Raw genomic sequence first — 547,027 nt, 5'->3', positions numbered from 1 at the left:
AGAAGTGCCCTCGGCTAATCACTTGATCTACAGTGAGCTTTACTTCCATCTGATCAAAAGGCAAATTTAAAATATCCTTGTGATTGGACTTAAGGTGTATTACTGCAAAAGATGGGTCAGAAACCAGACAGATAATTAATTTTTTCCTGTCAAAATTCCAAAGATAAAGGCAAAACTCACATCACAACTCATTATTGAGGATTATTATTAATAGGTAATACTAGTATCTCTGTGAAATACTGGAAGAACAAACTGAACAGTAGCAGAAATTACAGTATCTTCTTCTAAAACTAGAAGGACAATTTCAAAATCCTTACCTAAATACTACTACAAAAAAGAGTGTAACAAAATACCAACAACCAGAACTGTCAATATTATATACTTTTAACTCACCAGTATAAAGGACTTGCAGTTTTCTTTCTAATAAATTTGTAGTTTCTTCAGTTAGGAAATGTAGGTATTTCCAGAATTGTCAATACAGCCTCAAAACACCTGGATCAAGAATGAGACCTATGTGATCCTGCTGCATGCAGGACACACTGGAAGGCACTGAGATTTAATCTATGGCACATCCCAGCTGCAGCAGTTTTAAGCTCACACAGAATAACTTGATTAGAGATGTGCTGAACTGAACTTTAGTTGCAGATGCCCATTTAGGAATTCTATATGCTCCTACTCCCAAAGGACTGGAATAAATACAAACATTCAGTCAGAAGAAAGGAAAAGAAGGGAAAACAAAAGAGCCTCTATGTTTCTTCAAATATATAATATCCCAACAGGTGTACATATACATCCATATATATAGCGTTCTTAGAAAAACTGCATGTGCTATAAATCAGGAGAGCCTGCTTTATGCTGCTTTTGCATAAGAATTTTCACACTTAATCTCTATCAGTACATGAAGCACTTCAACCTTTTCTTTATCCTTCTGATCTTCCTTGGTTTTTCTGCTTGCAAATATTAATAAAGAAAAGTTATTAGTATCACTCTGCAGTTGCCACCTGCTTTGCTCCCCATCCCTTAATACTGCAACAGAATCAATATGCCACTGAACTTCAGTACAAGGCATTGTCTCATTCCCTCATCCGTACTGGATTAAGATTTTTTTAAAACATATGTTAGCTATTTGGTAGGGCTCATTTATCCTACCTTCCCTAGCTACACTACCTTCTCAACTGCCAGAGGAACTTCTTTCTGCCTATCCAGGACAGCCAGATAATGGAGTCCTAAAGTTGCTTTTAGTCTCTAGGCTATAAAGAGAGAGTTTGCGCCTCTTTCCAAACACCCTCTTTGACATGTAGGTGTGCTGCTTTCTACTACTACTACTGCCAACATTATTATTATCCCAGTCCTACTCTCACTAGGAATGAGAGAGATAAGGCAAAAAAAGAAGCCTGGAAAAAGTCTGTTAAAATTATGCAAACAAGTTATACTTGCTAAGCCTATCTTGCTTGCTGACCCCAAGCAGAAAAGATTTCTAGCGGGAAAACGTGATCTAATGACTATAAATCTTTGTGTTTTCCTAAAAATTTTACTCAGGCAAAGTAACAAGCTAAGAATACAATGTCAGTTCCTAGTGAATACATGGTTATTAATCTAATTTGAAAAGAGTAAGGAGCTATTTTCCAGATTTTGGGTTCCAGTTTATTTCCAGGTTAGATCTATGCAAAACCCCCCAGTTTTGTTCGAACTACCACAACCATATCAACCAACTTAATTCCAAGATAATTCAACTCATTAAAATTCAATCAGTTCTGTAGTAGATAAGCAATTCCAATTGGCTGTATGAGCTGGATTAAACTGCTGTCTTTCTCTTCCATTCAATTTTCAGAATTACCCAAACACCTGCTCCTGTCAGGGCCCTTTGCTTCCATGCGCAGATGACTACAGCAGCAAGGATGACTGAAATTACAAACATCACACTTATATAATTAGCAATAGATGCAAGTCATGCATATCATTATATGATTTTACCTTACCATGGTTCAGGCTACAATTTTCTTCAATTCGCTGCCCATCTTATCAAGACTCAGAGGAACTCCTTTAAAGCAATCTACAGAATTTTCCATTTTCTATACCAACAGGATGAATGCTGTAGGGGGCAGAGTTAACTCAGGCCAATACAAAGAAAATTAGGATATAAGTGGAAACATGTAGGTAGGGCTTCTACAGATTTACTTTTTTAAAAAGACAGCTTCTATTTCTTCCAAAAATCTTATCTAGATAAGTTTTAAAGGACCTCCTCCCTATGCTCCAGCTTTCTAAACACATTTCTTTTAATGAAGGGGTTCCAGCAATTCAACATATCTAGAAGAACCTCAGACCTTTTATCAGCAAATGGCATATACCTAAAACTATAAAAACTCCTATAACAAAACTTTATTTTGGCTGCATAGCAATCCTTGCATGTATGCACCTGTAATAGATTTAAAGCCTCCTTACAAAATACTAATTTCTAATGCAGAGCTGGGCTGCATACAAGCACTGACCCACTTTTTAGAATGTACTACACCTGACCAGAACAGCAGGCAGCAATTGCCTTGCAGGCTTCAGCTGCTGTCCAGTCAGAGGGCTGTGAGTGACACCAGCTCCAGCAGCAGTGCTGGACCTGGCAGCCGGCTGGGAAGGGAACTGTCACCTGCTTACCCAGCTCAGCTCAACTTGCTTTCTCATCTAGGAATTGACAAAAACACTCAAACGGGCAGTTTTTAACCTCCCAATAACACTGGCCTGTTCCAGATTAAATTAATCGTCTTTCAAACAATTTTTAGAATTACCAAAACACCATCTCCTTCCTAGCCCCCCTAAATCTATCAGCCTACAAAGAAAAACCCCATTGCAGCAGGCTGTTTCCTCTATGCTGATATGCTGGCCATGTCTCCAAGCCTATCTGCTGCTTCATCCTGGAAGTAGCTGCTGATCCTTAAAACATGGATTTTCAATAGAGGAGGACCAGAGAGGGAAAAAAAATAAGAAAGAGAAAAGAGATCTTTTTTTCCCTAGAGTACAACGTCCTGCAGTGTCAAGCACAAGGTCAGAATATTAAAAGTCACTAGATGTGCAGTAGGAAAAAAGTAAGAAAAAGCTAAACTGCTACATGGAGATTTGTAAATTATTTGTGCATTGTTGCTTTGTCAAATCCTATGCAGCACAATATGAAACCTTTATACCTTTATCTTCAATTTTTGGGCAAGAATTGCAGTCACAAGTATGAAATGGGAGGGTCAAATCTAAAGTTAAAGGGAAATTTTGGAGTTGGAGATGCTTCAGATTTCAGATTATGAACACATGTGACTCCTAACTCAGAAATAACATGGAAACATCATCTAATACTCATAATGTTCCCTGCTTTTGCCCTCCCTTTCTGAATTCAACTATTAACCAAAATTTTCTGTGTCTCTTGCATGGAATTTTAACCTTTAATTTTTTTCTTCTTTTCATGATCTCTGATTCAAAATAAACAAAAATCAGCAACAAACAAAAAAAATCCAAAAACCCAAACAAACCCAACAAAACCTCCACAAACACAAATAAACAAACACATAACAAACCCTAACACAGAACAACCACGTATTAGGAACATCATTAGTCTTGAGATATCTCTTGTCTGTCAGATTTGGCTGAAATAAGGCATGTTCCAGAGCACAGACTGGGATGGACAGAAAAATAGTATAATTACATAAACTTTGTTTCCTTCAGAAACCAAATAAAAAATACCTGCGACATCAATTAATCTATCTTCCATTTGAAATAAAATGTTATTCTGTAAGTATCATCAAAATACCACTTCACCTAGAAGTCCAGGCCTAGAATGTTTCTCCTATGGCCTCCTTTCCACCTCCATGTGACATTAGAGGGTGCTAAACTGGCCCCTTGGATCTGTCATGGGCTGCATGGATACCAGCAGGGACTGGGACGCTCTCACTTTCTCTAGGGCTTGTGAGATATTATATGATATCTTCCATCTCAAACCAAATTCTGCCTTTGCTATTTCCACTCTCCTTCATCCCTTCCCCCACACCCATCCATACACAGCCAAAGAACATTTTCAGTTCTGAGCCTCAATAATCTTGGCCAGACAAGATTTCATCTTGAACCTTAAAATAATATTAATTAGTGGCACATACTAATTGGGCCAAATTCTGTCCTCTATTCCACCTCTATGTCCCCACCGGAGTCATGAAACAAAAATAGTTGTATAATGAACCTGTAACCAAGGGGCAAAACTTGGCCTACATTTCTTTAAAATAAATCTGCAGCAAGTAATAGGTGTCCACTTCCTGTGAGAATGGGACCCTTTACATTTGTATGAAGGGTCCTGGCTCTTTTTTTGTCTATTTCCTGGGGAGGTTCACATCTACCTCAGCTTGAGTTTTTCCTGCTGAATTTATCTGGTTGGTGCAGCTAAGTTCAATAAGCAGACTTCTGACAAGATCAGAGCTCTCGAGGGGTCTTGCTCTGCAGTGAGTTGTTAAAATTGTTCCAGAGAAGTGGCAGTCAGCAGACAAAAAACACTGTAAGGGACATGTTTTTAACAGTTGTTCAGGGGTAGAGGAATGCTTTTTCATTTCTATTTTCAACACATACATAAATGTTGGTTGATAAAAAGGGAAAAATTGTCTACATCTGCAGAATTTGAGATGTAGAGAGGAACAAGAGAAAAAATTGAACAACATTTCATGAATCATAGACTCATTAAGGTTCGAAAAGATCTCTAAGATAATTCAATCAAACCTTTGACACTTTGTTCACCAATTAACTATATCCCCGAGTGTCACATCCACATACCTATTGAATACTTCCAGGTATGGTGATTTTGCCACTTCCCTGAGCAGTATGTTCCAATGCCTGTATGCTACTACAGAAACAAACAAACAAAAAGAATGCAGAGAAAGTCAATTCAATTCGGGGATGGGGGGAAGTAAGACAAAGAGAAAGAAACATTAGTGAATATTGTTTTGAGGATGGATTGGTAGGGCAATGTAACGAAAGAACAGTCTCTAAATCAGCACTCTGTAACCTCCCATAAATATATTCTCACAAAGATTAATATGCTGCAAAGAAAGAAGTGTCAAAATAGCACAAAAACTTTTTTTTTTTTATAGCAGAGTACCTCTGTAGTGTATTTTTGTACTTAGTAAAATTTTCAGCACAAAAAGTATTAAAAAAGAAATTATCCAAAGCAATCTTACGTATAAGACATTTTTTACTTAAAAATATTTTTCTACCATACAAAAGAGTATACTTTCAAATAATCCGAAACTTTTTAAACACAGAAAATTAATTTTCAATATATGCTGCCTAATTTTTGAAGATATTACTCTGAACTTAGGAAAATTACCTAAATTACAACTGCCTTTTGGAAATTAGCTCAGGACTTTCTAAATAATGTCAAACTGCAAACTATTAGAAGCTTTAACACAACATGTTTTCTAAGTGCAGTAAAACTTTGAGGAAAAAATGATTCATCTATATTTGTGCCATCCTGTCTACTGTAGATACAGTTGATTTAAAACATTTTTCACTGAAGTGTTTATAAGCATTTGGATGGTGGGTTCTAGTGAAATACAGGTGAAAGGGTCATTATTTGCTGAAATATTTTTCACTGAGAGAAAGCAGAAAGTTATGTCACAAAAGACATTTCTTCCCCATAAGAATTATGTTGTGTTACATCAGATATGAGATTTCCTTGTGTGACCAGAAAGATATTTATTGGTGTGACACCCCCTAAAAGACCCATGAGGCAATATGACACATATTCTTTAACTACAAAATTATCTTTGTATCATGGTCCAACTGATCTAACAACATTTGGGGTGAGTGTGTTTAAATCAGACCAGCTACACAGAGAAGAGCAGAGTTGGAGGACAATGTTCTCACATGGTTGATGCAGGAGAGAAGAAGAATAGACCGTGACAGCCTGGATTTAGAGTGGTTTGAGTTACAGACAATCGTGTCCTTGCAAATAAGTGTATTTTGTATAAAGCTTGACTGACCCAGAAGATTACCTACACGATGAACATTTCAGGACAAGTTTTCTAAAGGTTATTGTTAATCGGCGCCGAGCATACATTATGGCTCAGGTATAATTTAAAAACTTACAGACACTGTCTCATTCACGTTTGCTGTGACAGAGATCTTGTGATTCTTTGTACAAGGTTTTGCATAGATATAAGTGATACTCTCTGCCTTTTGAGCTTTCTATCTGAATAAACAAGTCAGAGATCAGAGAAAGAAAGGAAGCAGTTATTCCATTTTAGCAGATAAAATTTGAGATACAAAGAAGACATGCCAAAAGTTATTAAGTAGCCTGTAAAAGACCTAAAGATTGAGATAAGATCTGTGGAATTCATTCCACTCTTTAGCCAGATAAACCACCATGGTTTTGTGCTAGTGATTACACACTACAGAGGAAATTTCAGCCCAGTGGTTATGCAGTAAAGGATTTCACTATGTTTCTCTGCTAGGGCTTTAGTAACCTAAGTATCAGCAAGGGTGCTGAAAATACCACAGATGTGCTGTCAAAGAGGTACAGCCTCAACAGGACTTGGTAAATTCATTATGTGATGTTGACAACTGCATTACAAACTCCTGATTACTTTACAGCCCTGATGCTATTTCACAAAGTAACAGAGTGAAGGAGAATTAAGGTACAAAAAACCAAAAATGCAGAACATGTCAACTGTTGTTTGAAGGAGGTGGAAATTAATAACTATCAGTGCCAAATGCTAACAGGAAAAAACCCACATGTAATAAGATGGTGATAAAAAGAAAGCAATATGTACTAGTTTGTGGATTGTAACAATACAAGGCAAAAATAAAATTTTTCAGGAAAGTGCATCTACCTTGACAACAAAAATGAAGCAGATTCCTAGCACAAAAAGATTTACAGCTAGAGGGCTAGAAGAGTTTCCTACCAAGATAAACTAGTTCAAAGGAGGCAACAAATGCAAATATTAACAGTCAAAGTTAGGTTTTTCATTGGTGTAGTTCTCATCTGGCTTAGTTTTGTTTCTTGATTATATGGGGTACATGAGTCAAAGATGACAATACTCTGTCTCTAAAAACTATTCACCTCAATAAGCAGTAGTTGGTTTGAAGATTGAAACAAATATGTGTATAGTGTGTCACATTTCAGAAAAATGAGGAAGGATGAATGATGTAGTCTTTTTCTCTGCCCTAAAACTATTTTTCTTCCTCATATATATATTTCTGCTACATTTTACATATTCAAAAGGGGACATGCTGGAGCTGGCCAGAAAATCTGTTGGTTCATAGGTAATTTTACCCATCTGAATATGCAGTGATTGTGCAGTTGTATTAATGTGACCAAAGTGACCAACACTTTGCTGAATCATTGATGACTGTGATTCAGAAAGGACCGAAGCTGTCTGAGATCCTTGGGATATAGGATAGTCTTCCCTTATATGAACTCTGGGATCAGATTAGCATAAATAGACATGATATGTTTGCCTTTAGAGCCACAGCTTCAAAGAAACAGTCTTAGCTCATCCTCACTTGGCTGTACCCTCGCTTGGAGTGAGGTTATACTGGAAGACAAAAGCTCAGTGAGGGAGCATGAATATTATCTCTGCAAGCAGTGCTTCCTCCATTGTATCATATGGTTAGGCCCTTGCATGCAGAGCCAGGCAGAATTGCCATAGCTCCAACCTATCACAGTCACAATGTAAGATATATGAGATGTGCTCCTGCTGAACTTTGCTGACTTCTGGTACAAAATGTGTTTCATTCTAATAAAATCCACAGGAAATGTATTCTAAGGTAAGAGTTCATTTTCCTCATAAACACTCTCAATGGCTTAAACCAAATCTTCTTGAAATGAAATATTAAAACCCCTGGGAAGTTGGAAAACTGGCAAAGGAGGGACTGCAGACATCACAGTTTGTTCACTCTACTCTAGAAAGGAAAAAATCCAGATTTTTCTAGGGGACTGAAAATTGAAAATAATTAGAACTTTTTCAAAGTCGAATTTTGATAATCTATAAAGCCTGGAAATTACTGCAAATGTTCAATCAATTGAATGTTGAAGTATGTATTACCCTTTCCTGAAAATTGTTGTGTTGCATATATCCCTTTTTATACTGCACAAGAAGGATTCAGATAATCCCTAGATGCGTCACTAAGATTTTTTTTCATGCAGAAAACATTTGCAATTGTGACAGTCCTGAGGAAAAGGTAGAAAAGATTGATGCAGTGCAAGATATCTTAGTATTTAGTAGGTATACTGGGTTATTGCTGTTTGTTTTCCAGTTAATTTGCAGTACTTGACTTCCCTTCTATAAAGTATTTAAATACTCTTATGTAATGAAAGTTAGAAGCTGAAAAACCTGAAGCAGTTACATAAATGCTTAAACCCATCAACCAAATTTATCAGGTGTTCTAGAATTTACAGATTCAAATTCTTGAAACGTTATAAGAAATCAAAGTAAGGCCACTTTCGGGATCTTCTTTTAAGAGCTTTAATATGCTCCATGCTTTGGTAGAGAAGTAGAATTTACAAGGGGTTGATTTTGTACCAGGAATGTGCTTCCTCCTTTCTTGTAAAAATCCATCCACAACTGACCATTTTGCACTTCTAATTCACACAGTTTGCTCATTATGTACTTCTTAGAGCTCACATGAAATTCTAAGGAACTATATAGGTTAAAAATACATAAATGTCACATACCAAACAGAGTTTTTTCACAGGCTTCTTCTGTCTATTTCTTCTGGCGGGTTGGGAATGAGAACTAGAAAAGATTCTCTCTTCTTGAACCTGTGTCTTAACATCAAGGCATAAAAGACAGAAGAGTCCATTCAAAAAGGAAAGAATGTTTAGAAATTGAATATTATTTCTGATAATGGGAATTACAAAGTGGGAGTTAATTAGGACTGTCTTTCTAGAAGTGAAGGCAGTCACGAGGTTTTCACCAGAAGAGACAAGAATTTACTTTTAGAGAAGACTCAGGTTTGTCTTTCTGTAATTCCGTACATACTGTTTTGAGGCTATCCCATAAATGCTACATCCATCAAAGTGTTGATCAAACATAAGTTCCTTCTGTTGGTTCCATGGCAACTTCAAGTGCTTTCCCTGTAACTCTAACTTTAGGCAAATGTGGTACTCACTGGCTAGCACCATGTCAAAATCAATAAACTAATCTCAGTATTATATAGAATGTTAGAATATCTTGAGTTGGAAGGGACCATGAGGCTCATCAAGTCCAAATACCCGCTCCTTGCAGGACTACCTAAAAGTAAACAGTATGGCTAAATGTCATCCAGCTGCACCTTGAACTCTGGCAGGCTTCGTGCTGTCACCGCTTCCCTGGGAAGCCTGGTGATTCACCCTCTCACAGGGAGGGTGAGACATTTTCCTAATGCCCAGTCAGAATTTACCCTGATGCAGCTTCATTCTATCTCTTTGTGTCCTAATGCTGGTCACCAGAGAGAGGAGATCAGCACTTCCTCCTTTGCTGCCTGCCTTGAGGGTGTGTCCTGACTGAAGGGAGCCTCAAGTCATTAACAAGTCTGTTAATGACAAGGGGGGCCCAGTCTGAGCATGGCAAACAAAGAGCATGGCCTAGCTTGAAGAGAATTGAGCAACATTATAGAACCTCCTAGCTGGATTCCGAGAAAAATGGACTGAGGATTGAACAGAGAGGCTGGGGAAAACAGTTTAGCATTTAGCTAACAGTTTAGCATTAGTGCCTGCGATGTAATGGTCTCCTTAAGCAGAGTTTCTTTATTCAAACTGTAATTAAACTTTTTCAGTCCACTTGAGTAATTCACGATTCAAGATGAGAATATCACTACTTAAACTTGATTTTGAAATATCCTTCAACACTCTTCTAATATACTTTAGCATTATCATTTCTAAAGGGAGATCTAAATTCTGTAAAAATTCTATATTTAATTTTCTCTACTAGTAATGTACAGAAGGAAACTAATATTTATGAATGTTAAGGCAATCCATTTTGAACAATTCTTTACAGAATATTTTTTTTAAATTAGGTTATTAATAGTAATAAATATGTCTTCCAAATCTAATAAAGTAGTAAACCTATATAATTTCTTCTTGTAATACAAGCTGTTAAGCAGTTCAAAATGGAGACAAGAAAAGCATAATAAAAAAGGTAAAAATTACTCTTTGAACCCTAAACACTAACCACCTGACATACTGCTTATAAGCAAAGAGACAGTCATTGTGAGCTGATAGTCCTCCAGTGTTCTTCCAAAACAAATCTTTTAAAGAACTGAAATAACTGGCTGGGAAAGACATCTGATTTAGCTCATCTGAAAGAGCAGTGGGATGTGCCTACAGATACTTTCACAAACAAAAGAAGAAACACTGGTGTAGGTAGGGCTTAGCAGAGAGGACGCTTACATTCAGGGTAAAAAACCCCAGTACCAGTTAACAAGGGAGGAAGATGTGGAGCATCCTCCATTACCTTCAGGCCAGATTATGCAGAAAAGCCAAGACTTAATGCATAACTTTTCAACCTGAACTGCAGAATGCAGTCTCCTTACCTTGTGAACAGCTGCTCTACCCAGCCTTCTTATTTAGAACTATCATTCACTATGTACTGTTGAAATTCAAATATAGAAATTAAATTTAAAAAAGGAAAGGCTTGTCCTTAATCCCCAGAGCACACTACAGGGGCCACGGTATCTCATACAAGCATATCCCATAGCCTTATCATGTCTTTATTACTCAGCAAAAGGAGGTTATCATCATAGCTGGTTGACCCATGGTAATTTGGAAGACCATCTAATGCCATTCAAAATATTCAGTTAAAAAAGAACAACCACACAAAGAATCCAATGCAAAATATTTTCTGCAAAGAAGTGAGAATTTCGCATGTTTGGGGGAGGGGATTAACCTAGGTTTGTAGAAGAAACCCTGAAAATGTGACCCAGTTGCACCTCACGGTTTTAGAGAAACAGAAAGCAGATACAAAAGATCAATATTGCAAACAATTTTGGCATTTGGGGATATATCATGTTTCATCCTCTTTAAATTACTGAATTTGTCAATAACGTTATACAAGGGGGTTTTTTTCTGGATACCTTACAGACTTCAGTTGCTTGCTTTTGTACTAATCGGGCCATTGACAGCAGCTCCTGAGGTGATTTGTGGTTTCCCAGACTGTCGGTTTTAGGAGCAAAGAACAATACTGTTACTTTTGTAATTCACAGATTGGCTTATCATTAGGGCTTGGAAATCAGATACAATATTTGTGGCTGCAGTACATATCTATAGATTCTGTAGTTTTGTATCATGGGGTAAGAACAGCTAATAGCTTGTTACAGAGCCTGCTTTAAAAGCTGAAACATTTGCCAGTCTTCTGCTTGGCATTATTGGACATTTAGTATCAGAGAGGAAAAACAACCCACTGAAAAACAAACAGAAAAAGCATGAAAATAGAAAAGAAATCAGACAGGAAAGCTTGGAAGTTAGGATATTGATACAAACTGCTGTCTGGAACAGCAATAACTTCATTATTAGAGTCACCATCCCTCAAAGAGTTTAAAAAAAGACTGGATGTGGCACTTGGTGCCATGATCTAGTTGAGGTGTTAGAACATGGGTTGGACTCGATGATCTTAAAGGTCTCTTCCAATCTAGAATTTCTGTGATTCTGTGATTATTTTCCATGTTTCCATATCATACACTTTATTCTGTGCAATAGGGCAGGGAAGGGAAGGGAAGGGAAGGGAAGGGAAGGGAAGGGAAGGGAAGGGAAGGGAAGGGAAGGGAAGGGAAGGGAAGGGAAGGGAAGGGAAGGGAAGGGAAGGGAAGGGAAGCGGAAAGAGAGGAAAGAAGGAAAGGGAAGAAAGCAAGTATTTATTGGACTCTTCTGTATTTCTAGACAAGTACAAAGAACAGAGTGGATTAATCAATAGCCTAGAGGATAGGAGCAGTCACTGCACTGTATGCTTGTCTAAAAATAGGCCTATACACTGTAGTTCTGTCTACCTTTCTACCTACTCCCAGTGAGAAACAGTAATATGGATGGGCTCACCACTATGGACTATGAATTCTCCTTGAACTCCTGGCTTGACTCCTGTACTTTGGAGCAACTCTCTACCTTGTGTCCACTTGGCCTCCCACAGAGGAGAAGGACAAAGAAAAAAAAGAAAAAAAAAAAGGATATAAAGAAAAGCAGCAGCAGCACTATTTTTAGGCTGCAGGGCTTTTCTTCCTGCAAAAGGAAAGCAAATGGCCTTTTATTCCCATTGCTGCCTGTGGCACTTTTCCTCTCTGTGAATCCCATTAATTTTTACCGCAGTGGCCTTACTGCATATACCTAAGTTCCTGTCTCATTTTTGGTGCCTTTGGATGACCTGAAGACTCACAAGAGGAAGTAGGACATAGCTTCACAGGACAAAAGAAGGCAAAAGCTAAGTGAGAATTTTCTACAAAAACAGTAGATTGTTGACAATCTTGCAAAGTAAGGCAACACTTTCCCCTTCCTCTCGTTATTCATTGTCATTCAGTTTACAATCAGAAAAGGGAAAGGTTTTTCTGCAGAAGTTGAGCTTCTGTCCACTTCTTAAATAGTCAGAACTTGTAATGTTCTAAGTGATCATTGCTGTACTAAAGTAAATGAAATCTCTATAAACACATTTAAAATTAAATTTGTAAGCAAAATGAAATAAAGACGGTGGAGATGTGTCCTTGCAGTTTTCTTCAGAGACTTTCTGTTGGAAATATTATTATTTTTATGCTTAATACATTCCACAAAAATTACTTTAAACAAGTGCTTTATAACTAGTATTGGTGATCAATGACTAATGAAAACACTACACTATATTTCAAGAAATGCCTAGGTAGTTTTAAAATGCAGTCAGGCAATTGCATGTCAGTTGGAATCACTAAGTTCTAAGCAATCTATTTTTCTGGGTCTACTCTTGTTTCATGACATAAAAATAAAAATTACATTTTCTGCAACTCAGAGCAGTTGAGATTTCAACTCCAAATTTTGTTAACCTTCTTTCACTGAGACGGCACAGGACTATAAATTATGCTGGGTGGAAAAAAATGGGAGAAAATTGTGCAATCCTACTTTGCATCAAACACCAGACTTTTTTTTCATATTTGATTAATAGTATTCTCTCCCAGTTCACAAGGGAAAGAATTCCTGTACAGAATGAAGCATGATCCTATTTTTATGGAGATCAGTACAAACAGGTATTTACTGCCTTTCTGTATTATCTTCAAAGTCTCTGAAGATGTGATTTTTGAATGTCAAATATTTTTTCATCAACAAGTATCATATGCAATAAAAATCAAAATAAATATTTGTTGTTAAACTGAAGGTAGTTGAACATTTTATGAACTATTTTGCATTCTGCTAACCACATTTTGTAATTTTCTGAAAGAATATGCCTATGTTTTCTTTGAATCACTGGGCAGCATCCTGATTTAATCCATACAATTCCAAAGACAGATACAAAAAAAATTAAAAATCTGTCTCTCCCATGATTAATCAACAGGGAATATCCAAAGTTAAATGTCCCCTTTTTTTTCCTTCCTGACATTTTCCAAAGAATATTGGGAACCATCAGAACTGCAGTTGTTTTCAGGGAACTATCAAAACTGCAATTGTTCCATCACCTCTTATGATGGGCAAATAATAATTCTAACTCACAATGATATTTCTAAGTCCACAAAAAAAAATTTAAAATATTTCTCCCACTTAACACAAGTTGTGCTGAAGAAGTGATTGAACCAGGGATTGCTGACATGTCCACAGCCTCCACATTATCATTGTCCCATATGTTTCTGGTCATGTGTCACTGAAAAGTTTATGTCCCTTATGTTCCCCCCTCCATCACCACCACAGCATGCATTTTGTAATGGTGGTTAATATTGCATGGACAACAGTTTTAGTTCCACAGTCAAAAAAAAAACCCCAAACAACTCAACTCATAACTGAAGCGATTGTCTGAAAGTAAATTGCAAAGGTGGTTCTAGGTTTTCCAGTTCTGTAAGGGACTGGGAAAAGCTCAATATCCAACTAGCTGAAACAATATTAATAAGCTATATTCAAGTGCAACATTGAGTAATACTAGCCTCATAAACATGGTTGAATTAAAAGGCCGATTAATGTGCTCTTGATATTTCTTTCATGCATAATATACCACATCTCCATAGGGTTTTATGCATTTTTACTGATGGATGAAAAAAAGGTAGCAAAATATTCATTAAAGAGGTATATTAGTTAATTTAGGATGCTGACAGCACTGAGGTTATTCAACAGTTTATTTACTGGCTTGCATGTTGCCACCAGTTTGTAATAAACATGATTTCATTGCTGGCTCATGAGACTTATGAGAAATTAACAACAAAAAAGGAGAAGAAAATGGAATTCTTATGACATGATATAATTACTTGCACATATTATTAATGCTCCTCTTTAGTGAACTGTTACTTTATAAATTCTTGCATATTAGAACTTATGTACAGAGTATTTTCCATGTACCTCTGGAGCTAGATACTAGATATTTTATCCTTTCCCATGAATGATTATTATGAAACTTTATAAAAACTTGCTCAAAAAGCATGTTGGTTTCACTAAGTCCATAGAAGAGCTACATTAGAAAGGTCATGGATAATTTTATGGTATTTTCAGTAATTTCTCCCTGACTGGCTTTGCATACCTGAGAGCAGAGTATCTACATAACAAGCTGAAAAGCAACCATCATAGATGCTTCAGAAAAACTCAGATTCTCAGTTTTATTGTCTGTGGGTTTATATGACACTCAGAAACACCACAAATACTGAAGCTCATTCTTAGATTCACAGGGTAAAAAGTAAACTCTAAAGTTATATCACATTGTTACTTGGACAGACTTTACACAAAATGCTGAACTGAGCCGATTAACTATGAATTTTGTGATAGCCTGCTTTCTTAATGTACTTAGCCTGCTAGATGTAATCAAAACATAAATATCTTTCACAGTAAAATTAACCCCTTGTTTCTCTTGACCAAGATGAAAAAGCATGTTTCAAAAGTTGCAAAACCAGATTTTCTGAAAATGAAACCAACAACAATGAGGTGAAGAGAGTTTTTGTCAGAGAAACAACTTTTTCTCTTCTTTTTGTGATGCTTTTGTATGCAAATGCTTCCATATTTTTGCTACAGAAGAGCAAATTTGTTTACAATTGAATAAAAATTGCAGGGCACTGATTCTTTTTCTGACAATGCTGTTCTGATTATTATTTTGAGCAACAAAAACGAATGCAAAACAAATAAACAAAGCACCCCCAGAACATCAAGGCAACATGCCAGTTTCCTCACTACTTCTGTCCTGTATGGTCAATTACAGCAGTGCTCCTGTTTGGAGGCTCATCCTTGTTTATAAAATATCTCAGTACATATTGTAATGCTACATTCATTTTCCCAAAGCCTTATGGTGTTTTCATCACTAGTCAAGCCTTAGGGCATTATCACAAGCTAGAAATGAGGCTGTAAGAACTGTAGTTGTACAAGTACTAAATGAATGCCCTAAATTGCATTCTTTACTAAGAACAGCCCAACTTTTCTAGCTGCTGGCTGCAAAACCAGACCACACAATGGAAGACACAGGCTACTACCATGCGAAAAACAGTGCCTTTTGTCAGGAAAAGCATACAGAAGTATCAGCAACAGACTGACACCTACATTTCAGCAATAGTGTGAAATACATTTTCAAAAGCATTTCAGAATTTTATCCAGGGAAGGTAGAGTATATGATTGTTATCTGCTAGTGCTGGGTTTTCTCCTTGGTGATGAGTGGTAGCCACAACTTTGGCACTTACTCATCACATCAGTTAGGACAGAAGGCTCTCTTTCAGTACCTGAAACCTACATTTAAACAATAGAAACTAATGAGCACCAGTGTTCTGGTCCTTCCGTTCATCTCCCCTTGCTGCTTTTTCATCTCTGTTTAGTAACTTAGTAACATTTCCAAAGTTCACAGAGATACAAATTCTTTATCATACTGGATTGTCATAATGGGGTACATTCAGAAAAAATTCCAAGCTTCTGTTTATACTAATGCCAGCAGCCACATTAATCTAGAAATTCCATACAGGGCAAAAAGCTAGAAAATAGAATCTGATTGGAGATTAAATGGCAAGTTTCTTGCTGTTTCTATGGACTATGATAATTTGTTAAATTCTGCAATGGGCTGGATTTTGCATTCATGCAAGACAATCTCTACATCTTCCCTCTACACAAGGGAAATAAGGAGCTTAGTAATTGTCAAGTCTATTAATTGCTTATTCTGGACTGAAGATACCATCGGTGCATAAGTGTAGAAACCATTCGAGATTATTCTCTGTCTTCCTGCAATCTATTTTGTCAAAGAAAGTCAGGGAAACCAACAGGCTTCATAGCTGAGAGAGGCATTTGGGCACTGTCAAAAAGCTGTGCAAGCTTTCTGGGTAGTTCTTTGTTCTTGTGTAGCCAAACAAATTTTTACCACATATGTTGTAATACAAACTTAGAGACTGACACTATTATCAATAAAATAAATAAAAACATTATACTTCTTTAAAAATTCACTCAGGAAATATGTAAAACAACACAAATAAGTAAAAATATTTCTTATTGGTACTCCTTGATCCTAGGGTCAGGAGAAATAGCTTGAAAGAATTTATATTAATCACAGCAACCAATGTGAGTTCCGACAGACTGATGCTGTTTAAAGTTAATAATAAAATTCCTCTCAGAAATAAAGGTCAAAACATATTGCATCAGTTTTTATTCATAGTATAATGGTAGTACTTTGAAATGAATGCAAAAATATATGCACCATTATTTAGGCTGTAAATACTATGCTGCTATCATAAATAAATCTCTTAAAGAGCATTCTTAATAAATTTTTCCTTGCCTAAAAAAGATTAAATATTCTTTATCATGATTAAAAATGCTCCATAAGTAATAGATTTTTATTGTTTACCCAGTATCTTCTAAGCATACATAGAATAAGTAAAAGTAACCTGACTCAACAAAATCTGGTTGACTCTGAGAAAAGATATATTTTATCAATGTATTTCTGTCTCTTTTATATGGCTGACAATCTGAATTTGCTTTGTATACCCTTCTGAGATGACCACCTGCAGTACTGTACAGAACTGGACTTAAAAAATCTTTTGCTCCTTAATGTTCTATTGGCCTTAATTGCATTTACAGTCAGTGTGTTTCATTTCTTATCAGTAGCAAGTCCCTTCCTAGCAATAACTTCTGAGTATGTGTTAATCTGGAATTTGATAACACAAATGGAATGTCAACTGGAGCAAACCCAAATATTCCAATTTATTTCAAAGACCAAAATCGTCAGGAGGAGGCAGTTTAATCTGAGAAGTCACCTCAGCTGTAGTATCTAATCCTCAAAAGAGATCTATTCAATATTGCAGCTGCAAATTTGAGCATGGCCAGAAGGCCAAAAAGAAGAAAAGAAGTATATTTCTACAACTCTTGCCCAAAAAAAGTAATTGAAAGAGCTTCTTCTCTTCTTCTCATTGCTCTTAGAGAGGACAAGGAAAATCAAAGTGTAAAAGGGTGCTGCAGAGGGTGTAGAAGCTGACAGAAATTTGAAGGCAGTTTTGGAAAACAGAGACAGCAAGTAGAAAGCTGAGTATTAAGATTCTCTCATTACTACATTAGACATGCTCAAAATATATTGTGCATATTGGCTTATTGTTTTTTGGTTATGTTCAGGTACAGAATCAGAGTAATATCTGACACTGTATTGTGAGACCGCTTCCCCTCTTGAAGTCTGAGGCTCTCTTGTTTTTCAGGGTGTTGTCTACAATTTCTTTTATTTCCATCCTGTAGCAGCTCTGTTGTATTTTACTTTTACCAAAGTTTGAAGAGAAAACTAAAAGGAAATTACAAAAGGTAACATATGTATGAACTTGCTTTTGTTACACACTGGAAGGCAGTTCTGAAAATCACATATTGGTGTACTATTTTCATTGATAATTGTTTCTTTGTATTTATATTTTAATTAAAAAAATAAGAATGTGCAAAATTTGTATGTATGTGTTTGTAAATGGTACATAAAATCTTAATGAGAAAGAAGAGAAAAAATATAAATATACAACAATAGTGGAATTTAGGTAAGGCAGTTTCATCCTATACTAATGGGTTTTTTCCCAAATTTAGGAGTTGTACAAACATTCATCAGCAAACTATCAGCCTTCTGTGTTATTACAGTAAACATAAAGTTGCTATCATATGGCCTGTATCAAATGATGAAATGTGCATGTGGTGTAACTGGCACCCTTTTGAATAGTAGAACATAATTGCTATTCTTTTGGGTTTTGTATTGATTTTGTGTGGTTGGTGTTCTTTTTAACAGACTGGCTTAAAATACTTCATAATACTGAAATAAAATTTCATCTCCCACACATTGAGTATGTGAACATAAATGGAATATTCTTTGATACTCTTTTTGAATGGAGTTTAGATGTAAAAAAAATTAGTCATTTGTACTGTGCACTTTAGGATCTGATTTTCAACAGTCGTACGCCTACATGAGAATTTGTCACTATTTTTGTTAGTCTTCACTATTAAACAATATTTTCATGGTAGAGAATGAATTTCAATTTATATTTTGTCTAGTCCCATGAGAAGAACAATTAAATGGTAATAAGATAAATCATTCTCCATGGCATCAAAGAACTGAATAAATAAATACCTGGAGGAAACAGAAAGTTGGGTTTGCCAAAATAGTGACTGAAAAACACCATTGTTGCTACTTCCAGATGAGGGGAAGGAAGAGGCTTCATTTTAGACTCAGACCAGGAGTCAAAGGAGGAAGGCTTAGGATCAAATCAGCTGTTAGATACAAATAGATTTCAGTGGCCTTTTGCTTCCCTCAACTGTTCTTTTACCTAAAAAGTGTCAAGACCCTGATGTCAAGAAAAGGATTAGGGGATTTTACAGATAATCAGAATTTGAATCAACAACTGAAAGAAGTTAGCAGACTTCAAACTGCAGAAATTATGTCATTTAGTAGTGAGGTGGTGAGGGTGTATATCATGGAAGATGATGAACTCTTCATCACCTTCAGTTCAGATTGATGTCCTTCTAAAAGATTCAATCAGATGAGGATTTTTCAAGTCAGATGTAGCAATGACTCTCAGCAATTCAATATTAATATTATCTAAGAGTTCAAATGGACATTTAAATATTTCTCTGACTTTGAATTCTATTAATATTATTAATATATATAGCAGAAAAATCTAACTCGTGTAACAGGACATTTATGAATAAAATATGAAATCAACTTCTGCTCTAAAGATTTTTGTTTTATACTTGACCCTAAAAAGAAAACAAAACATAACAATATATAATTATATTGCACAATTGTAATTAATGTTGTAAAATTGGTATATTTAGGCTAAAAATCTCTATACAAATAAGAATTGCAGCAAACATGACCTAGTGGTTATAAAAGAAAGTGTCTGATAAGCTTGTTGAATCACCTGGTTTAGAATATATGTAGAAAACAGCAGAGGTAATTGGAAATTAATTTATCAAATTACATCAGTTCAAGCTATCTTCTCACTTGAAAATGCTGAGGGACAGGTGAACTGTTTAGACAATGCAAGTCACAAAAACCACCTGCTGAGGTGTAAGGATCCTTAAAAAACACTTTGGGATCACGCTTCAGGAAAAAGCAGCACATACATTACCTTCTCCATCTGGAGGATGTGGTCAAAATGGGTCTATTAAAAAAAAAAAAGCTTCCACCTCCAAGTGCTTTCACTGTGGTCACAGCTGGAAGCTGGGCTGTGGTTTTGCAGGCCAAGCTTTTACACTTTTTGCTGATAACTATTAGAAGTATGTGGTGTGCTGACAGATTCTTTTCAGGCACTGACCTAGATTTAGCCTGGTTCAGTTCAGAGGCCTTTCTGTAGGGAGAAAACCCTGTCCTTCCTTATATTCTAATTTATGCAACTTGTGTAGACTATGTGACTCCACAGCCTGTAGTACACAAAGGCAATTCGAAGCATCAAGGGAATACACTAAATATGGGCCATAACCCTGTTTTATCCTCCCTTTGTCTGACAGTAACAAAGATTATTCTACAGCACTGTAAAATCATGATTCCTGTGAGCTGTTCCCAGAGGACAGGCATCCATCAAAGTTTCAATCTCATTATGGATTGAAGAGCTTTTATCTCGTTTGACAGGTTCAAGTTCAGGAGGATGACTTTGATCTTCTCAGAGCACCTCTAAATTCACAGAAATTGGTGTCTTTGCAGTGGGCACATATTCATGTATATGAGCAGAGCAGCTTACAGGAATTTTCTACTGTATTCACCATAGGCTTAGATTTCATTTTTCCACTGCTTATAAAATTCCTTTTCACATCAAGAGAAGCTGGGCATTTACCACTTCTCTCATCTTAAGAATTTTCTTTCCAAAGTTCACCTATCCTTAAATATCAAGATTACATTCTAATGAGTACCTTTCTACCTAAGTCTTTGCATCCTCACAAAAAACCACAAGTCTGTGTTCTCTTACTAAAGCAGCTGTGCTCAACCTCAGCTGACCTCAAAGACTGGAAGATGGCACTGGTTACACAGGGAGTTTGTGCCATTCTGTACGTTCTGCTGTTTTCAAAGCTATTAATACCAGTAATAAAATCCATATTTTATAATGTTAATGTTTAAACTCTCCAGAGTTCATTTCTTGTATTCTGCTTGTCACACTACAAATTTGTCTATTTTCTTTAATTCTTTTTGAATCCTGTTCTTTCTAGTTGTAAGTAATGTAAACCTCATATACATCTTCAACCAACTTAATTAATATGCAATACATTCTGATTTCTCAGATTGTCACCAATGGCAAAAATAAACAGTGAAAATGAGGGCTGAGGAATTATTGATGTGTAATTTGTAAATATGTTACTGCAATGTTAAATCTAGTTGTCTTTGGTTTTCTTTTGTGGTCAGTAGTAAGCAAAATGACAGTTCAAAGTACCTAAATGTGGCTTCTCCTTTGTTTCTTTTACTGAAAATTGTCTATGCAGGGAGCCTAAAAACGAGATTTGTCTAAGCAAATGAAGACTTGAAGAGCTGTGCTGGTCACTCAAATCTTCCTTTCAAGGTCATTGGGAAAAATAGGGAGTAAATCTTCTTTAAACTGCACATCTGTAATAGGTCTAATGAATCACTTTCTGCTTCTCCCGTTGACCTTAAAAAGAAGCCTCAAATTACTTTCTTAAGTGCATATGCCTTCAGCTTATGTTGTAAATGCCAGAAGTTGGTGCAATGAATTCCACACTAACCTTCTAATTTAGATTATTAAATTTAGGTAGCAGCTTCATGCATAGCTCCAGGCCATCCAGTAATTAAACTTTCTTTTCAAGTATTGAAAAGTGTACTATTGTGTTACCTCCCAGTTAATGTTTAGTTTTCAGACAGCAAAAAGAGTTTAGCAGGTACTTTTGACCCCCAAACTCTCCCCACCTTCTCTTTCCAGGCCTGTAGCTCCCACTCCATATCCACTTCAGAGAGACATCCAAATTCATGTTGTAAATCTTTAATTGGGAATGTTGTGTGGGCAGAGCCACCTCCTCTTGTGAGGCTCCTATGACCCCAGACCTCAGCAGGAGCACTTGTTCCCTCTAAACAGTTGGCTCTGGGGTACTGGACAAATTTTTGGATGCAACAGGAAAATTCTAGTTCATAAAAGTGTGTAACTATTGTGATTATGCATTGCTTTGCCTGGAAACAAGGGAGATCCTTGGAGACATTGCCTGAGATGGCTGCCAGAGAGTTTTTCACAGTAATTTGTAAAATTGGATGACCCTTAGACACTTGTGGTGTTGAACAAAATAGGACCAGAAGCAGAGAGGTGTCTGACCTGGACATTAGGAGAGAATGTGTCATCCTTTCCTTGTCGAATTCTGTCTCAGCTCAGAATCTCTAAATTTTGGCTTGAATGTCCTTCCAGTGCATAGCTGGGACATCAGCAAACTGAACAAAATGAAATCAAAGTTTGAATAAATGTAAGCTACCTATTTTTCTTATAAACTTATAATAATATACTTCTAACATTTTCAAAGAGTTTTTACAAATAAGAGGTCACTGTTTACCAATGCAACTTATGGTGGCACCTGTTTGGCAGTAATTATTATCAAACTCTTCACTGATTTTTTTTTCCTTTTTTCTACTATTTATAATGCTCTACAAATCATGAGAATATTTTCTCATTAAGAGAACTGCCTCTTCAAAAACAAGACTGTACTCAAAATATATATATATGTCTCTTAAATCGTCAGTGTTTCTAAAATAATGTGAGCTTTTCCGGATTAGGATTTTATATAAGAAAATGACACACAATTAAGATAATGGCAATTGCGAACAAACTCTTCATCTGTCTGAAGGAAATGTTTCCTGAAGCAGTTGACAGCACACTTAGAAGCTTTCACTGTGTCTGTGAAAGTGGAAAATGAAAGTGCGCCTTCTACTACTGCTACTTCACTGCCACCATACCAGAGCTCTCCAAGCAGGGGGAGCGCAATCTGCTTGGACACCACGGCACCTTTTGGGGTTGTCCCTTCTGGTGGCACTGGCAATGAAAACCCTGCGGAGCAGTGGCAGCAAAGCACTTCCTGAGGAGCAGGAAGGGCTGCAAAACTGAAGGCACTTTGCATACCAAGCTCCCACTCAGTCGTAACCCATACCTCATGGAGGTGGGTAAGTCAAACTGTTTGCTTCTTTCACTGAATAAGAAATAGTCTGCCAGAACGATATGAAACTGGAGTCATTGTAAGGGAGGGAAATTCTAAAACTGTTTGTGAATTGCAGCTGTTGCTTTGGGCCACATCTTTTAAAAGCTAGTAGTGTTGCTTCTGCAGGAATATAAGCAGATCAGAAAATGCCTGACTTCAAGACATAGAAAGAGGGTAATGGTGATGTACACACCAAGTACTGTAGAGATACCATGTGCCTTAAGTAGCTGAAGGACTTGAGGTGCCGGTCTTATTTTGGGGAAGGAAAGCAGAGATGCACAATAGAAATACAGGGAATTATCAGTGACTACAGACTATGGAGTAGAAATTTGGAGGAAAATGGTTAAAGAGAGAGAAGATGAAATGCTGGGATGGTGGATTAACCGGTGGAGTCTGCACTGGGGCTAGAGGATATGTATGCATATTTGTGGACATCCCTGAATATATTTTTTCTTAAGTTTTCTACAGAATATAATTTTCTTTTGCTAGGTTTGTCAACAGTTGTTAGAACCATTCAACAACATGAATATACCCTACTGTGTGTGATAAATGAGTTGTACTTACATTCAGTTTTATTTATCACACAAGTTGAACATCACATCCTTTTTAATTGCTACCCCTACTGAAAGATGCTGGCCTGATTTACAGAGCAGTACAGCAAATGTAAGATTACACAGACTTGATAATGAGCTGTAAGCACCTATGAAAATGATGCCAAGTTTATACTTGGGGATTGCACAACCCAGGGCTAATGAAGCATCCACGCTGCTGAACATCTTGTGTATAAAATGCTGAACATCTTGTGTATAAAACATTCATAATGGCAAGTACATACTGTAGTGTGGAGGCCGGTACTTTGAGAGTTTGTTGGGTTTTTTGTCACCTACTTGTCTTTGAGCTTTGCAATATCAATGAGCACAGAGAGATGGCAAAGGCAATGACTTTGATTTTTGCTGACTGTAAGCATGGAACTTGTATTTTATACAGTCTTTAGTTTATCAATGTATTTAATAACAAAATATTGGCACAATTTGCTAAAACAAAAATCTTGATGATAGGTAAAAAACTCTAAATATGGATAAAATAAACCTAAATTTTAAACAAAATATGTCTGAAAAGAAAGCTAGCTCTTTCTAGTTTTTAAGGTTTTTATTTTGATTTTGAATGCTGAAAAAATGTTCATATATTTTTTACAAATTTCATAACTTCAGGTGTCATAATGAAGTCTGTTCTGCTTACTTCTGAAGCCAGGATGTGGGTTATATTGTGAACCTTGCTAATCTGCCGTTTCATCCTGCTTAAACTCCTGTAGGGCTTGCACAGCTTCAGCACAACTTTCCCTTTACGTTTTCGAAACTAACATCTTAGAAGAGGTAGAGAAAATACCACTTTGACCAGCATTCAGCCTTACTGTAAAATGTCTGGATTCTGAATTTGTGAAGTTTAGATTATACTCTGGCTGAATTTGTCCCATTGTTCTCGTAGAAACAAAGGGGATTTTGGTAGCAAACCTGTTAGAAGGTATTCAGCACTTACAGTTCTGGATTAGTGTTTGAAAGTCTTATTCTTCATGAAAGGCTTGTCGATATATATTGAAGAACTAAAATTTTAGAGTAAAAATTCCCAAAGATTCTGTAATATTATAGTATTTGAGAGTTGAGAATATTTGTTGAAAAATCTATTGCAATGCTGCTTGCAAGTTCCTTGAGAAGTGTATCAAGGGATTTAAACATGTGGTTGCAGTCCATGCACGCCCAGGAGAACTTAGTGCTTAGAAATGATTAGAGGCTATCCTTGTAAAGTAATGATCTCCCTGAAACTGGCCATGAATGTATTAACAGCTGTACCTCCTCCTCACTAAATTCAAACCCTTACAAAGCACTGATTGATTGAATTGTTAGAAAATAATTAAACCATAATTGCTCAATGAAAAATAACTGTCAGAATGGTGAAGAAAATAATAAACTTAACAGAATATTAATACTTTGTTTTTTAAATATAACATGGCAATGTAATTCACAGGACTACAGCATCTTTTCTGTCACCAATAGGAATTTGAAGATTTCAATTACAGTTTTGTTCGATACTATTAACAAAAAAATGAGATGTACAATTAAAAACAAAGTTTAAAATCACAGAGCATTGGAGTTTGGATAAAACCAATTTCTATCATTCATATCAACATCTTTACATGTTGCTGTATTATATGTAAATCAGGCTGTATTTACATCCTCAAAAGAGAAAAAAATTAGACAGGATTTTGAGACTAATTAATTCCAGCAAAGGACCTGATAATATAAAGGGTTGAGGATATTTCACAGAAGCCTGAGAAGAGGCACTTTATCTGCACCCAATGTCTAAAATATAGAATATGGTATTATCTAAATTGTGATTCTTTTGCAGCATCTGAGCAGCCTGCACTAGTGAGAGGTGTCCCTGCCCATGGTGGGGGGTTTGGAATTAGATGATCTTTAAGATCACTTCCATAACAAGCCATTCTGTGTTTTTATGATTCTGTGATCTGTAGAAAAATATGCCTAGAATCTTACTGTTTTAAAAAATTATCAACACTTGTGTTCCTCTTTTGAGGAAAGTTTGGTCATCTGATTAACCTCAAAGTGCTGGCAGAATCCAACACTTGCCCTTCATCAAAAATGACCCAATTGCATTGGGTACTTTTAAACTGAAGATTACCCGAACAGAAAAGATCCAGCTGAAATGTTTTAATTGCATCAATTACCTTAAGTAATTCATTAAAATGTCATAACACTGAGTGAGATATGATGCTCTCCAGAGTTCATGTATATATGATACTTGGTTACTTTAATGTTAATTTTGTACCACCCATAATCATTTTACTCAAACAAGATGCTTCTCTGTGTATGTAAGGAGAAAAATGAAAAAGTTGTTGTTTCAGACCGTGTAAAATGTGAAAAACTTGCACATGTAACTGAAATTATATTTTTTATCTTTTATTTGCATTCTTTATGGAAATAAAAATCTCCTAAATAAATCTCTGTGAAGACATGGACTATGTGATAATCTAATCTCTCAATCTCCTTTATATTTACCAGTGTTCATACAGAATGTGTTTTATTTGGTTATTCAGTGCTCCAATGAATATCTCAGACAGAACTAGAGCTAGTTTGTGTTTTAGTTTAAGCTTTAGAGGACAAAAGGAAAAGAGGCATCTTCATTTCCTGGTCTCACAAAAAAAGTAAGACATAAACTATGTAAAGTAAGACATAAAGATATGGTAAATAAATTGCTACCCAGTAGTAGGTTTTGAAGTGCTTTGCAAACTTGGATACAAAAGTCAGTAGGCACCACAGACACTGAGGGATTGTAAGCATTTGACATTTTCAATCAAAATATGACATGATTATACAATTCATAACTATATTTCTGAGAAGTATTTTTGAAGACGATATAATTACCCTAGCAGATGAAAGAATAAGAATATACAAAGACTCGAAGGTAAAGTTGATAACATTAAGCACAACATTACTTCTTTTCAATAGTCAAAATAATTAACGGTTGGAGCTCCTTCAGAATTCATGGTTTAGGGTTCACATTGATATATATTATGTAGAAATTAATATGTATTATGTAGAAATGAATATGCTGAATGTGGAGCCATTGAAATACAGAAGAGAGAGGACAAGCAATTGTGAAGGCATGCAAAGTGATGCTGAATCAGAAGGCTGAGAGAGAGTTCAGAATATTTACCCCATGAGTTCTCCAAAGAACTTAGAAAATATGGGTAGGAAAAGAAACACTTAAGGAATTTCTACATCATCTTCAGAGCAGAATATAATTCTGTGTATGGGAGATAAAGGGAAGGACCAAGAAAAAGCTAAAGAAAAATGTGGAAAAATTCCAAGATCACAGCTGTGGTATTTCATTGCAAATCAATGATTAATTCCTAATAATACAAATTGAAGACACAAAGATATGATTGAGACTTCCAGTTTCCTAGAATTGCACTCTTTGCACTCAGCAAAAATAAAGGGTAATTATTTATTTGGCATACTTTCAGAAAAAACAACATCAAATTTAGATACTTTGCACCAAGGATTTAACTTGTGCTGTCCAGTCTTTAAAGATGCCTGTCAAAGCATAATATCATCATATAGAAAGAAGCCCACAGCTAACCCTGCAGGAGTCAAACTCGACCAGGTAAGAAAATTAATTTGAGCAGTCTTTGATTTTCCCTTGCTCCACAAGCCCTAGTACAACTATATTGACTTATTTTAAGAAATTAAGACTTAATTATATTATTTCTATAGTTACTAAGCTGTTTTTCCACAGTTATATATATAGACATATAAATACTAATATGTGAGCATGTACAAACCAATAATATTTAATTAATCATAAGACCAAGTACATTACTTTTGTGCTTCAAGGTTTTTGCTTTTATTTTTACTATAAAAGTAAATCCTAAAATTATTTTCATTTGAAAATTCTTGGCATAACTTGAAACAGTGATGGTCTGTTTCACATCAGTATTCCTTATTTTTTAAAAAGCAGAAGTCTGCAAATGAAAGTAAGTGGAATTCCCACCTCTTTCACTTTTCTAACTCTCCTCCAAAGTCAGACAATAGACTGACCCATCTTTATGTGTGAGTCATACTTTAAGCGGTTCTCTGGCTCCCCAGTGGATCTTTCCATACTTTTAGAGAAGATGGGCAATGCAAGAGAGGGATTTATTTCACCACAGAATGATGAGGAACACAATGACTGCACAAATTTATGATCTTCTGTGAAAAGAGATAGCACTGTTGGGAACTGTCACCAGATATGTGATAAAATGTGCAATCTAGATAAGTTTGGGTTTTAAAAAATTAAATACTGCACAAATATGAACATACATAATGTAAATCCCTGTATTTGTAATATATGGTTATAAATATATATATTTATATATTTATATTTGTAATATATGGTTATAAATATTTGTGAAATAAGTAAAAAACCCAGCACACCTAAATTTGCTTTAACAATTCATCCACATTAATGAAATCCTAGAAATTTTATATAACCAATTAACTGCAAAGAGAGCAGAATTTTTATCTTAGATGGTGCAAAAAAATATAACTGATGAAAAACCTTGGAGTAGAACTAAAGCGAGTGTCAGATGATGCTATACATGCAGCTTTTATCTCTAAAAGCAGAAGAGACTCCTGCTTTGCAATAACAGAGGGATGGAACTAGAAGAAATCTGAGTATCTAGTCAAAAATAGGTGAATTTTTGCTATATATGATCTTTAATTCATACAGATAGTACATATTTGATGATGAAAAAAGACAGTCACTAGTGTAAACAATGTTAGAATAGAATTTCATTTAGTTTTATAGGTAAGTCAATACATCAATATTACCAGTGTGATTCTAGGCAAATACAAGCAAGTCTAAGCCTGTCAGAATACATGGATCTATGTTATCTGTTGAAAATGATATTTTTATTACTCAGGAGAAGATTTGGAAAGTTGTTTTATTTAAGAATAACAGTCGATCCCAAGTTTTCGAAACAGCAAGCATTGGTTTATTTGCTATCCTTAGTCATCCTAATCTGTCAAAATAGTTAACATAAAGGACAAAAAAATCACTGAGCATTTTAGGTTTTTATCATTCAAATGATGACATGTTATTGTCGGGGCAAATTATTTTTTATTACATTTCTGCTACTACAGTTAATGAGTTCCATCAGCCTAATCATGCTCCAATACCACGCCTTCAGTCAGACACAGAGCACCATGTGGCTACTCTGCATCCAACTCACCTTTTGGACTTAAAGGGTGCTCATTATGCTTTGCTCTATAAAACAAAATGCTGCTTTGATTGGATTCCAAACTGTCTGCTGGAAAACTGGGAAAGCTATGGCTGGGGATCTGGAGTATTTAGTTAGATATACGTGACATAAACAAAAAAAAAAAGTAAGAATTCTGACTTAACTAGAAGGATACCACCTATGAATGGAGAATGTCTAATATGAATTTAATTCTCAGACCTGACTACCAAGGGAGATAAAGGGAAATAAATGAACTCACAGCTCAAAAGCCAACATCAACAAAATGCTAGGTTTTAACTTGGAGGTAATCAGGCTACCGGAAACATGTGGAAGATTCAATGATCAGTTCATTTTACTGGTTACTATATCTAATACATGGAAAAAGTACCTTGAGTAAGATAATTTTGACCTCTCTGTGAGAAGTCTCTTGGGTATTAAATAACTTGCCCATTCAGTAGTACTGCTACTAGTACCCTGAATGTACTGATAACCATCAGCAGGGCTTAGAGAAGTCGATCTGAGCATTGCAAAGATAGCATTGTAGTTTTGCTCAGAAAAGAAGATTGAGTAAAGCTTGAAAAAAGATTACCTACCACTAACAAACATTAGCTAACTTTTCATTTCAATCATCTAGAATGGGCCCTTTGATATTAGAAAACTCTTAGAAGATAATGAAGATTAATAAAACTTACAGCTCACTGTTACAGTCTCCTGCCAATTCAACATAGTCCTGTCAGAATTCTTCTGGTATAATACTGATCTCATACAAAGAATTTTTGACCTGTCAAAGCAAGAAAATAATTCTTTTGATTTTTCAGAAGAAATCTGAAAATCACCAATGCTATTGAAATGACATGTATTATAAAAAACTGAATTATCAATAGAATTGAATTAAATTTCATTTTAATATTATTTATACTAGTTATTGTGCTTTTTCACTATCAAGAAGTAAACAATATATTTGGTAAAAACTCTAAGCTCAGATTAATGAAGATGAGAAATAAGAATGACCAGATAAAATATGTACTTGGAAAGAACAGTTTTTCCTCTCCTATGTTATTCTGCATAAAAGCAGGCATTGAAGATTTCAGATGAAGTACAGTCACATGGATACTTTCTCTTCAAAGCAAAAATAAATTAAAATTGCAAAATTATGTTACAGTTACATAAAAGAGGTTTCACAGCAGCTCTGAAAAGTTGTCTGTTAATGTTCCCACTAGGTATTACTCAGCAGCACACAAAATTGTGCCTTGGTATTCAAAAAGGCAATGAGTAAGTAATACCCTTTGTAATAAATAGTTTACCGAAGGATAGTGGTACAACTGTTTCTTCTGGTCATAAAAACAGTGCAATTGTTTCTTCTGGCCATAAAATTTGTATAGAAGTCCATATATTTTCACAACGATTGATTGGGGTGCCCTCTGTACGTAATGTAAATCTAGAAGAAAGATTATCATCTCTGAAAGAGAATATACCAAAAAAAGCAATTTGAATTTAGCTGGTGTTGTCATCTATGTGTAGAACTCTAAGTGTTCAGTATTTTGACATGTGCAAAATTAAATGGTAAAAGGAGCTAAATAAATTCTTAAGCAATAGAAAAATTAAATGAAATTATTGTGATTTCAGTCATAAATGGTAAATAATATTTTAGCTGATTTCCAATAATTACTCCTGGCCTATATAGAACCTTCTTTCATTAATTACATTCTCAGATTCTGTATAGGCTGAAGGACTTATTTGTACACAAAATTTCTGCGTTATTAAATTTGGAAAGTTGATTTTAAAAGCCAGAAGCATATTCAAAATATTTTAAAAATTAAAGTCAACTTCCATGCAGTGTTTGTTTATACTATAAACAAAATAAGATGTTGCTTTAGAATGTCTCATAACTAAAAAAACACAGACAGAAAGTAGGTATTTGGTTGACATTAACAGGAAGACACTTTTGGATATTCTGTTTCTTAAAACAATGAAAGCCAGGAGAAACTGCATCAGAGTCAAGGCATTCACAGTTGTGCAAAAGTGTTTGAAAAGAGAATATAGATCGTTTCCTCTTTGGCATCTTACCAGACACAGTTTTTATCCCAGCACTGCATGGATTCTTTTATTCAAGACAGTGGCTCAATGCATGTTATAGACTCAGAGAACCTCCTCTCTGCTTACAATATATATTCACAAGATGCAGAAGAAAAGAAAATAACAGCAGTGTAAGAACAGGAATAACTGTGGCCATTGGCAAAGTTCAGACAGCTGCTCTTTAAGAATTTTTGTGCTTCCTTGTATCAATTACAACTCTTTGCTCTCTTCTTCCTTCAATTACCTATATCCCATTTTCACATTTTTTCTTGTGTACTTGTTCCAATTCATTGGCATTGTGAAGTCACTCAGCACACACTGGGCCTGTTTACATTCGCATCTGAGTTTGGCTCAAGAGTGTGCTTTTGAAATATGCCCTCTTCATGCTCTATGTATCATGGGTTGATTCACATCACAGAGCAGCTGTATTATGTACAAGAGACTTCCTGTGGGAAATTGAACTGAAAGATGCCCTCCAATGCACCCCAGCGCTGGTCATTGCATCGCCTGCATCAACTGCTTCTCCCTACACACTCACTCTTGCTGGATTGCACTTCTTCCTAATACCTGCAGTTGTATGCAACCAGCAACAAGCCAAATGCTATCTATTGCTTGCCACAAGAATTCATTTCCTTCAATTTTTATGTGTTTTTGGATACAAAGCTGAATTATTTTTTAATAAAAGGATGTGATGAAGAATGCAGCCTCTTGACCCAGGAGTATATTGTGAGATAGCAAGAGATCTGTCATCCAGTTTAGTGTGATTAATGCATATGAGGAGCAAAACATGCAACATGTGCGTTGTATCAGTCATAGGGTGGGCAGGGTGAATCCTGTTATTACCTGGAGATACATCCGTATGTCTGTCCTGTCCTTATACATAGCTTAGTTCACCTTCCTTGCACATTTTAATAATAGTTCTCAAAATGAACTAGTAGTAATAGAATTGGGGTGATGATCTCCTGTATGACCAAACAAAGCACAGTATCTAGGCTTATTCCCAATACTAATTTTGAAGAAGGTTGGAAGATGGGGATCTTTCACAATTGTGATTGACATGTTAAAATAAAGAGAATGCAGCGACCATATGTTTTGTGATTCTGACTGAAGAGATTGTCATCAAGTCTTATATCTGTCTAGCCAGTTAATGACTAATCCAAACCTCTTCTGTTGTACTGTTAATTTCCTGTGCTGAACAGTGTTTCTCTAAGATTACAATGAGCTTGGGATTTCAGCATTATTTCTGAGGGTGGTATGTTTACACTGAGTCATCCATCCATCCTAATGCCCTCACCTTCTTGGAAGTTCCTTTTAGTAGGAACTTTATTTTCTTTTAATTTGCTTGAAGAGTCAGATAAGGCTTTGGACTAGTTTCAAGGATGTTAGCAAATGCTGCAGGGTCAGTTGGAGTGATTAGAAGTTAGTTCTGGGGAGCAGCAGAGCTATCCAAGTGGTGGAGATCTCCAGGGTGAATCAGAGGACTCTGATTTGAGCTCATCTGCAACTTGAAAGTTTGATGCTTGAAATGAAAGACTCATGTCTACCCTTGTTCTTTCAGCGGCCTCAGCTTGGGTTTCAGGCACTCCCTGAAGAGATCATACTGAGAGTAGGCCCTTGCACTGGGACACCATCAGCATCAATGTGCAGCTGTGCCTGAGCTCACACATCACCTATAGCTTGAATTCCACACACAAAGTAAAACTTTGAGAGGAAAAAAAAAAGAGAGGAAGAAAGCCATCAGAGTATATATCAGGTACATCTGGTTAGTACTGAGACCAAATGAGGCCAATAGCTACTTACAGCTAACTACCAGCATTTTCACTTTGCCCACGTCAAACCCAAAATACTTTTATTAATTATCATTTAAAAAAATAACACTGGAGCTATCTCTATCTTACTGCTCCTAAACATGCTGCTTTCCCTCTATCCCAGTTCTCCTGTGGATTAAATTCTCATCTTCCTGAAGCCATCTGCAACTTTTTTTGCAGATTGACTCACCTGCCTCCTTTAAAACCTGATTCAATCCCATGAGCACACCTTGCTGTGACCTTTTACAGCTAGCTTCCACTTTGCTCCCAGCTTGATTAATTTTGCCTGGTTTTCCCCCTGTGCTCTTATTTGCACATCTCTCTTATACAATTTATTTGGCCTTGTCCTCTCTTTACCTTTGTCTCTCTCTTCAGCTGTCTTCCTTCTGCGTTCTATTTACACTCTTTCAAAAGGAATAGGGCTTTCCTTCCTGTGCTTCAAATATTCTTCTTTTTTCTTTCTAATACAGCCCTTTTCCTGTCCTCTTTTGCAAAGCCTTACTATAATAGATTTTTCTCACAGTGACCTTTTGTTTTCAAAAGTGTTAGTCTGAAAAATTGCTTTGCAGTGAAACCTCAAGGATGTATGCAATGGTAAAATGAAAAGAATCAAACCTGAGTGCTTGACCCCTGGTTGTATGCAATGTTCAGTTGTTCCTTCTCCCCCAGGCTTTGCCTGGATGGTTCATACCAGTTTTCTCCAAAGCATCCTCACTTCATCTGGGGATGATTCACATCAGGGATTACACTGCAAAAGAGTGATCATAAGACTGCAACACTGTCAGCTCTCCCCACCCTGTACAATTTTTCACTACCCTGTCCTTTACAACCAAAGAACCCTTGGGCCTGTCATAAACAACCTCAGTGCCAGGTGATAAAAACATTTTGGTGGAATGTAGAACATTCTTCACAATATTTCCAGCACTTTGAGCATAAAAGTAATTGTGTTTTAGGGCTATAGGTTACCATGTAAGCCATGTGGTAAACAGCTTCCCTGCTGTAGAAGGAACCAGCCAGAAGCAATGTAGGCATAGGCACATGCACACAAATTAGCTTCAGGGACAAGGATATTATTCTGATTTTTTTTTTTTTATTTCACTGTATGGATATGTTTTATTATTGTTTTTATTATTTGTTCTCATATGGAATGAGCTCAGCTTATATGACTCAGTGCTTTAGAGACATAATCTAATCCATCATGATGATACCATCTCACACTTATGGCTCCTCAAAGCTACAATTGATCTCAAGAGAGACATTTCATTCAACACTTCTTCTGCCAAGTTAGTCCATGCTACGTTCATGCTTAAACATATATGCGTAGCCTATGGATGAAAGACGTGCTGAATTTTCCAGGACCCCATTTTCCATTGAGGCTTTCTTCTGCATCTGAAAGCAGTAATGACTGGATGCTGCTGCTTCATACTTGTGCCCACAATACAACTCTCTGCTTTTTTTAGGTCGTAGTCTTGCTCTGAGATCCACTGAGTATTGCTGGACTGCCCCATTTATTACAAACTGGATGCCAGGTTGTATTCTGATATTTTACTCTTTGACCAGATGGCAAATGAATCTTCAGAGGTTATGTCAAGTATTAATGGAAAAAGAGAGACCAAGAGGAATTATGTTGCTGGCATCCTACTGAACAGTCCTGGTTTATATGGTCATAACTCCATGAAGGCAAAAAATGTTATCACATTTCCACCAAAATCAGTGAAAGCCTATCCATTAGTAGAAAATATGTGGTGAACATAGTTTGAATGGAAAAGTGTATTTTTTTAGAGCAGTTCATATACATGGGAAAAATAGACAAGTGTTTTTGCACAAACTTTTTTCAGGTAAGAAAACAGAAACAAAGCACTTCAAATAGCTTATGAAAATTGGTCTCAGTTTAATTATCATCATCAGTCTGAAAAAAAGAAGAGGTAGGAGTTAGTAGTCGTAAGATAAGGTGATATGTTAGCAAAGGAGGAGGAGAGAAGTTCAGTAGCTCCTGTGAGAATACAGAAAAAGAAGTAATTATCTCCTATGCAGCAATGAGGTAGGAGGGATGTTTGGCACAAGGGAAATTCTAAAGTCTTGAACTCATTATATAATTTTTTTGTGGATTCAAGTTATGCGCTTCAATTCTTAGGCTTGTCTTTTAACAATACTCAGAAAGTTTTCCTTGAAGGCCAAGATGTAGTGATTGTTTTGTCAATGTTCTGCCAATGGTAACAGCTCTTCCAGCAGCTGTATTTGCACATCTTGCTTGAATATGTGCAAGAATATCCTACTGGATAAGGGATAGATGAAGTTTTTGCATATTCAAAGGGTGAAAAATAATATGTAAAGAAATAAAGAAATATGAAGGAAGGTGAAGAAAGAGGGGATCCTGCTTCTGGAGAACAGTAGCAAAGGGAAGGAAACCTTAGCTCCGTCTCTATGTCTTCTCACAAGGGACAAAATAATAAAAAGGAAGTTGAAAGGGAAAAGATGAGATAGCCAAACTCTAGCTCTATAAATGAATCTTGACTAATAATAAAGATACTCTAATGGTAAGTCTGGGACTTTGAAAAGTGAAGAGCTACATTTAAGAAAATAAATTCTCCCAGGCACTCATTAATTACTTTCTTCTAACAAGAAGTAGAGGAATGTGAAGCAGCATACGGCTTCAAAAATACACCACATTGTTACACGAGGCAATGAAAAAAATGAGCAAGTTCATTAATTTATTAAGACTGGAAGTTTTGTCAAAGTTTACTTAAAAGTTGTCTATTTAAGTATATATGTAGACTAATAGAAATATGCTGCAAAAAATATTTTTCTTCCTTAGTAGTCAATAAGAGAACATTGAAAAGTCTGCTTTAAGCACTCTATTGCTTTCTGGAGGTCACTACTTGTTTACTTGCTTTTCTAATCCTTTATTCTAAGGGAGGTCAGAGTGAGTACCTTATCATATCAGTAGTACAGGAATGGAAAAACCTCATGGACAGTGAATTTAAGTGGACCACAGAAAAAAAAAAAAAAAAAAAAAAAAAAGATAGGCATTTAGTGGACTTGGTTTTCAGCAGCATCAAAGATTTAAGCTTTCTGGGAACATAGATAAGCAGGTCTGTCCCTGCTGTTCTCTCCTCACCAGAACTGAGGATTGATGCATTTATTGTGGGTTTCCCTTCAAGTATTGTTTGTGATGTAATTCTGTGCTTTTGAGGAGAGAAATATAGAGAAACATTGTCTGCTCAGAGAGAATGTTCCAGAGGGCTTTGGAATTCTATTGAACTGAATGCAGTGTTGGATGTAAATAAGAGGACAAGTGGCTCTTCATATTTACTACAGGGCAAAAGCATTCTGGATATCAGAGTATGGGAAAACACAATTGCTTTTATAAGTACAAACTTGTTCCCTGCTGTTCTTATTCACTGTGAAATTGTCAATAAGCAATTTTTACTCTTTCATCAAGCATGATATGAATTTAGAGTAAAAAAATTAAGAGAGAGAGTGCAGTGTTAGACTAATCAAAATAACGTCCTTATTATGATGAGCTTAATAAGCCAAAAACATATCTTAATTAATTAGCTTTAAATCAGATGCTAGAAAAAGTATCTCAGTTCTAAGTGGGACCTCAGATTAACTAATTAGTTAATGTTTGCAATGTGTGGTGAATATGTGGAAAGGGAGGGAGCTTTTTCTGTAGTGCAGGGTCTGTGCTTAGGCTGGGGGATTGTGGTCTCAACTGAGGCCCTGCCTGAAGTCTAGGTTTGCATATAGGAGAGAATATAACTTGGTGGCTACAGTCAGCTGTTGAGAAAACAGCACAGTTCTGAGCTGAGCTGTGCTACTGATGTACTGTGGCTGGCAGCAAGTCTGTTTTGTTCCTCTATTATAGCAGAACAGTTAAAACAGACTACTTTGGTGGGGCAGTAAGGTTCAGTCAGCTGATGTGTATGATGCTCTTGAAAGGCCATGGAGTGATACTGAGCATGAATTTCATCTCTTTATATCAATTGTGATCTAATGCAGTCCAAAGGACTGTGCTGGTAAGGTGTGGGAGCCATGAGTTCTCTGTGGCTTTCACAATGCTGTGGGCATGCATGAAAACAGGCCTTTTGTTTTGGTGGCATATAAATTGCTTTGATTTGCATATTTACAACTGAGGTGAAGTGACCACAGTACACAAGGAAGGATGGGAGACATTAAAAGCAGAAGATGTTGAGGGGCAGCTCTCAGTGGAAGGCAAGCAGCACAAATAGATTGAAAAATGAGGGAATGCATAAGGTGGGTTGTGACACAGGGAAGGGCAAATTGGGGAACACGTACTTAGTAATAATAGAACAATTAATCTTTGATTCCTTCCCTGGCAAATGACAATACACCACTAGAAATTGTTTTCTCTCTGAGAACTGAAATAGACTGGGAGGGGGAAAATTCATACATGTTTTTATACTGTTATGGAGTAATTTGAGCACTTGTGAAGGACAGCAGAAAGAATTTATTTGCTCAATGATGAAAAGCATTATAACAAAGTAGATATGTTCATGTGCCACTAAGTTGGCTCTTTCTCACATCCAGAAGAAGATGACACTCACTGTATTTTGCACAAAAATTTTTAGATGCTTGTTCTAAAAGTTGTTTTTCCCTTTGATGATCTGCCTCTCCTTTTACCCCTCTCTCCTCTACAACCTGCACCCCTGACCAAGTGCTGACTGTTGCAGAACTGATATACCTGTGTCAGGATTCTCAGTGACTCGCAGAGTTTGTGCTCCTGCCCAGTTGAGGACATGTCTTCCTTATTAGATTTATATATGAAGTCAGAAACTGCCTGGTTTTGGGCCCCTTCAAAAATTACCAAGTAAAGCATAAAATACTAGTGCCAAAACAGTGTTCCATGATGTCCAACTGACAGCAGCTTGACAAGGAATTCAAGTCACAGGTCTTTTCCATATCCATTTACCCACTTCTCACTTCTGCATGGTACACAGCAGCATGCATTTCTCATAATCAATCTTATTTCCTACTGTAAGTTTAATTTTAAATACAGTTGAAGTTCATTAAAATGATGAAAAATTTCACTTTCCATCTATGAAATACTGTTCTACAATGTTGACTATTTTAAATTTCTAAAATATATTTAATTTGTTAGCAATTTCTCCACTCTAAGGAGCTCCTTATATATTCGAGTACAAAAAGGAAACTTCATTATATTTTGGATTATTTCCCTTTCATTCTTAATATTTATCTTTGCCTCAATAAGGGCTGGTGCTAGAGGCCTTCCCTGGTTTGGACACAATAATTCCTATCTCTATACTTCAGTATATCATCATTTAGAATTCAACTGTGCCTACAAATAGCATCTAACATGCATTATTATGGATTTGTCAGCAATTAATTTAATCTTTTATTATATTGACAATTTATCTACCTTTTCTTCTCAACTGATCTTTAGACCTGACTAATCTAATTACTCTTTTGTTCTTCAAAGCTGAGAACAACTTGACTCATCTGCAGAAACCAGGACCACTGAAATGTTAATGCACAATGAAGTTGGCTAACAGGGAAAATAAATTCAGGGTACTTCAGTAACCTTTCCTTGAAATTCTACCTTCTTAAAATTCTGTTTTATATTTTAGCATATTAGAGCGTATATTTACGGCATATTCTTCCATTTGAATATATTCTGGCATATATTCAACTGGAAGAATACGCCATACTCACAGAAAGTAATAATTTAGAATTCATATCATGCTGTTTCCCACCAGAAACACCAGCCAGTCAGAGTTATGAGAAAGTACAGAGGTGTTAGGAAACCTTACTCTTCTATGATATGCAAAAAAAAAAACCCTGTGAAAACTGCAATGGTTTGATGTGAGTGTTTGACTGTCTTCCTGAGCACATAGAGATGAGGCTGAGGCTGAGTATTTCTTTGGCCTACCCATTCTCCTAATTATGGTAAAAGTAATTTCAATATGTACCCTGCACAGGGAAGAGCTCAAATTATCCTAAAGGCCACACATTCCCAGATCCCAGCTTCCATGTGGATCTTGGAGAAGTTCAAATACTCTTATAAGGACAAAACCCATCCCCACAATTCCCAACACAGATGCAGGACAGGGACCAAAGTTATACCTTCATCCTTATTACAATGACTCTTTCTCTCTTTTTCTAGTCTTCACCCTTTTCTCTCACAGTAAGTTCGTTGATCCCTACTCATTTACTCCCAGTATCTTAATTTACTTTTACCTTAGCCTTTGTACCCCTGCCAATACTCTTTTTTTATCAGTTCACCATGAAAACATTCCTGTACCTACTTTTCTAAGAAGGGCCTACTTCCCTATCTTCCCTTAAAAGAGTGTGGGAAGAGTGTGGGTCCTTTTTTGTTGTGTGGGCTCCAGTATCATTTGGAAGATGCAAAGAATTTGGCAAACCCAAAATAAAACATACAGCATATGAAACAATATAAACACTGTTTGTAACAAAGAGCAATTTTACTAATTAATGAAATACATCAATTTTTAAATTGGCAATTTTAAATTGGTCCCTTTAAGTAAATCCAGCTTTCCTTTGAATGATATTAAAAAATCTGATAAAGTGCTGTTAGTATGCAGTGTGCTGTCAGGGGACATGACAGTGATAAGTTTTGAAGAGAAAGCGCAGACAAAGAGGTTTGATGAAGTAGAGCACATTTCCTTTGTTTCTGCTTAATTTGATGCAGCAGGATATATAAATACAACTCATGGTACCTTGGTTCAAAGAAAAGAAACATAGCAATCTCTCCTCACACAGAACGAAACCCAGTTGAGCCATTACTTCCAAACAGATCTGGAAGTTTTGATAGCTACTTACTTTTTATCTGAGGTGTGCTTGTCAATCCCACATTTAGATCAACTTCATTGCATTTTAGCCTAATGTGATAAGGAAGGAATGTTTTTTAGGAGAACCAGAAGCCAGGTTCAAGACAGTTTCTGCTTTTATCAAACCTGGGCAGTCAGTAGCTAATCTCTTGCACCTTTGGTCTGCAGTACAACCACACAATTTTCAAATTCCTTGTCAGGACAGACCCAATGTCAGAACAGCAGTAAGTCAGTACACATGTTCTGTGCTCTCAAAGGGAGGGCAAAGAAGACTTGTACAGACTGGAACTTGTAGAACTGTGGTTTTTTTTCCCTCTGACACAGAAATGTGATGTTATCTCCCATCTCCCAGGAGATGAATTTGATTTAAGGAGTGAAGAATTCATTCTCAATAGCTATTGTGTTGAAGGACAGATTGTCAACAAACCTTGAGATGGTGTCAGAGCAAAAGATCTCTATTTCACTCCAGGTGATGTAATTCAAAACAAACTGTAAGAATCAAAGGAAAGTTAAAAAAAAGAGTAACAACCAAAGAAATTTAATAATGTCTTGAAAATTCCACTGCAGCTTGAGTAATTTATCATATTAGCTATCCTTTTTATCAGCATTATTACTTGATTCATTGGTTTATTGATTAAAAGAAATCAATGTAGCTAGTGAAACAATACACTTAGCTGACTTTTCAAATGTCATAGACAAGAAAAAAGAAGCACTATCTAAACCACATAGATCGCATACCATCTTTAATCTGAATTTTTTTCACATATGCTATTAATTTGTGAAAATGTGAATAAGTTGCAAAATAAAAAATACCAAAAAAAAGCTAAATTTATCTCTGATTATGTGGCTTTCAGGCTGGGGACTAAATTTATGCTTTTTATTGTTTGTTTCCATTTGTTCTTTTTCTTATTGTAAATATTTTAGAGACTTTGTGATCTAATGGCATGCCTGATATCTTCCAAAAAGTACTTTTAAGTTCACAGCAGGGAGCTTACAGTTATCATTATCCTCTTCATTAACCACCTATTTTTAGGGAAATGCTGTATTCAAAAACTACCAGGTTTGAGCTGCAGCTGTTTATCCAGGGTAGAGAGAAAACACATCAGTGATACAAATTTCCCCTGTAAGCTCCATGCTCTAATGCTCTGTGCAGGAATGAGATGTCATGTTAAGTTCCATACCTAAGAAATATTTCATCCTTTGCTGAGTCTGCCAAAAACCAGTAAATTAATGCTAGAGGTGAACATAACCTACCCTCTAGAAACTTGTAGCAGACAGGCAAACAATTTCATACAGTCCAATATTGCTCTAGCAAATAATGCAACCATGCTGATTGAATATTCCCTATAAACCCCACCTCTGAGGAAATTCTGTCCTAGAAGAATGACTTTTTAACGTCAGAAGCAAGTGCAAAAAATGCTCCATAGTACCTTTTTCATGTATGGGAACAATGTACAGATGAGGTAGAAATTAAATCTAACCCAATCCTTCAAAATTTTTAAGTCCTTTAGCTGATCCCATCTGAAAAACCCTGAAGCTCTACTCCACCTACCGGGGTGCAACCTATTGAGAATCCATCATCCATCCAAGTTGCATGTTGGCTGCAACTTTCCATTGGAACAGCCATGGTAACAGCTAAGCTTGTGAAGATTCTTTGAGAAATCTCTGCAGGTATGTGGACTGTGGGAACTCTGGCGAGGACAATGTTTGGCAGTACACAGAGGGTCTCTGCAGTTACTCAGCCCAGCCTCACTCATAGCTTTGAGAAGAGAACTGTTAAAAGATTAGACATCACTTTTTCTTCCTATCTATAGGTCCTCAGATACCCTGAAAAGGGGCAAAAAAAGATGTGTGTGAAAGTGGTGACCATTTTCTACCCATAAAAGGAAGCACTCTCCCAAGCAGCCTTTGGCTATAGAGAAGCGCTGATAGCAGATGAGCAAAATAGCAGAAGGAATTTAAAAGTTGATGCACAGAAGAAGGATTGTGGCCTCCTTGATGTTAATTTTTTCATGCTTAGAAGGTGGAGCCTGAATAAGGAAGGTCTTTGACTATATCTGCTGACAAATGTACACTTTTTTATATCACTGCCTATGTATTATACACCTATTTCTGTACTGTAAATTGCAGCACTGGGCTTTGAGGCAATGTGAAATGAGGTCTCTTTACTAGGCTAAGTTTTGCTATAGCTGCTTCTGATAGGAAAATGTAAGAGTGACAGAAATTTGCTTCAGTGGGGAAGATATAAAATATAAAGTGATATTAGTATAGCAAAACTATAAGTTGTGCCAGATACAGAGCTTCATTTGCTAAGCAGCCTGATTCAACCTGGTACAAATTCAGAGCTGCTTATCAGCAACTCAGTGCTTGAAATCCCAACCACTGTCACAGGACAGTTTGACATTACTTTAGCTCACAAACCTCAGTTCCATTGGACCCTTCCATACTGCTAATGAACTAAAATAAGGAAAGGCACCATGCCTTAAAGCCTCAAAGGGAATCAAAATGCAAAACCCATGACAAATTATTAATATAATTCATAATCCTGCAGAGACAAAATATATTTCACATAGAAGTTAAAAAACCTAAAGTGGACCTAGAAATACTTTCCTGTTTAAAGGACAATTGTGAGGAGTATTTTTCTCATTGAACTTAATTTTTCTACCAGAAATTCATTTTGAACCATTTGGTTTGGGAGGAAAACTTGAATGCAAACAGCTGAAAGAATCCAGTGAATCGGCATCCTGGTGGCTGAGGGGCTTAAGTACATAACAATGTGACATATGGGAAAAAGCGAAGGGAGCTGCATGTGTTCAGTCTGAGGGAGGTTTAAGAGGTATAAAATCATAGTTTTCAATTACCAGGTAAATGGCTATGGAGAAAATACATGGGAAAAGGTCAGTGTATTTTTGAAAGTGCACAGCAAAAGGAGTAGAGGAAACACTCGCAAGTTGCAGAAAGGGAAATTCCAAAGAGAAGGAAAAAAATTCCCCTAAAGGAGTGTGCTTAAACACTGAACCCAGCTGCCCAAATAAGTTGTAGAATCCCTGCCAACAGACTCAAAACTTCTGTGTACAAGTCCCAGAGCTGTTCTGACTGTGCAGGATTATCATACCCTCCAAAGTCCCTTCCAACAAAGTGTCTAAATAATATTTAGAATAACTTCATAGTTTCTGAATGTCAGAGTAAGTATAAGTGAAATAGCTGCATTAATGAAAGGCAAGGTCAAAAGCTACTACAAATGCATGGAGCTATGTAATCACAAGCTCTCTGTCATTTCAGCATGAAAAATTAATTAATTTACTATGAAAACTGGGTCAGAGACAAATTGCTTCATGGAGAAGGCTCAGTTTATTTTTTACCACATCAAAATCCAAAGCTCAGTTTATCTAAAAATAGTTTTGGGAAAAAAAATTGTGGTTTTGCACTAACACTCAATGTTCTAGAAAACAAAACGTTCTCTGACATGTATTTATACATAAGAACACCTACTGAGCTGATAAAATATTGATTCAGTCTAAAACTGACAGTGTTCTGCTTCAAAGATGTGAAGACTACTGGGCAAGTCTAAACAACCTGAAGGATGAAGAATTGATCAGCCAGTAAGAAGAGATGGTGAATAGGCTAACAATCTGAAGCTAAAAATTTTGTAGTTTCTGTAATTCAGTCACTGTTTATTAGAACAAAGCCAAACATTTCCAGTAGTTATGTTCATTTGCATTTATTCACACTTTTATATACTTAGATTCAACACAGATTTAAAAAGAAAAAATAGTCCATGTAATATTGAATGAATGCACTGCACTGATGCCACCCTACTATGAAATTAAAAATGTTCTTTTATTCTGAAAATAAATTCAGACCCCTTCTGTTCATAGGTTAATATTTTTATTGAAGAGCTATTTAAATTGGGTCATACTAATTTTTAAAAAATATCACTTTCTACACTGAGGTACTGAAATTAAAATAACAACTCCAAAGAAAAATCAATTATCACTTAATGACCCCAATATTCGTCATTTGACTGACCAAGATTTAAATTAAAAAAAATATGCATGAGCAATAACATCAATAGGCATAAAACACAATTCAGTTTTTGCCTGTTAAACCACAGCATTTAACTACAGACTGGGCTCACTAAAGAAACACTGTAGACAATCATGATGTACAGGTAGGTGTGTGCGTGTGTATATATAACATATACATGTCATTATATCTATGTTATAAACATGTTCAGTGTGTTTGTCTTCTACTGTTGCTGTAGTGCAGCATCATCTAAGATAACATGAGCATAATCAAGTAAGCAACTACTGTCACACAGAACTTTTTATAATATCTTGTTCTTTGAGTTAGCAAAATTATGTGTTAGTCTGTTACATTATGGTTTTCACTGGCTTTTGTAGCAGTAAAATCCAGTCCTATCAGTTTTTAAAAGTGAGCTGAGTAACATGGTCTATTTTCTCTGAATTATCTGTGCCCATCTCTCTAGGAACTACAGAGATACAAGATTGTACTCTGCCACTCTGTCAATTTTCCCCATCTCCTTTTTAAGATCTTTTCACAGAGAGCCTCACATTTTTCTCCAAGCAATATGTATCTACTGTGACACTGCTCTTTTTCCTGACAAATCTTTTCTGCAAAATTCATTAGCATTTCAAATCATCTTTCTACATCTTTGAGTTCCTTTTCCCTTTGTAATAACCCTGTTTCATGCTAAGGAGAAAAACACATTAATTATTTATTCTTCAGTTTAATGCAACGATGAATAAAGAATAGCCAAATGGCTTCAACTTACACTTTGCAGTACAGGAAACACTGAAAGAGGATTAATTTCAGTCACTATTATTCTCCAGTGTGAGTTCTCCATAGCAGCTGCATTAAACATTTCATGTAGCTCTTTTGCAGGTATTTTTTTCCACAGAATGTTTTTCTGGGATCAAAAAGAAAACAGATGCAGTTTTAGCAGGATTAAAAATGGGTTTCTCTTATGCAAGACTTATCCTTTCTGAGGATTAAGACCCTCTCTTACTAACTTAAAAATACGTAACAGAAAAGGACCCCTCAGAGATAGTCACAGAAACACTCCAAGAAGCTGTCAGTGATTGTTGGTAAAATGACTTTCAAAATCATCCACCTTTCAGTGATTGTAGATAAAATTACTTTCAAAATCACCAGGTGAAATCAAACTCAAAAGGAACTGTATTGTAAGAAAAAAGGTTTACTTAAAATATTAACAGCAAGTAGGTGGGAAATCCTTGGTGAATAGTTTTCACTTCATAATACAGGAACACATTTGTAATGGTAAAGAATATTTTATGAGAAGTAGATCCTAAACCATATTTTAAATAGTTCTTCATCATATGGCTAGCTTTGACCTTAAAGTATTTCATATTTTTAATATTTAAAAGATTATTTAACTTGAAAATAGTAATATTTTTTACACAAGGAATAAGAGATTCCTCTCTAACCAGCACAAAAGCACTCAAACCCCATAGTCAGCCTAAAAGGGGAAGTTGGGAAAAGCAGAAAAAAGTGCACCAACCAAAAATGTAGAACAAAAATTCTGTTTCATGCTGTAAGATGAACACACTTTTCATTGTAATGAATTAAGTAATGCAAAGTCTTTATGTCATATGTCCAAAGAACAGTTTTGGTCTTAAGAGAAATTTTAAGACAGTTTTGGTTGTAAGAATTATATTCCTTGGCCTTCCTGTTTCCATGATCAATTTCATACCTTCAAAAGTTGTATTGTGCTATCTAAGGACAAAAGAATTTAAGCTAGGAGTTTTTAAGGACAAAACTCCTAGCTTAAATCTATTTAGCCTGGAAATTTTTAATTCTGTGCATTAGAATTTGTAGATTATCCATTTGGTAGGTAAAAGCTGAAACACTTAAATATTAATGAGTTTGTCACCAATCCACATAATTAAAGAACTAAACAGCATTTCAATTCTGGCTTTCTGAGGACAAGAAATTGAACCAAGTTCAATATTATGATGCAAAACCTAGCACCTTTTTGGAGCAGCTCATTTATTATAGTAAGTATATCATCATTGTTATTCACACTCCAGCGTGATCTCCACATGGCAGGGTATATATCATTCAAGTTGATATTTACAAAAGAAACACCACGTACTGTGGAGAAGAACTGGGGAAGAAGCCTTTCAGTGACTTTTTTCCTGTGAGAAACTTGCTATTCTTGTCCCACTGTAAAAAATGGCAAAACTGACGGTACATTTCAGCCATTGTTTCTTGCAGCCGTTTGCCAAACAAAAATGGTAACATAGCAACTATTTGTAATCATGTTTCTGAAAATATTTAGACAGATGGTATGGTGACAAGATGTTGGTAACTGCAGGTTTGAAAGAAAGAATACTTTCAAAAATCATCTTAGTCCACCCATTTACAACAGCAGCTTAGCATAAACAGTATTGCTCACATGTATGAAAATTTCAGAAAATATTTCACTTAAAAAATCTTCAGAAATTTCCCAGGCATACTTGAAAGCAGACATTGTTAGGCAGTTAAATTTGCTGATACAGGAAATAATGATAGTAAAATAGTCAAACAGTAGCCAGGAGATACCCACCTTCTTCTAAAAATTGATTAACAATGCAGCAGTGTATAATCATTTCACTGTAAAACCTAACATTTATGTAGCATTTAGTAGTATTGAATTTCACATAATTTTTATCCCTTCAATAAATATTAAAGAGATAACAGCCAATCTCTATCAAAATCTGTAATAAAATTTCCCAAGTTCTTCAAGGAAGGCAGGACTTCAATAATGTGTCTCTGGGAAAGGGTCACTGCTGAAAGCGTTTGCCATAGGGCCAAAACCACTAGAAAAATATGAGAGATTAAAAAAGGTAGAGTCTTAGGGAACAGAAGAGATGACCTGGAAAAGGCTAGGACAACTGAGATGAATCCAAATTTTACTTTAGAACAATTGCAATGCTTCTCTGACTGGAAGAAAATATCTAACATGAGCATACAGACAGATAGAATTTTTATTCAGAATGTCACCTAAAATTTCATAAGTTTATGCAACTATAAAGTTTATTTTATTTGTGGTATTATTCAAATTAGAAAGTGCATTCCTGACACACTAGTAACAGAGAATAATGCTCCTAGGATGAATGCCAACAGAGGGATCTTGCCTGTACATTTTCAAGCAGAAACTCTATCAGACAGATAGAATCATATCAAATAAATCTGCAGGTCAACGAGTACAAATGAAATGGATACTCTTGATGACAGAAGTTCTGTTCAGAGTGGCATGGCTCCATTTGAAAGTAACAATTTCTTGCTCCATGCTGTGGATATATCTGTGCTGTCATCCATCAGTTTAAGAGATAAGAAAATTACATTTCTGTATCTAGTAATTTTTCCACTTGTTTTTGATGCTGCTAGAAAGTGGTTTATACCTGCTGTGCAGGTGACAGTGCTTTGGAGACAGCAGCACTAGGGAATGTAAAGATAGAACAATAGGAATTTCTAGCTATTTTTCTTTGGACTGCCAAGGAAATCAGAAGGCATCTTTAAGATTGCCCATGTGGGTTTGGTCAGCCACACAATATAGGCACTATTATGAACAACTGAATGTAGGACTCATGAGCACAAATAAACACATCCTCAAGTAGGAAACAATCAAGGAAAAAGATTAATTGAAAACTTATTTACAAATATACTTTGAAATTTAGAAGAGTATAAGTAAAAAAAAAACATTAATCATATTCAAAATTAATCCTAAAGATTTACTTTTGTTTTTTGAAGATCTGACCCTTTTTTCCCCTTCTGTATTTGTTTATGCATTCCTAGCGAATTTATTCCAGTTCTGAGTTCCCTAAAGTCTTCTCAGCAAGCCTACAACATCTTCAGCTAACATACTTCAATTACATAGAGCTCATCACTTTGCTGGGAATAGATATGCAGCATACTAAATAAGGGAAGATAAAGACTTCTCAGCTCACTGTCTGCTCAGTTGAAAAACACTGTTTTGGTCAAAACTTTACACCAGGGAAGATCCACCAGGTATAGCAGGGGAGCCAGTTCAGTCCACAAAATGGTTTGGTACAGAGTGCTGACTTAATAACATCTAAAAGTGGAAAGAACAGTGCCAGCAGGGATGGAAAAGTAAACAGGTGCCACTGCAGGAGAGAGTGATATGCAATATTATCAGTATTCTTACAGCCTCCATTTCAGGAGATCATAAGTGGACTTATGAAATTCCATTGAAAGGAAGAAAATCAGCAAGTCAGAATGTAGCAAGACCTGCTATTCTCTGTTAAGTCTGAATATTAAGATATAGCTATTGTATCACTATTAGCAAAGTCAGACAAGTGTCAAGGTCAGACAGATGAAAGTGCCATGATATTTACTGGAATAAAGCTTGGAAATCAAGTTCTCTGTTCATAAGCCTAGGCAATCTGTACTCTAATATTCCTGGCTCAGAAAAGCTTGATTTTGCATCTAGTTTTCATAGTTTGTGCGTATAATTTAATCTATGTTATTTTCCCCAATAGTGATTTGTTTTTCTTCTTAAATTCTATATGAAATGTGTTTTCTTGTTAGCAAATTGGAAACCACAAAAGTAATTGTCTCAGCTGATTACATTTTAGCATGACATATCTGGATTTATTTCAAAGATGTGGTTTGTTTTTTTTCCCCAGTTAATTAAACCAATAGATAGCCTGCAATGTTTTCCAGCTAAATTATTGCTTCCCAAAATACATCATATATACTTATTTTTCCAACACATTTGTAGTTTAGGAACTATCAGCTCTTGCAGTGGTAGTAAATAATTTAGCTAATTTAGGTCTGTATGCATGGAGTAATTGATTTTTATTTATAGTTTGCATGAGTTTGCCTTGAGTAAATCAGCAAGGAATATTCTGATCCAAACACTTTCCTGAGAGTGCTTTGCTCTCCTTTAAGGACACCTCAGTTTCCATACCATCCAGTTTAGAAACCTCCCCAGGGAAAACAACTAAAACAAACAATAACTTTTCTATGAGTATAAAGTAATCTTTTTTTTCTTGTCAATTCAAAGTCCTCTTTAATAAAGTTCCTTCTGAGACCTTAAGGTAAATTTTCAACAATAAAATGATGTATTAAAGTTGAAACTAGACTGCTAGAAGTTCTTTAAAATAAAAAACATAAAAACCAAGCATTGAGAAGAGGGGAGAAAGAGGGACAGGAAGTAAAGGTCAGAAGCCAATACTCAAAAGACATCCAAAAATATGGACACCCTAACCTTCAGTAAAGTATTTCTTCAATATGTTAGCAATGCAGAAATGAAAACACAATGTGAACTGAGGTAACACAATCCACCGATTTCCTCCTTCACTATTTAGCTGAATGTTGTTCCAAAAGTTCTGAAAAAGGAAAACCACATAAACAGCCTTCCCTTGAAAAAGGATGTGAAACATAAGGCAGTGCAGGAACTGAACATATGTCAACAGCAATGTGATGCTATGAAAAAGAAATTATTGTGTACAATTATTACCAGTTAACGCTTATAATGAAATTGCTTCAGTCTGCTCAATTCTGGCAGAGCCCCACCTGAGTTGTGAGGCTGCTAACCATTGTCATACATACAAGAGGTGGAACAACTGAAAAGACTGCAGAGAAGAAAACATCATCCCCAAATGATCTACAAACTATAGTGGAAAGAAAATGGAATCTGTTCTATGGAGAGAAAAAAGAGAAAATATTAAAAAATTATCAAAGACCTAGTATTTTCGAAAATAAGAGCACAAAAATTCTGCAAGTGTTCTCTGAATATGATTTACAATAATGTTTGAAGTACAGCAAATATTTATAACAGACATTAGAAAACATCTTGTAATAGGAGAACCAAGGTCTAAACAATTGCCTGAAGGAAGCACTATCATTTTGGAAATGGTTGTATAATAATTCAGGGATTATGGCAGGTTGGTGAGGATTGGTCAGATAATATATTGATAGCCTTCCAGTCTTATTTATATTATTCAATGAATAAACATGTGCACATATGTAGAACTACATATTGCTTATTCACATTTCCAAGAAAGACCTTTCTTATTTGAAGAACAAAAGAACAACATGAATACAGTGATAATGCTGCAAAACCCCAGACTCAGTTCCTGGCTTTTGTCAGATTAGTGCACTTTATAAGTTTTAAAATCATGGCATGAGATAGCAATTTCACAGTTGTTTTTCAAAACATACTCATGAAATTCAAATAATCTACTTTATTGTTAATATTCCTTACACGGTACATTTGACAACTGCAATACTAAGATAACTAATCCTGTTCACATATCTTGGGCAGGTCTAACATTTTGCTAGTTTTACTGAGTGATATTATGTCACCAACATTTAAGTACTCTTCCTGATGATTCCAAATAGAAGTTCTACTGAAAGTAAGATGACACAGTATGATCTACTGATAATAAACTGTGTGTGCATACATATTAAGAAGGAAGATAAGTGCATAAAATTATTAAATTCATAGGTTTTGTCATGCTGCTTTATTTCAGAGCAGGTAAAACAGGAGAATAATATATTTTGATTGGTGATAAAATAGATTGTAGAGCTATGTAAAAAGGAGTATAGATTATAAGGGGAACGCTTCAATCACATAAATATTACTTTTAAAAGAGATGCTTGATCCTATTCACCCTCTAACATCCTTGGAAGACACTAATTATCATGTTGATATCACAACTTACACTGGACAAATCAGGGCCTTCACTTTTGTGAAGTGCATTGTCCACAATATCTGATCCTCTTAGGTTTTTATGCTGATTTTGCAAACTTTGTAAAACTATTACTTTGATCCTGAAGTCGTAAGGGAGCACATGGCTGCTTAGATTTTGAACCAAGATTGTCCACATTTTGCTTCATTTCCTCACAGTACCTACTACATTTCCCAAGTTTTATTAGGTTCAGATTAGTAGTTAGAACCAGCTTGAGTGTGAAGTGGAGCAAGGCTGTCAAGAAAACAACAGAATAAGCTGAATGTGTTGCTTTCCCTTGGGACCAAACATGGTATGTGTGGTGATGATCCCTATCTTTCCCCTGTTTGGGGTTTGCTGACACCCCCATGAGTCCTGCATGCCCACCTTTCATTCCTGTAGATATCAGGAGTGGAAAAGAAGCTTGTGGGCACTGCCCACTTTGTATTCAGATAAGAGTGTTCAAAAGCACACTTGGGAAGAGTAATATCCAAGACTATCAAACAGTGGATAAAATGCCAAAAGAAGCTAACAGTGGAAGACATTAAAAAGTTGGTTTTTCGCTATGACTGCACATGTTTACAATTCATTGGGATGATTTTCTGTAGTTTTGTATCTTTGCACTAATGAAGAATTGACTGGAAGCCTATTTTAGTCCTAAAACTACAAAGTTGTCCAGTCAACGTATATATAATTTTTAGTAAGAACTGACATAACTATAGAATAGAATCTACACAGGGTATAAAACTTCAAAAATGAGAATATTCAAAAGAGGGAGAAAGGCAGAAAGCAACCAGTGTTTACAAGCAAATAATTGAGAGATTCAAGCTACTGTTAAAATGCAATTTTTTAACAGTAAAGAGCCACTAAGATATTGTTTCTGAAATCCCAGAAAAATCTAAAAGCTTAAGTGAATTTAAAAATCAACCTTTTTTTTCCATTAGTATTCAGCATTCAGTTGGTTCTAATGTGGATGATAACTTACTCCATGCAATCACTCTCCTCCTTTATGGAACAGTGTCAGAGTTCCCTAAACTTCCTTTTTTAAAAAAATGTCCTTTTATTTCAGGCAAAGGACACCAAAAAATATACAGTAATTGTATGTACCTTTAGACAGGAAAATTCCATGAACTGAGAAATTCAGCTTGGAAGTACATCTAGTCAAAACTCTTCCAAAAACATATTACCAACTTTCATAAATTATTGTTTTGAAGAACAGACAGTAGACATTTCTTTAAAGTTGACTTGCAGTGCTAATATTTATTGGCAATCACTGCCCTTCTCATAGTCAAGATAGTGATTTTTCAGTTCCCTGTCTGCTTTTTCACTATTAACCAAGCATTACTCAGCACAGACAGGTAATGTTTTTAGGAGCTGATTTATCCCTGCAACTCCAGAGGCTTTGTTATCAAGAACCTTCAAGGACAGTCAAAACTAATTGAGCACAGGTGGAACTACAAAATGAGTAATGTACCAATAGGGATGGCAGCCCTGAAAAGTGCAACCTGACTGGTAATTAAATACAAGTGTGTGTCAGCTTTTTGTTTAGGGTTGAGAAGTAATAGTCACACCACTTGTTTATCTAATTCATTCTGATATCACTCTGCTTTGCAGCACTGAAAAAGCAAGCACATGAGGTCACCTAATTGAGAAAGCAAGTTTCTTAAAGTGTTAACATGCATCCTGCAAATATCTTGTCTTTTAGAAGAATACATCTGTACAGAATTGTGTCTGAGAAGAATTAAGGAGTATATACTAAAAGAAACATATTTTCCTAATACAATTACATGATCTAATAGAAATTCATCTCAATTCCATAATTTATTCTCAATAACTGTGTGCAGACAGCATCAGTAAAATAGTGTGCATGTGAGAAAAGACTATTTATTGCTGTGACATTTAAATATCTAGATGCTTTAAGCACTATAATGAGTGTTAGCAGAGACATATCAAAGATAAAATAGACACCTATTTTTTCAGTTTCTATTACACTAATCAGCAAAGCTATTAATTTCCCAAAGTGCTTAAATGCATAAGGCAGAACTGAATTAAGTAAATTGCCATGATTAATTGTGTAGATACTTCTCAAGCCTGCATTTTGGCTGACCTTCATGATTTAATTGGCAGTGCTGTAAAATATCTAGTGTCACATACAGAACTGGTTGAATAGCTGACTGCAGGTGTTGGAAGAAATTTTCAGATGTACAACCTTAGGACAGAAATCAAACACGTGCCTTTCTATTTACCTACATATAAGACCACATCTCTGACAGTTGAATCCTATATTTCAGCTCCCAAACATGGATTTTGGAGCCTTCAGTTAGGCATCAAGATATAACAAGTTGTGCTAACATTTTCTTTCTAATTTTTTTTTTCTTCTGGAATGTATTTTTCTTCATGTGAGCAGATCTCTAGCTAACAAAGAAATTGCAACAATTTCACTTACCAAATTGCTCTCAAGGATGTCGGTCTTAATGTGCTCTATATCAAATGCTGGTACTTCTCATTGTAATGCCACCATCCCTTTAGAAAAGCTTATCTGGCTCTTCAGAGAAAATATGACTTCTTGTGATTGAATTTAATCCAAAGGTGTGTATCTGTTTCATTACTTCAGTTGAGAAGAGAATGTTAACATATCAAACCCCTCTAGACATAAAACAATCTAAATAAGTAGATCAGTGAAAACTATCTCAAATTTGATTTGTCCCTTGTACCTTTCATTTTTAGTAACAGCCATCTCAAAATCCATAGAAAGATGTCAAGTAAGAAATACTGGATTTAGTATCTGTAGCTTTTGCAATGATAAATATTTAACCAAAACTTATGAAGTGAATTTGACATATTAAAACACTAACTGATTCTAGAACAATCTCTTTGATGTTATTCTCCTCTAAGGCAAAAAATTTAGAAAACTGCTAAAGTTCCTGTATCACCCTGAGGTTATTGTGAGGTCAAAAATCTCTGAAGTGAACATTTCTTTATCTCTTGAAGAACAGCTACTGGAACAAAAGCACCATTCTTAAAATGACCTTCTGTTAAGGAGATCATTTTAATATATGATATATTCAAAAAGATTTCTCTACTTGCTTGTAAGGTAACATCCTTTAGGAAGGATGAATTAAAGTCTTTTATTTTTCAGAAGTCATTATTTATGGAGAAAATCATAATTCACTAGACCAGCAATGGACAGATGGCTACTTCATCAGGACACATCCAATTGAGACGTTGGTGCATCTGTCATTTGCTTACTCCTGAAATCACAGGGGAAGGTGTTCTGTCACAAAATAAACCCTGCAGAGATGGGAAGAAGGCAATGGCAACACATTGCTATGTGAATAAGATTTCCACACAACTTCCTACTTACTAAAGTGCAGCAGCCCATAATACTACATTTCATGAATTCTCAAGGGCTCAGGTACAATGCTTATATTCTTCTTCATGAAATTGGTGAGGCTAGAGACTAGTAGGTGCCAGTGATCACTGCTCTGTATGCTGATACAAATAAATCTTCAGGGAAACCTTATTGCAGCCTTTCAATAAATAAAATGGGCTTATAGAAAGATGGGGACTAACTTTTTAGCAGGGCAGAGATAGGATCAGGGGTAAAAACTAAAACTAAAAGAGGGTTGGTTTAGATAAGATATAAGCAAGAAGATTTTACAATGAGAGTATTGAAACACTAACAGATTGCCCAGAGTGGTCATAGATGCCCCATTCCTAGAAACATCCAAGGTCATGTTGTGTGCTCAGCCTGCTCCCATTGAGGAAGTTCTGCTCATTGCAGGGGAGTCAGACTACACAACCTTTAAAGGCCCTCCAATCCAAACCATTCTATGATTCCATGATTTATTTTGAATTTCAAAATAAAAAGATTTTAGAATACAGAACAATTCTCTCTGTATACTTGTGAGATGATGAGAGCCTACAGATTTTTGTGGTAATGAAACGCCACTGCCTCATGACCAGTTCTTCTAACCTGAATTCCAATGGAAATCTACCACTTAAAGAAAAATACAGCCACCATTTCTTTTCTTATTGTCTTACGTATGGGGAAAAGAGTGTCTGCATCATGACTTACACAATTTAGGGTCCCTTTCTCATAGTCATGTTCACAGTAACTAAATATAACAAAAAATAAATTGTGAATTAAAGATGTATTCCATTAGCTGCCTCAAAGGTGACATGGTTTAGAATGAGATTCAGTTTGGATGTAAGTGAAGTTTGTTATAATGGATTTTATGAAGATAACTTCACAAGGTACCAAGAATTAAATCTCTACAGAAATCACAAGTATGCTCATGCATAAACTAGAAATGCATGAGACTGCGATCATGAAACCTTGCTCTGATGTTTGATTCACATTGAATCTGGTTTACCTAAGACCATCTGAAATAGGCAGAAAAGTCTTGCAAGTGATATTTGGTAAGGTAAAAAAAAACCAAACAATTTCCCTGGTTCTCTCATAAAAAGTAGCATTCTATAAAATGGTTCTTGTGAAAATAGACTGAGAAAACTCTATTTGTTGAGTCAAAAAAAAGATGTAGAGATTTAATTCTCTCTTCATCTACTTAAAAGCACACTGTAGAAAAGACAGCTATCATCTTCTCACTGGTACGCACTAAAATATGTATCTTCTCCTTTCTGACACTTAAAGAACAGGAATAATACAGGAAAAGTATGTGACTTTATTTCTGATGTTTTAGCAGACTGGAAGCAGGCACAAATTTTTTTATAAGGATCATCTTTAGAAAAAACCAATATATTTGTAAGGCCTAATTAATACCTGTTCCTTTTACCAGATTACTGGAGCACGGGGAGTTCCTTCATTGTGACCATCACACAGAGCAAAGCGCTCTCAGTTCTGCCCTTTATATTTTATTTGGTCTGCACTGGATACAAAATGTAAATAGTTCTGAACCATATCAATGGTTCAAACCAATATGGTTCTGAACCATATCAATTAAAATGCATTTGTATATCATTGTCAAAACCTTACAACAGACTTACTACCATTTTACACATTATTACAACCTAACTTCTTAATCAATATCTGTAAACAATTGACATCTTTCACAACCAAAAAACCCTGCTCTAAATTAACAGGTTTTTATCTTTACTAACCAAAAAATAAGGTCAATAAAAACTTTCTGAGTAGCAAGAACATTTCTATATGAGAAGAGAAATGGAAAACAGCTTATATCAAAGTTCCAAAATTTAGTATTTAATCCATGAACTTCTGCAAAGCTTTTCAACATGATCAATGGTAGATGATTTGAGGGAGCATCTGGTACCATAACCTAGTACTACAAAAACATGAAAATCATACAGAACTCCTAAAAAGTGCATTTAATAATCCTCATCATACTAAGAAATTCCTAGCTAGGTATTTGCCTTATTTATATAATTCCCATCAACAGGCAACAGTTTCTCAGGACTGCATCCTTATGATGCGATTGGACTGTCATGCAATTTTCACCTTAAGTTTCTACATCACCACTTCATGCCTATACTCTGCATGGTGAAGACCAGGATGACCTGAGATGGTCTCTCACATTTTCAATGCAATCTGATTCTGTCTCGCAACTCTGTCCTGTCAGTCTAGTCCAAGTTAAGTTTCAATCATATGTGGCCTTTTTTCTCAAGTACTTAAAAATTGCTTTGTCTGGACCATTTATTGTCTGCCTGCTTAACTCCACCTCACAGTCATTTCTGTTGCAGCAGACAATTCCTCTGTTTTCTTGCAAATATCTAATGGCACTTCAAAATAGCTACTGTATTTCCTACAGTAAATATCACCTCAATTTAAGCATTTCCAGATCCTCCTACACGAACTTTTAGAAATAAATATAAATATCGATTTTAAGCAAGTGAATCAAAAGCAAAATACATGCTAATTTGGCCAGTCCACCAATGCACACTGCAAACATTATTTCTTGCACCATATCTCATAACTACCTCATGGCTCTAAGGAAGATAAGTTATGAATTTTTTGTGCATCTCAGCACTTCAGTTGAGTTGATACATATGTAATGTATTTAACTGAGGGGAGAAGTACTGCAATGGCTAAGGAATAAAATGGAGGACTTGATCTTCAAAGAAAAATAAAACTGTGAAAAAAGATTGTTATCTGGTTTTTTGCATAATGTACCTTTAGTTAGGAATATTGGTAAAAATAGACCAGCAGTTAGGGGAAAAAAAAACCCCAGGAATTATCAACACAGACAGTTAATCTGCACTGAATGTAAATTATTTAGAATATTCAAGGTGCCTGAATGTTTCTAATGAAATCAATTGGAATAATAAAAACCCTGTCAAAATATGTTAAGTTTCTTCAAGAATCTACTTTAAAAAGAAATGTAAATCTAATGAACAGCTTTCCTTGTACAATCAATTACTTATTCAAAGAGAAAGTAAAGTTTGCAGCAGTTTTATGCAGTAACACATTATTTTCTTCGCATAAAACCAAGTGATGGGGACCTTGCTCTCCAAACAGAGCACAGTTCAAGCTTAGCTACAGGAGTAAAACTCTTTCTCCACAGCACACATACACACACATGTTCATTCAAAGGAATGGGTTTTGTCTCCATGAAAACCTGAACACTGAAGTTGCATGTGTCTAGACAGGATTTTTTTCATTGATGTTTTTGTTTTTCACATATTCCCTGTTTCTCATTCGCAGAACCCCATGCTGTTCGCCCAAGCAGTGATAAGGAGGACAGCTAGTAACTGCACAATTCATTGCAAATGAAGCAGCAACACAACTAACGACTGGAACTTAACGCTCACTAAAGCCTTTAAGTTAGCCCTGAAATAAACAGGTGAACACCACTGGGCAATTCAAAAGAAGAGCTGTTCCCAACATATTATCTGGTTTAGAAATCTCTAAGAGTCTTGAAGCCATACAAATTAACCGCATTTTGTTGAATAGGATAGCATTCTTCATCACTGCTTGTTTATGTGCTCTGCCTTTATTTTTTAATATCATATTCTATTAGCTAGTTACCAAATATGTACAGAAAGAAAAAAAAAAAAAAGATGAATCAAATTCATGCTACTGTTTGGATTTTACTTAGAGGAATTCTGTATTTATTCTGTGGGTTGATTAGCTTTATCTTCTTGGTTAAGAGCTTTGCTAAGAATAGGAGTGAGAAGTAGTAAGAAATGATTCAGGAAAAAGAACAACCAAACCCCTAAAGCATTAAAATTATCTGTTTCAGCTCAGATAAAAGGCTGAAAAAACCACCAGTGTCCCACGATTCAGAAATCCAGTTCTGCCTTGTCCTTGTCCCTTCCTCTGTCATCTGCTAATCCTTTCTGAGTTTATCCAAGACTAAGGACTTTTTGTTAAAATTTCCTTGATGGTGGTTCAGCTCTCCCTTTACCGCTGCACTCATGCTGCTCCTTCTTTCATACTTGCTCGAGCATTTCAGCTTCACTATGAAATATGGTCATTAAAACTGGAATAGAAAAATACTCTATGGGCTATGTTGAACTGCTACAGTAATTTACCATGAATATTGTATTAGATGTATTTTCTGCTAGTCTGCTGTTAGCTTGCATAAAAATGTGTGTTTGAACATTGACAATTATCTAAAGAACTTTTAAGTAATGCAGGTCACCCATGTGTTAATCTCAGAAAAGTAACATCTGGAGGACTGGACTCTGACTGTGAACTCCTCACTAGATGCAGGTTTTAGAAGTTCTGATAGCAGCTGCTTCTTTTAGCTCTCATTACACACTGGTTTTGCTTTTCTGTGGCTATGCATTATCCAGGCTTTCTTGTCATAAGAACTGCACGCGAATAGAGGACGAACTCTTGCAGAGCTTCCTGAATTTGGGTGAGGTGGGTGACTCCTAATAAATCCACTGCTTTGGTCTGAAAGCAATTTCTTCAGTGCAAATATGGATTAATTTGTTTTTTCTCAGGTGAGGGTTCTGGCACACACAGATGCACAGAAATATATTCTGCAGTATGCATTTTAAAGCCATCCTTTCATAGCTGATTCTCCTCATAATTATCAGTGCTCTACAAGTCTCTTCCCACTGCATAATTTAAAGGAAATATTAATGAATACTTTAAGTGATTCAGGAGAGAGAGGCCTTCCAAACACTGAGATATCCCATATCTGGTTTTATTGACAAACATCTTCATGAGACAACTGAGATATCTAGATTCTAAACTAGCTGCAAATTTTAGTAAAAAAAATTAAATATTAATATTCAGTTTTGTTTCCACATCAGTAGGAAAAAAAAAAACCAAATTAGGAAAATAAGTAATTTCCTTTTGGAAAGCACATTCTAAGGAAAAATATGATGTACAAACATATGATACACACTTTCCAGAGTGCCTATAAATCCCTGAGAAATACTGTCATCACTTTATATCTGGAGAAACTGACAAGGAAAATTAGCCTGTATATGATTTATCTTTTCACACTCCTAGATTTCCTCATTCAGGGGTTCTCATCCTGATAGCCAAGCTTCAACTCAAAATATTGCCAGGTGAATCCAGGTCTGCCTAGTCCCTGACCCCTTCCCTGAAATCTACCAATCCTTCCTGAGTCTATGTAAGCCTCGGGATTTCTGTCCCAATTTCCTCAGCTATGCTTCTGACCTCCTCCAGCCACCTCTTCCTGTCAGCTGTAGCCACATTGGTACTGAAACAAGAATAACAAGCCCACTGAGAGGAATCTGATTGTGTCCAGGATATTTTGATATCTCTGCTTGGGAGCAGGGGAACAGTGCAGAGCTCTGACACCAGTCCTGCACAGAGCTAGCACAGATCCATGCAGCTCATTGGCTTGCAGTGTCTTAGAGAAGGGGTCTAGTCAGCAGAAACCACTTTCCTAAATCACATCTCTTGTGAGCTTTCATGTTTATGCAAGGACAGTAAATGTGCAAGAAGCTGTGCAAAGTAGACAGTAGGTCTTCCAGTAAAATATCTCCTGTATATTAAAAAAAAGTATTTCTTTCCAGTTTTGGTCACTGGGGAAACAAAACACAGTATCACTATATCAAGTCACTAGAATTTGATGAATCTTACATCAAAATAGCATTATGAGAGTGTGAGCATCCAGTAGACTTCTAACAGAATTCAATTTACAAATTTACAAATAATAATTTGCCTCTAAGAAGGATGTACCTTTACATATAAACTCTTTAAGAATCTAACAGTAAAACCATACAGAGAGAGAGGTTCTTCTTTTGTTGCTTGCATAGGATAAAATGCATTTTATGAAGAAATACCTGACCTGTCATGCAAATGGAAATTTTCATCAGTGCAGCTGTAGAAATCTATGTAAATTTTAAAAACTAAGTTGTGCAATTCAGATAAAATCAATACCTTTCAGAATACATGTTTCCAAGCTATTATGTCATAGCTAATTAAAACTCCAAACTGCTAACAGCTACACTCATGAGGTACCATGTATATGACTGTACACTGAGCTTATAAAACAGTCATATACATGTTTTCTTTTTCTACTTGAAAGCATAAAATAGAAAACACCATATATTGTACATAACTCTGCATGATTGATGTCATCTAATCCACTACTATAATACTCCAAAAGATGAAAAGGCAGTAGCAACTATGTCAACCTTTCCACCTACCAGCCTGTTTCAGATGAGTGCTATCTATCTTTTCAAGGTATTGGGAAACTAAATGAAAGTGAGCATGGAACCAATATCTGATGGGTGACTTATCTGGCATTAATGCTTTATACTTGCTGGGGGAAAAGCAAGCCAGTGTATGCTTAGCTCCAGGCCTCCAGGGAAACGTTAAGATGGACTGAATGGGATAATCTCATCCTCACTGCGGGAGAGGGTGGAGCTACTGGAAGGAGATAATGGACTCAGTAGAGAAGGGTGCAAGAGTAAGAGGGGTGATTTTGTGTCAGCAGTGGGAGACCATACTACTGCTTTATTCAGAAGGCAATTGGGCTCACTGAGCTGTTCACTTTAGGAAGGGAGCACAGAGGGCTTATTGACACATTTATCAGGCACTCCTGTGACAGAGCTTCAACTTTTATGGAATTTTTATGAGATTAGTGTTTCTAAAAACATTTCAGTAATTATCTATTTAATTTTTTACCAAATTCACCCTCAAGTCTCACTCCCTTCAGTTAGCATAGCTGGAAGCAGATGAGGACCTCTAAGCCATACTCTGCTAAATACTGAAACATAAATTAAAATATCTTCTTGCTTCCCACTATCACAAGGTGTAAATCTCACTAGCATTACTGGGGCTTTTATGAACAGAGAATAGAAGAAGTGTATTTACAGACAGAAGTTCTGTCATTATTTTATCCCTTTGCAATGCACAAAGAAGAACAGAATGATAAGTGTCACTACAATTTGGATGGACTAGTAAAGAAAAATTATTTTTGTCACAGAACTGGGTAAGAGTACTGGATAAATTGATCAAAAGGCTTGCTAGAGCTTTGTATGATATAAAAAGAAAGCACATTCTTTTTAAAATAGTCATAATTGTAGTCTATAGTATCTTCTCATTGTCAATGCTGCAGATTCTTCATTTGAAGCCCGAGTATATATTGTGAAAATTAAGGAAAATCAGCTTTCTAGAAAAAAATACCCCAGGGATAAGTTGTAGTTTATGTGAAACTAGTGATTATGCAATGAAGTTTCTTTCTCATTCTCAGCCAAACTGCCGAGTAATTTTGCACTGCAAGATTGAAGAGAGTAAGAAAACAGAAGACTGAAACAAGAGGAGAATAGCAAGGAGCTCTGCTATACTGCAGGACCTCACTGGTCATTCCATACTCAGTCTGTTCTGACAGAAAATTCCAATCCATCCTTTTGTTAGTCCTGGTGATGTATAGAGATTTACCAGATAAACTGGCCCTTGGAGATATGAGCCATTTATTTTAATATGAGAGATGAAGGACTAATTTATAAGATACTGGGTTTTTTCACTTATTTCCAGATTCTCCAAAATCTATCACTTTTTTTTTTTCATATTTACTCTGTATTTGAAAACAGTATTGATAACAGATATTTAATACTTGTTACATATTGGATAAATAATGCCATTAATTCCTTGTTTCTCAACTGAATGAACATTTCTAAAGCTAAAACATCAGCCTTTTTAAATTTAAACAATCTGCAAATATTCCTCTATGTGGCAACAACATTCACAGCTAATAAAGTGTATTCTGTTTCCCCAGATGTGAGAGAGGATAATTACCATAACCCAGCATTCAATTAAGCTTAACCATAGCAAACCTTGTTCATCCATTCCTACAAACACCATGACAAAACATGGCTGATGAATAAAATACAGAGCATTTTCACATTGTCTAACACAACCTGAGGTAGTACCTATACTCTGTTCTCTTTGCCTCTGCTTAGTGCACAATATGATGGAGTGATACATGGTACCTTCTCTAATAAATTATGTCCACTTAAAAGAAAGGATCAAATGTTAGAAGAAAAGATCAAATGCTAAAAGAAAGTAGAAATGGCCTTGGGGCTTGAGGGAACTGCCAAGTTCATAGGGTCTGCTTTCACAAGCAATTACATCATGCAGTGTTTTTCACGAGGTGATGACACACCACTTAGAAGTACTGAGTGCTTTCTACCACTACACTAATCATTATTGGGAAGCTGTCCCCAACTCTCATGAAGTGCACTCATGACTATTTAATGTTTAGTTTTTCTAGAACTAAGAATGTGCTCTAATTTCAATATCTCATTTTCCTCCCTGGAATCACACTTTGAAGAAATCCTCCTATTTCCTTTAACATTATCATAAACATTTTAAAGTAGTCAGATAAGTTTTTGTAAGAAAATGTCAATGTTATCCTATCATGGGAATGAATTGTCTGTGAACTTAAAGCTCTGGATATTAGTCTAACTCCCACATAAATTAGGATTTTGTCCATTCATGTTAACTACACTACTATTCTCCTCTGCAGGGTACTTCTTTCCTCAGACAAATTATATGTGCAGCGATTATATTGGTCTATGTCTAGAATCAACATTTGTCTGCTCAAGTTTTTTTTTCAGTCAGTAAGATACAAATTCACAGTCTTTTAAAGATAAACTTGTTAATTTTTCAAAACCATGTATTTATACTAGCCTACAGCCACTCTGATTTGCTCTTTGCTGCTGTTCCAGTCCCAGACAGCCCTGCCACGATCTAGAGCCGTTACAACTGTTACTGTAACATAATTTTCTATTATGCAGATCACATTCCACTAAAGACTAAACTATATCAAATTAAAATAGATAAGTCTCAAATAGGCCAAAGGCAAAGAAGAGGTCCTTGATTTCTGACAATGTGTAGTTAAACAAAAGCTTTTCTTCCCCCCATCTTTGATCCAAGCAGAAGTCATACTACAGATTTGGCTTATCAGGTACCTAAGTGAACCTTTCTTTTGACCCAATACCTACTTATATAAATCCTACACCTGAAGACAAATTCACCCTTTAAGTGTAAAAGTATGGCTGGGATATTTACGTTACAGATCTGGACCTACATACTTCAGGTAAGATTATAGAACAATCTAAAACTTGAGTAATGAGTAGTACCTAACTAGCCATATTTTTTTTGTCCAGAGTGAATTTAATCCTAATGCAAAGAGTCATCTCATCTCCAGCGCTTGCAGAGAGAACGGGTACAATTTTGTGACAACATGCAACAGCTACAGAAAATGCTCCAATTTCGGTTTGGCACCTCTTGACAAATAACTTGAGCCTTAATGGTAAATTGTGATAGTTAAAATATTATTAGTGACTTATAATGAAACTAATTAGTCCAGTTACTTTCAAATCTAAACCAGCTTTGTTTTCAAGTGGTTTTCAACACAGATTCAAGTTGCTGCTCTAGACCCAAGGAAATATTGTGCAAATAGGATTTCTTTTGCTAGGGTAACATTCTTTTGCTAGGGTAACATTCAAATGCTGTTTGACTGAAGATATAACTTTTCTGAGTTGACAAGGCAGTAGCACATTCACCATTGATACTGTGTACTGTTCAGTTATAAACAGAATTTATAATTCTAGGTTAAATAATATCCAAGAAGCAATGAAACATACCTGAAACAGTATTTGTATTAAAAGCACAGAGCTTTTGGTTTTATTATTTTCATCAATACTTTCCAAGAAGTAGTGTAAGAAGTAGCTACTCAACTTTGTTTCTATGTGGAAAGGTCCCGAAGGCAAAATTCATCATTTTAAGAAGTAGATCTGCTTTGGCAATGATTTGCAATGCCAGAAAGGCACAGGGAAAGAATCACAGAGTAGAACATGTCCAGAAAGGCTTTTGTCTATGCTTTTAAAGTGAGAGACATTCCTACCATTTACCTGAGATTTCGCAATGGAAAGATTTTCCTAATAAAAGGAGCACCAAAGTATATTTGCCTGTCGAGAATAGAGCTTCTTTATATCCTGTACTAAAAGTTGTTACCTTTCATATAAATGCCTTCCATTTTAGTGTCTTAGTTGTGCTCAAACACCAAGAGAATCAAGCACCCAGCAGAAATTTCTGGGCAATTCTGCTGGCCAGGGCAGTGAAAACTATATACCCTCTCATAATTAAATTGACAAAATCTTTCATGCTAACAGCTACCTATATATCTAAGGATATATTAATGCTTTCCCCCTTGAAGGTACCTGTAAAGTTGGTCTTTAAAATATTTGTAAAAACTTCCAAAGACATCTTGAAAATTTCCTTGTAAGTCCATAAGCACCAGAATGTCTGTACAAATACTTCTCTCTCAGATTGTTAAGCAGATCAGAAAGCTGTCAAAACAAAGTATGGAGAAAACATTCCATGCTCAGAAACAGTTATAGGTGCCAAAATGAGAACAAAATACAGCTAAGATATTTAATTTTCTGCTTCAACGATATCAGGAGGCTGAGGAGCTATGGTCACCTAACAGTAGCTGGAGTTTAATGGATCCTCCACTTGATACTGCAACAGAGGAACCATTGGATGTCCTTTCCTGCCATTACATTCATCTACCATCATCTGTATTCTCTTTATTTGTTTTAACTAAAAGGCTAATAGAAAGGCTTTCTTGGGAGAGAAACCAGAGTGTTATGGGTAAACTATTATCATTAAAGCATTTTTTCTGTCTTCAGAACAAATTGCCATAATAGACTAACTTTTTAAACTTCAGTTGGAAGTTTCAGAATTCTAATGAAATTACAGCTGTAGGCAAATAAATATCTCCTAGGTGACCTAGATAGCATTTTCCATTGTGTTTTCTGTGTCAGTTTAATGTGCAAGGAGTAGAGTTTCTAACGTATTAGAGTTTACTTGTTCCAGGTTGGCTCCTTATTCCTTACATTGATTATGCTATGAGCCTATCCCCTTGTAACAAACTTGCAACACAAGCAAAAACCTGAATGCTAGGATCTAAACTTTCAAAAAATTGTAAGATGTTCAGCACTGGAGTCGTGGAATACCCAGATTAAGACCCTTATGGACAGAAGTCTTTTGGATTTTTGCTAAAGTTACAGATTTCAATGTCACTGAAGAATGAGGATGAACATATCTTGAGCCAAGTATACAAAAATGTTGACATCTCATGTCTATGACCCAAAAGAAAGCGATAAAATAGATTAAGATTTTTAAAGGGTATCTATATTAATATTGAATAATGGAACAAATGATTCATATTTATACTAGGCGTAATTCAGGGGCATTGTGTCAGCTCTGAATTTGACAAATAACCGCCCTTAGAAAACCAAAATTTAAGTATTGGAGCTGTTGCAACATATGCTGACTGTGAAGTGATCACCGGCGGTAAGACTTTTCTCTAAACCAAGCAAAAATGTTTAAAAACAAGGCATATCAAAAACAGGGCCTTTATAATGGAAAAAGTGAGAAAGCATCATAACAAAATAGAATGAGAACAAGAAAAAATTAAAGTGCTAGTGAAAAACTTGCTAATCTAAGGAATGGATGAATTATTTTCTTGACCTCTATAGCAGAAAAGTGGAAGATGGAGACAGATATAACTGCTTTGCAGGCACAACATCATCCTTGAATGTCATGGAGGAAGCAGTGTGGTCATGAATAAAGAGTTTTCACATTTTGCTTTTTTTCTTAGTTTGAAATAAAAGTACATTTTCTCTAAAAGCTCCTGAACAACTAGAGGGAAATTAAGTGTGATTTTCAAACAGATTTTTTTCATAATTGCAGAGGTTTTTCAAGGTTACCTAATTTACTTAATTTCTTCCTTATTTAATGAATATAAACAATAAGGTATACTGGGATCCTGAAGCCAAGTATTCTTGTTGATATTGATTTTAATGCAGGTATTCAGATTAAAAGTGACACAGTGAAAGAAACAGCCTTGTTGTGTGTATTTTTCCCATCGTGTACACTTCAATACAATTAGATAAATGCAGCAGCAATTTCTTTATTAAAATGATTTTTTTTTACTTTAAAGACAAATACATCATCCTTTTGGTGTGAAAAAATTATTTGATACCTTGCCAACTAACCTCACAAATCTCTGAATAAAAATATAATTCCTTCTGGATATTCAAGTAAGCCTGTTACTGTTTCTAAGGCAGTATTATTTTAACAATTAAATTCTTCAGGCATACATCAGCATAAATCTGTAAAGATTTGGCAATTTTTCTCTCCTTGTTTTTCATACTATGATACATTTTTAAATTTATGCTATTTTTCACTGCATATATTATGGCAGCATTGCCCAATGACACTTCAGTCCTCTATAAACACAATGGCAGCATATCAATCTCTAAGACAATGGAATTTTTTCTTAATCAAGGAAAGAAGAAGCTCCCACTTCTAGCACCAAAGAAGACAGCATATTCTCCTGTCAACAGAACCCTGTCAGTATTTGAAAAACAGCCTTAGCTGTTTTGTCACACCTCTTGGTCTTGGCTAAAATGTGAGAGGCACATTCTCTGCTTGGTTCTTCATCACAGATTACCCTAATTTTACCTAGATAGAAAGAAAAGTTCTAATGCTATTGTTTCTTTCTCTTCAATGTTAAAGTCAGAGAAATCTCCAAGAACTAAAAATAATCCAGGTAAATATGAAGTCCTGTCTAAATTTAAAATTTGTGTCCTGTGCTGCTACAAAATCATTCTCAGTAAGGCAGCAGCCATGCAAGAGTTACTGTTTTTTTACTGACCAACATCAGCAGGCACATAAGTGCAGATTCATGTGTTGATATAAGCCTATTCATTCTTATTCAGCTGCAGAATACAGGGAAACAAAAACCCTGATTTCAAATTCCAGTTCCTGAAGCAGTGTTGCATAGGAACTACAGATGTTATAATTAAACACACGGGTTAGGCAGATTTTCCTTCAGTTGACTTGCATGAGTTAATTATGCAGAATGTACCACCACTGAAGTCTAAAAAATATCAGGTGGAACATCTTTATCCCCTGGCTCCTGGTTTGATGCCTCCTTCTATAAGTTAAAGATCACTTTTTTTTTCCACATAAACAAGCAGCCAATTTTAGGTAAGCATGCCTTTCCTGTGTGACAATAGAAAGCACTGCCTGTCACAATGCAAGAGCTGACATCAGGTAGGAGAATCCTTCTGCTACTGCTGGTGTGCAGGTTCTGGGCCTGGAGGCTAGGTGATTTCCATGTGCAATCTTAATTTTTGGAACTGGGAATTTGAGCTATAAAGCTAACACAAAGTTCATATTTTCTGCCAAATCTTCTTTTCTGATGTGGCATGGAAACATTCTTCTTACAGATTTGTAAAAGTTATATCCTTTTTATTTGTGTAATAGAAGTCATAAATCCCAGAGCCAGTAATGCCATTATGGTAGTGGCTTTAGACTGTTCTGCCCAAGGAGCATGGACTTCTAGGACTTGATTTTGCCCTTTCCTGTTTAAACAGTCATAATACTATGCAAGAAAGCACTGATCAGGAAACCAAATCATTTTCCTCCAAGACTGGAACAATAATAGAGCATTGCTTATCACCACTGAAGTCTTAGACCTACAGACTAGCAGTAAATGTCAGAAAATGGTAACAACATTTTACTACACCTCAAAATATCCTCGTACATTTGAAGCCTGCAACCAACAGGCTTCACTGCTGACAGAACACAGCTGGTGTTTAAAGCTGTGCAGAGATTACAGTATCTGCAGTAAATACATCAGAGGTTTTAAGATACTAATTGGATCCGCTGTAATTTGGAAATTCCTATGTGACTGGGAATATGCAATGAATCATGCTCAGCTTTCTCTGCTGTTAGCACCCAGCAGGAATATTTATGACAGTAGCTGGAAGTAAAATCATGAAGGGCATGCCATGGTCCTATCCCTGGATGATATATGTGTATACATATTGGGAAATGTAATACAATAGTGTATTTATTACTTCCTATGGCTTTGCATAGGCTCTTGTCTCTTAAAAAGATAATAAAAATTGATGTGTGTATTTAAATAGGGCCTCCCACAAGTTTTAAGTCACATAAAAATGGGGCAATTAGGCAACTAGATTTACATAATGCTCAGAACATGTGCTAAGGTGCTTTCAGCACAGATTTTCAATTAAATTTTTAAGAGTTCAATTTCCTTTCATTCTTTTAATTATTTGAATATTCAATGTATTTTTATTTGTGTTTAGTAGCCTTACCTACTAAAAAGTGCTGTCTTGATCATAATTTTTAATCTAAATCCTGCTGCCAGTAATTCTAGCTTGCATAAATTAGGCTTGTTTTCTTGCACTGATCCCAGAGAATTTAAACATCATTATTCCACTTATAGACAAGCCTACTCTTTTCTATAGGCCCATTTTTCCCTAAACCAAGAAGCTTTGTTCTTGTAACACAGTTGGGTTTGGAACCCAGCCTATAGGAACACAAGGATTTTTCTTGCCCTTGAGAGTTCACTTCAGGCCAGGTTGTTGAACCAGCAGAACAGAAAGGATGTTTATCCTGTAGGGTTTTTTGCAATGAATCTGCTCAGTCAGTCAGATTAAAGAAGCGTGAGGGACAGAACAGTGTACTGAGCAAGCAATAGAGTAAATGTGGCCTATAGCCAGAATCTGACCCTCCTACTCACACATACTTGTCCATCTAGGAATGCAGTTGCTGCAGATTCTTTGAAAAATTCAAGATCTACAGGTATTACTACATTTTCTTAACTATCGTCTGAAGATTTCTTGCTCTTCCTCTAGAGAAGAGAGTTCAGTTGAACTCTGTCACCGGTATACACACCTAAAGATGGGTCTAGCTGTACAACATCTAAGAAATATATGCCATGTTTGGGGGATGATTACTAGACAGAAAGACTGGCACCAGCAGTTAGTGGCTGAGAAGTGGAAATTGTATTTTCCAAGGAGGCGGAATGAATATTGGGGTTGGAATAGTAAATTTGGGCTCAAAAATCAGGAAAGCAAGAAGCTAAGACACAAAATCTGAACAAATTCTGTGAAGTGCAGCCATAGTACATTAATTATATTAAACCAAGATTTCCAATTCTGACCTGAAGCAATCAGTTAGATACCCTGCCAAAGCTCGTCCCATACCACTTCCCACTCTACATGAAAGACAACACCCAGCTGCTGCTCTTAATACTTCATTAGCTAAAGTAGCAGCTGTCAGCCTGAAAAGGTTTCAGCCCTGCTGATTGTAGTTGTTAACATGATTCTTTTTCAAATGACTCAGCCCAGTTTGCATGTTTGTTTGTTTAGACTGGAAATTACACATCTGAAAGCTGGCATTAAAACAACAAGATTAAGATTGAAAACCGCAGCTCTCTGGGAGATGAATGCCAGAATTGCGCAGAAGTTTCCTGATGAGCAATTCACCAGAATGGCAGTCCAACTGGGCACCTTGCAAGAGCAAAACTACGGGTTGTTGGTGCAGATTCAGGTGCCTGTTGCCTAAACATTAGAAGGTCCCCCAATCAGTAGACAGGGATTTTGTGAACACCTTGCTAGAGTCTGATTTAGGTGCTCCTGTCCATGCTAAGTGTCTGATTGTTCAAACAGGTGGTTTTAAAGGGTGATTAAAGTTAAGGGTAAGGATATGTGCATTTCCCAGTTCACTACCAAGGGCAGATGTGCTATTTAGCAAACTCATGTATGCATACTAGAATTTTTTCTCTGCTTTCCCTCCCTATGGGGCTCACTTGGAAACACAGCTAAAATTAGGAGTTAGAGATTTACCTTCTGATCTGCAACAAGAGATGCATACATTTACTAACTGACTAAGACATCAACAAGCACCTTGTGCATATGGAATATTCCCTTTCATCTTTATTTTAAGTGCAGTTGTGTAACAGTTCCCTTAGTAGGACAAGGTGATATAAGGGTCCATGCCACAAGCTTTACAAGCCACCAATTGTTCCAACAGAATTGTGGAAAAACCTTCAGAGAAAACAGGATCATGACTGCAAATATCAAGTAACCTTTTCTTTCCCCCCTACAGTATCTCAAAGTAGATACTACAATCCCTCCTTAGTACAAATTCAGGAACACCACACCAACTACTGCTGTTGGTTCGGTACCTTTAACTTCATACCTTGCTACTTTTTAGGTTTTGTGCATGATTAATCTACAAATCCTAATGACCTATAGTTCAATTTCTACCAAAGTAAAGGCGAAAAATCACACTGATTTTTCATGAAAGATGATTCCTTCAAGTTCTGCTGGAGAACAATTTAATTGAATTAGATTGTTTCTGTAGTTGCTATCTTAAGATCTATACAAGGAGACAACCTCTTAACTTTACATTATAAAGAAATGTGTAACTCCCATTAGAAATAGTTCAACTTTTCTAAGAATTCAAAATCCTTTGCATAAACAATTTAAAAAATATTTAATACTGTCTCTCAAATTGAACTATAGATGAAGGTATCAGTCATATATTTTTGTATGTAAGAGAGAGAGAGAGAGAGAGAGAGAGAGAGAGAGAGAGAGAGAGAGAAAGAAGCAGCTCAATAACTTTTCAAGTAAAATTTGGAGCATTTATTTTGTATTATTTACCCAGATTCTTTAGTAAAAGTATGCTACTGTTGAAAAACAATGGCTGGAGAAAGAAGGCTGGCAAGCTCCTGGATGGAGTTGACAAATGTGTTTTAGGCTGATGGATGAGCAGGGGGAACTCTCAGGACTGCTATTCCAATTCAATTCATTAAACTTAATGGAAGAAACCCCAGCCAAGGTATGAGCTTCCAGTTCATCATGCATACAAAAGCCCAGGTATGCTCCCCTTTGCTCTTGTGCTAGGAGCTTTCTTCAGAAATAAGTAAGCAGAAGACATAGCTAAGCTCATAGGCTTGATTAGATTATTTTTTACATAGCAACAATTTTTAATATAGTGCATATTTAATTTCAATTAAAAAAAAATTCAGGCATCTTTTTTTTCATCAGACAGAAATAAAGAGAAAACAAATTGCAGATAATTATTTGTTAACAAAAGTAATTCTCTGAAAATCTTATTTGTGACATAACAGTTAATAGTAGCTTTTTACTTGTGAGTATCCAATAATAAAGTAATAGCACAAGAAGTGCTGCAGTAATTATTCATTATGTTTAATGAGGTAATGATTCTGTCAACCCCACACATGCTGAGGGATAATTTACTGTGTGTGCTGTCCTAATAATATGAACAAATTCTTTTACAGATAAAGGTATGACTCAAAGTGACTGAAATTCTTGAATGATTCCCTAAATAAACAGAAAAAGTCAGTATAAATAGTAGAAGCCATGACAGGATTTTCATCTTACAAATAATGACTTTGGCTGTTCAGACCCAAAAATGTGTTATTCATATCAGAATTCACTTACTGATAGGAACACACATATTCTTGCCGAGTTATAAACAACAAACCATTTTTACTTGCTTGTATCATCACTACATGATTACTTTGAAACTGCTGTCTTTTATATATTGGGGTTTTTTCCTCTGTATGACAATCTTGCTTAAGCACACTTCAATTAGCAATTTTTGATCTTGACTAGTCCCTGTTGAAAGTAGGGCAAATGCAGCCTTCTCTGGCTTCCTGTGTCTATAGTTTGGGGCAGGGAAGCAGAGACCTGTCTGAAAGACAGAAGAGTACCCATTATGATATTAGAAAAATATTTTTTGTTTACCATCACCATTTTGTTAATGACTGTAGGGAGTTTACAGATATTCTCAAGATTGACATCCATCCTCATAATCATACTAGTGCAAATCTATCTTCTTCTATCACGACATGCACTAACATTTCAATTTTGCCTATTGCACAGAAATAATTTATGGAAAATTTAATTTATAGAAAATTTAACAAGAGTACACAATTCCCCTGCTAAATAACTAAACTAAAGAAAACCTAAATACTGGTTGCATCTTAAACTAAAAGTATAGATTAATACTTTTTAGAGTCCTCATTGCTGAGAATAAACTTTATTACTAAGGGAAAGCTGACAGATTATGGTTCAGACCTTACAGCAAAAATTGTTCCTTATCTGCTCTGAGGTTTTCACAGGAAAGCATGTTCTAGATGAAGGATTTATCAGTTTTTCTTCAGCTGGTTATCAGTTAAGTATGAAATTGAATTGTATGTTTTGAGATGATGCCAAAAGTAAGGTAAATTTCAAGATTTGTAATACCTCTTGAGATCATATATTTTTATATATATATATATATATATGCGTGTGTGTGTGTGATCGTATTGGTTGCATTGGTCAATGCAATGCATAAACTTTACATGCTTTAGGAAAATTAATTAAGACTGCATATTTGCCTTTCTGGAGTCATAGCACTCTTGCCATGATTATATATCTGGCTGTCATCAAGTCACACTTGCAGAGATGTCCTTTGCTTTGTGGAGAGATAAATTGCATGATCTAATAGGTCATTTTCTATTCCTAACTTCTATGGCTCAATGAATAATAAATAATGTTGCTGTGTTTATGTAATGTCTTCTTCCAGCAATAAAATATTTCCCACAAGACACAAACATCCCAGAGATTGTGATATAATCCCTCAAATGACCAGAAATGATCAGTATATCAAACACAGTATAATTTTTTCTGTACTGTGGGCCATATTTAACATTGCAGCTTCTCAATAAATCAATTTGGTTTACCCCACAAATTACAAAAAAAAACAAACAAAAAAACCTGAGAGTTGAGAGTGAAAAATCCTACAGAGAGAATCTTTTATACTAAGACTCTTTGTTTTCTATTTTCCTTCACCAAACACATTACAGATAAGCATCTCTGTTAGAGACCAAAGAAAATAATTTGGTCCCAGTACATTTACAGTGTAAAGGGCAGAATATATATTCATAGCTGCCCAAAAGCACACCTAACATTTTATCTCATGTTCCACAGTTCCAGTCTGAATTTGGATAGGTGCCTAGAGAAACTAAATGTTTTCCCCAGTGATGATAAGCTGAAGCAGAATATCAAAATTACATATTTGAGAACAGCAGAGTACCCAATTAGATGGCTACATTGGTCAGATACGTGTTTATGAGGATGCTGGGGTTTTGTTTTCACATGCCTTACTTAGATCTGTCCTCTCAGATAAATCAGAAACATGGAGTGCTTTTCTATTTACACTAGAATAAAAAAGAACAAAAATACTTGCAGTTTATACTGTTTGGCAGTTAAATGAAGTATCTGAATTGTGCTGGAAAAATAAATGTATTGTCTCATTTTTTAAAAATGCAGCAGACAAGGTAATATGGTTCTCATTATTATCACAGTCACCAAAGCCTTTTTAATGATGCCTGGATGAAGTCCAGAGAAAAATCTATACTGTATCTTCTATCTCACTGTATTAGAATAAAATGTATGGGCAGTCCCCTTATCAGCCATGTAATCAAAAGAAAGTATTGTACCAGAAGCTCTTTATAGTTTCAGGTGCATTAAAAAAAGTGCATTAGTTTCCAGCTCTCCAAAAGGTCAAGGTTCCCAGAAAAAGAGCTTCTTCATTATTTGTGAAATATGTAATAGCAAAACTTAAGCTACAGAAAGCAATGTGCTAATATTGCCAGCAAAATGTCAACATTCCTTCATAATAAAGCAATTTAAACCAAAATATTTATTTGCTTTTGCAAATTAATTCCAACCTTGGGTTGCAATACAGGGTGGTCTGCATATTCCCATAAATATGTGATAGTTTAAAACCAAGCTATATAATTATCTGTTTGGATTTGAAAATGTTTTCACAGTTTAAACAGAAAATTTCAACATTGTCCTTCCCTAAGCAAAATTTAAATTGAAGAAACTTCATTTAATGATTAACCAAATGTCAGAAAATGAAACAGGAACACTAAGAAAATCCATGAAATTGCATTATAAGTAATGAAAAGGAGATAAAAATTGAATGCATAATTTTTTTAAATTTCTCCAATTATTACCCCACCTCTACTAATTTCCTAGCCCCAGCAGAATAAAATGTTCTTTCCAATGGCATAACTCCTGATGGACTTTATTCCCGTCTGAACATTCTTATTTCTACTGTCCTCAACATCTGTTCATACTAAAGGTTTATAAGATAATGAGATGAAGGTTTCTCTGCTCCATATCCCCCTGATAAAGTTGCTCAGAATACTAGAAGTATTTTCTCCTGTTGAATAATGACATAAAATCATGGCCATGTATAGTAACACCAAACCAGAGTTGAAATGCTCATTCTCAGCTCTGCTATGGACTTTAATTTGAGAGCAGATCAGTTTAGATCAGCACATCCCACTTTTAGAATTCAGTAATAATAACATGGCCTCATTTTCATTTCATTTGCATGTTTTATGTAGACTCTATACTCTTACACATTCACACTCTAACAATACAAAATTAGGGAATTTTTCATACATGTCCCATGTTAGTTTAATGGAGATTCAAATCTATATGTATGTTCTGTGTAGGACTATAATAAAAAAATTATTGAATTCAGTCTGCCTTAAGACTCAACTTAGGCCTGAACTTTGTTAGCCATAAAGAAGTCTAGAACAATTCAGCTTTATGACTTGTGTAGCCTACCCATGCCAGATTCAATAGACTCACTGCATTGCCTAAAAATTCATCAAGGAATTAGTTGATCATAAGTTCTTTTGTTCCCTGGGTATAGTTATTTATCTTCTATTTGAAACACCATCATAATCCTAATATAACTATTAATGAAATGAAGAAGTCTAAGAAGTCTATTTTAGTAGAAATATTAATTATCTTTATGTAAAGAGGATAAATTTGTGTGTTGGCAATGGCAAAAATGTACAGCTATATTTTCTATTCATATTGATTCTAAATTTCATTTGTTGTTTTAAACTGAAAAACAATCTTATTGAGAAAATGAATAGTGTACATCAGTATTGAAAATTGGTAGACCACTAACAATATACACTGATAACTCCAGTAAATCAAGCCACACAGCTCCATTCTTATGTCCTTATTTTCAAGATGAGGGATTTTCCCTCAAATTTTTGTACCAATTAATAAGCTGAAGTTAATCTTTTAGCATCTTTTCCAGTATTTTATTCTGAGCTGTAAAGATGACAATGTCCTTCAATATTACAAAAATACTTATTTTATATTAGCTCCAGTCTTCATAAGCCAAAAACAACAGGCTGAACAAAGTTTGATAAAAAATCAAGGGACATGCATTACGGAAAAGAATTACAGTGAGAAAGTGGAGAAAAGGACAGATTTCACTGCAAAGAGAATTTGAGGAAGCGTGTAAAAATACCTACAACTAAAAGATTGGTCAAATATAAAAATTTTGAATTAATTCTTTGACTTGACTGTTACATCTAAAAACTGAAATGTTCTTATTTTCTCTTTAAATTTTATCTGGCCATTTATTTGACTAAATGACCAGTAATGCATGAGGTAACTGGCAATATAACTGTGTGGAAATATTAGCAGCAAAGGGGAGCACTATTGCATAACAGCGGTCATAACAAACCCACATTGGGCAGCTAGGATCATATCTGGAACAGCACTTCAGACCAAAAAAAGGAAAAACCCAAAATGGACTCTTTTTAGAGGGACTCCTTATCAGAGCTGCTGACTATAAAATCCTCAGCATCATTCACACAGTGGTTGCACCTCCTGCCACTTCCAGCCAAGCAGAATATGCTGACATAGTAACTTGGCAAAAGCAAGTATTTGCTCCTACAGATGTGGAAAGGTTCACATTCAAATTCAAAACACACTATCATGAGGAAAATAGCTTTTATCTGGCTTCCTTTGAAGGCAAGACATTAGCAATTAATTCAGTCTTGCCTTAGACTACAGTATGGATTTCTTTATTTCCTTTCCAATACTTCCACTGAGTCTGTGATAAGGCGGGGGACGAATAAATTCTTGGAATCATTAAGTTCAGAAAAAAAGCCCAACAAGGAATATCACATCTGGTCTGGTTTCAAGTAAGACTTATCTGCTGACAGGAAGAGAAATTCAGAAGAAAGAAAAGAGAAGGAAAGAGAGATACTATTTCATACAACATCTGTTAATGTACGTATTTAGGGTGTATTCCAATCCCTGGTACCATGCAACAAAGCAAACCTTTTTTAGGGAAAATTTAACACTGTAGCACTGTGGTAGCATTTTGTTAGAGAATTCTTTGCAAGAGAATTCTTTGCTGGAAATGTTAGGTTTTATCCCCAGAGATATGATTGTTTCTTGGCTTTAGAGAAGACAACATCAAAGTAACATCTTTAATCTTGAGGCAGAAGTTAATGAGATGTTTTTTAATCTCATTTCCCTGAAGGAATCTCATTCTAGTCACAGGCCAGCTCTTTCTTGAATTCTGTCTTTCAAAGAGGCAATTTTTTACACCTGCAGTTCCATCTTTGCTGCAAAGAGAGACATAGAATCTTAGATGGTCTGAGTTGTAAGAGACCTTAAAGATGATCTAGTTCCAAATCCCCAGACATGGCAGGGACACCTTCCATTCTATCAAGCTGTTCAAAGCCCCATCCAACCGAGTCTGTTGTAATATGCCATCAGAAAAAAAGCAGAGCTCACTCACACTTAGGGGCCTCACTTCAGGGCCAGAATACAACTCAGGAACCCCTGAAAAGCAGAGCACAAAGAGCCAAAGGCTCCTAATCCTTATCCAATGGTTACTGGAAAAATTTCCAATGGTAAATGTATCTATTGTTCATCAACAGAGAGAAGCTACAAGGGAGCACGGTCACTCCAAAGCACCCCACAGACAATCTGTCTCTGTGGGAGTTCAGATCAGGAAGACACCCATAAGCTCTCTTAAAATATTAACTACTCTGTAGATATCAAACAGAGAGGACTGTGTTGTGACTTTCAGAATTTTCAGTACTTCATCCTTCACCAAGAAACAAATCTTTTTAAGTGCATGCCTCAGCCACGGAAGTACTGACAAAGTAAAGATGGTAGAAATGAGAATCACCTGTGCAATTCTGGCACTTGAGCCTTATCATCTGCACTGTTTACCTGAAGAATCCAAGTGCTTATTTAAAAGATTAAAGATACCAGGATTCTAATCTAAGTTATGGGTCTGGTTTCCCATCACTTCCTGGCTTTCTGGATACTTCTCTTTGCGGAATGAGTCACTTTGCACAACCCTAGACACTTTCTATTTCTCTCAAATATGAGAAAAGTATTTCACGGTCAGGGCTGCAGTGGTTCTCAGGATTTATGAGTGAGAATATCTGCCTACAGAACACTGAAAGGAAGAAATAATTCATCAATGCCACTAACTTCTATGTCTTGGTTTGTATCCAAATTTTTCATCTAAGTTTGTAAGAGTTCAGCCTAGGACTTGAGCAGGAACACAACTGATGTGTTAAAACAGAAAAAGAAATATTGGCTGCTGTAATTGTGTATATGAAAAATCTATACTAACCACGGGTAAGTATTTTGCAATATAAAATTCACAATACATCTTTGGTTTAAGAAAAAAAAACAAACCTTGTATTCAGACTGGAGAAATCCTCATGCTAAACATATAGAAGTCTTAAAACTTTTGTAGTTAAAATCCTCTGCATCTCATGGAAGAAGTGTTTTTCCTAGTGTCCCAGAAATATTAACAATGTGCAGTCACAGATTACTGATTTTTTCATGTTTATTGTCATCATTTGCCTCCCCTGATGATGTTAAGAGACCTGAAATATCATCCTGCTTGTTATTTCAATTTGTGAATTAGGATAGAAACATGTTACAGCAAAGTCAGAAAGAGTTATTTGTTTTTCTATTTCTTTTTGTATAAATCTCTTCCTGTCTGAGGTTGAAGTTTATCTCCATTTCTTACATTTCCTGAAATAAACAAAATGTAATTAATGGAATATGAGCACCTATTATGAAAGCAGTGTAAGGTACACCATATTTTAGAGGAGTAGCAGACAATAGCTACCATAAATTAAGCTAGGTAAGGAACACTGTTTTGTTTGCTTATAATGTACACAAAGATATTCAGCTAGAGATTTGTCATGAAAAATATTAAAAAACCCAAAATAGATTGCCTTTAGTTTTTAAAAGGTCAGCTATGACAACTATTGTCCACTAGGGAAAAGAACTCAAACAAAGAGATGTTCTGAAGATCTGCTTTGCAGAATTTTTTTTAACCTACTGAAATTAGCATAACACTGTGATAGAAAAGCTGAATCCTGCTGCTGAGATAAAATCAAATTTTCTACCTGCCTCAAGGGAAGAGATCTGTTCTTTGAAATGAACCTAACAATGGTAAGAGCTGCCCATTATTCCAAACATAATAAAATGATTATGCAAGTACTTTACTAAGGATTTCAGTCACTCACGGTCCTTGAACATCCCACAAAAATTATTAGCAGACTTAGAGTAGTTAACTCTGTGGATTTCCACCATATTGACTAGACCAGACTAAGTTCTGTGGAGAATGAGAATAGATTCTATACATCATAGCTGATTTAGAAAATCATGAAACACTGGAATTGCAGATAGATGATTTGAACTGCAAGTGTCCTACTAGATATTAGTTCTATAAAATGTCTGTTGGTACCTCCAAGACCCATAAGCTCTTTACAAAGCTGGCTCTCAGGCTTGTTGAAATAATGCCAAAAGATAAACTATTAAAATCAAACTTTTCTTTAAAGTGGCCTGGTTTCACAAGGTCCAGAAGAAAACTTCCTAGTAAAAACTAAAAATCAAGAAAAAAAGAAAACTGTTTATTACAATTCACCATTCATCTCCATGGCCTGATGTGGACAAAGTTTCTTTCAGATTGCTCTTTTTCAGGCACTGAAACTTCATGAGAATAAATGTGCAACTTAAAAATTTAAAAAAGGTATTTTCTATGAGAAACAAGGCACCCAAGAGACTATCTCACAAGCTGAAAACTGATCACTCTGATCCAGCTACCAAGGAGATGCTCAATGTGTATAGTAGTTATAACTCTCCAGTGTTAAATTCATCTAAGATTAATTTCAAAGGCTAATGCATTCTTATTTGCCAAGACCTAGTTGGGTATTTAGTTCTGGAACAGTTATTGGTGAATAAGGAATTAAAGCTGTTGCAAAAATAGTACAGTTATATGAGAAGACTGTTTCATCATCATCATTTTTCGTACTAATTCACTTTGAGAGCTGAGTTCTTATAGTAAATGCCCATAATAATCATAGAAGTTTTTTAAACCGTTATCAGACATTTTCTATATTTAAAAGCAACTCTCTGACTCAGTCACTGATGTTTTCTCAGAATTTTAAATCTAACTGGAAATAGGTTTATTGATTTACCATGACAAGAAACTAAATATTAAGAAAACCTGAACAACCCACATTCCAAATAAATTTTCTTTTATTATTTATTTAGTCCATATATGTAACCTGCTTTTATCAGTAAAGACAAAGGGGAATTTCACTACCTGCAGTTATCTGCAGAACACTGAATTACATTTTATTTGGTGCACAAAGAATCATGTGGTCATGGGTAGAGAAGGAAGAAGGCAAGGCAAAAGAGTTCTTTTCAGATCAGGGACTTATGGTATTTCTGAGGAGCAGGCCGAGCATGGGGATGGTGCTATGGCTCAAGGGTGAAATGCGAAGAGTAAAATGCTGCCTCTTTTTGAAAGTGGAGCCTTCCTAAAGAAACATTCTCTCTAACCTGGGAAAGACCTGACTGAATCAATCAGTTGCCTCAAGAAGCTGGGCTCCTGGAGAATGAGTACAGAGCCTGCCCTGACAAGGACAGAAGTTGATGACACCAGACCCGGAATGCTCTGATGTATCTGAAAGTGAATTTCATGCAAAATGCATAAAATGCGGCACATCTACTCTTTCCTGGACAAATCATGACTTACTTAAGACTAAAGTAGGAGCATTTCAAAAGCAGGGACTATGGAGAGGACAGAAGAATATTTGCAATTAAATTCTCCATTTGCATATAGGCATTAAAAATCATATTTCCACAAACTAAGAGCATTAATCTTGCTGGACAAATGAAATTCTATTTTATATATCCAAGAGATATAGTTACACAAAGAACCAAATGAAACTACACACATACGTTTGGTGTCACTCTTCTGGAGGTGGTGAAATTACTTTCACCCAAATTCTTAAAGTGTTAAAGATGGTTTATCAACAAAACATGTTTATCAACAAAAGAGGCATTTTGCATATATATCCAAAGTCAGCAGACAACAACGGTGGTAACTACTCCATATGTCTTTCAGATTGTAATTGAACTGTCTAGAGTAATGAATGAAGCATGGAATAATGTGCATTCAGTTTGCCTTTGTTTATTCACATTGTCAGCCTGACTTTGGTTCACTTTTACAGGCAGATTTCTCTATTAATGTCCATATAGTTTCTTTCAAGTTCAACTTCTCAGTGCCTAGCTCTCCTTCAGGCACAAGACTCATTACAGCACTAGACTAATAATTGAAGTGTTTTTCTTTCTGTTATTTTTCTATGTAAATAAAGAAATGAAACAACTTTAGAATGCCATGAATTACATTAATCATAATATGCACAACTTCTCTCCTCACAGTAGCTTAATCTCCTCATTAAGTTCAAATATGAAACATTAGCCAACAAAATTTTGCTTTGAGCAACAATTTTAACAAGTTTTTAAATACATGAGAAAAAGAGGGAGAACTGGCTTTTCTTTTCCATTCCAAAATCTATCATGCAAAATGTCCTTCCATGCAATAAATGTTGTCTATGGTGTGATTTATTCCAAATAAGTACATAGAAAATTCAGCCTTAATATTTATTAACAATATTTTGCAATTAACACAGACATACAAATGTATGTTTAGTAAGGGTATTTCTGGAATCCTAATTTGCCCTACATAAAGAGAAATTCCAGCAAAACTGAAATATATGTCCATTTCATCCTTTGAACATGAACCAAATCTCAACAAAGTCAAGAGGAAGCATCTGTGGGTTTTCAGCAATTCTGCTGAAGTTTAATTGAGCTTGTAGAGATCCATTTGGGCCTTACAGGGATGGAAAGCTCTCACTCTAAATGCATATGTTCCTAGAGCAATAAAAGTTTTCTGCACATTCATAGTTCTAGTCTTCCAGACAAATATTATATTGTCTGGCAGGTTTTATGTATAAACATAAAACAGCAGAGACAGTTTTATCGGATGAACAACCTTACTGAGAAGACTAAGAATGGGCCAGGACTTTTCCCCTCTCAGTAAATATCTCCACAGCTGAACACATAAGAGTTCTATTCTTGCAAGCACTCATTTAAGGATTCTGCTTTGTAACAATTTTAAAAGCATGTACCTAAAGGGCAAAAACCTAAACAACCAACCAAAAAAAAACCCTCCAAACCACAAACAACAGCAACAACAAAACCCCAAGGTGTATCCTTTCCTTACAAAGCTTAGGCTATTGCATAATTACTGGTTTTGACAAACTTAAGTTGATAAAACTGAATGGGAAAATGTTTGCATATGTCTATGTATTTGTATATCTATATTCATATCTATAAATTGCTTCTAGCTTACACTTTATGAATGGCTGAGATCTAAATTCCCAGTCTCCATTATTTCTTATTTAATATGGCATCTGAATGATTAGGTCATCTTTTTTCTCTACAGAACCAATCACATGCTTCTTCCAAACAGCATGGATTGTAAAGTCAGGGAATGCAGCGTCTCTTTTGAATTTCTGAAGGAATCTGTCATTTACCTAGATGTAGGCAGTCCTGTATCACTCTGCATGTCCTGTATTACCAGCCTCATTGATTAGGACAGGAATGCTTGGTGTCTATCAAATTCCATGTGAGATTCAGATTATCCATATTCTTCTGCATTATATGATGGAGGGCAGTTCTAGCAATGTTCTAACCTCTCACCCTCCCTAAACTGTTCTCTCCATTCATGGAGAAGTCCAGAACAAAGCAGTTCAACCCTAACACAGATGTGTCAGATCAAAATTCCACAAGAAAGATCTTCCAGAGTGAATGGGCTGATTCCTAGGTGGCCTTGTAAATCAATACTTTGCTCTATTGCTACAGGTCAAGGAGTCAGTTTAACAGTAAGAAGGCTGGGTTTCAAATTCACAGAAAATTGCCATGTATTTATCTGCCAGAACAGGTCAGGGTGCATTCTAAAATCATCCAAAAGCAGTATGAGATAAGCCCCCTTTATCCTAGAACAAAAAAGACCTTTTATTTGACAAGTCACTAAGCCTCGTGTTATGTCATCTGCTTGTGACCTATCTTAGACCATGCACTGAGTTCCACAATTTCTAGGAAGAGTGCCTGTGGTTCATGATGATTGAAGAGCACACCTTGGATGTTGCCAACTCCAGGGAAAATACAGAATTAAAATAGGAACTTTTTAAAAAGAAAAGGTAATAAAAACAAGAACCACTTCCCACCTGAAGTAAATATCAATAAGTATAAAACTTCCCTGAATAAGAAATAATAGGACAAAACATGTAGAAGAGTACACCATTACCTGCATAACACACAAAAGAAGTATTTAAAATTATCCAGAAGACTGAAAGGAGTTGGAAGATTTAGAGCTGCACCCTGAACTTTTATAACATGCATACTTCACAGGAAAGAAATTAAATATGAATATGTGCCTGTAGGCACTACAAGGCCTAGAAATCGGTATGAATGCTTGTACACATATACTACTAATGAGATAAATGCAAACATGATTATCGTTTCAACAAAGAAATGTCATACCTGATAAGGATGCTGAAAAAATAACTGGACTGGAAAATGTTCATCTACTTTTGAGACACCTGTGATTGACAGGTGATGCTGAAATCTGGATGAAAAATTCCATGAATGTTTCATGCTAATGATCTGTTATGTGACACTATTAACACTAATTACAAGTAAGCAGCAAGATTTGCAACTCCACATGGCCCTAAGTACATTATGCTGCTAGAAATAACACCTGTGTGTAGTACAGTGACCTGATTCCTGGCATTGCAGGAACAGACATACCACTCAATAAAATCAGAAAAAGGAAGTACAAAATGAAGGAGGGCAATAAGCCCAAAAGGAAATCTGAATGTGCCAGTGGGAATGTGCTCAAAATTGTGCAACTTGAGTTGTTAAAAAATTAGCAACCAACAGATATACAACCTTATTCTCAACTAAATACAAAGTGTCCTTGGTCCTACAACTGGGCTCTGACAAAAATATTTGAGCAGTAGGTTCTTCTATAGCTGCCAACATATTAGATCCCTACCACATATTCCAAAAAAGTGGTGGGTGAATCTGTACAGTCCCGCCCTAGAATTCTTCAGTAACATGGTCTGGATAACAGTGTCTGGCAAGGTAAGAGAGTAAGTGTAAATAGAAAAGCAGCATGAATGGTTGCAACACAGGAACAAAGTCAAAATTGGCTTTTGTGTCAGACAAGATCTACATTGTGTTCTCCACAGGGGTATGGCAGAATCATTGCCACTACATGCTATGAGCAGCCTGCGCTCAGGTAATGGACAGGCAATACAAAGCAGAAGTGGCAGAAATACACAGGCCAGGGGTACACAAGTGCACCTGGGCTGTGCTCTCACCAAGGTGTGTGCCAAGGGGTTGTGGGAAGTGGCTAAGGTTCACAGGAAGTTGGAGTACCAACATCTCCAACAGGAGTCTTGTGTAAATAGGGGAAACTGCACAACAATGGGGTTGACACGGGGCAGGGTTAGAGCTTTCCAGGATTCAGTATAGAAAGGTGGTTTGAAAACTATACCTGTACTTTAATATATTAAAATACCTATTATTGTGGTTTATCTATTGCATTCTAATACTGATCCTGAAGATGCAGTTCACTGATTTTTCATTAACTAGATGTCTAATAAAAAAAACTGCCTCAGTCCTTATCTAAAATATGTGTGTTGAGCAGCTTTTCACTGCAATGTGAGGTGCTATTGCTATGGTTCTGACTCCATAGCACTTCCAAACAATTCTAAATGATTGCAGAGACTCAGGCCAAGTCTTTTAGAGCAGCAGCAGAATCATGTTCCAGACTTGCTGTTATCTTATTATGAGTCCTGAATTGCAAAGAGCATAAGAGAGTTTAAATAACTGTTTTCATTTCAGAGAACTGGGGAAAGCAACTAAATCTTTATAAGCTGCCAAATTCAGTAAAAGTAAAAAGGTTGGAAAAAACTACAGCTCTTAACATACTTGAACCTGATATACCATCTTTGGCTATGAATGGCAAAGCAGAGTGCTATTAGATTTCATGACTTTCTTTTAAGTATGGAATATGAAATAAATTTGAGATTGTTTAGTCTCCTATAAAACATCCTAATGCAATATCTAGAGGAAAAGTCATCATTATTTTTTGCTGTTGGCTCAAAAACAAAAGACCAGAAGACACAACAAATTCAGGACATCAAGTGAACTGATTAATTGAGCCAGTCATTCTGCTCATTATTACAGAACAAGAATAAGTAATATACACTAGTCCTTCCCTTAATGTTCATATCTGCAACAGCACACAATTGGTATTTTTATAATTAGATAAGTATGTTTTCTAAGAGCTGGTGAAAGTGTCAGAATGCAAGAAATATGTTGACGAGCTGCTGTCAGCTCCAAGACTCAGCAGAACTCTAATTATATACTGTAATATTAATAGGTGCGCTAAAGACAGGTATGGAACTGCTCATAACCTTCTGTAGACACATGAAAATAATTTTAATTGACAGCTTGAAATCTGTTATGAATTGACAATGGAACTTAAAGAAAAGTTTTGTAATTAACTTTATGTGCAACCGAGCTTCTTCTGAGCTGTTTCTTCAGACCAAGATGAATATTTAAAACAAAATGCATACTGGAGCAAAAACATTAGAGACAAATAATGCCTCATTAAAAAAAATGCTCTGGGAATTTTGATAGTGACTAAATTAAAAGGTGCACAGCATTTTATCTATGGCTAATGCATTGCTTGGTACAACCCTACAAAGTAGTTGAATGTAATAAAAGGGTTTCTTGGAACAGAGCACATACGTTCCTTATCCTGAAGGATAGTGGACATAAAAAGAACAATAAGGGATAAAAATATGTTTAATTATGTAAGTTAGGTTAAATGTTTGTAAAACATTTGCATAATGACTAACTTAAATGTAAGGCTTCCTGCAAAACTATTTAAGTCATTGGGAAGATTCCTCTCAACTTCCATGAGCTCTGACTCAAGAACTTGTAGAGATTACAGCATGTTTTCTACAACCTTGCTACTACAAAACACGCAAGAACAGGCAACCATAACCCACAAACCTTTTTACTCACTACCATAACATGAAGCAGTGATTTTTCTGCTGCACCAACCTTTGGCTTATACCATCTGTTCCATCATGCCTCCAAATCTGGAACCAACACAGGGAGAAAGGCCTGCTTAGACACAAAAAACAGCAAGAAAAGAAGAAATATATGACAGAGTTGTGCAAGAATTAAAAAAATGAGTATATAGCCTTAATTCAAAATAGACCTGGACAGCAAGGGATTTTCCAGAAGACCTGATTGCACCTAATGATAATGACAACTTCAGCATGAGGAAAAACTCACAAAACTCAGTCTGTTGATCCTTGTAAGACCTTTGTAATGACAATCACTAACATTTATGTTCCACTGTACCCAACTTTTACACAACCACATTAAAAAAGAACAATGTCATTTAGTTGGTTTGCTGTTGCTGGGGTTAAATAACAAAGTATCACTTCAGAGTACTAAAAAACCCTCTATTTTCTAACCAAATGATACTGAAAATACCCTAATAGAAAAAAAGTTCTCTCATTATCACAGTGTTATGTGCAAAAACACCCACTAAGCATTCTTTTGAGCAGGATTTGGAGATGAGCAATTCTAACAGGCAGAATTGGAGCTGAAAGACAGGAAATGGCAAGGAATATCTCTTCTTGTTCATATTCTTCTGTTATAGCTCTTATACTGACTTCTAGTGACCTGTCTAGAACTATTTGCCCAAGAGATGGTATCAGTAGGACAGAACAACATGATCAGATAAACAGTAGTGACAAACTGTTGGCATTGCTGTCAAAATCATTGTTAAAATTTGTTTTCTCACACTCATCATTGCAGGTATGAATCAAAAGGACTATAGTTTTCCCAGAAGTTTATAATATGGAATACCACACAGAAGGGTAAAGGTGTGTACTAAGTATTCTTGCATAATTTAGCTAAGGAGTGTTTGCTGTAAGGAGTAAGATGAAAAGAGAATTATTAGGAAGGATGGTGAATTCCACCTCAAGCTTTGGTACATGCAACAACATGATTTTGTACATCACATCATCAACCTTTTTTCCCCTGAGCGTTAGGAAATCACCACTCGATCTGTCGAAGATCACAAGGCCTTATCTAAAATTAAACTGAAACTGTGCACATCTTGGGAGGAGAAACATTGTTACACTAATATGTGTTCTCACTCTGACATCCCCACAGAAGGAAGGTCAGAGTACTTTCATAAGATGCTTTCAGAGCAGCATGTAGGTTCTTTTAAATTAATTTAGAGGTTGTGTATTTTGGACACATTTCTCCCCATTTTGCTTTCCTTTTGGGAGATTATTGTTCTTTTGAGTCCATTCTTAGAACACTGATGTCAGAGGCACAAGTGTTATTCTCAAGGTGAAGAATCCCAGTTCTCTCTCTTGTTCCTATCCTAAGGGAATAAATGAGGTCAGAGTCTCACTGGAAACTCTGAGGGGAACTCAGAGTTTGAAGAATATTCCTTCTGCTTAGCAGACATTATAGAAAATTATCCAGAGAATAAATGAGATACGATTCCTTTTGACAATTTCTTTTCTTACTCTCTCATGGTAAGCAAGCAACTAGTTTTTACAAATAAATTCATTACTTGCAATTTGTTGTCCTGATCCTACAAATATTTCAGATGTCCAAAATTAATTTTCACCTGATGTAATCTGCACAGTTAGTGAGACTATCCAAAGGGATTAAAAAACTACCTTTAATATTTCATCTGCAAGTCTTGGTTTCGTATTTGAATATTACCGCGCCTGAGTGGGTCGCAGCTGGTGAGAGAGAGACGGTGAATCTTGTATCTTGATCAGAAGGCTTGATTTATTAAGATAATATATATAATACATTATGACTATACTAAATAGAATATAGAGAGAGGTTTGCAGAGCTGCTAGCTAAGCTAAGAATAGATAGAAAAGAATCCCAAACAAAGTTGTGTCCAGGGACTCAGTCCCCTAGCTTGCACTGGTGATTGGCCCTTAATTATAAACATAGAAAATGAGCCAATCAAGGTGAATCCTATTGCATTCCACAGCAGCTGATAACAATTGTTTACCTTCCCTTCTGAGGCCTCTGCCTTCCAGAAGACACAGAAATCTGAAAGAAAGGATTTCTGTGGAAAAATGTCTGCGACATTTGAAAGCAGCAGAAACTGAAGAAAATATGGTACTAAAGGTTTGCAGCACTTACTGCCTGTCTCTCATCAACAGCATGGCAAATCAAAATTTGAAGGCTAAGTGCCTTCAAATTCTATTGATAGAGAAGGGAATTCCAAATTAAACCTGTGAATACTCAGTTAAAAATTAGGGAGGACGTTGGAAGACGATAACCTATAGGTAAGAATCTACAAAATACAGTTTTCAAAAAACACTTTCAAATACTGAAAAACACAAACTGACCATCAGAGGGGCAAATTATTAAATTTGCATAACAGACATCTGTGAATCCATTTTCATCTCATTCATACTGCAGGCTGACTAGCTCAGTGGCAGAGGTGGACAAATTCTGCTTATACACCTTCCTTACAAATCTTAATTTTCCTCTGTTTCCTAATTTGAAAAAAATACTGAAGTATTCATCCTTTTTGCTGATTTTGCTTCTTGATTGCAAGGTATGTTGTTGAAAAAAAAAATTTGATCATCCATGGTGAAGTGAGCCAAATAATCAGGGCAAGAAATTTGTTAAGTAGGTTTTGGAATGCTATAAATTTCCACAAGAAATATGCATCTTCAACTCTGCTTTGTTTAATGTTATGGTTCATAACAGAATGTATCATTAGAATTATTACTTCAAAGCACAGTGCTTCTAATGAACCTTTTTATTCTTTTAGAGGATGAAGTTGTTTTCTCAACAACAAAGGAAATGTGGCTGACAGATGTGTGTGCTAATTACAACAGATTTGTTTAAACCAGACATCCACCATCAACTGCAGAGACTTCACCTGACTGAGCAAGCAATATGCAAGCATGCAGAATTAATCACAGCAAACAGAAGAAGAATAATGGCGGACAGTAGATGCTGCAATATCAGTCCCATCAGCAGGGCTCCTTAGATGACATTAATGCTTTTAGCAAAACAAGAGGCAAAGTTTATAGGAGGCATCTGTGTATGACATCTGGAACAGATATGCCCTTCAAATCTTACAATAAATTCAGGATCTAATCACATTAAAAAAAAAAAAAAAAAAAAAAGGAGACAAAGTACAGATGCACAAAAACTACAGAAAGAAGTCAGTCCTGGAGAAGGGAGTTTGCTGTTAATTTAGCAATGTTATAGGGACAATAATAAAACTTCATAATGTATCACCTGGCAAAATGAGGTGACAGCAACATGCATATTCCAAAGACAGTATGATTAACAGATACAGTCAGCAAAGAAGAATAAAAGGAAAGGTCAGAACAAAATAAGCGAGATCCAGCTGAAACTCTCCTTGTAGTAGAAAAATTTTACAAAATCTCTCTATGGCTAGGGGCTTTGATATAAAATCTCGATTAACAACTCCTGCTGTATATTTTTCATCATGAATACACTTACTGGTTTCCTCTATCCAGCAACCTATCCTAATAAAATACCAAAAATATAAGTCTATTTTAAAAATCCACTACTGTTATATTTGGGATAAATTTTTAATCTATTTCAGAGTATCTGAGGACTGAGAAACTGAAAAGTGGAAAGCATGATATTTATATCTTGTCACTTTATAAAGTTACTTTCAAAAAAGAAAAAAAAGAAGTGGTTTTTTTTTTAATAAAAAGGCAATCCTATGGAAGCATGGCCAAGGAAAAAAGTATATTTAATTATTTGCTCTGATTATGTTCTGATGTTAGTTAAAGCAGTACAGCTGTTCTTTGTTCCTGCTGATCAGGCTGTCTCTAACTGCAATCAATTGCTCAATCTAATTTTGCTCTTTATATATCCAGGTCACACAGTTCAGTGTATAGAGACTTACACAGAATCATATCTGCTGCACAGTTTTCATACAAAGCAATGCTAGAGGATTAGTTAAATATTTCACCCTTAGAAAGAATGTAAATATCAACAGGTCTGTACTTCCACCTCTCTTTTAGCAGTAACAGAAACTTTCAAGTAAAAGAAATTACTGAGATGGGATGAAAAATTCTGATTACCACCTACAAAAACTCCCTCTTCATATTCTAATGGCATGGCAGTGTCACTATGTTGTTTTGGATTTTTCCTGCAATAATGAAACTCAGTGAATGTAACCTTCAAACTTGTCTGTGGAAGTCCCACAGGGATAAAGCAGATCTGTATATCTGAGATTCACTGGGCTGCCCTATGCAGAAGGATACCTCTGTGCATATGCAATATAGAGACTGTGAATACTACGCCACACAGCTGGACCAAAGTACTATTGATTGACACCTGGCAGCAGAATAATGTGCTCTGGAAACTCTTTGTGCAAGCCACTGCCTTTTGCTAGTGAGGAATATCTTCAAAAAGTGGGTTCACTTCTAGTTATTTGTTTGCAAAATAGTACAATTTATCCATCCAAAAGTGAAAAATATTGTTTAGGAATTTCTCACACATATTGTACACTACAGGATGTAGTGTATAATAGTACAGACTAATTTTTCTTAAATACTTCCTGTGACCCTTCTGTAAAATTAGTTTATAGAAACCTACAAGCCCATAAATAAACTTACCTATCTGAAACACTGGGCAAGTTTCAGATAATGTATGTGACAAAAGAGTTAACTGCTGAGCTTAAACAGCTGAATAGCAAACCTGAGAAGTGACATAAGCAGGATACCCTAAGCAGACAAAGAAACCCCAATTCCTTATTTTTGGTAAGTGAAGGGAAACATCTGGACCTCAGAAGGTGAAATGTTAGCAACCAGACTGCACCAGGTTGCCTAAGAATACGTCAAAGGAAGCAAATGTGATTGGAGAGGACTAAAGGATGTCTGTGTAATATTGGATAGCCATGTTTAATAGTTTATTTCATCCAGGTATAAATGTCTCAAAAATTCCTAGAAATCCTTCCCATATGGCAGTGGCAGGGGGCATCTCATGATCTTGAAATAAATCTGTTGTAATTCTACCCTTGTGTCCTTTGGTCAAAAAAAACCAACCCAAATAGTTTTTGCAACACTGTATCAAACTTTTTTTAATGCCTGCATTCTGCATCCTCTATCCTTCAGGTTGCTGTGACTATCACAGCTTAAAGTATAAGCCGTAATCACCATTTGCAAGTAGATGGCACATTATCGCAGCATATTTATAAACAAAATGCACTTGAAACATATGTCTCAGTCACACAGTAAGACGTCTGAGATAATTCCTTACTGCAAATTAAATATAGCTTAGTTTTTTGTAAGTTACAGTGCTAGCAGTACTAGTAGATGTGCTTAGCACACTTAGTACACTAAGTGCTATTGCACATCTGTTACTGAGAAATTTACAAATGACACAATTCAAGCAATGAGCTGAAGCAAACAGACTCTATGTCCTTTTACACTTTAAAGGAAAATCAAGATTAATTTCAGTAAAACAGAACATCCAGGAATGCATAACCAAAGAGCTTACTTCCCACCTCACTGCTTACCATTTCATCCAAAAGGTAGAAGATTTGAATACAGATATTGCTGCTGCATCTCCATAATGTGCATTCTGTTTCAGTTTCACTAACCTTTTATTACTGGACACAGATGTGTACAAGAGCAATTACAAAATTTATTTACCAATTATTTGAAGCAGAGGAAAGTAAAAGGAAAGTGATAATAAATTAAAAATAACAAGAACAATCTTATTTATAGAAGAGAATCACAGAGTTAAGGCTGGAAAAGGCCTTTAAGATTCTTGAGTACAACCATTGTCCTAACACTGCCTAGTCCACCACACAATATAAAACAAAATCACTATTAATGTCAAAAATTCCAGTACATGTGCTGGTGTCAAGGAACACTTTGGTACAAGAGTGAATGTTTTCACCTTTACAGCTTTCCTGGGTACACCTTTCAGTCTGGTATCTTTTAAACTTCGATTTAAACTGATTCTTGTAAGTTTAGGTTTCTCTGACAGTCCCTTAGCTAATCAGATAAGGACAAGAGTCTCTCCATCATAGCTAAAGATGACAATTATTGCTCTCTTTTTCTTCCTCTATCCTTCCAAAAGAGATTTTCATAAACTACCCAGAATAAGCACGATTAGTCTGCCATTTGGCAGCCATAATGAACACAGTCTCAGTGGTCCAGTTTGGACTATTTCCTATTTCAACTTTTTGCTTTAATAAGGGCTTTCAATGCATTATTAATGAAGCTGTAGGGAATAACTTCCTTGTTGGGCACCAATTATGCCTCTGAAAGACCTTTACTGTCACCATATTTTTTGATAATTCCAAAATTGAAGTATCTGTGCCACAGACCACAGAGAGCGTCATTGGATAAGTAACATTTCAGATTTTTATTTAAGTATTATTCTGGATCTAGGATATGCTATACTAAAGGCATAAATTCCAGATCTAAAGTTATATAGATGATCCATCATAGAGATGACATCCATGATCCTGTGAAAACACTGTATGATAAATATCCCAGAAACATCTAATTAAGATGAAAAGTACTAAGACAATTCTGTAACTTGATGTAGAACACTTCAGTCACTGTATGGCAAGCTCATTTCTCAGTTTGTGGTTTCCTGCATTCCACATAATTTTTTATGACCTAGAAGTTCAATATTTAATTATGTTTTTGTGGTTCAGCTCCAGACACCAACCAATCCCCAGAAAGCCACTCACTCATGTCCCCACTATGGGACTAGGGAGACAATTAGAAGGGTAAAAGCTAGAGACCTCATGGGTTGAGATAAAGACAATTCAATAGAGACAGCAAAAACCACACACACATGCAAAGAAAAACAAGGAATTAATTCACCACTTTCCATGGGCAGGCAGGTGTTCAGCCATGTCCAGGCGAGCAGGCCCCCATCACACATGAAGGTGACTTGGGAAGACAGACACCATCACTGCAAATGCCACCCCCTTCCTCCTTCTTCCCCAACTTTACATACTGAGCATGATGTCATATGCCATACGTATATATGTCATATAAACAGTACAAATTTGCAACTGTGCTTTCTTCCTCCTCAGCTTATATTCTTTCTTCCTCCTTTTAAGGTTATATACATCCTAAAATCAAGTAGGATCAATTACATTCCACCATTAAATCTACCTAGCGAAATGTACATTTATTTTATGTTCAATCTAACTTCTAGCTATTCCCTTTGACATGGCGTTGGACACCTCCTTTGCACCTGTTATTCTATCTCTGCACAAGTTCTTGCCCAGCCTAACTTCAGCAAATTTCTTTCTTTTGATAAACTAAGCAGACAAAGCCACAAATTCTCCGCTGTGAAACAATTTCAATGATCCTAAGACCACATAAGATTTATTACTGTATTCCATACTATTTTTAAAGAAATTCATATTCAAATTTGGAAAAGAGAAGCAGATGATGTTTTCTATCACCAAAGCCATGCACAGAAGTAAGATAATTTCCCTCTTATTTTTTCTACTTTTGTGTATTAGGTCTTTTTGACACTAGAGCATATGGGGGGGTCTCAGACTTGCTTGTTCCTTTGGAATTCATAGATCCTTTCAGAATCACAGTTTCACAGTGTTTCATACTTAGACAGATACCAGAGCATTTCACACTGTAAAATTGTCTTTTTGAGAGGGGTCTGGTCAAAAAGCTTCAGAGTGGTGTTTGTAACAAGAAAAGGAGTATAACAGAAGACGTCATATAGATCATTGCTTCACCTCTGTGTCATAATCAAAAAAGTTTTCTATGCCGTCCGTTATCCTGTCATTACTGGGTTATGTGCTTTCTTTGCTCCTATTAAAGACAGCTCCACTGAAAGCTCTGCTGACAAAGAAGGGATTCTTACCTTTTCTATTGCACCATGTGGTCAAGAACACATGCAGTTCCAGATGGTGCTAACAGAAAATATGATTGGGCTACAGCTTTCTAAATCCCTCTGCCCACTCCAATAAACATGTAACTGCTGTAACAGTTGGTACACAATAAATAGTCTCCTTCTTCTGCAAATAAGCAACTGGGGAAACTTGAGTAAGAGATTCAGAGAGTTACTTTATGATCACACATGCTGCTTGATCAAAGATTGAGCACGACCCTGCTGCACACCCATGACCCAATTAGTCACACCATGCAACCCTAACACTTTGCACCCTAAATATTTCTGTGCTATTGTAAGTCAGATCCAACACCACATAAACAAGATGTCATGATCCTCACTCAGCCATATGTACAGAATTATTGAGAAAGTGAAGACCATTTTTTCTATTTTGCCAGAACAGATTTCTTTTAACCTAACTCACTTTTAGTGAGTATGTATGTGTTCAAGAAAGGGGTAGTTTAGCAGTTTCCCTTGGGCTCTTGTTTTATTGCCTAACTGTCCTTAAAAGTTAAAGATACAAATGAACATCCTGTAATGAGCAGTTATTCTGCAGATGATAGAAGGCAGCATTGGAAGGCAGAAATTTGCTATTTTCACTTGTAAATTTAACTGTAAAATTCTTTCAGTAAATCAGTTTTATTATAAAGGAAAATGACACACACTACTGGTATATTGCCTACAGCACTGATGATTAAAAAGGCTCTTCTGTCTGCTTCTACTTTATTCTGTAAAACAGAGAAGTGTAACCTCTTCATATATCAGTTTAGTCTGTCTTTCGAAGGGTGACACTAATGCTTACCACTTCTGCTCTTTCAGATCTCTTCAGACATTTGTAAGAACCTGAAGCATTGCTGCATCCTCATGGGATTTTGGCTGCCATGCAATGAAACTCCATCATTTCTGAAGTCCCCCTGGCTAGGAAAAAAACATTCCTGCATGCCACTGAATGTAGCATCCAAAAGTGGCACTAAAAATCCAGCCAAAGCAGAAAACAAGACCTACCAAGTGCTTAGGCAAGGTACTTGAGAATGTGTTTAGTTCTAGAGAATATCTCCATAATGTGAATATGTGCCTAATGAATCAAGACCATGGCTAAAATAAATATTTGCAAGAATAGAAGGGAAAAGATACAAGAAAAAAATTACACATATTGTCATTTCTGCTTTTTTTTTTTTTTTTCAATTGACATATTTAAAGCATCCTTAGTACTTGGTTGAAGTATGTGTTTGTTTGACCCCTGTCATCCCTTCCAGTATTTAATAGGTTCTGTTTCCATCCCTCAGCAAAATCTCCTGACCTCATCTGAAATGGTAGACAAGCCACAGCCCCTTCATTTATGAGATAACGAGTGTTTGGAGCATTGAGGTTGGACAAGGTCTGTTCTAGCGCAGTTGGAAATAGAGCCCAGATTTATTCTATCAGTTTTCCTACCTACTCCCAGGATGAACATCTTAAATTCTGTGTTTGGGAATGAATAAAACAGAGCTATTACATTGAATTCAAAAAGGCAATAAAATAAGGAACAAATGAATGCACACAGTAGTCCAGATTCCTGATAGACTTCCAAATGTATGGTTTAACAGATTTAGACTAAAAGTTTGGACAGTCTCCTTTTTACCCTATATAATTGTTGTTACCAAAAAAAAAGGGGGTAGAATCCAAAAATCATGATTTACATTAGAAAGAATACATGCAATGCAGGAGACACAGTACTGTGTTTATCATTAACCATCTTTAAGCAGGCAGAAATGGAGCATTGTGCTTCATGGAATGACTGTACAAAACATGTTTGAAATCTGAAAATCCCAAATAGGGGTTTTATAATTGGGCTCATACACTTGCAATTTAAGAATCTAAAATCTAAAGTCAAGGAAATAAACCAAGTTTAAAAATAATCACAGTTAAGCAATCAATATATAACAAATCCCAAACTTTCTTAAATAAAAATACTGCACTGGGAGCTGTAAGCACAATTACAGTTGGAAATATCTAATACATGCAGAATCTCATTATTGCGGATTAATAAGTCTTGAAGAACTTTTTAGTGAGCAATGAGAGTGAAGGTGAAAAATTTGGCTGTCATAGCCAACCCCAGCATGAGCTAAGCCACAAAAAAGATGTTTAATGTGAACACAGTCTGTCTCTGGCAAGGTGTTTCAGTAAAGATGTAAGGTATTAATGGTATACACTGTAAGGTATGGTCTTAAGCACATTTGAGCAAAATTCTGTTCACCCTTATTCAAAGCAGATGAAATCTAAATAAAACTGGAACAGAAGAAATTCATTATTTAAAACCAAAGGAATTGTAACTCCACACTATAAGTAAAAGCAGAAAGGGCTTGGGAATTTGGTTAGCTGTTGTATTATCTGTGTATACGTATACACAGACAACAAACATCAATAAGGAAACTTTTAGGAATAAGTGTACAAGAAAAAATTCAGTTGAATATTAGTTAAGACCTAGACCACAAAGCAGCATGGTGCTAACAATCACAGGAAGGAGATCAGAACACATCTGCTACCCAGGATGTTCTGTGGAAATCAGAAAGGAACTTGGAAAGGGAAGAGATAAGTGACCAGTTTCAAGGCAAAACATTTTATGAAAGAGATTACATAATGAGATAATCTATTGCAGAAGGTTGCATTGATAGCTCAGATCCTTTGCAGTCTTACATTTTAAGAAAGGATGGTCTTGTGACTACTGCACTAGCCAGCAAGCTGTTTTATCCCAAACTTTTGTCTAACTTTGCTCAACAAAAAGGACCTTATTTTTAAAACATCTGAACTCTTAAAATTGAACACTTTCTTATTGAAAGAGGAGCAAGAGGTGCTCTAAAATTTTTTGGGTTACATAAGTACAGCTGAAAAGGTTAGCAATTTTTGGTCTCTGCTTGAAGTTCTTGCCCATACTGCAGAAACAATACCATTGTTTCAGAGATGTGAAGCATCACCTTGTGTTAGATATCACTGTGACCAGTTCCAATTGAAAATGCTGTCCTTTAGCAGTACTAAATCTTTATGTGACCAAAAGAATTTAAAATCAATTATTGCTCAGGAGGAAAGAAAATCCAAAGCAAAATGCACCCAAATGAGAGTTTAGGTACCCTGACATGACCTTATAATCAGTGGAATGACAAGACCTTCCCAGACATCAAAACAAGCCTTGACCTGTGGAAACTAACTTGTAATTTAATCAAAGCAATGCACCCAAGCACACGCTTAGGAGAGCCACTTGCTCTTTTTTCTTTGAGCCTCCATGTCAAAACAGACAAAAAATTAGGATTGCTGTCCTAATTTCTCCATTGAGAGTTAAATCAGCAAATATTTCATAGAGGTTAAAACTAAAATGTACCACAAAGAGAGTATTTGTTTGCTTGTTTCCCATCTTATTCATGTGAACATGAATAGCAGGCCTCAGTGTGCACTTTATGAGGCTGTGTATGGTAGCAGCCCTTTATGCAGAGAATTCAAATATGCTCCCTAACTTCCCAAGGCTTAAAGAAATTAAGTTTTATTTTGAGTGATTACGTCTGCTTCTGGTTCAGGTGATATCAGTATGCAATTTTTTTCTGACTTCCAAGGGGGTTGGCTAAGGAAGGAAAATAAAATCAATGACAACAACAAAAAAAATCATGCTGGGATTTGCTCAGTCATATAAAGTGGGTGTAACTGATTTCATATTGGACCCTTCCACCTAAGTGAGGAGGTGTTAAAGCAGTACTTTTAATGGTATAAATCTGTAATACTAAAGGTGCTTGTATTCTTAAACAGACTCCAGTACTTAGAGTGGAATTTTGTAGTAGCTCTGGAGGAAGCAAAAATAAACCACATATTTTCTGGGTTTACAACCTGTTGTCTATACTTGCTTTGGAATTTTTATCTACTACAATGTTAGCTAATAAAGAATATAACAACAATAAAAATGTAATAATTTTCTGAAAAAAAGGTCTGAACCATAGATATATAGACCAAGTAAAATATATACTCTATTGAGTGCTATGCACTGGCTTAATACACACCTGGAGAAAACACTTATGAGATTTGATTAGCTAAAGGATTATCCTTTTTTTTCCCTCACAAAAGCAATTAAATAGCTAGAAAAGTGAAAAGAAAATCTAGCATTATTAAAAATATTTAGTAAGTTCAAATCAGTTCTTACAGCAATATAAGAAAATATGAATTTGCAACTTTTTCAATCTTGGTTTTTTAAGCTCTTGGTTTTAGTGTTTTAGTCTGTTGGATTTTCCACAGAACTCTTATTCTGTGAGCTCTTTGTTTTAATTTTTTTTGTCCTATCACTGTAATGTTGACAGAGATCTATGATTCCAGGAGAAAGGTGGACCATACTCTCATTTTACAGGGGAAAACAGGATCACAGGTCTCACATCACACAGCAGGCCAGTGGGAGAACCAGAAATAGAATCCACATTCTGTAAGCCATAGATTGGTACTTCTGTGCACTCTTAACATACAATACAGTAGGGAAATGCTCACAAGCACAACTACAAGGAAAATAATTTGAGACCCTGACACTGAAAAGGGAGGGAAAAAACCCATGCAGCAAGAATTAAACAGGTAATACAGCAGGAGTCTTCAGACAAAGCTGACAGCAAATTAGACACAAGCAGGTTAGGATATATGAGACTCTGATCTCATACTGAAACCAGTCTCAATAAGAAGTCCCTTGTTTTCTGTTATTACGGATCTCTTGCAACTGCAGATAGAAAAATGAGAGGCAGTAGGGAATGGAAAGAACGTGACACTGTTTAATAGAAGAAATTCAGTAACATGCAGCTGAAATGATTGCTAATCTGAAGCTTAGATACGAAAAAAAAAAACAAGAATGTTTACATTAAATGAATAATTAAACACTAACATAATGACTATTTATAAAAACTATTGAAAAGATTATATGAAAAAGGAAAATTATCAGCATGGCACAAAGAAAAATGTATCTAGGAGTAAAAGGATTAAATAAGATAAAGAATATTTAAGCATTTGTGGCAGAAACAGATTTCTAATTTCTAACAGATTTCAGCCCTCTGAGGCAGTGTAAGTCTCCCAAAGGAAGGAGTAGAGTTTCACTGCATGACTTTTTTAGCTAGAATATCAAATTAATTTTTAAATGGTCTTTCAAGATAAACTAGCATATCTACTCTATTTTTGCTACCTCCTTAGGGTAATGACTGCTACAGTAGCATTTATATCTTTTTGCAGAACACATCCTGCAGATACAGCAAAATCATTTTTTCTCTTCATTGAGTAAGGGTATTAAATTACTTACAGATCCAAAGTGCAGAATCTCTTACAGTGAAAGACCGGAAAATAATAGTGAATGGGAAGCAGAACAAAACCACTCATACTGGGATATTCTGCCTTAGGCACAGCTCCTTGGTATGGCTGTTCCTAGACACTGAGGTGCTATAGAGCTACAGCAGCATTTCTCTCACTAGCTTTCAGCAATGGAGAGCTGCAAATATAAGAGATCTTTCTTTGCATTTTCCCTGTGGCTTCACTAAAAGCACTCCGATTGTTGGGTGGGCTTTTAGCACAAAAGCACCAAGGGCACACCAGCTGAATGCTCAGCTCTACATTTCTGGTTCTAATCTGTGAGTAGAGGGTAGAGGACCTCAAAAAGTAAACAACAAATGCAAGACAGGTGACCCTAATTTTAGTGTCCATTTCAGACACTCAGATTTTAAGAGTAATTTATGCTCCATTTTCTTCCTAATCATTGAATAAATATGCACGTGTGGCTTTCTAACTCACCAGTCTTTCATTGGACCAGCTATGTAGCTTACTTGTTTTCACTGGTTGTAATAAAATAACTCTGCTTCAAGCACTGGCTTAGGGTAACTTAAAGCTCTGGAGATATAGTTCTGCAGCTGAGACTCTTTGTGGAAAAAAACCACTCCACAGTTTTAAGAAGTAATACAGTGGATATTGACATGATACTAACTTTTCCAGTGTGAGACCTTAGCTTGAGTTAGTGGGTTAGCCACAAGATTTAGTTATTTTTCTACTTAGTGAGTCTGAAGGCTCATAAAGCAACTTCACAAAGTAAGACAAACTCCCATCCCCTTACAGCATTAAAAGTTACTGTGGGCTGTCTTTTCTAGTCTTACCCAAGCTCACTTCGGAGAATATTACCTCAGTTAAATGGAATGATTTAAGATTCCATTTACTTCATTTCTTCAAATCCTAACTAGACTTTCACTGCTTTGATAGTTGCATTTTTGTATCTCCTGTGTGGCATGAGCCACATATCCTGTCATTCAGCTTTGCCTATCTAGGCATAGACAGCCCCACATCAATATAAAACTCCTTTGGAAAACTTTCCAGTGGATTTCATTCTTATTAAATTAATGGAAAAATATATCCCCTCATACTCATGTATGTGAAAGACTAATAACAACTGCACCCCTGGATTACAGTTAATTTTAATAAAATTATCCATTTAAATTTTTCCCTTAATTGCCCTACATTTATACATCTATTGAAAAAAACTAAAAATGTGGGTGTTAAAATGGTAGGTGCTGCTTCCTGTCTCTTGTCCCCAACAAACCTCTCCTGTGGAAAGGCAAGCTGAGTTAACATTCAGAAAATGCAGTGAAATCTCCACTCAACACTCACTGCAACTGGCTCAGCAATAGAGACAAGGCTCTTTTGCAAGGTTTTATTCCAGCAGAGTACCAGAGTAGCTGAAGGGTAAACTCAGTGGGAAATTGGAAGACCCACATGGAGCAGGCAACTCAATAAGGGGAAGGGGCGGGGGGCAGAGCTAAGGGCTGGGCAGAGGGGACTGGCATCTCTGGGAGCTGCACTCAGCGATTTGATGAACGGCTTGACATTCTTGCCGGGGATCCACCTGAGGCCAGATTTTGTGGGCATGCCAGCATAGCCTCTGCCCCATGTTACTAATGGAAATGGACCCATTATTTGCTTAGAATATTTGCTTAGATTCTGGGTCTTTGATCAGCACAGGGGTTTTCTCAGTGAGTTGAGCTCTGCTAGTGTTGGAGAAGTGTCTGATAAGGGGGGAGTTTGGCTCTGTTAATGAATTATTAAGAAAGCTGATAACACAGAAAGCTTTACATAATCTTTCTACATTTGATAGTGTTTCAACTCCCCCACACTGCTGCTCAAGGACTGTCTTGAGTGTGCGGTGAGCCGTCTCTACAATGGATTGACTATTGGTGAGTGGGGAATGCCAGTGGTGTTTCACAAGTCCATAGGGGAGGTCTTAGCAAGAAATAAAAGGGGAGGTGTAGTATCCCATGAACTCTCTTCCCTTGGTTAAACCCCCAGCCCTCAGCCCTGGAAACATCAGTAACTACTCAGCATAGAGTTAGTCCTCCTACAGGGAAAAACAGACTCCCAAATGGACTTTTTGTGTCACAACTTCCGATGGTTTCTCCTTCCCCTGTCACTGGCTTGGAATCCCTGGTGGCCACTCCCCTTTCCCTGGAAGCCAGTCCCGTCTGCCCAGCCCTTAGCTCTGCCCCCACCCCTTCCCCTTATTAAGTTGCCTGCTCCAAGTGGATCTGCCAATTTCCTTCAGCTACTCTGTTATTACTCCTCTGTAGTAAAACCTTGCAAAAGAGCCTTTCTCGCCTCTATTATGGAGCCAGTTGTGGTGAGCGTTGAGTGGAGATTTAATTGTATTGCCTGAATGTTAATTCAGCTTGCTTTTTAACAGGAGAGGTTTGGTGGGGACAAGAGATAGGAAGCAGCACCTACCATTCTAACACCCACATTTTTAATGAGTGAGGTTAGTTTTGGCATGTTTTGGTTCTTTGCGCTGCACCTCATTTTGTCCCAGGCCATCTTCTTGTAGTCACTAAACATCCCAATTTTCTGGATTTTTTGAGTTGTTTTCAATTGCATTTCATTTGATCATATCACCTTTCCACAGTGCTTGTAAGTCTTTCTTTTGCGTTTCCCAAGATTTCAATGGGGATCAATTGGGCAAGCTTTGGTCCATGTCCCCACACTTCATGGTATCCCATGGCTTTTGATGGCTTTCACTTTGAAAAGGATTTCTTTTTTTTTTTCCAGTATCCATGCCATGTCACTCATGTCTTCCCCTCCAAGTTGGGTCTTCCTCCTTGATTTTTTCCCCTGATTTTGCAAAATTTGTTGTGGAGCTTTCCTATTCTGAGGAGGCTGCAGTCTGATTTTAAGTCTCCTCCTGTGGGACACCTGATAAAACCTCGGCCCACCTGCCACTGCCCCCCACCCCCACCACCACCTCCCGGGGTAGGAGGAGAGAAATAAAATGGATCTGGTGCTAAACAACAAAAAAGACTTGTGTCATCTGTTTCCCCTGCTGTCGGGTTGTGGCCTCCCTGGATACGATCTCATCACTATAGCCACACGCTGGTACAAGAAACTATCATTATAATAATTATCTTATGCATTCCATTACTCATAAATTTTATTATTCAGGAGTCATGAGATAGCAGATTCACTTACAGAAGGCTAATTAACTAAAATGCTCCTTTTACAAAACCATTTCTGACTTGTGGGTAGCTACCCAGAATGGAAATATTTACTGTAAAATTTCATTTAATTACATGATACAGTTAAGGCATATGTGGATGGCAGCTTGCCATGGAACACTATTATTCCATTACTTGTTTAGCTAACACACTTAAAGAGAATTAGGAGTGTAACTCAAGATACACACATGGCTTCCCATCACTAACTGATGGTGTTCCAAATCGTAGATTCCTCTGTCATCCTAAGCACTTCTAGGCATAGCCTACTATATTTCTGTTGCATCTTGCATTAAATCTATTAAGCAGGACTAAATGAGTTTGATTTTACTTCCAGGTATTCATAGAAAAATTTAATGATTATCCAAACCTTTTTCCATAGTATCTTTCCTTTACGTGTAGCAAAACCACATATGTTTCTGTTGCTATTAATATTACCTATTCTGATCTCCAGCTGTTTTCTGTTCTGATTGCTGTCAGGAGATAAACTTAGACAGAATGGCTAAGAGGATTAGTCATGAGATATGGAAGCTTTTAACAGGAGGCACTGGGTTCTCCCTTTCCAATGACCTACAGAAAATAAGTTTTTCTCAGTTCAAATGCGAGAGGACAAGCATTCTCACAGGGAAAAAAAAAACATCAGCAAGTACAATTCTTTTTTATTAGCCTCCTTACTTGTAGGTTTCAGAGAGCATAAGTTTTAGTGGGACAAATGCAATAAGTTGACTTCCTCAAGTACTAATTTTGTCATTAATTGTTTAAGAATGCAGAATGAAGACTCTCATTTAAAACAGATCTGAAAATCTCTCTTGGGTTTGGGTTTTTATGCCCTCTCTTTTTTTAAGTTAATTATTCAAATCAAGGTAATAATGAGACATTTGTACAATATTTTTTATATATAAGCAATCTACTTGATCATACTTCAATTCTACTACAATCTACTTCTTTGAATCCTGAAATAAAGAAGCAAGTTCTTTGATGGGCTCATGATTTATACTGAAGTGTCTCTGACAACTGAGAAAGGGAAAAACAGTTATTAAGGCAATTGTTTCTATTCTGCTCTGAAAAAGCTCTGAGCCAGTCACTGTTTATTATGCTGCTGAAAATGCACAATCCATCCCTGCTTACACTAACACTTGTCAAAACTGCTAGGGGTTAATATGTTATTTTTGTAGATAAGATATTTCTCTTCCATTTTCCAGTTTTTGCAGCAGCTATTCAGTAGCTAGAAGATAGAAGAAGTAACTTTAAAGAATACTTCTAAAAGATAAGCCAGATTATTCCTAGCTTACTTAAGGTGAGGATTCTTGTACTTCGGAATATCTTTTCTTCCTACAGACTAGCCTCCTACATCCAACAGAATCAAGGAGGTGGGAAAACAGCAAGAATGAGCCATCAAATTACAGGCTCTGGTCCTGAATCACTGCTAAAACTCATGGGATGCTGTTTGTTTCCCACTGCAATTTTAAATATTTTCCTTTTTTACAAGAAACAATAGAAAAAAACATGATTTTTTAAATCAAGTGTCTGCCTTTTGTTAATTTTTGAATGTCAGCTGAAGCCAAGAATACTCTAACTGCTCTAACACAGAAGAGAGGTCACATTTGTGACCTGCAACCAGATGGATAGAACAAGTGGCAAGGCTACTCCATATGACTCCACAGGATGATAGCTGCAGTCTCTCATCTCACTTCCAAAACAGATTAAGCAATCTGCTTGAAAGCCTTTAAAATGCATCTTCAAAGTGATACGGTTTCAGGTGAATGCAGTTAGAGTAGTTGGCACCACCAATTTTACTCTGCAAGTAACCACAGGAGGAAATGGGACCAAGGGGTCATTGGACCCAAAAAAAGATGATACCCTAACACATCAAAGCTACCGTAATGGTTACATCATGCTTGCCTGATGGTCTTTTCCATTTTCTTGCTGTTGTGAAATCTACTACTAGTGTTTGGGGTTTGGCTGGTGGTTAATTTGGGGTTTTTTCTTCATATATGTTGGATATCTCTTTCTTTTACGGTTACTGTCTTACAATTGTGTCATTAAGGTCAATGTTCACATAGTAGGAGCCTGCCTGCATATAGAATAATTTGACAGAACAGCAGCATTTCCTCCTCCCCCTCCCTTGATGGAAATTCTCTTACTGCTACAATATTCTTTAATATTGGTATTCCTTAATAAGAGCATTCTTTCTGTTCTGGATGACATACTGATACACAGCAGGTTTCACATTATTCACTTTTTCCTCAGTATAATAACTTATCTTAATGGATAACTGGTTTTCAGCTACTTCAAGTATGTCCAAGACTCTTGAATATGTTTTGTAGGGATGCTCCCAATAAGCTTGCCATGTAGAAGTCTGCTGCTGAACAGAAGACATTTTCCAAGGACTGAGCGAAGGGCAGCATTGAAAGAGTAATTCTCAGAGGAAAACAATGACTGTATATAACTTTTTCTAAAAAATAGATTAGAGTAGCAAGACGTGCAAAGAATACTCTGTGCCGAAGTAGTCTTGCACTCTTCATGGATCTCAGATGACAGCAGACAAATCTGTGCCTTCAGTCATCATTGAACAAGTACTCTGAATCTGTTTTGGATATAAAATCCCCAGAGAAGATTGCTGTTTCTGTTCACTGACTGAAGACATTGTGCTGGAAGCAAACAAACAGCCTGCAATTCATAGCCAGCTGCAAAACCAGCTGGTAAAATTCCACATAGTTATATTCTTTTGAAGGTGAAGGCTCTGTTGTTCCAGGATTTTTTTTTTCTGCTCTGCATTCTGTACCCTCTTGAGGCAAATGAATAGTGCTGGTCTCGGATTAAAAAAAAAAACAAAAACGAAGGTTACCTGAAGCATTTGCAACTAACTATCCAACTGAAAATTGAAATAGGCAGAGATAGTTTAAATTCTTTACAGCTTTCAAACTATTCTGTATACCCTTCTTTCAGAATTCTCAAATATCAGCATACTTGAAAATTGATTGCTGACATGGTCTATAAATCTCCTGCAGTGAGCAAAGAATATTTGTGCAATGGAAACTGACAGTAAGAATAAAGGTCTGGTGAGGTCCTGTGCAGAGATCCTCCCAAGAAACAGGAAGAAAACAACTGTTCCAAGGCCCTGAAGGGAAACTGAGCTTGTACAGCAATCTACAGGGCTGTTTCATGACAAGGACCAAGATCGCCATGTAAACTGCCGGGTTTTACTTTCTATTTCTAAATCTGAAATCCCCAGTACTATTAATCCTTTCTTTGAAGCTAGAAGGGTACAAATTTAAACATGTTAACATGAGAACTCCAGGCTGCTAAGACATAATATATAGCCTGAAACTGTTTTGGTTTTGATAGAGTGCATATAAAAAATTTTAGCTAAAGCTTATTGTTACATCATAACTACTACAAGGTGTCTACCACCAGAATAAAAAGCCTTTACAATTACTGAAATTTTAAATGCTTGGAAGTTTTCTGCAAGAAAATAACTTCCATGTTCACAGAACAAGTTACTTCATTTAAAGTGGTTGGTATCCACAGGAACCCTGTGTTCAACATAAAAAGCAAATTTTAAAACCTTCTCTCAAATCTGAGCTCTATGCTAGGTAACAGCACCAAAGCATAGAGCTGTAGACATGGTGTTCACTGTCTCAGCAGTATGATGAAGCCAAACATTCAACAGCCATACGAGGAGCAGCTGAGGGCATTTGGCCTGTTCAGCCTGGAGGAGATTGCAGGGAGACCTCATCATAATCTCAGACTTCCTTGGGAAGGGAAGAGGAGCAGCAGGCCCTGAGCTTTTCTCTCTGGTGACCAGTGACAGGACCTGAGGGAATGACACAGAGCTGAGTCAAGGGTGCTTGGATATCAGAAGATTCTTCACCCATAGTGTGGGGTTGGGCACTGGAATAGGCTCCCCAGGCAAGTGGTCATGGCACCAAACCCAGCAGACTTCAAGAAATGTTTGGACTACACTCTCAGGCACAAGGTTTGACTCTTGGGGAATGACTCCTCCTGCACAGGGCCAGGAGTTGGACTTGGATAACCCTTACGGGTCCCTTCCAATTCAGGGTATTCTGTGATTCTGTGATTGTTCTCTAACTTTCAGAGAACCCAAGACTAATTATAAAATTTGGGGGTTTTTTTGTAATTTCGGCTGAAAAGCAGAAATATTTTCATTTCTCAATTTGAAACGGCATGCATACAACACCTCTAATATCTTGTAAAGATAAAAATTTCTGCTACAGATTTCAGTAGTATTACGTTTCAATTGTATTACCTATTGCAAAGTAACCACTACTAGTAGAATATTTAAAATTAAATAAAGCTGAGAAAAACAGCTGTTGATTAAATACTTAGTGAGATGAACAATTGAATCTACCATTAAAGTAGCCCTTTATGTTTATAGAAGTACAAAAGAACGTGTCCTTAAAACCTATTACATTTTTATGCATGTTGAAAGTAAGCTCTGTCATGTGTGCAGAAAAACTTCTCTACAAACTTAGAAGCATATGTGGAAATGCGCAATGTCCAATGGAAATGTGCAATTGGTCCATCATGTTTTTAATTAATGGCCAATCACAGTCAGCTGGCTCAGACTCTGTCCAAGACAGAAGCTTTTGTTATCATTCTTTCCTATTCTATTCTTAGCTAGCCTTCTGAGGAAATCCTTTCTTCTATTCTTTTAGTATAGTTTATGTAATATATATCATAAAATAATAAATCAAGCCTTCTGAAACATGGAGTCAGATCCTCGTCTCTTCCCTCAACCTGAGACCCCTGTGAACACCATCACAGTGCAGTTAGTGAAGAATCCATGTGAGAGTATCCTTCCCTTTGACGGGATCAGAAATATCTATAACCCTTTGTCATCAGCTTTAAATGGGTTTAAAATCTGCAGGCTTAAATAAGTGTAAACAAAGATTCCCTTCATAGCCTCAATAAGCTGAATCAAACTGTAACACATTGTAGGAAGTAAAAGAAACTGTTCAAGTGAAAAACAGGTCAATCAGGGGTCCTACAGGAACCAGCCTGAAGCAGGATTCTCAGACTGGATATGGCTGCCTTTAGGTTTCACTGACCCAGTTCTAGCCTGTACTTCCTGTCTTGACAGCATATCCACTACATTTGAATCACTGATGGGGTATCAGGGACAGATAAAGGTGATACAGAGACTCTAGCATCAGAAAGCATGAAAAGGCACTTTATTTTTAGAAATCTATGGTTCTTATAGAAACAATGGTGGACTCAAGACTTGATTGGCCTTTAGGAATCTTCTCTCACTTATTGGTTGAGAAGTGACAACTCCTTGTAAACATCTTTGACAAACAGAGATTGCCTGCCAGGTGTCGAGATTGAGATAATAATTGTTTTAATTCTTTCTCTGAGCTTTCTCACAGCTTCCCAGGAAAATCCTGGAAGAGCTATGTTTCTCTCTGTTCAGAGGATACGTGATTACTAAACTTTGTATCCCAACAATCCTCACTTTTGTTCCACATCCAGCCCTGTCTCTCCATCCTCCCATTCACAAAATTGCAGTAACAAAAGGCTGCTCATTTTACCCATTTTGTTTTTGTCCCCTGTGCCTTTCAGCCTCAGCAGGTAGTAGCTCCTTCAAGACAGGAACCCCCCCACCCCCAACCCCATTCTATGCTCTGCCAAACACTCAGGTACTGGAGGGATTTGAGTCAAGAATGAAGGAGCCCTATCACAGCTTTTTTTCTTAAAGGAAGATATGGTGTGTATTCTTGTCTCACGTTCTGGCACCACAGCTGCTGCTGTTCTTTCATTTATATTAGGGCTTTATCTCAAAGGGATGACTAATACTGGACACATACAGAACAGATCACCCCTCAATACTACAATAAAAAACACAGTTATGATTCTATATTAAATGACAACTCTGCATTGTCAAATTACAGCACAGATAAAAGATAATTTGACAACTCTGTGTTGTCAAATTACGGCACAGATAAAAGAAAGGAAAATTGCCGAAGCATGTCTAGGAAGTGTTTCCTTCCCTACTGATGCCTTTCCTCAGGCCACCATAAATACTGGCTTGTCCCAAGTTCATGTGAAATACTGACTTATTTTAAAATGGAAGTAACATCACCAACATCATGCAAATACACAGACACCAGCTTTCACTCAGAAATCCCAGAATGCTCAGTGCTTGCTTGAGATGGGCTGTGATAATAAAATATTTTGCCAAAGGGCCGAAGAGGAGAACTCAAATGAAAATTTACTGTAATGAGACATGTTCTCTTATAACTTGTTCTCTTATGGAAGAATACTTCCTTGCAGAGTGGTGTGCTCCACTTGTTGCCTTCCAGAAAACTGCCATTAAACTTTAGCTGACTAGTCTTCTGTAATCTAGGAAAAGAATCCTGCCCACAACACTTTGCATGTTTTCTACTCTCTGCCAATGCTCAGCTTTTCTTTCCTTGCCTACCAGAATGGAGGGCAAAGTCTCTCCAATTACATCCAAGCTTTTCTGGGAGCAAGTTCCAATCTGTCTCCTGTGCTTCCTTCACAGGTTTTTGCATATTATTATGACTCTGTACACACACAGACACATCTGTAGTTCAGATAAAGTGGACTAATACTCAACAAATCTTCAAGGACTACCTACAAACTAGATAAATAGTACTGCCAGCCTTGTTAATTGCTGGGAAGAAAGGGGACAGAGGTTTTGAATTCACAATAATTCAGAGCCAAAGGCAAAACTACCCTTTCTCTCAGTGTCCTCTTTCCTCCAGGTTGCATTAACTACAACTAATAAAGAAGGTTTGAACATAGGAGGTTTAAGACCTACCCTAGACTTGAGTAACACAAAAAATTCCACCTCATCTCAGAAGAATTATGATATTCTGAATTTGGCTGTATTCTGTACATCTTTGCTTTTCAAATTTTGTTTAAGTGAAAATAGCTACTTCAAAATATTTTCATGGGCATTTGACACAATTAGAAATCTTTATTTCTAACTTTTTTTTTTTTTGCAATTTTAGCGGCACCTGTCAGCACAGTAAATATTATAGGCTATTTTACCAATGCCTTGAATTACTTTATCATTCAGAAGATACTGCAACATTGAAAATCCAATACTCTTACATTTAGTAGCAGCAGGAAAATTCCAAGACTAGAATGGGATAGAATGGCAGAAGAGGATTCTGGTTCTAAATACAAGCTAAATAATACAGCAGTATCTATTCACTGACTCAAAACTTGCAGGTGCTTCTTCTGTGCCTGCTTCTAAGCTAAGCTCCTCCAAAGGCCCATTATTTAAATAACACACATGGCTTTGTAAGAATGAAAATCAGTGTGTGGCAACTTAGAAGAAGAAGCTGGCTAAGATTTCAGACTCTTTACAGCACATCCTGTTTGTACACATTAAGTCCAGAATCAGCACCTGATTTCACTTTACCAATCACAACAAAAGCTCCACTTTAACCAAGGTCTAGCACATTTTATGAGAAAGTTTATCAGTTTGCCACTGGGCCAAATCCATTCTTTCATGAGCTGGAGGACTACAAGTTTATCCACCACTTCCTAGGACACATACAGTGTAAAATCTAATCCTGCAAAAACCTCATAAGGTCCATGACACCCTCAAAAGTTGTACTTCATCACAATTATTTTATCACCTAAGAATAAATTGAGACAAGTTTTTTATTCAGGAGAGGCTGCCCAGTTAAAAGTAACATCAACAAAACCTCAAAAACAATGCCAACTATGAAATGAGTTTGAACACGTCATCTTTGTACAAAGATCCTTTCAAATTTTAGTTCATCCACAAATCATGGAAGCAACACAGATGCATAGATTGCAGAACTGATAAAAATGCCTTAAATGTTTAAACCAGGAAAAAAGACAGTAATGAAAAATAAGAACACACATTTAAATATGCTTACTTTGTTTTTCACCAGACAATAGAAAAAATGCAAGAACTACTTTTATTTCTAGAAGAAGTTGTCTGTAGTACCGCCACTCTATTTCCCAGACATGAGATTGTTACATAAAGATATTTTTAAATTAAAAGCAAATATCTGTAATTTGAGTCTGTTTAACTCATTTCAATTGGGAGCTCTGTTAAGTGGCCCCTCTATAGTAAGGGGACAATTGTACAGCATGTTTCTATGCTCCTGTTTCTTCATGATTACTACCACTGCTTTTCTACAAAACCTAAATTTGACTTCAGAAAATATAGTCCTATCCCATTGTAAAGAAATTCCTAATAAATTCACTTTGAGTCCATTTGGCTCATGCAGAAAGGAAGGCGTGTGCCATCAACAACCTACTTCAGCAAGGTTTTTTTGTCCATTAAATAGTTTTGACTTTGCCTCAAAGATAATGTTGATTTCTGATATTTTTCACTCCAACATATTCATGTGGTATTCATGGAAATACTAATAAACTGCTTAATAAAGAGCCATCTGAGGATTTGATTGAAATAAGTCACAAAATATGAGTTTACTTTCATAAAAGGTGTTGAACTGAATAACTTTTTATTATTTCTGAGGTCTTCTGTGTTCCAATTCTGTATTATGGCAATTGTCTCTTTTCATTCTCATTGCTTTATTAAGCACTGATATATACATGTGAGATACCGACAGACATTAGAAAAAATAAGCAATATATTAAATAATGTATGCCAATGTTCTGTGATGTAGGAAACAAAAAAATGCATTTTCAGACTCAAAGCCAGCCTGAATGAGAGGAGGTATAAAATGTTTTAAGAAACACCTGGACTCACTGCAGGAAAAGTCTGTTTTAAGGACGTGTAGAAGCAATTCTGGAAAATTAAGAAAACCCTAATCTGTACAAGGAAACGAATGCATTCTGCATCCCAAAGCCCCATGATTAACTAGTATTTTGACATGAATCCTCAGACACTTTTAAGAAAGCTCTGATAATAATTCAATCTAGAGATGTATTCTGAAATACAGAAACAATTTGATATCTAAAGGTGATAATAATATACAAACCACATCAAAAGCTTTCAGTTACCAGAGTAGGCTAGCAGAAGTGGGCAAAATGGTCCACAGGAGCTCATACACATACCTACCTTTGTCTTCTTGAAGTATATACCTAAGATACATTCAAGACAACTGGTCTGCAGGAGCCTATATTTTTGTTAAAATGCAATGGAAAGAGTTATGTATCTCGAAAGACAGATTATGTTAGTAAACTGGAATATTAGAGCTAAGCAGTAAATATTTTCCCTCTAGAAAATGTTTCCACCTAAGTTTAGTTAGGCACTAAAACTGGTGAGAAAAGAGCCTCCTTGTATATGGAAGCTGTATGGAGAAAGCAGGTCAATCACTTGGTGGAGTTGTCATTCTGTGCTCTCATTGAACAGAACTCCATTCTGAAGTTGGACTTGTTTGCAGAAAAGCCCCAGAAAGCACAGCTGAGAGAAAGGCAGCAGGGTGAGAAGAAAAACCAGAAATCCCATCTGGATTATAGCTCAGAATTCAGCTCTGTCAATCAGGACTGCAAGGGATCTGCCAGGTGGAAATGAAGAGTAAATCCACAAGGGAAAACATCAAGAGAAATCTGATTTTGATTAAAATCTCTTCACATAAATCAATTCCAGAGTTTCAGTGCAGAGCTCTGAAATAGAACGTTGAATTTCCTAGCTCAAACTATATTTTGGGGTTTTTTTCCACATTCTTTTCTTCTACATTCTATATAAAATGGTTATATATTGGATTTAAAATAGTTTTGCAAGGAACCACAGTGGTGTGTGTAAGCCCTGCTCAGCAATAACAAGCACATCTCTATATTATCAATCCTGTTTTCAGCATAAATCCAAAACATATCCCCATATTAGCCACTGTGAAGAAAATTAAGTCTACCCAGCCAGAACTAGCATAGAGTTTAAAAAATGAAGAAAAGGAAAAGTGAGAATGTTTTGACCTCATGTGCAAATAATAAATTCTGAAATGACTGAGGAAGCAAACAGTGTTTCAGTGTGTTTGAAGTCCACTCATCATACAAAAGCAAATGCTAGAAGACAACTACATAGTTGAAGCATTTTGGATAGTATGAATCCAGAAGCAAAACTGGAGACTTAAAATAAATTAATTTAGCTGTAACATTAATGATATAAACAAAATAATAAGCTGTTTCAGGATGATGTGAGCTGCACAAACTAACTCATCACAAGATGAAACAGAGCCACTGTAAATAAAGAAATTGCAAGAGCAGATAGTCCTGCACCTCCTCCATCACTGCTATCTTAGCAAAGACCAACCTTGTCAAAATATCAAGCACTGCTCTTGGGGACACTGATACAGGTGTGCAATATTCAAAAGAAGAATTTAATCACATTTGCAAGTTGTTTCCCTCACTCTACCACACACACACAAAGTAACTATATGATAGTAGCATCAATTTGCCCCAATGACAGCAACTTGAAACTTTCTCCTTGTGTTTTTCACCACATAAGACAAGTAGTTCACTTTCATTACCGCCAACAGTTTCTGTAATGGTTGATGAAACACTGGAATGGTCAAAAATGGCAGTAAATGCATTTACATTGTACTCAGCAGGAAATCAAAAAGTTATTAGAAAAGTCAGTGGACTTTGTAACTATGTAACCGTTATAAACTTTGATGTATAACCAACAATATAGGCAAAACAGCATTTTTCTACTTCTTTTTTTAGAGGATAAATAATCGCAACAGTAAGAAATAATTAAGAACCATGATGCAGAACTACTTTTTAAAAATTGATTTCATGTTTACAAAATAATTCTAATAGGTCTGAATGGAATTTTGTAATAGAAATCATGAAAGGAGCAGTTTTTCAATTAAATACAGATCCCACTAAAATCAGAACTTCCAAGCACAAGTCTGAAATGGAAGATATGCCATTGGGCAGCACTAGAGCAGAGTTAGCCTAAACTACACCCTGAATATGAAAACCTCAACACCAACTCTTTTAGTCTGCACATCTACTTCTACCTCACAGCAATATTTGCTTATGAAGTAATTGCTGGAAACTCAACTTCTATCTCCTACAAGATAAAGGACAAAATCTTCCCAAGTTGCCCAGTTATCTCACTAGTTCCTGAACATAAACCAGGAGTTCTGGCCCAAAACAACATCAAACACCCTAAATTCACCAGAATATGAATGTACTTCTTTTTTCTACTGACGGGAAAAGAATCTTCTAAAGTAACAACCACCTCTGCATTAAGGCCAGAAGCTTGTGAAGCTACTGAATTGTTTCAGCATACAGGTAATAATGATTTTTCTCTCATTTCTCTGTCAATTTGCTTTGAAAATGCAAGTTACTCACCAGAAATCATATAGTTGTTGTAATAGATTCAGTATGAAAACAGTGATACTTAGTAACACAGCATGGGGATAGGTCCAGCAAAAGCACTTACAAAAGCTGGATGGAGAAGTTGTGTGGTTGACTCTGTCATGCCTTCATGCAACATTCTGGGGTGTTAATGAGCGGTAACAACAGATTTCAGCTCTTTTAATGCTCATCTATGCCATTAGAAAGCAATCTGCCCCCAAAGGAGATTTCTGGGCATACAAAGTCATGATATCATTTGAGGAAAACCTAAATCAGATTTCCTGTTTTTGAAACTGTCAAGAGTGCTTATATTATTGCAGAGCACCTTTAGAGATCACTGACATATATTACTTACTATTTTAAAAGAATTATTTCAATTACCAAATACCATTTAAAAACCTGCACATTATATCTTCAGCAGCTTCACAATAGGTAAGTGAAAAAGTAAATGAGTGGTCTGAACTGAGAAAAATCTATATTAGGACATGCATCTTTCTTTGGTGTTTCGAAAAGATTTCATCTGTGACTGCAAATTCATTTGGATTCCCAAGCAGCTGACCTTTCTTTATTATGCAATCTCACTAAATTGATTTCACATGCACTACCTTTTTAAATGAGTTAGCTGACCATTTTGCTCAAAGTAGTGAAGCTCTAGCTATCACATCGTTTCTTCTTTGCCAAAGTCCTTTCAAAGATAAAATAGTAACAAAGAGAAGACAATGTGTTCAATATTGTTTCTTTCAATTTCCAGATATCCCTGGGGCAATGAGAAAACACTTAACAATGCAAGCTCTGCATGTAACTGTGGTGGTGATTAAACACTGCACAATACCTCACTCACAAATTTGGATAAGGCATTACAGTATATGTAAGAAGGAAATAAAGTCAGCTGAGATACAGGTTCTCAAATAATTGTTCTGAGTTTGTCTAGTGATCTTGAGCACCCATTTTGTTTGTAGAATAAAGGATATAATCAGATATGCCAAGCATGATTGTAAAGCTTGAAAAAAACTAGTGGAACAAGATTAAAACCTCACAAAGGAAAATAGTCCCCAAAATTATCTTAGGTAGTCTGTAACAAAACCCAGGGAAATTTCTCTCTACTTCTTCTGCAAAAGATAGTGCATTGTTCAGATTGCAACTGTAGAAATTCGGGCTTCCTGTATAGAGGATCACAGATCTAATCCCACAGCTGATGCCTAGCAGTGCCCCAACACAGCAGCAAGGTAGAAGACTACTGTATGAAATCTGAATCTCAAAGCATGCTGATCAGTTCACTAAGTCTGACTGAGACATGATCAAAGCAGTCATTTGGGAAAAGTCAATAAGGTTGAATTTGTGCAAACAAGTCCTATTGTAAGTCTTGCCCAAAATGGAGGGAGGAAATGAAGACACAGGAGAAGTAAATGACATCTACACACCTTTGAATAGTTAATGCTAAGAAGCACAATCATATCTGAGTACAAGAAAAATCAAACAAGTTATAAAACCAATTAAATATGCCCTGACATCTTGAATTTATCTGTGGCACACTGCAGCCTTTTGGGTATTGTTTAGTGTCTGCACCAGCTAAGGCATAAAGAGCTGCAGCTGACAATAGTACAATACCAATGTCTCAGCAGTCGTAGAATGAGGTGATAGCTCCTTTCAGAACAATATTTTTACCCTGAGAACATGTCCAAGAACTCCACATTACACACAGCTATACTTCCACAATGTATGCCATTTGTCTATCACAGTAACCTGCAGCATCATCACTTCCATTTGGTCTCCTAAAAAATTCCATCTATGGAGCTGCCCTGCTCTTGCACAGCTGTTTGGCTGCTGTCTCATGCTGAGAAATGCTCTCCAAACACACTAATGCTGCATTGGCACATTAAATAATTCAGGCTCCTCCTATCTATAGATACAACAGTGTTGTGCCTAGCTCATTGCACATAAACTACATAATTTGCCATCTGTAATCGCTCAGCTACTTTGCATTGAATGTAGTCTAAGCGGGAAATTAACAGCAGGGACAGGTGCTTGTTTCACTCTCATAAACCCTGCCCAGTGCAGCACTTGCTCCTATATTAAGATACCTGCTTGAAACACTACAGCTGCACTGCACCTCTTATTCCTCCTCCTCCTCTGATTATGGATGAACTCCCCCCACCACCTCATTTAGCCATATATTTCGTGTTCAGACTAACTGTGGGTGTTTCTTTAAATTTAAAATAAACAATATTACATTCTTCAGACTCAGGGTGGCTGCAACACAGTTCACCTTCCCTTTAATGTGCCCGGTATCATACGTGCTTGCTCTGCTGTTAGAGCTCCTGGAGAGCCACTCCCAAACCTCAGCGATGCACAAAGCATTCCTCTGAGACAGAGCCCTTTGTTTCACATATCCTGCTCCCTCCTGCTGCTTCACTGGCAATCTGCTACCAAATCTCAGATGCAATTTCTTCTAGATATTTGTGCCTAAAAGCTATTTGTTTTCTTTTCCCTCATTTTGGAGGATAGAAATTTGCAGGATGTTTTACAGAAGGAAAGAGCCTGAAAGATCATGTTTTTTCCAAGTGAAAAATAACCATGCAAAAATTAGAACTTTTTTCTAGTACCATAAAAAGAAAAAAAATCCCAGAAACAATACCAAAGCCAAGAAATATGAATGCAAGCTGTCAGTTTTACTGCTCTGTGACCTGTGCAATGTTAAGCAAAGAATGGCTCTGGTTTTCAAAAGATGTTTGGTTTCTTATGATAATAATTATACTAGTTATAGTAGTATTTACTATAATTACAGGTAAATTACAGGTCAATATTAAGGTTTCACAGCTATAAATAGTTGACATGGTTTAGATTAGCATGCCACAGAAATGCTAAAGTTAACCAGTTTTTAGAACTCAGTTTTACTAATATAGACAGAGGAGTTAATTTCTTCTTGAAAGAATATGTGGAACTCCAGTTCAGCATTCAGGCCTAACACTATAAATATAAAATACCTTTTTGAAGCATCCTGTGATGCATCATAACTCGTGGGGAGTTTTCTATTTCTGTTACAGATAAGAAAGCTCAGATTCCATTAGAAATAATATATTCATTTTACTTGTTGGCTTTCACTGGCAACAAATAAAACTACCGTACAATACATACACTGGGCAAAATATAAATAAACCATTTTAAATAAAGGTTTTGCTCAAGAACTGATGAAAGTTTGCAGAGATATGCAACATTAGCAATCCTATTGACATGCCTATCAGAGTATAGGAATAGGCAGATTTTTTCAGTTCTCATAAAAATATATTAGAATTGAGAGCTTAATAAGGCAGGGTCTATATGTTTGGGTATTAGTTTGAGTATTTCTATACTATCTGTTAACAGAGATACAGAAGCATGGATCTGAGCAAGGAGGCAGGTCTCCTGTCTAAAGTTGCTTATCTAGCTTGGATAATGCAAGCACTCCACTGGGCCAACAGTGTGACCTCAGCGGTGATAAACACAAGTACATTTTTTGTGAATCTAAGGTCCATCTTTCCTGTTCTGATTTAGCCGTCAGATCTCCACCTCCTGACATCTACATTGCTAGGAAAAGGATTCAAACTTAAGAGGTGCAGGATATCTGAGGCCTACATGTCTAATCTGCCTTCTAGTAAACTAATCCAATATGGCTCATTTTTTTCATTTGATATCTGATTAATATCCTTCTCTGTCATCCCACACAAAGCTTTTTGAGGCTTGTCATAGCTAATAGACTACCTTGAATTCAACACTTCTACATGAAGACCCTTCTCAACGCAGAACTAAAATTGTCATGAGCAAGAGAGGCAGCAGAAGAACTCAGGCATTACCTCAGTCTTCCTGTACCAAATGCTCAGCAACTCTACTTAAAATACATTCTGAAGAGGGGATAAATATTTATGAACAAAGTACTAAAAACACATGTTTAGTTTGGGGCACACCTTAGTATCACAGATGCACATGCTTAAAAGCCAGCATAGCACACACTGAAAAGCTTCACCTATAGAGGTTCTCTACAGAGAAAAGAAATAAATCCATCACTCAGTGAGCCAGGGAAGGAGGGCCCAAGTTATGCTATAAACTCTTGAGAAACAAGCAGAATCAAATGATTCTTTAAATGGTGATCTCATTCAATATCCTTACTTTCCAGATTTTTTTAAATGGTGAAAAATCAATGTCCTAATTGATTTTTTAACCACTTTTCATTTTCATCTGTAGGCAAATGGCATTAATAATGAACTGCTCTTGAGAAAGGCTTTGATTTATTAGTGGGCTATATTGTTGTACAATTAGAGGCTTCACTCTTTCCCATACTTCCTAATCTAATATATTCTGGACAGTTTAAGATGTCTAATTTTCTAGAGATGCAATTAACCCTTTTTTCTCTTTTAATTAGGGGAATGCACATTTCATACTTGTATCATGCCAATCATGTAAATTTTATATTGCTATCCAATTGCATTTAGGAAAATAGATCCAGCTCAGAGCTGAATCTAAAAGTACTAAGAAAACTATCAATGACCTCTTCTTTCTGATCTCTCTAATTTTTTCTTCCACGTGTTCCCTGAATTAGATTTACCTTTGCAGTAGAAACATGGGATTAAAACAAGGTTGTGGCTCGATGAAGCTGGCAGAGAGTGTTTCATTCCTTTACTCCCTGAGCAGAAGCAAAGTTATTGCAGAAGGGAAGTATCCATAACTCCTCTGCCTCAAATAGGTTCATGCTGCTTCTGTCCCCAGTGGAACTTAGGCAATCTCAAAGTAGCCTAAATTATGCTGCTGATCCTGAAAAGTGATCTCAGCAGCAAGATACCTTTTTTACTGTGCCATAAAAGCAGGGTGGGGAGAAATACGTTCAAAAGCATGAGACAGCCTGGGGATTCTCTATGCTGAAGAGATGTCTTCCTGAACTGCTATTTTTAAGTATTCTATTAGGAAAATTGGCACAAATTTGGAGGCTTAATGACTCAGTTGAAATTGCTTATTGATAAGCAATGTGCACCTCTTAGCTCTCTGAGAATTATAGTATACTTGTCATAGAGGATTCTTTAAATTTCACTTTATTAACACCCCATTAGAATCTTATGAAGCTCTTAAAGTGTAAGAAACCAAAGAGCTCTTTCTCATTTCATTTGAAACCATAACTGCATGACTATGAGCAAAAGGAGAGAAAAGCAAAACAGGAAAAGCACTAAGCCTTATGCCCAGCATCTCAGGCAGTACAAGTAAGAACAATGGTTATGTGATTAAATTCTTCAAAGGCTGTTTGGTACCAGACATGGGCAGACACTGCTGATATTGTCACAAATTAATATGATGTGGTGTTATTTTCACGAAACCTGTAATGACAATGTTAACATACACACCTGTAATGACAATGTTAACATACACACCAATACTCCATGTCCTCTTCTCAATAAAAGAAGAAATAAAATAAACTTTAAAAGAATGTATGAAAGATCAACGAAAAAAAGAGGACAGCCTTACCATGTTCTATGTTGAGGTCATCAATGGATTTGCTCTTTGAGTATGTTCCTATTCTTAGGAAGCAAGCTAAATCTTTGGCAATGCATTTGCATTTTATTTATTTACTGAGTCTTTTCAGCAGCTGAGCATAGTGCCACTTCTTACTCTTTAGAAGCCTTATTTTTATACAAATGCAGGTCTCCTGGGAATCAGAGGTGCTTTTAAACTATTTATTTTTGATGGCTGTTTACATACCCATTACATACCCAAAATTTTATGGATTTTATAAAGCGCTGCTTCAACTAAGGACTAACTTACTGATGTCAGTATTTATAAAGAAATCTACATTTTCCCCCTAAAATAGGGTGCTGAATCTAGTCTACTCGTTTATCAAATGAGATTTTTTTGTTGTTGTTGCTTTTCCCTCGCAGGTAACTTTTTAATCCATGGGCTAAAGTTTCAACAGAAGGACAAAGTTTTCAGAAGGCAGCTCTGAGAAACTCTAAAAAAGTTTTTAATTGATTGAAGAAAAAGTAACTGATGAGAAAGCACGTTTCTGAATGAAAGATACACATAAATTAGCTTTTTTTTTCAATTCCTTGGCAGCAGAGAGCTGCTCTTGGTGCCTGTATAATAAGACTTGGCTTTTGGGCACATAATCAAATGTTGATAGAGTCTTTTTACATGTTCTTCACTAGGTAATTAGTGAACAAATGCACACACAAAAGGCAATAGGGAGCATTAGTAAAACCTGGCATTACTATAGATGATGGAGGAGAAGATCATAGAGGATATGGCTGAGACAGAAATAATAAATACTTGTTATAAGCCTGAGGCAGCAAAATTTCTTTACTGTAGCACAAGGAATGTATCAGTGCTCAATTCATTACAGTGCCTATCTCTATGGTTTGACTGGAAGCAATGGCAATAACCCAAGCCTGGTTTGAACCTGTGACAATTTTTATTAATGGACCTGTTACATCATGGATTAAGTTGGAGAAAAATTACATGCATGGCCAGTATTTTTCATTAGCATGGACTACTAGTACTGCTTTTCTCAGTTTCAAAATAAAGATTCTAGTGTTTTCAAATAACTCATTTATTTTCTTATGAGTTTCTTGGCCACCCAAATTCAAACACTTTAAAAAGATTAGATGTTAAGAGACTGTCTAACCCTCTGAGCATCAAGCTTATTTACAGAGGATCAAGTTAGACACCTAAATGTTGAACATACAAAGCAGAGGAAATTACTTCTCCTCTCACTTTCTCCTTAGACAAAATACCTTTTTAATAATTTTCCAGTTATTTTTGTTTTCTGTCCTCTCCACTTTGGTCTGCTGCTTCTGTATTTTTCTCCCATTCTTCTTTCTGTTAATCCTTAGACCACCAATTTATGCTTGGAATAACCACCGTAAAAACATGCAACATCCCACTTACATTCCTCCTACTGTACGCCTTAAAGCATAAATATTTCAAATTACTTCAGTTCTAAAGTCCACATACAATAGAAGACTTCTTGGGAACCTGGAAATGGAATTTAGTTTATAACATTACAGGGAGAACAGTTGCTCCAATGGTTAATTAGACCCCCAGTTCACATAAGGGAATCTGAATGAGATGTGGCCAATAGCAATGATTATCCAAGCTAAAGTAAGGAAAAATGTTAATGCTGGGCACAAGTTATACTCATTCCTCACATGCTAAGCACAAGGTGATGTGTAACACCAGGCATACAGAGAAAAAAAGTCAGAAAATAGAAGACAGAAATAGGTGAAGTGGCAAAAGAAGAAAAATGAGAGAGGAAGGAGAGTTGAAAAGCAGATAAAGCTGACAGATTACTTTCAGCATCAAAATAATGGATCATGACAGGTAAATTTATTTCCATCTAGTGGAGCATGTGCTCTCCAAGTACCTGATACTCAGATTATATTCTTCCAGTAATCTGGCACTGTGCTCCAGCTGTAACACCAGAGCACCTATTGTATCCTTAGACTGCTGAAAGCCACACCTTCTGTCCATCACAAATACAGATTCATTCTCAGATCAAGTGCAAAGTATGCACTACTCAAGTAACTCCTTTTTCCTTTCTGCAATTTTATTGCCACTAGACTTTAGAAAAAATCTATCTGCAGTCAGGAAATCACACCCTTTTATCCAGACCCATGGAGCGTGCCTCTTGCAAATGATAAAAAGAGCCCCTTGTATATCAACACAAAAGTACAGTATAGATAATAAAAAGAAAAAACTCCTCTGCACTGTCTTGCACTTAATTAAGTGAAAAACCTGAAGGGTCAATAGATAAATAAAAATCTATTCCCATTCAGTTCTTGACCAGGCACTACCAAACACCAACATAATTTATTTTTTACCTGAACAATGAAAAAAAATTTAAGAGAAAAATTACATAAAACCAGTCCCACTTCTGAAATAAATCATGGATAATGAAACATGCCTCCATGTTAAAGGAGGCATTGGGAAAAATTAATTATGTTTCCTTAACATTCAGGTCCTCCTTCTGTAACAAATATGAGCATGCACTTACATCAAAAAAAAGTCTGACTAGTAAATTCTTGAAGAACAAATTTTCTTCAACTTTACAGCCAGCTGAATTTACCAATATATTTATTGGTATAAATATGTTGGTAAATTCAGATGGCTAAAAAGCTGAAGAAAATTTTGTTGGACAGCATTTACTTGCACTGCCTATCTATCTTCACCTGCCCCTGTCCTCATTGTTCTTCCCATTCTTTTTTCATTTTAGGTAAAGGAAAAGTGGCCCTTCAATGAATGCTTTGTTGGGTTTTTTTTTACATCAGTCATAATTTTGTAGAAGAAAAAAGAGGCAAGCTTCTGTATACTCAGTTAACCACAACTCTCTATATGATAATTCATGTTTAGTTTAAACATATATTATTTCCTTTTTCCACCACGCCAAGAGCAAATGTTTGAAGCAATCACATTGAAGTCCACATTTTCATATCAATCATGTCTAAGCTTACCAAACACTTGGCTTCTAAACTTTTATTTTGTTGTTTGGTTTTGTACTTTGCACAAAAATATACCAAAAATACTTTAATATTCAATGGTACTTGACAATGCACAATGGTACAGAATGGTACACATCCAATACTAAGTGGTACCAGATATTTTGCCATTTTAATGTTCTCTTCAGGTTCTGAGAGCACTGTATGCATGAAACACTAAAATGTATTAGGTAATAATTCTATTTAAAGTAGCTCTATGTTTGCTTTTGCTTTTAAAGAAACTTGCATGTCAAAAATTTGTTATTGTCTGGCATGGCTTTCTATATTTTAGTATTAAATAACAGGTGAGGTCATGTATCAAAATCTACTTACATATTCCAATATTGTTGACAATCCTTCTATTCATCCAAAGACTGTAGATATTCTTTGGCGTTACAGTTTTTCTTCATATGGTATGGTCATCCTTGTGCTATTTTAGACAAAGAAGATTTGGTTAAAATGAAGTTGGTAGCAACTTATTTAAAATACACTGATGTTCAGCTTTCCCAAAGCAATTTATGCCAAATGTATTAGTCTTTTATATTTTGTAATTAAGACTTGTCAATGTTTTTAACATGCACTTTCCCTTCCCTACACAGTTCACAGGAAGCCAAAACAATTTTGAACTAAAGTTTTTGTCCTTAGGCACAATTTGCATATCCAGTCACAAAACTTCCCCTCCAGATGAGACAGGCTTCAACACACCATCCATGTTTTCAGCTTATCAGATACCAGACTTCTAACAATGGCTCTGATGTGTATTAGCAGTGAAAGAAGGCTCAGCCCTCAGGCTGCTCGTGTCCTGTCCCATGGCAGACAGAGAGAGCACTTCTGCAGAAGCATTTGTGGCCCTCTACCTCACTCACTGGTCCTTCCATCCCAAACAATAAGAGTCAGTCACTGGAAAGCAAAGGTGAAGCCCAGAAGAGCAGCTTGAAGAGCTGCTTCAGTACCTGCTGCTTCCCCCCTCAGTGGGATATTTAAGAGGTCCTGGGGCTCAGGGCTCTCAGAAAGGCCACTGTGTTCCTTCCTCCAAGCTGCATCCAGCTTTACATGAAACATCATGGTTTGGGGCCCCAAGGCTCTGCCATCACAGGATCTTATATCCACTGTGCGGCCCACAGACTGCAGCTAAGTCCAAGGCTCGGTAAGAGGGTTTCAAATTATCTGCTTCCTGTTGGAAAGGACTGTGAGAGTAAGACCAAATAGAAGTCAGGAAGGGGATGGTGATGAAAAATATCTGCAATAATAATAACAAAATTTCTGTGACTATAGCCCTCTGTCTTGCAACTTCCTGTGCTAGGTCATTAGCCTAAAGGAGAAGTCCAGATCACCTCAAAATTGGATCTTTTTTTTGCAGGTGTGTTATGTGCAGCTGAAGGAAGACAACCTCACCTGCAAGGTCCACAAAACCCCCCCAGTTACAACCTATGCCATTTCTCTGTGGGAACAGGAAAATTAATCCATGCTTCTAGTTGTGACTCCATGCCTGTAGCTCCAGGCAATGGAGGATAAAGATGCACCTCTGAGATCTGCAGACTTCAAATGATGGTACTCACTCACCCCAGAAGGTTGTTGACAGGTTATGTTCATTAGTTTTCATATGAGTCACACTGTTACTAAATTGATAGAGCTACAGAAAAGCCTACCAGTGAACAAAAATAAATAAGAACATTTCTTCTCCCTAACTCACCATCTGCCACAAGCTTATGATACCTTCAAATTACTTCAGGTAGCTAAGGCATATTTTCTATGGACTAGACTCATCATTTTCTCCTCAGAAAGTGCAAGCAATTGAAATACCATTTATGTAGTCCTGAGGAACCATCCTGTATTTGGGTCCACCTAACCTCTTCTGTGATATTTTCTAAATGCACTTAAAAAAAAAATCATTAATTCCACAGCCCCATAGATTTGCTAAAAATATACTTAGATATGGCTAGTACTGGTAGGTATTTTCTGAGCTGGTTCTGAGACTACGTAACAACACAAGGTTAGACCAAACCTGTCACAGCATATGTCACAGTTGAGATGGCCACAATGCACAGAGTAAGCTCATACAATTTCAGAAGGCTTCAACCCATGCAGAGTAATAGCACAGCACTTCAGAAAGCTGCATGTGTTCTTATTGTTCATGAGCCCAGCCTTTTATACCCCTCATGTTCCTGCATTGCACCTGTGTGCCTCTGTTCCCTTTGTGGTTGGTCAGTGCCCCTGGGCACTCCATGGCTCATTGCCTCCAATGCTGCTCACAGCTGTGCCCACTGGGGATGAGGCGCAGCCCCTTCCCCAGTTACCACAAACTGTGCGCCTACACAAACCTAGGCCTAACTCCAGCAGAGACCAAGGGCAGGGAACTCAGGAGCAGCAGAACAAGGCAAACCAAAATGTTACATCTCAACAGTGTTTCTACACCCTCCAGACACTTCCAGCGCAGGGATTACATGTATATTTGTAGTAACCATTAATAAATGCAATTGGCTAACCGTCCTATAGCGGATTCCTCCACACAGACCTTTAGACCCAAAATAACATCTAGCTCAACAGCTCAGATACCCACTGCACAAAAGGTCACCTTTCATGCTTGAAAACATGTTTCTTTCCATGTCCTTAGCTTTTGTACACAAGTGAAACATAATTACATAATGTTGACATGCTGGGCATAATTTTACCATAGTTTTATTTAGAAATTTCCAATATGTAGGTCTTCCATGTGTTTTTCCTGATGCTCTTCTTCAAATCTTGCTATTGCATTGTTTCTGAGATGGGGGAAAGAGGGAAATGCCTTACAGGATTAGAGATCCAGGCATACCATAGATGTACACAATGTCAGAGGCACATTACTAAAAATTCCTAGTGTTTGATTTCCTCTTTTGATTGATAAGATCGTTAATCTGACATTGTCTTGGAAACCTCTATCATAATTCCTAGATTTCATTCAGAGCAAAGGTTAGCTCAGAGCCTATTGCTCTGTATGTGAAATTAGAAATTTTTGAATCAATTAATGTTTCCACTGGTTTTTATCTGATGGGCCTACAGACTAGTTCAAGCATGTGAAAACAAATAGAGGTGACCATGGCTCTGAAACCTAGATACCCAAGTTAAAATAAACACAATTTGCAGCAATAGCAATTAAAATGGTGGTACTGTATTTTATTCTGATGTTGCAAATGCAGTTAACACTCCCTCATCGACATGCTTTGCACAGGCTAACTGTTCTTCCTGACACCAAAGGGATCTACACTGTCCTGACAGAGGTTTACCTAAAGCTATTTTATTTGCAATTACAGGGAAAATAATGTGTCTTGTATATATTTAATGTAAAACAAGAGACTTTATGCAAAAGTAAGTTCTGGACTTGCACTTGGAGTGCGTGGATTTTTAACTGCACAAACCAATTTTAGGTAAATCATAAAAAGAAAAGAAAAATGTTTGCAGATTTTCATTTAATTTAAATGCAAATAAAACGTGTCTGACCTACATTCCCCAAGTTTGTCAAGCTGGAGCATGTGTGAAAAACATTACAAGAGGTAAGTCTCAGCAACAAGTCTGGTGTTTGAGAAATGAGCTGTTGATGAGTTGACCAGTGAAAAACTAAATGAAACAAATTACAAACTGAAAAAGAAATGTGAATTCCCAGCTGCCTGTAAGCTGGAATTCATTGATTAGATCTGTCCTGACATAAACAAACAGGTTGAATCCCTTTTTTGTAATATTAATCAAGATTTTATATTGGTTTTATTTAAATATTCAGTAGGATGTAAGTAGATTTTCTCAGAATTACATGAGTTACCATGAATCGGACACTTAGTACTTTCATGTTTCAGCTTTTATTCCTTCTTCGTTTGCAAGAAATTCATAATATATTTGGCCCACACCTATCTACTTTATTAAACCTTTTTTCTTATAGTCTTTTCAGCTGTGATGTTCCTCATTCTTTGAGTTTCAACATGGGCAGTCCATTTTGCAGCAGCTTCCCATTTTAGAAGTGTCAGTTACAGAAAATAAGAAAGTTAAACATTTTAAGCCAAATGTTTTCTTCTGATTCTATTATATAAACAGTGAATTTGGGCCCAAAAAGTACCAGGACTGCCATTGCATTATGGATTCCCATACTAGATGAATGGTGGAAGATTTCAGTCCTGTTTTTTCTGATTCCTATGTCTGGGCTTTTCTCAGCAGAACCTATCATAGTCTGTCCTGCCTTTACAGTAATAGCACCCACACTGGTAAATTGAATTGCTGGTCAATTGAATGTGAGATCCACAGCCTGGGATGCTAGCTGGTAGTAGCTTTGGCATGAACTTTAAGACTTGAACTGTTGCCAGTTTCTGAGTTATATCTGAGGTAGTGCAAGGGTTCCAAAGTAAACAGGATTGGGAGTTTGGCTTTTTTGTTGGCCTTCAAGAGCAGGAAGAAAAATTATGTGAACAAATAGCTCCTGATTTCCTGCAGGCTGTTACAGTTCACTGCATGTTGGCCAAATCCAAAACCAGGTATAGGACTACAAATAGTAAGAGTTACAGGATTCAAAACACAACAGATCAAGTATCTTGCATTAGTTCTAGTTACTGAAAGGCCTGAAGTATCAGGACAGTGACTGTTATCAAAAGAGTTAAGGCTAGTTCCCAAAAAGTTCTCAGCAGGAAATGTTGGGATTTGGATCCTGCAACAGAAGGCTGAGGAATGGTACTGACATGTGCATATGCTGGCAGCAATAATTCATAGCTAGCCTTCATTCCATAGGATGCCCTGAAGAAACAGAGGGTTCAGCTTCAGGATGTTTCTCATGTTCCTAAGGATGTTCCTAAGAACAGCTCAAATGAATGTGATAATCTGGACAGCCATGTAACTTGTTACTGTTTCTGAGCTGCCATTCAAGTTAAGTTTAGATTGCATTTGAGATTATTAGAAAGATGATAAAGATTCTGTTTATTATTAGGTAAACAAAGACAAAAAAAAGATGAGGGCTGATACCAACTGGGCAACTTTTCATGGATATTTCTGGAGAAAATACAGTGTACTAGGCTAAGGTGGATGGTAGGTTAACAGCTAGAATTTGAGTAACCAGCAGTGAAAGGAAAAACTGTTGTTGCATTTTGAAATACTTCTGAAACAAGATGCAGACTGCAGGAGTACAGTGATGGGCATCACAATTTGTTAGGAGTGGGTTCATTTAGGCCACAGTTTTAATGGATGAATATATTCATAGACTCACTGATAGGACCATTATTTACTTATTCTATAACCTACTGCCTCATTGCAGCACGTGGGTGTTTTTCAGATTCCACCAGAAGAGCAATCCTTTTGGTCCTACTGTTGTAAATGCCCACCCTACAACACAACTAAACCTATATGCTGATCTGCAACAAAACAGAAAATTGTTGGCCAATTTTTTGCCAATCCTTACCTTACTGATGGGGATTTTGCATGACCTGTCAATCAACCTAAAGCTTCATTACCTCCTACTTCCATCCATAACTAAACTCTTTATACAAGACCCAGCTGTAAACATGATTTTCAGATTTGGTTTGTGCCTTTGCTCTGGAGGATCTGGTAGGTTCTCCAGCCTAACCCTTACTCTACGTTATTCCATTTTGTCCTGTCTTAGACAAAGTCTTACCTCAGAACAGAAAGTTTTATCCCATGAAATCACAGTACCATTTCTCACTGTTTTCCTATCTATCTTGCAAGATTTAATGAGTAGCCTTCACCTTATCCTCAGAATAAATCAGGAAGGAATTGTTCTGCTTGCTTCAGCATCATTATGTCTTGCAGTATTCAGCCATAATCATAAATTCTTCAGTGCCCACTGTTCTAACCCCCAAACCTCAGCCTTGGACATAACCTACCATATACCTGTACCTGCAGATACAGAATTACCACTGCTGGAGAACCAACATTCTTTCAAAGAACATTACCCTTCAACTACTTGTTCAGCTCATGCTATAAGAATCATGTGCTCCTTGGGTTGTCTTACAGATAGAATTCAGGTTAAAACAGTGCTGTCATCAGACTGAAATGCTATCATCCTGAATACTACAGCATTTAACTAGGATATATTTATACTCTATACAGGGGAGTTCAAGGCAGAATCACGTAGGAATACTAGATCTGGGTGAAGTTAGATTTTCACTCTTAGAGACTGCAATTTCAGGCCATAAAAGGGTTATTTGTACATTATTGAGGTACCTAAATCTAAGGTACATGACAGTGCCTCTGAGCATGAGTGTGAAGCCATTATCTTGCTTCCAGACTTAAGTGCTGTCAGATCTTTTGGGCAGAAATGGGTCTCCTGAACACAGCAACAAAATAAGACTGCAATAACACTCAGATTTTATAGTAGCTTAGCAGCAGGAATGAAATTCTTCTCAGGCTTCCTGGCAAATCTTCTCCAAAGCATTTCATCTATCACGGTACATGGATTTCTGCAGTGGAAGCAACCAATATCCAGTAGTGAAACTGCTCTGGTTTTTAAAACTAATTGAAGTACAGCTTAGAAAACACAGTGGCTATGGCATTGCAAGTGAGGTCTTGGGATTAGAAGAATCCCAAAGATCAAAGGAGGGAGATTTCAGCTTCTGTCCCTTCTTTAAAGAATATTCATGCATTTCATCCTGCAGCTTTTTCATATGTAAGCCGTTGGGAAAAATGCCAGGACTCATATCTTCCCCTCATCAAGAAAAGTGTGAAGTTAGAGGACATGCACAAAATGCTCCCTCCTACTCTTAAAAGAAGCCAGTGCACATCTTTCTTTACTGATAGCACTGGTAGTGGTATTTCTCACAAATATTAGTAGATTTTCAATGAAATGCATGGAGAATTGATCAAACAGGGTGATGTTTGTAAGTTATCCTGTCAAATTCTAGCAAGACTGAGGAAGAGGACAGGTATGATTTGGGATCCAAAGTGAATTACAAGCCTCACTGAGGCTGGTGGTTGCTGTTAGCACTTTTTGGCTCTGCTGGAGCAATCCAGTTCCATTCTCTAGTAAGAATAACAAATTTTATTTTGACATCTTCATTATCGCTTCGGTAGAACATGTTTTGATTAAACATAATTTTTGAAGACAGTCTTCTAGCTTCATAACCAGTATGGCTTATATTAACTCTTGGGAACTACAACCCAAGTACAACTGGTTGCATAACCAGTGCAGGGAAGAACTTCCTGTGTCAGTCATGGCTGTACTGATTGCCTTTGCAAGGGTTTGGGGCCACTGGCTGCAGCTTGTACAGCTTGAAGGAGAAAGCCAGAAGCAGCAATTGCAAGGGTGACTAATCGAGAGCACAGACACAAGTTGTAGAGGGTAGGATACAAGAGACGTGTCAATTCTAAAATAAAGCAGTTTCACACTGTGAATAGAGAAACATGACTTTCTGCAAGTGAACAAGATTAGGCCGGAGACTACACCAGACATTGGAGTCTGCTTTTTAATTCTAGCAGAACAGCTGAACTCAATAGGTTTGAATTGTATGCTAAAATCAGGATTTATGATCTCTGCTTTTTAAGTAAGTCAAATTAATCAAAACACTGAAAAAACTGAGGGGAAAAAAACCCCCAAAATTAATGATTGACTGCATGTCTATTTCTTGTCCATCAACAGGAGCTCTGAAACTTGTGGCCTAGATACAATAAACATTGTACTCAGGCTTAGGATTGTGCACATTAGTCATATTGAAGACGCTGTTTGAGTAATTTCTGTACTGTTTAAGAGACCAATATGTCTCTTGGGTTTTGTAACACCAAAGTCAGGGAAAGCCATTTATTTTCGTACTTTTGTTTCTCCTCACACAAAGAAAAGGAAAACACATAAGACAAATTAGAATTTAACTGAGGAAAACAGGCTTCACAGTCCTAGCCACAAAATATTTGAAATTGTTATGGCACGTTCCATGTTGCTAATGCATACATTTAAAAGCAAAAGATACTACTGTGCTCCTGATGTCAGGTTAAAAGAATCTGGTACAAACTTTGAGTGAACACAAATGTATTTCTCTCAGTAAGGGTTTTCCAGAAGATTAATACAGAGACCTTGATTCTGCAAATATCTACTTTTTTCATTTATGAGAATAAGCAGTTGAAGTTAATCCACTGAAATGAGATGCAATATTTGCTTAGAACTTTGCCTTGTTTGATAGGAGACTTGATATAATAATCATAAAGAGTTTTTAATCAAAGGAATGTGAAGATACACTTCAGTTGTAAAGAGATCATGTATATCCTATCAGCGACTGAGGTTATGTGAGTAATGAATATGAAAAAGTTTTATCAGCAACAGACAGTAAGAATTTGATCATTATATCTTAATTTATTGCAAAGGAGCAAGCAACTTATTAGATCTGTTTATATATACTATTCTTCCATTAGCAGAATAAGTGACTTAAATTGGCTTTCTTTTAATTCAGAATTGAAAGGATGAAGAATAATTCTGTTATTCTGTTATGAAGAATAATTCTAGCTTTTAGAATATTGTATCTGACAAAAAAAATTCGTATCTGCATATCATGAAAGGCTAATAAAAGCCATACTGTTAATGAATCTAGAAGATTGTTTTCAAAAATTGTGCTTAGTCAAAACATGTTCCATCTAAACGATAACAAAGATATTAAAATTGAACGTATAAGGAATAAAACCACAATAAAGGGCAATGGAAAACCAGAATGTTCTCAGCAACAGGATTTTTCCTGTTAATTTAGGCATGAGACTTAAAAAAGATCCATATCCTACTAGAGATTTCTAGTCCATTTCCACTATTAAGTTGAAATAAAATGAATAATGTAGACTCTGCCTTGGGCAAATGGAATTTGTGTGTTTGACACAGAACAATACCCACTGAGATCATGGTAAAAAAAACCAAATTTTCTCTTCCCAGTTTTTGGGAGTCATGTGTATCCAGAGGATAGAGAACAAAACAGGGACATTGCAAAACTGAATTCTGTTCCAACCTCTCACACAAATCTCCTATATGACTTTGGAGACCCCACACCTTGTGCCTTTCATTCCCTTAAAAACATTATGCCCGTTGTATGAGGTCAGATAGCAGTCCTTGAGAGACAAAGGCTTTTACTGTGTGTTTGTACAGCAAAAGCCCGACAGTGTCAGGGCTTAAATTAAAGTCTCTAGGTACAGTGAATAAATATGAGCACGTTCAGCAAAAATAAGATAAACAACAAAAGAGATTGCATATGACAGTACAATAAAACAAAGAAAATGGACTGCTTGGATTTGACACATCTCAGTGTTAAAAGCAACACTGGGTAGAGAAATGTAGTATATTTCTGATTCTTGCTATTGACACCAAAATCAAGCTAGAGGGCAAGTTTAGGATTTTTGTAAGACAAGTTATGCCTTACAAAACATAATTGGATCTGTTGCAGCAATTACTCTTAAGTGGAGACTCACAACTTTCCCTTTGATAATTAGGTTGCAAGGTTTGAAAGAGATTTGAATATCAATGCACCTAATTGTCCTTTCACGCTAGTGAATGTTCCTGGTAAGGCTGATAGAGTTATGAGTGAAAGCTGAAAACTCAGTGCAGGTGAAATATGGCACCTCCAGCAGTTAGTTATGAGCAGCTCATCTTAGACTTGCCTGGTTTATTACAATGTCCTTTCAAAAATGATGGAGAAATCACTCCTCACAGAGCACAAAAAAATATACATTAGCTTTTTGAAGACAGCTGCATTGCATCAGAGGAGTAAACTTAGTCTTGCCTATGTCATTGCTAGTTGATGTCTCAGATTTCCTATGCTCTTGTTAGCAAACACTTGAAGATAAGAATCTGACCTTGGGTTTTTTGCTTGGAGAAAAGTCTGTGGAATGAACAGCCTGTGATCTGAAGAGTTTGTGGCAAGTTGTATTGCTGAAGATAAATAGTGAGCGCATCATGCTGCAAAAGAAAAATTTTCCAGAGTACTTAAGGTTTCTTGCTCATTTATAATCTCATTACACTTCAGAAGATGTAGCAAAGACATGAATAACTGAAGTCAGGTTATTACTTCAAGGTGAGGTAAGTCTCCTAGCCCACAAGAATTCACAGGAAGTGTTACTCACCACTGCTCAGAGTTCTAGGTGCTTGCTGGGGCTCTCATAAGTGAAAAACCTAAATTACTAGAGTGTGGGTGTAGATTTTTAACCACAGCACCTACAGTGCAGCTTCTCCCAAACGGACCCCTAAAAGCTTCATTATCACTTCTCTTTTGTGCTGATTTGCAATAAGGTGTTTGCAATATTTATCCTACAAAGACAGATTTCTCCAAACAATGAGCTATGCCAATAAAGGCAGTGTGTATAAATGTGCCTTAAAACAGGAAACAGCAAGGAGAAATTTGCTTACTGATGATGCTCAAGGTCATGCCATCTATTTCCTTTACTGGAAGCATGTAGATGTTGCCTAGGACCAATAGACACGTGATACTTGTGAGATTTCACAATTAAAATGTCAGTTAGTTAAGAAGCACTTTCTCCTTACTACGTTCCTCAGATGTGTATATCAAGAAAAGATTAAAATATTTCATAGGCATCCCATATTTTTTAGCTGTCCCAATTACTAAGTGTGTAGAATAACAGAACTGGTAAATGGTCAAGAGTACAAGAGTACAAGAGTACAACTCTTGTGAGGAGTGGCTGAGGGAGCTAGGTCTGTTTAATCTAGAGAAAAGGAGAATCAGGGGAGATCTTACTGCTCACTACAGCTACCTCAGATTATGGCAAGGTGGATGTTGATCTCTTCTCTCAGTTAACAAGTGTCAGGGTGAGAGGAAATGGCCTCAAGTTGTGTCAGGGCAGTGTGAGATTGGAAAAATTTTTAGATTAGGAAAAATTTCTTCACTGGAAGAGTTATCAAGCATTGCAACAGGCTGCCCAGGAAGTGATTGAGTCACCATCCCTGAAGGTATTTAAAAGGCGTATAGATATGGTGCTTAAAGATGTGCTTTAGTGATATTTAAACTTCAATATAAGTATCTTTTAAATGATAATGAAATAATTTTAATTCCATCAGTAAGTAACCCAGAAAAATAGTCAACTATAAATACTAAATTTAGGGGGTCTTTTTTCTCTTATCTGGTTGATGGCCCAGTTGAGAATTCTGTGAGGTCCAGCACTCAGTAGAGGCAAGTTGCTTTACAAAGACATGCAGCTGCTGGTGAACACCAAGTGGAACATGAGCCAGCAATATGCCCTTGTGGCAAAGGAGGCTTATCCTGGGCTACTTTAGAAGGAGCACTGCCAGCAGGATGATGGAGGTGATCCTTCACTCTGCACCATGAGGCCACAGCTGCAGTGCTTTGTCCGAGTCTGTGCATCCTAGTATGCAGAAGTATGGAGGTACTGGAAGAAAATCAAGCAGAGGGCAATGAAGATGGTAAAGAGACTGGAAAATCTCTCCTATGAGGAAAGGCTGGGAAAGGAAAGTTCAGGAAGGAACTTATGAGTGTGCACAAATATCTGAAGGGAGGATATAGAGAATATGGATCCAGGCTCTTAGTAGCATCCAGTGACAGACCAAGAGTCAATGGGCACAAACTGGATCACAGGAGTCTTTGTCTGAACATCAGGAAACACTTCTTTGCTCTGCAGCTGGCTGAGCACTGGCACAGGTTGCCCGGAGAGGTGGTAGAATCTCCATCCTTGGAGATATTAAAAAGCTGTCTGGACATGGCCTGGACAGACTTCCCTTGGTGTCTTTGCAAGGGGATTGGACAATCCAGAGGTTCCTTCCGACTCAGCCCTTCTGTGATTTTGTGATCTGATTATGAGTGCTCTGAATCATTAATGCTGGTGCTTGGTAATTCTTGGAACTCTGGCAAAATTCTAGATAATAGAAGAAAATTTATGCTATGACAATATTAAAAACACCTATTAGAAAATATCAGTCTTGGCCAAGATATAGAATGGCTGGAAAAAGAGTTGAAAAGTGAGGAATTAAATATGATAGTGAAAAACAGCTAAGCATTATGGGTGTGAGCAGTGAATATTTTCATTAACTTAATTGTTTAATGGCATTGTATTTTGGGATGCAAATACACACACTCCACTCTAAAACAATTTGATGTCATAAATTGCTTTGTGACATTTTAATAATAATTAGAAAACCCAAACAACTCTGACAGAATTTAAATTACAGTTATAGAACCTTTATGTTTAAGCCAGGATACATCAGTAGCATTTATAATTAATTTATTCAGGTTTTCATCCTCAATCTGAACAAAAAAAAAATAAAATATAAACAACTAATAAGATATACAGAGATACGTGAGATTGGAGAGCTGGACACTAATAAATAGGACATATTACTGACAAATGTCACACTGGGTTACTGGTAAATGGTCCATAAGGGAGGGAAAAAAAGTAAACAATCAAATCAACAACCCACATTCAGCAAGAAAGTATGGGATATTTTGCTTACAATAGAGGAGACTGAATATCATCTCCTAAGAAGACTCTATCCTGCACTGCATGTTTCCCAGTATGTTGGTTTCACACTGTGAAACTGTCCCAGACCAATAAGGAAACAATCCCTGTAAGAGCCTGGAGCTCCAGGTTTAAACATTACTACTTTTTGTATTGATGTTAATGCCACTGGGATCATGTATCTAGCTCTAATAGCTAGAAGAGTAGAAGAGGAATCACAGAAGATTTAGAGAAAATAAATCACAAGGATAACTAAGACGTGGAAAATGTTTCTTACAATGGAGAACTTTCAACTGCTAGCAAAAAAGGGATGAACTCTCTGCTTTACACGGGGTGAAAATGTCATCATGTCTCTGAGATAACTGTATCTTTCAATCCAGTAAAGTCTAGTTGAATGCTGGAACTTGCTTAAGTACAGCATCAACTACATTTAATTAGGTTTTATGTTTCTCTAATTCTCCAGCCCATTCTCTCAAGAAAAAAACTGCTTCTTAAGACCTCCCAGTGGCTGATGACTCACACAGCAAAAGAACTTTGTGCAGCAGAAACATAATATATGCAGATAGCTTTTTCAGTTATCTCAGAGAGCCCCTTTGGCTCATCTTAGTAATTCAATGCACATATTTCAGACTGTATGCTTTGAATTACAACTTTCTTTTCCCCTTCAGAATGAAAATATTCCTAATTATACAGTGAAAGTCCTGACATTTAGTGTCTCTAAATTGCTCATAGCTTTAAACTTCATCAACCTTTCATGAATTTATCTCAAACTGCTACTTACCTGTATTTTTTTTGTTTCTGTTTCAACTGTTGTAGCAATGCTCAGGTCATGACTTAAGGAAGAAAACAGTCATGAGGATTTGCTGAATGCTAATAAGATGATCCCTTAGACAGTACATTTCTTTAGTATAACAAATGTGGAAGAAGATGCAGATAATAAAGAATGGTATTGCAGCAGACCCATGCAAGTTTATGTCATTTGCAATGTTCTTTGAAGCATCAGGCATTCAAACTGTAGATGACACAAGCACAGTAAGAAGCTCTTTTGAGCAACAGCCCCGTTAACAATGCTACAGTAATCCAGCATTATATCTTTGAGGTTAACAAAAGAAAGAACCACAGAGATTAAACAATTAGCCAAAATCTGTGTAAGATAAAGATTTATGAAGCAAATATCATGCTGATTTAAAGTTGTTCAGCTAAATCCACCTAATATCAAGGGTCTCGGTAAGAATTAGATTCCTGATTTAGCCCTTGGCTATATATCTGAGTAAAGCCAGAAAGAAAGGTAAAAAGTCAACAACCTATCTCAAAAACTCAGTGTAAATTTGGTCATCATTTAAGAAAGTCAAGTAAGATATTTTAAAGCAAATGATTTAGCCTAGAAATCCTGCAACTATAACCAAAAGGGATGATCCAAATGTTTGATTCCATAGTCAGTAAACAAAAAGCTCTTATTCCCAACTGCAACCTCTCTTGATTAATGTTCTTTAACAAAACCAGACACTGTTGTGACAGTTCCTCCAAATTCTTGCCATTTTGTCATCTCATTTGCTTCCTTCAGCATCCATCATGCGTGGCTGGGTCTGACAGACAGGCTGGTGATAAATCCACAAACTTAATATGTCATCAGGGAAGTGGTTGAGTCACCGTCTCTGGAGGCATTTAAAAGATATATAGATGTGGCACATAGGGACATGGTCTAGTGGTGGACTTGGCAGTGTTAGGTTTATAGTTTCACTTAATGACCTTAAAGGTCTTTTTCAGCATAAATGATTCTATCATCTTTAAAAAGTTGTACTTAGCTACCTCAATGCAAAGTGAAGTAGATGACAATGTTCTTCTTGAATAGTACTTTTTTAATTTGCCTATAGATATGAGAATGTAGGCTTATGTAAATTTTCAAGTTACTATAGAAAATATATCAGTATGTACTCTTACTTAAAATATGTCTGTTTGCTATCATCTTGTAAACAGAAATATGTCATTTGCATGTGTCTCGAGTTGTGAATGCATCCAATTCCTTCCTACCACTACTGTGTATCACAGACAACTTGTAAGCTCATAATGACCAACAAATTAATGTCAGTCCTCCATGTCAATTGCATTTGTAGGTTAAGTATGAGTTTAATTTCTTTTCTGTACAGATACTAAAACACTGATTGGAAAAAGTCTCTTGGAAGGGACATGTACTTGCAGTCTTCATAAGATGACAGCTATTGATCTCAGAATACTGGATTTTGTCATCCTTCCTCACCTAAAGCCTCATGTGTGTCTGGCCATGAAGTCCATTCATTCAGGCTATATCCCATGGACTGATTTCCTGACCTGGCCTCATCCTGAGCCTGTCCCTGATCCTGATTACCTTCTCCAGACCTGGGCCTTGCCCTCATCCATGAGCTGATGGCCCAGCCAGGTTGTGCTGCCTGCCCCCAGCCTGGCCTGCTCTCTGACTGGAGCAGTGGGACAGGCTCTGACTGGCCGTGCCCTGCCCTGCCCTGGCAGCCCAGGAAGCCCCTGCAGTTCCCAGTTCCCTGGGATGCCAGGGAGCAGCCAGCGTGTGCCTGGAAATGGCAAAACTATCTTCCCTCAAAACCCCCTCTGTGAATCAGATCTGTGGTGGAAGTAAAAGCTAAAGTCAAAGTCTGGTTTTTGTTTTGTTCGGTTTTTAGTTTTTTGTGGGACATGCAGCTGCATGTTGTCGTCCTCACTTTTTTTTTAATGTCCTTAGCTGTTTATATAGAGTCACATACAGGAAGATATTAATGGAGTATTCACTCACTGGGAAATCTTATCAGCATTAGAAAAAGTCTGTATCTTGGAAACTCGGTATTTATAACTCTTATCTGGAAACCTTGGAAAAAAGTGCTGTATCATTTTACTCTAAATTATGGTACTGCTCTAGCATGATTTACTTTAACCCTTCTATGCGATATAGGGTTTTGGAAAACCAAACAAGAAATAGAAGATTTTGCATTTTGAAATCTTTTTATGATTTGGTGATATTTAATGCTTCCATTGTGAAGGTAGAAATGGTTTTTTAAATATTGGTTGGCTGTACGGTGAACACAAGTCCCTCAGTCTGGGGAAGATAATTTAAGTCTACAATCTGAAATATCTGATATCTCTAAAAATTAAATATTTTCTCTGCATATACTGCCTTATTAAATTCCAATAACATTTTTGTAGTATAAGTCTGAGTAACTTTGTTGACTTCAGTCCGGAGACCTGGAAAGTTCTAGCACTTACATATTTTCATGTTTTCTACTGTCATCAACATGGCAGCCTTCCCAATATTTGTATGGATGACAAAATTATATCCCCCGTTACTTCCCCCAAAAAGATATTGATCAGCTTAATAGATTTTGGCACTATGCCCAGAAATGTCTTTAATACTTAATTTTTCTACTCTCTAAAGATTTTTTTGTCTTAGATTTACACAGTTTTTATAACAAGCCTCTTTGATTAAAAGCACTATTAAGTGTGGTTAAGAATGAATGGAAACAAATTTAAGCAATTCATCATTTTCAATTCCACAAGCCAATATTGGTAAGTATAGAATAGCTCTGACTGTCCCTTACTGGGTAATTTTTCACAGCATAATACCTGCCCAACCTGGAAAACAGCCATAGGATATGTTGCAAAATTCCATTCCCTGGGATTTTTGTAGCTATCATGCTTTATGAGTCTGCAGAGAGTGTTGACTGTTCTCTGTGGAGTTTACTTCTTGCAGACTGTGAATAGCAAGTTTACCCTGTCTCTCTCTAAATGACCTTGTTATACTTGCAGTCTTTTCACTAATACAGACTAGATTTTCTTTTTGCAGATAGGTATTTCTGAACACAAACACCAAATGGAAGCACAGATTTTAGGAATGAGTGTTTGCGTACTCAGGTGTGTGGTCTGCAAATTCAGAGAGGGCAAATTGCTATTCTTTCCTCCTTGCTGTCTTGTGTAATGTAGCCAAGCCACAAACACCTGTTCTATTCTGTGCCTGTGGGTATTCTCTGATGTGAGGATTCAAACCTGAAGGGTTTTTAAGAGACGGACAGACTGACAGACAGATAATTACGCCTGTGGTGGGTTGATCCTCACTGACCCTAAGCCCCCACTCAGTCACTTGCTCACTTCCCCCAGAGGACTGGGGGAGACAATCAAAAAAGACAGAAGTGAGATTAAAAACCCCAAAGGTCGGCATAAGGACAATGTAATAAGTGAAGGAAATGGAAAAAAACCCAAGAAAACAAACACAAAAAATACTAATACAGAAAACTACCCAAGTGATACAAAAGCAATCACTCACCACCAGCACAGCAATGCCCAGATAGTCACTGAAAAACAGTTATTTTGGAACAATTACTCTATTTTGCTGCTTAGCATGATACTATATGGTCTAGGTCAGCTGTCCTGAGGCTGTGTCCCTTCCCAACCTCTTGTTCACCTTTAGCCTTCTCCACTGGAATCACAAAGAGAAACAGAGAAGACTTTGGCACTGTATAAAAAACATTCAGCAGTAGCTGAAACACTGTTTTAGTCAACCATTTAAAATACAGTACCAAATAGGCTGCTGTGAAAAAAAAAATTATCTCCTTCCCAGAAACACCCAGAATAGTGCTTTTCAAGAAATTTGCATGCATAGTTTTTCTCCTGAACAACCCAAAGAACAGAATTTGTTTTAGTCTACTGTGTGTAGCTTTTTTGGCTTAATACACTGAGGATATTTCTTTGGCATAACCAGGTGTGTTTTGGTGATATTCTGCTTAAGCACAGTCTTAGTATTTCTGTTTGTGAGAGTAATCAGTCAGAAAAATAAAAGAAGAATCTATAATATTAGAAAATAGGAATAAAATGGACAGAGTGGTTATTAAAAGTCTTTGCTGAAAAATATGATGTGCAACTCCCTGTCCTGTCAATCTTTTTTTTCACTGAAGAACTGCAGCATAGTAGAATCACACTTATCTGTAGACGGGATTTAGCTAAGAGCATCTGCTTCTTCCAAGAGAGTAGATGGGCAGGCTATCTTCTATTCTTGTCAATTAAACAGAGACAGTGAATGGTTCATTGGCCCAGAATCCTAACAGCTTGGGCCACATTCACACTGACTAGCATCTGACCAACATTCACCTCTGGCTTCTATGAGGAGTTCAATTTTCAGTTCTCAGAGGCCATGCTGCCACACCTCAGAGTGGTGTTTCTGTAGGATGAGACAAAATATGTCTCTTCCTGCCTCTCTGAGGTAGGAGCATCTGACAAAGCTTGCTTGGCAGTGCTGAAGGATAGTGAAGGGACATAGGAAGCAAACCTAAAGCAGAGTTGTTCACATAATGTATTGAAAATGACCTCTAGCACATGCTTTTCCCTGGACTGTTCCTAGGCTTTGTCTCAGAGTGCTAGTTGGCACAAATCAAAGTTATGTCAGGAGCTAAGCAGCGGGAAGGATAAATGAGACCTTACTCAATCTCATGTCTTACTCCAGATTGGTTTTGTGCCAGAGACAAAGCCATGGGGTCTGAAAAAGACCTTTTACACCCCAGCACACAAATGTGCTTTTCTCTTGCCATCTGACATACAGCTTTCCCAGACCCCTACAGCTGCACGGCTAATGAACCACTGGCAAGCAACTCTTTCATTGTTAGGGATGAAGAGTTACATTGCTATTGCCAACTGGCAACTCTTATTTTAGGAATGTACCTGATGTTAATTATGGTTTTCAGATTAAGTAGCTTTCTCACTGTAGCATAAGTGAAATAGTTGTAGTTTGGGCTGAGACAAAAGCCAAGATGCTTGTCAATCAAGAGGAATACTGTGTCGTGGATTTGGGAAACCACACGAACATCACTGCAGAGAACTGCCAAGTTGCAGCACAGGATTGTCAGAACATCTGGCATTTATATTCTTTGATTTTGTCAGTGATGAAGCAATCATAAAGGTGCTTTTGACTCCCTTTGTTTTGTGACTTTCTTTTCTTTCCTTTCCCACCTACTAGCAAAAGCCTGTCTACAAACCATACAACTGCAAAGAAATTCAAATATGCTTTCAGCATTTGGTGCTCTTTGAGAGGCTGAAGGAAAAATGACACTTGATTCAGAAACACAACATTTAAATATTACAAACACATTTAAATATTACAGAACTACAACTTCACACCAAGATACCATGTCTCCAAAACTAAAGAGAAATACTTAGCATGCTAAAGTTCTCTGCTGAAGGAATTTTTCACCAGTTCACATAAGGGGCCTCTCCCAAGCAATATGGAGCTTGGGTCAAGGAAAATGAGATGCTGTGTAAGATAACATCTAGGCCATGTGGTGGTTATAATGAGCAATTGATTGCTAATGCTTGTACTGTTTATGGGTTGTGAAATGCCTTGGGACATGTTTTAATGATATGTTACAGGGTACTGAAATGCCTGTTGTGCTTATTTTAGACTCCTGGTGTGAAAGGACTGCCAATCTGCAAGGGTTACAGTATGCTAAATTGATTTTATAGATTGTGTTGATAAAGGTCAATTCATTTAGCAAATAAAATATCATTTAATTTTGTCTTCAACCTTGCTTATTAGAGGCACTGTGTGCCATTTAATTGGTTCATGTAAATTGTGTGAACTTTTGTGTGTGTCTGCACATTTTAATAAAAACTTTCTGCAGATCAGGGGGTTTCTTGCATTTAAAACACTGAGAATGTGTGCCTGAACATGGTAACTTGGGAAAATCTTGATGACAAGTAAATGTACTTCATCCACTAAACAAGCTTCAACTTGTAACTCAAAAATGAATGTGAAGGCATCTTTGGTAGAAACAGTGAGGATTTCCTGGTAGAGCAGTACTGAATTCAGTAGAAAGGGAAATTTTGTGTTTTGCCAAGTGTCTTTGGCTTAATTATTCTGCATCTCTACCCCAACACTGTATTTCCAGCACTGCCCACCCCAAGGTGGTCACTCCCCATGATAAAAGAAATTGTGAAAAACACAATCCAAGCACTAAATGTACTGCTACTTCATAAATGTAGCAGCAGTCTTAATGCATTGTAGGCCAGCTGGGAATTGTTGCTGAAGATCAGATGCTGGGAGCACTTCAATCACATCTTCAAATTGCAGAAATAGGAGGCTTTGTTGGACTGCAGGCTAATGTTTCTTGTCTTTCATGATTGTTCATTTGGCACTGTTACCCAAACCTATGAAAGCCCAGCTTAGTGAGATTGCATTATGAAGACTGATTGCTTTGTTACTGAAGCCAAAATTATGGTGCTTGGCCTATTTTCTTCATCTGTTCACCAGAGACAAAGTATCCCTTTCTAAGCAATTATCTGCATAGGAACACATCCTTAGCTTTCTATAGTGAGTGTTACCGGGACATCAGAAATCAGCAGGTCCTTGCTGGTACTCTGTAGGAAAAAATAGGGCTTTAATGCTGAATAAGGCGTTCTAAAATGGCGTCCAGCTTCCACTAAGAAGAAGGACAGAGTGGTCAGAAGACACAGAACCAAGAATCTGTAGGGATAATAAGGGCTGAGGTTGTCTGTCCTTGAGGCAGTCACTTTCATCTTCTTGACAGTCTTATTGCAAGCTGAATATGTACAGAAGTAAGAGACTGGCATGTACTTGAGCCTTGAGGAAAAAGCCTCAGTACAGAGCCTGAAACATCATTGCTACATTACTGGCGCAATTTATGTGAAAACCAGGCTGTTCCTGTGAGAAGTGACTTTGAGGAGAAAAATCACCTCATACAATTTTACAGATAAATTCTGTAGAGGGGTAACTATAGTGGCTCCCGGGTCTTTGGTCTCCTTAGCTTGAACGGGTGAAGAAATGCATGCAGTGAAAAATTATTGTTTTTAAAGAGAAGAACACTAATGCCTTTGATATGTAAATATTCCTTGCTTTCTTTGTGTTAAAGAATTTGAATTCCCTTCTGATTTGGTGAATGTTGTTTAATCCACAGTTCCATGAAATACAGTTGGAATTAATCCACTTTACTGAAAAACAGGGCGTGTCTCCATCCTGCACCCCAGTCTAATGTCACATGCCAGCTCTGTACAGGAAGAGCATCAGATCCCTAAATTTGCATTTGTGAGATTAACTTGTTGGTTTACAACCAAGGAAAGGTAAAATTTCCGTGGGGTTGCACCACTACAAAACTACTGTGAGGAAGAGCAGAAGGAGTACAGATATTGCTCTCTGTCTCACACTGTTGCAAGTACCTCAACTCAGAGTTCATCCTCAGTTGCTCTGCCTCCGTATTTAGCTTTGCAACTGTTTAATATCTCACAGACAGAAAGGGGATGACTAATTCAAAACCCTTCTTTTATTAATGACCTCAGTATTTAATCAGCAGGTGTTTACTTCATCCACCTTTCAGCTATTTAAAGATATTCCTCTTGCTTATCTTTGAAGTTCCTTGTTTATTCCTCATTGTGTGTGACAAGTTTAGATATACTATGCTAATTTAGGGGTGTTTTTCCAAGTCTATGGCATGAGAACAGATCTGAAAGCTACTTTTCATTGTATTTTTATATTCTCATAGCTGAGAGATAATCAGCCAGATTCTTCCAGAAGCTCTGGAGCCTGTAGTACTGTCAGCAGAAAGAAGATGAGCAAGGTTACATCCCAGAGCATTCAGAGTCTGCAAATGGGCTACAACATGACAGTCTGTAAGGAGCTGCTGCAGGAGGCAGCCTGACAATCCCTCCACTGCGCTCTCCTGATGTGAATTGCCTCGTTACAGGCTTGAAGCATGGCCACGATATCACCAAACAGCACTGCACATATACCAAGACATCCTAATAAAGCTTACGTTAAAGTGTCCCTAGGGGCAGGAGAGCCTTCAGCTGATGGCTTAACTGCATTTATTTGGTGAGGAGTAGTGAATTATGGCTGCTATGAAGCATGAATATTTTATGGGTAGTGATATTTGTTAAAAACAAGGGTTTGGAAGATTTCAGGTAGCAAGGAGAGAGTTAATGCCAGGCTTTACAGTGCTGAAACACAAATCAGGTATTTCTTGACGTAAATGATAGAACAACACTAACTTTCCCCAGAGGAATGAATCTTACTGACACTATGACTCTTCTGGGGTATTCATTATGCTCTGGGATGAAATATATCTGTTTTGTTTTTTAAAATCTGGTTATCTGCAAACCAGGTATTTTGCTTGGTGTAACAAATTACCCATTATGCAGATCACAGACAGATTTTAATAGTGCTGACATCTGGAGTACGTTAATTAGACATATATCAACAGTACCCTTGCATCAGAATCACAACACTTGTTTAATTCTATCTTTCATGGCAGTGGAATATGCTTCAACATAGAAATATTTTAAAATTTTTTAAGAATGCATTCAAGCATTAACCTTCAGGGTGTCAGTCATTATCTGTGATTAACGACCAACTTGTAATAAACAGCTCAAAGTAAAGACAAAATTAATGTTGCAGCCAAACATCAGCAGATAAAATTTGTCTGAGCTGCTGTGTTTCTAAATCAACTGCCACCTAAAATGTCACATAATCCATGTGATATTATGAAGTAGACGTTTTGTTCAAAAGAGGATCAAGTGATAAGTATGCTCTGTTGTTAAACTGGAACTGGCCTTCTGAGGATTTCTTTCATATGCTGACATGTAGCTGGTCTGCTGGTGAAGCTATGCTGAAGTTTTTCTCTGTAGAAGACAGCTCAGACACTGGACATTCCTCAAAGACAAAAAGAAGCTCAAGATGCAAAGTTATCATTGCCTATATGACAGCTTACATGGGATAAGCATGTTGATACAGAGTATTACCAGGGGGCTTTTTCATAAGTAAATAGGGAGCAGGAAAACAGATTTCACAGTTATAGTTTCCCCAAGAATTAGACTAGGGAAAAAGTAGTGGATGCAAATGAAGAACATGCATAATTTCTAGAACCCCGCATTTGCCATCATTTCACTTTCCTCTTTCTCTAAACTTCAGCTAACATATTTGAATTCATTTTTTGTGGGAAACAAAATTCTTTTAGGTACAAAAGAAAATAGTTTGGGTGATGTGATTGATACTAAGATTTTGGAAGACTGTCTTCAAAATCTAAAAAATATAAGTTTGTTCTCAAAGCTCCTTATTTTTATGAATGCTACCATCAAGGAATAAACACAATAAAACACAGCAGACTCATATGATGGGAAACTTACTAAGCTGGGCTACTGCCTAAAATGAATTACAGCAGCACCTTGTTACAAGCTATTGCCCAAGCTACACAGAGCTTCTGTGAGTTGCTGATAGCAAAGAGAATGAGGAAAAGTGTTGCATCAAGCAAGTCTGGCATCAGAATAAGCTATCTTTTTCTCTCCAGTTTGAACCCTCTTGGAGACATTTGGGTTACAGTTTCAGGACAAAGATAGTACATGTTTTCCTCATATAAAATAGTCCATACCAGTAACATAATTTCATGGACTGCAAATTAAGTAAGGAATATTGTCAACAAAGCCTACACTGTAGAATGACACAGTGTGTGAAAGATATTGCTGTGGCTGTGTTACCTGAAACAGGAATGTCTATACCAGTGAAATGCTTCCTCACGGGTACTTAAACTCTGCATGCTACTGTCACACAAAGTTAATTTGTATGGCTTGAACCACCAATCAATAATTTTTCCATTAACTTTGCAGCAATGAAAGGTACTGGAGTGAAACTATTGATATATTTGATAGCTAATTCCAAAATAATAGTTTTGGAAAGGATTTTGGTTGACGTTATATATCACCTATGAGGAAGGTTTGGGTTGTCTATATTTTAAGTTGCCTATAGAAGCAAAAGAGGCCCCTTAACCTTTAGTGCACAGAATCTTTCTTCATTGTGATTTTCATCTGTCTGGGTGTTCTCTTTATCTTCTATGATTTTTCTTTACTGGTAAAGGTGTAGATTTTTATTATTTCACCTGAGTGAAGATATCTATTATCAACAAGTAATCAGAGCAAAGCAGATTCTGGTAAAGGGATCAGATGAATGCCTCTCAGAAGAGATCTAAGATCTGATCCTAAATTCCTTGACCAAATTTTCCATTGGTTTCAAAGAAATTTTGAGGAATATAAGAAAAATGGATGAACAGCCCTAAAAAGACATATTATCTCCATTTTGTCAGAGCTCCTGGTAGGCTACTCACGAATGACTTTTCTTTCTAACTAATTTTGTCCCCACCAAACAGAACAAGAGGTCTCATTTTATAAGACATACATGTTCTTCATCCCAGGTAGAAGCAGCCTGTAAAACACAAACCCGCAAATCTTGCCTCCTTCCCATGGTCAGATACAGATGAAAAGCAAGATTCATCTTTGGCTTCTCTTCCAGAGGACGAAGGATAAGCTCTCCACTAATCCAAAAAAAGAATACTGACACATGCCTCTGTTTACCACAACCTGTACCATGTGGTCATCCCTATCTGTTTTCCTTTTCTTATGAGAATATAACATGAGAGAATCAGAACCACCCTCAGCAAGATTAAGTCCATCTTTAAAAACCTCTGGTAAAAGACACTACCAATGGTGGCTGTCCCCACAGCTTTTCCCGGCTTCAAGAACTGGGATAGTCCTTTTAATTCCTACCCAAAGATCACAGCAGAACTGTTAGCTAATTCCTGAAGGTTAAAAATTCAAGACTATCCCAGACTTTGGTAAAATCAAGTCATATTTCAGAATTAAGGTGAAGAATGAATCCAGCTGCAGAGGTGAACCTCTAATTTTAAAACTGCACCAACTGTAAAGGTCTTTTACCAAAATCAATTTCTGTAATGTGAAAGAAAAAGAAAAGTTGTTGAATTAATAACCTTTTTCCCCTGGATTTTATCTGAATCTGAATTTCCACTTAATATATGCAATTATAAAGGTCCAGTCCCACATCTCAGGACAAAAATTCATAATACATAAAGAATAAAAGTAATGGAGGGGAATGGAAAGCCACTTAATTCGTCTAAGATCAAGATCAGTTTTACTGCACAGTAGAATTCAAAATGAACCTGATGTGCTGAGTCTCCTGTGAATTTCCTGCTTCCGTACAGAACAGCTTTACGAAGAACAAAAATGATTTCTATACTTCTGTAAGCTTCTCAACGTGCCTGGCTTTTTCCAGTGAGCTGAGAAGTTGGGGTAAATTGAGTGCTTATGCTATTAATAAAAGAAATGCAACACCTTCTCCATGATAGAGCTCAATCCTGTGTTTTTAATATGTATTAGCACTCTGCCTTCAATTCAGAACTTGAAATTACTTCTGAAAATCAAAGTTCCCAGCAGTTTGAAATCTACAAACCAAGCTCTTTCTCAGTATACAGATACAAGACTCATGTGGTAAGCAACAGCAGAAAATAAGTAAAGATAGTCATGAGCAAAAGAGAACATGTAAGGTAATCTCTGCATGTGTCTTCCTCAAGAAGGCATAAAAATCTTGGAAAAGAAAGTGAATGCATTGGAAATTGTTGAAAAAGAAAGAGCTTCCCACAAATGAGAAAACAAATCTCTGAAATGTGCTGCTAGTCAAAGTGCATTGCAGAAATCCATATGCAAGATACCCATTTCTCTAAGCTGCAGTGGGTTTCTCAGCCAGAAAATGGTTTATTCATAAAGAATGGCAGGAGAAGGGACAGGGCAGGGGTAAACGGCAGTAGTTAGGAATAGAAGCACCTATTCATGGCTTAAAATAAGGACAAAAGATACACAACACAACACAAAAAAGAGTGTTCTGGGCTTTGACTCATTGCCTGTTTTCAAATTTCAGGAAAAAGCATCTGAAAGCACCTTATTGAGATACGGGAGGAAGTCTACCCCTCTCTACCTGCAAACTAAAATCCTTGCTATCTGTTCTGCACAGACCACTTTTTTAGTCATTTAAGAGTAGTGTTCCTAAGGTACATTGCACGTTCCTTTAAATGTGAGGTCCTAGATAACAGAAACTGCTTCAAAGAGGCACTGAAGTGTACAGTCTGGCCTGACCTTCACCTGCCTCAAGCACAAAACAGATAAGAACATACAGATGGTAGTCAGACACACATCTTGATGTTTTTCTCTCTCCATCCCTGCCTCGAATACCAGTACATTAAACATCAAGTATCTAATGTAACTATATTATGCACAGGGAAAGAATCTCAGTAAAAGCATCCACACAGCTTTAATCCTATATGTCATACATGGGACTTGTATACACTGGCATGTGAACATACACACATGCACACACAGAGCAATTAACTATGTAATTACTAGCTGGTTCCCATCTATAACTTGCTGTTCGTCCATGCATTTGCTTTAACTATGAGCTGAAACTTTAGACCAATGTGCCATCTAGTGACAATGCACATGATCCTGAAAACTAAACTCAGATTCTACCATTTTATCTGAAATAGAAATCATTGCCTTCTGCCACAGGACCCCAATTCTCCTTGAAAGAGATTTGTGTTTTCTGGATTTTACTTGGTGCTGTAGGAGAATCTGTGGACTCTGTAGTCATGAATTTCCATACAAATTTGATTGTTTTGAAACAATGCTTAGCCTGAAATGGAAAACTCTGTAACTCCTATTTACAGCATTTCAAGTTCTGTTAAACACCCACATTCTTCAAAAATCCTGCTTTATATTCATCCATGAATCACATGGGTATTCATGAGGGTATGCCAGATGTGCAGGATGAAAGTTGTGTTCTTGCAGCCCAAAAAGCCAACCATATCCTGGGCTGCATTCAAAGCAGTGTGGCCAGCAGGTCAAGGCAGAAGATTCTGCCACTCTGCTCTGGGAATATCCAGCCTGGAGTGCTACACCCATCTCTGGGGTTTTCAGCACAGGGAGGACATGGAACTGATGAAGCAAGTCCAGAGGAGCACCAGCAAAATAATTAGAGAGATGGAGCACCTCTTCTATGATGAAAGGCTGAGAGAATTTTTGTTTTCCAGCCTAGAGAAAAGAAAGCCCCAGGGAGACCTTATAGCAGCCTTCCAGTACCTAAAGGGGTCTGAAAAGAGAATAGAAGAGAGATTTTTGCATTGGCATGTAATGGCAGGAAAAGAGCAAAATGGTCTTAAGATGAAGGAGGGTAAATTTAGCTTAGGTTTTAGGAAGAAAGTCTTCAGTATGAGGGAGGTGAGGCACTGGAACAGGCTGTCCAAAGAAGTTGTGGGTGTCCCATCCCTGGAAGTGTTCAAGGCTAGGCTGGATGGGGCTTTGAGCAACCAAGCTTAGTGGACACTGTCCCTTGTGTCCCATAGCAGGAGCATTGGAACGAGATGATCTTAAAGGTCCCACCCAGTCTTAACCATTCTATGATTCTGCCATTTTATGATTTTATATAAGAGTCCTTTCCTTTTCTTCTCCTTTTCTTGTCTGCAGCTTGAACAGCTTGATTAGTTTATAATGGTGTTCATTTATATTTGAAAATGTCCAATTGCCAGGAAATCGGTGCAGGGAAAGCAGATGATGAAAGAGAGATTAACATTTTATTCTGAAAAATGCTCTTAATTTAAATATTAGCAAGAGGTGATCATTCAGCAGAGTAATACCATCATCTGCACTGCAACCATATCTGAAGGCCAGTAAAAAGATATCAGGAAGCTGACAGAAGCCCATGAGTTTAATTTAGATTCTTTTAAAATTTGCATGCAGCTTTGTTTTAAATAAAATGTTGATCAACATAGTTGATATGGGTTCTGTTTATGTTAAACTTAAATACATGTCAACATATATATGTGTATATATCCATGTATGTGTGTGTTTGTGTTTAAAAATAGACACCTGTCAAATTATGTCTAAATAAAGATGAATGAATTGCATGAATTCTTGACTGCAGGTTTCTAGTGGTGAATGCAAGAGAGGCAGAATATGGCAGTGCCAGGTAGATATCAGTACAAGACAGCTTGTGTAGGTCAGAACTGGGATGATACCACACTGAACAGTCTACCAAGAGAGGAACTGACTAAAAGTCACTCAAACATGGATAAAGGTCAAGAAAAGAAATCAGGTGTTCTCAATCATAAGAAGATAATCACTATTCAAACTTTTTTTAAATAAAGTTCTTCACTCAGCTACTACTAAAGCACAATATGATCAGAAGAGCTGACCCAAGCTGGAAAGTACCTGAGAAGCTCAAAAAAGAAACAATTAATAAAAGAAACAACAGAAAAATAATTACCAGTCTGCTCTGGTAATAGAAATGTCCACTATCACAGCAATGAAGTTGTCATTCTAGATGCTGTTCTGACTACAGAATAAAGTCATTCATTTCAGTTGTAGAAATCAGGATCTATAGCAAAGAGGTACTAAAAAGTGATTGCTGTAATTGTTTCTACTGCCACAAAGGCTTTGAAGTGACCGGTGACTTTGTTTACCTCTAATTTTGGCATCCAAAGATTTGACTTTACAGGATGTGCTTAGCTTTGTCATTTTTTAAAATTTCACCACAGATTTACATAGCATGTTGGTTTTGGGTTTGTTTGGTTTGTTGTTTTTTTAGTTATACAAGGCAATGTACTGATCAGCTCTATTTAATATGCCAGTTTTCTAAAACAACTCAAATTTTGAATACACTAAAAAATCACATCTTTTAAAACACATTTTCCTTTTATTCACCTGTCCAGTACAATCACCAAGAGAATTTGCAAATCCATAAGAAATTCTAAAACAAAAATAAACTGTAGCTTTTGAAAATGAACCTGATGAACTGATGCATATCTAAGACAAACATCATGGGCCAGACTAGCTGTGTTTGTGTGCTGCATTTTGCTACCATTTCTCAGTTGATACCATCAAACTTAAAAAATCCAAGGAACGGATCACTGTTTGGGGTGACAAGTGATTCCAGTTCCAAGCCTGCAGTTAAAGCAGTAGCTCAGAAGCAAAACTGCTCTCTCACAGGCTTTCTTGAGTATAACAGCCATAAAAGAAGTAATATCGTTACATCTTCTGAGCTGAAGTTTCTAGATGGAGGATGTTTAGCAGTGAAGACACAGAACAATATTTATAGTCTACAGGGGCCCAGTTTTTCCTTCCAAGCAGGACTTGGAGCACTGTATTGACTCAATCTGTAGCCTGAATACTTCAGACTATGAACTTCAGTCAAAGAATGCAGAGCTTTACAAGACAGGCCCACAGAAATTCACTTATTCCAGAGCCAAGGCAGAAAAATAGGCAGAAAGGGTCATGGTAGCACACTCTTTAACAAATATGTGGCATACTATGATTTCTTGCAGGGCTGTGAAAGTCCAGGTCATCATGAAATCCTCTCTCCCTACTCTGGGGCAGTCTAGGGCAGCCAGCCAGAGCTCATGGTCTCAGACAGGTGTTTTCCTGGGAATCAGACACAATGATGGACCAACCCCCTCCTCTCATCTACTTCACCTCATCTCAAGGTGTAATAGGATGGGACTGAGCGATAACAGCAAGTTATTAAACCTGACATGAGCAGCATGCAGGTGGAAATACCTCATCATAGATGGTATCTCTCCTGGAAAGGAATTAGACCTGTGAAAATGGACAGCTGCAGAGGAATTTCAGACATCACTGCAGCAAATAGCAGATATAACAGGGAAAGAGCTGTACAACCTGCCATGTATCTTTATGCAAACAGGCAAATAGAGAAGGTCAGATTTGCATCTATTACTTCTGTTTCCCTTTGGGAAACATCTTTTTCAATAGCATAGGTTCAGGTAGGAACATTATGTTACTGTAATTGTAACATTTGCATTCCCAGTAAAGCTGTCACTTGATTTGTAGTCCTTAAGTTTACAATGCTGCACAAGCTGAAGTAATGCACTCCAAGAAGTGTCCCAAGACACCAAGGGCATCCTGGGTCAGACTACAGGAGGTTAGTCAGATCCCAATGAAATTCTCTCCTGGGATTTCTCTTACCCAAACCTATGAAACTACCAGTGCTGTACAGAAGGATGAGCAGACACCCCCCTGAGTTCAGCTGGAGTCCAATGAAAACATTTGGAGTCATTTTCATGTCTGATGGACTTGGGGTAGCTCCCTACTAGCAGTGAAAGATAATAACAATGGCTAGAGTGAGCCAGGGCAAGTGCATGAGAAAGGATGAGGAAACATGATACATGGAGGGCCCTAGATCCACTAAATCAGCCAGGATTTGAGAATCCCTGAAGAAGACAATACTGGAGTTTTAGTGCAAGTTGCTACATGAACAGCAGCTTCAATGGCTTTCAAATCCAAGAGCCATTTTTAAGAATTTTTATGTCTATTTGAGTCAAGCAAAACAATTTTGAAGTTTTAAAAAGCACAGAACTATCCAGCTGCCAATTACAAAACCAGGCTGAGTCACTTACTGTATCAGGTTTGGTATTTATAAATAATTCTGCATGGATATAGGACAAAGCACAGTTCAGCCATCTGCCACACAGCTGGATGGCTTGTGTTACACTCCGAGATTGGAAAGCTGACAGGTGGAAGAAAGAAAGAGCAAAACAGGGAGATGGGGAGAAGAGAAGAAACATCAGTGTGAGGGCATAAAATCTCCACAGTCTTTCCTAGTTTATGTTTTCTTTTCTATTTTCATCAGCAATGTGAGATTTCAGCACCTCCCAGATGTTCACTCAGCAGCAGAGCTAGTGCATCTGATGTGTGTAAGATTGGTGTGCTGGCTTGTTTTGAGCTCTTTGGTGAGAAACAATAGCCTGTACTGAAGAGTTGCACACAGTGGAGGGAACAGAGACCTGACAGCTACCACCACATTCTGCTGGCTCCCTCATTTCACCTACAATGAGTGTTTAAGTTCTGGACATGCTTGTGTTGCAAGATAAGTGTAGAAATCCTTCCATCAATGTGCATGTATTAATGGATCTTGTCTATCTGTGTAGTCTTTCCCAAGAAAATAGCATCAAAGTTTGCTACCTGGTGATGTGTGGAGGGTGAGTAGAAGAGTAACTTGTTTGGAATTGAGACAGAGAACTTTCTAGAAGAAATAGCTGATGAACATTTGTAATAGATGGCATAGGAACAGAAAACCTGGGCATCTGTACTTATTTTCTAAGGCTTCTCCTCTTGCTGGGCTGGGAATGATGGAGAAGCAAGAGAAGCAAAGTGTCTGTGCCAGGAATCCCAACAACCACTGCCAGAGTCCATCTATGGCAAATAGCCAGGACAGCCTCACAAATGTTTAGAAAAGCCTCAGTATGGATAGGGCTGACACAGGTAACATTTTGACTTGAGAGAGCATAGTGCAGGCACTCATTCCAGACTAATTGAGTTGATTTTCACCAGTTCTCATTACCTGTATGCCTGGTAATGGAGTGAGTGTCAGTGAAGGGTAAACAGCTAAATGCAGCAGTGTGAACCCTTGGTTTAAGTACTGGAAGGTAAATCAATATAATACAAATCTTCCTAATCACTTCACTCTTCAGCTTTGAGCCACAGCATAGTCTCCAGAGATGCACAGGAGTTAAATGGAAAACAAAAAAATGAAGTAATGAAATTGCAAAATTCCAAGTTCTTTGGATCTGAAACATCTGAAATGATGATTTCATATCATATCTGAAATAATGGTTTTAGAGATGATTTCACATGTTTTCTCTTAACCATATATGCCATATTTCAAACGTCTGTGGAATAAAAATCTAAAGCTTTAGATCACCAAAGTGTGCTCAGCAGAAATGTGATGAATGCATTTATTTTCCAGATGTCAGTCATATGTGAAATGAGTTTGATATGTTCAATTCTTTTCACAGCTAGCAGAAGTCTTAGTTCCTTCCTTAGTACCAAAAATACATATGTATATATGGTTTGCAATCCTATCTCACATTCCAAATTATCATCAAAGCTCACTGCCAAAGGTGCAGGGAAGTGCTTTCAAGAAGTTTCTTGCAAAATATTACTTAGCTGTTGCAAGAGTTTCACTACGAATTCCTCCTATAACTGAAAAGAGTCCATAAAGATAAAGCAAATAGCTATGTACAGCATAAAAAAGAAACAGGATGAAAGATGAGAGAGGTTTGAGAGAGGGTCCCCATTCCTTAAGACATCAATCCTTATTTGCATAAACTGAAGAAACTGGCAGAAATCCAGTGTATACAGGAAGTAGGATTAAATACAAAACAAAGTAATGTGTTGTCAATTCACTTTGCATGCACAAAATTTGCAGCCAGACACCAGTTATTTTTTAAGCCAGCCATTTACACAGCCTCCCTCAGCATTAATTGCCTGTGTCTGAACTGCTGTATCTGGTTGTGCAGTTGAGACGGAGAGCTGAAATTTAGCAAGAGCTATTGCATATTGCACTGCAAATCAGGAGGTGGTTTTAATGTCACTTGAGAAAAGCCATGCTGCAGTTTGAACTTTAATTTGATTTCATTAACTCTACACCATGACTAATGCTGAAATACTAAAGGCTGTTTCTCATGGCCTCAAGCTTTACTCCCTAATGACCAACAGGCACTTTAGACTCTGTGCCATTCCTCAGATGTGCATGGGAAATGTAAATGTTACAAAGGCAGATCGAATCCTTCAGTTGTGAGATGGAAAATGTCTAAAGAGTTATAATGAAAAAACCCCACAGCTTTCTTACAAACCACTTTAATCACATTCTTTTCTCCAAGTTCAGGAAAATGTTATGAGATGGATGAGACAATGAGAAAGGTACCCTGTAGTGGATGGCAGCACAGCACTCAAAACCAGATACGGAACTTCATTGTGTCACACTGTTCTGAAATGTAAACGTGAATAGCAGAAATCAAAGGCCACTACTATCACAGTTATAACATTAAGTGTCAAACAGCAGAAAGATGCAACTGTCTTAGTTTCATTTCTCTGAGGGCAAGGGACTCCCTTCAAGGTGAAGAAAAGCCAGACTAGGAGACTGACCCAGTATTCTCTTCTTCTTGTATAAAATGGTATCTCTCAGACCATTAGACCAGATAGTCCTGCTGACTGGCCACCACATATCTAGGACCATTCTAGATGAGTTGAATGGTGAAAGAAAAAGGACCAGGACCAGGACCAGGACCTACACTTCAAAAGAAAATGGTGGAGGCAGAGACAAAAAACCAGTAGTAAATGCTGTTGCTTATTTCAGTGTTGGTGCTTTCTTTTCAGATGTTGTTGCTTTACATGGTTTCCCTTTTAATTTCATGGACAATAAGTATCCTGCCTGCAGCAGACTTCTTGCAAGATTTTCCAGTTCAAATTCCCTCCTCCTCCACCTCTCTGAAGTGCACAAAGGCACGGCAACCTGCAGCACCAGGAGTTTTGTTATGTGACCTTGCCTGGTGCCGGCCAGCCTTCCTCCTGCCTGTGGCAAAACCTGACCTTTGCTGCAGCTATTCCTCCCTGAGTGAGCCAGACTTGCTTTAGCTCTCACTGGCTGGTTGTTTACAGGAGCAGGCAGTCCACAGCTGCACTGAAACCAAGAGGAGTTTGTTGCTCAGCCCTTGTAAGCATCTGGTGATAGCAATATCAATAACATCATTATTTAAGCAGCTGATGCAAAATCTCTTGCTGTGTTTCACTCCTGAGATTACCTAGCACAAATCACTTATCTATAGCAGTTTATTAAAGCCATCTCAAGCTAATTTAAATTAATTCTGCTTGGTCATTCCTTGTCTAATAGCTACTGTTCATCACTGCTCAGGTAACTCAAACTCCTGGAAACAGTCAAATATGATAGCTTACAATTTTTGAAAGCTCAGTTACAGGTCATTAATTTGCCTTTTGATGTAAATAATTGCACATGTTACTGAGAGCTTGAAAAATCTGGAAACCATGATAAGTACCAAATGCCATTTTGCAGCAAAGGGTTAGCTTCCCAATAAGAGCATTTAACTGCTCTGCTCAGCACAGCTGACATGGATTAATTCTTATTGATGGTCCCCTGGAAAACACAGAGAATTAGGGAATAAGTACAGGCACAAAAATATCAAGTTGAAATACTGCTTTTGCTTCTTGTGTGTTTGTCCATGGGATGGTGTTTCTCTGAGTGTACAAATGTAATGGATGCTGTGAGAGAGGAAATGGTTTGGACAGCAGAAGTACTTATCCTGAGGAGCTTTGTTATGGGATTTCTTAAAAGTAACTGTCTGGAGAAGCTGCCAACAACCAGAGAGGCAGGGGGAAAAAGGGATATTAAATTGCAAGAAAACACAGAACCTGAGCTGCTGGCAAATGCATCACATAGAGACAAGCCACAAACAGATGAAATGTGTCAAATAAGTGAGGCTCGCAGTGGTCAAATCCATAACAAGATTTGCTCACACAGCAGATGACAAAAGGAAAAACCCTGAATGTTCTTAATTGTTCTCAGACTTGCAACAAAACAGTAAAAAATCAGACTTTTTTTGTCATGTCAAGTGATAGAAGATACAGAAGGGGGTGTCTAATGAACATGACACTCAAATGGCCTTTCCTGACCTTCTTCAGGAGAAGGTGGCATGTCTCACACTCTGTGGCTCCTGTTCTGTTTCTGTGTGAATGGAATCAAGACCAGTGGGTTGTTCAACCTCTTGGGATGTCTCTGTCATTTGTTTATTTAGTGTAGGAGCAAAAAAATAATTCAATTCATTCATTTTTACTTTGAATGTACAGGCCAGCTTGGCAAGTGCACTCTGGGCTGTCATCATTGGACTGAAATTTGAGAGGCAGTGAACTTAGAGGATTCATTGTACAGGAGACAGGAATTCTTTGCTTGTTGAACAATTCCAAGATGCTTATTTTTGACAAGAGGAGCTACTTTTCTGACTCCCCAGAAAAACTCAGGGATCACCACGGAGTTGTCAGACACATCCAGAATTTGAGGACTGCAGAATTAAGTTAAATCCATCTCTATTCTGTGGATAAGAACTGATTTATCTTGGACTATGCTATTAGAAAGAGCTCTTAAAAAACCCAGATGGAAATACATGATCCTGCTTTGCCCTTCAGAAAGGTGTTTGATAGTAAAAGAAAAATAAATTACTAATCTGTGTTAGTCTAAGATATAGTTTAAAACAACATAAAGAAAAACAGCTAAGAAAAGTTCTCATGAACCTTTTAAGACAGATTTTGCTTTTAGTCATGAGTTCCTTCCATTACAAAACAAAAGAATTACTAATTATGGTTGACTTAGGTAAAAATAGAGTACTCTGAGAAAGATACGGATTCAGATAATAGTGAAAATCTAGTCAAACTCTTTTAAATTCATTGTAATAAGGACAGAAAAATTTGCTGGCCTACCTTGCAATGCAGCACTTCACGGTGCACTCACCCTTCATTTGTTGTGCTTTGGCATAAGAGAGCAGCTACTTGATATTCCTTCCCATCTTCCTCTTGAAAGTATCTCCTCTACAGAGAAACTGTGTCCACACCTGAACTAGCTCCTGGTGCTGTGCTCCATGCACCCAGCACATTGCTGTCCTCCTCTACTGCCTTGACAGGTAATGTTGCATCCTCAGTGTGTGCTCACCTCTTTTTTTTAAGAGTGTTTGGAACTAAAGCAGCAGAGTGCAGAGCCTGGGAAGACATGTGTCTGCCCACAGCAGGGGTTTTGGAACTTGGTAATTCTCTGATAAGCACATGGATCTCCCCAAAGGGATGGACACTGTAATGAGACTGCAAGAGCACTGAAAGGACCATAAAGGTGTCTTTGAACAGGTCTCAATATGCTGAAAATCCTTTCAGTACAGTGATATTCAGTGCTGGAATGAGATGGTTAACTAGGCTTGACTCACAATTTTTGAATAATCCTGTGAGGGATAGAGACCAATCAATCTAATCCAGTTTTGTGTAGGCAGTGGAAGTCTTTTATTTGCTCAGTTGTAATGTTAATATTAGAGATTTGATAGCTAGATACTCAGCTTTATTTTGACTTGAATTCTCTGCAAAGCACAGGATCTTTTTATAATCCCATTTTCTGATGGAAATAATAGAGGATTCTCCTTATTTCCTCTGTGTTAAATCTTGCGTGCCAGGCCAAGGGCAGCCAAAAACATCAGGAGGTGATGAGAAACTATCAATCATGCAAGCAGTTCCAGAAACATGTCCCTGTTGAGGTGGTCCCACTGGCTTTTAGTGGAACACTGCAGTGGTGGTAGCTCCTCAAATCTCTTCACATCTGTTGCTATCTTCATAAACTCAGCTGGAGAATGAGGAGGACAGTCCAGAGAATTACAATAGGAGCTTTAGTCCCTGAAAGTGCTGGGGCATGTTTGACACGGCACTAATGCAGCCTTTCAATCTAACTTTCAATCTGCATTTGTAATAGCTTGCACAGAGGTCTTTCCACGCGGAACAGTCTCTCCACTGTTCATTCATACTTCACACAATTTTCTTCTGAATATCTGTCAGCAGGTCAAAAGAAAAGGTAATCACAAAAAATAAGCAATGGCCAAAGTTATTCTCTTTGTTATACACGTGTAAGTCACGTGCTGACATGGAAGGGATAAAAATATTCCAGTTATTCAGATTCTCAAAAAGTCAAAGACAGATTCAGATACAGAAATGACAACCTAGTAAATGAATGATTCAAGCCAGAATGATTCAAGTTATAGTTCTGACATACAAATGTCACTTAAAAAAGGAAATAAAAATATATTTGAGAAACTTTGAAATGCAGAAGGATTTTAAACTGGAGAAATAAAGTTATTGTTGCCTGGACTACATATAAAGGGCAATCTTAATGAAGGGAATATTCAAAGTACCTTTCCATTAATTTTTCTCAAATTACTTCCCAAAATTAAATTCTGGCTGGTTGTTAGCACACTACCAGCTCAGTTAATAAGCCTTCCTGCCCAAAGTTCAGAGTCTGGCTTTTATTAAACAGTAAATGTGTGTTGTGAGGGAGGCCAAGGGGATGGGCATTGGGTTAAAAATCAAATCTCAACTTCCCAGTTCTCTTCTCCTTTTGACCGCAAGCAACTGCATTTGGCTTCTCCATTTTTCAGTTTTGTTTGTACATCAGGGCAAAGAACTGTGTTTGAGCCCTTCCCTTGCTCTTCTTGATTTTGTGGATGTATTCAAGTTTTAGCACACCCGACTGGTCCTGGCATCTCAGTGTAGCAATGGCCCTTTCCTCTCTTTCACATTTTTGAAGCAGTTTGAGGGATTTCATAAAGCCCCTGAGGCATTTTCCTTTGTTGCTTCAAGCAATCCCATCTACGTTTCACTTATCCTAAGAGGCAGGGAAAGCATTTACTCATGCCTTCAAAGGTGTTTAAAATGTAACAAACAAGATCAGCAGACTCTTCTTACCTTATGTATTAGACATAGAGGAAGCCTTGCTTTCCAGAACTCTCACTGGCATTTCCCTCTCCTTCTGTGTCTCCTGGGAGGGCTGGAAGGGCTGTCCCTGTCCCTGTCCCTGTCCCAGCAGTGACACAGTCCCCAGCAGCTCTGGCTGCCCAGAGCCTGATGAGCTGCAGCGCTGGCTCCCACCGGCCTCACAGCTCCCAAGTTAGGAAATTACCAAGTTTGCAAAGCCCAACCAAAACCAGGACAGCACCCCCTGAGAGATGGAAATGTTGTGGTTAATGGCTTGAACATTGCTATGAAGGGCTTTTGGCCCTTTATGGCAGAACTGTATAAGGAAACTGTCACCACCAAAGGCCGCTCCTCCCCAAACAGGCCTGAGGGGGACTTGGGGCTGTGAGTTAAGCCCCCTGAGGGTACTTGAGAACAGAACAAGGTGACACTGCCATGCAATTACCTCAGCTCTAGGGAGGAGTAAACAAGGCTGAGGGAAAAGAAAGTGTCCACAAGAAAGCCAAACCCAGCAGCTGTGCTGAAATCCATCCCTGGCCCAGTTCAGGGTGGGAGAGGCCATAGCCCACAGACCCATCTGCTGAGGGCAGCTTGGCACACACTGCCCCACAGCCACGGGGGCAGGAGGACAGCTTTGCTGAGTGGGCAACCTCTGCTCAGAGGGAGCGACCACCCATGTTCCCTCACACAAAGTGGCGTAGTTGTAAGCCTGTCCCCACCCTGGGAAGGTCACACTCACGTGAGAGGCAGCTGAGGGGTGCCATCATCCAGCCAGGAGCCCCGGAGCGCTCCCAGACTCATTGCTGAGGCCTGGCCCCAGAGCGCTGCGCATGATCCAAGTGATGGAACTGATCCAGAGTCTCTTACAAGAGACTCTGTCAAACTTGCACCTCATTCTATCCCCTAGGGAAGGTATCTGGGCATTCATTCCCACCAGGCCTGAATGTAGATTAACCCACTGAACTCTATATTTTGGGGGACCCTCACCAAGAAGGTGAGGAGACCAAAAGAAGAGGATCAATGGGACACCACTGGGAGCCATGGAGTGGAGATATTTTCTACAAAATCTGTCTCTGTCACTCTCTTTCTCTCCCTCCCCTTTCTCTCTCTCTCCCCTTGGCTCCTCTGCCCCCCCCCCCCCCCCACCCTTTACACCCACATTTACTGTTAAATAAAATTCATACTACTCACTTTGGCACATGGTCTTATTTGTACCTTAATTCAGGCAACGGCATCTCCCTAAAATTTTTAATACTCAGAGCTTAACATGGCCTCTTACCCAAGTCCTCCTGGGTAAGGAGAGGGTCTCCTCTGGACAGCCTGATTTTCCATCGAGATAATCAACTTCTGAGAAATCTCTGACACGTTGAATTTCTTTGCAGCATGACTGATTAGTTGTTGAAACCCAGACTAGGAAAGTTGTTGCTAAATGTGCAGGTTTGCCTGAAAATTTGATAGAGGTTGGTCCAGTCAAAGCTTTACTTTCCTCCATTCTTTCTGTGAAACCCAAATACTAAAAAAAAAAAAAAAAAAAGTCTTATGGGACTTTTATTCCGCTTCATTTTATGTATTTGAGGAATTTCTGGTCCTGATGGAAATGCACATTGACAAGCTTTTGAGTTCAGGGCATTATTTGTTGCAGCTTGGTTCAGCAGAAGTATCAGCTTTCCTTAGAAGTTCTGCTGCTACAAACATCAGCACTGCTTTGTCTTTATTATCCACCTGTCAGGCCAGTGCACTGGTTTCTATCGGAGAGAAAATCAGTTAGATAAATCTAGTATATCCCATGGTGAAATTATCTCACAGGATGCCAGACTCAGAATCGGCCAGGGAGAACTTGATTAACTTGAAATAAGTTATTTCTCTCTACCACCTCTGGTTTCTCCTTTGCTAAAAAAACTTGAACAGAATGTGGGATTAGCTTTGTTAGCTCTGTTCTTCCAGATCCCTGAGAAAATGAAAGCTTGTAATCCTTTAAACACTAACTTCTTATAGTTTAGTGGCAGCTGTGACAAAGAAATTAGAAAACTTTTCAAAAAAAGGCAGATCTAATGGGCCATGTGGCCTATCTCAAAACTAACACTTAAATTCTTGGTAAAATGGCAGCTTAGCTAGAAAATTTTAGAGGCTTTAGATTTTTTTTTTCTTCCAGATGTATCCATGTGCTCAGAAAGGCTCATCACCATATTTTTCCTTTTTTCTGATATGTAGATAACACATATGAAGAAAACATGTACACTCAGTAGCTGAGCCTCTAGACCACAGTGTTTCTGTAGAAGCCTCTGGAAACACCTGGGCTATGCAGCTGTGTCCTTCAGTGAAACTGCTTTGTGACTATTTCTCAAATACTGCTGTTACTTTTTGGACAATTGAACAAAACCCACTTGAGTAGATGCCTTTCACACTGGGCTTCTGCAAACATTCAGAAATGGAATACATACATTAAAGCTAAAATAAATGGCTACATCAGTGCTTCTGCAGTGCTGTAGCAGCAAATCTAAGACCCCAGGTACCAGTGGCTGAACGTGCCTATTGATACAATCTCTGTTAGTCCTTTAAATCTTGAGAATAAAAAAAATCAGACATTTTTAAATATATGCACATAAACCAAGATAATTTGCATGGAGAATTAGAACACTTCAGGTGCAGGCAGACCATATTAATTCAAATAAAACTGATACACATCATTGCATCTGGCATTGTAAAGAAACAGGGATTAACCTGAAAAAAGGAATTCTCAGGAGACATGGAAATTCTGAGATATGCACAGTACTGAGGGTTATGTGCGTGACATCTCCATGGTAAATAGAAAGAAGGGACTATCCCAAAATACCAAGTTAGCCTCCTGCTGCAACCAGCTGCTGGGGAGGCTGCCAAGATCAGATAATGCAGCTCACTGGGAGAGGTACCCACATCTCAGCAGCTCCAAAGATGCCAGCAAGGTGCATGACAAAACTGACCTGGCTGGAAAGGTACAGATCTCTGGCTCTGTCACGGCAACTCAAAAGTTGGGATAACTTTGATTTTAAATATGGGCACTGTCAGATCAAGTGGCACATGATTAGTACCACCAGGGTGTGTGTTGCCACCTACTGAGATTTAGGTGATGACAAAGCTTGTCTCAGCATTTTGTAGGGAGGAAACGAGATTTTTCTGAGTCCCTTTTCCCATCTGTAAGATCAGGATGAAATATTTCCTCGTATAAATTTCATAACAGAATGAGTGTTTGTGCAGGGCTTGAAAGATTTGAGAAGAAAAGCACCACTGGAAGGTAAAATTTTGTTACTGTTTCTTTGGCTTCAATACTGCAGTGAAAGCCAGCAAGCAATATTGATGTTTGTAAAATTATCTGTGCTAGTCCTCAGCACTGCCGTCTGAGAGGCTCCAGAAAGTGCTAAGACCAGTTCACAGATATGCAGTGATTCTCCAAAACTCATTTAGCATCAAGCTTTTCACTGTGTCTCCCTGGAGAAAATCCTTAATTAGAAATTCCATTCAGATATGCTTTTTAATCATACCTATTATTCTGTGGATATTTTTTTCCTACTATCCTATGTCTGCCATTTTTTCCCTCATTGCATTTTAAGCAGTAAGACAAGTTCCAGTGTGTTTTCTTATCTGGAGAAATTTAAATATCAATTAAAAGAAATCATTGATGTCAGTCAGGATTAATTTTCCCTACAAATTTTAAAATAATTGCTTTTACAATGTCAGGCTAAAGCTTATAACCAACTCATTTAAAAATACTTGTGCTGGGGACAGCTTTTCTGAATTTTACAAAACTGCATACAAGTGAAAACCAAAATGTAGTGATCTGGGTTTGCACTCAAACAAGCAAGTACAAAACTGTGTCTGCATGAACTTTTCCACTGACTTCATGGAGAACAGTTCTGCTTAGCTTGTAATTCACTGCTGGAGCATTAAGGGACAAGTGCATAATTCAATTGACAGTTTTCTTCCAGTAACATAAAATCCATGTATTTCCAAAGCAAATCACTTCACCATTAAAAGGGAAATGATGGATTTCTTTATTCATGTCACTTTTAACTCTGAAAATGCTTTTTACTCTCCAACAAGGAAAGGCTAAGAGAATTGGGATTGTTCACCCTGGAGAAGAGTAGACTTCAGGGTAACCTAATTGCAGCCTTTCAGTACCTAAAGTGAGACTGCAAGAAAGAGGAAGAGAGACTTTTTACAAGGACATATAGTGATAGGACAAGGGGAAGTGGCTTCAACCTGAAGAAAGTAGTTTTAGATTGAACAGGAAAAATATCTTTACTGCAATGGTGGGGATGTTCTGTAACAACTTCCACAGAGAGACTGCAAATGCCACTCTCTGGAAGTGTTCAAGGTCAGGCTGGATGGGGCTTTGAGCAACCTGGTCTGGTAGCAGATCCCCCTACCCATTGAAACCAGATCTTTAAGGTCCCTCCCAACCCAAGCCATTCTGTTATTCTATGATTATGTGGTAAAATACTTAAATTGGCCAAAGTTAGGAATATAGATACTCAAACAGCTTGAAAGCTTAAAAACACACTCTCAAAACTAGAAGCAATAAATGTTACTGGCACCAAACAGCAAACCCTGCTCATGCAGCTTGAAATGTGGCTCCAAAGTTCTGGGTGCCTGGGGCTCATGTCAGGGCTGAGATAAGCCACTAAGCTGTGTTTTCAATTTTGTATTTGAACTTCTGCTGTCCCTGGAGTAATAACTTCAGTGAAGCCTCAGATGTGAGTTTCAATATAACCCAGCATTTTTAAACCTGCAAAGGTGTTGAAGAGGATCTAAATTTGAGGAGCTTGTACACTTAGGAAATCAACTCAAGAAATTAGTAAAGCCACACTTATACCTCAGATTTGTGATGGGAAGAAAGCAACTTATTAGGTGTTCAGAACACTGCATAAATTGCATTTTAAAAAGTGGATTTTTCTAAACAACCATCTGCTCAGCTGCCCATCCTACTGACAGCAGCAATCATATGAGGAGCCTGGTTTGTGTATATTCCTTCCATGTATGAAAAAAAGAGAAAAAGTGAAAAAGTAACATGGTTGTGCAGCAAATTTTTTGTTAGTACTTGAGTTCCTGAGTGTGCAGGTAATGTGATTACAATATTATACACCTGCATCTTTAGTCAGTTATTGAAAATCTGTGAAGACCAAAAATGATTTCAGCAAAACATAAAACAAACTGCACTGGGGGATATGAACTTGGAGGAAAGTGCTGTCTATTGGTTCAGTCAGTTTATTTGAGAAACTCCAGCTATTCTGCAGAGGGAAAAAATACATAATTATTGATGCAAGCAGTAACTCCCACGTACTTCCAGCTGCCATCCCCTGCCAAGGAGCAGGGGGGCTGTAGTCTCACTTGCACCTGAGGCAAACCTTGGAGCAGGAAAGATATTTCCCTGCACAGCTTCTTATCAGCTCTGGAAGTACCCTCCTTGCAGGCAAATTTTTATGTGCTTCCTGCGTCTTACAGTTCTCTGTTGTGCTAAAGCTGCCTTGAACCAACTGCATGCTTCTGTCACACCTACTACCATGGCTGGAGACACTGTGTTCCTGCCCCACTCCCCTTCACTTCTGTTCATCTCTGGCTTTTGATTTCTTTCAAAAGCTTTTTTTAAAGGTTTGCCTAATTTTCTGCACTTCACTGAGTCTCCTAATCCAGTAACATCTGCTGAGAATATCGTATTGTGCCTGATCACTTATGAATCACTTATGCTATATTGGGAAATACCATTAATGACATTTTCTTCAAAAACTTTATTAAGGCATTTAATTTATAAATACTTTTAAAACCTCCTGAATTATCTGCAGTCATTTCCCTCATCTCTCAACAAAATCAGTCATGGATAATCCAAACTACAACTCACATCCACATCTGGTTTCTTTCCTCAATGAATTTTTCTCAACTTAAAATCACATTACCCCAGAAGTGATGCCAAAAATGAAATGTGAAATCGCCTGGTAACTTTTCTAAGTTTATAACTTATAAAAGGGTTACTATACAACTTACAAGGGTTGTATAAGTACTTACAAGGGTTACTATATAACCCTTGTTCTTTTTGCTTGGCTTCATAGAGGTCCACGACTCCATACAGAACTTAGATATCTCATGTTGCCCATTATTGTTTAAAATATTACTCAATTAATTTTAATAATAAAATTTACTCTTAAGATCACAGTTTGGTTCAAAGACAATTAATACTGCTTCTAAGCTGCTATTTTTTAATTTAAAAATATTTAAAAAAATATATATAAATCTTTAGATTTCTGATAGTTAGCTATTCCATAGTAGCAGAAAGCCTCATCAACACATCTATTAATCTTTTGAAATAGGTCTAAAAATGTTAATCCTAAGGAACTGATAGACAAGAGCAGCAAACTTAGTAAGGACATATTAATTGGTAAGTGGAAATGTAGGAACTACCCTTGAAATGAACAAATCTCTCTATCCCCTCACTCCACCCCCTAAGGCCTTAGTGTTTGAATAATTTTGGCAAGTATTACTTGAAAATGTTGTCCTATATTGCCATAAGGATATTAAATAACTACAAACACCTGTTTTAATACCAACTCCCCAGGGAAGCCATTTTCTAACACCCTCTTATTTTAAGAGCTCTCCCCAGACATGAGGTAACAACGGTTTCAAAAAATAACTGCTCGTGAAACTGTCAGCAAGACAAGGCGAGCACTGAGTTTAGTTTTCACTGTTAACTGTGATCTCACTGGAAGAGGTAAAGATCTTTGACAGTAGGCTTCCAGTTCTCTTATCCTGCTTTAAAGTATTTCCAGGGATGCATTATCCCACTTGTTTGCTAAATGCATTTTTCCTCCCCAAATATGTGACTAGTGAGAAAAGAATCTGCAAAGGAAATGCCTTGTTCCCCAGCCAGTGCTCTGTTGGCTGTTACTGGCAGGAACAGCACTGGCTAAGGCTTACCAAGTTGAAAACAAAAATTGTTTTTACAAGATTACTGAGCTAGTGCAGCTGGAAATGCTCTTCAGCACTAGGCAGCTGTCCTTCGACAGTATTGCCAAGAGACATTGTCGGATGTATTTAATATTTGGCAATCATGGCTGAACTACCAGGATTGCAACCCTGTCAGCATTTACAGATCTAGCTCTATTTGAAGTCAGAGGTGACATTCTTACACTTGAAAAATTCTGATTATTCACCAAGACAAAGCTAAGGAACTTGTATGGTGAGTGGCCAAGTTTCTTCCTTGTAATTCTCTTCAGATACAAAAGACTTGGTGATATAAAATCTCCTTGGCAGGTAGCGAGTGGCCTCCTTTCACCATGTCATCGATGGTTCACACATTCCTGCATGAAGGAACACTGTTGCTTTTCATGGCTGCATGCCAAAGCAGTAATTGTAGATCTTTCCTATGCTTAAAATCTTCCCAGGTCAAATTACAAAGGGCTTCCAACAGGCATTGCCTGAAGTCAGTTTTTGGTAAGAGGCAGAGTTCTCTCCTGAGATTGCAGTACCAGGTGCTTTGGTACAATGTATATGCTGCAGTGAAACACCACCTTGCTGTTATCAGGTCAGGCACACGAAATATGCCCTTAGGTTTATTTCTGTATGCCACAGCTGGATGTGAGTGTCATTACAAGAAGTTTTTGGGTATAGAGTTGGAGCAGTACATGCAGCCAAGGGAGGAGCCACCAGTGCTGTTCAGAAAAGGCTTGAGTTCTGCTTTTCCTGTGTCCTGGTGTGTCAGCACCACTTGGTGGTGTCTGAAGGGAGCACATGACTGAGGCCATCTGACTGGATTTCCTAAACACTTCTGAATAACAGCCCTGTATAACCTTGGCTCCAAGTAGACTAGTCCTATAAAAATCTGTATGGGAAGAGTTACACTTCTGCTTAAAGATCAGAGGGTCTGCACATGAGAATACAGCCCAGAAGTGCATTCCTCTATCCTCTGCAAAGACAGAGGGATGCTGGCAACAAGTGAGGAAACTATAGCAGGTAATGAAGCTGGGAGATATGAAGTAGTCCTGTGCAAGTAAAAAAGCCCTTGTAACTTTCTCATGATTTTTACTGTACCAAACTGGCATCTCTGAAGAGCAGCAGAAATCTCCTGCCCCTACAGAGCTGAGGGCTAGTCAGTGTTACTGTGTGCCACTAGTGGTGTATTAATGCCAGCAGGCTGGGATATAAAGGAAAAATACAGAGACAGAAGCAAGATCAGAGTGGCTGATGCTGAGTCACAGCAAAGCTCAGCAGCACCAAAATGCTTAACCTGGGAAGAAATGCTTGGAGCTTTTACTAAATTCAAGGTTTTGTTCCTGCATGAAGACAGCTAAAAAAAGGCAATTTAGTGTCTCGCAGGAAAAGCAGGCATAGTCAAACCTGGGACAGAAGAAAAAAAGCCACCAGCATGGAGCCAAATCAGCATATTCAGCAAAGTTTTCCAATATGTGAAGCAGAGGGAAAAAACATTCTGATAACCATCTACTGCTGCAGCTGGCAGGCGCATTAAAACTCACTTTCATTCTACAAAGGGAAACAGAGCCACTGTTTGGTGACTAGCATACTGGATTATTTTCACCTCTAGCTTTGCACACAAAATCAATTGAAGTGTGGAAAAGAACCTGAGTACAGGAAAGCAAGCCAATACTGTCAACACAGAATAAATGATGCAGTGGTGGCAATAACAGAACTTTTTCTGGAGAGAGGATATTTATGAAAAAAATGTAATTTCCTATTTCAGTAAAGGCGAGTTAGTCTGCAGAAAGATTGTGTGAACTTCCCAGCTCTCAATTACATATTCACACATTTGTAAAGTTCCAGAAACACTTTATTTAAAAATGGAGTTGTAAATGCATATAACAAAATAACATACATAATAAATGTAACAAAAATAAATAAGGAGAACATGTCCATACAAAATAATAACATAGTAATGCAAAATGCTTATTACACAACATAAAAGTAAAAACGCCTGAAATAACACAAACAGAATCTCGTATGAAGAGCCTGCACCTTTAATCCTTCCTAGCCATTTCCTACTTTCCACTTGAAACTGCAGAAAAATTATGTTCCCAAGCATTAAACAAAAGAAGGAATTATGGTGATGGTTTGGTACACTCAATTTTCAATACTTAGCTCTAGTTTCCATCTATTTTTGCCCTTCTGCACCTTCAAAAAGTTTTCCTGTAGCCTCTGTAAACTAGTGTCATTCAGGCTCCCACAGTTAGCTGGAGTAGAGCATATTGAGTCATACATGAAGACTGTTTGCTTTTAATTTTTTTTAAAGAAAATATGAAATCCATTATACAACAGATTAGTGGTTTTGTTTTTACATCTCTACAAAAAAAGTTTTTGCATCTTTATTAACTGGTCCAACTTTTACTGATTTCTGAAAGCCTGTACAATTCAAAAGCGTACAGAAAGTAGGTTTTTAAAAACAAATCTCATATAGGATTATTGCTGAAATATTAAAGACCATTTCATAAAAGCTGCAAAACTGTATCTTTAACCTTAATATATAGAGACTGATGCAAACATAAGAAAATTCCAGTCTATTAGTTACATTTAACAGAAAAAACATTCCTCCAAATTACAGTGTTCTGGAAATACAAAGTAATTTACTTTAATTTTTTTCATTATTTCCAAATGTTAAGTTACTGGGACAACTGATAAGGAAAATAGGCTTATATAGGAAACTTTAAATAGACTTGCTTTTCAGTGGTATAAGCAAAATGTCCATGTTAGCAGTCGTCGTCCAGAATCCTTTTAAATATGTAAGACAGGGACAGCTTTACTAGCAAGACTACAGGAAAATATACAGAAGCAAATAAAATCATTTGCTTGGGAGTGCATCTATCGATCAAGCAAATCATGACAACTCTACTTCCAAGTTCCCTAAAGAAAATTTTACATCTCATGATCATTCCAAATAAAGAGTAATTTCTTCTGTAAGCTTAATTTGCATTTGGATTGTGAGAGCCCATTTGCCTCAATATGCTTTAATATGTCCCACACTACTATACGTTCAAATTTATTTCCTAGTTAGTTTCAACAAAGATTTGGACAGAAATGAGATATGAAATACTTCTACTTTCATTAACATCAAAAAGACTTTTGAAGAAGATCAAAAAGTGCCAAATAGTTTATTCAGAAAGTGGATTAAAACACTGTAATGATAATACAAGGACAGTATTATCAGTTTTCTATTTACACCAAAACACTGCTTGCTGTTCAACGATATCGATATGTTCACCTACCACTCCCAGCAAATCTTAGTGCAAACATAATATGTGAACTTATTTGTAAACCCCAAGACAATTTACGCAGCAACAAGGTTACATAAACCACAGAACTGTTTGAGATTTTCCAGTACATGAGAATGAATGCTTTCTGAAATCTGTCTTACTTTTGCAGTAATGTGTCATTGTAGTCCAAGATAATGTTTCCTATATAAATCATTTAATTCAGAATCAAACATAACTGTTCAACAGTTCTGTACAAGCTTTAGAGGAGGAAGTCTGTTCATCAGAGCAGCTTGGCAAAGAGATTGGGGTTTTCAGTAAATGTTAGACTGCTTGCATGGCTTTTAAAAAGAAATAAATCTATTAAGGGAAAACTGCTGATATAATAATTCTTTTGCAAAGCACACAACCACAAAGGGCAAACCTGCCACAATCTGCTTTCCTACACTGGTATCTATGCATATCTTTATGATTTGAAAAGTATTTGTGTGACAATCAAAGCATCACAATAAAAGAAAACTGGTTTAATAAAACAACTGCTGTTTGACCAAGCCTTTTTTTTTAATTATAAAAACAAACATTATAAGTTTTCCTTGATTTCTAAACATTCCACATGAAAGGCTTTTGTATCAAACACTGAGATGTCACTCACGCAGGGTGGCATCTTCTTCTTCCCCATCTGGGTTAAACCTATTGAAATGTATGCTGAAATCTGCCTCGGATTCAGCATTTTCCAATTCGGCTGCCGCAGGGCCGGTGGCGGGACGAGCAGCCCGGGCCTCGGGCTGGCAGTTGGGCTGCGCTGCCGGCCGGGGGCCTTGGCAAACAGGGCTGGACTTGGCCTTCGGCTGAGCTGCCAGGATGGGGCTGGCGAATCCCAAGTTGCTCAGAGCATCCAGGGTACCATCAGGGTCAATCATGGCATTAATTGCTAAGCAGTCATGAAGAGATGAGAAGGACAGGGAAGAAGCCATAAAAAATACAATTTTCTGTTACTATAAAAATATGGAAATCCTTATCTCACACTTTTATTTTTATGATGACAGATGTGAGTTTTTATGTGTGCTGCCCATGACAAAGAAATGGTGTATCCAACACAGATGTCAACTGATACATGTATTCAAAATCAGTTACATGTATTAAAACTTTAGATGAAATGAAACTGCACAAACTAAACATGAACTGATGTGTGGACAAGAAACAGAGATGATAAACCATCTATGATTAGGTTATAGAGACAGAAGGATGGTTTTAATTTAAGTGGCTTTTTCCCCTGATGTTACCATTATATTATGCTTTGTTCCACCCCACTCCCAGAAAATAGCCATAGTTGCTGATTCCATGATTGAATGAAATTTGTATAAAAGAGCAGTCATTTATCCACACAGTGAGGGCAAACTGAAGTACCCAGTTTAGTTTCATTTTATTATACTATTAACATATGTGTGACATTTAACAGAACTTCTCTTTTTTATTTCCAGATATGTACTAACATTTATCACTGATTTGTCTCTAAAGGTGGTTAATGACTACTCTTGAAAAATTCTTTTTAAAAACATGATTTTATCTCAGATTAAATCTGAATACTAAAAATAACAAATATAGGAAATTTACAGCTAACAAAATGATGATAAGCATGGACCACTAATCCTATATAAAAAGATATGATCACTCTTCTGCTTTAAAAAAACCCAGCCATGTTTGTTTATCAAATGTATCAGCAATTATAGTATAACTGATAGCAGTTATAGTACAACTGTACGTAACTGATATTGTATTAAATATATTTTAATAAATCACAGTAACTTTGTTTCATGTTATATATATACAGATATGGATGTCTATTAAAAATTGAAGCAAGCAACCACAGAAGAGAAAAGTGAAAAAAGATTTGTACCTTGCAGCTGCTTCTCAACTCGTTTCAGCTCCTGTAAGATTGATGATATTTCCTAGAAAAGAAACATCCATGTTTCATTATCATAGAAGAGACTGGAAGAGACCCTTAAGCTTTTAAGTCTAGCTGTTAACCCAGAACTGCCACTGTAGCACTTATTCCACTAAGCCATCATCCAGTGCCAGATCCAGGTGCCTCCTAAACACCTCCAGGGATGGTGACTCTACCACCCCCCTGGGCAATCTGTTCCTGACTTGACCTCTTTAACAGTGAAAAATATTTTTCTAATATCCTATCCTATCTATCCTATCTTCTCTCTCCTTGAGGCCATGATGGAAGAATAAAGGAAATTTTCAGAATGGAAAAATAGATTTAAACTACCTCTCAGGAGTGAACAGTCCCACTCCCAAACATGTCCAATTGCATTATGCTATTTGGGTTGTCCCTCCTGGCATCAAGAACATCTGTGCTGGTGGGTGGCAGTGCTGGAGGCTGGAGAGCCAGGTCCCAGTGGGAAAGCCAGAGCCCTCTGCACTGACTGCCTGCTCCCATCCCCAGGGCCTCATTCTGACCCTTGCTCATCTGCCTGTGCCCTCTGCTCAAGCACAGATGCCACAGCTCTGTAGAGATCAGGCAAAGTAACAGCAGACCTTGAAAGGGAAGTTCCAGGATAAACTCAGTACTAAATGGAACAGAGTCATTTATGAGGGTGTAGAGAAGTGAGTCAGACAGTGAGATGACTGCATCAGGGTTCTGTCCCCATGAGACCTTGTACAGCACCCCAGTGCTGGGGCCACAGCTCTCTGCCTTACAGATTTTTCTCCACTGTGCTGCACTGCTTGCTAACACAGTCACAGCCACAGCAATGCACTCAGAAACGCAGCAACCATTAAATGTACCACATCTAATGCTGTAGGATCACAGAGTAACCTGAGCTGGAAAGGACCCACAAGGATCATTGAGTCCAGCTCCTGGCCCTGCACAGGACAGCCCAAGAATCACTCCAAGAATCAAGCCAAGAGCCTGAGAGCATTTTCCAAGGGTTCTTGAACTCTGGCACTCTTGGTGCTATGACCACTTTCTGAGTAATCTCCCTGGCTATAGAATTAGCATATTTATATTAGTATAAATATGTAAATCCTACAATTGAAGAATCCTACATGGAAGAATAGTTAACCAAGTTGCGAGAAGAGCTGTCAGTGGTATTCTAAAGCTGTGAATTTTCAAAGGCACTGATTTCAGAAAACCATTAATCCATTTCAGAAAGCTGTTCTGTACTAAGTGTGATTTTCACAGGAGGCAAAGAGATTGATTATCTTTACAAAGTCATTATCTTTAAGCAGATTTCACATCTGAGCTGGACATAAATGTTCCAAGGACAAAACAAACATCACTTGCAACTGTCCTTTCTTAACTTTTAATGTTCTATGGTAAAAGAAGGCACTGCATTTGAACAACAAATTGCTCTGAAAACTAAGCAGAAACTTGAAAATCAGTGCCTATACAAAAAAACCCTGAACAACCCTTAAACTTTCAAGTAGCGTGAGATGCTTTAATAGATTGAAAAAAATTCAGTAAAATGGTGAACTTAGGAATAAATGTACAACTAACCTTTTTCTTTTTTTAAGAATACCTTGACCCTCCACAGGGCATTTAGAATATAAAACACTAAATTTGGATCTTATTTGGAGTTACATTATTATTATAATATAACTCCTTATATGATTATATTTCAAAAATTAGAAAATTCCATGAGGAACCTGATTAAAGTTTTGAAAAACCTAACAAAACCTATCAGCAAATCTACTAAATTATATTACTGAGTTACTAATTGTTGCTCATGATAAATACACCATTCTTCAGAAATTACAGGCCAAGTCCTTTCCAGGAAAAATCAGTCTGGAGGAGTTTACTAACTGATGATGAGCTAACAAAAAAGTTCTAGCCTGTTCAATGCCAGAGGAAATGTATTCACATTTGTGCAGTTTTCTCTCCCACAAAAACCCCTGCCTCTGTAAACAGATATTTTTAACAGCAGACTCTGCAGATGGATAATGAAGCTGGGCTCTGCCTGCTGTCTCATGCAAGGATGTTTCTCAAACCCTATGCTCGTGTTTAGAAGCAGAAGAGAAGGGTACTGAGACACAACGTGTGGTCTGTCCCCTCACAGTCTGGTCTTGAAATGGCCTGAATTAGCCTATAAACCAAGCTGATTGCTGTAATTAGGCTATTACATAAAACAGCTGGAGTGCTGGTGGGCAACCTGTGGTTACCACTTCCAGACAAAGCCTACAGGATTGTTTTTCACTGAAAAATCCTTTTATTGCAATGTGTCGATGGATTATTTTTATCACATGCATTAAAACACAACAATTTCTCTAAATATTAATAACCAGTATTACTACTGTTAAGTATTACATATTAAGCATTAATGATTAATAGGTAAACTAGGTTTAAGACTGTAAACCAAGTTCATTCAAAAGCAATCTAACATTAAAACTAATGGTTGTTACCTTTTATTAAGCAAACATAGTGATGGTCTGTGGATAGTTTGAATCCCTTTAACTGCATTCTTAATCTGAAAATTTCCCCTGAAAAATTACTTGTTTCTTAATGAGACAGTAAGAAAGTAATTACTTACTAAGACAGTAAGTCTTAGTAATTACTGAAGATTAGGTTTATTCTTGAAACATACTTAGTGTCTAAATAAGGTTTTTTAAAGATTTTTGCCCTTATGTCACTGAAAACACCAAATTCCTCTACTGATTACTTAGCCATGAGATGAGGAACATAATCAGTCCCAGAAAAGGTAACTATTCATACCATGCTTGATGTTTTCACAATAGGAACTTCACTTTCAGCTCGTAACTTGTTTTCAATTTCTTCCCAATTTCTGTCCTTGTCCTTAAATAATATTCTAGAAGAAAGAAATCCAATAGTATGTTTAAAATAGAAAAGAAAACCCACAAAATAATCTGAAAGATTAAATAACATGATAGGAGAAAACAGCATAAGGAGTACTAAATGAAAAGAAAATATCAAAACCTGAAACCTGACAGAATCTAACCATACAGTTTAAATTTTCAGGGAAGCATACTAATTTCATGATTTTCAGCAAAATCATTATTATTGAAACTAAAATGGCAGTTCTGTAGCTAAATATTTGCTTATGGTTCGTATACAGATACAGCTAGTTCTTTCCTCCAGCACTGACATTTTTTTTGAAAGCCAACTATTCTACTGTAGTGAGAAAATCCCCCATTAATACTGCATTTTACAATAACAGCAAAATATAAGATAAAGGAATTCAATTTTTACCTTTGTATTTTACATGAATAAAAATTAAAATGCTTTAGGAAATTTAAAAAATGCATTTTCTCGAAAATATTTTCATTGAAAAGTCTCAATATGTATGTACATTTTATATATATACATATGTGTGTGTGTGTCTGTGTGTGTGTGTTCTAGCAGTATGAGTATCACTTGTATGAATATCACTACATGTTTAAAGTCCCTCGTTATTGTAAAAACCCAAAGCCCAGTGGGAGATTCCCATCTTTTATGTTTTGCTTCCCTGCTTGATAAAATTTTTGTTTATATTGTCATATAATAAACAGAAATTAAACTTTCTCCATTGGTGCAATTGGAAAAGGAAAAAAAAGCAATGTGCAGATATTTAAGGTCTGTGAAGTAACACCATGATGACACAGAATCCACTTCTTCTCTAATAGGTATTTAAAAGTTAAAAAGTTCAAAAATAGCTGCAGTAAAAAAACTGCTAAACAAACCAACCACACAATTCCAAATAATGGTCAAAGAGCAGTATATTTAAAAGAAGCTATTATTGTAGCTAGGTCTCTGAGGAAATAATTTTTAAGTTGGAAGTTCATGATACAGTGAATGTCATAAAGACTAAGAATTTGAAAGAAAGCTGTGAGCCTTAGTACTGCATTTCTGATCACCTTCCTTCAGTTCTGCATACCCTATGGGGAATTTCATTCTCCATTATTATCCTGTCAGGATTATCTAATTTTGCAAAATATGTACCCTGCCTTATTTTATCAGTATACAGATGTTGGTGACAGACAACTCATCCAGAAGCTGTTTTAACCCTTCTATCTTTGAGGTCTTCACTCACTGCTGCTTTGGAATGTATTTATGTCAGAGGTTTCACTGTGAGGAAGTGCTACTTCGATGACAAAATGTCATGGGATGGAGGCAAGTGACAACTTCTGCCAGACTTGGGTTTATTCACGTACAAAGCATACAAGGAGTAAACATTAATACACACTTTTTCTTGGAGAAGGACTAAATAAATAAACTAAAAGTAATCAGAAGTGCAGTGAAGAAAGCAGGAAACATGTTAAGGGCATAACCAGGGTCATCATCTTTTGAAAAAGTTCATCATCAGAGGTCTGGCAAATTTTTCATGTTTTGGCAGGGAGTGAAAAAGCTTGCAAAGCCATAAAACCTGGATACCAAAGATTTAAGATACAATGGAAAATTTAGTACATGCTTTTCATTGAGGAGTTCAAATACACATTTAAAAAAAAGGAAAAAAATAAAGCAGAGACAATGAAGTCCTTTACAGGATCATAATTTTTAAAAAAGCAACCTCTGGAAATATTTATTCAGTATACAGACAATCTTATGCAGCTATACTTTCTCTAATATAATAGCATTTATATCACCTGGAAATCAGCAAGAATATAGAAAATAAGGCTTTATTTAGCAGTAAACAGCACTAGCAAAAAAAAAAAAAAAAACAACTATTGTGATATTGTGTGATATTTTTATTTACCTTCTTGCCATGTTCTGTTAAAATAATTCTATCCTGATGTATGTGATTAGTGCCTTTGCTTCTCTATGTGGTGTTTTTAGAGCTAATGTTCTTCTCTTCTAAAATTTGAAAGGTTCTCATTTCATTGGTCACTTTATTAAAAAAGAATGGAACAAAATGAAAGTGTTAATTAGAAATTTTGAAACTTTTATTATGTAAACTATAAAGTGGACAGCCAATTTGTTTTTAATATAAACTTAGGACGCTGATTTCCTTTTTTACTTTATCTTTTTGAACACTTCATTTAGCTATTTTAAACTTCCTGGGGGATCATCATCTCTGTCTTCTTTGCCATTCCCCTTTCTAACCATATTTTTCAAGTTAAAATAATATATTTATAAATGCCAATTGCTGCCTTCTCTTGCTTTTCCCTGCTTTCTGAGGCAAACCTTACTTGATTGTGCTCAATCCCCATTTTTCTTTCAGCGCACTTTGCAAGATGCCCAGCAAAAAGGCTTATTAATGGAAGTTTACTGCATTTTTATAGAAAAAAAAAATCCCCTTTCTTTAAGTATGCATAAAATATTTGTAGGTATGCTTGTATTTATATCATACATGAGCACATTATTATTGCATTTATTAGTAGCTGACTTGCTTTTTAAGATCAGAAAATTGATCAGAAATGTGTAAGATCTCAATTTAACGTTAACTGTTAATCACCAGTAAAAACAACACACAAAATTCCTTAGAATAGGATAATTAAAATGAGTTACAGGCTTTTAAATAATTCATTCTTCAATTGGTGATACTTTTCCTACTAGAAATAGCAGGACTAGAAATGGAAGTTAACCTACAGTTTTAACTAATTTATATAGATTATTATTTTTCTTTTTGATTTCTATAGCCAAATCTTTTCTGGTAATCCCATGAGAATAGAATCTTCAGATATATTAGTATTTTGCTACTTTCACGGGTTACATCACCCTATTCTGACATACATTTTTGTTGTTTAATCTGTCACTCATCTAATATTCCAATATCAGACACTTCCTAAAGAAACCAATCAATTACAGACCTAATACTGTCTCACATTCAGAAAATTATGCATTAAGCCAAAGACTTCTTATTTTTAAGTTATTAATGGCACAACGACATGAAGAAGATAAGAAATATACAACCCTGAACTTTGTATTATGAGTTTTCTTTTATTCTTGTCAACCAAAGTGGTCACAACTGGTTTTACACTCACATATTCAAGTTAAATGGAACAAGTAGAGCAACATATTACTATTATTGGCAAGTCTACACTTCTTCTTAACTACTATGACATCTTATGAAGGAATCTATTTAAGCAGGAATTTTCAATTGAAAATGAGAGGTGGCTACATCTGTTGTTTTACAAATCAATAGGGATCATGTTGTCTCCAGAGCAAGCTGTTTTTCAGAAGGATTTACTGAAACAGCTCTCCTCTGTCCAATTAGATTTCTCTTCCTAAAATGCAAAACCCCTACAACAACGTGGCAAACCTATAGGGCCCAATGTTAGAGTTCAGCAACATTTTAACCTTATCTTTTAAGGAAGGGAGTTTTACAAGACTTGCACAGAGGTTGGATAGATTTTGTACAGTATTGCCTACGTTGGAAGAGCTCCTCTGCTGGATGCTGTTCTGTCCATGTAAACTTTCCTGACATTTCTCTTCACATAAAGTGAAATAAACAAAAGGAATAATGGAAAAAGTATTCATTCCAAATCCTTCTGAATGCTAAAAATGCCATAGGTAACAGTGCTTTTTTAAAAGACAAGCTTCTACTATGTACATTTCCTCTGTGATTATTATATATATATTTTTTTACTGCTGGGAATGTTGATGGGAACAGACATTTTCAGCAATAACAGCAATTTTTAACAACCCACCTGATTTTGCCAGCTGTTTTGTCTATGGATTGTCTTATCTTGCGAGAAAACTGGAAGACTGAGGACAACAGCAAACTGTCCCCCATAACCTGCAATAAGTTTTTAATAAAAAAGGATATTATTAGTTCAATAGTAACAACTCCACATATTTTGGTATCCTTAACTATAAAAAAATCTTGCTTATGTTTTAGATAGCATCATATACAATGATATTTGAACATTTTGCCGATAAAATAATACATAATTTTTTTCAAATATTAATGCCACCTGCTAGAGGTAGGAAAGGCAGGATAATGTCTAGAATATTAAGTGGGGAGATAATTGCAAAAGCTTAAAATTGACACATTCTTAGAGAGAATCCTGTGGTGTGCTCACTTCATCTCTGCTCCAAGTCCTTCTGCGGGTAATTGTTGGGGGATCGAGGGCCTCTGTCAGCTGAGGTCTGGCATCACTAGGCCGACCATTCCCTTCCGGGGGTTTCGCATGCACTATTGGAGGGATTTTTCTAAAATTGAGACTTTCATCAAATACTCGGTCCACCAACTGCGGGATAAAAGAAAAACGAAGTTCATGAAATCTACTGGACACATCAAAAAATCAGATTACTGGGGTTTTTTCTCCCGAAACAGTTTCTAAGATGTCTATCAAATAATAATCATTCTGCTGTCTTCTATAGTATAAAATGATGCATCTCTTATGTAAAAACATCTTGTAGAAATGAACAAGATTTGGTTTTTTTTTTAAATGCTAGACATAGATGGCACATTTAGACTACCCCACTGAAATTTTGCTTATGGGCAGGTAACATAATAGCTAAACTGGTACTGAATAATTAATTTCTTTGATTAATGGAACATATCTGTGGAATTGAGAAGAGTACTCCGAGATTTAGGGTTTTTTGCCAAATAAGTCATAGCGTTACAGAAAGACTTACACTACCTAAAGGAGATACTGCCACCTGCAGTATGTACACAATGCATTGTATATTTTGAAGAAGAAAATAATTATTTCATGATAAAAAAAATTTGGAGTGATCTAATTGGATCTGAGAAAAAGAGCATTTTACTTCTTTAAAGTTTAACCACAATCTATGAGAATTAAACCCAAAATCTATGTGAGTGCATTTATAATTTTTCTGAGTACCCAGCTCACAGATTTCTTATTGCTGTTTATATCTTTTTTTCCACAGAAAGAGACAATATTAAACTAACCACAGTAAACTAGTGTATTAACCAAAATTTATGCACACAAAAATGAATAAAACACATTTTGAAAGGAATACTATGAAGAAAAAAATGCATTAAACATTTACAACACATTATTATGGTGAACTGTAGCATGGTAGAAAGTGATGACTTAAATTCAGATTAACACATTTACCAGCATTAGACCTGTGATGATTACTAGAAAACGTTAGTCAATATATTCATAGAACAGCACACCAGAGGTAGGCAAAGAAAATAAGAATTATTAGAAGCATAAAGCAAACTTATTTAAAGGCAGTTTTTGACAATGTTATTAAGAAAGAAAGTCTAAAGTTAACTGATGGTACCTAAGTATTTCAATGTTCAGAAGATGAAAGTTTTATGTCACCTGTGAAAAGAGGGACTTTTTTGTTTTTAATAGCTAAACAAAGAATTAAATGTATACATTAATATATAGTTGTGCATACACACTAGTGTCTTTAAATGCACTTAGATACTGTCCAACAGTATCTAAGGCTACAGACAAGCAAAAAACAAATAACTACCTTGTCCTATGTTTCGTGGAAAAAAAGAGACAGACAGATAGTATGCATCCTTTTGACAGGCTATGTTCACAAAGTAACTCCTGGGTTGTTTGTTGAAATGTAAAGGAACTTCAAATGAAAAAAAAGAAGTTGAGGTCATGCATACGGGTTGAGTGGAGGAACTAAAAAGGCTATGCAAAATGCTAAAAGCAAAAGAAATAAAGAAAAGGAAGAACCTTATGCATTTCTCCATGAAGATCTCCTACCTCTTCTCTAGTGTCTATGGCAGAGCCAGGGGTGGTGGCAGCAGTGCTTACTGTGGTACTGGGGGCAGTGCCTGATGAAGTCACTGAATCTATCTCTCCTGCTACATCGTTGATTTCCCGTGCGATGAGAGCCAGATCTTGACTGATCCTAGTAATAAAGAGAGTGTTACATTCACCCCTACAAACACTTTTGGGCCAGTAGAGCCCCATCTGCAGCCTTTGAGGTTGTAAGTTCAAGTTCCTGATGACAATGCTACGAAAAGCTGCATGCCTTTTAAACAGAAAGCTTACTTGTAGAGCCATAAAAGCAAATTTTGACTGAAGCTTTTAACAGCATGCCTTTCTAGAGGAAGAAGGTGAAAGGTGATCTCAAAAGACAGAGTATCCTTGTTTTCTTCCTAGGATTCAGACAGATACATGCAATGTGCAGTATATGCAACACAGAGGATGCATAAGAAATATGCTGAAAATACTGCACAGATGAGCTGTGTAACATGGCAGTAAATCTGAAATGCTCAGAAATCATTTAATTTGTACCTTAGTTTGCCTACTTGAAAAAAAAGTTTTCAGGACTTCTGAACTTCTAGCAGTTCCTCACCTCACTCAGATCAAGCTGCTTATGGGTCTGAAATTCCAGACCAATGCCCTAAATCCCCAAATGTAATCAAGAAATATTTTCAGTGGCAAAAATACAACATACCTTTAAAACCTGAGTATGATAGCATTACAAAAATACAGCTGAATTCTCAGCCAAAGAGTTCTTTTCTTTGCTTCTGATTCAGCGCATCAAAAAACCAGCTTTGCTCTGGCTTGCTCTGCTTGCGCTACTCATCCCCAGAACACCCAAAAGGAGGGAACAAGACAAAAAACCCCACAAAGCAAAAGCTAAAAGCCATTATGGCATCCTGAATCTCCAGCTTGGATCACAGATTTGAGAAGAGCAGACTGCTAAGTGATCCCCTTTCACACTTCTGCCTGACAGCACCGAAGGCACAGAGGGTGACAGTGCCACTTCTCCGCCACCGAGGACTCGGTGACACAAACAGCGCCCGCTGCTCAAGTGGAAGGAGGTGCACAGCCACGTGACAGTGACACACCCTGGGCTCCACACAGGTTGATTGCTCAAGGTGAGCTTCCTTCTGCTCTTAATTTTCACTTTGTCTTCAAGTCAAAAACAATGGACACCACTGCCCTACAGATAGCTTAAGATTATGTGAACAGCATTTCAATTAGAAAGGCAAACATAACTAGAGAAATTTCCAGCCAAATTCCAACACTGGATTTTGTGGCTAATCATCAGCAATCCACAATAAAGTATATTATATAATAAAATAGATTATACACATATAATTGGAAGAAGGCTGTAGACAAATATATGGCAATTTACACATGCCATTCAAAGTCAAAAATTCTTAGTAGTACACACCCTAAAAGAGCTACTTCTTTAGTGTCATACAATCATCTAACTTTTTCCTTAAATAGAAAAGTTGCTACTATTCACATTTGATTTTCTGGGACAAATTCTGGTATTTAATGAGTAGTTGTGAAGAAAATAAAACCAGGAGACTTCAATTATCAGCAAATTTTTCAGAAGAGAAGCATCATTAAACACCATAATCAAAAGTAGCATCTATTACTGAAGACTTAACTCTTCAAAGAAATCAGCAATGTTTCAGTATGACACAACCACTTCATTTGAGTTCTTAGCAAGAAATCAAAATTGCATAAAGTGTCAGATCTCTATATAAAAATTAACTCAAATGAATCCCAGAAGTATCAGGACAAACAACTCTAACATTGATGGCAAAAAACAGATAATTATCACAGTCAAATATCAGTCATGTGAACAAAATCTGTAATCATTTTCCATGTGAAAGAAAGCTATAGTCCAGTACTCAATTACATTCCTGTATAGAAACAATATAGAGCAGTAAACGAGAAGCACTGTGAAAAAGAAGACTAGAAACCAGCTGTGAGCTGAGCCTGACTTATGAAGTTTTCAAGTAATTCTACGTTAACTTTCAGAAGCATAAATTTTTGCCTGAGTACAAGGAATATGTTTTGTGTAATCAGGGACAAGAGACTGAGGCTCTAGGTGCACACCATTTACTCTACTACAACTGTAGGCTGCCTTGCAGATCTCTGCTGCTTCCTGCATCAGACCTAGCAGGCATACAAGGCAAATCAATTCACAGAGGCAGAACTAATAAACCTCAAATTCCCTAAATCCCTCAACCCACTCCAGGAAATACTGCTTTAGATTCACTTGGTGAGCAGACTCAGGCAGCTACACAGCTACAAAGGGAACAGACTCAGTTTCCAGCACATAGGATAAGGTGAGAACACATGGCTCGTGATGGAGAGAGCATGACCACCTTTCCAAGCCTGGAACTCTAGTTCTTATTTACCTGTAGTGAAAGAATACCCAGTGTTAGAAAAAAATACAAGGAAATAGGAATACTTCTAAGATATCTGTAATAGTGCTGAACTGCTGGATTACTAAAAACATTTTTATGCTTAGTCTGCTATGTTACACTTCCTATACTGAGTCAGTGGATTTTGTAACAGTACTTTAACATCCTTCAATAAAATATTTGTGAAGCTCCCATTATTCGAGGGTGTAAATTCCCTCCATGTCAAAGTGCTTTAAATCAAGTTTAGTTATTCCAGGGAGTTTCTCTAAATACCTCTTTCTGATTTTCAGTTTTATTAACATCTGTAAATCCTGAAGTCTGTGAAAAGTGCATACTGTGGCAGTCATGGAGTCATTAAAACACAGTATGATGGTAACATATGCAATTAAATGTTTGCTATACAGTTTCTACACTACTTTCTGCTACACATGTATTTTATGAAAGGCTTATCCTTACAATCTAATCAGTTATTCAACAACAACAACAAAAAAATCAACTAATTTTAATGAGAGCATATAGCCATCTTAATTATTTTAAAACTCTGAGTAGAGTTGAAGGGACCTTGAACATAGGGGCTGGACTGATGGCTGGGAGGGAAAAAAAAAAAGAGGGTAGGCAATAATAGAGCCTATGGTTAGCAAGGGAATAGGAGCAGAGACAAAAAGTTTTTTATAGAGGACAGAAGCTAAAATTAAAGCCAAGGGAGCAAAAATGTGAATCACTACAAAGATATGGAGACACAGAAAGGATGAACTAGTGACCTACAGCAAATGCACTCAGCAGAGGCTAAAACTGGTATTGGAAGCAGTGATAACAGATGAGAGTAACCTGGAATTTCTCAGATGCTAAATGCTACTTTTCTTTACCTTAAATAAGCTCATTTAATGCAGGTTGTGTAAAATCTCAACATAAACCTAAAAATTTAGAAGTACTGATTTGAGCCTCTCAGGAATTCAACTGAAAATAAAGCTGAAGACATAGGATAAGAACACAGCCTTTAAAACAAATTTTAAAGCCAATACATAAATGTAGGAAAGAGTAAGAATCCCAAGGGAAGAGCAAAACCTGCAAACCTAACCATCAAATGAATTTAGACTGAATCATCGATTATGTCCAGGTTCAATCTCTCTTAGATGGGCAAAACATATCAAAAAGTTTCAGTGAAGTAGAGCTTCAGCAGTACTAGTTATCAGGAGGAACTAATATGCTATGGCTATCAATTATTTTTCCCATATACACACAGTCCTTCCTATAGCCATCTCTAACTTTAGATGTCTGAAAAGAAAGAGATTTTCTAGGAAGATTATTTTGAAAATGTTTATTTCATTATTTGTCCAGATACTATGAGACTCCCTTAGGCATATTCCGTGTGTCTCTCAGGTCACTACATCTTCCCTTTGCACAGATCACAACAGAAAAACAAATGTTGAAAAATATTACCAAAATCAGGAAACAAAAAATAATTAATCACACTAAGCAAAAACCTTCCACAGTATTAAGAAAATACTCTACACTATTAAAACTAATCTTAAAAGGAAAACATATTTCTTGTTTAGGCTTCCAAATTAAGTTCTGTGAAAATCTTTGGAACCTGAACACTGACATCTAAGTGTCAAATAAAATTTACATGCTTGTGCAAGCTCTCTGAAGTTTTCACTGCTGGGTGTTGCATGATATGGCAATAATTGGTTACCAGAATGTGCAACTAACTTTGCCTTGGTTCACCTGAAGCAGAGTAGTGCCAGCAATGACAGAGGTATTGAGATACTAATCTCATGGACTTGCAACAAAAGAAAAATTCCTTTTTGGTGAATACACATGACTTAAATCAGAAAGTACCTAACATGAAATAATGTCCTGATAAATCAAAAATGAAAATGAGAACATGGTCTCTCACATTCCAAAGCTTACTTTTTTCTCTCTCTGTCACCTGTGATTGATCTGAAATTTATCTCAATATGTAAAGGTAGTACAAAATCACATACACTTCAGCCTTGGGAAACACACCAAGTACCTCTGCAAGTCCCAATACTGCAACTGAAAGTTCATCTTCTGGGATTTGGCCATCATAAATCAGAAGTTACTATCAATTTCCACTAAAAAGAGATGCGCTGGTGATGTGAGTGTTCTGCCTGCCAGACACTTCTCTCGTAAGAAGAATTTTAAGTAACCCATTCAGTGAGTGAAGGAAAGCAGTAAGGAGTGACAGAGCAAATCCATCAGCTCCCTTTGTCCTCTATGTGCACCTGGGTACAAACTCTGCTATTCTGGGAGCACTCCTTTCAAACCAACCTTGCAATCTCTTCCCGGTGGGCAGTCCAGTCACGAATGTAGTCTTCCTGCTCCTTTATCCTGTGCTTGAAGGTGTTGCTGCTTTGAGCTGCTGTCCCAGCGCTCTGCAGGCGCGCGGTTTTCAGGGCTGGAGAGGTACGCAGACGGGCATGTTTAGGGGAATTACGGTTTGATCCGAACTCATCTTCTGAGGTGGAAGCATAATCTGTAGGAAAGCGCCTCCATCTTGCACTTACTAAATTAGTTTAATTATTAAAAAAGAATTATTATGGCATCTTTAATAAGAGAAAACAGCATTATTTCAGTAACATCACAAAAAATACACAGCTATTTATTATCCATCCCCAGGTACCTCACAAAAGGTTTATTTACTACATCTTTAAAAGAAAGCTACAGAATTTGTGTTAAATAAAAAATATTGATTAATAAAAACATAAAACTAATGCTCTTTGTATAGTGATGAGTAAAGTAAGATGTAAAAGCCAGTGATTGTGTATGAGCTCAAACTGTATTACAAAACAAGGGCCCAATTCATTAACATTTAAGTATATAGTCAGATTGCACTTTTTCTGCAGATTTTTTCCCAAATTTCATTCAAGGTTTATGAATACACAATAAAGAAAATGAAGTGATATGAAGGAGGGATGGAGCTGGCACCAAGCCTGGAATGCATGCTTACATAAGGAAAGCATAAAATTCCTAGATGATGTGTAGGTCTTTTCCAACCTTAATGATTCTATGCTTATGTTTTTAGTACAGAAAAAGAATATATAAAATTAATATATGCAAATCTGCAGAACATCCATAAGAGAAGCAGCCTCAGAGAAAGAAGTAAATATTCTGACATGCAGCACACAAAGCATTATACAGCCCTGTTGGTGAGGACAGCCTGAAGTACAGGAGAACTGGAACTAAGTAGGAGACTCTTGTCCCCTTATGAATTACTGAAATCTAGAAAATGGATCTCAGGTGTGCTGTCCTCAGACCTTTCCAGCAGGAAGAGACACCACCAAGTGTAAAGAAATCCTCATCACCACAGCCTGCTAAATTGTTGCAGGGGATTTAATACCCCAAATTCATTGACATTCATGAGGCTCTGTAAGTACTGCAGAAAATGAAGTACGTGTGTGACCACCTATTGGTGATTGAAAAATATAGAACCAAATGATGTAAATTGGTTTTTACTATTAAAAAATTCAAGAACTAATCATGATTTCTCCTGATACATTAAAAAATGAACATTACAAATGAAGTATACACTAATATGAATTTAAGTAACAAATAATGGAAGTAATTTTTGCATAATGCAAAGATTATGGTATGTAGAATATGACATTGGTGTATAAGCTTACATCCCTTCCCTCATACAAATAATGAAGTGTCAACTGCTGAAAACAAACATGTGCTGGTGCAATTTTTTCAGGTTTAAATATGGGTTTCAAATGATGTCTAGTTCTACTTTTTAAAAATTTTATAACTTTATTGTAGAAAGTAACAATGTCTCTCCAATCACTTTCTGATCTCTTTTTTGGAGGCTTCAAAGTTGTTTGATCTTAGGGAAATAGAACATGAGCAGAAAAAGTACATTTTCCCACCAACAGCATGCAAGCAATGTGTGACCAAAGTCCAAAGAGATTTATGAGTTGGGCCCACATTTTTTCATCCATTTTTGTTTAAATTCTTTTTCCCAGTTCAAATTATAGTCTTTAAAATAATTATAAAATTTATGTTAAAATCTCTCAAGTGAGATACTTCAGCAACTCAGCACTGTACAATGAGCATATGTAATAATATATTTATAAACTAAAAATTGAATGAGAAGTGAAATATCAGAAACAGATTTGATTTCTAGTACTCTACCACTGTAAGTTTCAACATCGGGGTCTGGGTCTGGGAGAAGCTTGGATTTCTCTGTGTACAAAATAGTGTTTTATCACGTTAATTCAATTTAAAACATTCAGATTAGAAGCATTTGCTTAAATAAAATATATTTATGAAATTAGTCTTAGGTCCTCTTTTCCACCCACACTTTTTTAGGAAAAGATTATACTTTCATTCAAAAATACTCAATTTTGTAAAGGTTTAAACATTTCAGGGATACCAACTGAAATGAAATAATTAACAATCATTTGTAACATTACATAGTATCATAAAACCCCTATGTTTAAGACCATTAAATTTTAAGGCCTTGAAATGTTGGGGTGTTACATATGATCAATGTGTTTCTCTTTAATAAGAGGACAAAGTTACTGTAGGCCTAGTGGTAAAAATCTCAAAGCTGTGAAATTCATGACAAGCATATCCAAGCATGTTTCCCAGTGAGGTAGCTATACATTTGCATATATATGCTTTTAATACTATCTTTAAATTATGCAGGCCCAAAATGTCACTGTAGTTTATGTACATTTCTGAAAGCTGTTGTGCAGTTGCTTATCTCAGACACCAAAGACTGTGAATATCAGTACCATTAACTAGAAAACCCCCCAAAACCCTGGCTAAAATAATCAGCACTAAAACCTAATTTAATGACTACGCTGTGAGAAGTATAATGTCCTGACAATCATTAAGCTGGCAAGTTTGGTGATTTGGACAACACAGTCTCACTTCAAAGATCTGAGAATAAATTTTATTGAATATATTCCTTATACTACTTAGAAGGTATTCTACTCTTATTGAGGCATTGACTTCTCAAGGTGCATCCATTTCCAAGCTCCTACTACTAAAATCTACTTCGTAAGGGCTGTTTTTTCTCAATTATCAATTTCTTGTCCCCCACAGTTACCTCAACAGCTTTGATCAACCTATCTGGCAGCTATGTGCTATGACAGCTAGGTCAGCAAGGCAGCAGAGCTGCCAAACACAGCTGGCTGCTCAAGGTCTCTCTGTTCTGACTCAATGCCCAATTTTTCAGCAGCTTCGCACGGCTGATCCTGCCGTTTGTATTCCTGATACACAGCTCCTCCTGTAACATCATCTTCAATTTCCCTCTGTTGTTGTGAAAATAGGTCTTCGGGCTCCTTTGTTTTTATTGATCACACTCTACTGTTTGATGAGGCAGTGCCTTCACCAGACCTTTCACTACTTGTGCTATAAAGTTACTAATTCTGCTTCATGTGTCTTCACAGTGTTCTCAGTTATCAAGCCTCCTACCCCAGAAACGCTCTGGTAATGACTTCAATGCTAACAGTTCTCACCCTAGATGTTGCATTTATCTGCTTGCCCTTTCAGATAAAAGTAACCAATACTTCACTGCATTAAGGATTAGAAATGATTCTACAAATTACAGACTTTCTGCTAGCTCTGACAATTTTAACCCTGTCATGTTGCAATTCATCCACATGAAGTACAAGACAATAAAAAAAAACCAGAAACTACACCTTATTCTTGCTTTCATTTTACAGGTATATGTGTCTGGAACACTGATTTGGAAAGTGCAGAAATAACTTGCTCTTTGTGGGCTGGATTTAAGAGGCTGCCAGTGTTTACTGATCTACAATGTGGTAGTGTTAACTGACCTCTGATGAGACAACCCATGGAACATATTTAACATTTTGAGAGAGGCTAGTCCTCTGGTAACCCAGTACTGGTAATAATCATTCATTTTCCAGTCTCTCTATGTCCAGGGAGAGAAGAAAATTCATTCCTGTTACACCTTGATTAAATGTGCCTGAAGTAAACCATATCCAAACAGCTGAGGTGCTTTAGTCAAGCACTTCATCAGTACTTTCCAAAAGTGCTAACATTAATTGTTGACTTTTCTAGAAACAAAATTAAATTGAGGAATTAAAAGTGGCCTATATGTAGTTGGAGATGCATTTTTACATATACTCCTATATACACTAGAAGGTTATACCACTTTCAAAGCAATTCAAATTTTCCTAAAGAATAACCAAAATAAATCAGTAAAAAAATTATATGATAATGTTACTGATACAGACAAAATTCAGAACTCTAAATCCAAAATAGTAGTAATAATATTTTTTACTTATATATTAACAAGACTCAATCGCTTTATTTGGCAATGATTTTGTTTTGAAAGTATCTGACTGCTTCATTAATTGCTTTCAGATTCTGCCCTTGTATTGATGGACTTCTCCACTGATATATATTAACTGATACAGTTGTATAAGACAGAAGCTATTACTACTGTAGATTTTTCTAACAACCGTCTTTTAAAATTACCTAGATTATTATGCTGGGGTACCCTTGAGAAGATGGCATCTTTTCTCTCTTGAAAACAGTATTTTATGTAAGCTACAGTAAACTTTTACTGTGGGACATGGAAAAATGAACATTTAACAAAGACAATAAAATGATAGATTAATAGAGTGAGAAGAGAAAGACACACTCACTTCCCTTAACAGAAGCAGCAAGCCACTTCAATGCAGCAACCTGGGAAATCTAGGAAGCCTGCAATACTTCACATGGACACAAAACTCAAAGTTCATACAGAGTTTTGTGAAAAACAAAAGTAGTTAATTGAAAAAAAAATCTGGGCTTTACCTTTTCAGAAATCAGCATTATTATAATGTAAACTAGAATTCATTATTTAAATAAATATATGGAAGCCTTAACTGACACTTCCCTACTCTAGCATTGCCACCTTTCAGGCTGCATTGACAATTTAAAATTTTGATTAAAATTGAAAACATGCTGCTTTTCCAATTATATCTGACAAGGAAAGACTGAATTTTTATTTGAAGGGTCATCTCTTTTGGGTACCTTTGTAGACACCTGTCAGAGAATCACACCGAGTCAACTCTACAATTCAGCAGTGTATCTCAGCAGAAATTTCTATTAAGCCAATAAATGACACAGCAAAACTAAATACCTGGGGAATATATAATGCTAAGAATCCTGACATGGTCCACTTATGATATGCAAGCAACAGAAGGACAGCAGGAGTGTGGGAAATTAAGTATCACAGTGGTTTATATCAAGTCTGAATGGGATGTAGCAAAATTTCAGAGCACTACATCACTGGAAGCTACACAATTTTATTCTGAGACTGTGGATTAACTGCAAGTATGGTAAAGCTGCTAGCATGACAATTCTAAAAGCAAGCAGACATTTATTTTAAATACTCATTTCACAAGAAAGTTCACTTTTTTATAATTACCACATTTTATTTTGATAGCATTAATACTGCTGTTGAAAAAACCTACCAGCTTTAACACACCCTGCACTAAGAATGCTATGTTAACTTCTAACAGAATAGTAGGTTAAAATTCATAGACTGTGCAGATTTTTCCTTCCAAATGTAAGACAAGGTAGAATAGTCACCACACAAAAGAAGATCAACATGATCTGGAGATCATGATGAACTCATAAATCGCCGTGATTTGGAACACAAAATGGGAAATAATCCAAGATAAGGCAAACCCTTTAAAAGACATTCCTTTATGATATTTAGTTAGGTAGTACATAGCTTTTCAATTAATTACTTCAACGTTATTATTCTTATCAAAAAATATCTGATTGCCTATTTACAAGCCTACCTTATAAATAAATATCTCCTATGTACTAAATAGTGTTGCTGACCTTCTGAACTTCTACTACCACGATTTGAGCAAAGAGATCTTTTGTCTGTTTTTGCACTAAAATGAATTATTGTTGATGCATTTGACTGTCCCAATTCAGTTCTTAGCGGTTTCAAGATGAAAACATATCCAAAGAGTTGAAGGATTACAGTTTCTTGGCTTTATGATTTTAAATGAGAAACCTCTACAATGCCATGGAAGCCTCTTACTCCAAAGAAAAAGACTGCATCAACTAAAACTCAAGAGTTTCATAAGAGTGGTTTCTTAAACAATTTTTTTAAAAAATCCACACATTAAAAGCATCCAGTATTGTACAAAATTATTTCAAATAATCTCACATACCTGAGGGAGAATTATGAGCTGAAGCCAAGGATTTGGATTTTGAATCCGAAAGTCGAGAAATGCTATTGGCTCGAGTTCTAGCAGAAACTTTAGCGCTGTCTCCTCCTGAGATCAGCCTTGACCCACTCCTGATGATTGCTTCTGGGGTACGCGGGGAGCCAGTGCTCCTGGTTATTGTTGCTTCAGAGTCGCTGCGTGCTGATAAAGAGCCGAGTCGATTCCTGCGAGGCTGGGCCAGTAAGTCTATCCTGGAAATGTTTCTCCTTCCTGACGGAGGTTTTGACGTAGAACTCGTAGTGGACACTTCGGAAGCGACCGAAGCCTTATCGGCGTCGGCAAGCTCGCTATCTGAGACTTCACCAAGGCGGGCTCTGCGCAACAGAGAAGTCCTTGTGGGACGAGGTCTTGGAAGAGTGGTAGATTTACTGGACTGCCCAAGTCCGACAGGAGAGGTTTTTGATTTAGCTGACTTTCCTTCCATCTTGGAATGTACAAGTTCATCTGCTGAGGCAAAAGGAACTCTTCCATGTGATTTGCCAGAGTAGTTTTCCTGGTCAGATGATAGGATATCAGAAATGGCAGAATGAGGTACACTGGATGTTTGGTCATCATCTGTTAAATCTACTGATGGTTGCCTCATTCTTCCACTGGATTGCACAGTTTTGCGAGCGTCAGCTCTAGACCCACCATCTGAAGATCGACTCTTAGTTTTCTTTTCAATCTTTTCTCTAGCACTTGTAGAAGATTTTAAAACATCCTTTGAAGGAGAACCAGTGGAACACCTATCTTTATATAAGTTTGTAAAGCTCTTCCGCTTCTGCGTGGATTTTCTTTCAGTGTCACCAGTAACTAGACTGATTGTGCTGGCTGTATCGACATCTGACTCTGGTGATATGGAGTTATCTCTGTTATAACTAGGAGTGTCAGGACCTTCATCAGTTTTATTTTCTTCACGCAATTTAGCTTCAAGGAAAGCCATTACAGCTTCTGTGTCTTTTAAGATTAGTGTTGTATCTATACTGGAATCAGTGTCCATCGAATCACTTCTGTCACGTAACCTGTTTGCAGATACTAAGGGGGCAGCAGAACCACTCTGCTTATTAATGTGAGGAATAAGTTCTATAGGTATATTTGTGCTAGGCTTATCTATAGTAAAGCTACCTTGCCTCACTAAGGGTTTTGAAGATTCCTTTTTATCTCCTGCAAGAACTTTAGGACTTTGTCCTCTAATGATTTCCTCATTTTTTCTTCTTTTTCCCTCAATCTGTGCCAATTTAATTTCTGCTTTATCTGTAACATGTCCAGGAGCATTTTCTTGATTATCCAAAGTTTTGGGTGACATAACAATCTCCTCCCTACCTTTCTCAATCTGGTTTGCAGCAGATTTTGTAGAGGATAATTTTGAAGGTGTCCAGTGTCCTTGCTCCTTTCTTTCTTGTTGTTGAATTTTTGCTAAGGCTTGTTTCACCACAGAAGTTTCTCTGCCAGTTTCAACTCTCTCTTTACTAGAAGAGCTGGGAAAAGAAAACACTTTGTCTCCAGTAGCTTTGGGTGAAAGACCATTCATTGTTCTGCTTGACTTAGCATCTGAGGCACGAGCTGGAGTTTCTTTCTCTTGAAGTTCAGTGTCTTGCTTTTCACCTATTTCTGACCTCTGATGAGATACAGTTTTTGGTTTTAAATTTTCATTTACTTTCTCTTCTATAGGAAGCTGTGGAAGTGTCCTCCTCTTTCGCTCACCTTGGCTGGTCAGAGAAGCAGCTGAACCAGCACTTCTTACAGAAATACCAGACTCACTGATGTCTGTGTCTAAAAATGAAAGAGAAAAAAATATTTGAGAAGACATTCAACTGCAAGGCAAATAGAAAGACTAAATGTTTAAGACTGCGTAAGGCTAATACAACATAAAACAGAACTGAAAAAGTCATCAGTCCATCCTGCTGTTCTGTGACAAGATCAATTATATTTGGACATGTAGAAAAACATTTAATGAACTCTTTTAGCCAACTGAATCATACAAAGTTTTTATGATCTCACAGTAGGTTAAAATTGGTCAGAAATCACTGTTATATCAATCAGCACACCATTACAACAGGAAGTGGAAAGCAAGTCTTACATTCCTAAACACCTTTAGGACCAGATTTCAAAACTACCAAAACCAGTAAGATTCTTCTTCCTCCCTACTTGCCTGTTCCACAGCTTGAGGTCTGTCTCATGGACAGACTACAGCCTCTCCCTGTGAGGCCTTGCCTCATTCAGGCAAGAATCTGCAGTGCTGGGAGACACTACTAAGCAATATTGAAAAGCCCCACTCATGAACAAACAAATTACTATGGCTGAGAAAGCAAAAATAATGTTTTTATCCCAAACAAGACACTGTAGTGTAAAAATGTATGGAAATGCATCAACAATGCTTTGTATACAAAGCATCAAAAGAATGCAGTATTAGTGCTAAAGCACTCACACTGAATTCTCAGTGTACACAGAATGAATGCTCCATCATCAGAAAAGCATGGGCATCCCATGGAGACTATTGCAAGGAATAACTGTTTTAGAAACCAAGATTTATTTTTCCACAGTGATGATGACTGTGCCCTCTTTGCCCATTTAACAAACACAGCAGTTGTGCTGTCAGAAACAACCTTTAATACTCAAAGGTGATATAAATTGCTCCATAAATTGCCCTGACTTTGAATATTTGAATAGAAAAAATTCTTCTTGCAGTTCATTTGTCTGCTGTTGCAATATAATGTGACACATTTAGTAACACACATCTGTCAAATCCCTTTCTTGCCAGGAGAGATCTATAAGCAACTGCTCTGCACACCCTGTTGACTTTCCTATCACAGCCTGCCACCAACATTGGTTGCTCCAGGAGTAAGAACTGGAGTATAGGGTTTCTCTCTCTGCAAGAATCCTCTAAGCAATTCAACCATCATGCTGTATGTACCTACTTTCTATCCATGCTCTTCAATCTATCTTTTCTCTTTGCAGTGTCACACCTTTGATGAAGAATGCAAAATGACTCACAGTTGGTTTTTTTTCTATAATCTATGTTAAGATACTAATTTGAGAAATGGTAAGTACCTCTGAAATCTAAGCAAGATTTTCTAATTCCAGGACTGTTTTTTTTCTTGAAAATTATGAAACAAATTGAAAGTTTAATGAAAATCTTTATGATTGCCATTTGTGAAGACTGACTTCTCTCAGACATGACTACTAGATCAAATATTTTATACATATATAAGCATGTGATTTGCTTCCTGGTGAATTTCAAACTGCCTTTAGAAAAAAAAAGGCATGGAGTTGTTTAGCAACTGCATGTTGTAAGTATATGTTATGTGAAGTTTAAATACAAAGATTTTTAAAGAAGATACAGGCATCTAAGTCAACAAGACATCCTTTCTGAACTGACTTTTAGATGTACATACTAAATTTTATTCTTATTACACCTTTGGTGCTTTGAATGCTTTATTTCCCCTTTAGTATTTTAGAGCTCTTGCAGAACAGGTATGTTACTTCCCTTTAACTCTTATCTTAGTTCTCATAATGGTAAAAAAAGCCTTTACCTCTCCAAAGAAGAAAGATCCGAGGTAGTGCCTCATCTGAAAGCGACCATTTAAAACTACAGAAAACAAAAGACCACCAAAGCTCCCAATTAACCACCCAAAGAATCAGTCTCAATAGCAATGATTTTAAGTGTCCTGTATGTACACAGCCAATCCTTTCAAATAGTGCAAAATTTGCTCTTGATTTCCATTATTCTGTGTGAATCAGATAATTTAATTTTACCCCTTTCCATCTCCTCTGACTTTCAGTATCCTAGGCCAAGTTCAATGCTTATGAGTGGAGGAAAAACTACAACAGAGCAGCAGTCACTGATAAGAATTTTTTCACGCATTGGTACAGATATATGCATTATGCAACATCAAAAGCAAAACTTCTTTGTAAAACTTCTCTCAAAGATTATCACAACCTCTAAAGTGAAATTTGCAGGAAGAAAAAAGCAGAAGAGTAATTCATTGTCAAGATTGTAGATATTAAAGAATAAACCATTTCAAAATCACAAATGTGAATAATTAAACTATGGAGAGACATGCCCTGAACATCTGGCACTCACAAGAAAGGGAGATAAGGTTGCTCATTGCTAAAGAGAAAGTTTCTGGGTTTTTCAAGAAATATCAAAGGTCTTCTGTATTTCCAAGATAAGGAAAGGATGCTATGCTTCAGCTGAAGTGTCTCAGGTTGGATTGTTTAATAATCATTACCATGAAGTCCAATTTAGACTAAGAAAGATGCAAGGAAAGAAACATACTATGCAGACCAACCCAAACTGTATTTAAATGAAAGTTTCTCTAATATTGAACAGTTTATAAACTCTCCTGTTTTAGTACCATTCAGTGTAATACTGGCACTCAACTGCCATGCAGACACCACTACTGCTGAGCTTGTTTTTATGCTGCTTCTACTCAATGAAACAGAAGAATCTCACATGAAATTGAGGCATTAGGACTAAAAAAGTGATTAAGTACAGTACTCAATCATTCTTTTCTCCCTTTCACAGGTTTTTCAGCATAAATTATGACAATAAGAACAGTTTTTAATACCATTTTCTAATGGAGCAGGCACAGAGGACTCCAATCTCAAGTCATCTTGGTCATGACGTGTGTGATTAGCAGCCAAACTGGCCCACTGTGACACCCAACGTTTACTTCCAGGGTTAGCAGAGCCTTCCTAAGAAAGAAAAAAACAGCAGAAAAAAAATTATAACTGTTTGATAAAAAAGCATGTTCATCTTTCCAGGCTTTTGCTGAATAGATAGGCCACACACTATTTTCCTGGAGGAAGTTGAAAAAAATAGTTTACCTCAATAAATTTTAAAATGGCAAACAATAAACAAAATCTACATAGCTGCTGAATCAGTACCATATAAACAACAGTTCCTAGTGCAGTGAACTTTTAAACACCAGAACCTATATAAAATGTATCAGAACATGTGCCAGTTCTAAGATCAGGTTATTTCAATCCTCAGCTCAGAAGTGCAGAAAAAGTACATAGGATGTGGGGGTGTGTTAAAAAATTAAAAATGTGCTTCAGGAAGACAAGAAAGTGACATTTTACCAGTTTAGAAGACCCTCTTGTCCAGATGGAATATTGTATTTACTTCATTACAGAAAGACTACCTTAAGGACTGAAAGAGAAATAACTTATGATGGAAAGGAAAGGAAGCTCAGATTATTTGGCCTAAACAAAAAAAGAAGCAAAGATTAGTTCCAAACCATCCTACTGCATAACAATGAAGTCAATGTCATCAGTATTTTACAATTTCTTTGCACCTAAACCAGAAAGGAAATTAATTTGGTTTCTTGATGTTAGGCCTTTTGAAATCTTGAAAATTTTTAAAATGTAAGAAAAGCAAGAATTTAATCATCTACTTGTGTTACTAAAGCATCCTTTTTTCAAAATCTGATTTTTAATTATAGTACAATGTTACTGTCCTATCAAATATCTTAGCAGTCTCTCTTGCTTACATCTCCAAAAAACATCACCAGCCCTTGAAATCTTTGCATTTCTACTCAAAACACTGATTTCTGCCTAATGCCTTGACAACTCTTGGATTCTAGTCTTTGACCAGGAAACAACACTATACATTCTATAAAATTTATTTAGCAGAACTAGAATGGTGAACAATGTCACCTACTATATGACAACTTCTTTCAAATTAAAAGTTACTCAGACATTTGAAAAGCTTGAATTTACAATCTTGAAATTCTCCTGCTAATGCAAGTGAGTGCAACATCATGATTCTCTTCCAGAATATCGTGGATGTGGTAAATCAGAGATGCAGCAGGTAATTTTTTTTAACGATTATACAAATTTCCATATTTTGAATTAATTTTATAAAATCAAAATGCTATAAAATTCAAGTATAACAATAGCAAAGGAAGAAAATTCAGTGTTTTTGTTATTTATGGGCATTTCTGAAGACAATGCGGGGTGCCAGTAAGAATATTACAACAAACACACTGCATTAATGCAACTACCAAAACCTCATTTTTCTTTCCTATCACTAATCTCTCTTTTCCTATCTGTACTAGTGAACTTCTATCTAATAAAACAACTAATTATAGCCAAATCCAAAGATGATAGATGTCCCAATCTGTACCACCTGACCAATTTCTGAGATACAGATATGTGTCAGAAATCTGAATTCTGCTTCAAAATGGAGAAACATACTAAGATGTTGCAGATTAACTGCCGCAAAACAACATGATAAATTATTTTCTCTTGTAATTACACTGCCAAAAACTGGTTTCTACATAGCAGTGAATGTAAATGTGTGCTTTGCCAGTTCTCTGTGTATAGAAGCATAAACAATAACAAAAAGACGCCCTTTCTTTTCATAGTAGTTTATGCACATCCAGAAGGTGTAAGGTTTATAAAACATATCTAAAAAGTCATGTTCAGATATCCTAATGTTCTTCCTACAACCCATATCAACTGGCATCTTATAGGCTCTCAAGTATACAATCCTCCAAATCTTCTCTTGAATACCAAAAGCAATTTCCTAGTATTTCAGAAAAACTGGGTTTATCTACGAGATACCAGCCTTTTACCTTTGTGTTAAATCTGCTTTCTCTTATGGTTATCTCACATACAAAGTGAGTAAAAATCTTTCAATAGGAGTAAGAAATCTTTCAAAAATGTAACAATGGATTTCTGTGGGCTTATTGTTCAGCCTGAAGATTTAGGGCTTAAGGCTCCACATATGAAAAAAATCCACAGCACACACACATTACACCTAAAAGCATGCCCAGCTCCGGGCATTTCAGAGCAGATTAACTTTTTTTTTAATAAATTTCAATAATGTGAATAAAATTAATTAAAAATTAGATGTCTTTTCAGACACATAACTCGAGACAGTTCAAGTTGTAAGAATAATATTATTTATTCTTTTCATAAATTGCTGCCTTGACAGCAGTTCTTCTCACTGTACCTGCTTCAGAACCATATGCCTCTGGGGTGATGATCTTTTTACACATTTTCATATCTGACTTATTTACAGCCAATGTCTTCAAGTTATTCCTGGAACAACACTGACACCTATCTTTAACAGTTCTTTTACTCTTCTATTACAGTTACTGCATTTATACATGAAAACCCAGCCATTGCATCCATCTCAGCTGTTACTTTGCCAGACTAATTGAACAGCACTGATCTGTTCTTGTAAGGTGAATCTCCATTCCTGTTACAATCTGAGTAACTCTGTACCTTCTCTAGACTCTATCCACCCTTCTCAACCAACAATGTTAACAGTTCTAGTGCTATTATTACAGGGGAAGCTTCACCATGGTGATAACACTGCCCTTTTCTGCTGGTAAAGCATTTCCTGGGTATTCAAGGGTTCTGTTTGCCTTTTCACAGCCCTGTGATATTGGTGATACATCAGCCTACATTTCAGTATAGCATCTAAGTTCAAAAAAAAGTAAGTATCAAACTCCAAACTAAATGGATTGCTCTACAAGACAGAAAGTTGGAGTAATTTGAGAGGACAAACAAAAAGAAATACAGCCTCTAAATTCTCCACTTCTAAGAAGCAATATAGCAAATATTTACATGAATGAAATTCAATATTCAGAATGTCAGTAGTATTATTTTTCTGATCTTCAGTGGGAAAGACATAAGTAGGCACTCAGAACAGCAACAGAACGTTGTAGTCAATGGCATTGATGACTCTACAGATGAAGAACCAGGTTTCTAAGATTTTGTCTTACAAAAATAAACTCAAAAAACCAAATCCCCAAACAAACCCCAAACCAACCAAAAAACTGAAGCACATCAAACACAATGCTGATAAACCATTATTCAAGAACCATGTTTAGCACAGACAACTGACCACTGAAAATTAAATGGAAGTTGGAGGGATAGGTCATAGCCCAAATGCCTGCAGTATTTTTATTAACCAAACTCACAGGTAAGAGCAGATAATAAGAACAACAACAACAATAATAATATTCTCTTTGTTCTCCATTTACTTCATTTTTTTTCTTTAATCACACTTACCTTGGTTGGCAAGTGGCAGCTTATAATGTAGAAAATAAAAACATTTAAATATTTTAAATAGATGGATTTAATATTTTCATTGCCTATATGTAATCACTGAAAAGGCAAGAATCAGTGTATTCAGGTTCACTTCAACTGTGTCAAGACACTCACTCTGCATTTTACTTTATTTATGAAATACACTACTCCAAAATATTTAAAGACTGTTGTATCAAAGAAAAAGTTGAAAACTTCTTGAACAAGTACAGCATTTCCAAGCATTTTATTAATGATGCTTCAAAACCCCTGTAAAGCTAAGATATTTAAGTTCAGAATAAGCTTTCAACCCCTGAAGTGACTCTAGATGATGCTGTCCTGCCTTGGTAGCAGTGCTGGACTGTATGGTCTCCAGAGGTGTCCTCCAACCCTAACTATTCTGTGAGTCTGTAAACTATTTCTATAAAATCCTCACAATTTCCCAGGCCACCTTTTCCATTTTATTTGAATAGAAATGTCTTAGATTTTTATTTTTTGCTTTTTCTATGTCAATCATGTTCTGAATTCACCTCATTCTTCTAATCATGTACAGGAATAACTGTGATGGGCAGCTGGAGTAAGTTCCACCCACAATGTGAGTGGATGCAGAACTGGAACACTGAGCTACCCTGATGTTACCTGACTATTTAGCCAAGATCTTCAATAAGGTTTATAAACTTATGATCTGCAGCTCAGTAATGCAGTAAGTCTTCCAAAACCTACAAGCAGAAAAGTTTGTATATGAGAACATAACCCACAAACTTCACAAATCAAACACATTTGCCTCTCCCCTTCCTACTGAGTAAACAGAGTGCAAGTTTTGCTAATAACACTTTAAATGTAACAATCTTCTCTCAGTAGTTATCCTCATTATTGTTTTCCCATTATTTCCCTATAAGACACTTCTAATTTTCTGAACTAGCTCCTCTTGTACTTCTACATATCTATCAACCAACATCTACTTTTAACTTTCCCTAGTAAGCTTTCTTCCATCTTCATCTGTCCTCAACTCTTCTTACTAATCCTTGCTCTATCCACATTTCTGTTGTCAGTTTGCTCCTTGACTTACCGAATAATTTTCATTTCTTTACCCTATAACCATGCCTTGTAATATTTAAAATTATGCTAATAACCTATTCTCTCCCACTATATAAAGACCTTTTAATGCAGCAAAGCAGTCACAGTAATAAAGCAGCATAATTCTTGTAATTTCCACCTAAATCAAAGTGAGTTTTAGTATATCACTGCCAGAAGGTTTCTTAGATCTGCTGTATGATTGCAGAAGTAGTCTCAGTCTTCTAAAAACAAAACCTTTTATTCGGAAAGTTGACACCTGAAAAGACCAATTATGTTAATAAACAAATCATACATTCTTCTTCTGCTTATTTAATTATAAAAGTGAAAAAATATCAATACTCTTTAAAACTGACAAGGCACAAAAGATCTGAGTGATGCAAAAGGCATGAATATAGGAGAGAGAAAGAATATGGTTATAGATTTGTGCAAAGAAGCAAGGTGAAAAACCTTCCACAGGATATGCCTCAGGATATGCCTATGCTGTGTAGCAATACTTCGCTTGAAGTGCCTTAGAGAAACCAGATAAAGGTACTAGTCTAGGCACAGTGACTGTGGCTTCACAGTAGCTAAAATACAACCATGAGAAAACACACCTCTAAAAGAAACAGATACTAAAATCAATATATTTGCATGGCAGGCACACTTAAAGCTCTTAATATCTTCCAAAAAATTGCTTATCTATAAAGTGTGCTAAATTACAGGACCATACATCAGAAACAGTTTGCCAAGGAATTAGACATAAGTGTTATGTGCTTCTTTACAGTTGCCAGTTGATTCCACTTCACTGTGATCCTTTTCTGTTCCAGACACATTTCAAGCTAGTTATCTATCACAATGATAGCAGAATGCCTCCCAAGTTTTCAATATGAAATATGACCAATATATTGTGTGCATATTTTAAGTCACATATAACTACAGGCATTTTCCTCTGTTTATTCTTTCACCAACTGATTAAGTTATACTGTGTCTGAATCATGTAAATGACTTGTCATGAGTGGCATCTCATTGGAGAACTTAAATCATGAATGTAAAAACCTGAAGTCCTCTGGCTTCAGAGAAAAAAATCTGAAAAGTATTATCCACCATTTTTTTCCTAGATCACTTTGTATCATGCATTAAGTGCACACATCTTATTTCTGAATTTTAATATTGTTACTTGCTTTGGGCTATAAAACATAACCAGCTTTTGCTCAGTTCTGCTGAAGAACTTACATGAAGAATATACTGTGCAAAATTATGTTGAGGCAAAGAAACTTCTGCTACATTTCCAATACACTTGTGTCAGTGCATGTAGAAAGGTAGCCAAGTTTTAAAACACCTCCACACTGAATTATGCCTGCCCTGACAGAGAAGCTTTGATGATGCAATAAAGGCATAGGAGAAATAGATTACTTATAGATCTGAGTTCATCTTTTCCAGGCAAGATTTTGTTTCCTGTTTAACACTTACTGGTCGGTTCTTAGTGCTCTCTTTTAGTGGAAGAAAAAAGAAGACCGTCAAAAATTAAATTCTACCTCTGTGTCAAGAAATCCAGTTGTACTCAGTGGTCTTTTTTCTTCCAGCACTACTGTAGCAGAATTTATAGCCCAATCTTTTACTAAATCTTTCTGGTTCTCGTTGATAACAGGCCTATTATAATCCTGGCTGCCATCCACTCCAAATACCTGAAAATGAAACAAACCATTACATTCATTAACCCAATACCATCCTGATACAATGTTCAATGTTAATGGATGGATGGTGGCATGCTGGATAGTGAGTATAAATAGGTTTTATTGTATTATGCTTATCTGTCACCTTAGTGCAATTTACAAATTAAACAGAAGAAGAATCTACAACAATTATTAAAAAAATGCAGAAGTCTATGTGAACATTGTGAAAATTCAAAGAACTGCTAGCTAGTTGGAATGGTCAGATATGAAAAAATGACACTTTGATGAAAGGAACAAAAGATAAAAGTGAAATCATAGCAGAACCCATTTTACCAATTAAGGAAAAAATCCAATAACTAGAACCACCAAATTTTCAGATTTTTGCTATTACCTAATGAGAATAAGAAATATAAATTCTTGCATTTGCTATTAATATGCATATTGAATTATTTCTCTAATACAAACAAAATTTCAGTTTTTCAGCTGTTGGAGATTTGGCAGATATTAAAACTCCACCAGGTCTCATGAATCATGTAGACTCATCTTATCCAAGACGTGACTTGGCATAGTTCTTTTATTGCTCTATTTCCTAATGATGCTTTTATTAATCTCTCTGCTCAAGCCAGGATAATTTTCCCATGACATTTTAAAAACAATGCTCAAAAAAAATACTAGAAAAACATTATTACTAAGGCAGTTAATAATAAGAACTTTAGCAGGAGAACCACCATACTGTTTGGCAAATTTTTCATGAGACACAGGGAATGTGAATTGCTTACAGAATTGATGTATAATCAAATACATTTTAGAAAATATCTTAATCTTGGAAACATGTAATTAATAAAATTTTCAAATTTCTGTGTAAGAAATAAAATCACTACTTTACTACTAGGGACTTAGATATTATTAACAAATTACAGAATAAAATGAACCTCCCACACACATTTAAGCTGGTTGCCAAAAATTAACAGTTAACATCAAAAATTGTTCTGTCATCTTCAAGATGTTATCTCCTGCAACAAACACTACTAGTGCAGAATAGGAAAAGGTGTAGAGAATTCTTTTTTCTCCAAAAGTGTACTGTAATTCAGTTTTGCAAAGCAAAGCCAGAGGACTGGTTTATTACAATTCTGAACAAGGTTAGTGTTTTCAAAATGGATTCACCACTAGATGGCCACAAACCATAATGTTGTCAGCTTCTGAGAAGCAGACAAAGGAAAAAATAATAGTTAGCACCCTGACATTCAACTCCTTATGCTAACTACAGGAAGACCTTGCTACAGCATTATTACACTAAGACCTGAGGAAATTTTCTCAAATGCTCTGGATATGTTTTTTGCTCTCATGAGAAAAGCCTTAAAATTCAGGCAGTGCTCCCCAAATTTTCAATTTATATCTAGAGTCTCTGGATTAGAAGTTGCTTAACAGCCTTTACAAAACAATTGTTTTATTTTTATAAAAATAGAATGGTAAAACCTAAAGTTTTGCTTTCATGATATACTTTTGATTTGTACAGTTGTGGCAATTTTTGAAGATAGAAACCAGTTACCGTCCACTGACACCTTTCTTTGAATATATCACTATTCTGCAGAGACTTTTTTCTTTGTGTATCATCCTTTCATTGATTACAGAATTTTATATGTTCTTTTAAATGAAACTAAATTCTGGTTTTATCACATAAGCACCAGAAGGAAAATATGAATTCCACACATCCATATCTAATTTAGACTTCAGTAGCAAACTGCTGCTATAAATTGCTTCCTTTTATCTTACAGCACATTCATTTACCATGTCAAATTTCTTTACTGTATCAGAAATAACACTTTCAGTCTTACCTTTTCTAGTACTGAACTCATGTTTAAGCAAATTTTGTTATTCTTCTATTACTGAAATTACTGCAAAACCATATTTGAATATTGCCTATTTTTTTCTGTGAAAGGTGATATGAATATCACTAAGACCCAAGTATTAGCACTCCTAATGTTCTTTCTCTCTATATAATGGGGATATCAGAAGAGATAAGCAAAATATTTGGGCACTATATTATTAGAAAGAAAAGCAAAACATCTTCTTCAATAAAAGTATATTTTCATACTACAATGTCATTCTACATTTGCTTTGTGGATGCACCTGGCCTAAGTTCCACTGCTATACAACTGCAAAGCCCCTCTTCTCACAAGAAAGAGGAGATGCATGTAAGTGTGATGTAGCCCAAAGACTAAATTTCAGACCTGTGATATATAAAAAACCCTTAAAAAACTGCTGCTAACACATAATTAAGAATTTAAATACTAAAATTATTCACAAGATAAAATAACTCAAGTATTTGACAAAATGTAGATTATTACTTACAGACCTGTCACACACCTGCAGAAAAGCAATACTGTCAGAATTTCAGGTTTGACCAATCCAAATATTCCATTTATCAAATAATGAGAATATAGCCTCAACAGAAACAGCCATGGAACGACCTGAATGCTTCTGCTATAAATCATCTCTCCACCATCTAGAAAATGCAATTTTGTACTTTCTGGGCTGATACAATATGGTATGTGTGCAAACAGTGAGCTGTTGTGACTGAAGCATGAATGGATAGAGACTTTATCTTTCTGCAAAAACTAGATTACTATTTTCAAGGCTTCCAATTCTTTAGATATTTCTTCTCTTTAAATACTTTCATGATTACAAATCATTTAAGGAAGGTCTAGGAGATAACTTAATCAAACCAAGAAAATGCTGATGACACATATTCCTGCATCTCTCATCTATTTAGACAGAAAGACTGAAGTTTCTTTCTGTAAAGCTTGTATTTGTCAGAAGCAACTATGAAATACATTTTGATTAACTGTGCTATGGAGAAGAAAAAGATGAAGCCAGGTTTTGCAATCAATATACAAACAATACAGATTTGGACATATCAGGCTGCTTGAAAAATGAAAAGCAAGCCTTTATTTTTGATTAAGGAAGTAAAATAATTCTGTATATTCCATGTATGTGACTAATCATCACAAATCTCACATATCCACCACACAGGTGTAAATGCAAAATAAGTTTCCTCAATAATTTATCTTTTTTCAATAGTATTGTAAACAACAGGGACTTTCACAGAAATCATTCTGGAAAGCTAAAAGTTTTTTGCCCTGCTCTGTCCTATTATTTATTTTTCTGAAATTATATTTTCGCAGGAAGATTACATTGTTCCATCCTGGTTGCTTCAAGTTTCATGAAGTTACAGAACAAAACCCAGGATGAAAATTTTCACAGAAATCCTGGAAGTTGACTGACAGAGAAAAATCTCGACACCCCAGCAATCTGCACCATTTCATGGTGTTCTTGCAGGGTCCATGCCACATGGCTATAATGTAGAACAGACACAAACATAGTGTATAAACTGTGGTGGTGGTGTTTGAAAATAACTACTTTATTGTTATGAAGCATGAAACAATTTGCATTGAATCAGGACATTCTAAATGGCATGGGAACGATGATGTGCTGTAGAGTGTCCAAACCCATCTATGAAATAATTCCTGATGTAATTCTGTTTAACCTGCATTTCAGCTGGCTCCTTAAGCAAATGGATTAACAGGTGATACAGGAAAGACACTGTCTAACTAGGTAGCTCAGCAGGGGCCACCAATATGTCAAAGACTCAAGCATTTCACCTGTGGGGAGAGTCTGGGGAAGCTGGATTTGATCCCTTTGGAGAGGGGAAGGCTTTGGGGTTGCCTAACAGCAGCCTCCCAGTACAATGGGGAATGCACCAAGATGACAGCCCGGCTGTCCACAGTGCTACACTGCAGGGGGACAAGGCACAACTCATGTCAGATGAGACAGGGTATGAAGAAACATTTTTCCACTCTGAGGACAGTCAAGCAAGCTTGCCTAGTCTCTGCCCATGTAGGGCATGAAGACCCAAATGGATAAAGTCCTGGGCACCCTGGCTTAGCATCTCAGGTCTCTTAGAGGAAAGTTTTGAGAAAGCCCCAAGTATTTCAGCAGAGGAGGGATAAGGTGAATTCCTGGTACATACTTTTCCATTTCAAAGCAGTGAAGTAACTGCTTCAAAGATCCCTTATGATAATCCATTTACATTCTGCAGTTCACCCAGTAACAAAGGGTTGAAACAGCAGGCTAAAACTATAACAAGTCTCAAAGTGCTATCTTGTTACTTGTTAGAATGCAAACTTGCCCTGAAAAAATACAGAAGGAAAATATGCACTAACTAATGGCAAAAAAAATTGTAAGTTAATGAGGGTATTCACAAATATAATCACTTGATAGGAGCAACAGTTTTTCCAATATTCTGAGACTATAACCTCATCTGTATTAACCAGTAATTGTTAAAATTCTTTATCCAACCAAATCCAATAATTAACAAAATCTATCTAACACAATAAAAGCAAGATGCAAATCTTGCACAAGGTACTGGCACATTTTTGGAGACAGCGTGAGTTACAGGACCAAGTCTGAGACCGTGCCTTGGTCTCTTTGGCAAGGGCTCATTTTGCAGAAAGCAGAGTACTCTCTTTTGGCAGGTCATATACACTTCCCTGTGACAAAAGCTCATGACTCAGAGTTCACCTGCTCATCACCATAGCTGTAACACAGCTCTAACATAAGCTAGCTTTAGTGACCAGGAATTGGTCTTGTTAACTTTCCCTGCTCCTGTCCCAAAGCAGGGAATTAATATTTTTTTACAGCACAGATACTAGAGGTGAACGCAATGACTTTAGAATTAACTATAAGATGATTCTTTAAAACCATAGAAGTCAATATTCTTCCTCAATATATGCAATACTTTCAAGAAATTAAAATAAAAACTGGTCACAAATAGCAGCAGGAACCATTTTTTCTGAATAAGAAGGAAGACAATGGTTTGCTAACCCCCTCCCCCACACCCACAAAACTCACCTGATGTTCTTCCTATGTGCTTTTTATAAACCTGAAAGCTCTTGACTAAGAAAAAAACTTTTTCCAGTTGTATCTCATTTAGATGTTTTGCCAGGTTCATAATATCTGGACTTCTTACTTGCTTTACCTTTAAACTGCTTCATGTTGTAAGAAAATCACACTGCAGTTCTACAATACTATAATTATTCAGTACATAATGAGCACAGAGCTTGTTGCTCATCCAAATCATTACTGAAGATACTGATATAAACAGAAAAAAGTGTAATTTGAGACTTCTAATAGATATGTTCACTCAGTTTGACAGCAAATTATGTATATTAGAACGGGAAAATCTGAAGAATCCTATCTAGTTTTAAAATTTTTAGTTTACAAAATTTCCCCAGTAGTCTTACTGCTGAAGTCTTAATGAAAAGGATATATAGTAATTATCAATACCATCAATTAACAGCAAACCAACAAAGAAATATTAAGAATTCTAGCTGCAATTCCTATTCATTAAGGATGATATTAGAAAAGTAAAATAATTTCAATAACTCCTTTGCCATTCTTTTAGATCCTAACAACAGTCAGGGACATAATTTAGAAACATATTTTAAAAATATCATAATTTGAATGCTATTAATTTCAGTGTAGGCAATCTGTATAAAAGGAACAGAATGAAACCCAATGACAAGAAAGACACAAGGGAATTCAAAGATGAACAGTTAAAAAAAATAAAAACAAAGCAGAGCAATGGTAAGGAATAAGGGTCTACACTATACAGGGCATTAAAGAAGGATCATGCCAAAATTAACAAGGAACGAATGATTTAATCTGAAATAAGGTATTTGTCATTGTAAAGTGATGGGAATGTAAATTATGATAGCAATTGTGTTTCATAGCTTTTTAGGAGAAAGGAAGATGAGCATATTTATTTGTGACAGAGGACAAAAGTAGGTTTCAGAAACTGAGCTGTAAACTGATAAAGTCAGACCAGCAAAAACCAAATATATTTAAAAAAAGGAATAAGTATGATTTTGAAAATACAAGCAGGATTTCAGATTTGAGCACAGTTTGGACGTACTAAGAAAGAAGAAATTGTAAATAAACCACACTCAGAGTATGACTGATTGATGGCAAAAGAGGACTCCATAGAGCAAGGAAATGGAAGAGGATTCAGATCATCTCGGTAACACTGCATTTGGTGCTCAGTCTGAGCTCCTGACAATTCTTCCACAGAAGGTGGTTCAGGCATTCATAACACACAGCAAATTGGTCCTTAAAAGTCAGAGAAAAGACAAAAGGCAAACATTTTTTCTCATCTTTCACAAAGTGAGAAAAGAGTACAATGCCTCAGCTCTTTTTGTGTTTAGCTACTACATGAACTGTGTTTAACCAAGCTGCTTCTGAGGAGTTTCATTTTAATAGTTTTTGCTTGTTCTTGGCAGTTATCCTGGCCTTTCCAGGCAAACAGACTGTGTTCTGTGCAGGGAATGTCTCATGAATAGCATGGATTTTCACAGAAGCTCTTTACGTGATTTTAACTCTATATGCAAGTTATAGAATCAGATGCAAGATGCTCTGGTATAAAAAAAGCCACATAAGCAAATGAACAGGATCAACATGCCAAGTCTAAGACCTTCGTCTTAGCAGACACCAGTTACATATTTACATGCATACATATTTTGTCCCTGTTTGCTACTGTGAAGAATTCATTTTCTTTAGGATTCCAAATTGAAAATGAAACAAGTTTAGTGTGTTTTCTTTCCTTATAAAAAGAAAAGGTCACAAACATCCTCTGAACTCTTGACAAAATTTATAAGCTCAGATGATTGGACAGGCTTCAAGTGGTCTGCTGCTTTTTCAGCACTGTACTCATAAAATAGCCATTCTGCAAACAAGCCACTCTGTAGGGCTCAAAGCATTTCTCTCAAAGAAACAGCTGAAGCAATGGTAAAAGCAATTAAACCCAGAGAGTGTGAAAAGACAGGAGACCTGAAAGTGATTTTCTGAAAATAGATACATCTACCTCAGTTCCTTAAAGAGTCATTGAAACATACTAAGATTTTTTTTCTCTTAACTTCCTCTCTACCCACTGATTCTTTCCAGGTAGTTTTTCCACTTACGATACTGAAAAAATTGCTGAGAGCAGTTCTGCAACATGTATGTTAATTCCATAACCAGAGGAATTATAACAATAACAGTCTGCAAGCTGACTGAAAAATTGTTAACATTTGCAAGAGAGAAGACAAGATCTGGTATACAACATTTATGAACACTTAAAGACACAACAATAAATCATTCAAAAGTAAATACTACTTTAAATTCATGTTAGCCAATATTACAATGTGGTATGACAGATATGCCCTGGGTGTAAAAAGAATAAGGAAATTCCATTATATAACAATCATCTTTCAGAACAGATTCCCATTCATATCCATAATCAAAAAAAAAAAAAAAAGGAAAAAAAAAAAGAAATCAAACCAAACAAATAACTATCACCATGAGCAGAAAGATCCAGAAAATAAAATTGGAAAATGTGCTGTCTACAGTGAACACCTATACAGTTTTCCCTCCATAATTACTATTCCAAAATTTTAAAGAGGAAAGAAGAATCTCTCTCAAGATTGTGTCAATAGAGTAAGATTTTATGTACACTCATTGCACAGTATTCAATCAAATAAAATTCAAGGTGATAGACTGCATATTAAAAACAAGATCATTACTGCTAGGGCCCGTCCACATACATAAATAAAGACTTTAAAACATCTAGAATATGGATCTTGCACTGAAAACAAAATCATTACATGGTCACAGTAAGTCTTTCTGAAGGTGGCAGGATGGATTGAGGTTTGATCTTGATACATTTTTTCAAGTCATCTGTTTGGAAATCAGTATGAATCAGTTGAATTTGTGATCTAAATTTATATTGTGATGAAAAAATCAATTATCTTTAGGGAAATGTAAATTAAAATAACATAAATCAAGTAAAAAAATTGAAGACCAAAATTTTGAGGACCAAAGCCAAAAAATTTGGGGACCAAAGCCAAATGTTTCCATATGCATATGAACTGCTGTAACATCCCAGATTTCCTGGTTATCTGACAGGACTTGGAACCCTCATATAGCCTCAATTCTATTCCATCCCTTCCCACACATGTATAGAAGAGTTTACATCTGCTATAGTAAGTTTTATAAAATATTTCAATTTTTAAATACCCTTAAATGAAACTGGCTGAAGAAGAAAGACAACAAAACACCCTACACAAAACAAACAGAAAAAGAGCCCTGAAGAAAACCCCCAAAGAACTCGCAAAACCCCCCATTGAGTTGCTTTTTATTTACTGCAATAGCTTCAAAGTATTTAATATTCCAAACACATGCAGAATTATTTGCACATTCATTTATTAATATTTATTACTGGCAGTACTTTGCTTTATTGAAAAAAGAAAGTCATTAGCATGATAATTTGGTCTCTTTATATCTACAAAAAAGGAAGATGAACTGCAGAAGCATCATTTTAAATTCTTTCATCCACTGGCAGACTTACCTTTTCTGTGGCCTATGAAGATTTTTTAATGTGATATGACTTCTGAGAACAACTTTCTTCTAATAGATTGATTTATTTTTAAAAAAAAACATTAAATGGATAGAAAATTTACAACTCAGAGATAAAAAGAAAGCAATTGCTAAGTGTTAACAGAAGAAAGCACTGAATCCATCTAAAGAGCATAAAGGCTGGATGTAGAGGAAAAACAAATCCTACAACTGTGCCCCATTTACTCATGTATTTTATATGGAAAACTTAATACTGAAAACATGTTCTAAATTAAATCAAGATCCTGAATTTCTTTCATTTTGTACTTAGCTGTTAGCTGCAACAATAAGACCATTATTCTGCTAGAAAAAAGACGTGTCCTTCTGATGCTATTTGAGTGGAGGATATTTTATGACACATATGTCCAAGGTGGGCTTTGTGGCATACAAGAGCAGCTTGCTTTCTTACCACATTCATGAAATTGCTCTCAGTGGCAATTCAAAAAAGAGCTCTACAAGTATAAAAAGAGATCTATCATCTATTTTCTCCTGCTATTCATATATTTTCTATACCTTAGCCTACTAACCAATTCATACTGCTCTATGAATTTAAGTGACATTTGAACACCTGCATGCAGAAATATCGTTGACTAATGAAAGGACTTTCAGGAAGCAAAGTTTAGTGTTATTTTTCAAGTACTCTCTATTCATAAAGAATATTAAGACACAACTAAATTTCGACTTGCATCTTCTTTTAACATTTACAATTGAAAACTATGTGCATATGTACTGTACTTTTTAACCTTAAAATAAATATTTTTAAAAAATCTTCGAAAGTTGTATAAGACACAAGCAATAATATATTTGAAAGCTTGCATTTTAGGTAAGTAGAAGACATTCACCCCAAGACAGTCATGACTGCAGATATGTGATTACCCCTCTCTGTTAGGGAAAAGAATTGAAATTAAAAAGCTTTTGTCTGTTACTTATGACATATTTTCCTCTTTCTTTCTGATAATGCATTTTTCTCACGTTCTGTTCTCAAAAGTCAGGCTTTAAAATGGTTGAGAAACAAAGGTTCTGTCATTTGCTATTCTGCTCCTTTTCTGCTATAGTGACAATACTTTTTTCTTAGAGGCTGAAAAGCATCAGAGGAAGAACTGGATCCTTAGCAATCTAAATGAAATAAAGATGCTGAATAAGCAGGACAGCATAGTTTCTGGCTTTTAAAAATAATTTTACACAAGCATCTATTCTCCTTGAGACTATTTCCTTCAATCTTTAGCAACAGGCTACACTAAGCAAAAATAGTACTTTTGAAGGAAGTAATACAGCTCAACATTAAGATTTGTACTCCCCTTTTCTTAGAATTACACAGAGAGATGGGTGTTTTCAATTTTTTTTTTCTCAGAATTTTAACTTTGCCTTCCTGCACGTTTCTCTTGGATTCTTAATGTAAAGAAGCATTAATAATCTCACCTTGATTTTTTACATGTTAATACTATTCTTGCAATTGTGGTTTGCTCTTATGTTTCTTTCCAGAGAAAAATAAGGCTAAGGCCAAGAATGAGTCACATTTGGGAGTAATCTTTGGATATTTTGGTCATTCTCATCCTTTTCTCCAATAAAAGGGAGAAAATATCCAAATACAGAATTACTTTATTCCATTGAAAATTTTTTAGGTAAACCACACACAGATTTTAGCACCATTCTAATGTAAATTGCTACTCAGAAGAATGCATTATTTGTGCAAATGTTTTAGAAAGTGATCCTATTTATAGTGCATTTTCATCCCAATCCCAGCAAAGTAAACTCCTGAATTTCAATTAAAGTTTGGACCCAAGAGACACCCTTAAATGACTCAGTTGAGCAGGCATAGTAACTACTCAGAAAAAGGACTGACTTGCCAACAATGAAAGAGTGGTTAAACTGAAATAATTGATAAGATGTATACCAATAATTCTCTTAAATCCTCAATAAAGAAGCACAGGAGTCAACAGGCTTACAAAGTCCTTGTCTTATACCTCACTTATCCCCCTTTGCCAAGTAAGATTATCCAAAGCATTAGCAATTTAAAATAGGAAGGAAGCAAAGCTGGGCTCAGCTGGAGGACAAAATTTTTGGCTTCCATTTGGTTTAGATTTTCTTCATTGGCTGTTTTTCTGCACTTCATAAAAATAGTATCATACTACTTCGTATTACTAAATCAAATAATAATTGCATAGCAGGGCTCTTTGAACTGGGTGTAAAATATAGTGTTCATAAGATTTCAACACAGATACTAAGTGAAATGATACAGAAGACCTTGAAGAGAAAATATCTCTGCTTTACTTCATAGTAAATCTTTAATACGTAGTGGCGACACCTTTAAAGTTAGCAGTAAAGGAAATTTATGATACCCAAAAGCTTTTATATAACACTAAGATTATTAAGCAATACTTTACTATCATTCTTAAGGCTTCCATTCACTTCCTCTTCCTGAATCTCTCCTGTAACAGGAGAGATTTGATTTAAACAAAAAACTGACTTTAGATAATCTGAACGTCTACTGAAGGCCACAAAAAAGTTGAAATTTTATTAACTCTCTCAGAATCACAGGGTGTGATTCTTGGAATGTCCTGTGTAGGGCTGAGAGTTTGACTCAATGATCCTAATGTGTCCCTTCCAACTCAGCATGTTCTCTGATTATAAATATTAGACAGTATTAACATTTTTATCAAGTACATAAATTGTCTATTTTCAAATGTTATTACTTGGCGTGCTTTCCAAAACAGCCCTGTTGAACTACTAGATTTAGCTAAAACTTGACTTACAGATTTTCTGATATCATTTAGTTGAAGATTTATAATTTAAGAATAAATGTAGAAATTTGTAGGTCTTTAATATTTACTTACTTCATTTGGAATGCTTTTAGTTCCCAGTTGTCTTTTGAACATTGATTTAAAGAAGTAAAAAATTTCCTTTCCAGAATCCAAAGAGGTGAAACTATTATCTTTACTATTTTATTGACGGTGACACCCTTTACTTTAATCTCTGTCTCCAAATGCTCCATAAACACCTTTTTTAAAAGAAAATCATCTATAATGCAATGTTTCATTTCCCCACTACTTTAGATTTTTTTTACAAAATCAAACAAGTGAAGCTAGCTTGTCTTGCACAGTTTTCAACACTAACCAAGAAGAATTCTAAATGTATGAATGTATTTGTTTAGCTCTGAAGAGTTCTAGACATGCAAATGAATCCAAAGATAATTCTAAACAATGAATTTACTGTAAATTAGGAAAACCCTAGCCTAGAATTGGATGCAGGAATTCTACAATGATATATTATCTAGGAAAACACAACAAAAGCAGAAAAAGTCCATTTCAAGTCATGTTAAGCAAAATTATTAAACATAGCCTTTTGCTACCCATATATTTCCTGTTGAATCCAAAGAATAGTTATTTAATACAGTTTTTAAACTGCAAATACAATTTGTATTGTTATTGATATTTCTATGGTTACCAACAATCAAACTAGGAAATTTACACTGCTATCATATAAACACTTTCGGAAAATCAAAGCATTTCCATACTTACTCTTTACAGGTGACACTGAAATTAAGTTACTGTTACTGAATATACTTTTTTAATAAGTATAGAAAACATTTGCAATCTATATCTATATGATAATTTGGATGGAACCAATTCATGTGATGAAAACTAGAAACAAGAGGTTTTCAAGAACAAGTGAGTATTTCCACAAGAACACAAACCATCCTGATGTAGTACCAGCTACATGATTTTTTGGTGCCTGGTATTTTTTATGGTTAAATGATTTTTGGTGCCTGGTACTGAAATCTTTTGGAAACACATTAAAACTACCAAGCTTGAAGACAACAGCAGTATGCAAGAAGGAATAATGTTTAGCCAAATGCCTGCTGCTGCTCTTACAACATTTTATATTTCAACATTATAGACAGGTTTAAAAACTTGTGTTATTGCAGCAGTTATAATAAGCAGAACTGAAGGGATAGAGAGCTGCCCACACATCCAATAACACTTTTAAGATCAGAATGCTTTTCAGGTTTCTCACCTTGTCAATCATTTTGCGGGCTTCCACTTCTTCAGGATTGGGATTTTCCAACTCAATAGTGTAAGTACCTTTGTCACTCTGGTCATCCTCATTGTCCTTTTCAGTAGCAGCAGAAATATGTTGGCTCTTCAACTTTTTGTCCATCTCCTGGTTCTGAGTAGGCCTATGGCCAAGGCTTCCTGAACTCCTTAACAATGCAGCTTGTAAGGCAGGCAACGCAGCAGAGGGTTCTTCTGATTTCTGGTTTAGAAGTTTGGCATGAACACCATGTACTGCTCTGTGGTGTGATGTGCTGGCTTGCACAGGTGAAGGGACTTTCTCTCCTGATGCAGGTTTCACTCTTTCAGCTCGTGCGTGAGATGTCGGAGATGGAGATTCTGGGCACAGAGCTCCTACATTCTGAGAAAAAGAGTAAGAACGTCTCTTGCGAGGATGGTCTTCATCAAAAAACTCAATCATAAAGGCAGTCTGACTCAAACCAGCTTGCTCTTGCTGCTTTTCTGTGGAATGGACTTTCTGGTGTGACTTTTTCAGCTCTGTATGATGATGCCTTAAGTGCTCTTCAAGTGCTGCTCGTTTACTGTAGTGCCGGTGTGCACCAATATTTTCTGAATCACTTTGTGTGCCATCATCATGCTTATTCCCTACAAGCAAAGCAAAACAATATATAGCACAGTGAAACAAAGAAAGACCACAACATTACATCTACAAAAAAAGTCAAGCAGCAAACTAGGAAGGAAATTATTTCAAAGTGGATTTCTGTTTAAACTCCAACAGCTTATATAGACCTGGCTCTGCAAATTTGGTACAGTTCCTGGAAATGCAATCAACTTGCTACAAGTCAAACAAGGAAACATTTTCAAAGCTGATCAGTAACAGCAGTGCATTTGAAGTATCCTTTCTCCAATATTCTCATCTGTGAATACTTACCAGTGACATAGAAAAGCCAGTATTTTACCAGCTGTACTACAGCATGTTTTTGAATTGTATCAGTATTGTTAGAGAGCCAGTTGATTACAAATGACTACTGACACATTCCAGGCAGGGTTAAGAGGAAAAAGAAAACCTTAATAAAGTCCTCCCGACAGTGGAAAGAGAGCCACTGTTCATATTGCTGGATTCCTCTCACATTTACAACAGTTTATCATGAGAAATGTCTACTTAAACTTGGATTGAATTCTTTATTACTTTTTCCAAGAAGAGCAATGAGTTTTTCCATAATTCACTCCACTCAGCATCTGATGTGTGCAAGTAAAATGGTTGTTATTACTCATTCATTCCATGAACTACTCTGAGATCTATGAATAAGGATTACATATTTCATAAATCATACATACACCTAAAGATGTACTTTGCAATGATACCTGAAAATGTATGAAGGCTGGATACTTACACATAGTAAGTGTATTTAACACAAAGCAACCTCATGTACAATGAAAGCGTCAATGCTCCTAAGTTTTAGCTCAGTAGCTGGGAAGGAACACTTTCATCCTCTCTGAACTCTTTTAGATCCAATTCTGCTTTTACATATATATATATATAAAATGTCCAATTTCTGTATTTTTGATTCTCAAGAGGTCAGCTTCTTTAAGGTTTTCTCATTTAAATAGTTAGAATATGCAGCTACTATTCAGTTAAACAGTAATTACATATTGGCTGATCTTACTTATCAGACTAACACCACTGAAGACACAGCTGAAATCCCAACTTACATTCCTGTTTTCTACTTGTTAGAATAATGCCTACAAAAATTCTGTGATTATTCATACGTTTCCAAATAATAATAAAGCAGTACCAACATCACAGTGAAAGTCATATAGTCTAATTTAGCAGTGGGACTTCAGTACAGAATACTATAAGAAAAAGCTGAGGAGAAAAAAAAAGCTTTGAGTTTTCTAAAAAAAATCAAACTTTCAAAGCACCTAGGTATATTTACTATCTAAAAATAAAACTAATGACTGAGAATACAAACAGGCCATAGAAGACTACAAAATTCAGATATTTATTATGGCCATATGCATCCCATAACTTACACCTCTTTCAGATGAAAATTAATCAGACTTTGTGGCGTTTCTGTCAGGAAAAGGCTTATAAACAAAGCCCCTTCTATTTATCAAAGTGTCACAGCTAGTATTTATAAGAATATTCATGAATATAATACATTTACATGAAGGCCAAAGAATGTGATTTACACTGGAAGAAATAATATACTATTATTTTTATGTCAGCATGTTAATCTAATTCTGCTTTCAGAATTTTATTTTTAGCTTAATTTGAAAGGGACAACCTTAAAAAGCAGACTTTTGATCAATAAGGCAAAAAATGCTGTACCCAGTCCCAGCTGGTTTACAAACTAGACATGATAATGTTGCAGAGCCAAGGAAAATGAGAATTGTAGTGTTATGCAGCTGAAATTAAAAATGGAAAAAAAGAGAGACTTGAAAAAGTTCACCAGAAGTTTTCCTTACGCAAGTTTGAATGGTACTGGACTCTTCATCTGAACATCAAGACTATCTGCTTCTCTATTCCATTAAGTGACACTCAAGAGAAGGTGCACTTGTCATGTGTAACATTTTATTTAATTTCATTTGAAATGTCACTGTCTGCAATAAATTAACATGTATGATCACCTGGAACTCCATTCAACAGCAGCACTCATATGAATACAACAGTCCACAAGGTGAGTATAAAAATTGAAGCGCTTGCTTTATGTCTGATTCCTGACTCCAACTGGACTCTACCAAACATGATCCATATAAGCAGAATGAGTATATGATGTATTCTTTGCTATAAATGATTCAAATAATCACAGAAGAGATGCTATTGAAAAAGTTGCTAGAAGCATAAACTGAACTTCAGAGCTTTGATTCTAAAAAGCAATCCAGGTTTTTAAAGTACTTCTTGAGAAAAAGTGAGATATATAAAGTTTAACTAAATGTTGGATTTTTTCCTTTTCTTTTTCAAGATCAGTGTTTAAGTACCTGATGTTTTCAGCCACACTAGAACACCTCCAATTAGCATAGATTGTAAAATGATTCAGCATTTGGTTTCTTATGCCCTTTGCAAGACTTAATTCATCAATACAGCTTCCCAGCCCGGATCTGAACTCCGCATAGGCTCAGGGATCCTCTGACTGCATACTGGCGAGGAATTGCTGCTTTCAGAGCTAAGCACAGCTGCAACCATTCACTTTACCTTTCAGCCTCTTCAGGTACACTGGAACATCACTCTTGATACTTTTGGAGTCCTCCTCCGTGGGCTCCCATATCATTCTCGGAGGATTGTTCTGCGCAAGCCAATCGGCCACTTTGCTCTCGGCTGCCATCATCACCGTCTGCAGCCCCGGCAGGTCCTGCCCGCTGCAGGAGGAAGGCTTCTTCGACTTGTGACGCTGCTCCGACGCGAACTTTGTCACATGATCCTTGATCTTTACTTTTCCTGGAGTGTTGTCATCAAATTCAATGGTAAAGGAGGCGTGCCCTGAAGCTGCTGCATGGGAGCTTTGGGTATCTTTTGTGGGAATTTCGTGAATAGTGCTCTCTGCTACCTGTGAAGCTTGCTGGCATTCTTTAGTAGGGATTTCAAAATAACTGGGCTCCCTGCAGAAAGGATAAAGTTCTTCATTTGCAGATGCAGATTGCTCCTCAGATTGCTTGGCATCTGTGCTGCATCCTATTAGAAAAAATAAAAAAAAAACAGATTTCACAATACTTGGGAACTTCAGGCTCTTCAAAAAGTTTCTGAAATCCTGTAGAGGCCACTTGAGTAATTTCTGGAATAAACAGTAAGATTGTGGAGTAGATTGAGCACCATAGTTCTGGAAAATAGTTCCAGAATTACATATAGGAAGTATTAATGAAAAGGTGGTTTGAACTTCAGCTGTGAGAAATATAAAGTGGGAAAAAGCTCACTTAAAATTTGTCAAAGTGCATGCAAAATATTTTTAGAAGATGTAAAGGTCAGATGAGTTATTTGAACATAGAAAACAGGTAAATCACAATGGCAAATTTGTTGAGATGATCATTATCACAGTTCCCATCTACCGTAAAAAACATCAAATCAGGGTGCTCCCAAAACAAATTTTAATGATCTGCCATCTCCTGCAGTAGACAGAAAGCCTAATTTTGTTTGGCCAAATTCTTCAGAAAAACAATTCACACATTAATGCAAGACAAACATTAATTCTGGCTTGAAAAGTTAAACACTGCTAAGCACTGGAAAGTGTTTTGGAATTCAAAGACTTTATGTTTCTACAAAAGATAAAACCAAAGAATCAAGCTAAATCCTATTGTCATGTCCTCTTATTTTACTTGTTGCCATAGCATATAGATGAACAGAAAAAGGAACAATAGCTGGAAGCATGCAGAATGTTAGGAAGCCATGCTCTCACTGGCTAAAAAAACCAGAAATATAGGGTAGTAATTCCAAGTTCCACTGTATAACCTAAATGAAGGCTAAAGCTTCCTGTGGTTGCAGCAGATACCAATGTGCCTTTAAGAAAACAAACCTTCTGATTGCATTTTATCAACCGCTAAGTCAGCCAAAACACCTGGTGCAGAATGCGCTAAAAGAAACAGAAGCTTGAGACCATAGGAGCAACAGCAACTTAGATTCCAGCAAAAGAATTCTGAGTAGTTCTGAAGCAACTTATCATAGACCACATTAAGATGTTTAAGATACCATTTTAGTTGCAAAGTAAAGAATTAAGACTGCAACTAATTGATTTTAGATACTGAGAAAAGCAACTCTACATCAGATGAGGAAGTTAGCACTTGTGTAAGAAACTATTATGCGATAAAATAGCAATAGAATCATTTATACTGAAGTCAGTATTTACTTCATATACTGAAGTCAGGAATTTAAGGGGCAAAGGATGCAGGATGGAACAATGCACCTGTGCTGTCTCTCACAAGCGCATTTCTCGTGAGGATTTATGAAAGGCTAAAAATTAAAAAAAAAAAAAGGTAATGTGATACACCATTGGGTAATATTACTCCAATACAGGTAACAAAGCAGTTTAAATTCTTTTTTTTCCACCAGTAGCTGTTACAAACACAAAACACGTTCACAATTCAGACAGGTTTTTCTGTTGTGCTGTTGGATTCCAAGAATCCCCTAGCCAATGCTTTTCATTGCACTATCAGCTACCTTATGTCTGTGAGGGAGTTTTCAGGTACTATAACAGCACCTCACTACTCCTCTCCCAGGGAAAAGAATGCTTTTAAGACCATTCCTGAAAACACTTATCCCAGCAGACATACAATACAGAATGAATCTGTTTTACTGATGCAAAGGTTATTAAAAATCATCTCTACTTATACAGAAAATGTACATAAATAAACAAAACTCATATTTTGCACGTCCTAAACTTTAGGCAAACTACCATCACTGTCCATTTGTTTCATTGTAGCTAACAAGCTAGAATGGATCAAGCGCTGGCAAGATCAAATCTAGAGCTTGGATCCTTACAATATGAAACACGGTGACCAAAAAAGAGAGTAATCCACCACACAGACAATTCATAGACAACCTTTTTTCCCCCCACGTGGTTCTGCTCAGAACTTCAAGTCAACAACATCATGCAATTCCTGTAGCCAATAATTAAGCCAGATATAGTGTTCAACACTCTTTCATAGACGGTAACTGGCTAATACTCTGTTTTGAGAGCTATTTCTAATTTTGGGCAAGGCAGGAGCATTCTGCTGGTCACACAAGACACAGTATTTTTCAGTAATTATGAAATACCTGGTTTATTACCATCTTTTGAAAATAATAACACTGTAGGCAAATTGCATGAGATGTACAGCAATGAGAAGATCTCTCACACTGGTTTGCCAGCATTGATAAAGGACTTAATAAAAAAATTTGTGTCTAACTTGTCTGCACAAAATTTAACATTTCAAATAAACTGTTTATATTATCATGATATGCACAGTATTTGATTCCAATATTTTTGATTAAACAGAATGCTAGTAAATAGTCTGAATCTAAATTAAGACAGAGCTTAATCAAAAGAAGCGAGAAACCAAACTACAACTAAATAGTAAATTTTACTAAACTAGAAAAATTTTTAACAATTATATAAATAAAAATATCTGAAGTATAAGTTAATTTTAGTTACATAAAAATACTATTTTCAGTCAGAAGTATTTTTTAGAAACAGAAGTGTTCTAAAAACAGTTTAAAACTACAGAAGTACTTTTGTATTACACAGAAGTGCATTTTTAGGAAAGTTAAATGCCTCAGAATTTATTACAATAGGAAATAGAAAATCATGAAGCAAAAAAAATTAATAGAGATCCTGATCTGAACCACCCTTCATTATTTTTCTCACAGACTTGAAATGCAAGTTCTTACACCTTTCTAAATATTACAAAGAGTGATCTATAAAACAGCCTTACCTTTGAAATCCTACTATAAAAAGTCATCTACCAAGATGAAGGAAATTATATATCAGACTAAATACAGACATCTTTAAGAAAAAATCTCCTAGCAAATAATGAAGATAGTGGTTGTCACTGCTCTTTTAAAACCAGAGCAAGTAAAATATATGTATAGCAAGAAAGGCAATTGCAAGTGAGTTTTGGGAAACTGAAGAGATGGGTAGGTTGTGAACATCAACCTCTTTAGGGACTGAAGGGATTTCATAACTGGCAAGACTAAAATGAAAGGGGCAGAAAAAGTAGCAGGATTATCTGTAGAAAGGGAACTCTCACTCTTCAAAGACCCTCAGTGACAAAAGACAGCTGAGCAACTGTTTTTACAAGGCAAGCAAGGAAACAATAATTGGTAGCTGGCACCCAGGTGTAGTGATACTATGATTGAAACAAAACTAGGAGAGGCTAGGAAGGAAACTATGGAATATTTGGGAAAACAGAGGCTTAACCAAAGAGAGATTCAGAGATCCTTTACTAGGGTACATGTCTTGTGAGGAATGACTGGGGGAGTTGGGTTTGCTCAGTCTGGATGAGAAGAAGCTCAGGTGGGATCTCATCACTCTCCACAACCACCTGGAAGGAGCCTGGAGTGAGGTGGGGCTGGTTTCTTCACAGTGCCTGCAGTGAGAGGATCAGAGGAAATGGCCCAAAACTGAGACAAGGCAGATTCAGATTAGACACTAGATTTTTCTTTTTTTTCACTGTCAGGGTGGTCAGGCACTGGAATAGTTTGCCCAGGGATATGGTGGAGTCACCATCCCTGAGGCGTGCAAGAGGCATCTGGATGTGGCACTGGGTGATGGCTTAGTGGTTTAGGGGTGACAGTGCTGGGTGGATGGTTCAACTGGATTATCTTGAAGGTATCCTCCAACCTCAGTGATTTCTATTCTATTCTATTCTATTCTATTCTATTCTATTCTATTCTATTCTATTCTATTCTATTCTATTCTATTCTATTCTATTCTATTCTATTCTATTCCTATTCTGATATGACCATCAGAAATGCAATATTCACTTTGAGAATTAGCAGAATCAACTACATTTTCTAGGACTTTCTGGGTTTTTTTAAGTCTTATTTCTCAAGTTACACACACAAGTACTCAGAATTTTAACATTTTGCTACCTGGACAAGAAAAATCATAGGTGTCGGTGCTATTCAGATGTGCAAAAAACTGCCTCTGTATATTAATATATTATCTGCAATGACAGGATTTCTCAGAAAATATTTTGCACAATCTTCAGATTTTTAGTCATTCTCTTTTCTTTCTGCCTTAAAAATACAATTTTAAGAATTAAATTTGCAAAAGAAAATTATCTGGAATTTACAAAGCACTTCCCATAAAAAAATTCTGTATACCTGAACCAATATATTTATTTGCAGTAGGTATAGGAAACAGCCAAAATATGATATTTACACAATACCCCAAAATATTTTTAACGTTAGCTTTATATTTGGCACTGTGCAATGGTATGTGTAATAAAAGGAGCTGATTTTAATGTTTTCAAATACTTTATAGAAATTTTTTTCCTTCCTCTTTCTCTTCATATTCCTACTTTTTATTTCCCACTTACATTTTTGTTTTTTGGGGTTTTTGCTTTGCAGCTGAAGTAAACTTTTCTTTTTTTCATTTAGAGACAAGATTTCAATAAATACATAAGATTCACCTAGTATTGAATATGAAGATTTTTGTCTTTTAATGCTTTCATAACCAGTCATATGAAAAAATATCAGAACTGCTCTTTCAAAATAGAAATACAAGCCAGCACTGTATATAAATCCCCATCTCTCATAATAAATCATTTAACTACCTGCTTTAAAGGAGCTTAAGTGAAAAAAAGGACAAAACTAATCCTACTTAAATATATTGCTGTGATGGGTCTTTAGAGTTCTGTAAGCTCTCCATGACATACTGTGCACATTTGCTGCTAGAGCTTTGCAAAGCAAGCCTTACATGCAGCACTTGCACATATTTAATGACAAAACTCATCAAAATTCTAGAACAAACTTCTAGGAACTTAACTGCTAATATTGCTGGTTAAGCATCACACATTACAATGTGTGTAAACTCCTGCACACACTGACTACACTGGAATTTCTCAAATAATTGTCAGTCTCCTTTACCTGAAAATGATATTGTTTCTTAACTGCAAGGAATGTTTAATCTGACATATTCTTATGCAATGCTGGAATTAAAATTCATGCCAAGTGGAAAGAATTACTTCAGATTCCTGAAGTCTTCTTAAAATCTTATTTCTGTCTTTTCTTAGATTTCTGGTAAAGGCATTACTGACATTAATTCTACAACTACAAGTCAGATCAGCAGAGAAGGCAGTTTTCATTACCCCAGGAAGTGAGAGTGTAACATATGGCAGTAATAATAATTACACACCAAATAAACCTGCCAATAACATGGATATTTAACAGCTGCAGCATAAAGTCATGCCAGAGGTGTACACACAAGTGCTCATTTTAATACAGACCAGCAGATCTATGGATCATTGCATCAGAGCATTACATATGGCGGAAAAACGTAGAAAGGATTTTTTTTCCCCAAAGTTTTCCAGGCTATTCTGCTCTGTTTGTAAATAACTTTCATTAGTGAATTTCCATTGTGATAGAAATACATTAACATTGAAATAATCTTATTAACTTGAGACTGTAAAGAGTAATTGTCTATAGCTGGCTTAACAGAAATAAATCTCCCACTTCAATCTCCTCATTAAACCTTACCCCATCTCTTAGAATTCAAGTCCTCTTCTCTATTCAATAAATAATCATGCAATAAATCATTAAAACATGACACAGTTTTTTAATAGGATTACTTTGTTAAAATGTTATCTGACTTATCAATTTGGTTTAAGAATTCACCTGTAAATGACTTTTAGGCAGTTTATATTAAAAAGCATATCCCAGATCAGTGTTTTAAACATTTACTACAATTTAAGCCATGAAAGAATAATTAGCTGCACCAATCATGAATATTTTTAATAGTTTGATTATATTTTAAAAATATCCAAGCATGACAATTTTCTGAAGTTTCCAATTTTCCTTCATATAAGTGTGTCTTTATATTGATTTCCTAAAATTATATTCATCTATATTATAAAACCTAAATGTTTGAAGAAAGTACATAATAAGTTGTTGAAAAGAAATTCAACTTTTCACAGAATGTAACTGTAGGCCAAAGCAGCCCAAAAATCTTATGATTTTATAATTGCGTGAAAACATCCAGAATGTCTTTTGCACACCTCTACACAGACACAGTGTTCTGAGACTGCAGAAGTGACCATAGAAGCAAATGTCAACTCTTACATGGTTTGTCTTCTCAGACTCTCTGCCAACACTACTAAAAATCATCTACAACAGTCAAAAGCCAGACCAGCAGAACAATTAATACAATTAATACAATTAACGTCTGCTCAGAGATCAGGTGATCACAATGAATAAATCGTTGTGTATACACAGGATTTTAATTCTACATCCTCACAAATGAAATGGTTCTGCAAAAATGTCAGGTTTTGGATTTTTCTCTGCAGTGCCTTCCTTTCACATAGGCTTTTGTTTAGTATGTGCTTTTTCAAACTGAATTCCATTCTTGCAGACTTATGAATCTTTAAGTTTGAGGAAATAAAAGCTATTCGTACAATCTTGTTAGATCAATACTATTCATAGGAGATACATTCATGGCTAAACTAAAGCAACAACACAAATTAAAGGGATTTCTAGTATTTTTTTTTTTAAAAGGACAAAATGTTGTATTTGCCAAGAAGGCTTTGGGTCCAAATTTAGGTTTTGTATAGTATATATATGGAAAACAAACAACCAAATTTAAATAGTTTAGAAAATATTAATTTATTTTCTCTACTCATTATTTACTTCATGATGACTTCACTAAGCAAATCATGTCAAAAATATTCCCATTACTGAAGTTCAGTCTAGAACAAACTTATTTTTGTCTACTACTGAAACAGATGGCATCTCCATGATTAGTTTGAGTGAAAGTTGGAATCTCATTTTTCTTGGAGCTCGGGAACAAAGATAGAAGCACTGATCACTCGCTGAAAAATCTCTTGATAAAATGAATACAAGAGCATGTAAACCATTTGATGTAATTTGATACTTCTGAAAAAGCAATCTAAAATTATAAAAAATAAGAACAGACACATTACACTAAATAGAAGCTGGCATATTTTGTCACCTTGTTAATGGAATGGCATTGCATCAAAAACACAGACTTCAGCATATAGCTTTTCAACAATCCTATATTTAATGAGGAAAAAGTAATTTAAATGTTTTTATCTAGTTTCTTTATAATAGTCCAAATCTTAACAGACTCTAGTGTCTGAATGATGACAACTTTAGAATAATATGAAAGAGGTCATTAAAAAGGCCATGGTAAAAAGTTAATTTCAAAGATCTTGTCTTCACTACACTGAAGTGTTCATTTAGTTTGATTTACACATTTTTAGACTTCACTTCAGCTCCTACAAAATACGATTCATGTTAACCAAGGGAAGTAATATGACAGGAAAAGAGAAATTCTGACCTCAATTTAAGTACTGTAAAAAACTGCCAACTTAAAACTGTTGGACCCTAAAGGGGTGTCTAAAGTGCTAAATAAACATGGTTGAATTTTGTGCTAACTTGAATAAGTTTTAAGTTACTGTTTTTATTAGAATAGCAGTCACTTTATTTATATGCCTGACGATAGATATTAAAGCCTAATTATAGGTACAGAGATTGAAGTTCTGGCAATACATACTGTGTCTAGACAAGCTAACTAATAAAAAGGTCTGTATTACAGGGGAATAAACATTACCATTTAGACTACACAAACCTTTACTTCAAGAACTGTGACATGCAATTCTCACTAATACAGCATTATTGAATTACAGAAGAGACTGCTTCTCTAATACAGAAAACCTTATATAGCTAAAAGTCAGACACAAATGTAAAAATCACAATTTATTTCCAGAAATTAATTCAATAAAATACTCCTTTATATAAAATGACAGATACAGATTAAACTGAAACAAAGGACACACTGGTTCAGGTAACATTATTTGCTATACTTACTGATAGAAAATTGTGTTATATACTAGAAAACTGACACATTATATGTGAAACTGATTTCTTTATAATAGTACAAATCTGTAAATGCACAGTTTCTCACAAAAATATGTTCTTCAACTACCTTACCTTTTAATAGGCTTTTAGCTACACAAACTGTGAAACTTCCAAACATCTGTTTAGTTCCCTATTTAAGAATATATGCAGTTCAGTAAAGAGGAGAAAAGCCAAGAAATAAGACTACACACTTACCTGAAGCCCCTGTCTCAGGCATTTTTTCTTCATGCTTGCTATCTGGCTTACAACCACCTTTTTCATCAGCTTCATCTTCACCCCACCAGGCTGGCTGCCCATACAAAGGTGTCCCACGAGGCATGGCAGAAATATCTACAAAGCCAGCCCAAAACAGAGGAAATAACTTTTCTGTTTAGCTATGATATTTAGGTTAAGAATCACATGAAGAGAAAGTCATTTGCTTGGATCATTTCTCCTGGAAGCTGAAGTGAAATGGATGCATGCATTTGCCTAAATACAAAACAAACTTGGAGGCCAGACAACTGATCTGGGTTCTAAATATAAAAGCTTACTAATGACCTGATAAAACTTCTGGCACAAATGTTTATGCAAAGGCAGCCACCGTCTCTAATTGTTACCCTGATATATCCGTAAATATTATTTCTTCTTTCAGTTTGAAGTCATCAAGACAGCAGAACATTCCTAAAAGCTGTTTGCTGCTATTTTTGTGAGAAGATTCTCATTCTTACCCACACTGACCTTTCAATGAAATCTGAACTCACTGCATGAAAAACTGATCAAATTTTGCAATGCTGCCAAGGTTCCAAATTGCTGACAGCTACTACTACAGAGTGCTGAAAGTTACCTTGTGTGTAAAACATTACTGAGCACAATCAATTTTACAGGTTGGGGTTTTTTTTTTAAAGCATCAGTTAAATTATAGCACAACTAAAAGTGCTATAGCACATGGTTAAATAGATTTAATTACAAAAATTAAGTAAGAAAAAAAACACTGATATATAATTGAGATTTCTAACCTGATGATAAATTGCTGGGTTAGGTTTGACCTGATCTTTTGGACGAATACTTCACCCTACAGAGATTTAGCTATTCTAGCGTCATACAGATGTTCTGAATGTATTTTAAAGAGTCTTTATATAATAAAACATCATATGTTAAAATCTACCTTAGGTGCTTGTCTGTGACTTTTCTGATTAGGAATGTCAACATTTTTCAGTATTTTATACACTTGCAATCCAAAGATGATTTCATAGCCATGCCAAAGGTTTCAACATGATTTTAAGACATTAAGTACTTCCTTTTTACACAGCATTATGCCTTAGTCAATATAAATTAAAAAAAAAAAAAAAAACCTTGATGGTTACATACAGAATTTGTGGATGCCCCATCCCTGAAGTGTTCCAGGACAACATGCTGGATGAGGCTTTGAGCAACCTGGTCTGGTGAAAGGTGTCCCTGGCCATGGCAAGGGGGTGCAACCTAAGTGATGTTTAAGCTCTGTTCCAACCCAAACCATCCCACAATTCTACTCCTGTGCACTGAATTAGCAATAATGAGCAGACGTGCATTTATAAAGCAACAGTGAAAGAATCAATCCCCAAAAAGCTTAGGAGAGTTGCACTCAAATATAAATCCCTATCCCTGTTATTTTTGGAAGAGTGAAAAGAAAAACAGAAGGTGAGGATAAACCCCCCCCACTGTGCTTCTTTATGTACCCTTAACAAGATGCTGGATTAGCCAACAAAACAAACAGGTTAATTAAGTATACCACAGAATTCTGTATGTGGGGAAGAGAATTCTTTGAAGTGAGTCTTCTGGAAGAAGAGATGAAACCTAAACAAAACTGTTGAGCATTGATCAGGTTGGAAATCAGACCTAGACAGTTCCATATTAAGGAAACAACAATACTTGATCCCTTTCTCATTCTTTTGGTTATATCCACTACACTTCAGAAAGCCTCATGCTGAAGCTCATCAGAGAATCAGAGAATGGTTTGGGTTGGAAGGGACCTGCCATGGGCAGGAACATCTTTTGCCAGACCAGTTTGCTCAAAGCCTTGAATACCTCCAGGGATGGGACATCCACAAACTCTCTGGACAACCTGTTCAAGTGGCTCACTACTCTCACAGTAAAAAATTTCTCCCTAACATCCAATCAAAACCTGTCCTCCCTCAGTTTAAAACCATCAGACCTAGTCTTTTTATCACTAGCTGCCTATGTTAAATACACTCTCCCTCTTTTTTTCCCAACTCCCTTTAGGTACTGAAAGGCTGCTATGAGGTCTCCCTGGAGCCTTTCCTTCTCTAGGCTGAACAACTCCATCCCACAGCCTGTCTGCTCCAACTCCCTGCTCATCTTTTTGACCCTCCTCTGGCCTCACTAGATCCAAACCCTTCCCATACTGGGGGCAGCACAACCCACACAAAGTTAAGACAACCACAGCAGAGCCACCATGACACATTAAACAAATAGGAATGATGGTGTAGAAACAAGGCTGAAACTACAGTATCTACAAATCTTTAAACCATAATAGAACACTGAGGTTATATCCTGACATCAAACAAAGAATGCTAGGAACTGCAAAACAAACAAACAGAACTCCCGCCCATTTTAAAAGGGAAAAAACCCCAAACCAACCAAAAGAAAATTAGTGCACTTGGTAATGGTAAAAAGTACAAACTGAACAAATACTTTCACTTAAACTGCAAAAAAATAGAAACTTTCTACCACAAATGCCACAAGTTTGTGATTTGGGCAAAGAGATATGCAAAAATATTAAAAAAGCCAATCAAATCTCTCTTTAAAAATGTTCTTAACATGTGGGTGTTACTGTAAAAAAGGTAGAAATTAACTGCCAAAAACATTATTTACATCTAAACTATGGTTAAATGTTCATATATGTGAAATTCTTACTGTCCACAGAATTTCACAATCATTCTACTGAAGCAAATTAACATCCTTTCCAAGTTCTTGTGCTTCTGCAACAAAAAAAATGAACCTTACCCACTGATTTTTCTTCAGATTTCAGTGCTTCTGTAGTTTTGTGGTGGACTTCAGCTGTGGAGTCTGCTGCCTTGGACTCTGAACTTTTGGAGCTGCTTTGTTTCGATCCTTCTGCCTCTGAAGATTTTTGGGATAACTGGAGTTGGCTTGAGAATTTTTCATGCTACATGATATTAAATAGAGAACAAAACACAAACCTTCAAAGAGTGGGAAAAAAAACACCTCTCTATGTCATTGTACATAACTGTACAATGACAAAAAAACATCCAGGAACTGCACATTGTTACCTTCAGTGCTTCTTCGGGGACTCTCATCTCTCCCCTGACCACAGTAAAAAGATTAGTATGTAGGAAATTATAAGGAAAATGCTGAAAAAACTCTGAATTCACAAGAGGATTTTACAGAAAAGTAACAATTGTGCAGTCTATTATGCCACTGGCATGGTGACAGCTTTCAAAACATGTCACTGTTAGGATACTGTGCACTATCATATTCATCAAAGCAAATGAAGTTATTGACTATATGTAAACAGAACATTGAGTGGATACCTTAGTGTTTTAATAATAAAAGCAATTTTTTTTCATTCAGCAGTTTGCTGAATATTTAATTGTAATCTTATCTGCTGGTATACAGCTGCATATGATACAAATATTTATATATCTGCCTCAAAGAAAAGTAGCACTCTTTAGCAACACAGAAGATACACATTATGTTCTAAATCATAATTGAAAGTTGAGGTTTCTTGCAGTGAGAGACAATGAAATGTACTTTATCAGTAGTTCAGACCAAGGTAGAATATCCTAAACTCTGAGATTTTCGCTAATACAGGCATTTTTGTAGCAACGACAACACTTAACACAACCATACTTCTAACAAGACAAGTCCATCCTGACACAGCATTTTTATGGCAAGGATATCATATCCAAATCTCAATTTATCTTCTAACTTCAGAGTGATGTATGTCTGTTCTGGAATCCTCACATCATTCACAAATGTCTGCAGAACAAATGAGGACAGAAAGAAATACCGTTAAATTCCAAAACAACAAAATTAAATAATTCTATAAGAAAGTCTTCAGCACCACAAATTTTCTACTGGTGATTCACAAGGAAACCATAAGCTCAAATTGCCAACTGTTTAACAAACCATGTCAAAAGGAAGGTAAAACACCAGTTGATTACCAAGATGCACACTGGTTTTGAAAAATTCCTTGCACGTTCCATCTTGTTAGCAATATTCATGGAAGTGTTGATTAATGTTCCCTTGAATTAGCACCTCCACTTACTATTTTTCTTGTAGTTTGCTTTTTTCAACCCAAATTAAATGCCAGAATTGACTTATCATCGTATTTGTACAGCATTTAGAATTGGATATGAGAGTTCTGAGGCAGCTTATTTCTAATAATTGTCAAAGGACTTAAGAAAACATGGACCAAGTTTGTGCATCTGAGTAACACCAAAAATCAGTGGTAAGAATTCAGTATATTGCAACCCTACAGGATCATCCTACGTCTAACTTAAAACTTCTACAACATGTACATGTTTCTAAAGAAACAGTTGGAATATGCCATTTTATAAGCACTCGGAAGTTGGAAAAACCTGAATCATTGAATAAGTCAAAAATCTGAATATTTGAATGGCTGTGTTTCTCATGAGTCTAGTAGTAAATGAACTGTGATTAGAGAGAAACAATCTCCTTCCCCAAAATAGTAAGAGGATCTTCCATTTAATTTTCTTTTCTTGAAGGAAAAGAATGTTTATTTCATTATTTTAAAAGCTGTTTACCTACTTCGTAAAAAATATCTTCCATGGGAAATAAGAACAAAAGGTACAACTAGTCACTGTTGTAAGCATGAAACTTTCAGGAAGGTTTCAGGCAAATTTATTTCACTTTAACATTTTGAGAGTCCAGGGCATAAACCTCTGTGAAGACTATCATCAAGGCACTCTGAATTTCAGTGAACCTACAGAATTTAGGCCACCTTGCAGAGATCTATGTCTATATCTATGCATTTTTCCTCCCAGGTCAGAGTTCTGAAATTCATGTGCAGACACAGCATAGCCAATGCAGGGAACTCCAAAGGCTGTGTGTGACTGTGTGTGCAGTTTACTGACAGCCTCATGCTCAGGACTGATGTGACAGCATAGAACAACCAAGTCTTGGTTACTCTGCCACTGGAGCTTTAAAATCTCATCACATGCTTTGGGATGCCAGACAAAGCTAGCTTGAAAAAGCTAGTTACTCTGTAAATAAAGAATCCTTTGCCCCTTTAAATCACTCCATTCACATGATTTCTAAAGTTTATTCTTCAAATAGTGAGAGCCAACTGTCTTTAAGCCTTCATAAAGTTTGCTAAGTTTTTCAGAATCCAGTCCTGAAACATCAGTTTGCTATCCTGTAAATATTCTGAGAAGAATGTTACTCAACAGGGCCATGGATTTTTAATACTTCTTCTGGTATGTTTTTGAGTTCACAAGTTCACACTTGAATTCTACTGATACCAGGGAAATAGTAATTACATACTAGCAACTGCATGCATTTGCCTCAGAAAAAAGAAATTCCTTCATCTTTCTTGTATGGAAAATAAAAAGAAAAACAGGAGTGTCCAGAATGAGTCACAACAAACTATCAGAAATACAATTTAACTTAATGTAAAACTGGTTAAAATTTACTTTTGCCTTTTTTTTTCAAATCTTAGATGTCCCGGATAAAGACTTCTAGATTTGGAAGTCCACGAGAAAGTTCAGTGAAAATGTTACAGTAGTCTGAGTGTGAATCAACCACACATGTAAGAATATTCAGGCATTAGGGCATCAGGTGCAATCATAGTCAGCTTGTGAAATTATAACACTCAGAACACTCAAAACCAAAACATAGGCACTAGCCACCTCCCCTTAAACTCTGAATTATCATGCGTGGTTAAAGTGCATTCTACCAGGAATGGAGAAATACTTTATACTAAGAAAGAGTATCTCTTTTGTTCTCAAAAGAGATGGGACCAACTAGAGAGATGCAAAATAAATCTTTCCATGAAGTATGTAAAATAAGACAGGGCAGCAGCTGCTGAAGCACTAGAAGAGGCACCTGGCTGCTAGGGAGGTGGTGCTCTCAGAGGAAACAGCAGCTAGACTAGAAGCATTATTACCTAGTTCACCATATGGCACTGAGCCATTGTTCTGCCACACAATTAAGTATGGTGTTACAAAAATAATGTTTTTTCTCCATTAACCTGAAACCAGGTAAGCCGAGATATGAAAGAAAAGCACAGTGGGAAAGTGACAGTAAGGAAAACACTGTGAAGACAAAGAAAAAGGACTGAACTCTGAGATTTAATATTCCTTGTCCCAAAACAGTGGGAAGAAAGTTCCTTTGATGTCTCTGAGTAAACAGCTCTGAAGCAACTGAAGCTTCACCTCAAACTTGAGAATGAATTAGATCAAGTGAAGCAAATCACTGAAAGCTCTTTATCAGAGGCAAAAAAGGAGTTGAATGAAGACCTTTTAACATATATTTCTATTCAATTCCAGTTTTGTGACAAGGCAACAAAAATCTGAAGGTATGTCTACTGACTACAAGAATTACACAACTAGGGAATAAAATCAAATGTTTCAGCAAAAATTCTATGTGCTCAACTTATTTTTTGATCATTGCCTTGAAACAGCACACCAACTTTGAAAATACAGGGGCATATTAAATATTTAAGGACCAAAGTCCTTGTATGTCTACAACTGTTCAAAGGATATAGCCCTTCAGTGGTTTCACATGGAGTTGAGACTGACTATTTGGAAGGCTGAGTTAGTTACCTTAAAATACAGAAAAACTAATAGAGACAGTGGCAGAGTTTTATTTCAAAATGCACTTCAAGATCAAAAGGTAGCAACTTGAGAGTTCATCTTCTATTTATTTAAGTACTTGACAAAACTATTCACTATCAGCAGCTTTCTAAGTATTATTCAAATAGGCAGTCACAGATGAACTCATGATTTTATTCTGTACATATTCACAACAGAGCCAAACATTTAAAGTTATAAAATAACAACCATATAGTGCAAATACAGAGGTCATAAAGGAGTATCTAAAGGGCTACAAAATGAAAACAAAGTTACTATGTTTTTATTAATTTGCTATGATATCAAAAACTTTTATCAAAAGTGATGCTTAGCTAGACTTCTGAATATGCACTTCCTAGAAAAGCCTTAGAACATAAAATGTCATCCAAAACTTTGTATTTCCCATAACTTTGGATTTCTCCTGTATTAGTTTGCAATTACTTGACACAAATTATTCATAGAGATTTTTAATAAAAATGATTCTGAAAAACTAAATGCAAATACACTATTAGTTAAATTTATTTTCATACATGGTTATTAATAAATTATTTTTTTCCACATATGTACAGTAGAAATACAGTTTAACATTCTTTTCTCTATTGTAACAGAAGAAAAAGAAATAGCCTGTGAAATAAAATCCATATCATAATAGCACATTTTAGAAATAGAAATATGTCAGGGCTTTTATAGTCAAGATTATAGTCAAGATTTTTTCTTTAATTCTGAAGTACATAAGTATAACACACTCCTTTCTATTGTTATGAGTTTTTCCTATTACCAAAGCCCTCTTATTACTGGAATTAACAGCAGCCCTTTATAAACATGCAGTGGAAAACCCCTGCAAAGACTAAACTTTCCTTTTGAATGTTCCCCCATTTCCAGACTCGCATTAAAAAGGTATTAATGTACAATTAACAATGGCTCCAAGAAATCCCAAAACAAAGATACAGAACACTATGGGGAGCTATCTATTTCTGATGTTAACTTACCCCATTCAAGCTGCCCAAATCCTTCACCAAGTGTTCATCTGTAGAGGCATCATAGTTGAGTACAGCATGTTGCTTGTCCACACTCCGTGACTAAAATATATTAAAGAAAATAAAATAAGGTATTTGAAAACCGCATGAGGTGGCTATTTCTTAGAGCAGTGTGATTGTTCTCTTTCTACATATTCAAATTCTTTATTCAAATTATATTAAAAAGACAGTCCCACATACTAAAAGGATAATATCTAACCCAACTCCAGGTACCCATAGCAGAATCCTAAATTAATTCAAAATAATTATTTTCTTAATGTTTCCCTAAATATGATCAGTCAGATCCAGATATACCTCATCCAAAGCTTTTTTTTTTCAGTCTAGGATCACTGATATTTAACCTAATATTATCATCTGCACTTTATTTGTTACACTCTCTCTTCCCCCTTAATAACATGCATCTTTCAAGTCACGACTATGATTCTGGGGTGTTGCTGTTGTCTCTCAAACTCCATTTCCTGTCACACATCTGGGATAATTACTGTAGCATACAAGCATTCCAAGTGTTTCTCCTTGATCTCAATTTCCTGAACCAATTAGCTAAAGTCTCTTCACTAAATGTCTGAGCAGTTCCTGAATTACTATTCCCATCAGTTCTGACTTTCTCAGTCCTCCCTTAAGCACTTCAGTATCCATCTATTTTTCTCATTAATTCTTTATTTCACATACAAACATCATCAGACAGATGAGGAACAAGCCTGGTTACTATTTCATCCAAGAACAGCAGCTCCCCAACAGCCAAGTCCCTCTTTCAGCACTCACTCCTTGCCAAGTGTTTGCAGCCTGAGGTGCTGATGGCAAGCAAGGGATGTGGGGCTGGATGTGTCTCCTTCATGCATGCATATGGTCAGCAGCTGCACACCTTCAAGAGCTCCCAAGAGAATGGAGACCACAGCTCATCCTCTCCATCAGCCCAACTTGATCTTATGTTTGCTCTTCATTCTGCTAGTGCACTGTCACAAAATGACTGCACAGCAGCAAATTCCTTCCACCAGTATAGCTCCTAATTTCAGGTTTGCATCTTCTATCCTTGCTACTCAACTCATTTTTCAGGACTGTATTGCACAGTATGATACATTTCTGTCTGAGACTTCCATGACTTCTGTGTACCAGCATTTGTGGTCTGTCAGTTGTAGGACAGACCTGCCTTACCAAGTGCCCTGGCCAGTACAGGGCATCAGAACACACAACCATTACTCCTAAGGAAATGTTTTCTCTTATTGTAATCCCATAGTTATCACCTCACTCTTTTTCCATTTCCTGAGACTTGCTACTATTATTTTCCTTATTTTCAATTTACTTTCTCATTCTTCCTGTCCATTTAATCTTATGACCACTTTGCTTTCTCCCCAAAGAAGTGAGATCACTGTTCTCCTGCTCATACTTACAATTTTATATTTAGACTTTTTATTTTGCTCTACATTTTTGAGGGATATAATGAGAGGGGGCAGGATATCAAAGTGCAGAATAAGGAAGAGACAGACAAATGAACAAGCTGCCTGCCAATATAAGCTGCACTAATATACTACATCAGTTAAATGCTTTTAATGGCAGATGAAGACACAGCAACACGGTTCATTTTCTACTAACTTAGTAACCTTTCAAGTGAAAACAATCTCAATACAATGAAATTCACTGATGTGCATGTTCTGCTGAGCCTACAATATCAAGCACACATTACATTTTTCCACACTCAAGTGGAACCAATGCACCAAGAATTACCCTATTTTTACCTAAGCTATTGAAAAAAAGTTGAACTTCTCTCAGTCTTGTTATTCAAATATATACTGTATTAATAAAAATTTATTTGATTATATTTATGTGCTACATCCTATTAAAACTAAGTTAAAACAGAAAGGACAAGAAAAAAATCCTCAAAGCATCGTGCTACTGTGTCACATCATCTGAAATGCTAAGAATGATTACTCAAGTCTGTGGTTTTTACAGAAACACTTGAAATTCCGCAGAACTTCACAGTTCTCCTCAGGTTCAAATTACTTACATATAATTGGACTTTTTATTCATTTCAGCTGATCTTTGCAGGTGCAAAGACAGTGCAAGCCTTTTGAATGCCTTTTTCCCTTTGGCTTTGTTATTGCAGCCTTCCATTCAAATTTAAGGGCTTTTAAAATTCCTTTTTGTAAGACTGTGGTGCCCTGGCTGGCAGTAAATGCCACCCAGCTGCTCACTCACTCTCTGCTGCCCCAGCGGGATGTGGGACAGAACAGGAAGAGCAAAAGGAAAGAACCCATGGGTCAAGTTTCAGCAGCAAAGGGGAAGAAGGAAGAAGAAGTAAAACAAATCAAGTGATGAGAAGGCAATCACTTCCCACCTAACACAAGCAGCACAGTGCCCAGACAGTCTTTGAGTAGTGGGTATCTTCCCCAAAGCCCCTCCCTCAGATTTCACTGCCAAACACAACACAATATTTGTCACAGAATATCCCTTTGGACAGTTTGGGTCAGCTGTCCTCGTTTGTGCTCCTTCTCCACGTTCTGTGCACTCCCCCAGTCAAGGGTGTGTAGGAGGAGCAGAGTGAGAGAGAATGCCTTGAAACTGCACACACACTGCTCAGCAACAGCCAAAAGAGTGGTGTGCTATCAACAGTGCTCTGGTCACAAATCCAAAACAGTACCATAATGGCTTCTATAAAAAAAAAAACCCTACCAACCAGCCAGATCCAGTACAAAGATTTATATATGTCTGCAGAAATAAGAATCACAGAATAACTGCAGTAAAAGCCATACGAATACGAAAACTCCATCCTCAGTTAAAAGAAATTTCTGACTGGTGTTATTTTACATAGACACTCTTCAATTCAATCCAGACTACTAAGAAAATATTCAGAATACAGAATATTTTCTGTATATTGAGAAAATAAACGCATTCTTCTTTGCAAACCATTCTGATATTGAGAATAATCTATATTTTTTTCCTGGAGATGATTTCTCCAATAACATTCAAAAAGATTTCTAACCATAAGGTGAAAGAAGGGGTAATGTAGTATTTATCCACAAGCAGGCTGATGCAATGGAACAGTTAGGAACAGTTAGCTAAACAGGAAGACTTTTTGAACATATTTACAAAAAAAAGGCAGATCTGTATTTCCAGATGTGAACTAAACCTTTTAGAACAACAGTGTTTACAGGTAGAGATTTGAGGTCTATCAAGCATGAAACAGAGTCAAAATTATTTTCATTAAGGCCTTTATAATATGTCAAGCAATTATGAATAAAAGCATTAAATTCTGCTTTCTTTATCATGCATTGTCCACATGCTTTGCAGTAAGAGAACAACCAAGTTGTCAAGAGTGGAGAGGAAGGTCTTGCACAAAGAGCTACACACACAGAACAAGAACACATTATTAGCTTCTCTCTTGGTGGGTTCCTCCCCCTGCAGCACTATGTGGTGTTACAGTCATGCTGGCATGAAGACCTAACATAGCAGCAGGCTAAAAAGAATATTCTTGAAATCCCCATGCCCCTTGATTTTTTTCACTAACTGAAGAAAATGCACAACAAATAATGTTTGTAAATAAATCAAATCTATTCACAGTATTAATCAAAGAGGCAGCTACCTTTGAAGGTGAAATTCTGTAACACAAAAGAATAAATGCTTCACTCTAAGGACTGATCTACTATGGATGGCATAGCAGAGAAGAAAAAAGATGCTCTCTTATTTACAGAAAACAGGCCTCTAAAACAAGTCACTGGTAAAATAAAAGCATTTTTGGATTATAAGCTACTGGGCAGGAACCAGTGGGGTGGGGCTCTTTGGTTGCTTTTCTTTCATTGTTGTTTTGGATGCTGGTGGATTTATCTGTGCACTTGTTTGTTTGGGTTTTTTAAATACTTCCCACATAAATTACCAAGACATCATACTATCTGTTTTTAAAGAGAAATCAAGAGTACTGCCAAGTGCTTTCTAATATCACCAATAAAGTATCTCAATGCCTTCTGAGGCTGAGAGCCAAATGCAATTTACTAGAGATACTACATTCTGAGTAATAAATGTAGAATTACATCTCTAAGCACTTCATTTGCAAGTAAGACTCTAATTTGGCCAATAATGGCTGCATACACAACTTTTGGGAACAAAAACTCCAAAACAAAGTATTTTATTGAATGGTAGGAAGTGTTGAGAATATCAGTTTTAAGTTCAATCTTCCTAAGAGCTCTACACGAAACAATAAGAAGAAATTCCCAAAATACTACCATCAGTCATTAAAAAACAAATTAGAAAAAGGCAGGTCAGAGGACTACAGCTTTGACAGGGCAAAGTGCAAGCAATATGGCTACATAACAACACAGCTACATACATCTAAGAGCTCCACAGAGTCATCCTCAAAGTTGAGGAAGTTACTGAAGGATCAAGCTATTTTGACTTGTGTATTTTCAATTCTATTTAAACTGAGTCATTCAACTTCCTCAGAGACAGAGAAATACTCTTCTCTAGAAATTTCATTTTCCTTTGTACAACACAATCAGGCCATGGGGATAGAATTACATCAAATCACGTGACTAAATTAGATTACAAGTTGCTGAAAAAAGAAGGCTCCTTTCAAAAGCATCCAGCTGTCTTAACATTATCACATTTTATGGAACACAGTCTACTTACTTTACTGGTCATATTGCAAAATGTATTTCATCTTCTATCCTTGCATTCTGCATTTGATTTATATGAAGAAAATGTGATTCTCTGTACTTAAGCAGTAACTGCACGATTGATGGCAAAAAATTTAAACTATTTTTTTTTCCCTAAGGACACAAAAGATTCTTCAAAACAATTGCTCCCCAACATCTGGGAAATTTCTTTTTCAAAAGGAATGCATGAAGCTGGTGTACTAAGTTCATGATTTGAGCAGCTGCACATGGAAGGCTGAAGCAATTACCTGTAACATCAGCTCACAGTCATCTCTTCCAACAAAAATCATTTCTCGTGGCAGCCTATGTCGGGTGCCGCCACTGCTCACCAAAAACCAGGATGTTAAGCTCATTTTCTGCTTAGCTGATAAATCCTTGGCAAAGCTACGTCATCCTGCAGTGAGAAAGAAAGAGACAGAGAAATTCATTTTAGTTATTTTTAGCTACAGTTTCTGCTCAGCAAACACTGTGAGCAGAATACAAAAAGCCTCTGAAAATACAGCATTCTCAATAGCATGTGCTGAATCCAGCAATCACAGGAAGAGAGAGGCTTCAGATTTGCATACTCTCAGGCTCTGCTCCTTGCAATTGGGCAGAATTAACTGGTAACCTTCTGCAAAAGGAGCAAGCAGCTAGCTAATGCCAAAGTTGTATGTCAAGTTGTCAGAAAGTTTTTAGCATTTGACCACTGATTATCAAGATAATTGCTACAATAATGCTTCACTATCACAACCAACAAACAGCTCTGTAGCAAACATTCACAAAATACAGCAAGTAACTTGCATGTCATTACATTTTCCTGTGAAAAAGAACCACCTCATCTGATTTTAAGCTCAAGTCCTTTGTACAGCACCAGTTCCATTAAATTAATGGAACTTTTGTTTCTTATTTAATCTCAGTTTTTCAGGATAAAACATCTATTGGAAATTTAACAGTGTGCATTTAGTATTGCAAACGAAGCAGAACAAAATGAACAAATTAGAATAGATTATCTGTAAGTATGAAATCCAAAAGAAGCATTCCTACAAAACTTTACCAATTTTTATCAGTAAAAGATCCAACATATTCCATAAAACAGAAGAGAAAACCCATAGCTATTTAAAATGTCATAAAAATGGATAAAATCTTGTACAGAAAACTTCTTCACACAATATGATTTACTTGAAACTGGACAAAAATATGGTTAAATTTCTCTTTAAGGCAATTCAATGGCTAACAGTTGAAAAAAGCTTTAAGAGTATTCCAAATCTCTCCTAAAGAAAATGCAAGCCAAAGCAATTATTTCATTCATTCATAACCACACTGTATTCATTGAAAGGGAAGCTAAAGAAAATCAAAAGCAAGCAGCCAGCTTTTCTCACAGTACCAAATAGCTGGCATTTCTCTTCTATTTATATGCCAATTAGTGAATTTCTGCAAGGTTAGCAAATGTACTCTAAGTAGACATAAGTCTGTAGTGGACTTGGGCATACTGTTGAAAAATACTAAGAATTCAGTGAGGTCCTCAAAATGAGAGCTAAAATGGAAACACTGAATAAAATGACAATACAAGCAGTATGCCATCAGACAAACTAAAATCAAGGAGATACCACAAATCAGTAAAATATGTAAAGATAATGAAGTTTAAGTCAAAACAGCATGTGACATGACTAAGCAGATTTTTACAAAACAGTCAAAAGGTGGTAAAATGTACCAGCAGAGCTGCCAAACCAGTTTAAAAAAAAGTAATGCAATTCACATGGAAGAATTTAGAATGACTTAATGTGCTAAAGAGCTACTGAATAATAAAGTAAATATGCATTGCAACAGTATTCTATAGTAATACTTACAATAGAATTATCTTTCCACAGCTGTATCACAACACATTCAAGTGAAACCTATGTCCACTTAATGTTATCTGACTCAACAGAAGTAATACAGCATCTCTAACATATTTTATTTCTAAAAACTAAAAAGACTAAAATTAAATCTACAATAAGTACTTGCTGAAACAAAATTTAAAGTGATATAGCTACTAAATGCATGTTTCAACAATTAAAGTGGATTATTCGGCACCTTTGAAGGAAATTAATATTTGTATTTTCAATTTAATCTAGTTTAAAATGACAAGACAAACTGGGTCAATCAAATTACACTTTTCAGTTCCCTTTAAGAGAGGAAAAGGAAGTATCACAAACAGCCAACCTACATTCCAGCTTTTAACAAGTAAATTAACTGGATGTTTGACAGCAAGCATGCTGTTCAGTATCAGAGCTCCTCATTCTGTTTATATTTTACTACCTTCTAAAATATCCCATCTGTTTATCCTAATTACATTTGCACCATTTGGCCTTCCTGCTCTAATTTGCAATTCATACAAAAGTCTCAAGATTATATAGAAAAAAATTTGAAAATTGGAAAAATTTCTAAGTAAAAACTATGTTGTAGTTTACACAGGTAGACTGACTGTAAAAGAGGAAACTATTTTTATTTATAAAACAGACAAGTAGGTCAGCAACTAGAGCTAGGGAAAAATAAACCAACACTCCAAACTTCCTACAAATAATAAAGCCTGACAACAAACAGATTAAATTAAGCTATGTGAAATAATTTTTAAAAATGCATTACACAAAGCAATCACTGCCACACAGCTTGGCAGCACATTTGTAGTTAAAAGTCCATCAGCAGTTCTATCGAACTTAATAATGTTGTTCTTTTGAAACAGTTGCTGTCTCAACTGCAAGAAACCATCAACCTAGATACATATTTTATTTTTAAGTATTCTTTAGAATAAACCAATGCCTTTGATCAGAGCTATGCTGCAATCTGCAAAGCACAACTGGCTGAAAAGAGGATCCAGTAGCAACAGTTGCTTAATATCAGAACAAAAAAAGTGCATCAAAAATTTGATATGGAACTGCACACTTATTAGTCATGTGGACAATATGTGGACAGTTACATTGCACCCCAAAAAGTTCATGAAAGTCTGCAATGTTTTGAATAAACTGCTGTCTCAAGTACTCTGGCTACAGTGTTCTGAACAATACATGGATGAAAGACACTTTACTGCCTTTTCTATAGAAAACTAAATTACAGTATGACAGATGCAAAATCATCACAAGAAGTGTCTCTTCACAGAGTGTAAATTTAGGTCATGATAACTCCTGCAATGAAATGTTATGGTTACACAGGGTTCAAAAAGCAATTCTTTTCTTTCATGAATGCTTATCAGCAATCTTGTTACATGCACTGACACCACTTACAGCTCAGGAAGTGCATGCACTGTGCATTTTTAGGGGCTGGGAAGATGCTCTAGTCAGGTTTCACTGTCCTACTCCAAAACCTCTTTTCCTTACCTAGCCTTTCTTTCTGCATGACAGGACATTGTCCCAGATGGACCTGTCCTACTACAATACAGACTACACTTTCCAGATGCAGTGTTTACAAAAAATACTTCTACCCTAGGAAAAAATAATTTTAAATGTTTTATTGAAGCATTTGGTTTTACTAGTATTTCCTAAAATGACAGCATTGTGTTGTAGTCTTTAACCAAACTAGCCAACATTTCCTCAAGACTTGATCATTCAAAGCCTCATTCCTGATGCCTGCAAGTCAGTGGCTGAGACATCTATGGCAGCTGCAAAATATTTCCTTGTCTGCAGAAGAAACAGCATTTTATGGCGCAGGACTACAACTTTCAAAAGGCAGTAACCAGCATGTAGGAATGAACATGTGAGTAACAAGCCATTTGAAACAGATGATGCAGCAACACAGAAATTGGCTGCATCATCCCTGTAAATATACTTCACTCCTAAGAACTAAGATACTGCAGCCAAAAGATGGGTGTAACCAATTTCAAATGTCTAAACAGACATTGCCAAGATTAGTTTTGATACACCCACATTATTGCAAATAAAACTCCTTAATAATCTCAAATTTGAACATTTACAGCCTATGTTTTTGTACTTGCCTGTAACCGAAAAGAGCTCAAACTAAAGTTAGTGAACACTGAGACAACAATCCTACAGAGAAACAAAAAGCTACGTTTAAAATTTAAATTAAACCTAATATATGTCTGAAATTCCAACTTTTAAGCACTGTAGTCCTCTACATAAAGACTGAAAATAGTGTAATTTTAATGGCATACAATTATCCTATTACTGTACAACAAATTCCACTTATGAATATTTTAAAACAACATTAAAAAAAGCCCTGCACCAAGCTGAGACACAGTACTGACAGAGTCATAAGCCCATTGCTGCCCATTATTTGCCCTTATAAGTTCCTGTTTCCAGCTGCTAAAGTATTTGTTAAAATTAAGTTTACCTTCTCAGCTGTCTTAATTAAGTATTTGCTATAATTGAGTTTACCTTTACAACTACCTAGGAAATTCAGGCAAATTTCTGAAGAAATGACTGAAATATTTCTAAAATAATGTTAGAGTAGAATATTCTATGTCAATTTAAGAAAATATTAGCTGTAACTCATCTATGTAAATTGGCATTGAAATGTGGCAGAAGGCCTGAGTATCAGTTTGTACCTTGTATTATTGCTCTTGTACAGATCCATCCAAATGGACAAAGACAAGCAAGAGGCTTTTGAAAACCTTCCTCGTGTATATTCATTCAACAAGGACAGAGATAAATTCTCTCAACACATCTGTCTATACAGAGGTAGTTAAATAAATTTGTGGAGCATGCTGTTTTAGTATTACAGTGCCAGTTACAACAAAAATAAGGCACCTTTTTCACAGTACTTTCAACTCATCCTGTGTTGAAACAAACAGGAGGGAGAGAACCATGGGTGAGAACCACACAAGGACAAGACACTTGAACCAGACCTAGACAGATTTTGGAATCAGGACTCAAGAAAGGCAAATGTCAGAAATAAGCCATGACAAGGGACAAATCAGAAATGAGAGAGTGATGGAGCCAGTAATGGCTGGAGAAGACCTGAAGTTGAAGCTGGTAACCAAATCACAAAGAAATGCGGTCAGCAAACAACACTCACTGGAAAAGTACCTCCCATGTCTCCTTTATGGACTATTCAATGTAGTAAAACAGACCAGTGCCAACAGTTCTAATTTTGACTGAAATGGACAAGCGTATGTCAAAGAAATAAAACACCTAACTGAAGGTAACTTCAACCCTGAGAAGATTATTTTATCCATATAATCAATATTCAAAAGTAATCTATGAAGATAATTGAATTAAACCTAGGAAGTTCTAAGTGGTAAACAGCACAGTAATATTGTCTACTGTGCCAAACCCTCTGAAGTGGGATAGTGTGACACACCAAGTGTTCCATGGGCGATCATAATTAACCTACTTACATACATGCATTAGAAAACAACCTTTAACTACAGCACAGCACATTTTAATCAGGACTCTGCCGTACCCAGGTTAAAACAAAGAGCTTAACAGTCAGTTAATCAGTGTTCTTTTTCCTCTCCTCATCATTTGATTAGTCTGTGCCTTATTTACTGCACATCACTAAAAACCCTTCCTGAATTATTAACTTCCTCCTGACTTCATCTGCCATGCTCAACACCACCACATGAGAAATTCATTAACACTTACGGTAAAACCTGCACAAGTAGTTGTAGAGAGGGTTTCATGTACATGGGGAACTGTAGAGAGCTTTTTTTAACACTGAAATATCTTAGTCTTGAATATTTAAGTTCCAAACCCATCAGCAATTCATTTTAAAGTACCTAGTTTCACACAATATACTGGTATTCAAATGGTTTCATTTATTTCTGTTAGATCTCTGAATGCCTAATTCTTTAGCAAAGTAAGCCTAAAGCCACACATAGAATGGCTAGAAAATTAAGACCACTTTTCCAAAGGAAAAGGAAGGGCTCATCTGCCATCAAAGAACTATAAAAACAAGAAAATAAGTCATGCTCTAGGATGGCTTCTAAGCATTTAGTCATGAAACTCATGAAACTATCCTTGGTGCTTTCGTAATTCTCTGCTGCCTTCACTGCTCACGTTGCTGGCATCCCAGAAAGGGAGAGAGGGCTGAACAGGCAACAGCCTCCTGACTGAAACTATTCTCACCAGTTCCTACGGCCAGTACACCAAAGGGTTTTGGTAGCAAAGAGGGTATCTTGTGCAGGAAAAAACTCAACATAAAAGCAAACCCAAACAAAAAAAAATTAAAATAGGAAAGTTGCAGGACTGAAGAACCTTCCGTTAAGAGCTGGAATTCAATCTACAGAAGCCTATGTCATGCCACAGTAGTGTGTAATGTTGCTCCTCAAAACCTTTAAATAAATAAATACCCATCTAAATTTAAATGGCTTAGGCTAATGAACTATAAAAATATTTTTTCAAGTATTTATGACCTTTTGTGCACTCAAGCATAATTCACAAATGCTAGCCATAAAGGCTAATCAAAATATTCCTTTAAAAGGCTGTTAAAATAAAAGGCAAAGGAAGCACAAATTAGGTAATTTATGATTTAAACCACTGAAATTCTTCATCAAAATGAGAAGATGAGCTCACATACTTAGGAAAAATGACCTAAAATTCCTAGGTTTTCAGAAATTAAACAAACTAGTATTATTATTTTCAAATTTTCCATTGACTGGAAAAATCACCTGAACACATCCCTTTAGAAACATTCAAATGCTACGTACAGCTCTGAACATAAAGGTGATGCCATTCTCACTGATATAAAGAAATATTGATATTAGTTATAAAGTTCATTAAAATTCTGTTAAATTACTGGACAAGAGTGGAACTGGATTGAAAGCATACAAATAGGTAAGTAAAGTGGAAGAAAACAGGTAACTCAAGTGAAAGAAAAGGGACTTATCCATTCTATTTAACTTCCCTGCTCAAATGGGGAACAGGACTGTGCTGAGGATAACTGCCCTTATCACTAAACCAAAACATCTCATAAAAAGATGTTACCTTCTCTCCTAAAATTACTAAGATGTAACTGACAGGGCTTGGAATGATACCCTTGAGTATTCTGCTTCTGGAGTGTTTGACCTGTTCCACCTCGGATCAAATATCTGAATTTGTCCACAATTTCTTGAAAACAGATGAAAAAATCATACTGAAACCTTACACTATGTCAAAAAGATGTCATTTCCAGTATGGACTGAAAGATATAGCCACGACAAAATTTTACAGCACAAAAGAAATATTGAGAGCAAAGAAACCTTCTTAACCACTACTCTGCAATACGTTCTTTTTTACCTTCTTTGCCCTCCATGCTTTCAGTCTTGTGGTTGATGTTCTTCTACAAAGAGATGGAGGAGGAAAGAAGGCAAAAGAAAAATATGTAAATCTCCTTGAATCTTATGTCTGAAAAATCCCCAGAACTTTTGTTTATAGACAGAGAACGTCTGCTACATCCACTACTATAAAAAAAGGTTTTTCTAAAAGCTATTTTAAACTTAAGAAGGAAAAAAATAGACATAACTAACATATGAAAAAAAAAAAGGCAAGAATCAGGACATCAAGTTCAGTCATGCCTTCACTTCTTTAACTAGTACAATCCTACATAGGTAGATATGAACATTACCTATACTGCCTACCATAAAAGACTAAAACAAGAGCAACAGGAGGAGACAAGCTGAACCTAGCACAGATAGGCCACAGACTCTTCAGCAGCATTTGAGGGAAGAAACTTCCTAATATTTTAATTCCAAAAAAAGGCCTTCCAGCTGTGAATATCACTAAGCATAAAGAGAAACTTTCCTGCTTCATTCAAGGAGTTTGAGATCTCTACGGAAGGGACTCACATACTCTTCCTGCCCTACACGTCACCCCATGCATCTGATGGAAAACAGACAAGAAAGCAGCTCAGGAGGCTGTTGCCCTTTGGCAGGCAGCAAATCTGTGCTGTAACACTGCTGCAGCTCTGGAACTGCACAAGCATCCTCTCCTCTGGTCCGGGTCAGAATTAGATCCATGTCTATTTTACCACTGTGACACACAGGAAGGGTTGTCAGAACAGCAACTGAAATAGATTTCTTTTTCTGCCAACAGTGCAGCTGCAGCCAGAGTTGCTTTGGGGTTTTGATTTTGAGGGACGATGACTTAAAGATCTTATCCTACTCTCTTTCCTATATAATAATGACAAAAAAAAAAAAAAGAATCCTAAGATCATGCCCTTTGCTATTACACAAGATGGCTATCAGCCATTTGAGTGTCACATAATGCAAAAAGACCTGTCCGGTAACAATTACCTGCTGCTAATATTTCATGTGGGTACCAGTGATACAGCCAGGAGCAACCAGAGGAGTACCAAGGATTACAGAGCAGTGATAAAGCACTCTGGAACACAGGCAGTTTTCACATCAACCTTCCCAGTTAAAGGGAACAGTTGGAAAGGGCCAACTGAACCTGGATAATCAATAAATGGTTACAGGACTGTGCCACATACAGAGGTTTGGCTTCTTAGACCATGGGGCTGACTTTGAAAAACCTGGTCTGCTGGAGCACTGCTGGGGTTTATCTATCAGAGAAAGGGAAGAGTAGCTTTGGACACAGGTTTGCCAAGCTTGTGAAGAGGCCCTTGAACTACAGTTGCCAGGAAGGCATCAGAGAAATGTGGTAGGATGGCTTCTGTGACTGGAGTGCTGGAATGGAAAGACAGAGAGTCTCTAGGAATGATAGGCAAGGCAAAAAGGAAGGGATATCACCCTCCATATCAGTAACCAGCATGGAGCTCCACCACCTGGGGATGCATGAGGAGCTGACTGAGAGCTTATGGATCAGGTGTCCATTATAGTGGGTGTAACCTGTAAGACTGAGCAGATAAGGTGCCCTTGATGGACAGACAGGAGTGTCCTCACATTCACAAATCCAGGTCCTCATGGAGGACTTCAACCATCCCAGTATCTGTTGGAGGCATAACACGGCAGGGTTCCTGGAACGCACTGATCACAACTTCATTCTGCAAGTGCTAGAGGAGCCAACAAAGAGGGGCTGGTGCACCTTGCTCTCACCAACAAGGAGAGGCTGGTGGGGAATATGAAGCTCAAGGACAGCCTTGGCTCCATAGAAGAGTTTAAGATTCTTAGGGCAGCAAGGAGGGTGGACAGAAAGCTCGCTGCCCTAAGGACTTCAGGAAAGCAGACTTTGGCCTCTTCAGGGATCTTCAGTCTCTTTCTTACAGTAGAATATAGCCCTGAAGAGAAGAAGGGTTCAAGAAGCTCATCAATATTCAAGGATCACATCCTCTAAGTTCAGAAGTCATGCATCCCAATAGAGATGAAGTTGGGCAGATTTGCCAGGAGACCTGCATAGATGAAAAGCAGCTTCTGGACAAATCCAAACTCACTCAGAAAAGAAGTCTACAGAGGACTGAAGCAAGAATAAGGAGCTTGGCAGAAAAACCATATGAACAGCCACGGATCAGGCAAGGAAAGCTAGTGCCCTAATGGAATAATCTGGCCAGTGATGCCGAGCACAACAAGAAAAGTTTCTTGGATATGTCAAAAAAAAAAGAAATATCAGAGAGAATGCGGGCCCTCTCCAGAAGGAAAAGAGTGACCTAGTTACCTGGGATATGGAGAAGGCTGAGGCACTCAACCACTTTTTTGCCCTGCTCTTCACCAGTAAAAGCTCCAGTCACATCACCCATGTCACAAAAGACAAAGGCAGGGACTGGGAGAATGAGAAACCATCCACTGTAAGAGATGAGGGTCAAGACCACCTAAAGAACCTGAAAGTGCACAAGTCAATTGAATCTGATGAAAGACATGCAAGTCCAGAGGGAACTGGCAGGTGAAGTGGCTAAGTCACTACCCCCAAAAGAAAAATAAATTATGAAGCTGTTAAGGGGGAAAAGAAACAACATACCACAATCCCTAGTAGAAACTAAGAGATCAAATGGCATTAGGAACAGCAGACTGAAATGAAGTCCTACAACAATTCGACAAAAAAATAAAATACTGGGTTATCTTTATAGAGAATACTGGTAAACAAGCAAATCCTTAGCCTGATTAGAAAACTTTACTTAGGACTGGTATTGTACATGAATACAGTCTTACACAACAATCACAAGCCTTTTTATACATATATTGTTCTTATAGTAATGAGAAGTACCTGAAGATTGAATTTTTCCTTTTAATTATCCTATCTAAACACTAAAACTTACTCTCTTATTGGCCACTATGATTAAGATGTTAAAAATTATCCTGTTTTATTCTTTGATACCAGACAATAATGACATTTTGCATTTATTACAGAAACAGCTAATTTTGCATTCCTAATCTTTACAATCATTAACAAAAAATAATTTCTTGTGAATGTACTTCTCTGCAGCCTCCCCACACTGAACAGCAATACCTTCCAAAAGCTGCTCTCAATAAACAGCTAAAATAAATGCTAATAACTGCTTATAAGAGTAGTTTAATTTATGTTCAAACAATCGAATGTTCATTTTTTGTCTACCACTCTCATTCAGATTAAGGAATTTCATAAAAGAAATTATTTTTAAAATTCCCTATTTCACGTGGTAAAAAGAGGTCATCTCTGGAGAGACTGACATACCAAGTATGCTAATTTAAAAAGGCTGATAAATAGCCTTTAGAAACTATTGTGGCAAGCCAGCCAAAGAAATCATAACCAAATCATCTTTGAGAAAAAGCTCCCTGTGATGAAAGCTACAGAAATCCTTCCTTTCCCTCTATTCCACATCAGACTACACTATTGCTAAGATTACCAAATAGGAAAATAAATAAATAAACAAACACAAATCAGGCATGGCACTCAGGCAGAATGCAATCTTAAAAGAAGCAGTCAAGTCCTCCTCTTCCACTTCCTATTCAGAGTGCCTTCAAGTGATTTTGTAGGCTGTGTGATGAGGTGGTTTTATTTGCACTGGCCAAGTACTGACCACAGCCCTGAGCACTACTGAAAAAAACAAATAGCATCTTGCAAATAAAACTGGACCTCTTAACCTCCCAAGGGTGGTGATTTCACTTTCCCCAAAATTGTGAAATATATGGGGTTTAGCTTGTGACTCAAGATACTTAGTAAGATTAAATTACATTCAAGGCAATGCAAATTTTTCTTCCTTCATACTAAGAATTATTTATTTTGAGCATAAAGATAAGTTTAATTTCCAAAGAAAAGCATGTATTGAAGTAGTTTTAATATCTACCTTTCTCCTTTCAATTCCCATTTACATCTTGACACAATGCATGAGTACACAGAACTTGAAAGTGGAAGTGATGGAGGACAATTCTTGATATCAAAGTTACCAATTTCCACATCCTTTCATAGCAATACAAACACATAACTTAAAAAGGCATTCAATTATTATTCTCTTGTACACCTCCACTGTAACATGAAAAACATTCATCATGTTCCACACAAAATAGTTGATACATTCTATCCTCTCCCTTTTGGAATGCTTTGGAGCCTTTTACAATTACGCTCGACAGCCAAGTCCACAGATGGATTTTTCTTGGAAATACACTGTGTTGTTTGTTCCAAGATCAGTAACACAAGCCCTACATTAAAAAAAAGAGAAAAAAAAAAGTTGGATGAACTTATTTTATAAAGCAAGCAAAAGCTCAGACTTTAGCCTTAAAGTTGCAAGAGATGTTTGCTCTAGGCAATCTTCACTGTCTGAAGAGAGGCAGAGTGTGTGCATGCACAAAGCATAAAAATAATTCTGTGCCATAATTATGTTGAGCTACATGGGTACTCTGTAAAGTAATTAACATCAGGACAAGCTTAAAATCAAAATTATTTAAAACTTAGCATGGTAACTGATGCAAAGAGATCGGATTATTTTTCAGCATTTTACAGTATCAGACAAAAACATTAGACTTCATTTTTAGAATTAATCTTTTTCTGATGGGAAGTCCTCTTCCTGGAGATTCATATAAAAACTGAGTAGAACAAGGCTTAAAATGCCTTATATTTAATTTATTTGTTTGGTTCTTCAACCAGAAGCCAAATAGTCCAAAAGAAATCTAATCTCGCAGTCCGGAATATGGCATTTCTTTTATGTATGTCCTGCCATCTCTCTTGTTCCCATGAAATGAAACTGAAAGGTACCAAATGTAACAAACACTTTCTCAATGTACGATCACATAAAAACAGCTGCCAAAATGACAGTATTAGAACTTCAGCAAGACAGAAAGCAGGGTAAGACATTTGCACAAATGCTAAGAATACCCGTGGTTTTAATGATCCATTCTACCTATTGCAAAGATTTTAAAATGTAAATGGCTTCCCCACAGAGAAGCTATTCTACATCTGCTTGTGGTGCCTACTCACTCCTTTCCTGTGTGCAGCCAACAAACAGGAATGTAGCTACTAGCACAGTAAGTCTTAATTCTATTTCTTCTACTATTTCTTATTTACTAAATATCATTAAACAGTTAAAAGTGAATTATCAAAATAAACTTTCAGAATTAACAGATAAAATGCATATAGAGCTCAACATTTTCATGCAAGAACTTGTTTGAGCAGGTAGATTACAACCCACCAACTAAATCACAATCAGGAGTCCTCACTGCTAGGTAAGCAGACTACTTTCATGTGGACTTTATAAGCCTGTCTAACAACTGGGCATTTAAACTTGATTCAGTACACTAGCATATATTTTGGAAAATGCTACAATTAAAATCCGATTCATTTCAGAATACTTGGAGACCACTGGAAAATGCTTTTATTAGTATCATACTACAAATATTTTTAAAAGCTATTAAATGAATGTGTGTCTTTCAATGGAGAGAAATCTGGAGGAATCTATGGGAGGTAATCTATATAGATTTATTTTCCATTGTAAGTAAGTTCAGTAACTTTTCACCTTAAGAAAAAAAAAAAAAAAGAGAGAGATGTGAAAGGGAAGGCTAAATGGGAAGAACTCCAAACTGCACATACTTCTCCAAGCATCAAACCAAACAAGAGGAAGTGGTTCTGCAACCCCATCCACAAAAAGAGATCAAGTCATGCTTCTTGTCTTTTTATTTGCACTTTAGTGAACAAGTTTGAAGGCTTGGACTTTTCTTAGTTTAAGAACTACCCACACTTATATGGAAGTTACTAATTTTAAGTCTCCAACAAAAAGATTATACTTTAAACTCTGTTAAGCTCAGCTGCTTTGTTAAGCAAGACTGACCATGCTGCTGCAGTAGAGAAATAATCTTCCGGTTAACCAAAAATATTTTACAACATTTTAAGATGGAACTAAATATAGACAACAGCATAAGAAGTTGATTAAGACAGACCATAAGAAGTTGATTAAGACAGACCATGATGAGTTCCATTGTTAAAGGCTGTAACAATTCACATCCTGTATTCTTTAAATTATTCTATGTTTCATAGAATTTTGGAAGGGGTAAGGTTGAAAGGACTTAGAGTGGGTCACCTGGTCAAACCTCCCTGTTCCATCAGGTTCATCCTCGAGCACAGGGCACAGGATTGTGTCAGACAGTTCTTGAGCACCTCCAGTGATGGAGACTCCATAACCTTTCCACAGTGAAGAAGTTCTTCCTCATGTTCAGATTGAAGTTCCTGTGCATCAGGGTTTTTTAAAAATGTATTCTTTTTCTACCACACAGTTAGCAATTAGAACTCTCACTGAAACCATTTTTAGTTAGCTGAGGAAGTAAGGCTTAAACAAACATTTTGTTTCCACCAATTGCTCCTCCCAAAAGCAAGCTTTAGAGAGCTGGAGATTTCAGAGATACAAAGCTCCATTCTCAAGAAAATGGAGAGCTGAGCAGAACAAGTTCAAAAGAACAAGTCTGTTGTCCCACTAGAAACACTGTGCTACAAGTTCAACAATTCCCAGCTCCTTACAGCCTGCTGGCTGACCTGTGCTCACATGGCTCCTTTGTGCTCTCACTGCCTTTGAAGGGCATTTGACACTCAAGTTATTTTCCCCACAGAACACTGTGGGGAATAGAACAAGTTGTTTTCCCCAAAAGTGAGCAAGAGTGAGCCCATGTGCATGTTGAGATTCAGTACAGTTTGGGATGCAGGACACATCCCTAAGAAACCAGACATTACTCGTTCTCCTGCTTATATTTTTCTATTTTATCATAATAGGATTGCTTTGCTTCAAATCAAAGGCAAAGAGCTTTCCAATGATGCCAGAATTTCAGAAGTGGGGTTTCTTTTCCCTTTAGCCTTGACTGCACAAGCCATGTACTATTGCACGCTAGAGGGAGGGAGAGAAAAAAATTCAAACATTCCCTGTACTTGGTTCCCAAGATGAGCAGGTTAAGGGCCATCCCATCCAGGCACACAAGCATTTTTAACAAAATGAGTGCATTCTCATGGCATTGCAAGATAAACACACAGACACCATAATGGATTAAAGAGAGGCTTCATTAATAATGGTCCAACTGTGTCCATCAATACATCCACAGAAGTTGAACTATACAGTTAGAAAACAGCTGGTCTAGAATACACCAGTAACTAACAACTTGCAATCTTTTGCAGACAGAAAGGCAGCTGAAAAAATAAAAGAATACTGAATAATCATGACAAAACAATTAGTCTTTATTATCTCATTTTCATTCTAAGTAGTTAAAAAACCCTCTATGAACAACAGAGCTCCAAAGACTGATTTTTATTCAAAATTTATCCTCCACTTCCAAGTGCTTTTCATTTATTTTTTCAGATTTGGTTAGAGAGAAAGAAAACACATTTTCAGATTCTGCACAACTTTTAATATTTGGTAAAATTCCAGTGTATGCAGAATTTATGACAGGGAAGCAGCCTGTGCCTAAGTTTTACTAGCTGAAACAGGGAAGGTAGCTTAATTAAATTTAAAGATATAAATACAGGAACAGTATGGGACGTGAAATTTATAGTGTGGCACTTCTTCCTTATTAGAAGTGCCTTATAGAGGCACAGCTCCTCTATACACACTTGTATTGCAGCAAATCTCAAGGAGCCTACTTTGTGTGAAGTACCTTGTGTTCCCTGCATCTGCCATGGAATAGCAGTTACTATGCAAAATTAATATATACTATCTAATTAATATATACTGAGAACACTAATACTCAGATTAAGATACCCTGTCATGAGTTGCTTCCATGTCCAGAACTTCACAGTATTGACTTATTTTCAAATCCTAGTGTTGAAGATTCAGTGGACAGGCAAAGGGGCACTTTTAAGCCTGACCAAACTAATGCTGAAGTGAAGAAGCTGTAGTTGCACATTAGCTCATGCCATTTCTCTGCTGCCAGGATCCCAGCCCTCTCACCCCACCCCAACCACAAAGTCAGGACTTCTCCCTTCACCACAGCTGCAGGCCACACGTGCCTGTGCAGCTGAGCTGGGCTGTTTCAATGTTCAGCTCGCCACAGAGTAACTCTTGCGCTCTTCTCCCCTCCCATAAACAAATGAAAGGTGCCCAGAACCTGCACACCAGGGCAGGACCAAAGCAAAAGGGATGAGGCTGTGCAGGTGAGAGTGGCAGAAAAGGGGAGAACAGGGCAGGACCAGGACAGACAGTAGCAAGCTCTGCTTAGGCTGCTATGAGAACACAAGGCAATTCCACCAAATCCTCCTAAGCCTCACAGGACTTATTCTATTTAGACAAATCTGTAGGAACTGTAAGGACTATTAATACAGAATCACAGAATGGCTTGGGTGGGAAGGGACCTCAAAGATCATCAAGCTCCAAACCCCCTGCCATGGGCAGGGCACATTCCACAAGACTCGGTTGCTCAGGGCCCCACCTTGCCTTGAACACCTCCAGGGATGGGACATCCACCACTTCCTTGGGCAACCTGGTCCAGTGCTTTCTATTCAAATATAAAGTAGCTTCTAATATTTATCCATTAGAGATTAAAACTATATACTTTGTTAAATGTTTCAGTGTGTAATTTTATTATTTTTTCACTTGCTCAACCATATTTTATATGACACCCAATGATCAAATCCTTAGTCTCTCATCTCATGTTGGTCTTCTAAATCTGTTTTAGATCAGTCATCCCTAATGTGAATAAGTATCATGAATAGAAAGGAAGAATTCCTATGGAAATAACTATATATATAAAACAATACATGGACATTATTGAATAATTTTTTTAAGATCAATGGTATTGTCCCTCAAAAACCACAAAAGATAAAAATAGCAAGGCTTAATGCTTTTCTTGGTTTTGCAATAAAATTGTACAAAGGAAAAGAATCCAAGAATGCAAGGATCTTAACCTCTTTAAACTAGTATTGTCCCACAATGCTGTTTGAATTAATTTCATTAACCATGCAAAAAATAGCAGTATGTTTGATAATATTCATACTTTTAAATTAAATTAAAGGTTTCCATTTGCCTAAACTGGACAACAAATAACTCATGACTTCCTGATTCAGTTGTCTTGATGGTTCAGCCTTTATTTTTACTGCCACATTTCAAAGGACTTTATTATTTGCTATAGTCTGTCCAGACTTCTAAAGGAATTCATCTTGTTGGATATTCAAGCAAATACCCAGCTATATTAGCCAAACCAATTGAAAATGGTTATTTTGTGGGTATATAAATGAGGTAAGTAAAATTTAAGACCAAAAGCAACATCAAAAACTCTGGCAGAAAGAAATTCCTCACTTCTGAATACACTAGAACTCAAGCCCTGATGAATAAAAAAAAACCTTTAAAACACTTCAACTACATGCAGGTACTGAAAGGTGATTGAAAGGCTACATAACTTAGTTCCTTGTTCTGTCACAAACAGTGACCTCCTCAAAGCCAGTAACCAGGCAGCATTTTGAAACAAGCCCCGTGCAATGACAATCCTCCAAGAGTTCAATACAAACCAGACTCTGGAGTATCAGTCTGCCCTAAGGGGGAAGGTGACTGTTGCTATTTGCAGCTTCAACAACACAACACTTAACACACTTAACTTTGACAGCTGAAGTTGCCAATAAAGTGTGCTAAAGAAAATGCACTCAGGCCACAAAAATGGAGAAAAGCAAAATGTGTTTGCATCCAGTATGCAAGACAATTATGTGTTATTTATATGTTTCAGATACTAGAGAAAGTAGTATTTAGTTCAGGAAAATGGAAAAAGAAAACATTGGTTAATGACAAGCAATAAACTTCTTACAGCAAGCTAAAGAATATAATGCAACAGAATTATATGGGGCTCTGTGTTGCTGTGTAAAAACAGATCCTGCCATCCACAGATGTAACCTGCAGCACCTGAAGAGCCACTGACTGCACTAAGACCGGGGCAGACAGAAACTTACCCATGCTCAAGGAAGTCAAAAATAAAATTCAGAATGAGAAAAAGTGCCAAAAAAACCCACAGGGTATAAAGATTTGGCATCAAGTGGCAAACTATGATTACAGAAACAATGATACATTTTCTGCAATGGCTACCTTATTTCAAGTATTGTTATTGTCAAACTTTAAAAAGAATTTTAAAAAAGTTTGTGACCATATCTGGGCCTTCAAGTGATTGACTCAATTTATATCCAAGCTTAAGTTCAACCTGACTTTTTTGTGCAAACGTATTCTTCCATTGCTTATTATTAGTGTTCTTTTCTGCTAGTTTTGTTTTGGTTTTGCGTAATGTTCTTCTTTGAAATACTTATTCTTTTCCATAATACTCCTACTGACTATATCCTACTGACTAATTTCAGTTCTATGCCAGCAACATTATCTTTCTTACTGTTCTCCAACTATGACAAAAACTGAAGAGAACAAAGCCACACGGTACTATCTACAGACGAAAAAAAAAAAAACCAACAAAAAAACCCAAAAAAAAAAAAAAGGCATGTTCATCAGAAGCCTCATTGCAGCTCTCCACAGAACAACTGGAGACATTTCTCTCCATCAGGAATCTGTTTTCACATGAAAAACACTCATATGCTTCCAATCTTCATTTCAGACCTTGAGGAATTCATGCCTCTCGGATATGCCACGTAATGTGGCATCTGTGGGACTGACAGTGGGCATGCAATTGCACCTCTCAGAGCACTCAGCAACAGTTAGGCACGGGATTCCTTGTAATATATTAGGACTGGAGCTTGTCTAAAAAGAGATCACAAGGTGAATTTAAAAGCTGATTAATTAAGATTTGATCCATTAAAAACATGCCACAGAATTTGTGATCAAAATGCCAGAAGTTGAAACTAAAAACACTTACCGAAACAAAGAGGCAGGAATTATGGCATACTTAGAACTAATTAATTTCACTAAGGCTGTTCAAGATTCAAGTCTACAATGACTTCATCAAAATAAAGGCTCTACTCAATTATCACCAATCTGGCCCAATAAAATAATCAGCATGATGTTTAAATGACTATGAGAGCATGATGACTGCACAACACTTAGAATAAAAACAGTTTTTGAAAAAGACCTTTTATTATGTTTATCAATAAGAACTGTAAAAGTAAAACAAACACACAATGATCACCAAAGCCAGTATATCTGTAACATGAAAAAAATATACAGGTTCCATAATTCTTACGTCAATAAGTTAATAATGTTCTTCAAAACTCTTTGCTAATGCAAACGCTAACAAGTTCTGGGTTCCCAGTGGCTCCTTAAAGGCTTCCTGATTAATTTCTGCTTAAAATTAAAAAAAAAATATTTGTAATAGCCAGTGTCACAGTCAACTTAAAACTAAAATTCAAGCTGAGCTTTTGACTCATGAATCACCTCAAAGAGTCATTCCTACAAGAAGGGTTTCACCCTTATTTCACCTGACTATACCCCCTGAAAACCAAGTACAACAAAAAGAAAACATGACCACTTAAAGAAAGAGGACATGAATGACCAGAAGAGTAATCATCATTATTCTCAAAAAACTGGGACAGCTTTTTTGCAGTAAAACAAATTGTAGAAAACCAAGACTTTAATTATTTAATTAAGCTGATATATTGCTGAACATGAATAAAAAATTAGGTCATTTTTACTGAATTGCCTATTCAAGACTCAATTGAAGAAATAAAGACCAAGTGGAAGGAACAATCCTTAACAGAAACTACACGTTATCCAAAAGTTTGAAGGAGAAAATAGATGGGAGGCTAGCAATGCCTCAGCAGAAAGCAAGAAATATTGCTTGCATTCTTTTCAACTCTCCCTTGGCACCAGGTTATACCTATTCTTGGAGAAAAGATAATGGGTACAAATCAGAACAAAGGTCCGTCTATGTGGCCATTTTAAGGAAGATTCCAAAGGGGTAAAAAAGAGAAGTAAAGCTACAATATTACCCTTTAAGTGTTTTTGGGTTAGTAAATGACATTGTGAAGTTAAGTAGAATTATTCCTGACATCAAGACTCCTGTGATGATCTGGTTCCATAGGGCTAAATAATCAGCTAGGTTACAGGGTAGGGAGGAGAGAAAGTAGGATTAATGAAAGCAGGAAGTATGTTCATGAGAAAACTGAAAAGGTATCGTGACACTCTTAACTTCCTGCATTTTTCTTCCTAATTCTGAAGTGCAATCCACTTTGAGAAGACAAATAAGACAATATTGAAAAGGCTTTGGTTTTGAACACAGAATAGAATGCATATTTAGATGGGCAAATATTTGCAAATGAATAGAAAGATCATCAACAAAATTATTTGGGCATGTAATTTTGAGGGAAAAGTTGCAAGTACATCTGATTAAATGCACTGGGTGTATTACTACTTTCAGACCATAATGACTTGCTAATGGATTGATTACAAGTTTTTCGTATGCCACAGCTGAAGACTAACTAAATACCCTGTGCACAAAGAAACATCTTGGAAATGCCAGGGAGTGGCACCACTTCTGTTATTATGTCTCTGAAAAGCTCAATAATTGCAGTTCTTCCTGGAAAGAAACAAAATGAGCAGAACCAGAATTTTGTTTGGAATGGAGTACAAAATGAGATATGGAAAATGCACCACACAGACTTCAGAAGACTCAGCTATTTGTCAAGGACAATACCCTCTTAAGTTTCACTGACTAGATCAGAATATAAAACATTTCAGTTCAAGAGAATGGAAACAAGTAAACACAGGAGTCTATTACAAGAACACCAAACCTTGCAATAAAAGAAGCAAAACCAACCAAAGGAGCAAGACAGGAAGGGAGCTGCAGTTGTTGGATCTGAGTCAGCCCACTAGACCCACCAGTGGGTGATGCCGAAGCTCTGAAAAGCACCTAGCTAAGGAAAAGTCTATTTTTTCACTAACATTTTATCAGAGGAGAAAAAGAGAAGGAGAAACAAAGCTGGGCTTTGCTGGGCTCACATGCGAAAAATTTATCACATTCTATTCAAGGAATAAAAATAAAAACTATGTTTTAATCTCTGTTTTGAATTTAAAAACTTACTCTTTCTCAAAACCACTTCCTACTAGAACCATCCTACAATTCACAAAACCCACATACTTCAAAACTAGTAAACAGAAGAGACAAAACTATGAAAATACTTGAAAATTTACATCCCTAAATTCCATAAAGAAGATACCAACATTAGCCTGGACCAAAAATCCTGCTTATCCTAGTACAAAGGCCACAATGCTTAACAGAACTACTCATCCTTCCTTTTATTACATTTACTTTCCAGAGAAATTTTTTTTCTTCCAGAGACAGGTTCTGAATGTTTAGTCTGTGGCTGTGGACATTTTACATATCAAGGACCCCAAATGAAGACTATCAGAACAAATCCAGTATCTTAATTTTTTGTTTTCTTGGGTTAATACATAATCCACCTCCTGTCTGACCACAGCAGCCTTTAATGGTGCAGGGGACAGCCATACAGGACAGTAAAGCAGATTAAATCTATCTTTGCTACTGGAAAAATGAGTATTCCCCTCTCCCTGGCTTGACACTGCTGACCCCGTTCTGTGTACTTGCTCTGGCACTCAGCTGACCACACAATAAGATAATTCAATTTGCTAATCCAAGGGAGGAAGGAGGAAAAAAAGAGCAAAACAAAAAGAAAAGAAATAGTGTTCTCCTGGGTTAGTGGAGTGAATTAACTTCTCATGTACTTTGTAAACTACCAGAGTCACTGCAACAAAGCAGTGCAGCCATGCTGTACCAAACCCAAAGAGAAGGGAGTGACTGGGAATACTCCACACAGAGCCATTAAGATTGGAGAACAACTAGTCAGTCTCTTTAATATCCACCCCACTCCCTTACTTCTCCCCCACAATCTAAGAGCCAGCAGAACACACCTTAATTTCAGCGATGCAGCACTGAATACATTCCCAAACACAGGTCTCCCCACCTGAAATCTAATTACACCAGCAATCTACTAAAATATGATTGTGGCTTTTATTTGAAACTTCTAGGACAAGCTGGTTTTGACATACGAAAAAAAATTATATACATACCAATATTAAATATAAGGGTTTTTTGAAGGTCAAACACAATTTTAACTAAAAGGATCACTCTACCCACAAATGCACCTGTAGAACAAAAACACCCTCCCAGCTTTTTGGTGGTAGGGTCAGAGAAACTGAACCACAGAACAGAACTAGGCATTTGCAATTTATTTTTGTATTTTTTTGAATTTATAACTGTACAACAGACATACATGAAGTTGTTTAAGCAATTCTCTTCCCACCCTTATTTGCATGCATTCTGTTACAGTTTAAGTCACCTCATCACACACTACTTTTCCCCATGACACCTGCCCCATTCAGTGCCCTAGCTGGACTGTGACCCAGGGAAACATCAGCACTGAAGGAAGCTGCTCTCAGTAGAGCAGTCCCTCGAAAACACAAGGATACACACACGGATCAATACTAGAATGAAGACACGCAGGCCTTTGGTGAGAGCATTACAAACCTACAGACAATGGAAGGCTCCCACAGGCTCAATCAGCACAGGGAAAATGTGCATTTTAGAGGAGATACACACATCCAAGCCCAGCTCCCAGCCAGCAGACTTGAAGCTCCATCCCTCAGTCACAAACAACTTCCTTTTCTCAAATTGCAGTCTCTTGGTCACAACAGAATCCATTTTTACTACATTATGCATATTCTTCAAACAGGGGGAAGTGCCATTGTGTTCCTTTACAACCTCACAAGTGCTAGAAGTAGAGAGAATTTACTTCTAGAAAACCTCCTGTATGCCATATCTCCTATATTCCATATCTGATGCCTCAGTTCAGAATTTTCTAAAGGAAAACCAGAATTTCACAGCTTTTCTTTGCTTTCTAGCTAAAGTAAAAACAATCTGTTGTGTCTCAGTTCCATTCTGCCTGCAAAGCTAAGAAAAGCAGTGCTAACATGGAAACTGTCCTGAATCAAGGAGATACTACGGTATCAATATACATTAAATACCTTCTCCCTGCAATGCCAAGAACTGGAAATGGTACTGCAAAATCCATTTCTGCAACTTCTCGTGCCTTGGGTTTCATTCCAGGTATTTAACAAAGTTTCCAAGCTCTCACCTACAATCAACATAAGACTTTTCCAGTCCATTTTCATAAGCTGGAGCTTTTCTGGCTTGTATGTTATCATCAGACTTTTTAAGAAATTTTGCTTGTCAAGTCCATCACAGCAGATGAAACTCAATACAGAAATAAACCATTGTTTTTTTCAAAATTCAGATTAGATATGGGAAATAGTCATATGTCAAATCCACTCCCCAAACAATGCACTGTCATGCCAAAGTTGGGTAACAACTTAGAAGGTTTCTCTTCAAAAGAATTAAAGAAAGCATTTTAATCTGATCCATTCCAAATAACTTCAAGATTCTTGAGATTTTGACAAAATTCCTTGTATCCCCAGCTGCACTACTCTCTCTATTCAGCCAGCCTTCCTAACCTCCATCAGAAAAAGGGGAAAAAAAAAAAAGCCAACAAGAACAGAACATTTACATGAAGGTGAAAAAGTGTTTGAAAAAGTGTTTTAAATAGTGTTAATCAAAGAATGAAGTGAGATTCTTTGCAGTGTTTATGTTTAACTTTTTCCTCGTTAAATAAAGTTGAAAGTTGAGGAGTTCCATATCAGCAGAGTTTAGCAAGACAGACTTCTCAGCATCTGGACATAAAGTAATTCCTAGAGGAAATTAATCATAGGAAATCACAGCATATGTAATCATGTCTCCTCCGTTCAGTTTACAAAAACTGTCCCATCCCACATATCATTTTGCAGACGCAAGCCTAGGGCCAAGAGCGCTGTCACAAAGCATTGAATGGCATTCCAAAGGAGAAAAGATGATCATCGCAGTGCTAGAACAGGCTTTATTCTTTCAAAGTACTTAAATATTTTATGAGTACCTTTGCTTTCACAGGGAAGAAAATAATTTCCTCCAAGTGCAGATCAGTGGATGCTATCTAATCCCCTGTCACAATAACGCAATCCTTATGTACACACAACTCATCAGCATACCATCTACATCTCTTTTTTTTTTTTTTTTTTTTTTTTTTTCCATCAAGCCGCGAGCACTGATGGGCTAATTGCCGGCTTGTGCTGGAAAGGCGCTCAGCACAGGGCGGCCGGCGGGGCTGGAAGGCAGCGCTCGCCGTGCCCGCCCGGCTCCCGGCTCCCGGCCCCGCTGCCCCGGGGCGCGCCCCCGCCCCGCTCCGCCCCTCCCGCCCGCTTCCTCCGCCCGACGCCGCTTTCTGCTCGAGAATCGCCATCGGGTTTTTGTTAGCGCAGTAACCCGTTCGTCCCCACGGCGGGCGCACAAAGTGGGCCCACTGCTCCTCGCCGCCGGGGACAAAAACCCTGATTTCATGTTTTTCCCGGGAAGCGCCTGGAAAAAGGAAAAGCTCACGCCTTCGGTAGGATATTTTGGGAAGCAGCGGACCTGACTCGTCGGCTGGAAATACGCAATACGAGAAAAGGCGAAACCCGCAGATTTTCTCCATCACCCTTTCACAGAAGACATTATTTTAAGAAGATGGGGGGAAACGCCGCATCCCTGTCGAAGGGCGTCACTGATTTTTAAATCCGGAGAAACATGCTGCCTCCAGCCCCGGGGCAGGCAGTGAAAGAAGGTCACCCAAAAAAAAAATTAAACCTCTGGAAACGTCTCCGCAGGAACCGCGGAAATCCGCCCGCGGGAGGGGAGGCTGCGCAGCCCCGGGGGTGGGTGTGCCGGGGGCGCCCCGCGGGCGCGAAGGGGCAGGGAGACGCGGGCAGCGAAATCCGGCAGCACCGAATGCCAGCTGCGGGATGCCCCCCGGCACCGGCGATCGCCCGGCGCTGGCGAGGGGAAAGGGAGGCGGGGGCGCGGACTCAGCTCCGGGCCCGGCGGGGACGGGGGAGGGGGAGCGAGCTGTGCCCACACCGTGCTGCCTCCCCCTCCGCCGGCCGCAGCCCGCCCGGGTCCCGGCGGGCGGGCACCTCCGGACACAATAGGCACCGGGCGGACCGCGGCCCCTCTCCCCGCCACGGCTCCCGCCCGACCCGCAGCCCAGGGCGGCGGCGGCAGCAGCATCATCCTCACTCACCCCTCCGAGGAGGCTCGCGCGCCGGGGAGGGGCCGTCGCTAGCGGGTGCTCAGCGGGCCGGCATCCCGCGGGATGCGGGAGCGAGGGCGGAGCGCTCGGTGTCCCTCTGGCAACGGCCCCGGCGTTATTCCCTGCACATAGCGGCGGCTAACGGCACCGCGGCACCGCGCCGCACTGCGCACGCGCTGGGGCCCGGCGGCGGCGGGGCCGCGTGCGCCTGCGCCGCCCGCAGACAATAGCGCTCCCCGAGCTGCGGGCGCTCCCCGCGCGGGCGATGGCGGGAGGTAAACGGTGCTTCCCGCTCCGATCCGCTCCGGCCGTGGCGGGACCGGCGCTGAGCCCGCCGCAGGCCCGAGGGCGTAGGCGGACGGGCTGTGCTGTGCGCAGGCGCGACTGCGGCCGCGATCCACAACAAAGGGGAGACGGGTTGTGGCGACCACCCTTTCCCGGTTGCCGGGGGTGGGCGATGGGCGGGGACTCTGTCTCCGGCGGCGCGGTGCATGCCGGGACTTGTAGTCCCGGCGGCGGCATTCCCGCCATCGGGAAGCGCGACGGATTCCTGGCGTGGCTAGTCTCAGCTGCGGCGGCCGACGGCAACGGTCGGCCACCAGGAGCCGGAGAGATCCCCGCAAGTGGCTCCTCCGAGAGCCCAACGCGGGAAGGTAGAACGGGCGGAACTACCATCCCCCAGCCTCGCCGCGGGGAGCCCCCGGTGCCGGCGCGCAGCGCCGGCTGCTCCCCGGCGGCCAGCGGCGTCCCGATGCGGGAGCCCCGCGCGGAGCGCGCCCTGGAGGAGTCCCTGGAGCGGTACCAGAGGCGCCTCCGAGGTGAGCGGCACGGGCGCGGGGTGAGGGCGCCCGGGTGTGTGGCTGCCCCCGCCCCGCGGAGCGCCCCGGCCGGGCTGGGACGGGCGCGCAGCAGGGAAGTTGTGCCGGGCTGTCCCTACAGCCCATGGCGGGCGCCGTTCTCGCCGTGACACGCTCGCGTCTGACCGTAACGCGGCTCGGGCAGGACCGCTCCGGGGGCGGCTCTGGTTCGTGTGAGGGTTTTGGCCATCCTTGAAGCGTCGGATTCTGGTCGTGGTAAAGATGAGGGTACAAATGGATTCTGATGCGCGCGGTTGTTTCCCGTGTCAGCGAGTGGTTTCATACGTGCCGCTTTGTCCCAGAAGCGCGGTGTATAGCCCGACAGAGAGCTCCTGAACCTGTCACCGTGACACCTGGGCTTGCCTGCCTTCAGACTGTCACTGACTGGGCAAGGTAAATGTCCGAATTCGGAAGAAAGCCAGCGGATAGTTTGTGGGTATGCGAACCTGCCGGTGCGAAAAGTTGTGTTCCGAGCACAGCACCCCCACATGGCCTGTTGGGATGTTTCCTGTGCCATGGGAAACAACGTTGCCAAGAAAAGAAAGAAACAAGGATAAAACAATGGAAACATTTTTAAATAGCTACTTGATACTCGATTCTCAGCAAATATTTTTTTTACTTCCTTTTCGAAGCAGCGTCAGTTCGTTACATTAGCGATAGATTTCTTTTGTTCCAAGACAGAACTTTGAGGAATGATTTCTGTTAACTTTTCCTGTAGATGAAATGGGCATGGTAATGCTACCTGACACTTACAGGTAACAGTCATTGCAGATCAGTTAGGCTGACAAATATCAGGGCTGTTTAACTGTGTGTGAGACTGTTAGAGCTGACCATATCTAATGGATACATTGGATGTATGTATTCCCTTCATACAACTTATTTTCATTTTATCTTTTTCTGACTGGATCCTCTTACACTGGATCTGTTATATTTGTTAAATAATTTCATAACCTGAATTTCTGGTGAGCCTTTCCCCATTACATTCTTGGAATCAATCATTTTCTTTTCATACAATGCCAAGGTAGTTTTGATTTAATATATCTGAGGACGCCTCTCATGAAGAAATAAATATGATGATGCACAAACAACCCCAATACAGGGGCGATATAACCTAAATTTCATTGTGTTTCTCAAAGAACCTCTTTTTTTTTTTTTCTCAGTGATGTACAATTTTTAACTCCGTTGAGCTGTAAAGCATTTCCCACATCATTACTACCAGTGTTAGGAATTTACTGTAGGACAAATAGGTCATCAAAGCTGTCAAACCTAATGCTTTACCTATTTCTCTTATATTGTTATACAGCTTGAGATTTTTCTCCCCATTGGGATGACCCTGTCATCCAGGTTCTGCAATTTTATGTGGCATGCTTTGGGCATTATTTAATGTTTTTGAAATACAGCATTCTTAACCTGCCTGTAATGCTTAACATTATCTTGAGGCAGGCTGAGCTCATGGCAACAAGTTTTCTCCACCCATTCTGGACACCAGAAGAATCACTTTGCAGCCTTACTCAGTTTGATGGAAAGGTGCTTAAGTTCTCAAAGACCAACTGATTACTTCAGTGCAGTGTCCTTTGTTGCAAAATGAAATGCCTCAGCAGACAGGGAGCCTGAGTGTTCCGTAAACTGAGTCTGGTGGCCAGAGGGCAGAAAGCTGGACCAAAAAAACCTGATTAAGACCTAACTGGTCTTAGAGCTCAACAGAGAGGCTTTGATAAATAACAGAGGTTCGATAATGCAGCTTTTCCTGACTTTGTATAATGAAAGTCTTTAATGCTATGTGTAGTACTAAGTTATGAGTATGGTATTTGTACAGTTGGGATTATTAGGTTACTGTGTAAACTTTCATATAATTGAGACGATTTCAAATGTACCTTAAAAACTTCAGGAGATAATATTTCTAATAAGAAGTTCTCAAGGGAGTAGAAGTATTTTGTAAATGAGAATAAGTGGTGAGCTGCTGTATTCATATTAATAACTGAAAATTGACAGGCATAATGTGAATGTCCAATGGGCCTTCTACCACACCACTGCCAAGAGCAGAGTGTGATGCCTTCCTGTGACTTTCCCTTGTTATCCTAACAGCAGTAAGTTGAGAAGACTATTTAGAGTCCAGTTCTTTGTTTTGAGCATATTTCTGGTTTCTTGAACAGAGAACTATCAGCTCATATTTTTATGCTGATTTTTCTGCCTCTTCTGTAAAGAGCACTGGCTCACTGTTGGACTTGAGACAGTGAAAGAGCAGGAGCAAAGGAGGGGCAAACAATCCTTTTTAGGATTGTTACTGAGCCTGATACACTTGTCTACCTCAAGTCTGTCTTAGGATATTGTGGAAAATACATTCTCTATTCCACTGCATTGCTGAGTGCAGTGTCCTACATAGTTTCAGAGAATGGAGATGAAACCCTAAGAGAAACAGATGACAAGATAAGATTTTTCTGAATAAAGTTTCATTTTATGGCTGTTTTATGTGGTTCCAAAAATAAAACAGGAGAGATGGGAAGTCAAAGCCATCTTAGGAAAAGTGAGTATGTGGCCCAGTTTCCATCACTACAAGTTAGCTGTCACACTCAAGCAGCTTAGAATTACATTCTTAATTTTATTTTTCCTTAGGCCTTTTATTTTTATTTGGCAGGTGTTTTTAGGTATTCTTCTGAATATAAAATGTTTTTTTAAAGGTGGGGAATCTGCCACAAGGAACTTGGCAATGAGGTTTTCACATGTGAGGGTTTCTAGAACTTAGGCAAATACTTAATGCTCTGCAGAAAGGGCTGGTATAGGAACTTGTGAAAATGACTGCTGCAGCTGTGCTTTTTAAGATGATAACCTGGTAAAAGTTATGCTGAAAATTACCTATTTCTCATAAAAAAAGGAGACCAAGAAACCAAATCAGAAGGATTTGATATTGTAGGACAGCTGAGCATTTCACACATCTTGGGATCTTTTGAGGCCTGACTAAGGAACAGCCCAGTATTGCTCGTTGCTGCATGTAAAATCCTAGCAGCACAGGTAGGGATAGACAGGATACTTTTAGTGTCAAAACTGCCATATACTATGTTACTTCCACAGTAGCATGCCTGTGTTTGGCAGCCAAGAAAGAAGAAGAGCTGGATGTCAGAATGGGAAGTTCCAAGATGTGCTAAATACAAAAAACCCTATAACCAAATTCTCAGTTTCCATATTTTTCAGCACTTACTTGACTGAAAAGATATATGGTATAATATTTTAGGTTTTTAGCTGTCAATTGAAGCAAATGTTGATCTTATTTTGGACAGGAAAGTTTTCTTTAAATGTCTATAATCTTTCTGCTTTCACTAGTGTGTCTAATTGTCTGTTTTGTCAGTTACTGTTTCACAAAAATTCTACAGGGTTTTTTTAAGACCTAAAGAATCGGTGTAATTCCTTTTCTACTTTTCGAAGGCTGTTTGCTGATTGGGAACCATGAGATATCCGCAAGTCATTCTGTTTGTTGAATTTATAGCCAGTAACTTCATGTTCTTGTAGGCATTATTAGAACCAGACTGTTAGGTTTGGGTGACAACTTCTTCATAGAGTTGCTATTTGTTTTCTTCAATTTATGCTGCTTAATGGTTCTACCAGCTGGAGTTATTTTCCATGTCTTTCAGGCAATTCTGTTGTTTTGGATGATTGATTCTTTTGCTCCTAGAGTATTTTCTATGGCATTTCCGAGTCCATGAATGAGGTAGCTTTGGTGCTTTCATTTAAAGGAGTACTCTTTAAAAAAAGAGCTCTGTGCAGTTAGTGCTTGAGAAAACATCTCTTGTTTAGGCAATGCTAAACTGACTCAATGCCTTCTGGATTTTTTTCCTGTTTTGACTTCAGCGTCAAATTATTGTTACACTGATTTTTTTTTTTTATGTGTTGAGTTTGATCCATCGGATTTGGGTGCTAGCTTGTCATTTTTCATAATCATCTCAGATCCTTTGAACACTGAAAACCAAAGGGCTTAATAGTAAGTTTTTGGTTTTTTTTGAAGTTTCAATCCACATGAGTCCAAATTCAATTATATCATCAGCTGTTCCAATAGGAAATAGCACTTCAATGATGTTTTAGCATAGAACAGGAATACATGTTTGGATTTTATTTGTAGAGTCTTGTTCAGACATTGAAAAGACAGGTGCTGATTGATTTTGATATGCAAATTATAGTGCTGCATGTGAGCAGGTTTTGAAGTATGTTTTCACTTGAGGCTATGTTTCTATAAAATATACTATTACAGGAGTAGCTTAACTGAAACAGATGGAATTGGGGAGTCTTAAAAATTAATTGCTTCTTAATTCATTAAAAAATTAATCATGTTCTTTGTTGTCCTGTAGTTTACATCCACAGTGGTTTTTTAAAATTTCTTTACTATTTAAAAAGAATATTTTTACATTGTAAGAAACAACAAACATAGTCTTTCCGCTTCTTGGTATACTGTCTTTTATCCTAATGCCCAAAATTATGTTCCTTACTTTGGAAATAAAAAATATTGTCATGTATTTATTCTCTTTTAGGCATCCAGTTCAACTCTTACTGAACTAAGTGTTGGATTTCTTGTATCTGTAAAGCCACACCACTGGGACCTCCTAATTCCCAGTTTCCCAGTAGAGAGTGTTTTGCCTATGACAGCAACATCAGTAGTTTGGAAATAGTCAAGATTTTAAGAAATTTAAGGAAATACTTGATGATGATGCTTTCTAGAATATGGTGACATTATTTCAGAGGCGGGAAAGTGTTGTCCAAAAAAAAAATGGGCATCAGTGTGCCATTGATAATGGTTTTATTGTGGTTCACTACTACTGGCCTGTATCTTTATGGGGAAAGAGGACAGAGTGTAAGATCTCTGTTATCTTTGTGGATGAAGTAGTAGCTTGGAGTTCAGAAGCTGTAATACTACAAAGAGAGAGAAGTTCTGGGAAAACCAGTATATATGGGCTTGGTTGGTTCTGGTTTGGTTTGTTCTGTTGTTTGTCCCTTGGCTAGAGAGCAAATACTGGTACTTTGGGGTTCTCTGGCAGACATCTGCAGGGAATGGGGAAATGTAGAAACATTAATGCTCTCAGATGACACACCACATGACAACTTAAATGACATTGAACACTTCTTGACAAAAAATGATTGCAACATAGTTTGCTAAATATCTAAGCCATTGCATCAGTGAGCTACTTCTGCCATTTCTCAATTAGCTCTTCCGCCCTCATAGCATCCTGGAATGCTCAAGAAAGGAAGAAGAGCTTAAGTATGCCAAAAGTGAAATATTTGACCTAAACCCTTCTTTTCTGAGTCATTGCCTTGTAAATGGTATTTGGGTTTGTTTTACTACATTTTGACTGCTTAAAATATGCTTATGATTTTTGTGAAGTCAGCTGAATCCAAGAAAAAATTTAGAAAAGAATACAAAGAAAAAATATATTGAACATTAGATAAGACCTTTACTGTATCATCTGTCAGTAAGTCAGTTCTTGAAAATATTTATATTTATGTGGATAGAGGTTTTCTGTTGTGTTTGTTGGGTGTTTTTTCTAGAATGGTGTGTGTTGTTATTTATTTTTCATGCTGTTCAGAAGTGATTGGTCTTTATTTAATAACTATTTTATGGTGGCTTGGTTTTCTGAGTTATTACTTTATTTACTCAGGTATTTGTTTCATTGTGTGACATGTTGCTTTGTAATAATGTGTAGTGGTATCACTAAAATGCAAAAATATTTTTCTTGGTTTCCAATCTTGCATATTGTAGAAAATGTAGCATGAGCTTTAGGTTCATTGAAAAGTATGGAAGGTGCATATGCTAGGAAATATTTTAGGGTCAAGTATATTATTACTTGTGCTCCTGCAGAGTCCTAATGTATTGAGGGGCTAAGATGCTATGTTTAGCTCTTCTCTGGAAAATTAGTATTTACATAGGTTTTTTGGCTGTTTGTATTAGATAATTGCTTCCAGTGGCTGAGTTTAGGTCAAGTAGTCAAACCAGACACATGCTAAATGCTTGTAGTTCTCTCATGTTTTTTCCCATTTAAAATAATAGCCAGTAAATCCTTTCTTTTTTGTTGTTTCTTGTGGCTAATGATGTGGTTGGTTTTTTTTTAGAGCGTGCCAGTGAAAGCATCTCTCAACTGAAACATGCCTTGACAAAAGGTGCTGGCACTGGATTTGACCAGTCCTCAGTGGATGAGGACAGTGACAATGCAGACAGGGCCAGTGACGACTGTGGGACTGCAGCCAGTCAGGAACTCCAGCACAGTCATGCAGGTAAGACTGCTCTGAAAGCAAATGGCTAAAACATTGTTAGAAGTTATACTAACTTCAATGAAAAAAAGTAATTATTTATTGGTTATAATGGTTTTTATCTCTTCCTAGTTAACCAGCTTAAAATTTTGTTGCAACACCAAGAAAGAATGGAAAGCGAAGAGTCTCCCTCAAGAAGGAAAAATTCATTCCATGTATGTTTTTCTGGTTTCATTTGTGTTTGAATAAATGGCATGCATGTTGACTTTATAGTATAAAGAGAAAAAAGGAATCATTGAATAATTTTAACAGTCTTAAATATGGGAGCTTCCTGAGGCTATGACCATAATGGAAGAAAAAGGAATCTATAATAGAGGGTTTATACTTTTCTCCTCTTTTTGTTGACCATGTAGCATGGTCATCCATCCTTTTTGTTTTGAAAACACTTGGGATAGACAACAAAGAGAAATTTCTGAAAAAGCAGGCTCTTTTTTCCTTTGACTGAACCTTAAGGATTCTCAGTATCCTCCTTATGCTTTAACTATGCTTTTTCTTTAAAGAGTTAGAGATGTTCCTGCAAAAACAGGTTTTGTAGTTCTCTGCCAAAATGAAGTTGTCTCTGTCAAAGTTTGTTTACTCCCTTACAAGGAGTAAACCTTACAAGGAGCCCCTTACAAGGGCTTCTCAGATGCTGCTTCATTGAAGCAGAATTGCACCACAGTACATGTGATGCCCTGTTCAGTTACAGAGCAGCTGAGAGTTGCTAGAATCTTCACAGAAAAAGAATTCAAAGGCACTGCTGCAGTTTTATCTTTTGATGGCCTACACTGAATATTTTTGGCTTATACTAAGCAAGACAAGCAGCTCTTTGCTGTCAAAGTTAACAGCAGAATAATCTAAAAGCTGTATTCCTGCTGTGCTGCTTTCAGCCTGTGTAATGAGCGTAGCTCTGCTGTGCTGATGTTAAGGAATTTTATTTAAAGTTAACTTTGAGTGTTCTAACATCCACGAGTTTAGTATGGTTGTCCTGCCAAGTATTTTGCCTCATAATGGCATAGGAAAGAGTTAGTGTTTTGTAGCTCAAGGGATTGATGGATCATTGGATGGCTTTGGCATGACCTGAATTGGTATTGGTTTGTATTTAGCCTTGGAAGGGAGGGAAAGAATCTTTTATTCCATGTTTGGTGAAGTTTTCTATTCATATTGGGAAGTTTTACTGGAGTGGAGAATTTTAAAAATGGAATACTTTTATCTAAGAAACTTGGGATAGTGCTTTCAGGGAGAGGATCAAAGAATGAAGGAATAAACAGAGAAAAAAATGGGAATTTACTGTATTGGTACAGTACTGCCCCATTTTTTCCTCTTGAAGTTTCCAGTGAGATACATTCTGTGAAGTGGTGCCTTTACTCTCCTTTGCAGCTGTCCTCCATCTGCTTGAGGACATGGAAGTGTTCTGAAGGCAGACCATGTGTAAAGCTCAAAAAAATGTTAAACTGCAAAAGTGCACACACACCAAAAATAAGGCCAAGCCCTCATAAAATATGAGCTTGTCCGGTGATTTCCTGGACACTGCAGAAATGCTTCTTGTATAAGAAGAATCCAATTTTCTAAAGGTCGAGGAAAGCCAACTTAGATTATGAGTAACCTTAACCTTTTGCTTTGAGTGATGCTGAAATACCCAATGACTGCTGAATAAGAAATGACAGCAGGATCTATACCAAATACAACATTTCACAAAAACTATACACTTTACTAACTTTTACCACACTTCATGTATATGAATAATATTGTTGCAACTAAATTCCCTTTTCTTTCCCATAGATTAAAGCTGCAATAGACATCAAATGATTAAATCCTTTCTTTGATTACACCCAGATGGTTGTGCAGAAATTTTCCTTTTGCCCTACACTTTATCACCTGAGGTCAAGGCCCATCAAGATTGCTTCATATAACAACTGCAGCTCTGCAAGCTGGGTTTTGGCTAACCTAGCTGCACCCAACCTCTGTTCCTGACACTGTTCTTATAGCTGGAGATGTGATGGATTCCTCTTGTCTCCTGCCAGTTTATAGGATGGCAGAGTTTCTGTAATTCTGTGGTTTAGATGCTTGAGATTTGAGACGTTCTGGAAAAGCACAAGGTGGGCTAAATTATTTGTGATGTTGGCAAAACTCTTTGTCACCATGCTGAATGCTGGCTTCTAGAGCTGCTAAGCATTTATATTTTAAAAATCCTTTTTGGTATTAAGTATTTGAGTGTGAACAGCATTTCCAAGACTCAGGCATAATTGTTTGGTAATTCATACTGATCAGATGTGTCTTTCAGTTCTGATTTTATTATTTGGCCAGATTTAAAATCATGCCTCTTCTGACCTCTGTTCTTTCACCATCTTACATGTTATTGTGAGAACATTAATTAAAAAATCCCAAATCTATTTACAATCAGTTTATAACAATTATGTTGTTAAAAAGGTAAAAAAAAAAAGTCACAGAGGTCTTTTTGTGTTGAGAAAATATACTACCTGTTTTTTTCTTTTTAGTGAAAAATTCCTTAGCACTATTGTTTACATTACAGTGATGTTTGTCAGTTTAAACATTAGAACTGTTTTTCAGTGAAAAATACTTTCAATAGAAATGGAGTTTTTCCACATTTCTCTAACATTGCTGTGCTGTAATTTTGTCAGGGAGGCAGCTGGAGGTCTCAGCTGCAAGGTGTTCATTTCAGAGGAGAGGGATGGATAAATAGGAGCCAGAGAAACAGATGACTTACAAATATTATCAAGGCTATATTATATATACTTTAACAAGCATGGCTCCTTTTTTGTGTTAATTTTTAAAGTAGCTAGGATTAAGAATTTAAATCAGAATGAATTCTGAGTCAATAGAACATGGAGCTGATGTCTACTGAGCTAGGCAGAATATGTGGCAAATTTAGAATTCTTTCTCTAAAAGGATGTTTTTTCAGATAGTTCTGGGTATCCTCCATTTGTCTCTGCAATCCTGGTTCCAGATATCTCAAGAGTGTCCCCCTCTTTATAAGCCAATACTTATATTTGTATAATTGGATTGCAAGGTTTTTGTTGTTAGAAACTTTCATCTCTTCCTAATTTAAGGATTATACCTTTATAAAGATTGGACAAGGAATTTTAATGCATTGCTGGCAGAACCTGTAGATAAGATAACTAGTACATGTAATAGCCATTAGTAACTTGGTTTGCTTTTTTTTTTTCATTTTGCTTTGTGGAGGTTTTGTTCAGGTTTGGTTTGGGTTTTTTGGGTTGTTTTTTTTTTTCAATGGTGAATATTTCAAAAGTAATATTTAAAAACAAGGATGTAAGTGTCTGAATCTTTGATCTCTTTTAGATTTCAATTATATTTAGGAAATATATCATGGAATATTTTTGCACAAAAAGGCATGTTTGTGACCCCAAATCATAGGTGTTAGAATTGTGTGTGTTTCAAAAATAGGGATATGCATAAAGATACTTGTTTTCCTTCAGAAGTGTGAACTAGTGTCAATGGAGAAGACTCCATTAACAATTCTAGGTGCATTTTGAAGCCTTACCAGAAAACTGTAGGTTGTATTCTGTGTGCAAGCAAGATCTTACTGCAATAATGGAAAATCAGAACATAACACATGTTGTTCTTTACCTCCTTCAGAAGCCCCCAGAAGCTGTGCCTGCAGACCTACCAGCCCTTTTCGATCTTGTTCCTATAATCTCTGATCAGTCACAGTACATTAAACATTTGGAAGCAGAAGTGAAGTTTTACAAGGTATCAGATAACTTATTTGACCTACTAAAACCCTGGTCCCCCAAATGTGAAGAACTGCATTAAAAGCAGCTTACATTTAAATTTGAGATTGATTGCTGTAATGACCAAAACTGAGCCAAATGCAGTTCAGTAGATTCCTTACCCTGTGTCTTGGTATCTGGTATTTAAGGGTCTTTAAAGACATTTTTACATCCTGTCACAAATACAAATAAGCATTTTTTTTTGAAGAAGATTTACAACAGTATAAGCTGCAAAAATACAAAATCTCTCTTTTGCAAATTCTTAGTCTCTCTAAAACGGTTAAAACTTTTGAAAATGTTCATCTAGACCCTTGGTCTCAAGATGCATTTCAATATTGATTGGCATCTTAAGGAACCTTTTAAATGCAATTCCTTCATCCTATAGGAGGAGTTGTGTGGTGTAAAAGATCAAGAACAGGCAGTTTTACTTGAAAATGAGGAACTCCATCAGAAGCTGAAATTCTTAACTGCAGAATACATGTTGAGAGAACAAACTCATCTTGATGCCTCGGTAAGTTTTTTTTTTTTTTGTTGCTTTAATCAGTGCTCAAGGATTTGGCCAGATTATTTTTATGGAAGGGTATACAAATGGTTGTCTGCAAATGGAATTTTAGTCAAAATTTAATAAGAATTTGTAAATATGGATTTCCTTGGGTAACATAATTTTCATAGGTTGCTAATCTAATTAAATTGTATATTGTTTCTTATATTCTACTGAGGATTGTTCAGTAGAATATAATGAATATTGTTTATTGGTTCTTATATTCTATGAATATTGTTTATTGTTTCTTATATTCTACTGAAGATTATAAGGTTCAATACTTAAGTAAGTAAATTTGTTTAAAAAACCAGCCTGCATAATCATAACTGAAGCATTAAAACTTTCATTTTAGGCAAATACTCAGAAATCCTGGCCTGTAGGTGGTAAAGGCTGTAGCACCCACCAGCCTGTCACCTCCTCACTGGCACAAAACAAAGATCAGGCTTTTGTGGCACCAGCTTCTGGAGACAAAGCCAGATGGCCTGTAGAACTGGTTGGTATCACCTTCCTTCAAGACTCCTACCTTTGCAAAACTCTTCAGGGTTGTTGTTGTTGTTGTTCCAGTTCTGATGATCGGCTTTTAACAGACACAGAGGTTTTAGTTGACTGAACCTTAATCTAAGCCCAAATTTTATTCTCTTAAACCTCATCTTCTCATTATACCCTAATTAATATTATTGTGCAGTTAGACACAGATGGCAGGTTCTATCTGCAGATGATGACTTCCCAGAGATAATTCTTGTTTAAAGATGATGACTTCACTGTACTTGGGAGAATCTTAGGTGTAACACAGCACCCAAGCAGGTGGGAATTAGCTGGTGTAATTTATGTAGCCCTCCACACAAACTCTTTTCATAATGAGTTGTTCTGCTCCTGGAGCAGTACAGGCTGAGTAAGGTACAAAAGTAGTTTTGTGCAATCTGCTTTCCCTAAGATGAATTACACACTTTGTGATTTTAGAGATACAGAGGAGTCCTAGTAATTTAGAGATGATGTTGTTTCTTCGTGTATTTTTAGTTTCAGAGGATATTAATTTTCATTTTGCTCTGAAGTAGTGGGGTAGTTTTGCTATCTTTTGGGAAAAAACTTGGCTAATTGAAAAATTTTTATATATTTTATTCATGTGCATTTGTGTACTGTGGAATTTATACGGTACTTCAATTATATGGGATTTGAGGTTTTTTCATATAAATATATTGTTTTGGGGTTTTTTATACTATTATAGCTGAAGATCTCAGTGATCACTGATGCCTGCAGTTGTTTGGAAGCAGTGTTTTACAGTAATTGCTTTTTTCTTCATCTGCCACATTTAAATCAGGAGAATCATTTTGATTGTAACTTTGTACTAAGTGTCATAGTGAGCTAAATTTGTAATGTTTATCTGGCTTTGTTATCACCATTGTATTTAACATGGGTGTGGTTGATTCATATACCTAGTTCTTCACCAGGTATATGAAGAGTAACTCACTGCATTATAAATAAATAGCCTGTGTAATTGAAGTTCTTAATAATTATGTATTAATATCTGCTGACTTGTGGGAAAGCAAGAGCAAACTCGAGACATGATTATCAGTTTCTGTGAATCATTGTAGAGAACTGAGGAATGCAGTTGGAATTGAAACAATTTACCATATGAGGATCTGGCAAAAAACCTTATTTAGAAACAAAAAAATGGGAGGGTTGTTCACTTTTTAGACTTCCAGAAAAGTGAAATATTTAGGTTTCTCTGCCACTAGTATTTCAACAGGTTTATGTCCTCGGGGGAAAAGAATGTGGGTAAAGTCTAGGTTTATTTGTAAAGACTGTTATGAAAAAAGCAAGACATATCTTCTCCCATCTTTTCTAAAGGAGAATCTAAAACTTCTTTATCAAGAAAAAGTCAATATCCTTGATGATCAAATACAGTCTCTAAGGTAAAGTTAATTTTTTTTTCTTAAAATAAGCCTTAAAAAATTGTCACTGCATAACAGCATGAATCACTCTTAATCTGAATTTAAGTAAGAGAATGCCTGAATGTCTGAATGTTGTGTCTTCTGATAGTATCCCTAAAAACTGGTTTTCTTTTAAGTTCTCTCAAATATCGATGTAGCAAAATTGAATGTACTGCTTCTTTATAGAAACAGTAGCATATATATATACATACACATATATATATACATATATATGAAACATCTTATCTTTTTTATATACATATATATTTTTTACGTACATGTATATACATATTTATATATAAAACATCTTATCTGTTTTACCCTCTTTCCCCTAAGAAAGGGCATGTAAGATAGACCACTCAAAGAAAAAAGAGAGGTTACAATTTTAACTTGTGTGACAACTTCCATAATTAGCTACTTTCCACTACTGTTTAATCATGTTTTTCCCTCAATAAATTGTGGTTTCATATTTTTGACAATGCTAGACTGTTCTGTGTGTAAAAAGAGTTATTGGTAGGGAGACAAGTTAAAAGAATGCTTTGGTGAAACCAGCAACATACAAAGCCAGTTGTCTTAGTGAAGGTAAAGGAGGATCTTTAATTTCCGCTGTCATGATCCAATTTTTTTCCCCCCTTGGCCTCAAGTGTTACATTTGCTCAAAATTAATTGTTGGGGATTGTCTCAGAAGTTCCTTAAGTACATTATTCAGCCTCTGATTTCTCCTAAGAGGCATGATCTGGCAAACAGGAAGTTCTGCAAAACTAAATTTTATTGAAGTGAGAAATTATATCGCTTTCAGTGATATAATTCTTTCTTCCCTTTTAACTTCAAGGATGAATGTACACAGGACTTGCTGATTTCTGTCCAAAACTTTGCAACAATAGGTTTGTTGCACCATGACTGTCTAAGGATATTTGCAGAGCAAATTCTGTTCAGGTTATAGTGGGTTATATGCAATAGACCAAGTACTAAAATTGGAAAAAGTGCACAGAAGATTTTCCAGATGGAAATAAGAATGCACGCAGTGTATATATCATGTGCACAGTAAATCCAATGCAAGCAGAATGTGTCAGACTTCCTGAGTGTGTGCTGCCCAGATGGCCTGCATAACAAACCCAAAGCTTTGGATTCATTGCACAATTTGTCAAATTGATCTATATGTGCACAGTGTGCGTTTGTCTGGAACTTCCTGATGTTAACATTCCTATTGCTTGCGATCTCCCCAGCCTGACACATGCTTGGAAATTCTGGAGAAAATTCTTCTGAGCACCTGGTAAAAATTTTGGAGACAAGTAAAAAAGTTAGCCTGTTTTTCTGCACATGTGTTTGACCTCGGGTTGTGTTTATTGCTGGATCTGAGTGAATGTGCTGATTTCTTGTCTAGGCAGTAGAGAATAAATATGAAGTTAGTGGTACTATTAATAAAAGCAACAGGAAATTGTTAGAGTATTGAAATATTTATACAGCTGATTTTTTTTCCTAATAATTAATATTATATTCTGTTCAGACAAATGTAAGCCTACAGGTTTTTTCCCCTAATAAATTTCTGTTTAAGTTCAATATTTTCTGATAATATGGGGGAAGAAACAAATTAACACAGTATTGTTTTGTCTATTAATAATTTTGATTGGGCAGTTTAACTGTTACTTCTCTGTTAAAGTCTTCCTTAGCCTCTTGAAAATGTGTAAAATACTGTTCATTACAGGGATTCTTACAGTTCTTTTTAGGTTGCATTTGTAGTTATATATTGTATATGAATATGACTTGTAGAAATATCTAATTTCACAATTTCTTCTTTCTAGAAAAGACCTTTCAGAATCTCAGAAGACATGCAAAGATTTGGAAGGAAGGCTGAAACACCAGAAGTCCCTGTTTGCAGCCAGGAATTCTGGCCAGGTTGGTGGTCTGTGCCTGAACTGTGCCCAGCACGAGGCCATTCTCGCACAGACTCACTGCAATGTGCACGTGCAGACCATCGAGAGGCTGACGAGGTGGGTACTGGGGGTGTGGATTTGTGTTGGAAGCTGTTACAGGGCTTGCAAGGGTTGCAGGGTGAAGAGAGAGATGAGAATGTTGACTTCATGTTCAGAAGGCTTGGTTTATTATTTTATTTTATATATATATATATTACATTATAACTATGCTAAAAAGAAATAGAGAGAAAGTTTTCAGAATGCTAGCTAACCTAAGAATAGAAAAGGAATGAATAATAAAGGAGCTCTCTCTGATTCTGTCCCAGAGAGATCTTGTCTTTGATTGGCCCTTAATTGTGAACATGCAACATTGGCCAATCACAGCTGCACCTGTTGCATTCCACAGCAGCAGATAACCATTGTTTACATTCTTTTTCTGGGGCCTCAGCTTTCCAGAAGGAAAAATCCTAAAGAAAGGATTTTTATGAAAAGATGTCAGTGACAGGAAGCATGGCCATGGCTGCTTGCATTAAACCTTTTAAGTCTCAATGTGTTGGGTTACATTTGTAGAGAGAGATGCATTTCTGGAACAATACACTCCAAGCTGGAGTCATAATGCTGAAATCAGTAAATGTAGGTCCCAACTACTTCAAAATCCACAATAGCTTTGCTATTTATTTCAAGTGGGAAAGAATTTTAGTTGTTATAATGTAATTATGTACCTTGGGCTGACCAGATAATGAGACAATTTACAGTCTGTTTCCTGTACTTTTTGTACAAACAAATCCTTCACTCTGTCAGCACAAGTGTTGTGCAAGTCCATGCATTTTGACTGATTATTTTTTGCAACAGTTCATCATTATTATTATGTAGTTGGAAGATTTTCTGGCTCCACTTTATTCTCTTTACCTCTGAGGAAATTTTTAGATATATCAACAATAGGTTGTGTGCTTAGGGTAGGATGCATTTCCTACCCCAACACCTGTAGCAGTTCCTCCCTGACTACAATAAGACAGGGAAAAGAAGTTCCATTGGACAAAAATAAATGAAATTATTTGTCGCACCATTTTTTTAAAAAAGTATACTTTTATTTAAATATTTGTTTAAAATCACAGCTAGGGAAGGGAGAAACAAAGAAAAAACTATATAGGCTGGATATATGTAATTCAGGGATCCCAACATTAAATTAATTTCCTTAAGGAATTCTGCCAGTCAATTTATCTTTAAAAAAAAACTCTACCTTTCTACTTGCTAGTAATAATGATAGGATACTGCAACTTTCTCCAAGTTTGTTAAACAGCCATCTATTTATTGTCAGATATCTGAAGCTTCTTGGAATTTCTGAAGTATTAAATGAGCCTGAGATGGAATAGTGGGTCAGTTAGAAGCAGGGAGACTGAAGGGGCATAGAACATAAATGTACTCAGTCAAGTGGGCACTATCCCTCTGCACTAGATGGTTATTGCCAGGATTTTTGTATTTTTTTCTATTAGCAAGTCCAGAAATTTTCTGGGAATGCTCTATTGCTGAGAAGTCATGTTTCAAAATCTACTTTTGTAACAAAAGTAATTATTTGTCACAGATGTTGGAAAATAGGAACAAACTGTAAATCAGTACATTCTTGTTCTCTTATATTATGGTGAGCTTGAAATAAAAGATTTGAATTGACCTCTTTATTTATCTTAAACCATTATTTCATTTGGAGGTTTAAAAACATCTAAAAGCTACCTCTATGTGTTGTGCAGTTTATTAAAAACAAGGATATTTCAGTAGGAATTTTCAAAGGAACTTTATCCAATTCAAAAATGAAATGAAATTTCAAAGTATGACTGCTAGGTCTCTGGCAAATACAAAAAAATGTGTTGCCATTTTACACAACATTAAGAGCACAACAGTTTTCAGACAGAATCTTGAGCCACACCTAAACCACAGACAACAGATAAAACTTAATTTAAAAGCTTTTAACATATCAAAATAGTGAAAAGATGAGGTTAACTATTACAGTTTTACCAACTCTGCTTTACCATTTGGTACAGATTTCAGTGTTTTAGTGAAGAGTTGTAGAATCCAGGTGTTGTATTGTTTGGCTTAGTTCCAGTTTGCAGCAAATGGATTTAGATTGTCATTTGATATACTTCGAGATTACTTGTTGAACCTAACCCTTCCTTTTTATTATTTTTCCCTCTTTCACATTTAATGAAAGTGTAATTCCATATTGGTTTTTTTTATTATTTGCATGGATCCCCATTTTGTTACATACACAGAATGTGCTCAGCTTCCATACGTTAATGATTTGAGATCTGTTGTCTTTACTGGCAATTTCTCTAATGGTCTATGCTTTTAAAATGAAGGACTGGTTGTCAAGCAAATGATATTTTCAGTATCTGCCAAGCTTGCCATACACTGTCTTTCACTCATGAGTTTTATTCTTGCTTTGCTTACCACTTTGCTGAAATCTTTTATCTGTATGTATTTTATATTTGGTATACCTGTTGTTTGGGGTTTTTTCTCATACAAAAAGAAATAGAAACATCTGGCTTGGTTTTTGTTTTAATATGCAGAGAAAGAGATGACTTGATGGATGCACTTGTTTCAGTGAGACAAAGCATAAAAGAGATGCAGCAAAGAGAATCTAATGCTTGTAAGCAAGTTGAACATGCTGTGCAAATGGCAGAAGAGGCCAATTTTGAAAAAACAAAGGTAAATCCATCACGAAATTAGAGCTTTTTAGTGTTCCAATCTAATGCAAATGTTAATTAGTTTTCATGCTAATGAGATAATGCCTGCATAATACCTTAGTCATATTTTAATATAATGCAGATTTAAAACAACTGCACCACGTGACTGTTTCTGAGCAGTAATGTGAATTCTGTATTCAAGTTCCTAAATTCCCATCAATACTATGAGGAGTGCTGCATTTTTTAATTGATGTACTTTCACAGCTAGGTGATATAAATTCACTTGTAGACTTTTCAAAGATATTCATGATATGTAAGAGGATAATTTTGACATCACCCTTCTGACCTACTCTGGAAAAAAATAGTTAAAATGCTTGTAAACAGTTATTTTTTTCCTCAGATGAGAGCAGTGCAAGAACTGATTGACTATCAGAGTTCTTTGAAGATGAGAAGCCTTGTCTAATGCTAAGCTTGTCTAAGCTTCTGGTGTTATGTAAATAATAGTGATAAAACCAGTTTTGATCTAATGCTTGTGTTAGCCCTGTACTCAATCAACCTATATTCACCTAAATTATTTTCTTGATAGTTAGTGACATCTACTGTACTATTAGTGAATTACTGTGGAATTGAGAGAGGGTTGCTTTGGTTTGGTTTTTGTAATTGAATGCAAACAAGGTTGATTTAATTGTTCTATTGATAAAATTGGTGTTATTTATCCAGTGCTGTAAGAGAAGATTGGGTGCTTGTAGGATTGTGTGAAGTCCTGCTAGTTTGTCTTCAAGGCTGAATAGTAGTCTGGTATGTTTTTCATGTCCCAAAACTGTTTTAATATGAAAGAACAGGAAAAAAAAATTTACTTATACTGCATTAATTTTGCCTTTTTACAAGTACTGGTGTGTACCTCTTGGTAAGTACAAATCATCTTTTTTTTGCCCTGTCCTATTCTACTCTCAAGTACTGTTTTTCTTGATAACTAGCATGGAATCCCATAGAAGACTCCACATAACAGAAGTGAGAATTAACACATCAAGCTTTTAAATCCTATAATTGCAATTTCATCAGCCTGCTGTCCCAAAGTCTAACCTTGGGTGCTTATCATTTAAAACCACCATTTCTTCTTGACTTTTGGTTGTCTCTATAGTTTTTGGCCTCTTGCTTATTGCATAGAGCAGGAAGGAAATATGTTATGTTTAAGTTGAAGCAAAATCAGGAATATATTTTTGACACAAATGTCATAAAAGAATAATTGTTTGAACTGCTCATTGTGCAATCAGAACAGTGGAGCTAACAAAATACACATTTCTTCTTGAAATGCAACTAATGCAACTGCTTTCTTCTAGAGTGCATCGGTTTAGATGTCTACCAAGCTGCAGCAGTTTTATGCAGGCAATTGTTTGCTGATGATTCTTTCTTACAGAAAAGGATTTAATGCTATAACAGAGGAATTCTCTCACCTAAAGAGTCCCACAGAATTGCCATAAAACTGAAGGATGCTGTTAGAGCATTCTCTAAAAAACATAGTTTAACTTGCTCCCCCCATGAACTGTCCAAAGCCAAAACAACTAAACACAGGGAATTGGCTTTGAGTGAAAGAAAAATAAGCAGTTTAAAAAAATAATTTGAAAATAAAGTGTAATAAGTTAGAAGTCCTAAAGGGAGAATGCACTAGCTTCTTTGAAACAGAACAGGCTGGATATCAGTGGAATGTTGAAATTAAATCTAGTTCATCCGTAGGCTAGCAAAGCTCCCTTCAGGGTGCTTTGAATACTTAGATTTACTTGCAATGGACTAGTGTATTTCTGATTTAAGCTGACATAACACTCAAATTCTACACTTTGGCAGAGATACAGCAGCATAAATAGATAAACATCTTCTTTTTTCCCCCAGCATTTTTAGAAGATAGTGAAGACAGTGTTTTGAAAGTTCTTCAACTTACGTTTCTTCTTTTTTCATAGAAAACCCATCTATAATCCTGTGGTTTAGCATCTGAAATTAAGTAGTACTTTATGAGGTATTTAGTAGACTAAATTTTTGACAAACCTGAAACTTATTTGTCTTTTTTTGTATCTTTACTGACTGCTTTCAGGTTTCTCAGCATTCTCCACTCAGTAATTCACTTCAGGAGAAGACTTAAGTGGAAGAGCATACATTCATACATTTTATTAATTTTTCCTTCAGTTCTTTAGTTAGACAGTAAGCACTGTATTTGCAAAGAGTCAAATACTGGAGGCTGATTTTAGTGATGTGCATTCAGGAATTTCAAATTTTAAATGTAAGATGAGTAATCATAATTTTAGAAGAACAGCTACTTATTTGGAAAATACACCCAGAAAAATGCTTCCATGTTTGCCATTATTGCTAAAAGCAATTAAATTTCTCAGTTACAGTAAGGTATCTTAAACATACATACAAACCTACAAACATATACATCTGTTTTCATTTTGTTAGTCCTATTCTAGATGTTAACACAGTAGGATATGTATAAACATCATTAAAAATGCATTAAAAAAAAGACATTTCTAATAGCAAATTGGTTTCTTTGAGGTTATTAAATGAATACCATGTTTGTTTAACAATTTTAGGTTTCTTTCATTTAAGTAAATTGGGTTTTTTAGGCTCTCATCCACTGTGAACAACTGAAAAGTGAGATGGAACGCCAGAAGAATTATCTTGAAAAGGAGTTGGCTGCCCAGCTAAATAAGAGGGCTGATGAAAAAGAAGCACTGTGGCGGGAAATGAAGAAGGAAAGGGAGGACTTGGCAGCAATGGTATGGGTTGGTTCTTTCCCTGTTTGTGGATTCCAATGAGTGTACCATCTTCTTTAAACTTCATTTACTTGTCTTTTCTTTTTGGTTTTGGATGTGAGAGCTCAGTCACTTCTACCATTTTTTTTAAAGCAATGGTAGATGAGTGATGTTTTGAGTTTGAATAACTGGGTTTTGTGCTATGTCACTAGATACATACTAGGTTGTTCGTGTTGTGCACTTTGTTTTAGTTTGCATAATAATTTTAATGCACTGTGTCAGAGTAAGGAAGAATTAGGTAATATGTGATGAAAGGTTTGTACCTAGTTTTTTTATAAAAATTATTATTTAGTTTGCCATGGCAAGCATTCAGAAGCTAGCAAATGTCAAATTTAGGATTCTTTGCTACTTTGATCTTATATATACATTAATGTTACAATATCATTATTTCAAAGTGATCTTATCATATGTTTAGTTTTCTCACCTGCAGAAATGTGTTGGAATCTCTTTTCTCACTCTTACTAATGTTTATAAACTCTCTGAGACAGAATCTGTCTCATCATTTATGCCATGACCATAGTCTTGATAACCTTGTTTTAGGCTTCTAGATGCTGCTCTAATTTGAGTATGAAACATGAGGGTTTTCTGCCCAATGGAGTGTACAGAGGAAAGCTCAATCTAACAGCAGTAAGCTTGTGATAGAGGAGGCTTCTAAGATGATTAAAATGGGAAGTAATGTAGAGAGACAAATACTTAATGAATTAGTGGTATTCATGCTTGTTTGATCTGCAACATCTTCAGCTATTTATGGGGGAGGTTTGAAAACAAGAGAGTCAATTTCTCTCCTGCTTGAACACTTTTTCTTATATTTTGGAACTCTTTTATAAGTTGTATGTATTATTTCTAAAAATTTGGAGAGCACAAACTGAGCAAAATAAACCATTTAAGTGTGTATAAAAAAACCTTCTTTGACTCCAATTCCAGATACCAAAACAGATATTAAGCACAGTGATAGGGACTAACTGATCTTTAAGTATGTGAACTGATCATCAGTGATCTGTTGCCAGGGAAACTGAAATTAAAAAAATAATCTTCCACTGGAGACATTATTAAGCAATTCCTTGTTTGACTTCTTGCTATCTATTAGAAGTTAATTGCTTTATTACAGAGTTGATTTTAATCAGTGTATTCACTCCAAAGTACAGCCTATTAGACAAGCATTTCATACTTTTTTTGGTAGAATATTTCACCCCATGTCATCACATTAGTTTGTATTTCATCACCCACTGAAATTGTTTTACTGGAACCAATTCCCACTTTAAGTAGTTGTGCACTCTTTTTTTTTTTTTTTTTAATAAATCCTGCACATACATTAAACAACATATAGTGACACTATGATGATGTCATGCTTGGTAATTAAAGAGATGGGATGACTGTAGAAAATTATGATCTATGTTAATGATTTACACATACATATGATTAAATAATTTTATGTTTTAGGATTATGAGGTGGTAGAAATGGTATACTGTGGATCAAGTCAAGATTCATCTCAATATTTTATTGCTTACTTTATGAAATGGTTTGTTTGAAGGGGACAATTGCCATGATAGTTAAATCAGGTGGATGTATAAGGAGTGAAAAAATAGTTATGAATATATAATCCATTAGGTTTGGCTTTGAATTTCTGAAAGTTAACCTAGAACTGTCAGACACCATTATTTCCACTTATATTAGTAAGCTTCAGGGCTAAACAGCTGAAGGTTCACTGTCTCTGTTTTATTGTTACATTTTTTAATCATCCAGCAAAATTTCATCTGAATTGCATTAGAATTTTTAATATACTAATTCTATATGAGTTTTTCACAACAGTATGCTTTGACCTATAGTGTTAAAATATTTTCTGGATTTGAAAATTAATTTACAATCAGATCTTGCAGCAACAGTTTTCTTTAGCTAGGGGAGCATGATTTGGTTTGAATCAATCTACATATGGATGGATAAGAAGGTGTTAAATAGTACTCTTACATTGCAAAACTAATGTAGCCAGCTGCTTCTGACACCTCGTCCATATTAACAAGTCCTGGAGACTAGTGCAGTTGATGAAAAGTTTCAAATAAACTACTGCATGATAAATAAATTAAAAATAGTGAACCCATTAAAAATGTAGCCATATTCTGTTATATTATTAATAATAATGGATTTTTTTTTATTGTACATGCTTCATTTTTTATTACATTTTTTAATGTCATGTATTTTGTCTATATACAGTTGCTTTTGAGGAGAAAGTTCCGCAAGAGTTTGCTCTGTTGTTGGTCAAACTGCATCATTATAGGGTTCTTGGACTTTTTCAGGTGACAGGTTTGTCTAAGGATGTGGCTGTTTTGGAGGCCCAAATAGAGAGAATTACAAGGGAAAAGAATTCTCTAGCTAGCCAGTTAGAAGAATCACAGTGCCAGCTTGCATCTCATGAGATGGAGATGAATAAGGTAAGCACATTTATAAAGGAGCATTGAACTTGTTTTTCCTTATCATTGTGACCTGAGAGAAGAGAATTTTTACCTTGTTCATTTTCCTGTTTTGGTAAGGAATGTGTGGTAACTGAAGACTTCATCTCAACATCCCAGAGGCAACTACAGCTATTCTAATTGCAGGAGTAAAAAAATAAATTTTTTCATTTCCAAGTCACCTTGTCATGCAGAAGCTAACTTTTCTATTTTGCAGCTTATGAGGGTCACTATTTAAAACACTATCCCAGTGTTTCAGTAAAGAACTGAGTTTGGTCTGAGAGAGACAGCATTGACTTCAACAGTGTCCTTAACTGCCACCTGTGGGACTTGCAGTGCTACAATAAAAGGAGCTATATCAAAACACTGATTTTCAAGTTCTTTCCTTTGGATTTTTATGTAGTATGTTGCTTAATTTAGTGTTATTGATAGTAAGGCTCTTACAAAGACATCTAGTTAAGAATTACAGCTTAACATGCATCTTGTGTAGATCATCACTCCTGGGTGCTTTCTTTTGCATGTTTCTCAATCAGTTAGAGCCTTAATGGGGGTCATAACATGAGAAAAAAAAAACCCCAACTTATTACAGCCTCTTGAAATGTCTGTATTCCTTACCAATCATTCCAGGACTCATCCTACCTCCCCGGTTGTTAACTGCAAGGATTTGAGGAGCAATTTATTTTTCAGGCCTTTAGAGATTTCAGGAAAGGTTTTCAACAGTTCCTGTCTTCCCCTCCTTCCCTGGCTGATAGAAAGAGGTAAAAGTATTGCAGAAAATTCACAGCAAAATGTCATCCCAACTTACTAGAAAATTTATTTAACTGTAAGACAAATGAGTATATTAAAAATGTCAGAATGGTTTGATCTACCAATTCTGGAACACACTTTTGGTCTCTCAAGCTGGGTCCACAAATCACTAGCACCACTTACAGGGGTGAGGAGGTGGTGAAATAGGCAGTAGGTTCAAATATTCATTGGTCTGAAAGGAACAATTTTGTGCCCTACCAATTTGAAGTTACCTCTCTGGAGATGATACTGTGGTTCCAGTCCCTGCTTCAGTTCATGTTAATAGAAAGTTGAACAGGTGGTCACCTTGCAATAGTCTATTAATTTCACTGTCCTGAGAGATTGGAAAACTTTATTTCTGTCCCTGTACTAAACTGAGAAGTCTTGAAAATCCTGGAGAAACCTCCCAACCACTGAGCTGACGGGACTGTGTGCATCACCTTGACATTTTCATTGGCCATGTGACATCTTTGCTTGTGAATCTGACTCCTTGTTTCCTGACTCAATTTGCCATTATTAAAACCAGCAAATAACAACACTTTTGTTTTGAGTTTTATCCAAAATATTGTTTTTCTTCATGCACCAGAAGTCGGGGAAAGAAAATATGGAGTGAGGTTCTATTTCCTTCATTCTTGAGGAGACTGAAAAATCCATTATTAGGACAGCACCATCTGCTGATTCTTCTGTGTTATTCCCTTTGTGCAGTGTGTGGAGGAGCTGAAAGCGAGGCTTGCTGTATTTTTTAAATTTCATTTGGAGGAAGTGACATGTTACATTTTGTTACATCCTTCAGATAAAGGAAGGGGGAGGTAGAAATCCAGCAAGCTCTGCAGCTGCCTCTCAAGATATTTTTTTTTACTTGCACATAATATTTTAGTGTTTAAAAAATGCTTTAGAACTTTGCCGTTCTTCAGAGCGTTTGCTGCTTTGGGTTATTTGAAATGGCTAAATTCACAAGTTGTCCTTTGAATTTATAAGTGATGCTACTTCTTGAAAGTTATGACAGTTGGTTTAGTTTTTTCCTAGAGTGATTTCATTGCAGTATCCATATTTACATTTTCCCTACCTTTTTTTTAAGGAGAAAAAAAAAAAGTGAAAATGAGAAGAGGTATAAGACTGAAAAACATAAATTAATTTGGATTGTAGAATATGTGAGAATGTTTTTGAGAAGCACAGAGTATTGTAGCAGCAAATTAAAAGGGTGTACATTTTAGGAGCAAGTGCTGAGAGAATATAATCAAGGCAGGAAAGTAGAGTGAGTTGGAAAGAAAGTTGACTAAGAGGAGCTATGAGTAAACACATTTGCATTCTCACTAAGGAATGTGCATGTATTTGGTTGGTTAATTAAGGTGAAATGAACAGGCACAAATTGGAGGTGATGGCACAGGGTAAGAACAAAAAGGGGACAGCTTAGATTGAAAATTGGAAGAATAACCCTGCACAGCAGTAAAGTTATGTGAAAGGGATTAGTGATCTTCTGGTTTTGTTTTTTTTATTTTTTTTTTTTTTTTGCTTTCTCTTAACCCCTTCACATTTCCTCTGAAGTTGATCCCAGATGGAAAGGGTTTAGGAGGTAATATAACAAATACTCCAACAGCAGAGAATAATTGTCCTGTGCAGAAGTGATTTCCTGAAATGTTGCTTTGATCCATTTCTTCTGGACATGTATCCATTTAAATTAGACTGTTTTTTTTTTTAAGAATTGATCTTCGGTTTGCAGTAAATTTGTAATGCTCTGATCAAACTTTGAAAGTTATTGTGTTAACATTTAAACAATTTCTTTCTCAGCAGTGTAAAATTGGCAAGTTAAAATACACCTTTAATTAGGAGTGTGATAGATGCTTTACTTCTACGTTTTGAAAGTGTTGACATAGACTTTCTTGGGATTTTACAGAGAATGAGAGAAGAGTATAAAACCAGCAACTGTCATTTAACTGTAGAGATAGATGGATATTTATAACATAAGCATTTATACTTAGCAAAATCTTGATCCAAATATATTTGAATCTAGAAGGTAGTGCACATGTCAGAGTTAATGACTATATATAGAATTCAGATCCACCTTTCTATGTAAAAAACATTTACCATTTGTAGACCTAAAATATCTGTAAATTAAAAATATGTTGCATTTCAATGACCTGTAGAGGGCACCAAAAGATCTAATTGCAAACCCTGGGCTATGGATTCTTCAAGCTAACAGATCATGTTGTCTGTGTAATCTAACAGGTGTGTGGAGAAATGCGCTATCAGTTGAATCAAACCAAAATGAAGAAGGATGAGGCAGAAAAGGAGCTCAGAGAGTACAGAACAAAAACTATAAGGGAGCTTGAAATTAAGGACCAGGTAAGAGATAATACTGCTATAACTTTGCAGTTATTAGTTGCCTAAGTAGGGTTTTTTCAGAAGCTGGAATGATTCATTTTTCTAATAGTGGTCATTTATTACTGTTAAATGGTTTAAATTGATGGCAAAAAGCCAGCTTTTACTGCTAAATAAATACCTCTTGGTTATCTTAATCTTCTTTTCAGCCCTGGTATGTTCAGTTTTGCGCATCACTCATTCCATGATTTCATATAGAATTACTCTATCATATTATTCATACCAGCTACTTAAATTCTATGTAATGTATACATGTGTTTATACACTTTTTCTCAAAAATAAATCCACACATAATTACCTATACATGCAGCCTAACAGAACATTAAAGGCTCTAAGCATAACCTAATGATGCCAAAAATGAAAATCATTTATCTTCCAATTTCTTTAAAGAGTCAATGTTACTGAATGCTTGGATTCATAGGAAAGTTTAAAAAAACAAATCCAAAACAAAAGTAGCCTTCTAGAAAAAATATCAATAGAAAAAAATCCACTTGGCATTAACTGTTGCTTATCTAAAACTGGGATTTATATTAATACAAAAACCAGTATATGCCTTACAGGTTGTCTGTAAGAAAACATCCCATGCAGTAGGAAAGATTATTAGAGTAACCTGCAACATACTTGGCAAACAGCTTGAACAGGTGTAATCTGCATCTTTTGAAGTGCCCTTTTTCTTGAGGTTCTATCCATTTTTCTCTAGGACTTCAAAATTTGAGTATTCCTTCTTAAGTTCTGATTTACACATAAGTGTCTTCTGAATACACAAATATATAAGACGCACATGAGGATGATTTTTTTAATATGCCTTTTTTTATTTGAGCAGCCTATCCAACACATTTTGAACCTTTCTTTTTCTTTTAAATAACTGAACAGATCATTCCCTGTCTAAGAATACATGTAGGGGTAAAATGAAGTATTTAAAAAATTATATTTTTAATTACCAATTCCTCAAAAGCTGCATGTAGGACAGTAAGTTTATTAACTTAATAGTACAAGCTTAGTCTGGAAGCAATATTAATTCAAGTTATAATGGAAATATATGTAAAATCCAAAGGAGGAGCTTATTAGGTGAAATAACCCTTCAACCATGTATAGAAAATGACACAGCGCAGAAGAAGAGAGGTCTTGAAGTGTTCTTTTTTTCACTCCTGCATACTTTTTTTTCACTCCTGCATCCTTTAGGCCTAGGGACACTGAAAAACAAAAAACAGGCTTGTCGTCTGTGTCTTGACAGATATCACAGATAAAAGAGTTGGCATAATCTTGGCATACAAATAAAACAGGATGTGTTTAATAAGATACTTGAAGAAGTATCTTGGATTTTAAATCCTGTTCTCCAATTTGCTTGAGGATTGCCTTTTGAACAAATTACAAAATTTAACAAAATATTTTAACCTCATGTGATGATATGCTGGTGTTTTAATCAGTGTGGAGCTGAATACACTGAAATGTGGTGATTTATAATTTGATACAAACTGAAATTATGTGAGAGAGAGTTCCTACCAGCAAGAATTATTAGACAATTAGATAAAGATTAGATATTCAGTAATTATGTTATTGTGTTATTCAAATATGATTGTTGGTTCCTCAAAAAAAGGAAAACAAACAATTTTGTAATTCTCAGACTCAGTATTTAGCAGCTGTTTTATAGCTGTGGCTCCAGTAACCCAAAAAGTTCTGTATAGGTCCTAGGATTATTTAATGTGTTAAAGGCAGCCCAAGAACAGTGGTTAGAGTGCCTTGTTCTGTTGTTGCCTGTTGGCTGGGGATTTTTAAATCAAATTTTAACAAATGTTAATAAGTTATTGCAAATTATTTTGTTTAAAAAAAATGAAAACAGTTCAATTGCATATATCTTTGTATTTAAAGAAAACCTGAAATGCTTTATCTTATGTGGCACTGAATAGCAAATATTAATTGTTCTTTGGTCTCTCAGCCATGACCTGACCTTCTGGCTAAGAGACAGAGCTGATACCTTCCTTGGCCACCATCTGTTCATAATAAATACATATTTATTTTTTTAAAGTAGAGGGACAATAATGTGGGAATATTTTTATACTATTCTCCATTAAATGATGGAATTTTTTTCTCTTTTAAAAACAAGGGATCATGTTGTAGATTGCCTTTTAATATATTCAGAGCAAGTTTACTGTTTCTTGAGATATAATTGTATTATTAATTGTGCTGTGGAAAAATTTCAGGTTTGAAGATATTTTTTGGTTTACATGGAGTGATTTTTAAAAAAGGATTACAATTATTCAGGTGGGTCAGAATAGACAGAAAGCCCCACATGTACAATTTAGGATCACCAGATACATATATCTGCATGTCAAGTAAATACAGATTGGTATTTATCATATGATGGTATTTATAAATCTTATTCAAAATTGAGCTTATATCATTTAGAAAACCTAAAGAGAGTATATATCTTTGGTCTTCCTCCCTTTTACCCTAATATCTTTTTCCCTGTGTTTATTGTTTGGTTAGGACTAACACCCATGTGTCAATATCTCTAATAACTCTCTTATTAGCATTTTACATGAATATTTCTTAATAATTAAGAAGCAAAGAGCAATGTTACTATTTAAATTGAATAACTGTTTTGTAATATCATCCATCATGATCCTGATTAACATCAGGATTATGGAGGGAGGTGGGGGAAAGACTTGTACCACACAGTTTCTCTACCCAAAACCCACATCTGTTCATCTGGCCCGAAATGTTGTAAAGTAGCATAACCTACTGCCCTCTCTTTTTCTGTCTCAGCCAGCCCTCCCATTGTGGATGTAGCTGTGCTGAAATAACAGTGCATTGCTTAATACTTTTACTGCTTAGGAACAAGCTTTATAGATTATATGAATATAATGCCTTCATGGCAGTAAACTGTGTCCACACTAGGGGTTGTACTAGCACAGCTATATCAGAGAAGAGTCACGCCCTAACCTAAATTGCTGTTATTAGAACAAAAATTGTGTGGCATATTTGACACAGCAGGGCTTCACTTTTATACTACTTTTTTTGTTAATTTGTAAGCACTGCATGGCATAATTTATGCATTTCTAACAGAAATCATACTTCTGACACACTATGAAATTGTTCTCAGATTAACATCACTTGCTCTTTTCTGCTCTGCCTTATAAAAATAAAAATGAAGTTCATTTTTAATAATTTGCTCTCTGTCTCAAACAATTTATATTTGGCTTAAAATCTTGCAAGCTTCAGCATGTAGAAGTGAAAACAGTTTTTAATATTGGATTTTGCAGTCCAAGCCAATTTGGGCATCCTCCTTATTAGATAGTTCCTACCATTAGCATGGCACCACTGGGAGTTGTGGTGTCCTTGCAGTAAAGTAATAGGACATGTTAAATTCAACTCCAGAAAATAACTGCAGCTCTTCAATTTTATTTTATCAAGTTTTGTGAAATCAGATAAATACTTTGTGTAGAAATAAATCCAAGCTAGTAATCTAAGCCTGTAAAAAGTCTTTATATTTGGGCAGATATGGTTTGAACGAGGGTTACAGAATTCTGTTGCCTATCTTCTAGGTGACAAAATTAAAATCTCCAGAAACACAGTACTAAAACCCACATATTTTTAAGAGTTGCCTGCATTGCAGTTCATAAGTCCAAATAAAAAGAAGTCAAGATTCACTGACATGCATAACCTATACAAATAGGAAGAGCTACACACCAAAGTATTTTTGTGCAGTATGACAGAACCTAAATGATGTCTCTGTACATTATAGACTGACAATTTTGCAGACAAATAAAAATCTGGCAAAATTGCAGTCCAAAAGCACTTTGCCAAAGGGTATTTTGGGAATGTTTATCTCATTTGTCATAAATCCATGATTTATAGTAACCTAATTTAGATGCTATAAGAGGAGAGATTACTGACTCTGTCTTCATCAAAAATAGTTCAGGCCAAGAATTTGGGTATATATCCTGGAAATGCTTCAGAGTATCCAAAGCAAGACCAGTAACACTTTCTAAAGACCCTGGTTCACTGAAATGTCTTTTTACAAACAGATATTAAGCTTTCATGACTCAGGATTTAAAATACTAGAGTTTTCAACAGCTGTGACATTCAGCATATCACCAGATGTTTGAAACTTCCAAGTTTTAATAACTGATGAAGATGGGTTAGGATTATGTGTTATGTGTATTCCTGTAACAGTCTGTATCTATATCTGATATTCTGTTTTCATATTAGTTATAAAGATGCTCTGGAAATTCTGTTTTGAAAAGAAATTCTATTAAATCATCATTGTATACTTGAGTAATATTTGGCAGGGGAGAAAACCCTCAAAATTCAGAAGATGGCTTGAAACTCTTAGCATGAAATTTTCTCACCTGGTCTGACCTTGAGTATAATGGTCTTAAAAGTAGCAAACCCAAATTGCTTTTGGAAAAGAAAGCATTAAAGAAATTTGATAACCTTTACTGTGACTGAGCTCTTCCTAATTAATCATTTTGTGTTTTGGGCATTGAATGAAATAATTTGAAAATTAGTAAATAAGGAGTAAAATGGCAGTACTTTAAGCCTTGCAAATTTTCTGGCCTGCTCAGGAGGAACTTAATTCTTTTCTTTATGTCTGAACTTACTAGCTCATTTCAAGATTTCTGAGGAAGACATTGACCTACAATCTTGCAATATATATAAAATTATTATATGGCTGCTGCTGCTCTGCTATGGCATAACTTTCCTCTGTCAGCCATCCATTACTCAAGAGTCAATGGTATGAGCAGCCTTCATTGAATCCTACCTATTTCCTTAAGAAAAATGTTTGGGACTAGGATTCCCAGTGGTAGACTTTTCTTTACTCACTTGTCTTCATTTTCTGTACAGGTCTACTTCCCCTGAGCATCTAGCCTGCTAAGAGGAATAACACAGGATCAGGATTTTATTGTACATAACACAGGGTCAGGATTTTATTGTTCATAGTTGTAGTTTGGCCCATGTAATCTTGATCTGTGTTCTGTTATCCATGGTGATGTCACTCCACAGTATATGGAAAGAGAAAATTGTTTATGCACATTAAAAATTATTCAAAGTAGGAAAAGAATTGCACATCTCTTGATATATTTGGTTTATATACTTAAATAAATACTTGGTTTCTTTTGGTTTTTTTTCTTCTTCTCTGACAAGAAAATATGGTTGCTTTATCAGTAGTCATTGTGTCAACAATCAGAAGGAAAAAAGTCCCTATCACTTGTCAGTTGTTATTGCATAGGTTTTCTTTTCAGATATTCCTTTAATGCTGTCCAGGAAAGAAGAACCAATCTCATATCAGTAGTCTTAAATAGTGTCTGAAAGGATAAAAGGAACAGATTTTGTCCTTTCCTGTTTTTCAATAATGAAGCAGGTGTAATCTTCCCCTTCCTTCTTTCTACATGCATCCTTCCTTTTCTGAATTTTTTATCAGCAAGTGAACCATATATTTTGCACTACCTCATTGTCCCCCATCTCCCACCTGGGCAATCCATTAACAAAAAAATCATCTTGTTCCACTGCGAACAAAAACACTTTCTTATCTCTGCTGGTGCCTGCTGAGCTAATCTGTAGTACAGCAATGTTCTCTGTTAAAATGTGACTGTAGTAATCTCTATGGGATTGGAAGTTTTGTTCCTGAAATAGTATTGCAGGTCAGATATTTTGGGAAATTAAAAGCAAATATTTTCATGGAAATGATGCAGTAAAATCCTTGTATAATATGTTTCAGCCATTCACTCTTGTCATTTCCCAGAGTATTTATCCACAGGGACCATGTTCCTCTTCAAGAGCTTGCACAAGAACAGACCTCAAAGATTTTTTCTTAATTTAAAAATTGTGTGTATGTACTCATTAATCTATACTTTGCAACACATTTTCCTTCTTTCCCCAGCTAACAACCACAGGTAACAAGTTTGCTTCAGTGAGATTTAAAGTGTGTTCCTCTAAACACATCCACCCTCCATGCTATTCCTATAAAGTTCCTCCAGCACCCCTGCTCTTCCTAGGAAACTGCAGGCTCATTCTCTGGTAATTCTCCTTTAGTTTGGAAGCAGAGAGTTTGTGGCTGATGGCCTTTGCTTAGGTGATGGCTCTTGTCCTGTGGCTCTGCCATTTGGTGGAGCACACAAGGTGTGTGGTACTGCCAGGTGCCATCACACTTTGCAGTACAAGGGGCAAAGGGGTCACAGAACTACTTGTTTTTGAGGAATTCAACAGTCCTTGATCAGGTCAGGATAATAGCCATCTAAGAAATCACAGCCTGCTTTGCTTATCTAGGTAGGCTATGTATTTCTTATCCCTCTGTTCTTTACAGATCAATTGATGTGAGCCAGCCATACAGAAAAAAACTTTCCATGTGTGTTTCTTGGGGCTACTTCTCATGTTTCTGCCCTTCCTGTCAGGAAAGTTTTTCAGATTCCTATTTTAGGATAAATGATTTGTAGAATTTGCAGTAGTTCGGTGTGTTTTTGTAAATTAGCCTCTTAGAAAGAGGTGGTCCTTGTGAACTCCTTTAAGCCCTGTGTACCTATTTGTATATCCTCTCAGTTTATAATAAATCTATTTCCAGAATGGGGGTTTCCCCTTTGAAACCACATGTAGCTTTCACGAGTGCTTTGTATCCTCATTCAGATTTGAATGGGAAGCAGCAGTAATTCAAACAGAGTGCAAAAGGGAGCAAGCCATTGCTGGGATGTGGAGGGGGTTAACCTTGTGGTGGCCCTAACTCTCTTTCCAAAGTTGGATACTTCTTCAGGTGCAATATGCTATGTCAGATGGCCATGCCTGGGAGGTCTGAGGTTTAGAGACCACTCTGAACCTGGAGTTGCTTGATTGATATAAGGATTAGGATAGAAATGACTGCAAATGACCCCTGCTGCATATGGCCTGATAGTAATCCAAGTAAAACACTTGAAATCTTTCTACAAAACCAGTCTTTTCTGTTGAGCTTTTTTAAATTAAAAAAAAAATCCATTTACGTCTGTCCCTGATTAATAAGTATATTATTAGGTATGGAAGGCAATATGGATGGAGATCAGTGTGAAAATGTGCAAAAATTTCCTGTCAATGGTGCAGATAGTACTTAAATGTACATGCAAGGCCATACTGGAGGCACCTCTTTCAAAGACTTGGTCTTGAGTACTGTCACTGGTCTCTCTGTTTTGAAGGCCACTTTAGTAAATGAGGCTAAGCTTATGAGCATCATGGCCTGTTAAAGTGTATTAATTTCAAGTGTGCATATTTTTATAGATTGCCTTTTATATTTTTATTTTATATTTTTATTGATTGCCTTTTGAGGATGTACATTCAAATACCAGCCACCACCATGATTATATTTTTATTATTCTATATTTTTTCTTCTGTTTTTGGTTCTATTTTATGGCCCTTCAATCTTTTAGTACTTGTGGCAAATTAAGTATGAAACAAAAAAATTGTAGTGTAAATTCACAATAATACTTTACTCGCCAGAATTATTTTACTGCAGAATTTGGGCAATAATATAGTCAGTGCAGAAGTTCCTTTTCAGGTTATACTGTGTATTTTTTGATCTGATGAAAGAACATACTGGGACAACAGTGAATGTCATAAATCACTTAATTCATTTGGTTTTCGTTAATTTTTCATTTTGTTAAAAGTCCTAAGTTGTTTTTTGCATTTTCTTTAGAGCACAAGTTTTTTATCACCACTTAATCATTCTTATTTGTTAAAAAAAAGTATCTGTCTTTTCTGTCAGTTTGCTGTTATGTAAAATTCTGTGAAAAACATCTGCCAGTTTGAAGCTTAAAGTTGCATTTTTTGCATACAATGGAATCAGCATTTGTATGAAAAGAAATAATTATTTTAATCTTTAATTTGACTTGTTTTGAATGAAATTATTTCATTTGCTCAGATTTTAGAGAGATAGAGATGTCTAGTTTATTAAAAAGTGCATTTTTGCAACATGACTAAGTATTGTTAGTTGAAGATAATGTCAGGTTATGAAAAGGATATTTGAGGATTAATTCAGTGTTTGAGAAATCATCATTTATGTTTTCCTGAAAGTTGCACTTATGTCACTGAATGAGCATCTCTAGTGTGGTCTCCTAAAAATGCATTGTAAAAATCTGAAGATAATTTTTAAATGCATCACAAATTAATGAATGAAAACTGGAACCCTTAAATACTTCAAAAAAGATGCAAAAGGGTCCTATGTGATCCAAAGTAGAAAATTAAAAATATCGAAGGTGGTTGGTGGCAATACTGAAAAAAGAATAATTGATTTAGAATAAAATTTTACTGCAGTGGTACTTCACTAATGCTTCATTTTTGTTTAAGTAAAACTTCTTTTGTGTAACTGAGCTGAATATGGCTGCAGGATGGTGTTAGTGTGTTTCAGCTTATGATGAGTATTGGTGTTTCTCTTACTGAGGTTTAGCCTGCCATCTTTCCATGGCAAAGTGCCTGTTGATATTCCTGGGAGTTTGGGCAACTGCAGAACAAGACATTAAATAGTACTTTTGAAATTATGTGCAGAAGTAATAAGAACATTAAAGTTGCAGAGTTAAGCACCAGAAGTTGCCTGTTCTAACCTTAATGTAGTCTTGTTGTACATATACATTATGATAATTCTGTTCCTTGTTACACTGAAAATCTGTTTCAGATTTTCTTAAATGCAAGATTGTCATCTGTCTTTTTGCAGTTCTATGCTCCATCTCTTGTCTCTCACATACATTGAAAAGTTAAGTACCTTGAAGAAAAAACTTTCTGATCATGTGGTAAAAAGCTGTATCACAGGTGATAGGCACTGAGGGATAAAATTAACACTGCATGAGAAACAGAGCTGTCAGCAAAATGCTTTAGTTGGTGGCTTGTTTCTGTTTCTGTCCCCACAATTACACTGTGGCCTGGATAGCAGCTACAGAACTACTTACAGCTTTCTGATAGAAGAAATGGTAACTGAAGTAACACAAAAATTACTCTGAGTAAAAATTGGGGAAAAAAAGCTGCTGATAAGGTTCCCTGCAAAAAAAAAGTGAAGAAGATTCATTGATGCTGTAATTTCTCTGTAGATTGAATCCCAGTTACATTTTTGATGACCTAATGATGGACTAGACTTGACATGTTTCAGAATTCAGGACAAAGTGTATTTGTGAGACAATTATTGTTAACAGGAGAGAGAAGAGGGTTGTTTTCTGTTATATTAACATGTCTCAGATTCTGAGGGTTCATGTTTCAAACAATTACCTGAGTTTTTAAACAGAATTATCCCATAGAGTTGAGAGTATGGTCTGCTTCCAGCCTTATGTATTTTCACCACATAAATGTGGTGTGATGTAGTGTGGTGTGGTGTGGTGTGTGACTCCCACCAAATGATTTTGAATGAACAGTTTTTGGTGTTTCAAAAAGAATAATTTAGTTGATAAGCCTAAAATATACCTGGATTGGCTGTTTCTGAGTTGCTGTTAACATGCTTTATTGGGTAGCATTTTTCTGCCATCCCTTTCTCATGAGATTGCTGTTTCTGCCATGGTCATTACCAGAATTCTAGAATATAGGTCATGCTGCAAGCACCTCCAAACATTGGTATTTTAAGATGTTTATGTATGTCCGTATATACCTAAACACATACACAAACACATGTGTGCAAGAGTGTAAAGGAGCTGATACTGGATTTTGAAATTACTGATTAAAGTAGCACAAGTAAAATTGTTCTTCAAGCCACATTTTTATTTTCTTGATACTTCTAATAGAAAGTATAAGACACCTGTGAATATTTAAAGATCCTGTCATGAAGTGACACTTCCCTATCTGAGAATTTCCCCCTGCACTTTCATGACAACTAAAATCTATAGATGTGTTCTTGAGTTCAGCCCTGAAGGTTCAACATCTGGCTGATGGAAACGAAACATTTTCACCAGAGGTTCTTGCACTTGGAATTTGCTTTCTTCTGTGGGTCTGTGTCAAAACCTGACTGAGCCTGTTTAACTCGAGGCAATGGTGTAAAGCCCATCTGTTCCTTGAAACTTTTCCCTGAAGGAGTGATCTAGAGTGTATTTATATTCCCAGCTGTGGTTGTGCTTTTTTTAAGTACTTAGCTGATGCTTTTGGACTAATTTGTAGTTTGGGTTTGTTTAAAGGTGTGCTGAATGGATGCACTTTTAAAGCAGATTTTAGGAATGTTGCAGAATTTCCCTATCTTTAACTTGTGAAGACAGTGAAGAGTTCGTCCCTGTTTACTACGAATGGAGAAATAACACCTATGAACTGCTACTGTTAAGAGGTATAGAGAATCCACTGAGACTCTATTTAAAGTACACAAAAGTCTGAAAAGTGGAAATGCAAAGCATTTGTAACTGAATATCTTAGAGTACCTGATTTTAAAATATTCTGTCAGTGTAACAGGTTGTTATATTTTTTAGAAGGGAAGAGTATAACAATTTTGTAGATAGTTTTGCTATCTTTACATTTGGACTTGGAATTGCCAATGTAATTTGGTAGGAGGTTCATGTAATACAGTAAGGTGACATTTAAATTCTAATCAAAATTTCCTTCATGTTGAGTCTTCTTCAGGGGAAAAAAGTGTACAGTTAAGTAAACGGCAAAATTTTAAAAACCCCAACACTATTGAAATGGTGTTGTTTTTCTGGATGAAGAGATTGATTGTATTTGTTTGATATCACAACTGTAAGTAGTTTAGATTAACACTTTTATGGGAGGAGAAGAGACAACATTCTTATGAAGGTGCTTCAAATGTTTGTATTGGGGTGCGGTTATGTTCATTTGTTCTTTTAGGATGCTTGATTTAATAATTTCAATAATTAAAAAGGATATTGCATCTTTTCCACATGAGGAAGCTATCACAAATAAGCTATGGTATGAGTTTAAAGTATAATAGCTATTCAGCATGAACTTCTTATGTGAACAATTTTATCTTGTACTACAAATGACCTTTCACAGTTTAGTTGACTGAAAAACATGCAAGTTCCCTCCAGCCCCAATGACAAATAAATATTTATGTAGGGAATTAGTGCAGAACAGTTACTACATGATAAAGCTACACTGTCAGCTTATTCTGTACTCTACTGGCCTTCTTAAAAGCATCCTTAGAACAAAGTATAGTATTGTGTTACAGATATATTCCTACAGGTACTTGTATGTTGTATATGGACTTGAAGGAAAATATGTTTCTCAGAATTTCTACGAAAAATGTTTAAACTGCTGGCAATATGATTGGAATAACGTAAATCTAGTACGTATCACTGGACTTGAAGATGCTGGTCATGCAAACTCAACTATGGTTATTTGTAAATAAGTTAATGGACTCATCAACTTCAGTTACTATGTTGATTTATAAGGACTAATTATATTAATAAAATAATAGGATTAACAGCAGCTGGTATGTTGAGGGTTCAGATAGAACTTCTTTTCAATAATGGTAAAATCACAAAATTGCCTTTATTCTCTTGTGTAATATTAGGTGACAAAGCTAAATGCCCCCTTTTCACTGGTTATGTAATAGGCATTAAAAAAATAACAATAAATTAACTATCAAAGAGCTATCCTATGTCAAGCAGCTTCTGAAGATGGCCACTGTTCTGCTGCCTTTCTGGCTCTCTAGCACAGGGAATTCAAACTACAAATATGGAGCCTGCACATGAGAAAAATGGAAAATATTTGAATGCCTGTAGCTCTTAAGCTGCATGAACACAATAACATTGATTTTATATTAGAGAATTTAAATATGAAACACATTTTGACTTTTCATAAGAATGTAATTTCAAATACTTTATTTGCTTGTTTTGCAGTTTTTTTTCAGGTAACTACTTTTGTTCAAAAACAGAAGTGTGCATTATTTTCAGGTGCTTTGATAACTTTTTTTTTGTCTTAAAATGTATCTCTATGCATTTCTTAAATACCCTTTCTTTGGTTCTATAATTTTCTAAAGAAAATAGAAAAACTGGGATTAGAGCTCAATGGGAACAAACAGCGTTTGGAACAAGCCCAGCAGGATGTGACAGAAGCCAGAGAGGAGTGCCTAAAACTGACAGAACTGCTGAGTAAATCTGAGCACCAACTGCACCTCACCAGGTACCCCTTATCCTATTACATGCTGTAGTACCAATTTCATTCTGCTAATTTTTTGCCACAGGCTTCCCCACAGTTGTTGTAGATACTTGCAGTCATTGCCTACACGGGCAACCCTCAGTTGTGTTAGAAGTGGAGATTTAAATTAGTGACTTATTAACTACAAAGTGAGTTATGAACTAGAATTTATAAAAGTGAATTAGTAGTGTGTAGAAGAGGCAATGTTCAGCTCTGGTGGTGAGGTGGCATGGTTTTAGGCAGGAAGAAGAGCAAGGGAGGCTGCATCCACCCTTGTTTTCTGCTATGTTTAGCAGGACAAATATATTTGAAATGTTGTTTAAGACTGTAGTGTAGAGCAGCACCTTTAAGCATAGGAGTTCTCAGATGAATAACCTGAAATTTCTTCAGCAGAATGACCAGGAATATGTATATAAATATATAAATGCACATAATTTTTCTGTATGAGGTAAGCTCCAGTATGTGAGGAGGGTGTTTCAGTCTCTTGCTCAGTGAAGATACAGTACAATGCATTGTGTAATGAAAGACTTCCCCTGAGCCTATTCTATCCTTGGGTATAGTTCCCAATGTCTTTTGCTGCACTATTCATTACATCTTTCTAGAAAACTCCAGAAGGCTGACATGCCAATTATTCATTGCAACTTGAGTTTGGGTAACTGCAGAACTTTTTTCCTTTTGCCTTGGAAAATGCTATTGTCCAACTGTTTGCAGGCTTTTGGTTGTGTGTGTGAGTTTTTTGTTCCATTGCCCTGCTCCCCCCAGGAATGAACATCCATAAACAAATCTGACAGCTTTCACTCAGTACTTAAGGGAAAAAGTTAAGTTAGTTTAAATTTTTCATAGGGGGGAAAAAAAAGCTTAGATTTTTATCACTTAACAGAAGTCTGTGTGTTTATCCAAGTCTTGTACTTTTTGGGCTTTGTGAGAATTCTGCCATTGAGTAAATGGAAATAAAATAGAGCCTTGTCTAAACTATTAAATTCAATGAATCATTTTTTTATTCAGCTAAATTTCTGTGTAATTCAGAGCACGGTTGTTTAACAGATGGAAGAAAGTACCACTCTAACAGCCTGTATTTAGAGAAAAAAATATGCTAGAGGTTAATGAACTTGAAAAAAGTTTTGGGTGAGTTGTTAAGATATCTAAAGTTTGGATTTAGCAGAACTTTATTAATAATGATTTGTTGTGATAGCTAACCAAATGGCTTTACCACGCTCCTTTTAGCAAAGGCTGATTATATGCAATAAAGCTCTGGATATCTTGGAGGAAATCTGACTAGCGAATCTATAATTTTAATTTTTTTTTTTGTGAAAATACTCAAAACGTAAAAATGAGAACTATTGCCTGCTTTTACATAGCAAAGTAATTAAAGCTGGATACCTAACATAGAGATGATTTAGGTAGCTTTTTGATGTACAGTCTCTGACTCGGAAAGTTTCTGGGATGCAAATCATTAGAGGCTGGGAACAGTGTTTTGGGCAAGTAATGCTCTGTGCTGGCCCTGTTCTCTTACAATTCCACAGATGCACGCTTTTTGAGACAGATGCTGAACTGCCATGGCTCCTCTGACCTAGTGCAGACACTCTTCTGCAAGGTCCTGATCTCCTTGAAGTTTTATTGGTTGTTTGGGGTTTTTTTTGTGGTTTTGGGGAATTAGGTTGGTTGGTTGGGTTTTTTTTTTTTGGGGTTGAGTTGGGGTTTTTTTTTTTATTACTGTGTGCTTGTGTTTGGCATCTCCTTACAAGAATTGAAATGTTTTCTATGCTGATGTGTATTTATTGGAAAAATTAATATGATGAGGCATGGAAAATAGGTTCAATTTTTTTTTTTTCTTGACATTCCCCAAATTCTACAACACTGTGCACATTTTTTTTTTCTCTGTACACTTGGAGCATCTGTCTGCTTTCAAAAAATGCATTAGGTGATGCTGCTTGAAGAACGGGGAAAAAGAGATGAGCAATTCGTTGCTCCTGATCTGTTACCTGTTTACCCCTTGAACTTAAATCCATAGGGCAGGGTTTGAAGTGTTCTCATAGTGTCACCTGTTTTCCCTGCCTTGCAGAGGGAAACATCCCCTACTGAAATGACACTTGTCCTTAGCCTGTACTTCCTCTCAGCTCACCTCCTGGCAGAACAGGTTTTCCGTGCTAGTGAAGGTATAAAAGTTACATATCTCTAGGGGCATTAGTTTTGCATTTTGAACTCAGTATGTTTTTCATGGATTGGTACATCCACAGTTGTTGCATGTAAATTATATTCACTTACTGTTTGCCTTCTTTCATTTATTCCCTTCACCTCAAATGGCAACTGTGTCAGTGAAAATACTTGAAGGGTAGGGGTAATAGCAATCCTATGGGGGTTGGAGACTCATTTACTGTGGCGCTTGCCAAGGAAAACAGATTTTAAGCTCTAGAGTCCTGCCTGTGGGAGGTTGCTGCAGAAATTGCACTGATTTAGTGCATCTCTAGGGTATTCTGGCCTTGGCCTCGTCTTGCTGATTCTCTTCTTTTCAGGAGAGGACCAGCTGGTTCACTCCAAGTCTTCTCACAACGCTGGAGTTGAGGGAGGCCTGTACTGCTGTAACACCATTGTGGATAGTCTTTCTGTTGCCTTGCATGACCTGTCTGTGCTGTTCTGGCAGAAATAAGAGGTAGCTGAGAAGATACAGAAAGAATTCTTTGTTTTGTATGAATTATTGCATTACTATGGAGAAAAGTGGATCACTAATCCACTGATTCTAAGTTTCAATATTGTAAATAATAATGATTATAATTGTAATTATTGTAAATAAATATGATTGTAAATTAATACAAAAACTTTGGATTTTAATGTATAAAAATGAGATAAATGTATATGAAAGGAATTAATGAGAAAAAAACATGCAGTCTGTGTCATAATGAGAAAAGAAAGTACTCTGCAGAACAGCACTCTTCTCCAGGAGTCCTACTTCTTTGCTGTATCCTAGTTTTCAGACACTGTTGATTGATTACCAACTAAACAGCTTCTAAGTTAACAAAATGTACTTGTTAAAAAGGAAGAAAAAAAGGTTACAATTAGCTATTCTAAACCATTGCCACGGAGTTTAAAATTGCCTTTTCCTGTCACCTTTCTTCCTGGAGCAATATGTTGCTTAGAAATACTTGCTATTAACATGCACTTTCTGCTATTGAATCTAGTTAGTAATTCTAATTTGTATGTCTTCAAAAGACAGGGGAAATGCAGAACTTCTACTGTGTAGTTTTGCTTGTCAGTCATGTAACTTTGCAGATGTCACCATGCTATGAGACTGACCATGATTGTTTAAAGTTTTCTTGAGGGTTTCTTTTGCCCTAGTTTCAGCCTTGAGGTTACTGTAGTAGGAGATTCTCACAAAATTAGTTCTTAAGTCAAATTGCTCTTACTTTGGCAAGGTTAGGTCTTGCTAATTAAGCTTACCTGAAGCCCTTCTTCAAAGGGTAGAAAACATAAAGATCTATTGTTCTTAGTTAACGAGAAAATAGTCATGAAAAATCATGTCAATATGCTCTTTGAAAAGATCATATAAAAGATGCAACATGTTAACAACTTGTCCAGATCTTGGTGTGCCATCTAATGAAAAAAATATTTTTCACTATTCTTGTGTAACAGAATCATCATTAAAAAACATTCCTCTTTTTCATTCAAAACAGATCTGGAGGTATTATTTGTTTCAGTTGCAGTCAGTAGTAGTTCCTGTTCACATACACCAAACAAGTTAAAGAAATTCTAAGAAGTGAGGGAATCACCAAATTTCAAAATTGCAATTTTATTATGTCATCATGCATCTTCTCAGGGATGAAGAGATATACACGTAGATAGATAGATAGATAGATAGATAGATAGATAGATAGATAGATAGATAGATAGATAGATAGATAGATAGATAGATGGCTCAAGATATTTTTGACTGAAATGTCATTTGAAATTTGATAGGAAATAGAATTGACTAGAATAGAAGCAGATTTAGTTTAGTTTAAAATGTATTATTCTTGTTTGCTTATAGGAAACACTAAGAACTTCTTAAGGTCAGCTTGTTGGTAGGGCAAAATTACTAAATGAACATGTGCTTTCACATTCAGGTGAGCCACCAAGCTGCCCTAAATCCCCTCTTGAGGGACTGAAGTTTATATTACAGTGAGTCAGTGGGTATTGTTTTGCTTGATTATTGTTTTTCCCCCATTATGTGATATTTCTTCCCTGTTTATGACAGTGATATGATTTCCAGAAAGCAGCATACCTAATATCAACTGGGTTTTAGCAGTGCTATAGTCATCCTACTGTGCATGGGTGCTTCTTGCTAGTTTCAGTGATTCCATTAAGACTAATTTCTATTACATGTACAATAAGTAAAGCATATACTCTCCCAGATTAATGTGGCATTATTTAATCCCTGAAGCTCTGGTGTTGAGCTGTATGTCATCACCAGTGTTTCTTGTTAGAATTTGCAGCCTGCCTCATTCATTGTTCTCCCTATTTAAGCTATACTATTAACTGATAAAACATAAACTTCCTGGTGGTTATACACAGCCTTCTAGGGAGTTGCACAATACTTAGTATTTATTGTGGGGGTTTTTTTCTAGTAGTATCTATTAGTTAGCAACATGCTTAATACCATGCCTTTTCCAACAATTCTAGCACCTCAGAGTCCATCATTTATGCTGGGAAGTTTTGGAGAAACGTTGTTACTAATATTAAATGACTGAGATATGCTCAATCTACTCAGACTGACTAACTGATGAAAGTAGCAACAGCACTAGAATTGGGGGTGTGGGGGGAGGAAGCAGAAATAAGGTGTAACCAGTGATTGATTTCTAATTTTTTTGAAAAAAAAAAATCAATATGCAAAAGCATTATTTTAAAATGCAGGGATGAGTGATAACATGAAACAACTCTAACTAATAAACTTTTTAGATTCTGCTTTGTATGTTTATTTTTCATTAAATGTAGGGATGGTTGCGACTATGTTGTTGTGGTTCAGTCAACATTTATTTCTATCTGGTTTTCATATACAAAGGCATCAGGATGCCAGAAAATAAACTGTTAACGGAGAATTAACTTCTTTGGCACGCTTTCATACTTATCTTCCAAATTAAAGAAAATGAAATGGGCAGAAGCAGAGTGTAGATTACCTCCTTTTTGTCAAAAATTGTGGGAATTTGAAAATTAATAATAAAAAAGGGAACAGATGCAGTAACATGCCAGAGGGAGATTAATGTGGAGAGTAAAATCTGTGAGCAACAAAACTGAAGCAAACTGAATCAGTGGGAGGTGGTTGTACAATCAAAATCAGGATAAAAGAGAAATTACAAACAACCCTGCACTTGTCAAAGTAGTAGTAATGAAATCCTGACTCTGCCAGCAGCGAGAACCTGTGTTAGCACTTTGGGGTAAGGCCGGGAGCCGGGTGCCAGGTAGGAGGGCAGCGCGAGGCTGCTGGGCGGCAGCCATCGCGTGTGGAACAGATGGCGGGGAAAGCTGGCCGGGGAGGGGCTCCTTCGCACAGCTAATCAGACAGTAACGGATAGGGCAGCTGGGAGGACTGACCACCGCCAGGCGAGCGGCGGGGTAGCCGCAGCCGTGCGCGATGTGTGCAGTGGTGTGCCCGCCGGCCGCACGCCAGACCTTCCAAGGTCTTTTCGGTGCCCAAGTTGGGAGGCGGGCGGGGACGGGCCCTCGGCGGCCTCCGCGGCGTCGAGCGCGTCCCGCCGGCGGCATCGCGCCCCCTCCTTGCTCAGAAACGCGGGGCTTTGCCCTCGGCCCTGCCCTGTGCCGAGGTTGCGTGGTTTCGTGCCTTGCCGTACCGGTACGGCGAACGGGAATGTGGCGAGGGACAGAAATGCGAAAGCACGTGGGTCCTGGGCCTGATCCGGGAAAGCGATAAGGAAACTTTGCTCCCGTGGAAAGGCGGGAGAGCCGTAGGTCGGCACCTTCCCACAGGGCTGGGCCCCTCCAATGGATGGAACCCGTTTTCTGGTGTTTTATTTTCGCTCGGAGGAGGCAGTTCCCTGCTCCTAAATGAGAGCTTGAGAGGGATGAATGGAAGTCCGAGCCTTCTGATCCTGAGACATGAATAATTTGACTCACGTAAAAAGTAAAGATCAATAGGATTACTTGTGCAAGTAAGAGGTAGTCATGTGTGAGAGGATTGCGAGGTCATGCCCGGTGTTGATGACTGTCAGCTTGAAAGAGAAATGAACAAAATTTTATCGAGGAAAAGGGGGAAGTAAAATCATTACCTATTACTACCTGTGTTTGTTTGATCGGGATATGTGATACTCTTTTAGACAATTTGAACCAAAAAAACCCAAAGTGTCCTGCACCTGCTTTTTGAACTTGTGTATCCTGTCTGCAGAAGGTTTATAGTTTGGCTCAATTATCCATTTTGAGCAGGGAGGGGAGGAAACATTACAGGGATTTGAAATAGGTAGTATAACATAGCCATATGCTATTTATGCAGCAGTTTCTGAAATAAATCTAATTTGGTGCTGTCAAAAAAAATTAGACTTATTTGCTATAGCAGCACATTAGTAAATGATTGTGGTAGCTTTGAAAGTTGTCATTCACTCTGCTTTACTTGCAACTGAATCTTGTAGAGCCTTTTTTTTGTTCCCCCTTCCTTTTCCCCTGAGCAGTTCCGTAAAATCTGAGTTCTTTGTCCTGCAGCTGTAGAAACTGCAAATATTTTCACTACTGAAAAGAAGGGCTTGCTTTAAGGGAATTGAAGAAGGAGGTGGAAGAAAGAATAGCCTCTATTGTTAACAATCATATGAATGCATATGTGGAAAAATCAATAAAGTGGTGGGGGATAAATTTTTCCCTTGCCTACAGGTTTTCATAGTGCAGCTGAAATTGTTTATCTGATTATACAGCATGTAGATAAATTAGCTGTTCTGCGTTATTATAGAAGGTAAAATATTTTACCTGCCACGATAAGACCATATGCTGCTTTATGAAGACTGATACTGAGTGATTTGAAATAAATCGGTTCTGTCGTCTTCTGGCAGGGCGTTGTAAAATTTTCTAAGCTGATACACTTTGTGTCAAGATAACACACAATTATTTAGATATCATTTTATTTAATATTTAAACATATTTAAGTGATTGTACAAACATGTAAAGGCCATTGATAAATTTTATAAGGGAAGGAAAGGAAATGTAATGAAGGAGTAAAGAACAAATACAAAATCGTGTTAATTTTGAACATTAAGTGTTTATAAATTACTATTAATTTTAAATTAGTTTTAACATGGTTTACAATTGTATTTATTGTCCTACAATAAATATTTCTTAAGCAAAAGACAATAATACATGTTCAGATTTTAGTATTAGATTCATCTAAATTTTTTTTCACGGCATTTAAACTGCAACTGGTCACATCAATGATCACATCAGGTTGTTGAGGCAGCCAAATTGCTACTGCATGTAGAGTGTGGTTCAGGAGCAGTGACAATACTTAAAGTGCTTTGGAGCGAGTGTGAATTCAGATGAAACACTGAAGAGACTAACTGCTGCAGAAAACAAACATCTTTATAAGGTCTTTGTTTTGAGCAGTTATTATTCAGCACTAACAGTAATAAGTTCATGAGTGTGTATCAAATATTTACTTTGGTCTCATTCAAATTAGGTATTTTATTTGTGTGACTAATGACAACAGGATAATGATTTATTTTTTTTGAACGAAAGAAGTCTTTCAGATACATGTATTCAAGGCTGCTGGATTTTTTGCTGAATTTGCTACTGGAAAAAATGGTTCTGATTTTTATAATTATTTCTGACTTGTTCTAAAGCTTTTCTCTCAAGTACATCGAAAGCCTGTTTTTACAATAAGCTAAAATGTACTTTTTCTGTCAGCATTTGGTATTTGTGAACTTCAACAATTTTAAAAGCTGTCTTGTGCTTTCAGAAGTATATTCAGAGTTGTTTATTTTGTGCAGTCACAGCAGTTGATTTGTGGGTATTTTTCCTTTACTGTGCAAAATTCTTCTCCTTAGGTTCTTGCCTAGAAAAAAAATTCAACAGAGAACCCAAAAGGTTGTCAGCTGGAGACTTTATCCAACTTCACATTGAAGAGCATCAACCTGTAGGTTGTCATTGCTGGAGAAAGTAGCTGGTGGATGGAAGGAGGAAGAAAAAGAAATGACCTGAGCACGGCAGCCTCGGCCGCCCGGCTGCTCTCCTTGCCCAGCGCTCGTGCAGCGCCCTTGTGCTCGGGCAGGAGAGCCTGAGCTGGACGTGCCCGTCCTGAGCGAGCAGATGAGCTGCTGCCGGCTGCCTGACAGGGCTCAACTCCTCGCCCTGGCTGAGCTGGCAGCATGGCAAGGTCAATAGTGTGCTGCTCTTGGTTGCCCCTGTGGATTTGGTGGTTTGCATGTCAAAGTAGAGTTTTGTAGCAATAGGAGCAAATTTTCACGATTAGCTTCTCCCTGTTGGTCAGTTGGCTTCTGCAGGACTTAAATCACTGTGGAGTTAAAGTGTCTCTGTAGTCAGGTGGGACACTGCTGCATCCTCTTTTTGTACCAGGGTTCCTCTTCTATTTCCAGTGCATCTGTTCACCTGTATCTGGTTTCCCATGGAAGAAGACCATGGCGTAAGAAATTACTTCCTTGCAAATGCAGGGACTAATCCCCATAGAAGTGATAGATCAGTATTAAGATTTTATTCAGCTAAACTTAGGCAGTATTTGTCAATGCAATTTTCATTGAAGTGAAATTCAGACCTAATGTAAGTACAAATGCAATTCTGCTAATGAGATTGGATTACCTCCTGGATTTGATCCAGAAAACTTCACTTTAAATTCATTTTTGGTAAAGAGGTAGTAAAATGGGTGGTTTATTGTAAATGTGTACAAAACTTCAAATATTTATTTTTTAGTATTGTATTTATCTTGTGAAGGGTTATCTTTTTTTTGAAGGATACCAAGGTGTGCTGTGAAATTGAAGTTATTTCTTGTTTTAGAAGAATGAGACTGTCAAGGAGGTTAGTTAATAATTCAGGAATTTTTGCTTATTAGAGTCTATTCCTGAAAAGAAATATGGACACAGGAATTGCTAAAAATAATGTATCCTGTTAACAATAAGAATTTAGTTTCAGCCTGTCTTTACAATTTGCCTCAATGTGGAAGACAGTATTCTAACAAAGAGTTGCATATGTGTGTTCTACAAGGCTTGAAAACAAGAAAAGAATATTAAGGATTTTTTTCTTTAAATAGTGTTGCATTTGAAACATCAGTAGGTAAAGAAAAAAAAAAGCTGCAGATTAAATAATTTTAAATGAGTGCTCTTGACCACTTTGAGGTTTTACTGTAAACTTACTCATTCAACTGTTCCCATTTTCTCTTTGTATTTTTAGTCAATATCTCTGTTACATAGAGTCAGAGTCAAGCCTTCATTTATTATTTTATTTATAATATTTTTATTAGCCTTTTCCACTTCTTCATATAGCTCTGCAAAGTCTTTCTCAGATTGTGCTAGCCCTAGCAAGAAGGAGCAGATAAATGTATTTGAAGAAAAACGCGTTAGCTGTTGGAGTTAACAAATAATGATTAAAAGCTATTCTTTTGCTTCTTACTATTTCTCCTATACCCCAAACTGATCTTCACAAATACAGGACTGTAAAGAACTTCATCTGCTGCTGGTTAGCAGAAGTGGATTTAAATCTACACCGACAGTTCATTTGACAATGACCTTGAGGGGCTTTGCTTCTTGAAGAAGAAAGCAGAAGCTTGCGGTAAACAAAGTTCACTTCTGACAGATGGATTGAATGACAGAAAGGTTGCGAGTGCCAGAATAGCCCTGGCAGAGGAGGAAATGTTCAGTGGAATCCAACAGGAGAGGAGGTGTGAACAGGTGCAGGGTTGCTGACGGAAGGGGAACCAGATGGAAGGAGCCAGAGCCAGTTTATTTAAAGGAAAAGGCAGAAAACACTGAAAGGCTGTGCGATCAGTGGCTAAAAGTGTGCATGGAAGAAGGTAAAAATTCACAAAGCAAAACTGCACAGTGGGATATCTAGCACTTAGCATAATGGTAGTAATTTGTGAGTTTCGTTTTAAAGTTGCTATTGAAATATGTTTCTTCCTTACTCTTGACAGCATAAAGAAAAGATTTATAACCTGTCCAAAAGGGAAAAAAACCGCAAAAAACCTAACAAAACCACCACCAAAAACTTCAACTGTTATGCTCCCTGTCCATTATTTCTAATATTGCAGGCATCTAATACTGCAGGCAGTTACAATCGGGATAATATTAAAATTATGCCACAGCTGAACAAATGAATAAAAGGCATATAAGGCTGGATTTTTTATTTTTTTAATTCACTTGTTTGTATCTAGCTCTTGTGACATGTGGGCAGATGAGCATGGTTTTCATTAGGATGTTTTTGTAAGATCTAGAGCAAATCAACAATAGTCAAGTACAGTGTAATGTTAGCACAGTATTTCTCATCTCTTTTGCTTTTGGTCATAAGTCTGTCAGTTTGCTGGAATGTGTGGTAGCTTGCTGTAGGATGGGGTAGAAATCTAGCTTACCCTAGATCAAATTCCCTGAAAATCAAATATTGTCTTTCAAATTGTCATCCTGAAGAAATGCTTTGTTCTGTCAAACGATTCTGCTTCTTCCCAAGCTGTTCTTGTGAGGCTTGGTCCTTTGGAGGCAGGAAAAAAAACATTCCTTAACTTCTTCTCAATTTCAGCAATAGTAGGGGATAATTATCACCTTGCACATATCAGGCCTGTGGCACCTTAAGTGCAGGTTGTGTGTCCATACCTGCCGTGTGAGAAATGCAGGTAAGTGTGGAGCAGTCACTCCCAGTGCATCTGTGATCGACTGGATCGTTCAGCTGTGCTGGGCTGATCTGGATCAGGTGTGAGCACACAGGCACTTTCCTTTTTAATTAGCTAGAGCATGCAACGCCGTGTTTGTGCTGACTTTATGCCAGCTGCAGGAAGGACAGATGATACCTGATTCAGCATAAAGCTTGCTGGTACAAAGTTAACGTACCAAAAACATTGGGTTTTTGAACAAATTTAAATTGGCAGAGTGAGTTCATAGCAGATCAGGTCTCTGCATCATTTAGCTGCATCATTTTTTGATTCAATGGTAGGAGCCTGATGGTTGGATTTACTGTATTAACAAGCTGGCCTTGAAGTACAGAGTCACAGTTATCTGAACCTGGTCTGAGCCTATGCTGTTGCTGAAAAGCAAGTCCCTAGAGTGGCAATATAGGGATATGTTTGGCCACATTTGCCAGGTCCTTGCTTCTGCTGCCACTGAAGACAGGCACCTGTGTGATCAGGTTATTCAGGGAATTATTCAGATGGAAAAAGAATAATTTCTTGAAGAATAGGTTTTGTCAGTGCTCATTTTAAGAGGATGAAAAGAAGGACCACACCTCTTATATTGACATTGTCTGCCTTAAATGTGTCCTGAAGCTGCATTGTAAGAGGCTGCTGGTGCCAAATTCAAGAATCACCATAAATCAAGAAAATTACTCCTTTTTTAAATACAGGGAAAATAATTGGTGTAAATTTGTTTATACAAAACACATACCTGTAAAAATCTTCTGTGTTAAGCAATTATTTCAACATACAGTTATTTGTAAAAGTAGCTTGTGGAACAAAGAATATTCTAGAGAAACGTGCAATATTGGAAGTGCTCAGGCTATGTACTAAGACTTCACAGAGATCACTTCTCTCTATGCTGTATTTAACTGTGTGTTTCTATAGGGACTTAGGAGCCAAATACTTCACAATCTGATGGTAATAGTCATGAGAGAATGGATATTTACTTACAAGCCTCATATCTTGATGGCAAATCTTATAAATGTGCCAGAAAATTCAGATTTTGATTCCAAGTCAGTATGTTTGACCTAATATGAAATGTTAATTACTGTTAGAGGCACTTTTTTCTTCTCTAACATTGAAATAGAGGAAAGCTATTGATAATAATTGGTTGTGACTTGAAATACAGAGGACTATTGAGATTGAAGAGAACTTATTGAGGAACTGGTGGTTTTCTGGGTATATCTTGATGGCTATAATGCCAAAAGAGTAAAGTCATGTTATAGGCTAGGTGTTTGCAAATTCTTACTGTTATGTTGAATGTAAAGTAAGAAATCCAGTCCTTTCATTTTGTTAACTGACCTCACAGATAGAAGTAGAGATGTAGAAATTAACTGTGTTCAAGGTTCTTTAATTCATAGAAACTCCCATAGCAGTAACACTCTGTGTTACTGTATGTCTGTTCCTGTGGTCCTAGATTTTCATCTTTCTCATGCCTACCTATACCTCCAGTTAGATGTAATAACTTCTAAGTACATTTTGAGTATGGTGAGCAAGAATAGGAATTTTTTTCACTTGCAGTCATTAATGTATAGTTTCTCCTGATGCCTCAGTAAGGCTTAAAGGGCAAAGTGGAAATTTTGGACTGAAGTGTTTAATTGTTTCTGTAGACTTCTTGTTATTATATAAAGTGGAAATACATATAGAAGTTATAAAGCAGTTCCCGTGGTGTGGCTGCATCCTAAATAGAGAGTTATGGGGAAAAAAAAATCAGTGGGTACAAGAAAATCATATGCACTGTCTTCTGTTTCAGCAAAATTTAAATTCGTATTACTTGAACTCTGGGAATGGGGATACAGGTGACAAGTTGTCTCTTGATGAGGTTGGGAATCTGTATAGAGCTTAACCTTTTCTTTTATTGCCCCCCCCAAAAGTGTTTCTTATTATTTGAAGTGTTTTTATGAAACAGTAGTAGCAGCCTGGAAGAGTTGTTTTTTTCAGTCTTTCATCTCAAGTAGGGTAGTGAAATTTCATTTAGTTTCATTAACATACTTTAAATGTATTTCTACTTTCAAGTTATTTCTGTAGCACCTTCGAACTTCTTAAATCTATATTTGAAGAGCTGGATCAATTTAAATGCTGAATTTTTCACCCCTTGACCTTTACATTACTTTTCTAATTGCATTTAATGCTTCTCATGGTTCTCATTGCTTCTCATGGTTATGAGAAGAAAGCCCTGACATGTCATTATTTTAGGAAACTGTATTTCTCAAGTAATACATGAAACAAGATTTAAGTTTCGTTTGTTTTGTTGGGTTTTTTTGAGCCTCAGTTCTCATGAATAGGCCCACATGTGTCCTGAGAAATGATGCAGTCCTTCGAATTCGCCAGTTAATTTAATAGTTGGGTTTCTTCAAAATTTGACCATGCAAATATAGATTTTACTGAAGCTCACCAAACACAGTGTGCTGGCTGGGGCAGTTTCCAGAAACTTGAGCTTTCTGCTGAGAAGACCTGGCAGCAACTCCAGAATCAGCATCCAGTCAGCTCCCAGAAACTGACAAAAAGAGCAACTCAGTGGGTAATTCCCTCAATGGGATACAGGAAGGGCAATTTTTCAGCTCCTTGGAAAGGTTTAAAGAAATGACCTGATCATGATGCTTTTAAAAGATACTTCTACATAATTCTTGAGGAAGCCTGAACTCATATGTATGTTTTAAGTTATTTTTTGCAATAAGAACATTCATTTCATGCCTTTCTTTTGCCTTGTAAGAACACTAAGAGCCATAAAATTCAATCCACACAAGCACTGAAAAAATCAAAACCTTTATTACAAAAATTCAGATGGCAAAAAAAACCCTACAGTGTTTAATAAGAGGAAACCACTAAACACTGTCCAGCTAAGTCCTCATTCAGAGCAACTGTAGCTATTAACAAGGTCCTGTTAGATGAAAATTCATAGGCCTTACAAAAGAGGATAACCAAAACAGTCAGTGCTAAACAAAGGTTGCTGGAAGGCTGATTTAAAGGAAAGGGAGAAATCTTGTGACCCTGAGCCTTCTTACTGAGTTGATGTTCTAGAACTCTGTCAATTTAGAAGGTGTGGAAAGCAATAATTTTGAATCATAGCTGCATTTAAAACCAGCATGTACCTGTTTACCTGCAGAATTACAGGTCTTACTGTGTTGCATTTTCTTACTTAAATGTTTGAAAATACTAAGATTGGATAGCATATGATAAAACTCAGTAAACACATTCTCTTTTGTAAATAGCTGAATGGGGTACTGCAGTGCTGTTAAATTGAAAGGCTGGTCTGAAAGGAGTTGTAGAAGTTTTACATTAATAGAGAGAATTATTTAATACTATTCCTGGGGAGAATGACTTCTTGGTAAATTGGAGGTTTTTTCCATGTTTGCAGCCCAACCTTTAGACTTGTCTGCTAACCTGAAAAAATAAAAAAATGAGCCCTTATTCTTCTATGTATGACATACATACAAAGATACATTAAAAATACAGGGGAAAGAAGTTTTTGAAGTGTGATCTTATTTTGTATACCGTCTCTTATGACCTTTATCATTGTGAGTTTTGAATAGTGTCTGGTAATAAAGTTAGAGATAGCAAAAATTTTCTCATGTGTCCCTTTTCCCCTTAGAGAATAAGTCAGGTATTGTGACATCTTGTTTCAGCTTTTATACTTTTTTTTCCTTTTTATCATGAATGTGTGGTTTGTTTGGTTGGGTTTTTCTCCTCCTATAGCCTGAGAGAAGAGCAAGGATATGCTCTAATTTTCCATTCTTCCTTTGACACTTGCAGCTGAAATAATAAGATAAAAGAGCCTATGAGAAGGTGATTCAGAAAGCTACTTGTAATGGACAGTCCACTAGACCTGTATTGTGGAAAGTTTGCAAGGCAGACTGCATAAAACACTGCTGAACCTTTGAACCCAAAGTTATTTGGTCTTCAGGACTTCTAATACATGTAGTCTTTCAAGTCCTACTTTCAAGAGTTTTAATTGATTTGAGTGACTTCATGCAAGATTTTGCTAAAGGTACTGGGAATAAAATGCTTGGGTAACTCTTTAAAACTTTTCAGTTTGGTAGAGAATCTTCTGCTATACATTTATTTTCAAAAATACTGGGAGAGAAAGCTCATTTCCTCTGAAAGAGCTACAGGAGCCTTCAGCAGAGTCCTTTCTCTCTTCTGAGGTAATTTGTTGTGCAGTGGCTCACAGTGCTGGCCCACTTGGCTACATGTTACCTAGGGAAGAGGTCTGTTCTGGACCACTGAGGCATGTGGTAAAAGCATCAGCGTTAAACTTGACTGACCCTCCTGCTGCCCAAGTCTGTGGGTGCAGAGTTCCAGGACTGGTCATCATTTAGACAAGTCTTGTTAGTTCAGATAGCTCAAGCATTTGGAGCACTAAATGCTGGCTACTCCTTAATGGTTTATGAAGTTCAGGTTAAAACAAGCATATATGAAAGCTAAAATGCTTTATTGTTGTATTTTGAACTGTCATTAATGTGAAATGAAGATGTCAAAGTAATGCCATGATAACCTCTTGTGTATCACTGAACTGAGATAATTGCTAGAGTATTTTAATTTGTCCAGTTAAGTTCACAGTCCTTACTAATGGATCCATTAGCTTTTTTAAAAATGCCACATGTTGATCTCATGGAAAAATCAAATAGTCAATATAGGAAGCATGGTTGCTTCAAATTGTAGTTGCTTTGCCAGAAGAAATACTGGCAGCTTCCAGTCAGAGGCCTAATTCTACATTAAGAATCATCCTGCTTTTTTATTTTTATATTTTTACTGTTACCAAACTGAAAAGACTCCTTCAGAAATACGTACTCTTAAACTGTGTAGTGCAATTCAAACTTTTGTCAATCCAAGTTCTGTTTTTTCCTAGTCAAAAATAGATGAACTTTTAGTTATGTCAAATATGACTTTTATGTCACTAGTCTTTACATACTTCCTTTTTCTTTACTGCAAAACCCTTTGGCAGAGAGTGGACTTCTCTTGTAAATGGATCTGTGATCCAATTTTTGTTTGTTAGTGGTGAGAAAGATGTTTTGATTTGGGGGCTTATTTTGGTTTGGAGTTTTATTTGGTTTTTTATAATTAAGTTTGATGGCTCAAATTCAGTCAGCATACCTTCATGTTAGTTTTGAGATCAAAGTGAATTTTCACTTTGAATTTTTCACTTTCAGTTGCAGCAAGGATTTTTTTTAAAGTTTGCCAGAGATGGCAATTTTCTTCCTCCTGTGCTATAAGCTACAGCTCACAGCGCCTTTTGTTTTGTCAAGAACATTTGAAAAGTGCTGCAAACCAATATTGAGTTCGTTGAGTTGTGCAAACCAGTTAAATGACTGGCTCTTGACAGCCCCAATGCAGGCTTAAAACAGGAGTTTAGAGCTAAAATCACTGTGGAAAACCTGTGCTTCAGAACAAGGCTCAAGGAGAGCTTGAGCTTTCTCCACAATTGAGTCTTTGGTCGTTTCTGACTTTGTTGCACAGAAGTGGAAGTTTCTGTGAGTTCCATGTGTCTGCTTTGGTAAAATTGATCAGTGCTGTGACCAATCACATGTGCATTTTAGTGTGTTTGGTGTTTTGCACTCAGTAGACTAGTGTTTGAATTTGAGTAGAGAATAGGCTGGTGCACTTAAACCACTCATCTCCTATATTTGACCTCTATAGATTAAGTTTTTTAAATTTCTGGAACAATTAATCTTTAGCTGTCATTTTTGATTCAGATATTACCTGTGTCATCAAAATTAGTCAGTTGTATCTTTGCTTTTCATTGCCTCTGTGCTTTCCATTAGTGAATATAAGAAATTCTGGAGTTTTTGTAGGAGGAGTCCTCTGACGTCTTTGCACTAATGCTGGAGGGACTAAGGACTGCTTCCTTCTGTATATAGTCCATAGATTTTCTTTTACTCTGAATTGTGAAATAATTGATTTAAGAAATTGCAATTGGACAGACTGTGTCAAAGCTTCTAGAACTCCTCCAGTATTTGTTGGTTGTAGCAGGAAAGTTACCAATAGATCCTAAAATCTCTTGGGCTGCCTTCTGCATGTGTTACAGTTTCTTTTTTTTTCTCTCCATATATGTATTGAGGAAATTTTTTGTTGGAGGGCAGAGAGATTGAACTTAGAGAGCAGGTTCAAGTCAAGGTGTAGATGAAGGATATACCACTCCATTTAAACAGATTTGGCTGCAGGATTTTTTGTTTTTGCTCCTGAGCAGTTCTAAGCACCTCAGATATTGCTCTGTGTGGCCTTGGATGTGCTTTAATTCCAAAATCTTTTAAGTCCCAAGAAGGTGCTTTTCGGTGTAAGAATTACCTGTTTTCCTAATTTTACCACTGAGCTTTTATCTGCTGTACAAATTCATCTTCAACCACCCCATCCACACTTCAGCCACAGGGCACTCACTACACATCCATGGTTTCTGAGCTCCTGCTAGCTTGCTCTGTGCAGTAAGTGGCACAGGTGAGTGTCTCTTTTGGATGGGTCCCCTACACAGGAGAGTGTTTCTGGGGGCAGTAGATTCTCCATTTATTTTGAACTTGCTGGTTAACATGAGATCATCAGGAGGGGCCCTAGCAGTGAGGAATGGACCTTCACAGGTTTGCCTTGGTAGCTTGGTAGCTTGCTGCATGCTGAAGGTTACCCCCAGCAGAAGGCCAGCCAGCCAGCTGTGTGCCAGATGACTGCACAGCACCCAACTGCACACAGCCATCTCACATGAGAACTATTAAATAAAATACTGTGCTACTGACACTTTCTTCCGCTGAAAGCATCAGAGGAATGTTAGAGATGCTGGTGGCTTGTTTTTCCTTTAGTTTTTTTAGCAATCCAGTGCTATAACAACTCTCTGAAGGTAAAATCATTTGTAAAATAAAGGGGTTTGCACAGACTGGTTTCCAGCACATGTGGGAAAAATATTCTTAGTAATGCTTTCCATATTTGGAGCTCACACTTAAAAATGATGGGAGCATCACTCCTTATGATAGCCCCAATATGATTACAGAGCAATTCTGAGAGTGATGTGATAAAGTGCTATTCAATATATGAAATTTCCTTTTAAAATGTGCTTTGTTTCCTTAACGCTCTAATATTTTTGCTATCTAAACGTATTTGCTGTCTTCCCTCAGAAGAAACTGCCTGTGATTTCCAAGGGAGTTTTGCCTAAGGTAGGGCTTGAAACATCAGGACCAGGAATTAGTGTAATGTGACCCACCATTTGTATTGCTTTGGGGTAAATTTGAGAGAGAAGATTTAACATTGTGTGTGTCATGCTGAGATATTGCAATATCTCGGATGGGTTATTAGGCACCAATCCAAAGGTTAAGTGCAGCAACCACATGAGATGTGGCTTTATCCTTACATGATCTGTGCCCATGTTCTGTTTTGTCGTCCTCTGAAATAGGTAATATCCCTAGAATAAAACATGTTTATAAGACTTTTTTGAAGCCTATCCCAAGCTATTAAATGTCATTTCAGTAGAAAGGTGTTTGCTCACGTAATTTGAAATCTAGAAATCAATCCTTGTATGTGTGGACTTACTGACGTTTTTAATGTGGATCCCAATGTGCACCAGATAAATATTCACGACCATTGGGAAAGTCTAGATCTCAATTTGCAGTTCAGGATCTTTTCTAATTTACATGCATATATCTTTTTGGGGTTTTATTTTCCATGCTCTTTTTGCTTGGCTTACATTAAATAAAATGCTTCAATGGAGTGTGGTAGTCTAGCATTTGTTTTGCCTCGGGAGTGGATTGCCCCATCTTGCGTATCTGGTCAAGTAAATTGCTCTCTTGCCTGCATACTTCAATAATAGTACTGGGCTTTAGACCTTCCTGTACAACCCCCCAGTGAGCAGAACCACAAGGGGCTGGGCCTGTGTGGTGCTAGCAGTCTACTCTATTGTCATGGATGCATTCATCTCCTATTTACATAAATTAATAGTTAAAACTTGTTTGGTTGCTCAAGAAAACTCATTAAGCTTTCAGAGTAGCTGTATCACGAGCACTGTGGCAATCGCTCCCATTGACTTATCTCCTGCTGATTCACTGGGAACCAGTCCATCTCGGGGTCAGGTCCCTAAGCTTCACTGCAGAATTAAACAAATAGCATTTAAAAGAAAATGCAAATAATATGTGCCGTGCAAAGTGAATGTTGGTAAGCTTCCTTATAAAAAAGAGGTCGTGATTAAAATTTTTGAAAATAAAATCCTATTTTTGTCTGCAGGGCTAATTTTCTCTCAAGAAATAGATCGTACTTTTTATCCATTTTCTGCTAGTCACTGGAGAATGTTTGACATTGTAAGAGAAAGGTCAGTTTGTATAACCTGAAGGAGGAGGAGAATGTTTAATGTGAAAAGCTTGGTCAGGTTTTTATTATTCTTATTTGAATGTTCTGCTTTACCCTTTTAATTTATCCTCTTCACTATACGATTTTTATTTTTCTTTATTTCCTATTTGTTTGTTTTTTTTGGTAGATTGGAGAAAGAGAACATTCAGCACAGCGTTAGCAATGAAGCAAAGGCCCGAGCCCTTCAGGCCCAGCAAAGAGAGCAGGAGCTGACACAGAAGATGCAGCAAATGGAGGCCCAGCATGAGAAAACTGGTAGGTGGTAGGGAAAGATTAGAGCCTGGGCACTCACTCACAAGCCAGGCCCACGCCTTACTGTGAAATGACATCAGGAACACCTGTAACCTTTGGCTGGCCGAAGGGAGCAGATGCTAACTACACCGGAGATTCCGAATTACATATTAGTTAGCGTTTAAAAGAGAAAATGGAAAGTATTGCCCACTGTCTGTTGATTTCAGAGTGCTGCTCTCACATCTGCTGCACCATCTGGATTATGAGTTTATTTACCTGTGTTCAAGAAACGTAAAGCTGAGAGAGACCACAACAAAGTAGAAAAACAAAGGGCTTGTTTTTGGCTGGATTTTCAGGCACACATGTTATATAAAGAAAATAGCATCAGAAGCTCTGCGGGAAATGCTCTGAGCTTACAGTTAAAGTCTCCTGAATAGCATTGAACAGTTCCCACAGTACACACATTATAGCTACTCTAAAAGCTTAATGAGTTTGCTTCGGCATCCAAACTGGAGAAAAGCTTTAGCCATTAATCGGTTCTTAATTCACTGTCGCAGCTGGATGTAATTCACTGGCTCCAAATTGATATGTTCCTTTATTTAATCTTTGCAGCCTCAAACATTTTTAGCATTACCATGTGCCTCCCCCACATCCTCAGTCTAGAAGAAAGATGTTTAATCCCTTGCATACTTCAGGTTCTCATAATAGGAGACTTCATTGCATTGACTTAGCCCATCAATAACATCTAACTTTAATCTGGAAGTAAAATGGGTTTTCCAAACAAACAAAAAAGAGCTTTTTGTATTATGAAGTACTATGCCAACAACATTAATAGAGGTGCATATTATAAATAAACAAAAAAAAAGGAATTTTTAAGAGATGAAATCTGTAACCCATGAGCATGGAAAAGAGGAGGAGTTTCAACTGTTAAAGAACATGATATATTTATGTGTTTACAAAATACCATATTTACCAACCAGTCATGCAATATTTCCAGGAAAACTATACAACATACATTAATTATAAGGGGTGTTGGATAATACGTAAGGTAGCAGGCATGCTATTCAATTTTCTGCCTTTTTTTAGTATTATCACAGTATCAGAGGACCTTCTCATGTGTTCAGGGAATGCAAACAGCTACATTATGGCTGCTGCCTACACTGTAGGAGAAGAAAAGAAGCTCTCAGAATAATTTTTTCCTCCTTTAGCCAGCACATCTGCATATGACCGTGTGTAATTTTTCACAAGAGAAATGTAATTTACCTTTCTGGTGCATAAATTGTCCCACTATACAAAAATGAAACAATATTATGTCTGGATCTGTTTTTATACATCTCTAGTAGAATTAGAGGGAGTTGAAAATTATAGTAATTTATAATGTATATAAAGAAAACCTTGTTTATTATGACCCTACACACATACAAGGAATTTGGGCAAGAGTGGTTATGCTTTCACCAATTTTAAAAGCAGAAATAAAAAAGAGATTATTTTGCAGTATCTCCCTTTTGAAAGAATAAAGATACCTGGATTCTAGGTCATGAGTTTAGGTGCAGTCCAAACTGGTAGTAACTGAAAATTACTTTATTGAAATGGTTTCATTTCAACTGTCACTGGGCAGTAAGTGTAAATCTTTTCATTTAAGAATAAAAATTACATTATTCATGTTAAGCTCAGGACACAGTAAATAAAAGAACTGCTGTTTTAAGCAGATATTGAAATGAGTCTACAGTGTGAGCATTTGGGTTGCTGGTGTATCCTCTGCACCAGTTGAGCAAGGAAAAGTCTGCTAAAGCATGGCTTGCCAATTTTATTCCTCCTAGAAATGTCAGTGAACTTCTAGCTAAAAAGCAAGCCCACCAGATTAGATATCTAGTCTGCACAGTGATTCTTCTCTTACAAGACCAGATTCAGTGGCAACATTGCTTTAACACTTCAGCTAATTCTGACATAGAGCCTTAATTTGGTAAGTGATGATGTCCAAGTAGCTGAAGTTTAAAAAACATTTCAAAATAGAAGGAACTGGAAGAAAGAAATTAAGAATATATAAAATTGTTTCTATGCTATCTACAAATTGATATAAATGTAATTTCATAGTATCACAATTTTGTGTTTTCTAGTAGAAGAATTGGATTCATTGCTGACCTCCCAGAATACATTCATAGCAAAATTAAAGGAAGAATGTTTTGTATTGGCAAAGAAGTTGGAACAAATGTCAGAAAAATACAGGTTAGTATATTTTTGTTAACCTGAGCCTTTTATTACTAGGACATGCTTCTTTATCTTTTTATTTGTATTTTAATATTTATTATTTTTCATTTTGTCCCAGGTATTACATATCATATCAATTAATATATGCCCCTTAAAAATTCAGTATAATATGCCCCTTAAGATTTTGTTTCTAACTAATAATTCAAATTTCTTGGACAATTCTAGTGTAAAAATTGCATAGTATTTTCTTCCTTGTGTTCATAATCTTAATATGAACGGTAGAAAATTGTTTCTACAATTCAAGTTTATCTGAAGTTATATGAAAAATGCTAAAGATTCAATAATCTCAAACTGTTGTGATTTTATTTATTTACTCTAGTACTCTTTTCACAGTACTACACTACACACTGGATATTGTCTATAAAATAATTGTCATCAAAATTGCTTGTCATTGAAGCTCTGATTCTGCTGCTGCTTTTTATCAATCAGTAGTAGATCTAAGTTCAAAGCCATTAAAACCTGAGGAAGAGAGCAACACCTGGAAGTAATAATAATTTAAAGAAATACAAAGCTGTGGAGGTGTCTTGTCAAAAGTTCTGTAAGACAGAAGTATCTTCTAAAGAAAACTCATTCTTCTAAAAAAGAATGAATTTTGTCATTCTTTAGCAGAAAAAATTTGATTTTACATTTTTAAGTATAAAAATAGTATCTGTTGAAATTTTATTGGGGGTTCATATTTAGAGTAGTAAACTGGACTTCAGTGGAGAGTTGGCATTCTGTAGCTTCTGTAAATTGAATGCAAAGTGAATTTGGTAATTAAGGCTAGTATTTATCTCATGGCAGATGGGAAGTAAGGAAAACACTCAGCAAAGGTAAAATTGGTTTTCAAGACAGAATTCTTCTGCTGGGTGGATTTAATCATCCTTTTGAGGTAATGTAGAGATTTAATCATCCTTTTGAGGTAATGTAGAAGAGGCAGAACTCACTCAGGGAGAGAGCTCATTTACCCCAGTACCCTCTTCCCAGGAATGGTCAAAGGAGAATTTAGGTAGATGACAGACAGACACACACATATATATATATGTCTGTAATAAATAAAATTTATGTTTCCCATGTGTACTGCCTCCACTGCCCATCCTACTTCCCACTGAATATAAAGTGTTGACTAGCTGTTAAGTGTCTGAAGTTTGGAGATGAATCCCATCCTGAGTGTTTGGGGAAGAAATGAGAAACTTGTGAGACTGTAAGCAGTATTCCCATGCAAGTGTTGTGAGGGATACTTGAGAGAGAAGCAAAGAGAATTTTTCCTCTGAAAAAGAAGAGCTCTTCTGCTAAAGTAATGCAAAATCTAAATGGATTCAAATCATATTATTATTCCAGCAATAAAAAAGCACACAGACTTTGTTGCTAGAGCTCACAGTCACAGACTAGTAACTGTAAAGGATGAAGGAAAGACAGAAAACATACTGTGAAAACACATTATTCTCTGAAAATAAATACTAGAGATTGCCAAGTGTTTCTCCACCTAGCAGCATTAGCTGACTATGTCGAGGACCTGAAAATGGGAAAAGGAGCCCTCTTGCATCTCCAGGAAGTGGTATTTTTTATACAAGAAACTGTAAGGAAGAATGCAGGAAAGTGGTTCTGAGAAGTGGTCCTAAAATAGCTTGAGCTTGCCTTCATTGGAGTGGGAGCTGCTGCAATCAGTTACAGGGATAGAGAAATAGGTAGAGACAAAAAAATAGAAGGTAAAAATGAGAACAGCAAGGTGGAACTGGAGGTGGTGGAAAATGACAGACTAATATAGATGGCTTCACAAAGTGATGTGATCAGGAGATCAGATGCAGAAAATTATTTTAGCCAAGTTCTAAATGCATGATGGGCACATATCCCTCAATAGCACCTCTCCAAAAGGCAGTCTTCAGCTCATTGTCACTGAATGTTGTGTAAAACCACATTATGGTACAGAATGCTGTAGTTTTGTCTTCTGCAAAAAAGCAATAATTTGGGGAAGATTTTATAACTTAGTTCTTATGTACATTAAAAAAGGCAGATCACAAAGCAACAGTGTACCCTATTTTCACAGAAAATACTTTTCCATTTTTTTCCATATTTTTGACATTACCATAAATCGAATTTTGGATCCAAATGTGTATTTTCTTGCTGTACTTCTGGAATCTTTGTGCCTTATTTTCCATGGGTTTAAGATATACCTGTGTGCTACCAATACCAGTATTTAATTGGTAGAACACTCAAGCTCTTTTAATAACAGATGCAATAGTAAGTTTTTTTAAATTTTATTTCGTTTGATAGGAAGTGCTCATTTGTAACAAAAGACATTTCAAATTTATCTGTGACAACTATGTATTTCTGCAATATCAGCTGAATGATCTGAATGGCACATATATTTTTATATTTAATGCAGGTTTTCTGAGAAATCTAAACTGAAGTTTTTGTGTTTATATGTAAGCTGGAACCATTTTTTGAGCTAGTCCCTACACAGAGAGGTGTCAGAAAGACAATGTCAGACAAATTATAAACCCCTCAAGCTGTGCAGAAACAAGATAGTGTCTGTGAAGGTTTTCGTATGCATAGGCATGTTTAAAAATATAGTCCTTTGTTGATTTCTTCTCTGTTTCTCTCTTGTTTTGTTCTTTTTTTCCCTCTGATTGTCACTGTCTGAGTTTCTAGGTTGTAGATTAATGCTTAACACTACCCACTGTGTATTTGTGATTTGCGTTTTGTAATTAAGGGGAACAATGGGAGTCCATTGGGTCTCGTTATATATAATGGTTGGTTTAATTTGTTTCACTTCTATCTTGTTAATTGTAAATTGATCATTAAGATTTGAATTCTAATCTGTCACCAGGGTTGTGAGTATTGAAGCTAGAGCAATGATCCTGGTTTTAATCACTGATGATGAGAAACAAATTTTATAATTTTGGTACATATTGCAGTTCATATATTTTAACACTGTATTTTATGGTGCTATAAATATTGTTAAATGACTTTTAGTGTAGTTTTACTGTTTGGACTATAATGTATAAATTATATTACTGGTTTGGCAACAGTAGGCATCCAACTGTGTGAGTTTAATTGAAGTAAAGAACACATACCCGGCTGAACTATTTTCCTGCCTGTTTGGTTGACTGCAGTCGTTGCACTCAATACCAGGAGTGAAATGTTTGTTGAAGGTAGCTGTATGAAGATGGGGAACAGTCTGTCTGAAGATTTAGTCATTAAAATTAGATGCAATAATACTGCATCAGCAGAAAGTATTTTAGAGGATGTGTTTAATTTCTGTGCAAGTAAACAATTGGTTTTAAGAGCAGGAAAAAGCAGTGTTTAAAAAGCACTGAAATGAAAAAGCTAGTTCAGAGGAATAAATGCAGCATTGCCACCTTATTTTCAAAAATCAGCTTATCCTAAAGATATCCTAAGATTGACTTTGAATTTTGACTATTTAACATTTTCACCTTTTTTTTTCCTTTAGTATTTAAGTGGTTTGGAGGCTAACCTGTTTGGGTTTTTTTCCAAGATTCTTCCAGCAAAGATGGTAGATAAAACCTTAAAGTGGTTTTTAAGTAGAAGTTGAGGTAGTTAAATGGATCCAGAAGTATTGAGGGGGTTTGTTTCTGTCGTTGCTTCTGCCCCCATCAATTATATTTGATATAGTAACAAGTAAATGAGACTTGGCAAAATCTATTATGCATCCAATTACAAGCATGCATTTTACATTGTCATGCGATGTTGTAGCTTTGCTCTGTGCAGTTTCAAAATAACAATGATTTCATACAGGTCATTTGAGTGTATGAGATCTCAGAAGCACACACAGCTCCGTGACTGCCTGGCTTGTGGGGCCAGCCTGAGTCTGCAGAGGTGCCCCTTCCTGCTGAGTTCAGCTCCAGTGGCAGCACTCCAAATGCCTGCATGCTTCAGTTTCTACTGAGTCCACCACAGCTTATTGCTCAGACTGTTGGACCCAGAGTAGCTCAGATGGAACAACATCAGCACATCCATGCTGTGCCCTTTAGTTGTGCAGGATGCATCAGACACAGTGATTATTGCACAGATTTCTCTAATTTGCCTCTGTCCCCAGCATTGTGAGTGAACTATCTCTGAAGTTCAGCACTGCATACTTTGACATTTCCCCCCTCTTTTTTCCTGCTGTGATACCTTGGGAGCAGAGTTGTTCAAAAGCATTTACACAGGAGTGGTCCTGCCTCTGGCTGAGTGGAATTTCTACTCCTGTATAAATGTGCTATAGCATTCAGTACAGTTATCAGGCTTAGTACAGTTGTGGTGGGTTTGGGGTTTTTATTTAACCCAGCAATGTGTGAAGTTACTTAAATATCACATAGAATTATCTGTCTTATCTTAATCTTTGGAAACTGAGGTGAATGAAAGGTGTGTTTAAAGATGCAGAGGGAATAATTGCCAAGTGACGATGGAAGATTCTTGGTATGCAGTATTGTATTGGACTGGTGTTCTCTCTAATGCTAACACTCTGAACCTTTTAACATGGACCTAACCATTCTGTCCTTCATATGTGCTGTCCTTCAAAACTTCAGTGTCGTTAAATACTTGAGTCTTGGGGGTCAGACTCTTAGTTACATGGGAAGGACATTGTGTTAGTAATATCATAATCAGATTTTTTTTTTCTGTTTAACTGTAATTACAAAAGATATTTTAGGAGGAAACAACACCCATAATGTGCTTCAAAGCATCAGGCATTTAGAGCTCTATTTTAGAGACTGGAGATTATGATACTAATGGTTTTAATTAATTCATTACTTACTTTGGTTTCATTAATTATAATTTCAGTAGTGTTTTGGTTTTGGTTGATTTGAATTACTTGATCTTTCCAGAAAGACTTTGGGCACCTTCAAGTGTAATGGAGATTAATAAGTCCTTGTGAAACTTGGAGAATTTTATCACCTTGAAAGTTGCTTCTGCTGTTTCCATGAATGAGACAGTCACATATAAATACAGAAAAAGAAACAGGATCTCCTAGTTGGGAAACCCAACAAATGTGATAATTTACAGTATTCCTACATGGCAAATGCTGTTGCTGAATTTTGCTGGCAAAAAAGGAATGCAGAATTGAATTTAGTCCCGTGTCAGGTCTCTTTGAGCTTCTCTGCAGTGAAACTGTGCTTTTATCCACTGGTTGTCTGTCTTACAGTATCAGTATCAAGTGCAGACTGCATTCACATTGTGTGATAACAGTTGGTCCAGCTGGCAGTGCTTTGTTAATGCTGACATTTAAGTTACTAGTATTTCTGTAAAATGGTCGGTGGAAAAATTCAGTTTCTGCTGCCTTCCTATAACATCCTGCCCACTATTATGTATCCATCCAGGAAACTCCTGTGCACTGAAGTTTGATGTATTAATCTATCAGCACAATTCTGATGTATTTGTGTGTGATCTTCCTTAATAGAGCTGTAACTCTCAATCTAAATTCAATTACATACAGTCTCGGTCCAAAGTTTCCTTTCCTAAGTTCTTATAGATTCACAGATGATACCATGCATTGTTCTCTATTTAAACATGAAAAGATCATGTTGTCATTTCTAGATTTGACTTGTCAATGTAACAACATGTTTTTGAGGGAGGAGTATTCCTTCCTCCCTGCATTTTGTTGTATTTTTCAGAATGTCAGTTGTTGTTGCATTCTGTAACAGCCAGGAAGGTAAAGTATTTCTGCTGTAATTGCAGCATATTTAAGTTTATGATTTAAAGATATATCTGAAGCTTTTTAACCTTGAGATATGGAGTGGCAGATGCCATAAATCAAATTTGCTTGCTTTTGATTCGTACTTTCTGATGGTATAGCAGATTCTGACATGTTCTCATTAACCTTTTCCAAAGAGTTAAAATTGTACAAGTGCATAATGTATATTTTATCACTATTTAATCTGAGGTCTTTTCCTGATATTAAGAAACAGCTCATGCCTGTTTCTCCATGGGCTGATGGTTAGAGATGTAGCAAGTAGCAGTCCCAGGTCATTCATGGATCTGGTGTCTCTGCTCACCCGTGAAGAATAGGAATTGCTTAGAAGTGACTAATATTCTTAAAGGCTGTGCTGAGTTTTATGTAGATTAGTGTGTGCCTGTATGATCTGTCCCTTGTTTCTGAAAGTTTAGTTAATTTTCCTCTTAGTGAGGCTTTGGGTTTTTATTGGGAGTGAGTGTTTTTTTGGGGGGACGGGTTTATGGGGGTTTTGTTGTTGATGTCTTTTTAATCTGTGCAATGTTATTTTAGACACAGGAGGTTACTATAGTTTCTAAAACAGTACCACTATTGAGAGTTCAACCTGTGAACTGTTGAGAGTTCAACCTATAAAACGGAGTAAAGGTTGAACAAGGTTTTAGTAACTGTTTTTTAAAATGAAATGTTAGCTTTTGCTAATAAAGAAATTAAAATGCGTTTTCAAAATGTTAGCCAAATTTTTGCTTAACAAGTATGAATTTACATTTATTGATCTTATTTAACATAGATGCATAATGCCAAATGGCATGCCTGTTTAAATTAGGCTGAAATTAGCACAGCCAACCTATAATTGAGTGATTGCCAGTGGCATATTTAGAAGATACCCACCAGTATCATATTCTTTTGTTTTGAGAAACAGCATTTTTTTTCTGTAAGTTCTAGTAATAGCTTATGCATTACATATAAATGTATGGAATTTTATAAATGCTGAAGCCACATATTGATGGCACACTGCAGGATAAAATCTGACAACATCCATCATCGCTTTGTTTTACTTCTGTAGATCTGAAGTCAACCAGCTTAGTCAGGAAAAAGAGTATCTTCATGGCAGATTGGAGAAGATGCAGAAACGGAATGATGAATTGGACCAACAATGTATCCAGCATGGGAGAATGCATGAGAGAATGAAGTCAAGGTAGGAGGTCCTGTTAATCTGTCAGTATGTGATACGCTCAACTGTACCAGTCGTGTTGTGTAAACATAAAAATGACACGAGGTTGTGTGAAAGTAATATTCTTTCCTTATGAAATGACCACTCCTTCCCCCTCCCCAACCATTCTGTCAAGTTGTTTTTTTTAACATCTTTTGCTTGTGCCATTTTGGATAAATAAAAGGAAAGCTTGAACAACATAGTCTTCCAAAGAATTTAAACCTAGTACATATGTGTGTGGGCTGCTTCGGCTGTTCTCTGCTCTAACTTGTATGAATAGTCTTACCATTTAAAAAAAAAAGGGAGGGGGGAGCTGGGAAGGAAGGAGGGAAGAGGTTATTCAGTGATGTGAATGTAGAGTACAGATGTGTGTTCCATTATGCCATGTAATAGTTGTATTTTTGGGGTTTACCATCATTTGCACAAACAGACAAATTTTACTGAAAATCACAGTAACCAGAGAAATACCATTTCCAGGCACCACTAGCCTTTCAGAGAAGCAGTGACTTCCTCAGGATGAGCTGGGAGCAGCTGCAGCAAGGCTAGTGTGAAATATTTTCACCAATATCAATTGACTGTTCTGGCCAGAGTCTCCAGACTGATAATGGCTTGTGCTGTGATATGGATTAGACTTCCTCAAAGATCACTGTGGAGTCTTTTCCTTTTGGTTCCAGAAAGTTCATCTACGCTTTCTTGTTCTGCTTTCCACTCCACATTAAGTGTAACAGGCACTGGAGGTCGTTTTGACATACTTGTGGTGGTAGAGGATGAAGTAAAGGCTGAGACATAACTCTGCAAATCCACTCATCCAAGCTACATCTTGTCTGTAGTCAAGGGCAAAATGCAGTTCAACTTTAGTTGGACTAGATAGCTCTTACTGGGAAAAATTCTTTTTGCTTTTTTTCATCACTGACCACCTGAGAGGAGCAGAGCTTGCAAGTATTATAGCAGCCAGTCCTCTATGCTCATTTCTTTAAAGTATTGATTTTTAATTTTTTTTACTGCCATCTCTTTGTTCTCTGTCTATAATCTTGTTTCTTGCAAGCACTTCATGTGTTCATCTCAGCTGTCCAGAACCGCTTCTTTCCTCTTCCCTTTCAGATTTCTGTCTGTACCTCATCCTGTTCTCCTGTGACCTTGGATTGTCATCATCATTTATAGTTCAGAGAACAGAGAAATTCAAAACGCTGCAACTGTGTCCCTAATCTGTGTAACCACACAATCTTTCCATTTATCTCACCTCCCTTTTGATTTCTTTAGTTATGGTGGATTCTCATCATATGCAGGACTGAGAATTTGAGGTTATTTTCAGGAGAAAAAATTTTTCTCCCTCTTTTTTCTCCTAGCTGCTTTTCTGTAGATTATGAGTATCTAGTGGAATTTAAAAGTGCTTTGCAAGTTTTTAGGATAACCTTTCCTCTATCTATTTTTATAAATAAGATAGATCTACTGGAAAATGTTGCTCATTCTCTGCTGCAGCAGCAATGATTCTACAGTAGAAAAGACTGAAAGCATTAATCCAGAACACAAAAGTGGTTTGAAAGCAGAGTGGTCATGCTGCAGGCAATGCCTTACCTTCTGCTGCTGTTTTGCAGACAACAGAGAAAACAGGGCAGTAATAGCATTTGTCTTATTTAATATTTTAGAATATGTAAATATGGCAGAGATTATTAGGTGTTCTAAACATGAACAATATACTTTACCAGCATTTTAAGAGATGGCTCTTTTAGCATATTTTTAATTGTCATCTTGCACTCTATTAATTTTAATTCCAACTAATAAGTGACAAGGCTGATACTCTACACTGCTTTAAAAAAATCAGTGTAATCTAATTTTATTTTTCCATGTGAAAACTGTAGTTGATTTTCAGGATTAATTCCCAAATGCTGTAAATTGGTCATGAAGTTTACAAATCTAGGTGAAAAAAGCAGAAGGAATAACTACTCCAACAAATAAATCTCCCAGTTGGATATATTTATGTTGAAGGATTTCCCCTAAATAAAAATAGTGATTTTTTTCTTCTGATTTTGAAAATAGATATCTGACTTTACTATTTAGTGAAAGCAGAACAACAAATAATAATAATGTATTTTGCCTCAGGTTTTCATCCATCACTTAGATCCTAATAATCTCAGCAAAATACTGTTGATGATGGTTACCTCTTAATACATTTGTTTTGCCTTTGTATTCTCCTTTATATACACATAGCAGCTACAAATAGCAGTGGCTGTTTTGCAACACAGTCCCACAAAGTGCATTCTGACCTAATTTTCTAGCTGCTGTTATTCTGGAGCTTCAGAAAATCTCTCTTATTAAAATTATCTTGGCTAAACTTGGAACCTAACATTTGCATTTTAAAAATGGGGTTTTGTGATATTTGCTTGAGAAGATATCACTGTCCATACTTGTTTTATCCAGGGACAGCATGACAGGCCCTGATATAACTGTTTTGTGGAAGAAACAATACCTAAATGATCAGAATTTCTTTTGGAGCAAAAATGCTTTGGCAATCATAATAGTTGCACTCCTGAAAATGAACAAGAAAAGTGTTTTAGTGCCATTCCTACCTCTGTGTGATGCAAATGAATATAGTCCAAAATTAAATAAGCAAATTTCTAAGAAAGAGATTACTTTAAGTGCCACTCATTAAACAGGGTATGGAATCAGCCTTTTCAGTGTAATGGAAATACCCAGCCCTTTTGGTGTGCTTTTACTCAGTGAAATATGGCATTAAAAGAAGTAGATGTCCATCCTAAATTATTCAATTGTCACATATTAATGAGGCAGACTTGAATTGAAGGATGTATGGTTTGCAGGACTAACTAAGGTGATATGTTATGAGTCCAAGTGGAGCTGGTCATCATGTGTACCTTCCTGGATATGAATCTTGCTGAAATTCTTGTCTGTTATGTAGCAGAGTCCATTTTTATAAATTTTTAAATTTTAACCTTATTAAATTCTTCAAATTCCCATTCTGTAGATTTGTGTTCATAGTAGAAATTAGCAGATAACAGAAAGTATAGAATTTCTTATAAGGCAGATGTAAAGGTAGAAACTAGCCAAGAATAAAAAGACTATTAAGCAAAACTTAAAGTTTTCTATCTTTTGGGTTTGTTTTTTTTTGTGCTCCACCTTACATAATTTGAATAGATACCAGATGAAGGAAAATTCAAAGCCAGATGAATTGGCTAACTGTATGTATAAAGTTGGTTCATTCTTTCCTTAATCTGTTTTCAAACTGAATTCCCAGGTGTGCATTTTCACCTCTGTAGTTAGACCTGTTATGTAAATGCAGATCCACTTTCTCACAAGCTCTTTTCTCTTCCAATTTGAAGAGTAAGAAGAAAAAGACAAGAACCTGTCTAGATCTATTATTGTTTGAACATATATATGAATAAGTATCATTTGCCCAAGCTGCCATGGGTCAGGATTTCATCAGGATGTTTGAACTTTCACTGAACTTAATTGACAACTCTTACAGTTACAAGGTTCAATCATGGCTTTACTTTTCTTCATCTGTTTGTCTCGTAAAGCAAGTATTTGATTGTAACTCAGCTATTTAGAGGATTGCTTCTGTGGACAGCCAGTATCTAAAATGAGAGGCATTTAATGAAATATAGTTTAGCTCTTTTCCATGTATGTTTCCTGTTGAAGACCTTCAAGCAGGAAAAGAAAATCCTAGGAAATTTCTTTCTTTTTTTTCAAGATGAGCCAGACATGCCTTTACTTTTTATGAAGCAGTTAAAGAAAATAAAATAATTTGGACAGTAGTTTATATGAAATATAGGACTATTTTTAAATCTTTTTAATAAAACATAAATTTAGAAGCTTCTAATGAGTTTCTTTCCAAACATTTTTCTAAAGTTCAGCATATGGAATTTGGGGCTATGAATTTTCTCTCAGATCTTGTGGTTATGGTTCATATTACTGTAATTTTTGCTGTAAAGTGTGTGATCAACGTCCAATCTGTATAACATTAACAACAATAATACATCTAATGCAAATCTGTGTGGGGCTTTTTGTCGTGGGAGCTTTTTGGAGGTGACACTGTTAGACGCATTTCGACTGTATTTTTGCTAGCTAAAGTTAAAAAGAAGAGCCTACAGGACTGGCAGTTTGGGGCAGATGTGTGTCTATTCCTTAGGCATCAGTGGTTGTAAGTTAACTATAAAAATGTTACAACCATCTGTGTAACAAGACGGCAGAGATCTGCTCTCGCCTGTTACTATAAATAAGAAGGAGATTTGTTTGACTTCATAGACATTGGATTTATAAAGACTCTATGTGTCAAATTGGAACTACGTGCCATGTTGCTGAGATGTGTCTGCAGCCAACTACCTGGGGTGTCTTCCCCTTCAGACATTCTAGTGTGGTGCAGCAACTGTGCAGAAATGTCTGTATGGCACAACATGTGACAAATTATATTTGTTTTCTACCTATGGCAAATGTAGGATTCTTATGGATAAGCTTATCTGGAAGGATAGCTAAAATGGATCTTTAAACAGACCACTCGAGTAAAAATGTGATAGTCAGTTTGACAAAGATTGTAAAGGCTATTTTCCACCATTAATTTTTTTTTGTTTTGTTTTGTTACTAAGTGGTAGTGTATGCAAGATCATGTATGCTTAAGAGAGCACATATCTATGGGAATTAAGACATATCTAGAGAGAATTCACCAACATTTTCAAATATCTGCTATGTAAAATCACAATAGCTAGTTTACTGTCACTATTACACTGCTGAATAGAAATTTCAGATTTCTTGTCAAATCTTTGGTAGAACTACTCATTAAAATTATTAATTGATAACTGGAGCAATCAAGTTGCATTTGAAATTTTACATTTTCTCCTTAAAATTGAAGTACTTTTTTGTGTGTATATGTGTTCGCAAGAAACAATGACGGATGGATGAATTTAGGTTATGTCATTACCTGAAAGACCTTTATTTTCTTCCAGTCCACTTCATTCTCAGTTAAATACATTGTCTTCCTTATTTTACCAATAGATTAGTATAGTTTTTAAAGTCACAATGAGGTAATTGTTCCTATATTTTATTAGCCCAATCATCTGTTTAGCAATGCAATAATAGATTAAAAATGCACTATTTGCTGGCTTTTTAGTTTACAGCGCATTCGTTTTTGAATTGAAAATAGAGATTAACATAGCTAGTGTCCATAGAACCTTTGATATTAAAGATATAGAGATACTCACATTGTCTCAATGTCTAAAGAGCAGTGTGCTGCACTTTTTCCTGAGCATCATTACTCCCACCATGTATCTTTGGCGTGGTTGTGCTGTAACAGGATGGCTGTAGCAATTGGAGATACATATTTGTTTGTGCAGCCCTTCATGCAAGGAGTTTGTAAAAAGCTTTGTGGTCACCATGTGTCAGCACTGCGGTGCAAACAGATAAAACTCCCAGCTCTATCCAGCCAGTGGGGTTGTCACTGTTACTTAATTATTTTATTACTATTTAATAGACTCATATTTTAGATTGAGAAATGTGTACTCCAGAGACCTGCTATTAGGAAATAATTAATGGCTAGTGTGTATACACTTAAGACACATATATAAATTGCAAATCCTGCCAGAGTCTTGTTTAATACTGGGGTGTTTGCTCATAGTTCAAAATCTCTGGAATAGAAGTTGCATGTTCAGAATGTCTCCCTCCCTATTCTTCTGTTGTTCACCATTTGTCTATTTACTATATATCTTTTTAACTATTTTTTCCCTTTCTCAGTTTAAGTAGGTGTATGTATATAGTGTGGTATAAATACATCTATTATTTATACTTTTATATGTGTAATATTCCCATCCAAAATAGTTAATAAGTTATGTAAGACCTCAAACACTGTTTTTAAGGATTTATTCCCCAACTACATAAACAGTAGACATTCAAAGCAAAAATTTTCTTAGCTGTTAGAAAAATTGAAGTATACAAAGAGTGAAATACAAGATTTTCATGAAATGCTGCAAAATTGTGTGCAAATAAGTTCTCAGCTTTAAGAAGCAAATAAGAAGCAGAGGGGAATATCCTACCCAATTTCCAGAGAGATATTTAGGAAACTTAATAATGTTCTGTATGATGTATTCTAGGTCACAGAGTACTGTGTTCATCTGTTTCCAAGTGTGTGTATCTAAAATATATGTACCTATATATAGTTTATACACACATATATTTCTTTGAGAACGTACTGAGCTCCTCTGTAGGCCTCACCATTCCAATTTGGACAACTTAGTCCACTGATCTTTTCATTGGGATCCTTCTTATTTTTGGTCTGAATTAATCTCTGTTTCGTTTGTACCTACTTGTCTTTGAGCCAAAATTGGGACAAGCAGTTCTGCAAAAGAATCTGCACTGGTAATGCAATTACCACTGGTAATTGTGGACATGGATGTGTCTATTCAGTCCTACCTCTGCTTACAAGTAAAGTGTTCCTCCTTGTTCTTCTTTTTGCAATAAGCTCTTCATCACCTTGGTGTTCTGATTGTTGATCTTTTTTAAATATGGGCAGTCATAACACTCTTGGGTCTTGGATGGGGACATTTGAATATATTTGTATATATAGAATTTATATATTTACTAGAAATTTGTTGACTGATGAATCCTACAGTCACATTTGCCTTTCTGACAGCTACACTAAGAAGTGCATCCAGGACGTCTTTCTCCCAAGTAAATTCAAGTTTTCAGCAGAGACTTTTACTATGAACTGAGAACACATTGAATATATAGTGTAAGACTTTCCTCCTGTGTCTGCTGTTTCAATCTTCTGAGTCATCTCTTTCTTTCTGTGCAGTATCACAGACTTTCTCAAAGCTGATAACGTCTCTTAAATTTATCAGCCTACTCCTCCTTTTTTGTGCTGAGTCATAATTCAAAATATTCAAAAATCTGTTTAAATGTGAAGAAATTCTCTGAGAATTCTTCTTCCCTTTCAATTGTTCCTGTTTGCTGTGCTCTTTGTTTTAGTCAGATACTTGTCAACGACTTAGTTAACAATTGCTGATGGGCATGATATTTAATGTTTTGCTAAAGTTAATGTTGGTAAGATTTATTGCATTTCCTTAATCAAAAAGTGAACTGTCAAAGAGTTTAGGGTTCATGTGACCAAAACTGCTTGATCTAGCTTATGTTTCAGTTTCTCATGTTCCAATTACCTCTCCATGGCCTTATATATTCCTTTTGTTTCTGAATTTGTTGCAGCCTTTTTTTGCATTTGAGGTCATGTTAGTGGGCTGATAATTATCTGAAGTGCCTTCTTTAAGGATTAGTTAATGTTGCACTTGATTTAATTGCATAGCAATACAGTCAATATGAGGAAGAAGGTGTAGAGGGGAAGTCACAGTGTCTGTGTTCACTTTGCACATCAAGACTGCTGGCCACCACAGTTTTATTGCTTGAGGAACTGGAAGATGTTATCTGGGAAGGTTGTATCAGTCCATGTCTCAAAGAAAAGCTAAGTGGGAAAATAGCCGGGTTTGTTTGTTCCTGTGCTCAACAGCTACCAACTCTCTGGCTTACACCCCCTCTGCAAGAGTCTGGTAATGGTCCACTTCTGAGAGTATCTTCTACCCTACTACTTTAATGTATTCTGCCTTCTCCAAAACAGAAGAGGGATAGTTCATATTCATGCCATCATGAACTGAGTCAAAGCCTACAGCTCACTAATAGTAAGCTTGTGTTCTTGTCTACTAGGAATGTAAAAAGCCCTGAAATATGTGTGATATAAAACAGCACAACATAAGGTTCCAGGCTGTTCTTGTTACTTTCTGTTGTCAGCACAGTTGTTGGTTTTCAAATTTAAATGTTAATTTAGCATTAACGAAGCATTCTTGATTCCTCTAAAATGGAGGTGGATAAAGGTGATGTCTTTGACAGCTCAGCCCAGACTCTCCTTGATTCGGCAAGATCTAGAAATTCTTGTTGCTGTGCAGATCAGAACTGACACTGAAAAAGATGTGCATAACTGGATAGAAATGCACCCATTGTTTTCCAGGGAGCCCCATTTTATTCTCCTACCTTTGCTACACACCTGCAAGGGTTTTAATTTTGAATAAGGTTTGCTTCTGGTGGTCATACATGATTATGTTAATCCACCAATTTGTCCTTTCACCACTGGCATATCTTCTTTAAAATACTTTGCCTTCAGTGCCTGGTAGTAACACCTCTGGTCCAAGGTGGTAGTTATGGACCAGCTCCCTCACCACTTTCCCCAGAGATGAGAAATAAGTGAGCAGGCTGGGTCAATGTGCTCCTTTGCTGTCTTGAACATAAAAACATAGTTGTTTAATGGCAAGAGAAAGCAACAAAAAGCACATCTGTCTTGGTCATTCAAATTAGCTTGAGTTTGTTTAAGTTACCGGCTCAAATGTACCCAGAATTACAGAATAAAGTTTTCTACCTTTCCAAAAGGGTAATAGTCTTTCCAATGTAGTATAAACTCTGGAGGACAACCCTAACTATCCATGTTCCAATTAAAACATTTAACAATCTTTAACAAATTTTGATGTTTTTGACCATCTAAAAAAATTAACCTGAAGTCTCTGACTGTTATAATCACTTTCTTTTCTTTCTTCCGTATTGCTTTCCATCTGCGTTTTTAAAGTTCATTTTCTGTACTGTATTTTTGTGATATCCTTGTGATGTGTCAGAAAAATAATAAAAAAACAACCACACCAAAAAACCCACCCAAACCCTTTTCAAATAACCACAGTGAGACTACCACTATGCAGTAGTTCAGCAGCAAATACCTAGCTGGGATATTTGACTGTAATTGGTATTTTCCTATTAAGTCTTCAGTGAATTCACAATTACAGTAAAATTTAACTATTAACCCATGTGGCAAATTACTTTAAGTGGTAGCAGATTTCTTTCTAGTTTTGATGGCTGTGTATGATTCTGAGATTTTCAGACAAAGGCTATTTAAAACCCTCCGTTCCCATATAGTGGAGAACTGAAAATGAAGACAGATGAGTAACATTTAAAGAGCTTTGCAAGTGCGTCGTGTGTCATGAAAACTTACCAGCTCTGTAACAAAATCTATTCACCTGCCTCCTTTCAAGGTTATTGTAAGAGAAGGAGACACAAATCTAATGATAATTTATGTTTTAATATCATAAGTGATGGAGTTTTGCAAGGTTATTGGAAGACTGCTTTTTCCCAATAACTTCAGTGTTTTGATTGCTTCTGCAGGATCCAATACTGTTCCTCTGGAAGTTGATCTAACTGTGGATACTCTCATTTTCCATATATAAATCTAACCTATTCTTAAATTTCTTTAGCCTTTAGTTCTTAAATCTGTTTAGCCTTGATGTGTCTTATGTCACTAGCTCCATGCCAATGTTGCACTTGAAGGTGGGATATTTTCTTATCATGCTGTTTGTTTCCATCTTTCACTAAGTGCTTATTGATGCATTATGAGACCAGGGACCAGGTTTTTTCAGTGTTTTTGTCAGATGAAACACAGATAAAATTTTATTTTGCCTATTTCTTTTCTGACTTGAACTTCCAGAGCTCCAGTCATATTCATTATCAGTTTCTGAGTGCGCTCCAAAAAAATTGCCATCCTATAAGAAATTAAATGCTAAAAAATAACTGTGTTTATTAAGCCTTGTGATAGTGCTAATTGGTAGCAGTTAAATAGTAACAGGCACTGGGCTAGTTTCTAGAAATGTGGTCTTAAATGTGTTACCCCTCAATTGCTAGTAGAAAAAGTTTTAGTGAAATAGAGACTATGGAAGTGTCTAAAAGGAAGGACAGTATGATAAGACCTACTTAGCATCTGTATTTCTAGGGTACTCCAGACAGTGTTCTGTGTGCTTCTCAGCAGGGCTTCTCAGATTGGTTCTGGAGTAAAGTAGTGATGATGGAAAATATGAAAGAAATGGAAAAGGATAATAAGATTATTCTTTGTTTGTTTAACTTGTTCTATTGTGAACTGTAAAGTCATGTATGGAGGGGAAGAAAGGGGAAAGGACATTTTTAAATTTTTAAAATTTTTTTAACCTCAGAGACCCAGATTCCACCTTCAGTTACAGATGGAAGTGGATTCTTGACCCAAATATATCTCATTACTTGGGGCCTGATTCTGAGTGGTCTTTAGAATTCTGATTTGATTCAAGTCAAGGTTGCTAAATAGTTTCAGGTCTCCAGTTGTCTCAGTGACATGGCTGAAATGACAGTAAACTTTCTCGGCTTATGTAAAGCGGTGTAATTTTTTTGAGTGCTGCACTAGCACTTCCCACACTACCAGAGATATTGCCTTAGTTTCAGCTATGTGACTTGCATGTAGTCAAAAAAGGTTTTGGGGGGGTTTTGAGTTGTTTTGTTTGGCTTTTGTCCTTAATGCTTTGATCATTTGAGTGGCTGACCTTTTGTATATATAGTAAAAAATGCATATGTGCATATAGAGATACACACAATTTTAGAACTAAAAAAAAAAAATTGTCTTTAAATTGATACCAAACATAGGCAATTGCACAGAATGAATGTTTGGGAGTGCATGACTTAAGAACACTTTTAACTTTTACTATTTTGAAGGCTGTTACAATCTTTTGTGCCTTGTCACACATGTGTGAGATGATGCAAATACTTGTGCTTCTCAAATGAGTATTATGAATAAAATGCACAAACAAGCTGAGCAGAGACATATGTGTCCTTGGGAAAGGACTTTCATAGGCTAGGCAGAAATGGAGTTTCTGCATTGACTTCCTGTGATGTTAACCCATGTCAATAAAATCCACAGGAAATGTGTCTAGCATTTTGTCCTTTTTAAATTTCCATTTTTAATAGCAAGAAGACACTCCAGGCAGTGCATTTCTGAGGGATTATTACATTTCTCGGGTGGCTGAAGTCACTCACCCTTCAGCCTTGTGCCTCGCAACACACCCGAGGCGAGCAATAATCCCCAGCAAGGCACTGCCTGTCTTATCTTATTGCTTAATTATTATACCTATTTAATGGTGCTTAGAACATTGTCAGCTGTTGAGAAAAGGTAATTATCACTAGTCAAATGAAAAACACTTTTTTGGCTGCCTTACGGATACACATTTTACTGGTACCTTGATACATAATGAAGCCTGATAGCAAAACTTTTGCTTGTCTCTTCTTCAAGCCACAGCTGTTTCCCTGCTAAATTCATCCCATCTGTCTCCCCTTCCGTAAGGCTGTAGGCAGTATAGCATAAGTACAGAAGCAGTTCAGTGCTATTTTGGATAAACATAGCTGAAATTTGAATCTTTGCCATTTGCAATGCACACATTTTGTTTTACTGCTGTAAAGAGAGCTGTCAAAATAAAAACTACATGGATAATTTACTGAAATGCAGTCAAATAAAGGGATGATCAAAGGGAAAAAATGAAGATATAATATAGGGTCACTCTTACATTCATGATGTATTCTGAATTAATTTAATTGTTGACCTCTTGGCATTGCTGGGTGCAGAGGAATTGGTAGTGAATAACAAAAGTAGAAGCCACTGAATTAGAATAGGACTTGAAGTCCAAGCTTCATGTCAGAAAGGGTAATCGCAGCAGACAACTATTTGTGATAGTGCCCTGCTGAACTCTCTGACCAAGGCATAGTTCTTTGCTCATTTTGTAAGGAGTAGATAATTATAATACAACTTGGAAATTAAATCCATCATTTCTATATGTGGCACTGTCTCTGAACATAAAAGGACACTGTAATGATCACAATGAGGCAACAGTCAGTACACCTCTTACTTACTCTTTGCAGTTGTGATTGACATGGAAAAATATATTAAAGCTGAGTACAGGTATCTTCACTGAGTTGGTTATTCTAAAATGGATTGATGGTCAGTTGTCCAAGGATTGTGTTTGAAATTCCAGGTTTCCTGGAAGAGAAGATCCAAGTGACAATAAGGTCTGCTTGACTCAGATAGAATGAGTCCAGTCCAGTGTACAGTCCAGCCTAAAATATTTGAGAGTCTTTCAGGCAAAACCCTTTTGAAAACAATCCTGTATTATTCTGACATATTAGAAGTCCTATGGCACCTCTAGGAGGAGAAGGGCTTTGACCACTACTTCTTGGACATATTTTCCTTTCTCTGTGTTACTGTGTTTTGTATGGTCCATCTTAGAGAAGGACTATGACTGGTAAATGCTTGTAAGTCTGTTGTAGGAGAATCTTGGAAGCAGTTTCTAGGTTAGCCCTGATGTGTATTTGGGATAGTTACATGTTCTGTGGAAGTTAGTTATTGAAGGCTTGTGCTTCCAAATCTGTATTGCCTTAGGCAAAGGTGAACAAAGCCATGTTTGTCCTAACCTACGAGATGCTCTTGTTGACAGAGAAAGAAGCAGAAGATGAACTTAATGGTAGTGGACAATGAAATTCTCTAAATATTATCTCAATATTGATCTAAACATTATGAGCATAAAGTTCCTTTGAGGAAAAGCGCTTTTTTGGAATTCACTACTACTGAAATACTCATTTCAGTGTTCTGTACCGAGGTAGAGAATGGGCAAAAAAGGATGTTAAATCTCTAGCTGCTTCTGTGTTTACAGAACTGTTTTTAAACTGTATCAAAAGAAACAAAGTCTTTTTTATTGTTACTAAGAAAGGTAGTGCAAAACAAAAAGTTCACACAGTAGTTTTCATGTAAATATATGTAAAATCAATAGTCTGTGGCAAGGATCAAAACAGCATTACTCCTCCATATTAAAAAATGTAAGAATTTCTCTACAGACACTAAATTGAAATATTGAAAGATTTCAAAGTACGATTTTTGGTTTTGCTCTATAATATCAGCATAAATAATGATGTTGTAATCTGTGAGACTGAATGTTGATAGTTACTCCTGTAACTAGTCCAGGAGCTTATAACACACTTACTGTGCCAGAAATGGTACCTTCATGTATGGATTTAAATGAAGAAGGGCTCCATTACTTTTTAATGAAAGCCCAGTTCTTCAAGGTCTCCATCAAATGTAAAGGCACCTCTGACTGAAAAAGTAGTTGTATTGACTTCTCTGAGGTCACCTAAGTATTGTCGTAAACAGCCAGCTACTAGGTCTTAGAACAGTTGCTTTCATGGTAAATATATTGTGGTGATTCCTTAAAGTCCTATTAATATCTGACTTGATATTTTAAAGATAGTGTCTATGGCTTGGTCATACAGTTTTTATAACATAGATCTGATGGAACTTGTACATTTACCAAAGTAATTTTTCAAGAAACTTCAGCTGTTTTTTTCCCCACTCTTCAAAAGGAGAGATTTACCTGTTGCATATTGGAAATGGTCAGTTCGTGTTAAAATCATTTAGGTAACTGCTGTAAGCTGAAATGGGAGGCCTGTACCCTCATGAATAACAATTTTTACAGATTCACTGCGTTTTTCTGAACATGATTTAAAAACTGCAAGTAGGTAAGGAGAATCTGGTTGTTACAAAGAGTTTTACCTTCTTGTTGTAGAGTTGAGATTTGGGGATGGAGAAGTGAGCAACAATAAGAGCAAAATAAGTTATAGTGATTGTCTTTGCAATGTGTGAAGTATTAAGAAAGTTGTCAATATTATGCTTTTCTCATATTTGTTAAATTAAATTTTTGCATTCCAGAGTACCTTGCCATAAGTACGTGCATTTGTTAAAGATGTGATCAAAACCCCAAGATTATGTGAATTCCTCTTGATCCTTCATCTGCAGTGTTGAGTGTTTCCCCACTGCTGGGACTGTTTATGGTGATCTGGATCTAATAAGGGGTCTTTTTTCAAACCTAGCACTTAAATACTTACTTGTTTTTTGTCTGCCCATCATCTTTTTACTTACATTCAGGATTTTTTTCTCTGTTTGAGTTTTTAGATCAGACAGAAGGCCTTATATTTCCACTCATTCCTTCTGCAGGTTAGTGTAAGGACAAAAGGAAAAGAAAGAATGGGTTAGAGGGCTTACATACTACCAGACAAAAAAAACCATCAAGTAACATGGAAAACGATAAAGACTTCAAAGACAAAATACTAAAAGTATTCTTGCAGTGCTTTTCTTTTACCATTTTATGTTTTTCTTATGTTTAATGTAATTTTTGGTATTCCAACCGTACATGTAGAGGGAATATTTTCTGGAAAAGTTCTGAAGATTTCTAGATCTTTTGAAAAAATATTTATTGTGGATGTACACAGCGAACAAAAACCTCTACTTGTTCAAAATTTTTCATGCAACTTATTTGTTTGCTCAGTTGTCTTGTGAGTTATATGTTCAGAACTGAAAGTCAATACAATCTCTACAGAATATTACTACCTTTTCTCTAGTCTTTATGGCATGTAGATGTTTTTCATCTTTTAGCCTAGGTTCTCTCAAACAAACAATTATAACATCTGCTAGAAGTGCTTGCAGGTCATTTATACAAAACTAAAATCTTTTTTATACAGCAATAGTGAGCTCTGATTTTTTGGGTAGGATGTTTTGGTTTTGGGTTTTTTCTATTAATAGTGCATGGGAAATATATTACTGTATTCAAATGCTTCCAGCTGAGCTGTTCTTCACTGAATTCTTCTCTGGACCCAACACACCCTGTTTCATTTGAGCCCTCCCTGATGTACAGAAGCAGCCCCAAAGTTTTAAACAACAGGGACTATTTATGCAAAAACAGAGGTTAAATTAATTTTGATAAAAAACAGAACTGATAGCATCCTGACAGTTAAATACATTAGCAGAGTCCCCCAGTTGTACTTTGGTTAAAGCAGTGTTGCAAGATAAGTGAGCGATCCTTCCCATGCTACTTTCTTTCCTTTTAATAACCAGTGGAACTTTGGTTGCTGGAAACATCTGAATTCATTTGGTCCCATAAACACAATAGATAATTGTGGAGCAGAATTAAAAATTAGAATTACTTGAGTTGTTAGTGTTGTTTGTGTGAAAATATCATCCTAAAATTTCTGTTCCACTAAAATTTATTCTATTTAGCTAATTTCTATTCATATTTTTAAATAGCACAGTTGGGGATTCTTTCCTTTGTAATCTTTTTGGGAAGGAATTTTTTGCTAATACTTCAGTGACTTTCTGCATCAGATTGCAGGGTAATGTTACAGTCAGTAATGTTTACATCAACAAATGTAAATTCAAATTAAATCTATTATTTAAATAGCATAATGGAAACACATGGTGCTTTGTAGTCATGTAATTAAAGAAGATCTGTGCCTCCAGGAGTTTATGATCTGAAGATCAAAACCATTTCCACATGCAACAGACCTCTTCTAAATTATCGGTCTACAATTTGGGGATTTTGTCTTGCATCTATTTCAGCATAAATTTTACTCCTGAGCAGAGATTTCAACCAGGCCAGTGCAGAACTGTCAGAGATGCAATGCTTAAGTTTTGTACTTGACACTTTGTGTAGGGGTAATTTCCTCTCTAGCACAGAAAAGCTTGGTGTTTTGATGTCAGGATTTATACCTCCCTGATTTAACAGCAGCACTGTCAACTAAACTTTGTGAATGATACTAGTTTAGCAGGGGGGGGAGAGGAAGGAAACTCATTTTCTTATGTTTAACAAGAACAAGGAGTCTGACTAGTCATGCTCTTTTTTTTTCTTTTTGGTCTTTTTTTTTTCCAGTTGTGAAAGTAATTTTGTGCAAAATTGCATTTGAGTTAAATTATTCACTCATCCTGGGGCAATAGCCTGCATTCACTTTCCAGCTGAGCCAACTAAAAATATGGGAAACAGACCAGCCTAGTATTCCATTGTTACCTTATATAATATGGTGTTTTGGAAATGATGATGAAGGCAACCTGGATATTTCATGGATGAATTAGTAGATTCATAAACTGAAAGCTTTGCTTGCTATTTGTAATGCTGTTTTCTCCCTTCCTTTCAAAACTGTGCTCACAAATCGGAGCTGTTGCTTTTATTTAAAAAGAAAAGAGGAGGACAAAGAAAAAGGGGGGAAAAATCAAGCCTTTTTTTTTCCTTTGAAGCAATCTTTGCCTGAATTGCTGGCTGAGTTCCCTCAAAAGGCTTGGACTCCTTCAAAACTTGGAATCAAGTTCAGACCCCAGCTAGGTGAGGTAGAGCTAGTAGGTACATTGTTCAGTTTAGTTAGTTTTCTCCTGACAATATGCTACAAAAGAGTCTGGGTGTAAACACATAGGTTCTTATTGTCAAATGTGATGGTTTGGGATTTTTTACAATTATCATCCTAATTAGGACACTGAATTAAAAAGAATTTTTCTTTTTTTTTTTGGTGATGGGGAACTAAATGAGGAATGGTCTGTGAACCATGTGACTTTCAGGTACCTGCAAACCTTCCTTTGTTGCTGTAATGACTTAACTGCAAAATTATTTCACAGCCTTAAGGACCAACTTCTGCCTTTAACCTCCTTGTCTGAGGACTTTCCTTAAATTGAGGTAAGCTTAGACAGTACCTCACACATTCATATGTTCTATTCTGTGTTCCAGTGCTTTTTATCTCAAAGTTGTTGCTTGGGATTGCACAGCTTGGAGGTGCTGCTGTGTTTGGTTTTACTCAGTTATTTAAATCCATTAAACATGAGTTCTGGTAATTTCCCAATCCTATGAATGCTTTGAGCTGTGGCAGCTAACAGAGACTTCTCAGCACTTTGTTGGGAACTATGGCTGTTTTCCTCCAAGCATTGTATTTCAATTTTAACCATGCTGTGCTACAGATCATGACATTGCTGGATTCAGGGCATCTGTGTGCTATGTGGATTTGGTACTAAACTAATCTTGTCTAACATCTTCTGAGATAGAGCTGTGAAATTGTTTGTTATGAGCTACAGGCATCAATGAATGTTGGCATTTTTCTTCCAAACCCGTTTGAGCAAAGTTTTGTACCTCAGGTACCTCCAGTACAGCTGTACGTTGATCAAAAGAAAAGATTTCCCCATAATGAGCAATGGTCCACATCCTACCTTCTGCATATTTGCTCTGGATTTCCTTTGTCCTGTTTGTTTGGTTTTTTTTAACCTAGCTGTAGCTTTCTGATCCTCTGGGTCAGATGGTGTGTGGCTTCACACAAATGTTTGCTACATGACAGGCTAGCTTAGCAACCAAGATCTGTTTTTTTCTTCTTCCTCAGTGCTTTTGCCTTGTGCTGCCATCCTGGATTCTGTGCTGTACAAAGGAAGCCCTAGATGACAGCTAGTGTAGCATTATGCTTGGGACCTGTATTTTTGGATCTAGACTCAGATGAAGGACTTGTGCTTAAAAACATCCCATACTTGGCAATACCAAATACCAGGTTTCCTAAATCAGGGGTAATCTCGTAGTTCTAATATAACAGTGAAAAAACCCCCCAAAAATTAAAAATCCTGTATCTGTCAGGGTACATGAATTTCAGGGTGCTTTGGGTAGAAAAAAAACCAAGAAGAATAAGATTTCTAAGAGGCTGTAGCATTGGTCATCTTAAACAACCCACCTCCCAAAATACAGCAAAACAACCACCCCAAACTACAGAGGTTCTGTGAAAACACAAGAATTCTGACATCAGACAGTTAAATAACAGACTCTGATGCGGAAAACTGCCCCAGATTCCAGCATTCCTTTCAGCTGAGATTAGAAAACAAGGTAGACTTAGCATGAGAAATAGTGTCTTTATATGAAGAGATTGCTCTTGTTAGGCCCATATGTGAACCATATATCCAGATTCTCTCTACATCCGCTCACTTGTCTCCCTGTCAGCATCTGAAGAGAGATCCCCAAATGATCAAATGTACCTTTCAGACCAGAATTTAATTTTAGAAGACTGTCTTGGCCTATTAATTTTGATTATAACGATGCCGTGGTGGCAGAGACATCCGATTGCTAGTAAAATTTCAGAAATCAAAACACTGCAAAGCTCTAGAAATAAATGCAAGTGCAACTTGCAGTAATAGGTCACAATAGTTGTATATGGTAAAATACATGTCATTATTGAGTAAGAAATAATTCATCAGGGCATGTATTGTTCATGTGCACTTGGTGTGTTACAAACTGCCATGTGAAGGCTGAATACTTCCAGAATCTGTGTGTGTCAGATGAGGAAGGCAAAGTTTAAGAGCCAAAAAAATGGTTCCAGAGCTCACACTTGTATAAATTTGGAACTTAAGTACTGCAGAGCACCTTGGACATTTTTGTAATTTATTTGCTTTCTCATATTCAAGGAGTTAAATTCACAAAAATTGGTTACATTAGAGTTTGCATACCATGAAACTTGTCAAAATGTTAATTGAAGTCTTTCAGATACCTGGTTGATTACCTATTTTCCCTTAAAGGTATATTTTCTTATTTTATTCTTAAAATTAAGTGCATGGAGTCACCATCAAGAACTAGAAATTATACTAAAACAGGAGCCACAAAATTAAAAATGCCAGTATGAAGTAATGTAATGAGTGTAGTGATTCTATGTTTTCTGTTTTGATAATGGATGTCTAAGGGCATTCATGTGGTTGTTTCATGAAGAAATCAATTCCCTTGCTAATATCATCACTTCCCCGTGTAGTCCTTTTCAAATTGAAGTGGTTTTACATTCAATTCCCTGTTTCTCTTTGTTTCAAAAGAGGAAAAGGGTTCTGTCATTTCTACAAATCACTGTAGAAATTCTGTTGCTTCTACAACTTACAAATGAAGTGCCCAGTAAAACTGGGTGAATTATTTACAATTATTATATCAATATATATTTTCAATATATTTTTATTATTATATAATAATATATAATACTATTATAATATTATATCAATATTATATCTATTTCAGGTATACCTAGAAGATGAATACAGGAAGCTTTAAACCTATACATATAATCATTATCATTCCATATAATAAGAACTGTAATTTCTTTAAAACTTTAAAAAACCTCACTCTACACCCCACATTCCAAAAATCCCCTCCCAAACAAACCCAAAAAGATCTGATAAGATATGGTAGCAGAGTCTTCATCAGACCCAGCCTGTTTCTTAAGCGTTCCAGACTGCAATCCAGTGAACCTATTGGCACTTTCTATTGGAAATCATTAATAGTGGCCATGGTAAGCAACAGTTGTTACACTCTGCAGTCAAGGGAGAAGCTTTTGACATACACTGCACCTTTATTTCCCTTGCTTATCAGGAGAATAAACTATTTTTTTTTCTTAACATGCAAGCAATAAGAACATATGCAGCATTTTCATTATTTCTACAGCAGTCCATTTGCAGCAGGTCTTGGTGAAGACTTTGCTCACGGTTCCTTTATTCACCAGTTCTTGGACAGGAAGTCATAGCGCAAATACAAAGTTAGTTTTCTCTCTCATATCTAAATCTAAAACCATACTTCTTGCCTAAAAAGTAAATTGCAATTCTGAAGTGCCTAATCAAATGCATGTTTCACACATGCGAAGGACTTCTGCTGGCGGTGCTTCCTATTTCTGAAATTCTGTTTCTGATGTTTGTATGGACTCTTATTGAAAGGGGCCAGCACTGGATGTTGCTGCTGAGGGATTGGGATGGGGTGAGGGAGTCTGTGAGCCAGCTTTCCAAGCACACCTTCCTCTGGAACCTCAGTCACAGCTGGTGTGCACAGACATACCAGATGTGGTCACAGACAATTGGTTTTGACCTGATATGTTCAGGAGACATCCTGCTGGGTTGATTATTGCTTTGCTATCCAAAGCAACACAGTGGATAGGATAGGCATTTTTCAACTCTAAGTGATACTGAGTTGTTAAGAATCTTTCAGGAAAAAGCGAAGACCCACACAGACACTCCTCATCTAGGAAAATAAATGAAGTGAATGTGTGCAATCAGATAATTGAAAATAATTTTCTGTCTCATCTCCTACAGTCCTCTAGGATTGGGGCAAGTGGGCCAAGCCTGGGCATTAATACCTGAAATGAAAATTGATCAATGATCAGAAATATGTGTGAAACACAGAAGGTCTGAAGAGATTAACCCAAGAGGCTGGAGAGGGGTTTTGTTGATTTTATTATCTATATTTTGGCTTCATTTCATAGTTTTTAAGTTTTGAATATTGTGCATAGAACTAACTGAAATCCTAATTTCTAGTTATAAATATTTCTTGTTATTGTAAATACCCTTTATATACTTCTTTATTATAACTGGAAAATCAAGCCCTATCAAATTTAAACTAAGCTAAATTGCTACGTCATTGAATACATTGCCACATTTTAAATTTTGAAATACAAGTGTGTTTTGAACTTCTGTCGTCTTTTTCTTAAGAAAAAGAGAAAAAATGTAATTATTGGAGGAGAAAATGTCTTTTTAATTTTGGTTTTGTATAAAACTGTTCAAAGCAATGTTGATGAAATTTTAAATAGCCTTGAGACAGAGAGTACTAGGGGAAAGGAAAGCACTAGCCTTAAACAAACAGCTTGGAAACCTTGTATTGTCCTCAAAAATGCTGGTTTCAACCAAATCTTCAACATTGGTCGACTCTTTCTGTGAGGATAGGACGCCATCATTTGTGTAGGAACTCTAACTCCTAAATAGCTGAGGGGAAAAACAATTTGTTCACTGTGTAGTTGAACATGAGCAATCCCATATTGTAAGGAAAACTGTTTTTGTGAAGGCAAAGGAATGTTCTGTGCACATTGCAATGGAGACTTGGTGCAGGGAGACTGTTTGGAGCAAATGCATGTTTAGTTTCTGTTCTTCTGGAAAAGAAGATGTTCTTGCTAGAACAGGCACATGTGCTGCATGCTCCTATGCTCCATAGTGCTTCACAGATAACTGCATGAACAATACATGTGAGCAGCATTTGAGGTAGAAATGTTATCTTTTTTCTCTTTAATGTCTTATTTTAGTGATGCAGGAAAAGTTCGAGGAAATAGTGTTTCTGAACAAAAGGTGCTGCAAATTGCCAGCAGACAGAACTGTGCAGTTGCAAAATTGTGCAGTCTGTCCTTATATATTTCTATCTCTGCCTGCCCTTCATTAACTAAGATGGTTATTCATCACAGAGTGGTCAGTGGGAGTTTTATAGGAACATTTATTTTGAATTTCTAGGTTCTTTTTTTTTTTTTTTTTTTTTAATTTCAGGCTCCAAAGTGAATATTTTCTCTTCTGTTATAGTCCATTATGTCATAAATGGACAAATGATAACTCATCACAAACAAAATTATTTTTGCAGCCTGTCTTCCTTGGCGTCTGGATTCTAAAGAGATAACCTGGATGCCTGCATGCCAGTGCAACCAGGATTTTTATGGTGTGAATAATCTTTGCTCATCACACCAAAAAAATCAGTGTGTCACTGTATTCCTGCAGAGTCATTAGCATACAGACTCACTCTGCTTGCTTAACAAAGCATGGTTTGGTGTATTATAGTTTCCTAGTCTGCTTGTCGGATTCACCTCTGACAAAAGCAGAGAGCAAATTCAATCCCTTCTTCAGTGGCACACTAATATGGGAAATAAATCTTCGGGCATAAGGTCTGAATGGCAGTCATTTAAATAATTCAAATGCAGGGATCATTTTGCCCATGTGCCTTTCATTTCTTTGTTTTGTTTCACTGTATTTCCCAAATCACCGAGAGACAAATGATCTTCTGCGACAATCTATATTTTTAAAATATCTAGAGCTAAATAATCCCTGTCTTCTTTAAATGCAGTTTAATTGGTTACATGTAAAATAATTATTTGCTCTCTCTTTTGTGGTGTGGAGGGGGGAGTTGGAGGGGAGAAGTAACATACAAGCAGATGTGCTGCTAGATCTACAGGCTTCTGCCAACCATATGGCATCTTAAAGAAAGATGGTTGGAGCGTCTGGATTAGCAAAGAGTCGGGATGGAAAGCCATGTGTCGTGTTGGTACAGGCAGTTGTTTTAGCTCTCTGTAAAAGGCTTCAGGAGATTGTGTAATGGAACAAATGGTACTGCAAGCCTAGTAACAGCCTTACCGCTGCTGGAGAGGCAATTGGCCCCCAGGCGAGTACTGCTTCATCCTTGCTTGTTGGTTTTTTGTGAAGGATTTTTAGATCATTATTATGTGTTCTTCTTTTAACGTACAGGAAACTTGGGAGATGTAATTCTGAACTTTATACTTGAAAGAGAGCTATTGTGTGCTTAGGATTTTTTCACACTCTCGTTTTTTACAATGAAAACATACAGTTCCTTTCTCTTTGAAATTAAAAGCTCATGCCCCTCTGCAAATTTCCCGCATCTTTCGTGAACACTTTGAGACATCAGTTCACTAAATTTGTCACTGATGCCAAGATTTTGGGGGAAAACTGCCCTCTCTAGGATTTGCTTAGTTAAAAAGAGTGGAGCTATTGTGCTTGTGGCTATAATGTACCAGCTTGGCATTTGTATTCTGTTTGACAAGGTGCTCTTTATGCAAACAAGGGGCCTGCTTCTGTTAAAGGCAGAACTCCTTTAGTTTTTAGCAACACAAGATTGAGCATTTCATGGGGTTTTGTGTGCTTTACAGGAGTCTGTAGTTCACATTACAGCTCATAGGAGTTATGTCTGGATCAAGATGAAAGCTATTGTATCCAGATCCATAACAGAAATAGATTTTAGTAATTTCTCTACTGTCAGAGAATAGAACTCTAAATTCCTCTGTATGTTTCAATGAAATCAGGCCTTTTAGTAGACCTGTAAATGCAGTTTTTTCTCCTTGATAACATTTGTTTCTAAGGAAATTAAACCCTGATGCTGCAGTACAGAAGCTCAATAATTAGGATTATTTTATTTGAAGTGATTTTAAGTACATTATTATCCCAATATCGTGATTTTTAAGTAAGGAGATAACATGAGGGACACCCAAACATTCATTTGTTGGTAAATACTTGCTGAGCAGGTAATGTTATGGTTTCAGAGACATTAGAAACAAACCATTAACTAGAAAAGCATCTTCCCTATGAGAATCTTTGCTGAAAAATACACTGCCTTAAACTGGGGCAAACGCTGCTCTAGTGCAGCCTAGATTCACAATAATTTAAAAGTAAAATTACAATGATCGTTCTTTTTTCACTTTAATTTTTTTCATGCTCTCCAGAAGGTTCCTTATCTGGAGCTTAGGAAACAGCAGTGCTCAGCTTAATCTGCAGTTTAGTTACAGCAGCGCACGCTTTTCCCTGAGCTGCCTGCGTGCCCCCCTGCTCAAGCCTGCATATGTTGCTCCACACTGATCAAAAGTAGCCTCCCCCGGGAGGGAGGCTTGGGTTCATTTTGTCGGCCTGTTCATTACCTCGCCTCAGCCAAGGCTGAGCCAGGTGTGAGGTGGACAGTTGTCCACCAGGAGTGGTGCCAAGACCACCAGCATCTCCCTGGAAGGCTCTTGTGGTGGCTGCTGAGGAGGAGCAGTCGGACCAGTGAGCCCCAGCGGGGACCTCGGGCTCTCTTGAGGCACCTGCTGAGCTTTCACTGCCTTCCAGAGACCCCGACTGCTTTCTGCCCATGTTCATGTGTGAGTTCACCAACAGAGAAATGTGCATTTTCTCTGGGCTTCCCATATAAGAAATTTTAAGTAATGATGTGTTTGTGCTGCAGCCACAGTATCGGAGGTTGCCATGTCTACAGAGACAGTAATTGACTGATAGCAGGTAGATCTCTTGTTCTCAAATTGCATGTGTTTGTCTTCTCTATCCCTACTGAAAAGAACAAACCCTATGGTTTATTTTTGAACAAAGAGCCACAGCTTTGTTTTCTTAATTTACTACTAGAAAGTTAAGGCAGTTAGTTTTCATTTATGTAAGTGAGAATGTTCAGTTTCCAAAGCATATTGAGACTTCTAAGCTTGCTTGTTTAAATGTTTGCTTCATAAAAGTTACCACTGCTTACCACTGAAAGATGAGAACGTGGGGAAGTAGTATGAGAAGAGTATAATTTGCCTAAAAAAACTAAGCAAGACCTTTTGCTGTAATCCAAGGGGAAAAATATTCTTCTCATATAGTTACATTGAATATGTGTCAAGAAAGCTATTAACATTTATTTCAATTTGTAGCAAAGAAAAAGCTGATAGTTTTGCTAGAATTTTTCACTATAATTAAAATGTGGTGCCAACAGAAGAGTCTGTGCATGCACATGTGGATAGGAGGAATCTTTCTGCTGGAAGGTGCTGGTGTTCTTACCAAGCTGGGATGTCTGTGCAGGGTCCAGCAACCACTGACCGATGTGCTGAACTGTGACATGGGAGAGCCAGGCTGGAGCCACCTTAGTGCTTGTTTTGTGTGGTATTGCTGACAGCCCTGTGCTGCTATTGCAGGGGCTCTGGAGCTGCTATTCTCATCCACAAGCTAAGCTGCTCTCACCAGAAAGGCATTATTGACCCTTTGCACTGGCTGTGGTCTGGGTGTGTTGATACTCATCTCCAAACTGCCTGGTTGCAGTTGTATTCTTTATTGTGGAGGCGTTAATGGTTTTCCTGAAGATAACTGTACTGATATTTGCCTCTAAAACAACAATAAAATTCCCTTATTTCATAGCAATGAATAAGTTCACCTTGCAGTAAATTAAAGCACAGTTGGACTAATGCACATATAAATTACAAAATAGTCAGTCTCTTACAGAGAGTGTAATACTGTCTATAATGTACTAATGCATTTTTAAGATGTATTTTCTGTGAAATGCTTCCCTTCAGTGTTGCTAAGCAATTGCAGGTTTCACTAACTTCATGTGCAGTTTTAAAATATAGTCCAAAACAAAACACCAAGTGGACTCTCTGCTCACAAGAGCTGAGCTTCGTGAAGGTGGGCTGATAATACTGCTCAGATTCTCCAGCTCTTCTAATTTTTCTAAATAAACCTGTGGTTTCTCAGGATGAAACTGCTTTCCTCTCAGCCCCTTGCAATGCAAAATTACCTTACCATTTTCCCTATCTTTAGTCTCCTGTGTTACACCCGCCATGGTGTTTCTTTGATGCTGTGACTCCCTTCAGTCTCAGCAGAGCTGGTTTATGGCTGCACTGGGGAACGTGGGGAGATGGGGCTGGCCCCAGGTGTACAGCCTTGCTCCAAAGTGCTGTGTTGCGTGCCAGCAGCAGCTCCCTGTCAGGTGGGAGCTTGCTTGGCCAGCCAGCGCAAACAGAGGCCAAACCCTCCTCAGGTCCCTTGGGTGTATCCATGCAGATCTTGAGCACTGATCTTTCTTGCCTCTCACGCACACCCTAGGCTCCTCTGCCCGCCTTGACCTCCTTCCCAGCCATTCCTTAGATCTTTATGCCCCTTTTTTCCCTTTTGTTTCCTAGAGTAAGTTTGAAAAGTAGAGCTGTAATAGAAGGGGAGTAGGCCGAGCTTGGACTAAGTTCTCAAATGGAAGCAATCTGGTCTGTGTGGATGGAGAGCAACGAGCTCTTGTGGTTAAGACATCTATCTGAATGTGCTGCACAGAAAAAATTATCTGTCACCAATATAAGTCATATTCCTCCTTTTCTGTGTCACAAGCATAAAACTAACTCTGTACAAATCCTACAACTATCATTAGTTTGACTGTGATTTATGTGAACCATAATAACCCTCTGTGAAGCTGGAAAAACAAGCAAACGTGTGTTGCCTGCCAGAGCTTAAAGGCAAAATCATTTGTTTGAAATGAACTGGAAGGAGGAGCACCTCTAGAGTGGAAAATAAGGATAATGGGGGTAAAGCAACAAAACTAACAAGCAAAACCTCCATAGATATTTAACAATTTGTGTTTGATATTTTTAGAGTTTATTTTTGTAGTAGTCAAAATATGCACTACAGCAGCCTTGGGGTTGTGCTGTAGAACAGTTTTGAAGGACTGTGATATGTAATCCTTAAACTTGGAAAGACTCCCTTACAGATAACCAAATGAGAAGGACTGTAGCCAGCACTATTGGCCTCTCATCTGCAAGGTCACTAGCGAGAAACATTTTACCTTTCCAACGCAGGCACTGATAGCTAGAGAGATAAGCTTTCTGCTGGTACCTCAGTGCCTGCAGCCCTTGCTTGTTGCAGCCAGGGTCTGGGCTGGGTGAGGACAGCAGGGCCGAACCCAGAGCTGTTCTGTGCGCCTGCAATTGCGACTGTCAGAACAACTGAAGCAGTTGTAGCTCAGCTGCACTGCCCTTTGTAGCGATAGGGTTTTTTTTTTTTTAATTAAGACAATATCTGACAAAGTGAATTAACAGAAGCTGATGCTTTTAGCAGGTTTTTTGCTTCAAATGCCTGATGTCAGCTTGGGCCACATGTACATTCTGCACATGCCATGGGATAGAAAAAGTGAAGACTTGTTTTTCAATTCTCTGCTGCCTGCCCAGACACCACATGTACTGTCTGTTACATGTCGCTTCTGATGAGGTTCATGCTGGGAATTTCTTTTTAAAGGCAAAGTATTTGTGAAGGAAAGAGTTCAGATTGGGCATTAAAAATTCTCAGTGTCTACAGCTTGAATACAGTGATTGCTTTATGTGGACGCTAGCTAGCAGTTTGTACAGGTTCAGTTTGTCTGGTAATAAACAAAATGGGAGGAATTGGAATAAGGAGTAGGGGAAATCAAGCGCATGTTTATAAAAAGTACAGAAATTGTTGTAACTAGTGACGCAAGCACAGGAAAATTATTTCAGTAGTACAAATACATATCTTATAAACATGAGGAGACCACTTTTGAAACTTTAGTGGGGTATGTGTCTCCTACCATTATGACTGAGAAATTGTGCAAAATCTGTTCTGTCTGGCACATAACAAAATCAGAGAGGTGAACATCTTTAAAAAAACAAAAAACAAAAAAAGAAGGAGAGTCTGACAATACAATTCAATATATTTCTGTAACGTTATCTGCTTTGAGCCCTGCTTCTCTCTTTTTTTTTCTACAGTATTTTTCAGCATTCTAAATTACTAGCCTAGATGATCTAGAGAATTGTTTTACTTCATACTTGTCAACTAAAAGCATAAAATAGTAACCCAAACTATTTCTTCTCTAGAGCAGACCTGATCCAGAGTTCATATTCTTATCAAAGGTCTTACTATTTGTATTCCTTTAAAGGAGGAAAAGCCTCATCTTCAGCCAGGGGATTCGGACACAAATAGACATTAGTGAAGCTTTCACCCATATCTTTTCCAGCCTGCTGTACACTCTCTTTCATTTCTTCCTTCCTGTCAAAACCCAGTAGGGCCAAAAGTGGTCATCACAGTGGCCAAGCCCAGCTGCTACACCCCCCTACTGAAGAGCAGGCTGATAATGTTCTCTTCAGCATGTTAGACATGAGCTATTAGAAGCCCAGGAATAGATCCAGGCTCAGGTTTCCTACATGATCTATTTGTTTAACCTGGTGGGCCAGCTGTGGAAGTGAGGACATATTCTAATACTCAGTGGTGACATCTGAAACAAAGGGGAAGCTCCTATGTAAACTTTTAATTAAACCCTATTTGCAGGTGTTGTTGTGGCATGCAAATATTGTTATCTTATTAGAAATTATATACTATAGATACTTTAAAAGTATGTGGAAAAATTGAGAGTGTCTTTAGTAAAAGAGAATTTAAATGTTACCCAACAGATATAAAATGAAGAAAAAAATGAGTGATACAAAGCCACCTGGGTCAAGGGGTTCATGGTAAAATGTGGACATTTGCTCCTTAGGTGTCCAGTTCCAAACTGTGCAAAGGATATTAACTTCTAGTTACCATCTGTTAACATCAGTTGGATGAGTTTGTTCTGCCTGTAGCATGGGCAAGTGCTTATCTTACTAACCTAGAAGTGGTGTAGATCTGCTCTGCCTGAGCAAATGACAGTCTTGTCCTTTTTGTGGCAACAGAAGTATGATAGGGGTTCCAGAGGGTGGGAAATTCCATGGAAACTTTTTTAATATGCCCTGAACTGTCTGTCTGTGTCATGTTAGAAGTCAGGACTTCCACTGTGACAGAAAGGAGGAGGCTTATTTACCACCTTTAGTTCCTACTCACTGTTACAGGGTGGCTTCTTGGTCTGTGTGTTTTTCCCCTTATGCTTTTTTTTATCTTTTACTAACATGAAAAAGGTGCATCAAGTGTTTTGATTTTGAAGCCAGGTGGGAGAATGCAGTTCAATTAAAGGATAGGTTGTCTCTGTAGATATTCCTATTTAAATTTTGGGAGCATGTGGAGGCTTCTCTGAGATGCTCATCACTTAAGGTTGTTTCAAGGCACTGATCTATGGGTCAAGATCTTAAGTAAACAGTAATTTAGGACACTAGTGAAACATCAGGGTTTAATTTACTATTTGTCTGCCTTTCTAAATACATAGACTAATTTTTTTACCTCAAAATTTACTGTGTGATTTTATCAGTGCTATAAACCACAGTGAAGTTTCTCATGTGAGTAATAATTTCATTGTTGGTTTCAACATCCTAGCTGTTCACAGAGCTGATTCAAGATACAAAGAGGTAGTGAACATAAATTTTTCTGCCTTAATGAAAATAACAACATCACATCTGCTATGAAAAGGGAAGGCAGAAAGGTAGCAGAGTTGAGGTAGAAAGAAAGCAGAGGAGATCTGTCCTACCATGCCCATGAAGGGGGTGGGGAGTGACAGCAGTTGGGGCAGTTGTGACTGCAGAAACAAGCTCAGTGTGAGCACCAGCCATACACCTTAACTCTTTGATGGCAGCAAGTCTGGCACCAGGATCATCATATAGGCAAAGCAGGCCTGATCACTGACTTGCATTCAGCAGGAGATGACCTCAGGTAATGCCTGATCTATCTGTGTCAGGAACTAAGTGTGATCATAGTGATCACCCTTCAGCTGCATCTCTGCAGCATGGCAGAGGTCTCCAGCATGGTCTTTGGTTTTCCCACTCAGAACCAGGAACCACCCCTGATCCTCAGGCAAATGAGCAATGCAGGAGCAACCTTAGAAACTCATAGTTTGACACTCTTGGCCTGACAGGACAAATGCATTTTAAGGGCAGTTTGCTGCACAATGACGTGTGCTGGTTGTGCTGGGCTTTGGTCACTCTGGGGGACAGCAGGAGCCAGGCCTAGCACCCCTCACCCACAGAGATGTGGCCCCCCTGTGTGGCTGATGCCCCAGCCCTTGCCCTGGGGTGCCTGAGGGTCGCAGCACCCACTGCTGGGGTGACGGGCTGGCCTGTGTTACCATGGCAACTGGCAGATGGGGGGCTTCAGCAGGGGCAGCGGGGAGGCAGCCGCGGCAGCGCGCTGGCCGAGCTGCTCAACAACAGCCCTTTCAGCACTGACAGCTCCGCTCTGGCTGGCCAGAAGTAGTTATCAGATTACTTGTATTAAAACCTAATTAAGATGTGTGCCAGTAAGTGCAGCATGATTATTGGATTTGGTGATTTAGCTGCTGCAGGTTGCTGCAATCCAATCACGCCATTTCAGCAAATCCAGCTCTGTGGAGTAAAGTGAAAACGTTTTACATCAGTAACCTGACTATGCTGAAAGAGTAAATAACCTTTTAATGCCTCTACTATGTCAAGGACTGACTGATACACACTGCAGGGTGAATGGGTACTGCCCACAGATCATTGCATATTAATTTCCTTCAAATCAACATTAAAACCCAGAGGAGGGCTGACAGGTTATGTCAGCTTTTACCTTCATTGTGGTTTGCCTGTGGATTAATGGGTCTGAGTCTCCCAGGGCAGGGAGCTTGCAACCTGAGTCCTGCGGGTGCTCCTGCTTTAGCTATGTGTTGTTATAGAAAAGAAAGCAGCTTTTGTTTTTATCTGTAGGCCACACATAAGGGGAAGTGTAACATGGTGGGTGCTAGTACAACTTTGGAGTGTTGGATGAAACAGAAGATTATTCTGCAGGTGGAATTCACCTTGATGCCAAAGCTGTCCTTTGTGTTTGATGTTTCACCCCATTTCTGCAGGGTCTTGCAGTGATTGTCTAGCCATACCTGTCAAAGCATAACAAAACCCTATCTATCACTTCTCCCTTCTTTTCTGGACAGCCTGGGGTATAGCCTAGTCTCAGATGCAAATTTCACTGCCATGTGAAGTCTTCTGCATGTTGTAATTGCACAAAAAAAGCAGGGTAGTTTGGAGCCATTCTAACATAAAGCTGCCTATGAGTTCCAGGTACTGAGAATCAGAGCAAAACATTTACCTTGAAGCTTTCACTGCAGCTTATGATGCCTCGATTGTGTTCTCTTTCTGTGGAACCACTCATCTCATGGAACTGTCTCCTGCCTCCATATAGAAATTGGGATTGGTTTGAAGGGGTTAATGGGAAATTATGTGAAGGATATTGTTATTACTACTGACTGGGAGCTTTCTCCTTAGTGCCAGGCTGTCCTGTGGATAGTTCAAACATGGTACCATGGTTCACAAGCTACATTTTCACCTTGTGCCTTGAAGTAATGTGACAGAGCATGGTGTCAGTCCCTGTCCTCCAACATGGCCAGGCCAAGGGGGAGCAGCTGCATGCCATCCCAGCTGGACAGATCTTGACACTTTGGTGGAAAAATGATCTCATTTAGGCAGGAGGGGCACAGTGGTCACTCAGATGCTCAGGACACAGTACATTTGCCTGGTAGGTGCTGTTGCCAAAGTGAACGTGGCGACCGTGCAACCTCCCTCACTTGTATTAGCAAAATGTGCAGAAGGTTCTGTCACCCAGTTGTAAAAATGATGGCAGGCATCGATGTGCAGTTGTAACATATGGGAAGTACAGTGAATGTGGGTGGAGCTGTTCATTTCTCATCTTGAATCATTTACGAGATCAGCAGGCAGGCCAGATACAATGCATATGGGAATGTGTGGCTGTGCTGCACATGTCACACGTAATAGCAGATACTGTGAGAGGGCCCAGAGCCTGTCCTCAGGAGCTAAACGCAGCAGAGCAGGCTGGGAGTCCCAGTGTGTGGACCAAGGGCCAGCTTGGCAGCAGTTTTGGGAGAGCAGACTGGCAGACAGAATTTGGGAATTCACAGATCCAGATCTGCATTGACTAGAACTGCACCCTTTTCATCCATTGTGGCCCAGAGTTGTAGATCAGTATGTTATTAAACCTGTAGTCAAGCACTGGAGATACAGATGATAAGGTTGTGGCCTGCTGGTCAAACCCAGCTCACTGCCTGTGTCATCTTCTCCCTCTGCTCAAGGAGACAATCTAAATGTAACAATGGGTGGTGAAGTTACAAGCAGAAAAGTGTAATTGATTATTTCCATAATTAAAGACTTTTCCATTCACAGCAGTTTATTTGAAAGGACATAGAGCTTCACAATAGAGCACACTAGGCCTTGCGTCCAATAATATTTTTGAAATTTGCATGGGCTACCTGTGATTATCTACTAAAAAAATATTGTTCTAATGTAAAATTCACATTAGTTGGAAATTGCTTCTGACTGGATGCCAGGAGTAATAAACAGTCACTGGAGAAATAACAAGTGATACCTGCTTTTGTGATTAAAGAAATAAATGTGCAGTTGACCTGTCTTACAGCACTGTTGTCCCAACTCAGGCACATATTCTTCCAGTGTAAGCAGAAATCCTCTGCATGTTTCTTCTGATACCTGCCAGCTTTTCCCCTCTGTTTTGCAGCCCCTGATGAGGAGGGACTTTGGAATGATGGGCTCTTTACATCTTTCCCCAGGAATCCCTGTTAGACTGTTAAAGGATCTATGCTGACATGCTTAATTAACACTAAGCTTACTTGAAATAAGTGCTATGTTCTGTAATGAGTTTTGGACATTGACCAGCTTGCAAAGAGCAGTGGACAGAAAACAGAAGTTTTTGTCACTTCGGGTCCAGTTTGTCAGGGAGTTTGGGTATTTGGTTTTATCATCTGGGCTACTGCGTATGTTTCAAGAAGACATTTACTGAAGCAGATATAGAGTGTGCAGCTTGCTTAGCTACAGGTGTTGGGATACACTCCTGCAATCTTTACTGATATCACAGCAAAGCAAATTTGCTGTCATGTCCTCATAAAGCTTCTAAATTAAAAGTGCAGACCTTTAAAGTGCTAATTTAAGGTGTGAAAATACATTTAAAGCCCATCCTAGGAGCAATACTTTAGTCTCAGCCCAACCACCAGCCTGAACGCTGGGTGCTGCCACCACCAGTGCAAAGATCAAAGCTTTTTCTGTGAACTCCAACTTCAGATGCTGTGCAACCCTTTTATCTATTTCTTTTCCAGGTTACAGCAGCTTGACAAGCACTGCCAGGCCACTGCCCAGCAGTTAGTGGAGTTGCTCAACAAACAGAATCAGCTCTTCAAAGAGAAGCACCTGCTTACAGAAGAGGTGCAGTTTCTGAGAACACAGGTACTGTGCCAAAAGAAAAGAAAGTCTAAGGGGAACATTCTGCAGCTTTAGCAGAGAAATCTGCCAGCAGTCTGATTTCAACTGCTGGATTTTGTTGCTGTTGTTCTTTTAAATACAGCATTACCTTATAAAAAATAAAATAAAAATTCACACAATTGGAAAGGTAGCTGACTCTCACTTAAATCAAAACTAAATGAAAAAAAGTGTTTTGAAGTGACAATAAAAAAGCAGAAGTTACTCTCAATGACAGTTCTTAACTTCTTAACTGAAGATTTTTGTGTTGCTTTTTCAGAGAAAAGGGAAATTTGTTCTTTAACATCATTAATGTTTAAATAGTTACTTGACATTGATAATTGCTTAGAGGTTTTACTGCCATTTGTCAGACTAAAGTCCTTCTATCACTTAATGATTTTTTTCTCTTTATTTTTAAAAGTTTTTTTTTTTTTTTTTTGCTGCTCAATGACCTCTCATGGTAAGACTCTTGGGTTTGTCCTGTGCAGAGCCACTAGTTGAGCTTTGATGATCCCAGTGGGTCTCTTTCAACTCAAGATATTCTGTGATTCATGCACCCAGATGTGAGATGGTAAAGGTACAATCAGTCTTGCCTGAGCACTCATCACATCTCTGCTTCTCCAGCAGCTCTGATTGTTGCTTCCTGTGGTCCCTAGGAAGCTGTGGCTTCTTATGGGCTGTCCTGGCTTTTTTTGTTTTGGCCACTGTTCTTTGGCCAGTAAGTGCTTTGGAAATAAGGGAGAAGACTGTGGGGCTGGGTTTTTTCTTTCTTCTTCTTTCACTTTTTTTTCAGAAAAAGGAAGAGAACTAACAAGCACAGAATGAGGTTTTCAGTAAAACTATCAGATAGTCAAACTCAAGGTTGAATTAGTGTATTTACTTAGTTACAAAGCAAATTACAATGCTTTCTAACTTTGAAACTCATGAGTTTGCCCAGGATAGTTGGAGTTTGCTTAACATGGTAACAAAAGACATTCAGTGTAGGAAATTTAGTCTAGCAGCACACCTAACAGTAAACAGAACATGAATGGGCTTAGAACTTTAAAGTACTTAAATCATACTATTTTTGTAGGCTTTTTATCTGTAGAAGTCAGTAAATGTTTAACCTAGGAGAATAAAATCCATACTTTGTTAAGCCCCTAATCATGTCCATGTGTTCGGTTTTACAGGACTTCCTGTTCTAGTAGACAAACTCAGTGGCTTATGGCAGTGTAAGGTTATCAGCATGTAGTAACTACTGGCAAATTTTAGGGCAACCATAGTGTTCTCTCTATAAGAGAGGTTCAGGAGGTGGTTGTTCCCAAAATAAATTAAAATTCCTGCTTTCAGAAAAGCACTCTTGGTAATGTGAACAGCCTTTACATGGTCCACAGGGATTTTGTTATTGATAATCTATTTTATCTGGAAGTGATTGTGTTTTTATGGAGTTGGGCAGAAGTACAAAAATCATACAAAAGAGGAAAAATCATTCAAATACTAAAATTTCTATCAATACTTGACTGGCAAAAGCTGCCTTCTTTATGTTCATTACAAGTTAATTGTGCTCCAGAGGACACTTTTTAAGTTGAGAACACTCAGAAAAGAAGAATGATAGAAAAAACTATTACAGAATGAGCCCTAAAAATCTATGTGCAGATATTTAAAGCAATGGTGGTTCTCTGGGAACTGGAATTCAGCCCAAAAGAGCTGCTTGGAATATCAGACAATTGGTTTAAGGAAACTGAAGAACAGTTCACCATAAATGGAAGCTCTTTGCGGAAAGATTGCCTTTAGTTAGAATAGAAATACTGAAACCAAACAACTGCATAGTTAATGTTGATCAAAGGTTAAAGTGACCTCATATTCCACATTTTACAGTATTGTCCAACAATACAGTAAAATACAGTTTATAATTAACCAAGTTTTTGGAGGGTCTTTTGTGGGGAGGGGAGGTGGAAGCCTCAGCCATTACCTAATCTTTTAAGGATGATGTAAAATACACTAAGCTAAATGTGCTGTTGTATCTTGGAACATGAGCCTGTAGTAACTGCAGTTGCATATTTCAGGGAAAAAAATGGGATGCAGATCTCAAACAGGACACAGATGGAATGAAGTAAAAACCTGGATGAATAAAGAGAAATGAGCAGAAGTAGGTATTTTTTTCTATATCCTATAAATAGAGTGGGGGCGAGAGGAAAGGAGAGCACGACTAAAACTATTTGCAGATGTGAGTTGAATCTGGCAAACACTTAAAGACAAAAGGAAGAAGGAAGTGTTTGAAACATTTTTGGGTTTGAAACTGTTGAAGTTTTTGTGCTTTGATTTTTTCTCTTTAAGCACTTAAAAATTTAAGGACAAGCACTCAATAGCAAGGACAAGTTTACCTAATAGAATTTAATAAAAAAAATCCTAAATATGTAAGTTGAAGCAAAAGGGGGATGTACAACTCTTAGCTAGCTGGGAACTTCTGGAAGATCTCAGATTTAACCCAGGTACTTTTTGTCTGGATAGTCACTAGGTGTTTGTCTTTTGATTGGAATGCTTAGTTTTGTTGCTTCCAGTATTTTCTGTCTGAGGAAGCTTGAATCATCCCTATCTCTTCAGAAAGGCTGCAAATTGTTTTGTAATAAATCATAACAGATAGTGTCACATTGAAAGAAACATTATCTAGGTATTTGTATTTGGAGCAGTGCTGTCATGTTACAGTAGTGCAACATAGCTATAGGTGTTCCTACTGCCTTGTAAGAGTTACTGAACTTCTAAAGTTTAAAGAACTTAAAATTGCATCATTTACTTGAATCTAGCTGACCTACTCAACAAACCTAACAAGCCCTGAGCCTTGATAGGATTTGTTTTCAAAAGTCAGATTACTTCCACTGTAGTTTTTATTTCTAGTATTACATGTTTTTTGTATGGGGGGAAAGACAGCAGAAAGGAAAAAAAAGGTCTTTCAATTCAGCTTTCAATTCTGGTGTGTTGAGAGCATGTTTTTCTTGGAAAACTCATTTGATACTGTAAGGAAAATTCAGGGTTTTAAAGGAAAAAAAAAATAAAAGAAGTACCTGATCCTGCTGTAATGCTGCATTCCTTTACAGGCTACATGAGCATATTCAGGACCTTGTAAAGGTAATCAAATTTTAATTATGGGATTTACACCTCTCATTTTGAAAGTTTTTGTAACACTCAGGTTTGGAATTTCTACCTTTGAAAGTCTCTTGTATAGCGGAATTCACCCTAAGGCAGGAGGATACAGATATTTAATTACCTTCGTACATAGAATACTAAATAAATGTGCACAGAAAGCAAACAAACATCTAAACAGAGATTGCTGGAAACCTCAGCTTCCCCCGCCAGGCATGAGTGTATCTGTGAGAGCTGGGATGCCTCTCTCTTGCAGGATCTGCCTTGGTGTCCATCAGTTTGACAGGAATCAGTATTTGTCCCGGTGGATAATCCCCTCACAGCCCCCGGCTGCCAGAAGGGGTTGCTGGCCAGCTGAGCCAGTGAGAGCACAGACGGGTAGGATTTGGACCTTGAGGATTACTTCCAGCGAGGGCTGTCATCCTGTGCTGCTGCTCTGACTTCCCACGAAGATCTCCTCCTGCAAGCCAGCCTCTCCCTGGCCATGAACCTGCACCCTCCCTGTGCTCTCCGTATGGCTGAGCCACTAAAGCTCTCTCCTCCCTCCTTGCAGATGTCTGTGTCACAGTGAGCGTGTCTGTGAGCTGATCACCCTCCTTCTAAAAGGAAGTTAAAGTACACTCACCCGTGCCTGTGTTCCCATCCTCACCCCAGTCACTCAGCAGGAGGCACTGTCAGAATTACAGCTGGTCTGGAGCAGGGGTTTTCTTTCCTTTCTTGTGTCAGCAGGAATTTTCAGTGAGACCCCAGTGGTTAATGCAGCAGTGTTCCCAAGTGCTCTGTTTGCTTTTTATTTTTTATTATGTATTACAGAAGGGGGAGCCTTATTTCCAGCAAACAGGTAGGTCATCCATCTCTGCTGTCAAAAGCGATTCAAGCTGATCCTTACATGGCTTTCAACCTCAGGAGACCTGAAGATTGCTTTGGTTATTAGGAGAGAGCTTTTGTTTTAGTGTAGTCTTACTGCACAAAGATGGTGTCTCTGCCAGGTGTTTTTAACAAGCAGTGACAGTCCACAGATGGAGTTGGTGGATGTTGTGGGTTTTTTTAAGCAGATGAAAATCTTCACTTCTGCTTGGATGGAGTTTAATGTGAAGTGATGCAAGTTAAACCATGACAGGAAGGGATAAAGATAGACCTCTGTTTGATGTCTGACTGCCCTGACATGAGGCTTCAAGTATTCAGCTCCTCAGTGTTTGTGCATCTGCAGCTGTGGGAGTCCTGTACATCCCATCCCGTTCCTGGCTACTGGACAAAGCTGGGCACCAGCTGAGGAGTTGAGCCTGGCCCTGCTGGGAGTTCCACCTTGGGTTTTACAGCCATGCAATGGAGGATTGAGGCACTGAAGCCACCTGAGTGCTTTCTAATCAAACAGAAAGTCAGTTGTTTTTCCCTCCTCCCATATTGCTGGCAGGAATAAAATAAACCAGTCAGGCATCTGTAGTTCCCCTCCTACAAACCCTTCCAACATGTACATCTAATACCCAACCAGCCCCTTAAAACAGATGCCACTGAGCTAAGGAGGGAGTGTCCAGAGGAACCTGGGCACTGTGTGCTGCAATGTTCTGTGCACTGAAAAACCAAAATATTCTAGGGAGGAGGAGAAACTAAGACCCTGGAAAGGCCCTTACCCTGACTGTCCAGTAACTAACTCGTTTACCAATTACCTGAATGTGACAGTTGTGCCCATTTTGTTAGAGAACAGCACGCCTTAAATGACAGCTTTAGTACTTGGGCCCTGGGTCAGTGGGGTACAGAGACTCTGACAGGATTGGTGCTTGCTTTGTGAAGAGGTTCAGGCCAGGCTGGAGTCAGATTTGCCCACTTCAACAATCAGGCTGAGGTTCTGCATCTCACAAAGCATTAGCACTGGGAAATTGTGGTGTGGAAGGACAGTCACAGCAGAAATGTCCAGGAATTCAACTTCTTCAGGAGTTGAGGTTTTGGGATCCTTTTAAGCTTCTGCCCATACTCCAATGCTGAGGGTCACTGCAGCACAGAGTATGTTTCCTCTGGTTGTCACTACCCAGGCACTTGGGTAGTGGAATGGAATTTAAGCCCTAAGGCTTTGCATTGCCACAGTTCCTTGCACTGGTGGCAAACACAACTGTAGCAGTTGATGTTGGTTCATGCATTTTGGGGGAAAAAACCACCATGTTACTGTTTTTCATTCTTTAATGAACTGCAGCTTCATGAATTTTCTTTAATTCAGCCTAACCAACCAAGGGGGAAAGGAAAAAAAAACAAAACCCTTCAGTCTTCTAATGCAAAACCAGCCAAAGTAGAAAGTTTATTTTTATTTCTGAGGTCATGTACATCTCTTAAATTCAATTTTTAGTACTGCAGTGGCTTAATTCGAGGTAGCTCCCCCAGCTCCAATAGTTTGATGTCTTGCTCAATTCAGTCTTTAAGTGCTACCGAGGAAGCACAAACAACAGCTATGCAAGAGCTTCAAAACTGCAAATTAGTCTTCCCACCAGAGGTTTCCTACTGACACCAAGGCAACAGTTTCCTGTTTTGCTACAGCTGCCCACCCCAGACACACGCTGAACACTGCACAGTAAACACCCTCTGGCAAAACCCTGCCATCTTCTTCTTGGAAGGGAGAAGGGACAGGATCTTAGACGTGCCCCAAAACAAGAGCTCACTTATTTACTGCTAAACAGGAGCCATGTCAAAAGCTCATGGAGATCCTGTTTTTCAGAAATCAGATATCTCTTATTCTTGCTACCTGTAAGACTTCTGAGCTTAGAAAGAGGTGAGGACAGCAGGCCCACAGGAAGTGCAGGCTTTGAAACTGTACTTGTTTACTCTGCCTTACTGCAGTCTTAACCAGTTTTTATTTCTCTTCTAAGAACTTGTCTGCAGGCTGACGTGACACAAATGAGAAACACAGGCCCTGCCATACAGACTACCCACCTCTGCCTTTTATCTTTCAGGTCTGCTCTGCACCTGGCTGAAACGTGTCTGAGGCTCACCCAAAGACACCTCTGCAGAAAACAGGCACACTTGCTAGCTAATTTCAGCTGGTTTCTATTTGGTTTTAACTACAGAATCACAAATATTTTGAAGCCTTACCAGCCTACCAAACTTTCTAGGACGACAGCTGAGACTTTCCAGAAAAGACTAGGCTTGCAAGCCAGTTTTAACAGCTATTACGTAGTGTGGATGTCAATAATTTGTACAATGTTTATAAAATGTTTTTATCTATTTTCATAATTGAACATACATGTCTATATTATTTACAGACTGAAATACCAATAAACCTAATAGGTTCTCTAGGTTCCTTGTTCTGTCCTTCTGAATTCAAGGGAAAGCATGTGCAGGGGGAGGAGGGAGAAGGGGGCTGTTTGCAAGTGCTGCACATGTACACTGCCCTCCTTTTTACAAACTCAGTACCAGAATATACCTGGGAACTTTATTCAACAGGATATTTGTCACTTTCATATAAAAAGTGAGAGCCCCAACAAGTATTTACTAATCAGAAAAGCGTGAGAAGATTGAGAAATATTCCATCTAATGTGAAGGAATTTCCATGGGACAGGTTCCCCTTTAAAACATTCACTGAGCAAGGCCTTTAAGAGAAAAGAGCCCTTGATTATTACAGAGGAGCCATTACAAGAGGTGATGAGCTCCACACTGAAGTGGTGAAACTGGACTTTTGCATCAGCACATAGTCAGGGCACCAGCTGAACTTGGCTTCAAATTATTGAACTGAGAACACTTGGAGGGTACAGGTGGAGGGCATTTTTTTCTGGTTAACTGTGCACTCATGTTTTTCAAGGTTACTTTTCAAATACCCAACTGTTTTAGAAAGAATTTATCTGAGTATTTTGCTATCTAGTGTAGGATAAGCTACACACACAAGAGAAAAGTTTCTACATCTATTGTTTTCAATGTAGTTGGTAAAGGGGGTGAAAAAAGCGCAAAGAACAGTTCCCCAGCAATAAAGCTACTTCAGCCAGCATGAACATGGAAAACATAACAAAAATAAGAGTAACAACACATGCAATAAATTACCATTGGGTGTGGAACACAATCCTCCCTTCCCTTATATTTTAAGAATTATTAGTGGTACAGCCCTAACATCAAAGTGTTTTTTCCTCCCTATTTCAATTTCCTGCCATATAAAACTGCCAAACACATCTGATCGCCTCCCTGAACAGCTTCACAGATACGACACTGAGCATGCTGAGAAAGGCCCCAGGTCTATAGGGAGAAGAAAGGCTGCTGAAGGAAAGCCCTCTCTAGTCAAACTCAAGATTTTTCACAGTAGTCAGGCTGACAGCTTTTTACGTGTCACTATTTTATAGATGGTTACACAGTTAAGAATATACATTTATAAATGTAGGAAATGCAAACTTTATTTTTTATTATTCCACAGCATAAACCTGTGTTTAAATAGGAGACAGCGCCTATAGGCTACGTGTGCAAAGGAACTCGGGCACCTATTCCTGACACTTAGGCTTCACTGAGACCCTGGAGCACATCGGGACCCTCAACCTTTCTGGACTTGCCTCACCTACCAGGTGGCGTCTGGTGGCCACATGCAGGGCCCCACTGCCAGCCACCCACGTGCATGTACGAGTCTGGTTTCAACAAAGGGTCCTGGGCTGCCAGTATATATAGCTCAAAGTGGGTTTTTCATACTCATCCCAGGCATAGGTGCAACTATTGTGTTGCTGGGAGTCTGCAAGGGATAACTTCCCCTGCAGCAGTTACTCTACTTTGTAGCAATTAGTAAGTCATTACAGCACCAGGCCTACCTGTCTCATATCCCTCCCCACCTTCCCCTGCATCTACTTAAGCACTAAATGCTTGGTTTTACAAATTTTACAAGTATCAGACCCGATGATCAAATCCAGGTCAGCACAGAGAGTGTGATTCCACAACACGGGATGCAGCCTGACCAGATAGTCCTGTCACTGCTGCAGTTTTGTCCTGGTCACTGACATCCTGATGCCACTGAACTAATGGATGGCTGTCTCCCTGAAGCTCTTTCCTGTTATAAGGTGGGGGAGGAGAAAAAAAGGAGGGAAAAAAGAAAGGAAAAAACCTGAGACCTGGATGAAGCACCTCTATTCCTGAGAAGCATTCACGTCAGAGAACAGAAAACCCGGATGACCCACTGCTTTAGAGACACTCAGCCCTCCAGACTGGCTGCTTCAAACAGCCCTGGACCAGCCCGAGGGCTTCAAAGAGTCCCATTCTGCAGTGCCCTGCAAATCCCACCGTCCCTTTCTTCCATCTCCTTGCCCAAACATTGTCTAGCTGTGGGATGTGAGGCCAAGAATTTCATCAGCTGAAAATCACTAAATGGTGGATGTTCTGATAGGAGCATATCTTCAAAAGTATAACCCAAAATTATAAGTGGCATACATCTCACAGAGTTAACAGGAACCACCTGTATGGAAACAGCCTCGGTCCAAAGCACAGATACATTTTGCTTAGTCATAAAAACTTTTTTTTGACAATACTGTAACTTAATCATTTACAAGCTGAAACTGTTCACCCAGTATCTGAAATATGTCACAGCGAGTTACAGTTATCACTAGGACTTCACAGCAAATAAAACTTGTAACTAAACATGCACAGATCATTATATATACAGTGATAAAAAAATAATGATGTACATTTTCTTGTAAGAAGAAATTAAGTAAATTCTTTGTGCATTTCAGGATTGAAACATCTAACCTATATAAAATTACTTTAAAATATGAAGTAAATATTTAACCCAAAACTTGAGAAATCTTTTGTAATCTGCAATATAGCCTTCTCATTTCCATTTTTCTTTCTCTGACACAGGACAACTTAAGAATTTAATCCTCTAAGATATTTAATAGTAATGTGCAGGTATAAAAAAATACGTCCTCTGTGGCAAGCTTGAACATATATATATATATATATTTACAATCCTCCAGAACAAATTAGCATTAAAAAACACAGAAGTAGCAGATTGACATAGTGCTTTATTTAAGCTGTCTGTACGAAGGAAAATAATGTGCATCCCTATCATATACGTGTAAAAATACTAAGGATGTACAGTGTACAAAAACAGTTTCTTGTAGTTATTTCACATCCTTGTGGGTCATATACTTAAGGAAATAAACAGTTTAAGTATGACCAACAGTAATACGGTTTCTTGGGTTCGTAGTCGTGTCTGCTTGATATCCTTAACCATATGACTAGATCTTGCATGGATCTAATGAAAGAACTAGCAAGGTCAAGAAATGTCACAAACTCTAAAGCTACAGGGAGGTAATTCAATTACCAATTTAGAGGTTTTTATTTAAATAAATACTTTACATTTCATGCTTGCCTGTAATGCACTACCAGGAGCAAGATAAGGAAATTCTACTGTAGACAGTACAAACAGTAGCAGCAAAGTGTGTACATTGAGGTGTAATATATAGACCCTGCAGTTAGTAAGGAAAGACCTTACTTTTGTACTCTAGGAGAAGCACATGGCCCCTGCAAGAACAGTCAGCTTTAAGAAGCCGGAAGTAAAGATGGAAAAAAAAGGTGAAACAATACTGGAATAAATGTTCTTTAAGCAACAGGAATGTACTGGAAGATGGATTAGTGTGGAAAGCGAAGCTGTGTGCAAAACTGCCAAAATCCAAACAGAATTGACCTATTTCCTCCGAGATGGCTGCAGTACGAGAGGGCATACTGTATGTCATGGAAGTCAGTACAAGCTGGAGTCAAGGTCTGAAATGTACTGTGCTCAAAAGGCTCACCAAGACAACCAGCCACCATCTCCTGTCCAAATTCAAACACAACCGCAGACAGCAAAAGAAGAGCTTCTAAAGTTTCCCTCAGCACTGCTTGTCCATTTCTCTGTCATCTGTTTCTAACACTGGTAAGACAGAATCCCCTGGGCCTGGGCAGCACAAGGTGGCTGCCGACTCTGCACCATAAACTGGATCACTGACATTTCAGAAGGCAGACACTGCAATGCAAAGTGATGTCTGAAAAGGTTTACAAATAGTTCACTGCCAGGCCCCTCCTGCAAACCACACACTACCTGGCTACGCAATGGAGAGCAAAGCACAGGGCATCAGTGCCACGAGGAGCTGCTGGCCAGTGCCACAGCCAGTTGGCCACTGGCTGGAGGGGCCCTGTGCCAAGAAACTTATTGCTATGACAAGCTGAAAACATAGGGGAGAAAACACAGGCATGTAACACAGATTTTGAATCACCATAGTTTCAGTCTGAGTACAAGACCTTTGCAGAGAACTAATTAATGCCCTTCTGTTAAGTACTTGGTTATTTCAGTCACTCGCTCACTGTGGCAGTGTAGACACCTCTACACCACCAGACCTGCAGTGCATTTGCTGCTCTCCTCTCCCTCCGCACAGGGACAACATCTACACGTCTTTAGTGTTACAGGGTGACATAATGAAATCCTATGCAGTTAGAGTATACATCATGATATATTTCTATCTGATTATCCATCCATTACTAAAGATAAAACACTAAACATGAAAAATTGTCTTAATTACTCTGCGTCTTTAGCTGCCTTGCTAAAATGCCCATCTACCCCTTGACCATCCCAGCACATGCACTGCCAGCAGTGGGCTTCATGCTTGGGCACTCAACTTTCCACATCAAGAGGCTAAGGCATCTGTGTAGGAGCATCTCTCAGACTCATCTACTCACTCACACAACGCAACCAGGAATACTCTGCAATATCACAGTCTTTGTGGGAGCTAACAAGAGCTGAACGCAGAGACACTTCCAATGATAATCCCACGGAGTCGGGGGTTCCCGATGTCGCCTGCAAGGCTGCGCACGCTCTGCTGCTGCGCCGCGTCACGCCCCAGCTCCTAGCACCAAAGGGTTTATTATTAAGATTATCATTGCTGAAGATCAAAGCTAAAGTTTATGCACATGGTCTGTTAGATACAGATCTTCGGAAATGGAAAGACATTTCCCTACCAGTGGAGCGTTTGCTGTGACGTTTGAAATTCAGTCAATCAGGTACCACGGTTAAACATAACCTCCTGGGTTTTAGGACTCATTTGGTTGAGGGCAAATCTTCCTTGAGAACGGCTGATCCCAGAAATTTACTATTTTAATTGTTAAAATAAAGTGCTTTTCTTGTAATCACTGTGGTCTTGTTGTTCAAATGCAATTCCTTCATATAGAACAGACATTTTCTCTTGTGCTGCCAGGCTCTTGCATTATGTTTATCCTAAATGGAGCACAAGATGTAGCTTTTTTGTCTGTTCACTTTTAACCCTTTGGCACATGAGGTTGGAAATCCTCACCTCCACTGCCAAACTGTTAAAAGACAGTATTTCATTCACAAAAATCTGGTTCTAAGCAGTATGTACAATTTCAGAGCCTTGTTAAAATTTCCACATGGGAGAAAAGTGCATTATTCCCTTCAGCTTGTACAGTCCTTCCATATATTACAAAATTAACTGCTATTAGCCTGTTCTAAGATGTAGCAGCATTTGCAAACATGACATATACAAACCTTATCTCTAAAAATAAATACTACCGCAGTATAACCAAAAAAAATAAAAAAAAAAAAATCAGAGTTAAACACCTGGAGAGGAAGCTAATTCACAAACTCAAAAACAAGTAAGGCAAACACCTGTTTACCTTGGTGCACACATTTTGGTGAAAAGCAATACCATTATGCCTGTCTACATTCTTCAGCCATCAGAGGTGATGCATATCATGAAAGAGAAAAGCATGAAAAAGATGTTATCTGGTGCAAATTATAAAACCCCTTGAACAACTTCAACTGCTGCTTTTATGCCTTCATTTCTTGCATGTATAATGTTCGATTCTCCATGATTGCACATGAACCTGGAAGTTCTAAGTGGCAGGCTGGGTGAGCCCAGCCCTTCTGCTTCTTCTGTAGTATCCAACAGTAATTAAAAAATAATATATATATATATATTTATATATATCAACAATTTAAGTCCTTCTCTCAAACATTTCCCAAACAAATTCCAGCCAGATGTTAATGACAGAGACCTGCTTCAAGTAATGATATGCCTAACAGAAACTTTGCATATGTACATCACCACCTCTACGTTTCCTCATTCTAACCAGCACAAACAGATGCAAGAAAATGTTATCGCCTGGTCTGTTTAGACTAATTACAATTTTGATTCATCTTCTGGAAGAAAATAAGCTGGACCGACACGGCTTTTGTTTAGCCTCCACTGTGAGGAAAAATAGATGACTACTTGTTCACAAAGTGTACAGTGCTGAAGTCAAGTCATTTACCTTCAAAGAAACTGTTAGTAACTTCTTGATGTTGCTATTATACTGAGACTGTGGGCAGCAGCAACAGCAGGAGAGCGGAGTAGAGAGAATCTCATATGTCATGCAAAACCAGAACGGATTTTAGGTAGGTTTGGGAAAGAAACTTGTTCAATTTGGAATGGTCTCTGAAAGTGCCCCTGCTATCTTAGTAGTATCTAGTACTGGTGGTGATGTTCAGGAATCATTTTCACTGATAAACCTAAGATGACAGTGAAGCAGCAGAACAAAAGAGTTACTCTCGTCCACTTGCAGAGTAGGAAAATTGGGGGAAATGCGGCCGCCTCTCATTGTCCATGCAGTCCATACCATCCTCGTCATCTGTGTTAAGGAAGAAGTTCAAAACATCAGTACATTTGCAATAAAATTTTATTATTCACCTGATATGCAGTAGATCTTTCAGGGTTCAATGCTTAGGTTAAAGGCTCAAGTTAAAGCAAGACTTCAGTTAAGCTTGTAAGTTTACGTTCACACAGCAGGGCGATTCTCACTGAAAGGACAGCATGCCCAGAAGTCACCACTTATTTCAGGTTGATTGTTTGGTTCATTTTATTCTGACTATCACCTGAGAACTTCAACCACAACTACAATCCCATGTAGGCTAATCCCAACATGCCAGCACATCCAGCCTCTGGCAGTGCAGAAGCCATGTGCCAATTGAGTCAGCCAGTTTCCATCATTTCTTGAGCTGAGCTCAGGAAATTATAGTCTTACTGTAGATATACTTAAATATTCCTCAATTTCAAAGGTAGTTGAATGGAAAAACAGCTACAAAATGAACAATTCACACAGGTTCTATGTGTTTCAGTTATTACCTATTATTTTTAGTAAACTATTTATTTTTACAGTATTTACTGGGATCAGAAGAAATACAGAATAAGCCAAATTCATAAATATTTTTATTTACATAATTCCTCCAGTGCCAATGGAAAGCAGGCACCAGATGTTACCTAACTCTGAGAATCTGGATGTACATTCTCACATGGCTTTTTAACAGTGCTTATTCTAAAGACTCCTGCTGAGACTGTTATTCTAACAATGTATTTATATGCAGCCTTTCAGAATTTTGTGTCCTTTGCATTTTCATATATTCTACACATAAAAGTTAGAGTTAATCCTGGTCTAATATTGAATCACTGGAACCCAAATTAATCCAAACATTCGTAAAATTTGTTCAAGTTACAAAGATGAACAAATTCTTATCAAGATAGACAGGAGAAGAAAATGTTCTTTTTTCACAGCAGAAAGATTTAAAATCACTTAAATTATGGACTGTGAGCAACATGGTTTAGTGGAAAGTGCCCCTGCCCAAGGCAGGAGGATTGGAACCAGATGAACTTTAAGATCCCTTCCAACTCAAACCACTCTATGTTTCTGTGATTGTGTTCAGACACTAAAATGCAAAATCAAAAAAATACTCTAGATCTATATATGAACAGAAAGCTGCAGTAACCTGGGAGTTCTAAAACATCAGAAAATGAGATTGCTTTATGAAAGGTTAAGCAACCATAATTAAGCCTTTACTTTTGTGATCCTCCTTTCTCAGCCTCCAATATAAAGAAACAAACAAAACCAGCAAATATCCCCATTTAGAAAGAAAATCCTTTAAGAACTCAGGAGAAAGCTGTTACTTAGTAAATATCTGTAAAGCCCTGGCTAGGCTGATCAGATCATGATTCTTGTGTGTAATGCAACATGACAAAAACACAAACCATTGTGAAATCATATTCCCTCCAATAAAGAAATTTTGCAAGGTCCAGTGCCATGGTTACATCCACATTAACACCTTCTTTAAGAGCTCTGTTGAAGCAGGAGACTTGACAGGATATTTAATTTTCACGTAATTGATTTTTTCAAATCATAGTCCTCAACGTTTTTCAAAATAAGACACCAGCACTGTCCACATGCTTAAAGAAGGGTCCATGTTCCAACTACTTTGCTGAACTGGGACCTTGACTGCCAGCCAGTAACCACTTGAAGCTGGTGTCTTCTTTTATTTAAAAACAAACAAACGAAACCCCAAATCAATAAACAAATGAAAAAATCTCCAAACAATCAACACAAGAATGCCCACACCAAAAATATCCCCAAAACCCAACTCAGGATGATCTAATATTCTAAGCTTTGTAATTATTGCATCTTCAAAATAAAGTTGTCATTGAGAGTTACTCTCACACACTTCCGTATGAAGACTTTTATTAATAACACTGAGAACAGCTCTTCTATTCAAACAGAAAAAACCTTACACACTGCTTTATTAGAAACATTATTGTTACATCATGCTTATGCATTTTTTCTGACTTACATTTTTCAGGCGGTGTTATTGTAATAGTCTGAGCTGTAAATTCTTCATCAAAATACCTGGTGTCTGTCTCAGATGTCACTTGAGGTTTAAAAGGAGGTACAAGCTGAAAGGCACCAAGAAAAAATACAAAATTACTAAATCTCAAAGCAGCCAAATTACTATCAGGAAAAACAAGTAAGTTCTTTTTCTCTACACCCCAAATCAAACAAATAGGTCTGTGGAGAGGCAGCTGAGTCTCTAACTTCCAGTAAGAGATAAAGCCCATTTGAGTCAATCTCAAAAATACCAGTTCAGGATCCAATCAATGGCACAAGAAAGCTAAATTCCAAGTATCACTCTCACATGACTTGCAGATAAATTGAGCTGCATAAAGATAATTACCTAGAAACTCTTCAGGCCAATTTAATTACCCACATAGCTGTCGGGCAAAGGCATCTCAAGATACTTCACCACAACTGGGTGGTGAAGAAGAAAAAGGCTACACAGAGAGCATAATAAGCATGGTTTGGGGGTTTTATTTTCAGTGGGAAGGCCTTCATCTGAGCTTATCATTGAAAGATATTACATGATATGAAAATAAAGTTTACATTTGCAAAAAGGCCAGATCAGGCTTAAGGGAGTTGCTGTATCTAAACCTGCCTACTGCTTTCACAGCACAGTGTGGGATTTCCCAACAGCAAATCACTGGCAGCCACCCTCAGCCTGCAGGCAGGGCTCCCTTGCCCCTCTTTTGACCCTGCTTCACTATCCACCTTCTCTACCAAAAGAACTGCTGATCAACTTTTACTGGAAGGCACACTGAGGATGGAATAACAGTCCAAAAACAGTATAGCAGTTTTGTATGTATGACACTGCAAATTGCATGTGCGTGTGTGATGTGACAATGTTCTTGTTTGTACCTAGGAGCCCTTTGGTGCTATCTTCTCATATGCCCTGAGAATGAGTGTAATTGATTTTCCTTTCAATACAACAGGTTATATCCTGGCTCACTGATATTATCACCTTGCACGGGGTTTTCACCAGTTTCACGTTCTCTCTCCCCTCAGCTCCAGAACACTAACACCAAACAATTTACTTGGTCATTTGCCCCACAGCAAAGGAGGAGCTGCTGCTAACTCCCTCCCTCCTTTTCCCAAGTTCTATGCTCTAGAAGCGCAGAGGATCTGTACATACTGAGACTGATTTTATCTGATCCAGATCTTCAGTAACAGTGCAAGCAATTATTAAACAAAATCAAATCTGTCACTTCATATACTTAACAGAGTACAATAAATCTGATTGATACTTTTACAAAACTAAACTCAGCTTTCCCTTACATTGTTCTGTATGGAAAACATACAACAGCAGAGAGGTATTTTGAAGTAAAAGTTCAGGTCATTGCAGAATAAATCCTTAAGGAGCTAACATATATGAGCACAAAATGAGAAGATTTTTCCAGGTATAAATCAAGTTCCATCCAATGTTTATAAACAAAGTATTCTCTTTTATTGCACAGATTCCTTCACTTTTTGAAAAGTATTTTCATATGTACCCAGGCTATCCCGAACAATTCTGCCCTATTAAAGCAGATTTCCAAAGTTGTACATCTTTCCAGCAATGCAGCCACACAATTCCTAAAAACAGACTTATGCCAGTGCAACATCCCACACTGCCATTTTATTCTCATTTTTCTATGAGGAAAGAACATTCAAAAAAACCCAAAAAAACTGAAAACACCAAACAAAAACACAGCAAAAAAAACCCACAAACAAACAAACAGACAAAAATGCTTACACAAGATTACAGGAAACCAAGCAATGTATTCTAGTCAAGGCCAAGTGTCCATCACATCCTTTTTAAAAGATGCTTTCACAGATCTAAGCAATAAATTCGGTATGAAAAAAATGTATAAGATAACCTGGTTATAACAATTTTACTACTTCTCTGAGTGGAATGCTTTTTACTGGTCAGAAACAGAAAATGCCATTTCATAGAAAAATAAAACTTTTCATTTTAAAATAATGATAATACAAACCAAGGGGAAATTTTCATTTTCCTCAAGTCAAGGACAAGAAGCAATGTCTTTTCAATGGTGCAGCACACATTTGCAGTACAACAAAGTACTCCTGCTGTGAAGTACACCTGAGACCTTTCATGCTACAACTGCTTTGCAAAGAGAAGGAGTGAACCCCCTCTATAGTTGTCTATAACAACTGTGAGTCAGGTTGAAGTAGTTAATGAAACACAAAAGGTGTGGCAGGGTAAGATCATTACAGGCAGTCATATATGTATGGGTGTGCTGCTGGAGAGGAAGAGGAAAATGCATTAGATGACAAGTTTCTTTCTCAAAAAACTTACAGGCTAACTACTGGTTTGTCCAGGGATTTGGGTTTTGTTTTGTTTTTTTTTAATCCACTGAGATGAACAAGCCTCACTACAACTTTAAATCGTTCCCTTGTTCTCTCCATCTACCTAAAATAGTAATGGTTATGGAAAATACTTTGAAAACATTATTTTAGGAAGAGAAGCACAGTGCTAAGTGACTCTTAAGGAACAAATAATTACAGTAATTTTAATCAGGTATGAAAAGCACCATTACAACAAAACTCATTAAATTAGTGCTTTGATTCAATGCTCAGCAGCTAGGCTTACTAGAAAACTGCATCAATAACATCCAATAAGTCAGCTGATGGAAATTGCACTGATGAGAGAAGTTCAGCTGTCTGGGGAAGTGAAACAAGTAGAAGACATGAAACTCCAGGCTGTAACTAAAAGGGAGAGACTTGATGCAAATTTATGTCAATGGTGTTTTAGGATTCATCTATCTTAGACCAGTATTTTTCATATCCTGGACATTAAAGCCATTTGGAAACTTCACTGACTGCAAAAACAAACTCTCCAGCCATGTGGCTCTCCACAACAGCATACATTGGTTTTTATCCAGGCTGTGCCTTATGTACATCAACCATCCCCTAAAACCTTTGGAAAAGGGGAAGCAGCAGCTGAGGTTAAGAAGCACAGATATAGCTGAACAGAAGTAGCAGAAAGGTTTCTTCAATCTCCCCATACACTTTGCCTCCTTCCCTCACAGCATCACCTCCACCTCCCACACAGCTGTGTGCACAGAGAACTGGGGATTGCTCCTTCCCATCAGTTCTACCTCACCTACACCAAACCAACTGGGCTAAAGTCTTGTGGACATCCCACACCAGACTCCTGAGCTAACACCAAAGACACACCTCCCTTTCCCCAAGTAAATTCTTAGCAATCATCTTTCTGGAGGAGTGTCTCCTTTGTCCATTAGTTGTCAAACTTCATTTAAAAACAGAAAGCAAAATGTCCACAAATTTCAGCTGAAACCATTGGAAAGACAAATAAGGTGCAAATGCTGCAGAGATAAACCCTTAGAGTGACACTCCAGAAGCTTCCACATACATCCCAAGGAAGACTGAAGCTGAGGTTTAATGACAGAGATTGAAACACCCAACATCAACAACCACTCTGATGACCACAACGTGAAGATGTCACTCTACAGCCAGCAACATTTCACATTTGGTGTGTCACCATCATATTTTCTGAAAAATCCTCTTTGCCCAGGATTTCTCTCCTGGGAAGCTGAGCAGCCTCAGAGAAAAAGAAAAACAATATTATCTCATTTGCTTCTCCTGTGTTTTGCTGCTTTGGAATGTGGTTGGAGATTGTTTATCCAACATGTGAATTGTTTTGACTTAATGACCAATTGTGGTCCAGCTGTGTCAGGGCTCTGGAGAGAGTCACAAGTTTTTCATTAATACCTTGTTAAGCCTTCAGTAAGTATCCTTTCTCTATTCTTTAGTATAGTTTTAGTATAGCATTCTTTAACATAATATAATATCACAAAATAATGAATTAGCATTCGAAGAACATGGGGTCAGATTCATCATTCCTTCCCACGAAGGGGGATCCCAAAAATACCACATTTGGTGCACAAGGAAATAGTATCCACATGCTATTGAGCAGCTATGTCTCATTTCTGGCATGAGAAATCAGAAGACCAAGAGGGATGTGGAAGGCACATCCAGTAGCCTGTGTCCAAAAGGAGTAAGATAAGCTTTTGTTAAGCACAGGCCTTGTCAGTCTGCAAGGGAATTGCAATGCTTGGTCCTGGCTGCCAAACTTTAGTATGGGATAATTTTTTTTTAGTGGCCTCAATTCAGAAAAATTCTCCAACCAGACAGGGAACTGCATCTCCTGACAATCTACTCTATGGAGCAGAAATACAGATTTTCTGGGTTTATGCATTACACACACACATATGCATAGATATGCATGTGTCTGTACAAATAAAGAAATAAAAGTCTAAACTCAGTGTGAGTTAAGTGACTTTAAGAGTTTGTGTTCAAGACAAAAATCCAATTTCATATCCATCTGTCAAGCTGAATCTGCCCTGGCCATTTCAAAGGCTTGATGTTAGAAATGACAGCAGAAGCAATATCAAATTCTTAGTGTCTTCATTATCTCCAGTGAATGGCATTTCCATTTGGCACCCATCAAGAGCAGTGTGTGAGAAACACCACAGTTTCTCCACAGTTCAAGTCCTGGAAAATTTGACACTCATGTCCTAGAGGAAGGAAAGGGGCAGGCACAGTATTTGACTGTTGTAGGTACACTGAAATGTACAGGCTTGATTCTACACCTTGAACTTTATCACACTTAGTGAACAACTACATAAATACTTCAGTATGAGAGAAAACATGTAACACTACTTGTTCAAAGATCATTTACCAGGAATCACTTGTCTTAGTGGCTGAAGCTACCTCAAAGTAACCATGATACACTCAATCTGCCAAATGAAAAGTATGATGCTTAACATCAATCTGATCTTTCTTCTCCTTTTAATTTAAAGGGAATTTTCAGAGAATTGCAGAATATGCTGAGTTGGAAGGGACCCACAAAGATCATCACGTACAAGTCCCAGCCCTGCACCACACCATTCCCAAGTGTCACCATGTGCCCGAGAGTACTGTTCAAACATTTCTTGAGCTCTGCCAGGCTGGTGCTGTGGCCACATCCTTGGGAGCCTGCTCCAGTGCCCAACCACCCTCTGGGTGCAGAACCCCTTCCTAATAACCACCCTAAACCTCCCCTGACACCACTTCAGGCCATTCCACTACTGTAAGAATCCCATCAACCAACAGACTGCAGCTGAGCTGTGCTGAATAGATGGGAGGAACATGCCCCTCAAACTAGAGTTTCTGCCTGGGGGCAAGAAGGTCGTTTGGCTGAGCTTCAAGACAGTCAGTAGCATTCCTGCAGGGACTGGTTCCTCCCCATCCATGGCCCCAAAGACAGCAGCCACAGCACAGCTGGGAATTGGGAATACCCCACAGACCCTGCATGCGGTGGTCCTGGGCAGGGGGAGGAGAAGGAGCTGGAATTTCAGTAGTGGAAGGACACAAGTCTACAGGAAAACTGGCTTCAGCAGGGAGGTTTACCCATGGATAAACTGTTTCCCAAGTGACACAATGCTGTTACCATGGACAGAGCAAAACCACAAACCCCCAGCAACATAAGTTTCAAAATCAGACACACTTATGTATACTCTCCTCCCTGTAAATTCAAGCAGCTGGGAGAAGGGTGAAGGGTGGCAATCAACATCTAGGTCTGCCCATATAGTTTAAGGTATCAGACTGGTTAGATGTTGTCTGATCTTTTTACAACTTCACATGGCAGCAACACAAAAGCAACCAACAAAAGTAACTTCTGCAGGTTTTGTGGCAGTGCAGATTATTGTCTGAAAATAGTACGATTTAATTAGCAACAACCTAAAACCAAATGGTGGTGCTTTCCTATTTACCTCCCACCCTCTCCCTGCACAATCTGATACACAGAAGTACTTAAATGTGCATTTTAGATCATAGTTTTACTGCTGATTTTGCCAGGCCCAAACCCAGGGCTTGGATCATGGGATTTCATCATTTGCTGGGTTTGTGTCTTGAGTAAACCAAGGCAGCCACAGCTGAAGGGTGAGGAAGAGCTTCTTGCAGCTGTCAGACATCCTGCTGAAAGTCACTGCCTTCACAGTGGGACAGGTGCCTCCAAAAGCACCTCCTGCACCAAAGCCAGGCCTCCCCCTTCAACCACTGCTGCCACTTGTCCCTGCTCCCTTGAATCCCAACAGATCAATTTGCTGGCACTTCCTAATTTTCTTCAGAGACAATTGGAGGTATTACCACAAATCAGAACATGCATCTCAACCCAAATTTCCACATGGTTTCTCACATCTTTCATCCATATCACATGCAGGAGGAACACCAGACCGCTGAAAGGTCTGGACCTTCTTTGCCATGAGGCTACTGAGTGCTTCAAGCTGCAAGCCTGAACACAAAACCCAAATTTTGACCTTTTAAGTAATACCCAAGTGCTTTTTGTTCAGTGAAAGACCCTACCTAAACAGATCATGTGTCAACTTTAGTGTATTTCTGCTACCCAAATAAAAATCTGCTAAAGCAATTCTTACATGAGAAACAGAGAAATTTCAAACAGCTTCCTGATTCTACCTAAAAATAAAACAAGTATTTTATTTAGTACATGGGCTTTTGAAGTCTTCAGAGTTTGCCAAACTATTCAATTTCTCATACTCAGGCAGAGAGATAAAAACTCATCAGGGCTGAGATGATCACAGGAAGAACCTGGCACAGGCTGCTCTCTTTCATATGCCCTCATGGTTTTTCTGCCAAAAATAAATACATCAGATCACAAATGCTAACTACTATACATTTTTCATTTAAAGGCAACGACCTTCTCTGCTCCAGTGTGCCATACAATATTTTTTTATCATTATGTAGTACCAAATTAGGTTATCTAGTTAGCAGTATCAGAAACTGAATAATTTAATTTGACCATTTGGATCCGTTTGACCTGACAGAGCTGTGGTCTGTCACATGAAATACATGAAATAGTTTAGAGATATATAATTCTGTTTCTAATCACACCAGGAAAGTGATAACCTAGTAAAAAGATAAAATTAGAGGCACAGGAGCACAGTGTGCACATGTACAAAGCTATCACCCAGCAACTACTCAGAATCCACATGATTTTTTGGTTTCCATTACTCTGAGAGTGAACTTCAGTTCTTTCATTCCTAACAGAAACACACTCCTGAAATGCAGCCAGAAAATTACAGCGCCATGGTGCTTAAAACTCAGGCAAAATTACTGTGAAATATTTTTTCTATGCAAATAATTACATCCACTATCAATTTCATTGTGACCCTACTGCTGAAGACTACATCCAACAATGAACCACAACAGAAGCAAGCCTAGAATAAACCTATTTACAAATCAAATTTATTTGATTCTTCGAGTTATTTTAGAATACCAAAATACCTCAAAAATATTCATGTAAGCATTCTAATGAACATATTTGATGAAAGTTCATTAACCTTATTATTATGTTTGAGGATTATATTTCAGAGCACAGCTCTGAATTCTGCAGAGTGTAAGACTGTGTGTGCAGAAGGAACAATGGATATTTTAACCAGGCAAACAAGGAACAAATAGGAACAAAACTATTTTTAATTAAACAGAAAAGCAGACTGTCAGAAGTCATTTTCATGACTTGTTTTTCCATAAAGGACACACTGTGTGTTAATGCTGCACAGAAGCAATTCTTATGATCCTTGAAGTGAACTGTCCAACTGAGAAAATTCAGTTGATATTTCACTGGCAAATTTAGTTTCTCGAAGCAAGAGTGTCCGCAGTAAACAAAGAATTTCTCTAGTTATGATACTCCAATAAGCCAATATCTACTTCCACAAGCATAAAACCAAAGTGCTGACATTTATATATTTTATATAATTATATATATATTTTTTTAATCTGCAAAATGCCTCCTTTTATTTTAATAGCTCAAAAAAAGGTCTTGACTGAAACACATTTGCCATGTTCATTTGGAAAGAATCAAAGCACAATTAACAGTATCTATATATTCTTAACTAAATAAGATGCTGAACACAGTGTAGAATTGAAAGTTCTATTTCTAATGTAAGATAATTAAGAAATGTTTTTCAAGGGAGCAAGAATAATGTAACAGGGATTTTTTTTCCCTCACCCACTCCTAGCACATTGCAATCTTATTAATTTTAGTGTAGGGGTTTTTTTGTTTTACTTCAGAAAGGTCCTCAACTTGTATTTTTAGATTTTATCCTCACAGTGCTTCTCTACAATGTCCTTACATAACCAACCAGTGGTTGAGCTCATAAAGTAACCTGATTAATATACTTGCTCTGATTATTTATTGTAGAGTTTCTTGAAACCTTGTGATACTGCCAGGGAAAAATCACACTTGTATCAAGTAATTTCAGAGTACCATATTTTGTATCATCATATACAGGCTTTCATTTCAATTCCGGTATTTGTCAGAGAAGTTACCACACCAACAACCACACATTTTTAAAATTCCAGTTCAACAACAACTGAAAAAACAGTTTGTATCATTGACATTGTAGCATAAACATATTCTGCTCAGTCGTATGTCTTCCATTTTCCTTTTATTTGAACAAAGCAAGAAAAAAAGGAGAAAAAACTATCTTTTAAAATTACGCAGCTCAACTGGCAGATTAACAATGTAAAACAGTTGGGGAAAAAAGAAAAGTCTTTATCAAAATAGAAAGGGTTTATAGCAACAAGTAAATTCTTACAGAAATACTGAGATAAAATCAGTTTCTGTATATAAAACAACTGAAGTGGAATTGAGTTTCACTCCCAAGTAAGATAAATTCATTTTCTAAAATCATTCTCAAAGTGTTGATCAATACAGGAACAGGACTGGCTTTGGAGAAAACTTTTCCATTTGAATTCCCAGCACTTGCTTTCTCCACAAGCTGTTTTGGCTTAGTGTTTGAACACTATTTTAATTCTCTCAGATATCTCTTAAAGTTTGAAAAAGGTTTTTACTTATACACAAACAATCAGAAAGTAGAATTTTGCTACAATCACTTAATTTCCCTTTTTCATAAAACAACTTTTCACTAGAAGGCAGAAATAAAATGACAATTCAAGATAAACTATACTACATTTTTCCCATTATCTTGAGTCATACATGTACTTTTCTCTTGAAAGCCCAGGAAGAAAAAAGAAAAGGAAAAATTTGGACATTTACATAATAAAAGGTTTAGGTTGGTTTGCAAAATTTACTTCTGGTGAACTGACAAATTATTACTGAAAACACAAAGATTAAGTAAGTATACCTTGTTCAGAATAATTCTTCAGTTGTATTAACACAAAAAAGTTGCAAAGAAAAGAATTACTAACTGCAGAGAATAGCAGTCTATGACTGTCATTGAAACCACCTCACAGAAGCCAGATTATGCAATACCACACAAAGACATACCTTTTTATCATACACATCTTGCCAGTTTACTCCAGCAAAGAAACTATGACGCATGATTTCCTTGGCATCATCTGGGCCTCCACCAAGTCTAAAGAGAGTGAGGGGGAAAAAAAACACATATTAAACTTTTATAGGGAGATCAAGTTATTGCTATGGTTGGAAAAGTGACCATTTCTTTTTGACTATCTGGGGACAATTTTCACACAACTAATTTGAAGATTTCACCTGTTTAACATGAATTCTGGTGATCTCGAGAGAATTTGTGATAGCAAAAGTACACATGCCATGGTCTGTTCTTTTTGATTATTCCAACTACAGTGTTTGTCATTGTCCATGATGAGCTTTTTTAGTAATTCATTAATTTTAAAAACATACTTAAGTTTAGTTTGCTTGAAAGCCCAGCTAATGTTCTGGCATTATTAAAACCCAAACCAACCCAATAATGCTGATATAAAATTTTGCCAAAGACGTGCCAGGCACTGAATCAGTAATGACTTGTGCATCATTTTTATACAGTGTTCACTGCTGTTGCATCTGGGTGCTGTAACAATTAACCAATTACCATAAAATAGTCTCAATCTGAGTCAATTAGTATAAATTAATAAATTGTAGGCCTGCTGAGAAGGTTATTTAAAGGCCATTGTAAATAACCACACTACTCACTGTTGCCTGTAGCTTGCCAAAGCCAGACTCTGTCTGGTAAATCATCTTAGGAAGTGAATTCCACCTACTTTGGGTGAACTTGCCCAAGGTGGTTTGAGCTCACAGAAGGGGTCACTGGTGCCAAGAGAGGAGTGTCCTGCCCATACCTCTCTTCTCTCACTTGCATCTGCAGCATCATTCCCACTTGATGACTGTGAGCAGAATCAGCTCCCTAACCTGGAGAAAAACTAACCCTGACATGAGAACAGAAGAGAGAACTGGCCAATTTTTTGTTGCATTAACAAGTCCACTTTGACAAGCTGAGCGAGCTCCCTTGAGCTGCTGTTGTTGGTTGAGAAATAACTCCACATCCAAGGATGGGAACCTCTGCCCTTCTCAACAGCACATTGACTTCAGGACTGCTCAGCTCTCATCTAACTTCTCCCTGAGACTTGGGATCCTACTGCCCTAACACAGGGAAGATGCAGCACAAAAAAAGCTCCTCTTAACTAAATAAGCAGACCATACGTGCTAAATGTTAACAAGAAGAGAGACAAAAACAGTGTGTGTTTCATTAAAAAGAACTGCTAAAGATATAAAGACAAATTCTAAAGGCAAGCATTTAAGTAAGATAAATCCCTTTCTGAAGCATTTATTGTACAGAGGAATAATTTCCACAACCAAGAAGAAAGTCTGTTTTGGTATCACCCTGCTGCCAAATTTCAAAAATATTCTGGACTACTACGTCAGTCTTGCAATAACTGAGTGTCAAGTTATTCTAATTTTCAAGCTGTATTCCTCCTTGTTTCTCAACTACTCATTGTAAAATTCGCTACATCTTGGCAAAACATGGCAGCTAGCCTTCATTCCCCAGGCTTCTCTCAATATCTTCTAGCTGCTCACAAAGAGGTTGAGTTGTGTTAATCTCTGTGTTCCTCCCCTACTTAGCATTAACTAGCAAAAGAACTTGAATATAAATAAGCTTCTAAATATAAGTCTGTAATAAACACTACTGTCTGCAAAGATTAATTACAAGGAAGCATCTTTCCAATTCTAAAGGTTAATATATTTGATGGGTCAGATTGTTTGGAGGTTCAAAAGCATTAGGAGTTGCTACAGAAACACAGTTCTACTCTACTCTGTCTGTATGTGGCTGCCTGGTCACAGTTTGCTATTCCTGCATAGATAAGTTGAGCTGGAGCAGACAAGCTGACCCCTTGTTCTGTCCTGCCTGCTGCACTTGGCTGCATCCTGGCAAATCCCTTGGAGAAACACAACCAGTCCTGCCCTGAGTGCCTGCAGGCAATGCCCACTACTCAAAACTTCTTGAGAACAAGCAGCAGCTGAAGGAGGACTAGAGAACAGGCAGGCAAAATCTGCTGCCCCAAAAACATGCCAAGAGCCTCACAAGAATGACAAAGGTATTGGGGAGGGAAAAGGTACCTTCAGACAAATCCCACTGATTTACAAAGTCAGAGATTTTGGAGCCATGGAAGACTGGACACTGCTGGTCCAGCACTGGAGCCACTGGAAGATGGCTCTGCTGGGCAACTATCCAGAGGGAAAAGCCCAACACAGCAGGGCACAGACAGCAGCTGGGTGACACTTGCTTTCAAACTGCTCCTTTAAATTTCACTCCAGTTGTATTATTTAACAAATTACTAGTTTAATGGTCAAATATGTGATTTATTTATGTGCCCTAATAAATGTAGCTGTGCCTGCCTATGCAACTCTCCTGCCATCACCAGGAACAAGTGCTACAGTCCCCATGAGACACTGCAGTTAAGTTATACTGGGAAAAACAATTAAGATCTTTCGCTTTGTTCCAGTGCACATTCTTAACCTGAGGAGATCCCCGTGTTTGCTGTGAATGATTTAAAAAATTTGTCTTCCACAAGGTTTTCTTCCTTTTGCTGGTTAAATTCATGTTTTAAATCGCTGCTGCACTGAAAAGAATAGAAATTTAAGACTGTAGGGCTGTGTACAACCCTGTCCTGTGATTGACAGCTCATTCAGCCAGGAAGACCAGGCACCACAGACATATTTTTACATTACTCAACACAATTAGAGCATTTATTATGCCTGTGTGGCCAAATAATTTCACTTACCGTTTATTTGGATCCTTTATCAGTAGACCTGATAATAATGATTTTGCATCTGCAGAAAGAGTTCGAGGAAATTTTATGTCCTCCATTAATATCAGTTCAAATAGTTTCTCATGATCTTGGTTGTAGAAGGGTAATCTTCCACACATCATCTCATACATGACAACTCCTAATCCCCACCAGTCCACTGCACGGCCATAGTCATTATCTTCTAACACCTGAGACAGAAACCAAAAGCATCTTTAAGACATAAACTCTTTCACACACCATCATTTCAGTCTGTTTGATGCATCTCTATATGAATGTGTTTCTGAGACTTTATTTCTGCAGGATGCTAAAAGGACTGTCAGAACCTGACCCAAAACTGCAGCACTGACTCACACACCTGAGCTCACTGAAATTCCAGGCTTGCCAGGCACTGCACTGCTAAAAGCAAAATTAAAATTTGACAATTACCTGCTCCAAACAATCATGACTTCTTTATTTACCCTTTCCTATGCCCTCTACCAGGTCATTTATATCATTCACAGCTTTAGGAAGAGACACTGTCTACAGGTACTACATGGTCACTAATGCCTCATTTAAAAGAGTGAAGCATCTGTTTGCTCAGTCACTTCCCTCTCTTTTACCCCACCTGTCTAAAGTCTCCAATTTAGAACCACCTTAATCTTATTGAGACAAGTTTAGCTTCTTTATGATCTTTGTTTAGAGTCCTCAATGCCTTTCTCCTGCCGTTTCATTTAATTCCATTAAATAGTCCTAACAGCTGAACTGTGCCAATGCAAAAAAACCACGGCAGTGTTTCTACAGTACTGTTTATTACAAAACAATGCTTATAGGGTATTATATAAACACAGAAACTGGTCAAATTTATACAATTCGTTAACATAATGTCACCAATGTTATGTACCTAAAAACAACTTATTCCACAGACCTTCTCCCAGCAGTGCCAGAGAACTGGAATTAGAAATTTAAGCAGTGTATCTTGACCTTAATACACCTTCATATTAAATTGCATGGAGACAACATAACAGCAGCATTCAGCCATAGAAATTATAAGCAATAAGAAAATTGAAGGTTACTGAATATTTCATTCCAATTTCTATAAATTTCTCATAGATCATGCCTCTTCATACAAAAAAGATGAAACAGAAGTCAAGAAATTTTAAAACAGGATGTATTACAATTGTGTGTTTCAAATAGCCAATATTTGCTGCAGAAGAGCTATCAAAAACTTTAAAACAAGAAAAAAAAAATCCTTAAAACAATAACAAACAGAAAAATCAAAGAAATGTAACTAATACAGTAGAAATGCATTTGTAAAGAATCTAAATAATTCTTTATAGAGAATTGTTACTGTATCACAGAAGGCTAATTCTGAAAGGCAGCACCCAATGACTGATTTTATAAAAAAGAACAAACCAACAACAAATCAATCCCCAGAAACCAAGATACTTTTTACAACTATCACAAAGAGCTCCTCCAGATTCAAGCTGTAAGCAGACATACAGAAACAGTAATTTAGATACTCGGTAGTGAAAGTAAATCTTACAGTCTTTAAAGAATAAGGCAACCTCTATAAGATCAGAAATAACTTTATCCATAAGTAGGTTATCTTGCAATTGTCTAAAATGTGTAATAGAGGGGTGTTGAGCTCATTTAGGTGCCTCTCCTCTTGCTCCCCCAGTAAACCCAAGCCTGCTTTCAAGAATCTGGGATGGCTGTTAGCAGAAGCAACATGCAGTCTGATCCATTGTGGCAATTTTGGAAAATGTTTGGAAATCCCACAGCAATGAATGCATTCATACTGCTACTTTTCACTGTCCTTAAGGATTAGTAGCAGAAACATGAGGAAAAGAAGTATATTAAAAATCCTTCTTGAGTATATAAGATTAAAAAATCATAAATATTAACACATTAACACATATGATTTACAACTGTGCCAAAACAAACAGACTCATTACATCATTGATATTTCCAAATAGAGAGTGAAATTTTGGAAAGTGTAAAATACAACAAATTATCTGAATAAGTACATATGACAAAACTAACTAAAATAACTCTTGCATTTTAAAATTAATTAAATGGTTTATGAGTTGGAGCATATTGCAAGCTATTTGCCGAAAAACTGTATATATAAAATCTGTGACTCTTTTCTTTAAATCACCACTTCTTCTGCCACAGAATAAAAGCATTATATATTTTTCTACTATAGCTATTAGCACTGTTACTGTTTTTCTCATCTGTACAGTTAGTCTTTTCTTTGGAAGCTAGCAAAACACATAAAATTGTGAGACAGTGGTAGATCCTTTTCATGAGTAAGCTGAGGTGTGGTTTGCATGTGTGGTTTATAAAAGAAGGCAGCAGGAAAATAAAACATATCATTCTCTGAACAAGGCACATCCCATGGCCAATAGCTTGAGCAAATTGTATTTGCAGCTTTGTGTAATTTATGCAGGACTTTACCTAATAATAATAAAAAGTATGAACAACCTTTTGCTGCATTCCCACAACAGCAACAAAGCAGTGGTACAAAGAAAGAGCCAAATGTGATTTTTAACCTCTTTTTACATAAAATCATAAAAAAGCATAAAAGCTGGATTAACTGCCTCCCAAACCCACATATCACCAGCCGGGTTCTCATCCCCAGCTGGCAAAACTGGCAACTCTTTATTTTTGTTTAAATACCTGGTTTACAGCCAGCCAGACAAGCAAGAGCATCAAAATGGTTTCATTTAGGCAAAAGGAAAACAGCCTGAAAACAGTGTAAATAAAGCAAAATACACCTCAACTTATTTTAATATAAATGTAATAAAATTGTGCATAATGCATTCACAGGGAAGATGCATTATTATTTCCTTTAAGTATTTTCTAATCTTCATGGTGTTTAGAAACAGGTTTTGTAGACTGTATCAAATCAATATAAGTGAAGTGCTGGAGTCCAGCAGCTCCTACAAGCAAATCTATGCAGTTAGGGCAGGAAGGAGAATATGTCTGTACACACTGCCCTAGCATTACAGAATCCTTTCCAAACAGTCCTTGGATTTGAGGGATTTGGTTTTAATCACACTTGACATAGGTCAAGAAAGTTTCAACTCAGTGCTAAAATGAACATGACATGTAGCTGCAGTCTTTGTAACTACAAACAAGTCAATCTTTTGCCCACCATGAAGTAGATAACCTGCTTTTAGAAAAGTCTCCTTTGGTTGTGAGGAGTGAACCTGCTGTCTCTCCAGTAGCTGTGGGATATCCTTGTATATGTGGGGTACCAGTCTGAGCACATGGCCAGACACAGACACCATGGATAGTTTGATCTTGGATTCTGTGTCCTGCCCTTAAGAGCTGCCTCCACCACTAGCCAATGCTTGTCCCTGGCTATAAGGACCCTCAAACCTATTTTTAAGCAAATGCCCTGCACTAACAACCTAATTCCTTCATGGTCACAGCAGGACAGGCAGCAGGACCACCAAAACCATTGTAGAGGGCACAAGGTCAACCACTCTGTACCTGCTGTACATTTCCTGGCAGTACAACACAAGGATCACACAGAACTCACAAGCTCAGGAAAAGCATCTACACTGACTACATACTCAAGTCAGGTGTGTTTCCACACAGTAAACATGGACTTACTTGTTTTCTTCCAAATTTGTTTAAATAGTCAGATCATTCAAATTTACGATTTCCCTTCCTTCATCCTCCTCACATACATGGGGTGCCAAAATCCAAGCCAAGATCTAGGAGAGGTCTTCAGAGACAAGAGCTCCAGCACAATGTGACATCAGTGTGTGGAGAACATTTACTCCTGATATAATCACTTTACCCAGGTGACTTCCCATCACTGAGCAAAGCAGGTGGACTGACTGCAGTTCAGTCTGGATGATACCACAGATCATGGGAAATAAAAAGTTGTCATCATTTTACAACCTGGGGAAATCTTACTCCAGTTGTTTTCAGAGCTCTAGTTCAACAACTGGCTCTTTCAGAGGCAGTGCCAGCCTAATCCAGGCTCTTGTTTCTGTTCTCTCACCACAGCTTCCCTTACCTTGTCAAAACTATGCAACACACTACATCAGACATTAGAAAATAAATGGGGAAAAGATTTCACCCTAGATTATTTTTCACCTGAATCAAGTTTTCTGCCCTAAGCAACTCAATTGCCATGAGAACAGTTGCAGTAGCACAAGTGAGAAGATGGGCAGCATCAGGTGTGGCATTGCTGCAGAAAGAAATGCTGGCCAATCTGTACCCCAAAGTTACACTGGCACAGCACTTACAGAGCCTCTGCCAGTTTTTCCTGCACACACAGACAGCTGTAACAGCTGTGCTCACTTAGGGTGAAGATTGAGGCCCTGCTTCTCTTCCCACCCTGCATTTCTCTAAAGCCTCCAGCAGCATAACAGGGTTCCAAAGAGGGCACAAACTCATTGCTGCACTGAAAGCAGAACAGCTTTACAGGCATTGTAGCTCCTCTAGCTCACACCTACGCCTGCAGAGCAAGGACACAGCCTGGGTTCATGCAGGTGCTTTTTAAAAACACTGCAGAGGTGCCACTGAAGTTTGTATCTTCTCTTCTTATATAAACATGCAAAAGGTTAAGTAACACACACACTTTCTAACAAGCAAGAAACATTAGCCAGGCATCAGCTGCGAGGCATTTGCAGGTACTTCAGTGCTTTTATGGATCTTTTAGAGGCTTTGGACAACATTAGAGCTTCAGCTAAGGGAGAGCTATTTATTCACCTTCAAATTTTCATTTGTATTGCGCTCAAAACGCCACAATACAAATTTAATTTTTTTTCAATTTACTGAGATAGCAATAAACAAGGGAAAACAAAGTATTCTGTAGTGATTCCACTGTCCCTGCACACCTTGGGGTTTCTGGAGAGTATCTCTGGCAGTGACCAAGTATGCAATGGGACAGTGCTTTGTACACAGAGCAGCCTGTAAAGCCCTATGTACAAAATAAACAATTCAGTTCACAGACCAACCTTTGCCTTTGTGATGATTAAGACAACACAAGCACTCTGCAGAACTGCTAAGATCACAGTAATTCAATGTTTTCCCCTTACACATAATAATTCTCTTTTTTGGCAAGCACTTACAGATCAATGAAGAAAAATAATCTTTTATTTACATTTATTGACCAAAAAATGCACTATCTTATCTATCTTATCTATTCCCCAATACTGAGAAGAACACTGTCTTGTACTTGAAAAAAAGATTGTTACTACCAATCTGTTTTTGAAAAAGAGAAATCTTCTTTTGAAGAAGAGAAAAATGAAAGTTTTCTCTTTCCCAGAAAACAAAATTCAGAGAAATTACTTTTTCCTGGATTTCACCAGTGACTGTAGTTTTTAATCTTTAGGTTTATTAGTCAACACATCTCCAGGTCCTTTGCTTTATGCATCTCACTCCTTTAAGAGCCTAAGATACAGTCCACAGAATTTGATGTCCATTTAATTTTATGGTGAAAAGCAGTGAAAATATATCTTTTATTATCTGTATTCCTTCAGTAGCTAAGAGGTGAAAGGTTTTTTTGAAGCAACAGCTTGAGACGCATCTGCAAACTCCTATTTACAAGGGCTTGGGGCAGAGATACAGGAAGCAGACAACTGAATGTCAAAGAAAAGTTGATACATACACAATGCTTTTACAAGTTCCCGTGAAAATAAATTTTTTGGAAGGTGAGCCAGCAGAATAACAGGTGAAGTCTGTGACCAATCATGTACTTCCACTTGACCTAGGTGGAAACTAGAATTCTCCAATACTTTACTAATCACAGAACACTGAGTGAGGTGTGACTACTTCAGACAAACTGAGCTCAATGCAGAAAATCCCTTAATCCTGTCTTTATTGCATTTCCTTGGAATACAGCATCCCTGATGAGCAGCATCTGGAAGATTTTTGGCTGTACAGAAGAAATTCACACCATCCAGAGCTGCATTTCCCACACACCTCTAAATGATAATTAGGTGCTGTAACTTCTGGACTCTGCAAACACAGACAAGTTTAGCTGTCACCTTGAGCATGAAAGCCTTTGTGAAATTCATTGTCAATCCTATACAAAGGGTTGTCCTCATTGGGTTTTATCTCTAGAAGAACAATATCAAAATATTGGACTCATATTTTGTGCTAGGTAATCAAGGCAACTTACTGGAAAAGCCATTAAATTTTCGACCTATTAATGTTTCTCCTAATCTATTAGATATAGACCTTTAGATAGACATTAGAAATAACTTGTTGCTCAATCAATAATTTTGACAGAACAGATGGGAAAATATTTAAACATCTAAACAAACTGTCTGCACACCTATGTTGTGAAAGAAAACTGAGAACTTTGATACACCAATGTACTGTTAATTTAAGGCGGGAAAACTGTTTTCAATTAACCTTACAGTTCAGGTGGAGTGTATGCTCCTTAAGCATTCCTGGTAACCCTTCACACATTTTTATTGCTATAGTTGTTGGTCTGTTAACAAATACTCACCCATGTATTCTTCAACAGAAGTTACAAAGTCCATTTGCTAGAACTTTCTATCAATTGTGGTAACAACTACAACAATGAGAAAGTTTACAATCTAACACTAACAAACAAAGGTAATGTACATGTCTTTACAGACACAGACTTTTACCCAGATATATGAAAATGCATCCTGCAGAAGGGTTTGTTCACCAAAAATTATACAATTCAGTTACTATCACTGTATCTTAGTATGAAAAGTGAAGTGTTGCTGCATCAGTAGTGAAAAAAACACTTAAATGAATGTTTACTGATTTTGTTATACACAGCTGAAAAGACAAAATGTCAAGGGTATAGATACCCTGGGAAACAAACAGCTGAGATTTTTCCCTGCTCTAATTTTTGCAGGTAGTTTTTCTCCATTTTGTATCCAGTTTGCACTTTTTTTTACTTCTGGCCCAAATGTAAACTATCTTCCTCTTACACTTTCATATTTGAGATTTTGCCCATCTCACCTCGCTTTTTGTTATGAACCCCTAAAAAAGACACAGCAAACTAAATTTTGTTTGCTGGCACACATGCTGTATCAGAAATAGTATATTCTGGTATAAATGTGAATTAAGCAAAGCTTCCAAGGGTAAAGAGCATGCAATACTAACTAATGCACTCAACCTCCTAGAAGAGACAGATTTCAGTAGAAATCAAAATTAGAAAATAAGAAAATAAAAGAAAAAAGTAGTTAAGTTACTGCACATGAAAATGAGTATTCTAACAAGGGCTGTAAGAAACTAATGGTAACACTGGGAAAAAAAAAAAAAAAAGCCAAGAAAACAACCACATCACATTAAAAAGACCCCTCAAAACAAACCTTTCATAGGAGGACAGGAAATAAAAGGAAAATATTATTTCAGTCTACAAAAAGATGGCACTCGTCTCTCACAACTCTACCCACTCCACCATTAGAAGAAAATCTGCAGACCTGCTCATATCTGTATTAATTATCACTGCACCAGCAACAGTCTCTAAAACATACACTGCCATAAGATGCAAGACAGGTAAGAAGTAATAAATAATGACAATACTGTGATATGTCTTTCTAGTTGCTCTTTCTTGCTGAAATTACTTTGAATATTTACTGATGTTAAGAGGCACAAGTGTTCAGCTTTTGTTTATGCTTCATTACTCTCAGAAAAACTAAAGGCTTTTGCTGAGATGGAAATAAGCTTTCTATTGATTAAATGAAAATTAATGAAAAATTTTTAAGCAATTTATTGAGACAGTCTTTACTATTTTTACCCAAAAAAAAGTATTTTATTAGAAAATTGCTCTCTGCTTAAAGTTCTGGTTTGAATACAAAAGTTTGTTTACAGCCAATATTGAGCTAACTTCTTTCCTAGTATTCTGTTTGTTTCGTTATTTTTGCATATTTTTACATCTTTTCCCTTGAGAAGTCTGATACTGCATGTGGACAACTGATTTCTGTGACTGGTGAGATTACCCAGGTAGCATGAAAATGCAAATCCTCATTACATTATTGGTTATCTGCTTCCAGGGGAAAGTCTAATTTTTGTGCTAATTTATCTGATGTTGCAGCAATTCTTCTGTCTGCGTAACAAAGCCATGCTTTCCTACCCTCATCTAAATGCTCCCCAGGTTTTGATCCTGGTAATAATTACTGCCAATAAATGATGTTCTGCTCTGGATGCCCTGCCTTGTCTACCTTTCATCATTTCCATCTCAAGGGCCCACTGGCAATACCAAGGTGACAAAAGTGCTGAAATTCAAGTCACCAGCATTTTTGATGACTTAGGATGGTAAGATGACAGAATGTGGGGCACTAAAACATGATAAGTGATAACTAAACCGAAAAAAGACCAAATTTGAATTTTCATGAGATCGGAGCACTTCAAGGTAAAACAACTTCTTGCATTTTCATTTCATCACAATGTAAAAAAAAATAATCTGGGGCTTGGAACTCTAGTGTAAAGAGAAAATTCCATATTGTGAACCTCCCATAAATCAGAAGGGAAAATATTTTCAAGCATAGATGCTATTTCTCCTCACCCCCCTTCACTGGTCCTCACCCAGAAACTAAATGTTGCCAAATATACAACAGACAGCTGTTCAAGAGCACAAGCCAACACAACACTGAACCACTACTCTTCCACAGGTAAAATAAATTCTATTGTGCCTCTGCTAAGAATCAGATTATGCATGAAGCATCTAGGTAAACATAGAGAAAATAAATTTCAACTATCCTTCTGCAGCCAAAAGAAAAATCAGTTAAGCAAAACACAACAGCATAACTATACTGTTCAGGTACTGAGCAAACAAACTGTACTTAAAGAATATCAGAACAGGTTATTAGAAGTTGAGGCTTTTTGGTTTTTAAGCAGAGCATTCTGCCTCACCAGGAGACAGTAACACCTCATACTGTAAGTTAGGACAAGCACCTACTGAAATACAAAAACAAAAGTAATTATTTCATCAGTGTTGGTAGATGACTTGGCAATTAATATTCATCAGCTTAGAGGCTTTATTATTTTATTGAATAAAATAAATCTCATCATTGAATTTTTTTAAAAGAAACTTTAATTTTTTTATATAACTCAATAGATACAAATGTTAAGATTTCATTAAATTAATGCAAATGAATAAGCAAACCTTGAACCCTCAGAGTAAGGCACATCCTTAGATGGGGTCCACACAAAAGATGATTCTTTTGTTGCTGATTAGACCTTCTCTATTTACTTAGCTTTACATTTGCTTGTATGAGAAAGAGGTAATGCTGCCTGTTACAAATGAGATCTGGTCCTACAGATATTCTCATTACACATGCAATTTATTTATGATTACAATAAGAGGGTTAAAAGCTTTTTGTGACATCAGAAGAAAAATATTATCATAACCTGCAACACTGCCAATGTATTATTATAAAGAATGACCTTTTTGACAGCATTCTTTGAGCAAGGAACACAATTGATTTGAATTCATCATTTTAAAAGAAAGAATAAAACTACCACCTTTCTAAGGCTCTGGCTGATAAAAATTAATGTTCTATCCTTGGACAAAACAACACTATACAACATACTTTGCTAAATATATATTGAACACTCACAGGTTCCATTTCTTTTTATCAGTAAAGTTTTGGATTGAGTTTTTTTCTTGGGGGGGTGGTGGGGAGGGCACTCTATTTTGTTCATTCTAACTTGGCGATCAAAGAATTTTTATTTTTACACTATTACAGAAGTGCATTTTTCTAGGTTTCCAAAACCACCTTATTCAACCTTCCCCATCTGTCACCATCTGCTTCTTTTTAGCATGTACTTTTTGTGTGATCACATAAGCATGTGAAAAATAACTAACATTCAGATGATTGTCTGCTGGTACATTTGAGGACTGGGCATAATAAAAGTGAACTGCCAAAACGTACTTAACACTTCTAATTTTGTTGGGTCTTGCATGTAAGCTACATTTGATTTTCAAACTGTTTTACAGTTGGAAAGTTGATCAGGTACTCTAACTCAACAGTAAAACTGAGACTACATAATTAGCTCAGCACTAAAAAGATGGTATTGAAAGGGAGGAACAAAACCCAGAAATATATCCACACGAGTTCACACATCCCTTTGACTGAGTCTGTCTGCTCAATGTTGCCTGAGGCACAGGATAAGATGCTGCAAGCAGTCTACTTCTGGACAGGCACAGCCTGAGTCTTCTCTCCAAGCTACCACAGGACAAGGATAAAGGACACTCAGATTTACAAGGGTGTAAGAAATCTCACAGAAAATGCCTGGAGAAGCAAAGACACTAAGCCGAGGGTAGAAATGCACAGAAATACAATGCAAATCCTTAACTGTGCAGCAGATACTGCTTCTAGCTTTAGGTAAAGAGTAATTGGAAAACGCCATCATGGCGCAAAAGCTAAATGATGGAAGTGTCTCTTTCCAGGACTCTAGAGTGCTATGGCACAGCATTTCTGCTTGCTAATGCACTTCCCAGTACAGTTTTCACAGGAAAAGAACAAAACAAGACTAAACCTGAAGAAATAAACTTACCTCCAATGCTCTAAAAATACATTAACCTCACTTTATGAGAATTTAATACCAAAATTTTTCCATCTTTTTTGGAGTAGCACCTCTACAGGCCTATCAGGTCTTCAGGAAAACCATATGAACCAGAACATTAGTATGAGTATGTTTTTATCAATGCAGACAGTTTGGTAGAGTGTCTCATTATCCTTCCTCTAAAGAAACAGTTAACATTGAAGAAAGTGAACAAAATAAAAAGAAGCACAATAAAAACAAGAACTGCCCCTTTCCCTAGACAAACCCTAACAATTAATCTTCCATTAGTGCTTACCAGAAGTAATAAAATATAAGTGAGAACTTACCCTCTAGAGCACAATGGAAAACTGAGCTCAACATAAAGCTTCCTTTCCATTAGCTCTTTTTGTCCAAGTCTTGGAAGTTCATACCTGTCTTAAAACTTGTTGCAACACCTTAACAGCAGCCTTCCCTTAATTTATGCCATCTCCACAAATTCCCTTTTCCATCCTCTAGTTCTAGAGGTGGAAAATAATGGCACATACCTACTATTTATAAAAAGTTGCATAGAACTTCAAAAGGCACATTACTTTGATGCCTCAATTATCTTCAAATTCAAATGAATTTGGACAGACAAGGAGATTAAAAGGAAATTGCATAAGTCACAAAAAATTATTCTGTCCTTCAGTTCCTCTGTATTCCTAACCAAACTACTCCTCAGTAAGCTTCTCTTCAGTTTCAAGTTGCTCATTAATTTCTCCTGCCATTAATGTCTCCCTGCAACACACCTTATCAGTTCCTACTTAGAAAAGATAAACAAAGTAACATAATCATCTTTAGTCCAAACTCTTTCCTGCCCAAAATCACATTTTTCCCCATAAGAAAAATATTCTAACCTCTAATCTGTGTTTTCTGATCTATCAATCTACCTCTGACATTATTACATTCATTTCATTCATTTTCTTTCCCTCCTATTAGCTTCTCTTACTATCCTCCTTCAGTATACTCAAATTTTTTTCTCAACTGCATGAGAAAAGGGGAAAAGGGGGAAGAGGAAGAAAAAGGGAAAAAAGGAAAGGAAGGGAAAGAGGGGAAAGAGGCTTCAGCTGTACTACCCATGCAAATTCATTTTCTCTGCAGTAGAGTGAGCTGAAGTTTTAACATCAGCTGATCTCTCTCTAACATTAGCTGATCTCTCTCAACTGGCCTGCCTCAGTTTACCCACAGTGCTTTTATCAAGCTGTTTGCAAACAAGGGCCTTCCTGCTTCTCCCAGCTCTTTAAGGAGCTCTTCTTTAACACTGGCATTGCAACTTCTATCTGCATTAAAATCCCTGTTAAGAACAATGCTTTGTCATGATGCCTGCAAAACCCGACACATCCATCGCTGTTGTCAGCCTGTCTCAGCACATTTCAGTAGTTCCCTCTCTGCCCACACACAGCACTTAGTTTCATCTCATATCAGACAAGTTATGTGGTAGATCATCATAGTCTCACTCCAAAATATTATCAGACTGCCTTTGGCAAATATCCTGATCCAATCCAAGCAAGTGTTAAAAGAACAAAACTAAATTGTACAGTTGTACAGTTTAGCTGTACAACTGACAAAACGCTTTTTCTGACTCTATTGTCAGCTTCTTGTAATCTGTATATACCACAACACTCTTAGAAAATACACTTCAATTCCTGAAAACATGGAAAAAGTTCAGGTTTTCTTGTTACAAGCATGCTTGCTTTCCCTTGCTGAAATTCAGTCACTGAACTTTAATGGCCAGGTTCTAGATTACATCAAAGCCACTTCATTCCTAAGAGGATGTAAGTAAGTAAGAAATTAGGTGCAGTGTGTGGAGAGACAGCAGCTGCCTCTTGATAAGAGTTCTATCCTTCACTCCTCTGAGATAAAACTCAGGGCAATAACTGATTACACATGATCTCTCTCTCTCACTCCCATTTTTAGAAGAACAGTCACTAAAAAATACTGGCCAAATAAGCATTGTATAATTGATCTTAGTATTTCCTTGATCGTCACTGGTCTTATTTTAGTTACAGGACATGCACATCTTCTGTCTAGGGGTAAAGGCAGTGAATCTGCTACTTTCTTGCTCTTTGTCACATACCCTTGAGTGACTGTAACTGCACAAACTATACAGAAATAGTTTGCTTTTTTAAATAAAATGCAACTGTTTTTATAGGAATGCATTCATGTAACCGGTATATACGAACCATTTTTATACATATTCATCCACCTAATCTGTATTTTTATGCCAATAATACATAATTATATCCTTCCATTTTCCCTGTTATTAGAATAAACCTACACATCATTGGTCATCTACACCTTTTAAGAGTCATTTGAATGACATCCATGAAGTCCCTTACCTCTGTAAGGGTCAAACATGGTTTGACCCTTACAGAGTCAAAGCAACTTCTCTTCTGTTATTAGAAAGACTTAAAAAGTAATTTCTGGTATTTAAAGCTTGTCTCTCCCATGACACCAAAACTTAGTACCATATTTGACTGCTCTTCTATAACAAAGACTGTGCACTTAGTCCTAGAAGCTTGAACTGAAATACAGAGATCCAGAAACTTTTACCTCATCCAAGGAAACATCTTTATAAATGATCAGACCCCAAAGAGATTTTACTTCTCTGCCCAAGTAGCTTCATTTCCTGAATGTTCTATTAAAAGGAGTCTGTACCAATCTGTAACTTTATCAACAGGTCTCATCCTTGACAGTCAACTGAAAACTACCAAAATCCAAACTGCTTTTAAAAGACTCAGGTATATTTACAAGTACTTTCCTCAGTTTTATTCTTTCTTTTTTAAGCAAGTTATACTGCCTGTTAAATTTATGTGGTCCTGTCCTGCCTTTGCCACTCCAAAACTGCAAAATAAGCATTTTTTGGAAAAAAAATAAAGCATACATCTGCATTACCTAAATGGGAACACAATTAATCTTTTTCTCATTGGATCTACGAATATTTCCTGACATCACAATGATCCCTAATGTGACTGCTTACTTTGAAGAATAACAATGTAAACAGACTTTTAAGAAATAGTCTCTTTGTCCTGAAAAACTGCTAACTGAGAAACTGTAACATATTTTATACCTTTCAAATGGGGAATGCCATAGATTCTTACAGCCGAGGAAATTATTAATTATTACCACCACACTTAAGAACACACAAAAAAAAATTAGGCTTGTGTTAGTTCTACAGCAGATGATAAGGGTAATTTCACTCTTATAAAACCAAATTATTCTCAAAAAACTATAAAATTTCACAAACAAAAAGTTACTTGCTCATTCTTCAATAAGTGTGACAAATGTACATCTGTACTGTTAACAAATATAAGCCCTGCTATTTGGCAGTGGCAAGTATTTTCTTCCTAGAGGATGTGTTCATATCCCTACTGTATTTTATGCTCAGCACAAAGTGATGCAAGATGAACACAGTCAATGCTATTTTAATTTTCTTTAGACCATAGAAAATCGGTGTTGGGATAGACAGGCAGGAATTCAGCGTGGTAACAAGACTAAAGTCCAGTTGTAACATGAGGCTCTCATGCTCTGAAGTTTGCCACAAGGTAGTAAATCTCTGGCACCTGAAAATTATTTCTGTGGCCTGAACTGCAAAGAGAAGTGATTTTTGAGCATTGGTTCTCTGAAGCAAGCTCACAAACAGACTGGAGGACCCAGGCTCCTGAGGGTCCCTTTATCAGTCAGCTGCCCTGGCAAAAATAGATACAAATGTCTCAGGGGAGCAGCTATCCTCCTAAAGGTGTTGAGTCTTCTCGTGTCTTATCAGTAACCTGTCTAAGTTGCTTGCTCAAAACCCTTTATCTCTCAGGGAAAAGGGAATGAGCTCCCTTGTTCCCAAGGTTAATGAAGACTCAATTTCCTTCAAGACAGATTTTTACAGGGAAGGTCTCCAAAAACACTCATAATGGGAGGCAGATCAGAGAAGTGGGGCTTCTAGAGAATAGAAAAGCAAACTGGACCAAGTAACTTGCGCCAAGTATCTAAAACCAAGATTGATGAAAGAGAGCTAACACATTTTCAAATGAGTCAAGGATGATAGTACCAGATATATGAAGAGAAAGTTAGTGGCTCCTAAAAATACTGCTGTTTCCTTTACTGTTGGAGAAAGAACGTATCAAAATATCTTGCTATCATCCCAAATGGATTCAGTAACTCTACCTATCATATTGACTTACAGCCAAGTATTAGCAGTTTCAATTTCCTCTGTGACTGCAAACTGAAAGGGACTTTAAGAGATTTAGAAAGACTCAAACCCATGTACCTAGCCATCCTAAAATCCTAATTTCCAACCAGCACTATCCAGAAGGTGATGTGTACCTGTTTGTTTGACATTCCTGAATTTCAGGGTTTAGAATAAAAAACTAATTGCAATCAGAATCGCTTGTTGAAAGAGGCTCCAGGGCTTGTGGCTGCTACTCAGGATTCAGTGCTGCTGAAAGTAAGAGAATAAAGACCAATGTCTAATCAGAGCCTCCTCCCTTCAAACTAAGGCAGGTTGTTCTTCAAAGGCAATATGTAGTAACAAGACTTTTATTGTAGTGCAGAGTTGCTGCAAGAGGCGGGAAATGCCCCTGAAAACTCTTTAAAACTTTCTTCAATGAAACAGTAGAACTGAACGGCCTTTTAAAATCTTTTCCCTTGACTAGAAAATTATCTCAGTATGAGGTGTGCGTTATGTCAATTAGAAATCTTGAATGCTGACAAGAGTGGAAATAAGGGCTAATTCAGCATCCACAGAATCCTTAGCATTAAGTAAAAATTAGGCTGTCTTTCATATGGGTACTGGAGCTGTATTTGGCAGCCCCTGAGGAGAGGCAGAGTGACATTTCTGAGCAGCACAATCAGAAGTGTTGACTGAAGCCAGGCAGGGCCAAAACACAGTCTTGGTGGTGCTCCCCTTGCCTTCTTTCAGCAGGCACCAGTGGCAGAGCTGGCAGCACTAATAATACTGGAGCAGATCATTGGGATGACTTGAGCTTCCACAACAGACTCTCAAGTGGCCAAACCAAAGCTCCAACCAAAGTTCCTGCAAGGGGAACCAAAGCAATGTCTTCATGTCCATCTTTTTATCAGTTCCTAAGGAGTGTGATGCTTGGCACTCTGAGTGCCAGCTAATGGGAAAGATGATGATGCATACTCTGGGATGCCACTCTGCTCACATCCTAGGAAACAGACAGTTTTGGTGACCACCTCACCAATTCTGGGGTTGACACACTCAACTGCTTTTAGCAGAAATATCTAAAATTTCAACTCCCTCTCCCTGCAACTGGGGAATTCAGATAAAAACCCATCAAACTCAAGTCAGTACCTTCCTATTCCCCCTCGCCTCCACTGAGGCTATATAAATGCTAGTTACACAGCTCAGTTAAGCAGGATCATATGTTCCAAGTGACAGACAGATGGAAGATTATTTTTGAAGAAATCATTGGAAGATAAAAACTTTAACAGAGAAAAGGAAACATAAGAAGGAAAATGCACGTTAGAGGCCTTTTTAAACACTAAGAAGCTGAGCACCAATATATATACAACCACCACAAAGAATAGCAGCACATTCCATTCTGAATAAAAGCTACAGAGTATTAATCAGGCAGACTGTCAGTCTAAAATTAAATGGAAAAGAAACATTTTATACAGTATTATAAGAAAATATTCCAAATCATACCTCAGGTGCCAGGTATTCTGGAGTACCACAGAATGTTTTCATAGTTGCTGCATCTGTGATTCCTTCTTTGCAAAGTCCAAAATCTGTAATTTTTATGTGTCCATCTTTATCCAACATTAGATTTTCTAACTGTGCGTTGGGGAGAAAAATATTCCCTTAATATTTCTTAACAAAACAGACCGATGCATTACATCAATTTTGTAAAAAAAAAGAGTTATTCCTTGCAAAAGAATGTAATTACTTTGTAATTTTAAAAAATACAGCATCTACCATATTACAGCATGTAACAGTGTTTACTGCCACAGGAGTTAGACAATTATTTAATACTCAAATACAGTTTACAATAGTAAATCCCAGGTCAATGACTTCAGAGTTTTCCTGTGGTCTAACATGACAGCCACTGATCAAGACACCTTTTACTTTCTAAACTGTTATGAAACAGCCTGTATCCATAAATCCTTAAAATACCTCCAACTTCCTTTTCAAAAATAGACAGAATTTGGGATAGGGCAGCTACTGATAAACACTCCTGAGGTAAATTCCTCCTTGTCTACTTGCAAAGGACACTTCTTAAATTGTGAATTTATACCTCCCTAAGCTTTGCATTGCTTTTTAAGTATATGATCCTTGCTTTGAAATGTGAAAGCATCAGAATAATGGCTACTATCACTTTCAAAAAAGGCTTCAATTAGCTGTACTTAAAATACAGATGGAACTGAAACCAAAGAAAACATTCTGAACAACTTTTCTCAACAGAAAATGGTTTGGTTTTTTACTAATTATAAGGCATGTAGTGAAAATGCTAATACAGAACAATCATAGCCCTGTCATTCTAAGTCTGTATAAAGCCTGAAATATTATCAAAACTATAGATTTCCTGTTGAGTCTGTGTTACAAAGAAAATGCAAAGTAGACAACATGAAAAATAGAAGAACAATGATGTCAAACTCCTCTTTCTTTGTTATTTAGAATTTAAATTAAAAACTATCACCTATCATTCCTTGACCAGACAATTCTGTATTTTCCCAGGATTTCACAGCATTTCACATTATTACAACAGATGCTGCTACAAACAGGTAGCCCAGGTTTTTTTTTTCTGTTTGCCTCCCTGAGCAGAACTTGCCTACCATTGCCTCCTTCTCCTGGGTTTCTGTACAAAGGATTGCATGAATGAATTCCACTACTGTGCATGTACAACAGGAAAGCACAATTTCTTGTATATGAAATTAAAGGCTTGGCACAGAAATAAAACTGTCTCATCATGGAATTTAGAGGTTCCTCTTAGACAAGTTAGAAAATGTTCCTGTTGAAAACAGAGGTTATTTTTCCATATAGCATGGTCATAGTGTGTAACAGAGTACCTGGAGCAACTGTATACGCTGGCAAATCTAAAACAAATTACATTCCAATAACAGGAATACAAAAGACTGAGATACAAAAGACAAACTAATTTTTAAATCAATCCTGAAATAAATTCTTTTTCTACTGAAGTATTCTAAATCCTCTTAAATGTTTCCAATGCATACAGAAACACCTGGTTGCTGAGATAAAAAGAATGCAGCCACATAGTCCCAACTGACCACTTCCCTTGTTTCGGGACATTGAGAATTGTATTTGAGATTTGTGCTGAAATCTAAGTTATGAGTAACAGGGCAGGGGGTAGGAAGGATGAGGATCAGAAGTTTAAATCTCCTTCAAGTATTGCTACTACGGTATTCTGTTTCATTTTACAATCAAAATAAAGTGAGGGAATGTACCCATCTAGAGATTACTATATCAAACAACTTCCTCCAGCACACACAGAACTTAAATCTGAACACAGATATTTTTTTTCCCCATTAACTCTGAATAGCACAACTTTATAATTACTTTGTGTTTGTCCCCATAGCCTCTGCAAAAACAAAAATTTGATTACTTTTTTTCCTTTCTTTTTTTACCTTGAGATCACGGTACACAATCTTCCCGGAATGCAGATAGTCCAGGGCAGAGACAATTTCTGCGCCATAGAAGCGTGTGCGGTCCTCTGAGAACACCCGCTCTCTCGACAAATGGAAAAACAGCTGCAGGGTAAACAGCAGGGACAGGATTGTAATAATTACTGATTTAGTGGGGGAAATTAACACAAACATAAAACACCTCTCATCACCATATTGTGATGATAGATAGTGTACTCTCAGTGGACACTCAGCACTCTTAGACAGCAGCTGGCTTATCTTTTCCAGGTTTCCAAAGGGAGAAAGCGAGCTGTTAAATCAGCGTTTTAATCAATATACCAATCTTGTTTAAGGCATTCTGCTTGCTACTCATTTAACCTTCAGTTACCAGAGGAAAAAAAAAAAAAAAGAAAAAGTATGCAACAGCATCATTCTGTACTTCTCCCTCTGCTACTTCCTCAGATTTTTGCTTTAAGCCACTGAGAAATATCCCTAACACGTACAGATTTTGGTTCTGCCTCATGTTTTTCAGTGCTTTAGTAACTTTTCTTTGAATTGAAAAAGGTCTGGTTCTTCAATAGACTTGGACTGAGCAGGGACTGGCATTTTACAAACCATACATTCACAGGCTAGAAGTAGTAGTCACTAGAAAAAGCAAATCAACAATGCTGAGGGCTTATAAAAACAAATCCACGTATTTAGTGTATTTCTTGGCTACAATGTAAACATTGGTTCCGGTGTTTTGTCTCTTCTTTAATACTTTTGAAGTAACAGCACTTTGCAGGCACTTTAAAGTCTTTCAGCAAAAAAATAATAGTCATTATGTATTGCCAGTAATTTCAGCTGCAATGAAAAAGTGTAATATAAATCTCTGTAAGGTTGTCAGTATCTTAATGGATAAAACATCACCCTCAGAACCTGGAACAACATCTAAAAAAGCACATTTTAGCTGTTCAATTCAAATGTTTTCTGAAGTGGTGAGTTTTAATTACTGTTGAAAGCAAGTTTGGGTAATTCCTCAAGCAAAGATTAGTGAGCATATTTCTGTATTCTCCTTAAGACCAGACTGGCCATGTTACAATGTTTTTGGCTTCACCACAGGAGCTAACAATCAACAAAACAGAAATAAAAAATGTTATCATTTATAAATTAAACTTTGACAGTGAAATCCACAACAGCTATGCATGCAGGCTTGGGTGGTTTTTTTTCACTGTTGGAAGTATCAAGTAGATGAGAACTGTGAAATGACAAGGTAGGTTAAAAATTACCCAAAAGCAAACCAGTAAAAAAAAAAAAGCCAATGATGTGCTTAATCTGTCTTTATCACATCCTACTTTATGCCTTTAGAAAATCTACACTATCCACATGGCACAGAACAGTGTAGGAATTACTGCAGCTATTTTCAGTGGGTGGGCTTCTGGATGTGGCACTTGGGGACAGGGTTTAGGGGTGATTATGGTGGTGCTTCATTGATAGTTTGACTAAATAATCTTTCAGGTTTCTTCAAACCTTGGTAATTCTGTGACTTTTTAAAACATAATTAAAAAGTCACTGCTATGAACTAGAAGTCAACTTCTTTCCTGATAATTGTAATTCATAATAAGTGTATCACATTTGTCTTAGCCTAAACAACATTCCCAGTAAACTGAACCTTTTGGCAGCATATATATGTATAAGCAGAGACTTCACAGGATACAGAAACTGCACTATGATTTAAAGAAAATATTTAGAATTTTGTTTGTTGTATCTGGTTTCCCCATTCAACTTCTTTTGAAGAGCTTAAGACACCCTGCACGAAAAAGGCAAACCTGCATGACAAGGAGGATCTTTATTTTGCTCCTGTTGCTCACCTGTTTAGGCAGCAGTCCCTGGTGGGACAGGAGCCTCTCTGCAGTGATTTGCTCTCTGTACCCACGGCTCCCCAGTGGTCAGGGCAACCACAAGACCCACCCACACCAAGACACCATGTCTGACTTCATGAAAGGCCTCAAGCATCACCAAACTGGGAAAATAACAAGTACATTTCCCAATTTGTGGGGTCCTTTCCATACTATTGCTTAGTATTTAAACAGAAAACAAATACTGCTTAGGTGAATTTCATTCACATAAAGCAAAATACAAAATTTACGCAATTTATGCCTTTATGTCTGTTTCATGGTCTCTCATAAATAATAAGCTTGTGCTAATCATTTTTAAGAGTGTTTTTTGTTTTGCTGGATTAAAAGTAACTAAAAATACACATCAACACACTCTGAAAATTTGTAACTCCCAGCTAGTCCTACATTTCATATCTATTCCAAACAAATCTTGGAATTTTCTGTTTGAAAGAGACTAATCCAGTAGCTGAACAGCAGCCTTAGAAAATTCTAAAACTTCAGAATACTTGTCACCAACATTTTTGTTTTAGTTTCCATTTAAAGTGTCCCAAATCTGAATCTAAAAGTTGCCAGCCTGACAATTAACATACAAAAAAATTACTTTCTTCAGTGTTTATTTCCAACAAGAGCATTGATATTCATTAAAAACACCAACTTCAAAGTAAAATGACCAGCTAGAAACAACTAACAGCAGTTGTGTTTGTCAAAGAAAGTGTGAGCTTCTGAGTCAGCTTATTTTAATGTATATGTGACACCACAGTCACTGTTCCTCACATTATTATAGCACCTAACAGAGCTGTCACCAAACCATACTTGCTAGTTTTGAATGAAGAATGTACATTTAGATATAAAAAATGCACATTAAAAGCACATTCATGCACTCAGATATATGCTAAAGATATTAAGCAGATTCTAAAATTATAATAGGAAAAGCAGAGAGATTACAGGGGGATTACAGCATAATTTTCAGCTAATTAATTAGCTGCTTCACTATTTCGGAATAATTCTGCCACTGTATTCCATTTACAATTGTCAGAACAGGAAGATTATATGCATTAAGTCAAAGAAGAAAAAGAAGAAATGTGATGGAAAGTTAAAATAGGTTTCCAACATTTTCACTATTTATTGACTTACAGTTATTAAATATGTGCTGTAAAATCACTGGAATTGCAATAGAAATAGCTTTGGCACAAAGAAAGCCATTTTGCACATAACATTTTTGATGGCATACACGAGGGTGCTATTGTTACAGTGAGGACTGGAGCTCCAAATTTCTTGCTATGCCTTTAAAAACTGAACAACAATGCTGTCATGGGGTTTTTCCTAATAAAAAACTTAATGGAAAAATTTAAACAAATATCAAACATAGAAGTATATTCAGCTGAAAATCCAAGCATGCCAAATATATAAAAGACACAACCTTGTATCAATTGATATGTTACAGTTGTACACACACTAGTGACCTATTTAGTATGTTGTAAGTTGAATGTCTGGCTCTTGCTGTGGTGTACTGGGTTTGTTCAGAGCTGCATTTTATATTTGAGTGTTGATTTTGCAAAGCACCTGCAGTAGCAACCTTGAAATTTCAAATTATTTATTTATTGTTCCAGACTTTGTACTGCTTCTTGGCATATTCTACACCCAAAGAAATACAGCACCCTTACCATGGACTATCATAATTTAGGGCTAAGGAACATTCTCTTGTTTACTTATTTTTTGTTAAGTAGGTTGTAAATCCTCTGTCTTTTTCCTTTCTTTTTTTTTTCCAGACAGTAATAGCACTTGTTCAATTACAACAAGCCATTTAGTTTTCTCCTGCCTAACAAACTGAAGTAAGAGCTGTGCAACAAAAATGCCAAGAGGAACAGAGATTCAGAATTCTTATGTAGAGAAGCATCTGAACAAATTTTAGGGTCTAATTTTATTATACACATAATTACCAATTAAATTTGTTACAAAGTACAAAATCTGGAATTATCCTTAAATGCAGAGTGAGGAAGTTAATCAACTTATTAGACAGCTGAATCAGGGTACTCTGCAGAGTAATGTATGTAATAGATTTAATTTCTAAAACATTTTCAACCGTTAAAGCAAAATACTGGAAATAAGAACTGGGAAACATACACTCCAAAAGCATTCCCCAAAAATAAAGAGCCATTTGGTCAACTCAGCTAAGTCAGATGAATATTTGTTTTCTTGAAATCTAATTTCAATTTCTTAATGCTACTTTAACATAATTCCTTCAGTACAACAAAGGTATTGAAAAGTAATTACGGTGGCAGATGCATCCCTCTAGCTATACAGTGCAACTTAGGCAGTGATCAATAGACATTGGTAAACATTTCACTCATGGAGTCTAAAAGCAAAACCAAATGAAGACAAAATTAAGCTTTTGGTCCAGAAGATTTTTTTGGCAATTATTTCAAGATTGTGCATTCAGCAGCAGGAAAAACATTCTCAGTATAAGGAAAACATATTCAATATCTCCATCTGAATAATCTGTTTGGGGAAAAAAAATTCCTCTAATGGTTTTCTTTAGTATGTTAAACTACAAACATTAAACTGGGTTTTTTTTTAATGGAATCCAAAGGATTTTACTGTAATGCTTTGTACACTGTAAAAGAGCACACACATAGACCAGCAAAACTGATGCAGTTGCATTTTCATTGTAACATGCTCTCTTATTAACCAAACCCAACCAACTTGAAGTTACATAGGCAAGGTAAGGCAAAGATAAATTGTTACATTGTAGAGGGATATTAACTTCACTGCGGAGCTAGATTTTTAATAGATATAAAGGATTCTTGCTTACAGTCATTTAACACATTTCTCCTCCAGTATGAAGCTCTGTGCCCCCTTCCTTGACTGTTTTTTTTTTTTCTAGCTATAGAAAGAGGAAGCAAAGACTCCTACTGCTGACCACAGTTTTTATTACTGTGCTAGGGCAGAAGCCTAAATGGTGGCACTTTCTTGCTTTCACCTGTGTAGGAGACAAAAATATTTATACAAACTTCCAAGAACTCCTTCATGAGGAGAACTGCCTGGAAAATTGTGCTCGTGAAAGACACAATCCATGAAAATTCCCAACAAATTGATTCAGGCACAACAGTTTACCTAAAAAGAAATATGTAATCTAAAGGAATTTTAAACAGAAACACATTGAAGGTAGTACAGCACTGGAGAGAATCAAAAGCAACACAGTACATCTACAGTCAATTTCCCAGTGGAATGAAATAATTTAAAGGTGAATTTTCAACACCTTGAACAACCAGAATATATAGGGAAATGTAATTTCTTGAAAAACAAACAGAATAGTAGATAGAAGAAGCAAAAGAAAAAAGTGTGTGTATCATATAAGCTAAAATGCTGGCTAACCTTTGAGCAACTTACGCTGAGTTAATAATAAGGCTGTTTTTACAAATATGAAATCCTCTGTATTTTTTGGAAGACACTGACTAAAGTCTGAAATTCACAAGAAAATTTGGTAAGATTAAAGACTTTCCTATTAAAAAAGACAGTTTGTCCAATTACTACTCCAGATCTCTAGTCAAAGAGAAGCACGTGGGCAAATCAAGAGAGTTTCCTCAAAGAATACTGCCTACTCCCAAAAGGCCATTTTTTCCCACTGTGGCAAAACTTCAGAGTTAGCTTCATTGACTTAGAGAACCATCAGCAAAGTACATGAGCAATTGCAATCCACAAAACAAAGGCAGGCTGCCACCCACAAACCCATGACACACAACACTTGCAGTAGTAGCCACAAAGTTGCACCACCCAATGCAGAGAAATGCATTGACCAAACTACAATTGACCAAAATACAGCCAGAGCATCCTCGGTCATAAGAAAGGAGTTGAAAACATCCTTTGTGGGCTCTGCTCTGCATTCAAACAGGATGGAAAAAACACAAATAGCTAAATTCAACTTCCAAACAGTCTCCCCAAAGATTACAGAAATGCAGTAAGATCTTACACAGAGGAAAACCATGAAGAATTAGTTGGTTTATAAGACAAGACTTAAAATTTATTGCAGACAGCACTGACTTAGTATTGGTGATGTAAATTCAATGTCAGATAAGCCAGCTGAGTGTCCAAGAGAAGGCTGTTATCCCTTTACTGCCGAGGGAGATTTTTGGATCTGGTTCAACACCTGTGATGTGCAAATTTGGTTTATACATTGAGTTAAACAAGCCATCCTCCCATATGAGAACCCTATAGCACCATATTTAGGCATGGCTGGTAGAGGATGGCCAAGGACAAGCTGGGATCCAATGGGCTGCAGGCACTGGGATTATAGCTAAGGAATTTTATTGCAGGAGAAGGCAGCTAAAACATAATGCAAAGCATTACGTATCATGCCACAGCAAATTCTGAATGAAGAGAGAGTCTTTTAATCAAAAAAAAGCTCCTAGTGGAAACACTTAGTCCTTTAACATTATCATGAAGCATATAGTTGACAAAATAAGGAAAATCCCTCAGTTGATGTTGTAACGAGACACAGCCTGAATAGCAAACAGCATCTAAAAGGTAGATAAAATCCCTCTTCCTCGATTGCAGTTCTCTAATTCCATTTGCTGCGTATCATTTTTCATATTTCATTCTTTAGTAAGCAGCTGGAGGACAGCAATGGCTTCAAAGCTAACAACACTCTAAGAAGTTCAGTACTTCAGCTGAAATTTCCAGAGTACTCAGCAAATGAAGTGGAGACAAGCAATGAAAAACATGAATGCTCCACTCATTTCCAATAGATACTTGCAATAGTTACAGCAAAGAGCACAGATTTCATATTAGGAAAAAAGTAACACTCATCAATATTAGTTTTGCTTGTTTACACTGCATTATGACTGTTTCATGCCAGAACATGCTATAGTATGCCTAAATAAAAAGAACAATAAGCAAGTATATGTAATTAGTTCTCTAGGATTAAATTATCTCTCACTATACAGAAGTCGAATTTTTTCAGAAGAGGAAATAGTTTTGACAGAAAAGTTATAAGAATATGTCAACTTTTTTTTTTTAAATAAAACAGTTCAATTCTTTTATAAAAGCCCTTTAATGATACTAGAAAGCAAAAAGGCAAGGAAAAAATATAACCTTAAAGGTGTAATCCAAAGATTGTAACAGCCTTACTGTTACAAGTGCAGAACATTTCTTAAACTTACCTCTCCTCCGTTAACATACTCCATCACAAAACACAAACGATCCTTTGTCTGGAAGGAATATTTCAAGGACTTGCAAAGAAAACAGCAAAATCAAACCAATTATCATCTTATATTTACCCAATGTCTTGCACTTAAACTGTAACAAAATTTTATCTTTTTGAGCAGAAAATTCTGATTTTGGCAAGACCTTTATGAGTGATTGAAAGTGCAACTCTATCTGGAGCTTGAGTTAAATTAACACAAAATCTTTCAAGTGTTTCTTCATCTCTGCTACATGTCCACTGATATGAAAACATCATGCTTATTACAAGAAAGTATTAAATGGGTACTAAGAGACACAATTTCATACAGTACCAGCTATTTCCACTCACTATTTTATGATGTCCACTTCCACAGTGCCCATGAAGAGAGAGATTATCATATTCTTTTTCATTTCTCCCAAATGAAATTTTAAAAGTCATCTTAACATCCAGCTTGCTTTCATTTCCAAAGCAAGGACTTTCTAGTTTCGTATTATGGAATGTTAAGGATGCTAAGTGCCAAATTAATATATTAATTTCCATATAATTTTAAAGTTGCAACAGATGTTATGATCTTAATTAAAATTTTTGATTTTTCAATGTTGACTTATTAATGATACCACAGAAAATCTACACATGAAGACTTAGCCTAAAAGAAAGGAAATTCAGTAGAACTATATGCAACTAAACTGCATATCTCAATACAAAACTTGCTGAAGAATAACAGAAAGGTAAGAAGATACCACCTGTATCATGTGCAGTACCACTGTTGCATTTTTTGATGGGAGGTACCCCTGCTCTTGCTTACCATTGCACTCTACTTCAAGAAACATTACAGGACCTCTGTCATCTTTACTGAATTTCCAAGGATATTTTGACCTGCCAATGTAAATGCAATCCTCTGCTTTCCAAAAAAAGTTAAGTTTTTTTAAATAGGAAAGCTTCCATGCTATACTTTGAAATTTTATTCCAAAAAAAAAAATCCCTGGCTCAAAAAGCATGTTCATTATATGTTGAAATATAGGGAAGTATTTTTTAATATATTCTCAAGCAAGAGGAATTAGAATTGCTTCTACAGAAGAAAGTCACCTGTAAAGTTAAATCAATTAATTGTCACTTTTCATGAGTTTCTTTTGAAACATTTTTATCTTTTCTGTCTTTCCCTTCTATTAAATATTAACCATATGAAGACAAAGGTAGTAGGATTAGAGTTTTTTGGCTCTATAAGTTACTTGTTTTGAACAAATAAAATAGCTATTTTTATTGTTTTACTGATTTTTCAATTAAATTTTCTTAGTAAAAAATACTTGCACTTCTGTGAAATTAATAACTTTTATTTTTAAAGTGTTTGTATACAAAAACTACAAACAATTGCACAATGGTTACACATTTCTACAATTAAATTTATTTTCAGTACAGTAAAGCTTTACAAATTTACTAGAAATTTTATTTCTGAATTCTTAATTAATTCTTGGTATCCTGATAAAGGATATCAATAGCACCAGATAGCTACTGATTGTTTACAAATCATCATGAGAAAAAATTCAAAATTACTAAAATATGTTCATAATGGATGCTAAATATTACCTGCTAATGTACTTCAAACTGGTTCCTAATACTTACTGTTAAAAAAGGGTGTCTGGTGTTTTTCAATACTCTGCTTTCTGTAAGAGTGTGAGCCACTTCATCCTGTGAAATAAAGAGGAGAAGAAGTAGGTCTGGATTAAGATATAAAAATGTTATTGAATTAATTATAAGGAAAAAGTCAGCAGAAGGGAGGGAAGGGAAGGGAAGGGAAGGGAAGGGAAGGGAAGGGAAGGGAAGGGAAGGGAAGGGAAGGGAAGGGAAGGGAAGGGAAGGGAAGGGAAGGGAAGGGAAGGGAAGGGAAGGGAAGGGAAGGGAAGGGAAGGGAAGGGAAGGGAAGGGAAGGGAAGGGAAGGGAAGGGAAGGGAAGGGAAGGGAAGGGAAGGGAAGGGAAGGGAAGGGAAGGGAAGGGAAGGGAAGGGAAGGGAAGGGAAGGGAAGGGAAGGGAAGGTTACAGTACAGTTTTGAAAAATTAATGAATCTTCACATTTTTGAGGAAATATTTCACAAAAATCTGACAACATATTTTAATTGGTTTTCTCATTTTCTTGTTTTAAAATGAAATCTTTACACTCAATTCAGAGAAGAAAGAAATTATAATATTGGATTTGATAGCTTAAAAACACAGTCATCACAACTTCACAGCTCTGGTATGAATCACCTGAACAATGTATCTGCAGAGAGACTAAACCAATGTGCGAGACATGTACACACCGAGTAACTGACAGGCAAATATAAAACCCAGTCTCATCCCACCAAGTGTTAAGTCAAGTCAGGTTTGCTGGTTTTAAACTTCCACTTGGTTTGGGGTTGGTTTTGTTGTTATCCACCCAAGCTGTCCTCAGGAGCCCAGTGGTGAGCAGTGCTGCTCTGACCAGGATGAGCATCCCTAAGGACTTTGGCCCCATCCTTGGGAATGGGAGATGTCCACACAACCCCCAACTCATTTCCAGCCACAATTTGGAAAAGAGGCACTTTGGGGAGAGACAGTGGCACTCTCCTGTCTGTGTGCCTGAACAGGACAGATCAAAATGAGCTCTGTATCAGAGAGAAGGAAACTGGGCAGTTGCTGTGGATGTTTGCTTCCTGGCAAGCTCATCCATGTTTGTTCCCTGCTCGCTCCACGGGCCAGCCCTGGGGTGGGCACCATGCAGGGGCAAAGAAGGAGCCTGGGGGTGCCAGTGAGGCCCCAGGGGCACGGGGGCATGGGGGCACGGCTGTCACAGCACCAGCTGTGCAGAGAGCAGAGCTGAGCAGGGTGAGGGGACCAGCACGGGGGCAGAGCTCGCCCTGAGCTACAACACCAGCAGCTCCTGAGGGCTAGGGAGAAAAAGCACATAATTGACCCCCCACCAAGGGAATACACAGAATTTTGTACAATTCTGCATGTAACACATGCTGTGGATCCCCCTCCCCAGGCTGCCAGGGGCCAGGCCTGAAAGGCCCAGGAGCCACTGGGAGGGTGCAGCCATTTTCTGTAGCGCTAAGCGACCGCCAAGCTTTGTGTTACACTGAACTAAAGACTACCCTGGTGTGACTCAAACTTCTACTGTAAACCTACAGAAGTAAATATATTTAGTCAGAGTACACGTTAATATTGCCACAAATAATACCAATATAACATTATTGTACTACACGCATGTTTATCAGACTATGCTCAGAAGATAAGGTATTATTAAACTGGAAAGTAAACACAGATGTCAGGAGTTTTAAATTAGACTTTAAAAATTGTCAAAATAGGAAGTTGAACAACAACAACAGAGTCAGTGGTAATAGATTGTGATGCCATTTAGCTGAATAGCAGTGCAATATTGAGTACACTATAACAATATACAGGGGGAAACACTAAAACTAAAAACCACACTTCAAGGAGAAAAGCAAGCACAAAAGGTTCATTTAATTATTTATTTATTTTTAAACCTCTGTGGTTCACCAGCTATATGGCACAAAAAGCTGGCAATGGCCAGTTTTTCTGGAATTGCTTCAGGAGTTTGTAATATTGGTAGTAATTTCCTTGTAAGTGTAGCCTTAATCTGTCATGTAAACAGGATAAACAGATTTAGCCTGAACTGGGCAGATGCTATACAGCTGTCAATGCACCCCTTTTCTGCTTCATACTGTGCTTAGGGCTTTTATAGGGCTACTTTTTGCACAGGCAGGTAGCAATAGGACAAGAAGCCTAAAACTTTAGTCTAAAACTAAAAAGGAGAGAGATTTAGATTAAATGCCAAGGAGAAATTCTTTACTGAGAGAGTGGTCAGACACTGGGAACAGGTTGCCCAGAGCAACTGTGCATGTCCCATCCCTGGAAGTGTTCAAGGCCAGGTTGGATGGGGCTTTCAGGAACCTGGAATAGTGGAATGTGTCCCTGCCCACAGCAGGGGGGTTGGAACAAGATGATCTTTTAGTTGCCTTCCAACCAAAGCCTTTCTGTGATTCTAGAGTGTATATTATATCATTTACATGCTGAATTGGGACTGCAGATTTATTTTACCTAGTGACCCGACCCTTAGCACTGATCTTCAGAGCTAAATGCTATTGATAAATCCCCATAGCATGTTCACAGCCTGACTGGGCTAAATTAAAATTCAATCTTATTTCTTCAAAATTTCTCTACCTTTATACATACTTCTATGAACAAGATTTTTTTGCTCACCTTAGACAAAGTTTCCCAATAATCAGCTTTAATCAATTCTAATAAGTCAGTGACATTGTTGCAGACAACAAAGTAATTAGAAAACTCCTAAAATTTAAAAATCTGTTTGGTATTGGTACAAAGAAACAAGTTGAAATGTTCTGAAGGCTGGAAGGATACAAGCCAGCAGCTGCAGAACAGGAGTTCACAAGATCTCCTGTGGATCCCCAGATGCCAGGGGTGACCAGAACATTGGTCAAGGATGTCAGGCTGGAGACAGAGGCTCAACATGCAGCAACCAGACAGGCTCTGAAGCCCCACAGGGCAAACCACAAAGATTGCTGCCAGGTCTTACAAGGAGGGCCACTGAGGGCTCCTTCCCATGCAGAATCAGGGGAGGGCAGCAGCAATGCCCTCTGTTCTTCCTGTATCTCCTGACTATGAAGAAGAAAAGGGCACTCTTTGCTGCCGTTAGCCCAAACCATGCACATCCTGACCAGGCTGCCACTGCACACAAGACAGCTGCTGAGGGCACACAGAACTCATAGGTCAGCCTCTTCACTGCTGAAGACATAAATTTAAGTCTCTCCCTCTGTAACAGGGCTAGTTATAATGACACTCAAGGAAATATAATTGTCTTTGAGATCTTCACTCCTCTGCCAAATTTAATTGCAACTGATCTACACATTCTAAAGCTATTAGAAAGAGCGTGACAGACAATGAACATCAACTGCAAAACACTTGTAAGCCCTGTTTTCATAGGTCATAGGAAAACCATACAATTCTGAAGGTTATTTTAATATTTAATATATATAAAATAGTGTTTACCCATTCACATTCAGTTTTTATGGATACTGATATTGTTAGCTTCAAGCATTCAAAAATATCAGTCAGACCCACATTCCTCGAAATATTCTCATTAAATAATTGGGATTCTTCTTAATTCTGTCTCATTTTGATACATGTATGTAGGTTTCTTGCTTTCAACTTCTGTGGAAGTGGGATTCAAAAATTCAGAATTGCTAGAAATAAAGCTCAGAGTATATGATCTAAATTTTAGCTTAAGTGACATTATGACCATGCACAAGAGCCAGTGACAGTAAACAAGTTTAAGTGATTGGACAATGCCAGTTTAAACCACAACTTCGGCCATCAGCTTCAGACTTTTCCTATTTCTCAAAAACTGAAAAAATTGAATTGTTAGTCCCATGCATAGCAATCTTATACAACACAGCAGAAACAGAGCACAGGCCCATTCAATTAATGTGTTTATCTGAATAAACCTGCAACTGACTTAGAAAAAAAATGAAGTATCCAATATGCCTCACAATGCACTTTTTGTTGTATAAACTCAGATTGCACTATCTTGCTGCCCAGTAAAGGCTCTCAGTGTTTTAGCACATTCTAGATTATAAAATAGGGAAAAGGCATGCAAAATGGTTATACGGTTTTTTTTGCATTCTTGTTTTCTGAAGATACACACATACTTCTATCAAACTAAGTTTAGTCTCAAAAATCAATACACCTTATGTATTAAATAGTGATTATTCCATTCTTGAAAATGACTCAATAGTAAAAATAGAAACTTTCTTACCTTTGCAATGATTACTTCTTTTTTCAAAATCTTCATAGCATAGTATTTGCCACTAGCCTTCTCTCGGACCAGGATAACTTTGCCAAACGTGCCTTTGCCCAGTAGTTTTAAGTAATCAAAATCATTCATTGTCTATAAGGAACAAAGAACAAGGATTAGCAAGACTTAGGTTATCCAGTTCCAATACATAACCAAACCCTGTTACCGATAGAATAAAAACAGTTTACAAAAATAGGCCCAATTCTGTGATAAAGTTTGTAATCACAGAATTGTTTAGGTTAAGAAAGACCCTTAAGATCATCCAGTTTTGCTGTTAACCAAACACTACCAAGTCTGCCACCTAACAGGTCCCTAAAGGCCACATCTACATGTCTTTTAAATAGCTACAGGGATAGTGACTCTGCCACTTCCCTGGGCAGCCTGTTTCAATGCTTGACAACTCTTTCAATGAAGAAATTTTTCCTAATATCCACTCTAAACCTCTCCTGAAGCAACTTGAGGCACTTTCTTTCATTCTTCTTACTTGGGGAAAGACAACAATCCGCCTCCTCTTGCTATACCCTCCCTTCAGGCAGTTGTGGAGAACAGTAAGGTCCCCTCTTTCTCAAGGCTAAGCACGCCCAGCTCCCTCAGCTGCTCCTCATAAGACTTTGCCCTGGACACTTCACCATCTCCATTGCCCCTCTCTGGATACACTAGAGCATTGATCAGATCACTGAACCTTTCCCCCTGGATTATGGGGGTTTCATTCTGCTTCCCCTCCCTGTATTCCAGTTTGGGGAGGGGCTGAGTACCCAGAGAACACTGCTCTTGCTACTCTTCACCAAGGCAAAGAAGGCAGCTAGCTGCTGTCATTAAATCAGCAGGATAAATCATTCAGTAGTATTAATATAATGCTCAAAAGCCAAGTACTGCAAACACTTTTATTTTTATAAAGCACACACAGGACAAGGCCTTAGCCTAAAGCAGCGTTTCAAGAGTGCACCACTTTAAGAAAGTTCATGAACTCCTGCATTACCAGGGACACACAAACATGGTGTATCAGTAGGTTTTGCATAACACCAACCACTGCACTGATGGCTTTTTTGAAACATAGACAATCCTAACTGAAATGTTGTACCTGTAAGACTTTACAGCAGCCTTTTCATTAGAATTAGACTTTTTAAAACTTCAATAGAGATTACAATTATACGGTATTTACATTAATCAATCTGGCTCTGGAAAGAAGGAGGTGGCAAGTTTTCATCTTTCCTGTGACTCTTACTGCCCTAGTTTTGCAGGTTAAACACAGTACATCCAAGAGCTGGTTCCATCCACAGACAAATCGAGTCTCGTAGGTTTATCAGCTCAGCTGGCATGCCACACATGGTAAGAGTATGACCAGATGATCTCAGATCCCAAAGCAGTATAGCCACTTTCTGGAGTCCAAAGTTTTAGTCAATAATCCTCTTACTTTTGCAAGTTCATTTCACAGCCAGTTCAGAAGCATCAGCTCCATGGTCAATGCAGATGCAAAGATGAGGATGTATAGAAAAAAGAGAACAATACTGAGAACACAGTGACTGCACAGGGCTGCCTTGAATTGACAGCAGAATTTACTTGGCCAATCACTGGGTGCTTCTACAGCACATCTTTCATTCAGCTGTGTTAGTGGCTTGGTTGCAGCACCACAAAACCATTTTGTTTTGAGTTTTGCAACTGGAGAAAAGCAGCTACAAATTCTGAAAAGAAATACCCTCACCTATTCTTGTTATAGGACTGGCCTGCAGCATCAATGACCTTTCTTCCTTTGAGAAAAGCATACCTCAAAACATTTTTAAAGAGTAATTATACTCTGAGTCTCAGTATTGCAAAGTTAAACGTACTTAATCCTGCTTTGTGAGTGAAAAAGATCATCCCTTATCTTTCATCTTCTCAGTGCCTCTTTTTATCTCTAGTCATGGCCTCAGGCAGTTGTGTTGAATACTGCTCTTCTGGATAAAATTCTACTTGTAGTTTCCACAAGAGAATTAGTACTTTCCTTATCTCTACCAGAAATACCTCTTAACACTGCCTACATATTTCACACACATTCCAGGTGTAGAGGCATTGGGCATATCCCTGGTGTGTGACTGCAAATAGCAGCAGCAAAATATATTCACTTAGGTGAGAGAAAAAAGGGCAAAATCACCTTCTGAAATTATTTATTCCTTTAAGCTCAAGTGCATGATACTATTACTGTGGATCTGAATTTGCTGTTGACAAACTCTGAAAGCAATTTATGCAGTTGTTCACTCAGAGTCAGTTTGCAATGTGCTCACATACAAGGCTGAAGTTCCATCAACCACATCAATGCACAATTCCTCAGCTTTTAAGTGTTCAACCTGCAACTTCAAAGCTGCAAAAGGTCTTCAACACTGCATTTAACACCTGGATACCTGGGTGTTTCAAAGCTTCATTAAGAAGAGGGTGCTTCCCATATATCAATTCTAGCTGCATCAATAGGAATTAAATCTTTTTCCCATCTAACTGTTGATTGGTAGCTTCTAAGCCAACTAACCTTGATGCTCACACAAACATTTTGCAGTAACAGATCTTGCTTTGCTTCTCAAACCACCTCACATCGGGAGGAACAAAACTGCATTTATCCCAGCAAGAAATATGAGTAACAGAGATTTCAAAGGCTCAGTATAATTTTTACCTAAAGCAAACTCATTTTACACAACTGAATGTAAAGTTAAAGTTTATTACTACAGACAAATCTTTGAAGAGTCAGTTTTTCCAAAACCTACTCTAATGTGTGATAACCTGCAGTGCATGATGTAGTATGCGAAGCTGTGATCACAACATTGTGTGGCTCCTCGTTTTCAATCAACTAAAGGTAAGACTTCTCAATGATCACTTTCAGTTCAGTACTTTGGGAAGTCAGGTTACCTGCTCCATGGCTCTGTGACAACCATCAAGCAGAAAACAATTGCCTTTGAGCAAAAGCAGTGAATATTGACAAAAAAACATGAAAAATTAAAAATGCATTCAAAACACAATTCAAGTAGAAGAAGAGTAATTCAGGGCAGAATCCTTCAGTCATGAGCTATTGTGCTCCCTGACAAACAATGGCTGACAGCTTTATTGATAAAAAATACTGAGCTGTGACTGAGTGACTGTGAGTTGAGTGACTGTAACAATCTATCCCTTTACCAGTCACAAATTTATGAGATCACATGCAACCTTAGAGGAGTAACTTCTCCAACACTTCTGATTTTCTCTAAGACATTGGACTTAGAGAGTGACCATCAGAGTCTGAATTAAACCAGGTCAGAAAAACTGCCCTTTGCCCATACACAGAAGGAGGATCCTGGCTCAACTGATCACAGACATGGATTTGACACTAAGGGCAGCAAGTCAAACTGAAAGACTGATTTGCCCAAAATTTGCTTACATAATGTTCAGCAAAGCAGTCATGAATCTAGATGCAAGCTCAGTGAAAACAAGTTAAAAATATATGTATATTTATAAGAAAAAGGTAATAGGTTTGCAAGATTTTGAGCCATGGCTTAACAGCACATTATGGCTGTAGTGTTAGTTCTAAGAATAAAGTCTCCTGATGCTCTCATTCCTTAGAAGCTTAGCAGAAGGCTTAGAGATGATACGCAGTGCAGGGTAACTCAAAAAGTCTGCCAAAGAACACAAGACCTTGGGAGATAAAAACACAGATGCCATAGCTAGGGGTGTACTGAAAACTGGTGGAAAAATGGAAATACTTCCTAAACCTGAAGGAAGATGGTAACTTTGGAGGCTCCCATAAGATTGGATTCTTTCTCTTTCATGATTTTCCCTAGTTTTTCATTCCTAATGTACTCCAAGTTTTGAATATTTTCTTCATTACATTACTTTTAGGCTTTCTCTGAAAAATCTGTTCTTTATTCATCCTGCATCCTGCAAATCAAATTTGTAAACAAAGAAAAAGCAATGAAGCCACAGGAAACTGCACTAACCAAAAAAACACGATGTTCAGCATTCTATAAAACCTTTTTACTCCCCTAAGGAAATATCTGTTGACCATCTAAACACATCATCCCCTATGGATGATCTGCTCACCAAAATACACCCTAATGTAGGTGTTGAAAATGCCTTCCAAAGAAACTAAATTTTTTTTTAAATTTCTGATATGCACAATTGTGCACATCCACATTAGACCATGTGAATTTTTTATCTGATTTCCTCAGAGAAAAACTCTACAAAGAAGTAATAGTACAGCAATAAGTAAAAGTAGTTGGCTAAGAATTTTGAGTATTACAAATTTTAGTGATGTGTAAAACTTGAATTGCACATTGACACCATTTTAAAAAATTGGGGAAAACGAGAGGTGCTTGTGGTTCTTCCAGCTAATCTAAGCAGGGATGTAGCTGTCATGTTTATTCAAATCAAGTTTCACATCCTAAAGGCTGTTTTCTTTTCGCTACCTTTTCAGAGAAGAACAGGCCCAACTCCTCTCTGTCTTGTCTCTTAATCTGATTATGCTCTTCTACTCATATGTATACCATCTGGTGCATGCACAAGCAAAATTCACTGGGCTTAGATGTAAAATCAGGTGACAAAACAAGCCTTTGTCAAAAAAGGACACATTGTGTAAAAATCCCTGAAAGGAAAGAAATCCAATACAAAAAAAAAAATCAATAAAAATGCATTAATTCATTATAACTGAAATGGTTCTGATTACATTAACAACTACGAAAGATTAAACAACAGCTTTTCAGAGACATTTCTACAAAAGAGAAACAGTTTTTAAAAAACCCATTTTTCACAGTCCAATGAAGTTGGAGGCATTGGCAATTCCCTGTCATAGTGGTCACTTCACATTTTTTATTTCAAAAACTTCTGAGCATCTTTCACTAACATCTTCCAACAGATAGAAATCTGCTGTGGGATTCTGAGTTTTGGCTCTATTATTTCTATTTTCTTTTTTTTTCTTTTTTTTTTTTTTTTACTTTATTACCTTTTTATTTATCTTTTTTTCCTAGTTCTGCTATTTTGCTCTGTTATTAGATGTTGAACATCAACATTCTTCATTTCACCTTTGTTCTATAGTTTGCTTTTTGCTGCCAAAGCCATTAAATATTTGCTTTTGGTTGCCAAAGCCATTAAATTTTCCGTAGCCCTGCCCATACACTGTCCCAGCATATTATTGCAGCATTTCTTAAAGCACAAGTGGCAAGACAGAAACAAAACTGATCCTCCTACCCCTGTTCCCACAACCCCTTTTGCTGAATGGGAAAACACACTGCACTGTGGACAAGGAGAGCACATTCCAGATAAACTCCTTGTTTCAGACAGCATTAATTTTGACACCTGGAAAACAAGTGTTGTTACGCAGTGGTTTTGTACTCCACTAAGAGGATACACAGGCTTGGAACACTGCTCAGATCTTTAACAGAGCAGCCCCAAATCCCTTCCACATAATCACACTGCCTTTCACAAGGCTGACACATCTTAAACACTGCCTCTGTCTCACTGCCACTTATATTTTACCCTGGAGCACAGTCATTAAATATCCATGCCATCAGGCTAAAGGTTTACAGTCAGCCTGACAATATATATTCAGAGCATTGTTACAGCTCTATATAATTGATTTTAACTTTTTCTATAGTAGACAAAGGTTAGAAATTTGTATACAATGTAACTGCATAAAAAGAACTCTGTTCGGACAGCAAACTCAAGTTCTTAAAAATTAGGACATGCTAGAACTAAAGTTACCTATGGCATCTTTTTTATATTCTGAAGGGTATAGCTCTCAGCCCTGACTTTTCTATGGTTCTTGCTTCATGTATCACAACAAACAAAACACACTCTATTAGTAAATAGAGAAATGTTCACCATTTCTTGTATTGTTCATCACTCAAAGGCATTCAGTTACGTGAGCTATAAGACTGTTTTGCTCTGTTACCAGACTTATACTTAGTTTTCTACAGGTTTTACTTCTAGCTAGAAAAATAAAGTCAGTCCTATGTAAACTGGTTATTATTTTTTCATGCAATTTCAGTGAATTTCTTGAGTCATGTCAACTCTGTATAGCAAATAAGGGACATGAGTTTGAGGAGACACATGAGCAAACTTTGAGTGGCATCAGATCTTTAAAACATGCTCTTGGCTGTGTGTTTAACCTGCTGACTCTGGAGATGCAACCACAAGTATGTTATAGGCAGCAATGTACGTGTTCCTACTCAGACCAAAAGCTGTAAAGGACCACAGAAAAATGAAATGCTGTTTTCTTTAATTCATTGAAAACTAAAGCAAAGTTATTTCCCAAGTTAGCAAAACCCAAGGTCATTAAAAGCCAGATCCTGCTAGCCTTTCTCATGCAAATCACCTAATTTGTACTGGGTATTATTTGCATGAGAAAAGAGGCAAAAGTACTTGTCTAAAGAAAATATTTTATTACCATACTTTCTAAAATAGCAAACAAACAAAAGGATGAAAAAATAGTCAAACAATAAGAAGAATGTTAGCATGTGCCTGAATGGCTGAACTTTGTTTTTCAGAAGTGCCGTATCACCTTAACCAATAAACAAAACTAGAGCAGTTCAGCTTTATTGAAATAAATAAGTACTTTGATCTTATATTACGCTGAAATTTCTGCTGAAATACTATTCCCTGAATATTGGTTTACCTGACTAGACCATTCTCAAAAGTTATTTTTTAAGGTCATTACCTTTCTTTTATGATGGGTTGTTGAAGCATCCATCTCTTCTTCTCCTATATTGTCTATCTGAGAAGTTGGACTACAGTTCATCCTCTCCTCTTCTTGCCTCTGAAGTCTGTCTGCTACAGCCTGGATTGCTTCTGTCCATTCTTCCCTATCATGAACAAGCCAACACCTCTATCAGAAACTCAAAAAATGTATTGCATAGTTCATAAAGTTTTTCACATGCTACATTGCTTCAATGTTCAATGTTCTTATGTTACACAGCAGAAGACTCATATTAAATCAATCACTTCAATTTCCTTCCAATTCTTGCATTTTCTTAAATGGGGTGAAGTTGACCAGAAAGGATCACTATATGAGTAACTTCAAGAATTAGCAGCTTCTGATTCTCTAAGTATTAGTGGAAACTTGAAAACACTTGTTCCAGGTATAATACATCCATGAGCACAGATGTCACTTCTTATGGAGTAGTATCTCATAATAATAACTTACTATTTTAAGAGGGGTTTTGGTATTCCCCCTCCCTTCAAGACATTTTCAGAGGAAAAAAAAAAAAGATTTATTAAACCATATCATATGTTCAAGTCTTTGTCTCTCTCCTTTTAAAACTCTACTTACAGGCTTTTTCACAAATTTCCCTCAAAAAAGGCATTCCAAGATACTAAATTCCTACAAGCATCCTAAAAACCCGTGGCTGCACTGAGGGACAGGCCCAGATGATGGTTCCTGTGGAGGGACAAGCAGGGCCAGCAGAGCAGCACAGACACACCAAGCAGCCCTTGAACAGGTCACAGCCCCACACCAAGCACGCTACCTGCTGCCTCTTGCTCAGCCAGAAAGGAATATGGGATATTTTGGTGGTATTTACTACTGAATGCAGAGTGAGCTACTACACTGCACAAAAAAAATGACAGGGTGGAGACATGGTACCAAGGTAGAATAAAAAAACCTCTAAGTGAAATAACAGAAAAAGCAAAGCTGTTGGTTATTTACTGATACAAAAAATGATAGCCAGATCATAGTACTGGTCTCAAAAGGACAGATGTCCACAGCAGGAAGATTCAGTGCATCTAATAGTAGACAGAGTATAGAAAATTTGAGTGCATTATCCCATATCTCCTCCATTCATTAAAAAAACTTTTTGGTGCATTAAAAAGTTAATTCTTAAGCGTTTATGAATGTTTACCGAAACAAGAAAAACTAATAAGCCAACACAAAATAAATTATAATAAGCATGCTGCTTTCTGTGCCAAAAGAAAGAAGCACATTAGGAGGAGTAAGACAGCAAGGCTGGAAATATTTCAATCTAGGCTTTGGATGTTCAAAATTTAACACTTCAGAGACATATCATGACATAGTTTTGGCTTATTTGAACACACTCATCCCACCTACTCGCAGGCAACTCTTCTTACTCTAGTTATGAGCTCAGATAATATTTTACAGAAGCTGACTTAAAAATCTTTAACTAACTGCTCAGAATGTCACAGTTCCAAGTGCTGATTGCTGTGCAGGCCCAGCAGAGACTCTGCTGAGGCACAAGGATTGTGAAAAGGGAAACAAGAAAAAAAACCTCACCGTTCCTCTGGAGTGTCTACATGGAACGTCCTCTCTATGACCGTGGTCCACTGAAGACATCTGATAATGAATGTGTTCGGCTTTGGTCGCTCTGTTTTCATTAGCTGACATTCTAGACAAATACATGACATTGCCTTTTTTATATATTGCCAGTTAACAGGTGAAAAGCAAACAAAACCACTTAGATGAAATTCATTCAGCTTATATATCCTCATCCAGAATCAATCCAGCACACAAGGAAATACAGAACAGCAATACAACCACAGGTTTGAACAAAAGGTAATAGGTAACAATAAAGCAGGTGAAGAAAGCAGTCAGAGGAATTGATGGAATTTGTATCATTGTCCATATAAAAATGCCATCTCCATTTGTTAACTCGGTCTGTGTTATGAGGCTAAGTAGAATATTAGATCCTGGATTGCTATAGCATGCCAAGGAAACAGCAGTAGCCACTGGCATATTTTTCCATCTGCACCCAGCAGGAGGAATATGACATTTTCCCTTCAGTGGTAACCATGTCACAATTACTGATAGTACTGTCACTTCAGGGTAAGGTTTATTATAAAATAGCCTAAGAAAATTCAGATGTTTAAATCAGTCTGATTATTAAATATAGAACAACCCCACACACACCACCAGTAGGGCTGCCCCAGGAAATCATCTAATTCTCTTTGTGCCCTAGGGTAGAATCAGATCTACCTATGCTATTTCTTGTAAGTATTTCTCTACACCCTTTCTAAAATCCCCAAAAAGTACTAATTTCAAAATGCTTGTGAGCAAACTATTCTATCCTACTATAAATAAATTAACTATTTTTATTGCTGTAAGATTTTTCCTAGGATTTAATACAACTCTTCCTATAATTTCAGCATACTGTTTCTTGCCCTGTTGACTAAATTACTTCATCTTTCCAGCAGCCATCCCTTTTAGACATTTGAACACTGCTTTATCTCTTTTCAGTCTTAAGTCAGTTCAATCCATGTGTCCCTCACCAGCTGTGCTTTCAGATCCAAGATCTTCCTTTATCCCACAACTCCAGACATATTTCAGACCACCCATTACTCTGTGGCAGGACCACACTGGTGATTCAGGCAATGGTTCAGCATTGCTGTGTATTAGTTCTACGATGCTGCACCAAACATTACAGCTGCAAAACTCTGACAATCTAAAACTCCTTATTCATGCAAATACATTTAAACATTTTTGAGAAGCTGAGGTTACTCTGTCAAAAGTGTTACTCGTTTTCCTGCAGCTACCACAGCGTAGACACAAACCATCACATCTCATGTCTGGAATATTATCACTTGTTCAAAGCCGATCCAGATCAAATGTGTGTGTGTGTGATCTAAAATGATTCATCAGGTTCACAAATCAATCAATAATGATATGGTAAATGAATTCCTGTTCACCTACAATCTGCTGTAACTTCTTTTTGATATAGTTACCACCTACCAGTTGACCCACACCTTTTACTTATGCAGCTTACTATTCTTTATTCCAGTTAATGTCAACGCTTTGCAGAAGTCATATGACATGTACCACTTAACAAGGCATGCTTTCCTTTCACAGAAATAAATTATTTTGGCTTGACATATTTTTTCTTGACAAATTCAGGATCCTGAAACCTCAACTATCATCCACTGCAATTTTTTTATTTGAAAAAACAAAGAAGTGTGGAAGTGGATATGTCTAGCAATGGTATTTTTTTCTGCAGCTTAGCAGAACACCTCAGAAGCTTCACAGACATAGGTATGAGAAACAAAAGGAGTGAATATTGTCCTGTGCACATGTGTATTCCTTGATGAACAAATCTATATATTCACCATACATCTATAAATTATTATGTAAGTCAGATTGCTCACTGTCAGGAACAGAGATGACATTCCATTTAACAAACATTTCATTAAAAATGAGAAACAGTAGTTCACCCTCATTGCTTACACACGCTCTGCTAGGTCTTGGATGAAATGAGAACCATCCTCAACACGGAGAAGAAAGATCTACAGCAGGATTGACACAGGAAGAGGGAGTTTAACACAAAAGTTGGAAGGGAAACAAGGCAGATAGAGGCATGATAAGAGTAGAGCTGCTTAGGGTACCTAACCAGGGTTGTAGCCCAGTGCAATTATCCATGACATCAAAGAAACCCCCATCCCCAGGGGTATGGTTGAAGTCCAGCTACAATCACAGTGACAGTGAAGGGAAGGTTAACAGGCTTTTTTTTAACTCCCTCAGCTGAATTTCCAAGGAACATGTGGGGCTACCTTCCTAGCAGAAGAGACTAGAAGCATTGTCTGCTCTAAGATTATATCATCTTACTCCTGACAAAACCATCCTCTCATCTTTAATCCTATCACACTTCAATCATGTAGGCTGAAATTTTCTTTACTGGGTGTCTGCCTAAAGCTGCACACTGCTGGAAAATGCTGCTTTTGGAGAAGAGACTTAAAACTTGGCAAATCAAGACCTTTGATATCCTTTTAGTATTCCTGTGAAAATGAAAGGCATCTGGCCACACTACATGTGGGAGGGATAAGAGTGCAGTGGGAGGAGGGTAAAAAATTACAGTAACAATTACTAAGGCATAAAATCATTGAAAAGTCTAGGCATTGAGTATAATCCAGAGACTACAGCTATCTACTGCCTCTCCACATGCTAAATTGAAAGCATTTCACTTATATTCATAATGCCTTACCCTCTTCTTCAGACAGTATGACAAAGAATGCACTTCACTGAGGCAAAATCCAATGGAGAAAGATGGCATACAGCAAGCTATTTACAGGAGAGCTGTTATGAACAAAAGATGAGGGAATAAAGGGAGGAAAGTGGTAACAGGACAAGAAAAAGACTGGAATCTATATGAGAAAGAAAAGTATGGGGATAGCTAGAATATAGCCAAACTGGAGTACCTAGTTTAGAGAAAGGAAGGTGGGAAAAGCTGCCAGGGAGAAACATGAGCTGACTGTGTTAGGACAGTCTGAAGGAAAAAAGGTGCAGAGACAAACCTGCATAAAAATCTGTACCAATCAAAAAGCACATCCTCTCCAATGCCTCTGATGGAACTGAAGATTTTGAATTCCACCATTTATTTTCTCTTTGTCAATATAGACAAATATGCATACATTTAAATTGCGTTATTTAAGTTTTCCAACTCATGTATGAAAAAAATGGAACTAATAGAATTACATCTGCTTATGACCAAATGCTATGTATAATATGGTCCCCACTTATATATGTATAAAATATATATAGTATAGTATATGTAATATATAGTTATATATTATAGTTATAGTATATTATATACAGTTTATAATATATATTATACAATAGACATATAGTATATATAATATACTATAGAAGGTAATAAATATATACATTGGTATGTACTTCAAGTAAATCTGTATCTAATATACTACTTATATTACATTTTTTAAGTCAACCCTCAAAGTGATTATGCACATTATTAACAAGAACAAAATAATTATTAACATTATAAATAATAATAAAACATTTTTACAAAAAAAAAATTCTGATTTTTCATTACAGATGATTAATTAAATCAATGAAAGGTACTAAAAAACCTTAAGAATTGAAAATGGTACTGAAAAATAAAAAACCTCCAGACAAATAGCCCCCAAGAATGCCACTGCACTATCACTGGAGGAATTATTGGAAAATAAAATTTAGGAAAACTTAATTAGTGTTGGTAATATTCCGTTACAAGTGGCTAAAGATTTGATTTCCTCGTAGAAGGTTAAAATTGAATACATTCCTATCCATCCCTTATGAAGCAAAAAGGGTTTCAGAAAGAAGTGGAGGACCAGTGTATTCCCAAAAGAGGTGTGCTACCCATTCTTCTCAAGTAGGTAAAAATAACTTCAGCCTGCTGATATTTAGTAGCCCCACATGCCTCACGTGCTGCTGTACACAAATGTATGGGCTGAACACTATTCCTGCCCTGACTGCAACATGAATAAAAAATCATCTGTGAATAATCTTTCACCTACTACTAGAGGAAAGAAATCTATTAAGATGAATAAGTGCTGCAATACACAGTTACTGCTAATTATCAAAATATTTTTCTACTAATTAGTGGAAAAAGCATAGTAGTTTAAGACTGAGTGAATAGTTTGGAAAATACAAAAGCACAGAAGAAAGAGTGAAACTGGCTACTGAGAGCTGGCTCCGAATGCTCGAGTGATAGTTGGGTCATTACCAAGAGGAGAGAACATTCTACCATAATGTCTTCAAGTTTGCTACTATACATAAACATATGTAATTAAAGGACTGAATCTCAACTCAAAACAGTTGGAAGTCTAAATTATCATTCAAAAAGATGAGTAAGCCAGTAAACAGACAGACTCAACTTTGTGTTCTTGTATGCTAGCCATCTACAACTTGGAATTACACATTTTATTCCTAAAGCTTTCTGTCTTCCTGGGATGAAACCTCGGTCATGAGAACTTTTCCTTTAATATTAGAGGGGAGGAAATACCTTGGGGGAGAACACTTGTTCAAAGCAGCAAAATACAAAAACAGTAAAACAGGGAATGACAACTCTGTTCCAACAAGTGCATTTTTCTCCTTTGGCCATTTTTGGATGTATACCGAAAATGGAAAAAAATTAAATCAGAACAGTAAAAAGAAATGCAATGGATGTTTCTCAATTATTGAAATTATCCTTTTAAAAAACAAAACAAAGTCAGGTGCATACCAGAGGTTAACTTTTGTCTTCATATCAACGACCAACCTGACAATTCTAAAATGCTAGACTATCTTTTTCAAATAACTGCTACTGTCTAAATTAAGTAGTTATGCTAGTTAAACTCTCCTGAGCAACTCTAACTACAAACTGTATTTCAAAACGTTCTGTTTACTTTACACCATTCTGAACCACAGATGACAAAGTTTGCTTGAAGCTGTAATTACTCTGCAAAGCTGGGAAGCCAATTAGAGGGCCTGAAACCTGCCAGTTCCAAAAAAAAAAAAAAAAGCACAGATCATCTGTTCAGATTTTATTAAAAAGTTTAAAGTTTGAATTCTATAACTTTAACTGTATAATCACCAGCATTCTTTTCCTAAATGCAGTCATTCAGCATTTAAAAAAATAGAAAACTAATACCATTTTATTATTTCATATATGAAAGGCTTCAACTTCAGCAGAATGTGTTGATATGGCTAGACAGGAATACTAAACATTCAAGCAGCCATAAAAAATTGTACTAAAAAATGAACAGAAGGTTGCATATCTGAGAAATTATTTCTAATACAGACAATACAGACTGAGTTTTAGCACAGAGGATAACTTCCCGTGATTATCAAATTGTATTTAAAAAATAGTATCAAGCCACTGCTTGCATTATTTATAATGTTTGCACTTTTTAACATACAAGGAGAGTGTTGTCTTTACACAGATCTGTATGTCTCTATGTATCTATCTACTTGCATAATAATTTAACCTTGATTTCTTATTTTTCTCTTGGTCTTCCCTTTACAAAATAAACAATTTTGTCCCTACCTTTGCCTATTTAATTGCTAATCTAATTTTTCTTTCATATCAAAATCAATTAACACACTCCTTACAAATACCTTTTTCTGTTGCTGCTACTCTGCGCTCCAAATCCACACTTCTCTCATGACCTTTTTGTCAGACAAATAGTTGACAAATAGCAGAACAAATAGATCATTTCCATAACACAGAGGCAAATACACAGATTTTTGCTCATACACACATGAAAGTCCATGGATTTTACACATAGGAACAAACATATGTGCGTAGCCATACACACACCCTTTGCTTGGTCCCCTTTTGATTCTCTCACTTTACCCACTCCCTGAGGGAAATCTGCTTCTCTGAGGCTATCCAAAAGGCTTTGTTCCTTCTTACTACATCTTATCTAGGGGGAGTATCACCCTAAACCTACATTTGGTCACACAGGGATTTATGTGAACAATTTAATATCTCTTCTTTTATCCAAACAAATACAGGTTTACCCTAAAAATGCTATTCCCAAAACTGTTCATAATAGATTGCTTTTGTCCATTGTTCCCTTGACCACATCACTCTCTTTTGGGCATTTCCCATTACTTACCCAGCTCTATCACATCAAATATAGGTAGCTGCTCAACATTGTCTGTCCCCACAGCCTACTCTCACCCTTGTTATCATTTTTTATTCAGTATCAAAATGCCACCCATCCCTTTACTGTGACAATTTCATCATCAGTTTTCTAAAGCATTTCTAATTTCTCTCTGTTTGTTATACTAGTTCTCTTTAAAATCCTCCTTAAAACTTTCCTTCACTGTGCATTTAAAAACAGGAGGGAGGGAAGGAGGGAGGAAGAAAAGAAGGGAGATGAGAGTAAAAATCTAACCTTGACAATGGATTAGTTGTTGATGTGCTGAGACCACTGCCTGTACTACAGGCTAATACTGTCTCATAGTTTTCTCATACTCCCCCCATCTGTTTGCATCCATCTGCTGTCACTTGTTTTATATTTGGAATTTTAGTATTTTGGAGCAGGGACTAACTTTTTGTTCTGTATGGGTAAAAATCCCACTTCTGGGGGGCTTGGCTCATGGCAAGTACTTATATGTGCTTTGATAATATAACAACAAATATGACCAAAAAACCCTTAATTATATTCCTTGAAGATGTAAAAGATCAAAATTTGTGCAGTTCACCACGCTGCAAAGTCTTTTATTTCCAATACTTCAAAAAGTACCAAGGTAGCATCTATGTCTTTGTGCCACTACAACATTTGTCATTTGCCCCTTCACGCAAAGAGGGAGAATGGAAATAGAAGATTTCTGTATGGGTTTTGCCTGGGCTTTACTTTGTTTTAATGGAAGAAAGTAAAATTATCTGTCCTTCTCTGTCTTTCATGCAAACACTCCAGTTTTATTTAAGCAGCTGGGTATAATCACACTGGCATAAAAACTTTCAGGTCTGGCTACAAACTTCTAAGTCAAAAGGACAGAATACCAACTACACCATCTAGAAAGTATTCATAAAGCAATTTTAAAGCCTCCCAAACATTTCTCCATCCAATAGAGATGGAAATATTTCCTATACATGATAGATTCGAGTTTGAATTTCCACAGATGTATTTGCAAATGGAGTATATAACATGTACATTGATTTTTTTCTCTCAACTAGTGTTTTCAATATTGAATTAACATTACTTTTTCAATTTTACTATTATTACTTTGGAATCAAACTCACACTGTAATTATAAGTACAGTTATATCTTAACTCTGGGTTCATGTGATCCAGTATGGTAACAAATTTTTTTAAATGGACTTAAATCTCATTGAAAAGTTATTTCTGGAGTTGCACACAAAGTTGTGTCTAATGCTGAAGTATTTTGATACATTAATTAATCTCACTTATAACAGACATACATATTTCCCTACACATTTCTTTAAAAAATATCTTCAGAATTCTTTACATCCTAACATTATGCCCCCAAAACCTTTCCATTTTCCTGTTTTGAAGATTTTAGATCCTAAAAATAATAAAATCTTGTCTCTGGCCCACTGAAGAGTTAAGACTAGGAGAAAGTAGCACAGATTCTCCATTTAGAATAGCCAAGGTTCTTGATAATCATTTAGACAGAGAAAATAAAAATAAAATAAAGTTTATAAAAGGTTACCTTTTCATGGTAATAATATTATAATAAATTGCTTTTTATTTTTAAGGATAATAAAAAGGGTAGCTGTACCAGAGTGCTTAGAAAGCATTATCTTTCAAGACAGGAAAAAAGTTCCAGGTGACATCATTTTTGGCCAAGGTTCAAAGGATACTGTGAAGGGATACAGCTCTTCCCAATTATTCCCCATGTAAAGATCAAAATGAAGGCAAAGGGCCAATTCTTAGAGACACTTCATCCCAAATGTGCTGTGTGATTACCTACACATTCACTGAGCATGTGAGAAGTTGGGGTTTTTTTAAATCAGTGAAGTCACAAATCTTCCTCAAGTAGAATTCTTCCCCACTCTGCTTTCCCAAATAATGCTGACAATCAAAGACCAAAGTGGTTTACATAAAGCAGCGTTTATTCCACTTATACAGCAGTGAGCCAGTTGAAAACAGCATCATGAGGCCGGGTTGGATTTTTTTGAGGGGGTGGGAGGGCATTGGGGAAATACATCCTGTTACCCAGAGTATTAGTTTTGTTCTCAAAGAAGCATAATGGCGTTTTAAAAGACAGGACTTTTTTATCAGGCCTTTGCCTGTACAGAGAAGTCATACCAACTGAATCCAAAATTATTTTTAAACTGGTTCTGACTGCATAAATGCCTAAGCAAAAGCAATTTAAATTAACATATTTTATTTTGCAGTTGAAGTGGGCTAGGAATGCACACCCACTCAGTTACCATGACTCAGTCAATCAAGAGTATCTGTACAAGCTACAGCAGTTTGATTACTTGCAACTGCTCCTCTCTACCTGAAAAGAGCTGAACTGATTTTGAACCAGACAATTCCAGAAAGCTCACACCTCTCAATTTACCCCTGCAAACCAGTATCACCCGGATTTAAGTTTTCCCAATGAACTTCCCACCCATGTAACTACACCGCCTTCATTTATCTTCAAGTGCACGGTGAGATACCACGGCAGAGCTTTGTGTGAGTCTCAGTGTCAAGGCATGAGCATGAAGGGACTAACAGCCTACTTCAAATACACAGCTCTCACACTCCCATTTAAAAGAAGGTGGGTTTGTTAGGTATAAAATAAGCTGGCTCCACAGGAGAGGAGCCAGTGATTCCTACACACTATTCAGTATCACCAAATCTGGCTGATTTGTTCTTCCTGCAACCTTGCAGCAGCTCCAAGATGCAGGGCAGGGTGCCCATGGCTACCTTCTTCCCTGTGCACCCAAAGCTGGGAGAGTAGTGGCCACAGAGGGGTGAAGTCCATTCAGGACATCTAAGGCCAGCCTGTGTCCTTCCCCAGGGCTCAGCTCCAACCAGCCCCACTCTATCATACCCTTCACACAACTGTGTTTCATCTTCAGTGCTCCAAGGAAGAGAGATCCCTCATCTCCATTTCAGGCCCCTGTGGTTCCCCTGCTCTTTGGGTGGCTGGCAATGGACTGAGGCACATGTGTGCTGCCTCAGCCTCTCCCTCTCCAAGAGTCTATCTGCTCACACACACTTCCAAATGCCTCCCCCCCACATTTCCTCCCAGAATACCCCAAGGAAAAGACTTCTGAACACTCCATTCTATGACAAAACATTCCTCAATGAGAAAGGCTCTATTAGCCTCTAAAGACATATTTATCACTGGAAGAACTTTTAGCAGTCTGTAAAATAACTTCATTCTCTCCAGCCTTCTCCTCATTCCCAATGGAGTTCACAGATGACAAAAGATCAAAGAAAGAGAAACGCTTAGGTGTGGAACTTAAAAGTTATCTTGGAAGGAATCAGGGAGCCACACTAGGGGAAATGGTACTATGCCTGGGAAAGAGCTTTACTTTTGCAATATAAAAAATGTCACAGGAGTGGAAGGCAGGGGACACTGGTGGGAAAGTATCTGCACAATGGAAGTAACTAGCTTTACAGAGTTGCTAAGAAAGTTTTAAACAAGAATCATACAAAGTAGAACTGTGCAAACATTCCCATGTTTAACTCCAACAGTACTACAAAAATAATACCACAGCCTTGGCCTTTTCTGCTTAAATAACAAATTGCAAGCAAGAGCCAAAGATGTCTGTCATTTGGAGAGCAAAAAGTAGACTGAGACCACACTCTCACTTTACAGATAGCTACAAAGATTACATGAAGATAGGACTGTAAAGACATATCTTTAAGTCCCTGCCAACCTAATCAAGATGGTATTAACAGTGATCTCACACTCCATCTGCCTGGCTAGTAATTTATGAAAACGTACTTCACTATTACAGGAAAAATATGTTGCGCTGCTTGTGGCCACAAACCTACTGCAGCAGCTCAGGAACTCTTGGATCAGAGGCCATGAGACCAGTTCTTGACATTTACCAGGTACTTCCCATGAGATGTGATCCATTCATACAGCAATTTTGTTTGTTTATTTGCCCTACTGATGAGCTCATCTTCAGACAGATAAAATAGATGATAAAAAACTTACAATCCCTTGCAATTTAGAGTGTAATACCATCCTGGTTTGCTTTTCATCCTGTGAATTCTACACAGGCACTCCATTTAATTTCCTGAGATTCTTTTGATGAGTGTTACATCTCCCTATTCTTGCACTGATCAGCCAACATTTCTGATAAAATTATGCCTTTTCCTGTCAGAAAAACAGAAAAAGTCATGCTTATCAAAACTGGATTTTTTCAATTAATATTGCATGCTTTAGCTTACATAGCCTAAGAATCAGACCTATGAGACTTGCTAGTTGCAGAAAGGATTTTATTTTTTTTTTTGGTGGGGGGGTGGTGGGGGTGGTGATAGTGTCATTTTGGAAAACAACGTGAAATCTTTCCATTTCCATCAAGACAAAGTTTGGGGACAGCATTCTAATATCAGAATTACATAACAGAACCTCTGGGAACCAAAAAAACCCAACCAAAACCAGTACCAACACACTGATAATTATGTTATAATAACTGCTGATTATGTATTTCTTTGCTTAGCAGAACTACCATTTGGATCACCCTTCTAGTTGGTGCAGCAAGGGAAGACAGACCATGCAATGGAGAACATGGTAAAGCAGAACAAAAAAGCCCACTGTATTTCTAGAAATCATCCTTCTGCTGAAAACCAGGGACCAAGTATCTAGAAAAATATTTCCTGGTAAAAAAAGAGCAGTTAGAATATGCCGAGCAATAACAAAGGAATGAATAATGGCCATGATTTAGTCAATTCCTACTCACATGAAAAACTTAAAGACATCACTGCTTTTATGCTGAATACCAACAAGGAAAAACAAGCCTCTAATGCTATTAGATGGTTTGCACAATCAATATCATTTTCTATTGCAATCAGAATATGCAAAGTTTTCCTCTTCTAGCTGTGAGATGAGAGCTTGGAGCACAAGATTTTTTTCTTACCAAATAAAATACACAAATTACTTTGTATACACAAAGGCAGAGTCAGTCACAAGTACAATTTTATCAAGAAAATAGGAAAATTCAGTCTCAGTAGCACTTGTTCCATCTTCAGCAGTGAAGAGGAAGGGAACCCTTTCCCTAAGTACAAAATTAAAACTAAACACTGCCACTTTTTGTATAGCAGTACACTTAGTACAATTTTTAAAGAAATTGGATAAATCCTCTGAAAGGTTCTAGCTGTGATATTTGCAACTCAAGAGAGATTTTTTTTTCCCTTTAATTTTCTCCTCAAATACTTTCATTTCTGTTCAGAAACAGTCACCGATCTCACTCTGACTGATCAAAAACCCTACAAATTTGTCCTTTAGAAACATTCTTGGAAAACACGCAATCTTCACTTTATCCAACAGATACACACTTTGTGGCTTTGTTAATATATGCAAATTGTCTGATTGCTTGAAATTACTCATTAACCAGGCTGGAGAGCTGATTACCTGATTATCCAAGAGAAAAATAACTTAGCATGATTCTGTGTCATTTGAAAGTCTAGATAATTTTCTAATTAATTTGAGTTTTCAAGTGAATTCAGAGATACTAATGAAAAACAGAGAAGAGGTCAGCAATCTAAATAAAGGTAAACTTTCCAGAAATTTTCTTCTTACAGCAATCATTTATCAAATGTCATTGTTATTTAGAGACACTTTAGACACACACACACACACAAAATGAGGACTTAGACATCTAAAAACATTCCAAATGGTTCTTCCGTGCTACTGTAAATACATCTTGTAGAGCTGGATGTAAGATTAGTGGTGCATTAGTATGGCACATGGCACTAAACTTGCAGTGTTACCAATAAATTCTGAATTATACACGAAGCAATATGTAGCAGATAATCTGTCAATATGCTGAGAGAATAATAAATACTGGAAATACATACTTGCCACTGAAAAGTTGTTGAGTGGATATGGCAGATCCACATCCTGGGGCTTCTCCTTATAGCCTATGAAAGAGCCATCTGTCTTTAGCAGGAAGTATCTTGGCCGCCAGTTTTTTATATATTCTCCTAAAGGAGAAGGAAAAAAAAAGTTCATTAACACTGTAGAAAAAAACCTCCAAACTTGAATATTAAAAAACATATCATATTATCAGCATCAAATATTAATTATACCAAAATATTTTCAGATGTTTTCGATTTCCAGAGAAAACCTTAACTCTGTCCAAAAGAAGGGACAATTGAATTGCAAGGGTAAGCCTGGAATCTACAACAATGCCTCTGGAATAAGAAGTTATAGTTATGGTATACTAGTGTTGTATAATTCTGAATTTTTTCACTCTATACTGTTCAAATATCCTACATGCTTACACAATAAATAATTAAAAATTTTTTTCAGGGAAAAAAAAAACAAGCTCTACAGCTTGACTTTTAATGACCAAATGAAATCTGAACTGCTACAAGGTAGAACACTTACCCTGCTGAGCCAAACCAAAAGTCATTAATTTTCTCAAAACATACACTAAGCAAATACAAGGAAGTTGAGGGTAATGGGAAAACCTACACAAAATACACTTTAAAATATAACTGAAAGCAAAAGGAATAAACAGGAAAAAGTAGAAGGCAATTACCTTCTAAGAGGTAAGTCCACCAGTAAACCTATCATGCCACCTTTCCCCTACCCCAGTCCAAGCTAAAGATTCTCAATTCTGAATCTATGAGGACTTTCAGATCAGAAACATTCACAACACACAACTCCTTAATTAATGCCACTTATTTGCTATTAAGGGTACAAAATTTCCTTAATACTATTATACTTTACAATGTCACACCAGAATTCAGTAACAATTTCATTTTTAGACTGCAATTACTCAGTTTAGTACAGGTTAGTTTAGATTTGCCCAACTTCCCTCATCTTTGATTTCTATAAGGTCTACAAAGGAAATAATGACTATTACTAAAGCTTTATTTAAAGTCACTTTCATCATTATACATGTGAAAAAACGTGCATTAACAATTTCAGGAAAAAAAGTGTATTAACAATGCAGAATTTCCAACAAGGAACCTAGGACTTCTCACCATTTGTGGGATGCTCAGAACAACCATCCTGAGGGCTGCAGTGCTCCTGGGCTAAGCCCCAGCCTACATTGCCCTTAACCATCTCAGCACCTTGCTAGCCACAGCTAGACAGCATTTAGGCCATTCAAAAGTCAGGAAGAAGTTTATATCCATCTAACATAGAAGTTACTTCATTAAAGGGTAATCTAAAAATTCATTCATTGCACCTTCACCTTTCCATCACAGTAATCAACTAATTGTCACTGAAGTTCAACATGGGAATTGCTGACACAGCCTCAATGAACTTGAGCACAGCTTGTAAGGATTTTGACCATACCCATGGCTTAACAAATCCAACCATAGCCACTAACATCTCCAATTTTCATGTATTTAAGCAGAGAAGGGGAGTATGGAATACAGGATGGAGAAAAGAACAAGTAACACTGGGCTACTCAGGCTGGCTTTTGTAGCATAACTCTTCCTATTGAGTCCCACTTCTAGATAGCAGGGTACTTGCTTGACTTTGCTACACAGACATTTTCACATAGGTAGAAAGAGTAGAGAAAGTCCAAGTGTGACTTAATTTGACCACTAAATAAATAGAGCAGATATGGCACTAGTTACATTTGCATTGATGCAGAGCTTTATCTCAGGCCTCTGGTTCTGGTTTGGCTGGGAACATCCCTACTGATACTTCCAGTCTGAGCTCATTTCACTGCAGGAAATCCCAATTAACACGAAAGCATACAACAAAAACCAAATCAAAACAAACAGGTACAAGATACTTTGTAAGCTGAAGAAGAAACACAAATGCAGTGTGGGAAAACAAATGTGTAACTTTAATACCAACAACAGGGAAAATCTATATCAGCATTATATGAAAAGCAACAAATTAAGTTTGCTGAATACTTGAACATGAAATAACCATAGGCCTAAGTAAAGGAATGAGTCATATTTTAAAAATATTTAAAATATGCCCTGCAACAAATTTTATGAAATTTGCATGGACTCAATAGTTGAAGCCAAAACAAAACCTTATGCATCCAATATAAGTTTTAAAAATATTAACATACTAGTTGCCTTCTTAAAGAGATGAAAAAGACAATCTTCTGTATTTTTCTGATAAATTATTTCTCATTTCATTGTAAGAGTGAGTGAGAGAAAGTGCCTGTTACTGGGTTTGCAATCTATCCAGATCTTAGCCTTACCTAGAAGGCAGGCACCTACACCTGCTGAAGAATTCAAGGGCAGCATGGAGCCAATATCAACCTGCTTAAAGCAGGTCAGCCATCCAAGGGCTCAGGTTTCAAAGAGAGTTCTCCTTTCTGCAAGGAATAAACTGGAGAGGGAGATAAGCAGATTCTGCTCTAGGGATCAGGGCTGATAGGGTAAGTACACTTAATAGTCACTTAGGAAAGAATGGCAGCCTTTGTTTGCTTACATACACTCCAGAATGAAACCTGCTGGAAAAGGAGACCATTCTTCCAGGTGGCCTCACAGACCCAGCACACACTCCTCTGATGCTTACTCCCTCTTCACCACTTAGGACAACACTCAAGGTTGAGTGCCCAGAAGGAGCCAAAAACAGATTCTCTTCATTAGAAAACTGGGCAGATTTTTAATCACCTGCTGAGTTATGCAGCTGATGCTATGCCTGGAGAAGAACCATTAGAAGAACAGAACAGCACTTTCAAGCTGCTCTGAAGAGAGTTAGCAACTCTGGATAGAAGCTAATATGAGCATAGCTGTACCTCTGTCTTTGCTCTACAAACTGGAGCCTGACACAGAAAAAGCAATTTTAAAACAACTGCAAAACACTATGGCTTCATAAGGATCCATATATCTGTTTCACAGACATATTTCTTTGAAGAATGTTTTTCCCAAGTGCTTTCCCAATATGAGTCATGCTCAGACTACTTTTTCAAAAGTACTGCTTTTTCTATATGAACACACAAACCTTGGTTTTGTCTTGAAAATACCAATTCCTCTCCAAGGCCTATATGTGAATATTTATCATCTGCCCTATATTTACTTTGTAATTTAATTAACAAATGGGTGAACACTTTTGAAGACTAAACAGTGGAATAGAGAATAGTGCACTTAGCTGCTCAAGTGGGTTAAGGGCTCTCAAGATGCACTCTAGGTTCTCTCTTATAACTGCATTCCTTTTACATAACCTGCCTAAAGGTAGAAAAATATTTTAGTCCATACTTCTTAATACACATGCTTACTGATACGCCTTGAAAGAAATTCACCATACAAAAAATGCTAGAGCAAAGCAGGGTATTTGAAAAGAAAAACACTTCCACATGTCTTCTAACTTAGCAGCCCTGTATTTTTAAAAAAAGGGTATTTCCCAGTATTATCAATATTAAATCACTTCAAAGATATTTGCAATGAATGTTTATTAAATACCTCAACACAAGTAAACTACAGGAAATTCTCGTGTGAATTTCTTAAATCAAGTGAAAAGGAATTCTACGAGAGAGAAGTTCAGGCAGGCTAACCAAAACACAAGATATCCTGACAATTTAATAAAATGGAGCTGCAGTATTTGAAAAAGCAGTGGATCTGCCATAGAGCAATAATCGCTTTGTACCCTGCTTCCTGCTGAGTTAATGGAAGTTAAATTATTATTTTGCCTAAATTTACACCCTTCTTAGTTGAAAACCACATTCTTTTAGGATCTGTTTATTAGACAGTAAGAACAGGTCTCTAATTGCAACTACTGCAGCAAAGAAAACCAAGTATATCCTACATAATTTTTATTCTAGGCAAAGTTTTTTAAGCTACTTGAGGAAAGTGGCACTAGAATATGCATCTGGCTGACACATTCAGACAATAAATACATACACACAAAATACAAATTTTATGTTGTTAGGGTCTGCTTTTTTAATAACTACTGAGAGAATACACCCAAAAGATTAGGTAAGACAGCAGTATGTTCATGAAGCACATGAAAATTCAATCTGATCTTCATGCAAAAAGCACCCTCGTAACATGCAACTCTTTAATTAATGTTGTATTTAATAATACACTGGCTAACAACAGCAACAAAGAGTGCTTAATGAAGGTTTGTTTAGAACATGACCCTCGTGGCCGCCTCTTTATTTGCCTCTGTACTGCAGCCTTAATGATTTTTCTTTTTTTGCCTTTGACAGCCAGTAACAAGAAACCTGCCTTCAGGACATTTCACAATCTACATTTATTCCAGTGATGCAATGCTGGTAGTCTTCCTACTGCTGAGAAGCTTCAGAAAGGAGAGCTTTCTAAGAAATCATATGAGTAGTAAAAAAAAAAATCTGTGTTAGACAAATGTATCACCCAAAAGTTTGCAATTATTTTAAATTTACCTCACAACTCAAACTCTCCCTTCAACACTTATTTCACCTCAGATTCCACAGTTGCTGTTGTTAGTCTCACCATTTGTAATCCTTAAGCATGTGAAAATTTAGCGATTATTGAAAATTAATTAGTAATTTAAAATTAATCTTATTATTTTAAAATGTATTTTTTAAAAAAACACTTTGGCAAAACATCTACATTTTTCAATATGTAAATGGTTTCAGAGGTGTGAAGGGAATGTCTTTAATATACAGTGCTGATAAGCAACAGAAACCTGAGTTCAAAAACTTGCTTCCTTAAAAGAAGCAACAGCTGCCACACAGACATAAGTGAGATTTAAGGGGGGGGAAAAAAGGAGGGGAAAAAAACCCTCCAAAAAGAGAATACACCAAAATTCTGCCTCTTGTCTGTTCCATCAACTTACTCAAATGGATTTAATAGAAATATTACACAAATATTGTCTCCCTTTTTTTTTAAGGCACTCTTTTTGCTAGATCAAACTCCCTACAATACATTTAATAAATAGATGGGGAAAAATTGAATTTATCAAAGAGCATTAAACAACATTATATAAAGTAAATCATACAGTTATATGGAAAATTTTTTTAAGAAACAACTGTAATTAATGTCAGGTCAAAAAAAATTATCAGAAGTAGTGCCAGTGGTTTTGAGATTGAATTTCCTTACCTTGGCCCTCTGAGGGCAGTGTTACCTAACACACGATTGGAAGCATCAGCAGACTATTTGATTAAGTCAGTAGACACTAAGTAAATGCAAAGCATTTCTGTTAGAATATTTACTTATTTTTAATTTCATTATAACAAATTTGCAGCACAGTTCAAAGCTTTTGTACAAAATGAATGTTTAAGATAACTAAAAATTATACCAATCCTCAACATTTATGTCCTTCAGTCTAATGTAAGTATGTAAGGATGTATTAAGCAAAGTATTTTACAAAATCTTATTGCATAGTAAAAATTTAAATGAAACTGTGATTTTTCCTAACATACCTTAGCATTTTAAAATGTATTTTTATTAGATGTCCTCTCATAAGTACTTGCTGGCAGTTAAAAGAAAAGCAGAATTTGGAACTACCACTTTCTGATTCTCTCTTACACTGTGAGATAGTGATTATTTATTTATACTAACTGTTTTCCCACAGTTCCCAGTAATGCTGAATGACATTTTGAGCACATCTGTACTTGAATTAGACAAATGAACTTTTCCAGTCCCAGCTGAGAAACAGGAAACATTTCATGATACACGTGGCCATTAGCTTATACCACAGCTAGGTTTCCATTAAGTTTCTTGCAAATTGGGAAGTTTAGGTGAGAAAGTTCAAGTGCCTTTTACTGTCCACAAAATCTCAATAATTCAGATAGAAGACTGCTCCATTTATGCCCAGCTATTTACAGGTATCTGGCCAGACACCAGTGGAAACCCCCCAGATGTAAATATTGTGCAGAGAGCAGCGAGCAGCCTCGGGTGTGAGCTCCAGAAGTGCCTCAGCTGAGCAAGGGGGGAGGAAAGCAGGGACAAGCCTCTGTCCTCCATGCCAGCCCAGATGCACTGAGGAGCTGGCAAACAGTGGATTCTTTGTTCCTGAAGCAGCACTGAGTAGTGACCAAGGAGAAGGGCTCCTCCTGGCAGAGCAGATTCCTTCCAAGCAGAGGTGCAGTCGCAGGCAGGGAGAGGCCACGGAGCAGCTCTGCAGGGTTTCAGGTGCACCTCTGAAGTGATGGGGAGGACCAATCTCCCCAGTGGAAAGATTCTCCCTGCTCTTACTGTGGGGTTTTCCTCCCCTCAGGTTGTGAATGCAATGTACAAACATACTCCAGGGTTCTAGGGTTCAAATCACCAGCCACCATGGTTTTTTCATTATGACTGGTGGAGTGAGTCATTGTCCTATCTTGTACAAATGCAGCAGCACTTCAGCCCCTGCTATTTATTCAATGATTTCCTGTTGCATTAATAATCTTTTCTCTAACACATGAAAAAAAAAATCTAGAGGAAAGTATTCAATAACAGAGAGACAGACACACCATTATTCACACATAAATGCAGTTTTGAAATTGGGCATCGACAATATCCACTCAAAATTACTAATGTGTTTTGGCAACACATGGAAAATAAATGTTCATTTTCATATGCATGCAATTTTGTCCTTTTAAAAAATTATACCAGAAATATTGAGTGAGCTGACATCCTGACAAATTGAGAATTGACCTTTACCATGCCCATTGTGAGCCAGCAGGAAGAAAAACTTGCCAGTTTCAACATCACTCTCACTTCCCCTTCATTCTTGAAGGATAAGAATTAGAACAAAAAATAAATTAAATAGCAGTTGCTATTAGCACATGCTGTCTGGAACAACAAAGTCCTCTATTGCATCAGCATCTCTGAGCAACAAAGGTGATCAATATTTTCTAAATATGCTTGCTATTCAGGAATGGAAAACCAAGGTCTGTATTCTGGAAACATTTAGGAACTCTGCTCACATTTTCTAAATATCTCTCTTAACAAGGCAATATAGGATAAAAGCCCAAAAATGCTGCATTATTTAAATGGTTTTCAGAGCAGTTTTTTATTTATAATAGTGTTAAGCTGTATTTGTGTAAACACAAGCATTCTAAATATTGTTTCACATATTTTTATAGCTAATGTTTTCAGTACTTTTAAATATATATATTTTTAAAGATTTATATATTTTTAATATAGCAATATCAGCATCAAGTGGTACGTTGTATAACAGAAAAAATACTACTTTCTTTTCTTCTGCTTTTATTAAGTGCTCGTAGACTAAAGGATCTTTTTCAGGTTTTGAAAACATTTTAAGAGTAAGACAAGTATACAAATATTAATCTATATATTATAGAGCAAATAAGACAGTCAGTTACAGCAGCAACAATTTAGATTCATGTACTTGGTAAAAACGTATTAAGTCAGATGATTAAAATACAAATGCTTTTTACATGTGGCCAAGTTGAGTTAAACATCTTCTTCATATTATCTACTTACAGCATTTTGTAAAACAGCTAACACTGGTTTACACAAGAGATTTTCAACTGTCCATTGTTTGCAAAAGAATATGGTGAGTTTGACAATAGCATTATCATTCAACTGAGTTTCTTTAACAGATATGTGCGTTGTCAAAAATTACGTGACTTTTCACCCCTTAAAACTGGTACACTTGCTAGCATGTTTTTACAAAGCAAACTGTCTCACTTTTAAACCTGGCACATTGCAATAATTTTAAAATAGCTCCTCTGAACTTTCTCCTTGTCACTAGGTGTGCTCCTAGGCTCAAACCTTGCTAGGTGCCAAAAAGCTAGCACCAACACCATTCACCTACGTTACTTCCTCAAGGCACATAACTGAAGTCAAGCTCTTTGCTTTGTCACTTAGTCTGTATCATTTGCAAAAATCAGTATGAGATAAGCACAAGCATTCCTCAAGGTGCTTGAGCTGGAAGACCCCATTTCTGCTGCACACATCAGGAGATCTCCTTGGTTGCACGAAGTGTTTCATAATATACAGCCTTGCAGCACTGCCCAGAGTAACCGAGGTTCCCACCAGCAGTGATGGAACACGTAAAACACCACAATTCTGGGAAGAAGAACCAACAACCCAACCACAGGGCAAAAAGCAAATCTCCATTTGCAGTGCTGGTGACCTCTGTCTAGGCTCAGATGTATTTGGGCAGGAGGCAGCCACACCTGAATTTGCAGTTAAAACTGACATAATCCAAAAGTGACATCTCCCACTCTGCCACAGCGATGACAGAAGGGCACATCAAATGCTCCCATCAGTAATTATTGTTATCAAGGACCTACAGATGCTTATTAGTTTTAAGGTGGAAGCAACAATAAAAAAAAGAGTTCCTTGGTAAGGGCTTAGTGGCAAGCACTGGTACTGTTCATTCCAATAATATTCAAGTCATGCTGTAAAGGACCATAAAACCCTGATCCATACTGATAACATGAAGACATGTCTGCAATCCATATCCACAATGCACTTCAACCACTCTTTCCATTTTTCAGTTCAGTGCAGATATCTGAATGTTGAATGTCACGTAATATTAGAGAAGAAAATGCATTCTTTTAAAGTTTCCACTTTTATCTACTAAGTAAGAGATCACCTGCATAACAATGCTTTCATTTAGCCTTTCTGGGCTAACTTAATTTCCCTCTATGCTTATATCCTTTCTCACATTTCTTTCACAGTATCCTGGAAACTCACCATAATCACTGAACAAGAAATAAGAAACAATTTTAGTGAAAGAAAGAAAACTTAATTCCTATGGAGCGATCCAAATTTATTTTATGTGCAACTGTCAAACAGGAAAATGTAAGTTATGCCTGACCAGCTCCTTGCCTTCAGAGAACAAACTGAAAATAAGATCAAGCTAAAGAGAAAATTAGTTGCTAATCTCATTCTAACCCCCAGCATACTCTATAGTACAAGACAATCACCAATTGGCACTTTCTGCATAAGAAAAGCTCAGGATGCAGAAGTAGGGGTATGCAATGTACCAGTCTTGCAGCAGACAGACAAAGCTATGTAAGAACTTGCAAAGCACCTGTCCCCCAAATGTCTGAGACTGAAATAACTACATTACTCTTTCTAAGTCCACAAGTACCAAATTTGTTAAGTTGCTGCTTTGGGGTTTTTTTTAAGCTCACCACATGGAGAAATCAGAAGTTTTCTTCCCTATTGCAAGAAAAGGCTCTTTTTAGCAATAAACAACGGAGGGAGGGAAGACATTAAACTCCTGAACTAATTAACAGAAGTAAAGGAGGCGGTGGGGGACAATGATAATTAATATGTACCCTCCTCCTAACCAAATCTCCACATACATTCATTCTGTATATGCACACACAACAGCAGCATCATAAACCGTCTCAAGTTCTTGCCATTATTCAGTTCGACATCTGCACATGTTTATGCGTCTCTCCAAACAACCTCTTGAACACCCTGCTGGAGCTGTCATTTTTTTCTTCTCCCTATCTGGCAGATGGCAAGTCAACAATCGGCATCAACAGCAGCCGAATATCTCCCCCCTCCATCCAACCCCCCTAAACAGACACAATAATAACTTCTTTGTGCTTCCCCACAATGCAGCTGCTTAAACCATTTCGCTACAAGGCTGCTTTGCCTTAATAAAAAAAAAAAAAAAAAAAAAAAAAAAAATCCCTTCTGTCAAGTCTAAAAAGCAGCATAATGTTAAGCAAGCTAAAGCCACAGCACAGCTGCAAACGGGCAGACACATTGACAGCTCCTCCCTTAACAAAGCCCTGTGAATTGAAGGGGGTTCATCTGAGGCTCACACAGTAATTAGTATAAAAAAGTCCGACAGCCTCTATTATGCTAGGAAAAAAAAACTGGACAGAACTGGGCTGCTGTTTTGCGTCAAGAGTTCTGCTGCAGAGTAGATAAATCATGTTGGGTTTTTTTCCTCTCTTTTTAAAGACAGTAATAAGGAGGATGAGAGAAGCTAATTTGAAAACTTGGACACAGTAATTGTACCATATGGTGAGCATTTATCCCTTCTGAAATACACGCTAACAGTCACTTACATGCACAGTGCTTTGTTTTACAGTTGTTATTCTCCCTACCATATTCATAAAATGGATCTGAATATCCGATACTCCAGAGAAGTTGTGTGTAATTAGCAGCAAAACTGCCTGTGCTTAATATATTGGCCTACCATAGCAATCCAATTAATTGGAAAATCCCATGCCCCCGAATTTAAATAGTGTCCACTTCAAGGACTTTTTTTATTTCTCTCAAAATGGCTAAATATCACACATGGTAAAGTTCAGAGAAGTAATTTATTGACACTAATACTCCTTGATACTGTTGGCTCTAAAACATATCAGCAGGAAGTATTTTTCTTCTCATCCATGCAGTATAGAGAAATTAAGTCAAGAACCATTTAAGAGTAACCAGAAAATATTTCAGTTCCATTATATTTGGGACAGGAACTACTCTGTAAATTAAAGGTGAAACTGAACTTCAACACAGGGCACGGGAGGGAGACAAAGACTTCAAATGCACTCCCACTCCTCCACCCCCATTTTCTTCCTGGATCATCCTTTGAAATATTTTTGTTAATAAACCAAACACTTAATTCATAAGGACCTGCAAAATTTGGAAAATATACCACCCAGCCCTTAGGACCTGCTTGCTCCTAAGCACATATTTCCAGCTTTTCACCCCATTCTTACAACCAAATCATCATGGAATCACACACGATAAGGAACCAGCTGAGTGGAGCTGGGAAAATGTAGCTTTCTTTACATAAAGAAACACTGTAGTGAAATGGTAAAATTAATCAATATTAAAGTGCTGCTTTCAGAAAATAAGATGTAGTAAACTTCCAAGCAAGGGAAATAAAAAAACTCGAACAGATTAGGAGTTGGAAATTTGGGGAAAAATTAACCAGACACAAAATGAAGTCTGCAGCTGAGCATAATATATTTGAAAAACACCAGGACGTATTCTTTCTGTTGGTTTTTACCTCAGAAGACAACAACAGAATCTATGTCAGGTAACAGAAAAATAGTTTCAGTCACTCTAGGTCAAAAAGGAGGTATTGGAGCTGACTGTTAGGTACTAAAGGTCCCAGAACTAGGCAGAATACATCCACAATTACTAAGAAATTGTAAGTGAGGTGAAAGCTACAGGCAGAAAACAGCTATCCTTCACTGATAACAGTTCGACTGAAGGATTCTAAATGGAGAATTATACCCCGCAGCCCCAAGGAAAAAAAGAAAAAAAAAGAAAAAAGAAGTTTAAAAAAACCTTGAAAATTTCAAGTCACTTGGCTGGATGGCAATCAAAGAAAACTCTTTAAATTTCTAGTTTTAATCACACAAATAACACAAACTTACAGAAGATAAGGCAACACTGTTTTTGAGTAGAAAAATGATGCCCATCAAATGGGCTATCTTCAAGTATATCAAGAAAATATAATGGATGGAGACTGACACAATCTATTTCATATTTTAAGAAAAGCTCTTAATAAGTTTAAAGAAACTAATTGTGTGAATGAAAAAAAAAATGTGGTGAAACAGAAAAGAGAAAGTGAATTGGGTAAAACAAGGAGGTCAAAATAGGATTACATAGTCTAATGTTCAACTTTGAATCCATGAAGCTCGACAGTTTTCTGTTAGGAGCATTTTCAGTCAATATATACAAGAATCTAGGGTTACCACTGGATATACTACCTGACAGTAAAACTATTTAAGTTTATTAAGAATGTGAAGAATTTCAGAGTGGCAACTCTATGACAGTGACTTGAGAAACACCAGACTAAATACAGTGAAGAATTACTTGAATTAATAAACAGTTACAGAAATAACCTGAAATGCTCACACACTGTTTAGTTTTAGATTAACTGCTAAAGAACAATTAATATAACTCTTTTTTAAGTATGCAACACTGAGAGGAAAGGAAAATATTCTCATTTGTAAAGTTACAGAATTTTACAAACACTGTAAATATTATTCCAAGGTAAACAAAGAAATTACAGTTTTGAGAACTACATTTTTTTTTAAATGACAAGACAACAGAAGAGCTTCAGAGACAAAACAAGCACACAGAGAAATAACCAGAGTTAGAGAAACAAGAGAAGCGCAATGAGGAGAGAAAGACTGGATTAGGCTTCACTTTCAAAGGAAGGACTACGACAAAAGGGTTTAACAACACAAATGGCCAATAGCAGAGTATTAGCCATTTAACAGGAACACATTTTCAGAAGAGTTCAGGAAAAGATTATCAAACATTCTGTATCTACAGTCCTAGCTGAATGCTGTAAATTCACCACAAAACTAGTGGTTTGCACCATGGCAATGCAGCCACTCTTCCACCAATTCAGCACCCAAAGATTCCAGCACCTTTAGGAAAAGCCAACCTCTCTTTGAATGCTGTGACACATTTCCAAACTTGTGTGAGCACTTTTTCTTAAAAAAACAAAAATCTCACAATCAGGAAATCGGAGTAAACATTCAACACAGGCATGTTCTTCCTTTAATTGCTAAGCATCTTTCGTTCTAGCACAAATCAGGTACTAGGCAGGAGCACTGATGGCAAATGAAAGTCCCTGTCCTTGGCCACTTTGGTTCACCTAAAATGCAGTAACAATAGTAATACTAGGGCAGTCCGTTTGGGAAGGTGAGGAGCAGCTGCAAAGGAAGCATGCAGCGTGTCCCATGTCCCACTCACTGCATCAGCACTGGCACCCACACAGCTCAGACAGGTGTAAAAAAAACACACTCCAAGAAAAAAAGGTTTTGACCAGATCAAAACAATTTCAGGTTTACAGCAAGTATCAGCACAAAAGAAAAATGAGAGTAATTGGCTGGGGGCAAGAACGATGCAAAAGAGAAGGGACATCAGCATGAACTTAGGGAAGATTAACTACTAATTAATCAGACTGCTGCTCTGCCTTGTGAGTGCAATTCTTGTTTTCCAGTCAAGCTAGAAAATCAGGTTCAAGTGATTCAGGTTTCGAAGATCAACTGCATCTCTAAGCAATGAGGCCACAATAGTTCTGACAAACTATTAAACCAAGAACTTCCTTAATACAATTGCACATTCTATACAACCAAATTATATCCTGACATATGTGTCAGAATATACTCCATCATTTACTCTACACATATATACAAAAATTATAAAATAAAAATGTGTAAACTATACAAATCTCTGTACTCTGACAAATAACTGAAAAATCTCTTAAAATGCACAATTAGAAAAGCTAGAAATACAATACTTCTACATGTATTTGTGAAATAGTTATTACAATTTAATAATATTACAAAATTTTAGCAACTTAGAGATCCCAATATAAATAGAAATTTTGAGTTAGCTGTGAAATATGTCCTATCCTAACAGTACTGCTAAGAAGATAAGAACAACTTGGTCAGTAGTTTTTTAAATTTGCAGATCAAAATTAAAGAAAATAAAAAAAAAAAGAAATCCCCAACTCATTTATAACCTCATAATTCTACATATTTCTAAAAGCTTTCACTGCCTTAAATTCAATAAACCAGCTCATAACTCCCCCATAAGAACCATTACACAGTTCAGTTCTAATAGACATGTTTTACATTAATTTATTTTGCACTATTTTATTATCTTGCAATTCCAATAAATATGCAGGCAAATGAGGTGTAAAGAAGTTCTTTGTTTCAAGTTTTTCCAGACTCTTAATTATAAGAAAGCTTGACTGAGAAGCAAAAATGCAAAATGTTCAGCCCTGGCATTTTACTAGCACAAAATTTTTGCATCCTTTTCAGTCATTTAAAAAACTTTTAAAATACAGCTATAAATATGACCCCCAAAATTCCAGCCACAAGATGGAACTGAAAGATGACTGACCTGTATAAGACATACAAATTTATCTCACCAAGCTCAAGATGAAGTTTGTTACTCTTTTTTTCACTAACAGACCAATCCTGTGGTTTCTCTGCTATTAGCATAAAATTTCTTCCTGATGTGACTGCTGAAAAATGCTTAATGACTTAGCCTCCAAAACAGTCTAGTAACTTATAGGATGACCTTACTCAGCAAACTCTACAATTAGTTTATTCAATGCAGAAGTGAAATTTCATACATGAGAAAACACTGATAATCTCCTCCTACATCTGGCTTTTCTGAAATTCTGATTATACATACAATAATTAACTGGCACCAAATATTTAACATTTGTGACACCAAAATAATAGGGACCCATAAGGAACTGTAATTTTCAAAAAAATATATTTGCATTTCTATTGAATAAAGTAAACAAATCTGATACGCTTTTAGTGACTTTTTTCCCTCTAGAAAATAAACAGCACAATTCTCTAATTAGCAAAAATGAAATGGAAACTTACAACACTGACTTGAAAATCCTTGTGCAAGTCTATACTGGTGATGTCTCAAATGCTGTCACATCTGAGCAGGTATTGTCTGTAGAAGGTTCAGAAATGTCCATTTTAATTAAAGCATTTATTGAAGGTAGTTGTGTGTTTTGCTTTAATTTTAACGGCTTAGTGAACTCCTTAAGAATCATGGCTGAAACTCTCCTTAAAATAACAAATTAGAGAAAATCTAAATAGCTGAAATACAAGGATCTGATCTGTAATGGATAACCATGTAAGAGTGAGGCGAAATCTATACTTTATGCTTCCTTCATCCTTTAATAATAATGTTTTCATTACACTGATGTAACACTCATATTTTCTAATTTGCTTTAAATGAACTACAAATTATCTCCTCAGAGTACAGAAATGGCAGTGATAAAGTACTACAAGACAAAAAAGACAACTTCTCCATGCTTGCAGTTATTTTTAAATTCAGTATTTTAACATCATGATACTCTGAAGTCAGCCTTTGATACTTCCATTTCTCCCCACTATAACACATTATTAAGCAATTATTCTTTTGTCAAATCCTCACATCATTGGTTGAAACCCCAGAGACAGAGATGAGATAGGTACTCTTAATCACCTGGATGAAAGTTTTAATTGTCTGAAGAGAACTTTGTCCTTCTCTCTTTTTTTCCTATGCATTTTGGGAGCATGATGCTGTCAAAAGGACCAACCTGTACTATGGGAAGGGATTTGAGCTGTGTAAGTGCCCAAAGAACTCTTAAACATCCATCTTCCTATTTAGAGCCTAACTAGATGCCTAAGTTTCTTACGATGCAAGTCATCTACATTCTGTAATAATTTCTCTATGTCCTTTCCAATACTGAGTGAGAAAAACTTGGGTACAGAACTTCTTAACAGATCTTTTAGAATTTCACGTCTGTGACATAAGAACTGGAACAAACAACAACCAGATAAAGCTATGCTTTTATTTCAAATTTCAAAGGGGAGGGGGGAAAAAAATCTCATGGCAGAATGAGGTATGAGGACATATGGCCAGTCTATCACCTGACTACCAAACAGCACCACCAAAGCTGCCACATGTTTGTTAATCCCAAGAGGTAAAACGCTGCTTTGTGTTCCGGGGCTGGTACTGCAGATGAGCACCCGTGATGATGCTGATGCATCTTTCCATGCTGACATCCACCAGGGAATACAGGCTCCACCGCAGGAGAAGTGACACAAATTTTTCATCTCCTCAAAGAGACTTCCACATTTCTGCTCACTGAGTGTGCACACAAGAATGCCAAGCATCAGCAGCACAGCTGAAACAGTTTTAACAAAACATTGCCTTCTGAATGTCTACAGTTTAATTCAGTTAAATTTTGTATCTTGGCTATTTAGTTTAGGTACATTAGGCATATTTAGTCTTAATATTTAAGAATATTGAGTTTTCAGTGACAATTTGGTAAGGAATAATAGATTCAGATAACAGTTTGATAGGAAATGACTGAAAGTTAGTGATATGATTATTCATTTACAGACTGTAACCTCTCTTCAGATAATCCATGACTAAGGGGAGAAACATTTCCCAGAGATCTGGCTGTTCTCTAATGTACTTATCATTTTTGTAAGCGGCAGAAGAGCATGTGTCAAGGGATCAATGATCAGTAGGCTACAGAAAAGCTCCAGCCCTCTACAAGATTCTGAAACAAACCTGATTTTTCAGACTCCCCTAGCTCCAGCAAAACCCTTCCGTGTATTCCAGGTGAAAATTTTCCCCAAAAAAAAATTAGCAGGATGCTTTGCTCTGAAAAAGCTGATCTGCTTGGCCTGGAATCTGGTCAGAAGACAAAGCAATGCAAGCTCTCTATGGTGCCATAGTGGTATTTTTTGGTGCTAAATATGCTAAAAGGCCAGCCTGGCTTACCAGCTTCAAACACACATCTGCCCCTTTGAAGTGAGACTTGACAGATAAGCTGCTAAACTGACCGGGAGGCCTATGACTGGCAGGTTAACCTCTTTATGCTGTAAGAGTCCAGTCTGCTTTTATACAAGCTAGATTCTTCCACGTCCCTTTCTTGAAATGCCTGGAGTTTCTCCTGTGGAGTTTGGGACACCTCTCTACAGTTATTTCCCAGGTACTGAGAGGAAGAGAGAGAAGTACTCATGCCTGGAAGTGTGGTGAGATACATCAAAACCTCCACTTAATGTTTCTTTCACTAGCTTTAATTGCTTTAACATAATTTCTTTAATATAGTGCACTACATCATTTATGTTATACTATAGCTGACTTGTATTTTTTAGCTTTAACACTAGGTAGTAATTCTGATTAAGATCTTCTATCTGTTCATTTGTTACAATAAATAGCTCATCTTTTATAAATATATCTGATTTGCCATCATTAAAACCTGCAGGATAAAGTAATTTAATCACTCTATAATTCCTTAAATTTAAATTGCTGACAATATCTGAGGCTAAGGAAGGATTTACTTTAATTTAAAGCCCTTTCTGTGAAGGAGTTTTAAAACAGAAGGGAGTTCTGCCTGCACCTCCAGCTCAAAGAAAGGGCTTCTCTAATGAAGTTTTTCTAAGCCTTCTACTCCTCCCTGTGACAACACCTCAGCTGATCCAGCTGAGGAGAAATTCTTCCTCCTCCTCATCATCCTCCTCCTTCCAGTCCTGCTGCCCAGTGCTCCTCCTTGTCTGATTTACCACTCGAGCAGCTCATTTGCCCAATAGGTAAAAAAAAGAGGGGGTGGAGCATGGCAGAAATAGAACGGCTTCCTTCAATATGAGATAAACTGATCCCATCAGCTGGCAAATCATGTTCTTTCTGAATTCATTCAAGGCATCGAGTGGTCTGTGCTCCAGGCAGGGTCTACCTGAATCTCCCCCTTCAGTGGCAGTGTACCACTTGATGTGATTAGATTTAAAAATAAAATCATCCTTTAGATACTGTTTTCAAAACTCCCCTCTCTCCATGACACAGTGGACAGACATCTGCCCAAAGGACCTACCTGGCTATGTGAGTACCAAGTGGGAGAACTGTACAAACACCCAGGCAGACACCAACAGCTTCTTGTTGTCCCCCTCTCTGTAAAAGGATGCTCCTGTTGCCCAGTTCCATCTTTCATGCAAGTTTGCTCCTTAGGTGAAAGTGCAAAAATAGTAACACTCCTGCTTTCACTTAAGGAAAACAATTAAATGACTTACACAACACTTTTATCTCCCTGCATCTGTGACTGTGCCACCACAGAGACAACATTTGTATTTTGAACTCAAGAACACAAAGCACACTAAAGAAAGTGCCTTTACAGTGACTTTAAAGAACTCCATTTACTTAATATATCAAAACAAAATTCAGAAATTACTTCATTACCATGAATCAATACCTTCACTAAGAAAAATGTGGACCTAATGGGTTTAACAATACAATGAGAAAACAAAAAAAGCACAGCAACTGAGCTATGCAGACACTGCACCTTCAGTAAGAGAGTTCTAACTTTCCATGATACTCTCTAGGAAAGTGCCAAACTAGTGGCAAAAGCAGTGGCCAGATAAGAAAGACCATGAAACACACCAGAAACTATAATATTTTTATCTTTTAATACTGATGCAATGTTTCTCAAACAGCATGTCAGGAGGGACTTCAGCAAAGAGCAACTGGATTTTTACTGTTTCATTTAAATAACACTCTGAGCAAGTCTTGGACAAATTCTCACCAAATTTACATTTCAGTGCTAATCTGAGTATCTCATGTGCAAATCTGTATAGGACATTTTATGATTTTTATTCATGGCATCATATATTTTAAGATTAACAGGAACATCTCAACAGTTCAGTAAGAGTTCTTCAAAAAAGAAAGGTGACAGAATTTTCTTCCATTATGCAGGTACTGGGAAAAAACTTTTTTTTTTTTAAATGCTTATCTACTCAAATCCACTCTGGTTTGATGACATCAAAATATTCTTCTTAATATGTTTCAATCTTTCTCTTAATCATCCTCATCCTCATTCTGAATACAACTGAATTCAGCCTTCAGTCACAGAGCTCTTTAAGCTGCTACATTAAAGGGCTCCTTTACATTTCTGCACTGAGGTTCTTTCTCAAGGCAAGGCAATCCCATATTCCTCAATAACCACACAGGCTCTCAGAATCTCAAGTTCTAGAGGCATCCTCTCCAGTGCTGAAAACACTATCATTTTTCTTCTCTATTTTCTTCTCTCTGGTATGTAAATATTCATTTAGATATTAAATATTAAAAGAGAAACTGGATTGGAACCATGAATTCACATACCCTATGCTAATTTACTTCTCAGTGTTCTTACTATGCATCTTGAAAAGCTTCAAGGAAACCATTTTCTGCGTTACTTGGCTAGGAACTACCAGGAATTACAAACATTTAAGAACTCAAACATTTTATTTCATACAATAGATTTCAATTTTTTTCAGTTAATGGAACTCTACCATTTCCAAGCAGAAACACTGTGTCCTAAATATCAAAAGAAATGCTATGTCTTACACCCTGGACAATTTGGTTCGTTTTTTCTCAGTAAGATTTGTGCACTCTTCCAAAGTAGTCCACAGATCTCCCTGAATGTGCAAAGAGGATAAAAATTGCTTTATTATTACTTGTAGCTTTCATTGTTTTTAAAATAATATTTCTTCTAAAGTACAAGATTGTCCCTCTCCCAGCTTCATGAGTAGGGTTAGCACTGGCGTGGAAGAAAGCTGCCCAATAAAATCTGATATACAAGTATTAATCATTAACAGAAAAATATAGGTAAAAATAAGAAAAACAGTTATTAAAAAGGCAAAGAACTGGCTCAATAGACCTTACAAAGAAGCAGAATATTGTTGAAAATACTGAGGCCATAAAAAATGGCTGCCATAACTAAGAAAGAAAATAAAGTAATTCTCCCTTCCTACCTCCCTCCCCTTCGCACCTGCCAAGATCCACTTGAATGTCTTAATGGAAAAGTAAAAAGGTGATTATGGGGAAAACATCAGTATGAAGCATGAAAAGCTACCTAAATAGGTAGGAAAATGAAAGATGATAAAATATGTCAGCATAAGAAAGAGTTAGGAGGTCCCCTAGCAATCAAGGTTGGCATGATTTCCATATGTCATCTTCCTCAATGACCTGGACAGAGGTGCGATCTGAGATAATTTCCATATGATACTACCCTGTACTCAATAGTCAATAGCCACACCTATGGCATAGGAGAACGGAAGGATCTAATCTCACAAAACTGAGTGGGCAAAGATGAAAACTGAACATTGGGTACATAAATGTGAGGTAATGTATCTAGAAAAAATAATAAAAACTATGCCTAACAATGTTTACTTTAGAATCATAAATTATGCCTCAGTTGAGTCCTGGATTCATCACTGACAGCTCCATGACATAGTAAGTGCATGTAAACAACAGCCAAAAAAACCCTGATGAAATGTTGCACATGTCAGAAAGGATACTGAGAACAAGATAAAAGATGGCATTCTGCTGATCCAGAAAACAGTGCCCACATCTTCTTTACCTTGCACAATCTTGCCTTCAAGTAGCAAGAAGAATGTAGTGGAATTATGAGAAATCACAGAGAAAGGAAACCAAAGCGACCCAGGCACTGGAAACAGCCACCTTTTCTAAGGCAGGATGAAGACAGGAGCTCTTTGGTTTGGAGAGGAAAAGGCTGAAGTTTACAAAATCCTGAAGGCAGCAGGTAAATGCAATGTGCTGTGTTCACCAAACACCACACTGCAATAGTTAGGGCCCTTGGTGAAACACATCCATTAGATGCCATCTAACATTACTAATGTAACAATTCTGAACACTAGGAAAGCGCAAGGGGAATGAGAAGCAAGAAATGGGCCAAACTTGCAAGCTCTCTCTAAACAGCACATCCTCTGCCACCACAGCAGACAGAATGCTGAGCTAGATGGGCCATTTGTACAACACACTTGGCTATTTCTCATGGTGTGCTTACTTCAAAAAGATTTTCTGGTTTGTAATTCAAACTGTATTGCAACAATTTAAAACGACAATTTCTTTTCTCAGTGTGCACATGAAGAACAGATCATATTATCAATTCTCTTTTCTTATTTAACCTCAGTAACTGCAATTCATTCAGCCTATACTCATAGGTCATACCCATCATTGATCTCTCTCACTGCTGATCTCTATAGAACAGTCTTTATAATCTTGAACTGCAGCACCCAGAAATGGATGCATTTGTACAACTAAGACTTAAGTGCCCAGTGGAGCAGAAAGATGCATCTTACAGGTTCTATCCCTGATCACGCACTCATGTGTTTGCCTTCTTCACAACAGCAAGACAAAATTAATGCCAAGTTTGTCATCCATGGTACCTAATGGACTTTTTTTCTGAAGAGCTTCTTACCTAGTCACTCATTCTCCATTAACTTCTTTCTACAGAAGATCATTCTAGAGTGCATGTTAAAGTTGATTCCCCTGAACAGCTTCCAGCTCCTCTCGCAAACCACGTCTCCACATTAGCAATACCATTCAAATTCTAACCCCATCCTCCAGCACACCTGCAGTCCTTTTCATTTTGGAGACACCTCAAAATATTATGAACCATTTTCTTTGCCATTACTCACCACATCAATGAAAGCACTGCTTAGGCAGAAGTCAGGAAAGAGCCTAACAAATTCTGCTCCATATTTACTTCTATTTTAAAATGGAACCTTTAATAATTATTCAAAATAGTCTTCTAACAGTTTTGCTCTTAGAGACAAACCTCATAGTTGTTTCATCTAATGCATGAACCCTTTTTTCCTTATGAAAATGCAATTCACAAAATATCAGAAGCCTAAATAAATCCAAGATACAATATTCAAAGCCTCTAACCTATACACAAAGACTGCTACCTTGTCAATAAGAGGAAATTTGATGATTTTCATACAAATTAACCTTGCCAAATACACAGTGATTCATCTGATTTTCTAGATGCTCAGAGTCTACTTGTTGTAGTATTCTCCCTTTAGTTAAATTGATGTTAAGCATTTAGCTATATTAAAACACATTTTGTTTGAACATAACAAACATGAAAAGCAATCCAAATAATTTTCCCAATGTTATTTATTAATTACTGTCTATGTCACCCATAAATTTTATCATCAATGATTTTGTGTTTGTTTTCCAAACTACTGAACCTGTCAGAGAGCCAGTTGTAAAACTAATCACTGCTGAATACAAGAGTATCATCACATGCATTCATCTCCCAAATTTTTTAGTCATACTTTCCAGTTGGACTTTGGGTTATATAAAACTTATAAGGAAAAAAAAATTGAATCCATCTTAGTCTCATAAAATTATGAAGGAAGAAAAAAAGAATCCATCTTAGTCTCAAATGAAGTGAAGAATTTACTAAAGGTCTTATTTCTTTGTGTACAACAGGCCACATGACTGATCTTTAACTCTGACATTAAAATAACATAGAAAGTGTGTTCCAGAATAATGGTGTAATTAACTCAAAATGCCTACTGCAAATATAAAAGAAAAACACCTTCAAATATTCAACAAATACCACCTTGCCACGACTATTGTTATCTGCTGCTGCCAATCAGTATTGCTGTGGCTGTACAAAGACTCCAGTGCACCAGACTGTCGCTAATTATGTATATTCAAGTGATTAGCAAGCACTTGTTGCCTTGTTCACACCACCCTCCAAACAGCAGCCTTTGAGAGGAGAATAGACTGTAAATTTATTGAGAGAACACTGTTAATCCTTTGGGGAGAATGTAAATGTAAACAGGACTACTCTACATCAAGGTGCTTTGACAACAAAAATCATCTGCATAAACACATGCTCAACAACAAACAGGTGTTCTATTTCACAACTAGCGCCCATTTGATGCTTTCAAGTAAGCATTATGCACAAACTGTTAGAAGTACTTTGAAACCAGCTGCAATTACTATAATTAGCTGTTTTCCTACACTTTGGTGGGGTTTTTTCCTATACCTGTTCAGTATTGTGTCGGCTGCAATCTGTAAACCAAAGTGAAGCTAAGGTTCTAGCCTCCTGCTTAAAGTTTGTCATCCTCATTTCAGCAAGCCCTATGCTAAGTTCATACTTATCATTAAAGTGCCACCAGTTAAAAGATGATGTTGGCATTAAACAATTTAACAGCCATACAATTGTCAGATCATTCATCTAACACTCATCATGAATAGGAAAACAAGGACAATTACCAAAATAGAACCATAAAAATAGTAAACCTTTAATGTTCAGGATTTCCCTTTTTTACAGAAACGTCCCTAGGAACACATAAGATTTATTTTTAATAACAAGAATTTTACTTCTAGTCCAATCAGACAATGGGTGGTGAAGATTCTTGCTTGCACAAAACTACTCATTCTAATATGCTCCAAGTAAGGTTTTTTTTTTAATCATTAATACTTTTTAAAAATTAATACATGCTTCCTTCTGTTTAATGAATACAAAATACATACAAAGCACCTCTACCTCTTTTTAAATTTTATTAATATTATGTGTTCAAGCATTTTTCTAGCCTATCTCAGCCTTTCATGGCATCTACACAGCTTAGTTTTCAGCAGTTCCAAATACTTCACCACAGTGATGCATTTCTATAGGTAAGCTCAAGACCAGTAAGTCTAGTGGCCTTCTCCAAAGTCAAACCATAATGGGCTAATTTCATAAACCTGGCAGTGCCACATACAGATAGCTAAAATCCACCTCTCCTATCTTACAGTTTGCCAGATTTTAACCACTGGACCGAATAATTTCATATTCAGCGCCTGCTGAGAGATTTTTTTGCCTGCAAATGAAAAGCTCAACAAGCTAAGAGTAGGACTTCTCAGGGAGTAAGAACATTACTGGGAGGAAGGGCCACAGATGATAAACACACAGTACTAAAGAAGGACAGGCAGCAGAAAGAGACTCCTTTATCTTTGGTCAAACAGGCAGGAAAATCCATGAACAGCATAAGAAAATCTACAACAAAACGCCTTTCCAAGACCTAGAGACAGTCTACTGTTGACCAATTTATTTGACATCCTCCACCAACATCAAAATGTTCCTGAGGTCCTCATAATACTTTTTCCATCTGTAACAGAAGACTTCTGGTTTTTTGGACATCCACACTGGGTGATTAAGAGTGCTCTATACATTGTTAATTCCCACTACTTTCTTCCCATCAACTTCTTCTCAGTAAGAAACTATAAAAATTCTTCAGTTGTATTGGGCCAGCCAAGCAATACACGCTGTATTCACAGAAATTATTTGGTCATTCCAAAAGAATAACCAAAAATATTAATAAACAGTTGTAATATTACAAAATAAAAAAAAAATTAAGTAAGTTTTTAAAAGGGCAGGAAGCATTGCCTAGAAAATTCCAGGAAAAGCTAACTTTTGGGATTCTTCCAGAGACACCATTCTTTGTGAAGCCCAGAGGATAGCAAACCAATAGGTACTCTCATTATACTCTCTTAGCTCTTATGGCAAAGATGTACATAGTGAACACAACAACTTCTATTGTACAAGCAATCCTCACAATGACACAAACAATTTGTTTTCTATGCTGCTTCTTTCTTAACAAACAGAAAAATCTGGTAAATTATAAAAACAAAAAAAGGATGTCTGTATACAGGCTTCATAGTGAAATAAGAAACACAAGATTGAGGTACTTAAAGCTTTTCATGTACACTAATAGCTCTAACATTGTCTTGTATTGGTCATCTGTTGTGATTTTTGTTAGCTCTCACTGTGCAATAATCCAAAATCAAATTTCACAATACAATAGCACTCAGCCACTGAAAAAATGCAAACACTGCATGTCATCAACACTACTATTCATCCAACCTGCAGCAAAATCAAAGCAATAATGCATCTTTTTGGTAAGGGGTATCTCTTTTATGTCAGATTAATTCTTGGAACCAACACTGCATGCTTAGATGAACACACCTACACAAGAAGACCTAGCTGAAATGCACATGTGAAGGCTGCAGTTAGCAGGCCCTCCTTCACTCTTCTAGGGAGAGGCAGTTATTAGCTTAGCTAATCTGTGTATCACTATCTCTCCATCTCATCACATGAATTGGTATGTAACAGTTTAAGCTAAATCTTCTGATTTTGTAGTAAAACATGGTAAGATTTAGTAATTTGTTACAGAACTTCTGATGGGAACAGTAACTTCTACTGTCACTACAGAAGAGGTTGCAAGGGGAGAAGAAACAGCTGTGAAATGCTTCAACAGCTCCAAGCAGATACTCAAATATGGTTCCGTGATTTTATTGTCAAGTAATTCAGCTATATGCTGAATAGAAAAGTCTATAAGGGTGTTCACTACTCATTCATACCACCACACAAAGTTCCAGGCAGACACATCCGCTCTCTGTTTGTTTGTTTGTTCAAGACTCTTTGTGAAACTCAAAGGCAACTAATTAGGAGAAATAGTGTATTGAATTCCAACATAAGGAGGAGGTTAGCCTGGTTTCCCATTTCCATACACAAGTATGTAGTGTTCCTGTGTTTCAAATAAAAGTTATAAGACAGAGTTAAAGAAGAGTATGAAACAGAAGTCCCTATCAGCAATTGCAAAGAAATGTGCATTATTTGTTAAAATATTACAGGTTTACAAACTATCGACATCCTGAAAAATCCATGCTTATGTTTACATTTACTTTAATAAATACAGGACATAAACTTAAGCATGTATGTGAGACCAATATGGGAACATTCTAAACAAATGCTTTGAAATTACTAGGTTTAAGTGCATCAGTCAAGGAAAAAAATAAAAATACTAGTCAGCCACGAGTTCCAAGGAAAGAAACATAATTTTAACAGGAGATCATTCTCAGCCTTACAATGCTACAGTTATCTCTGGTTTATCATTCCATTACATTCTTCTCTTTAAAAAACCTTTTCCATGAATGCTGCATCCAGATTTTTCATTTTTTGAATGCATGCTGATGAAAGCTGAGATCTTCCTAGAAAGAGCTGGGCTGATGAAAAGGACAGATAGTTTTGCATCAAGCTAAAGTTCTCAGCTAACATTACTAACAAGTGTCATACCAGAGCATTATTTGAAGATTACACTCTTTCTGAACAACAGTATATAGTGGTTACACAGGCATTAGATCTGAGAAGGTCAGATCTGACTGCTGGATTTCCTCAGGAATCTGAGGAACTCCAGGGAGGACCAGCCACAAAAGCTGAGGTAAACAAGCAGGGTGAAATCTGAAGGGGACAATCAGCCCTTCATTTCAGGACTCTATGAGTAATTTGTTAGCTACCATCCATCAGGAATGAAAAGGTGACTAGCACAAGCCAACATATCACACCTACACAGCTCTTGTGTCTATTTCTCATATTATTTTGAAATGTTCCTCTTGGAGAGAACTAACTTACAATGCCAGAGGAATTATGGTATTTATCAGTATGCTGAAGAAGGAATCTAACAGGAAGGAATCTGACAGTGTTCAACATTCTCAAAAGAAGTAGCCTACAGTTGTAACCTGTAAGCTTTGTTGGCTAAACTTAATCCAAAAGTTTTAATGAGGTCAGAATTTAATTGTAGGTAAGAAAAGTAAAGCCTCTTTCCTGAAAGTCCCCCTTTTGTGGCAAAAATACAGCTGTGTACATGACTGTCTAGTGCAAAAATCAAACATTGAGGGTTGCTGTGGTAGGAGATGCAAAGCAACAGAGGAGCTTCAGCTCACAGACTGGGTGACAGAGCAAGCTAAAAGGCCGAGACACCCCCCAGGTTCAGAAATAACTAGCAGTGAACAAAGGAACAACTAGAAAGACCTCCAGAAACAACCTGGTGTGGACAATGCAGTGTTCAAATCAAACACTGCAGAGCACCAAAGCCTGCATAAGGGCAACCACTAAAGCTGGAACTGTTCATACAGCCCTGGGAACTGGAACCAGTGCACTGCCCTGCCCATGGGCGCCATCAAACCACATGAAACACATCTAGAGGAACAGGAATAGTGGCAGCCTGATTTGGCATGCCCTCATAGCCACAGGAAATTTGAGTTATGGCTACTGCCAACATGTTTTGGGCATGGTTATTGATATTGTTAACTATATTACCATTGGTTCAGACTTCCCAAAATGATTTCTCATTGCCTTTCACCTCTTTTAATAATTTGCTGCAATGGGGAAAGTGTTGTTTACAGACCAGCTAGCAAACGCAATTTAGTGCCTTGGTAAGAAATTAAGTTAGTGACATTGAAGTGTTTCTGTAAAGATGCTTTACACACCTAACAGCATCCCTCCTCACAGACTAGGCTTCCAGAAGGAATACATTGTCCCTACAAGAACATGTGCTGTAAGTTGTGTTCTCTGGCTGCCTCCATATGTGACATTCCTCCTAATTTCCTGGAAAAAAATAATCCAAAGATCATAAGCTTACAGAAAACATACAGAGTCTGTGAAATCCTTCTTCAGTGGACTGGGTGACAGCACTCCAATCAACTGCTTTGTTGCTTAACAAAGAGACCACTACTTGCCAAATATTTTAAATAAGTACACTTTCAAAAGTATTTTGTGAAACAGGGCCATGTACTAACGAAAACACTGTAATACATTTACAACTAAGGCGGACTATACAAAATTTGCTTACACCAAAACACCCATGATATTGTGATGGAGATCAGTCCCCTGCACCACTCCAAGCACAGCACACAACCCTTTTTAAGCCTCTGTCTTTGTGGTGCTCACTGTCACAGCCCCAAGGCAGAGCAAGGCAGCTCCTCCTCTTCTCTCCCGTTCCCAGCACGGGCAGGGGCTGTCAGTGGCTTTGGGAGCAAGGCTTGGGGCTGATGTCATGCTGGAGGCTGCAGGGAGAAACAGTACCAGGGAGTGTCAAACCCTGGCACTGTGTAGCGGATCAGCACAGGGGGCAGGTTGGAAATCTGGCCTGGGACCAGCGAGACTTTAGATCACGATTTCACTGGAGAAGGCAGCTGTAGCAATAAACACAACGTTCGCTTCTGTTCCACGGGATGTCTCAAATGTAAACACTCACTGTATAGCTGAATTCCCAGTTTACATTACACTAAGCACAAAGAAGAAGAAATGCAAATAGCTGACCTCTAGTAAGGCTAATAAATCTCTAAGTGTTGATTCCCAAATACTTTCAGATAATTCCCTTCCCCATTTCCACAAAATACCTTTGCAGTGACATCACTACGGTTTTAAACAGCAAACTACATTTATGACCCTGAGAAGTTAAACAGAAGGAAGAAACAATGAATGAGATCATCTGCGGAGAGGGGGGGATGTTTCTTTTCACAAATTACCGCCACTTTCTTTATTCCCTTTTTTTTTTAATTTTTACTTTAAAAAAAAATTTGCATCCTAAAGCTTTTCTCAGTCTCTCCATTATGTAACAGTTCTTTAGGAAACAGCCAGCTACCCTGACAACTGGGATGTTTTGCCAGAGTGGCTTTGTCTAAATCCTAAAGCAGTACTTGGCTATGCGCTGAGCCCAGTGCCTGCCTGTGATCTGAATGCCAATTAAGAGTGCTGCCCTTCTTGTCTGACAAGTCAGAGACTTAAAGGTCCATCTGAGGTCAGCAAACTGTCTGGGCTACTTTTGTGAGCTTAAGAGACTAAGAAACACAGCCAACAACATGGTCCTTCAAGTGTCACACTGAGCAAAGACCATTTTATGTACGATTGTCATTGCATTTTATTTAAAGCAGACAGAAAATTATTCATCTTTTACTTCAGTTTGCTCTCCAGTCTTACTCTCATTCCCTGCATCACCAGTGAAATTCAACCTCCTAGTGGACAGGTAATGATGAAGACTAAACTACTTGTACTAGGAAGTCAATCAAATAAACATCCTGGGGTGCATCAGGTGGCCATCAGGTCAAGGGAGATGATCCTGCCCCTCTACTTGGCCATTGTGAGGCCACCTCTGGAATGCTGCATTCATTTCTGAACTCCAGAGTTCAAGAAAGACAAGGAACTATGGGAGAGGATCCAATAGAGGCCACAAAGAGACAATGTGGGGTCTGGAGCATCTCCTATGAGGAGAGATTGAGGGAGCTGGGCTTGTTCATCCTGGAGAAGAAAAGCCCAAGAAGGATCTCATTAATGCATAGAAACCTCTCAAAGACAGGTGTGAAGAGGAGGGTGCCAGACTCTTTTCAGTGCTGACCACCAACAGGATGAAGAGCAATGGCCATAGACCAAAACACAAGAAATTCCACCTCAATACAAGGAGGACCTTGTTGCCATCGAGGGTGCCATTGGGAGCACCACAACAGTCTGCCCAGGGAGGTGGTGAAATTTCCCTGTCTGGAGATACTCGAAACCCACCTGGCCACGTTTCTGTGCAACCTGCTCTAGGTGAGCCTGCCTTGGCTGGGAGGGTTGGACTGGAGGATCTCTAGAGGTCCCTTCCAACCCTAACAATTCTGTGATTCTGTAATATCTAAAATTCAATTAACAAGATTAACAAAAATTCATTCAAAATAATTCCAGTTTGGCATACTCATACTAACTCTACTATATTGGCTCTATAATAGTCAACTCCCCAGCTTTCCTATGAGTCTCCATTCAAAGAAGTCCTATATTCTGTACTCAAAGCTTGTATTTTTTTGTTGCAAATCATGAGAAACAGTGAAGCAGGTCGAAATGCACTCAAAATGCTGTTTGCCTGGATTTGTTATAAACACCTTAAAATAATCTTCTTTTGACATTTTCAAGAGATCTTTTAAGACAGAAATGGATTTCTAATTTATCACTATCAGGAGATATAAGGAAGGAGTAACTTCATTTCCATTCTTTCACATAGTTTCTTCTTTTGGAGGCAGAGACAATTATCTGGTAGCTACACAAAATGTTATTTTCCTCCTTACTATTGCTTTTCATGTAAACAGTGAAATCTTTGTCTTATGAGCTCTACTATGAATGCCAGATTTTTTGTAAATATTTAGCTAAAACTATGAGCTGAGACAATTATCTAATCTAATAAACTATAATTTACATTCCCTGTTTTACCACCTTTCCATTGTAATTGGCATTTTAAGCTTCAGTTCTTCTCATGGGAAATTGCAGTTTAAACACTGAATTTTTTACACACAAGCATCTTTAATTAACCCCCAAAGGAAACGATACCTTGCTTTTCAGGATGATGAAGACAACTAGATGTTGCACAAGGTATTACTCTACCATTTCCATGAAGGCTTAGTGAGAACACACATTAATGGAAAAGATAAGATGAAGAAGGAGTGTGGCTATTGACTTTTACAAGGCATTTTAATTTTAGACATTAAAGTTCAAAAATTAATTTTAAAAATGCAGAATTGGTCATTAACTTGTCAGATAATACCACAAATGAAAGAGATATTTAAAGGAACAGTTTCATTGAAACTAAGGCTAGATCTCCCACTGAGAAAGGCTGCTAATATGTGTTTGAACTTGCAAACTCTTCCTTGTACAGCTACATTAAGAACTTACTGTGATATATTTTTGGCATATGATCTTGAGGAGGAGGTTGCAGTTTTCCTGTATTTTACCTACAGTAATTCATTCATTCTGGAAGTTACTGTGAGCAAGAGGGAGAACTGGTATGGAGTAACACTTACGTAATTGATAAAAACAAAATTCTGTGTGATATTTATAAATACACAGAAGTATTTTTAAAATTGCATTAAAAATACTGAAATGAGAACTAGGTTATAGAGCTGTCTTTCTTTATACAGAAAGAATTTAATCCATTTGGGTTTTTTCAGTCCATCTCCTTCATTATAGTATCTTAATTTTCCCCATATTTCAAAATGTATATCTTAATTCCTGACCAGAAAAGGAATTGCACAGATATATCCCCACATAAAACTTAGACTCAGTATTCTCAAATCTTTTTCCCAACTCAGGATTCCAGTACTTCTGCCACAGATGTCAACATAACACTGCATGCACATCTCCTATCAGCGAGCTCCTCTCCAAAGCTTTAGCTTTTATATGACACATCTTTAACTCATGTTCACTCTTCCACATTCACAGGCTGTTGAGGTCTTGTGGAAGTCTTCCCTCTTAATTAAGTGCTGAGCAAAATGCTTCTTAAGTCAGTGTTGTAAAAAACCCCCTCAGATCTCACAGAACAGTAACAGAAATTGCATCAACATTAACATAAACAGTGCCTCAGGGCCAAAACATCAAATTTCCATTACATAAAATTGAGGCATTCTCTCACCCAGATAAGTATTATGACCTTCCAAACTAAGCAAGGCGGCCTTGTATGACCATGGGAAAACAACCCTTTATCTGATTAATTTCACAACCTCAAAAAAAAAAAAAACCAGAAGCAAGTTTCTGAGGAAAAAAATAAATAAATAAACCCTGCAGCAATCTGTTACCCTGAGTATTCAAAGTCTTGAGCCATGCTTCCAGTACTGCTGAAAGGCACATGCCTGTCACTCCTTCCACAGCAACACACACCTTCAGGTTCACTGTCAGTGATTTGTCCACTGACAGCACTGGAAGACAAACTCCTTGAAGAAGAAATTCAAAGCTTCCTCCACAATTTCAAGCTATCGGTTCCCCAGTCCTCTTGTCCTGGGGTGAATTCCCCATGGTTTTAAGAAAAGTGAATTTTTAAAGTTTTGCAGCTTTTATGCTAGACCAGAATTGCACTACTAATTTATCTTATCAGCCTCTTGATTATTGGTGAGCACCAGGAAAAGCAATATATTGAATGAGAACTATTGAGAAAAATAACATTATGAAACTAACTGCTTACTTTGATTTCTCTCTTTTGTCTTCTCTCCCAGTGTCCATGCAGCATCACAACTATCCTACACACTGACATCACTTACAACCCTCTGAATTCACAGCCACAGCATCCACATCCGCTAACAGACAAAATCATTGTGCTCAGCGCCACGCAGCAGCAGCTCAAACACATCATTCCAAAAGGATGTCAACCACCAGAGTATCAGCTGATGCCTGAAATACAAAGAGGCCATGCAGGTTTGACAAAGTCTCACTGTTAAATCACGTTTTACTTTGAGGGAGAAAAAACCCAAACAAATAGATTTTTATATATTTGGGATACCTATTGTGATGAATATTTATATATTGAGCAGAGCAGAGTAGCAGTTCGCTATGTGGAATAGAAATCATATAAATAAACCACCTTATCTAGGCAATTTCATCTGGATTCACCTTTTTAGGAACTAAGAAACAAAACATATTTTTTCCAACTCCTTTTTTTCTCTCTCAGTTCTTCTCCAGTCTCTCTCATTCTGTAATTTTATTTCTAGCCCTGATCCTATATTTCAAGTTCCTTTTACTCACTTTGTGTAGATACAAAGATACTGTTCTTTCAACATTTAAGGAATTGCCTCTAAAACAAACCCCCAAGATTCATTCAAGCCTACAAACATAAAGAGACTTAGAACAATTTTCTGCAACACTAAAAGCCACTGTGCTAAATGTCTTACAATGCAAAGGAGTCCACTTCTTGAAATCAGTAAGAAGTAACTGCAAAGAAAGAGATTATCCTTGACACAACAGACATCATACTCATGAGCACAGAAGCTGGGTTCACAACTGAATCACATTCCTTTTGCTAAAAACTTTGCATATGACAAGGGGAAAAAAGGAAAAGTTCTGACAAAAAAAGATTGACTGAAGATGTGTTTCAGCATGCTGAACAACTGCATGATTTTGAGACCAGGTGAGAACTTCTTAGATGCCTTCACAAGAAATTCCATAAATTTCTAATGCTGATCATCACCACTCTGGTTCAATAACTTCTGACCTTTCCACAGCAGCCCCTATGTGTACATGCCTCCTCTTCAGACAACTCTGACTTTATAAGGATTTTAATTACTACAGATATACAAGTTTGATCATGTTTTAGAGGATTTTCACCCAAGTGGCTGTGCCAGAAAATCCTGCCTATGAACTTCTTTACGTTTACATGTTAATACAAGAAATCACATCAAGTGATTTATCAAGTCTTTTCCTGCTAAAAGACAAATTAGTTAAGCAGTGTAAAAGGGAACAGCTCCCCTTCAAAGCAAATACTCTTTGCTTTCTTGACTACCCTTTCTAACCTTTGGTACTTCACAAAGGATGGTGTACCTTTGCATTTGTTTAGATGTGTTGGTAATTCAAGAAATGTTACCTAGGCAAATTTTCTGAGCCATTCTGATTTCCTCTACACTCTTCCAATATTAATATGGCTTAAAGAAATTCTAATTTGTGCTCCAAATGAGATCCAGAAAAACTGAAAGCCAAAGAACTTGACATCTGAATAAAGAAAATTAGTATAAACTTCTCTCTAGAAAAAAATTAATGGGCAGACAAATAAGCTTGGAAAAACTGACAAAACAGTCTCTGTAAAAAGAAATAACATCTCAGAAATCTGAGGTTTCTTTTTTAAGAGTTAATAAGGATTTAGATCAGAAAAAAAATCCAATTTATATAGACTGCCTAGGTTTCCAAACAACACTCAACAACATCCTTAACATAAAAATCCTCAATCTCCACCAGACAAAAGGGATGACATTCACAATAAAAACAAATAAAACTAATTTTAAACAGTCAGAAAGCAGGTATAAAAATTCAGAGTAAGTGGTCAGTTTTCACAATGAAAATCAAGGTCATCACTGGAATCTTTCAGTGACCTACCCTTGGGTCCAATATATCAGAGATGATCAGTAAATTAAGGTAAGGGATGGGGAACCAAGGCTGATGATGACACAAAATTGTCCTGGCTAGTAAAGAGGAAAGCCTGCTGGGAAGAACTGCAGGAGGTCTTAACATCTTTCCTTTTTTTTTTAATTCTTTTTACTCTTCTCTACCATCAAATATTAGCCACTATCAGAGACAAGACACGCATCAAAGTAACCACTGGTGCTACTCTTAGTTTGCTGTTAACTTGCAGGAGAACAGGTCACCTGTGCAGACAAAACCAAACCAAGTCAATAGTCAGCTCCTAGGTGAATGTTCCAGGACTTGCACTGTCATGACATTTACTTTGGAGATGGATATTGTGAAATGGGTTCTGTTTGTTTCTAACAGCTGCTCATGAATGACACTTCTAGGCAGGGGTCTCCGATCCAGAATCAAAATGTTTTAGAGATTCTTTCTCAAATTCTGGTCTCTATCTACAAGTGGAACTATTAAACCCTTGGAAACCCTCTCAGAAAAATAAAATCAGAGCATTTTAACTTTCAGACACAAGTGCTGTAACCATGAGTACTCTTTATTTTAAGTCTGGACAGAGAGAAGAAAAATCATTTTCCTGTGTGAATCTTGGCTCTTCTATACTGTTTCACCAAGAGCTGGCCATACTTAAGCCACACTCACTTCAAAATGCAGTTTCCAAATTACATCACACTCTTTCAGACTTCTTACATAAAGAGAAACAGTTGTGAAAAGGAAGTAACAACTCTGCCACCACATACCTAGAGAATCTTGCCAGACATCAAAGGCAAAGAGTACAAACTCTTTTCTTACGACCTGTGCAAACCAAAAACCCAAGTGTCATCTACTGTCAACATCATTCTCTGGTCATCTGGACTGCAGACTTCCAGAGAGCTGAACAAGATGCTGGACATTCTCCTCCCCTATGTGCTGATTATCTATGCTGTCACATCAGACACATTATTTTGATAGACCAACAAGTCTGGACTTCTGGGGCAATCAAGAAATTACCACTACACATTTTCTTTGCACAATTAATATTAGAAATAATTTTCAAAACTTACACCTGGTGTTAAACAATTCTAAGGCTTTGAATTATCAAAATTCAGGCAATTTTATTCCAAATAAATAAATAATTGCATGGTATATGTACTTTACAGATACTCTAAATCATATTTACCTTTTAAAAGCTGTTTGAGCCCTGTATCGATTTACCTACTGTGTTTTTGTCAAATAAATGGAATATTAGTGTTCAACTTACATGCACTTAAATTATAAGTCTGTATTTTGAAACCTTTCCTTATCATGTAAATCAATTTCTTTAAATTACCTTGTGCTTTTCAGAGAAGAATATGTCAAGATTGTTCAACCTCTTTACCTTCCTTCTGCACAGTGTAACAGTTATCAATCTCTGGAACAAAATCTGAGATAGTAAAAGGGCAGCATCCCCATACTCAAAGCATGAAGGAGCACACAGGAGCATGGCTGACATCACCTGCTTGAACAGTAACCTCAGCAGCCTGAGCCAATTCTCACATCACCTACAGATACCCTATCCACTAATTTATCTGAAGCTGAATACAAGTTGAAACAAGTTAAGTCAGTTATTTCTCAGGGAATTAGGGGAAGGTACACAGTCATGCTATTGTATAAAGACATCATAATAAATCTTCTGTCAAAAATGTACAATCTTTAGGCTCTGAAATTTGACTTGGAACTTGCCATTTGGCAGAGAGCTCATTGGATGTCAGAGATGCCTGTAGGTACAGCCATTCAGATGTTATTAATATTTATATACAGATATATATATACTCCACATCTGCTAGGGTAAGACTTGTTGAGCCTAGCAGCCCAGTTCCACAAAGATGTGTTACACAGGCCACTTTTTCCTTCCCTGATGTAGAGACCTGATTGTTATTTCTGCAACTGCTCCTTCTGACAATCAGTTTTCTGCCACAGAATGAGAGCAGAGGGGCTCTTCCTCACACTCCAAGTACTGCCTTTAATGATGTCTGGGTAGTAGAGAGATGAAGGAAGCAGTCCACATGGAATAATTCACACCAGGACAAATGCACTGCAGAATCCTGAATGAGGCAATGGGGCAGCAGGTGCTAAAAAGAACAAGCTGGTCAAAGTGGATACTTGGATGGCTGGAACATTTAGAATTTGAGAGAAATTGAAAATTGTCACAGAAATGAGCTGAAAGCATGGAGCAACAGCTGGGACTCACAAGGTTCTGAGAAAACCCAGAGAAAGACAAGGACCAGATTTGGACTGCATACATGCAAATAAGGAGTAGTAGGACAATCAAAAGAAGATTCATAGTATCTTGAAGAAAAGGGCAAATAAGGGGTTGTTACAGACACCAGTTACATGTTTCAAGTGCAAATATCTGTTCTAACCCAAACTGAGAGATAATTCCACAGAATACAATTACTTTTGAGCTGGCTTTTAAATAGGACGTCACATTCAAAGTAAATTCCTTTAAAAGGCTGACCAGGTAGTTACCAAGTATTCACAAAGTTATAAAAATGCCAGAACTAAAGCTGACTACACAGGTATAATTTTAGATACCTTCATATTAGCATGGGAACTCTGCTCCTGACACTAAACAAAAAACTACTCAGTATTTCCTTTATTCTTTATTTGAGAGTTGGTCTCAACTTTCCTTCATAATGTCTAATGTGTAATAAAATTCTCCAGCAGACACATTGAATTTAAGGACTTTGACACACAGTTATCTCTTAGAAAGTTTACTGCATATGCATATTAAATACAGTCTTAATTCTGTGTATACATTTGACAATTAATTTTCTTTGTTACATGATTAATGACTATTTACCTACATTTTAATTCATCCCTTTATTTCAAAGAGTAACTGTAGGCATACTGTATTTTTCTTGCATTTCTGTCTCGAGATCTCCCTAGAGAAAAAAAACAAAACCACAAACAACATGCCATAAAAACCAAACAAAGAAACAAACGAAAAATCCAACAACAACACAAGGAAAACCCCCAGTCTCAATGGCAACTGCAGTGACAGTATTCAATCACAGTATCAAAAAACTGAGAACTGTAAAGTGAGAGAAATTGTCCCACTGAATGAATGAATGAATGAACTGAATTGTCCCTCACATAGAATAAAAAGTACATGACTGCATCTTTCACAGTGTTGGAGTGCTGAGGGAAACCTAAACAGAAAACGAGCAGTTTCCCTTACATATTTTCTCCTTATTTTTTCAATGGGTAACAAAGAGTTGGAATAAAAAATTCCTTTTTTCTTGAAAATGAAAAAAAAACCCTAGCAAATTAATCAGATTTCACCCCCAGCCCCAAGAAAAACCCCAAACTACAGAAAAATTACAAACACAGATCTGCTTCTCAGTAAGAAATGTCATATGCCAAATGTGGTATTTTAACATTTGAATGCTTGGAATTATTTCAATACTCAAAGCTGAAAGACTGTTTTAAAGAGAAAACAAACAAACTAATAATAATGCTTTCTTGCTTTCGGCTCTTCTGAATTCCTTTTTAAAAAATAACATTATGGGGCTCATCTCAGGCAAATTAGGCTTATATTGTGATCTAACACGTCTAACAAAGTGATCAGCAACAGAACAGGAATTTATTCTACGTTATATCCATCTCCCATATAAAACTATGAAGATCTGTCTTTCATGTCTCTTCATAAGCTAGTGCTCATTCCACATGTTATAGAATTTAACTGGTATGATGTACATTCTTAATAAAATACACTTTATCTTCCTAAACAAATGCAGAAGGCAAATTTGTCTATCATAACAAACAAATTTATATACTTCTTTTTTAATTATTAGTTTCATAACATAAGACTAAACAATACTCAACTGAACAGTCAAAGTTTTAAGTAGGAAAGTGGTTTGTCAATATTATTTTTTACAGTCTTTCAACTCAGAAGAATAGTGGGGGGTGGTCTGATGGTGATTTATTTTAAATTTAATTCATCAATATTTTCCTTCCTCCTATGATTTATACAGCTATCAGTAACCACTAAGAGAAATTCAACCTTTTGCTGTAGCATATAATTGTGTTCTTTATACAGTATGCTTTTATTGCCATCCATTAAAAAAACTGGTTTTATCATCCAATCAATATACCATAGTATTTTGCAGTAAAATGATATCTGGTGAAGAAAGAAATGTATCAGAATGATCTCTTTTATCTGGCTGATGCATAATCAATGATCCTTCCTCTACAGATGGCTATGAAAGCATCCAAAAATGCTTAGATGTGAGAGTTCATCATGTGCCTCAAGATGCTTTTTTTTTTAATTAGATTTTTAACATACACCCTCTGCCCTGAACACTAGTCCATTCTGGGCTTCAGGGATTTTTAACAATAAATAATGAAATATGTGAATAGCTGAAGCCCTGATCTCATCACATCTGGCCCCACAATTCTTGCCTTAGAAGTATAATATCGATGATTTCAGATGCAAGCACACCTACTTGTAGGCAAACAGGCTAAAATAAAAACATACAAATGTCACCTGTAGGAAACAGCTAAAATAAAAACATACAATTACATGTACACAGCACATCAGGACGATTAAAACTGAACATTAAGTGTGAACTGAATGAGTGTTATGGCAGCCTCTCCTCCCCGTTACTCCACCTGTACTGCCAACAGGCACCCATCACCTCCTGCTACCAAAAGAGGAACTCATTCACAAAGTTCATTTTAGTGAGTCAAAAACTCCACACACCAAGAAACACATTAAAGCTTCCATTTTACAGAAATTACCCAGAAGAGAAATGTAATCACTGTAGCAAGGAATGCCCAAAGGACACTGTGCGCGCTGCTCGGTGCGTGACCAGGGCACACCAACGGCACCACAGAACTCTCTTCTTCCTCAGGTTTTTTCCTCTCCACTAATACCCCAGATACCAAGACATAACCCCTCCATGTGCTCCTTCCCAGCAGTATGAGATTTTCTATAAGTATCAGCACAGTTTTTTCACTCTCCTGTAAGAAATAGATGGCCACATTCAAACAATCATTGCTACCATGCTCCTAGTAGGAGCTAAAATCCCTTCCACGCCCTCTTTGCTCTGTAGCCACAGGAAAGGCTGTATGACAAAGCTTTGAAACTGAGGCTGCAGCTACTCTGAACTCAGATGCTGTGATAATCCAGCTTCCTCTCCAGCAACACAAAATTTCTGAGCAAGAGTTCCTTTAGAACCAAATTAACTGTCATTTTCGTTAAAAAAGAAAAAAAGCCAACCCACAGCTTGCATTTCAGTTGATACTGAAACACAGAAAGCAACATGACTTGCAAAACAATTCTTATTCAAGTCAGAAGACAATCCCCACTTAGCCTCCATCAACACACATCATTATCTTCTCCTACCACAGAGAGCAGCTTTCTCATGTATCCATTACTTCCTCCATCCCTGCCCAAAACCACCCCACCTTTTTCCTTCCATTTTGTTCCTCATTTTCACCTGAAACATTTTTATTTCCTTCCTCATTCATGTGTCACCACCACTAAATTATTCTGTCCTGAATTTCTCATTCTGCTTGTTGACGCTGAAATAATAAAGTTTGAAATTTGCTCTAGATTATTATAATAAATAAATGAAACTTAAAACTAGGTAAAGCTTCTGATTATTTTAATTACAAAATACAACACTTGTTTACTCTCTGACAATCTTTATTTACACCCTCCTAAGGAACAGCAGAACTGCCTTTCAAGCAACATAATACAGTTTATTAAGGCTATGTAGACTGAATCAGAAAGTGTTCCATAATTACCTCTGTCCTCCTTTTTTATGACATAATATATTACAATAGCTGATTAAAGTAAAACATGCATTTTCTACCAATCTCTCCAAAATATTTTATGCTCCTACCTTGGGCACATGCATCTAAACATTTTGTGGCAAGTTTCACGTGTTTTAAAGTAGAGGTCAAAATGCACATAATCACAATTAATGCTACAAAAATCAAAAGGCTGCCACAGATGAACTGTCCTCCTCAGTAAATTCCACCAAGGTGCAGCACTGCGGTAGCAATATTTTCTAAATTTCCTACAAACATATAAAGAATCCTATTTCATATGTGACAGAAAATAAGATGAGTTTAAATTGTAGTAACAAAGAACCACTAATAGAAGTGGTGAAAAAATGGAAAGTCTATATTTAACTTGGTGCTCAGTCATTAGAAAGGTGCCCCATAACGACCATATGTTACTCAAATATGTTATCACACCTACAATTTCATCATATGTCTCCCAAGAAATTAATTAGCTCTAACTTTTTCAACTTTGACAAAAATGTCTGCAGTAAGTCAGACTACTAGCTGTTGAAAATGCTTCAAAATTCAAAGCTTGCCTCAGCTTTTATTTAACCTTTTAATTACAATCATTGAATAACATTTGGAAGGCAGATGTTCCTTTTTTTGCATATGTGGTTATTAATAAAAAAGACCATTAATTTTAAATTAATATTACTTTTTCAAGTACAAAAATGCTACGAATAAAATATTTATATAGCAAAGAATGGATACATCAGCAACGCTAAAATACTAGTTACCTTAATTAGGAGGAATAACTTGAAAATAATGAATTCCAACCAAAAAACCACATGATGTGATTCATTTACAATAAAGAATTGGAGCAGATCAGAAATCTCTGCTGATCTGAATATACTGAATCAACACAGAAGAGCTCACCTTTCAGCTGTCACCTCAGGTCAGAAAAAACAGTGAGAATTATGTTTAAGCTTGACATGGGCATGATGAGAATTGAGTCATCCCAATTTGCCTTATATTGAATAAAATATAAGGGGAAAGTAGCAAGGAAATGGCATCAAAAAGCAATGTTATTTAACCTAAACTACAGAACCCACTAAAATGCCCAGTTTGGTGAGTAAACTAAAAGGTCAAGCCCTACTTCACAACAAACCATAACAGTCTGGGCAGATGTCATTCACAAATCTGACTTACTTTGTTGTGATAGCTAGAGAAAATCTGCAAAATTTATTCCAACAACTTAATTCTAAAAACTTACCCAATAAATCACTACCTATGGAAGAAATAATAAAGTTGTTTTAATACAGGCACATCAACATTCTCAATGTTTTTATCACCAAACACTAAAGTTTCAGTCTGGTAGCAACAAAAAATAATAAAAACAAAATTAATTTTACAATCTATACTTCCTCAATTCTTAAATATATTAGGCACATCAGTATAGAACTCCTTGAAGAAAATTTGTACTTCACTGTAAAATCTTCAAACATTTGAAGAAAAACAGGTTACATAACTGCTGAAGGCTTGTATTTAGAGTTCCTCGAGGAACAATACTATAAAGCCATTCATTTTGCACAGAATTAACAACTAAAGATTTAATGAACAACCAACACTTCCCATGAAAAGGGTGAAACAACAATGTTACAACCAACTTTTTCTTAAGGTAGCATGCCATAATGTGTCACCACAAACAGTAAAACAAATAATTCAATAATTTATTATTTTCTCCTCCAAACTCAGAGGAAGGTACCTATCACTGTCAAAACTGCCCTTTATAAGTAGTAAAAATAATGTTTATACATGCATGAATACACATAAGGGAACATTAAATTTTCCAACAATTCTGAAGATGGCTAAGTTATTCCTGTGATGGTCTGTTTTACTAACCAATTACAAAGGTTAAGTCAAAACTTAAGAGAAACCCAGCCTTTTTAAATTACAGACAAGGAAATTTAAAAATTTAATTGAATTAACAAACCCCCTAACTCTGTGTGTAATGATACCATAACTGATTTAAACTAATTAGAAGGAAAGAGGAAAGGGGAAAGGGAAAAGAAAGAAGAGAAGAAAAAATCCTTGTTATTTTTATAAAGAAAAAAACTTGAGTGGGGAAAGGGGGGAAAGATGCTGAACTTTAGTTCTATTATATGCTACTTTTTCTCTATAAATGTTTATACTTTAGAATACAATGTGTCACTATGCAATATTTCTAGTTAAATCTGCTACTGTATAGTTTGGTACGCAAAATATCATGGGCAATTATAATACAACATGATCCTATCCAAACATAATTTCTATAGCATCAAACATTCCAGGGCAATACGAGAGAAGAAAATTTATTTTAAAGTAAATTGAAAATACATTCAACACAAAAAGAAAAATGAAAGTGTGAAACTTCATTAGTACAGCTGTACTGTAAATAATTTTTTTTATATCACAGTTAAAAATTAAAAGAAAAGAAATACTGTCTAGACAAGCTTGCTAAAAGCAGCAAACCACTAATATCAACCACCCCTCAGCTCACTCAATCCCATATTATAATTCCAAGTAGTTTTCCTTTTTTTGATGGGAACTGTCCTCAACACTGAAAGCCAAACTAACTGGACCATCTGCAGGCAGCACTACTAATTTTTAAGTCTTCTTCCTACATATTTCACAACATGTAGGATGCAAGCAAATGAAGTTTCCCATATAGAAGAAAAAAGTCTGGTATGAAAACCAGGCACCAGTATGTGTTTCTACCTGAAATATAAAATGGAGTTCACAATATTTTTTCTAACCTTTTTATAACCAGCCTCCAAACACTTGAGCACAGGTATAAAGAGAGAAAAGCTGCTTAGTTGCCCTCAATTGGGCAGGTGTTGATTCACATCTCTTTAGGAATGTTCTGAAGAAGATGACACTCAGATAGAAATCATACCTACCTTCAAAAGAAACCCTCACAAAGGCATGTATTATTTCCTGAAGAATGCTTTGAAGATAACACAAAAATAGATGTGCTATATAAAAAAGTACATATATCCTCTTAACAAACTTACTTTTTAACTGAAATGGTGTGTGCTAGTAATATCTATACATTTTTTAAAGCAAATTTTAAGGTTTACCATCACCATGTAGTACCCTTTTTCTGAGGTCAGTCAAACAAAGAGATGCAATAAAAAGCCATAGAAAACCAATTGTGATTCAGACTGCTCTAAGTGTATGAATAAACAAAGTCAGTATGCAAATCACATTTTAAATGGTAGCACAAAATTTTATTTGGTATTCCTTAGCAACAATCATTACACTTCCAAATCAGTGATTTTATGACAACCATTAATAAATGTTGTCCAGATTTTTAGTGGCCAAAGACCTATTTCATAATTTCAATTAACCACTTTCTTAATATATAAAGACCCCCCAAAATTTTCATAGTTTGCAATTTTTTTTTTTTAAAGAGAACAACAAACAAACAAAATCCAGAAAATTCCCTCACTACCAATGCCCAGATACTCACTTTTCCTGCCTTTCCACAAAACCCATGTGCCAGGGTGGACATACCCAAAATGAAACAGTCCAACCTAAGAAAGGTTTTTAAGAAACAATTTTCACCTCACAATTTTGAGAGCAAAGATCAGTAAAATTTTTTTGTGTTTCTTTCAACTCATATCTACAAAATTTAAGAAAATAAAAACCCAAAAGATACCACAGTATCATCAGTATAGCCAAAGGATGCCCACGGAAGGAGGAAATAAACGAGGAATGTTCACCCTGCTCATCAAGAACTCAGCACCTTACACGTGGACCCGTGTAGCTGCTCCCATTTTTCACAGGAAAGCCATCATTCTTCCAGTGTCCCTGAACTCAGCACAAACTGAAATCCAAACAAACAGAGAGCACTGAGAGGAAAGGATTCTGCTCTGCTTGCAGGCCAGGTGAAGCATGTGCATTACCAAGATTTTTGCCAAAGACAATCCAGACTTTTCCCAGCACGGGGGCAAAAAAAGACACATTTCACCAAAAAGTTTCTGAAAGTGCCCCAGTTAAACTCTCCAGATGTAATTTCTTTTGTAGCAATCAGACTTTATTTGTTAGTTCATATCCTAATCAAAACAAAACAGGCAAAAATAATTTGCTTACTGATGACACTTTTTTTTCTTTAAAACTGTCTGCCTTTTTCACGCTCTTCCTCTCCCACTTTCGTGTCATTGAAATAGCGACTGACATCAGAAAGCAGCTGTGCTGCACACACCCCACCACCCTGCCACAACTGCACAAGAGCCTCCCAGCCTCCCTCTGAAAAGCTGAAACCTAATTAGGATGCTTAAGATAGCTTTATGGATATTGCAAATGATAAATAACTAACCCAAACATATAGGCTATCACAAATGCAATGGATAATTTTTTAATCTTTTTCATCTAAAAATATTCTGGTGTTCCTACATATTGCACAGAAAACAATCAATGCCACTTGAAAAAATGCTTGCTTTTCCATTTTGCACCTGCACTCTTCTGCTGTGAAAGTGTGTTTCGCATCAAGATTTTTATTTCCAGTTCTCAAGGTGGGTTGAATTAGAGTAACAGTATTTCTAGAAAACACACCACCAATATTCTATGAGATTCCTTCGCACACCTAAGAAAGCAATAAATTGTCCTCTTCACACTTTTAGAATATTTTACGATTTTGTCTGTTTTCTATGAGTTTGCAATTATGTGCACAGTAGACTTAAAATTTCCATTTTTAACATTAAAGGAACTATGCACGTGAAAAATTACATAACCTTGTAATTTTGTGAGTAAGCTACATAAGCATAATTCCATATTATTTGAGGGCAGACCCTAAGTCTACTCAGGCACCTGAATAGTTAGAGACATTCCGAGGTGTAAACATCACAGACTCCACAAAAAGTTTATACATTCAGCAGGGCAGCAGTATCTTCAGAAAAACAGAGAGCCCTACCCTTAGGGGTGCAAAATTCTGGTATTGATGTTTCAACATCCTAGTGACTAGAGAGAGAAGGGACAAAAAGACAGAGAGAACACAAAACACATTTACTAACAAAGATTTTACTCATTCAGGTTCAGTAACAGCTCCACCAACTTAAAGTTCTCTGAGCAGCCACCTCACAGGTCACAGGGACTGAATTCAAGCAAAACTCTGCTGAGATGCAGGGAGCCACGTGGCCCTTCTGTCCCTGAGAGGCAGCAGCACAGGCAGGAGGGGTCCCTAAGGAGCCCCCAGGAATCCAGCAGCGGGTGGAAAGCAGAGGATGCGTTCCTTTGCCAGGTCCAGGTCTTTGCTCCGTTTTCTGCTATTACTTTTCACCCTCAATTTCCAAAAGTATGTGTATTTAAAATGCAGTGCTGTATGACCTGGAAATCTATCATTTTAAGGCAAAAGTACCACTGTAGGAAGCAAGGCAGTAACACGCCAGAGCAATGCGCTGGCAGGAATTCAAATCCATCTCAACCGGGCTCGGCACAGACATCGGAGACCTTCGCAGGCAAACCCTCCTGCGGAACACAGGCACTCAATTACATTACAGACTGACATCACAGAGTTTGAGTCAACTTCTACAGGCCCTGGGACTTTTATCTATTTTATCTTTCACTGTACATGTAAAATGTTAAGGTATGCTCACAGTTTCACATATAACAACACTACAAATTTCTAGGAGAGCTCTCAGGTATTTAAACATATTTTCTGTCTGGTCTTACAAACATCATTTTAATATCTGGAAATCAATAATGAACTTTTTAATGTATTCACTAGCAAATTTTTTATCATTACAGATATATTAAATATTTAGTAGTTATTATCAGTTTCCTTACACTCCCTTAATGAAATACAAGACACAGCTTGCACTTCTGATGTGACCTAAAATGATTTTACTCACAGGTCTTTACCTCCTCTCCACCCCAAATACTGACAACAAGGACAGTAAGCATTTTACCTCCTATCTGTGTCTATCACCACACTTCCATCAGGTTTCAAGTCATCCAAATCTAATGACAGCAAAGCAAAAGATTAAGGTACTACAGCCTAACTATTGAATATATTGAATATATGAAAATATTTCTCCATACAAGGATCATATTCATAGTGCCAAAATTTGTACCAAACTGCAAAGAACCTTTCAGATATGAAAAAATAAATGAATATTTGAAAATATAATTAATTTCTAATTTGTACTTTGTGAAAGTGTATTAGTTCACAAACACAATCCTCACATACCATTAAGCAAACATTACTTTATAGAAGGGAATAAAAATGCAGCTCTTCCTGTATATTTTTTCTGAAGAAATTATGCCTATCAAAATGAGTTCTAAAAGCAGAAAAGGCAAAATTTGCTACTGCAAAGTTAGAGTGAATCAGGTCAGGATTCAAAATTTCTCCAATATCACCATTTAACACTACTTCAGTGGTGGTTTCTATATCAGTGTGCTTTTGTTCTGTAGAAAAAAATTTACAATGTTAAACTGCAAAAAGACTGTTCGTGTAAGGTTTTTTCATCCAGGAAAGTCATTTACACAGCATGCAGTCAAAACACACATTAAATAGAAGCATCATCTAGATTGCTGAAAACAATGCCAACTGGGCCACTGGACACTCATATTCAATAAAAACAATTTGATTTTTAAATAAGTTGATGAAAATTTAAAAATACATTATCAGCAAAGTTTGTGCTCTTGCTTCTCCTATTCCTGTGTTTTATGCTTCTCAGACGAGTGACTTCAAAATTAAGAAATAAGGTCTCAAAGGCGATTCACACTCCCAAAACACTTGACTCATCTGGAAAAGCATTAGCTGATTATGTAGCCTTTATTGTGTCTGGCACTATAAACAAAGCATCCAGCCACATCCATAGGTAAGAATAAAACAGACAGAAACTTTTTTAGGCTACTTGCAGCAACGGAAAACAAATTTCTAAGCATTTAAAGGCTGTAAGAACAAAGAATGGAAAAGGAAATTACTACTTTACACAGAACAAATGAAATAAAATCTCTGCTGGCTAGCTTTCTCAAATTTAAAAAAAAAGGAAATTTAAAAAATAAAAAAAAGGAGAAATAATGATCAGCTGTTGGTAAAATAGCTTTAATGAGCACTTGTAGGACCACATTAAAACACCCAATTTGCTTAATAAGTAGGGAACGTGAGTCTAAAACTACAAAAGGAGTGTGAAATCCCATGTTACAACAAAAACTGATCACAAGAAGACAGAGTGCACTGAATTTAAGTAGAAATCTACATGGAAATGTACAGTGACTTCCTAGAAAAACCATACCAAGTTTCATATCCCCATTTCAGCACTACATGGCACTTGCTATCTCCAAAATAATCCAGGCCCTCAAAAGTACATGCTTACCTATGTATCCTGTCTGAAGCCCTAGATGATGGAGATCAGGCAAAGCTGGGGGCTGGGACTGGGAGAAGGGAAATCAGGACAAACATCCATCAGACACAGAGTTTACTGCTGGCTGCACATCCCTAGCACCCATATATTGGGCACCTGTGAACAGCAAGTCAAACCTGACTGGTCTGGCTTGGGGGCTGGCATCCCAAACATTTCTGTAGATATCCAAAGTCTGAAGCTGTGAACTTAATATCAGAAATTGCTGCTTTATGGGGAAAACTTTTTCTTTTCAAAAAAGAAACAAAACCCTCTCCACATGTCTGCATTTGGACTCAACTGCTGTGCAAATTCCTGCTAATGTAGGTGTCTTGTCAGAGCAAAGCCTACCCATTGCAGGAAATCCCCACCTTTTAATAGGGCAGAACCTGGAGGAATCCTCCTCCACCAGGGGATTTGTTCTGGGTTGTAAGAAGATTATCTCCTCTTCAGTCGCCTCAGGTGCCGCGCTCTGTCTGTCGCTGCCTGCTAAATGGAGCAAGGTGAACTCCTGTGCTACAGAAGCCAGCCACGTGTGACTGCTCTCCCAGGAATTACCTCGCCCAAGCTCTAAAATCTGAGCTATCTGGCAGAGATGGCAGCCAGAAGACTGCCTGCAGGTTTCCCAAAAAAACGAGGTGCATCTCCTGAATGGCCAGGACACGTGCAGGAGACGTTTCGCACCCCATTGCTGAGGAACAGACAGGATGTTCTGCTAGAGGCAAGGGACAGGGAAGGGGGGAAGCGCTTCAGAAGTTTATTTCCCATATAATCACACTTCCAACCTGCTGGAATAAAGTAATGGCCAAGGAGACCACAGTAGCAGAAAAGTTCTGCTGGATCAACGCCATGCTCAAACCTATTACAGCAGACAGCCCCTTCTTGCAAACAAATATGGGAGGGAACAGGGAAGCATGAATGAGAAAAAAGAAAAACAATACCAAAAACAACCAAAGCAAACCCAAAAAAAACTACAAAAACACACACACATCCCCAGACAAAGAAAAAACAACATGGAATATATATTATATGTATTTTCTCTGTAAAATTAGCACTAGCACAAACCTGAAAGCAAACTTCTCAAACAGAAGCAAATCACAGAAATAACCATCCCACCTAAGCACAAACTCACTTTTAAAGAGAATTTGTAATCCTCCCACAATGGACAGTAGGGGTCACAAGTAAAGATCACCTAATCTCTTTCAAAGTAAGATTTCTGCAGCAATCACTGCTCAAATATTTTGTAGATCATTGTTCAGAGTACCTTCACCACCTGTGACAGTTCAGAGTATCACTATATTTATTTTCCTCTGGTGGAAACAGTAAGCTTTATATAAGAAAACAGAAAATTATTTTATTTTCTCAGGGAATAAAGCATCACAAAAATACATTATTTTGATTTAAAAAGGTCCTCTGTCTCTTCAGAGAAGACTAACAATTGCTGAAACACCCAAAATAGAAACAAATATTAAAATATTTAAAAGCCCACAGTCATATACTATTTTCAGCTTTCTTTATAATACCTACTAAAGCAAACAAACTAAAAATCCTTAGCACAAGAAAAGTCATGGGCAAATTTAAATGTAATAGGATGTGTTAATAAAAGATAAGATTATAAAAACACTATGACAGTTGATGGAAATCAACAGATTAAAAAAAGTATATGAAGGTTATTCACCAGCTTCCCAGAACAATCAAAATATCCTCGATCACTCTGATGTCACCACCCATTAAAAGCCTTAGATTTTTTTTTTCTAACATATTAAATGATGGAAGGAAGAATAATTCTCCATTTCTCACTCTCTGAATTCTGTTTTTAGCTGATCAGTGAGCCGACAGTCACAGGCACTCTGAAAAGATCATTTATTTGGGTATAATAAAAAAAAAGCTATTTGCCAACAAAAAATAAAACCCCCACAGAAGAGATCAGTAAATCTTAATAAAACACCTTTGGAATAAGGATGCTCTTAGGAAATCAGATACAGAATAATAAAGAGAAGGATAAACATTCTAAAGATAAAAAAAACATCATCCAGTTACAAGTGGGTCACGTATAGAGATGCCGATACAGCAAGAGTTCTTTACAATAGTCCAGATTTAGGCATTTCATTGTCTTAGAGAAATCTGTGAAGAACAAGCAATGCAACGATGTTACAAAAAAGACAAATAACATAAGAGATAAATATTATTATGCTATGTATTACCAAAGATTTTGTACACAAATCAAGGAAAAAATAACTAAAAAAGAATTTATTCTTTTTATCCAGTAAAGATAAAAGCTCTGAAATATCAGCATTTACAAATTTTGAGGACTAACAAATTAAGAGAGGAGCCACTAAATTGGTAAAGGTCCTGAGAGAACCAGACTGTATAGGGATTTTTTTTATTTTTAAGAAAATACCAAGTTTGAAGTACACTAAAAATAACGAGGCTTATCCTAGAACAGAGAATATGGTAGGGAGTAAGAGGAAGGCGGAATATAATCATCTTAAAATATGCGAGTCTCATAAGGAGGACAGTGATTAATTGTGCTTCACATCTACAGATGGCAGTACAAAAAACGATCAGCAGGGAAATTTAGACTACATGTTGTTAGAAAGTTGGTCCAAATAAAGTTTAAGTTGCAGGACTACTTTGTATATAATAATAATCACTGGAGCTTTCAAGAACACCCAAAATAAACACCATGCATGGACTTATTCTGGTTTTGAGTCCATGTCAAAATGGGGGACACACAATTTTAACACTCAAAATTTCTTCCAATATTTTTAACTCAAATAAAAATGTGTCAATACATAATCTCAATTGGTAGCCTTGCTGGAAACACAGACCAGTACTTTTGCACTTATCTAGTTATTTTAGTAGGTAGTTTACAACATGAGGACAACTGTTTACAACATAAGGACACTAGTTCTCCCAGCTTAGTGAGGTTTATGAAAAAGTGATACATTTCTCCTTTATCTTATTAAGAGTATCTACAATGTAACTCTCAATTTGTTTAATAAACGGTTTTTATACACAGGAAGCACTCTTTTATCATCATAGGTACAACATTGATAACAGTCACCTTATCAGATATTATAAACATCATAAAATTAATGATTACCTAGGTTTTTAAAAAAGTGCATCTGGAGGGGAAATTTTATTTTGCTTTAAAGAGTTTCTGGGAGGAGCATGAGTGACTACACCCAGCAGTACATCCAAAGGGAAAATGGAGGGAAATGCCAGTCCTCCTTCACAGGCAATTCCCAAAACAACATCTCAAACTAGCTATGAAAGGAATAAAGTTCAGTCAGGGACAAGGACAAAACAACGCAGGCGTGCTGACCCTACACAGCAGAAAGACAAAGACTGAAACATTCCAATTTTATTACAGAACTAATTTAGCAAAAAACCTGGCATAAACTCAGCAGAGCTGTACTGTGGGAACCCACATACTCTCATCTGTGCAAACCAGAGTTCAATACCAGAGAATCACTGACTCAAGGCTATCAACCTGGCAAACCCTCTCAGTCCTAACTATCACCCTCTATGTCTAGATTGATTCTGACTGTGCATCAAAATGGGGAGATGAAGTCTTCATACAGTCTTTGATAAAAATCCACCAACGACTCCTCTCATCCTACTGGAGATCTTCTACAAGGAGGGGTGGCCTATCTTTTTTAAGAGATCAAGATCATGTTAAATTAGATTTTGTAGTGTATTGTATCAAAACACCACAATGAAAATGCACAGAAATATGCACAATTTCAACAAACAACCACTTCCTCAATAACTAGTATTCAAATTAAGATTTAAACAATGTTTTGTTTTTGTTCCTACTTTCTTTAATGCAATGCACCTTAATACTTAAAAACCCTCTTTCTTAAAGATGTGTTTTTAATCCTCTGCTCCTGAAAAATATGTCAATATTTTTAATGATCATCCTATAATTGTTCTCTTCAAACAAACCTTGAACAAACAATACAAGGCAACTCCTGCCAACTCTCTGACCACAGGTCAAAGAATACAGTAATCCTGTATTTTTAGCTCTTGAAGATTTTTTATTGTTATGGACTCTTGAGCAAAAATCCTTAGCAGTGAGCACAGGACAACTGCATTTCAAACCTCTAGGCAACACATAACTTGAAATAGTATATTACACAATGTCTTTTCACTTCTTTTATTGCCAGAGACATTATTTTAAGTTTGCCTTCAATACTACAAGAAGTACATTATAACAATCTGGATACACAGAAATTTCAACTGCCATGCACACAAAAGAGGAAATGGCCACGGAAACAAAAGGAGAAAAGATATTCTGGAGTGTGCTGGATTAATTTTTTCATATAACATAACTGAAATCTGCTCTGAATTTGACAGAGCGGACAACCTCTGACAAAATGTGTTGGTTTTAACTACAATCCTAACTGGACCTAATTACACAATAAATCAGGTGAAGAATCTGAGGAAGTAGAAAATCATGACTGTGCAGGCTCTGCAGGACAGACTAAAGATAGATGCTTTCCCTGCAGTGCATGAGAGGAAGGCATCTAAACTGAGCTCCACCAACACCAAATGTGTAAATGGGATAAAAATACTATCTGTAAATATTTAAGAACAAAAATGAAACCAAATTTTGTTTCCTCAACGTTGAGCCTGTAAGTACAGCTGAATTGCATTTGAAAGTCTCTCTTCCCTTTATGAGGCATTAATAAATAATCACTGGAGCACTCATGTACTGTGAGTGGAAGAAGAAGAAAAGTTGCAGCTATCAATAAACACTGGATATGTTTGAAGAGTTATTCATTTTGCCTAAACTTGTTATCCTGCTAAGTGGAACTAACAGTCTTAGCTCACTACTTAGAATCATAAGATGCATCTAGAAGGTGAGTGAGCTGTTCAAATTTCTCACAGGATACACTCATTCCCATGTGCTAGGCTGGGATCAGTGAGATGATTCAGTGAGGGGGAGAAACAAACAACCCAAATTAATAAAAACAAACAAACAAAACAAGACAAAACAACAAAGAAGAACACATCCAAGAAACCAAGGAAACAAACAAAAAAACCAAAAACCATAACACACCCACACCCACACCCCTGTTTGGGAGATTTTCTTCCCCCCCTTGAATATCACAAGGGGAAAATAAAACACAAACCAAATCTATTTACCAAATCTAAGAAATTATTGAATGCTTACTTGGACAAACTTTGTTGAGATTGTAACATTTAATAAAATGTTTTGCATAACGCATGAGCAAGAGACAGACTGAGATAACAGATTTAAAAGCTTCCATTTCAACTAAAAGTCTTTCATAAATTTAAATTCTGCAGTTTCCAACACAAACCTTTGTAACATTAGGCTCCTAGTAGAGCAATTTAAAAGACACTATATTGCAGAGAGATGCTGATTTGGAAATTCTAGAACTCCTATGAAGTGAAAAAAGTAGAAAAATATAAGAGCAAGGGTTCTCAGAGAAAAGGTAATCCATAGTACTCTCATCAACTGTAGGTTACTTGGATAAAATAAGCTTTGATTTTTATTTAAATAATCCTGAATGCTCTATTATACATTAAGCTAATCAGTGGGAATGCATCTGAAGATTTATTTAATTACACAATCTTATTTCTCTTTTCAGGACTGAAATTACATACAAATTCTAAAATAAATTAAAATACATTATAATTAAATACTCTACTTAATAACCCGTACTCTTTACTTCTGGCCTTCTACTTTTAATCACTCCTTGCTTCTGCAATATTAAAACAACCTAAAACTCTTCAGTTTATAATAGTGGAAAAAACCCCCAAAGAGCCAAAAAGCCCTGTGCAGTTTTTATCTGCTCTGAACCTCTCCTCACACATCCAGTGTGATGTCCCACAGCCTTTTTACCTTTGGTGTCGTTCGATGGAGAGACTCTTTCAGCTGGTGCTTTTTGAGTGTTCCTCCAGCTGCCCAGTGGCATGTTTTCCATGACAGATGCTCTGGCTTCATTCTTAACATATGTTCCAGATGATAATTCCATCTTCTTTTCTGGATAACTTTAGAGCCAAGGGGTTTTTGAGCTGTCTAATGAATCTTGGCATCTGTTATAAATTCATTCAATTTAATACATAGTATTTTTCTAAGGCATTTGCTTTCAAAGGCATTTAGATGTCTGTACCTTTGTTGGATTTCCAGCTTTCACATCCATATGTTGTGATGGAAAGCAATATCTGAGTTGAAGTTTCACACCCTGGTCTTTAAAACATGGATTTTTATGACCGTATCTTATTTAGTTGGTAAATGAAACTGCTGCCTTGCCAATTTGTTATGCTAGCTCCTTACTGAAATCCCCAGATGACAGGCACCTTACTACCAAGATATATAAATTTATTCATTTCTTGTATTCTTTCACTTTCCAGTGCAGGCTTTGAGCTGGGAGTTTTCAGAGAAAATTTTTATTTGTCTGTATTTTTTCCTTATAATTATATAATAGTATTATAAGCAAAGCACTAAAAAAAAACCCAAGCAAACAAAAAATAATGGTTTGAACTTCATCTTCTCAACACTGAAAGACAAGGACGCTCTGCAGCATTACAAAAGTTACTGCAATTAGCATGGAATTCTTGTTTGTTTCAGACATTTCATGCTTTCTTAAGTAAATAAAAATTACCAGTCCCTGTTAGCAATGCAAGCTTTCAGTATTTTTTCTGAAACCCTATCTCCACATTAAACTTTCTCCACTTTATTATTCCTTGATGTTTTATCCAGCAATAGAGGTACCTCATTTCCATACCAAACTTGCTCACTTTCCCAGCCTATCTAACCCATCTTTCAAATTTCTCCAATCTCTGGATCGTTCCCATTTTACCAATCTCAGCAGGCTCATCAGCTGCTTAGAGCCATGCAAATGCTGTAGCATTTACCAGTGACTCTTTCAAACAAGGCCTGAGAGCAGCTGTGGCAAAAGTAATGACAGATTTTTACACCAGAAATGTCCAGTAAGAGTTACAGTATGAACCAAAAGAAAAATATCTTGAAAACATTACCAATAGTTCCATTTCTACAATTTCAAACTAGGAACAGAATCTCTAACTACAATAGAAGCTGAGACCATCAATGCATATCTTTCCTTCAGAAAAAAGAGTGCTGCACAGCACAGCATGAGCATAAAAGGCTATTTCCTTGCAGATTATCCTTAAAACACTCTGAGAAAGTTCTCCTGATCTTCAATGCCCTTGGTACCTGCTTGATACCCCAGGCTCCATAGCAGCTCACACCATTCCATCATTTAAAAGAAACATCAATGCAGTTAAGATTTACAAAAAGACACCTCTTTTCTCACAGTGAGGACTTCAGTGAACTTCACATGCTTTATTGAGTTCTATTTTCCTGATTCTAAATCTCTGCAAAGCTTTATGCACACTAAAACCTTTTGTGTTTCAGATGGCACGTTTTCAAACACCATTCTCTTCCTATTGGGTGTGCTCTAAACAGCAACATTGCCTTCCTCAGACATTGGCTAAATCATGATGCGTGAAATTTCTCAGTAAAGAGTAATTCCTAATAATTATTTATTCTGAGAAAAGATTAAAATAGATTAATTTCTTGCTTTGTGTGTTAAAAAATAAAATGTCACACTCTAAGTGAAGAAATACAAGCAGATTTTTAAGGAACTCTAAAGATGGCAAGTTATTTGGAGCATTTTTAAAATAAGTTAATTGCCAAAAGACAAGAGCTACCCCTTTTATAAACCATGCATGTAATCAATACAAAACTTTCCTCTATGCGAAAGCTACAAATATATTGACATCAACAGCTCACGAACCACAGATGGCTTTTAAGGAATATAGTGGATTGCAAGAAAGGAAAGGCTATTAATATGCTGAAGCTATCATGCATAATTGTATTTACTACAAAAATACAAATGCTTACTGTGAGGTAATTTACCAGTGACAATTATTTCACTGAATACAACAACCTGTAGTTTTCTATCCACCAAAATTCATAGAGATACTTTCCTTTTGTGAGGAAAGGTCAGACACACTCTGGATGACTACACAGTGATGCTTCTGCACTCATGTTGCCTCCCCATAAAGAGTCTTTTTGTCCCTATTTATGTTATTCTGCTCTGGAGTGCCAACTTACTACCCTTTTTACAGGAAAATTCATTACAAGAAACCAATACTGATTTGGATTTTATATTCTTATGCAAGAGTAAGTTAAATTATTGAAGCGTGTTCCTCAAAAAAAACCCAAAAAAACCTATTAATGTTAGAATTTTTTTAGAATGTGACCTTATTTGTGTGGGTAGAGTTTTTATTGTTGAAGGAGGGGGATAACTATAGCAATAAAAATAGTAATAATGTATTAAGATTATTATTGGTATTGGTATTATTATTATTGCTACCTATCTACAGCAGATCCTTTAAAACCTCACCTCCAATGCACTCAACACCTGTGTGATTATCTATTAATGACTATATGGATATGCAGGAAGCTGGCACAAAAAACACCTCAGACAAATACATTACTAAGTATGACACAGCTCTTACACACCACAAATAACATGCTATAACTGTTTCCCCAGCTGTCCATTTGTAGACTAAATAATATCTGCAGCTAACTTCTTGGATCTTCATCCTGGAGAGGATGTAGGGGAACACAAGGTATTTGAAAGAATCCCTAAAACCAGCTGGTTTGGTGTCATTTGGGGGTTTTGACTTAGTTTGTTTCATTTGCCAAGGAAGTTTTCTATTTCATCTAATATCAGCATGGTTGTTCACAGAGCTGCAAATAACAGCAAGTCCCTGTCACCTCTGGAGCAAGGATAGCTGGAAAGGGAAATGTTCATCATCTCTACATAAGCCTCTTGGTGCCAACAGCAGTTCCACATAAAATCCTGTGCACATGGTATAAATTAAAAGTATAAGATCCTGAGATTGAAAATCATCCAAAGGGATGTTATATATAATATTTACAACAAAATTTCATTTAAAATATTCATGTGTAAGTTGAAATCAAAGAACGTGATCCTTCTCCAAACTTTGTTACATAACCAAGCAAACCCAGAAACAGGATATTCATTGCAAAGAATGACATTCAGACAAAACCTACTTTATAAGAATTTGACCTAATAGAGCAGAAAATCTACAAGAAAACTCAAGACTCAAAAATTAACATTATCTGAAGTTTCACTGATTGTCCACCAACACATTATGAATATTCTGAACTCAGACAACCATCAAGTATAATTTTAATCTGCAATAATACCTAGAAGGCAACAACTCACTAACCTCAGAAGAGTACCTGTCTATCATAAACTTTGAGAGGTTTTTTGGTTAAAATACACTTTTTAAACACCTTTCAAGCTATAAACACAAGAGAATTACAAAGCTACTCTATTATTTAGATTAAGGAACCACATAATGTTCCAGATATTAGCCAAGCCACTCTTCTGTGAAAAGTTTCTGTTTGTTTAAAATCTATAATCACACAGGAATAGGAATTAGCTAACCCTCCTGGTGGCATTTTTTAATTCCATCACATTTAGGACTAGCACAGAATAAACCAATGGTCCTTTTCTAAACACAAATTTCAAAGAAAACCATTTTGAAATACAAGCTAGTTGTGCCATATCCCTGAGGCAGTGACAATACAAGTTTTAGGTGCAGTTCTGTAGCCAATTCACCCCTGCAAAGGTGGGGGCTGCCCCAGCAGGGAGCTCTCCTGCCCCTCCACGTGGCTGCTCTCCCATTCCCCTGTTTGCCCGCTCTGCTGTTTGTGCAGCTCCATGGTGAGTCAGGTCAGGGAAATGATCCATCTGAAAGTTAGCTAGGACAATAAAAATAGATTCATTTTCAGCCAGATAAATTTCCTGGCATGATTCACCATGTCACCATTATGAGCACAAGTGCCAACACAACCAAGCTAGGGGAGGACATGACACTTCCCCCATTTCAGCAACAGCTTCCACTTAAGTTTCAAGTAAACATGGAAGAGCATCAGGGGCAAGTTTGCAAGCTTCTAATTAAAATATAGTAGCTGCTGCTGTTTCTCAAGATAAGAATAAAGTTGTTCAGAAAAGTTTCCAATGTATTAGTCAGCGTGCATAAACTGGCATGATATTAAAAAAGCCAACAAAGTTCAAAACAGAGTGAATACAAAGCAAAGCAAAAAGTAAAGCAAAAGATGCTATATAGAAGCACACTACTTTGAAGGAAATTTTATGAGTGTTAAAGTTAGACTGCTAATCCATCTGCAGTTTCATGAGCTCAAAAGTGTGCAACATAGGCAGAGGTGCTGTCATGTTCCTACAGATTACACTCTCCCAAGGATCATTTTACAAGTGTTTCCTCCAGTCACTCTGGAAGATGCCTTACAAAAGAACTAACCTTAAGATTTTTTCATTTTCTTTAACAAGTTGTCTCTTTGTATGACCTAACAGATTTTACCTCTTCTTCTGCAATGTGTCAGGATAAACAAACACAAAAAAATCCACTTCTCCTCATTCAGACTTTTGAGACTAATTTCAACTATTAGATTGATTTTCCTTCCTATGCAAAAATTATACTTCAATTATATAAAATTTTATTTTTAAAAGCCTGAATATTGTAATGTGAGGCGTTTAGAGTTTCACAAAGATAAACAAACTCACATTCAGGAAGTCTCTGAGGTGAAGTAACAATACTATTTCAGTTTTATCTAAGGGAAACTGTGACTTGGACAAATTCAGGTTTCCACAACACGGAGTGCCAAATTTAAGGTACTACTGGCCCAGTTTTTGATATAATTTACCATCTTACATGTCTTCCTTCACTATGAACTAGGTTGTCCATAAATTTATCACAACCAAAATCACAGAGCATTTGTATCCAGTAGCCCTCAAATCTCTTGCTGGTGATGTGGTTCTCAGTACCTCAGCCTAATTAGCAGCTTTCTGTGAAGACTGCTCTGGTTACAACAACTTTCTTATTGTGGCAATGTTGATAAAAGACTATCCTGTGCACATGGTATAAATTAAAACTATAAGATCCTGAGATTGAAAACCATCCAAAGGGATCTTAAATACAATATTTACAACAAAAATTCATTTAAAATATTCATGTTGAAAGTTGAAATTTTTAATTTCTAAAATAAAATTGCAGTATTTTTTTTTTTGCATTTCAACTGCTCAAATGTAAATAACTGAGGATTACACAATTTAGAATTTCTATGCAAAAATGATAACAACTAATGAAACTGGAAACTCTAATTTTACACAGTTAATATGATACCATATTGTAATTCAATATTTTTGGAAGACTACTCCTGAAGTCAAGACAGTCATCAATTTGTAAGTGATCTTATTAAGATCTAGAAGATCTGGAAAAACAAAATGTGTTTTCTTATCAGTGTTCAGGCATCTCTTCCTATCAGCTTTTAAGAAAGCACTTGGTTACAAAGCAAACTATAAACTAAGAATTTACAGTAAATAAGACATCAGTTGCAATGATCTGATTACAAAGAAATTTACTCAGGTTTATATAAAGTAATCTAACAAAGCCCTGAGCTGCAAGGGAAGGAACCAATAACAACATAGACTACCTGAGAGATAAAGTAAGAGTAAGTAGTAGTAGTCAGAGATGGTATTAAAGAGCAGTGGAAAAAATGAGACTGGAGGTACACCAACACTACAGATAAGGAGTATACATCTGAAGGAATCTCCCAAGTAACAGCTACTACAAGCTGTGGCTTATACTGTGACCACCACTCATCCATTCCCACTGCCGAGGAGCTCCCAAGTCCATAGGACAGACATGCCAGTGCATCCAAAGCAAAGCTCTGGAAACATTCACATGTAGCTTGAACCAAAATCTAAGCATGTCTCAACAGATCTGCCTCTATTATGCTGATGGAGTCCTACCCTGGGAAGCAGAATCCCTCCCAGAGCAAGTTAAACTGTGTGCTGCTGGAAGTAAGCAACAATGTTTTGCCTGCAATTTAGATTAAACTGCTCTCAAGAACTTGGAGATTGAACAGATCCCACTCACTTCCAGCATCTTTCCATGTTTTAATGGAAAAAAGCCTCTCATTTTGTCTACACTTTGTAGAGATGCCCATGAAGGGTCAACAGTTCCTCTTATAAAACAAAAGACAACCAAGATAGCACTGAGTGGTTATAAAATTTTCCTGGTCTTCTCCCTGAAGTTTCTTTATTGAAAAAAAGCTTATTTTCAATATCTCAATCTGTAGTCTCATTTGTCTCATGCCCTAAAACTCTGAGTTCTTAGTCCAGTCCCACAACTTTTTCAGAACCTAGTTTCAAGTCACAGCTGCTGACCTCAATAATGTTTTTGACGATTACAGCAGGGGCAGCATTAAAGAAGTGGTTCCCACAGAGGCATAAGCTGATTGACCTAGCTGAGGTGAGAAGAACAGGTACACAGACTGCTTCTGAAATAAAATAAACCACAAAGACTTGGGAGATTTGCTGGACTGGCATGTAGGTATATTGAGAGAGGATGATTTTTACCAGGTATCAGAAATTCTGGTATTGCAAGCATATTATCCTTACAAAAACAATGTCAAAGTAACACAAACACAAAGGAATTTCAAGTATAACCAATGTTACCAATGTACAGCACGCCAAAGGTACAGCATGACTATTTAAGCTTCAAGTAAAAAGTACAAGTTTTAATAAACAGAAAACATGTATTTGCCAAATGGTTTCTCAAATTCTTCCCCAACAGCATCCCTTGGACCTTTGCTGGCTGAGCAGCACTGCCAGGCCAAAAGGGTTGTGAGCAGGAAAAAGGCAATGAATTGTTAACATCTTGCTTCCCTAATCCCTGCAAGAGAAAATGTTTAACCTTGCTTCATGGGTAACTAAGTAGTGTGAGTAAGAGAAAGCACCATGAATGGAGAAAACATTCAGAATGTGAGCAACCAGGCAGTATCCATTACACAGGAAATGGAACAGACAAACAAGAACATGAAAGGCCACTGGGTCAAGAATATTCCAAAACACTCACTGCCCAGGTATCTTCCTGTGGAACAAGCAACCTGTTGCTGTCAGAAATAGCAAAAGCACTTTTCTACCACAAAACTCAGGATATGCAAAAGCTTTATGTCCAAAGTGATAAGCACCAGAAACATGCCTTACAAGCAACTGCAGGGAACACAAACAAACAGAATTTTAGACACTGTCATCTACAATACAGCTCCATATATGAAAGCTCCATTTTTACTGATGAGAATCAAAACTCATTTGATTCTCATCAGTACAGCCATTTAAAAACTGGTAACAGTCTCTAATATAGTTACAATGAAATAAAAACAATTCTAAAAAATTTAAAAATTAACCAACCACGCACATTTATCTAAACTGGCATTCAACAACAACATTGCAACAAGGATAATCCTGAGACTGTTTAAAATACTTTGCATTTCATTCTTCAATTTCTATTGCAAGCTGCCCTTAAGAACAGAAACTGGTAATAATGCAAGGGCAAGGTGGAGAGTTGCAATAATTACACTCAGCTATGCATTACGTAAAAAGTATCTGGAATAAAGTTCTTTAGCAAAGAGAGCACCTCATCCTAGTTACAACACGTTTAAGATTTTCATATGGTTCTGATCCTCTTCAAGGAAAAGTACGGATAAAAAGGTCATAACTATTCCAAAGGAAGATCTGAGTAGTCAACTACAAAGTGAGTGGGACAGAGAAAGGGCCCAGAGTCTCCTCTCCCAGCAGGGTAATTGCAGGAAAACAGTACCTAAATACATAGATCTCTGCTCATAGCATATGTGGGGAAAAAAAAAAAACACCAAAAAATATCCAAACAAACAAAACCTAAAAACAACAAAAACCCAACAATAACAACAAAAACATACAAACAAAGAAAAAACTCCAAAGAATGCTGACCGTAAGCAACTTCACAGATTTACCTAAATCAATTTCTACACTGAGTGCAAGATACAGCAATCTCTTAACTATTTGGGAATTAAATAAACAAAAATCTAGCTACCATATAAGAATAGGATATAAGAAATGTCACACTGCTATTTTTCCTCCCTTTGGTCCACATGCAATTGCCTCTTTTAAATTCATATATTTTGTTGGAACTTCACATTTTGCATTAATTAGATAGAATTAGAGTAGAAAAACTACAATATGAAAGGCTTGTTTAGTTTCAAGTTATCAATCAAGACTTTACCTTAAACTACTATTTGCTAAGACAATTAGAAAAAAATAATTTCAATTTCTTCTACTTTGTGTAGCAGATGTTCAACTTAGTCTATTTAAATTCATCTTTGTTAGAGGTGTGCTAAATTGCTCAAATAATTCAGACAATCTGCAAACAAGATTTCTGACAGGTTGTGAATAACACTCAATTAATACCATAACTTCTGAAATTAATTTTCCAATCAAGGCATTTATGCCCCCATTAAAAAAACAGACAAAAAACCAAAAAAACACCCCAACAAAACAAACAGAGGCAAAAAAAAGCCACAAACATACCACATGAACTCAATCTCCAGAGTGTATTTCCAAAATTAACATCTGTTTGGTCTTGGTTCAACTGTAAAACCCAATGTCCACTACATGAAATAATACAGTTCTTTTTCTGGATATCAGCCAGGGGGAGGAGGGAGAAGACATGTTGCCCTAAGACTATAAATAATTTGTACTTTAAACAACAATTCTATTACTATTTGGAACAATAGATTTATTCCACTACGCTATTTATTCTTCTTGATAGAAGATATAACAATAGTAAATATTTTCCACAGAGTTATTTCTCAAAATCCCATGATACCTGCATAATGTCCTGAATCTCAAAAATGAAAACAAAGCAGAGCTGAGTCAATCTCATCACAGTAAATCAAACACATTCTATGAACTGTATGAGTTCAGAAATGCTAACACTACTTCATGAGTTTAGAAATGCTAACACTACTTCAATTTCAGATACTAAGAAGTTATTAAAGGTACTTTTAAAAAGAAAAAAATTAATAACATTGAGTGAAAAATGTTTAATATTACAGTATTTCATTGATACACTATTTACTGGACAATCTCATTACAGAAAAGCTTCATGACATCTGGTTTTTTACCACCATCTCATTACATCAAACTTCTTAAGTTATTACAGCTAAGCCACAACAATTTTGGACTCTGGTTCCCTCTCTACAAAACTGGAACGCTGGTCCATGTACCATGTGAGTCACACGGAGATTGCCATGGGAAGCTGCTTTACCCAATGCACCACACCAGCACAAAGCCCAAACAGAGGTCAGGCATCAAAGTGCGGCAACACAAGCACTAACTTAAACTGGCAACACCTTGCTTTGACTTTAAACAATGATTTAGCCATGTGCTGTGCCTTACACACTAGGTACATCCTCACCAAAACCAAAGCCTTGCTCTTTCCATTAAAGACAAAGTTAGCTAACACGTTAAATATAAAACTGGGTCCTTTAAAAAGTTAGCATCTGTGTCAATTCTTTCTTTGTCCCTAATGATCTTTCAATAACATGGTAACAGAGACTCTTAACTCTATTCATATGTTTAAATTAATTGAAATTCTGTGCACAGGTTATATATAAAGAAATTAGGTTGCAATTAAGCATAGTTATGAAAGATTCTTAAATCTAATTGTTGTGACTATTATAGACCACAGACAAGGTCAAGTCTACAACTCAAAAAACTCTGGCTTTAAAGAAAAAATACCACATTAATTATATGCATAAAACTCACTTTTGCAATGATATAGCCCTAATCACACTAGGCATGTTCATAATGTAAAAAAAAAATCTGTTTCCAAACTGATAAATTAAAAATATATCCCTCTCTGCAAATCATTAAATTTAATTTAGTAAATACAATAAAACCATGTTAAGTAAAATTAAAGATACTAACTTTTACATAAATTTAAAGATACTCTACAAAACATTGTCCTCTGCAAATCCAAAATGTCAAAGTCATTTCAGCAATTATTGCAGAGTGCATACACAAACTGCAATAATGTCAAATATTTAATTTCTGTGTATCAGCAACAAGGTTCAGGTCTCTCTATTTAAGGTTTTTAGTCAAAACTGCTTCCCTTTCATCTGTATGTATTACAAGGAAAAATGTCAATGTCATCTAAAAAGTAAATTCATAAAGGAAGACAATGCATCTCTCTCCTTATCTGGCTACAGGTATAACTGGAGAACACTGAAAGAAATAAAAATTATCCTCACTGAGCCAGTGAACTGCAAAAATATTTTTGCGGCCACATGTGGACACAGGCCAGGAGCTGCTTGGTCCTTGTCCCTGGATCTAAGACAGGGAGTTCCCACTATAAAGCCATTCCCACCAAACACACTGCCACTCCTCTCTCGCCTGAGCAGAGACTCCTCTCTAAGGAGACTGCTCTGCTGGCTCTCCACTTGTTCAGGTTCTGGTGTCTCACAGGGATCTGAATCAGTCCTTCAGTTCAGATAAGGAAAGTGCTTTTGCAGCAAATCCTCCCACCACCCTAGTTATGCACTTTCCTCTGCTGCTTGAAGCAGTCCCACAGTGCACAAACCTGGCTCCTTTCAGATGAAACTGAAAGCCACACACTGTACTCCAGGAGCACTACCACTGCCAAAGGGGCACAGAAACAGACAGAAACCAGGGCAAATTAACACCCACTTCACCTCACAAATGCGCTAAGTGTAGATACGTATTGAGTCCCCATCAGCAATTACTTCATTCTCCAAATCTGCTCTTGCTGGGCTGCTTTACTTGTTCAGACACACCCAGTCTCTGTGCTTCAGGGTCTCCTTTCCCCTGGAACCCAAGGTTCCTCAAGCTTCTCAGACCTGCCTCTCCCTGGGTCTTGTGTCTTCTATTGCCCAAAGTTCTCACCTGCAGCCTGTCATCTCTGCTTGTTTTACCTTTCATATACAACAGCTTACTCTTCCACAGTATCATCTGGTCTCAACACACTGAAACCGCTCCTCCTAAAGACTACTCAAAGCCCAAGTATGATCAGTCTCAAAAAAAAATTCTGCCATTTCTTGACATTAAGTAAAACATTAATACTTTAATGGGTGCCTCATTTAAGCAGACACAGAAAAATAGGTCTTTGAAGAGTCAGATGTGAGGCTACATGGCTTTAGTGCTCAACAGCCCTCAGCCCTCTATTACTGACACGGATACAGCACTAAGAATAACAGCAATAAAGCAAACATCTTTTCACTGCATTTCACAGCCATTCATGATGCCTTAACATACCCTGTCTTCCCTAGCCTCTCTCTAGAAGAGTCTCAATTCAGAGAGCGATCCCCAGCTCTATTTTTAGTCCTCCCCTCTGATTTCTACATTGAGTTCACCTAACTTGCCTTTGTAATGGCCCATCTCATTAGACAGCTCCTCAAAACCATTTTTCATCCCAGTACCTTCAAGTCATCATACTCCTGACTGGGCTGTGAATCACAAAGAGAAGTTGGATTTTTTTCCCTTTCCTTGTACCACAAACCACACTGAGTGCTGAAAGGGACAATTTGAAGAGGTCCAGGGCCATAATCACATGACCAAATAATTCAGCATAACAGAAACAGATCAGTCAAGTGATGCAGCCCAAGCCCCTAAATTCCCAGCAGAAAGGGTTTACAACGTTTATTTCTAGATACATTCAGTCTGGGGGCTCAGAAATTTGTGCTGCAGCATACACTTGGCTCGGGGCTGTCCAAGGGACCAGTAACTGGGGCTGGAATTCACTCAGTGTCTGCCTGGAGAAGAGATCCCACACTCGCCCTTCTCCAGTAGAACATGGCTTGGACCTACCAAAACCTGCCTGTGAACTGAGCCAATGCCTATCAAGGGTTGATGATCAAAGAATTCACTTCCAAACTGTAACAGAATGATCACTTGTGGAAACAAGACAGCTCTACCCAATCCCACGATGCTTCTTTACACAGACAGAGAAAATTCAGCTGCCAAAATAAGTGTTTACCAAGCGTATTCTCAGAATATAGATTAAAGTTGGATACTTTTTCTTGGCGAAATTTAACAAATGCACTTAGCAACTTTGATTTTCTTGCTCTAGAGCAAGGTCAGGGTAAAAGTTGTCATTACATATGAAATGTATGACCATTGAATAAATTGCTTACAAATTCTTAGCATTGTGAAACACGACCGTGCCTTTCCTTTTGTTTTCAGAAGCAAACAAAAGAAACACTTTAACCCACCAACAACCAGAACAAGTCAGACAAAGAAAATTAAGGATGGTATTAGATGCAATTAAAAAAATTTCCACTAAAACCTACACAGTTATGTATAGCATGAAGAAAAAAAAAAAAAAACAACCATAAATTCAAAGTTATTCATGATAAGGACAAATGCATGCCATGAAATGTCTTTAATTGGAAAAGAAAACAATTATTAACAAAACTGACCTCAAAATGCCAACTTGGTGGGCTTTTTATCAATTAATTGATAGTAAAACAAGGTAAGAAAAAAACCCTTTATTTAACATTTCAGAATTTCAAATATTAAGTAAGACATTGAATTTCAATGTCCATTTCTGGGTCCCAGTAATTAATATATGCATATCCAGTGCTCACAGAGTTGATAGCAGTTGTAATAAGAATGAGAAATATTACCTGAAGGAACTGATGTCATGTAAAATAAAATTATTTGGAGCATCCTAACCATTCAAATACATTTGAAAGAAATTTATATAAAATAATCAAAAAAGGAAATCAGATCTCCAAATTGAGTAACTAACAACAAGGTGGAAAGGAAAAATAATTTCAAAATTTAAATAGTTCCTGTCATGTAAAATATTATTTGTTATAAATACAGGTATATACTCCAAAATAGGAAGTAGGCCTTAAGCTTAACATGGTTTAGCTCATTTTCATTTACAATACCCATAATGCTTCCTGAAATACAATTTATGCAGGAATAATAGAAGAATAATAAACTTTTTTCCTCATTATCTTGCCTTCCCTGACATTTAATGTCAATCTGCAATAACAAAGTTAATAATGATCTTTGTCTTCACACACTGCTATTGAAGCAAAGCATTTCTTTGTAAATTAAAGGGTAAGTTTGTTCCCACTATTTCAGTCTAATCTTTCTGGGCTAGGATCACAGAAACTCATGGAATAAACCACCCTAAAATCCAGATTACCCCCTCTCTGTGAGAGAAGTGATATTTTTTTGAAAATAATCATGTGTGCAACCACAACCTAAAGCAGAGCAGCATGAAGCATGGAAGATTTCATCCAAAGTTCATCACATGGTATGATATGAATGCCAGATATTTCTAGAGGTTTCACATTCAAAGCTGAACATACAGCAGCCTCCCCAAATCTGCAAATCACATGGTGAAACAACTTAAAGAGACATCTCAAGAATTCACAGAAATTGAAATATAACAGAAAATCATACTTTATACTGGCTTATAGTTAAGAACATATTCTTTAATCATATGGCTTCCAGGTCTGCTGAGTAATGAGGTGTATGCTGAGCTTTATGCAAGTATTATGTTGATTTTACTGGGACTACTTGCATCTGTAATACAAGCTGAGCCACACTGAATGATTTTGGCATCTAGGAAATTTCCCACAAAGTATCACATCTGCAGCAGCTTCCAGACAACCTCAGAGTGCACACCTCTATTACTGCCTCTTCCAGCTGCCACAACAGGCAGCTTATTCTGATGCACAGGTAACAGCAGCTGCAGCAACAAGGTCCAAGGTGAAGAGGGAATGATTGAGTCCAACTTCCTCTGCACTGCCAGCCACCCCCACAAACAGAGGCACTGCTGAGGGTGACACATTAATACCAACAAGGCCTGAATCTGACCAAATGTCAGATTAGCCTGCTCCAGACCAGAAGATAAATCAAGAACATTCATTTGTGTAACCATGTAACACCATTGCACACGGTATAGGAGACATCAGAAAGCACTTTCCATGCAAAGGCAGAACTTACCCCTCTTCTGTACCCAGCCTTCCTTCACAATGGTAACATCGCTCATGGTGACTCCACTCTGAACCCCAAACTCAAAAGAGTATTTCTTTGAGTTACCAGCTTGTCTGCTTGGCTTCTCTTCTGCAGCTCTTCACAATTTCTACTGATGAGTCAGACTGGAAGGAAATATTAGAGAAAGAATTTGAGTCTTTTCTGTTTTTCTCACTTGACAGCCAACAAAAAAGTCTTTGTTGATGTATTTCACTGACTGAGCTCATATTAAAAATCTGCCTTTATTTTTAATTAACTGTATAACGCAATCATGTTTCTAGTCTTACAGCACATTTTCCATGAACACTACAATACTAAAAAGCAGCAGAATGTGTTAAAATTTAAGTCATATGGCACTTTTATAAAAGGCACACAGCAGAATTCTCTTGTACTAATGCACAGGATGCTGTTAAATGAAAGGCTGCCGGTCCTGCTTCAAAAACCCAACTCTGAACACACAGGAGCTTTCCCTGTTCCCACAGCTTTCAGAACCCATGCAATGGACAAGTGCTTCCTCTATTACGGCTATCTACAATCACATTAAGAGTGTAAGAAAATGGAATTAAGGTTATATCCTTGCCACTTCCACTATAGTTTTATTATAGCCAATACAAACCCTGAAGATACAAGAGGTTTTCAAAAACAGCATCATCTCCAAGTACACAAACAGAGAGACAACTTCTTAAACAAATTAACCAAAAACACCCTCAAATGTTCAGTTTATAAAAAGGAGCGCACATTCTTTCAAAGCTTTAAGCCAGGCAGTGACAAGAGTGCTCTTTTCCCCACAAACCTCAGCCTGCAGGGCAGAGAAGGGAAGTTAGTCCTGGAACAGGACATACCACTCTCAGAAGCCACAACCGTCTCTTTTAACCACCTCACTACCAAAGTACCTAAAAGCTGTGAAGAGGAGATAAACAGGACTACACTTAAGTAAAAAGAGAAGCCAGAGGCCAGGAGATGTTTCCTTTTGCCAGCAAATTGCCTTTCCCCTCCAGCCTTCAAAATAAATAGAACCATTCAAATAATGCTCATCCAGAAAAGTGTGGGAAGCCAAGAAATGAGATTTCTCTGATGGTGGAGGAACACCCTTGCACAGCTCTGCACAGGAGCACTCATGTACACAGTGGTGGCACAGAACAGGAACCCCCACACAAGGTTAGCGCTGTCAAAGGCAGCCCATATATATCACAGAATCACAGAATCACAGAATTTTCAAGACTGGAAGAGACCTATAAGATCATCTAGTCCAGCCAATGTTCTAACTGTTCAGCTAGATCATGGCAGCAAGTGCCACATCCAGTCTTTTTTTAAATTCTTCAAGGGATGATGCCTCCACCACCTCACTGGGTAAATGATTCCAGTTTCTGACCACTCTTTCTGTGAAGTATTTCCTTCTTACTTCTAACTTACATCTAGCTTGACGCAATTTGAGACTGTGTCCTCTTGTTCTATCCGTTGTCGCCCGGAGAAAGAGGCCGACCCCCAGCTCACTACAGCCACCCTTCAGGAAGTTGTAGAGAGTGATGAGGTCACCCCTTAGTCTCCTTTTCTCCAGGCTGAACAACCCCAGCTCCCTCAGTCGCTCTTCGTATGGCTTGTGCTCCAAGCCCTTTATTAGTTTCGTTGCTCTCCTCTGGACACGCTCAAGTAATTCAACGTCCCTCCTAAAGTGAGGGGCCCAGAACTGGATGCAATACTCTAAGTGAGGCCTCACCAGTGCCGAGTACAGGGGAAGAATGACCTCTCTGTTCCTGCTGGCCACTCCATTTCTGATACTGGCCAGGATGGCATTGGCCCTCTTGGCTACCTGGGCACACTGCTGGCTCATATTCAATCGACTGTCAACCAGCACCCCCAGGTCCCTTTCCACCTGGGCACTATCCAGCCACTCCATCCCCAGCTTGTATCGGTACAGGGGATTATTATGGCCGAAGTGCAATACTCGGCACTTGGACTTATTGAAGCTCATCCCGTTTGATTCTGTCCATATGTCCAGCCTTTCCAAGTCTCTCTGAAGAACCCTACACCCCTCTAATTGATCTACACTCATTCCCAATTTGGTATCGTCAGCGAAACTACTAATAAAAGACTCTAAGCCCTCATCCATATCGTCAATAAAAATATTGAACAAAGCTGGTCCCAACACAGACCCCTGAGGGACACCACTGGTGACTGGTTGCCAGCTAGATGTGATATCCATTTAGTAGACTGACCAACAAATGTAAACAGGAAAGAAACAAATCTGACTGGGCTAGAAGCAATCTGTGCAACAAATGAATGAAGAAAGCACTGGGAAATCAGGTTTTTTTATTACAATCAAGTACAAACCAAAACCAGAGCCATTATAGACATAGAGATTATTTCTTATTTATCATTTGAAATACGTGTATTTGCATAACACAGCAACTAGATGAAAGGCTACTTCTGAAAGAATAGTGTAACATGCAAAATAAAACTTGGCATGAATATTTTTTCAGGTGTATGCAACAAAAATACAGCACAACCCGATTTTACAGAAACACACTAGTGTGTTCATTTAAGTCTTGCTTCCACTAAACTATTTATTTTTTTAAATAGTATTTTGTTCTGCGTAAAAGTAAAAATCACAATGTTAAAGTCTTTAAAACTGTAAAGTAGAAGTGATATGGACTATTGTGCCTCTGAGACATCCCCATGGCACTGGAGATACAGCAGTGAGACCAGCAGGTGACACACAGCCTTTGGCATTGGCATCACACCCTGTCGTGTGCAGCAGGACACCACACACCTGGGTCTAGAGAAACACACCCTGTTTAAGCTTTCATAAGAGCTAAAAGAAAATGTTATGTACATTTTGGAAGGACATGAGAGTGCTTTAGTGATGTTAATGGATCTAACTTTAGCTGCTCAGGTTTCATATTATACACAAGCCAGTACAGCAGAAATAACCAAAGCAGGCATTTCCACATCCTGCACCTTACTAACGTGAGAGCTAATTTCTGGGTCAGACATTTTCAGAACTTTTATTTGCATGCTTTAAACGAGATAAGCAAGTCTATCAGCTGTGCATGAAAAGAGATCTGACAGATTAAGACACGTGCCTGAAAGCAGGCTGCTGTTCCGCAGTTCTGGATCACTGCAGCGCAGCATCAGCTCTTATTACAAACACATAAATCTTTACAAAGCCCAGAGGTGGGTGTCAAACAACTGTGACCTAAGAGCAGCTGTTCTGGGAAGAAAGTGTAAGCACGTCAATTTCCAAATACCCAACTTAAGTTCAGTTTTCTACAAAACTTTCATTGCATTCCTTGAAAGTAATCACAGTTGTTTGGTTTTTTTCCCAGCTATAAAGACACAAGAAGCAATGTAACACTCAGTATTTACCTTAGGATGGCATATTCTGCAATGTATTTTACCCTTTTGGCAAATTTAATGAACTTTCCAATTTTGGTGGGCACTTCTAAACATTGCAATGATTTATTCTTATTGGTAAAGACAAAGCTATAAGAAATTAACTTCTGTACTAAGTAGCAATAATCTTGACTGCCCACAGACTGATCAATCAGTCCATGATTTATGAATGAATTCATGCCTGAAGCTCCCTATTTACCCATTGATTACAAATAAGTTAGCGTTAGATCAGATTTTGATTGTGTATGACTGACTTTCATGTCAGACAGTGCCTGAAACAAACCCAATGTGTCTGTAGGCTTGCATCCCACCCATCACATGTACTGCTTTACTAAATTCCGAACAAAATCCCCAAAATACAAAAATCACATAAATATGGTGATAAAATTAACTGCACTATCCCCAGTTTGGCTTCACAGTATTACCAGAAACAACCTTAAAATTACCAACAGTTCCATGGTTGTATTGATTGCTCCATTACTGGGTAATTAAAAGTCAAGCTGAATTACACAGAACGCTGAAGGAGATAAATCAAAGCATTAAAAAGCTAATGAAAATAAAGGTTATATGTGCACACTACACTTTCAAGAAGCCATTTGTAAGCATCTGTAATATTATCCCTTATTAAATGCCTTTGAGCCTTTCTAAAAGCTGTACTCCTTTACCCTAGAAGTCATTCAACAATGCTCCAGAAGAGCAGAATTTTGAGAACTACTTCTTATCATGACCAAAACTGCCCTTATAGTGAAAAATAGTCTCATAAAAGCTTTTCCTAAAGATGTAACAAAGAATTGTGTATGGAGGTAAAGGAGTTGTTGTCCTGAAACACATAGAACAAAAATTCTCACATGAAAACAGCATTTCATCCAAAGTTCAACTACATCAAGAAAAGCTACAGAAATGTTTATTCTGCACATCTGGCATAGAATTTAAATACTTGTTAGCAATCAACTCTGCTCTCCCAATGCACTTGAAGTTTCAGCAGCCAGGATGCAGTAATTTTTACAGTTTACCTTACTGCTATATAGGATGAACCCACAGAAATAGGAGAAAAATAAGTTAGAACTGAATTTGACAATGCTTTGCATCACAGCTGTTTCCTACAGGGAAGAACTTGACTTGTTCTTATACATTTTCCAGCAACTAGAGAACACATCAGATTTACTTTTTTCCCCCCAATTTTTTTATCTTATCAAACTTGGAAGATATTTTCCCAACAATATACTGTGTGTATTCTGCAGACAGGATCAGATAGCCATGTGTATGCACAATACATACAAGAACCTACTGTCAGCATACTTTATGATGCAGGTGTAAAAATTTACTCCATTACAATCAGTGATGTGAAGAATTTAGGGGCACAGTTTAGTGGTAGACTTGGCAGTTTAAGCTTAGCAATTGAAAAGATCTTTTCCAGCCTAAATGATTCTATGACTCTATGCAAACATCTGCTGGGGGTTTTTTATCTCATTAAAATGCGCAACTTTTCCTTTTTTCTTCAGGAAGTCATTAAGCCACTTTTGTAGCGTGAGATAAAACAATTATCTAGTATTATACTTTTAAGCTCCTCCTAGCTGTAAAGGTTTCAAAGGCAACTTTCTGACCAAAGATTAACCAGACACTACTACAACCAATAGAGTTCTAGATCCCTATGCCAAGGTTCATAGTTTCCCTGAGCCATGGTAAAAACTAGCCAACACCTTTTCAGCTTTCATCTTGAACTTTAAGAATATCACCAGTACAGAGAAGAACCATCTTACTTCATGATACTACCACATGGGAACTATGAAATCAACAATTAAAATGAGCAATGGACCATTCAGTAGAAAGCCAGCTTTTCCCCAGCTCCTGTTTTTAAATTAAAGGAGGCTCTCATGCCCATCACAGCAGTCAGCTACCTACAGAGACCTGGTGAATAGTGGGAAGGAAAGAAATCCCTTCCAAGCAGAAGAACTAAAAGCTGTGTTTCAGGTCTACACTTAACAACCACTATGTGCAAGTGAATTAGCATCGAGATTTGTAAGAACAGACAAGACTCCTTTGAAATCTGGGCATCTTCCCATTCTCCCCATGACAAGAGACAGCTGAGTAAAGAAGACAGCACCCATAAATTCAGTGTAAATTGTATGATTCAGTTCTCTGTTGTAAGAACTTTCATAAACAAAGGCTTCTACTTTCAACAATTTTGGAGCTGAGAAAAAACAGAAACTCTCACATTTACCAACTAAAGTTACCAGAAAGATACCAGGAGCATCAAGTTCAGTGCTTCCAGAAATTATCCCCACAACTTCTTCTACCATTATCAACTCAGTGAATCGTCCAACCTTGTTCTCTTAATAAATGAGTACTACCATTTTCCCTTTTCACAAGTTTAGTAAAATGTTTGGGGAGAAAAGAACAGTAAGTGAACCTTTCTGATTCCCCTTGTCTGACTCACTGAGATTCTTTGGTCCCCCATGTAATCAGAGCCAAATCTCATCATCTCTATCTCCTTATTTTTCAGAAAAGTAATTGAATCATTTTGTGCATGCACACAATACACACGTCCCCAGAAAAAGCAGTTCTCGGTGGCTTCCATCACACACATTTCTTTCCTTGCTTTGGGGGCTCTTCTCTTCTTTGTAGCAGACCAAGCTATTGGGAGTTCTTCTCAAACTTGAGTTTGACTCCTCCCAAACAGCCGAACAGGCTGTAACTGTTTCCAAAGCAGGTTGCACTCCCAGAGCAAGGAATTCAAAATGTCAAGGCTCTCAACTAAAACCAGAGTTATCTTTAGGAATGGAAGCTGAAATCCAGGCTTTATTTATATGAAAACCACATGTATATCCTCCTCCCCTAGCAAAGCTGGCCAAACAATTAGAGGATATATTGCACATCATCAAAAATTACACAAAAGACAGAACAGAGATTGCTACAAAACTTGTTAAATCAAAATAGACTATATTGTTAATGGAAGAATCACATTCAGGGCAGTGCTTTATCTAAAGAGTATGAAGTATTTATACATGCTTTTATAAACTACCTATTCTGGAATTCTGGTTATACTGACTCATTTAAATACTAGCACAACTTAGACTGAGGAAAAAGGAACCTCTAGGCACACAGTATGTATCCAACTTATTATGTCAATTAAAAATTGAAAAAAGAAATATAAAAAAACCCATAATATCAAACAAACAAAAAATAGGAACTGATTTGACAAGACTAAGAAATTAAGAAATTAACAAAAATTATTATTTATAGAAAATAGATCCGAAATTTATAAAATTTTAAACTTCATGTACATATGATTAAAATTCTGAAAGATACCTTAAATACTTTGTAAGTAGACATATTTACAGTTTTTAAAACTAATTTAAAATTCCAAAAATATCTCCATGACATGCATTGCAAATTCTTTTTAAACTACATTTCATCCCAAAAGCCTCAATGAACTTTAAGAAAATTGGTATAAGAAATTTACTTGTAACAACTTTATTTTGTAAGTTTTGATTTGGAATAATGAAGGACACAATAGGAAACTGGCACTGCCTACACCTTGTGGTAAGGAAAACCAACGTACTTTGGAAAACATAAATAGCTCATTCTAATGCATGCTTACGTGTATGCTTAATATTTGTAGTGCTCTACTTTCACTTTCAGTATGTCAAAAAGCTTCACATAACTAATATATGCTCAGATAAGCCTAGTTAGGAGAATGGAGATACACTGAAATATTAACATACAAGTTAGATGTTTTATTTAGATTCTGCAACTGATTGAGTTTATCAGGAAAGAAACCATCATTCTGTATTTGATTTCCTATTACAATGACAAAGCAAGTTATTTTAAGGGACAAAGGTATAATTAAAGCAAGGTGAACAAAGCCACCCTTGCCTTTGTTTACCAAGGTATAAAGGAAGTTTCTAAATGTAACTAAATTGTTTCTTTAGAATCCCATGTGAAACATTAACAACCCATTGTTTTGCCTTGTGTTTATTGACAAAAATGCTTTTAATCCTTTTTTGTCCCGCTCAAATCACATAAAACAATAACTGAAAAACAGACAGAAGCAGAGATAAAACTTACTAGAGTGTATGTCTGAAATGTAACCAAAGAATATATTTCAAGTAGAAAAGATGAAGGGAGGGCTAAAATTATGCATAAAAAAATGTACTGAGGCAATGATCTTGGGAAAGTTTTGAGACTCAGAAAAAGTCATATCACCTAGGCTGAGTATCACAATGATAATGTTATTTCACTCAACCCTTCAAAATACATGTAATAAGTTTAATTTGCCATGGATTAATGTAGGAATACTAATCCTTGCCTTTTAGAGACAAAGTTCCTTTGCTCTTTAAAAATATAGTTTAGAAAATACTCAAACAATGAAGAAAAAATAAACAGAACTTCCATATTTTTAAAACAAACTAAAATTACTTTTCTACATCTAGCAGACTCAGGGGAAAAAAAACTAACCTAATTTCCAAAACTTCAAAGAATCTGGAAATTCCTAGTCATTCTAGCAAAGATTTTAAAAGATACCTCTCAAGAAGTACAAATCAAAGTTCCTTTAAACTCATGTATTAAATTATTTCTGTGATGGTAACTTTTCTGCAGCACAACTCTGTATTGTGCATAAAAGACCAAGCACAGCACTGAATAAAAACCAGAAATACACCAAGTCCTCATGAGTAACAAGAAAGTACTGAGAAAAAAAAAAGAGGTTCTCAAACTATTAATATAAAAGATGAGAGAAGTTCAGTGATATATATACAAATAGCTTTCTTTTAAACTTTTACATAGTACATATTTATTATGTCTACATTGAACAAATCAAATTCTGAATTGTCTTGTAATAGGAATGAACTCTGTGATTCCTTTCTACAGAGCAACCAAACACTGCTGAACCTACTGTCAAATCCTGACACTGCAACATGACTGGAACATAATCGACTTCTAACCGAAAACCTTTGGATCTGCCTGTTCACACTCAAAATGCATTATTCTCATCAACCTGAGACCTGGATTTCCAAAGGACAGAAGGAGCTCTCTACAACCCTAACTTACACACAGATGCAGAGCTCACTAGGTAAAGGTCTTTGGCAAATGTTACATGAAAATGTTACATGAAACTCACATGTACAACCTCAATTCTCTGTCTCAAGCATATCAACACATTTAGAGAAGGATATAATAATTTCAAAAAAATCTCATGAGGCAAGCTGCAACAATTACATATCTCAAGAAACACAATGAATACTTAGAGGAAAAAATAAATGTGTCTTGGTAGAAACTTTCTGCAGGACTGCTGAGACTCAACCAAGAACCACTGCATTAATTCTGTGGTGTTAAACCAGCTGTACAAGAAGCTGTTGACTGTTGGGCACTGACATTCCACACCTACAAAAAGGCAGTGGTGAGATCTTCATTGATCTAAAGCTGAAGCAGGGTCTGCTCCTGCTATAGGAGACATCCAAACAAATTTGTCACATGGACAATGCAGGGAAGTTTGGCAAACCATGCTGTCAAGTCATTCAGACATGCACACAAAATATTGAGGTCCCAGTTGCATTCTTAAAGAGAATTTTAAAATCACTACTGTTATTTAGTCAGGATATTACAGAGGAAAAAAATCACAGGGCAACAATGTGTTCTTATTGCTATTTTTGATTAGTATGACTCACACTCAGACACTCACATAGAGATATGTGGAAGAAGAAGATTGGTCAAGATGGCTTTAACATATATTATTTATCCTAAGCATAATAAGAGTTGACACAAAGAGTATCAAAAATCAAAGAACCATTTAAATTGAGCAAAAGTAAGCACCTTCACATACAAAAGCTAAACATGCTTACTCTCCTTGACTGCTAATAATTTAATGTAATTAAATCTTGGGGGATATTTTGGAAGTATTAACTTTGCTATATCTTCCTAGTACACCTGAACAAAATCTTTAAATAAAAAAGAAAAAAAACAATCTGTTTTAAATCCTTGGCATGTATCATAAATGCCCATATTTATTGATCTAGAGTCATGGAACAAGGATAAAATACCAAATAATCACCTTGTATACTCTTGGATTTTTTTTTTTTTTTTTGCAGTTTTTCTATTAGGACATACTAGTGATTTGCCTAAATAAGATTCACTTATAAACTCTTACAGGGAGTCCAGAATGTTGTTCATACAATTACCCAAGACAAATGTATAAACCAAAACTTTAAAGATTAATTTTCATGCTAAGAAAAAAACCCGAAGAGTTAACTTTCACATTCAATGTTTTAGTATTTGCTGGTAGGTTTTGGGTTGGGTTGGAATTTTGGGGGGCTTTTGGTGTTTGTTTTGGGGTTTTTTGTTGTTGTTTCTCAGTCTTTAACATTAATTTTTAAACAGCTTGAATCAGCTTTTCCAGCTATTGTGTAACTTATCTTTAGAAAGTAATCTTTTCTATACCCACAACAACTTGTTGCCAAGAAGAGTAACTTGTGCAACCCATTTATTTACCAAGAAGACCCTGTGATCCTGGGGAAGTCCCTTCCGTACTGCAAAAAGAAAACACGTTGGTCGGCAAGCAAGCTTCTCACTGAAACCACACCTTTCCTCACAAGCAATGCAAAACTTCCTGAGCTACACGTTGTGCTAGAAAGCACCACCTGCCTCTTCCATGGTATCCTTATTGGGCCTATCCTTAACAGAATGACAATCTGAGATAGCACAAATTGATCTAATATTCTAGAATAATTTGAAAGGGCACTTAGGTTGGCAATCTTTTCTTATTTAAGACAGTACTTCAAAAAGAACTGGGTTGTAAAGTTCATACAAATACTGGAAATTTAAGCAACCTTTTAACTTAAACAAAGCTCATAAATGATCACATTTAACTATTCCCTCTTTTTGAATTGCTACTGTAGCTCACAAGAGGAGTATAGCTCATTTTGAACAGAATTTTTATTTTATTAGCTGGAAATAAGCGAACAGAAGACTTTTGTTACATACAAAACATGCAGTTATAGCATGGCGTGTCACTTTCACACAATTTCACACAATTGTGTTACTTTCAGGAAATCAATTCATTTATGCATTATCCATGTCAAAATGGAAGCATGGCACATGAAGCTTTCAGTCAGTGTATGTCCATGCTCCTTCACTCTCCGGCGCGGACTAAAGAAGCAGCATGCCCAAGCCTTGAAAGCTGCCAAAGAATGTCGGGTTCGGGTTTCTGTTTCAAAACTGCAGGAAAGCTAGGCTACCATGTTGCCAAGTCCACATCACCTGTTGCATCAATAGCACAAAGTGAAACCGTAAGCACACAGTTACAAGAAACTGTATCATCTTCATTCTCAGAACAGCACAGAAACTTCAAATGCATTGTAACACAGTTCACTTCAGCAATGGGTCATAATTTCCAAAACAATTGAGTACTTTGAAGTTATTTAGCAAATAATACTTCTTGGGCAAAGAATTTTATATCCAGTAGGTCTCTTTAAACTGGGAAAACGTGCACCCAGAAAGTGAAAAGACACACAGTCACTGGGTGTTAGGCAAATTCCAAGGAGTCTGAAGGATCTTTTTGTTATAATAAAAACTTCAGATATATGCTGTTGCAAAATGCAGTAGGAAGTCCAGATATGGTTTCTGGTCATGTCTTGCAAACAGAAGCTTGGATTACAAACAACTGCAAAGCCCGAGTAAGTGGTTTTAAGTCAAACTTAAAAAAACACATCAGTGTTTTCCCTTTCACAAAGCATTTGCTCCAATGTCAAATAGTCAACAGTTTCTAGTACATAACAATGCTACCCAATCCTTACAACTGTATCTACTTCAACTGGGGCAAAGTTAAAACTAGTACCTGTCCAAATTCTCACCTACTTCCCCTAGAATAGCAGCATTTTGCTCAAAAACACATAATCTGCCCCAAAATGCAGAACAAATGAGGGAGTAGAACACTGAAATACTACCTGTGAACCTATTTATGAAACTAAGGAGATTACTGAATCCATTCAAACCTAGTTAGAGCAATGCAGCACAGAATAAACTGTCCAAAACAAGACAGTCTTGCTAATATTATCTGTGTTTACACACACACCATGCACTCACATCAGACTAAAAAAAAGAGTTATTCAAACAATACACAGAGCCTTCTAGGAAACAGAGACATCTTATCTCTGAAGTTTTTCTTTGGCCCTCATTTGAACTTGACTTACTGGCTGCATCCAACAAAAATATATCCGCAAGGACTATAATTAGTAATCCAATCCAATTAAAGATATTGGGGTTCACTTACAGGCTCCTACCAAAATAAAAATCAAAACACCAAAACAAAATATCTTACAAAGTTAAGTAGTAAACTTACTTTAAAAGCCAAAATAAACTTCCTTCTCTACCTCATGTACTCTCTTTCCATATTTCTGTAAACAAGCACATCTTGCCTATAGATCACCTGGGAGAAACAGGAGATCATGTTTAAAATGTTACTTGTCATAAGTTAAGGTCCACTTATCTGCATGTTTCTTGCCTTGAGAAGTAAAGCCCTCTATGTGCAAAATGCAGGGAACCATGTTTAGCAAAGTTTTAGCAAGATCTAAACAAACATTAGCAGGAGAGACTGCTCTATGTTTCTTCAGTACTGAAAAAAGTTGGCAGCGCAGGTATCAGGCACATCATATTTTTTGTAATAAAACCCTTAAACAGAAACTGGGACACGTTTCCATAAAATTTGAGATGATGTAGATATATACAAGGAACCATTCAACTAATAACTACATCAAAGAAAAAAGCAGAACTAGAATAAAGGTCAAGAGAGATTAAACTGTTTATCCTCTCCACCAGCAGGAAAATAAGATTTCTCCTCTTTTAACATTTAATCAACGTATCATGTGAGAACGTGAAACAGTCCTGTCTATTTCACTCCTCTTGGACTCCCATCCAGAAGTAAACTAAGAAGCGGTGCCCATACAAAGCAACCCCGCAGCCTATAAGCCCGGTAGTGCTCGTTACATCACGATCATTTGCATTTAAACTACAATATATAGCGCTGCGCTCTCCCTGCCGAGGGGCGCCGCGCTGACCCCCTGCAGGCAGAGCCCCTCCGCTCGCACCGGGACGGGCACGGGGGTTCCGCCCGCCCCGCCCCGCGGCCGCACCTGCCGGGACCGGGCCCGGGCAGACCCCGCCGCAGGCCCGGCCCGGGGCCGCCGCCGGTCACCCGGGGCAGCCGGCTGCGCATCAACTTTTGCATGCGGGCCGCGGCCTCCATGATGGCCGGGGCGGGCGGGGGCGGGCGGGGGGGCCGGTTTGTTTACTTGCAGCCAGAGCCGGCGGCGGCGGCAGCATCATCATCACCATCCCCATGGCTTGTGCGAGGCGCTGCCGCCGGCGGGGCGGCCCGCGGGGCGCGGAGCCGTTCGTGGCGTGGGGGCTGCGCGGGCACACACGCGCGCACACCCGGGCACGCTGGCGCACACGCACACAAGTTCCCAGCGGATACAATCCCGCGCTGGTCCCGGCACCGGCCGCACGGACGCGGGGAGGGGAGGGGAGGCGGGGAGGGGCCGCCGCCGCGTGGGAACCGCCGGCCCCGCGCATCCAGCGCCCCCGGGGCGCACGCCCTGCCCTGCCCCTGCCGCCCCCCCTCCCCCGTTACATAACTCTCCCCGCCGAAACGCCCCCGCCCCGCCCTTCCCCACCCCGGCCCCGCACCCCGGCGGGGCGACCCCCGCCCCTCCGCCTCGCTCCCGCCCCGCCGCCGGCGCTAGGCCACGGGCGCCCCCGCCCCGCGCTCCCCGCCGCCCCGGCCCCACCGCGCCGCCGCCCCGCATCCCCTCCCCGAGCGCCCCCGCCGCCGCCCGAGCGCCCCCGCCGCCGCCCGGCCCCTCCCGCCCCGTACCTGCAGAGGCGGCGGCGCCGCGGGCGCTGCTGCGGAGCCCGAGGGCGGCGGCGGCTTCGGGGGGAGAAGGGGAGGGAGGGCGCCGCTGCCTCCTCCCCTGTCCCCCCGCCGGGCTCGGCGGTCCCTGGCGGCCGGTGTCTCCGCGGGGGCGGGAGGAGGCGGCTCCGGCCCCAGGGCGCTGGCGGCGGCGGCTACATGGAGCTGCGCGCCCCGCTACGCAGGGAGGCGCCCGGGCGGGCAGCGCGGCCGCAACATCGATGCGCGGGGTCAGGAGGGCGGCGGCGGCGGCTCCCCCCCGGCGCACTCACCCCGGAGCCGCCCGGGCCCCGCTCTCGGCTCCTCCCGCCGCCTCCGCCGGGCTCGTTATTGACTTTCAGGAAAACTCCCGACGTCACCGGCTCCCCCCGAGTGTCTCCCCCTCCGCGGCGGTGGCGGCGGCGGCGGCGGCATCCCCGGCTCTCGCGAGAAGCGCGGCGGGGACGGGGGGGCCGCCAGACAGCGCGGGGGGAGCCAGACAGAGGGGGGCGGCTGAGGTGAGGGTGGGGGGGCGGCGGCAGGCACGGAGGAGGAGGAGGAGGAGGAGGAGGGAGCGGCGCAGGGAGGAGGAGGGAGGACGGGGGAGGCGAGGCAGCCCGCCCGCCCGGCTGGCTGGCAGGGGCGGGAGCCGAGCGGAGCGGAGCGGCGTGTCCCGTCCCGCCGCCGGGCCGCGGGTGGGAGCGGGAGGATGGAAGGATGGATGGATGGGCAGGCAGCGGCGTTTGCCGGCGCTGCGGCGCGCCGCGCCCGGGTCTCTGCTCTCGGCATCACGGCCCCTCGCCAGCCCCGTGTGCGTGTCCCGGGGTTAGCTCCCTTTGTTCTCGCACTCTGCGGCTACACAGCCCCCCGCCCCGAGCTTGCCCTGGTACCCGGAGCGGTCCACTTGGCTCTGCAAACTCCTCCGGGAATAGAACTACCAGTTACGCCGCAGGAAGCCGTAATTCATCCCTCGTTGAAGTGTTTAGTGGATGCGCCAGCCTCAGTGCTGCTAAACTGTCTGCAGGCTTCGCCTTATGCCGGCGGTAAACAAACACCTAGAGAAAGCGTACACCGGCTCTCCCGAGCTCTGGCCCTTCCCGGTGCCACCGGCGCTGTCGGAGCGGCCGCGCCGCGGGGTGCGGAGCTCTCCCGGCTCGGCGGAGCCGCCTCTGGGCTGCGCAGGCCGGGGATGCCCGGCCTGGTGCGCCCTGCCGCAGCCGCAGCCGCCGAGCCTGGTCCTGCCACCCTGAGCGCTGCCTGAGGTTCATAGCTACTGCCTGGGGTTCATGGCTACGCTGCCCTCGACGCTTTGTTCCACGGCTAGCGGCTCTATGTGGGTACTTGCAGGAGTTTAGTGCACATAAAGATATCTTCCATCGTTTATGGTTGCAGTAATACACATAAATTAATTAATTTTCTTTCATCTATTCATACACGCAGTTCGCAATGACCTGAGTCAGAACATGTTACTGCAGAGGAGAAACAGATGTTTTGGATTGCTTGAAATGCAACTATTTGCTCTGTTTCATCTGTGCAGATTTTTTTGCAAAAAATGCATGTTCATCAAAATCACATTAAAAAAAACCAAACCAAAATATGTTTCTCTAGCATGAACTTCACCTTTAATTTCTACGTTTTCCTTCTTCTCATATCCCATCTTCTACAACTCTTTGAATTATCAGGCTTCCTATTCTCTGTACCACTACAGGGCTTCAGAGAGATTTTTTGAGAATCTAAATAATCATATGAGTTGGCACAGGACTGGAAATTTGCCTCCGGGGGCACTGAATCCTTTCCCTGCTGCGGCAAGCAACCACACCAATAATCCCATTCATAAATATGCTGAGTTTCCTCTTAGAACTATGAAGTTTGTTTGCTACACTGTTTTTGCTAGCGGGCTGCAACCTAAGCTCTCTGTCCCCCTAACTCTGAAGAAAACTAGAATTTATACTGTATTTAACGCATCTTTTTGAAAAATAAGTTAAAAAGGACCGTGCCAAGCATTACTTCCTTTCCCAGAATTTACCGTTCGGTCTTCCTCTTTCTCAGAAACACTTTAGTAAAGTGAGCATCGTATTAACCATCAATATTCACAGGGAACCATAGTATCAATTATTAAAATGTGTTTATTCACTAATGCCTCCTTTGATCATTGCTGCTATGCTGCTCCTGAAGAACGGAAGGTGTAGTTCTTGGAACGTGCCTTCTGTTTGCTGCAATTCCTCCAAAGGGCTCAGAACCCAAGGCAGCATGAAATCTGCATGGGCAGTAGCTCACAGACTGCCAATCAACTGCTCAGGTGCCAAACCCTGAGTGTGAAATCCAGGCCCACAGAAAGTCCTGGTATTTGGTATCACTCAGGTTATTCCTGCTCTGTGTTAATCCCTGCCACTCACAGCTGCAAATTTCCTATTAATAAAGTATGTGTGTATGGTTGGTCACCCTAGTTGATGTCTCCAAATCTTCAAAAGCCAGCTATTAAATACTTCCCTTATGATGACAGTAAGTTTGCTTACATTTATAAATAAACACTTGGTGCAAATCACCTTGGAAAAATCAAACCTAAAAGCACATTTATATATTTTTTTAAAGAAAAAAAAAACCTATCACCATGCTAAGAAAAAAAACGTATTAGATAGCATTTACCTACAAGGAGAGAGAGTCTACTATATTTTTATTTTGTTACTAATTGTTGAAAATGAAACTGTCGGTTGAAATCAGTCATGTTGATCTGGAGCTTAAACAGGTATTTTTCAGCAACACCTGATTAGTAAAATTTTGTTCTATCTATGTGATACAGACAACTATTCACAGGTAAAAAATTTTTTATTCAGTGTGACTTTGAAATCAGATTCACTATCTTATTTCTTATAAATCAAATATCAGCACTCTATTTTTGAAATTTATAGTTTCTAGCTACTCCTAAGTTTTTGATCCTGCTCAGCCTTATATATTGACCTCAGTGTGCTGTATCTTTTTTTATATGGATTTATATGGATGTATATTTTTATATGGATTATTAAATTTACTATATAAATAAATGCTACTATGCAATGATATTTTTTCTCTATAGAACATACAATAATTTTATTCCTCAGTATCGTACTTCAAGGATTCAAAATGATTTCTTGTAAAGAGTTAATCACTGTAAATTGGGCAGAAATGACCCCTTGATTAATAACCAAACAGAGGTACACCTCTTTCAGAAATAAAATGGCTGTGATGTACATACTGTGAACATAATGAGGTTGTAGGTTCTGCAGAAATGACATAATTTTCAGATTAATTACAATGTGACATGAATTTAATGAACATATTAACAGCATATGCTAATGAAGAAAGTATTGCAGTTCACGTGAGAAGGAGAATAGGGCTGCATATAATTTCAGGAAAAAATGGGAGCCTCTGATGTTACATGTTCCAATTAGAGTCATGAAACCAAACAAACAAAACCCATTCATTGTCATCTATCTGGCACCATCAAGAAGCTTGATAAACTTTTATATGATCACTTGTAATCATTATTTCCACAGAAACCAAAGGGAAAACCTGCAGATAATCTCAGTATAAACCTGTCCATTCCAAAGCAAAAAAGGGAAACTTGTTTCACTTAACATGTTCATGTTAACTATTATCACTAGCAGAGTGATAGGACCTAAGATTACAGAGATTTACATCTTGAAAACAAATAGTTAAATAGGAAAGAAGATTCTGCCTGCAGAATCAGTTCTCTCTGCCTCTGCGGGTAACATCGCCCTCAGTTTAATTTCGTTCCTTGTTTCTCATGTCAGCTAATAAGCTTGCTTCCATCTAAGAAAGCATAAAGAAAAACAAAACAAAACAAAACAAAATTCAAAAAACCAAATCAAGACAAATGAAACAACTTGAAGTGTAGAAGTTTCATTAGGAAAAAAAAAAAAGAAGAAGAATAAAAAAGGGCAATGGGTCAGATGACAAACTCCTGTGTTAAACTCCCTATTACCGTCTGCCTTGTTATTGTTTGAAAAGCACACAAATGTCAGTGGAAACTGACAGGAGAGCAATGAAATTTGCTTTATGTAAAATTGTGCTTAAAATATATGTCATGCTTCTCTTTATAGTGAAGTTAAGGTGTTGCCTGTAAAAGTTGTGGCTTATTTTTCACTTATGTGTGTAGCTCTTAAAAACCTGAAACACTCCTATTAGTGAGTTTAAGTTCAGCTACTACAGGGGGTGAACCTGTTCAGCTCTGACTCTGGATTCTCTGTACTGCTGTGTGCACACAGACACTTCAGGACTTCAACCACTGCCATCTCCACTGCAGTCATCTCATGACAACTGGATTTCTAAAAACAAGAAAAAACTCATGGTAAAGCTGCAGAATTCAGATAAGACATGTAGGAAAAATGTAGGCAGTGGATGTTCGAATCTGATGGATACTAGAAGGAAACAGAACTTGTGGTCAGTTTATTGCTTTAATCTCTTGCTCCTTTGTCTGTAGTCCCTTTTTTTTTTTTGGTTTTTTTTTTTTGTTTTTGTTTTTGTTTTTTTGTTTTTTTTTTGTTATTTCTGCTTCTGCAGCTGCCTCAGAGGGCAATATACCACTCCATGTCCCCAGATACTTGCGACACATTTAGGTTAAAAAATTAGACAACAATTTATTTCTTTTTAATATAAAAACAAGTGAGAAAAAGCCCTCAACCTGGGCTCTGGATTTTGTGTCTGCATGCTGTTTTGCTGCACAGGTCACCAGTTCTATGAAACTGCTTCTGCTCCAACCTCAGTGGATGGCTCTGCTGGCTTTTGTTGTTGTCTGGCTCCTACACAAAATTTTCTGGACACAAGTTCTCCATTGCTCAGATGGTCACAGTTCATCAGTGCTTAGAGAAGTTAAGCCCTTATGAACTCATGTAGACATATACTCCTATTAGGATTATTAACAGTATACTCATACTAGTATTATTAATTTAGACCTGCAGGTTGTAGGCTATCTGTGAATACACAGTAAAGCAAGATAGTAACAAAAAAATCATTCCGTCCACCTATATATGGCTGAGCAGTACTATAATTATGTTGAACACAGTAGAGACTGGATATTAGACTGTGTAAGTATCAGTTGATTGCATTTATTTTACAGAATGATATTATTGCTTTATTATTTATCCTCTGAAGATTTTAAAAAGTGTTTTCCTTTCCCTTCTTTCCCATACTCCCACGCACTGGAGGTCTACAAACAGTGTGAAAGGCACATGCCCTACCCCAGTGACCCTAACCTGTTTTGAAACCAGATATGACAGTAAGGATAACAAACAACAGGAGAGAAGGATGGGAAGAGGGCAGTAAGATTACACAGTTGCACAGTTTAACTATAAGCTTAACTTGATGTATAGGCATTCAGCCGAACTTGGAAATTTTTTCTCAGTGAGAAAATAGTTTCCATGGTGCACAGATTTATCTGAGGGAGGTCAATCTACTACAGAAGCAACTTGGAAAAATTAAAATGCCAGCCCTTCCGCCCGAGCTTCTTCTTCCCTCTTTCCTATCCTATTTTAATTTCATCAACACAGATAAAATATGTCTTTGAATAAAATTCTGCAATTACTACCATACAGTGATTTCTCACATAGAACCTTATCTGTGTCCTGGTCTCACTTAATTGAAGTCAATGAGAAAATGCCAGTTGAAGCTAGTTAGGAGGATCAAGTCTGTAATGCATGAGCAAAATCAAGGAGCACAAAGCTTAATGGACATAGGAACAGAATTTTAAACAAATGTCTCCTCTTCAGGGGTTTTGTGACTAAGACCATTTTCCCCCTGTGGCCCTGAGAGGATCACAGCAGCAAGTCTGCCCAAAGAGTCAGGAAGAAACGGTTGAGGAGAAAGCTGGTTGTTGATGGAGAGGAAGCCATCTATTTCTGGGTTTAGTCCAGATCTTTGCCTTTATTTGGAACATTGCTCTGTCTTTGGCAAATTGATTAGTGTGGTGTAGAGCCCCTTCCTCTTTTAGTGTGCTCCTTGGAGCACCTTTCTCTGCCCCTTGCTACCATGCAGGCTTCACAGTGTGATTTGCTGGATGGCTTCCCTACTGTATCAATCACCTCCTTTGCAGCTGACAGCCCTCCATCTTTTCAATCTGTAAAAGAGTGGCTGATGTACAAGGAAATAGTTTCAGTGTCAACAAAAAGTATTGCATTAGACTAGACTGTTGGCTACCCTCATTCCCAAACACCACCCTTGCTCCATTATGTGTCAGAATGTACCTGCGCTTTCTGGAAACAAAGCTGTGACATGAAATCAAAGAATTAGCACGAAAGTTTAGAAAATGAAGACAGATTGGGGTTGCAATAACAAGGACCTCCACAGATCTGATAAGTATGTTCTTGTTAATAATGAAAAAGAATGATGTATTAAAATATTAATGGAGCATTCATTAATAGTCTTCAGAAATGAAGGACAGATTGCCTTGAAGACTTCACTTACTTAACACTATTTTGCCTTGTTTAACTGGATATAGGCCTGCTTTGTATTAGGCAAAGAAAACAAAAGATAATGCAGAATCTCTTCCTTCCTACCTACCTGCTGAATACAGGAATCTGGTATGAAATAAGAGGGATGGATGGCTACAGTAAGGTTTTTCATCCAAATTTGTTGGCAATCTGTTATGCAAAACTTCATGATAACAGAAATCTGATCAATTACTGACCTCTTTATAACTTTATTTACCATGAGCTGAAGGGAAAAAAATGTGCATAAGCAAAGAATGGCAAGTTGTGACTAAGTGCAAGAGACAAAAGTATTCATCCATCCTCTCCTAATGCCAAGATTTGAACAGGGTGCTCCTGAGCAGATGGTTTAACAGACTAAAGCATTAGTTTGCTGATCCTCCGTGCTTGCTAATTAATTCTTCAGTTTACTAGGATTTAAGATGATTGTTAAAAACAAAGCTTCTCTTAAAATAAACTTTAGGTAAATGTTACAAAATGGTGGTTAAGATTCTAATTTCTGTAACAAGAATGTTGTGTATTTTCTAGATAAGATGTTAATTATGTAAATGTCCTAAGTAGTGTCCTTAACACTTCTGTCTCTGGAATTTTCTTCTTATAAGAATTTGCTTTTGTTTTCCTGGTTAATTAATCCTCTGACTTCCTGTTGACATTCTTGGGTCAAGATTACATCCTTGACTTCTGTGAGAATAGCGTATGCACAATCGTGGAAGGGTTTGATTTTTTGTAGCAAAATTGTCCTTTCTCCCTGTATTGTTTTAAGCCCATTATCATGCAAAATGCAAAAACTGTAATATCTCCTTTGTTGTTTTTATAGTCATTGTTATTCTAAGCAGCCAGGATTTCATGTAGTAATTTATTTCAATTTAACATTAAAATGATGAATTCTCATTAAATTTATTAAAATGCAGTGTTGTGGAGTAGCTTGCTTTCTATTAGATTTAGGCAGTGGGCAAATAATTAATTTATTTTAGATTTCATTTTTTTGGCAGTTTTATAAACTGATGCCAATTTGATAACAGAAGAACTCCTCTCAATAGAAATTACAGAATTTATAGCACAGAAATGGAAAAAATAATTAAGGAAAAATATTAGGATGAAATAATTTTTTATGAAGTAGGAAATATAGAAAAAAAATAACACTCGGGAAAAGAAAATTCTCCACTTGCTAAAGCTAAGGCATACATTTTGAAGACACATCTGTTGCTTGCAAAGGGTAACCTATGCCAGTATTGATGGACCCTCAAAATTTGTGAGTGGACTCTGAGAAAGTCTCTCCAGATGGTTCATGATGGCTTAAAAGAAGCTCCTCTGCCATGGTCTTGCTTTGACACAGGGATGCTGTGAAATTCTGCACCTGATTTTCATGTCCTGTTCTGTCACCCGTGAGCTTGTAGGTCTTTGGTGATATCTTCCTTCAGGTAGGGGTTTGGATTTACTGGTGAGAATGCAGATATTTATGTTATCTCTGTAACTCTTCCTTCTGTCAGAAACATTATTGGTTGTTTGTTATGTTAAAAACTCTTGGCAATTCTCCTTTCAGAACAGCAGATAAGAATTCTTATTACAATTGTAAGGAATTCATAGCTTGCCTCGTTCTATAATCTATCCATCTTGTAAACCAAGAAAAAGCTATTATTATAGATGATTCAAGCCTGAACTTTTTAGTAAGCTGTCAGTATGCCATCTTCATAAAATCAGTTTTCAGCTCTTTTCAAAAAGTAACATTTTTATCCAGAATAACTGCGAGGAATTTTGAAATAGTTTTAATATATCCTTAACAGGGAATCTACATTGAGGCTGCTGAGAATACAGCATATTTGTTTACATGACATATGAATTGAAATGAAAGTAACACAATAAGCAGCTCAGGGTGAATTAATGCTAGTAAAATTGCATTTTTCATTTCAGTAATTTTAAATAGGTGGTTTATTACCATGTCACTCAAACAGGTACCAGGATACCATGTCCAGCCAAAGCTCAGCATTTAAAACTGCTAAGAAAATTTAAAAGAATTTGAAAATCAATGACATGTTGTTGAAACCTTACTGCGCATTGAAAGAATATATTGAAAGACTCTGATCTCTTTTAGAAAGAAAGAATTAATATTTTTACCCTGTAATGTGGTAATTCAACACATAAAAGTAAATGCCTTTTGGGAGATCTGATGGATAAAAGCAGAGCTGACAAACTAAAAATGTAAGCATAGTTTTAGCAGTAAGAAATATTACATTGTGTAATATTACTAAATTGGAATAATTCAAGCAATGAGTGCTAGATTCTCTGCTACTGTAGATCACAATTAAATATTCTTGTTCAGCTCACCTGCTAAAGAAATTAGGAAAATCCTGAGGTCTGCATTAACTTGGTAGTCCAGATAGATGATCACAGTAAGACATTTCTGGTCATAAAACCCAAGCTTGTGAACAGTTTGGGTTTCTGTCTTTGAACCCCAGTATTGTAATCTGGAGACCAATGTTGGCTGTTAAGCACAGACAAGTACAAATAAAAAAAACAAGGTGTCCCATGAGAGTGGAACTGAAGAAGAAGGATTATTTATAGATTTATTCTGCCATATTTCCCACATCATTACACTTCTTGGCACCAGCTGCCTTGCAGATCCCTAAAATCTCACCTCTTCAGGAATATATTAGGTCGTCCTTATATGCCCAAGACCACAGTGATTCCTCCAGTTAATGCTTTAAACTTTGTCATATGGAAAACCCTAACAATAGAGAACTCTTTCACTCAGTGACAAGTTTTAATGAGAATTTTATAATTTACTGTCTCTGAGATCTTCATCTCTCCTTGCAACTTTTTTGGAAGAGGCTATATGGACAAAAAGTTAGTGGAAGAGATAGGATAGGCAGAAAGGCAGAAAGAAAGTGCAGGAATTCACATAGTTACCATGCTGGAAATGAGCAGAGAAATTGTCCTTATGTATCTACTTGACTTATCACAAATTGTAATGAAAACTTCAAGAGACTGAGACTGTTTCAATATATATCAAGTCCAGAAAAGAGCCTATGCCTCTACCCTTTGCTTTACAATGGTACAGGACAGTACCCAAGGAATAACCTTACTCACAAAATAAATCCAAGTTGTACAAGACAGGTCCCTTTAGTGCACATAGAAATGCTACACAACAGTTTGGGAAGGAAGTGGTGGGGGGAGAAGAACAGAAGACGATTATATTTAGAACTCTCAGAATATTTAGGGAGTCGAAATCTGATTGCCAACCTTGTAACTTGATCTACAAATCTGAAATGCACATATGGTTGATATTTTTCTATTACATAGCATTTATTTCTGGAAGTCTTTTCACTTTTGTCCCTTTTTGATCTGTAAAAAAACCAAAACATTTTTGGCATTAAGCTGAAATTTCAAATGAACATGAAACATTTAATTCCTTTTACTAGCCAATATGGATGGCTATCAGTAGGCACTCCAAATATAATATCTCCTTATGAATCATTGGTATGGGGCTGTAATTATAGTAAAATCTTTTTTACTTTTTAACACACAAAAAAGAAAGATAATGTGAGTTGAGAAAGCACTCTGTACCATGTATTTCATTGGGGTTATCTATTTGTCAGTGACTTTTTAATCATAGCTAATTATAAATGATTCATCAGAATGTTTAAAATCCAACAGAAATGTTTAAATAACTCATGGTTTTTACTGTATGGTGCTGCTATAGAAAATTTTGCTCATCTTAAACCAGAAGAATACGCACACTTAGCACTGTCTTATCTTCATATAATTGTTATCTTTTGTGTTGTTTTCAGTTTATTTATTCCTCACTATCCTTTATTTGTGCAAATCAATTCTAGGCAAGTGAGCCTGCCACTCCACCAGCTTCTTATTTCCTATTTTCCAGTTGTGACAAAGCTAGAAGGCTTTGCAAATTCTACCCAAGTCCGAGGCTTAGTTTTGCATAGGATACAGGTGAAAACTCATAAAGTTTTTTCACTGTCCCTGTCCTTGCAAGTTTATTTTTTTGTGGAAGGGCTGTAATTAAATATTACTATAATAAGTCTTGAGCCTGGCTATAAGGTTACAGATAATCATGGGAATAAGATGAAAATGGATTTCAGATCTCCACATTTGATTAAACTTCCAAATGCACATTTAGAAGTTGAAGTTGTGATACTAGTTAGAAGGTGAATTCCCTGAGGTTTTCTGCGTTGTTAATGGTGTCTTGCCCTGAATCACCTTCTAGGAGAACCTGTCTGTCTTCTTTCACTTTGTGGTGGTCTCAACAGATTTGCTTTTTAATTCAAAAATTAAGTTTGAGTGTCTAAATTTACTCAAGGTGAATATTGTCTTGTGTTTGTCAATTCCACTGCAATTTCTTTAATTTTTATGGAATAATTTGATCTTCCTGCTGATATGGAAGGAAAGAATATTTTAGTGCCGTGCTAGTTGCCATCTTGATTTGTTTCTTAGATTACATCAAACCAAAATAAATGTCCTTTGTTTCTTTTAGGGTGAAGAAAAAAAATTTATTTTTAGAGAAGTGCCCTATCCTGACAATAAACCACTGTCACTCGTGTTTAGAAAAAAATGATAAATTCTCTATTCTTAATCCATTTCAAATTTTCCCACCATATATGAGATGCTTCACAAATATTTGATAAATGTGCTCCAAAGCAAAATTCAAATCTTGCAATTGAATGGAAATAAGTCAGAAAGCTGGAGAAAATGGTGAACAATGTTTGCACAGGTACACAAAAAAATGCAGATTTTCATAAGACTTAAGCTTGAACTAAATTGATCTTTAGATGAGCTTGTACAAACTGTAAGGTTGATATTTTCAGTTCAGAAACAGAAAATTAGTGAATTCAATACCAAAGTGTTAGGGTTTCCCCCTGGGGAGGATGCAGAAGCTTTTATTTGTGTTTCTCCGTGCTAACAAAAGGTTTTTCACAATATTTGTAGAAACAATACTTTTGAGATTTCTAGATCCTTGTAATATTTGATAGGAATTGGATAATTAATTCAGAAGCTACTAGGAAGGATTGGAAGGTGAAGATACACTGATAGAATAAGACAGCTTTATACTCTAAGGAAACTTGGCTAAAACTGAGAAATTTTGTTGCCCTCAACTTTAGAGGGCAGTGGAATAGCAGAGCTCTTCAGAGTGCCACTTCATACTTGTAAATAACAATGTCTTCTCTGCATCTTACTTCTCACAGTAAATGAAATGTAAACATAAGTTTCCCCAGCTTCAGCACAAGGGACCACACAGAACATCTGGTAACATTATTTTTAATTTCTTAGGAGTAGAGCAGCACAAGCTTTATGAGTAACAGTCAGTGTCTTTTAATCTTTTAGTAGAAATCTGTTTTATTTTATAAACAAGGAAATATGTCATAACCTAAGAGATTTCTTCAGGAAACAACAAAACAAGTAGATCCAGGTATAGCTCTTGCTGCTGGCACAAAAAAGGTACAAACACCTGAGCTTTGTCTCATTTATATCAAACAATACTGACTTAAATCTTTACCCTGCTACCCAGGAGACTGAATTGTATCATCTCAGCATAATCTGTGTGCAGTATTTCTCAACCCTCAAACACTAAGTCCAAGTCTTAAATTAAGTCCATCAGCTGGGATAGGAGATTCATTGACATATCAAATGAATGAATCTCCTAAAGGATTTCAACACCTCTGTGGGGATTTGCCTTTTTTTTAAATTGCTTATCTCCCTTTCACAGTTAAGTGGTTGATGAACTTGCTGATTGCCAGTCTCCCTTTTCTAAATTTTCCTAAAATACTGGGAAAGTAGTCTCTGGCTGGGAGGGACTAATTCTTTGGTGGATTCATTTCCTCTCCATGAGGTATGTTCCTGAAGCTAGAGGCATCCCCAGAGAGGGACAATAGGGTTTTATTTTCTTCACATTTTCGAAGCTCCCTGGGCTTTTTCAACCTCTATACATTTGCAGAACTACGTTTTATTTGTGGTACCAATTCATAAAGATCACTGACTTACACATAGAGAAGGTGATCCAAGAACTACTGACAAGGGCAGTAAAATTCTTTGGAACTGCTAAAATCAACAAGAAGAATATTCTTAAGGTTCAGTTTCAAGATCCTGTGCTTGCTTTAGGCATGCCTGCAAGTAGTCATTATTAGTACTTTAATTTAAACTCTATATTTAGGAAGTCTTTCTTTAAATAGATAGTATAAGTTTGTTTCACTGCTTTTTGAAAATCTTGTAATTCTTGCTTTCTGTGTTTCCAATTATAATTAATGTTCTTTTAATTGCACTTTGGCCTGATTATGCTTACTCTCATAATGAACTCTTGTGTCTTCCAGTCCAGAAATGTCTTTTTACTTTGTTAACTGCTCTTCTTGATGAAGTACCTACAGAATTTCTTGTTGATTAAATTAATTCCTCCTTTATACAGTCTTTTGAATAAGGTGTCCAAAACAGTAATTAAATGAGAAAGACTTGAAGAAATAATTTTTGTAATTTTTTTTCTCCTGTAAAATAATTTCTTTCTGTGACAACTCTATCACCATTTAGGGAGTTTTGTGATTGTTTGTTATATTTTTCTTAAACTATAATTCCAGTAGAAGTATCTTCATATTATTTTGTTATTTAAAATATTTCCCAACATTTTAATGTTGACATACTGTATTGTCTTCAGTAGTCTTGATTTTCACTTGTTCAAGAACTATTCTTTCTCTGTGTATACATGATCTTAATATAATTTAGAGAACACAGTAAAAATTGAAGAAGGCATTCTAAATAAATTACCTCTTAGGGTTTATGTTAGGAAGACTTTACTAATAAATTCTCACTGAAATTTGAGGTAGTGGAGTTGTAAAGTACAAGTTTAATTTATACCATGTTGCTCATTTTAATTAAGTTAGTGGACAAGAAAACTCAAATTAAAGGTAGGTTAAAAAGAATGTCATTTATTTATCCATGAAAAATACATCAATGGACCAGCAGAGTAAGCTTTTCTGGGCAACATGGACATTTTTCTTCTGAGCTGTGATGCAGAAAGTGGCATGGAATTACAGACAGATAGCTCAGCCAAGGTTAACATTCATTTCTTAGACTCTTCATTAGGACTGCAAGATTGCAAGGTGGTTTCACAGTTACATGTTTAGATGCATATTTCCACAAAGAGAGCACCATAATTTACAGAAAATACATATTATATGTTGAGTAACTTGGGTGGCTTTTTCAAAGCTTGAACTGATCTTTCACATTATCAGTTTGGCAGCTCAGAAGTGTTTTACAGAAATATATGAGTAACCTCTGGTATCCCTATGTCATGCAATGACTTCAGACACTAAATCCAAAAAGAAAATAGTTCACCACACCATTCTTTCATATAAACAGCTGGTACTACAAGGGAATGGAACATAAGTGCAGTGCCTCTCTTTTCTGAACAAATGCTTATGACATTTCTTCTGTTACATTTTTTCTGAGTATAAAAGGCCACTACCAAGATAAAAAATATTGAAGCATATTTGTAAAGAAAGGACAACAATATTTATTAATAAAGAGCATACTGATAAGTCAGAGCTCAGCAAGAAGTTTACATTATTCAGCTTCCCTGGCAAATCTCAGCAACTTTGTTTTCCAGGAATTCAACATCCATTAAAAATGCTTCCCAAGTATTTTAAATGATGAGGATGATGTTTTACATATCCAAGGTTGCCTAACCCTAATTTGCTTGCTTTCTCATTTTTACTCTGTAGCATCTAAATGTGATCTAAAGACAAGTATATATTTAAACCTAAGTTCTGTTTTACAGATTCTATTAGTCTCGAATTTAAGGACTGATTCTATTAGTCTTGAATTTAAATAAATAAATTCAAATAAATGTCTTTTTCACCCACAGTTAATTGAAGATGTTGATTTAAAATATAAATAACTTGTAATTAGTAACAAAATGTTCCCAAGTCCAGTCCCATGATTCAGGACCTTGGAGAGCGCCCGTGGTTCCACCATGTGCTCACAGGAACGGGCACCAAAGAAAACCCAAGCCTAGGACAAGAAGATAACAGCGAAGTGACTGTGCTTTAATGAGATTGGTAATAATGCCTGGAGTCTTGAAGCACTATGAGATCCATCTTTTGAGAGAAAAACTGTTAAATTCCATGGAGAATATCGTACATGAAATCATGTCCTGCATATTATGGATGGTCTCCTGGCTCCTTCTGTTTGGTGAGTTTGAAGAAATCCAAATTTATTTATCTTATTAATAATTTATTGATATTTTTCAGTTTGGTTTGGTTTTGGCTGTGATTTGGTCCAAAAGTAATATGGATCAAACCTTATTTTGATAAAATCACGGAATAGAATTTATGGGAATATTCTGCTTTAATAAAAAAAATACATTCAGCATAAACAAAGCAATAGCTTTGCCTATTGAGGCAGATCTGGACTAATTTGGCCTTCATTTCAAAAATGGCCAAGAAGACATCTGTATTTATATATGCACATTATATTACATCCATAGCAGTCTGTCTTTTCATTCTCTTACAGCAACCACTTTTCTAAATGAAAACAGGGAAATTTTCAGAAAACATTAGCTGTAGTCTAGACATTTCTGTTTGTTGCTACTATTGAAAAGCTCGTTTCAGACTGGCAGAGGGAGAAGTAGCAGCATTGATTCTGTGGCAGAAAGGTAAAGCAACTTGATTTGATAGTAAGCTGAAGGTTGTCTCTGCTTATAGTCTCTAGGTATCCGGCACTCTAGCACCACTTAAGATCCAAAGTGTTTCTAAAGTAGATAGGGAACCTGTAGAAGATCTCTATTTTCTAGAGTGGCAAGTATACCAGGGACACCTAAAATGGCATCAGTACCTGTGGTATCTGAACACCATCCTTTAAGGTTCATGGCGACTAGATATTCTTCTGCAGAAATAAAAGGGAGAGCTGGGTAAGCAGTTGTACACAACCAGGAATTGGTGTTACTCTGAAGATGTGGTATTTAGGATTCTTTTATGGCTTTTGAACATTGTACTTTGTAATAAGCCAGAGTGTTTACTTAAATAATTGCAGCTATAGCAGATAAATCATCATGACCCACGTCTCAGAATGAGTGCCTATTTTTTTTCACTTGATTTCTGTCACCTTAAAAAATTTCAATCCGAAACCACCTTTTTGGTTGGTTGGTTGGTTGGTTGATTGGTTGGTTAATTTTTTGGGGTTTTTGTTGTCTTCTCTATTGAGGTAAAAGTAATTTAACTCTAATGCCTTTACTGATGACACTTAATGTTTACACATGCATCCTTAGCTTTCTGGTTTTTCCTCAGATAGGGGGAAATGTTGTCCAGGCTAGGTCCAGTACCTGGATAACAAATTCATGGTCATGGGCAGACCAGAATCAGAGATCACTCCAGGCTCAAACAGCTCCATCAGAAAGCCTGAGATCCAAGGCCATGAAGCAAAGATCAGTAAGTCACCACAGGGAAACTGTCAGGCATGTGATAATATAGTCAAAGAGAAACCAATGTCAATGTCCAAAGCATTGGACATAACATAAGTAATACGTTGTAAGTAATAAAGCTGATGATCTGAAATACAGCTCTGGATACTCTCTGACTTGGGAACTTGCATAGAATAGAGCCTGTAAACAACATCTGCACCTCACATGAAATTGGTGACAAAATTTTCAGGTGTTTCACTTGGGTGTTAGGACATGTCCTCCAAGGACACAAGAGCAGCCAAAGGATAGAGAAAGTGGGCTGGAAGACTTTCAGACTGGAACTGATCTTTTTTAGCAATCTTTTTTCTGTTCAATTAATGGTTGCAGTAACAAGCCAAGCAAAATCTTAACACAGACAACTGCTATCTATGAGACAGTGTTTGTGTCTGTAAAGGCAGTAGCCAATAGCTGCCTGCTGGAAGGATGAATCAGTCCCAGGTGCTGAGGGGATGATTCATCATCAGTTGGCCAATGACTCACTACAACTTTCTGCACTGGTTTGAGTCCAGCCTTTAAACATATATATGTAGATGTTTGGCATCATACACTGATACTACGTGTAGGAAAATTTTCTGAAGGATGATGAATTTAATGAAATTTAAAGATCCTCAGGCTATTTCTCTTAACCTTAATCCAGAGAAGGATGCTTCAGAAAGACATGGAACTGCAGAACTGTGGTGAAAGAACTATTACAAATGAGAAAAAAACAAAGATAGACAAAATTCTGCTTACTTTCAACCAAACTTAGGGAATTTTCACAACAACGTCCACCTTAAATTAAAATTACATAAGGCTAAACTTAAAATAGTAAGTTGATGAAAGAATGTATTTATAAAAGCACTGTTGCTATTCTTCACAAAGCACAAAAGTCAGTTACATCCCATGGAAAAGAAATAAAAGTATATTTGTTGGAGTCCAAAATTCATCAAATGTAGAGGCTCTGAGGGTCTTGGTTCTCTGAAGCTACACTTGGAATTTGTTCTTGTGTGATGATTTTTCAGTTAAAGGTGTACTAGCAAAAACAAGCAAAGATATCTAACAAAACTGCTGTACCCATATGATCATTATTAATATTCTGCCTCATTATCTATCTGATAATCTATCTGTCTGTATCTATCTCATTGCCTATCTGATAATTATTATTATTCTGCCCAAAGTAATGAGATTGGTCTCTTAGTCAGTACCCACTGGTCTTAATTGTCACCCTTCCCATTTCACTGTAACCCAAGGGAACATAGTCTTAGGTAAGTACACAGATTTTGCTTCATGTTGCTCTTCATGTTTAGATGTCAGTCTTTCTTTCACAGACAGTGTAATAGGTCTGGATTTCTCTTGTCGCCTTCCCATTGTGCATTTCTTTTCTTCACCTTTTATGTTAATTCGATGTGCACTAGTTATTTTTACACATTTTCTTTTACTGTATGTACTTCTCTATCTGTTTGGACCAAAAAAAACCCCTCCCATTTATTAATATGAACAGTTTCACGACTAATATATACATTATGTATATGTATGTTTTTAAAATACCCTTAAAATCTTAAACAAAATTGAACCAGGGTATAAAACAACATGTAAAATGATGTGCATGTATGTGCATTAAATATGCTGATACATTTGAGTTATCAGAGGATAGAACAGGGCAGCTGAAATCTTTATGAAGTCCCACACCTACAGTTGTTGACAAAAAATAAGGTATGTTTTATGACAGTCCTATCATGGAGTTATAGCAGAAAACTGAGAAGGAGCTGACACATTCAGCTTCAGTTAACACAAAACCAGGTTGAGGGAGAAAGACATCATGCCTTGAAAGCTAACCTGGGAAAGGAAGCCTTTAGTTTTGCATTTAATGTACACCTTGCCTTTTGACTGGCATCCTTTAATGTAACTGAATTTCAGTATAAACTCTTCTGCAAACGTTTGTGAATTTCAAATGGATCTCACAACTCATAGATATCTGTTTGAAGTTTCTTTTAATTTACCTGTGTGAGTATAAGGAAGGTGAAAAAATCACTGCTTTTACTGTGTCTGAAGACTCACAGCTGTTAGTATTACTCAAATAAAGCTCAGCCCTTCCAATTCACTTGTGTAGGGATGTGCATTAAGAGCTCCATCCTTCATTCACAAACGTTATCTGTGGGATGTTTATCTGCCAGTAGAGGCACAGCCCTGCAGAGGATTGATTACTGCTGGTGTTCACTTCACCCCCGAGGTGGAGGCAGTCCCCTGGCCCTGCTCCCCACTGAGCCAGAGACACCCAGAGTGACAATCTGACTCTCCTCTGGCTTCATCCAGCCTGCCCCAGCACCCAGGGCTTGCCTGGCAGTCACTGGCCCTGTCCTGAATTTGGCCATTGTCTCCAGACTTGCTCCAACCTTGCTGAACAGCAAAAGCAGGTTGGTGAGGGGTGCAGGGCATCTCTCCTGGTGACCAGCTCTGTGCTTCAGCCATTCTCCCTCCTCATCCTCCTCCCTTTGCCCTAAATGACCCTCCTGCTGTTATATCCCACCCTTTGAATTGTGTCAGCCCTTTCCTATCCAGACACATGTAAATCATTATCCTTCAGAAAATAATTTGAATGGCTGCAATTAGATAAATCTAATTAGATTTATCTAGATTAATAATAAATAATATCTAATTAGATAAATTTATTAGGTAAATCTGATATCCAGACCATTTGCCTCTCAAATATTCCACTCTTCAAGGGAGAACATTTCATTCTTCAGACCCTAATTATTTGAAGCAACAACAGTAACACATCTGTAGGGTTTTCCACATCTTCCATCAAGAGAGGGATGTGCTTGGTTTGCTTGGTGGTCCTGGCATATCTAGGAGTCAGTCATGGAATGTGGTAGTTGGCACATGATTTAGAAATCATCTAGATGAATTTTTCTGCTTTTTTTTTTTTCTTGCAGGAATTATCAGGTCAGAGAACTGACAGTTTTTCCCTGCTATAATGGCTTATTCAATATTTTGTTTCCAGTGAGACTCTTGAGCCAAGCTCAGGGAGTATATAAACAGGACTGAAGCAGTCCACCTAGGCATGCATACTTCCTATTGCTTGGAAATCCCTCCACATCACCTCTAGAAGTTCTACAGCCTTGGGCAAAGTAAGAACTTTGACACCATCCTTGCTGGTACCAGAAATATCCTTCAAAATAACCATGTCAAGTTGTAAACAATTGTCATAAAAGGTAAGAAAAAGCATCCTTGGATTAACGAAGCTTGTGAATATTGAAGTCCTCATAATCTGTTCCTTGTTACTTGTTACTGAGCCTTCCTCAGATGGAAAATTTGAGAAATTTTATCAAATATTGTAAAAGTCATCCAATGACAAGCAAAAATGCCTTTCAGCAGGTAAAAACTGGGATAAAAGTTGAGCCTACGTACTGTGTGAATGAAGTTTTTACCTACATTCTCTTTCATTTGTCAGCTCTGCTTTCCCTTAAGATGCAAAAGAAATGTTTGCATCTCATAAGTTTGCCATCTAGGAGGAGGTCTGCCCAAGACACCTGATCCAAACCCTGTTCTGGGACTGCTGCAGCACAGCCTGAGCAGCAGCACTGAACATGCATTACTGCTGGTCAACCACAACTTTCAGAAATGTGACAGAATGCTCTTTTGGACTGAACCTGGCTGGTTGCCGTGGCTTTCAGAGGCTGACCTGCACCAGTGCAAAATGCACAGACGCTCAAATACACATCTATACATTTTCAGCAATTTTGTCCTCACTGTCCCATTTTTTTTTAATGAGTAGTCCCACTTGGAAATAAAGTAATTGCACACCTCTTAAATAAAAAAGGTTTTTGTTATGCTTTGAGGATGTGTATTTTAAACACTGATTTTTTTTTTCCTCACTTCTCATTGGCATTTTGACCTGTATGGGAATTTGACTATTTCCATGTTTTTCACTCTTATGCTGTTCCTTTTCACAATAGCTGAAGAAAAGAGCTACAAAAAGAAAAATAACTTTAAAATATTACAGTTAGATAGAGGAAAAATACTAATGAAGAAATAGAAGTTGTAAAAGAAAGTTTGTTATAAGAAATCAATTATAATTATCCAAAGAATGAACTTATGAAAATTGTTTGGTAGGCCATGCATTTTTTCCCATTTTCTTGTGTTCCTGCTTCCTTTATAAGTTAAAAAAATAGACTGTCTATAATCTAACTATAAAAAATCAACATAGCACCTTGGGATTGGAGATGAGCTCCTTCTCACTCCACACAGGGTTTGAAATGTAAAATTCAGACTCTAAGAAATACCTGTGCACCTACAATCTTCACAAGTCTTTACCAAATCACACAAAGTGGATGAAAAGAAGGTAATTCAGCAGGATTCAGATCAAGCCCCAAAAGGAAGAATTCTGAAGATCTGATACATATATGATCCATTAAAACTGAGGAAATTAATCTATTGATAAGACATGGCATCGCTGTAATTCAAACATAAGCAAACAACACTGAAGTAATATTTTAAGCAAACAGATGTCTGAAACTAAGAATTGCTGAGTAAAAAAACTACTACTGTGCATCATTGTACTTTCATCATTAGAAACTATTTTTCCCAGGGTCTCCTCATTGGCTTAAAATTTCTTGAGGATTGCTGATTTTTATACTGACTTTAAAATGTGCTCTTTTTCTTAATAAGAAAATTCTGATCTCACAAATTTTTTAACAATTGAAAAAAGTGAGGGAGAAAATTGTCCTAATGCAGGTTAACTTGCAAGATTTTCATCTGGAAGCCCAACTATTTAATAATTCAGCTGATTGCATCCTTGTCAGCAGAGAGGCCCACCTCACCACTCAGGATGACACTTTTCAAGATGATGCTAATGGGAGTGACTTCCAGCCCAGTCTCGGAGGGGCCTCCTGCCATAGCCCTGTGCACAGAGTTCAGGTGATTCTTAATCTGTGTCCGTGGCAGGAGCCTGATGCCAAGATACCCCTATTAAAAATTCACAAGTGCTATAAAAGTCTCAGTGTATCTGCAGTGAATGTGTTTATATTTACAGGCTTGTACAAACCCCCTCCTTTTAATATCTCAGAGATTTTCTTTTTCTTTTCCATTCACTCCTCATTCTTATTTCTTTCCCATCCAAATTCTTTTTTCCCCTCATTTCCTTAGCTCAAAATGTTTTCTTTGTTCCTCCCTTTATAAGTTCAGTACCTACTACCTTTATAAAATACAGCCCTTAGGATCTTTTTTCCCCATGCTTATGGAAGCACTGAGGGACAAATGCTAGCAAGGTCACTGCAATTCCTCTATGCCCTACTTACTCTACCTACAACAAGAGGAAGAAGTTTAATCCATTCTTATTAAATACTTTGGGATCTATGAATAAAAAAGTGCCATGTATGTTTCAAATAGTAATAACTTGCAATTTTTTTACTTGAAATTTCTACTATTTAATATTTGAAGTCAGCCTGCTTTCCATCCCTGTCAGTACTGATTTACAGCTCACGTCCATTTGTGCTGGTTTATTCTCTCAAGGATAACAGTGTCTGTCCTTACCTTTGGAAGTGCAATGACTCTTTTGGCCTTATTTGGATTATATAACACCTACTTCTAATAATTTATGGTTTTTATGAAAGAAATCATTCCATGTGGAAGGCTCCATTATCCTGGGTAGGGCTTTTAGATTTCTTTTGGATTGCATGGATGCAAATATCCACACGTGTTTCCACTTGCAGGTGTTTGCCTTAATCTGGCTGCAATTATTTTCTGATACTGATCTTGATATCCAGATTTTATGACCATGTTCTGTAATTCTGCACAGATTATATACACACAATCCATTCTATGTCAGTACATTGGGTAGATGGGGTTTTGCTTGCCACTAAAATAAAAGACTGATTTTCTAGTTTTACTAAATACCTTTTAGTAAGTAGCAATTCTCTGGATACTAGATACCTTTACTAGATACCTTCTAGTAAAACTAGATAGTTTTACTACTAACTAGATACTTTGTTGTTCTCAGGGTTGTGGGTTCGTTTCACACTGTATCAGTCAGGAGATGCTGGACAACAGACATTGGCAGAGCATTGTGAGAGATGCACAAGCAGCAAGTTAGCTCTGATACAACTTACATTATCCATTTCAAATTCCGAAAAACATTTCTTACCAGGGTTTTTTTCCTATTTTCTGTTTTGGGTTGGAGAAAACCAAATTTAACTGCTAATAGAGTAACTGGGATTTCAGGGGGTTAAAGTTAGAGAAGTTAAACCAGATTCTCCAAGGCATTTGCAGAAAATTGTTCCACTGATTTTTTTTTATTCAATATGTTCCTAACATAAAATGTATATTGTTTCATGTGTTTTCTAGCACAGATTTTCCTGTAAGAGGGAGGTTCTACAGGAGTAAGCCACCTAAATAGACCTTTGAGGGTCTAGGCCTTTGCTCTGTACCCCCTTCATGAAGCCTTTTATTGCTCTGCTGAAAAGTTCAAGAGTTTACTGGGACTGAGGTAATCATTTTTGGCTGGGAATCTTTCATGAAGACAGATGGCCATTGCTCATCACATTAGTAAGAAGGCTAATATTTCTGGTCTTCAGCTGTTAATAGTAATGTATTTCGAGAAATTCTAGCTTCAGGTATCAACTGTGTTTCTCCTGTTCTTTCAATCCATCAATGTATAATGTACTGAATTTAGGAATATAAGACACTACAGATCATCAGATCTTACAGAAGTGAAAAATCAAAAATACTGTATATTCAAAAAAATAGGATACCTCCAAAATAATTTTTATGAGACTAAGGAGTTAGTAGTGGATTTTTTATTATTTTTTCAATATTTTCTCAAGGTTTTAAAAATAATTATTTTTTTGTTTCAGTTTACTTGTTAACACATTCATAAAACCATTGTTGTTTTTTACTTGCACTTTTTCATCAAAAGACAAAAGAAATTGCTGCTCCTTTGCTTTCTTTCAACTTTGTTCATAATTTTGACAAGCTCCAAAACAACTTCTGCTCAAGTAGCTTGAAACTGTAAGCCTCATTCTCTTCAATTCATTCTTCACTAGAGGGTCTCAGCAAAGTGTAATTTACAAGTTTACATTTAGCCCAATAAAATGCAACATGGTTACCTCTGGTGACAGCTCATGGATACCATTTTAATATGCTAAAACAAAGTTTTAGGAAGAAAAAAATATGCAGTATCTGTTAACAAGTAAGAAACTCATGCAAAGCCATGAGACTGCCACGAGCTCAGCGAGAAAAGTTCAGGCTTTGCAATGTTTTTTAGTGCAATCCTGCTCATTTCTGTTGTTTTACACATAAGCAAATGGCTTGCTGAGTTATTTTGGGTATAGTTTGTGTTTTTCTGTTGCAGGTTGTGCAGAACTGAAAGAAAATTATGAATTACTTTGTGCACGCTGGCTGCAGATTACTGGTGCCCACAAAGAGAGGATTATTACTTTAAGTGGAGAATGGGGGTTATTCTATTGATAATGCACTACAGTAACCTCTGTTCATTCCTTTCATTCCTTTGAAGAAGCTCAAAATATGCTCACGCACCATCACAACCCCTGCCAGGCTGCATTGCCTACAGCAGCCACAGGCATCCCACACCTGCTGCCTGCTAAGCTCCCACTGAAAAGCAGAGTGGAGAGGCCCTTGCAAGCAAAGGCCCAGACAATCCCTCTCCTGGCCCAACCACCTTCTGGAAGTTCACCAAATCTCTCTTCATTTCAGGCCTTTAAGACCCTTCTGTCATGTGAGGCAATGCCTTCAGCCTACCAATGTGCTGAGGACTCTGCTCTGGGACTTTTCTGCCTGCCACACTCAGGCTGAGGAGGTTAAAATTCACATAATTTCCTTGATTAAGGGAGAGGAGATAAATCTCTGAAATTTAAAGAGGCACTGTTGAATATACCGGGAAAGTACAGCAACAGGTATTTCTCTTATGGTGGAGAGTTCATATTTTAATCACTGGCATAACAAGTCATGGTGTTCCATATTTCTTTGATAAATTATTCTTTGACCTTACAGAGAATAGATGTCTCTGTATGATAGCTTGCCATCAACCTGAGTTCTATTTACAGCTCTATTTACTCACTCAAAACTCTCAGTGATCCATCCTGGATGATTGTTTTCCCCTTGGGATTTCTACTTAAGTTCCTAGGAAAAAGAAAGGAAATGCAGTTTTTGAGACCTTGATGGTCAAGTCCCTGTTACAAGAAATCATGTTTGTCCAAGTGATCATAATGGGCTAAACCTTCAGCAAACAGAAGCCAGTGCCACTCTGCTGAAATCAATGGTGGCATTTTAAGGCATGTCATAGCTGAAAAGTCAGATAATCACAGTTAGGAAGGAGGAACTGTACCACTGCCCATGAAACTACCCAAAAGGATGTTGTAATGAGCTGCAGGTAAATCTCTTCTGCCAAGTCTCAAGTGAAAGAATGAGAGGAAATGGCCTTCATTTGCACCAGGGAATGTTCAGATTAGACATTAATTTTTTTTTTTTTTTCACTGAAAGAATGGTTAGGCATTGGAATAAGTTGCTCAGGAAAGTGGTAGAGTCACTATTCCTGGAATTGTTCAAGAGGAATCTCGATATGGCACTTCAGGATATGGTTTAGAGTGATTATGTTAGTGTTGGGTTGACAGGTGGCCTACATGGTCTTGAAGGTCTTCCAACCTTGACACAGAATCTGTGATTCTGTAAAACTTTGATTCTCCTCATGGCAGTGTGAATCAAACTCTGAATATCAAGCCATTAATGTCACGATTTTCACTGCAGGACTCCAGCTGTGGATTCTGCTTGTCCTTTACAACACTCATGACCACAAACAGCTGGATTGGAATGTTTTAGGGAGGAACCCAAGACAAGACAATTCAGGCCAACACCTTTTACCGAGCACTTGTTTAGGGTTCTTGGTGTAAAACATTCAGCTCTTGTTTTCAAAGATAGTGTTCTTGGAATTCCCCAAAATGTTGCCATCCGTCCCCTGTTTTCAAAGCAGGAGTTGCGTGGAGATCAATCTGGAACACGGAATGCCAGTTTCCCTGAACCACCTGAGCACCCTGTACCCTGAGGAAAGCCCTGCTGGCCAGTGCAATGCCATCCAACACCCACTGGCTGCACAAGCCCCTGAAACATTAGTGCAGGCTTGCAGGACATAGGACTTATGACTAATATAAGATACAAAATACTGGATGCGTCTACACTGTGCCTGAAGCACTGGATTAAGAATCTTCTCAAAAATAAAGGTACTCTCAGGATCTGACACTGGTGTGGATTGAAGGCCCCTGAACCCAATTCTGCCTCCAGCAGACCTCATCCTCCTTCCAGATGAGCTGATGGAGCCTGGTTCTGCACAGGGAACCATGGCAGAGCAAGTTGTGAGGTTTTCCTCAGTTAACATGGGCACAGACTGGGAGGTGCTGAGGCATTTTAGATTTGGGCATGGTCTATCTTACCTCCAGGCAGCACCAGAGAAACCAGACAGAAGAAAATCATAGTCTATTCTGCTTGCTGCAAGCTTTCCTCAAAACCATACAGCACAGACAGTAAGGGAAATTATCAATACCAAGGTCAAGGAATTGCTGCACTTTACAAAAACCAGTTGTTTTCATGGATTTAATTGTGAAAGCATTTTTCCTCTAGCAGAGTTATGTAAAGACAGATTATATGTATTATGTACCTGGTAAATTTCTAGCAAATTGGTTCCAAACTTGGAACTACTAAAAAGGAAGGGTTTGCACCTTTCCCCTGCACCTGTGTTTCCATAACATCTCCTGCTACAGACGACCCATCCTTTGCAGCAGAGGGGCAGTCTTCACCACAGCAAGTGGTGTGGGAGCAGGATTTCAGCAAAGGGAGTCAAATGATAAGCCAGCTGTCCTGTATATAAATAATAACGTGGTACCTGTGATCATGTTCAATCTACAATTTTCCTTTGGAGAAATGGGGATATCTCTCCAGTTCATTGACACAGTCAGTCCTGTGAAACTCAATTTCTTATGTCCCCTCCTTGACTCCTTCATATTCTCTTTACCCTCCCAACAGATGAAAAGCTGTGAACCTTCCTGGTCATATTTTGAGCCCCCAAATGTCCAAGTCTTCTGCCAGCATTTCTCCACACTATACTTTTACTTTATTTTTTTTCTTGCCATCCCAGACCACCCAGGCTCTCCTTTTCTCAAAGGCAATTTGATTAGATATCAGTTCTGATTTGAAGTTTTTGAACAGTCCTTCTTCCCTATGAGGCAAGAAGGAGCATTCAACAGCAATTAAGGATATATCTTAAGTTAGTCAATATTTATGTTCAGCTTCAAAGACCATCATGATTATTGGTAAATGACAATGTCATTGTCACCTCATAGTAAGCAGAATGGTGTATTTCAAGCAACATTAAAAGGAAACTCTTGTAAAAATCAGGTGACACAGCATGGCTTCCAAAGACCTGCTGCAAATTTTTTTCCTGTAATTCCTGTTCATGTTACAAGCTTTATTGAAGTTGGCGCTTGCATATTAAAAAGATTTTTAAAAACAGTGGAAAACTGAAGGAAATAATACAGTATTTTTAAAACTTATGATGAGAATAGAACAAAATCTATTTTTGAAAACCATCATATTAAATATAGTCATAAATATGTACTTCTGACCCAATATTTCTTTCATTCATGATAAAAATATCATCCCTGTGTAAGATGAACAGCAGGAGTCCTATGTACCATGACAACCCCATTGATAAAACGATTAAGGACTTTAAACTCCATTTGACTTGTGCAGGTCTTCTGCATGGGGATAGCTTTCTGTGACAGTGCATAATTATACACAGTTTCAGTGTTTCAGCCTTCAAAAATTTCTTTGGTGATGAATAGTTTGATGTCAGAATCTTTCTTGGTCTTTCACGAGTTTTGCCATTACAAAGACGACATTTAAATCAGGAGATAAAGTCTCTTCTCTAGATCTGTACAAAAGCATGTCTTTGAATGGATTAAGGAATTCAATAAATGTCTCTGGTTATGCCCTTATTAAGCAATCATACCTTTAATTCTCTGCCTAAATGGAGAAGACCCAGCACTAGCACTGGATGTGTGTTGCCATGTACCTTACCTTACTTATATCTGAGTGAAGGATTTAAACTCATTTCAGATTTCTGCCCTTAGAGATGCCCATCCCTACAGTTGAAATACGTTAGAAGGAGAAATTTAGATGTGTCTGCAAATTAGTGCTTTAAATGTTGGCAGGCTTCTCCTCTCACCACCACGCTTGTTCCTCTATTATCACCTTCTCTCAGCTTTAACTTCAGTGGATGTCTAAATAATGTCACTGCATCAGTGACAGCACAAGTCTAGAGATATTAAGCATCTCAAGTAGGACAGCAAATCCAACGTGCAAATAGTTTCTTTCTTCTTTGTTGCTGTATTCAGCACTAAGTGCTGCTCGATCCTCCCGTTTAAATCCCATCAAGTCAGAAAATCATTGCTCACCCTGAGTACTGACCTAGGCGTTTACCTGGGAATGACTAGAAACCAAGCAGATAAAATGCTCTCATTGCAAAGGGGTTTCCTGCCAAAAGACACCTTGGCTTTCCAGCCAGGCAGCTCAACATGAGCAGTGGCAAGAGAGAAGGGTCTTGACCAAGCACCGTATCACGTACCAGAGCCCCACAGTGTAACAGACAATGGGTTAAAGAGCAAAACACAAGGATCAACATTCCTCAAGTTGGACAGGAACTTCTAATAACCCCCTTAGTGCTGACAGGAACTATAAGAAACAAATGTAAGTGAAAAAGCACTGGATCAAAACAAACACAGACATTTTAATTTTTGTACTTCTGGCCTGTTACATAACTTCTAAAATAGTGGTCTTTAAGAAGAGCATTCCCCAAACCACTATTTCTTTCTATTTCATTATGAAGTGAATCTGTCCTTCTGATTTTACATGACTTGCTGAGATGATAAAATTGAAGAGTCACTGGTTCATCATGATGACTCTATATTGTAAAGTCAAACAGAAAGAAAAGTGAGCCGGGGGGATGCAAGTCCTTATTTTCACACAAAACAGCTGTAGCGCTTTGCAAGGAAGAGGAATAACCAGGCAAGGCAGATTAAATTAAAATCTGGCAAAGACAGTAAAATTTTTCTCACCAGTTTATAAAAGTACAGACTCAAAGCCATGCCAGAAAAGAACTGTGAATTCAATACACCTGTGATCATGCTTCACAGAGCTTTAAATAATGAAAACCTGCAGCTATTATCTTTCAAAGAGAACCATTGGTTTTACACTTATTGTTTTTTTACTTCAGTTTATAGCAGATTCAATAAATGAAAAGTACAGAAAAATAAATAAGTGTTTAAACATTTAAAAAGACATGTCATGCCCCTGATTTAAGTTATGCTAATAAATTCAATTATATAGGTATTTAAAAGAAGCTTGGGATTTAAAACAAATTGGATATCCAAAGGGAGCTGGTGAGTGCTGAGGGGGAATACGTCTTGCACATCTTAGAAAAGCCCTCATAAGTACATATTAAACAAAGAAGCTATTGGATCAGCATTTATTGAGTACTGAAAAAGATAAAAAAACCCCAGATTTGTACATATCCTATATTTAAGCCAAATTATAACTATCCACCATGAAAAAATTTAAAACAGTTTTTAAATCTTCTACAAATTGTAAATACCAAAATCTAAGATCAGAAAATAGAGCACCTGAAAAAGCCTACTTGGAGGAGGTCACAGTGTACAAATAAATGTACATACATGTGAACAAATAAATAAGACATGCACAGATAAGTACAACATGAAAGATATAAAATATAACATATAAAGGTTTAACTTTATTTTTCAGGCTAGTTTAAACTGGAAGTTAGAATGACTATAGGAAAAATTAACAAAAATTCATATCATTATATATTTGCTACCTCTTGAAATCCAAGAAGCTGTGTCTGAGAATGCTTTACAGACACATGTGAAGAGCACAAAGAGACTTTTGCTTGGCTTGTGTCTACTGGGGGAATGAAAAGGAAAAAAAGAATTACCAGTATATTATCTGTAAGTATTGGCAAAAGTGGTAGAATTAAATTAATAGAGTTAGAGGGAGTTTTTTGTTCCCCATGACATCAAATAAGACAATTAGAGGAGAAAGACAAATCTTTCATTTGAAATACTGAGCAGATGCTTGCAGAGTATGAGCCTTCTTGCACAATGTTTTTGTTTTTCACAACTGAAGGGCTACAAATAAAGTAAGAATGAAATAAATTTACTTCATTTTAATCAGGTGTTATCTTTCCTCATTGACCTCTGCCATGGTGTACAACAAGTGTGATTTTGAAGGATTTTTAGCAGTGTGAAAAATGTTTAGGTATAAAGGTGCATTTTGAAGCGTACAAAAATCTAGCAGAAGCTACAACTTGGATGTAGGAGGAACGAAAGATCCAACCAGTATTTGTGATTTTACCACCTCATTAAACAGGGGATTCAGTAAAGATAAAGAATCCTCAAGTGGCTCTATACAAAACACAGCAACCCTGCCTGACCCTTGGCCCGAAAGAGGGAAGACTCATTGCTTGAGGCTCCACTTCCTTCCAGTGACCTCCCAACAACAGTTCTGTCCTGAAATCATTTCTATCTCTTGCAATTTTGCGCTTTAGCTGTATTTGACATAAAATGCCAAGTACTGTGACTGAGATTTACTCATGCTTGCAAACATTGCTTTTATTTGCATTGACTGAATCCCCTTGGGCTTCTCTTATTTTGTCTGTAACGAGACAAAGTATAGCCATAAATATTCATGCTGCTGAAAGGGACACCAAGAGGGAGAGTGCAGTGTGTGACACCCCAAACAGCCCCATCCACATTTTTCAATTACTTTTGGTTGCACCATGTCTTGGGTTGAAAAGATAATTCGATCTTTTGCTCCTTGGTTTCTGCCATCGAGGCTGCCAACGGGAGCATGCCAGTGATGGTGATTTGCTTTAGCACGTGGACACTCGTCCAATGGAAATGCTGTGAAATCACCAGCACATTTTACATAAGCCACTGAACAGTCATCAGCGAGTAGGAAAAGGATGCTGCGACATGATCAGTAAATAAGTAGGTGAAATTCTGTCTTGTCTGTAGAGATGTTGCAAGTGAAATCTGCTGCACAGCTTGCGGGTTTATATGAACAG

General features: G+C 37.1%; 3 protein-coding genes across 19 annotated transcripts; 1 reads left to right on the top strand and 2 right to left on the bottom strand.

Moving 5' to 3' along the window:
• Positions 1-166,188: 166,188 nt before the first annotated feature.
• On the bottom strand, positions 166,189-260,638 carry CEP170 (centrosomal protein 170). Of its 8 annotated transcripts, none has more exons than XM_063151924.1 (19): positions 260,471-260,638; positions 236,411-236,556; positions 231,472-231,561; positions 227,570-227,648; positions 226,940-226,998; positions 226,653-226,815; positions 223,866-224,000; positions 215,301-215,777; positions 212,106-212,749; positions 199,467-199,616; positions 193,404-193,530; positions 188,797-190,605; positions 182,915-183,041; positions 178,179-178,356; positions 176,589-176,756; positions 176,214-176,302; positions 172,342-172,435; positions 169,522-169,573; positions 166,189-168,555 (listed from the first exon to the last, which is right to left on the bottom strand). In XM_063151924.1, the coding sequence occupies exons 2-19, from the start codon at positions 236,513-236,515 to the stop codon at positions 168,269-168,271; spliced, it is 4,833 nt and encodes a 1,610-aa protein (XP_063007994.1). In that variant the 5' UTR covers positions 236,516-236,556; positions 260,471-260,638; the 3' UTR covers positions 166,189-168,268. The 8 variants fall into 8 exon arrangements, with proteins under 8 accessions (XP_063007994.1, XP_063007991.1, XP_063007992.1 ...); XM_063151921.1 differs by having other exon boundaries at positions 182,915-183,149; positions 260,471-260,637; XM_063151922.1 differs by having other exon boundaries at positions 178,209-178,356; positions 182,915-183,149; positions 260,471-260,637.
• SDCCAG8 (SHH signaling and ciliogenesis regulator SDCCAG8) lies at positions 259,638-365,956 on the top strand. Of its 8 annotated transcripts, none has more exons than XR_010027132.1 (20): positions 261,225-261,297; positions 267,427-267,588; positions 267,697-267,779; positions 271,222-271,335; positions 271,741-271,866; positions 272,249-272,389; positions 273,745-273,809; positions 275,630-275,818; positions 278,302-278,440; positions 281,034-281,186; positions 283,515-283,649; positions 286,680-286,796; positions 298,750-298,892; positions 318,206-318,333; positions 320,427-320,535; positions 327,294-327,425; positions 359,417-359,543; positions 361,601-361,683; positions 362,630-362,660; positions 365,615-365,716. XR_010027132.1 is itself a non-coding variant. In XM_063151936.1 (20 exons), the coding sequence occupies exons 4-19, from the start codon at positions 267,735-267,737 to the stop codon at positions 361,649-361,651; spliced, it is 1,914 nt and encodes a 637-aa protein (XP_063008006.1). In that variant the 5' UTR covers positions 261,280-261,297; positions 261,607-261,729; positions 267,427-267,588; positions 267,697-267,734; the 3' UTR covers positions 361,652-361,683; positions 365,615-365,755. The 8 variants fall into 8 exon arrangements, 7 of the variants coding, with proteins under 7 accessions (XP_063008002.1, XP_063008007.1, XP_063008004.1 ...); XM_063151936.1 differs by lacking the exon at positions 362,630-362,660 and adding an exon at positions 261,607-261,729 and having other exon boundaries at positions 261,280-261,297; positions 365,615-365,755; XM_063151932.1 differs by lacking the exons at positions 261,225-261,297; positions 362,630-362,660 and adding an exon at positions 259,638-260,014 and having other exon boundaries at positions 365,615-365,755.
• Positions 364,935-517,378, bottom strand: AKT3 (AKT serine/threonine kinase 3). Of its 3 annotated transcripts, none has more exons than XM_063151941.1 (14): positions 517,260-517,378; positions 503,661-503,815; positions 437,605-437,730; positions 425,631-425,742; positions 424,062-424,206; positions 417,374-417,505; positions 413,184-413,249; positions 411,541-411,609; positions 404,508-404,630; positions 402,571-402,699; positions 386,367-386,581; positions 383,617-383,704; positions 374,266-374,368; positions 364,935-372,281 (listed from the first exon to the last, which is right to left on the bottom strand). In XM_063151941.1, exons 2-14 carry the CDS (start codon positions 503,704-503,706, stop codon positions 372,196-372,198), a joined length of 1,440 nt encoding a protein of 479 aa, XP_063008011.1. In that variant the 5' UTR covers positions 503,707-503,815; positions 517,260-517,378; the 3' UTR covers positions 364,935-372,195. The 3 variants fall into 3 exon arrangements, with proteins under 3 accessions (XP_063008011.1, XP_063008009.1, XP_063008010.1); XM_063151939.1 differs by lacking the exon at positions 517,260-517,378 and adding an exon at positions 516,952-517,058; XM_063151940.1 differs by lacking the exon at positions 517,260-517,378 and adding an exon at positions 515,419-516,034.
• Positions 517,379-547,027: the final 29,649 nt, after the last annotated feature.

Source organism: Melospiza melodia, chromosome 3, assembly GCF_035770615.1.
Source record: "Melospiza melodia melodia isolate bMelMel2 chromosome 3, bMelMel2.pri, whole genome shotgun sequence".
Classification (NCBI taxonomy): domain Eukaryota; kingdom Metazoa; phylum Chordata; class Aves; order Passeriformes; family Passerellidae; genus Melospiza; species Melospiza melodia.
The sequence above is the reverse complement of the archived record's forward strand: the minus strand, read 5'-3'. Positions and strand labels throughout refer to the sequence as shown.

Bases quoted from the DNA above. Each gene is read 5' to 3' on its own strand.
- CEP170 (XM_063151921.1), bottom strand. From the start codon at position 236,515: ATGAGCTTAACATCCTGGTTTTTGGTGAGCAGTGGCGGCACCCGACAT. The intron at 226,999-227,569 runs ATATCCTTGCCA...ATAATTTCCTAC, and splicing joins TAAATTGAGATTTGGATATG to ATACTAATCTTTTTACTGTG. The intron at 215,778-223,865 runs GTAAGTGTGTAG...TTTTTCTAATAG, and splicing joins GCCTGAGACAGGGGCTTCAG to GATGCAGCACAGATGCCAAG.
- SDCCAG8 (XM_063151931.1), top strand. From the start codon at position 261,231: ATGCGGGAGCCCCGCGCGGAGCGCGCCCTGGAGGAGTCCCTGGAGCGG. The intron at 281,187-283,514 runs GTATGGGTTGGT...GGACTTTTTCAG, and splicing joins GGGAGGACTTGGCAGCAATG to GTGACAGGTTTGTCTAAGGA. The intron at 283,650-286,679 runs GTAAGCACATTT...GTAATCTAACAG, and splicing joins ATGAGATGGAGATGAATAAG to GTGTGTGGAGAAATGCGCTA.
- AKT3 (XM_063151941.1), bottom strand. From the start codon at position 503,706: ATGAGCGATGTTACCATTGTGAAGGAAGGCTGGGTACAGAAGAGGG. The intron at 404,631-411,540 runs GTAAGTTTAAGA...TTTACCCTGCAG, and splicing joins AGTATGTTAACGGAGGAGAG to CTGTTTTTCCATTTGTCGAG. The intron at 374,369-383,616 runs GTATGTCTTTGT...GGTGCCTTTCAG, and splicing joins AAGATGTGTATGATAAAAAG to CTTGTACCTCCTTTTAAACC.